This window comes from Pongo abelii, chromosome 20, assembly GCF_028885655.2.
Source record: "Pongo abelii isolate AG06213 chromosome 20, NHGRI_mPonAbe1-v2.0_pri, whole genome shotgun sequence".
NCBI lineage: Eukaryota > Metazoa > Chordata > Mammalia > Primates > Hominidae > Pongo > Pongo abelii.
Genome location: NC_072005.2, coordinates 4,067,145 through 4,548,782, shown reverse-complemented (window position 1 = coordinate 4,548,782; position 481,638 = coordinate 4,067,145). Strand labels below are relative to the sequence as shown.

General features: G+C 54.3%; 18 protein-coding genes and 1 long non-coding RNA gene across 69 annotated transcripts; 10 read left to right on the top strand and 9 right to left on the bottom strand.

Moving 5' to 3' along the window:
- Positions 1–4,170: 4,170 nt before the first annotated feature.
- Positions 4,171–26,901, top strand: LOC129051849 (uncharacterized). Its single transcript, XR_008516344.2, has 3 exons — positions 4,171–4,674; positions 5,500–5,677; positions 26,705–26,901. It is a non-coding gene; the product is annotated as an uncharacterized LOC129051849 (long non-coding RNA).
- Positions 26,902–55,808: 28,907 nt separating this feature from the next.
- Positions 55,809–92,979, top strand: SEMA6B (semaphorin 6B). Of its 2 annotated transcripts, XM_024237112.3 has the most exons (18): positions 57,545–58,293; positions 58,938–58,997; positions 77,226–77,375; positions 77,563–77,686; positions 78,486–78,546; positions 78,696–78,758; positions 79,619–79,720; positions 80,144–80,234; positions 80,614–80,733; positions 81,235–81,323; positions 83,045–83,262; positions 84,739–84,870; positions 85,400–85,549; positions 87,066–87,248; positions 87,338–87,484; positions 89,061–89,138; positions 89,256–89,314; positions 91,009–92,979. In XM_024237112.3, the coding sequence occupies exons 3-18, from the start codon at positions 77,255–77,257 to the stop codon at positions 91,935–91,937; spliced, it is 2,667 nt and encodes an 888-aa protein (XP_024092880.2). In that variant the 5' UTR covers positions 57,545–58,293; positions 58,938–58,997; positions 77,226–77,254; the 3' UTR covers positions 91,938–92,979. The 2 variants fall into 2 exon arrangements, with proteins under 2 accessions (XP_024092881.2, XP_024092880.2); XM_024237113.3 differs by lacking the exons at positions 57,545–58,293; positions 58,938–58,997 and adding an exon at positions 55,809–55,942.
- A 1,692-nt stretch (positions 92,980–94,671) lies between these two features.
- On the top strand, positions 94,672–99,178 carry LRG1 (leucine rich alpha-2-glycoprotein 1). 2 transcript variants are annotated; one of them, XM_054539396.2, is made up of 2 exons: positions 94,672–95,571; positions 96,663–98,027. In XM_054539396.2, the coding sequence occupies exons 1-2, from the start codon at positions 95,432–95,434 to the stop codon at positions 97,642–97,644; spliced, it is 1,122 nt and encodes a 373-aa protein (XP_054395371.2). In that variant the 5' UTR covers positions 94,672–95,431; the 3' UTR covers positions 97,645–98,027. The 2 variants fall into 2 exon arrangements, with proteins under 2 accessions (XP_054395371.2, XP_002828525.3); XM_002828479.6 differs by having other exon boundaries at positions 94,679–95,571; positions 96,633–99,178.
- A 1,187-nt stretch (positions 99,179–100,365) lies between these two features.
- PLIN5 (perilipin 5) lies at positions 100,366–113,516 on the top strand. Of its 4 annotated transcripts, none has more exons than XM_024237111.3 (8): positions 100,366–100,423; positions 101,495–101,575; positions 103,766–103,961; positions 105,702–105,784; positions 106,326–106,506; positions 109,635–109,834; positions 110,395–110,508; positions 111,377–113,516. In XM_024237111.3, exons 2-8 carry the CDS (start codon positions 101,516–101,518, stop codon positions 111,926–111,928), a joined length of 1,386 nt encoding a protein of 461 aa, XP_024092879.3. In that variant the 5' UTR covers positions 100,366–100,423; positions 101,495–101,515; the 3' UTR covers positions 111,929–113,516. The 4 variants fall into 4 exon arrangements, with proteins under 4 accessions (XP_024092879.3, XP_054395368.2, XP_054395367.2 ...); XM_054539393.2 differs by having other exon boundaries at positions 101,447–101,575; XM_054539392.2 differs by having other exon boundaries at positions 100,367–100,423; positions 101,465–101,575.
- A 3,576-nt stretch (positions 113,517–117,092) lies between these two features.
- PLIN4 (perilipin 4) lies at positions 117,093–132,188 on the top strand. Of its 2 annotated transcripts, XM_054539397.2 has the most exons (7): positions 117,093–117,328; positions 117,850–117,994; positions 118,872–118,933; positions 121,791–125,346; positions 126,805–126,992; positions 130,815–130,901; positions 130,977–132,188. In XM_054539397.2, exons 1-7 carry the CDS (start codon positions 117,278–117,280, stop codon positions 131,307–131,309), a joined length of 4,422 nt encoding a protein of 1,473 aa, XP_054395372.2. In that variant the 5' UTR covers positions 117,093–117,277; the 3' UTR covers positions 131,310–132,188. The 2 variants fall into 2 exon arrangements, with proteins under 2 accessions (XP_054395372.2, XP_054395373.2); XM_054539398.2 differs by lacking the exon at positions 117,093–117,328 and having other exon boundaries at positions 117,498–117,994.
- A 1,367-nt stretch (positions 132,189–133,555) lies between these two features.
- HDGFL2 (HDGF like 2) lies at positions 133,556–164,593 on the bottom strand. 5 transcript variants are annotated; one of them, XM_024237108.2, is made up of 16 exons: positions 164,303–164,593; positions 161,337–161,413; positions 161,105–161,243; positions 150,402–150,602; positions 147,429–147,545; positions 147,276–147,347; positions 141,895–142,054; positions 141,701–141,776; positions 141,283–141,592; positions 139,354–139,457; positions 137,723–137,796; positions 137,378–137,448; positions 136,838–136,939; positions 136,051–136,264; positions 134,450–134,576; positions 133,556–133,858 (listed from the first exon to the last, which is right to left on the bottom strand). In XM_024237108.2, the coding sequence occupies exons 1-16, from the start codon at positions 164,372–164,374 to the stop codon at positions 133,759–133,761; spliced, it is 2,016 nt and encodes a 671-aa protein (XP_024092876.1). In that variant the 5' UTR covers positions 164,375–164,593; the 3' UTR covers positions 133,556–133,758. The 5 variants fall into 5 exon arrangements, with proteins under 5 accessions (XP_024092876.1, XP_024092878.1, XP_024092874.1 ...); XM_024237110.2 differs by having other exon boundaries at positions 133,556–133,855; XM_024237106.2 differs by lacking the exon at positions 164,303–164,593 and adding an exon at positions 162,237–162,784.
- A 13,249-nt stretch (positions 164,594–177,842) lies between these two features.
- Positions 177,843–191,540, top strand: UBXN6 (UBX domain protein 6). Of its 4 annotated transcripts, none has more exons than XM_024236847.3 (12): positions 177,843–177,934; positions 178,252–178,837; positions 182,406–182,569; positions 182,979–183,043; positions 184,005–184,133; positions 188,105–188,202; positions 188,906–188,981; positions 189,608–189,692; positions 189,809–190,028; positions 190,115–190,245; positions 190,331–190,479; positions 190,927–191,540. In XM_024236847.3, the coding sequence occupies exons 2-12, from the start codon at positions 178,755–178,757 to the stop codon at positions 191,050–191,052; spliced, it is 1,326 nt and encodes a 441-aa protein (XP_024092615.1). In that variant the 5' UTR covers positions 177,843–177,934; positions 178,252–178,754; the 3' UTR covers positions 191,053–191,540. The 4 variants fall into 4 exon arrangements, with proteins under 4 accessions (XP_024092615.1, XP_054395370.1, XP_024092617.1 ...); XM_024236848.2 differs by lacking the exons at positions 177,843–177,934; positions 178,252–178,837 and adding exons at positions 180,103–180,140; positions 180,499–180,575; XM_054539395.1 differs by lacking the exons at positions 177,843–177,934; positions 178,252–178,837 and adding an exon at positions 178,877–178,895.
- A 1,615-nt stretch (positions 191,541–193,155) lies between these two features.
- On the bottom strand, positions 193,156–233,563 carry CHAF1A (chromatin assembly factor 1 subunit A). Of its 2 annotated transcripts, XM_024236845.3 has the most exons (15): positions 233,367–233,563; positions 230,172–230,222; positions 226,370–227,223; positions 218,017–218,073; positions 213,293–213,522; positions 212,696–212,756; positions 212,219–212,287; positions 207,622–207,848; positions 206,905–207,073; positions 206,723–206,803; positions 205,864–205,956; positions 204,304–204,559; positions 202,976–203,445; positions 194,212–194,308; positions 193,156–193,628 (listed from the first exon to the last, which is right to left on the bottom strand). In XM_024236845.3, exons 1-15 carry the CDS (start codon positions 233,416–233,418, stop codon positions 193,528–193,530), a joined length of 2,868 nt encoding a protein of 955 aa, XP_024092613.3. In that variant the 5' UTR covers positions 233,419–233,563; the 3' UTR covers positions 193,156–193,527. The 2 variants fall into 2 exon arrangements, with proteins under 2 accessions (XP_024092613.3, XP_063575352.1); XM_063719282.1 differs by lacking the exon at positions 230,172–230,222 and having other exon boundaries at positions 233,367–233,543.
- Positions 233,564–235,545: 1,982 nt separating this feature from the next.
- SH3GL1 (SH3 domain containing GRB2 like 1, endophilin A2) lies at positions 235,546–274,785 on the top strand. The gene is made up of 10 exons (XM_024237167.3): positions 235,546–235,770; positions 268,176–268,244; positions 268,597–268,669; positions 269,545–269,688; positions 270,956–271,089; positions 271,304–271,462; positions 271,710–271,813; positions 272,454–272,578; positions 272,805–272,861; positions 273,381–274,785. Exons 1-10 carry the CDS (start codon positions 235,726–235,728, stop codon positions 273,575–273,577), a joined length of 1,107 nt encoding a protein of 368 aa, XP_024092935.1. The 5' UTR covers positions 235,546–235,725; the 3' UTR covers positions 273,578–274,785.
- A 97-nt stretch (positions 274,786–274,882) lies between these two features.
- MPND (MPN domain containing) lies at positions 274,883–300,793 on the bottom strand. 7 transcript variants are annotated; one of them, XM_054539382.2, is made up of 13 exons: positions 300,697–300,788; positions 291,657–291,958; positions 289,791–290,027; positions 282,196–282,328; positions 281,081–281,165; positions 280,791–280,887; positions 280,165–280,237; positions 280,013–280,089; positions 277,746–277,914; positions 277,580–277,650; positions 276,995–277,084; positions 275,903–275,995; positions 274,883–275,239 (listed from the first exon to the last, which is right to left on the bottom strand). In XM_054539382.2, exons 1-13 carry the CDS (start codon positions 300,746–300,748, stop codon positions 275,153–275,155), a joined length of 1,566 nt encoding a protein of 521 aa, XP_054395357.2. In that variant the 5' UTR covers positions 300,749–300,788; the 3' UTR covers positions 274,883–275,152. The 7 variants fall into 7 exon arrangements, with proteins under 7 accessions (XP_054395357.2, XP_024092934.3, XP_054395358.2 ...); XM_024237166.3 differs by lacking the exon at positions 300,697–300,788 and adding an exon at positions 292,050–292,155; XM_054539383.2 differs by lacking the exon at positions 276,995–277,084 and having other exon boundaries at positions 300,697–300,792.
- On the top strand, positions 296,498–311,521 carry STAP2 (signal transducing adaptor family member 2). 4 transcript variants are annotated; one of them, XM_024237062.3, is made up of 13 exons: positions 296,500–296,755; positions 300,987–301,058; positions 301,215–301,337; positions 302,912–302,968; positions 304,920–305,020; positions 306,201–306,335; positions 307,756–307,825; positions 307,915–308,017; positions 308,134–308,199; positions 309,617–309,787; positions 309,875–309,967; positions 310,519–310,731; positions 310,989–311,521. In XM_024237062.3, exons 1-13 carry the CDS (start codon positions 296,654–296,656, stop codon positions 311,051–311,053), a joined length of 1,371 nt encoding a protein of 456 aa, XP_024092830.2. In that variant the 5' UTR covers positions 296,500–296,653; the 3' UTR covers positions 311,054–311,521. The 4 variants fall into 4 exon arrangements, with proteins under 4 accessions (XP_054395354.2, XP_024092830.2, XP_024092831.2 ...); XM_024237063.3 differs by having other exon boundaries at positions 296,501–296,755; positions 310,657–310,731; XM_054539379.2 differs by having other exon boundaries at positions 296,498–296,755; positions 310,657–311,095.
- Positions 311,343–330,063, bottom strand: FSD1 (fibronectin type III and SPRY domain containing 1). 4 transcript variants are annotated; one of them, XM_009252611.3, is made up of 13 exons: positions 329,900–330,063; positions 328,617–328,712; positions 328,329–328,460; positions 326,667–326,768; positions 325,401–325,423; positions 325,100–325,221; positions 323,504–323,713; positions 318,217–318,315; positions 316,998–317,157; positions 316,552–316,631; positions 311,950–312,201; positions 311,749–311,837; positions 311,343–311,653 (listed from the first exon to the last, which is right to left on the bottom strand). In XM_009252611.3, exons 1-13 carry the CDS (start codon positions 329,912–329,914, stop codon positions 311,543–311,545), a joined length of 1,491 nt encoding a protein of 496 aa, XP_009250886.2. In that variant the 5' UTR covers positions 329,915–330,063; the 3' UTR covers positions 311,343–311,542. The 4 variants fall into 4 exon arrangements, with proteins under 4 accessions (XP_009250886.2, XP_054395365.1, XP_054395363.1 ...); XM_054539390.1 differs by having other exon boundaries at positions 312,041–312,201; XM_054539388.2 differs by having other exon boundaries at positions 311,950–312,261; positions 329,900–330,057.
- Positions 330,064–332,254: 2,191 nt separating this feature from the next.
- TMIGD2 (transmembrane and immunoglobulin domain containing 2) lies at positions 332,255–342,446 on the top strand. 2 transcript variants are annotated; one of them, XM_009252608.4, is made up of 5 exons: positions 332,255–332,308; positions 336,292–336,651; positions 339,864–339,905; positions 340,000–340,101; positions 341,803–342,446. In XM_009252608.4, exons 1-5 carry the CDS (start codon positions 332,263–332,265, stop codon positions 342,069–342,071), a joined length of 819 nt encoding a protein of 272 aa, XP_009250883.1. In that variant the 5' UTR covers positions 332,255–332,262; the 3' UTR covers positions 342,072–342,446. The 2 variants fall into 2 exon arrangements, with proteins under 2 accessions (XP_009250883.1, XP_002828509.2); XM_002828463.6 differs by having other exon boundaries at positions 340,000–340,113.
- Positions 342,447–343,958: 1,512 nt separating this feature from the next.
- Positions 343,959–354,907, bottom strand: SHD (Src homology 2 domain containing transforming protein D). Of its 2 annotated transcripts, none has more exons than XM_024237204.3 (6): positions 353,894–354,907; positions 351,396–351,501; positions 351,129–351,317; positions 349,454–349,577; positions 346,270–346,389; positions 343,959–344,241 (listed from the first exon to the last, which is right to left on the bottom strand). In XM_024237204.3, exons 1-6 carry the CDS (start codon positions 354,188–354,190, stop codon positions 344,055–344,057), a joined length of 1,023 nt encoding a protein of 340 aa, XP_024092972.2. In that variant the 5' UTR covers positions 354,191–354,907; the 3' UTR covers positions 343,959–344,054. The 2 variants fall into 2 exon arrangements, with proteins under 2 accessions (XP_024092972.2, XP_054395349.1); XM_054539374.2 differs by having other exon boundaries at positions 353,951–354,907.
- Positions 354,908–363,774: 8,867 nt separating this feature from the next.
- YJU2 (YJU2 splicing factor homolog) lies at positions 363,775–386,883 on the bottom strand. Of its 2 annotated transcripts, XM_024238254.3 has the most exons (9): positions 386,538–386,883; positions 385,874–386,104; positions 383,827–383,927; positions 381,985–382,129; positions 378,653–378,787; positions 374,734–374,915; positions 371,037–371,157; positions 365,087–365,237; positions 363,775–364,286 (listed from the first exon to the last, which is right to left on the bottom strand). In XM_024238254.3, exons 2-9 carry the CDS (start codon positions 385,895–385,897, stop codon positions 364,174–364,176), a joined length of 972 nt encoding a protein of 323 aa, XP_024094022.1. In that variant the 5' UTR covers positions 385,898–386,104; positions 386,538–386,883; the 3' UTR covers positions 363,775–364,173. The 2 variants fall into 2 exon arrangements, with proteins under 2 accessions (XP_024094022.1, XP_054395350.1); XM_054539375.2 differs by lacking the exons at positions 363,775–364,286; positions 365,087–365,237; positions 386,538–386,883 and adding an exon at positions 365,282–365,750 and having other exon boundaries at positions 385,874–386,022.
- Positions 386,884–397,189: 10,306 nt separating this feature from the next.
- EBI3 (Epstein-Barr virus induced 3) lies at positions 397,190–405,191 on the bottom strand. Its single transcript, XM_024237047.3, has 5 exons — positions 404,846–405,191; positions 403,141–403,273; positions 401,223–401,401; positions 399,713–399,870; positions 397,190–397,775 (listed from the first exon to the last, which is right to left on the bottom strand). Exons 1-5 carry the CDS (start codon positions 404,910–404,912, stop codon positions 397,623–397,625), a joined length of 690 nt encoding a protein of 229 aa, XP_024092815.3. The 5' UTR covers positions 404,913–405,191; the 3' UTR covers positions 397,190–397,622.
- Positions 405,192–409,583: 4,392 nt separating this feature from the next.
- Positions 409,584–452,220, bottom strand: ANKRD24 (ankyrin repeat domain 24). 10 transcript variants are annotated; one of them, XM_063719278.1, is made up of 23 exons: positions 452,140–452,220; positions 448,407–448,478; positions 435,004–435,090; positions 434,767–434,897; positions 434,601–434,689; positions 432,631–432,695; positions 431,792–431,849; positions 427,439–427,509; positions 427,144–427,250; positions 426,781–426,968; positions 426,231–426,284; positions 425,948–425,985; positions 424,611–424,691; positions 424,377–424,484; positions 422,279–422,317; positions 422,094–422,192; positions 418,401–418,473; positions 418,043–418,161; positions 416,312–417,895; positions 414,665–414,832; positions 411,597–411,722; positions 410,208–410,273; positions 409,584–409,971 (listed from the first exon to the last, which is right to left on the bottom strand). In XM_063719278.1, exons 2-23 carry the CDS (start codon positions 448,440–448,442, stop codon positions 409,894–409,896), a joined length of 3,465 nt encoding a protein of 1,154 aa, XP_063575348.1. In that variant the 5' UTR covers positions 448,443–448,478; positions 452,140–452,220; the 3' UTR covers positions 409,584–409,893. The 10 variants fall into 10 exon arrangements, with proteins under 10 accessions (XP_063575348.1, XP_054395339.2, XP_054395341.2 ...); XM_054539364.2 differs by having other exon boundaries at positions 448,407–448,479; positions 451,966–452,203; XM_054539366.2 differs by lacking the exon at positions 452,140–452,220 and adding an exon at positions 450,093–451,771.
- SIRT6 (sirtuin 6) lies at positions 452,174–460,837 on the top strand. Of its 10 annotated transcripts, none has more exons than XM_024238123.3 (8): positions 452,180–452,366; positions 453,925–454,052; positions 455,541–455,723; positions 457,699–457,758; positions 458,970–459,065; positions 459,147–459,227; positions 459,795–459,918; positions 460,000–460,837. In XM_024238123.3, the coding sequence occupies exons 1-8, from the start codon at positions 452,301–452,303 to the stop codon at positions 460,327–460,329; spliced, it is 1,068 nt and encodes a 355-aa protein (XP_024093891.3). In that variant the 5' UTR covers positions 452,180–452,300; the 3' UTR covers positions 460,330–460,837. The 10 variants fall into 10 exon arrangements, with proteins under 10 accessions (XP_024093893.3, XP_024093891.3, XP_024093892.3 ...); XM_054539362.2 differs by having other exon boundaries at positions 452,192–452,366; positions 459,147–459,223; XM_063719279.1 differs by lacking the exon at positions 452,180–452,366 and adding an exon at positions 453,123–453,547.
- A 1,092-nt stretch (positions 460,838–461,929) lies between these two features.
- CREB3L3 (cAMP responsive element binding protein 3 like 3) lies at positions 461,930–480,987 on the bottom strand. 4 transcript variants are annotated; one of them, XM_024237545.3, is made up of 10 exons: positions 480,961–480,987; positions 479,717–479,845; positions 477,466–477,766; positions 474,802–474,920; positions 470,156–470,293; positions 466,204–466,310; positions 464,448–464,516; positions 463,504–463,588; positions 463,200–463,296; positions 461,930–463,023 (listed from the first exon to the last, which is right to left on the bottom strand). In XM_024237545.3, exons 1-10 carry the CDS (start codon positions 480,985–480,987, stop codon positions 462,710–462,712), a joined length of 1,386 nt encoding a protein of 461 aa, XP_024093313.3. In that variant the 3' UTR covers positions 461,930–462,709. The 4 variants fall into 4 exon arrangements, with proteins under 4 accessions (XP_024093313.3, XP_024093315.3, XP_024093314.3 ...); XM_024237547.3 differs by having other exon boundaries at positions 470,156–470,287; XM_024237546.3 differs by having other exon boundaries at positions 477,466–477,763.
- Positions 480,988–481,638: the final 651 nt, after the last annotated feature.

Below are 481,638 nucleotides of genomic sequence, written 5' to 3'. Positions count from 1 at the left end.
ACACGGGATTCAGGAAGACCGAGGCACAGGCCTCAGGAGGCAAAAGTAAGTTAAATATCTCATTGGCTGGGCCCGGTGGCTCACCCCTGTAATCCCAGCACTTTGGGAGGCCGAGGTGGGCGGATCACCTGAGGTCAGGAGTTTGAGACCAGCCTGGACAACATGGTGAAACCCCCTCTCTACTAAAAATACAAAAATTAGCCGGGTGTGGTGGCACATGCCTGTAATCCCAGCTACTCAGGAGGCTGAGGCAGGGGAATCGCTTGAACTCTGGAGGCGGAGGTTGCAGTGAGCCAAGATCGGGCCACTGCACTCCAGCCTGGGCGACAGAGCAAAATTCCATCTCAAAAAATAAAATACACACACAAAAAATTAGCTGAGTGTGGTGGTGCATGCCTGTAGTCCCAGCTACTCAGGAGGCTGAGGTGCAAGAATTGCTTGAACCCCGGAGGCAGAGATTGCAGTGAGCTGAGATCGTGGCACTGCACTCCAGCCTGGGCTACAAAGCAAGAGTCCATCTCAAAAAATAAAAAACAAAAATATGAAAAAATTAGCCAGGAGTGGTGGTGCACGCCTGTAGTCCCAGCTACTTGGGAGACTAAGGCACGAGAATCACTTGAACCCAGGAGGCAGAGGTTGCAGTGAGCCGAGATCGCGCCACTGCACTCCAGCCTGGGCGACAGAGCGAGACTCTGTTTCAAGAAACAAAACAAAACACCTTCTTATTTCATTTTGGAGGAGGAGACTGAGGCCCAGAGAGAGGAAGTAAGTTGCCTGAGGTCACACAGGCACAAGGTGGTAGTCAGGAGTGACTGTCCCATTTCACAGATGATGAAATGGAACTCCAGAGGGAGGAAGGGATGGGTTCCAGGCCACACAGCCAGGTGAGGCAGAGATGGGGTTAGGACCTGATTAGGTCTGACTTTGGTGTGGTGTGTACAGCTCCTCTCTCAACCCCAGCATCAAGGGGGTCTCCCCATCAGGGCAGGAGGACTGGAGGCATCTGAGCCTAGTGTGATTTCGCCTTTTTTCTTTATTTCTTTCTTTTAGACAGGGTCTCGATTTGTCACCCAGGCTGGAGTGCAGTGATGCAATCACAGCTCACTGCAGCCTCAACTTCCTGGACTCAAGCAATCCTTCTGCCTCAGCCTCCCAAGTAGCTGAAATCACAGGTGTGCACCACCAAGTTCGGCTAATTTTTATATTTTTTAATAGAGATGGGGGTGTCTCACTATGTTGCCCAGGCTGGTCTCGAACTCCTAGCCTCAAGCAGTCCTCCTGCCTCTGCCTCCCAAAGCGCTGGGATTACAGGCAAGAGCCACCACACCTGGTCTCTTTTCTATATCAGATAAGAAGGTTGGGACTCGGGAGGGCTGGGGTTCAGTGGGGTGTGTAGGGGTGGGGGAGGGATGATCTTGGCCAAGAATGCAGGCTCACTGGGTGATGGGGCTCAGTGAGAATAGGGCCTCTGCTGGGATTGGGCTCTGTCTACAGTAAGGGTGCAGCCCAGGGTCAGGGTTCTGCCTAGAGTCGGAGGCTCTGTCGCGGGTCCAGGCTCAGCCCAGAGTCGGGATTTAGACGGGGTCGCAGACTCTATTCCGGGTCAGACCTCAGCCTAGAGGGGGGCTCAGCCCTGAGTTGGGAGCTCAGGCGGATGGAGACTGTATTGAGTTTGAGGCTTGGCCCAGGGCCAGGGCTCAAAGACAGATCAGAGGCTCTATCCAAAGTTGGGGTCTCAGCCCAGGTCCCAGTTCTACTGGGATTGAGGTTTAGCCCAAGGCGGGAGCTCAGGCCAGTGTCGCGGTTCCGTAGGAGGTCGGAGATCGATCCAGAGCTGGGGGCTCTATAACCCGGTAAAGCTCAGCCGGGTGGGAGTCGGGTCCGGAGTCCCGAGGGTCCCGGGGGTCGCCGCCGCGCCGTTTCCGATCATGCCCGGCAGAGGGCGCACTCTGTCCACAGCCCGGGCTGGCGGCGCCTTTGCTTCCCCGGAACCGGCGGCCGGGGCGGGCGGGATCTGCGTGCGGGGCGGGGTCTCCAGGCCCAAGTCTCCCCGGAGCCTAGACTCACCAGAGTCACCCGCACCCCGAGGCCAGGCCTCGCACCCTGCCGGGCTGTGCAACCTGCAGCTAGTGACCCCCTTCTCCGGGCCTCTGCCCCGGCCCAGTGCCATGGGATCTCGGTTGGGGGAGCTATGGAACCTTGAATGTGGGGGCGATGGGACTCCGTTTGCGGGGATGATGAGACCCTGGTTGGGCTGGGGGATTGGACTCCGCTTGTGGGGTGATGGGACCCTGGTTGCGGGGGGCCGATGAGATCCCAGTTGAGGGGCTTGGAGGAGGCGGCTTATTCTGTTCTGCAGGAGCCTGGGGGACTCGTCCTGGGGGCCAGAACGCACTCCCCTCCCCCTTCCCCCTCTCCCAATGGTAACTCCTACACGTCCGCCATCTGTCCCCAGCCCATCTGTCTGTCTCTGCAAGACCCTTTCCAAGGCCACTTGAGAAAGGGGGTGGGTGGGCGAGCCCAGAGCAGGGACGGAAGGAGGGAGCGAATCTTGCTGGAGGGCTCACCTCTCAAAGTCCAGGCCCGGGGGCCTCCTGGAACTTTCCCAAGGTCACTGGAAGAGAGGGAGGGGCTGTCACCCTCCCTGGGGTCAGGGGCTGGGCGTGGGGTCAGGGGCGCACTCCTTTTCCCCCACCCACTAAACCAACTCCCTATATCTTCCCGCTGCCAGAGAAGGAGCCAGCCTGCCCCCGAGGGAGGGTGGATTTACAAGTGTCAGCCGTGCAGACGCCAGCCTGTGTCAGCCGGGTGTCTGGGGAGGTAGAAGGCGCGTGTGTGCCCCTGTGGGTGGGTGGGTGTATTTGGGGAGAGGGCAGCCCGATCTTCTGCTGCCCCTGGGGATAGAGAGTCCTTAGTCATCCCGGGCAGGAAAGGAAACTTCACTTTTTGGAACCTCAGTGACTGCATCTGGAAGATGGGTGCAGTGATCGTAGCAGATTCAGAGATACAGGGTGCTGGGACTCAGCATTCTTGCATTGGCTGACGGCCTCAATAAGACACCGGCAGTCGGGCGCGGTGGCTCACGCCTGTAATCCCAGGACTCTGGGAGGCCAAGGCGGGCAAAACACTTGAGGTCAGTTCGAGACCAGCCTGGCCAACATGGTGAAACCCCGCCTCTACAAAAAATTCAAAAATTAGCTAGGCGTGGTGGTGAGCGCCTGTGGTTTCAGCTACTTAGGAGGCTAAGGCAGGAGAATCATTTGAACCTGGGAGGCAAAGGTTGCAGTGAGCCGAGATTGTGCCACAGGACTCCAGTCTGGGTGACAAAGCAAGACTGTCTGAAAAAAAAAAAAAGGAAAGGAAAAAGAAAACAGCTGAGAATTGCCGCACCCAGAGATCAGAAAAGCTGGGGTATTTATCCCCCCATGTTCAACCAGCATTGACAAAGGACTACTCCCAGGAACCTTAGCTCTGGGCAGAGAGAATGCCCCAAAACAGGGAGATATGTCTGTGGTTCTGAGCAGCTGCTACAGGACATGACTCAGTGTGGGCTGATGAGAGCCAGCCCCGGGGCTTAGTCCAGAACTACAGAGGAGGCAGCACCAGCCTGGGGAAATACCAGCTGGGATCTGCTAAGGACTGGTATGAGATCTGCCTTGTGGCAGAAGCTAGGGGAGGAGAACAGAGCTAAGTCCGGGAAGGAGACTAAATACTGGGGCCTCTTGATCAAACTGTGCCTGAAGCCCCTCTAGACTAGGAAAGGACCTTTCTTTCTTTCTTTCTCTCTTTCTTTCTTTCTTTCTCTCTTTCTTTCTTTCTCTCTCTCTCTCTCTCTCTCTCTTTCTCCCCCTCCTTCCCTCCTCTCTCTCTCTCCCCACCACCCGTCTTGGTGGAGTCTGACTATGTTGTCCAGGCTGGTCTTGAACTCCTGGCCTCAAGTGATCTGCCTGCCTCAGCCTCCCAAGGTGCTTGGATTACAGACATGAGCCTCTGCGCCCAGCCCTAACACCTTGTATTTTAACAGCTGGGTGATATGTTCAGGTCCTCTACTGGACTGAGAGTCCTGGAAGAGCAGGTCTGGGCCGATTTTTCTCCTGCCATGTTCCTGGTGCCCAAAACAGGGCCTGGCACACAGTAGGTGCTCACTTAAATGAGTGTTAAGCAATCAAATGAGATTTCTTTTCTCAATTTGTGGTTGCGAAAACAAAGCCCAGGAAGGGGAGCAGACTTGTCCACAAAGCAAGTGGGAATCTGGGTCAGGATTCAAATCAGACTTATGTGTTTCATTGCCCAGCACGTCCCTTCACCCGTGGAGCCCTTCTGTCTTCCGCCCGGTCTTTCCCCACCATGGCTCGGTCTGGCCAGCCTCTCTGCTCCTTATCTCCCTGAAATGCCCCCCACCTCCGCCACAGCTTCCAGGGAGACCCCACAGGGCCCAGGCAATCCGGGAGGGCTTCCTGCAGGAAGGGCTCCTAGACAGCGCGGTGTGCTGAGAGCTGTGTCTGACTGTGAAATGCCGGCTGATTTGCTCATCTACATCTTTGCAGGAGGCACAGGGCGCAGGTGGGAAATATTCCCACAGCTGTCCTCACACTTACCCATCTGTCCCAGTGACTTCATCAGAGCCTGAGCTGGGGGTGTGGCCGACCTCATCTTCCCACCTCCTGGAGTGTGGTGAGCAGAATCCTGACCTGTTAAAAGTATTAACTCAGCAGCCCCACGCCTGGCCTGAATCTCAGGCAGCGAGCTCCTTCTGCTCATTGTCTGAGTCTCTGCCTGCTGTTAAAGTTCCCCTTTTAGCTGATAAGGAAAATGAGCCCAGAGTGTGACTTCTCTTGCCCCGGAGACACACAGCATGTGCTGAGAGCTGGACTGCTCTCTCCTTGGCCACTGCCCTGCCTCTTCAGTGCATTCTCTGCAAAGCCACTAGAGGGTGCCTGTGAGCACCTGACTCAGGTCCTGTTCCTCCTCTGTCCACAGCCCTCTATGGCTCCCACCTCCCTCGAGGTCAAGACCCAAGTCCTTCATGCAGCCCATGAGGGCCTGCGCGACCTGCCCCGTCCCCTCCTTGCCCTCCCCTCCTGCCTCTCTACCCCTCTCTCACTCTACTTCAGCCACACCTGCCCCCTTGCTATTCCTCCAACATGCCAGGTGTGTTCCTGCCCCAGGGCCTTTGCACGCATGGTGCCCATAGCCTGGGATGCTGTTCCCTGGAGATCTTCATAGAGCACTTGCTCTAATCAGCTCGGGATGAGCAACGGAGAGGGAGAAAACCACTCACAGAGGGATAGGGGAATGCTAATGAAACGCTTTTTTTTTTTTTTTTTTTGGAACGGAGTTTTGCTCTGTTGCCCAGGCTGGAGTGCAATGGCGTGATCTCGGCTCACTGCAACCTCTGCCTCCTGGGTTCAAGCGATTCTCCTTCCTCTTCCTCAGTCTCCCGAGTAGCTGGGATTACAGGTTCATGCCACCACATCAAGCTAACTTTTGTATTTTTAGTAGAGACGGGTTTCACCATGTTGGCCAGGCTGGTCTCGAACTCCTGACGTCAAGTGATCCGCCTGCCTCAGCCTCCCAAGGTGCTGGGATTACAGGCGTGAGCCCCCGCAGCCAACCGATGAAACCTTTTCTAGCTGCCTTCATCTCTCCTCCTGAAGAAAGACCTTCAGCGCAGCTGGTGAGTCACAGTCACGGCGGGGCCTCTGTTTCCCCATTTGTAAGAGACAAGTAACGCTTCCCAAATCTGTGCCAATGGCTTCTCATCTTTTCTTCAATTTTCCCGTATCCACAGTTATCTATTTTCCTTTAAACCTCACATCTGAAATATCAGTCAATGTATTTTAAAAATCTCTTTTAGCCGGGCACGGTGGCTCTCGCCTGTAATCCCAGCTCTTTGGGAGGCTGAGGCGGGAGGATCGCTTGAGGACAGGAGTTCCAGACAAAGCTGGGTAACATAACAAGACTCCATCTCTACAAAAAAAAAAATGCAAAGATTAGCCAGACCACAGGTGTGGTGGTGCACACCTGTGGTCCCAGCTACTCAGGAGGCTGAGGTGGGAGGATCACTTGACCCTGGAAGGCCGAGTGATCTGGTTTGCTTCTGTGTCCTCACCCAAATCTCATCTTGAATTGTAATCCCCACATGTCGAGGGAGGGAGGTGATTGGATCATGGGGGCAGTTTCCCCAAGCTGTTCTCGTGATAGTGAGTGAGTTGTCACGAGATCTGATGGTTTGATAAGTGTTTGAAGTTTCTCCTTTGTCCAGCCGTCTTGTGAAGAAGGTGGCTGCTTCCTCTCCCACCATGATTGTAAATTTCCTGAGGCTTCCCCAGCCATGAGGAACCAAGTCAATTAAATCTCTTTCCTTTATAAATTACCCAGTCACGGTGGCTCACGCCTGTAATCCCAGCACTTTGGGAGGCCGAGGTGGGCAGACCAGAAGGTCAAGAGATCCCGGCCATCCTGGCCAACATGGTGAAACTCCATCTCTACTAAAAATTACAAAAAATGTAGCCGGGCGTGGTTGCAAGCGCCTGTAGTCCCAGCTATTTGGGAGGCTGAAGCAGGAGAATCACTTGAACCCGGGAGGCGGAGGTTGCAGTGAGCCGAGATCTCGCCACTGCGCTCCAGCCTGGGCGACAGAGTGTGACCCCGTCTCAAAATAAATAAATAAATAAACAAATAAAAATAAATAAATAAATTACCCAATCTCTGGGACGTTCTTTATAGCAGTGTGAGAACAGACCAATACATTCAGACTGTAGTGAGCTGTGATGGCACCACTGCATTCTAACCTGGGTGACAGAATGAGACCCTGTCTCTAAAAAAATAAAAATAAAAAATAAATCCTTTTTTTTAAATCACAAAGGTGAAAGGAAAATCAGCTTCTCTCACCATAGATTGAAGGTAACTGAAAATATAATTTATTCTGATTGACTTAAATGGATCCCGTAGTGACGGAAGGAATCACAGGTGGGAGAGACTTACAACCACTCCCTGGACCCCTCGCCCCTGGCAGGACCCAACTGAGACTTGAGAAAGACAGAACAGATATTCAAAGGGGTCACTGTGCAACTAGGCTTCCATGTTATTTCATACCACACCAAACACTCTCTGAAGTCATATTTTGTTTTGTTTTTTGTTGGTTGTTGGTTTTGAGACGGAGTTTCGCTCTTGTTGCCCAAGCTGGAGTGCAGTGGTGTGATCTCTGATCACTGCAACCTCTGCCTCCCAGGTTCAAGTGATTCTCCTGCCTCAGCCTTCTGAACAGCTGGGATTACAGGTGCGCACCACTGCGCCCGGCTAATTTTTGTATTTGTATTTAGTATTTATTTATATATTTTTTTGAGATGGAGTCTTGCTCTTATTGTCCAGGCTGGAGTGCAATGGCACAATCTGTGCTCACTGCAACCTCCGCCTCCCGGGTTCAAGCAATTCTCCTGCCTCAGCCTCCCAAGCAGCTGGGATTACAGGCGCCCACCACCACACCCTGCTAATTTTTGTATTTTTAGTAGAGACAGTGTTTCACCATGTTGGCCAGACTGGTCTCAAACTCCTGACCTCAGATGATCCGCCCGCCTTGGCTCCCAAAGTGCTGGGATTGCAGGTGTGAGCCACCACGCCCGGCCAATTTTTGTATTTTTAGTAGAGATGGGTTTCTGCCATGTTGGCCAGGTTGGTCTCAAACTCCTGACTTCAGGTGATCCTCTTCCCTTGGCCTCCCAAAGTGCTAGGATTCCAGGTGTGAGTCACCACGCATGGCCTTTTTTTTTTTTGACACAGAGCCTCGCTCTGTTGCCCAGGCTGGAGTGCAGTGGCATGATCTCACTGCAACTTCTGCCACCTGGGTTCAAGAGATCCTCCTGCCTCAGCCTCCCAAGTAGCTGGCATTACAGGCGCCTGCTACCACACCCGGCTAATTTTTATATTTTTAGTAGAGACGGGGCTTCACCATGTTGGCCAGGCTGGTCTTCAACTCCTGACCTCTAGTGATCTGCCCACCTCTGCCTCCCAAAGTGTTGGGATTATAGGCGTGAGCCACTGTATCCGGCCTGTCTTGTTTTCTGCTGTGTTCTCAGGACCTAGAACAGGTGAGTACACAGTAGGTGCTCAATAAATGTTTGTGAAATAAACAAATGCACCCATGTCTGTTCCTCCTTATGGCCCCTTGTGCTTGGCAGAACATTGACACCTCCCCGTCCAAAGATGTCCACATCCTAATTCCCAAATCCTATGCATATGGTACCTCAATTGGCAAAAAGGACTTTGCAAATGGGATTACATTAAGGATCTTGAGATGAGGAGATGATCCTGGATTATCCGGATAAGCCCAGTGCAGTCACAGGGTGCTTATAAGAAGGAAGCAGGAGGCTGGGCGCAGTGGCTCACGCCTATAATCCCAGCACTTTGGGAGGCCGAGGCGGGTGGATCACCTGAGGTCAGGAGTTTGAGCCAAGCCTGGCCAACATAGTGAAACCCTGTCTCTACTAAAAATACAAACATTAGCCGGGTGTGGTGGTGGGCACCTGTAATCCCAGCTGCTCTGGAGGCTGAGGCAGGAGACTCACTTGTGTTCAGGAGGTGGAGGTTGCAGTGAGCCGAGATTGCCCCACTGTACTCCAGCCTGGGTGACAGAGTGAGACTCCATCTCAAAAAAACAAACCAAACCAAAAAAAAAAGATGGGGCCCGGCACAGTGGCTCATGCCTGTAATCCCAGCACTTTGAGAGGCCAAGGCGGGTGGATCACAAGGTCAGGAGTTCCAGACCAGCCTGGGCAATATGGTGAAACCCCATCTCTACTAAAAATACAAAAAAAATAAAAAATTAGCCAGGTGTGGTGGCTCGCACCTGTAGTCCCAGCTACTCAGGAGACTGAGGCAGAAGAATCGCTTGAACCCAGAAGGCGGAGGCTGCAGTGAGCTGAGGTCGTGCCACTGTACTCCAGCCTGGACAAGAGAGCGAGACTCTGGAGACTCTGTCAAAAAAAAAAGGAAGGAAGCAGGTATGCCAGGTTCAGAGAAGTAGACCGATCAATAACAGGAACAACCAGGGCGAGGTGGCTTAAGAAAGACTCCAACAGCCCTTGCTGGCTTGGAGATGGAGGAAGGGGCCACGAGCCAAGGAATGCAAGAAGCCTCTGAAGACTGGACATGGTGGCTCACGCCTGTAATCCCTGCACTTTGGGAGGCCAAGGCAGGAGGATCCTTTGAGGTCAGGAGTTCGAGACCAGCCTGGCCAACATAGAGAGACCCCAGTCTCTACAACATAAAATTAAATTAAATTAAAAACGAAGCCTCTAGAAGCTGGAAAAGCAAGGAAAGTAGTTCTCTTCTAGAGCCTCCAGAAGGAATGCAATCCTGCAGTCGCCTTGATTTTAGCGTCGGAGAACTCAGAACCCCAAGGAGGCCGGGCGCGGTGGCTCACGCCTGTTATTCCAGCAATTTGGGAGGCCGAGGTGGGCGGATCATCTGAGGTCAGGAGTTCAAGACCAGCCTGGCCAACATGGTGAAACCCTTTCCTCTACTAAAAAAAAAAAAAAAAAAAAAAAAAAAAAAAATTAGCCAGGCATGGTGGTGCGAGCCTGTAATCCTAACTACTCGGGAGGCTCAGGTAGAAGAATCACTTGAACCCGGGAGGCGGAGGTGGCAGTGAGCAGAGACCACGCCACTGCACTCCAGCCTGGGTGACAGAGTGAGACTCCGTCTCAAAAAAAAAAAAAAAAAGAATTTGAGAATCCTTTGCCTTGAGTTTCCTAGTGGCAATCACAGTTGGTTTTGCCGACTCTCTTCCTTAGCAACCAGCAACCCCAATTTTCCTTGGGGAGCAGCCCTTTCCCCACTTCTGGTCTCAGTAGTTAGCTGACTCCACCCTCCCCCAGCTGTCCTGGCCAATCAGAGCACTACCTCTTCTGGGGGTTGCTATGATTGGTTCAGGACTAAGCCAGTGAGAATGAGAAGAGGAGGCTCTGTGTCCCTACCCGCAGGATATAGAGCTGGGAGGATGGAGTTTGGAGCCACTGAGTGGCATCCTTGCCACTAAGAAAGGGGAGCCCATCTCGGGGGTGAGGCTGGGAGAAGCCAGCGCAGAAGAAAGCAGAGTTGAGAGATGGCAAGAGAAAATTTGCTAATGTCATGAGTCGAGTTCCTGGATGCAACCATACCTCGAGCTGTAACATTCATTGCACTTGACAATGAGCCTGGGTAGTAATTTTCCTTTTTTGTTTTTTGTTTTTTTAAGACGGAGTCTCGCTCTATCGCCCAGGCTGGAGTGCAGTGGCGCGATCTCGGCTCACTGCAAGCTCCGCCTCCCGGGTTCACGCCATTCTCCTGCCTCAGCCTCTCCAGTAGCTGGAACTGCAGGTGCCCGCCACCACGCCCGGCTAATTTTTTGTAGTTTTAGTAGAGACGGGGTTTCACCCTGTTAGCCAGAACGGTCTCGATCTCCTGACCTCGTGATCCACTCACTTTGGCCTCCCAAAGTGCTGGGATTACAGGCGTGAGCCACCACGCCCCGCCTTTTTTTTTTTTTTTTTTTTTTTTTTGAGACAATATCTCATTCTGTTACCAAGGCTGGAGTGCAGTGGCACAATCTCTGCTCACTGCAACCTCTGCCTCTCCGGTTCAAGCGATTCTCCTACCTCAGCCTCCTGAGTAGCTGGGATTACAAGCATGTGCCACCATGTCCAGCTAATTTTTGTATCTTTAGTAGACACAGGGTTTCACCATTTGGCCAGGCTGGTCTTGAACTCCTGGCCTCAAGTGATCCGCCCACCTCGGCCTCCCAAGGTGCTGGGATTACAGGCCTGAGCCACCGCACCCGGCCACTTTTTCTTTTTTGTTGTTATTATGGGAGTGGTTGTTTTAATGACTGGCAAAAGAATGTTGATGAGCACCTTTTCTGCATAATGTGTACGATCTTGGAATTTCTGGAATAGCTATGGGGGGAAAGCGCTAGGACCCGAGAGTCACTCCCAATTTATTATTTTATTATATATTTGTTGTAGAGACGGGAGTCTTGCTATGTTGCCCAGGATGGTCTCAAACTCCTGGCCTCAAAAGATCCTCCTGCCTCAGCCTCCCAAAGTACTGGCATTACAGTCATGAGCCGCAGTGCCTGGCAGGTTCCACTTCCAATTGTTAAGAGTCTGAAGCTAGAGACAGTTGGTTCTTTCATGCTCAAACTGGGTGGTGATGGTGCACTGTGGGCGAGGGTGCCTAGCACCATGAGTGCAGTGAGGTGGCCCTGCGGCAAAACCCAGGAGCCTGGAGGGTCCAAAAAGGCCGCAATAGACTGGGGGAGATTTGAAGAGAAAGCCTGAAAAACTCGAGGTTTCAAGTATCAGCAAAACCGTGGGAGACGACCAGGTGAAATGGCTGACATCAGTAATCCCCGCACTTTGGGAGGCCGAGGCAGGTGGATCACCTGAGGTCAGGAGTTCAAGACCAGCCCGGTCAACATGATGAAGCCCCGTCTCTACTAAAAATACAAAAATTATCCAGGCATGGTGGCAGGCACCTGTAATCCCAGCTATTCGGGAGGCTGAAATAGGAGAATCACCTGAACCTGAGAGGCGGAGGTTGCAGGCAGCCAAGACTGCACCATTGCACTCCAGCCTGGGTGACAGAGCAAGACTCCATCTCAAAAAAAAAAAAAAAAAAAAAAGGCTGGTGGCTCACGCCTGTAATCCCAGCACTTTGGGAGGCTGAAGCGGGCGGATCATGAGGTCAGGAGATCGAGACCATCCTGGCTAACAGGATGAAACCCCGTCTCTACTAAAAATACAAAAAAAAATTAGCAGGGCATGGTGGTGGGCGCCTTGTAGTCCCAGCTACTCGGGAGGCTGAGGCAGGAGAATGGCGTGAACCCGGGAGGCGGAGCTTGCAGTGAGCCGAGATGGCGCCACTGCACTCCAGCCTGGGCAACAGAGCGAGACTCAGTCTCAAAAAAAAAAAAAAAAAAATGAAAGAAGGGGAGCTTCCACAGTTACCGGTTGTAGCTTAATCCTAGAAAGCACTTGGGCATTAAATAGTCAGGTAAACCACGCACACATCCAATGTTCCAGCGATTCCGTTTCTAGTCATAGTTCTTAGAGAAATACTTTGCCAAGTGCATAAAGAGAGAGGAAAGGACTTTTCATAGTAGCAGCATTTGTAATATTAAAAACCAGGAATAGAATGGGGTGCGGTGTTAGTCCCAGCTACTTGGGAGGCCGAGGCAGGAGGATCACTTGAGGCCAGGAGTTCGAGGCTGTGGTGTGCTATGATTGTGTCTGTGAATAGCCACTGCACTCCAGCCTGGGCAGCATAGGAAGACTGCATCTCTAAAACAAAATCCAAAACCAGGAATTAACCTAAAAGTTCATTGACAGAGTGGGGCACAGTGCCTCACACCTGTAATCCCAGCACTTTGGGAGGCCGAGGCAGGTGGATCACTTGAGGTCAGGAGTTGGAGACCAGCCTGGCCAACGTGGAGGAACCCCATCTCTACTGAAAATACAAAAATTAGCCAGGAGTGGTGGCGTGTGCCTGTAATCCCAGCTACTCAGGAGGCTGAGGCGGGAGAATCACTTGAACTCGGGAGTGGGAGGTTGCGGTGAGCCAAGATCACACCACTGCACTCCAGCCTGGGCAACACGAATGAAACTCCATCTCCAAATAAATCCATAAATAAATAAAATAAATATTTTAAAAATTAATAAAATAAAATATTGAGTGAAAAGAGCAAATTGCAGGATGATATGTACCTTATGAGAATATTAAGATTTATTTTTAGTGTGCAAAATTACGCTAGTCACGTTCGTGGATAGATGGGTGAGAGTTTATACACATAAGAAAGTAGAAAAATGCGTGACTGGAGGAGGTCAAAGGCCACTGTACCTTGACTTCTAGTATTTCCATTCTTACTTACAAAACAAAAACAGGCCTGAAGCAAATATGAGAAGGGTTAAGCACTGCTGGTCCTGCGTGGAGGAAACACAGGTGCTTGCTATATTTGTCTTTGCACTTGTCTTTCCTTTTTACTTTCCTCAAAATTAGAAAAAAAAAATGTTTATAACAAAGAAAGTTATGGAGGATTTAAATAGGTAGAGAGGAAGTAGGAGTGTGTTCCAGCAGAGGGACCAGCTTCAGCAAAGGCTTGGGGGCAGCAGTGAGCACGGCCTTTGGGAGATAAGAAAACCTATTGCAGAGGCAGGGCACGTTGGCTCACGCCTGTCATCCTAGCACTTTGGGAGGCCGAGGTGGGAGGAATGCTTGAGGTCAGGAGTTTGAGACCGGCCTGGCCAACATGGTGACACCCCGCCTCTACTTAAAATACAAAACTTAGCCAGGCGTGGTGGCATGCACCTGTAATCCCAGCTACTCAGGAGGCTGCGGCAGGAGAATCACTTGAGCCTGGGAGGCGGAGGTTGCAGTGAGCCGAGATCGCACCACTGCACTGAAGCCTGGGCAACAGAACGAGACTCTGTCTCGGAAAAAAAAAGAGAGAGAAAAGGAAACTACAGCAATCGTTCTATGTCCTGAGGGCACACTTGAATCCTATTCCCAACACCCCAGCTCTAGACCGATTCATTCAGAATCTCCAGTGGAGGGGAGGGATGGAAGGTGTTGGTTGGAATTTGAAACTCCCTGGGTGATTGTAATCACCAGGGCAGGACTAGGAGCCATCAGATACGCGGTCTAGTGCAGTAGTCACTTAAAACATGTTTGCTGGGTGGTGACTGAATAATGCAGGGAGAGTGAAAATGAAGGCTACAGGGACAGGCTGGCAGGGGCCAGCCTGTAGTTGGGACTTGGAAAGGGTTAGGCAGTCCAGATCCACTTTCCTTAACTGTGCTTAACAAATTACAAATATTAGCCTAAGAGAATTCCGGGTGATAAAAAATGTTCTAAAGAAAATACAGGTGCCGGGCACGGTGGCTCAAGCCTGTAATCCCAGCACTTTGGGAGGCTGAGGTGGGTGGATCACCTGAGGTTGGGAGTTCGAGACCACCCTGACCAACATGGAGAAACCCCATCTCTGCTAAAAATACAAAATTAGCCGGGTGTGGTGGCACATGCCCATAATCCCAGCTACTCGAGAGGCTGAGGCAGGAGAATGGCTTGAACCCGGGAGGCGGAGCTTGCGGTGAGCTGGAGATTGTGCCATTGCACTCCAGCCTGGGCAACAAAAGCGAAACTCCGTCTCAAAAAAAAAAAAAGAAGGAAAGAAAATACAAGCACCAGGTATGGTGGTGTGCTAGCTACGTTCCAGCTACGGGGGAAGCTGAGGCAAGAGGATTGCTTGAGTCCAGGAGTTCGAGGCTGTAGTGAGCTGTGATCATGCCACTGCACTCCAGCCTGGGCAACAGGGGACCCTGTCTCATTAAAAAAAAAAAAAAAAGAAGAAGAAGATGTTGATGATGTGATAGAAAACAGCTTCGTAGCTTCTTTAGTCAGGGCAGTCAGGGAGGGCTTCCTGGAGGAGGTAACATTGGCATTGGAGCTGAGCCCTAAAGGTTGAGAAGCTAGCCCTAAAGATGGCAAAGGATGGGTGTGGTGGTGCGCGCCTGTAATCCCAGCTACTAGGTAGGCTGAGGCAGGAAAATTGCTTGAATCTGGGAGGCAGGGTTGCAGTGAGCCAAGATCGCGCCAATGCACTGCAGCCTGGGCAACAGAGCGAGACTCTGTCTCAAAAAAAAAAAAGGGATGGGAAAGGAGGACCAGGCAGAGAGAACAAGCAAACAGGCAGTTCCAGCACAGGGTGACCAGGGCTGTTTTGGGGGATGCCCAGGGCATCAGAAGATCTGAGGGGTGGGCCTGGTTCAGGCACAGGTCAGGCAAGGCTTCCGGAAGGAGGCAGCTGGAATCCAGGTCTGACTTATCTCTGTCCAGCCCTGTCACTTGTGAGCAGAAAGGCCACCACCCCGCCCCCAGCGTCCCCGAGGGAAATGGCACCTGAATCAAGGCGTTTATTTTTTTCCAAGGGAGTGAAAGTGAACATGATCATCTCTCCATCCATCCGCTTTTTAAATTTAGCCCAGTGCACATGGAACTTGGTTCAGGAAAAACAAGAAGTTATAAAAATATAATTCCATTCTTCATCACGGGCAGCAGAGGGAGCGAGGCGGGGAGAGACAGGGGAATTCAGAGGATGGGGAAGGCAGAAAACTCAAAAACAGCTCCAGAGGCAGGGCTGCCTAGAGGGGAAGGTCCAAAGCCCCAGCCTCAGGCAGGCATCAAACTCACCTCCTGCCCTGCCCTCTACATAGGTCCCATCTCCTGCCTCATCTCCATCCCTCGCTCCCCTCTGCCCAAGGGCCCTTCCCCAGCCTCTCCCACCTTCTCCAGTCCCGCCCCCAACAGCTGGGACCAGACTGACCAATCTAAAATCTAGAATCCGACCAGGCACGGTGGCTCACACCTGTAAACCCAGCACTTTGGGAAGCCAAGGTGGGTGGATCACCTGCGGTCAGGAGTTTGAGACCAGCCTGGGCAACATGGTGAAACCCCGTCTCTACTAAAAATACAAAAATTAGCTGGGTGTGGTGGCACATGCCTGTAATCCCAGTTACTCAGGAGGCTGAGGCAGGAGAATGGCATGAACCCAGGAGGTGAAGGTTGCAGTGAGCAGAGATTGCACCACTGCACTCCAGCCTAGGTGACAGAGTGAGACTCTGTCTCAAAACAAACACATTTTATATGTTTCCAGCCATGAGGATGGAACTGCCGGGAAGACAGGGCCAAGTCTGATTTTTGTTGGTTTGTTTGTTTTTCTGGCTGTAAGTTTATTCAATCCTCTCCCATTTTACCGAGGTGGCTGAACATGTCCACCACCAAATGCACCTCTAAACTGGAATTCGGTTGCTGGCCCAGCCCCAGCCTTGGCTTCCTGGCCAGCACCAGGGGGCACAGGGCCCCACCTGTGGGTCTCTGTCAGCTTCCCATCTTGGGAGTCTTGGAGGGCACTCACCCTCCAGAAGTTTAGGCCAAGGTCTGCCAGTCTCTGGATGGCTGCGGCATAGAGTGGCAGGCACACTCTCTGAGGGCAGCTGGAGGTCATTATGGAGACACTAGATACCCTCATTGGTAAGGTACCAGTAGAAATGTCTCCAGTCGGCCAGGCATGGTGGCTCACGCCTGTAATTCTAGCACTTTGGGAGGCTGAGGCAGACGGATCACAAGGTCAGGAGTTCGAGACCAGCCTGACCAACATGGTGAAACCACGCCTCTACTAAAAATACAAAAATTAGCCAGGCATGGTGGTGGGTGCCTGTAGTCCCAGCTACTCAGGAGGCTGAGGCAGAAGAATCACTTGGACCCAGAAGGCGGAGGTTGCAGTGAGCCGAGATGCGCCACTGTACTCCAGCCTGGGCGACAGAGCGAGACTCCATCTCAAAAAAAAAAAAAAAAAAAAAAAAAAAAAATGTCTCCAGGCAAATTGTTCCTTCACATAACCTCGCGATCTGAGAGACTGTTTGGCCTTTATGACGTGTAGGTTGGGCACATTCCTGTCTGCCAGCTCTGGGTGCTTAGGCAGGTGGGCATCCTTCTTGGCCACCATGACTCCCTCCTTAAAAAGGAGTTCATAGACCGGGCACGGGGGCTCACACCTGTAATCCCAGCACTTTGGGAGGCTGAGGCGGGCGGATCACTTGAGGTCAGGAGTTCGAGACCAGCCTGGCCAACATGGTGAAACCCCATCTCTACTAAAAATACAAAAATTAGCCAGGCATGGTGGTGGGCGCCTGTAATCCTAGCTACTCAGGAGGCTGAGGCTGGAGAATCACTTGAACCCAAGAGGCGGAGATTGCAGTGAGCCGAGACCGTGCTATTGCACTCCAGCCTGGGCGACAAGAGCAAAACTCAAGTCACAGAAAAAAAAAAAAAAAAAAAGAGAAGTTCATAAATGGCAGTCCGGTTCTCCTCAGCCATCAATATCTCTGTCAGGGCCGGGACTGGAAAGCGAACCAAGGCTGCTTTTGTCTCCACTGCTTCTTTTCCCAGTACATGAATCTCCGGCTACCACTGAATCTCTGTTCTAGGCTCCGGGGTCCCTAAGACCCCTGAGTCTGGGGTCAACTCTGCTGAAGTTTGTAGGGCCATGGTGGGGATACCTTCTCAGCAAGAAAAACACAAGATCCCAAATATCAGCGCCCCCCACTTTCTTGAAACCCCCCAGACCCTGGACAGCAGGTCTGCATCCTGTCTGTCAGCTTCATCTCTGTTGCTAGGCAACCCCAGTGCTCTTCTCCACCCCCATCTCCCCGCATTCACACTTATTTCTTGGTGAAACAGACAAGCTCTTCCCAGCCGCCTCACCCCAAGTCCGTGCACCCCTGGGCACTCTCTCAGAACAAAATTGCCCTCTGGATGAGGGTCTCACACAAAGCTGGCCCCTCCCCACCTCCCATCCTCCCATTCCGCCTCCTGGGAATATATATATATAATTTTTTTTTGAGACAGAGTCTTACTCTGTTGCCCAGGCTGCAGTGCAGTGGCACGGTCTCAGCTCACTGCAACCTTCGCCTCCCAGGTTCAAGTGAGTCTCCTGCCTCAGCTCCCCGAGTAGCTGGGATTACAGGCATGCGCCACCATACCCAGCTAATTTTGTATTTTTAGTAGAGATGGGGTTTCACCACCCGCCTCAGCTTCCCAAAGTGCTGGGAGTGAGCCACAGCGCCCGGCCACCTCCTGGGAATGGGAATAGATGTCTCCAGTAGTTCCCATGATTCTGATTTCCCGTGTTCTAAAGTCAGAAGCACCTTCCCTATGTTGGCTGGCTTCACTGTCACCCATGGAGGTGGCACAGCCATTGTTGCTACACAGAGGAGTACACTGAGGCTCCGAGATGCAGCGTTGACTGCCCCCAATCACACAGCAAGGGTTGGGCTGCTGAACTTAAATCCGGAGGCCTGTGGGGACTCCCACTCAAAGCTGCAGGGGGTCCCAGGCCAGGTGCTGTATGACCTCGGGGAGGCCCCTTTCCCTCTCTGTTCCTCCCCAGCCAGCCAGGGAGAAGGTGAAGCTTTAAAATCCATTTGAATTCCATCTCCCTGGGCCAGGTGTTCTGGCACATGCCTGAATCCCAACGCTTTGGGAGGCTGAGGCGGGAAGACCCCTTGAGGCCAGGAGTTCAAAACCAGCCTGGGCTATGTAACGAGATCCCATCTCTACAGAAAATTTAAAAATTAGCTGGCATGGTAGCAGGCACCTGTAGTCTCATTTACTCAGGAGGCTGAGGCAGGAGGATTGCTTGAGCCCAAGAGTTCGAGGCTGCAGTGAGCTATAATCGCACCACTATGAGGCACTCCAGCCTGGACGACAGAGCGAGACCCCATCTCAGAAAAACTCATAAACTCCATCTCCCATCTCTGCCTCAGTACCTGGGAGGCAGGAGCAGGTGGGGGATCTGGAAGTAGCGGAGAGGGGGGTGCCACAGGAGAGAGGAGAGTGTGGAGCCCAGAGGTTGGCAGCCCTGGGGGAGATGTGCAGCCAGAGCCTGAGAGACGGAAATAGAACGTCAGAGGAGAGGCAGAGATAGAAGAGAGGCAGAGTCAGAGGAGAGGGAGAGTGAGAGGAGAGGCAGAGACAGGAGGGGCGGGGGAGGAAGGCCAGACCATCCCCCTGTGCCCAGCCAGTGCTGGATCCACAGTGGCATGGGGAAGGGAGAAAGCGGAGGAGAGGGAGGGGTGGGGAGGAAGGTGGTGGGTGAAGCAGGTGCCCCATGGGAGCAGCAGAGACAAAAAGATACAGAAGCAGAGAGACCCAGGTTGGGGGTCGGGGGAAGACAGAGAAAGAGAGGGCTGGGGAGAGAGAGAGAATGAGAAAGGGAGTGGGGGAGAGAGAATGAGATGGGGGAGGGTGAGGAGAGAGAAGGAGAAAGATGGGGGAGAGAGAAAGAGGGGGAAGGAAAGAGGAGGGAGAGAGAAAGAGAACAGGAGAAAGAGAGAGAAACAGAGGGAGAAAGGCGGGAGAGGGAGAGAGAGAGGGAGAGAGGGAGATGTAAACACAGAGAGATGTGCAGAGACCCAGAGATACACACAGAGATAAGGAGAGATGGAGAGGTCATCGTGGAGAACTGGGAGAGAGGGAGAGAGATGTGGCCAGCCCTAGACACTCAGAGTGCTGTTCGGATCGTAGTTGCCTGAGTAGCTTTTGAGGGTTCTTTTAGCAGTCATCATGGGGTATTCGGGCCAGTCTTGGCCAGTGCTGGAGCCTCGGGGTCTCCCAGAGTCCACCCCACAGCCCCTCATGGTCAGGCTGGGGTGGAAGGAACCCAGAACTGGGTGGGCAGTAGCCAGAGAGGCTCAGAAAGAGGAGCTGGAAGCAAAGCTATTGAAGGCAATTGATTGCCAGGAACAAAGGCTTTGGGGAAAAGCGTTTCTGGTAGAGGGACCAGCATGTGCAAAGGCCGGGTGGGGGTGAAATAAAGTCAGTGCACTTGGACATGGCAAGATCGTCCTGTGGCTCATGTTGGAATGGGTGCTGGGGAGGGGATAGGATGGAGATGAGGCAGGAAAGGCCTCCAGGGTCATGTACCCCAAAATACAGGCATTGGGGCCCAGAGAGTCCTCCGTCTTGGTTTGGCTCATGAGGAGCCACCAGGCTGTGGAGAAGTAAAACTGGACACAGCTGGACACTGACCAAGGGGTCAGGGCTGGGACAGAGGGACAATCCTGGGGAGCTCAGAGTTGGGAAGAGAGTGGGGGCACCAGACACTGATCCCTGGGATAAAACAGGCTGAGAATCCCTTATCCAAAATGCTTGGGATGGCTGGATGCAGTGGCTCATGCCTGTAATCCTAGCACTTTGGGAGGCTGAGGTAGGCAGATCACCTGAAGTTGGGAGTTCGAGACTAGCCTGGCCAACATGGTGAAATCCCATCTCCACTAAAAATACAAAATTATGGTGGCGCACACCTGTAATCCCAGCACTTTGGGAGGCCGAGGCAGGTGGATCACCTGAGGTCAGGAATTCAAGACCAGCCTGGCCAACATGGCAAAACCCCGTCTCTACTAAAAATACAAAAAATTAGCTGGGCATGGTGGTAGGCACCTGTAATCCCAACTACCTGGGAGACTGAGGCAAGAGAATCGCTTGAACCCAGGAGGCAGAGGTTGCAGTGAGCCGAAATCACACCATCGCACTCCAGCCTGGGTGACAGAGCGAGACTCCATCTCAAAAAAAAAAAAAAAAAAACCTTTGGAACAGAAGCATTTTTCCATGGTGAAGAAGTGTTTTGGATTGGGGTTTTTTTTGGATTTCAGAATATTTTCATTATACTTGCCAGCTGAGCGTCCCTAATCTGAAAATCCGAAATCTGAAACGCTCCAACGAGCCATGGGCGCTCAAAGCATTTTCAATTGGAGCATTTTGGATTTTGGATTTTGGATTTTTGGATTGCGGTGCTGAACCTAGATAATAATTTAACAAGATGACGTCACAGCAAATGGTGGGGATGAGGTTATTTTAGCCAGGGATGGCTTCTCTGAGGAGGTGACATTTAAGCTGAGACCTAGAACAGGAAAATGAGACAACTCTGAGGGGATCTGGGGGCACAGCTGTTCTGGGAAGAGGGTGCATCCCACGCAAAGGCCCTGGGGCAGGACCGCACCTGGTGTATTGGTGTTGGAGGGACAGTGAGGAGGCCCGTCTGGCTGGAGCAGAGTGAACGAGGAGAAGAGCAGGAGGAGGGGAGGGCAGTAAGGGAGTAGGAAAGGTTCTGAAGGGCCTGGTGGGCCTCTGGGAGGACTTGAACTTTGACCCGGAGGGAGGTGGGAGCCAGAGGGCTGTAGGCAGAAGAAGGACAGATCTGACTTAGATTTTTCTTCTTCTTCTTGAAATGAAGTCTCACTCTGTTGCCCAGGCTGGAATGCAGTGGCATGATCTTGGCTCACTGCCACCGCTGCCTCCCAGGTTCAAGCAATTCTCCTGCCTCAGCCTCCAGAGTAGCTGGGGTTATAAGCACCTGCCACCTCGCCTGGCTAAGTTTTGTATTTTTTAGTAGAGATGGGGTTTCACCATGTTGGCCAGGCTGGTCTCAAATTCCTGACCTCAGGTGATCCACCCCCCTCGGTCTCCCAAAGTGTCAGGATTACAGATGTGAGCCACTGAGCCTGGCCCTGACTTAGATTTTAAGGGGTCATCTTGAATTCTTTCATGTAAGAAGAAAAATAAACATCTCAAGCAAAAGTGACCAAACCTAACTGTGTTCACTATGGTTGTTCCTCCCTTGATATCATTCTCCTGGCCGGGCTCGGTGGCAGGTGCCTGTAATCCCAGTGACCCAGGAGGCTGAGGCAGGAGAATCGCTTGAATCTGGAAGGCAGATTTTGCAGTGAGCCGAGATCGCGCCACTGCACTCCAACTTGGGCAAAAGAGCAAGACTCCATCTCAAAAAATAATAATAATAATAATTCTGCTAATATCAACCAACTCGTAAGTAAGCAATGTCAAGTTGACTATGACTGGTGGGTCTCCAGCTCCAGCCTAGGCTGGATCCGCTGACTTTGGCCAATTCAGGCCTTCCTCTGGCCTGCACTCCTGACCCTTTCCTGCGGCTGGGGACCCCCATTGTTGTCCCCTCACCTTGAGCCTCTCCGGCAGGGAGGTTGGTGTCTTCCCTGAACTCGCCAACTAACGCCTCAGCTCTGAAGGCCTAATTGTGCATGAAATCCAATCAAATTATCAGGCCCTGATGAGCAATTCCCTAGATTATTTAGCTCAGTGAAGTAAATAATGACATTAGCTGTCACGTTCTCCTGCAAGCTCATTTTGTGGTGGGCCTAGCGACAGAGGCCCCTCATTATCTGCAGTGTAACCGGAGGCCCCTGCACTCTGGTCATCCTGAGTGGTGGGAAGAAGGGAGAGGGTGGGAGCTCACAGTCTTCAGATATCAGCCCTAGAGGGACTTAGTGCTGTCCTACAAATGGGGAAACTGAGGCCCAATGCAGAACCTGCCTGAACTCACACAGACAGTTAGGGTCTCTGGAATCCATCTCCACATCTGCCATTCGTCCGGGAGAGTGGTGACCCACATGGGCACACACCACCGCCTGTCCTCATCTCCATCTTTGGGGGGGCCAAGGCAGAACTCAAATATGGGATAAAAGTGACATGCAGAGTGGAGGAATGCTCCAGTATGTACACATCTGAAGTCCTTGCCTCATTCAGAGGAACCAAGAGATGTTGATTAACTTCCAGTTATGGTAAGCTAAGTATACATGGTAAGAGTGTAAGGGTGACTGCTCAAAGGCAGAAATGGAATGCATAATTTCCAAATCATGAGAGGCAATAAGAAAGGAACAAAGAAGGCCAGGTTCAGTGGCTCATGCCTGCAATCTCAACACTTTGGGAGGCCGAGGTGGACGGATCACCTGGGGTCAGGAGTCCAAGACTAGCCTGGCCAACATGGTAAAACCCTATCTCTACTTTAAATATAAAATTGGCTGGGCTTGGGCCGGGCACGGTGGCTCATGCCTGTAATCCCAGCACTTTAGGAAGCCAAGGCAGGCGGATCACATGAAGTCAGGAGTTTGAGACCTAATTTTTTTTACAGTTTGAAGCCTGGCCAATGTAGTGAAACCCCATCTCTACTAAAAATATAAAATTAACTAGGCTTGGTGGCAGGCGCCTGTAATCCCAGCTACTTGGGAGGCTGAGGCAGGAGAATCGCTTGAACCTGGGAGGCGGAGGTTTCAGTGAGCCAAGATCATGCCATTGCACTCTAGCCTGGGCAAAAAGAGCGAAACTCTGTCTCAAAAAAAAAAAAAAAGAGAGAAGGAACAAAGAAAATCTGACAAATTCAGCAGGAGGTTGAAGAGAAGGTGAAAAGGAAGCAGCAGAAAAAAATTCATGTTAATTATAAAACACAGTCAAAGAAAGTCATGAAAATAAAGCCAAATATATTGGCAAACACAATAAATATAAATGAATTAAACTGATTGCTTAAAAGACATAGACTGTCGTATTGGATACATAGAAACAACAAAGAATAAACAAAATCCATGTGTATGTTCTTTTGAATACGCCTAAAATAAAATAATGCATCATCAGCAAATAAATTACAAGAAAAAAAAAAAGAAGAGAAAGAGACGGACAGGAACCTATAGGCTAAAAGAGACTTTAAGACGTATCAACCAGCCGGGCACGGTGGCTCACACCTGTAATCCCTGCACTTCGGGATGACGAGGCGGGTGGATCACGAGGTCAGGAGATTAAGACCATCCTGGCTAACACGGTGAAACCCTGTCTCTACTGAAAATACGAAAAATTCGCCGGGCGTGGTGACGGGCACTTGTAGTCCCAGCTACTCAGGAGGCTGAAGCAGGAGAATGGCGTAAACCAGGGAATTGGAACTTGCAGTGAGCTGAGATCGGGCCACTGCACTCCAGCCTGGGCGACAGAGCAAGACTTGGTCAAAAAAAAAAAAAAAAAAAAAGACATATCAACCAAATACATATGTGAACTATATTCGGATCATGCTCCAAACTGTAAAAAAAATTATGACACTTTTGATATAATTAGAAATTTGAGGCTGATGAGATATTTGCTGATAGTATAAAATTATTGTTGGCCGCGCACAGTGGCTCACGCCTGTAATCCCAGCACTTTGGGAGGCCGAGGCGGGTAGATCACGAGGTCAGGAGATCGAGACCATCCTGACTAACACAGTGAAACCTGGTCTCTGCTAAAAATACAGAAAATTAGCCGGGTATGGTGGCACATGCCTGTAGTCCCAGCTACTCAGGAGGCTGAGGTAGGAGAATGGCGTGAACCCGGGAGGCAGAGTTTGCAGTGAGCCGAGATCGTGCCTCTACACTCCAGCCTGGGCGACAGAGCAAGACTCCATCTAAAAAAAAAAAAATTTTTTTTAATTATTATTATTTTTTTTTGAGACAGGGTCTCATTCTGTTGCCCAGGCTGGAGTGCAATGGCACGATCTCGGCTCACTGGAATCTCTGCCTCCCTGGTTCAAGTGATTGTCCTGCCTCAGCCTCCCATGTAGCTGGGATTACAGGCCCCTGCCACCAGGCCGGGCTAATTTTTGTATTTTTATTAGAAATGGCGTTTCACCATGTTGGCCAGGTTGGTTTCAAACTCTTGGCCTCCAGTGATCCACCTGCCTCAGCCTCCCAAAGTGCTGGGATTACAGGCGTGAGCCACCGCGGCTGGCCATTGTTAACATTTTCTGCATAGTCCTCCTTATCTTTTAAAGATACCAATTGGTCATGCCTATAATACCAGCTCTTTGGGAGGCCTAGGCAGGTGAATCACTTGAGGTCAGGAGTTCAAGACCAGCCTGATCAACATGGTAAAACCTGTCTTTACTAAAAATACAAAATTAGCCGGGCGTGGTAGCACACTCCTGTAATCCCAGCTAGAGGCAGGAGAACTGCTTGAACCCAGGAAGTGGAGGTTTCAGTGAGCCGAGATCGCGCCATTGCACGCCAGCCTGTGCAACAAGAGAGAAACTCTGTCTCAAAAAAAAAGATACAAATTGAAAAATTGAAATATTTTTGAGTCACTTATATTATACCCAGAATTCTTTCTTTCTTTCCTGCACTCATTTTTTTCTCTTTCTTTTTTTTGAGACGGAGTCTCGCTCTGTCACCCACGCTGGAGGGCAGTGGCATGATCTCAGCTCACTGCAACCTCCGCCTCCTGGGTTCACGCCATTTACCTGCTTCAGCCTCCCAAGTAGCTGGAACTATAGGCGCCTGCAACCACGCCCGGCTAATTTTTGTAATTTTAGTAGAAATGGGGTTTCACTAATTGGTCAGGCTGGTTTTCAAACTCCTGACCTCAGGTGATCCACCCACGTTGGCCTCCCAAAGTGCTGGGATTACAGGTGTGAGCCACCACACCCAGCTTCTCTTTCTTTCTCTCTCTCTCCCTTTCGTTCCTTCCTTCCTTCCTCTTTCTTTCTTTCCTTTCTTTCTCTCTCTCTCTTTTTCTTTCTTTCCCTCCTCTTTCCTTCTTTCACTCTTCTTTTCCTTTCTTTTTTTTTGACGGAGTCTCACTCTGTCACCCAGGCTGGAGTGCAGTGGCATGATCTCCGCTCACTGCAACCTCTGCCTCCCAGGTTCAAGCGATTCTCCTGCCTCAGCCTCCTGAGTGGCTGGGATTACAGGCGCCCACCACCACGCCCGGCTAATTTTTGTATTTTTAAGTAGAGACGGGTTTCATCACGTTGATCAGGCTGGTCTCTAACTCCTGACCTCAGGTGATCTGCCTGTCTCGGGCTCCCAAAGTGTTGGGATTACAGGCATGAGCCACTGCGCCCATCTCAGTGCATGTTTTCTGGATGAACAAATGTGTACCTCTCCACAATCCCATCTTTCTCCAAGCCTCAGTTTCCTCCCATGTGAAATGGGGTGAACCTCTCCTGTGGGAAGCATGAAGTGGGGGCTTCATATAGGCAGCCTCCCCGCTCTCAGCTCAGGCCTGGGTGGAGGGGGTGCCCTCTTTCCAGGATTAATGGTGTCCCTGCCTCTGGGATCAGACTCTGGCTCCACTGGGCATTCGGATCTTGAACCCAGGTCTCAGGGCTGAGCCCCGGAGCTCTGAGCTGAGAAGAACCTGAGTTAGGGACCGGGGGCACTCAGCCAGTTTGTGGAGGGGGTCTGAAGTACCAGCCAGGGGGAGGGGTGGGGACCAGGACAGGGTTAGAGCTCCAGACCCCAGGGGTGCCCCAGAGAGGAAAATTGGGGAGGGGGACGGGCTAGGGGCCTCTCGCCTGCCTCTATCTATCTGCCTCTTCCCCATTCTCTTTCTAGATCTCTGTCTCTGTGTTTCTCTGTCTCTAGGTCTCTCCGAGTCTGTTTTTATCTCTGACTACCTCTTTTGATCTCTGCTGGTCTCCTTTCTCTTGTTTTCTCTGTCTCTTTGAATCTACCTTTATCCCTGTCTTTCTTTCCCTCTCTGTCTCTCTGTCTCTCTCTCGCTCTCTCTTTTTTTTTTTTTTTTTTTTTTTTGAGACAGTCTCCCTTTGTCTCCCAGGCTGGAAGGCAGTGGTGCAGTCTCGGTTCACTGCAACCTCCGCCTCCCGGGTTCAAGTGATCCTCCTGCCTCAGCCTCCCAAGTAGCTGGGATCACAGGCACCCACCACCAGGCCCGGCTAATTCTCTCTCTGATTCTCCATCTCTCTGAGTCTCCTTTTATCTCTATCTCTTTCTATCTCTCTTTTCTCTTGTTCTCTCTCTCTCTAGGTCTCTGTCTCTATCTCTCTGAGTCTGTATCTCTGTCTGTATCTCTGTGGGTCTCCTCTGTCTCTCTGAGTCTCCCTTTATCTCTGACTGTCTCTGTCCATCTCTCTGTGTTTCTATCTTTGTCACCTTCTGTGTGAGTCTCTCTGTGTCTTTTATCTGTCTGACCCCAGCTCAGCTTCTCTGTGTGGGTCTCTTTCTATCTGTCTTTGGTTCTCTCTTTCTCTCCTCACCTCCTTTGTCTCCCCTTCCCAGGCTCCATTTCTTTCCCCCACCTCTTCCTGGGTCCAGGTGCAGGCCCCCTCCCCACCTCCACCCTGCCCTCCTCTGGCAGTATCAGCCCTTCCCGTCCAACCCAGAAAAAGCAGCCAGGCCAGGGCAGGGCAGCCAGCCAGCCTCTCTGCTGGGGACCCCAGGGACTCCAGCAGGACTCCCCCCTCCCTGGCCTGATCCCCAGGGGTTCTGCCCCCCTGCAGAAACCCTGCCTCCCTCAGCACCTCTTCTCTTCCTCTGCCTAGAGGTCCTGTGTTATTGCTGCTGGCACCCGAGGCTGCAGAAAAAAAAAACGGAAATCGCAGTCACCGTGGCTCCTACTTGTCCTTCTGTCTCCTTGCCCCAACTCCTCGGAGCATGAAAAGTTCCATCTCCGTGTGAGAACAACACAGTGGGTGCTTCGTAGTTGTTTGCGGAATAAACAAACATGTATTGAGTGCCTACTGTGTGCCAAACAGTATTTGAGGTACAGGGAACACTGTGGCGTTCAAGACAGACAGAAGTCTGCCCTCCTGGAGTTGACATTCCAGAGCAGGAGGCAGATTGGAACAAGCACACATTGTACCATGTTGAGTAGTGCCTGCCTGCGAAAATAAATTCAAAAATTACATACACCTCAGTTGGGACCCGTGGCTCAGGCCTGTACTCCCAGCACTTTGGGAGGCTGAGGCGGGTGGATCACGAGGTCAGGAGATGGAGACCGTCCTGGCTAACACAGTGAAACCCCGTCTCTACTAAAAATACAAAAAATTAGCCGGGTGTGGCAGTATGCGTCTGTAGTCCCAGCTACTCGGGAGGCTGAGGCAGGAGAATCGCTTGAATCCGGAAGGCAGAGGTTGCCGTGAGCCAAGATCATCCCAGTGTACTCCAGCCTGGGCGACAGAGCGAGACTCTGTCTCAAAAAAAAAAAAAAAAAAAAAACATACACCTCGGTTGGGCACGGTGGTTCAAGCCTGTAATCTCAGCATTTTGGGAGGATGAGGTGGGCGAATCACTTGAGGTCAGGAGTTTGAGACCAGCCTGGCCAACATGGTGAAACCCTGTCTCTACTAAAAATACAAAAATTAGCCAGAGCCAGACTCCATCTCGAAAAAAAATTAATTAAAAAAAAAAAATAGGCTGGGTGCAGTGGCTCATGCCTGTAATCCCAGCATGTTGGGAGGCCGAGGCAGGTGGATCACCTGAGATCAGGAGATAGAAACCAGCCTGGCCAACATGGTGAAACCCCGTCTCTACTAAAAATACAAAAATTAGCCAGGCATGGTGGTGAGTGCCTGTAATCTCAGCTACTCAGGAGGTTGAGGCAGGGGAATCACTTGAACCTGGGAGGCAGAGGTTGCAGTGAGCTGAGATTGTGCCACTGCACTCCAGTCTAGGCAACAAGAGTGAAACTCCATCTCAAAATAAATAAATAAATAAAAATAAAAATAAAAGGCCGGGCGCGATGGCTCATGCCTGTAATCCCAGCACTTTGGGAGGCCAAGGTAGGCGGATCATGAGGTCAGGAGATTGAGACCATCCTGGCCAACATAGAGAAATCCTGTCTCTACTAAAATACAAAAAAAAATATTAGCCAGGCATGGTGACACACGCCTGTAGTCCAAACAACTTGGAAGGCTGAGGCAGGGGAATCGCTTGAACCCTGGAGGCAGAGGTTTCAGTGAGCCAAGATCACGCCACTGCACCCCAGCCTCGTGACAAGCAAGACTGCGTCTCAAAAATAAATAAATAAATAGGTCGGGCGCGGTGGCTCACACCTGTAATAATCTCAGCATTTTGGGAGGCTGAGGCGGACGGATCACTTGAGGTCAGGAGTTCGAGACCAGCCTGGCCAACATGATGAAACCCTGTCTCTACTAAAAATACAAAAATTAGCTGGGGATGGTAGCACACGCCTGTAGTCCCAGCTATTCGGGAGGCTGAGACAGGAGAACCGCTTGAACCCAGAAGGCAGAGGTTGCAGTAAGCCAAGATCACACAACTGCACTCCAGCCTGGGCGACAGAGTGAGATTTGGTCTCAGGAAAAAAATAATAAGTAATAAAAATACAAATACAAAAATTAGCCGGGCAGGGTGGCAGCTGCCTGTAATCCTAGCTACTCGGGAGGCTGAAGCAGGAGAATCACGTCAACCTGGGAGGTGAAGGCTGCAGTGAGCCGAGATCACACCACTGCACTCCAGCCTGGGCAACAGAGTGAGACCCTGTCTGAAAAAAAAAAGTATACACACCCAGAACCTCAGAATATGAGCTTTTTTGGAAATAGGGTCTTTGCAGATGTAATTGATTCAGGACCTCGAAATGAAATTCCATCTGCAGGCTTCATGGTCCTTTGCTGTGTTATCTTGCTTTGGACAACCCGTACATGGGAACTAATTCAATTTTTTGTTTTGAGATGGGGTCTCACTCTGTCACCCAGGCTGGAGTGCAGAGGCACAATCATAGCTCACTACAGCCTCGACCTCCTGGGCTGAAGCAATCCTCCCATCTCAGCCTCCCAAGTAGCTGGACTATAGATGTGCGCCACCACACCTGGCTAATTTTTTTTTTTTTTTTGTGATGGGGGTCTGACTATGTTGCCCAGGTTGGTCTTTAACTCCTGGCCTCAAGTGATCCTCCCACTTCAGCCTCCCAAAGCACTGGGATTACAGGTAGGAGCCCCGCCACAACCCAGGCTGGACTCATTCTTTTTTTTTTTTTTTTTTTTGAGATGGAGTTTTGCTCTGTTGCCCACACTGCAGTGCAATGGTGCAATCTCGGCTCACCACAACCTCTGCCCACCACAACCTCCGCCTTCCGAATTCAAGCGATTCTCCTGCCTCAGCCTCTCGAGTAGTTGGGATCACAGGCACCCGCCACCACGCCCAGCTAATTTTTGTATTTTTAGTAGATTTGGGGTTCACCATGTTGGCCAGGCTGGTCTGGAACTCCTGACCTCAGGTGATCCACCCGCCTCGGCTTCCCAAAGTGCTGGGATTACAGGCGTGAGCCACCGCACCTGGCCTCATTCTTAACCAGGCCTCGACAATCCTCTTCCCTTCCCTTCTTCAGGACCGAATTTTGAGTCATCATTCCAATCTCAGTGTATGTGTTGCCCCCTCCAGGAAGCCCACCCTGATGCCTCCCCTGGCCCCCACTGGAGGGCATCTTGCCCCTACTGTTTCCTCGAACCCAGCACAAGACCTAGCACACAGTTGGTGCTCAATAAATGTCTGCGGCTTGCATGACAGGGGCTGCTCTCCCCGATCTGTAAATAGCCCTGGCCTAATGATAAACATAATGAGCTCACACACGGGGACTCATAATTGTGACAGGCAGGTGGGCCCTGGTGGCCACGTGACCCCGCAGCTCCAGCCCGCGCCAGGCTCAGCCCAGGGCCTGCGCCCACAGCAGCGCCACGGCCTCCTCATTAAAGCAGGCCTTTTACTTAGGCAGGCGCTGCCAATTCTAATTGATTGTCTGCGTCCCTGGGGGCACTCGAGTTCCCGAGGTCAGCAGCTGGGCCGGGTCCAGGCCGAGGCAGGCGGGGGGAAGCCGGCTCCCGGAGAGGGAACAAGGCGTGGAGATTGGGCCCGCTGCCTCTACCTACGCGCTGCCTCCCGTGGCCCCCGGGACTGGGGCACGCGCTGCCCTGCAGGCTCAGGTTCCGGAGGCTGATGTGGCCCCACCCCAGACCCGTGCAAGCTCCTGGTATGTGTGATGTTCCTGCACCTGGTCATGCCAAGAACACGTGTTGACAAACCCACAGGTCCAGAGCCAGAGGTGGTAGCACATAGGGGCTGGACTTGGGGTGGTGGGGGGGTGGAGAGGGGAGTGGGGGGCAGAGAGGGGAGTGGGGGGGCTCAAATCTAACAGCTCTATGCCTCAATTTTCCCATCTATAAAATGGAATCCTAATACTACTAACTTTTTGTTGTTGTTTTTGAGACAGAGTCTCGCTGTCTCCCAGGCTGGAGTGCAGTGGCGTGATCTCAGCTTACTGCAACCTCCACTTCCTGGGTTCAAGTGATTCTCCTGCCTCAGCCTCTTGAGTAGCTGGGATTACAGGCACCCACCACCACACCTGGCTAATTTCTGTATTTTTAGTAGAGATGGGGTTTCGCCATGTTGGCCAGGCTGGTCTCGAACTCCTGACCTCAGGTGATCCACCCGCCTCAGCTTCCCAAATAGCTGGGATTATAGGCGTGAGCCACCGCGCCCAGCCTCTAATACTACCTTTCTCATGGGACTTCTTGGGGTAATTAAATAAATATATGCCTAGGAAATGCTGAAGCCCGGCTCTAGCCTGTACTTGGTGTTCTGTGGAGGTTATTACTTACGCATTCTACAAGTATTGAGCACCTACTGTATGCCAGGCTGAGCAGTTTCAGCAGTGAATAGAACACGCAGATTGCTGTCCTTGTAGAGCTGACATTCAAATGGTGAGAGAGAGTAAACCTAATTTTAAAAAAAGTGAACGTTGGGGCTGGGCACAGTGGCTCACACCTGTAATTCCAGCACTTTTGGGAGGCCGAGGGGGGAGGATTGCTTGTGGCCAGGAGTTCATGACAAGCCCGGGCAATAACAAGGCTCCATCTCCTTTTTTTTATTATTATTTTATTTTATTTTATTTTTTAAGACAGAGTGTTGCGGGCCGGGCGCAGTGGCTCACGCCTGTAATCCCAGCACTTTGGGAGGCCGAGGTGGGTGGATCACGAGGTCAGGAGATCGAGACCAGCCTCGCCAAAATGGTGAAACCCCGCCTCTACTGAAAATACAAAAATTAGCCGGGCGTGGTGGCGGGTGCCTGTAGTCCCAGCTACCCAGGAGGCTGAGCCAGGAGAATCACTTGAAGCCAGGAGAATCGCTTGAACCCAGGAGGCGGAGGTTGCAGTGAGCCGAGATCGTGCCATTGCACTCCAGCCTGGGTGACAAGAGCAAAATTCCATCTTTAAAAAAAAAAAAAAAAGACAGTGTTGCTCTGCTGCCCAGGCTGGAGTGATTGCAGTGGCAGGATCTCAGCTCATTGCAACCTCAGCCTCCTGGGTTCAAGTGATTCTCCTGCCTCAGCCTCCTGAGTAGCTGGGATTACAGGTTTCACCATGTTGTCCAGAGTGGTCTCGAACTCTTGACCTCAAGTGATCTGCCCGCCTCAGCTTCCCAAAGTGCTGGGATTACAGGCATGAGCCACCGCGCCTGACCACAAGACCCCACCTCTAAAAAAAAATTAAAAATTAGCTAGGCATGGTGGCACATGCCTGTGGTCCTAGCTACCCAGGAGGCTGAGGCAGGAGGATTGCTTGAGCCCAAGAGTTCAATGCTGCAGTGAGCTGTGATTGTGCCACTGTGCTCCAACCCGGGTGACAGAGAGACCCTGACTCCCAGGAAAAAAAATAAGTGAATGTTAAAGTGTTTTGGGGAGGACACAGGTAACACACACACACACACACACACATACACACACACACACACACAGTCTGAACGTGGTGAAAACATATGCACACAACTTAGAGAGGTAGGTTCTCTTATGTCCATTTCACAGATGGGGTAAATGAGGCTCTGAGACGAAAAGAAAATGGGCTAATTCAGGAACCTGTAACCATTTCTGTAACAGTTCCTGCTCCATGTGGCCCCAGAGCCTTTGCACCTGCTGTGCTCTCCATAAAAGTCCATTAGCTGAAAGGATTCAGCCCGGCTCCTGGGTGCTGCCCCTGTCACACATAATCTATAAAGTGGCAGGTGGGATAGGCCAGACAGGGGTCTCCCACCTCCCAGCCTTCATCAGGCCTGTCCCAGCCTCAGTAACCCGATTTCTTGAAGCGGTTTCCAGCTTCTCATTCTCCCTGGAGAAGTCTCATTACTCCTCTAGGGCTGAGATGCAAGAAACTGCAGCCTCCAGGGCTTTGAAACTGACACATTAAAATCAAAATCAACGTCTACATGGAGACCCTTGGGACTAGACCTTGGGTTGTGAGGCCCTGGCTGCCTGCTGTCACTTTTTTTGTTTTGTTTTGTTTTTCATTTTTTTGAGATGGAGTCTCGCTCTGTCACCCAGGCTGCAGTGCAGTGGCACGATCTCGGCTCACTGCAAGCTCCGCCTCCCGGGTTCACACCATTCTCCTGCCTCAGCCTCCCGAGTAGCTGGGACTACAGGCGCCCGCCACCACGCCCGGCTAATTTTTTGTATTTTTAGTAGAGACGGGGTTTCACCATGTTAGCCAGGATGGTCTCAATCTCCTGACCTCATGATCTGCCCACCTCGGCCTCCCAAAGTGCTAGGATTACAGGCCTGCTGTCACTTTTAACTTTGTGGACAAGGGCATGACAGACTCTGGAGCCACTGGAGAATTGCCTGAAGCATCAGGAACTGGTAATAACCCACATTAGGGTAATGATTTTTTGTTTGTTTGTTTTGAGACAGAGTCTCACTCTATTGCCCCAGCTGGAGTGCAGTGGTGTGATCTCAGCTCACTGCAACCTTCACCTCCCAAGTTCAAGCGATTCTCCTGCCTCAGCCTCCTGAGTAGCTGAGATTACAGGCATACGCCACCACGCCCAGCTAATTTTTGTATTTTTAGTAGAGACGGGGTTTCGCCATGTTGGCCAGGCTGGTCTCGAACTCCTGACCTAGAGTGATCCACCCGCCTCAGCCTCCCAAAGTGCTAGGATTACAGACGTGAGCCACTGCACCCGGCCTGGTTCTTTTTATAGTAAAATTCCGAGAGCCATCAACACTTGCTGTCTCCACTTCCCCGTTTTCTGTTCCCTCCTAAATCTCCTCCAATGGGACTCTCACACCCCCCACGCCCTCCTGAAGTTGTCAGCCCCACAGGAGAGGGATTTTGTCTGCTCCGTTCCCTGCCGGACAGACGCCCAGTGCCTAGAAGAGCACCTGGCATGCAGCAGGTGCTCAATACGTGTTTGCTGAAGGAGTGAATGGCTGGATGCTCTCTTAGATGCTGCCCTGGAATTGATTCCAGAATCCTTCTCTACCTACTTGGAACTGACTCCAGTAGTGTCTATCCCACCCACCACCCTCTCACCCCATCTGCTGTGTGAACCAAGCTTAGAGCTCCCTACAGAGGAAGGGTGAAAAACAATCCATCCATCCATCCACCAGTAATCCATATACCCACTCACTAACTCATCCATCCATCCACCCACCAATAATCCATATATCCATCCACACACCCATCAATCTACCCATCCATCCATCCATCCATCTACTCATCCATCTATCCAACCATCCATCTATAATCCATATATCCATCCACTCAGCCATCCATCCATCCACTCATCAATCCATCCATCCATCTACCCACTCATCAATCTACCCGTCCATCCATCCACTCATCTATCTATCCAACCATCCATCCATAATCCATATATCCATCCACTCACCCATCCATCCACCCTCCCATCAATCCATCCATCCATCCATCCACCCACCCATCAATCCTCCCATCCATCCATCCACCCACCCATCCACTCATCCATCTATCCAAATCCATCCATCCATAATCCATATATCCATCCACTCACCCATCCATGCACCCTCCCATCAATCCATCCATCCATCCATCCATCCATCCACCCACCCACCCATCCATCCACCCACCCATCCACTCATCCATCTATCCAAATCCATCCATCCATAATCCATATATCCATCCACTCACCCATCCATCCACCCACCCACACATCTATCCACCCATCCATACATCCATTTACTCATCCATCCATCCATCCATAATCCATATATTTATCCACTAACCCACCCATTCATCCACCCATAATCCATATATCCATTCACCCTCCCATCCATTCACTCATCCATCTATCCACCTACCCATTCATCCATGCACCCACTCCCATCCATCCATCCATAATCCATTCATCCATCCACTCATCCATCCATCCATTCATCCATCTATAATCCATACCGGCACCCATTTATCAATCCACCCACCTATAATCCATACATTCACCTGTTCATCCATCCATCCATAATCCATACATCCATCCTCTCACAAATTCATACATTCACTTACCCACCTACCTACCCACCTACCTCTCTATTCATCCATCCATCCATCCATCTATCCATCCATAATCCATACCTGCACCCATTTATCAATTCACTCACCCATAATGCATACATTCACCTGTTCATCCATCTATCCATCATCCATACAACTATCATCTCACAAATCCATACATCCATTTACTGACCTACCTGCCCATCCACCTCTCTATTCATCCATCCATCCATCCATCTATCCACCCACTCATCCATTCATCCATAATCCATCCATAATCCATCCATTCATTTATTCACTCATCCATACATCCATCTATCTAATCACCCATCCATTCACCACCTTTTTTTTTTTTTTGAAATGGAGTCTCACTCTGTCGCCCAGGCTGGAGTGCAATGGCACGGTCTCGGCTCACTGCAAGCTCTGCCTCCTGGGTTTAAGTGATTCTCCTGCCTCAGCCTCCCAGGTAGCTGGGATTACAGGTGCCCACCACAACGCCTGGCTAATTTTTGTATTTTTAGCAGAGACGAGGTTTCACCATGTTGGTCAGGCTGGTTTTGAACTCCTGACCTCAGGTGATCTGCCCACCTCAGCTTCCCAAAGTGCTGGGATTACAGGCGTGAGCCACCACGCCCAGCCCCTATTCACCACCTTTCTACCCATCCATCCACCGATCCATCCACCCTCACTCCCTCTCTACCTCTGCACTCATTCACTCAGAGGCAGGCTAACCCTTATGCTCATCTTTATTCCTCCCCCTGCCTGCTTTGTGCCCTTGAGCCAGGCCCTCCCTGTCTCTGGCCCTCGCTTTCCTCCTCTGCACAGTGAGGCTGATGATAGCACAGACCTCCAAGCCTTGCACAGTGGCCTCAGGCCACACACAGTTGTTATTTGTTGTGACAGACAGCCAACGGTGGTGGTTAAGAGTGCAGCCTGGGCTGGGTGCGGTGGCTCACACCTGTAATCCCAACACTTTGGGAGGCCGAGGTGGGAGGATTGCTTGAGCCCAGGAGTTCAAGACCAGCCTGGGCAACGTGGAGAAACCCTGTCTCTACAAAAAAACGTAAAAATTAGCCAGGTGCGGTGGTGCACACCTGTAGTCCCAGCTGCTCAGGAGGCTGAGGTGGGAAGATCACCGGAGCCTGGGACACAGAGGTTGCAGTAAGCTGAGATCGAGCCACTGCACTCCAGCCTGGGCAACAGAGTAAGACCCTGTCTCAGAAAAAATAAAAAATAAAAAAATAAAGAATGCAGCCTGGAGTTTGAATCCCTGATCTGTGACTCCCCTGCTGTGTGACCTTGGCCAAGTGGCAGAACCTCTCTGAGCCTGTTTCCCATCTATAAAATGAGGCTGATAATAGCACCTGCCTCCTTGAGGACTGTTGGGGGGGATTGCATGCAATTACACATGTTGCATATAGGGTTCAATAAGTGCTGGTTGGGGCTGTTAATGTATGTTTATGGTAACCCCAGGAGGTAGGGCATGGCTGTGGGTGCCTGACAGGCTGATGCCCAGTGAACTCTGAGAAGGGAGCAGCTGGCGGGAAACTTGGTGACTGCTGCGGCAGGCAGAGGGGGTAGCTATACCCCTTCTCCCCTCTGCTTGTAGCGGGAGAGCTAGGGGGCTGCTGGCCCAGCAGCCTCAGGTGAGGACCCACCAGGTGCACCTGTTTATGTGCAGAAAACAGGGTCTGCACTCCCTCTGCACCCAGGGAGTCACAGTCCAGGGTGGGGGTTATGGAGGCTTTGCTCTGTGCACCCTCTGGCAATTATCCTGACAGGGGCAGACTCAGAGTCCTCACCATCAGGAGCCCTGGGTGGTCCACACAGTCCAGGCAGGGGAGACAGGGTACGGCAGGGGAATCTGCTATATCACTCAACAGGCATGGGGTTCCCAGATAGAGTTACCCCGGGGAACCATCTCACACCCTCAATCCCTGACTCCAAGCCTCAGGGCCTGAAAGGGCCTGGGACGATGACCTCCCCACACACAAGCCTCTCTGAACCTCAAAGAAAGCACAAACTCAAGCCAGGTGTGGAGGCTCATGCCTGGAATCCCAGCATTTTCAGAGGCTGAGGCGGGAGGATCACTTAAGCCTGAGTTCGAGACCAGTCTGGGCAACATTGTGAGACCCTGTCTCTACAAAAAAATAAAACAGCCAGGTGTGGTGGCACACGCCTGTAGTCCCACCTACTCGGGAGGCTGAGACAGGAGGATAACTTGAGCCTGAGAGTTGGAGGCTGCAGTGAGCTGAAAGCACTCCATTGCACTCCAGCCTGAGTGACAGAGGGAGACCCTATCACCAAAAAAGAAAAAAGGCACAAACTCAGAAGGAAAAAATATAGTAACAATAACATTTATAAAGGGTTTCCTACAAGCCAGTATGCACTAGAATTAATTAATTTTTTTTTTTTTTTTTTTTTTTTTTTGACAGAGTTTCGCTCTGTGGTCCAGGCTGAAGTGCAGTGGTGCGATCTCGGTTCACTGTAACCTCCGCCTTTCAGGTTCGAGCCATTCTCTTGCCTCAGCCTCCTGAGTAGCTGGGATTACAGGTACCCGCCACCATGCCCGGCTAATTTTTGTATTTTTAATAGAGACGGGGTTTCACCATGTTGGCCAGGCTGGTCTTGAACTCCTAACCTCAAGTGAACTGCCCACTTTGGCCTCCCAAAGTGCTGGGATTACAGGCGTGAGCCACCGCGCCCGGCCTAGAATTAACTTTCACTGTCACAGCCACTTTATGAAGTAGATGCTATTATAGACCTCATTTTATTGATGGGGAAACTGAGGCACAGAGCGGCAACATGGCCTGACCAGTTGTACAGCTGGTAACTGGCACCCAAGTTTGAACCCTAGACTGTTTAAGCATCTTATTCCCCACACAGTAAAAACAGCCCAGGAAATGGGTACCACCATCTGCCCACGGTACAGATGAGTAAACTGAGGCTCAGAGAAGCTGTTAGGTCATGTGGAGAGAAAACAGGAGAGCCGGGGCTCGCGTCCTGGGCCACAGCCCCAAAAATGTGGTTTCCTCACCGCTTCAATCACCAAATGCTCTCTGGGCCTTGGTTTTCTCATCTGTAGAGTGGGTTTAATTGTAAAATCCAATTGGGAAGGCTGTGATGATGAACATATCAGAGCAGGCATGGAAGACCCCACTGTGGGATGGGGCAGAGCAGGAGGGCCTGCAGAGGAAGGAAGGATGTCAAGTGAGTTGGGGGTCGCCGTGGGGACAGCAGGGGGACAACGTTTCCCATGGCCACGCTCTCGAAACTTTCTCCCACCTGGAGCAGTTGGAGCTGCCTCTGGCACCCCCTGCCTGAAAACTCACATCCACAGCCGTCACCCTCAGCATCTCCCCAGTCACCTTGTGCCCCCTGTCCCCTCCCAGAGAACAGCGCAGCCTCTGTGTCTAGGCGTGAGGTTTGCCAGCGTTGCCCAGAGACGACTGGGTAGCAGGCGACTCCCGCCCCCTGCATGCAGACCCCGGCCCGCCCAGCCTCCAGGACCCCCTCACCAGGACAATGGACAGGCCAGGGGAGGAGGGGGACAGGCAGGGCTCGGGGCCTTGGGGAGCCTGGGAACGAGGCGGCTCTGAGTTGGCGTGCAGAGAGGGGGCTCCGAGAGGGCGGGGGGCAGGGCCGGGGGAACTTAGAGAAGGGGGCTCTGGGACGGGAGGGGGACATGGGGACTTAGAGAAGGGGCTCAGAGGGGAGGGGGTGCACAAAGGGAGAAGGTTCTCGGGGAGGGGAGGCAGCTGAGCCTCCTCCCCGACAGTGGCTCCAGAAGCGAGACCACCCCCTCCCCATGGCACAGGCTCGCGCCGCAACAGGTGTGGGGGGTTCTCAAGGCAGCACTAAGAGATGCAAAATCCCTTTCGGAAGTAAAGCGACACAGACCTGCAGCGCTCTAAATACAGACACAGCTGACTGGCGGTGGGGAGGTCAGAGGGAGCCAGGAGGGCCCGAGGAGAGGGAGGGAGATAGAGCATGGGAGAGGGGCGACCCCGAGCCCCGGGACGCACGCGGTCAGGTTTCTGGATGGTCAGAAACCCTGTGACTTGATACACTCCTGACCCTGTGTCCTGGGGCCCCAGGGGAGGACAGAACTTAGGCGGCCCCCTCTGCCCCACTCAGCCTCCTTGAGCCCTGTTCCCGCCCCTCGAAGAGCCCCCTCCCCTCTCCACACCCCTCCCCAACCTCAGCTTCCTCTCTTCTCTCAACCCCGCCCCACTCAGCCCTGCCCCACAACTCCTCCCGCCTCCGAGCCCCGCCCCTCTCCTCTCAGCCCCACCCATTTTCTCTCAGCCCTGCCCCTTCCCGCCTCGCCCCCTCTTCTCAGCCCCGCCCCTCTCCTCCCAGCTTTACCACTTTCAGTCCCTCCCCTCTCTCAACCCCGTCCTCTCTCGGCCCCCTCCCTTCTCTCAGCCCCTCTCGTCTCTCAGCCCCCTCTCCTCCCTCACCCCTCCCCTCTAAGCCCCTCCCCTCTCTCAGCCTCCTCTCCTCCCTCACCCCTCCCCTCTCTCAGCCCCCTCTCCTCCTTCACCCCTCCCCTCGGAACGTCTCCCTTCTCTCAGCCTCCTCTCCTCCCTCACCCCTCCCCTCTAAGCCCCTCCCCTCTCTCAGCCCCCTCTCTTCCCTCACCCGTCCCCTCTAAGCCCCTCCCCTCTCTCAGCCCCCTCTCCTTCCTCATCCCCCTCCTCTCTCAGCCCCGCCCCTCAGCTCCTCCCCTTGCGGGGCGCACCCCGACTGTCAGCTTCTTCTGGGGCTGTCCATTCTGGGCCAGGAAGAATAGAAACGTGACCCTTTGGTCCATGGTGGCCTCCCTGGCCCTTCCTCATCTGAGCAACAAAGCTCTCCAGGTTCGACCTTTCAGGGCCGCCCCGCGCATTTCCAGCCCCTTCTGCAGGGACTCCCCCTACAGAGACCCCCACCCTGCCCGGCACACCAGTCCCGGGCTGGGCTCCCCTGAGTAGAGACCCTGCCAGAAGGACCGTCCTCCATGAAGACCCCTTCAGATCCCAGCGTGGACCTCAGCACCCGACTCCTCATCCTTGAGCTGGGGTTCCCCCAGCATGGAAGTGCGCGATGGGCAGAGATTCTGACTTCATCCCTTCGTGCTTTCATTGGTGTATAGAGCAAGCGTCTAGTACCTACAGTCATGAACTCTGCAAACCTGTGCTAGGGGCCAGGGATACAGGGATATGTGACCCCGACAGAGCCAGCCTCGCCCCCAATGCGGTTCGCAGTTCAGTGGGGGAGGTGGTCATTGCGGTGATGAGGGTCAGAGGGCCTAGCTGGGGGGCGCACGGGAGTTTATGGTGGCTCCCTGAAGGCTTTCCGCAGGACATGTGATCTAACCTGAGGGCTAAAGAAATGCATTAGCTGCTGGGCACGGTGACTCAGGCCGGTAATCCCAGCACTTTAGGAGGCCGAGGCCGGCGGATCACAAGGTCAGGAGTTCGAGACCAGCCTGGCCAACATGGTGAAATCTTGTCTTTACTAAAAATACAAAAATTACCCGGGCTTGGTGGCGGGCGCCTGTAATCCCAGCTACTCGGGAGGCTGAGGCAGGACAATTGCTTGAACCCGGGAGGTGGAGGTTGCAGTGAGCCGAGATCGCACCACCGCACTCCAGCCTGAGACAGAGCGAGACTCTGTCTCCAAAAAAAAAAACCCATTCACAGGGCAGGCTCACGCCTGTGCTCTGGGCAGAGGAAAGAGCCAGTACAAAGGCCCTGAGGCAGGACCAAGAGCCCTGGCTGGCAATCCCAGCTTAGCCGTTTTCTTGCTGTTTGTCCAGGTCAAGTGGCCAGTGCTTTCTGAGCCTGACCTCCACATCTGTAAAGGGGACTCCTGACATATTACTCAACTAAAGGGTTCAGGAGGGCACCTGGCATACAGTAGGTGCTGAATAATATTTGTCAAAAGTGGATGAAGGAATTGAGAGGCGTTAGAGAATGCGAAAGAGAAGGCGCTTGGCTCCCATCTGGAGGTGGGTGGGTTGGAACAGCTCCTGACCTCTTCTCCCGGCCAAGGCCCCCTCTCCCCCCAGGCCCCTCCTCCCTGGCCCACCAGTCCCCTGCCAGCTGTCTCTCCATGTGTGCGCCAGCCCAACAGGAGCAGGCGCCTGTTCCGGAACGCCTGATGCTTTGCTTCCCAGGGATTTTAGAGGGACAGGTCCGCGGAAGTTCAGCTGCCACACGGGCTTAACCCTGGAGCCTGGGCGCCGGGTCCTCAGAGGCCCGACGCCATCCCTCTTGACCCCATAGAGAGCCCGGGCACTGCTCCCAGCCTTCACTGGAAAGACCTTGCTTCAACTCCGAGCTCTGGCCTTGCCTGGCTGTGTGGCCTTGGGAAATTTAGCCAACATCTCTGGTCGTCTCCACCAACAATAATACTAAGAAGATGGCGTGGTGGCTCAGGCCTGTAATTCTTTGTAAATTTTTTTTACAAATTACAAAGAATTGGTGAATTCTTTGTAATTCTGTAAAACTTTGGGAGGCAAAAGGCAGGAGGATCACATGAGGCCAGGAGTTCCAGATCAGCCTGGACAACATGACGAAACCCTGTCTCTACAAAAATAAAATAAAATAAACATTTTAGCCAGACATGATGACACGTGCTTGTAGTCCCAGCTACTCGAGAGGCTGACACTGGAGGTTGGTTTAAGCCCAGGAGTTTGAGGCTGCAGAAAGCCATGATTGTGCCACTGCACTCCAGCCTGGGTGATAGGAGACCCTGTCTCAAAAAAAAAATTAGACCAGGCATGGTGGTTCACGCCTGTAATCCCAGCACTTTGGGAGGCTGAGGACGGTGGATCACCTGAGGTCAGGAGTTCGAGACGAGCCTGGCCAACATGGCGAAACCCTGTCTCTACTAAAAATACAAAAATTAGCCAGGCATGGTTGTGCGTGACTGTAATCCCAGCTATTCGGGAGGCTGAGGCAGGAGAATTGCTTGAACCTGGGAGACAGAGTTTGCAGTGAGCCGAGATCATGCAACTGCACTCCAGCCTGGGTGACAAGAGCAAAACTCCATCTCAAAAAGAAAAAAAAAAGTCTTTTCATGAATAAACTCTATTATTGTAACAGCTCTCCGTGTTCCCAAGTATTACTGACCCCATCTCACAGATGTGAAAACTAAGGTATGAAGAGAGAGGTTACCCGATTTACAGCGCAAAATAATCCAATCAATAATAACCACAATCTCTGGGCGAGGTGGCTCATGCCTGTAATCCCAACACTTTGGGAGGCGGAGGCAGGTGGATTACTTAAAGTCAAGAGTTTGAGACCCGCCTGGCCAACATGGCAAAACCCTGTCTCTACTAAAAATACAAAAATTAGCTGAGTGTGGTGGTGTGCACCTGTAGTTTCAGCTACTTGGGAGGCTGAGGCATGAGAATCACTTCAACCCGGGAAGCAGAGTTTGCAGTGAGCCGAGATTGCACCACTGCACTCCAGCCTGGCAACAGAGTGAGACTCCGTTTCAAAAAAAAAAAAAAAAATTAGCCAAGCGTGGTGGCCGGCACCTGTAATCCCAGCTACTTGGGAGGTTGAGGCAGGAGAAACGCTTGAACCCGGGAAATGGAGGCTGCAGTGAGCCGAGATTGCGCCGCTGTGCTCCAGCCTGTCTCAAAAATAAATTAAATTGTCAATTAAAATGAAATAAAATTAAAAATTCAATTCCTCACTGCTCAAGTCACCGTTTTTTGTCTGTGTGTTTGAGACATGGTCTCGCTCTGTCACCCAGCCTGGAGTGCAGTGGTGCAATCATAGCTCACTGCAGCCTCGACCTCCTGGGCTCAAGCGATCCTCCCACCTTAGCCTCCAAGTAGCTAGGACTATAGACACACACCACCACGCCCAGCTAATTTTTATTTTTTTTTGGTAGAGACAGGGTCTTGCTATGTTGCCCAGGCTGGTCTCAAACTCCTGGGCTCAAGCCATCCCCCAACCCACCTTGGCCTCTGAAAGTGCTGGAATTACAGCCATGAGCCATTGCACTCAGCCTCAAGTCACCGTGTAAGTGCTGAATAGCCACATGGCTGCTGACTACCGTGTTAGCACAGATTTCAAACACCTCTGTCACTGCAGGAAGTTCTGTTGGAACCTTGCTGTGGGAGCATGTGCTTATCTGTGACTTGGCCATGTGATGAGAGCTCAGGCCCCGCGAAGTTACAGTTAACTTGATCATTTCTGTCTGTCTGGTAGAAAAGAGAACCCCAACTAGGGCTTTACTGAAATATAGACCATTAATTGGTTTGTATCTAGCCTGATCTTAATCTAACATTCTCCCTTAAAAAAAAAAAAATCTTGGGCTGGGCACGGTGGCTCACGCCTGTAATCCCAGCCACTTGGGAGGCTGAGGCAGGAGAATCACTTGAACCCAAGAGGCAGATGTTGTAGTGAGCCGGGATCGTACCATTGCACTCCAGCCTGGGTGACAGTGAGACTCCTTTTCAAAAAAAAAAAAAAAAAAACCAGCCTGGCCAACGTGGTGAAACCCCATCTCTACTAAAGATACAAAAAATTAGCTGGGCGTGGTGGCACCCACCTATAATCCCAGCTACTCAGGAGGCTGAGGCAGGAGAATTGCTTGAACCTGGGAGGCAGAGGTTGCAGTGAACCAAGATCACGCCACTGCACTCCAGCCTGGGCGACAGGACAAGACTCCATCTCAAAAAAAAAAAAAAAAATCTTGGGCTGGGCACGGTGGCTCAAGCCTGTAATCCCAGCACTTTAGGAGGCTGAGGTGGGCGGATCACCTGAGGTCAGGAGTTCCAGACCAGCCTGGCCAACATGGTGAAACCCCGTCTCTAATAAAAATACAAAAAATTAGCCAGGCATGGTGGTGGGTGCCCGTAATCCCAGCTACTTGGGAGGCTGAGGCAGGAGAATTGCTTGAACCAGGGAGGCGGAGGTTGCAGTGAGCTGAGACCGCGCCATTGCACTCCAGCCTGGCAACAAAAGTAAAACTCCATCTCAAAAAAAAAAAAAATATCCATAGATACCTAGTTCCTCAAATACTCTTAGAACCAGCCTCAACATTTTATTGGTTCCCTGAGTAATGAGCTAATGAATCATGGACATGTGCTTACTTGACGTTTGGGTGACTCAAGTTTTCAGCATTTATTTTCTTTCTTTCTTTCTTTATTTTTAGAGACGGGGCCTTGCTCTGTTGCCCAGGCTAGAATGCAGTGGTGCAATCATAGCTCACTGCAACCTCCAATTCCTGGGCTCAAGCAAGCCTCCTGCCTCAGCCTCCCAAGTAGCTGGGACTACAAGCAAGCACCACCATGCCCTGTTAATTTTTTTCAAATTTTTTTTGTAGAGATGGGGGTCTTGCTATGTTGCCCAGTCTCAACTTTTTGAGAACCATATATGTCTTTTTTTTTTTTTTAAGTTTCTCTTCTCTTTAACTGAACTGAACCTGGAAGAGACATGTAAATCCCCATTTTGCAAACAGGGAAACTGAGGCCAGCTCCTTGCCTCCCCCCATCCCAGACCCCCTCCAAGCTCAGGGGTCCAGTTGTTGCATACCTAGCTCTCCTCATTTGAGGACCCACCCTCCCACTGCCTGCCCAACTTCTAGAAACAACTCTGAGAACCTGTCTTTCTCCTACTGCAGCCAAGAACCAGGTCAGCCCAACGCTGGGACATCAAAGGGAATCTATAAATACAGCTGCAGGAGGAAAAATAGACACTTTCCTGGCCCCTCTCAGTCTTCCTTCTCTCCCACTCCAGATCTTTCTTGGCTGGGTTCCCACCCCAGGAGCCGGGCTGAAGCCCTCGACCCCAGGGACCCCCTACAGGGAGGCAGTGGAGGGGAACAGCTGATGGCACCCCAGTTTCCCCCAAGAAACTCAACCTCCTCTGCCCTCTCCTCCCCTACTAAGCAGCGAGAAAAGAGGGATATGAATGGGTCTTTCCTCTGCAGACGTGGTTCTGACCAGAGGTGCGCATTACCAGCTTGTCAAAATCTTCAGTCCCCAGAACCAGGGAATCTTCTCTCTGTCTCCTGGGGAACATGTAGGGCTTCTGCCCTGTGCTGGGCTCTGGGAAGCTGGCAGGAACAAGGCTGACTTAGTTGGGGCAGTCAAGGAGAGCTTCCTGGAGGAGATGATATGAGCTGAGCCCAAAGGATGATGGGAATGATTGGAGAGGGTGAAGAACAGGTGGGGAGGGGGATGGAAGGGAAAGAGTTTGGAGTCCTCCTTCATTCTTCGCTCTTCATATATATGTATTTCCTCCCCATCTGGCCCCTACTCCTCTTTCAGGTCTCAGCTCCATGTCACCTCCTCAGAGAGGCCCTCCCTGATGCCCCCAGAGAATCGCTGCCCTTCATTTTCTCTCTTTTTTTTAATTTTCCCTTTTCTTTTTTTTTTTTTTTTGAGACAGGGTCTCACACTGTCATCCAGGCTGGAGTGCAGTGGTGCCACTACAGCTCACTGCAGCCTCAACCTCCCTGGCTCAAGCGATCCTCCTGCCTCAGCTTCCTGAGCAGCTGGTACCACACGCACATGCCACCATGCCTGGCAATTTTGTTTTATTTTTTATTTTATTTTATTTTTGAGATGGAGTCTCACTGTTGCCCAGGCTGGAGTGCAGTGGCATGACCTTGGCTCACTGCAACCTCCATATCCCGGGTTCAAATGATTCTCCTGCCTCAGTCTCCCAAGTAGCTGGGATTACAGGTGCATGCCACCATACCTGGCTAATTTTTTGTATTTTTAGTAGAGTCGGAGTTTTGCCATGTTGGCCAGGCTGGTCTCGAAGTCCTGACCTCAGGTGATCCACCCGCCTTGGCCTCCCTAAGTGCTGGGATAACAGGCGTAAGCCACCACATCCGGCCTCCTTCATTTCTTTTCTTCCTGGTCCTTATAATAATCTGAAATCATTTTAGCCAATTACTTGTTTCCTCATTATCTGTCTGCAAATGCCTGGAGAGGGCAGAGACCCTGCCGGCCTAGATTATCTCCCTCTCTCTCTCTGGAACTCACCTCCATGGGCCTCAGTTTCTCCATCTGTAAAGCAGAGTGGAAGTGTGACAAGTCGCTTCCATGGAGAAACTGCCGGCCTCATTTGTCATTAAAGTTACTATTTTCCTTGCAAACGGCTTGCCTGGTTCTGTAGACTCTTGTAATCGATATGCTAATTGATGCAGATTTTATGTAAATGACACGGATGTTTATTTCTCCCTAGAAATTCCCCACTGGCCTTGGGGATCCCCGAAGAAGCTGGGGAGGGGGTAGAGCTGTCTTAGCCCAGGTTCCTTGGGGACCCACCCACACTTAGGCTGGTGAGGGTTGAGGAGCATCTGGAACTTCCCCTACCCCCTCCTCCTTCCTGGGCTCCAGGCTTTGCCCAAAGATGAGCAAATCTCTAGACCCTGGGGTGGGGACGGGGATGGGGGGATAGAAAACTGGAGACCCAGGGGAAAGACTGAGACAGTGACAGTGAGAGAGCAAGATTGAGAGATAAGGAAGCAGACGGTGAGATGGACCTAGAGACAGAGACGAAAGGAGAGAGGCCTGGAGGGGTGAGGTGAGAGGGCAAGGCAGGTTCCCCCTGCAGGCGCAGAGCAGGCTGGGGACGGACTGCAGAGGGACCTGTCCCCCACCATGCTTTTGGAGCAGAGGAGCGACCTTCCCATCTCCATCCTGGACGCAGCCTATTGAAATCTTCTGGAAGGGAAAACTGAGTCCAGATAAGGAGGGCCACCAGCCTCACCATCATTGCAGGGCAGGGGCAGGGAGGCTTCCTTGACAGTCTCCTGAACCTTACCAGACACTTATTGAGTGCCTACTGTATGCCAACTCTATGTTGGTCAGTGCTGGACATCACCTTGGCCTGGACAGTTCTGGGCCCGGTCCTTGGGCTCCCAGTCGGGTGTGTGGGATTCAAACTGAGACATTTACCTTGGGAATGAAGGAGGACGGGTTGACCAGGTCAACCTGGGGGGAGAGGGAGGCAGAAGGCCAAAAGGAGAGAACTGCCCATGTAAAGGCCCTGAGGCAGGGTAGAGCTTGGCGCCCTAGAGGAGCTGAATTAATTCCAAAAGCCCCCTTACCTGCCTGCCCTCCCCTCCTCCCATTCCTCACTCTGTTCCAGCCACACGGGCCTCCTCACTGTTCCTCCAACATGCCAGGCACGGTCCTGCCCCAGGACCTTTGCATGGGCTGTGCCCACCCACCTACTACATTCTTTCCCTAGGTACCTGCATGATTTTTTATTTATTTATTTATCGAGACAGCTCTGTCGCCCAGGCTGGCAATACGATTTTAGACATACGATCTCTGCTCACTGCAACCTCCACCTCCCGGGTTCAAGCGATTCTCCTGCCTCAGCCTCCTGAGTAACTGGGATTACAGGTGTGTGCCACGACGCCTGGCTAATTTTTGTATTTTTAGTAGAGACAGGGTTTTACCATGTTGGCCAGGCTGGCCTTGAACTCCTGACCTCAAGTGATCTGCCCGCCTCAGGTTCCCAAAGTGTTGGGATTATAGGCGTGAGCCACTTTGCCCGGCCACTGCATGATTTTCTACCCCCTCTTCTTCAGGTCTCTGCTCAGATATCACCTCCTTGGTGAAGCCTTCCCTGACTACCTGTTTAAAATCTTTCCGCTAGGCCAGGCGTGGTGGCTCATGCCTGTAATCCCAGCACTTTGGGGAGGCTGAGGTGGGAGGATCCCTTGAGCCTGGGAGTTGGAGGCTGCAGTGAGCTATGATCAGGCCACCACACTCCAGCCCAGGGCCACAGAATGAGACTGTATCTCTAAAAACTAAAATAAAATGAGTGAATCCTCTCCTCTGATCTCCGAACTCTGCCAAGATGAGGGCCCATTTGTGTATTGCTCAACCACTGTGTCCCCAGCACTGCCTAGTAGAGCCTGGTACACAGTAGGTGCTCAATAGAGTTAGCTGAATAATAGGCCAGCAAGGGGCAAGCCCCACCAAGGCTCAGTTCTGCTTCCTGAAGGTGTCGGAGGTTTTGTAGCCGAGGCTGAGCAGGCCCCTGGTGGGGAGGGAAGGGTGCGATCTGAGCTCGACACCTTTGATGGCCTCTCTGCACGCTGTCAGTGTCACCTGTGTGGCTGGCCCTAGTGGCAATGACGAACTGCCACTAGCTGAGGTCATTCACACACACACCCTCCACTGTCACTGCCTGTTTCTGCTGTTGCTATTATTTTTATTTATTTATTTATTTATTTTTGAGGCAGAGTCTCATTCGGCTGCCCAGGCCGGAATGCAATGGCATGATCTTGACTCACTGCAATCTCTGCCTCCTGGATTGAAGTGATATTCCTACTTCAGCCTCCCAAGTAGCTGGGATTACAGGCACCTGCCACCATGCCTGGCTAATTTTTTTTTTTTTTTTTTTTTTTTGAGACGGAGTCTCTCGGCTCACTGCAACCTCCACCTCCCGGGTTCAAGTGATTCTCTTGCCTCAGCCTCCCAAGTAGCTGGGATTACAGGCACCTGCCACCATGCCTGGCTAATTTTTTTTTTTTTTTTTTTTTTGAGACGGAGTCTCTCAGCTCACTGCAACCTCCATCTCCCGGGTTCAAGTGATTCTCCTGCCTCAGCCTCCCGAGTAGCTGGGATTACAGGCTCCTGCCACCACACCCGGCTAATTTTTGTATTTTTAGTATAAATGGAGTTTCGCCATGTTGGCCAGGCTGGTCTCGAACTCCTGACCTCAGGTGATCTGCCTGCCTTGGCATCCCAAACTGCTGGGATTACAGGCGTGAGCCACCACGCCTGGCCATATTGTATTTTTTAATACTTTTTTTTCTGTGCTTGGATCTTGCCACCCTTTCTGCATACCAGTTTTGGTTTTCTTTCTATCTTTAAAGAAATAATGTGGGCCGGGCGCGGTGGCTCACGCCTGTAATCCCAGCACTTTGGGAGGCTGAGGAGGGCGGATCACGAGGTCAAGAGATGGAGACTATCCTGGCTAACACAGTCAAACCCTGTCTCCACTAAAAATACAAAAAATTAGCCGGGCGCGGTGGCGGGCACCTGTAGTCCCAGCTACTCAGGAGGCTGAGGCAGGAGAATGGCGTGAACCCGGGAGCCGGAGCTTGCAGTGAGCCGAGATCGTGCACTGCACTCCAGCCTGGGCAACACAGTGAGACTCCGTCTCAAAAAAGAAAAAAGAAAAAATGTGGTAAAACACACATCACAGAAAAATCACCATTTTAACAATTTCTAAGTGCACAGTTCAGCGGCATTAAGCACATTCACGTGGTTGTGCAACCATCACCTCCATCCTCTCCAGAACTTTCTCCTTTTCCCAATCTGAAACTGTCCCCATGAAACACTCACTCCCCACCCCACCCCCAGCCCCTGGCACTCTCCATTCTACTTTCTGTCTTTATGAATCTGATGACTCCAGGGACCTTCTTCTAGGAGTGGAACCACACTGGATTTGGCCTTTTGCGTCTGGCTTATTTCACTGAGTGTGACGTCCTCAAGATGTGTCCACATCTGAAGCCTGTGATGCCTGAATCGTATTTCACTGTGTCCATGGACCCCCTTATGTTGATCCATGTATCTGTTCATTGGCAGTTGGTTTGCTTCTGCCCTTTCGCTGCTGTGAACATGGGTGCCAGGATCTGTTCTGGTCATCTGTTTTCATTTCTCTTTTGACAATGCCCTACACAACTGTAACGGCATCAAAGCTCCTTCCCACAGCTTCCAAGAGAGGATGAAGATTAGGAAAAATCACCAAGAGGAAGAAGCAAGAATCTCAGGACCTCCCATGGAGAAGATTACTTACCTTTATTAAGCACCAACTATGTGACAGGCTCCAGCATTTTTTTTTTTTTTTAATGGGGGACAGAGTCTCGCTCTATCGCCCAGGCTGGAGTACAGCGGCATGATCTTGGCTCAGTGCAACATCTGCCTCCCAGGTTCAAGCCATTCTCGTGCCTCAACCTCCCAAGTAGATGGGATTACAGGCACGCACCACCACGCCCGGCTAATTTTTATATATTTTTTAGTAGAGACAGGGTTTCACCATGTTGGCCAGGCTGGTCTCAAACTCCTGACCTCAGGCAATCCACCCACCTCAGCCTCCCAAAGTGCTGGGATTACAGGCATGAGCCATGGCGTCCGTCCTAGGCCCCGGCGTCTTTTGGAATGTTCTCATGTTAAACAACTTGTTCACAGCTGGTGAGTGGTAAAGCTGGGGGATAGATGCCAGTGTGTGAGCTGCAGAGATCACATCCAGTCCACTGTCTGCTTGCTTGCCTCTGATGACAGGCAGCTCACTACCCCATCACTGATTTTAGAGAAAAGAAAACAGGGGGTGGAAAAGAGCCGTCCCCTCCAACTTGGGATGATCAGGGAAGGCCTCTCAGAGAAGGGAACGCTGGTGGGGAACAGCTTCCAGGCAGTGGGAACAGCAAGTGCCAAGGCCCCGAGGCAGGAGTGAGCTGGGTGTGCTCACTAGGCTGGAATGGGAAGCCTAGGGGAAGGGAGATCTAGTGGAAGGGAGAAATTTTTTTTTTTTTTTTTGAGATAGAGTCTTGCTTTGTTGCCCAGGTTGGAGTGCAGTGGCACGATCATCTCGGCTCACTGAAACCTCTGTCTCCCAAGTTCAAGGGATTCTCTTGCCTCAGCCTCCCAAGTAGTTGCAATTACAGGCATGCACCACCACACCCGGCTGATTTTTTGTGTTTTTAGTAGGGATGAGGTTTTGCCATGTTACCCTGGCTGGTCTCGAATTCCTGAGTTCGGGCAATCAGCCCTCCTCGGCCTCCCAAAGTGCTAGGATTACAGGCGTGAGCCACCGCACCCGGCCAGAGGAGAGATTTTGAAAGCGGAGAATGTGACACCTGCCCCTGCCCAAATGACACTCACCTCCCATGCCTCAGTTTCCTATCTATACCCAAGGGCAGACCCCAGGGAGGTTGAAGGTCCCTGGACGCCCTCGCTCCACCCACAAATTCCCTGTTACGGAGACCAGGATGCCACTGCCTCATTTGTCACTGCATCATATGCAGATGATGCCTTGGGGGAGGGGGTTCTGGGCCAATCCAGGACACACTCGGGCCTTTCTGGGGGATTTCTCAGTTTCTGAGAAGGAGGAAGCCTTGTAATTGCTCTAATTTCGATTTATAAATCGGGCGGCAGGTCCCGCTGCTTCCGTCTCTAATTTAGTGTTTCCCGCGTGCAAGCGTGGTGCTGTTAGCTCCAGCCAGACACACAGCCTGAACCTCGGGCCCAGGGTCTGAGGGGCTGCAGAAGGGGTCTCAGGCACAGTGGGGACCACTGCCTCCCTGGCTGAAGGTCTCCTGTGCACCCGGAGCTTGCATATATAACCCCTCTCTCAATGAGAGGGAGGCAGCGAGGTGTAGGGACCAGGCGTCCTGGGTTCTGGGTTGGAGTCCTTGTCTCCATTCAAAATGTGTAAAGCACCTGGAGCTGTGCAGTGCACACAGTAGGTGCTTAATAAGTGCTTCTGAGGTTATTATTTCCCTGGATACCTCTGCTGCATACTGGGGAGGTGGCCACCATTATGTCCTGTTTTGCTAAAGAGAAAAATAAGTGACTCTGGTCTCACTCTCTGATCAATGGGCCGCAGTTTCCCCTTTGATACAATGAAGGCAAGCCCCGTTGAAATCTCAGACTCCCACTCATTCATTCCTTCATTCATTCTTTCATTCATTCGCCACATGTGTTGAGTGCTTACTGTGTGCTTGGCGCTGTTTTAAGCCTCGTGACACAGTGGAGTCCTGGACAGACCTGGGAACTTGACTGTCTTGGGGAGGGATTGGAAGAGAAACGAGTAAATGCATAAGAGAAAGTCCTATTGGTGAAAAGTTGAGCAAAGCCATCAAAACAGGGTAAAGAGGGATGAGGAGGGGAATTATTTTTATTTATGTATTTAGTTTAGAGACAGGGTCTTGTTCTCTTATCCAAGCTGGAGTGCAGTGGTGCAATCCTAGCTCACTGCAGAGTGATTACTGAAATGAGGGGAGGCTGGGGAAACATTGGAATTGAGATTTGGGGTAGGTGAGGAAAGGAGCTATTTGGACATCTAGGGAAAGAGTGCACAAGGCAGAAGGGACAGGCAGTGTACAGGCCCTGGGGCAGTACAAGCTCTGTGCAAAACCTACATATTCAGAGACACTGGCTGTCCCAATAAAGCTGTACCCTTGGCATTTCAGAATGGAGCTGCCTCCTCCTCCAGGAAGCCCTCCTGGATCTTCAGTGACAATCATGATTAGGCTGAAGAAGCAAGGTGGGGAGGCAGTCCGTGTCAGGCTCAGGGGCACCAGGCAGGGGGCAGGGAAGAGGTCTAAGATACCCCACTCACTCACCCCAGGTCACACTCAGTTGCCTTAAGACCCCTCCAATTAGGGGGATCCCTGAGACACTAATGCTGTCCTGAGAGTTCTTCCAGGACAGCGGCACCTTCTTCTTAAAAGCTGGGGTTCAAATCCTGGCTCCACCATTTCCTGGCTGTGGGATCAGTCAAGTCACGGCTCTCTGGGTCTCAGTTTCCACTTTTGAAAATGGAGTAATAGCATAATAGTCCTAGAATCGTGGGGGTGCATATAGCAGAGGCCTAATATGTTACGTCATCATCATAATTATTAATATATGCGCAATACAAGGCATATTTTGGGCAGCAGGCCCAGGGACGCTGTGTGGTTTTTGGAAAGGGCTCCACCCTCTCTGGGCGCCAGACTCCCCCAAATCCTCTCAGCAGCTCCAGGAGAGAATTGGAGGTTGAGAAAGGGTCCTCAACAGAATCCCTGCCCCATTCCGCGAAGAGTCAGGGGTCAAAGAACAGGGAGCGAGGAAGGGTCAGGCCCATGCGGCCACCAATCCCCCAGCCCCGGGGCTCCAGGCGGTTAGCTCCGCGGAGGACCAGCTGGGCGGATTTAGCCGGCGCATCTGCCGCCTGAGCAGCTGCCGTTCTGGGGGGGCCGGAGAGGGATTTGGGACGAGGGAAAAATCTGTCCGAGGAGAATCGCGTCTGCGCGGCCCAGCTGCCGACTTGAGCTGGGGGTACACCCCGAATCCGCTCGGACCCCGGGACCCTCCCCCGCCGCGACCGCCCCCACTTGCCTCTAGGGGAGGGGGCGTCGGGGAGGCTCTGACGTCACACGTGGCCCCAGCCAATCGGAGCTGCCCTTTCGGAGCCCCCAGGGGATTCCCTGGCCTGAGCGGAGACCCGGGGTGCAACCTAGCAGCGAGGACCCCCCAACCTGGGGTTAAAGAGGGCCTGCACCTGGCCGGGGAAACTGAGGCGGGGGGCCGTTTGGGGAAGGGATGGGACCCAGGCGACCTCTCTGAGCGGCTGCCCGTGAGCCTGACTCCAGCTCGGCCCAGAGAGGGCCAGGGACCCCCGGGAGTCACACAGCGGGGCGACGAGGCTAGTGGTCCTGATGGGGGCGCGCAGGCATTGGGGCGGGGCTTCCCTTCCTCGCAGGCGCCGGCAGTAAGTGGCTAGGCTCAGCCTCATCCCATCCCGGGGGCCCTGAAGGCCTTCTGACCTCCTCCGGGTCTCCCCGGGCCTCCTCGGACCCGGGGCCGCAGCCCGGGCCGCACTGGGAAGAAGGTGTCGGTGGCCGCGGGCGCCCGCAAAACCCGCACTGGAATCCACCCGGTCGGAGCAGGACGGGAGCGCTGCTCTGCCAACGCGCCCGCCCAGGCCGGGGAAACTGAGGCCCAGCAGGGCGGGGCTTTGCTCAGAATCCCACGGCTGGGAGGGCGCTGCTGGCTCTGGTGACCTCGGGCGAGGCCCCGCCCCTCCCTGGGCCTCCCTGGCCCATCCTGCCACTGTCCTCCAGGTCAGGGCTCAGACAGCCAGGAGCCCTGGGCGGGAGGAGGGAGAGGCCCGGCCTGACCTTGCCCCGGTCCAGGACATGAAAGACCCATTCATGGTGGCAGAAGCCTGGGTGGCAGCTGAGCCACCGGTGGGGGTGGGGCCTCCCTCAAGGCCTTTGTCCCCGAGGTCTCTCTGCCTAGAACGCCCTCCCTGCACACCCCTACCCCCACCCCCCTGCTTGGATCTATGGTCCCTCTAAGGCCTCCATGCCACCTCCTCGAGGTCCTCCTGGACCTCCAGCCAGTCTGTCTCAGCCTGTAGTTCTGTGCCCACTGGTTTCTGTATCCCCAGGCTAGACAAAAGGCACAGGGCAGATTTGTCTTGTTGACAGCTCAGTCCAGTATCTGGTACACAGTAGGTGCTCAATAAATGTTTGCTGAATGACTAGGGTGCAGAACTGCCCAGCTGGGCACAGCCAAGAAGGCAGGAGAGGGAGGGGATGCCAGGGGCTGGGCACAGCGCAGGGAAGGGAGTGTAGGTGGGAGGACGCAGATTCTAGACCCCAAGCCTCGGAGCCGGGGCTCGGCCCCCTCCCTTGTGGAGCAGGCCTCAGTGGCCCCCAGTGGGCAGGACACAGGGTGGGGTGGGGGCTGGACACCAGCAGGTGCCTTGGCTGATTTGCCTGGGATGCTGGGGCGGCCGGAAGGCGGGAAGGGCAAAACCACGGGCAGGAAGGCCTGGCTGCTCCCGGAGGTTTGTGGTCACCAGGATGGCCCTGGGAACATGCCCAGGAATTGGAAGACCTGGGCTGTCTCCATGGGGGCCAGGGAGCCTGCAGATTGCCATGGGTGGCCTGGGGAGCAGGTTTCAAGTCCTGATACCCAGTCCCCACTGAGTGGCTGCTGGAAGCCAGTGCACAAGCTGTCTGGACCCCCTGGATGGCGTGGAGCCAGGGATGGGGCATAGTGGCCCCAGCACTCAGTAAGTGTGCAAGAAAAGTCACAAGCTACATAACAACAAAGTGTTGGCTGGGCTCAGTGGCTCATGCCTATAATCCCAGCACTTTGAGAGGCCAAGGTGGGAGGATCGCTTGAGGCCAGTAGTTCAAGACCAGCCTGGGCAATGTAGCAAGACCCCGGTCTCTACAAATAATAATAACAAAATTTTAAAAAAAATTATCTATCCCCTCTCCCCCATTTCTCTATTATCTATCTAAATTATAGAAAAACAGAAAAGAGGCTGGGCGCGGTGACTCATGCCTGTAATCCCAGCACTTTGGGAGGCTGAGGCGGGCGGATCACCTGAGGTCAGGAGTTCGAGACCAGCCTGGCCAACTTGATGAAACCCCATATCTACTAAAAATACAAAAATTAGCCAGGCATGGTGGCAGTCGCCTGTAATCCCAGCTACTTAGGAGGCTGAGGCAGGAGAACTGCTTGAACCCGGGAGGCGGAGGCTGCAGTGAGTCAAGATCATGCCACTGCACTGTAGCCTGGGTGACAGAGCAAGACTCCATCTCAAAGAAAGAAAGAAAAAGATAAGAAAAACAGAAAAGACAAGAAAAAATAAGTGTTTACAGAGCACCTACTGTATGGAGAGAGGCCAGGGCGACCAGGGCAGCATTCAGTCCAGTGGGGGAGACGTAGAGGATCACATCCACATGGGGAGGTACTTTGGACAGGGAGGGGCACTGAGGCACGGAGAGCAGCCCCTGCTGTCCTGAATTCATTCGAAGGGTCGGGAAGGTTACAGGAAGATTTCTGAAACCTCCAGGATCTGTCCTGGGGTCTCAGATTCATGGGGGAACCTGCAGTCCTCGAAAAACTCCTTTCTGGGCCAGGTCCCACAGGGCGCTGGCGACAGAGGGGCAGGTCCGGGAGTCGTGAATCATGGAGATCTCTGCAGCCAGTTTGCTCAGGTCCAAAACCCCCTGAGGCTCTCTAACTGGGTGACCTTGGACAAGACCTCCCTGTGCCTCAGTTTCCTGAAGTGTCGAGTGAGTGTTGCTAAATGGAATACTTGTGGATTGAAGAAATGATCTCTTCTATGAAGGGGGCCACCCAGACCGCAGGGTTCCTGACAGCCTCATTGACCCCATGGGCTGGGTGTGATTGGGGCTGGATCCTGGGGATGCGAGTTTGAACAGAGGGGACCAGGAGAGGAAGTTGGGGCGGCTCAATTAATAAGTCCACCGCCTGGACCAAAGCAGGGTGACCCCCTTAGGCCTCCCCCCACAACTCACCCAAACGCCACCCACCGGCTCCGCCCTCCGCTCCGCGCCGCGGTTGCTCCGGGCCGGGTTTTGCGCGGCTCCAGCCCGGCTTTGGGGAGGTGGGGGGTTGCTGGAAAGGGGGGGCGGAGGTGGCAGAGCCGCGAGTCGCAGCGGCGGCCGCGGCGGGCGGAGGAGATGCGGCCGCGGCGCGCCCCCGGTCCGGCCGCCGCGCAGCGCCCCCCCCGGAGCCGACGCCATCGCGCGGGGGGCCGGGGCTGAGCCCCCTCCCCCAGCGCAGCGCCGCGGGCCCGGGGGCGGGGAGAGCGCGCGCCCCCAGCCCCCCTCCCCAGCCGGGGATGCCGGGCTGAGCGGCCCGGCCGGGACAGGTGCGCGCACGGACCCCCCCAGCCCGCGCCCTCCCGCCCTCGCGCCTCCCGCCCGCGCACTCGCGGCGGCCGCGGCTCAGAGGTAAGCGCCCCGGGGCGTCTGCGGAGGGGGTTGGGGGAGGCGCGGGGATGGGGGCGTCTGTCGGCACGCAGCTGGGGGGGCCGAAAGGCTGGCTGGGGTGGCCGGGTCAGGCGCTAGGACTGGGGGGCCTGCGGGCCCTGCCACTGGGAGGGGACGGATTTGGGGCCAGGGAGGGGGTTTGGGGAGCGCTAGAACGAGGGGGGGAATCTCTCAGCCACACAACTGGGGAGGGGACCGGATTGGAGAGGGGGTCATTGGCCGTATGGAGGGGTCCAGTGGGGGTCCTGTGGCATCGCTTTGGAGGGGCTGGATTTTGGCCTGGGGCGCTCCCTGAGGCTCCATTATGGGGGTGTCTAATGGCACCGCAACGTGGGGGGGGCGCTTGGATTGTTGACTGGGGGCCTGTATGTACAGCTAGGTTGGGGGTTCTGTCGGCACCGCAGCGGGTGGAGATTTTGTCCTGGGGGGGGCCCGGAGGAGACACAATAATGAGGCTCGCGGCTGCGCCGCTGGGGAGCTGGATTGGGGCCCAGGTGGGGGGTTCGGGGCAGGCAGGGGGCCTGTTGGTCGGGGGTTGGGGGTGGCGTTGGGGGGCGGGGTCCTGAGAGCCAAGTCGAGGCGACCCGGGGCTGGTGTGGGGGTCCTGGCACCGGGAGGCCCCTCCGCCCCACTTCGCGTCCGGCCGCCGCACCTTGGGCGCCCGAGTCCTCTCCGGCCTCCTGTCCAGCCCAGAACAGGACGAGTCCCGGGTCCAGGCCGCGGGGCAGGGGTCGCAATGGTGTTGGAGGGGAGGGCCGGCCGGTCCGGATCCCCCCCGCTGCAGTGGGGGCCTGGGGGTTCGGGGCCCCCCAAGAGCTGACAAAAGGACAAAGAAAACGTCTATCTCCAAGCGCGCCGGGATGGGTGGGGGGCGCCGAGTGTGGCCCCCTCCCGCGGGCGCTGATTGGTCCCCGGGGTGGGGGTCACGTGCCCTCCTCTCCTGCTCTCCGCCTCTGGGCGCTCTCCGAGTTTGGGGCATCTCCCAGAGGGGGCGCTACTGTCATGAACCCCCACCTCTGCCCCGGCCGGGTTAATGCTGGAGCTAGGAGCGTTTGCAGGAGTCCTGGGGTTGGGGGAGGGATTCGCAGACCCTCGCCCCCGCCCCCATGTGGCCCTCTCTCTCTCGCTGAGGTCTTTGACATCCTCTACCTGAGGCTGTCATCTTTGTCCCCTAGACTGGAGCGGAACGGGGACTTGGAGTTACTGGGGTACTCTGAGGCTTTGGGGTTCTGGGTTTGGGTTTAAGGAGGGAGAGAGGGACTCATGGCTGTGGTGACTGAAGGGGGCCCCTGCCCCACTTGCAAAATTGCATTTCTGTTTTTCTGTGTTCCTTCAGCTTGTGAGAAGGTCCAAATTCCCTCTCCAAAATAAAAATTCAGGACCCCTGGGGCATCCCCCTTGCCCCTAAACCCTTTCCCACATCCCAGGAGACCAGTTTCTTTCAGGGGCGGGACTTCAGGATGTACCTGAACAATTGCTTTAAACTCTACATAGGGAGAGCACAGGTTGTGGGGTGGGTGGTGGGGGACGGTTGGGGCCAAGGCTGAGTTGGAACCCACCTGGGAGGGGCCTTAAACTCTCCGGGAAGTTGTCTGGGAGTCACTGCCACCCACACAGAGACGCCTCGGATACTGGGTAGGTGACAGCCTGGCGTCAGTCTCTTGTCTGTTCTGAACCGGCCCATTCCCAACAGCAGGCGGGGAAACTGAGGCCTGAGGAAGCCGTTGAAACCCAAGAGCCCTCCTGCATCCCAGCTCCTCCCAAGGGTTGCCTTGAAGCTCTGCTCCTCCCTTCTTCCCCTTGACTGTGGGCTATGCAGGATTCAGACCTGGAGCTTTGAGAGGAGGCGCTTGGCTGTGTGGCCTCAGGCTGGTCCCTAGTCCTTTCTGGGCTTCAGTCTTCCCAGGAGATGCGCTTTGGTTTTGGACTGGAGTGGGGGGAGGTGAGGTAGAGAGGGGTCGCTTGAGACTGTCTTGATCTGTGCCTGTCCCACTTTGCCTCTGGTTCCCCCACCAGACTCCGCTGGGGCTGAGCCCCCACAGGATCTTAGGGTCCGTGTCGCCTCCTCTGCTTTGAAGTGAGTTGTCTCCAAGCCTAGGTATCCAGTCCCCCCAGGAGGGGCCTTTCCCCCTGAGACCTCAGTCCTCGCCTCTGACCAATGGGCATAGAAGGGGCTGGAGATGTGGCATGTCCTCTGCAGTGGCCACACCAGGCTGGCGTCCGGAGTTTGCTGGGGTTACCAGGACTGGGCCTGGAAGATAGAAATCAAACTGCCCTTGGAAAGGTGACCATGACGTCAGCCTGCAGGACAGGTGAGCTGGATCCCTGGGGACTGAAGGATGTTGCTGGTCACCGCCCGTCTCCTGGGAAGGAAGGTGTCCCGAGCTGACCCTGGGCGTGGCCCTGTCCTGTGGGCCCAGAAAGGGAGATGCTGGAGGGAAAAACTTCCAGGGCAGTGGTCAAGAGAGGTGGGAGCAGGGAAGGCCGCCTGGAGGAGGGAGTACTGGGACTGGGCTTGAAGGAGAAGGATTCTGCCAGGAGGAGAGGGGGACAGGCATTGCAGGCAGAGGGAACAGCAAGGATCATCACAGTGGGGTATGTTGGAGGAGCCCTGAGTGGCTAGACTATTTAAGAGGACCATGAGGTAGGCAGTGGCCTTGAATGCCAAGCCGAGGAGCAAACTTTATCCCAAGGGCAATAGGGAGCCATGGAAGGTTATAGAGCAGGGAGAGGGGGCATGAGTCACATTTCAGATCTTGAGGAAGGGTAGCTATGAGGAGACAGGCTCCTTGGAAACCAAATGCGTTGCTGGAAGGAGTGGTGAGCCGCCCCTCGTGGGAGGCAGGCCAGAGGGGTTGGACGGCTGTCTTTCCAGAATCCTGGATAAATAATCCTGATATTGGTCAGGCCCAAGTGATCTCCTGGATTTTTTTTTTTTTTTTTTTTCAATTTCCAGGTACTGTGGGTTTTCTGAACTGCTGCCGTGTTTAAGATACCAGGGTTCTGAGATTCTCAGGTATTTAAGGGGTTGTGGGCTCTCGGGCTGTGACTCCTCCAAAACCCAGCGGTGACTTGGTTTGGGCTGTGGCTTTCTCTTGGCCATGGTGGTGCGTTTCTTCCCTCCCTGTCTTCATGTAGCAGCAGTAGGGAAACTGAGGCTCAAAGCAGCCCAGGACTCAGGCCCCAGCCACCAGCCCCATGTCCTCTGGCTGAATTATCCCAAAACAGACCCTTAACCCTAGACACCTTCACCATCATGAACGGTGGTGCTGGCCACGGATGTGTGGCCATAGGAACCCAGGCACGCAATCCTCTTTCATTATCACAGTCCTTCATCACCTCTCCCCCAGGGACATCCAGGTGAAGTGGCAGACATTAGGACAAGTAAGAAAGTGGCGGTGGCTCACACCTGTAATCCCAGCACTTTGGGAGGCCGAGGAGGGAGGATCACCTGAAGTCAGGAGTTCAAGAACAGCCTGGCCAACATGGTGAAACCCCGTCTCTACTAAAAAAAAAATTAGCTGAGCATGGTGGCAGGTGCCTGTAATCCCAGCTACTCGGGAGGCTGAGACAGGAGAATCGCTTGAATCCCAGAGGCGGAGGTTTCAGTGAGCTGAGATTGCGCCATTGCACTCCAGCCTGGGCAACAAGAGCAAAACTCCGTCTCAAAAAAAAAAACAAGAAAGTTTCATGAGGCCGGGTGCAGTGGCTCATGCCTGTAATCCCAACACTTTGGGAGGCCGAGGCAGGAGGATCACTTAAGGCCAGGAGTTCAAGACTAGCCTGGCCAACATGGCAAAACCCCGTCTCTAGTAAAAATACAAAAATTAGCCAGGCATGGTGGCACACGCCTGTAATCCCAGCTACTCAGGAGGCTGAGGCAGGAGAATCGCTTGAACCCAGCAGGCAGAGGTTGCAAGGAGCCCAGATCGTGCCACTACACTCCAGCCTGGGGGACGGAGCAAGACCCCGTCTCAAAAAAAAAAAAGGAAAAAGAAAAAGTAAGAGACTTGGGAGGCCGGGGACCACCCTTAGGACTCTTTGGCAGGGACATGGGGCCCCACTACTTGCCACCCTCAATGCCCCTTCTCCATCTGGCCCCAGGGTCCAAAGGTGGCCACCCCACGGCCCCACCGGGAGGTAAGGCCCACTCTAGACTACATTTCCCAGGATGCACCATGGCCCAGCTAAGCCAGCCTTCCAAGGGCTGACCTAGGAGGGAGCTTCCCAAATACAAGAACCCAGAGGAGGATTGTGGGTTCCCAGGTGGGCCTGGTTCCAGGCAATTAGGTCAATCAGTCAGTCAACAAATGCTGCCAGATGGCCCCCATGTGCTGTGCTGGGTGATGCTAGGATCCCAGAGAGGTAACTTTAACTCCTCTGTCTAGTTGGAGGGCTTCCAGGCTAGAGGAAGAGAAACAGGGGCAGGCACTGGCCCCCTGTGCTACTCGGGTTCAGGGCTAGGGCAGAGGGAGCAACTGGGGCTAGGGAAAGCTGTACCCTGCCTCATGGATCAGGGAAGATGTACCAGGAAGGGGCATTGTAGCTAGGGCCATGATGGATGTTCAGGAGTTCACTAGGGGGCGGCCATATGTTTTCTGATGATTGCAGAAGAACCTCCCTCCCCTGAAGGCCATGGACTCAGAGCCCCTGGGGAAGCTGAAGTAGCCATTCTGAATTATCGCCCGTATAGGCAGCCATAGCATTTGGATCAGACTGACTTGAGATTGAATCAATTTCTTCTCTCACTCACTCATGCCCCCTCTCTGAGCCTCAGTTTCCCCATCTGTAAAACAGGGGTTGCTATTCTGCCTCCCTTAGGGTTGACCATTTAAACAAGAGGATGCAGGCAAAATGCCAAATATAGTTCTGTTGGGTTTCTGACTCCAGAAAAAGGAACAACCTTGCAAAGCAGAAACGTGGAGCTTCTGGCCATGATCTCATTTGGAGCTGTGGGAGCACTGGTTGCATTTAACAAGTGGACTGATGTTTAGTGAGCACCTATTAAGTGCCAGGTGCCACAGACCCAGCAATGACCAAGGCAGACTACTGCATCCGGCCCTTGTCGAATTCCCAGCTGGGTGGGGCGGGGCGGGGGGGGGAGCAGGGGAGCACAGACACTAACTAGAGAAAGGGCGAGGTAAATCAGGTATAGTCAGTGCCCTGAAGACAATTATCTTGCAAGTGGCTGAGAAGGGCGGGGCTGTGTTCACTGAGGCTGTCGGGGAGGGTGTCTCTGAGGAGGTGACATTTGAGCTGAGACCTAGAAGACGAGAAGGAGCTGGTCATGCAGAGATCTTGGGAAGCAGCACTCCAGGCAGAGGGCACGGCCCGTGCAAAGGCCCTGGGGCAGTACCTCACCTGGCGTGTTGGAGGAACACCAAGTAGGCCCGTGTGGCTGCAGCAGAGTGCGGAGGGGAGAGTGGGAGGAGGGAAGCGCAAGGAGAGTACGGGGCCAGTCATGCAGGGCCTGGTGGGCTGCAGTGAGGATTTGAGCTTTGACCCCCAGGGAGGTGGGAGCCATGGAGGGCTGCGGGAAGAGGAGGGACGGGACCTGACTCTTGGTGCCCTCTGGTGGCAGCTTTGGGGAAGACAGACGGGAGCGAGGCTGGAATTGAGGACCAGGTCCTGGTAATAATAATTGATGGGGGCCAGCCAGGCAAGGGTAATAGAGGGGGAAAAAGTGGATGGATAGGGGACAGGTTTTTGGAGTCACCCACAAAACTTGCTGAGATGGACGTGAAGAGGCTGAAAGCCCCTTTCTCTGGGGGCAGGGCAGTGCTGTGGTTAAGAGCGCGGCGTCTGGACTCCTGGGCCTGGGTTCAAATCCCAGCTTGGCCATTTCCGGGCTGTGCGACCTTGGCCCCATCCCTTGCCCACCCTGGCCCTGAGTTTTCCCACCTATGGAATGGTCAGAAGAACCCCTGTCACCTACCCTGCTGGGCTAAGTGAGGGACAGGGCTGGGAACACGGGGTAGGCACCCTGTAAGTGTTCGCTGTTGTCCCTCTTTGAAGGTCAGAGCCTCAGGCTCTGGGGAGCAATGAGGCACAGATGGGGGTGACAGGTTCCCTGAGATGACCCAGCAAACTGGGGGCCCCTTCCCCTTGAACACTGTTCTCCACAGTCTGACGGTTCTCAAGCCCCATCCCCCAGCGCCCACGTCACTCTGCCAGCCCCTCCATCATTCCTGAGCCCTGACTCACCAGGACTTGTGGTCCGCTCTGACCCCGGGGCCTTTCCCCTGGGACCTATTTCCCGCCTTTGTCTTCTTCAAGTTCATTCGCCAGGTCTTCCGTTCCCAGCAGCACTTGGCACTCCCTGAGACCCCCACCCCCATTCCCCACCACCTCTCTCAGCGGGGCCCCCTCCAGGCCTCTCACACTGGTCCTGGCCACTTGGGGATCCCCAGCCTCTGGGGAGGGGCAGAGACTGGAGGAATTCTGGGGGAGGAGTTCAGCAGTTCAGGGAAGGGCACCCAGAACCCCAAGTTGGAGGGGAAGGGCTCCTCATTTTCTGCCCCTAGATCAAGCCCCCAAAGGCCGGGCCATCTTTCTTCCTCCCTAAGTGGAGTCCCTATAACAGAGCCTTATTCCCCTCTGAACCCCACAACCGGGTCCCAAGCTCAGGACCCACCCCCCTGTACTTCAAATTGGGTCTGAAGGGAGGACCTATCCGTCCCCAAACCTGCTTGGGAATCTGTGGGTGCTCGACACCCCAGCCTGGATTCCCTTGGAGCCCCAGCCCCCTCGAGCCACCCCCTCCTGGGTCCCTTAATTACCTGCTGGGTATAAATGACACTTTAATTTCCTCTGAAGGGTCATTGCAAACCCCCCCACCCATTCCTAATGACAAGTTGCTATTTCCGACTTGCCTCCTGGTGGCCCAATTTCAAAACAGTGATTAAAATTAATTACCTGGGAGCCCCCTCCCCGGAGATGCATCCATGTCCCCACTAGAGGTTCTGCCTGGGCTCCCACACCCTAGCTTCCCGAGTGGCCTGGGGACAGGGACAGCCTCTCTCTGGGTCTCTGCTTGCTTATCTGTGAAATATTTCAGCTGGCCAGATGCGGTGGCTCACGCCTGTAATCCAACACTTTGAGAGGCCGAGGCGGGTGGATCACTAGAGATCAGGAGTTCGAGACCAGCCTGACCAACATGGTGAAACCTCGTCTCTACTAAAAATACAAAAATTAGCCGGGCTTGGTGGCGCGTGCCTGTAATCCCAGCTACTTGGGAGGCTGTGGCAGGAGAATCACTTGAACCTGAGAGGAGGAGGTTGCAGTGAACCTAGATCGTGCCACTGCACTCCAGCCTGGGTGACAGAGCAAGACTTTGTCTCAAAAAAAAAAAAAAAAAATTTAGGGTGTGCCACCATTATGGGCAGGTAGTACATTGTGAGCACTTGGAAAATGTCAGCAAGAGGCGGCCTCACACAGTGGCTCACGCCTTTAATCCCAACACTTTGGGAGGCTGACTCAGGAGAATTGTTTGAGCCCAAAATTCAAGACCAGCCTGGGTATCACACCCCCTCTCTACAAAAAATACAAAAAATTAGCTGGGTGTGGTGGTGCACATCTGTAGTCCCAGCTACTCAGAAGGTTGAGGCAGGAGGATCGGGTGAGCCTGGGAGGTTGAGGTTGCAGTGAGCTGAGATCACACCACTGCACTCCAGCCTGGGTGACAGAGACCCTGTCTCAAAAAAAAAAAATGTCAGCAAGAAGCAAGATCACGTTTGCATCCATGGCACCCTTAATGTGCTATGTGACCTCAGCAAAATGGCTTAACCTCTCTGAGCTTCAGTTTTTCCATCTGCAAACAGGGATGAGGGTGCTGGTCTCTGAGGGTTGATGCCGGCAAGAAATAAGTTCATATGTGGGAAAAGCATGGCGCATAGTAGGTGCAGCCTTCCTGAATCTGATCTTGAATTCCTTCTCTCCTGGCCTGCTGTGAGTTGAATGTGGAAGGCAGCTCAGGGTAGAGTCCCATCCTCTGCTCTGTGCCAAGCCCTGGACACGCACAACCCTGAGCATGGCTGAGTCTCCAGCCATATTGGTGTACAGTAGGTGTTTAAGAAGTCTGGAACGAACATATCCTTGCAACTATTTTAATTAATTAATTTATTTATTTATTTATTTGAGATGGAGTCTTACCGTCGCCCAGGCTGGAGTGCAGTGGCATGATCTCAGCTCACTGTATCCTCCGCCTCCCAGGTTCAAGCGATTCTCCTGCCTCAGCCTCCCAAATAGTTGGGATTACAGGCGCCCGCCATTATGCCCGGCTAATTTTTGTATTTTTAGTAGAGACGGGGGTTTCACCACGTTGGCCAGGCTGGTCTCGAACTCCTGACCTCAGGTGATCTGCCTGCCTCAGCCTCCCAGAGTGTTGGGATTACAGGCGTGAGTTACTGTGCCTGGTGACTGTTTTATTTTTAAATTATTATCATCATCATTATTATTATTTTTTGAGTCAGGGCTCTCAGGCTGTCATCCAGGCTGGAGTGCAGTGAGGCCATCACAGCTCACTCTAGCCTTGACCTCTTGGGCTGTAGTGATCCTCCCACCTCAGCCTCCCAAGTAGCATGTCGCACCACACTCAGCTAATTATTATTATCTTTTTAGAGATGGGGTCTGGCTGTATTGCCCCGTCTGGTCTTGAACTGGCCTCAAGAGATCCTCCTGCTTCAGTCTCCCAAAGTACTGGGATCACAGGTGTAAGCCACCTCGCCCAGCCTCCTTGGAACTATTTTATAAGTGGGGGCTCTTCCTGGGACATTCATTCAGCTGATTTGTTGAGCACCTACTGTATGCCAGGCCCCATGCTGGGCACTGGGGTCACAGCAGTAACTGAGACAGACCCCTGCCCTTGTGGAGCCAATATTTTTATCCTCATCTTTCAGAGGAGGAAACAAGCTCAGAGATGGGAGGGTTCTAACCCAAGGCAGCACAGCAGTCACAACAGTTAATTAAGCACTTATCATGGGGTGCTCATTTACCCCTCATGAGAAGCCGATGTGGATGGTTATCAGCTTGGTTCGCTGATGGAGAAACAGGCTCTGAGAACTGAGGACTCGGGAGGGAAGGTCAAGAGTGTAGGGGAGGCCGGGCGCGGTGGCTCACGCCTGTAATCCCAGCACTTTGGGAGGCCGAGGCGGGCGGATCACGAGGTCAGGAGATCAAGACCATCCTGGCTAACATGGTGAAACCTCGTCTCTACTAAAAATACAAAAAGTTGGCCGGACGTGTGTGGCGGGCGCCTGCAGTCCCAGCTACTCGGGAAGCTGAGGCAGGAGAATGGCGTGAACCCGGGAGGCAGAGCTTGCAGTGAGCTGAGATCACACCACTGCACTCCAGCCTGGGTGACAGAGCTAGACTCTGTCTCAAAAAAAAAAAAGAGTGGAGGGGAGGCCAGGCGCAGTGGCTTAGGACGGGTGTAGTCGCTCACACCTGTAATCCCAGCACTTTAGGAGGCCGAGTTGGGCGGATCACCTGAGGTCAGGAGTTCAAGACCAGCCTGGCCAACATGGTGAAACCCCGTCTGTACTAAAAACACAAAAATTAGCCAGGTGTGGTGGCATGCACCTGTAATTCCAGCTACTCAGGAGACTGAGGCAGGAGAATCGCTTGAACCCGGAAGGCAGAGGTTGCAGTGAGCCTAGATTGTGCCACTGCACTCCAGCCTGGGCAACACCAGCGAGACTGCTTCAGAAAAAAAAAAAAAAAAAAGTGAAGGGGAGGCTCATAAGCCGCCTCCCAGGCTGGGCAGGGATGAGTTAACCGACATCCAGTAAGATGGGGGACATGGGGGCCTCTCTCTTCTGCCCCACCCCTCATGCCCGGGCCCCAGGGACTCCCTCCAGCCTTCCTGCCAAGTTCCTAGACAGCCCCAGAGCCTGGCTGGGCTGTGATGGGGGCGACCGAGGCAGCTGGAGGGGCAGCTGTAAGCAGAGCCCGTAACCAGACCTGGACGGCCCTGGGGCCCGGCTGCCGGGACCAGGTTACTCGATCCCCCGGGGGACGCTGGCCCCGGAGCCAGAATCCTGGGGTGGCCGGGACGATAGGGAGCTCCTTGTATGGAACTGGAGACAGACATCCCACCCCCATCCCTTGTGCTGTGGCAGATGGAGAAACGGAGGCTCCAAGCCTGCCTGGGATCACTGTCTTTTATCTTGGAACAGAGAGGCCCAGAGAGGGCGTGTAGCTGGCCTAAGGTCACACAGCAAGGTCATTTAACCTAAAGTGAACGCCTGTGTGCCAGGCCCTGAGCTAGTGTGTTTTATGGACAACAACAAAAAAAAGAGTCTGGCCGGGCACAGTGGCTCATGCCTGTAGTCCCAGCAGTTTGGGAGGCCGAGGTGGCAGGATCACTTGAGGCCAAGAGTTCAAGACCAGCCTGGGCAACATAGCGAAACCCCGTCTCTACAAAAAGTACAAAAATGAGCTGGGCGTGGTGACGCACACCTATGATCCCAGCTTACTGGGGAGGCTGAGACAGGAGGATTGCTTGAACCTGAGAGGTTGAGACTGCAGTGAGCTATGACGGCACCACTGTACTCAGCCTGGGTGACAGAGCAAGACCCTGTCCTTAGAAACAAACAAGAAATGAGGCTGAGTGTCGTGTCTGAGTGAAGGGGAGAGCCCCAGGAGTCCTTTCTGTGACATGCCAGCCTCCCCATCCAACTTGACCTTCTGTCTCTTCCTCTAGTGGTCCCAGTCTCCACGCTTTTTCCTCTGCAGTTCCTTCCCCTTGGAGCACCTTCCTCACCTTGTCACGGGGTCTCCCCTTCGACCTTCAGGCCTCAGCTCAGATGTCCCCTCCTGTAATCATTCCTCATGTTTTTATGGTCATGCTTATTATTGTCAGAAGCTACCGAGTTCCGATATTGGTTGACATGTGTAGCGTACCCCCGTCTCCCCATGGGACTGGGAGCCCCATAAGGGTACGGCTTTGTAGCTGTCTCAGTCACGGCTGTGTCCCCATGCCCGGAACACATGTGTCTGGCATACAGCTGGTGCCCAATAATTACTAACCCAATGAGTAAGTGAATGACTTCCAATTTGGGGTACAGGGAGCCAGAGCTGGACGCAGTTGCTTCCAGGTTGGCGGTTGAGTGAAGATGAGGGCAGGGTGGTTGTGGCTGGGGGAACCCAGGGAAACTGAGGCCCAGCCAAGGCAGTCAGAGAAGGCTTCCTGGAGGGGGGGACACATGCATCACCTTGACTGGTGAGCAGGAGTCAGCTGTAGGGCTTGGAGGACAGAGAGTGAGGTTACTATATCTGGCTCGTTGGGAGGGCAGCGGGGCCTTGAGAAGGCTAAAAAGGTTCCCCAGCAGAGGGGACAGCCTGAGCCGAGATCCGCAGGGAGAGGCTGGAAATGCCTGATAGTAGGTGAGGGCAAGAAGAAGCTTCAAGTCATTCTCAGGGCAGGAGATGTCCTTGAACACTAAGGTATAAAAAAAATTGGTTCTAGGCCGGGTGCGGTGGCTCACGCCTGTAATCCTAGCACTTTGGGAAGCCGAGGCAGGCGGATCACAAGGTCAGGAGATCGAGACCATGGTGAAACCCCGTCTCTACTAAAAATACAAACAATTAGCTGGGCGCAGTGGCGGGCGCCTGTAGTCCTAGCTACTCGGGAGGCTGAGGCAGGAGAATGGCGTGAACCCAGAAGGCGGAGCTTGCAGTGAGCCAGGATCGTGCCACTGCACTCCAGCCTGGGCGACAGAGTGAGACTCCATCTCAAAACAAACAAACAAAATTGGTTCTTCTTTTGTGGGGCACTGGGGAGCCATGATAGGCCTTTGAGCAGGGGAGTAGCAGGGTCAGAGCTGAGCTTGGGATACGCAGTAAAGGGATGGCTGGGGTGGTGCTGGGGCCAGAGAGGACAATGGGCATTGCCCTTGAAGGACAGCTCAATACCCAGGCTAGGAATGCCCCCTGGGACAGAGCCAGGGACCAAGCCAGCTTCTGGAAGCAAGAAGGATTCAAGGTAGATTGAAAGTAAAACTTCCCTGCTCAGGCAAGAAAGCAAAAAAAAAAAAAAAAAAAAAAAAGGGGCCGGGCACAGTGGCTCACGCCTGTCATCCCAGCACTTTGGGAGGCTGAGGCAGGCGGATCACCTGAGGTCGGGAGTTCAAGACCAAACTGGCCAAACATGGTGAAACTTTCTCTCTATTAAAAAGACAAAAAAAATTAGCCAGTCGTGGTGGCGGGTGCCTGTAGTCCCAGCTACTCAGGAGGCTGAGGCAGGAGAATCGCTTGAACCCGGGAGGTGGAGGTTGCAGTGAGCCGAGGTCTCACCAGTGCACTCCAGCCTGGGCAAAAAGAGTGAGACTCCGTCTCAAAAAAAAAAAAAAAAAAAAAAAAAAAAATTTTAGCTACAGACCAGCTATCAGGAAACAAAAAAATGTAGAAAAAAACATATTTCACCTGCCGCATATTGGTTCAGATTACACTCTTTCTTCCTCATGGAGGTGCTTTAGGGTTGAATTTTAAATCACCCACAGTGTACAGAGATGGGGAGACTGAAGCCTGGAGAAGGGAAGTGACTGTCTGCGGTCAACCAGCTGAGGCAGAGCCGGGGTTTGAACCTGGGCTCTGTGGTTCTGGAGCCAAAGCTCTTCTTCTGGGACTTCTTCAGCTGCCGATGTTGTCTGTCTGGGCCTCAGTTTCCCCAACCAGCCGGTGAGATTGGGCTGAGCAGGGTGGGGCAGGATGGCTTGTCGATGGTGCCCCTGGTTCACTGGGGTCTTGTTTTTTTTTTTGTTTTTTTTTTTGAGACAGAGTCTCACTCTGTTGCCCAGGCAATGGCGCAATCTCTGCTCACTGCAACCTCCGCCTCCCGGGTTGCCGTGATTGTGCAATGGCGTGATCTCGGCTCACTGCAACCTCCGCCTCCTGGGTTCAAGCGATTCTCCTGCCTCAGCCTCCCGAGTAGCTTGGGATTACAGGTGTGCACCACCACTCCTAGCTAATTTTTGTATTTTTAGTAGACACAGGGTTTCACCTTGTTGGCCAGGCTGGTCTCGAACTCCCAACCCCAGGTGATCCACCCACCTCAGCCTTCCAAAGTGCTGGGATTGCAGGTGTGAGTTACCATGCCCGGCCCCAACAAGCAATTATTTTTATTTTATTTTATTTGAGACAGGGCCTTGCTGTGTCACTCAGAGTGCAGTGGTGCAATCGCAGCTCACTGCGGCCTCAACCTCCTGGACTCAAGTGATCCTCCCACCTCAGCCTCCCAAGTAGCTGGGACCACAGGCACACATCACCATGCCCAGCTAATTTTTGCATTTTTTGTAGAGATGGGGTCTTTATGTTGTCCAGGCTGGTCTCAAACACCTGAGCTCAAGTGATCCTCCCGCCTTGGCCTCCCAAAGCACTGGGATTACAGGCATGAGACACCACACCCGGCCCAGCAATTACTGAATCCCAGTGGTGTTGGGGCACTTGTCATTTGCCTAGACACACCCGCCCTGCCTCAAGGGGTTTCCAGTGCGGCGAGGTAGATGGGCTCTGAACAGTCCCATAGGTGGGTGATTGTTTTATTTATTTATTTATTAATTATTATTATTGTTTTATTATTTTTTTTTTTTTGAGGTGTAGTTTTGCTGTGCCGCCCAGGCTGGAGTGCAATGGCACGATCTCGGTTCACTGCAACCTCTGCCTCCTGGGTTCAAGCAATTCTCCTGCCTCAGCCTCCCAAGTAGCTGGGATTACAGGGGCGCACCACCACGCCTGGCTCATTTTTCGTATTTTTAGTAAAGATGGGGTTTCACCATCTTGGCCAGGCTGGTCTTGAACTCCTGACTTCAGGTGATCTACCGGTGGGGGGGCCTTGGCCTCCCAAAGTGTTGGGCTTACAGGCGTGGCTCACCATGCCCGGCCTCATTATTTTTTTCTTTTTCTTTTTCTTTTTTATTTTTTGAGATGGAGTGTCGCTCTGTCGCCCAGGCTGGAGTGCAGTGGTGCAATCTCAGCTCACTGCGACCTCCACCTCCCAAGTTCAAGCGATTCTCCTGTCTCAGCCTCCTGAGTAGCTGGGACTATAGGTGCATGCCACTGTGCCCAGCTAATTTTTCTATTTTTAGTAGAGACAGGGTTTCACAATATTGACCAGGCTGGTCTCAAACTCCTGACCTTGTGATCTGCCTGCCTCGGCCTCCCAAAGTGCTGGGATTACAGGCGTGAGCCACCGTGCCCGGCCCCAGGCGATTATTTTATGTGGGGAATCCACACATGAAGCTGCACCTCTCAGAGTTTGTGATGCACGTGGATCCCTGCAGGATCTTGCTGAGGTGCAGCCCTGGGTGAGCGGGCCTGGGCCTGGGTTTCTGCATTTCTGACAGTGGTGCCCCTGCTGCTGTTCTGAGACCCACACTCCCAGCAGCACACGGGCCTGAGTGTGATGGGGGAGGGGAGGAGGGCATAACGTGGGGAGGGCAGAGGCATGTGGGTTCCAGGAAGGTCGAAGGGGAGCCTCTCTTAGATGACCTGAAGTGAGGAAGTGAGTTGTGTGTGTATCTGGGGGAACTCACAAAGCAGAGGGCACAGCCTGGGATAGGGCCCTAGGGCAGGACCATGCCTGGCCTGTTGGAGGAACAGCAAGGAGGCCCGTGTGGCTGCAGCCCAGTGATGGGTGGGAGAGAGGGAGAAGGGGAGGGTAGACAGGGCACGGGGCAGGTCGTACAGGGCCTGGTGGGCTGCACGGAAGACTCCGGCTTTGACCCGGAGGCAGGTGGGATCCATGGAGGGGTAAGGGCAGAGGAGAGGCGGGACCTGACTCGTGCTCAGAGGCGTCCTCTCTGGTGGCTGCTTCGGGAAGGACAGCCTGGGGATCCGGGCGGAGGGGACTGGACTGGGCTGAGCTGGGCCAGGCAGGCGGGGATGCGAGTGGCCACGATACCGACGGGAAGCGGTGAGAGATCTGCCTAAACTCGAAGGCAGAGGCCGCAGGGGTGGCTAATGCTGGCTGTGAGGCTGGTGGAATGGGGTGTGGCGGGGAAGTCAGGATGAGCTCCAGGTGTGTCCTAAGCCATCAGCTGAGACGGAGGACGCAGGAGAAGTGGGGCCGGGTCGGGGGACATCGACCATCCGTTGACCCCGATTGGATCGGTAGCCTCGGTGCCACTCCAGCGAGAACCCCATTAGGGTTTTTGTTTTATTTGTTGTTTGTCTTGGAACTCACAACTGGATCCTAACACTTACACCGAAGCCTCAGGGGCCAAGAACAGTCCCGACACGCCAGCCTGGAGGAGAGAAGGTTGGGGGAGAGTTCCCCCAGGAAATTCAGGCCCATGACGGGGTGACAGTAGCTAGGGCGGCGCGGTTCTGGGGTCGTGCCCAGCATGGCTGAGGGTGAGACTTCATGAACCCCGTGCCTGGAGCGGCTGAGGGGAAGCTGTACCCCGAATCCGGAGCTGGGGGAGGCCTGGCTACAGTCAGGACTGTGGGTGTCATCGGATATAGACGGGATTTTGAGCCCCAAGACTGGACAAGGCCGCCCAAGAGGGGCGTGAGTCGAGGGAAAAGAGAGGTGGAGAACTGGCGGTTGAGGGGGGTGCAGGGCGGGACAGAAAGGCGGGAGTGAAGCTGGCGAGTGTGCGGCATGGGGGGCTGCCAGAGGACAGAGCTCCCAGGAAGAGAAGCTGAACTACGGGGTCCCCGAGGACGTTTCCATTCCTGAGCCTCAGTTTCCACATCTGCACAGTGGGCTCGTGTTTGCAGAGCTGGAGTGACAGCCGGGGGCCTCCTGGAGGGAGCTGTTGCTCTTTGCGGCCCCTCTCCCCCAACAAGGCACCCCCACAGAGTACATGCAAGTCCCCAGGGTTGCAGGGAGGAGCCCCCCAACCCCTGGGGCACGCAGACATGTGGGTGCACGGGTGCTCCGGAGAACCCCGCACGCCACAGGGTGCATCCGCCAGCCCCGTGGCTCCCTATGACCAGGTGTCCGGCAGCCGCAGCGTGGCAGGTGGTGGGGCCGCTTCCGGGCAGGCAGGCGCCGAGCGGCTGCTGGCAGAGGCTCCTCGAGTTTCACGGAGAGAAGCAGATGGTCTTGGGGGTAGGGGGAGGCGCACAGGCCTCGGGTAACCCCAGATCGAGGGGGTAAACCGAAGCTAAGTAGATGGGGTTCGTTGTGAAGTGGTCTGGACTCCCCACAATAAACATTTGGGGTTCAGTTGTGTGTTATTATCGAAATAAGTAAAATTGAGCAGGATCTGTGGGTTCCGCTGGTCCAGACTTCGGGCAAATGACTTTACCTTTCTGTGCCTCAGTTTCTCTGTCTGTATAAGGGGCCTATTAAGAGAACTCACCAGGCTGGGTGCGGTGGCTGACGCCTGTAATCCCAGCACTTGGGGAGGCTGAGGAGGGTGGGTCACTTGAGGCCAGGAGTAGAAAACCAGCCTAGGCAACATGGTGAAACCCCATCTCTACTAAAAATACAAAAATTAGCTGGGTGTGGTGGTACATGCCTGTAATTGCAGCTACTGGGGAGGCTGAGGCAGGAGAATTGCTTGAACCTGGGAAGCCGAAGTTGCAATGAGCTGAGATCATGCCACTGTACTCCAGCCTGGGCCACAGAGCAAGACTCTGTCTCCAAAAAAAAGCACTCACCCCTTGGGGGTGTTGTGAAGATTAAATGAGTTAATTTAAGTACTTATGACAATGCCTGGCACCTAGCAAGTGCTTTGTGTTTGCTAGGTGTTTTTTTTGTTTGTTTGTTTGTTTTTTTTTTTTTTTGAGACAGAGTCTCGCTCTGTCACCCAGGCTGGAGTGCAGTGGCGCGATCTCGGCTGACTGCGAGCTCCGCCTCCCGGGTTCATGCCATTCTCCTGCCTCAGCCTCCCAAGTAGCTGGGACTACAGGCGCCCGCCACCATGCCCGGCTAATTTTTTGTGTGTTTTTCGTAGAGACGGGGTTTCACCGTGTTAGCCAAGATGGTCTCGATCTCCTGACCTCGTGATCCGCCCGCCTCGGCCTCCCAAAGTGCTGTGATTACAGGCGTGAGCCACCGTGCCCGACCTGTTGTTATTTTATTTTATTTTTTTGAGACAGAGTCTCACTTGGTCGCCCAGACTGGAGTACAGTGGACCAGTCATAACTCACTGCATTCTTGAACTCTTGGGCTCAAGCGATCCTCTTGCTTCAGCATCACAAGTAAACTGGGACTACAGGCATGTGCCACCACGCCTGGTTAATTTTTTATTTCCTGTAGGAATTGTGAGGGGGTGTCTCACTATGTTGCCCAGGCTGGTCTCAAACTCCTGAGCTCAAGCAATCCTCTTGCTTTGGCCTCCCAAAGTGCTTTACAAAATTAATACAAAAATTAACTGGCCGTGGCAGTGCACACCTGTAATCCCAGCTTCTCAGGAGGCTGAGACACGAGAATCACTCGAACCTGGGAGGTGGAGGTTGTAGTGAGCCGATAGTGAGCCACTGCACTCCAGCCTGGGCCACAGAGTGAGACTCTTCCCCCCACTGCTCCCTCCCCCCTGCCCCCGAAAAAAAAGCCAGGCATGGTGGTGTGCACCTATGGTCCCAGCTACTCGAGAGGCTGAGGCAGGAGGATCGCTTGAGTCTGGAAGTTCAAGGCTGCAGTGAGTGGTGATTGTGCCACTGTACTCCAGTCTGGGCAACAAGCCAGACCCTGTTAAAACAATGTTTAAAGAAATAGTTTCTAGAGTTAAATATTGTTCTGATAAAACTCAAGATGAGGCCGGGTGCTGTGGCTCACACCTGTAATCCAAGCACTTTGGGAGGCCGAGGTGGGCGGATCACGAGGTCAGGAGATTGAGACCATCCTGGCTAACATGGTGAAACCCTGTCTCTACTAAAAAATACAAAAAATTAGCCGGGTGTGGTGGTGGCGGGAGCCATAGTCCCAGCTGCTGGGGAGGCTGAGGGAGGAGAATGGTGTGAACCCGGGAGGCAGAGCTCGCAGTGAGTGGAGATCGTGCCACTGCACTCCAGCCTGGGCGACAGAGCAAGACTCCGTCTCAAAAAAAAAAAAAAAAAAAAAACCACAAGATGAAAGACAGACCATATCACACCAATTAGGATGGCTACTGTCAAAAAACCAGAAGGTAGCCGGGCGTGATGGCTCACACCTGTAATCTTCGCACTTTGGGAGGCCAAGGCGGGTGGATCACCTGAGGTCAGGAGTTCGAGACCAGCCTGGCCAATATGGTGAATCCCCGTCTGTACTAAAATTACAAAATTTAGTCATGCATGGTGGAACCCGCCTGTGGTCCCAGGTACTCGGGAGGCTGAGGTGGGAGGATCGCTTGAACCCAGGAGGCGGAGATTGCGGTGGACCAAGATCATGCCACTGCACTCCAGCCTGGGTGACAGAGCGAGACTCCATCTCAAAAAAATAATAAGAATGAAGGAGGCTGGGCACGGTAGCTAACATCTGTAATCCCAGCACTTTGGGAGGTCGAGGTATGTGGATTGCATGAGGTCAGGAGTTCAAGACCAGCCTGACCAACATGGTGAAACCCCGTGTGTACTAAAAATAAAAAAAAAAATTAGCCGGGCGTGGTGGCATGCACCTGGAGTCCCAGCTACCTGGGAGGCTGAGAAAGAAGAATCGCTTGAACCTGGGAGGTGGAGGTTGCAGTGAGCTGAGATCGTGCCACTGCACTCCAGCCTGGGAGACAGAGCGAGACTCTGTCTCAAAAAAAGAAAAAAAAAAAAAGGGAAGGAAACCCTGACACAGGTCACAGTGTGGATGCATCTTGAGGCAATCACGCTCAGTGAGAGAAGCCAGACACGAAAGGACAAACACTGTGTGACCCCACTCCTAGGAAGTCCTAGACTCATCAGGTTCAGAGAAACAGTAGGATGGGAGGTGCCAGGGGCTGGGGAGGGGGGTGAGGAGTGAGTGTTTCATGGGGACAGAATTTCAGTTTGGGAAGTTGAGAAAGTTCTGGAGATGGTGGTGGTGGTGGTTGCACAATTATGTGGATGTTCTTAATGCCTGTGAACTGTGTGTCCTTAAAAACAGTTAAGGGCCCACCAGGCACCGTGGCTCACAACTGTAATCCCAGCACTTTGGGAGGCGGAAGCAGGCGGATCACCTGAGGTTAGGAGTTCGAGACCAGCCTGGCCAACATGGTGAAACCCCGTCTGTACTAAAAGTACAAAAATTAGCTGGGCGTGATGGCACGTGCCTGTGGTCTCAGGTACTTGGGAGGCTGAGGCGGGAGGATCGCTTGAACCCGGGAGGCAGCGATTACGGTGAGCCAAGATCATGCCGCTGCACTCCAGCCTGGGTGACAGAGCGAGACTCCATCTCAAAAAAATAATAAGAATGAAGGAGGCTGGGCACGGTGGCTCACACCTGTAATTCCAGCACTTTGGGAGGCCGAGGTGTGTGGATTGCATGAGGTCAGGAGTTCAAGACCAGCTTGACCAACATGGTGAAACCCCATGTGTACTAAAAATACAAAAAACTGTAGCCGGGCGTGGTGTCGTGCACCTGGAGTCCCAGTTACCTGGGAGGCTGAGAAAGGGGAATTGCTTGAACCCGGGAGGCGGAGGTTGCCGTGAGCCGAGATGGCACCACTGCACTCTAGCCTGGGCGACAGAGCAAGACTCTGTCTCAAATAATAATACTAATAGTTAAATGAAAATGGTTAAGATGACAGCTTTTATGTTATATATATTTTAGCCATTTTTTTTTTAAGGCACAGGGCAGACAGGGCTCTTAGCAAGGTTCTGGGGTAGGGGCTAGAAAGGCCCGTGGCATGAGGGGCAGGTAGGCGGAAGAGGGGTCTGCGGTCAGGGGCCTTGAATCCCAGGGAGAGGCTGGGGCTGGACTCGGGTCCCTGGGAGCTACAGGGTTGTAGAGCAGGGGAGGCGGCAGGGAAGGAAACTCTGAAGGAAACAGGGCCGTACCCTGAACACACGTGGAATCCGGGTGTTCGCTGAGTCACAAATCCTGGAAGCTCAGGGTCGTGGAGAGGAAGTCCAGCCGCGCTATGCAAGGTCTTCCTGTTTTTGGAGGAGGCAGGCACCCCAGGGCCGATCGTCGCGAATCACCTTCACCTCCGGGGGCTCAGAATCCCTGAGCCACAAGGCCAGGGCAGGGCTGGGGGATACCCCTGCTGCTCAGACAGGGAAATGGGCACAGAGCTTGCCCAATACTTCCCAGAAGGACGAGGCTGCTGAGCTTCTCATTCAGGGCTCCGGGACCTGGACTGTACCCCTTTCTGGTAGGGGGTGCCCTGAACTGGGACCTTCAGCATGGAGGGCGGGGGTTCAGAGGGTGAATTCCGCCGCCATGTCATTACCTGGATGGGAGAGGGTCTCCACTCCACACACCTAGAAGTATCTGCAAAGTTACCTTGAATGGGAGTGGGAAGCAGGCCCCCTTGAGAAGTAGTGAGGTGCCTGTCATGGAGGTGTGCAAGCGGAGGATGAAAAGGCTGGATTTGGGAAGGAGGTCAGACCTACCAGGGTTGCAGAGGCCCTTGGCATGGGGAATATTCTGTGATTCTTTAGTTATGTAGTACTGTCATTCCCAGCTTGTGGCTTTTTTTTTTCGGATGGAGTCTTGCTGTGTTGCCCAGGCTGGAGTGCAGCGGTGCGATCTTGGCTTACTGCAACCTCCACCTCCTGGGTTCAAGGGATTCTCCTGCCTCAGCTCTCCAGTAGCAGGGATTACAGGCACAGGCCACCATGCCTGGCTAATTTTTGTATTTTTTTGTAGAGACAGGGTTTCGCTATGTTAGGCAGGCTGGTCTTGAACTCCTGACCTCAGATGATCCTCCCACCTCGGCCTCCCAAGGTGTTGGGATTATAGGCGTGAGCCACCGCATACAGCCAGCTTGTGGCTTATAAAATTCCAAGAGCCTTTGACTCTTTTTTTTTTTTAGCTTTTGAGTTTAATATTTTGTGTTTTAATTCTAAGTATTTTTATGCATGTATTTTGAGATTGCATTTTTAAATATATGTTTTAGGATATTTGTATCCATTATTATAATAATTACTATTAGTTTTAAATTACCGAATGCAGTTTTGTTTGAAGTCGTTTTCTGGGCTTTCACGCACACGTGGCCATGAAGTTGTTCTGATAATTAAATCGGTGCTGTGTATTATTATTATTGCCATTATTGTTGTTGTTATTAATTATTATCCCCGTGGGGAATTTTTCTGGGATTTGAAGGAGCGTCTGCGGCTCTCGCGCGCCGTCTTGTGGCCGCGAGCGGAACTGCAGGCCTCTCACCTCGCCGCCCCTTGCCCGCAGGCGTCACCTCCTGTCGCCTGGCCCTCGCCATGCAGACCCCGCGAGCGTCCCCTCCCCGCTCGGCCCTGCTGCTTCTGCTGCTGCTACTGGGGGGTGCCCACGGCCTCTTTCCTGAGGAGCCGCCGCCGCTCAGCGTGGCCCCCAGGGACTGTGAGTCTGGGGGTGTCTTGGGGCGGGGGTGGAGTCCCGTGGGAGTATCTGCGTTCCCAGTTGGGTCTGCTGCGCCCACTGGGGGACTCAACCGGTCCAGGAGCCACCCCTAGAAGGGGCATGACCTTAGGCCACCCTCTCTTCACCCTCAGCCCTTGCTCACACCCCTCTCCACCCCCTCACTCAGACCTGAACCACTATCCCGTGTTTGTGGGCAGCGGGCCCGGACGCCTGACCCCCGCAGAAGGTGCTGACGACCTCAACATCCAGCGAGTCCTGCGGGTCAACAGGACGCTGTTCGTTGGGGACAGGTATTGCTGGGGACAGCGAGGAGGCCTGTGTGACGAGCAGAATGAGCGAGGGGGAGAGAGAGAGGAGGTGAGGGCAGGGAGGGGATGGAGCAGGTCGTGCAGGGCCTGTTGGGCCATTGGGAGGACTTAGGCTTTGACCCGGAGGAAGGTGGGAGACACGGAGGGTTGTAGGTAGAGGAAGGACTGGACCTGACTCAGGTGCTCGCACGCGCCCTCTGGTGGCTGCTTCTGGGAGGGGGCGAGATTGGAATCCAGGGGACCAGGGTGGAGGGGACTGGGCTGTCGAGGCTGGCTATGATTGAGGCTGGACCAGGTGGAAGCTGTCGTGGGGAGAAGCGAGTGTGAGATTACGGGGCTTCTAGGGATGGGCTTCCCAGGAAGGAGAGAGATCGGACAGATCAGATGCTTTGGAGAGGATGAGGAGGATGCAGAAGTGACCACTGGGCTTAACTACACGAGGTCACCAATGACGTTGAGCAGGGCGGCTTCCTCGGCAAGGGTGTGAGGGGAGAGAGCCTGGTGGGCGCCTGGGAGGCGCCGAGTGGGGCACCTGACCTAAGGCCATGGGACATGGCGTTGGGGGCAATCCGTAGGGCATGTCGGGCAGGAGGTGGAATGCAGGATATGAAGGCCTGCTGGGGCCCTTAGGGGGGGTGTGGTCGGCGCTGGAGTTGCTCGTGTCAGAGGCATTGGCATGTCCCTGCGTGCCCCCGAGTGCACACCACATTGGCAGTGGGAAGGATGGAACGGGAGAGGGTGGTGGAGCCCCCATGTCTCACTAACTATACCCCTCCCCCAGGGACAACCTCTACCGGGTAGAGCTGGAGCCCCCCACGTCCACGGAGCTGCGGTACCAGAGGGTGAGGAAGGGGTGCAGGTGGAAATGGAGGGGTAGGGCCAGGGGAACGCGGCACTGCGCCGTGGAGCTGGGTGGATTCGGCTCTGCACGGCGGGGTCACTTAGAGCTGCTGGGACCCGGTACTCCCTCACCAGCTCTCTCTGTCTGCAGAAGCTGACCTGGAGATCTAACCCCAGCGACATAAACGTGTGTCGGATGAAGGGCAAACAGGAGGTGAGTTGGCCCTTGCTCGGTCCCCGCCACTGCGAATCAGCCCTGGCATTACCCATGCCCCGCCCCAATCAGGTTAGGCCACGCCCACTCCGTCAGCCCTGGCCACGCCCCAACCGCCAGCCCTGTCCACACCCCCAAACAGCCAAGGCCTCGTCTACGTCCCCACCCAATTGGTCCTAGCCCGGCCCCCAACCTAGCCACAATTAGCCATAACCACGCCCCAAATAGTTCTGGCTATGCCCACACCTGTGCCCCAGTCAGTCCTACCACCACCCCCAGCTTCGTTCCAACAAGCCCAGGCCATGTTCACACGCCACCCAATCGCTCACACCCCACCCAATCGATCAGGTCCCCATCCCGACCCCTCCCCTGCCAGCCCTGCCCACCCCCCACGCCCCCGGCCTGCCCCAATAAGCTCAGGCCATGGCCACCCCACCAGCTCTGGCCACGCTCCCAACCTGGCCCCAATCAGCCATAACCATGCCCACCAAGCCCCAGTTAGTTCTGGTCACGACCATGCCCCACCCCAATCAGCCCTGACCACACCCAGGGCGGATCCTTCTCCTCCATCCCAGGTTAGGACTCTGCTGTTGCCATGGTTTTGCCCACAGTCTGACCATGCACACCATCCTGGCCTTGCCTGCATTGCTGATACAAACTGTTTCCCTGTCTGGGCCGCACCGTGTCCCCAGCCAGTCCTAGGTTCAGCCCCTGTCTTGGCCACGCCCCAAGGAGGGCCCAAGCCTCGGCCACGCCCACAAGAGACCGGCCCTCCATCCACACAATTCAGGTTCTGGCCACGCCCATGACCATGACCACGCCCACATCGCGCTCCCAACTTCCTCCTGTCCCCATCTCAGGGCGAGTGTCGAAACTTCGTAAAGGTGCTGCTCCTTCGGGACGAGTCCACGCTCTTTGTATGCGGTTCCAACGCCTTCAACCCGGTGTGCGCCAACTACAGCGTGAGTCTTCAGACTCCCTGCGCCCCAGGTCCAACCTCCAGGCCTTTGCTCGCCCGACCTCCGCTGGCCATGGCTTTTCCCCAGGCCGTGTCACCTCCTCCAGGAAGCCTTCCTGGATATACTTTCCCTGCCTTCTCCCCCTGAGCTCAAGAGGAGTCAGCGCTGTCCAAACGAGGCCTGTACGGGGCGCCAGGGAAGCCGTAGCTACTTAGGCAGTGAGCCAGTTACAGGTCTAACTAGGGATTGACTCTTAAACCCATTTACAGATCAGTAAACTGAGGCCCTGAGAGGTTAAGTGAGTGGCCAAGGTCACACAGTAATCCATGGTGGATCAGGATTCCCCCTGGAGTGGGGGGCTGAGGGAGCCAGGGGCTGCTAGGTGGGGTCAGGAGATCTGTCACTCAGGCCCCATGGTCCCTGCAGATAGACACCCTGCAGCCCGTCGGAGACAATATCAGCGGTATGGCCCGCTGCCCGTACGACCCCAAGCACGCCAATGTTGCCCTCTTCTCTGGTAAGTACCCCCCCCAACCTCCATGTGATCAGCCCCAGCCACAGGCAAGACCTGGCGTTTTCTACTCCAGCGTCTGGGTCGTTTCGAAGGCAGCTGGATGACCACTTGTCCCAGCTGTGACATGGGCAGACTCTCAGCCCAGGTTTGGGGCTCAGCTGGGATTGAGGCTCACTGGGGTTTGGGGTTTAGCCGGGGTCAGGGGCTCAGTTAAGGTCAGGGCTTGGATGGAGGTGGGGCTTGGATGGGATCAGGGCTCAGCCTGGAGACAGGGGCTCCCCTAGGCTCAGGACTCAGTCTCAGAAAATCAAGTTTCGACCCACCCAGCCCCTGACCTCTGCGGTCTCATCTCTTGCCTGCCTTCCCCACCCACCCCATCCAGACGGGATGCTCTTCACAGCTACTGTTACCGACTTCCTAGCCATTGATGCTGTCATCTACCGCAGCCTCGGGGACAGGCCCACCCTGCGCACCGTGAAACACGACTCCAAGTGGTTCAAAGGTGAGACCAGGAAGGGCAGTGGGCCCAGACCTGGCAGGGCCCAGAACCTGACATTCATCAAATCTCCCCACCAGAATAAGAGTCCCAGAGGAGCTTGGTGGGGAGATTTCCACCACATTCTTTGGAATCTGTTGGCCTTTTTGAAGACTAGAAAGCTAGAGGAACAAGTTTAGTTGGATCTAAAGTAGAACCCGCTGGAAGTGGGTGGCTTAGAAGCCCAAAATGGAACCACAGAAAAGATATAGCAGGACTCAGCTCTTCAACACATGAGGGAGGAAGATAACAAAAAATAGTTGATGTTGCCATTTGCAGCAAGAGACACAGCGATTTTAGGCTTCTGACCTCCCTTCCCCCTGCAAAATACCAAACTTCGAGTCTGTTTTATATTGTCTGGGTAACCAGCCTAGGTCCCCCCTTCACCATAAAAGCCAGTGAGTTCTTAGCCCCAGAAACCCCCTTTGTCATGTCAGGGGCTGAGTTCTGACTCCTCCTGTCCTGCAGAGCCTTACTTTGTCCATGCGGTGGAGTGGGGCAGCCATGTCTACTTCTTCTTCCGGGAGATTGCGATGGAGTTTAACTACCTGGAGAAGGTGAGGCCGGTACAGTGGGACATGAAGTTGAGAGGCTCTGCTCATGCGAAGTGAGGGGGCAGAGGTGGATCCATGAATCCCTGCATGGGGTGAGAGGGTCCTGCCCTCCATTTCTGGTCCCCAGGGCCTCCTTTCCAGCCATGATCAGGCCCTGAGGCTGAAGACATCTACGGAGCAGCCGTGGAGCACTCAGCCCTGACGAGGGACTTGAGTTGGAAGTCAGATACACCTGGTGCTGTTGCTGTTCACCTGTCCACCCACCCAGCCACAATCACTTATCCATCCTTCGTCCCCTGTCCATCTGTCTACCTGCTCACCCTCCCGCTTACCCATCTGCCTGTTCTTCAGCCCACCCACACTTTCATGAGCCCATTCATCCATCTACTCATCTGCCCACCCACTCACTCATCCACCCACTACCATCCATCCGTGCACTCATCCATCTCTCCATGCATCCATCCACCCATCAATTCATCCAGCCACCCTTCCATCCTATCCATCTATCAGTCCATCCATCTAGCCATCCATCTATCCATCATCTATCCATCCATTCATCCATCCATCCATCCCATCCACCCATCCATCCATTTATCTACCCATCCACCCACACACCCACCCACCCACCTATCCATCCATCCATCCATCCATCCATCCATCCACACATCCATCCATCCATCCATCCATCCATCCCATCCATCCAGCTGCCAATCCATCCACCCATCCATTCATCCATCTACCTATCCACCCACCCATCCATCCATCCATCATTCATCTATCCATCCATCTGCCAATCCATCCATTCTTCCATCTCATCCATCCATCCATCTCATTCACCCACTCATCATCTATGCACCCACCCATCTATCCATGCATTTATCTGCCCATCCACCCACACACCCATCCGTCCATCCATCCATCCATCCATCCATCCATCCATCCATCCATCCATCCATCCATCCACTCACCCATCCAACCATCCACCCACCCAACTCACCCATCCATCCATCTGTCCATCCATCCATCCATCCATCCATCCACCCACCCACTTACCCATCCATTCATTCATCCACTTATTCACCTATCCATGCATCCATCCAATCCATTCACCTGGCTTTCTCTCCATCCATCTGTTCATCCATCCACCCACCCATCCATCTACTTATCTACCAATTGCTTGATTACCTCGTCCTCCTTCACCATCTCTTCCATTATCTATCATCCTTTTTCAGATGTATTTATTTATCCATCCACCCACTCATCCCTCCATTGTAATCGTCCATCCATCTACTCATCCACTCATCCATCCATCCAGGCAACCAGGCAGTGCTGAAGTGCACAGACTGCCACTAACTACTATTGTGACCTTGGACCAGTCACTTCCTTTTATCCGTGCCTCTTACCAGTGTCCCCATATGTACAATGGGGGGATATCAGTAGGCCCCGCTCGGGAAGAGTGTAAGAGATGTGAGAGTAAAATGTGGGTCTTCGTGGAAACAGTGATGATTATGGTTGTCACTGTTGCTATTATCATCATTGACATTCCCACCGGGGATTTCTGCCAGGGAAGCCAGTGCCCAGAGAGGAATGGTGACTGGCCAGGGTCCCACCAGAGCCAGGGTCAGACTCCTCCATCCCGGTTTGGGTGGTGGGTGGCACAGCCTGTGAGCAGGCCTTCCTGGGACACAGAGTTCAGGCCCCCATCTGTCCACTGTCACGCCCAGGTGGTGGTGTCCCGCGTGGCCCGAGTGTGCAAGAACGATGTGGGAGGCTCCCCCCGCGTGCTGGAGAAGCAGTGGACATCCTTCCTGAAGGCGCGGCTCAACTGCTCTGTGCCCGGAGACTCCCATTTCTACTTCAACGTGCTGCAGGCTGTCACGGGCGTGGTCAGCCTCGGGGGCCGGCCCGTGGTCCTGGCCGTTTTTTCCACGCCCAGCAACAGGTCAGCGCCCACCAATGGGAGCGAACTGGGAGCATTTGCTGGGCATGGGTAGAGAGGGCCTGCATTCACTCCTCAGATATGCCCTGGGTCCTAGGTTGGGCACCACTGGATTAGACCTCTGAGAGGCCTCGGCCCCAGGCTGGGGTGGGACAAGCTGACACTGACCCTCTAAGTCCCTTTGGTCAGAACTGGGCCAAAGGTATCCTCGTCCTCTGCCTTTGGGGAGAGGAGCAGGGAGGGCTTCCTGGAGGAGGGGACACTGGAGCTAGGCTTTGGGTGTGAGATGGAGGAAGAGGGAAGAGTGTTCAAAGTTGAAGAAACAGCACATGCAAAGGTCCTGAGGCTGCAGTGAGTTCAGTATATTTAAGTAATCGCAAGAGAGTCTGTGTGGGAACTAGGGGAGAATGCACAACAGGAGGGCAGGGAAGTGATGGGATGGATCAGGCAACGCTTTGTGGGGCGTAGGCAGAAACCTGGACTTTTTCCCTGAGAGCACTGGGGAGCCGTGGAACAGTGAAGAGCAAGAGGGATGAGATCAGATTTGCATTTTTTTTTTTTTGGTTTGGTTTGGTTTTTTTTGAGACAGAGTTTCACTCTTGTTGCCCAGGCTGGAGTGCAATGGCGCGATCTTGGCTCACTGCAACCTCTGCTTCCTGGGTTCAAGCAATTCTCCTGCCTCAGTCTCCCTAGTAGCTGGGATTACAGGCGTGCGCCACCACACCCAGCTTATTTTGTATTTTTAGTAGAGACGGGGTTTCTCCATTTTGGTCAGGCTGGTCTCAAACTCCTGACCTTGTGATCCACCCACCTCGGCCTCCCAAAGTGTTGGGATTACAGGCGTCAGCCACCGCACCCGGCCAAGGTTTGCATTTTTAAAAAGCCTGCTTGTGGACTGGGCACGGTGGCTCCGCCTGTAATCCCAGCACTTTGGGGGGCTGAGGAGGGCGGATCACTTGAGGTCAGGAGTTTGAAACCAGCCTGGCCAACATGGTGAAACCCCATCTCTACTAAAAATACAAAAATTAGCTGGGTGTGGTGGTGGGCACCTGTAATTCCAGTTACTCGGGAGACTGAGGCAGGAGAATTGCTTGAACCCGGGAGGTGTAGGTTACAGTGACCTGAGATCACGTCACTGCACTCCAGCCTCGGTGACAGAGCAAGACTCGGTCTCCAAAAAAAAAAAAAAGCCTGCTGGGGAGTGGGTTCTAACAGTGGCACTGGGGAGGCAGGACATCCAGTTAAACAGGGATGGGGGCCTGCACAGGGGTGGCCTCGTAGACCCTGAAATGTGGTCCAATCTGAGATGTTACTCAGGAGGAGTGGCTGCATTGGACAGATGTGGGAGGGACAGGGGACATCTCTGGCCTAGGAAGACTGAAGATTCGCTGGCTCCTGCAGACAGAGGCTCCTGCACGCGCTTGTCCGAGATGGGGCCTCCCACTGGGCTCACCAAACTTTTTCATCCCAACCCCTCAGCATCCCTGGGTCGGCTGTCTGCGCCTTTGACATGACACAGGTGGCGGCTGTGTTTGAAGGCCGCTTCCGAGAGCAGAAGTCCCCCGAGTCCATCTGGACACCGGTGCCAGAGGATCAGGTGCCTCGACCCCGGTGAGAACCCCCTCCATCCTGAGTCACGTGTCTGGATGAGGTCCTGATCCCCAGGGCCAAGGGCTGGGGCTTCCTGGTGGTTATTTAGCTGATGCTGAGTTCAGCTGTACCCATTATACAGTTGGGAAAAACTGAGGCCGGGTGTGGTGGCTCACGCCTGTAATCCTAGCGCTTTGGGAGGCTGAGGTGGGCAGATCACCTGAGGTCGAGGGTTTGAGACCAGCCTGACCAACATGGCGAAACCTGTCTCTACTAAAAATACAAAAATTAGCCAGGCATGATGGCACATGCCTGTAATCCCAGCCACTCGGGTGGCTGAGGCAGGAGAATCGCTTGAACCCAGGAGGTGGAGGTTGCAGTGAGCCAAAGCACTCCAGCCTAGGCAACAGATTGAGACTCCGTCTCAAAAACAAAACAAACAAACAAAAAAACTGAGGGCCGTTCGGCAAAGCAATGGGTACCTCTGGTGAATCAAGCCCCTTTATGAGGACCTTTACGTTCGTCCTGACCACACCCTTGTCACCCCCAGGCCAGGGTGCTGCGCAGCCCCCGGGATGCAGTACAATGCCTCCAGCGCCTTGCCGGATGACATCCTCAACTTTGTCAAGACCCACCCTCTGATGGACGAGGCGGTGCCCTCGCTGGGCCACGCGCCCTGGATCGTGCGGACCCTGATGAGGTCGGTCCTGGAGGGGCAGGGCGTGGCGAGAGGAGACAGGATGGGGTAGATTGAGGGTGAGAGGATCCAGATGCTCAACACAGCTGAGCCCATGGCTTCCCGCGCTGCCCAGAGAGCTGGAGACACAGAGAGACAGAGAGGGAAAGATGGAGAGACACTAGGAAAGAGAGAACAAAGAGAGAGACAGAGAGGGATCAAGAGGTGACAGATGGGGCTGGGCACGGTGGCTCATGCTTGTAATCCCAGCACTTTGGGAGGCCAGATCACCTAAGGCCAGGAGTTCGAGACCACCCTGGCCAACATGGAGAAACCTCGTCTCTACTTAAAATAAAAAAATTGGCCGGGCGCGGTGGCTCACGCCTGTAATCCCAGCACTTTGGGAGGCCGAGGCGGGCGGATCACGAGGTCAGGAGATGGAGACCATCTTGGTTAACATGGTGAAACCCCGTCTCTACTAAAAATGCAAAAAATTAGCCGGGCGTGGTGGTGGGCGCCTGTACTCCCAGCTACTCAGGAGGCTGAGGCAGGAGAATCACTTGAACCCGGGAGGCGGAGGTTGCAGTGAGCCGAGATCCCGCCACTGCACTCCAGCCTGGGGCCAGAGGGAGACTACATCTCAAAAAAAAAAAAAAAAAAAGAGGTAGACAGACAGACACATACCAGGAGAACAAACGGGGAGAGAGACAGAGAAACAGGGAGAGAGGCAATCAGAGACAGACACCCAAAGAGGCAGAGATAGGGAAGAGAGACAAAGAGAGAAAGACACTGAAAGGTATACAGACACACATACATATCAGGAGAAAGCGGGGCTGGGCACAGTGGCTCATGCCTGTAATCCCAGCACTTTGAGAGGCTGAGACGGGAGGATCACTTGAGGTCAGGAGTTTGAAACCAGCCTGGCCAAATGGTGAAACCCTGTCTCTACTAAAAATACAGAAAAAAAAAAACCATCAGCTGGGTATGGTGGTGTGCGCCTGTAGTCCCAGCTACTTGGGAGGCTGAGGCAGGAGAATCGCTTGAACCCAGGAGGCGGAGGTTGCAGTGAGCTGAGATCACGCCACTGCACTACAGCCTGGGCAGCAGAGCGATACTCTGTCTCAACAAAACAAAACAAAACAAAACATAAATTTGGCAGGCGTGATGGCGCGCACCTGTAGTCCCTGCTACTCAGGAGGCTAAGGCAAGAGAATCGCTTGAACCCAGGAGGCGGAGGTTGCAGTGAGCTGAGATTGCGCCACTGCACTCCAGCCTGGGTGACAGAGTGAGACTCCATCTCAACCAAAGAGACAGGGCTGAGGAGAGCCTGGTTTGGGGTTATGTTTCAAAAAACGGCGAGTGTGCCCACGTGCCTGTGTGATCACCCGTGTCCCCAGCATCCATGCACACACGCATTTATTGCTGTCACATGTTTTGGTGTGTCAGCGTCTGTATGCACCCGTGTAACTATGCCCATGTCCGTGTTGGTGGCATGTGGTGATATGGGGCCAGCCTGACCCTCCCCTGCCCTGTCCCCCAGGCACCAGCTGACTCGAGTGGCTGTGGACGTGGGAGCCGGCCCCTGGGGCAACCAGACCGTTGTCTTCCTGGGTTCCGAGGCGGGGACGGTCCTCAAGTTCCTCGTCCGGCCCAATGCCAGCACCTCAGGGACGTCTGGGCTCAGTGTCTTCCTGGAGGAGTTTGAGACCTACCGGCCAGACAGGTAAGTCCGGGCAAAGGTGGGGAAGGGGTGCCAGCAGGAGGAGAGATGGGCTGAGATGCCCTCAGCCTCACCACTCTGCTTGTCCCCAGGTGTGGACGGCCCGGCAGTGGCGAGACAGGGCAGCGGCTGCTGAGCTTGGAGCTGGATGCGGCTTCGGGGGGCCTGCTGGCTGCCTTCCCCCGCTGCGTGGTCCGAGTGCCCGTGGCTCGCTGCCAGCAGTACTCGGGGTGTATGAAGTGAGTGTCCACCCCAGGCCGGCCGTGGGCGGGAAGCAACGGAGGATGGGCATAGGGAGGGAGAGCTGGGTTCCGGTCAAAAGCCCAATGATGTCCTAGTCATTGAGCTGGGCAGAGGGCACGGCCTGTGCAAAGGCCCGGGGGCAGGACCACTCCTGGTGTGTTGGAAGAACAGCAAGGTAGCCGGTGTGGCTAGAGCAGAGTGAGCAAGTGGGAGAGAGGGAGGAGAGGAGGACGGGGAGGGGATGGGAGGGGACGGGGCAGTTTGTGCAGAGCTTTGTGAGCCTCGGGGAGGACTTGGGCTTTGACCTTGAAGGAGGTGGGAGCCATGTAGGGTTGCAGGCAGAGGAGGGACTGGCCCTGACTCAGGTGCTTACAGGTGCCCTCTGGTGGCTGCTGCCAGGAGGAGACTGCAGGGGAAGGAGAACCAGGGACCAGGGTGGAGACTCTTCCCCTGTGTCTAAAATGGGAGGAAAGCTAGGATGCATGCCAGTGCTGGCACACACCTGTACTCCATGTGAGCCTTCAATGCAGAGGACCCTGCTTCCTGCCCGCTGTTATTGCAACAATGACCCAGTAGCTCCGAGTCCAAGGGCACAGCCTCTGGCACGATGCCTGGGCTCCCATCTCAGCTCTGCCACTTGGGCAAACATTTACTTTCTCGAGCCTTAGTTTGCGTATCTGTAAAATGGGGAGGGAAAAGTGCCCTGCACACAGATTTGTTCTAAGGACTCCAGAAGTTGCTATTAAGAGGAGGGACTGGGCTTGGTAGCTCACGCCTGTCATCCCAGCACTTTGGGAGGCCAAGGCAGGAGGACTCCTTGAGCCCAGGAGTTCGAGACCAGCCTGGGCAACACAGCATAGTGAGAGCCTGTCTCTAAAAAAAAAAAAATGCAAAAATCAGCTGGGTGTGGTGGCACACACCTGTGGTCCCAGCTACTCAGAAGGCTGAGGCAGGAGGATCACTTGAGCCTGGGAGGTTGAGGCTGCAGTGAACTATGATCATGCCACTGTACTCCAGCCTGGGTGACAGAGCATGACCCTGTCTCTTAAAGAAAAAAAAAATTAAACTTTAATAAAAAAAATTTTTTAAATTTAAAAATAAACGCCAGGCGTGGTGCCTCACACGTATAATTCCACTACTTTGGGAGTCCAAGGCGGGTAGATCACTTGAGGTCAGGAGTTCAAGACCAACCTGGTGAAACCCAGTCTCTGATAAAAATGCAAAAATTAGCTAGGTATGGTGGTGCGTGCCTGTAATCCCAGCTACTTGGGGAGTTGAGGCAGAAGAATGGCTTGAACCCGGGAGGCAGAGGTTGCAGTGAACCAAAATCCCGCCACTGCACTCCAGCCTGGGCGACAAGAGTGAAATTCCATCTCAAAAATAAATAAATAAATAAATAACAAGAGCGAAATTCCGTCTCAAAAATAAATAAATAAATAAATTAATTAATTAATTAATTAAAATAAAAATAAAGAGGCAGGTGCTTGGAACAGGGCCCACAGGTCACCATCACCATTGGGGCTGTGTAAGTGACTTGGACACTTGTCCCATTCGGTCCCTGGTCTGCTCTAGGAACTGTATCGGCAGTCAGGACCCCTACTGCGGGTGGGCCCCCGACGGCTCCTGCATCTTCCTCAGCCCGGGCACCAGGTACTGCGGGAAAGGAAGGTGGGTGGAGGGTGTGTCAGACCCGCCCATGATCCAGGATCCCCCTGATCTCTGACTGTGAGAGGGGCCTCTGCTGACGGTGCCTCCTCTCCCCATTAGAGCCGCCTTTGAGCAGGACGTGTCCGGGGCCAGCACCTCAGGCTTAGGGGACTGCACAGGTGAGTCGGGGGGATGGCAGGCTAAGACCCCCATCCCCCACTACCATGGGGGAGGGGAGGGAGGAGGCTGGAGGACCCTCGAATCCTCTGGGAGGTGGGTGGGGAAACTGGACTCCATCAGAGAACTTTAGAAAGGCATGGGGTGGGCCGGGCGCGGTGGCTCACGCCTGTAATCCCAGCACTTTGGGAGGCCGAGGTGGGCGGATCACGAGGTCAGGAGATCTAGACCATCCTGCCTAACACGGTGAAACCCTGTCTCTACTAAAAATACAAAAAATTAGCCAGGCGTGGTGGTGGGCGCCTGTAGTCCCAGCTACTTGGGAGGCTGAGGCAGGAGAATGGCGTGAACCCGGGAGGTGGAGCTTGCAGTGAGCCAAGATCACTCCACTTCACTCTAGCCTGGGAGACAGAGCAAGACTCCCTCTCAAAAAAAGAAAAGAAAGTCATGGGGTGGTCTCATCTCATTTATTGGGGAGGGAGACAGGGGAAGAACAGAGACACCAAGAAACAGACAGGCTTTGACAAGGACGAAGAGACAACAGAAGGCAGACAGACCAACTTCAATAGGACAGAAGGGGCCAGGCACGGCGGCTCCTGCCTTTAATCCCAGCATTTTGAGAGGCCAAGACAGGACGATCACTTGAGGTCAGGAGTTGGAGACCAGCCTGGGCAACATAGTGAAACCCTGTCTCTAAAACAAAAACCCAAAAATAATCCAGATGTGGCAGTGCATGCCTGTAGTTCCAGCTACTTGGGAGCCTGAGGCGGGAGGATCGCTTGAGCCCAGGGAGGTGGAGGCTGCAGTGAGCTGTGATCAAGCCACTGTACTCCAGCTTGGGCAACAGAGGGAGAACCTGTCTTTTTTTTTTTTTTTTTTTTTTGAGTCAGAGTCTTGCTCTGTCACCCAGGCTGGAGTGCAGTGGTGTGATCTCAGCTCACTGCAACCTCCACATCCCGGGTTCAGTTAATTCTCCTGCCTCAGCCTCCCGAGTAGCTGAGATTAGAGGCACACGCCACCATGTCCAGCTAAAATTTGTATTTTTAGTAGAGATGGGGTTTCACTTGTTGGCCAGGCTGGTCTCAAACTTCTGACCTCAGGTGATCTGCCCGCCTCAGCCTCACAAAATGCTAGGATTACGGGTGTAAGCCATCATGCCTGGCCCAGATCCTGTTTTTAATAAAACAAACAGGTAGCTGGAGGCAGGGTTGCAGTGAGCTGCACCACTGCACTCTAGCCGGGGGGACTGTCTCAAAACAGCAACAACAAAAAAATTAAAAAATAATAAAAATAAGGCCAGGCGTGGTGGCTCATGCCTGTATTCCCAGCACTTTGGGAGGCAGAGGTGGGTGGATCACAAGGTCAGGAGTTCGAGACCAGCCTGGCCAACATGGTGAAACCCCATCTGTACTAAAAATACAAAAATTAGCCGGGCGTGGTGGCGGCACCTGTGGTCCCAGCTACTCGGGAGGCTGAGGCAGGAGAATCACTTGAACATGGGAGTCGGAGGTTGCAGTGAGTCGAGATCGCCCCACTGCACTCCAGCCTGGCACACAAAGCAAGACTCCTTCTCAAAAATAAATAAATAAATAAATAAATAAATAAATAAAAAAGAGGACAGAGGGCCCGAGGAGGTAGGAGGGATGCCCAGGGCCACCCCGCCGGCCGCGCTAACCCCACTGTGCTCCCCGGCCAGGACTCCTGCGGGCCAGCCTCTCGGAGGACCGCGCGGGGCTGGTGTCGGTGAACCTGCTGGTAACGTCGTCGGTGGCGGCCTTCGTGGTGGGAGCCGTGGTGTCCGGCTTCAGTGTGGGCTGGTTCGTGGGCCTCCGTGAGCGGCGGGAGCTGGCCCGGCGCAAGGACAAGGAGGCCATCCTGGCGCACGGGGCGGGCGAGGCGGTGCTGAGCGTCAGCCGCCTGGGCGAGCGCAGGGCGCAGGGTCCCGGGGGCCGGGGCGGAGGCGGTGGCGGTGGCGCCGGGGTTCCCCCCGAGGCCCTGCTGGCGCCCCTGATGCAGAACGGCTGGGCCAAGGCCACGCTGCTGCAGGGCGGGCCCCACGACCTGGACTCGGGGCTGCTGCCCACGCCCGAGCAGACGCCGCTGCCGCAGAAGCGCCTGCCCACCCCACACCCGCACCCCCACGCCCTGGGCCCCCGCGCCTGGGACCACGGCCACCCCCTGCTCCCGGCCTCCGCTTCGTCCTCCCTCCTGCTGCTGGCGCCCGCCCGGGCCCCCGAGCAGCCCCCCGCGCCTGGGGAGCCGACCACCGACGGCCGCCTCTATGCTGCCCGGCCCGGCCGCGCCTCCCACGGCGACTTCCCGCTCACCCCCCACGCCAGCCCGGACCGCCGGCGGGTGGTGTCGGCGCCCACGGGCCCCTTGGACCCAGCCTCAGCCGCCGATGGCCTCCCGCGGCCCTGGAGCCCGCCCCCGACGGGCAGCCTGAGGAGGCCACCTGGCCCCCACGCCCCTCCGGCCGCCACCCTGCGCCGCACCCACACATTCAACAGCGGCGAGGCCCGGCCTGGGGACCGCCACCGCGGCTGCCACGCCCGGCCCGGCACAGACTTGGCCCACCTCCTCCCCTATGGGGGGGCGGACAGGACTGCGCCCCCCGTGCCCTAGGCCGGGGGCCCCCCGATGCCTTGGCAGTGCCAGCCGCGGGAACCAGGAGTGAGAGACGGTGCCAGAACGCCGGGGCCCGGGGCAACTCCGAGTGGGTGCTCAAGCCCCCCCCGCGACCCACCCGCGGAGTGGGGGGCCCCCTCCGCCACAAGGAAGCACAACCAGCTCGCCCTCCCCCGACCCGGGGCCGCAGGACGCTGAGACGGTTTGGGGGTGGGTGGGCGGGAGGACTTTGCTATGGATTTGAGGTTGACCTTATGCGCGTAGGTTTTGGGGTTTTTTTTTGCAGTTTTGGTTTCTTTTGCGGTTTTCTAACCAATTGCACAACTCCGTTCTCGGGGTGGCGGCAGGCAGGGGAGGCTTGGACGCCGGTGGGGAATGGGGGGCCACAGCTGCAGACCCAAGCCCTCCCCCACCCCTGGAAAGGTCCCTCCCCGACCCAGGCCCCTGGCGTGTGTGGGTGTGCGTGCGTGTGCGTGCCGTGTTCGTGTGCAAGGGGCCGGGGAGGTGGGCGTGCGTGTGCGTGCCAGCGAGGGCTGCTGTGGGCGTGTGTGTCAAGTGGGCCACGCGTGCAGGGTGTGTGTCCACAAGTGACGATCATGGTGGCCCCAGCGGCCTGGGCGTTGGCTGAGCCGACGCTGGGGCTTCCAGAAGGCCGGGGGCCTCCGAGGTGCCGGTTAGGAGTTTGAACCCCCCTTCTGCAGAGGGAAGAGGGGACAATGCCGGGGTTTCAGGCAGGGGACACGGGGAGGGCCTGCCCAGAATTCACATCGGCAGCAGCTGTCTAAAGGGCTTGGGGGCCTGGGGGGCGGTGAAGGTGGGTGGGGCCCCTCTGTAAATACGGCCCCAGGGTGGTGAGAGAATCCCATGCCACCCGTCCCCTTGTGACCTCCCCCCTCTGACCTCCAGCTGGCCATGCATGCCACGTGGCTGGCTGGGTCCTCTGCCCTCTCTGGAGTTTGCCTCCCCCAGCCCCCTCCCCATGAATAAAACTCTGTTTACAACCACCGGCCCCGATGACTCTGGCTCTGCTCTGCCTCCTGGGGGTGGCATGGGTGGGGGGCACCCTCAAAAGTCAAGGCCAGGCCGGGCGCGGTGGCTCATGCCTGTAATCCCGGCACTTTGGGAGGCCGAGGTGGGTGGATCACTTGAAGTCAAGAGTTCGAGACCAGCCTGACCATCATGGCAAAACTCCATCTCTACTAAAAATACAAAAAATTAGCCAGGCTTGGTGGCGGGTGCCTGTAATCCCAGCTACTCGGCCGACTGAGGCAGGAGAATCACTTGAATCTGAGAGTCAGAGGTTGCAGTGAGCTGAGATCACACCACTGCACTACAGCCTGGGTGACAGAGCGAGCCTCTGTCTCAAAAAAAAAAAAAAAAAAAAAGGCTGGGTCAAAACAAATCTGGGGAGCTGAGTGTGGAAACATGGAGATGTCGGGGTCCCCATCTTCATCTGCATAGGAGCCAGTTTCTTTTTCTTTTTCTTTTTTTTTTTTTTTTTTTTTGAGACAGAGTCTCACTTTATTACCCAGGCTGGAGTACAGTGGCGCGATCTCGGCTCACTGCAACCTCTGCCTCCCGGGTGCAGGCAATTCTCCTGTCTCAGCCTCTCGAGTAGCTGGGACTACAGGCACCCGCCACCACGCCCGGCTAATTTTTGTATTTTTAGTACAGACGGGGTTTCATCATATTGGTCAGGCTGGTCTCGAACTCCTGAACTCAGGTGATCTGCTTGCCTCGGCCTCCCAAAGTGCTGGGATTATAGGCGTGAGCCACTGCGCCCAGCCAGCCCTATGAATTTTGTTTTAAGTGAGACAAGAAGCCATCAGAGAGTTTTAAGCAGGGATGTGATCTGATTTCATTTTAAGGGATCGTTTTGTTACTGTGTCACTACATTTCACAAGCTTGCTTCCTCTCAGTCCATGTTGATTAAGACCAACTAACGGCTGGGCTCTGGAGACAGGGCAGGGCACAAGACAGACCAAGTGCAGTGGCTCACGTCTATAACCCCAGCACTTTGAGAGACTGAGAAGATTCCTTGAGCCCAGGAGTTTGAGACCAGCCTAGGTAACATATAAAACAATTTTAAAAATTAGCCGGGCATGGTAGCATGTGCCTGTATTCCCAGCTACTTGGGAGACTGAGGCAGGAGAATTGCTTGAACCCAGGAGGTGGAGGTTGCAGTGAGCCGAAATCGCATCACTGCACTCCAGCGTGGGTGACAGAGGGAGACTCCATCTCAAAAAAAATTAGCCAGGCATGGTGGCACATGCCCGTAGTCCCAGCTACTTGGGAGGCCTTGAGCCCATGGTCAAAGCTACAGTTAGCTATGATTGCACCACACTCCTCCAGTCTGGGTAACAGAGCGAAATGCTGTCTCAGAAAAAAAAAACAAAAAAACAATGACAGGGCATGGTGGCTCACGCCTGTAATTTCAGCACTTTAGGAGGCTGAGGCCAGTGGATCACATGAGCTCAGGAGTTCAAGACCAGCCTGGGCCACATGGCAAAATCCTGTCTCTATTAAAAATATAAAAATTAGCCAGGCATGGTGGTGCATGCCTGTAGTCCCAGCTACTCGGGAGGCTGAGGCAGGAAAATGGCATGAACCCGGGAGGCGGAGCTTGCAGTGAGCAGAGATCGCGCCACTGCACTCCAGCCTGGGCGACAGTGCAAGACTGTCTCAAAAAAAAAAAAAAAAAAAAAAAGAGTCATAGGTGCAGATAAAGGTGACACCATCATACCTAAATATTTAGAACTCAACAAGAATGCAAGCACTCTATAGCCAAGTCCATGAGATGCAGCCAAAGCTATTCTCAAAGGGAAATTTGTAGCCTCCAAATGCATTTAATAGGAAATGAGGAAGAATGGAAACGATAGCATGGATGTCAGATTCAGATGAAGAGAAAAAAGGGCAGAAGGAGACCTTGGAGATTTGAGTTCAGCTTCACAGATGGGGAAACTGAGGCCAAGAAAATTTAAGTCACTTGCCAAAGGTCACAAAGCAAAGGTGTTCATGACAGAGCTAGAATTCAGAATCAGGTTTGGTTCCTCCCAAGCCACTGTCTAAGGACCGGAGAGACTTTTGGCATTACTCACTATTGGATTGTATTTTTAAAATGACTTCATTTAAAAAAAGCAATATCAACATACCATGAAGTCAAGACAAGAGTTTTTTTGTTCTTTTCAGTGAGCTTCCTGGTTGCTCAAGTTTATGGTAAATACCTCTTCTTGCTCAGAGAGCTGTCCCTGTCTCCAGGAATGGTGCCTTGCAAACCTTGATCCTTGAACTATGGGTTGGGGGAAGTGAGGATGCAACTAGAGAGACTCTTGGATGCCCCCAAAAATTAGGAAACAGGGAAAGAAAACCTGGGTTTTAGAAGCCGGGTCAAAAAGGGGTTGAACAGGAAACAATTTCCAGGAAGCAATTTTGTAATCTTGACCCCTCCCTTTCCCCTGCCTGGCTTAGGCTCAGCCCCTATCAGGAACTGGATGGGGGTGGGGACTTCCCCAGGGTTGGTTCCCCTGCCCCCAGTCCAGGCAGGTATAAGGCCACCTCCGCAGACCAGGACAAGCCAGAAGCAAAAGAGAAGAGCTACCATGTCCCCTTGGAGCAGACAGCGACCCAAAAGGTAGGTCCCCACACTACCTGTCCTAGGCAGGTTTGAACGCCAGGCCATGCGGAGATACAGCACATTCCAGCTAACCCAGAGAAGTCACAGGGAGCAGATACAGGCCTGGTGGCTGGCACAGATCAACCTTAACTGTGACAGAAAGACTGGTGCGCGCGCGCGTGCACACACACACACACACACACACACACACACATATCCATCCCTGCAGAAGCCCAGGTGCGCATGGGCAGCAGGGAGCCGGGGGAGGCTTCTTGTTAGAGGCCTGGGGCCACAGTGAGCAAGGCTGTCCAGACCATGTCTGATGGCTGCCGGGCCAGGGAAGCCCTGGAAGAGGAGGGGAAGCCCCAAGCTTCCAAGGGTTATGGTGCTAAGTGTAAACCACCGCTTCCCAAGGCCAAATGCCCACCCTCAGACCTGGCCAAAGCAGGACACACTTTTTGTGTTCAGAGGCTGCAGTGAGCTATGTTCATGCCAATTTCCTCCAGCCTGGGCAACTGAGCAAGACTCTGTCTCAAAAACGTGAACCTGAACATCTATCTTCCTCCAAGCACCCAATTGGTCAAGGCTGGACAGAAAGACCAGGATCCCAGAGCAGAGAAGTCTTCATGGAAAAGAGGGCATTGGAGCTGGGGCTTTGAAGGATGAATAGGAGTTCACATCAAAACACAGAGCCAGGTAGACAAGGACTGACCCAGAAAATAAGCCAGATCAGAAGAAACTAGCAAGTTGGACTGTGAATAATTAACAGCTCATGGGGGCTAGGCTGGTGATGGGGAAGTGTATTCATGTTATGCAGGAGTTACACTCAGAAACTCAACTTTCCTAGAATTATAATTCTCCCTGGAACAGGGGCCACTTCTGGCAGCTGTGGGGGTGAGGCTAGAAGCTGGAAGAGGAGGAGGAAGCAATTGCCCTAGTCCAGGTAAGAGATAAGGCAGCATAGTCCAGGCTGCTAGTCGCAGAGATGGGAAGAAGTGGGCAGATTTGCGGGTGTATTTTCACCTAGCTGAGTGTATTTTCACTGTGGTTTAGTAAGCATCTTCTGTTACTGCCTGCAGCCCAGGGGGCATTCAACCCCATCTTTCTAGAACTCTGTTCCTGCTGCTGCTGTTAGCAGCCTCAGCCTGGGGGGTCACCCTGAGCCCCAAAGACTGCCAGGTGTTCCGCTCAGACCATGGCAGCTCCATCTCCTGTCAACCACCTGCCGAAATCCCCAGCTACCTGCCAGCCGACACCGTGCACCTGGCCGTGGAATTCTTCAACCTGACCCACCTGCCAGGCAACCTCCTTCAGGGCGCCTCTAAGCTCCAAGAATTGCACCTCTCCAGCAACGGGCTGGAAAGCCTCTCGCCCAAATTCCTGCGGCCAGTGCCGTGGCTGAGGGTGCTGGATCTAACCCGAAACGCCCTGACTGGGCTGCCCCCGGGCCTCTTCCAGGCCTCAGCCACCCTGGACACCCTGGTGTTGAAAGAAAACCAGCTGGAGGTCCTAGAGGCCTCGTGGCTGCACGGCCTGAAAGCTCTGGGGCATCTGGACCTGTCTGGGAACCGCCTCCGGAAACTGCCCCCAGGGCTGCTGGCCAACTTCACCCTCCTGCGCACCCTTGACCTTGGGGAGAACCAGTTGGAGACCTTGCCACCTGACCTCCTGAGGGGTCCGCTGCAATTAGAACGGCTACATCTAGAAGGCAACAAATTGCAAGTACTGGGAAAGGATCTCCTCTTGCCCCAGCCGGACCTGCGCTACCTTTTCCTGAACGGCAACAAGCTGGCCAGGGTGGCAGCCGGTGCCTTCCAGGGCCTGCGGCAGCTGGACATGCTGGACCTCTCCAATAACTCGCTGGCCAGCGTGCCCGAGGGGCTCTGGGCATCCCTAGGGCAGCCAAACCGGGACATGAGGGATGGCTTCGACATCTCCGGCAACCCCTGGATCTGTGACCAGAACCTGAGCGACCTCTATCGTTGGCTTCAGGCCCAAAAAGACAAGATGTTTTCCCAGAATGACACGCGCTGTGCTGGGCCTGAAGCCGTGAAGGGCCAGACGCTCCTGGCAGTGGCCGAGTCCGAGTGAGAACCGGGGGCTGGGGGTTGAGGGTGGGGGGTCTGGTAGAACACTGCAACCCACTTAGCAAATAATCCTGCCTTTGGCCGGGCGCGGTGGCTCATGCCTGTAATCCCAGCACTTTGGGAGGCTGAGGCGGGAAGATCACAAGGTCAGAAGATCGAGACCATCCTGGCTGACACAGTGAAACCCCGTCTCTACTAAAAATACAAAAAATTAGCCGGGCATGGTGGCGGGCGCCTGTAGTCCCAGCGACTCGGGAGGCTGAGGCAGGAGAATGGCATGAACCTGGGAGGTGGAGCTTGCAGTGAGCCAGGATGGCGCCACTGCACTCTAGCCTGGGTGACAGAGCAAGACTCTGTCTCAAAAAAATAAAAATAAAAAACAAAGAATCCTGCCTTTTACAGGTGAGACTCAGGGCTGTCCATAGTGGCTGGGACCCCGTTTCACCCACCCATGCGTCCTAGAACACACGATGGGCTTTCCTTACCCATGTCCAAGGTGTGCCCTCCATCTGGAATGCCGTTCCCTGTTTCCCAGATCTCTTGAACTCTGGGTTCTCCCAGCCCCTTGTCCTTCCTTCCAGCTGAGCCCTGGCCACACTGGGGCTGCCCTTCTCTGACTCTGTCTTCCCCAAGTCAGGGGGCTCTCTGAGTGCAGGGTCTGGTGCTGAGTCCCTTTAGCTTGGGGTCAGAACCAAGGGGTTTAATAAATAACCCTTGAAAACTGGATCGGATGAATTGGCTTTCATTGTGTTCCTAGCATCTTGTCAAATCAACTTCCTAGGACTCCAGGGTGAAGGAGGAAAAGAGGCATGGCCCAGGCCCAGGGGTGTGGGATATGGTCTCCCTAGGGGATGACAGTTGGGATCAATGGCCTGTGACTTCTCCTCTCCCTTCCCCCATCCTGGGACCTAACTGCAAATAAAGCCTTGACCGTTGCCCGGGTGTCATTTTACCAGTGGATTTCTGCCAGGGCTTGTGTCCTAGGAGAAGGTTTAAGTTAAACCAGATTGCCCAGGTCTCCAAACAATTTGTCACGCTGGCCTGAGATCATCTAAGGGGGCACCTGCCCCGGGCAAGGTTGCAGGGGCGGGATGGGGCTGAAGGGATGGGCAGGGTCCTGGGCCCACCTGTTGATACAGCATTGGCCATGTCGGGGCTGCAATCAGATTTGGGAGACCCTGGGGCTTGGGAGCACGTCCAGTTTTCCCAGCTCCCTAAAAAATGACCATGCAGCCTGGCGCCGTGGCTCACGCCTGTAATCCCAACACTTTGGGAGGCTGAGGCAGGCAGATCACTTGAGGTCAGGAGTTCGAGGCCAGACTGGCCAACATGGCAAAACCCTGTCTCTACTAAAAATACAAAAATTAGCCAGGCATAGTGGCACATGCCTGTAATACCAGCTACTCGGGAGGGTCAGGCAGGAGAATCACTCGAACCTGGGAGGCGGAGGTTGCAGTGAGCCAAGATCACGCCACTGCACTCCAGGCTGGGCGACAGAGTGAAACTTTGTCTCAAAAATAAAAATAAAAATAAAAAGACCATGCCTACATCTGTGGTCATTCCAGGCACAGCAATGAAAAGGCAGGGATCTGGGGTCCAGCAGGGCTGGGTTTGAACAGGATCCCTGGCCGGGCACGGTGGCTCATGCCTGTAATCCTACTACTTTGGGAGGCCAAGGCGGGCAAATCACGAGGTCAGGAGTTCAAGACTAGCCTGACCAATATGGTGAAACCCCGTCTCTACTAAAATAAAAAATTAGCTACGTGTGGTGGCGGGTGCCTGTAATCCCAGCTACTCGGGAGTCTGAGGCAGGAGAATCACTTGAACCCAGGGGACAGAGGTTGCAGTGTGCCAAGATCGCGCCACTGCACTCCAGCCTGGGCGACAGAGTCAGACTCTTTCTCAAAAAAAAAAAAAAGAAAAAAAAAAAGGAATAGGATCCCTCACTTGCTGTGGTATGCAGGGCAAGTGATTTATGATCTCTGAGCCTCAGCTTGCTCATCTGTGAAATGGGGATCCTAGGGAAAGGGCAGGCCTGGCTTCTGGCTTAGTTAAGGGGCAGATTAAGAAATAAAAAGAGGCTGGGTGCAATGGCTCACACCTGTAATCCTAGCAATTTGGAAGGCTGAGGTGGAAGGATCACTTGGGGCTCAGGGGTTGAAGACAAGCCTGGTCAACACAGGGACATCTCGTCTCTACAAAAAGTTTAAAAAGTTAGCTGGGCGTGGTGGTGTGTGCCTGTGGTCCCAGCTACTTAGGAGACTGAGGCGGGAGGATCACCTCAGCCTGGGAGGGCAAGGCTGCAGTGAGCTGTGATCACACCACTGCACTCTAGCCCTGGACAACCGAGCAAGACCCAGTCTCAAAAATCAATAAATAATAATAATTAATAAGAAAAGTCATCAGCGAGTTGGCCAAGGTCACTCAGGGCTATGGGGGCTGTGATCGCATGGACTGTCTCTATGGCAACAGCAGTGAGGGTGACAGGTGGCCAGACTTGGTCTGGGAAAGTATAATAGCTCAATCTTTTGAATCTAGCGCTCCCGAATTGCTATGGCAACCGTAGGGCACTGGGCTAGCTCAAGGAGAGGGCGAGGGAAGCCTGGAGCCACGCCCCCTGGGCACGCCCCCGCACGGCCTCTCCCCATTGGTCAGTTCCGGAGGCCCCCCCCCCACTCCGAGAGCAGCTATAAGAGGGGCGGGCGGGACTGGTGGGGGGGGGGGCGGAGACTTGAGCCTGGGGTCAGCGGAGACACCTGGGGTCTGAAGCCGCTCGCGCCCAGGTGAGTGCCCTGAGGGCGGCGTCCAGGAGCGCCCCCCGGGCTCAGGAGAGGAGCTCCAGATAGGGTGGTTGGGCGAAGGTCCGGCGGCGTGGGACGGGTACGACCGGCCAGAGCAGGTGGCTGGGACCCTTGGCCCAGTTGGCCCCAGCTCAGGACCCAGTTGGGCGAGGACCAGGCCTCAGAGGACGCGGGGTGGCAACCGGAGGGATCGCAGGCCGCAAGTCTGAGGCCCGAGGTCGAGCTCCCCCTTCTAACTCTAGCTGACTGCGTGACCTTGGGACCAGCATGGACCTGCTGCGTGTCTCAGTTGCCCTGTCTGTCAAATGAGCTTTGAGTGGACTAGGACCCAGCAGCTACCACCTCCAGCTGTCTGGGGTGCTGGGGCAGTTCTGGGCCCAGGCAGGGGCCGCAGGGGGAGCAGGGACCTCCCCCATCTTACAAAACAGGAAACAGCCCAGAGGGGTGAAGGTGCTTGCCAAAAATCACACAGCTGGCTAGGTGCAGTGTCTCATGCCTGTAATCCCAGCATTTTGGGAGGCCGAGGCGGGCGGATCACTTGAGCCCAGGAGTTTGAGACCAGCCTGGGCAACATGGCGAAACCCCGTTTCTACTAAAAATACAAAAATTAGCCGAGCATGGTGGCACGTGGGTAATCCCAGCTAACTGGGAGGCTGAGGCAGGAGAATCACTTGAACCTGGGAGGCGGAAATTGCAGTGAGCTGAGATGGCGCCACTGCTCTCCAGCCTGGGCGACAGAGATTCTGTCTTTAAAAAAATAATAAATAAAAATAACACCGCAATTAATGGTAGCATTTGAACCCAGGTCTTTCTCACCTCAGAGACCATGCTTCGAGTCACTCCGGCAACCCTGCCTTGCCAGAGGCTCATTATTGGACACCTTCTGTGTACAGAGCTCTGAGCATGCATTGTCTGAGCCCCACAGAGTGCCCCATTATGCAGATGAAGAAATTGAGGCCCCAAGAGGTTTGAGAGTTGCTTGAGTCACAGAGCCCAATTTGACAGGATCTCACGCCTGGGCAGGTGCTCCCCGTACTCAATCCTGCCCCGCAGGGTGACCCTGTTTGCAGCACGATGTCTGAAGACGAGGCGGCTCAGATCCCCAGACCCAATGTGTGGGAGCAGGACCAGCAGGTGAGGGCTGCCCCTCCCATGAAGCGGGGACACAAGGAATTGTGTGGGACAGTCCCTTCTAGGAGTGTTTCAGGCCAGATATCCCGCCCCACTCCTCTCCTTGCTGGGAAAACCTGAGTCATAATATATTTTGGTCCATGGAGGGGATGGTCTATTTCCTAGTGGGGGCTTAATGAGGCCCTGGGAGGGGAGTGGCTCTCAAAGACACGCAGCTGGCTTCTGTGGCCCCTACCCAACCCTTTCCCTCTCCTTTGATCCCTGGGTCTCCACCTGTATCCTTCTGTCTCCACATCCACCATCATGGCGCCCTCAGTAACAACAACAGTAAGAGCAGCAATCACTGTATCGGTCACAGTTCCAACCGTTTCATGTATATTGGCTCCTTGAACACCCATCACAACCCTAGTAACCCATTTCATAGATGGGGAAACCAAGGCACCGAACAGTTCAGTGGCTTGCCCAAGTTCACACAACTTGCAGGCAGCTGAACCAGAAGTGAACAGAGGCCTTTGTGCTCCAGGGGCAGTGCTCTGAACCCCCAGACTCTAACGTCTCCTCCCTCGAGCAGACAGATCGCAGTGGACCCTTTAACAACATGGGTTTGAACTGCACAGGTCAGGCTGGGTGCGGTGGCTCATGCCTGTAATCCCAGCACTTTGGGAGGCCAAGCGGGCGGATCAACTGAGGTCAGGAGTTCGAGACCAGCCTGGCCAACTTGGTGAAACCCTGTCTCTACTAAAAATACAAGAATTAGCCGGGTGTGGTGGCGGGTGCCTGTATTCCCAGCTACTCGGGAGCCTGAGGCAGGAGAACCGCTTGAACCCTGAAGGTGGGGGTTGCAGTGAGCCGAGATCATGCCACTGCACTCCAGCCTAGGTAACAAGAACGAGACTCCATCTCAAAAAAAAAAAAAAAAAAAAAGCCAGGTGGGGTGGTGGCTGCCTGGAATCCCAGCTAACTGGGAGGCTGAGGCAGGAGAATCTCTTGAACCCAGGAGACAAAAGTATGCAGACCTTTTTCAACCAAATGCAGATCAAAAAATATAGTATTTGGCCAGGTGCAGTGGCTCATGCCTATAATCCCAGCATATTAGGAGACTGAAGTGGGAGGATCGCTTGAGCCAGGAGTTCAAGACCAGCATGGGCAACACAGCAAGACCCAATCTCTAAAAAATAAAATTAGCTGGGCACAGTGGTGTGCACCTGTAATCCCAGGTACTTGGAGACTGAGGTGGGAGGATTGCTTGAGCCTAGGAGGCTGAGGCTGCAGTGAGACGTGCTTGAATCACTGCCCTCCAGCCTGGGCAACAGAGCAAGACCTTGTCTCTACTGAAAACAAAAAAATTGCGACCAGGTGCAATGGCTCAGGCCTGTAATCCCAGCACTTTGGGAGGCTGAGGTGGGTGGATCACCTGAGGTCAGGAGTTCGAGACCAGCCTGGCCAACATAGTAAAACCCTGTTTCTACTAAAAATAAAAAAAAAAATTGGCTGGGCGCAGTGGCTCACGCATGTAATCCCTGCACTTTGGGAGGCCAAGGCAGGTGGATCACCTGAGGTCGGTAGTTTGAGACCAGCCTGACCAACGTGGAGAAACCCCATCTCTACTAAAAATACAAAAAAAACCAAAAAAAAACAAAAAACAAAAAAAACCGGGTATGGTGGTACATCCCTGTAATCCCAGCTCCTCGGGAGGCTGAGGCAGGAGAATCACTTGAACCCGGGAGGCGGAGGTTGCACTGAGCCGAGATTGCGCCACTGCACTCCAGCCTGGGCGATAGAGCGAGACTCCCTCTTAAATAATGATTATAATTGCCAGGTGTGGTGGCGGGTGCCTGTAATCCCAGCTACTTGGGAGGCTGAGGCAGGAGAATCGTTTGAATCCAGGAGGAGGAGGTTGCAGTGAGCCGAGATGGTGCCACTGCACTCCAGCCTGGGTGACAAGAGTGAAACCCCATTACAAACAAAATTGTAATGCTCTGTGTACGCCATGGGAAGAGGAGCCTGTGAGTGCAGGAACCGTGACATTCTCACATCCACATTTATCTTCACCGCATCTACGTGGCAGGGTGCTCAGTACTCCATCCTTCCACTCTACCATCCCTCGTCCTGGCCCAGAGAGGGGAAGTAGGTTGAGGTGTGTCTGGGGCCCCACTTTCCCCAGGGTCCCCCTGATGCCGACCCTTCCCACAGAACGTGGTGCAGCGTGTGGTGGCTCTGCCCCTGGTCAGGGCCACGTGCACCGCAGTCTGCGATGCTTACAGCGCGGCCAAGGACAGGCACCCGCTGCTGGGCTCCGCCTGCCGCCTGGCTGAGAACTGCGTGTGCGGCCTGACCACCCGTGCCCTGGACCACGCCCAGCCGCTGCTCGAGCACCTGCAGCCCCAGCGTGAGTGCCCCGGCCCATGTCCCTGGGAGCTGTGGCTTGCCCCCACCGCCAACCGTCCCATCCCCCTTGGTCTATCTGCATTACACTCCTGGGGGTCATCTTCAGCCTAGCCACCTGCCCCACTGCCATGCCACCTCTCCTCAATCTCTTCACTTAAGTCCCTCTTTAATCTGATCACCAGCCGGGCGTGGTGGCTCATGCCTATGATCCCAGCACTTTGGGAGGCCGAGGCAGGAGGATCACTTGAGGCCAGGAGTTCAAGACCAGCCAGAGCAACATAGCGAGACCCTGTATCTCAAAAAAAAAAATTTTTTTTTTTAATCTGGCTGGGTGTGGTGGCTCATGCCTGTAATCCCAGCACTTTGTGAGGCCGAGGAGGTTGGATCACAAGGTCAGAAGTTCAAGACCAGCCTGGACAACATAGTGAAACCCTGTCTCTACTAAAAATACAAAACTTGGCCAGGTGTGGTGGCGCACACCTGTAATCCTAGCTACTCAGGAGGCTGAGGCAGGAGAATTGCTTGAACCTGGGAGGTGGAGGTTGCAGTGAGCCAAGACCGCACCACTGCACTCCAGCCTGGGCAACAGAGTGAGACTCCATTTCAAAAAAAACAAAACAAAAACAAAACTGATCCCCTGACAGGTGCGGTGGCTCATGCCTGTAATCCCAGCATTTTAGGAGTCCGAGGCAGGTGGATCACTTGAGGTCAGGAGTTCGAGACCAGCCTGGCCAACATGGTGAAACTCCATCTCTACTAAAAATACAAAAAATTAGCCGGGCATGGTGGTGGGTGCCTGTAATCCCAGCTCCATGGGAGGCTGAGGCAGGAGAATCGCTTGAACCTGGGAGGCAGGGGTTGTAGCAAGCCGAGATCACACGACTGCACTCCAGCCTGGGTGACAGAGCTAGACTGTCTCAAAATAAATAAATAAATCTGATCCCCTGGCCCTCTGCCCTTACCTGTTTACTGGTGGGGCCCCTCCTCTCTGTCCCTATTCCATCTGTCTCCTTGTCCCCCCTCGTTTGTTGGCCTGATGTGCCTTGGGTCCATCTGTCTCTCCAGGCCCCCTCCCCTCTGCGCCTGCCTCTGCCTGTCCTAAGCCCCGCAGCCTCTGCTCTGTAGTTCTCACATCTCTGTGGACCCCTGAGCCGATGACAGGCGGGGGACTATAGGATCCTTGGCCTCTAGTCTGACCCAGGAAGAGGGTCACCTGAGGGTCCTAGCCCAGCACCTCCTCACCTCCCTCTCAGCCAGCTTCTGTGACCTTGAGTCTGTCCTTTGGGCCATCTGAGCTGGGCATGGCTGAAAAGTCGCCTTGGTGCTGGGAGAACAGGGTGGTAGGGCCCAGGCAGGAGGGCAGAGGAGGCAGTGCCCAACCCAGCAGCCTACCCACACCCTCAGGGCCCCCAGTCTCACCTAGGGAGGCAGCCAGGTCCCCCTGTGGTCTAGGCCTTCTCCCTATCTCCCTCTCCTAGACTCTCTATCCAGGAGCCACAGGCGTCTGCCCCAGCGTCTTTGGTGTAAGCGGCTTCTTGGTGTAAGGTCTCAGGAAGCCTGTCCATCTCCTGGTGTGGGTCTTGTCTCCATCATTCTGTTTCGTTTCTCCCTGTCTCTCCTGGTCTCCTTCCTTCTCTGTCTCTGCTTCTCTCTCTAGCATTCCCTCCGTCTACAACTCTCACTGCGTCCCTATCTCCCTCTGTGTCTCCCTGAGTCTCACTCCACGCCTCTCTCCCTTCAGTGGCCACCATGAACAGTCTCGCCTGCAGAGGCCTGGACAAGCTGGAGGAGAAGCTTCCCTTTCTCCAGCAACCTTCGGAGACGGTACCCCGGACGACTAGATGTGGGGACCTCCAGTGGGGGCATGCCAGACTCGAGGCGGGAGGGAGGGAGGGATGGTGCCAGCCAGGCTTTTAGTTGACTCGAGAAAAAACAGCCAGGTTAAAATAACTGCAACATATATATATGTGTGTGTGTGTGTATGTATGTATATATACATATATGTATGTATGTATATATACATATATGTATATATGTATATCTGTATAGTGTATATATGTATATCTGTATAGTGTATATATGTATATATACGTATATGTGTATATATGTATATATACGTATATGTGTATATATGCGTATATATGTATATATATGTGTGTATATATATGTATTGCTAGTAAGGGCGGGTAACTCCCTCAACACCATCTGTGAGGGAAAGGTTTTATCACCCATTTTATAGGGGAAACTGAGACACGGAGCCAGGAAGAAGTCCAGGGATCTTTGAGTCCCAGCCCCAGGGAACTAGGGTGGCAGAAATGGAGCTGGAGTCCCGCGGTGCCTGGAGTGGGGGGGCCCTTCCTTCCAGGTGGTGACCTCGGCCAAGGACGCGGTGGCCAGCAGTGTCACGGGTGTGGTGGACCTGGCCCGGCGGGGCCGGCGCTGGAGCGTGGAGCTGAAGCGCTCCATGAGCCATGCCATGGATGTTGTGCTAGAAAAATCAGAGGAGCTCGTGGATCACTTCCTGCCCATGACAGAGGAAGAGCTCGGTGAGGACGACACCCTCAACCCTAACCCCTGAGTCCTGCCCCGTCCCCATCCCCCCATGGTACAGATCAGAGAGGTCTGAGACTCACCCAAGGTCACACAGCAGATCAGCAGGAAACATACAACTCAAAACCAGGCCTGTCCTCCCTCCTGTTCACTTCCACGGCCCCTCAACCTGCATCCTGCCAGGAGTCAGAACACCGAGACCCTAAGGGCATATAGGGCTTTTAGACTTGAGGTCCCAAACTGGTGGCCCCCCAAATGCCTGTGCAACGTGTTTTAAATATTTTCATTTTTTGCATGCATTTAACCAGATTTTACATTACATGTCCCGATTCTTGGCCTGTTTTGAAAAACTAGACACACTGCCAGGCACAGTGGCTCACGCCTGTAATCTCAGCACTTTGGGAGGCCAAGGTGGGCAGATCATGAGGTCAGGAGTTCGAGACCAGCCTGGCCAACATAGTGAAACCCCGTCTCTACTAAAAATACAAAAAATTAGCCAGGCGTGGTGGCGGGTGCCTGTATTCCCAGCTACTTGGGAGGCTGAGGCAGGAGAATCACTTGAACCCAGGAGGTGGAGGTTGCAATGAGCCAAGATCGCGCCATTGCACTCCAGCCTGGGCGACAGTGCGAGACTCCGTCTCAAAAAAAAAAAAAGAAAAACTAGACACAGCCAGAATATTGTCTGCCCCTTCAGATGGTTTGCTCAGCTCCACTAGTCCCCAGTGGTTTACGTCATATCTACTTTGATGGTTTTTGGTACCTGCCTGGCCCTGGAGACCATGTGAATGTCCAACTCTGGCCTTACAGCACTGGAAGAATGTATGGGCTTACCCCCACCTTAGCAGAAAAGCAGGGAGGCGGCCAGGCGCGGTGGCTCACACCTGTAATCCCAGCACTTTGGGAGGCCGAGGCAGGCCGATCACGAGGTCAGGAGATCGAGACCATCCTGGCTCACATGGTGCAAACCCCATCTCTACTAAAAATACAAAAAATTAGCCGGGCGTGGTGGCGGGCGCCTGTAGTCCCAGCTACTTGGGAGGCTGAGGCAGGAGAATGGCGTGAACCCAGGAGGCAGAGCTTGCAGTGAGCAGAGATCGCACCACTGCACTCGAGCCTGGGTGACAGAGCGAGACTCTGTTTCAAAGAAAAAAAAAAAAAAGGCAGTGAGGCATTGATCAGGCACTTCTTGTGTGCCAGGCACTCCTGAAATTTTTTTTTTTTTTTTTTTTTGGAGACGGAATCTCACTCTGTTGCCCAGGCTGGAGTGCAGTGTTGTGATCTCAGCTCACTACAACCTCTGCCTCCCAGGTTCAAGCGATTCTCCGGCCTCAGCCTCCCAAGTAGCTGGGATTACAGGCACCCACCACTACACCCGGCTAATTTTTGTGTATTTAGTAGAGATGGGGTTTCGCATGTTGGCCAAACTCCTGACCTCAGGTGAGCCGCCTGCCTTGACCTCCCAAAGTGCTGGAATTACAAGCATGAGTCCACCACGCCCAACCACTGTTTTTTTTTTTTTTTTTTTTGAAATGGAGTCTCGCTCTGTCGCCCAGGCTGGAGTGCAGTGGTGTGATCTTGGCTCACTGCAGCCTCCGCCTCCTGGGTTCAAGTGATTCTCCTGCCTCATCCTCCTAGACAACTGGGACTAGAGGTGCACACCACCACACCCAGCTGATTTAAAAATTTTTTTTAGGCCGGGAGTGGCGGCTCATGCCTGTAATCCCAGCACTTTGGGAGGCCAAGATGGGCAGGTCACAAGGTCAGGAGATCAAGACCATCCTGTGAATGGTGAAACCCCGTCTCTACTAAAAATACAAAAAATTAGCCGGGCGTGGTGGAGGGCGCCTGTAGTCCCAGCTACTCGGGAGGCTGAGGTGGGAGAATGGCGTGAACCCGGGAGGCGGAGCTTGCAGTGAGCCAAGATCACACCACTGCACTCCAGCCTGGGCGACAGAGCGAGACTCCATCTCAAAAAAAAAAAAAAAAAATTTTTTTTAGAGATGGGGTCTTGCTCTGTCACCCAGGCTGGTCTCCAACTCCTGGGCTCAAGTGATCCCCCTGCCTTGGCCTCCCAAAGTGCTAGGATTACAGGTGTGAGCCACTGTGCCTGGACTATGATATATTCTTTTTATTTTTTTCCACCATATCTTGTGTGTATTTTCTCTTTTTTTATTATTTTTCATTCATTTTTTTTAATTTTAATTTTTTTTTGAGACGGAGTCTTGCTCTGTTGCCCAGGCTAGAGGGCAGTGGTGTGATCATAGCTAACAGTAGCCTTCAATTCCTGGGCTCAATTGATCCTCCTGCCTCAGCTTCTCAAGCAGCTGGGACTATAGGCACGTGCCACTGTGCCCAGCCCTGGCTAATTTCCGTATTTCTTTTTTAGAGACAGGGTTTTGCTATATCGCCTAAGCTAGTCTCAAAGTAATCCTCCCTGGGCTCAAGCAATCCTCCCATCTCGGCCTCCCAAAGTGCTGGGATTACAGGTGCATGCCGCTGCACCCAACCTGTATTTTTAAAAGGCTGCTTAAAAGAATAGTTAAGTAGGCCAGGCACGGTGGCTCACACCTGTAAACCCAGCACTTCAGGAGGCCGAGGCAGGCGGATCAATTGAGCTCAGGAGTTCTAGACCAGCCTGGCCAACATGGTGAAACCCCATCTCTACTAAAAATACAAAACTTAATCGGGTGTGGTTGTGCATGCCTGTGGTCCCAGCTACTCAGGAGGCTGAGGCAGGAGAATCGCTTGATCCTGGGAGGCAGAGGTTGCAGTGAGCTGGGATAATGCCACTGCACTCCAGCCTGGGGGACAGAGCGAGACTTCGTCTCAAAGAAAAAAAAAATAGTTAAGCAGTTTGGGGCCAACGTGCCTGGGTTCCAGTCTGGGTCTGCTTCTTGTATCCTGCAGGATCTCACCTCTCCTTTGCCTCAGTTTTCCTCCTGTGTAAAACAGGGCCCACCATAGTGCCTACATCTTAGGGTTTGGGGAAGACCAAATGGGTTGATGTCAGTCAAGGGGAACTGTGAATGTGGGAACCTGTGGCTTCTGTACCCAGAGGTGGGTGAGCAGATGTGGAGGGGGTGGCTGTGCTGACCCCGTGCTGTCCCCGAATCCTGTCCTCCAGCGGCACTGGCGGCTGAGGCTGAAGGCCCTGAAGTGGGTTCGGTGGAGGATCAGAGGAAACAGCAGGGCTACTTTGTGCGCCTCGGATCCCTGTCAGCGCGGATCCGCCACCTGGCCTACGAGCACTCTCTGGGGAAACTGAGGCAGAGCAAACACCGTGCCCAGGACACCCTGGCCCAGCTGCAGGAGACGCTGGAGCTGGTGAGAGCCCGCTGCCCGCCCCTGCTCCGGGATGCAGGCCAATCAGTATGGATTGAGTGCCAGCTGAATACTGGATCCCGTGCTAGCCTGAAGCGGGAGGCGGAGCTGAGTGCAGCTGTCTCCAGCTGCGTGTGTTCAGGGCTGGGGGACCCGGGCCTGGAGGAACCCAGGGATGTCATGGCTCTGCCTGGAGAGTCAGGGAGGGGTTTTGTGGAAGAGGGGAAGGAGAAGCTGGAATTTATAGCAAGTTAGGGTAGGTCAGAAGAGAGCCTTCCTCTTCTGGTGCCCTCCTCATCAGAATCCTCCCATCCTCAGCTCTTCCTTCCCCGCAACAGCCACCAGAGGGCACCTGTAAGCCCCTGAGTCAGGTCCGTCCCTTCTCTACCCACAGCCCTCTATGGCTCCCACCTCCCTTGGGGTCCAAGCCCAAGGCTTCCCCACGGTCCTGCACAACCTGCCTTGGTCTCCTAAATGCTTACTGAGGCCAGATCAGTGGTCCTGGACCCCACCCCCACCCCCAGATCCCCCAGCTCTGAAGACCACCATTTCTGTCCTTGCAGATAGACCACATGCAGTGTGGGGTGACCCCCACCATCCCGGCCCGCCCTGGGAAGGTGCACGAGCTGTGGGGGGAATGGGGCCAGCACCCTCTGGAGAGCCGCCGCCGGAGCCAGGTGAGACTGCAGGAGTGCCAGGTGAGGTGGTGTCTGCCACCAGGCTGCAGAGGAAGAGGCGGAGCGACGGACTGTGGGTCAGCCCAGTACTGCTGGGTACCCAGCTCAAGCTATCTCAAACCAAGTGCTGAGCTCAGCTAGTTGAGGTGTCCGTGGGGGGAAATTTAGGCAGGTTTAAGTCCCATTGTGTGTTTTACTTATGTATTTATTTTGAGATGGAGTTTTATTATTTTATTATTTATTTATTTTTGAGATGGAGGGAGGTGGGGGGAGAGGGGGGTGTTGGCCCAAGCAAGCAGTAGTCCCTGGCTTCCCGCTCCTTCTCTCTTTCCCTCCCTCCGCATTCTCTCCCTGAACCTATAGCCTAGAAACCATCTCTCCACTTTCCACTTTATTTTTATTTATTTATTTGAGATGGAGTCTTACTCTGTCGCCCAGGCTGGAGTGCAGTGGCGCAATCTCAGCTCACTGCAATCTCCGCCTCCCGGGTTCAAGCGATTCTCCTGTCTTAGCCTCCTAAGTAGCTGGGACTACAGGTGCCCACCACCACGCCCAGCTAATTTTTGTATTTTTGGTAGATACGGGGTTTCGCCATGTTGGCCAGGCTAGTCTTGAACTCCGCACCTCAGGTGATCCGCCCGACTCAGCCTCCCAAAGTGCTGGGATTACAGGCGTGAGCCACCGCGCCCGGCCCCGTTGTGTGTTTATAAAGGAGACTGAGTCAGGGCTGGGTCACGTTCTGTGTCTATGGGGGACAGGTCTATGAGACAGGTTGACAGCCCCACTGTGGGTCCATCAGAGAAACCGAGGCAGGACAGCAGTCCTCCTGGGCGTCCATAGGGGAAACTGAGGTCCCCGCCCCCTGCAGGCAGAACTGGAGACACTGGTGCTGTCCCGCAGCCTGACCCAGGAGCTGCAGGGCACGGTAGAGGCGCTGGAGTCCAGTGTGCGGGGCCTGCCCCCCGGCGCCCAGGAGAAGGTGGCTGAGGTGCGGCGCAGCGTGGACGCCCTGCAGACCGCCTTCGCTGATGCCCGCTGCTTCGGGGACGTGCCAGCGGCCGCGCTGGCCGAGGGCCGGGGTCGTGTGGCCCGCGCGCACGCCTGTGTGGACGAGCTGCTGGAGCTGGTGGTGCAGGCCGTGCCGCTGCCCTGGCTGGTGGGACCCTTCGCGCCCATCCTTGTGGAGCGACCCGAGCCCCTGCCCGACCTGGCAGACCTGGTGGACGAGGTCATCGGGGGCCCTGACCCTCGCTGGGCGCACCTGGACTGGCCGGCCCAGCAGAGAGCCTGGGAGGCCCAGCACAGGGATGGGAATAGGGACGGGGACGGGATGGGTGTTGCCGGGGACATCTGCGAGCAGGAACCCGAGACCCCCAGCTGCCCGGTCAAGCACACCCTGATGCCCGAGCTGGACTTCTGACCCAGGGCCAGTGGAGGCGGTGGGGAATGGCCACCTGTACCCCCCGATCCCTGCTGCCCCCTGGTGGCCACACGTAAGCACGAGGCCTTGGCCTTGACCCTTCTTTGGAATCAGGCCCAACTCAGGATCCCTGACCACCTTTTTGGTATTGGACTCTCGCATTTTTTCCTTGAACACACGGACAAAGAGGCCCGGGGGATCAGGGCCTCGAACCCAATTCAGGCCAACTTGAGCCACAAGCTGGGTTCTTCACCTACGTCCTGCTCCCCGGCTCCATGAAGCTAATCCAAATCTTTCCAAGAGGCTGGACACAGTGGCTCACGCCTGTAATCCCAGCACTTTGGGAGGCTGAGGCTGAGGCAGGTGGATCATCTGAGGTCAGGAGTTCGGGATCATCCTGGCCAACATGATGAAACCCTGTCTCTACTTTAAAAAAAAAAAAAAAAAAAAAAGCCAGGTGTGGTGGTGTGCACCTGTAGTCCCAGCTAGTTGTGAGGCTGACGCAGAAGAATTGCTTAAACCCAAGAGGCATGGAGGTTGCAGTGAGCAGAGATCGCACCACTGAACACCAGCCTGGGTGACAGAGCGAGACTCCATCTAACAAAAAATACTAACAGCCTCCCCAAGAAATATACATTTTGCCCAATGCCTTCTGTTTGGGGCTTTGAAAAGTGAGCCCTGACTGGGTGTGGTGGCTGACACCTGTAATCACAGCACTTTGGGAGGCCAAGGTGAGAGGACTGCTTGAGCCCAGGAGTTGGAGGCTGCAGTGAGCCATGATCTTGCCCCTGCACTCTCACCTAGGTGACAGAGCAAGACTCTATCTCAAAAATGTTTTTAAAAAATACTTTCCAGGGAAACACACATTTTGCCCTATTTGGAACTTTGAAAAGTGAGCCCTCCTCTGCCTATGGGCTGTGCTGCTCAGCCTGCCATACCCACTTGCTTTGCTGTTTGGGATTTGCCCCCAGAATAAAGGTCCTTTTTGTTGTTGAAAGGCCCATGTGTGTGTTCCAGCCAGGGTGGGTCTCAGTCCCAGGGGGCTGGGGGCCACGGAGGTGTGTCACTGCAGAGACATGGAGATGGGGGTGTGTAGAGCCAGAGTTCAAGATCTAGAAGAATGGTGCTTCTCTGACCTGCCTGTCATCCTGTCTTGGATCCACCGTTACTGCCCAGCCCACGTGGGGTAAGCATTACCACTTAAAATTAGCCGGGCACCATGGCTCATATCTGTAATCCCAGCACTTTGGGAGGCTGAGGTGGGAGGATTGCATGAGCCCAGGAGTTTTGACAGCAGCCTGTGCAACATAGGAGACCTTGTCTCTACAAAAAAATTTTAAAATTACACATGGTGCGAGCCTGTGCCCCAGCTACTCAGGAGACTGAGGCAGCAGGATCGCTTGAGCCTAGGAAGTTGAGGTCGCAGTGAGCTTTGATTGGTAACCACTCCACTCCAGCCTGGGCAACAGAGCGAGACCCTGTCTCTAAAAATAAACAAGAGCATTGCCCCTTCGGCCGCATGGAAGCTGTTCTCATCTTGGTGTACAGGTGAATTTCGTGGAAATTGCAGGGAGCAGAAAAGACGGGGAAGGAGTCAGATGGGGCAGCTCTCTCTCCACCTCCTGGTCCTGCAGGAGCTGGTCTTGCTGTGGTCTTTCCAGCTGCACTGGCCAGGATGGGAAGACAGAGGCAGGGCAAGGGCCACGGGCTGGTCTCAGGGGTCCCTCCTGTCCTCTGACCACATTCCTGGCTGCTCTTCCAACTCCCCTGGGGCTGGGCGGGGTGTTGGGAAACCACAGCTTGGTTGGTATGGTGAGGTCAGGGTGGCCCCTGACTTTCCTGGGACATGGTCCAGAGGGGAGCTCTGGGATCTCCAACCACTTCCACCAGCCAAATCTACCTCCCTGCTCCTGTTCTGGAACCTCCCACAGGTCCCACTGCCCACAGACCAAACTCTTCACCTTCCAGCTTCCTCCTCCAGCCTGACCTGGATACTTTGCTCTCTTCCCATTGAAGTGAGCACATTCCCACCTCCGGGCCTTTGCTGAGGCTGTGCGGCCACCTGGAATACCCTTCCCACCCCCCATCCGTCCCTCGGACACATCTCATACATCCTCAAGGCCCAGCCTCAATGCCGCCGCCTCCTCCAGGAAGGCTTCCTGGACTCCATCCCAGCCAGATACTTCCCTTCTCCGGTCCTCCACAGGCCACCTTCTCAAGGTTTCTTGCCCTTTCCATCTTGACTTATAGCCACAGGCAGCCTTGCCCTCTCTTCCCACATGAGGCTGGGGGCTCCTGGCAGGGCCAGGCCTGTTGAGGATGATCAGAACAGCACACAGGGATAGGCATTTTGGCAGAGGGAACAGCTTAGGGAAAGGCATAGCAGTAGGGAAATCAGTTTCACTGGAGCAGAGGTGAGGAAAAGAGAATGGGTTCAGCTAAGCCCTGGGATTTTTCTTTTCCTTTCCTTTCCTCTCCTCTCCTCTCCTTTCCTTTCTTCTCCTTTCCTCTCCTTTCCTTTCCCTTCCTTTTCTTTTTCTTTGGGGGGCGGGGAAGGAGTCTCACTCTGTCACCCAGGCTGGAGCGCAGTGGTGCGATCTTGGCTCACTGCAACCTCCACCTCCCAGGTTCAAGTGATTCTCTTACCTCAGCCTCCCGAGTAGTTGGGATTACAGGCGTGCGCCACCACATACAGCTGATTTTTGTATTTTTAGTAGAGATAGGGTTTTGCCATGTTGGCCAGGCTGGTCTCGAACTCCTGACCTCAGGTGATCCACCTGCCTCGGCCTCCCAAGATGCTGGGATTACAGGCATGAGTCACCGTGCCTGGCCCATTAATTCATTTAATTTTTATTTAAAAATATTTTTTGGGCAGCCGGGCACGGTGGCTCATGCCTGTAATCCCAACACTTTGGGAGGCCGAGGCGGGTGGATCACGAGGTCAGGAGATCGAGACCATCCTGCCTAGCATAGTGAAACCCCGTCTCTACTAAAAATACAAAAAATTAGCCGGGTGTGGTGGCGAGTGCCTGTAGTCCCAGCTACTCGGGAGGCTGAGGCAGAATGGTGTGAACCCGGGAGGCAGAGGTTGCAGTGAGCCAAGATCGCACCACTGTACTCCAGCCTGGGCGACAGAGCGCGACCCCGCCTCAAAAGAAAAAAAAATTATATATATATATATATATTTTTTTTTTCTTTTGAGGCAGGGTCACGGGACATATAATTTTTTTTTTCTTTTGAGGCGGGATCGCGCTCTGTCGCCCAGGCTGGTCTCAAACTCCTGTGCTCAAGCCAATCCTCCTGCCTGGGTCTCCCTAAATGCTGGGATTACAGGGTGAGCCATGGCACCTGGCCTGAGGTATATATTTTTTAAAGGGAGAGGAGACCCAGGAAGGCCTCTTTGAGGAAGTGATGTTTGAGGAAAAATCTGGAAGGAGGTGAGGGGTGTGGGAAAGGGTGCTGGAGGCAAAAGCAACAACCCGCACGAAGGCCCTGAGGCAGGGTGTGCGCGGGGTTAAGCAGGCACAGTTACGTGTGTCTTTGAGGGACTCCTCTGTCCTGGCGTGTTATGGGAACAGTGAAAAGGCCCATGTGACTGGAGCAGAGTGAGGAGCAGAAGGAGGGGAAGGTGGGGAGCGGACGAGGCAGGTTATGCAGGGCCTAGTGGGCTGTAGGAAGGGGACTTGGGCTTTGACCCCGGGTTCCCACCCCAGGGAAGGTGGGAGCCATGGAGGGTGCTGGGCAGAGAAGCGGTAGGTCCTGGCTGGGATGTTTATGATCACTTTTTAATTTTTTCTCCCCACACACTGGGCTGTGGCCGCCCTTTGGGAAGGGGAGGGGCACCCAGAGCTCTCCCAGCCACCCTTGGGAAGCACTGGCTGGTAGGAGAGGTTGGGGGACACCCCCCCTTCTGTTCCCCCACTGTTTGGCAAACACAGTGTCGGCTCCAAGGAGACAGACGGCCTGGGAATCATCAGATCCTGGGGCTGGACCCTCCCTCCTCCCAGCCCAGTGCCCAGAGCCACCCATGGGGTCTGCCCTCTCACCCCCAATAACACAGGGCTAGGAATCCTATCTCAGGGTCAGGTAGGAGGGGGACACAGCCCAGGGTGGGCATCACGGCCATTCCTCTGCCCACCCACCCACAGACAGCCCAGCACATAGGCTGGGCTCAGCACGAAGGTTCCGGGTCTCGGTTTGAATCCCGTCCTCACCACTTCCTGGAACAGGACACCTCCTCCAGGGAGCCTCCCTGGGTTGGCCCAAGCCCCCCAGGCTGGGTTTCCACTCCTAGGGTGCCCCCAGCTTGGCTGGTGCTCCATCTTGGTCTGCGTTTTGGCCCAAGTCCCTTCCGGAGAGTGACGGGCTCCCCTCCACACTGAGGACAGCCCCTGCTCCTTGCCGAGACCCCAAGACCCCGCTTCTGCCTGGGTAACGCGAAAGTAGCATTTGTTCAATGCACAACCTCATCTCACAGAGGCTCACGATCACACAGAGGCTCACAATCACTCTCTGTGTTGCTCCATTGAGCCAAACGTGTATTAAGCACCAAATGTATGCCAGGCACTGTTCTGTGGGCGGAAGAGGGTGCCCTGTGGGAACCTGCGGGGAAGGTGTTCCAGGCAGAGGGCACAGCCCGTGTAGAGGCCCTAAGGCAGGACCGTGCCAGGTGCGCTGGAGGCATAGCGAGGAGGCCTGTGTGGCTGGGATGAAGCAAGCGAAGGAGGAAGCTTGGGGAGATGAGAGCAGAGAAGAAGCTGGACGTTACGGGACGTGGTGCGGAGTACGAGAGAGAAAACTGAGGCACAAAGATGGTAACCGGCCAAGGCATCCTGGCGCAGCAGGGATTTGAACTACACCCACCTCGTGGATGGAACTGGAGGCAGGACGGCACACAGGCAGTCCCTCAGGGGCCCGGGAGGGGAGCCCAGCTGACCTGTGAGCCACTCAGCCTGATGCAAGCTGTGGGCAGGGAACAGGGGAAAGGTGCTGGGCCTGGGCCCACGCTGGGCTGGGCAGGTGGCCACGTGACCATCCAGGCCACCTCCCCTGGGCCCATTGGCCGCCTGCCCCTGCTGGCTGGGCCTGCGCCTGCCCCGGACCCTATAAGGCCAGGGAGCTGAGGGCAGAGCCAGCTGCCAGCCAGGCCGGTCCGTCCTCCAGGGGACCCCGCGCAGTGCAGGTGAGCGGGGCCGCGTCTGCTTCAGTGACACCAGGGTGAGGCCAGGCCTGCAGGTGGGTGTCGGGGGCTGCTCAGGCTTTTGGTGGGGAGTGGGTGTGGGATGGGAGGCTGGGGAACCCCCATTCACGCGCCTTCTCTGCCCCCTTCCAGCTTCTCACGTTCTCACTATGTCTGCTCCGGACGAAGGGAGACAGGATCCCCCCAAACCGAAGGGCAAGGTAAAGAGAGGAAATGGGGGGCAGATTCTTGCTGGGGCCTGGAGATGCCCCAGAGCCGGAGAAGGTGAACTCCACAGTCCTGGGGTCTCGAGTCTAGACAGGTGCTTCCTTGGTGGGCTGGCAGGGGCGGTCTGGGAACCATGATACCCCTTCCTTTCTGACCCAAGCTGGAAGCGGGGCACCCACGCAGACCTCGACACCTTCCCCAGCGGGTGACCTTGGGCTGGCCTCAGCTCCGCCCCTCTCTGAGCCTCAGTTTCCCCATCTGTGCAGTGGGGATCCTAGAAGGAAAAGGTCTTTGGAGATCGGGTAGACGATCTTTTCCTCTGTGCTTGGGAGGCAGGCTGAGTCTGCCCATTGTCCAGGTGTGGAAACTGAGGCTGAGTGGCTGAAACACTTTCCCGAGGTCACCCGGGAGCAAGGGGCCGGGTCGGCATTGGGCTGATCGATCGATGCTTCCTCCGACCCGTCCCTGCCGAGGCTTGGCCCGCTCATCCTGCACACCCCCCGCCCCCATGCAGACCCTGGGCAGCTTCTTTGGGTCCCTGCCTGGCTTCAGCTCTGCCCGGAACCTGATGGCCAATGCGCATAGCTCGGCGAGAGCCCGGCCGGCCGCTGATCCCACAGGAGTGCCTGCTGCCGAGGCTGCTCAACCACAGGCTCAGGGTGAGTGGCCGGCCCAGCTGGGGGCGTCGGGGGACTCTACACATGGACCTGGGAGAAGGAGCTCCCCGGGCAGGGACTTCCAGCCATTTGGGGAGCCCTCCATATTTGTCTGTGTGCTCTCATCAGACACTAGGACATCTTGTGGCAGATGGGGAAACTGAGGCATAAATATGGGGGGTGAGTGGCCAAAGGTGGCTTTCAACCCAGCCTGTCTCCCTGCAATGCCCCCCATTCAGTCCCTCGGCCGTTCCCCCACCCTGCACCCCGTTTATGATGCACCATGGCCCAGGCTGGGTGCTCTGCCCATCTGAGCTCATCAGAGTGAGATCCAGACTCCCAGGGAGGAGCAACAGCTCCCCTGGGGTCACACAGCCCAGGGGCTCCCCAGCCTCCTGTGGCTCAGCTTGGGCGATCAGGGACGGTGACAGGGAACCCACGGTTGGGGCGGCTGCCTGAGCTGGGCCTCCCTCTGGGCCCAGAGCCCCAGGCAGCTGACTTCTGCTCCACATACCTTGGCCTGGCGATAGGCAGCAGGCAGCTGCAGCGGGGGCGGGGCGGGCAGGGCAAGGGGCTGCTCCCCCATCCCAGGCTATGTGAACCCCCGGACTCAGGGTGGGTGTCCAGCACCCAGCAGAGGAAGTTCCATGGAGCCCTGCCTCAGCGAACAGTGGCCCTAGGCTTGGGGGGAGCCCCCAGCGGGGTTGGGGGGTGACCAGGTCTGGCTGGTAGCCGTGGATGTCACCTCTTGCTGTCCCTGGCGGGGTAGCTGAAGTATTCCTGACCTTTCAGGCTGTGCCTGGCTATTGCACAATGGGCAGCTGGGTAGATGGTTCTAACTGCATCCCTCGCCCTCCCTGACCGGCCCCCGTCCCCACAGTGGCTGCCCACCCAGAGCAGACGGCCCCATGGACGGAGAAGGAGCTGCAACCTTCGGAAAAGGTGAGAGGATGTGCAGGGCGCAGGGTCTGATGTGGCAGGAGCCCTGGGGGTGCCCCCTCCTGGGACATTTCAGTTCCTGCTATCTGGGGGGCTGCTGTGGGCCTGAAGGAAGGCAGACAGCCTGGGGATCCCAGGCGGAGCTTCCCCTCTGAGCCTCTATTTCCACATCTGTGAAATGGGTGCAGTGCTACCCCACTCTAATCACGTAAGTTTCCAGTCTACACAGGGCTGTGCCTGGCAAGATGAGACCAAAGCGACAGCAGCGTAAGCACTTTATTTCTTATACTTTTATTTTTTGAGATGCAGTTTCGCTGTTTCACCCAGGCTGGAATGCAGTGGCACGATCTCAGCTCACTGCAACCTCTGCCTCCCAGGTTCAAGCGATTCTCCTGCCTCAACCTCCTGAGTAGCTGGGACTACAAGTGCTCACCACCATGCCCAGCTAATTTTTGTGTTTTTAGTAGAGACGGGGTTTCACCATGTTGGTCAGGCTGGTCTCAAACTCCTGACCTCAGGTGATCCACCCACCTCAGCCTCCCAAAGTGCTGGGATTACAGGCATTAGCCACGGTGCCTGGCAAGAGGATCTGTTTTAATCAGCATTTTCCAGACGAGGATATTAGCTCAGAAGAGGGCATGTGGCTTGCCTAAGGCCACACAGCAAGTGTCGGGGGCAGGAGAGGGTAAAAAGCTGGGACTTGAACCTGGGTCTCTCCAACTACAGAGCCCAAGGTGCCCACCTGAGCCAAAGCTGTGGGGAGATGGGTTCTGATAATACAATTTCAGGGCTTCTCAACCTCAGTACTGTGGATATTTGGGGTTGGATCATTCTCTGGGGTGGGGCCATCCTGGGCACTGCAGGGTGCCGAGCACCATCCCTGGTCTCCACCCACTCCATGCCAGGAGCCTCCCCAAGTTGTGACAACTACAGATGTCTCCAGACATCACCCAGTGCCCCCTGGGGGCAGAATCACCCAGTTGAAAACTACTGAATTAAAATAGCACCTTGGCTGGGCACGGTGGTTCACGCCTATAATCCCAACACTTTGGGAGGCTGAGGCAGGCGGATCAATTGAGCTCAGGAGTTTGAGACCAGCCTGGCCAACATGGTGAAACCTCATCTCTACTAAAAATACAAAAATTAGCTGGGCATGGTGGTGCACGCCTGTAATCTCAGCTACTCAGGAGGCTGAGGCAGAAAAATTGCTTGAACCCAGGAGGCGGAGACTGCAGTGAGCCGAGATCTCGCCACTGCACTCCAGCCTGGGTGACAGAGTGAGACTCTGTCTCAAAAAACAAACAAAAACAGCACCTCACAGGTACACCTGAGTGTTAGAACTCCTAGGTCATCATCACCTTCATTCTTGTGTTTATTTATTTATTTATTTATTTTTGAGACAGAGTCTCGCTCTGTCACCCAGGCTGGAGTGCAATGGCACGATCTCGGCTCACTGCAACCTCCGCCTCCTGGGTTCAAGCGATTCTCCTGCCTCAGCCTGCAGAGTAGCTGGGATTACAGGTGCCTGCCACCATGCCTGGCTAATTTTTGTATTTTTAGTAGAGACAGAGTTTCACCATATTGGTCAGGCTGGTCTTGAACTCTTGACCCCAGGTGATCCACCTGCCTCGGCCTCCCAAAGTGCTGGGATTACAGGCATGAGTCACCGCGCCCGGCCTGTTTTTATTTTTTTAAAGATGGGGTCTCACCGTTGCCCAGGTTGCTCTTAAACTTGTGGGCTCAAGCAATCCTCCCGCCTTAGCCACCCATAGTGCTGGGATTACAGGCGTGAGCCACTGTGCCCAGCCTGAATATATTATTATTATTATTACTATTATTTGAGATGGAGTCTCGCTCTTTCACCCAAGCTGGAGTGCAGTGGCGCGATCTTGGATCACTGCAAGCTCCGCCTTCCCGGGTTCACGCCATTCTCCTGCCTCAGCCCCCCGAGTAGCTGGGATTACAGGCCCCCGCCACCACGCCCGGCTAATTTTTTGTATTTTTTAGTAGAGACAGGGTTTCACTGTGTTAGCCAGGATGGTATCGATCTCCTGACCTCATGATCCGCCTGCCTCGGCCTCCCCAAGTGCTGGGATTACAGGCATATATTATTATTTTTGAGACAGAATCTCATTCTGTTGCCCAGGCTGGAGTACAGTGGTATGATCATATCTCACGACTGCCTCAACCTCCTGGGCTCAAGCAATCCTCCCACCTCAGTCTCCCAAGTAGCTGGGACTACAGGTGTGCCCCCCGCCCAGCCAACTGTTAAAATTTTGTAGAGACTGGGTCTTGTTTGGTTGCCCAGGTTGATCTTAAACTCCTGGGCTCAAGTGATCCTCCCACTTTGGCCTCCCAGCATGCTAGGATTGCAGGCATCGGCCATCACACCCAGCCTGGATATAATGATTTTAATAAGCAATTTGGTCTCCCTGGTGTCACTAGACACCAGGCTCAACATTTGCCATGAATGGAGAATAAGCAAGAGGAACAGAAACGTAACTGTAGGACCTGCGCTGAGTCCAGGCCTGGGGACCTTGGCTGAGTCCGAGTCTGGGACGTGCTGTCATGGACGAAGCCTGCCTGCAGCCGGGAAAGGGGTGCGTGAGAATGGAAGAGGCTGGCGCTGCGAGCTCATGAGGACTTCATCCCGGAGAGCCAGGGTGCCACGCCATAGCCCGATGAGTGTCTGGCTGACTGGGGTCGGGGTGAGGAGGAAGCAGCTCGCTTTTTGAGGAGGTGGGGCCTCTGGGTGCCTGCAGTTCCTTGCCCCAAAGCACACTAAGGGGCTGGGCTGGCGGATATTGGGGTGGAGTACGCCTCTCAGTCCTTCTCTCGATCCACCTGTGTCCTTTCTCAGGAGATGGCGTCTGGGGCCAAAGACCTGGTGTGTTCCAAGATGTCCAGGGCCAAGGATGCCGCGTCCTCCGGGGTGGCCAGCATGGTGGACACGGCTAAGGGAGTGGTCCAGGGAGGCCTGGACACCACTCGGTCTGCACTCACGGGCACCAAGGAGGCGGTGTCCAGTGGGGTCACAGGAGCCATGGACATGGCTAAGGGGGCCGTCCAAGGGGGTCTGGAAACCTCAAAGGCTGTCCTCACCGGCACCAAGGACACAGTGTCCACTGGGCTCACGGGGGCAGTGAATGTGGCCAAAGGGACCGTACAGGCCGGTGTGGACACCGCCAAGACTGTGCTGACCGGCACCAAAGACACAGTGACTACTGGGGTCATGGGGGCAGTGAACTTGGCCAAAGGGACTGTCCAGACTGGCGTGGAAACCTCCAAGGCTGTGCTGACCGGCACCAAAGATGCTGTGTCCACTGGGCTTACAGGGGCTGTGAATGTGGCCAGAGGAACCATTCAGACCGGTGTGGACACCAGTAAGACTGTCCTAACAGGTACCAAGGACACTGTCTGTAGTGGGGTGACCGGTGCCATGAACGTGGCCAAAGGAACCATCCAGACCGGCATGGATACCACCAAGACTGTCCTAACCGGTACCAAGGATACTGTCTGCAGTGGGGTGACCGGTGCCATGAACTTGGCCAAAGGGGCTGTCCAGGGGGGCCTGGATACCACAAAGTCTGTGGTCATGGGTACGAAAGACACGGTGTCCACTGGGCTCACAGGGGCAGCGAATGTGGCCAAGGGGGCCGTGCAAACTGGGCTGAACACAACCCAAAATATCGCAACAGGTACAAAGGATACCGTCTGTAGTGGGATAACTGGTGCCATGAACTTGGCCAGAGGAACCATCCAGACAGGCATGGACACCACCAAGACTGTTCTAACAGGTACCAAGGACACTGTCTGCAGTGGGGTGACCGGTGCCATGAATGTGGCCAAAGGGGCCGTCCAGGGGGGCCTGGACACTACAAAGTCTGTCCTGACTGGCACTAAAGACGCTGTGTCCACGGGAGTCACCGGGGCAGTGAACGTGGCCAAAGGGACCATCCAGACCGGCGTGGACACCAGTAAGACTGTCCTAACCGGCACCAAGGACACCGTCTGCAGTGGGGTGACCAGTGCTGTGAACGTGGCCAAAGGGGCCGTCCAGGGGGGCCTGGACACTACCAAGTCTGTGGTCATAGGTACAAAAGACACAGTGTCGACTGGGCTCACAGGGGCAGCGAATGTGGCCAAGGGGGCCGTCCAGACGGGTGTAGACACAGCCAAGACCGTGCTGACCGGCACTAAGGACACAGTGACTACTGGGCTCATGGGGGCAGTGAATGTTGCCAAAGGGACCGTCCAGACAGGCATGGACACCACCAAGACTGTGCTGACCGGTACCAAGGACACCGTCTGCAGTGGAGTCACCGGTGCCATGAACGTGGCCAAGGGGGCTGTGCAAACTGGGCTGAAAACGACCCAAAATATCGCGACAGGTACAAAGAACACCCTTGGCAGTGGGGTGACCAGTGCTGTGAACGTGGCCAAAGGGGCTGCCCAGACAGGTGTAGACACGGCCAAGACCGTGCTGACCGGCACCAAGGACACAGTCACTACTGGGCTCATGGGGGCAGTGAATGTTGCCAAAGGGACCGTCCAGACAGGCGTGGACACCACCAAGATTGTGCTGACCGGTACCAAGGACACCGTCTGCAGTGGGGTGACCGGTGCCATGAACGTGGCCAAAGGGGCCGTCCAGGGGGGCCTGGACACTACGAAGTCTGTCCTGACTGGCACTAAAGACACCGTGTCCACTGGGCTCACAGGGGCTGTGAACTTGGCCAAAGGGACTGTCCAGACCGGCGTGGATACTACCAAGACTGTGCTGACCGGTACCAAGGACACCGTCTGCAGTGGGGTGACCGGTGCTGCAAATGTGGCCAAAGGGGCCGTCCAGGGGGGCCTGGACACTACAAAGTCTGTCTTAACTGGCACTAAAGACACCGTGTCCACTGGGCTCACAGGGGCTGTGAAGTTGGCCAAAGGGACTGTCCAGACCGGCATGGACACTACCAAGACTGTCCTAACTGGCACCAAGGACACCGTCTGCAGTGGAGTGACTGGTGCCGTGAACGTGGCCAAAGGGGCCGTCAAGGGGGGCCTGGACACTACCAAGTCTGTGGTCATGGGTACGAAAGACACAGTGTCCACCGGGCTCACGGGGGCAGCGAATGTGGCCAAGGGGGCCGTCCAGACGGGTGTAGACACAGCCAAGACTGTGCTGACTGGCACTAAGGACACAGTGACTACTGGGCTCCTGGGGGCAGTGAATGTTGCCAAAGGGACCATCCAGACCGGCGTGGACACCACCAAGACTGTGCTGACCGGCACCAAGGACACCGTCTGCAGTGGGGTAACCGGTGCCACAAACGTGGCCAAGGGGGCCGTCCAGGGGAGCCTGGACACTACGAAGTCTGTCCTGACTGGCACTAAAGACACCGTGTCCACTGGGCTCACAGGGGCTGTGAAGATGGCCAAAGGGACTGTCCAGACTGGCGTGGACACCACCAAGACTGTCCTAACCGGTACCAAGGACACCGTCTGCAGTGGGGTGACCGGTGCTGCAAATGTGGCCAAAGGGGCCGTCCAGGGGGGCCTGGACACTACAAAGTCTGTCTTAACTGGCACTAAAGACACCGTGTCCACTGGGCTCACAGGGGCTGTGAAGATGGCCAAAGGGACTGTCCAGACCGGCATGGACACCACCAAGACTGTCCTAACCGGTACCAAGGACACCGTCTGCAGTGGAGTCACTGGTGCCGTGAACGTGGCCAAAGGGACCGTCCAGACAGGTGTGGACACAGCCAAGACGGTGCTGAGTGGCACTAAGGATGCAGTGACTACTGGAGTCATGAGGTCAGTGAATGTGGCCAAAGGAACCGTGCAGACTGGAGTGGACACCTCCAAGGCTGTGCTTATGGGTACCAAGGACACTGTCTGCAGTGGGGTTACCGGTGCCATGAGCATGGCCAAAGGCGCTGTCCAGGGGGGCCTGGACACCACCAAGACAGTGCTGACCGGAACCCAAGACGCAGTGTCCGCTGGGCTCATGGGGTCGGGGAACGTGGCGACAGGGGCCATCCACACTGGCCTCAGCACCTTCCAGAATTGGTTACCTAGTACCCAGGCCACCTCCTGGGGTGGACTCACCAGTTCCAGGACCACAGACAATGGTGGGGAGCAGACTGCCCTGAGCCCCCGAGAGGCCCCGTTCTCTGGCGTCTCCAGGCCCCCAGATGTGTTCAGTGTAGGCCCAGAGCCTGCCTGGGAAGCCGCAGCCACTACCAAGGGCCTTGCAACTGACGTGGCGACGTTCACCCAAGGGGCCGCCCCACGCAGGGAGGACACGGGGCCCTTGGCCACCACACATGGCCCCGAAGAAGCCCCACGTTTGGCATTGCTGCGGAATGAGTTGGAGGGGCTGGGGGACATCTTCCACCCCATGAATGCAGAGGAGCAAGGTGAGGGGATGCCTGGGTTCATGGGTCCCTGAGGCAGGCACAGCTGCTAGCGGGCCCTTGACTTTTTTTTGAGACAGTCTCGCTCTGTAACCCAGGCTGGAGTGCAGTGGCATGATCTCGGCTCACTGCAAGCTCCGCCTCCTGAGTTCACGCCATCCTCCTGCCTCAGCCTCCCGAACAGCTGGGACTACAGGCGCCCGCCACCACGCCTGGCTAATTTTTTGTATTTTTAGTAGAGACAGGGTTTCACCGTGTTAGCCAGGATGGTCTCGATCCCTTGACCTCGTGATCCGCCCTCCTCAGCTTCCCAAGTACTGAGATTGCAGGCGTGAGCCACCGTGCCCAGCTGGGCCCTTGACTTTTTTTTTTTTTTAAAAGTATGTATTTGGTTTGTTTCAGATGGGGGTCTCTCTATGTTGCCCAGGCTGGTCTCAAGCTCCTGGGCTCAAACGATCCTCCTGCCTCAGCCTCCCAAAGTGTTGGGATTACACGTGAGAGCACCCGGCCCTTTTTCATTTTTTTAGACAAGGTCTTGCTCTGTCACCCACATTGTAGTGCAGTGGTGCGTTCACAGCTCACTACAGCCTCAATCTCTTGGGCTCAAGTGATCCTCCTGTTCCAGCCTCTCAAATAGCTAGGACCACCATGCCCAGCTATGTATTTTTTTGTATTTTTTTTGTGTCTCTCTATGTTGCCCAGGCTGGTCTCAAACTCCTGGGTTCAAGTGATCTTCCAGCCTCAGCCTCCCAAAGTGCTGGGATTACAGGCATAAGCCACCACATCCAGCTTCATTTGACTTTTATTTTTACTTATTTATTTTTGAGGCAGAGTCTCGCTCGTCACCCAGGCTGGAGTGCAGTGGCAGTGTCAGCACACTGCAACCTCCGCACTTCCTGGGTTCAAGCGATTCTCCTGCTCAGCCTCCCGAGTAGCTGCGATTATAGGCACCTGCCACCACACTCGGCTAATTATTATTATTTTGTATTTTTAGTAGAGATAAGGTTTCACCATGTTGGCCAGGCTGGTCTCAAACTCCTGATCCCAGGTGATCCACCCGCCTTGGCCTCCCAATGTGCTGTGATTATGGGCGTGAGCCACTGCGCCTGGCCTTACTTAACTTACCCAGGCTGGAGTGCAGTGGCGCCATCTCGGCTCACTGCAAGCTCCACTTCCCGGGTTCACACCATTCTCCTGCCTCAGCCTCCCGAGTAGCTGGGACTAAAGGCGCCCGCCACCACGCGCAGCTAATTTTTTGTATTTTTAGTAGAGACGGGGTTTCAGTGTGTTAGCCAGGATGGTCTCGATCTCCTGACCTCGTGATCCGCCCACCTCGGCCTCCCAAAGTGCTGGGATTACAGGCGTAAGCCACCGCGCCCAGCCCTCACTTAACTTTTATAAAGCCCAAGCCCTGACGCCCTGAGGGGCTTCCGGGACTGAGCAGTGCACCTTCCTTTCCAGCTCAGCTGGCTGCCTCCCAGCCCGGGCCAAAGGTGCTGTCGGCGGAACAGGGGAGCTATTTTGTTCGTTTAGGTGACCTGGGTCCCAGCTTCCGCCAGCGGGCATTTGAACACGCGGTGAGCCACCTGCAGCATGGCCAGTTCCAAGCCAGGGACACTCTGGCCCAGCTCCACGACTGCTTCAGGCTGGTAAGAGCTTCCCCCTGCTGCTGCCCCATCCCCAGGGCACTTCTTAGAACCCCTGCCCAGGACTCACCCAGCTGTAGATACTGACTGAGCGCCTAGGAGATGATGCCGTCAGTGTCACCGATGGTCATGGGTCTGTACTCATGGGGCTTGCCTCCCAGCAAGGGGGATGGAACTCGATCAGATCCTTAAAGACAGGGGGTAGGCCGGGCGCAGTGGCTCACACCTGTAACCCCAGCGATTTGGGAGGCCAAGGCGGGTGGATCACTTGAGGTCAGGAGTTCGAGACCAGCCTGACCAACACAGAGAAACCCCATCTCTACTAAAAATACAAAAATTGGCCGGGAGTGGTGGCAGGCACCTGTAATCCCACCTACTTGGGAGGCTGAGGCAGGAGAATCACTTGAACCCGGGAGGCAGAGGTTGCAGTGAGCCAAGATTGTGCCACTGCACTCCAGCCTGGGCGACAGAGCAAGACTCTGTCTCAAAAAAATAGACGGTGGGGACACAAAGACAGCAAAACCATCTGTGTGCAGAGGAGGATGTGGGCTGGGTAGGAAGGCCATCCCTCTGGGACCTGTGCTGACCGATGGGGAGACAGCTGTGCAAAGCCCCCGAAAGCACGGACAGGACAGCAAGCTACCGGGGAGCAAGCTGGGTATGTTCGGGGAGCGGAAAGGCGGTGCTGTGGCTGGGGAAAGTGAAGCTGGGGATGGGATCCAGGGAGCCCACAGGGCCTGGGGTTGCAACGCACGCAGGAAAGGACCCAATGTAACATGACTCGGATGCATCCAGGGGTCACGCACCCTGGCCAGAGTTGTCCACCCCTCCCACTGGCCCCGCTCTTTTCCTCTGGCCTAGGTTCTCCCCTTTGGACGTTGGGGCCGGATCATTCTCTGGGGTGGGGTCATCCTGGTCCCTGCAGGGAGCTGAGCAGCGTCCCTGGCCTCCAGTCTCCCCCTCCCCAGTCCTGAAGGCCAACATTTTCTTTAGAAGCTGTTGTGCGTCCCGGGAGGCAGAATCTCACAGGACTGCTCTATGGTTTTGTGTTTTTGAGACAGTGAGACAGGGTCTTGCTCTGCCACCCAGGCTGGACTACAGTGGCTTGATCATGACCCACTGCAGCTTCAACCTACTGGGGTCAAGAGATCCTCCCACCTCAGCCTCCCAAGCAGCTGGACAACTGGCATGCACCACCACGCCCAGCTAATATTTGTTGTTGTTGTTATATTTTTAGTAGAGATTAGATTTTGCTATGTTGCCCAGGCTGGTCTTAAACTCCTGGGTTCAAGTGATCCTCCTGCCTCAGCCTCTGGGTGCGCACTACCAAACCTGGTTAAATTTTTTGTCGAGATGGGGCCTCCCTATGTAACCCAGGCTGGTCTTGCGCTTCTGGGCTCCAGCGATTCTCTTGCCTTGGCTTCCCAAAGTGCTGGGATGACAGGCGTGAGCCACCGTGCCCAGCAGTCACAGGTTTTACATGTTGGTGGACAGCAGTCCTACCCCGGCGGGCTGTGAGAACCTCGAGATGCCGCCCTCGGTCAGGATTCCTGGCATGCAGCCCAGGCCACTGTGTTTTCAATCAACATCCGGGGTCTGTGACAAGCCTCAGTTTGAGGGTCTAACCCAGGGTTCTCAGTGCAGATGACCTGCCCCCAGGGGACACTAGTCCATGTCTGGGGACATTTGTGGTTGTCACAACCGGGGGAAGCCCCCGGTGGGGAGAGAGTGGAGGCCAGGGACGCTGCTCAGCACCCTGCAGTGCCCAGGGTGGCCCCACCCCAGAGAACCATCCGGCTCCAGCGTCCACAGTGCCGAGGGCAAGTCTGTCCTAGGGACCCTCGGGACCCCTCACGTCACTGTGGCCACCCCCAGGTGCACAGTCGCTGCTATGCCTCTGGCACGCGGTACAATGGCGCAGTTGGAAGGCGTTCCTGTAAACGCCACGGAGAAATGAAGGAACGGGCCCACCCTCGCGGCGCGCTGCAAGCAGCTGATCACAAAGCATTTTCCCACCTTTGAATCCTCACAGCAAAGCAGCCTGGGCGAGAACTCGGCCCAGACGCTTTTCAGAAGGGGAGGAGGCCACAGGCAGAGAAGAGCTTTGCTCAGGGCCACACGCGAAGGATGCTGGGCTGGGAAATGGGATGTGGTGTGTGACTCATCATGCCTCACTTGTTCCTTTCAGTGCTACTGAAGGCCTTGAATATCCAGGCCTGCCCTCGAGTTGGGGAGGGGGGGCGCCATCGTTGGGGAAGACAATTCACAGATGAATATATAGGGCGTTGCATTGGATGATGCTTGGAAAATGGAACATGTACCAGGATAAGGAAGTAGCTGTGCTGGGGCTGGTCACCCTGAAGAGGGGACACTTGAAGTCAGGTCTAAAGGACAGAGAGGGAGTGCGTCAGAATGGGCAGGAGTGTGATCTGAGTAGAGGGCACGGCCCGTGCAAAGGCCCTGGGGCAGGACTGTCCCGGCGTGTTGGAGGAACAGGAAGGAGGCCTGGGAGGCTGGAGCCAAGTCAGGAGGGGACGGGGCAGGTTGGGCCGGACCTGGGCTTCGACCCCAAGGGAGTTGGGAGCCCTGGAGGGCTCTGGGCAGAGCGGCCTGATCCAAAGTGGGTTTCATTTAAAAGGATCGCTCTGATGGGGAGTTCAGGCCACTGGGCGGGGGCGGGGGCAAGGGCCAGAGGCGGAGACAGTGGGACGTAAACCCAGGCAAGTGCTGCTGGGCCTCAGGAGTCACGCTGTGGTGGTGAGAAGTAGCTGGGCTCTGGGTGTTTCGAAGTCAGAGCTGCCCGGGTCTGATGTGGGAGGTGAGAGAAGACCCCAAGAGACCCCTGAGGCTTGTAACCTGAGCAGACAAGGAGAGCAGGGGGGAGCTGAGGGGAGGCTGCACGGGTTGCAGAGCGGATATTAGGAGTCTGGGCTTGGACAGGGTGAGGGGAGATGCCTGGTGGGCACTGAGGGGACGCGTTTGCATACGCAGCTGGCTTCAGGTCTGCAGCACTGGCATGGCGAGGGCTGGGAGGGCGACAGCAGTCTGGAATCAATATTTTGACAGCGTGCCGCATCCCCACCAGCCATTGAGATGATGAGGAAGACAGGGCCCTGTGGACTGGGTGGCAGGGCATGGGTGCCACGTGCTGGGGACACAGCAACAACGAGGACAGAGTCCTGAGCGTTCCCCCACCAGGGGCGGATAAACACCAAGTCAATGAACACCAAAGCCGCGCGCTGTGCCCCCGAGGAGAGGGGCAGATGTGACAGGAGGGACTGGGGCTGCCACACCACGGGCCGGGAAGGTCTCACCAAGGGTCACCTGGAGCTGAGGCTGAACGCGGGCCTTGTGAAGGGCCCAGGAAGCAGGCTGTGGGCTGTGGGCAGTGTGTGCAAAGGCCCTGGGGTAGGAGCCTGCTGGAGTGGCCGGAGGGCAGAACGGAGCCAGTGTGGCCTCAGTGGAGACAGCAGTGGGGTGCCATGGGAGATGAGGCCAGAGGTGTCCCAGGGGCCAGCCCACCAAGGCCATGGTGAGGAGCTGGGTTTTATCTTAAGGGCACTGGGCAGCCACAGGTTTAGGGGTGAGGAGTGACATGACCCCACAGACACTGTTATGTGCACCCCCTGATGACCTCATGGGGAAGTTGGAACTATTGCCTCTTTCTGCAAGACAACACGCCCACTGTGATACAACTGACTTGGAACTCGTGGCCTTTCTCCCAGGACTGTGAATGTGCCCAGGTCCCTGGGGGAAGGGGAGGTGGGGGTTGTGAAAGGTCATTTGCCAAGAAGCCATCATTTCCCCACTGTACTCTCTCTCCAGATTGAAAAGGCACAGCAGGCTACTGAAGGGCAGCCGTGTCTGGACCAGGGCTCAGGTGCCAGTGTGGAGGACGCTGCTGTCCAGGAGGTGGGTCTGGCACAGGGCTAGGATCCCCCAACCCTGCCCATGGGTCTCCACTCACCTTGCGCATTCCTCCCACAGGAGCGGGATGCCGGGGTTCTGTCCAGGGTCTGCGGCCTTCTCCGGCAGCTGCACACGGCCTACAGTGGCCTGGCCTCCAGCCTCCAGGGCCTGCCCGCCGAGCTCCAGCAGCCGGTGGGGCGGGCGCGGCACAGCCTCTGTGCGCTCTATGGCATCGTGGCCTCGGCCGGCTCTGTGGAGGAGCTGCCTGCAGATCGGCTGGTGCAGAGCCGCGAGGGTGTGCACCAGGCGTGGCAGGGGTTAGAGCAGCTGCTGGAGGGCCTACAGCACAACCCCCCGCTCAGCTGGCTGGTAGGGCCCTTCACCTTGCCCCCTGGCGGGCAGCAGCTGTAGGAGCCTGCAGGCCCAGCGTGGAGTCGCCCTGCTCTGCCCAGGGAGGAGCTGCCTCAGAACCTTCTCCCCGCCCCCAAACCTGGATCAGTTCCCTAAAGCCCTAGACCTTTGGGGCTGCAGCTGGCTGAGCACCGAGGGGCTGTGGAGGCAGTGACCTTCTGAACTGAGCCACCCCACGCCCTGCTCCGGGCCTGCCTGCACCTCCCACCTCCTCCCCAGCGCTGCCTGCCCCTCTCAGAGCCTGGGGTCACTCAGACCGCCAGCCAAGAGCCTTCCCTTGAAGTCCCCAAGCGAGCACTGCAATTAGGAAAGAGAAAAAGCAGCGTACCCAGCCTGGAAGGGCATCCGTTTGCCCGGCTAGCAACCCTTTTATATCTAGCAGGGCTCTTCCAGTCCTGCAGCATGGGCCCCCAGCTATCAGCAGTACAGGCAGTGCTGTGGCATCCCAGGCTCCGGGCAGCTCCGTCCTCATGCTGAAAGTGGGTCTCTGGCCTTAGCACACCTTGAGGGTCTTAAGAACCACATTCCCTCATAGTAGAAGGTACTAGAAAATGTGACACTGCCATCATCATCCCAAGGCAGGCTGCTACTGCCTTTGCTGACCCCCGGGGTGGCTTCACGGTGGGGACAAAGCTGCCAGGAGCCACAGCAGCCACAGCTGGGGCTTTGCACCAGCCTGGCTTGAGACTGCGTAGTTTGCAGGGGGTGGGGGGGTGCAAAAACAAGCAAACAGGCTGCTTCTGCCTCCAGCCGCCCACCACAGGCCTGTCCCGGGCACCTGGGGCTCTGAGGCCCCTGGGGAGGCTGGGCCCAGCGGCTGCCCCTGGAGAACACAGACAAAGGACCTCCCCGCAGGGGAACTGTGCCCTATGGAGGGATCAGACAGGGCTGGGAACAGCCACAGAGGCTGCGTGCCTGTGAAACAGCCCCTCCTCCGCCGCACACTCCCCCTGGGTCCTCAGGCCCACCCAAGTGCCGGGCTGCAGAGGAACCGGGGCTGGGGAGGCTGCAGGCATCAGAGACACTGGCGGCAGCGGACCCACCCGCCAGGCAAGGCCGCCTGGACCCCGTGCTCTCAGGCTGGCCCAGGTCGTGGAGGCTGGCAGGCTCAGGTCGGGTGTGAGAAGTGCCGTGGCTGCACTCAGTCCAGCGGGGAGGAGCCGTTCAGCCCGGCCTCCCCAGGAAGCCATATCCCCACTCGCCCGGTAAGAGAACCTTGCTGTCCCCTTTCCATGCTCTCCTAGGACACGAGCCCAGCAACCCCAGACCCAGGGGGAGGAAGGGTGGAGGGGCTGCTGGCCCCCGGGGGTCACCGTGCGCACCAGGGGCCGTGAGGGGCCGGGGCATTCAGCTCAGCTCTGAAACAGGGAAGCTGGCCCGGCAGGGACAGCCTCAGGTGACGGGCCGTGAGAGGGGACGGGTCCGGAGCCTTCCCGAGCCTTCTCCTCTGCCCGACACCCATGGCCATCGGAGGCTAGGATGCCAGACACAGCCATTTGCAGAAATCAGGCACAGTGACTGCAGCTCACGTCCAGCCAACCAAGCATGCGGCTGCAGCTCAGGAAGTCCCTTCCCGCCACACCACAGCCTAATTCTTACTGGGACGGAGGCAACTCGGCTACGCTGGGCAGGAAGACAAACACGAGACGCCACTGTGGAATGAGCAACTTCGGAGCACGGGGTGACTTGCTAGGGACCGTGCCCACGTGACAGTCCCTTATGCAGAGGAGGAAAGAGAAGCCCCGAGTGGGAGGGCAACCTGTCCAAAGTCACACGGTGCATGGGTGACAGAGCTGGGGTGAGTCGAGGCTGGCCCCTGAGGCCCATGTTCCTTGAACGCTGGAGACTACTGTCAGCTAGCAGTGGCCCTCAGGGAAGGCCTGGTCTCCACCCTCCCAGCCTAGCCTCGGGGGCCCTCGCCCTCCCCACATCTGACCTGCTCACCTGCCTGGACCCTGGGCTGCCAGATGCGGAAAGCATCAAACCCCCCAGCCTCGTGGGTGAGGGGCGGGGCGCAGGCAGCACCGCTTAGATGCCCTGGTTTGTCCCTCTTGTCTCTTCCTGCCCAGCTCTCCCGCCACCGGCCTTTCAGGGTTGGGCTGGGCCCAGAGTGCCTTTTAGTCGCTTCTTACGGTGGCCCGATGGCTCAACCCAGTCCCAAACAGGCCCAGTGATGCTGCCGACTGCTCCCCAGCTCAGGCCCCCACTGCATGAGCACTGCTAGAAAACCAAGCCAATAAAAGTGATTTCTTTTTTCATTAAAAAACCCTTTATAGTCATTTCATGTTGGTTGGAAATCACAGAAATTAGGCAGAAAAAAAAAAACCCAAGGGAACAAATACAAACAGCACAGCGTTCCCCACAGTTCTCCGCTCTGCTCTCCCGTGAGCTGGGGAAGGAGAGGGGCAGCCTGAGCTCGGGCCGGGGGCTGGGCCTGGCTGCCCGCGGCTCAGCTCTCCTCGTCCAGGGCCTCCGAGTCCCCCCGTGCCCTCTCGCGCTCCTGCCGGTCGCTCCCGGGCCTGTCCAGGTCGGGACCCTCCCGTAGGCTGCTGGTGGGAACAGCAAAGGCGGTGTGAGGATGCCCTCCCGCCCCTGCCCTGCCTGTAGGGCGGTTGGGTGGGACGGGCACCGAGGAGTGTACCCCCGTTGTGGCACCTGAGGCTCGAGTGCCGCCCTCCTATCTGCCTGTCTTCTGCCACTAGAGACCACAACCATCTCCAGGGTCCCCAGGCTGGCACCAGCCAGGCCTAGCACAAGGCAGCTGCTGGGTAAGCAAGTGGCTCCACTGAGCCTTGTACCAGACAGCAGCCCACAGTGATGGGCGCTGGCACTGTCAGATGGCCGGGTGCCTGTGCTCAGGGCCTACCTGGGCCACCCTGGAGGCTCAGCAAGAAGCCACCTTCCCAGGAGGCCGGGGGCAGGCAGCTCAAAGCCCTGGAGCTGCCTCTGTGGGGGCCGCCGGAAGGAAGTGCCAGCCAGCGGGGTCCTGGGGTCAGCTGTGTGGGTGGGAGGCCCGAGTGGGGACAACATCCCTGGGACCCTTCCCAGAGGGACTGGCACAGGACGAGCGGCTCGGACACAGGGTGCACATCACACCGCTGCCGCTCAGGAGGCCAAACCCCACAGCCCGGGACACTCACTCGTGCAGGTCTTCAGAGGAGCCACACCTTGGCCCCTCCTCCGAGTCCCGACCCTCCTCGTGCTCCTTGTCCTCTGCGCTCTCCCCTTTCTGCGACGTGGCCTCGCCATTCACCGGGGCTGAGAGATCTGGGTGGGACGGAGGGGTCACAGGACACTGCTGGGCTCCAGCGGGGAACCCCAGAACCCTTCCCTGTCAAGGACTGGACCAGGGGCCAAGCTGAGCCATGGGTGACGCATGCCCATCCACATGGACCCCGGCACCTGCCGTCCAGTCTGGAAGGTCCTGACACAGGATCCTGCAGCCAGCCCCAGCCCCAGCCACAGTGGCCTGGAGAACTGGGGGCCCAGGAAATGAGGGAACATGGGCAGCCCTGAGAAAAGCCCACAGCAGCCTGGGAAAGACAAATGAAGATGAGGTCGGGCACGGGGGCTCACAATCCCAGCACATGGGAGGCCGAGACGTGAGGCTCACTTGAGCCCAGGAGTTCAAGACCAGCCTGAGCAACATGCCAGCAACCCTGTCTCTACAAAACATACAAAAATTAGCAGGTCCTGGCCGGGCGCGGTGGCTCACGCCTGTAATCCCAGCACTTTGGGAGGCCGAGAAGGGCAGATCATGAGGTCCAGAGATTGAGACCATCCTGGATAACACAGTGAAACCCCGTCTCTACTAAAAAATACAAAATATTAGCCGGGCGTGGTGGTGGGTGCCTGTAGTCCCAGCTCCTCGGGAGGCTGAGGCAGGAGAATGGCGTGAACCCGGGAGGCAGAGCTTGCAGTGAGCCGAGATCGCGCTACTGCACTCCAGCCTGGGGGACAGAACAAGACTCCGTCTCAAAAAAAAAAAAAAAAAATTAGCAGGGCATAGTGGTGTAGGCCTACAATCCCAGCTCCTCAGGAGGCTGAGGTGGAGGATGGCTTGTGCCCAGGAAGTCAAAGTTGCAGTGAGCTGTGATTGTACCACTGCACTCCAGCCTGGGGGACAGAGCGAGACCCCATCTCAGAAAAAAAAAGAAAAAAGAAAAAAAGACACTAGCCTTCGGCTGCCCCCTGGGCCGCAGAGTCCCATCCCAAGCTCACCCATCCCATCTCCAAAGGGCTGCTCTGAGCACCCGTGATGGGGCCATGTCAGCCCAGTAGCCCCACAGCCAGCAGCCCCGAGGGTCACACCCTGTCTCCTGTCGGCCCACCAGGCAAGCAAGGGCACCTGAGGCCTTCGCCCCCGAGCCTCCACCGACTGCTTCTCTGAACAATGCCCCACTCTTTGCCCCCGCTGCACAGAGCCACCCCCTCTCTGGGCGTCCCAGGGTTGGAGATGGTGGAGGCATGTGCTGTCATGCACTGTCCCCGTCACCCCTCTGGCGTGAGCCCCAAGTTGCCCGCACGCTGGCTGCCTGGCACACGGTAGGACCTGAATGCCCCTCACTGGCTGCCCCGGGGATTAAAGCTGGGTCTGCACAGAGACCCCAACAGGACATGACACTCTGGCGGGTTTGGGGCAGAGACCAGAGCTGTGCTCCCCTTCTGGAATGTTCTGCAAAGCATCTGTTTCTTCAGCTGAGGAGACCGAGGTTCAGGGCCCACCCCGCCCGCCCCTCACCGGTGCTGGGCTTGTCCTCCGCCTTCTCCTGGGGGGCCTCCTCCCCGGCCAGCTCCTCCCCGGCCAGCTTCTCCTCGGCCTTCTCCTTCTCCATCCCAGACTTGTTCGCTTTCTGCACCGCCTCGATCTTTGGGCCGAGGACCCGCGACTTGAGCCGGGTATAGACTTCTGCTGCCTTCTCCATTACATCCTTGTTCGCTTTGTAACGGCGAATCTGGCCACCAAGAGAAGAGGCCTGGCTCACCCAAGTGCAGCGGCCCTAGCCCCGGCTCTGAGCCCCCCGCCCCAGCAATGCGCCCCTCCCGTGAGCACAGCTCTGTGCAGCAGGCATTTCTTTTTTTTCTTTTTCTTTTTTTTTTTTTTTTGAGACGGAGTCTCGCTCTGTCACCCAGGCTGGAGTGCAGTGGCGCGATCTCAGCTCACTGCAACCTCCGCCTCCTGGGTTCAAGTGATTCTCCTGCCTCAGCCTCCTGAGTAGCTGGGATTATAGGTGCCCATCACCATGCCTGGCTAATTTTTGTATCTTTAGTACAGATGGGGTTTCACCATGTTGGTCAGGATGGTCTCAATCTCCTGACCTCAGATGATCTTCCTGCCTCGGCCTCCCAAAGTGCTGGGATTACAGCCACCACGCCTGGCAAGCACCGGGCATTTCTACCCGGCAGCCCATAGCCTCCTCACTGACCCAGGGCTGCCCCAACAGGAACCCGCTGGGGCCTGGGCTCCTGGGCAGGCACCTGCTCCCAGCTTCCCCGCCTGCACCCTGCGCCTCTGATTCCCGCCATACCTTCTTCAAGGTGGCCACCACGTCTGTGTTCTTCTGGAGGATCTGAGAGGTCACCTGCAGGGTTCCCAGCTCCTCTAGGGCATTCAGGCACCTCTTCACGTCCTGCAGGGTGGGGTGGCAGTGAGGGAGACGGCCTGGCCGAGGGATCCCCAGTGGTCCCAGGGCCCCGATGGGCGGAGGAAGACATCCTGGGCTCTCCTTGAGGGAAGCTGAATCTGCAGAACAGCTCCCCCCAGCCCCCAACCAGTTGACGAGGAACTCCAGGGACAGGCAGATACTTGGGGTCCCAGGTACGTGGGGGTTGGTCCTGGGGGCCTCCACGCACCGCCTGCCGGGAAAGCTGGGTGCTGCATGTCAGGACCAGCTCCCCCAGGGCCCTTGGCCAGGAGACCCCATGTGCTCACTAGCAATTGGAACAGACTCCCGGCCCACCCACCCGCAAGACCCCGGCTTTGTCTCAGTTTCCCGAGACGTCTAAGGGAGCCTGGCAGGGATGTGGCAGCGGGGACTGCCTGGCTCACAGGCCCTTGAGGGTCTTACCGGGCTGTCGACCTTTAGGGCAAACTTGATCTCACTGTGCAGCTTCTGCAGCTTCTCCTCCACAGAGGGCTCTGGGCCAGGAGAAAGAGCACTGTGTAGGCCCAGGCAGGGCCACAGGGGGCCAGCTGCTCGAGGGCAGGAGCCTGAGAGCCTCTGGAGGAGTTGTCATGGGGGCCCCAGGTCTGCAGGCTCAGCCCCCACCCTTGAAGGCACCACCGGCCAGGTCGGCCGAGGATGTGCTGAGCATCCTCTCTAGGGACAGGCGGGACAGCCCGGCCATGCCACGGCTGTCCCTGTTCCCCTCAGCGAACTCAGTGTGGGCAGTGCTGGGCAGCCAGGCCTCACCTTTCTTCTTCTCTACCTTCCTGTCCATTGAGAAGCCCTCGGACCGCTTCCGGGTCCGCTCCACCTTCATGGGCCTGTGGAGAAGTGCTCCCCTCAGTCAGGCCCCGTCACCAGCACTCTGCCACTGAGGGGCTGGCGCCCGAGGGGGTGAACCCAAACCCACTGCAAAGGAAACCTTTGGGAGGCCCTGGGAGCTAAGCCGGGAAACGGGAGGCAGGGAGGCCCTGCCACAGCCTAGGCCTAGGGCAGACCAGGGCAGCCACAGGCTCGAGCTGCCCAAAGATACAAGCCTTTTCCCGGGTTCTTATGAAATCCCGGGATTCTTTTCCTCGTTCACGTGGCCAAGGGCTGGCTTTGTTTACCAGAGTCAGCGAGCTAGGAAAAGGCCCTCAAGGGTGACACGCATGCAGGAGGGAGGCCCATTGCTGAGGCTTGGTGCCATGTGCTATTCTGTACCCCACCACTGCCATACCCGCCTGCCAAATTCTCATGGGCAGGTTTGTCCACCCAAGGCCAGATGCCATTTAGAAAGTGGGCTGGGGGACCAGGCACGACGGCTCCCAGCACTTTGGGAGGCCGAGGCGAGTGGATCACGAGATCAGGAGATCGAGACCATCCTGGCCAACATGGTGAAACCCCGTCTCTACTAAAAATACAAAAAATTAGCCAGGCGTGGTGGCACGCACCTGTAGTTCCAGCTACTTCGGAGGCTGAGCCGGGAGAATCGCTTGAACCCAGGAGGCAGAGGTTGCAGTGAGCTGAGATGGCGCCACTGCACTCCAGCCTGGGCGATAGAGCAAGACTCCGTCTCAAAAGAAAAAAAAAAAAAAAAAAAAAGTGGGCTGGGGCCAGGCGCGGTGGCTCACACTTGTAATCCCAGCACTTTGGAAGGCCGAGGCAGGCGGATCACGAGGTCAGGAGATCGAGCGAGACCAGCCTGACCAACATGGTGAAACCCTGTGTCTACTAAAACAACAAAAATTAGCTGGGCGTGGTGGCGGGTGCCTATAATCCCAGCTACTCGGGAGGCTGAGGCAGAAGAATCGCTGGAACACGGAAGGCAGAGGTTGCAGTGAGCCGAGATCGCACCACTGTACTCCAGCCTGTGCGAAAGAGCGAGAGCAAGAGTCCATCTCAAAAAAAAAAAAAAAAAAAAAAAGAAAGTGAGCTGGGAGATGGGCTCTGTCTCCCCACCACAGGGGGACCAAGATGCAAACCCCTAGGCCGGGGTGCAGTTTCTCCCTCCTCCTCTGCTCTGTGGACATTGGGGATGGACTGTTCTCTGGGATGGGCCGTCCTGGGCACTACAGAGCGCTCGGCAGCGTCCCCAGCCTCCACCCACTCCATGCCAGGAGCACCCCCGAGTCATGACAACCACAGATGTCCCCGGACGTGGCCCAGTGTCTCTGGAGGCGGGATCACCCCAGAGGAGACCCCTGGGCTGGCCAAAGATCCCGCTCCCACAGCAGCAATTCCTACGCAGCCCACACAACCCGAGGACCAGGAACTTCAACCGGGTCCGGCTCCAAGGCTGAACTCAGAGGTGAGGCTGCCCCTGTGAGGGGTGAGGGTTGTGGGGTGATGCGGGGTGTGGGGCCTCCAGGGTGTGCAGGGGGTGGAGCAGGGCTCACTTGGCTTGCTGCTTCTCCTCGGGCCGTGCTCTCTTCTCCTTCTGGCCAGGTTTCCTGGCGGGCTCTGTGCTTGAGGACTGCAGCTTCTTCGCTGATTTCTTGGCCTACAGCAGTCAGGAAGGGCGCATTGGAGCAGTGGGAAGAGGGGATTACCCAGACCCCTAGCCCATCCCACTACCAGGAGATGCAGCTCGACCCTTTCTGCCACCCTCCACACTGTTTGAAGGTGCTGGGGCAGGATGGGAGGGGAGGGAGGACCCAGTGTCCAGTCCTGAGTGGATCGTGGGGTTCTTGGAGCCCAGGCCCCATCCAGTGGAGGAACAGCCCCCTTCACTCCTCCTGCCCAGCAGTACTGGGCTGTGGCTGAAACGCCTCCTGCACCAGGAGTTCGGTCCCCTTTCCGTGACGAAGGGAGTGACAGAGAGAACATGGCGCTGTTCTTGCTTTCCCCAAAGAAGGCAGGCCTGGCTGAGGGGCACCAGCATGTGGGCCCCAGGCACTCAGTCTAGGTCAGACACTGGATTCAGGCCACACTGCCTGAATCTCCACAAGGGTAGAGGGTGTGACAGGGCCGGCAGCACAACACATGGTATAGGAGAGGCCCGACAATCACCACCCTAGGAGGCCTCCTACCTGCTCCCACGCTCACCTGTAAGCTGCACCCCATGGCAGCCAGAGGGCACCTGAGAGCACCCGAGGGAGGGCCCATCCCTCCCCTGTCCAGTGCCCTCCATGGCTGCCACCTCCCTCAGGGTCAAAGCCCAAATCCTCCCTGCAGCCCCCATGGCCCGACCCGGCCTGCCACGTCCGTTCCCCACCACCCCCTTTTCCCTCTCTCCCCTCCCCCCTCCGCTCCAGCCGCAGAGGCCACCTCGCTGTTCCTCCAGCATGCCAGGCACAGTCCTCTGGGCCTCCGTGTGAGCTGCTTCTCCTGCCTAGAATGTGTCCCCTCCCAGGAGTCTTCACAGATCCCCTCCCTTCATTCGGAGCCTTTTGTTTTTTTCGTTTTTTTTTTTTTGAGACGGAGTCTTGCTCTGGCCCAGGCTGGAGTGCAGTGGCACCATCTTGGCTCACTGCAACCTCTGCCTCCCGGGTTCACGCCATTCTCCTGCCTTAGCCTCCTGAGTAGCTGGGACTACAGGCGCCTGCCACAACGCCTGGCTAATTTTTTTGTATTTTTAGTAGAGACGGGGTTTCACCGTGTTAGCCAGGCTGGTCTCGATCTCCTGACCTCGTGATCCGCCCGCCTTGGCCTCCCAGAGTGCTGGGATTACAGGTGTGAGCCACCGTGCCCGGCCCATTCGGAACCTTTTACTTAAACCCAAACGCAAGCCTTTGGAGTCTACTCACACCTTCAGGGTCTACCCTATTTAAAAGAGAAACCCCCTACCCCACTTTACCCTTCTCCTTAGCACCGAAAACTCCGGACAGCACGCACTACCCGCATGTCATCTGTACAGCTCCTCCCTCCCTTGTTTTGTTTTGAGACAGGGTCTTGCTCTGTGGCCCAGGCTGGAGTGCAGTGGATTGATGACAGCTCACTGCAGCCTCCAACTCCTGGGCTCAAGCAATTCTCCTGCCTCAGCCTCCTGAGCAGCTGGGACTATACAGGCACACACCACCACGCCCAGCTAATTTTTTAAGGTTTTTATAGAGACGGAGTCTCTCTATCTTGCCCAGGCTGGTCTCGAGCTGGGCTCAAGTAATCGTCCCACCTCAGCTGCCCAAAGTGCTGGGATAGTAGGCGTGAGCCACCAAGCCCGGCCCCCTCCCTCCCGGGAATGTCCCCTCCTCCAGGGCAGGAGTTTCTGGACCCACGCACTGCTTTCCTGACGGTGTCCCGGAACCTGGGATACTGCCTCGTACCTAGTAGATGCTCGATAAACGTGTGGAGAGAAGGCAGGGACTCCCGGCGCCCTCCCGGCTCACCTCTCTCTCCAGCTCGGCCTCGGGCTCGGAGTCAGAGGAGGACGGGGGACCCCGGCCCCGGCTCTTGCGTCCCCGCTTCTTGACGGGCTCATCGTCCTCCCTGAGCTCGTCCCCGCTGCTGCCGCCGCTGCCCCGCTCAGCCTCCCCGCGGTCAGCCCGCTCGCGCCTCCGCTCCTTCTCCTCCTTCTCCTGCTCCCGCAGGCGCCGCAGCTCCTCCTCCTGCTCTCGCCGCCGCCGGGCCTCCAGCTCGCGCCTCCGCGCCTCGTCCCGCCGCTTCCACTCACTGATGCGGTCCACCTCGTCGCTGTCACTGGAGGTGGAGGGGGCGGCTGGGGACCTCCGTTCCTCCCTCGGGAGCCCGCCCTGGCCCTCGGCCGATGGAGGAGCCGCCAGAGGGGACCCCAGCTCCAGCACCCACCTGTCACTGCTGGAGCTGGACGGAGGCCGTTCAGGCTTCGGTTTCCGCCCTCGCGGCTTCGGGGGAGGCTTCTCGGCTACAGGAAGAGGAGGAGGGGGTGACCTTCCTTCCAGGGCTCCAAGGTGACCAGGGGACTGCCTGGGAGCGCCCCGGCAGGGGCCAGGCCAAGAGATGTGCGAGCACGAGGGCCCTACCTGGCTTCCTGCCCCTCGGAGGCTTCTTCACAGACACGTCGGAGTCGGAGGAGGAGGAGGAAGAGGAGGAGGAGGACGCCGACCGCGCCATGGCCACCGGCTCAGGCTTGGCCCCGTCGGAATCTGCCTTGGAGTCGGAGTCGGAGGCTGACGGCGCTTTCTGGGGAGAAGCAGGGACAGGCGTGAGCATCAGGAGCCCCACCGTGAGAAGCGGGGCGCACCAGGCCAGAGGAGGCTCCTGCACCCCCGCAGCCGCCAGGCTCTGCCGGCCTCGGCTCAGGGCCCAGCTCCGAATCCCCTCCGACCCACAAAGCCCACCTGTACCCCAAGTGAAAACCGGGATCCCAGGCGGCCCCGGGCGCGCCGGGCAGCTGCTGGCCCTTCACCTCATCTTCCTCCGTGAAGCGAGTACATCAGAACCCCGGGTTTCCCAGTGGGAACATCTTTTCTTTGTGCAAAATCTTGTGCGGAGGCCACATCAGACAAGTTGCTGTGCTCTACCGCCTCCACCCGAGTACCCTGCCAAACACACACGCCACACACAGACACCACACACACCACACACACCACACCACACATCACACAGATACCACACACACCACCCACAGATAACACACACCATACACACTCATAACACACACACCACACACACACCACACCCAGATAACACACACCACACCACACACACCACACACAGATAACACACACCACACCACACACACCACCCACAGATACACACCATACACACTCATAACACACACACCACACACACACCACACCCAGATAACACACACCACACCACACACACCACACACAGATAACACACACCACACCACACACACCACCCACAGATAACACACACCATACACACTCATAACACACACACCACACACACACCACACCCAGATAACACACACCACACCACACACACCACACCCAGATAACACACACCACACCACACACACCACACACAGATAACACACACCACACCACACACACCACCCACAGATAACACACACCATACACACTCATAACACACACACCACACACACACCACACCCAGATAACACACACCACACCACACACACCACACCCAGATAACACACACCACACCACACACACCACACACAGATAACACACACCACACCACACACACCACCCACAGATACACACCATACACACTCATAACACACACACCACACACACACCACACCCAGATAACACACACCACACCACACACACCACACACAGATAACACACACCACACCACACACACCACCCACAGATAACACACACCATACACACTCATAACACACACACCACACACACACCACACCCAGATAACACACACCACACCACACACACCACACACAGATAACACACACCACACCACACACACCACCCACAGATAACACACACACCACACACACCACACACAGATAACACACACCACACCACACACACCACACACAGATAACACACACCACACCACACACACCACACACAGATAACACACACCACACAGATACACACCACACAGACCACAGATAACACACACACCACACAGATACCACACACCACACACACAGATACACACCATACATACACTCAGATAACACACACCACACAAACCACATATACACAACACACACCACACCACATACCACACACACAGATACCACACACCACACCACACATACCACGCACACACACACCACACAGACACCACACACACACCACAGACAACACACACAACGTACACAGACACCACACACAGACAACACACACAACACAGATATCACACACCACACACACACAGATAACACACACACCACACACACCGCACACAGACAACACACACACCACACAGACACCACACACAAACACACACCACACACACAGACACCACACAGACACCACACACACACACAAACACACCACACATAACACACACCACACATAACACATACCACACACAGATAACACACACCACACCACACACAGATAACACACACACCACACACACAGACAACACACACACCACACAGACACCACACACAAACACACACCACACACACAGACACCACACAGACACCACACACACACAAACACACCACACATAACACACACCACACATAACACACACCACACACAGATAACACACACACCACACACACAGACAACACACACCACACACAGATACACACCACACCACACAGACAACACACACCACACAGATAACACACACACTACACACAGACAACACACACACCACACACAGACAACACACACCACACACAGATACACACCACAAACACAGACACCACACACACCACACACACAGACAACACACCACACACAGATAACACACACCACACACACACACAGATAACACACACACCACACACACTGCAAAGACACAGACAACACACACATCACGGACACCACACACACACACAGATAACACCACACCACACACACCACACAGACAACACACACACCACACACACACCACACAGACAACACACACCACACAGACTACACACACATACTAGACACCACACACAGATACACCACAGATACACACACCACACACACACAGATAATACACACCACACACACAGACAACACACACACCACACACCGCAGACAACACACACCACACTGCAGACAACATACAGTTGACACCACACACACAGACACCACACACACACATAACACACACCACACACAGACAACACACACCACACATACAAACACATACACACCACACCACACACCTCAGACAATACACACACACCACAGACAACACACACCACACACACACCACACAGACAACACACACACCACACATAGACAACACACACGTACCACACACAGCACACACCACACACACCACATATAAAAACACCACACACACAATACAAAGATAACACACACTACACACACAACAGACACCACACACACACACACTACACACACCCCCACACACACTACACACATCACACACAGACAACACACACACCACACACACACGCCCCCCCCACAGAACACGCACACCACACACACAGACAACACACACACCACACACAAACACACACACAGACAACACACCACACACAGATAATACACATACCATACACACCACACAGACACCACACACACAGGTAACACACACACCAGACACCACACACACATAACACACCACACACACCAGACAACACATACACCACACAAACACATACACACCACACACACATAACACACCATACACACAACACATACACACATCCAACACACACAGACACCACAGACAGACAACACACACACCAGACACAGACAACACATACCACACACACACCACACACAGATAACACACACACCACACACAGACAACACACCACACAAACACACATACCACACACAACAGATAAACAGATAACACACACAGATAACACACACACCACACAGATAACACACATACCATACATACAACACATACACACCACACACAGACAACACACACACACAGACAACACACGCACCACACACAGATAACACACCACACACACCACACAACAGATAGATACACACCATACACAGCACACACAGATAACACACTACACACACTACACACACAGATACATAGAAAACACACAGAGATAACACACACACCACACACAGATAACACACACCGTACGTACAACACACACAGATAAAACACACACCACACACAGACCACACACACTAGACACCACACACACAAACACACCAGACACCACACAGACACCACACACACAGACATCACACACACCACACACAGATAACACACATACAATACGCACACACACAGACCACACATATACCAGACACACAGCACACACACGCCACACACAGACAACACACATACACCATACACAGACAACACACAACATGCACACCCCACACCACACACATTACACAAACAACACACAGACAACATACATACCAGACACACACCACAGACAACACACACCACACACACAGATAACACACATACCATACACACACACCACACACACAGATAACACATACCATACACACACCACACAAACAGACACACCACACAGACACCACACACAACACACATACCATACAACAGACACCATATACACAACACAAACCACACACACACACCACAGACACACACAACAAAGACAACACACAGACAACACATACCACACACACCACACACACAGATAACACACACAACACACACACCACAAAGACACACATATCACACACACCACACAGCTAACACACACAGACCACATATAACACACACACCAGACACACAGAACAGACAACACACACACCAGACACACCATACACAGACACACCAGACACACAAACACCAGACAACACAGACAACACACATACCACACCACACACATACCACACACCACACACAGACAACACACATACCATATACACACAACACACACACACCAGACACACACCAGACAACACACACACACAAAACACACACCATACACAGATAACACACAGACAAAACACATACCACACAAACCATACACACGGACACACCAGACACACAAACACACACAACACAGACACCACACACACAGATACAAACACTATACACATACAGCAAAACATAATGCAACACACACAGACACACACACGGACACACAGACACATGAACACAGTATGCACACAGGGACACACATGCACACACACAGGCACCACATATACTCACATGGGAACACAAAGGCACAACACACAGACACAGAGGAGAGGCACAGCGCGTGCGTGCGCGCACACACACACACACACACACACACAGGCACAGGGACACAGGCACCAGAAACACACACACAGGCACGACACACGCACACACGACACACACATCACACATGCACAATCTCCACACACACTGCACACATACACACGTACATGGTCACAAACATGCATACACACAAGTACACACACACACGCACGTGGACACATGTACACAGAGACAGAACACACACACACAATCCGCTCATATACACACCGGCACACACCTCTCTCTCCTCTCTTCTGTCTCCCTCTCGTTCTCTCGCTCTCTCGCTCTCTCACTCATGCACGCTCAGGACTGCTTCCCTCCCTTCTGATGCCAACATCCCAGAATGCCCCTTTCCAAACCGGATGGTGGGCTCCTGGAGGCAGTGTGGCCATAACGAGGTGCCACGCTCAGGGCAGACGCGGTCCCCTGGGGTCCCCTGCAGTCCGTGTCCCACCCCCTCCAGAAATGGCCCACCCCTGCCCTGGGGACAGCGCTGGAGACCGCAGAGGTGCCCCACGAGTGGGCATGGGAAACAAAGTCAAGTGCACGCTACCTTTTTTTTCCGTCCCCCCAGGGGGCCCCTCCGTGGCGCCCGGACCACTGCTTTCTTCTCAGGTGTGAAGTCCTGGGGGAGAGAAGTGAGCTGAACTGGGGCCCACTGGCAGCCACTGCACTTCCCTGCCCTCCCAAGGAGCCACCGGCCCACCTGGTCGCTGGTCTTCTCCGACTCAGATGAGCTTTCCGAGTTCTCCTCTTCGGATGGGGACATGCTGGCCTGATCCAGGTCGCTGGAGGCCTTTCGGGCTCGTTTCGAGACCGACATCTGGAAGAGGAACGGCCTGAATGCTCAGTGACGGGAAGGCCGTGCTCCTGGCAGGAAGCCCCCAGCTGACTGCCCACCGCCCACGAGAGCTGAGCTCTGGAACCTCTCTGGAGGGCCAGGAACCCTGTGAGAACCTGATCAAACCAGGGATCTTGAACCTTGAGGACATGCTTGGTGAAAGAAGCCAATCACAAAAAGACAAACTCTTGCCGGGCGCGGTGGCTCACGCCTGTAATCCCAGCACTTTGGGAGGCCGAGGCGGGTGGATCACGAGGTCAGGAGATCGAGACCATCCTGGCTAACACGGTGAAACCCCGTCTCTACTAAAAATATAAAAAATTAGCCGGGCATGGTGGCATAGTCCCATGTAGGACATGGGTGCCTGCAGTCCCAGCTACTTGGGAGGCTGAGGCAGGAGAATGGCGTGAAGCCAGGAGGCAGAGGTTGCAGTGAGCCGAGATTGCGCCACTGCACTCCAGCCTGGGCGACAGAACGAGACTCCGTCTCAAAAAAAAAAAAAAAAAAAAGACAAACTCTTATAGGAGGTCCCCAGGGTCATCAGACTCACAGAGACAGAAAGTAGGATGGGGGGCACCAGGGCTGCAGACGGGGGTGGGAGTGAGTGTTTCATGGGACAGCATTTCAGCTTGGGAAGACGAGAAAGTTCTGCAGATGATGGTGGTGATGGTTGCACAACCACATGAATATGCTTAATGCTGCTGAACGGTACACTTAAAAATGGCTAATTTTGGCCGGGGGCGGTGGCTCACGCCTGTAATCCCAACACTCTGGGAGGCCGAGGTGGGCAGATCACCTGAGGTCGGGAGTTTCAGACCAGCCTGACCAACATGGAGAAACCCCGCCTCTACTGAAAAACAAAATTAGCTGGCTGTGGTGGCATATGCCTGTAATCCCAGCTACTCAGGAGGCCGAGGCAGGAGAATCGCTTGAACCTGGGAGGCGGAGGTTGCAGTGAGCCGAGATCACGCCATCGCACTCCAGCCTGGGTGACAAGAGTGAAACTCCATCCCCCCACCCAAAAAAAAAAAAAAGAGAAAAAAAAGAAATAATCCTTGCTTGGCTCAGAAACCCCTCATATACTACAGCTATTTTTTTCTAAATTCTCTATGTTCTTTGCATTTTCCAAGTTATCTACTATAAATATGGTTTATCATTTTAGAATCAAAAAATAATACAAAGTACACGTGACTCTATCAAAAGAATTTGCTGCTAGAATCTGGTCCTTTGTTTCTACACCCAAATAGTGAGAAATGGTCAAAAGGCAGGACAGAGAATATACCCAGGAGAATGGAACACACACATCTGCACAAAACCCTGCACAGAAACGTTCATGGCAGCCTGATCTGGAAAGGCCCAAAAGTGGAAACAACCCAAATGGCCAGCGACGTGTGGATCAACACACTGTGTTCCCTCCACACACCGGAATCTGACCCGGCCAGGAAAAGGAAGGGAGGCGGCCAGGCACGGTGGCTCACGCCTGTCATCCCAGCACTCTGGGAGGCTGAGGCAGGCTGATCAGGAGGTCAGGAGTTCGAGAGCAGCCTGGCCAACATGGAGAAATGCCATCTCTACTAAAAATACAAAATTAGCCGGACGTGGTAGCAGGCCCCTGTAATCCCAGCTACTCAGGAGGCTGAGGCAAAAGAATTGCTTGAACCCGGGAGGTGGAGGATGCAGTGAGCAGAGATGATGCCACTGCACTCCAGCCTGGGCGACAGAACTAGACTCCGTCTCAAAATAAATAAATAAATAAAACAAATGGAGCTGACCCGAGCTGCAGCGTGGATGCACCCCGAGGACGTCATGCTTGGTGAAGGAAGGCAGACACAAAGGCCATGCAGTGTGTGATCCCATTTCTATGAAATGTCCAGGACAGGCCCCTCCACAGAGGCAGAAAGGGGATGTGTGGGTGCCAGGGGCCAGAGGAGGGGCTGTGGAGGATCAGCTGATGGGGACCAGGTTTCTTTTTGGGGTGACAGAAATCTCCTGGAATAATGGTAATGGTTGCACAATTCCGTGAACACACTAAAAACCACTGAGGTGTATATTCAGGAAGGATGAATCTCATGGTGTATGGACTATAACTCAATTTTTAAAAAATGCATACTGAAAAACAATTATATTAAAGAAAGGGACCAGGCCAGGCACCATGGCTAACGCCTGTAATCCCAGTACTTTGGGAGGCCGAAGCGGGCGGATCATGAGGTCAGGAGATCAAGACCAGCCTGGCCAACATGGTGAAACCCTGTCTCTACTAAAATACGAAAAATTAGCCAGGCGTGGTGGTGGATGCCTGTAATCTCAGCTACTTCGGAGGCTGAGGCAGGGGAATCGCTTGAACCCAGGAGGTGGAGATTGCAGTGAGCTGAGATCGTGCCACTGCACTCCAGCCTGGCAACAGAATGAGACTCCGTCTCAAAAAAAAAAAAAAAAAAAAAGAAAGGAGGTCAGGCGCAGTGGCTCAAGACTGTAATCCCAGCACTTTGAGAGACCGAGGCAGGCAGATCACCTGAGGTCAGGAGTTCAAGACCAACTTGGGCCACCTGGTGAATCCCCGTCTCTATTAAAAATACAAAACTTAGCCAAGCGCAGTGGTGGGTGCCTGTAATCCCAGCTACTGGGGAGACTGAGGCAGAAGAATTGCTTGAACCTGGGAGGCGGAGGTTGCAGCGAGCCAAGATCCCGCCACTGCACTCCAGCCTGGGCGACAGAGTAAGACCTTGTCTCAAAAAAAAAAAAAAAAAAAAAAAAAAAGGCAGGGGAGGAAGAGCAAGCTGCCAGGCCAGACATCAGGGCGAGGGGATGAAGGGCCAGTCCTCCTTGGTCCTCCCCTACCTTTAGCGCAGGCGTCTTCCTCTTCAGGCCACTGTTGTCGCTACTCTTGTCTGAGTCCGAGTCACTCTCCATCCTGTCGCTGGCAGCTGTGGCGGTTACCGCTGTGACGGCCATGACCCCCCGGTCCTCGTCGTCCTCGTCAGCGTCACTGCCGCCGGCGGGGTTGGCCTCGGGGGCCTCGCTGTCGGAGGAGCTCACCGGCTGTGGGAGTCGGGGCAGAGAACGCGCGTCACTACCAGTCATGGGTGGATTTCCCCATCAGGACTGTGACCCAGAGGATGGCAACCACACGTGGGATCCTGAATGTCAGGCGTGTTGTCTCCTGGCTTTACAAATGGGGAAACCAAGGCCCGGAAGGGCCGGAGAACGAAGGCAGGAGAGTGAGATGGATTCGTGTATGGTGGGCACTAGGGTTGGGCCCCGGGCTTCCCGGGTTAAACCTGGGGCAAGTGACTTCAACCTCTCTGTGCCTCAGTGACCACTTCTGGACAATGGGGATGGCTCAGTTTTGACCTCAGAGGCCTGTAACCAGAAAAGCATGGATGTGGGAGGAGGAGCACCTAAGGCAGTGCCAAGACCATGCCAAGAGGTCCAGAAATGGTTGCCTTGGCCGGGCGCAGAGGCTCACGCCTGTAATCCCAGCACTTTGGTAGGCTGCGGCAGGCAGATCACCTGAGGTCAGATGTTCGAGACCAGCCTGGCCAACATGGCAAAACCCCATCTCTACTAAAAATACAAAAATTAGATGGGTGTGGTGGCATGTGCCTGTAATCCCAGCTACTCAGGAGGCTGAGGCAGGAGAATCACTTGAACCCGCGCAGTGGAGGTTGCAGTAAGCCGAGATCACGCCACTGCCCTCCAGCCTGGGCAACAGAGTGAGACTCTGTCTCAAAAAAATAAAAAAAGAAAGAAAATGGTTCTTTTTTTTTTTTTAAGTCATTCAATTATGAGGAGGAGGAAGCCAAGCTAGGACAAGACCTCTGGGCTTCTAACGTCCAGGCACTGCTATTTCTCCTACACTCAAAATGCCTGCTCAGGCAGTGACAGCCACAGAAATCACAAACACCTATCTGATTCTTCTTATGTGCCAGGCACGTGACCAGGTCACACACTCAGCCAACGTTTGCTGAGCAGTCATGAGTGTCGGGCACTGGGCCGGGGGCATCAAGAACACAGAAGTGACCGTGGCATCTCCCTTGCCCCTGGGAGCTGGTTTTCTAGCAGGAGACCCTGAACATTGCCATTTAAACATAGACAATTCCAAATGGTGGTGACACGCAGGAAGAAAACACGGGCGTATGGTTGTGAGGATTCAGAGAGGAGTAGGGCTGGTGGCTCACGCTTGTAATCCCAGCACTTTGCAAGGCCAAGGCAGAAGGATCACTTGAGCCCAGGAGTTCAAGCCCAGCCTGGGCAACATGGCGAAACTCCCTCTCTACAAAAGATGCACATATTAGCGAGGTGTGGCGGTGTGGGCCTGCGGTCCCAGCTGCTTAAGGGGCTGAGGCAGGAGGATCGCTTGAGCCTAGGAGGCAGAGGTTGCAGTGAGCTGTGATCACACCACTGCACTCCAGACTGAGTGACAGAGCAAGACCCTGTTTGTAAAAGAGAGAGAACCCGGGCGCGGTGGCTCACGCCTGTAATCCCAGCACTTTGGGAGGCCGAGGTGGGTGGAACACAAGGTCAGGAGTTTAACACCTGCCTGGCCAACATGGTGAAACCCTGTCTCTACTAAAAATACAAAAAAAATTAGCCAGGCGTGGTGGCAGGCGCCTGTAATCCCAGCTACCCCGGAGGCTGAGGCAGAGAATTGCTTGAACCCAGGAAGCGGAGGTTGCAGTGAGCCGAGATCACACCACTGCACTCCTGCCTGGGCGACAGAGTGAGACTCCGTCTCAAAAAAAAAGAGAGAGAGGAGAGTGTTTAGCACTGAGTGATCGAGGAGGCCCCTCGGAGGATGTGACATTTTCACAGAGGAGTTGTCAGACGCATGGGAAGGGGCAGGAGCTAGCGGCGTTCCAGAGAGCAGGAATGGCACCAATGAAGGTCCCCTTGGGAACCGGAAGAAGCTGACATATACCCATATGGGGCACAGAGAAGCGGGTGGAGGTGGTGAAGAGGAGGATGAAGGGTTAGGCCGTGGGTGGCTCATGCTTGTGGGAGGAAAATCTATGAGCGCCAGGTGTATTGTTTGTATTTTTAGTAGAGACAGGGTTTCACCATGTTGACCAGGATGATCTCAATCTCTTGACCTCATCATCCGCCCGCCTCAGCCTCCCAAAGTGCTGGGATTACAGGAATGAGCCACCGTGCTCAGCAGAGATTGCGATTTTTTCTTTTTTTTTTTTTTTTTGAGACGGAATTTCGCTCTTGTTGCCCAGGCTGGAGTGCAATGGCACGATCTCAGCCCACTGCAACCTCTGCCTCCCAGGTTCAAGCAATTCTCCTGCTTCAGCCTCATTATTCATTCAGTGATCATCATGGGATACCTGCTAGGTCCTCCAACAAACATCATGGGACACCTGCTAGATCCTCCAACAAACATCATGGGACACCTGCTAGATCCTCCAACAAACATCATGGGACACCTGCTAGGTCCTCCAACAAACATCATGGGACACCTGCTAGGTCCTCCAACAAACATCATGGGACACCTGCTAGGTCCTCCAACAAACATCATGGGACACCTGCTAGGTCCTCCAACAAACATCATGGGACACCTGCTAGGTCCTCCAACAAACATCATGGGACACCTGCTAGGTCCTCCAACAAACATCATGGGACACCTGCTAGGTCCTCCAACAAACATCATGGGACACCTGCTAGGTCCTCCAACAAACATCATGGGACACCTGCTAGGTCCTCCAACAAACATCATGGGACACCTGCTAGGTCCTCCAACAAACATCATGGGACACCTGCTAGATCCTCCAACAAACATCATGGGACACCTGCTATGTGCCCAGCTCTGTGCTGGGCGCTGGGGATAGAAACAGCTGAAATGCAGTCCCTGCTGTCGGGGAGCTCATGGTCTACCCAGGAGACAGACAAGTCCACGCGGTTACAACAAGCTCAAGCTGTGCTGCCACAGCTCCCAGCAGAGGCACCAAGCAGCACACAGGCCAGCCTTGCCAGTGTGGAACACCTGACTGAGTGATTTCAGGTCACTTCTTTTCTAAATAACTGCTTTTTTTTTAAGAAGACAGAGAGAGATTGAGTTTTCGTGGCTTTTTTTTTTTTTTTTTTTTTTTTGAGACACGGTCTTACTCTGTTACCCAGGCTGGAGTGCAGTGGTGCAATCACGGCTCATTGCAGCCTCAACTTCCTGGGCTCAGGTGATCTTCCCACCTCAGCCTGCTGAGTAGCTGAAACTACAGGTTTGCGCCAACACACCTGGCTAATGTTTTTGTTTTTTTTTTTCTTTTTTTGTAGACACGGGGTTTCACCATGTTGCCCAGGCTGGTCTCAAACTCCTGGGCTTAAGCAACCCTCCCACCTTGGTCTCCCAAGCTGCTGGGATTACAGGTGTGAGCTACCGCACCCCACGAGATTTTTTTTTTTTTTTTTTTGAGACGGAGTCTCGCTCTGTCGCCCAGGCTGGAGTGCAGTGGCGCCATCTCGGCTCACTGCAAGCTCCACCTGCAGTGAATGGCATGGCTTCATGCCATTCTCCTGCCTCAGTCTCCCAAGTAGCTGGGACTACAGGCGCCAGCCACCACGCCCAGCTAATTTTTTTTGTATTTTTTTAGTTGAGACGGGGTTCCACCGTGTTAGCCAGGATGGTCTCGATCTCCTGACCTCGTGATCCACCCACCTCGGCCTCCCAAAGTGCTGAGATTACAGGTGTGAGCCACAGCACCCGGCCAAAATTGAGATTTTTAAAAGCCGCATTCTCTGAAAACAACCCAAATGTCCGTTAACTGATAAACAAATGTGGTATAACAATAGGACAGAATATGACTTGGCCATGAAAAGAAACGAGGCTCTGACCCAGGCCACAGCATGGATGAACCTTGAGGACGCCACACTCAGCTGACAGAAGTGAGACACAAAAGGCCACACAGTGTGTGATTCCATTTCTATGAAATGTCCAGGATAGGCCCATCCAGAGAGACAGAAGGTGGATCCATGGTTGCCTGAGGCTTGGGGGGAGAAGAGAACTGGGGGGATACCTAGCAGGTAGAGGATTCCTTTGCGGAGCGTTGAAAATATCCTGGGCCGGGCGCAGTGGCTCACACCTGTAATCCCAGCACTTTGGGAGGCCGAGGCTGGCAGATCATAAGGTCAGGAGATGGAGACTATCCTGGCTAACACGGTGAAACCCCGTCTCTACCAAAAAATAGAAAAAAATAGCCAGGCGTGGTGGCGGGTGCCTGTAGTCCCAGCTACTCGGGAGGCTGAGGCAGGAGAATGGTGTGACCCCCAGAGGCGGAGTTTGCAGTGAGCCAAGATCGCACCACTGCACTCTAGCCTGGGCAACAGAGCGAAGACTCTGTCTCAAAAAAAAGAAAATATCCTGGAATTAGCAGGAATGGTACACTGAGAATGTACTAGAAGCTACTGCACAGTATACTCTTAAATGATTAAAATGGTGAAGTTATCTCAATGGGAAAAAATATAATAATAAAACAGGCCGGGCGTGGTGGCTCACGCCTGTAACCCCAGCACTTTGGGAGGCCGAGGCAGGTGGATCACCTGAAGTCAGGAGTTCGAGACCAGCCTGGCCAAGATGGCCAAACCCTGTCTCTACTAAAAATACAAAAATTAGCCGGGCCTGGTGGCAGGCGCCTGTAGTCCCAGCTACTCAGGAGGCTGAGGCATGAGAATCACTTGAACCTGGGAGGCAGAGATTGCAGTGAGCTGAAATCACACCACTGCACTCCAGCCTGGGTGACAGAGACTCTGCCTCAAAAAAAAAAAAAAAAAAAAAAAAGCCGGGCGCAGTGGCTCACGCCTGTAATCCCAACACTTTGGGAGTCCAAGGCAGGCAGATCACGAGGTCAGGAGATCGAGACCATCCTGGCTGACACGGAGAAACCCTGTCTCTACTAAAAATACAAAAAATTAGCCAGGCGTGGTGGGCGGGGGGGGGGGGCGCCTGTAGTCCCAGCTACTCGGGAGGCTGAGGCAGGAGAATAGCGTGAACCCAGGAGGCGGAGCTTGTAGTGAGCAGAGACCGCACCACTGCACTCCAGCCTGGGTGACAGAGTGAGACTCCGTCTCAAAAAAAAAAAAAAAAAAAAGACAAAAATTAGCCGGGTTTGCTGGTGGATGCCTGTAATCCCAGCTACTAGGGAGGCCAAGGCAGGAGAATAGCTTGAACCCGGGAGGTGGAGGTTGCAATGAGCCGAGATCATGCCACTGCATTCCAGCCTGGGCAACAGAGGGAGACTCAGTCTAAAAAAATAAATAAATAAATAAAAAATAAGGAAACTGAGGCTCACAGAGGGGATGTCAGTGGTCAAGATTCCAGTGAGCACAGGGCAGAGCCAGGCCTGGCTCCCAGGCCCACCCGCTGATACAACAGGCTGTTGAACTTGGGAGGTGGAGCTTGCAGTGAGCAGCTCCCACTTCTTTTTTTTTTTTTTTTTTGAGATGGAGTCTCACTCTATCCCCCAGGCTGGAGTACAATGGCACAATCTCAGCTCACTGCAACCTCCACCTCCCAGGTTCAAGTGATGGTCCTGCCTCAGCCTCCCGAGTAGCTGGGATCACAGGCACCCGCCACCATGCCCAGCTAATTTTTGCATTTTTAGTAGAGATGGGGTTTCACCACGTTGGCTAGGCTGATCTCAAACTCCTGACCTCAGGTGATCCACCTGCCTCGGCCTCCCAAAGTGCTGGGATTACAGGTGTGAGCCACTACGCCTCGCAACTCCCACTTCTAAGAGGTTATTCCCCAGGGCCCCCATCCTCCAGGGCCTGCCCCTGGCTTATACCAGCCAGAAGGAAAAGAATGCCAGCCTGGGAGCTGGGGGACCAGGGAGTCGGGGGATCTGGGAGTCGAGGGGCCTGCGAACTGCGGGCCCTGGTTTCTGACCCCAGCTCAGCTCTGTTGCTCACAAGCTTGAGAACCCTGGGCAGGTCTCTCTACCTCTTCATCTACCAAGCAACAAGGATGTATTAGGTGGGATCCTTCTAGGTCAAATGTCTAGAGGCATTTTGGTCATCAAGATTACCAGTGGGCGCTCCTGGCATGGAGTGAGCAGGGGCCAGGGATGCTGCTCAACACCCTGCAATGCCCAGGACAGACCCTATGCCAGAGAATGACCTGGCCCCAACTGTCACTGCTATACTCTGTTATGAGGTACTGATGCTGAGAAACCGTGGCCTAGGTCTACAAGGCCTCAGACACCAGCTGGGTCCCTCTGGGCATCTAAGCAAACTTTTTTTTTTTTTTTAGACAGAGTCTCATTCTGTCGCCCAGGCTGGAGTACAGTGGCACAATCTCAGCTCACTGCAACTTCCGCCTCCCGGGTTCAAGAGATTCCCCGGCCTCAGCATCTAGAGTAGCTGGGATTACAGGTGCCCACCACCACATCTGGGTAATTTTTATATTTTCGTAGAGGCGGGGTTTCACTGTGTTGGCACGCTGGTCTGACCTCCTGACCTCAGGTGACCCACCCTCCTTGGTCTCCCAAAGTGCTGGGATTACAATTACAGGCGTAGCCTGGCTAATTTTTGTAGTTTGGGTAGAGGCGGGGTTTCTTTCTTTTTTTTTTAGATGGAATCTCACTGTGTCACCCAGGCTGGAGCGCAGTGGCCGGAGCTCAGCTCACTGCATACTCCACCTTCCGGATTCATGCTATTCTCCTGCTTCAGCCTCCAGAGTAGCTGGGACTACAGGTGCCACGCCCGGCTAACATTTTGTATTTTTTTTTTTTTTAGCAGAGACAGGGTTTCACCATGTTAGCCAAGATGGTCTCGATCACCTGACCTTGTGATCCGCCCGCCTCGGCCTCCCAAAGTGCTGGGATTACAGGCATGAGCCACCGCACCCGGCCTAATTTTTGTATTTTTGTAGAGACGGGGTTTCATTTTGTTGGCCAGTCTGGTCTTGACATCCTGACCTCAGGTGACCCCTCCTCAGTCTCCCAAAGTGCTGGAATTTCAGGCGTGAGCTTGGCTAATTTTTGCAGTTTTAGTAGAATAGGGTTTTGCCAGGTTGAACAGGCTGGTCTGGATCTCCTGACCTGAAGTGATCTGCCCCTCTTGGCCTCCCACAGTGCTGAGGTTACAGGCGTGAGCCACCATGCCTGGCCCATCTGAGCAACCCCTTGAGTCTCATTCTGCTCATCTACTCAATGGAAAAAATACTTCCCGCTGTTGGGCACGGTGGCTCACGCCTGTAATCCCAGCACTTTGGGAGGCTGAGGCGGGCAGATCATGAGGTCAGGAGTTCGAGACCAGCCTGGTCAATATGGTGAAACCTATCTCTACTAAAAATACAAAAAATTAGCCAGGCGTGGTGGCGCACGCCTGTAGTCCCAGCTACTCGGGAGGCTGAGGCAGAAGAATCGCTTAAACCCAGGAGGCAGAGGTTGCAGTGAGCCAAGGTTGCACCACTGCACTCCAGCCTGGGCGACAGAGTGAGACACTGTCTGAAAAAAAAAACCAAACAAACTACCCACCTGAGCCACTCTGAGGATTACTGTGAGGACCAAAAGGCGATACAAGTGGAACCAGGCCAAGCTGCCACGTTTCACCTACTGGCTTGGCGAGGGGATGGGACCCAGGCCTTCCTGTCTGCTCTTGGTGGCATTACTAGTTGCACTAAGGCTGTTAAAAGAATGAGCCTGGACTGGGTGTGGTGGCTCACACCTGTAATCCCAGCACTTTGGAGGCCAAGGCGGGCGGATTACCTGAGGTCAGGGAGTTCAAGACCAGCCTGATCAACATGGTGAAACTTCGTCTCTACTGAAAATACAAAATTAGCCAGGCATGGTAGTGGGCGCCCATAATCTCAGCTACTCGGGAGGCTGAGGCAGGAGAATCGCTTGAACCCGGGAGGTGGAGGTTGCAGTGAGCCAAGACCACACCACTGCACTCCAGCCTGGGCGACAGAGCGAGACTCCGTCTGAAAAGAAAAAAAAGCAGCATCCAGGACAAAACTCGGCAAGAAAAACTTCAGGGCTCCCATCTTACACAATTAAATCTACACCTCTAGGAAAATGGCCCAGGAATCTGCATCTTTTTTTTTTTTTTTTTTTGAGACGGAGTCTCGCTCTGTTGCCCAGGCTGGAGTGCAGTGGCACAATCTTGGCTCACTGCAACTTCTCCCTCCCGCATTGAAGCAATTCTCCTGCCTCAGCCTCCCGAGTAGCTGGGATTATAGGCGCCTGCCACCACGCCCGGCTAATTTTTGTATTTTTAGTAGAAACTGGGTTTCACCATCTTGGTCAAGCTGGTCTTGAACTCCTGACTTCGTGATCCACCAGCCACAGCCTCCCAAGTGCTGGGATTACAGGCGTGAGCCACAGTGCCCAGCCAGGAATCTGCATCTTAAACACACGTTCCATCTAGAAGCATAGATGGGCCAGAGAAGCTAAGAGCAGCAGTAGCCTCAACTAAAGCTACTTCTCATCTTGGGGGATCTGTACAGGGCTTGTTTAATTTCCTTTCCTTGAAGACAGGCCTCCACACAGTGCTTAGCAAGCTGTAGGTGTCCAATAAATATTAAATGGTGTGATGATTCACCAGGAGGTAATGAGCTCAGGACGGAACCAAAGAGAACTTGACCTGGGGCCAGAAAAAGATCTCCTGAAACAGCTACCTTGAAAGATTTCCGACCTATCCTTCCAGGCTGGGGACAGGCACAGCCTGGGGAAAAGATGGCAAGTATGAAACCAGGGAAACCTGTCTCCTAGACACACCGTGGGTGTTAAAGTAAAATACCCTCAGCATGCAACATTGGTGGGCCCCGGCCCCCTGAGAAGGGGCTGCCAGATCCTCGGCGCTCAAGGGACATCTGTTGAGTGAATCCTCAATTCTGGACCATGAGCTCCCAGAAGGCAAGGACTATGCCTGACTCATCCCTGTTCCTGGTCCCCAGCGTGGCACGTGTGCGTGGCAGGTGTCACCACCGAAACGTCTGCGGATCCTGGAGCAAATGCTCGCGAGCACCACCCAGCCCAGGCCAAGACGAAGGAGAGGCACAGACAGGCCGCCTCAAGACCCCAGGTTCTCAAGCAGGACCAGGAACCACGAAGAGACTCCATCCTCCACTCACAAAAGCCAAAGGCTGGGCCCCTCCTGCCTTGCTCCGCTCAGACCACCTCGGATGTCCTTTTCTTCCCTAATGGCCAAGCTTTCCCTAGCTTGTGGTCAGTTCCCTGGGCCCCACGCCAACTTTGTGACCGCCCCTGCTAAGCCTGGGCTACTAGCCCCCCGGCCCCCAGCCTCTCACAGAAACCTCAAAAGCAGTGTGGCTAAAGCAGAGGAAAGAACCCCAGCCCAGTTCCCCAACTCCCCACCTCACCCCAAAATACTCAGAGTAAGGCACCTTTCTCCCATCCTCCCACGGGCCTTTTAGCCATTTGCCTTCCACTTTTCTAAATTCCTTCCTTTCCCTGACTATTTCCAGACACTCATTTGCCAATGAGATGTCATCTGATTCTTGGTGTTTTTTTCCACCTGACTGAGAACGCTCACGTCTACACACTACGGCCTTTTCACTCCTCTAAAATCTGGCAGTAACAATGAAAGAGGGGGCTGTTCTCAAAAGAAAAAAATCTTTTCCTAAGAAAATAAAAGGTTTTATGAGAGCTATGAGAACACTCTGTTAGAAATTCGGGCTGGACAGGCGCAGTGGCTCACCCCTGCAATCCCAACACTTTGGGAGGCCGAGGCGGGTGGATCATCTGAGTTCAGGAGTTCGAGACCAGCCTGGACAATATGGTGAAACCCTGTCTCTACCAAAAATACAAAAATTAGCTGGGTATGGTGGTGGGCACCTGTAATCCCAGCTACTCGGGAGTCTGAGGCAGGAGAATCAGTTGGACACAGAGGCAGAGGTTGCAGTGAGCCGAGATCACACCACTGCACTCCAGCCTGGGCAACAGAGCAAGACTCAAAAAAAAAAAAAAAAAAAAAAAAAAAAAATGCTGGGCACAGTGGCTCACGCCTGTAATCCCAGCACTTTGGGAGGCCGAGGAGGGCAGATCACGAGGTCAGGAGATCGAGACCATCCTGGCTGACACAGTGAAACCCTATCTCTACTAAAAATACAAAAAACTTAGCTGCATGTGGTGGCGGGCACCTGTAGTCCCAGCTACTCGGGAGGCTGAGGCAGGAGAATGGCGAGAATCCAGGAGGCGGAGCTTGCAGTGAGCCAAGATCGCGCCACTGCACTCCAGCCTGGACAACAGAGCGAGACTCTGTCTCAAAAAAAAAAAAGAAACTTGGACTGATTCTACAGCAGGGGTTCTCGCCAGGGCTGATTCTGTCCCATTCCCCTCCACCCAGGGGACACTGGGCAATGTCTGGGGACATCTGTCATCACCATGAATGGGGTGGGGGTGGCCTTGGCATGGAGTAGGTGGAGGCCAGGGACACTGCTCAGCACCTGCAGGGCCCAGAATGCCCCACCACAGGGAACGATCGAGCCCCATGTGTCCACAGTGCCCAGGTGAGAGACCCTAACTGGAGGCCCCTTCTTGCCTCAGAAGCACCCTTCACGCTGGCTCTCCACCCCGGGTACTCACCGGAGGGGCACTGTAGCTGGCGTGGGGGTTGTTCTGGATCTCCCACAGCCCTTCATTGAAACCTTTCCTCTTGTTGGGCTTCCCGTACTTGTCTTTACATTTGTCGTAGGGGAACAGGTCCTTGGGTCCCAGGAAGGCTCTGGAGAAGGGAAACGGGGGCCAGTCCCAGGTGAGTGAGGCCACCCCGGGAGGCACCAGAGGAGAAAACCAAGCCCCAGCAGGGGACACTTACGTTTCGTGTGTGCCAAAGAAAAAGATGGGGTACTTGTTGGGTGGGGGCTTCACGGCGCCATCCGCGATGTCATCAATCTGCAGTGAGAGGCCAGTGAGGGGGTGGCTTTACCCACCGACCCAGGAAATCACCAAGAAATCAGCCAAGTTACTTGGGGCAAATCACACTGGGAAGAGGGGAGCCTTCAACCCAGGAAGCAGCAGCCCCTTCCCGATAGGAAGCTGCATTCTTCTGTGTACCCTCCACTGCAAAGCTGTGCCCCACCCAGAGAGATCTCCCCCTACCCCAGGGACAGAGCTGGCCCCAGGGACAGAGCTGGCCCCAGGGACAGAGCTGGCTCCAGGGCAGGTGCTCTACCTGAGCAAAGCCAGATCCGGCCCTCTGAAGCAACCAGGGGGTGGGGCCAAGCTCAGCGTCTATGGACTCCCAGGACCTTCCCTGGGGACCCCTCCCGCAAAGAGGGGCTCACAGGGCGGTCCCCCAGAGGCTGCAGCTGGCAGCTCCAAGGATGCAGAGGGTGGGGGGTGGGCTACAAGAAACGGCCCTGAGCATCCAGGAAGTCCCACCCTCTCCCTGCAGGCCCATGGGCTCCGGCAGCTGTCAGTCACCTCCCCACAGGAGGCTAACAGCCCCTTCACTTCCAATCAGGTGCTTGGAAACGTTTGGGGCTAGGAGAGCAGGCTGGAGAAGCGGGGACGGGGGAGAGAAAAGCGAGTGCTCTGGGAAGAAGAGAGCTGGGAAAGGGAGGGAAGTGCCTGTAAAGTTGCATTGCTCTGGTCTCCCCCAAGAAAGTCAGCGCGAGCACAGCAGGCTGGAGTGGCTTCTCCGCTCCCAGTGCATTCCTTCCCCATCCACGTCTCCAGCTTCTAGGGGGCTCCTGATCTTCCCTGCCCCACTCACCCAGCTTCCTTCTCGCTTGGGTCTCCTCGGAGCTACTTTATCAGAGTCCCTGGCCCCTGGGCTCGGCCATGGGCCGCCGGGCCCAGCATCCCTCTCCCGCCAGAAGCATCCCAAACTCAGTCCACCCGAGGACCAGCCCGGCATGCCTCACAGCCCCGCTTCTCTCCGGCCTCACCCAAGACCCGCCCACGGTCCTCCGAGGCCCACCCATCCCAGCGGCATTGCCAGCTTCGGACCTGGGCTGGTTCTGGTCCAGAGCACCGTTTGGTCTCCCCCTCCACAGCCCCTCCCTGCTGCCCCAGGCTTCCACCCCCAATGCCAAATTCCTCAGTCCTGCCCGGCCAATTCCACCAACCTCAGCCCTGGGAGACTCAGCCCTAAGACCTGGGGATGACAATAGCCTGGGGTCCCTGCTTCCCGCTGGCCTGTCCCTCTCACGGCCTGGAACTCACCCCCCTCCACACCTGGGACTCCAAGGTGTGGAACATCCTTCAGGCCAGGACACCTGGGACTATCCAGGTCCTCGGGACCCCAGCTTCCACCAAAGGGGCATCCAAGGTCCCCTCGGCCAGCCCCCTTCCCTCAGATGCGCTCCCACTCCCTGGGCCCGGGCCTGTCTCCGTTTCAAGCATTGGGGTTGGACCACCCCACCCTCAAGTCCCTCCAAAACCAGCTTCTACATCCTCCTTCCCACAGGGGACCAATCCCCAGGGTCCCCCAACAGTCCCGATGCCGACTTCATTCTAAGGTCCAGTTCCCCGAGTCCCAGTGACCCCGTGAACAGAGCCCCCAGCCCCATTCCCCCACCCCCAGCCCCCCACTCAGAGGCCCCAGCTTCCCTTAGCCTTGACCCTCAACCTTCCCCCGTGACTGCCTCCTCCAACCCTGGACCCTGGCACATGGCCCTCGGCCCCCCAGCCCCTCAAAACTGGACTTCTCCAGGACCCACAAGGGAATAATTCAGTCCCCATCATATCTGACCCCAAATCTCAAGTTCTGCAGCTCTGCTCAAACTTGAACCTTGAGCCCTCAGGCCTGGGATCCCCAGGCCCTCAGGCGAGGGTCCTTCAGGTCCCAGACCCTCCCAGACATCCTGCGCACGGCTCCCTGAGGCACCCTGGACACCCCCAGACACACAAGGCTTGGCTCCCTCTGGGCCAGGGCACCCCCAGATCCCCAGGGTGCAGCTCCCTCAGGCACAGAAGCCCCAGACCCCCAGGACGAGTTTCTCAGGCCCTAGACAACCGTAGACCCCCAGGGCGCAGCTTCCTCAGGCCCAGGACCCCCAGACCATTGGCGCCGCAGCTCCTTCAGGCCCTGGACACCCCCAAACCTCCGAGACGCGGCTCCCTCGGGCCCAGGACACCCCCCAGGCCCCCACGGCGCAGCTCCCTCAGGTCCAGGACCCCCATTCCCCCAGGGTGAGAATTTATCAGGCCCCAGACCCCCAGGGCACCGCTTCCTCGGACCCGGGACCCCCATACCGTCGGCGCGCGGCTCCTTCAGGCCCCAAACACCCCCAAACCCCCAAGGTGCGACTCCCTCGGGCCCAGGACACCCCCAGACTCCCAGGGAGCGACTCTCTGAGCCCCAAGACCCCCATACCCCAAGGGAGAGAGTCTCTCAGGCCCCAGACACCCTCAGAACCCCTAGGTGCGGCCCCCTGAGGCCCAGGGCCCCCAGACCCCGGGGCGCAGCTCCTGCAGGGCTTGGACACCTCCAGAACCCCAGGACGCAGCTCCCTGAGGCCCAGGAACCCCAGACCCCGGGAGGGGCTCCTGCAGGCCCAGGCCGCGGGTCCTGCAGGATCCGAACACCCCTAGACCACAAGAACGCGGCTCCCTGCAGCCCAGGACCCCCAGGCCCCGAGGGCGGGGCTCCCTGAGGCCCAGGATCCCTAGACCCCGGGGCGCGGCTCCTGCAGGCCTCGGACACCCCCAGACCCCCGGGGCGCAGCTCCTTCAGGCCCAGGACACCCCCTGCCCTCCAGTGCGCGCCTGCCTCCGGCCCGGGGCCCCCCGCTGCCCCACCCCCCCCCACCGGCCCCATCTCCCGCGCGGCCTCACCCGGGCCGGCCAGTGAGGGTAGCCCTTCATCTTAGCGAACACCAAGTCCCCGGGCTTGAAGGCGTGTGGCATGCTGACGGCGGGAGGCCCAGACCGCGGAAAGCGGCTGCAGCGGCGGTAGCGGCTGCGGCGGCGGCGGCGGCGGCAGCAGCGGCGGCAGCGGGAGGCGAAGCCGGGGGCGGGAGCGGGACGCCGAGTGGGCGGGGGCGGCTGTCTGGGCACCCTGCCGACGCGCGCTTATTGGGCGTTGCGCCAACGGAAGTTCAGCCCTCCGGCCATCACGGGCCGGCAAAGCCGTCGTTCAGGACCACGTGCAGGGGACAGAGAAGCCAGGCAACCAATAAGAACAGAGGTTGGAGCACAGCGGTTAACGGGATTGGATAACGGACAGACCCAAGGGGCGTAACCCAGAGACTCTAATGGGAGGTTATGGGAGGTGAAAGGGAAAGGTGGGAGGAGACGAACAGAGGCGCTAAGAGAGTGAAGGGGTGGAGCTTAAGGGAAAGAGGCGGGACATAGACCTCCACATGAGAAGGGGATATAAGGAGGGCAGAACATAGGATACCGCAGAAAAGAAGGCCAATCAGTCAACGCAAGGGGCGGGTCATTGACAGCCTCTCCCGCTCAGGAGGAGGGGCTTAAAGTAGAGATGCAAGCCATTGGATACCACAAGAGAAGCGCCTCAAGGTAGAGAGCAGGCATTGGCCATCACAAGAGGCGGGGCTTCAGCGGGAATGTCGGCCATTGGCTATCGAAAGAAGAGCGATACAACATAAAACAGGGACGGGCGATTGCCAGCTCGAGGAGGCGGGGCTTAGAGGAAGGGGCAGGCTCTGGGAGAGCTCTTAGTATAAACAGCCACAAAATGCACAAAATAGTTATTTCTTCACTTAGTTAAAAACTTAACTGAGTACCTACTATATGCCAGGGCCCCAAAACGCCACCCAGACATATTCATTCATTCAAGAAAAATGTACTGAATACCATGGGGCCGAGTCACTTGATAGTCCTGGGCTTCACTCTCTGCACTTGGAAAATGGGGCCCATAATGGTACCGATCTTACAAGATCTTATAGGATTGTGAGGACCCTGCTCTAGACTGAGCCCGGCAACAGGAAATACAGGAAGTATTAGAAGCTATAACTCGGCCGGACGCGGTGGCTCACGCGTGTAACCCCAGCACTTTGAGAGGACGAAGCGGGCGGATCACGAGGTCAGGAGTTTGAGACCAGCCTGGCCAACATGGTGAAACCCCATCTCTACTAAAAATACAAAAATTAGCCGGGCGTGGTGGCGCGCACCTATACCAGCTACTCAGGAGGCCGAGGCAGGAGAATCACTTGAACCCAGGAGGTGGGGGTTCCAGTAAGCCGAGATCGCGCCACTGCACTCCAGCCTGGGCGACAGAGCGGAAAAAAAAAAGAAGCTATAACTTTACCTTCCAGGAATCAAGTATAACAGGGCCAAGAAATGTTAACTTTTAAAATTTGTTGATGTTGTGGTGCTTTGTTTTGTTTTGTTTTTTGTAATTAGGATCCATGGTAAGAACTAAAAAGAACCAGGGTGCTTGAGGAAAAAAAGCTGAATAATGGAGACGACTTCTTCTCTCCTGGGGAGATCACAGAGGGTTACTGGATGAAGTGAGTTTAACCAGACACTGGGAGAATGAATAGAAGTTGGACACGATAGTGAGGCGAGCCCTGGGAGGGCATGAAGAGCAGAGGGAAGAGCAAAAACAAGCGTCTGATCCTCACTTAAGGTCAGGAGTACGAGACCAGCCTGGCCAACATGGTGAAATCCCATCTCTAGAAAAAATACAAAAATTAGCTGGGCGTGGTGGTGGGCACCTATACTCCTAGCTACTTGGGAGGCTGAGGCAGGATAATCACTTGAACCTGGGAGGCGGAGGTTGCAGTGAGCCGAGATCACACCATTACACTACAACCTGGGTGACAGAGCCAGACTCTGTTGCAAAAAACAAACGAGACCGGGCGCGGTGGCCCACGCCTGTAATCCCAACACTTTGAGAGGCTGAGGCGGGTGGATCACTTGAGGTGAGGAGTTCGAGACCACCCTGGCCAACATGGTGAAACCCCATCTCTACTAAAAATGCAAAAAATTAGCCAGGCGTGGTGGCAGGCGCCTGTAATTCCAGCTACTCGGGAGGCTGAGGCACGAGAATTGCTTGAACCAGGGAAGCGGAGGTTGCAGTGAGCCAAGATCATGCCACTGCACTCCAGCCTGGGTGACAGAGTGAGACTTTGATTCAAAAAAAAAAAAAAGAAAAGAAATGAAAAGAAAAAGCAAACAAGCAAAAACAAGAACAACAATAGCAACAACAAAAAACCTGTCTGATCCTGGGATGACTGTGTGTGAGTAGAGGGAAACAGATAAAGTTGGAGGGCTGAAGGGGTCCATAGAGGACCTATCACAATACATTACAAACATAAATGAGAAGTTTGGGTTTTATTTTAACTTCTTGGGAAACTATTGGGGGGATCTGATCAGAGGATACAAAGAGAGTACTTTAGTCTCAAAAAACATCCCTATGCATGTGAAATATGGATCAACAAAGACCATTTCTTTAAAACTTAAACGTAAGGCCTGGTGTGGCATCTCACACCAGTAATCCCAGCACGACTGAGGTGGAAAATTCGCTTGAGCCCAGGAGTTCGAGACCAGCCTGAGCAACATGGTTAAACCCCATCTCTACAAAAAATATAAAAATTAGCTGGGCATGATCCGCACACTTCTACTCTGAGCTACTTGGGAGGCTGAGGCATGAGGATAGATTGAGCCCAGGGGGGCAATGGTTGCAGTGAGCTGAGATGGCACCACTGCACTCCATCCTGGGCAACAGAGCTAGACCCTGTTTCAAAAAAATACAACAGGCTGGGCGCGCTGGCTCACGCCTGTAATCCCAGCACTTTGGGAGGCTGAGGTGGGCAGATCACGAAGTCAGGAGTTTGAGACCAGAGCGGCCAACATAGTGAAACCCCATCTCTACTAAAAAACAAAAATTAGCTGGGCATGATGGCGTGTGCCTGTAGTCCCAGCTACTCAGGAGACTGAGGCAGGGAGAATCGCTTGAACCCGGAGGGGGTGGTTGCAGTGAGCCGAGATTGCGCCACTGCCCTGCAGCTTGGGCAACAGAGTTAGACTTCGTCTCAAAAGAATAAATAAATAAAATAAAAATTAAACATAGGCCAGGTGCCGCGGCTTATACGTGTAATCCCAGCACTTTGGGTGGCTGAGGCAGGCAGATCCCTTGAGGTCAAGAGTTTGAGACGGACCGGGCGCGGTGGCTCACGCCTGTAATCCCAGTACTTTGGGAGGCCGAGGCAGGCGGATCACGAGGTCACGAGATCAAGACCATCCTGGCGAACACAGTGAAACCCCGTCTCTAGTAAAAATACAAAAAAAATTAGCCGGGCGTGGTGGCGGGCTGTAGTCCCATCTACTCGGAAGGCTGAGGAAGGAGAATGGCCTGAACCTGGGAGGCGGAGCTTGCAGTGAGCCAAGATCGCGCCACTGCACTCTAGCCTGGGAACAGAGCAAGACTCTGTCTCAAAAAAAAAAAAAAAAAAAAAGAGTGGCAGGGTGCGGTGGCTCGCGCCTGTAATCCCAGAACTTTGGGAGGCCGAGGCGGGTGGATCACGATGTCAGGAGATCGAGACCATCCTGGCTAACACAGTGAAGCCCCATGTCTACTAAAAATACAAAAAATTAGCTGGGCTTGGTGGCGGGCACCTGTAGTCCCAGCTACTCAGGAGGCTGAGGCAGGAGAATGGTGTGAACCCGGGAGGCGGAGCTTGCAGTGAGCCGAGATTGCGCCATTGCACTCCAGCCTGGGCGACAGAGCAAGACTCTGTCTCAAAAAAAAAAAAAAAAAAAAAAAAAAGAGTTTGAGACCAGCCTAGCCAACATGGTGAAACTTTGTCTCTACTAAAATTACCAAAAAATTTGCCAGGTTTGATGGCGCATGCCTGCAATCCCAACTACTGGGGAAGCTGAGGCAGGAGGATTGCTTGAACCCGAGAGGGAGAGGTTGCAGTAAGCCGAGATTGTGCTAATGCACTCCAGTCTGGGCAATAGAGCAAGACTCTGTCTCAAAACAAGAACAAAAAGAAAATACATAGACTTACCATATGACCCAGCAATTCCATTCCTAGCTGCTAGGGACTGAATTTTGTACCATCCTCCCAAATGCGTATGTGGAAGCACAGACCTCCCATGGAACCATACTGGAGATATGGCCTTTAAGAAGGCTGACCAGGCGCAGTCACTGATGCCTGTAATCCCAGCATTTTTGGAGGCCAAGGCAGGCAGATCACCTGAGGTTAGGAGCTTGAGGCTAGCCTGGCCAACATGGTAAAATCCTGTCTCTACTAAAAATACAAAAAATTAGTCTGGAGTGATGGTGCATGCCACCATTTTGGGCAGGCTGGTCTCGAACTCCTGACCTCAGGTGATCCGCCTGCCTCGGCCTCCCAAAGTGAGCCACAAGCGTGATCCACCAGTGTGAGCCACCAAGCCTGGCCTGAGGTGTCTTTTTAGGATGATGCAAGCTTTCTAAATGTAGATTGTGATGATGGTTGTACAATTCTGTAAATATGTGATAAATTTCACCGAATTATATACTGAAAGAGGTGAAATTGATGGTATGTAAGTTATATATCAATAAAGCTGGGTGACCATGGTAGCTGACACCTGTAATCCTAGCACTTGAGGCGGGAGGATTGCTTGAGGCCAGGAGTTTGAGACCACCTTGGCCAACATAGCAAGACTGTCCGTATTAAAAATAAATCACGCCTGTAATCTCAGCACTTTGGAAGGCTGAGGCAGGTGGATCACGAGGTCAGAAGTTCAAAACCAGCCTGGCCAAGATGGTGAAACCCCGTCTCTACTAAAAATACCAAAATTAGCCAGGCGTGGTGGCAGGTGCCTATAATCCCAGCTACTCAGGAGGCTGAGGCAGGAAAATTGCTTGAACCCAGGAGGTGGAGGTTGCAGTGAGCCGAGATGGTGCCACTGCACTCCAGTCTGGGCAACAGAGAGACTCTGTCTCAAAAAAAAAATATATATATATATATATATTTTATATATATGTATATATATAAACAGACGGGACATGGTGGCTCACACCTGTAATCCCAATACTTTGGGAGGCCAAGGCCAGCAGATCACGAGGTCAGGAGTTCAAGACCAGCCTGACCAACATGGTGAAACCCCATCTCTACTAAAAATACAAAAAAATTAGCTGGGCATGGTGGCGCATGCCTGTAATCCCAGCTACTCGGGAGGCTGAGGCAGGAGAATCACTTGAACCTGGGAGGCGGAAGTTGCAGTGAGCTGAGATCATGCCACTGCACTCCAGCCTGGGCAACAGAGACTCCATCTCAAAAAATAAATAAAGCCTTTTTTTTTTTTTTGAGACGGAGTCTCGCTCTGTCGCCCAGGCTGGAGTGCAGTGGCGCCATCTCTGCTCACTGCAAGCTCCGCCTCCCACGTTCACGCTATTCTCCTGCCTCAGCCTCCCCAGCAGCTGGGACTACAGGTGTCCGCCACCACGCCTGGCTAATTTTTTTGTATTTTTTAGTAGAGATGGGGTTTCACCGTGTTAGCCAGAATGGTCTCAATCTCCTGACCTTCTGATCCGCCCGCCTCAGCCTCCCAAAGTGCTGGGATTACAGTCGTGAGCCACCGCGCCCGGCCAAAGCCATTTTTTTTTTAAAAAGATCCTTTAGCCTGCTACATTGACAAGGGCTATAGTTAGAATTTCCAGTTAAAATTCAGGGTGTCAAGTTACATCTGAAGAGCATATACACATCACATGATTTTGTTTGTTTTAGAGACAGCATCTCACTATGTTGCCCAAGGTGATCTAGAACATCTGAGTTCAAGAGATCCTCACATTTCAGTCTCCCAAAGTACTGGGATTATAGGCATGAGCCACAACATCTGGCTGAATGATTTCTTAGTATAAATATCTCCCATGCATTTTTATTTATTTATTATTTTATTTATTTATTTATTTATTTATTTATGTTATTTATTTTTTTTGAGACAGAGTCTCGTACTGTCGCCCAGGCTGGAGTGCAGTGGTGCAATCTCGGCTCAGTGCAAGCTCTGCCTCCCAGGTTCACACCATTCTCCTGCCTCAGCCTCCCAAGTAGCTGGGACTACAGGCACCCGCCACCACGCCTGGCTAATTTTTTTTTTTTTTTTTGTATTTTTAGTAGAGCTGGGGTTTCACCGTGTTCGCCAGGATGGTCTCGAACTCCTGACCTCGTGATCTGCCCACCTTGGCCTTCCAAAGTGCTGGGATTACAGGCGTGAGCCACCACACCCGGTTTATTTATTTTTTTGAGACAGAGTCTTGCTCTGTTACCAGGCTGGAGTGCAGTGGCGTGATTTTGGCTCATTGCAACCTCCACTCCTGGGTTCAAGCGATTCCCCTGCTTCAGCCTCCCGAGTAGCTGGGACTACAGTGTGTGCCACCAAGCACACCTAATTTTTTGTGTTTTAGTAGAGATGGGGTTTCACCATGTTGGCCTCTCAGGATGGTCTCGATCTCCTGTCCTCGTGATCCACCTGCCTCGGCCTCCCAAAGTGCTGGATTACAGGCATGAGCCACCACACCCGGCCAGCAATTTTTTTTTTTTTTTTTTGAGGTAGGATCTTGCTCTCTTGACCAGGCTGGAGTGCAGTGACATGATCTCGGCTCACTACAGCCTTTACCCTTCAGGCTCAAGTGATCCTCCTGCCTCAGCCTCCTGAGTAGCTCGGACTACAGATATGTGCCAGCATACCTGGTTAATTTTTAATTTCTTATAAAGCTGGGATCCCACTTTGTTACCCAGACTGGTTTCAAACTCCTGAGCTCAAGCAGCCCTCCTGCCTCGACCTCCCAAAGTACTGGGATTACAGGTATGAACCACCTTGCCCGGCCCCATGCAATTTTTTTTTTTTTTTTTTTTTTTTTGAGAAACATAGTCTCACTATGTCACCCAGACTGGAGTGCAGTGGTGTAATCTTGGGTCACTACAGACTTGACCTCCTGAGCTCAAGGAATCTTCCTGCCTCAGTCCCCCAAGTAGCTGGGACTAAACGTGTGTGCCACCATGGCAGGCTAATTTTTTTTTTTTTTTTTTTTTAGAGAGATGGGATTTCACCATGTTGCCAAGGCTGGTGCAATATCTTTTTTTTTTTGAGACGGAGTCTCTGTCACCCAGGCTGGAGTGCTGTGGCACAATCTCGGCTCACTGCAATCTCAACCTTCTGGGTTCAAGGGATTCTCCTGCCTCAGCCTCCCGAGTGGCTGGGATTACAGGTGTGTGCCACCACACCTGGCTAAGTTTTGTATTTTTAGTAGAGACGGGGTTTCATCATCTTGGCCAGCGTGGTCTCAAATTGCTGACCTCAAGTGATCCACCAGCCTCGGCTTCCCAAATTGCTGGGATTACAGGCATGAACCACTGCGCCCGGCCTACAGTATTGTTTAAAAACTATTTGTTACACAGGCTGCAACGTAGACAAACCTTAAGACGATATCCTCAATGAAATCAGCCAGACGTAAAAAGACAAGTACTGTCTTCTACGTGTCCACTCATAAGAGGTCCCTAGGGTTGTCAAATTCATAGAGACGAAAAGTAGACTAGAGGTTACCAGGGGTTGTGGGTAGTTATTACTTAAGTAGGGAGAATTTACGTTTCACTAAATGAAATGTAATGATTGCTGTAATGGTTGCACAACAATGCGAATGTATTTGAGGCCACCGAACTGTACACTTAAAAGTGGTTAATGGCCGGGCATGGTGGCTCATGCCTGTAATCCCAGCGCTTTGGGAGGCCGAGGCAGGCAGATCACGAGGTCGGGAGATCGAGACCATCCTGGCTAACACAGTGAAACCCCATCTCTACTAAAAATACAAAAAAAATTAGCTGGACGGGGTGGCGGGCGCCTGTAGTCCCAGCTACCCGGGAGGCTGAGGCAGGAGAATGGCGTGAACCCGGGAGTTGGAGTGTGCAGTGAGCCAAGATTGCACCACTGCACTCCAGCCTGGGCGACAGAGCAAGACTCTTTCTAAAAAAAAAAAAAAAAATTGCAGGGCCCGGTGGCTCACACCTGCAATCCCAGCACTTTGGGAGGCTGAGGCAGGTGGATCAGGAGGTCAGGAGTTCTAGACCAGCCTGGCCAAGATGGTAAAACCCTGTCTCTGCTAAAAATACAAATATTAGCTGGGCATGGTGGCACATGCCTGTAATCCTAGCTACTCGGGAGGCTGAGGGAAGAGAATCACTTGAACCCAGGAGGCGGAGGTTGCAATGGTTAAGCTAGGTGCAGTGACTCATGCCTGTAGTCCCGGCTACTTGGGAGGCTGAGGTGGGAGGATCACTTGAGCCTGGGAGTTCTGGGCTGCAGTGATCCATGATTGTACCTGTGAATGGCCACTGTAGTTGTGCTCCAGCATGGGCAACATAGGAAGACCACATCTGTATAAAAAATTTTTTGGCCAGGCACGGTGGCTCACACCTGTAATCCCAGCACTTTGGGAGACCAAGGTGGGTGGATCACAAGGTCAGGAGTTCAAGACCAGCCTGGCCAACATGGTGAGACCCTGTCTCTAGTAAAAATACAAAAATTAGCCGGGCGTGGTGGCGTGTGCCTGTGATCCCAGCTACTCAGGAGGCTGAGGCAGGGGAATCGCTTGAACCCAGGAAGCAGAGGTTGCAATGAGCTGAGATCACACCATTGCACTCCAGCCTGGGCGACAAGAGCAAAAACTCCGTCTCAAAAATAATAATAAGAAGAAGAATTTAACGTTCCAACAGCTTTACAATCAAAGGCTGGGCGAGGTGGCTGACACCACTAATCCTGGTGATTTGGGAGGTTGAGGGGGATCACTTGAGACCAGGAGATCTATACCAGCCTGGGCAACCTAGCGAGACCCCATCAGTATAATACAAATTTCATTTTTAAAATTAAAACAGTTATTTGTTATTTGTTTACTTTGAGTTTATCTTTTTTTTTTTTTTTTTTTTTTTTTTGAGACAGAGTCTCACTCAGTCGCCCAGGCTGGAGTGCAGTGGCAGGATCTCGGCTCACTGCAAGCTCTGCCTCCCACGTTCACGCCATTCTCCTGCCTCAGCCTCCTGAGTAGCTGGGACTACAGGCGCCCACCACCACACCCGGCTAATTTTTTGTATTTTTAGTAGAGATGGGGTTTCACCGTGTTAGCCAGGATGGTCTCAATCTCCTGACCTCGTGATCCGCCCACCTTGGCCTCCCAAAGTGCTGGGATTACAGGCGTGAGCCACCGTGCCCGGCCGAGTTTATCTTTTAATGGTTTTTTTGGTGTGTGTTTGTTTTTTGTTTTTCGTTTTGAGACGGAGTCTCGCTCTGTCGCCCAAGCTGGAGTGGAGTGGTGCGATCTACACTCACTGCAAGCACCACCTCCCGGGTTCACGCCATTCTCCTGCCTCAGCCTCCGGAGTAGCTGGGACTACAGGCGCCCACCACCACGCCTGGCTAATTTTTTGTATTTTTAGTAGAGACGGGGTTTCACCATGTTAGCTATGATGGTCTGGATCTCCTCCTGCCTCAGCCTCCCAAGTAGGTGAAGCTTGCAGGTGCGTGCCATCATGCCTCACTAATTTTTGGTTTGTTTGTTTGTTCCTTGAGACAGTCTCACAAACCAGAGTGCAGTGGCGTGATCTTGGCTCACTGCAACCTCTGCCTCCCAGGATCAAGCAATTCTCATGCCTCAGCCTCCTAAGTAGTTTGGATTAAAGGGACGCACAACCAGCACTGATTTTTTTTTTTTTTTTTTTTTTGGAAGAGACAAGGCTTAGCCATGTTGCCCAGGGTGTTATTTTTATTTTATTTATTATTATTCTATTTTTTGAGATAGAGTCTTGCTCTGTTGCCCAGGCCGGAGTGCAGTGGTGCGATCTTGGCTCACTGCGAGCTCTGCCTCCCGGGTTCAAGCGATTCTCTGCCTCAGCCTCCTGAGTAGCTGGGATTACAGGTGCTGCCACCACCCCCAGCTAATTTTTGTATTTTATTTTTAGTAGAGACAAGGTTTCATCATGTTGGCCAGGCTGGTCTTGAACTCCTGACCTTGTGATCCACCCGCCTCAGACTCCCAAAGTACTGGGATTACAGGTGTGAGCCATTGTGCCTGGCCCGTTATTTTTATTTTTTAGTAGAAACAAAGTCTCACTATGTTACCCATCCTGGTCTTGAACATCAGGGCTCAAGCAATCCTCCTCCCTTGGCCCAACCTATGTTCTGGGATTACAGACGTGAGCCGCTGCGCAAAACTGAACAAGTTTTAAAAAATTACCTGGAGGCCAGGTGTAGTGGCTCACACCCGTAATCCCGGCACTTTGGGAGGCTGAAACAGGCGGATCACCTGAGGTCAGGAGTTCAAGACCAGCCTGACCAACATGGAGAAACCCCGTGTCTACTAAAAATACAAAAAAGTAGCCAGGCATGGTGGCGGGTGCCTGTAATCTCAGCTACTCGGGAGGCTGAGGCAGGAGAATCCGGGAGATGGAGGTTGTGGTGAGCCGAGATCGCACCATCGCACTCCAGCCTGAGCAACAAGAGCGAAATTCCGTCTCAAAAAAAAAAAAAAATTAGCTGGGTGTGGTGGCACATGCCTGCAGTCCCAGCTTCTTGGGAAGCTGAGTGGGGAGGACTGCTTGAGCCCAGAAGTTCTAGGCTGCAGTGAGCCATGATTGTGCCACTGCACTCCAGCATGGGGAGGAGAGTAAGACCCTGTCAAAAAAAAAAAAAAAAAGAAAGCTGGGCACGGTGGCTCATGCCTGTAATCCCAGCACTTTGGGAGGCCGAGGCGGGCGGATCACAGGGTCAGGAGATCAAGACCATCTTGGCTAACACGGTGAAACCCTGTCTCTACTAAAAATACAAAAAATTAGCCGGGTGTGGTGGCGGGCGCCTGTAGTCCCAGCTAGTCGGGAGGCTGAGGCAGGAGAATGGCATGAACCCAGGAGGTGGAGCTTGCGGTGAGCCAAGATTGCACCACTGCACTGCAGCCTGGGCGACAGAGCGAGACTCCGTCTCAAAAAAAAAAAAAAAAGAAAAGAAAAGAAAAATAAATGTTGTCCTCCCAAAGTGCTGGAATTACTGGTGTGAGCCACTGACCACTCCTGGCAGAAATGTTAAATTATTTAATCTCATAACCTCATCTGACATGAGGAAGATAGTCCAGGAGAGCGTCATGGTGGAAGAGGATTGAGTTAGGCAAAGGAAGAGAAGTCCCTTCTAGTAAAGGAGAATGCCTAGGCAAAGGCCCAGCGGTGAGCTGGAAATACTTCCAGGTAACTGAGGCAGAGGTGGAAAGGTGGGCGATAACAAGAAACGGGGTTTCTGAAACCCTCAGAATACTTAGAACCTGAAATAGAAATTTATTAGGGCCTATTAATGTTAGGACCTCCTTAGACCAGGCTGAGGAACCCCATAGGATTTTATTCCTGGAGAAGTGGGATGGGTCTCTGCCACTTTCTAGTTGTGTGACTTTGGCCCAGTGTTGTACCTTTATTTGATTTATAGGGTATACAATTCCTTATTCACAACAATGAGCTGTAATTTTCTTTTCTTTTCTTTTTGAGACGGAATCTTGCTCTGTTGCCAAGCTGGATTGCAGTGGCGCAGTCTGGGCTCACTGCAACCTCTGCTTCCCAAGTTCAAGTGATTCTCCTGCCTTAGCCTCCTGACTAGCTGGGATTACAGGCATGAGCCACCGTGCCCGGCATACTGAGAACTTTCTAATCACATGATCACCCCTACAATCTATAGGGAGTGTTATTCTTATCCCCATTTCATAGATAGGGGACTGGAGATCAGAAAGATTGAAGTTTGGGTTACACCGTATTCTTCTTTTATTTATTTATTTTTTTACTTTATTTATTTATTTTTGAGACAGAGTCTTGCTCTGTCACCCAGGCTGGAGTGCAGTGGTGCAGTCTCAGCTCACTGCAACCTCTGTTTCCTGCGTTCAAGTGATTCTGCTGCCTCAGCCTCTCAAGTAGCTGGGATTATTGTCACACACCACCACACCCGGCTGATTTTTGTATTTTTAATAGAGATGGGGTTTTGCTATGTTGGCCGAGTCGGTCTTGAACTTCTGACCTCAAGTGATCCACCCGCCTTGGCCTCCCATAGTGCTGGGATTACAGGTGTGAGCCACCGCACTCAGCCCAATTTTTTTCCTTTTTTTTTTTTTTTTTTTTTGAGACGGAGTCTCGCTCTGTTGCCCTGACTGGAGCACAGTGGCACGATCTCGGTTCACTGCAAGCTCTGCCTCCTGGGTTCACGCCATTCTCCTGCCTCAGCCTCCCAAGTAGCTGGGACTACAGGCGCCCACCACCAAGCCCGGCTAATTTTGTGTGTGTGTGTGTGTGTGTGTGTGTGTGTGTGTGTGTGTGTGTGTGTGTGTGTGTGTGTGTGTGTGTGTGTGTGTGTGTGTGTGTGTTTTCAGTAGAGACAGGGTTTCACCGTATTAGCCAGGATGGTCTCAATCTCCTGACCTCGTGATCCACCCTCCTTGGCCTTCCAAAGGGCTGGGATTACAGGCGAGAGTCACCACGCCCGGCCTTTTTTTCTTTTTTAAATAAGACAGAGTCTGGCTCTGTTGCCCAGGCTGGAGTGCAGTGGCGTGATCCTAGCTCACTGCAGCCTCAAACTCCTGGGCTAAAGCAATCCTCCCACATTGGCCTCCCAAAATGTTGGGACTGCAGGCTTGAGCCACCCGTCCAACCCATGATATTTCAATTTCAGTCTTGGGGTGGGCTGTTTCCTCACCTGGAGGCTTCTCCTCCATCAGTCTCTGTGTATCTCATTCCAACTCCTTTTTTTTTTTTTTTTTTTTGAGGCAGAGTCTCCCTCTGTTGCCCAGGCTGAAGTGCAATGGCGAGATCTTGGCTCACTGCAACCTCCACCTCCCGGGTTCATGCCATTCTCCTGCCTCAGCCTCCCAAGTAGCTGGGATTACCGGTGCCCATAGAGACAGGCTTTCACCATGTTGGCCAGGCTGGTCTCAATCTCCTGATCGCAAGTGATCCGCCGGCCTCGGCCTCCCAAAGTGCTGGGATTATAGGCGTGAGCCACCACGTCTGACCCCCAACTCTCATTTTTTGTGGCTTGTTTTAACTGTCACTTTGTGTATCTATCTTCTTTGCGGATTGCACAGACCAAAGTACGCCACTATTAACTGGTGTCCACCAAAGTGGATCCCCAATCTCCAGGTCCCAATTGGGTGCATCCTCTTTTTTTTTTTTTTTTTTTTTTTTGAGACGGAGTCTCGCTCCATCGCCCAGGCTGGAGTGCAGTGGTCAGATCTCGGCTCACTGCAAGCTCTGCCTCCCGAGTTCACGCCATTCTCCTGCCTCAGCCTCCCGAGTAGCTGGGACTACAGGCGCCCGCCACCACGCCCGGCTAATTTTTTGTATTTTTAGTAGAGACGGGGTATCACGTGTTAGCCAGGATGGTCTCGATCTCCTGACCTCGTGATCCGCCCGCTTCGGCCTCCCGAAGTGCTGGGATTACAGGCATGAGCCACCGCGCCCGGCCCAGGTGCATCCTCTTAAACAGCTCCTACCTAGGGTACGTGGTGGTGGTGGTGGGGGGGGCTTCAGGGATCAAAACAGGCTAGATCGTGTGGGCCTCCAATACCCCACATTGAATTGGGATTTTATCACGTAAGCTCTGGGGAGACAGAGAAGGTTGGATTTTTGTTTGTTTTGCTTGAGACAGGGTCTCTCTCTGTCGCCCAGGCTGGAATGCAGTGTCTTGATCACAGCTCACTGCAGCCTCGACCTCCTGGGTTCACACGATCCTCCCGCCTCCGCCTCCCAAGTGGCTGAGAGGCGCGCGCCACCACCCTCGGCTAATTTATTTTATTTTATTTTATTTTTTTATAGAGACGAGGTTTTGCCATGTTGCCAGGCTGGTCTCCAGCTTCTGGGATCAAGCAATCCTTCCGCGTGAGCCTCCGAAAGTGATGTGATTGCAGGCGTGAGCCACCGCGCCTAGTTTAGGTTGAGCAGCGAAAGGGATAGGGCCCAGTGCTTTCTCTGCGAGGTTCAGTTGGCCTGTCCCTGTCCTATCACCGTTTGTCACCGTTTGGGGAGCGCCACGGAATGCACTGTCTCCAATCCAGAGGCGCACTGGTCGCCTTGGCAACGGAGTCCGGAAGAACCACAGAGACGCGGCTCCAGCGTACAGAGCGGCCGCCCTTGGCCAGCGAGACACCGAGTGCTAGAGAGGCACTGCCAGCCGATTGTCACGTGGCCGGCCTGGGGAAGGCGGGACTTCCGGCGGCGCGGTATTTTTTTTCCGGTGGCTGGTCTCGGGCGGCCCCCTCCCTGACTGGGCCCCGTGCCCCCCGCCCCCGCGGCCCCCCGCCGCCGGGCCAGCCGCCACCATGAAGAAATTCTTTCAGGAGTTCAAGGCCGACATCAAGTTCAAGAGCGCGGGACCCGGTCAGAAGCTCAAAGAGTCCGTGGGGTGCGTGAGGAACGCAGGGGCTTGAGGCCCTGCGGGGCGGGGACGGCCGGGGAGACAGGTCTGGGCCTTGGGCGGCTCGGGAGATCGGAGAGGATGAGGGGCTGGGAGCGGCAGCCGAGGGTCAGGGGAGGGGGCGAGGCCCCGGGGGCGGGGAAAGTCGGGCCGAGGGTGGGCGTCAGGGGGATGGGAGAGCGATCTGGGGGCGGGGCAGGAGGGGGCGGGCATGACCCGGGGGCGGGGCGGGAGAGGCGAGGGGAGGGGAACTAGCGCAGGGGGCGGGGTGGGAGGGGAGGTCTCGGGGGCGGGGCGGGAGGTCTCGGGGGCGGGGCCGCAGGAGGGTCCGAGGCAGTGGCGGGGGATTAGGGCGAGGGGGGCTGCAGGCAGTTGGGGGTCAGTGGAGCGACCTTGGGGGGAAAACGGGATGATGAGTCCTGAGCCGGGTGGTGAGGGAGAGGTCTGGGGACCCGGCTGGTCCCGAAGAGGCCGGGATGATTTGGGGGAATCTAGGTGACCATGGATGGGAGCTGGGCTTGGAGGAGGACGCACAGCTGTGGCTTGGGGTGGGGGAGAGTTGTTTTCAGGCATCCATGGGAGGAGGGGTTCTGAATTTGGTATCTGAAGCACGTGGGAGGCTGATGGGAGACTAGAAAGAGTCTGGAAGGCCAGGGAGGCCGGGGTGGGCAGCGTCGTCAGTGACCTGGGATGTCCTGGCGAATTGAGAGGAGGGGCTGAGGAAGGTGTGTGAGGAGAGTGGAGGTGAGGGATTCTGACACATGGACTCTGACCCGGGAGGGGCCTGAGAGGAGAAGACGGGCGAGACCGACGCGTCTTAGCAGGTTGGGAGAAAGGGCTTCTCTGCGAGGCTTCTCTGCCACGTCACTGTGCCAAGTGGATTATGGAAGTGGGAGAGGAGGGGAAAGGAGATAGGTGCCGGGCAGGCTTCCGGATTGTCTAGGGAGGACTTGGAGAGAAGGGCCTGAGCAGGGCTGAGCCAGCTGGCAGGGCAGGTGGAGGGCCGGGGAAGAAGTGGAGCTAGGGAAGGTGCAAGGCTGAGGGCTGTTGGGTTGAGAAAATGGAAACTGGAGAGCTGGGGCCGCTGCAGGGAGCTGGCTGGCCAGGGGGTGGTGGGGACTGATGGAGAGGGACCGAGGAAGGAAGTCAGCCAGGCAGCCGGGGCACGGATGTGTAAGCAATAATGGAAGGGATTGTGAAGGAGTGGGGCCTGGGAGGTGGTGGGAGGAGAGGCAGGGAGGTGGCAGGAATTGGGGGTCAGGAATCACGGGGCAGTGGGGTGGTGATGGAGGTAGGGGCATAGTGAGGACGTCAGGGTTCCTGGGGGAGAGCAGGAGAGCAAAGGCTGAGGGAGGGAGAGGGGTCAGGGTGAGAAGTGGGCACATCGGGGGAGCCCTTCATTGATTCAACCAATAGTGGGTAGGGGGTGCTGGGGCCACTGGGACTGGGCACGATAGGAAGGATGCAGGGTATCGGGGTGATGGCTGGGTCAGCCCAGAGCCTGGGCGGAGAGGGGAAGGTTGGGAAAGGAAGGGGTGCGGAGGTCCCTTCTGGAGCGAAACTGGATATCCAGGGTGTGTGGGGTGGGTGGGCGCCAAGTCCTGTTTTAGGCTGCAGTGGTGGACAGGAGAAGGCCTCTGCTGTCCCAGGGCTCACCTTCTAGGGGGAGCTGATGGACAGATAAACCAACAGACCTCGGCTGAGCGCTGAGGCGATGAGTGCTGGGGTGAGTGCCCAGGGCCTCGAAGGAGGGCGGGCAGGGGCCATCAGGGGGTTTGGGAAGGCCTCTCCCAGGACACAGTGAGACTCAGCTGCGGGGAAATCTGCCCCTCCTTCTCTCCCTGCCACAGCTCTAGCCCTTTCCAGACCCCCTGTCCTCCTGCCACCCCCCTGGAGAACATTCTGGGCAGAAGGTGCAGACAGTGCAGGGGCCTGCAGTGGGGAGCAGCTGGGGTGTGGGAAGAACTGCGGGGAGCCCAGGGGAGACAGGCCATGGGAGGGCAGCGGGCCTGGCCGGGAAGGGCTCTCTGGCCAAGGGAAGCTTTAGGATTTTGCAGTGGGAGGGCGTTGTGCAGTGGAGTGATGCTGACGCTCCCTGGCTGAGGTTCCGGAAGGGTCCCTGTGGCTGCCCAGGGGGGCAGGGTCCATGAGTGGTTGGGGTGAGGTGCCCTGGGAAATGCCATTTTGTTGGAAAGACCTAGATATTGGATGAGGCCAGGGTGGGTCTTCATGAGTCATCTCCTCTTCCACCCAAGATGCTCAGCTGTGGGAGGACTAGATAGGCAGGGGTGGGACGAGGAGGGAGGGCTGCCCGGGTATCTAAGCAGAGCCAGAGGAGTATAGGGCTTGAACTGAGAGCCTAGCCTCCCGGAAGGTTTTAATAGACCTACGGCACAGAAAGTGACGCAGCCCGTAAGTTCACGGGAGGGGCCTGAGAGGAGACGGGTGAGACAGACGCGTCTGAGCAGGTTGGGAGAAAGGGCTTCTCCGCAAGGCTTCTCTGCCAGGTCACTGTGCCAAGTGGGTTATGGAACTCTCCTTGGTGTAGGGCTCAACAGGGTGGAGCCACGAGTCCATGAGCTCTTCGTACTTGCACAGCCCTAGGCCTGGCATGGAGTGGCCAGGGCGAGTCTGGTTCTGCTGTCCGCTGACCCCAGGGTCCCGCCACAAGGGTGGCATGGCATGGGGCACATTGCCCGGACTTCCTGTCCCTCTTGGGTTTGGGAACAGGGGATGGTGAGGCCTCCTTGGCAGCTTTTTAGGAGGAGTAAACCAACCAAGCTGACCAGCTCCCAGCAGGGTCCCCGGCACACAGTAGGTGCTCAGCAAACGAAGCTGTGACCTGAAGGTGGAGACTCTTACAGCAGGGAGGGAGGGAGGATGTGACACCCCTTGAGTCTCCTCAGTTCCTGAGGATGCAGGCTGGGTGCTGTGGCTCATGCCTGTAATCCCAGCAGTTTGGAAGGCCACGGTGGGAGGATCATTTGAGGCCAAGAGTTCAAGACCAGCCTGAGCTACATAGCGAGACCCTGTCTCAATAGAAAAATTAGCCAGGCATGATGATGCTTGCCTCTAAGTCCCAGCTACTTGGGAGGCTGAGGCGGGAGGATTCCTTGAGCCTGGGAGCTCAGGATTGCAGTAAGCCATGATCGTGCCACTGTACTCCAGCCTCGGTGAAAGAGCAAGACCCTATCTCAAAAAGAAAAAAAGCACTGAGGATGTCAAGGTGCCTTCACCTCAGGAGGGGTGCTGTCATCCCATTTTACAGATGAGGACGCTGAGGGCCAGTGGGGGCAGGACTTGCCCGATGGTGCAGAGCTGAGTGGAACCAGCATCTCCTTCCTCCAGGGGCTCTTCCGCCTGCAGTAGAACCATCTGGTGGCTGCAGGTGGCCCCTGGGAACCAGGTGTCCTGGCCCACATAGGGAGGGACACGTCTGGCTGATGGTGCTGGTGGCAGGAGCTGGGGAGGGGCAGAAGCTCCTCTGTGTGACTGCACATCAGCTTTGCCGGCCACCTCGGGAGGACACACACTCTCTCCCTCGGTCTGTTCCCAGGGAAAAGGCCCACAAAGAGAAGCCCAACCAGCCAGCCCCCAGGCCGCCCCGCCAGGGACCCACCAATGAGGCACAGATGGCGGCCGCTGCCGCCCTAGCCCGGCTGGAGCAGAAGCAGTCCCGGGCCTGGGGCCCCACGTCGCAGGACACCATCCGAAACCAGGGTGAGATATGGCCCTCCTCGGGCCCAGGTTGGGGCTGTTTGAGGTTCCTGGCCCTGTTGCCTGGCCCTGGATGCAGAAGTCACATGAGCAACCGTGCGGGTGTGAGGGTCACCCTGGGGAGCGGCTCATCAAGGGCAGGTGCTGGGGGAAGGGCAGCTTCCTGGGGAGGGGGTGGGAGCAGAGACTTGGAGCAGAAACAGGGGCTGCCCAGGCAGTGGGGTGCTTGCTCAGGCTGAGGGGTGGCTGCACAGCAAGTCCTGCAGGGGACCTCCAGCCTGACCTCCAGCAGGAGCAGGCTGGGGCGGTGTGCGTGGCCCACAGGCCCACCCCAGGAATGAGGGGGCTCAGGCCAGGACAGAGGCGTGCTCACCATCCCGTCTCTGCCTCTCCTTCTTGGGCCGCCTTCCAGTGAGAAAGGAACTTCAAGCCGAAGCCACCGTCAGCGGGAGTCCCGAGGCCCCAGGGACCAACGTGGTAAGAACAGCCACTGGTGGCACTGTCCCATGCCAAGGGGTGGGGACAGCTTGACTGTGTCACGGGGGAGATGTAGCCTCTGCCCTTGGGGCTCAAGGGCTGTTGGGAAACCTTGCCTTGCAAGGTGGAGGCAGGTTGTGGTGGAACACGGTGTTGTCCGGGACCTTCAGGGCTCGGCAGCTGAGGATGCCGGCTCAGGCCTGGAGAAGTGGGCCTCAGGTACATGAGCCCATCGCTCCCTCCCCTTAACCCCTTAAGGGTAGATGCAGTTACAGTTTCCACTTCAAAAAGAGAACCGGGGTGGAGAGGTGAAACCAGCTGTCCTCTCTCCTACACCCCAGGACCAGCAAAGGCAGGACCAGAGCCAGTTTGTGGTTTCAGAGCCTGTCCCCTAGCACTGCCTAGTCCTGCCTGCCTTGGAGGTCAAGAGGCTCTGTGGAGACAGGTGGAATCAGGGAGGCCTTCCTCTAGGAGGTGGGCCTTGAGAGCTCCGCTGAAAGGAGTTCTAAGCAGCTTGACCCTCGAGGATTCAGTGAATTTTAGCACGCAGGGACCTTAGAGATGGCCTAGAAATGGAGGCCCAGAAGTCATGCCTTGTCCAGGGCGCTGTGCCCGCAGACGCCCACACAGAGCTCCTTCCTCACCAGCTTGGGGACAGGACCAGCAGGAGCCCAGCTGCCATCTGCTGGGTGCTTCCTGCGTGTCAGAAGCTGCTCCGTGCTTTCCGTTCCTTACCTCGTTTAGTTCTGAGCAGACCCCACAGAGACATTTGACATACTAGGGAACAGACTCAGGGATCCAGTCACTTGGCCAGGGTGTCTCCCATGGCCACCAAGTGGAAGGGACAGCATGGGGGCTGGAGATGTCTGGTTCTACGGGCCACACTCAGGACTGTGGTGCTTGGCGAGGGTCAGGGTGGCCTCTGTCCACAGTCCAGACTTGGACGCTTTTACCGCCCCAGGTATCTGAGCCGAGAGAGGAAGGTTCCGCCCACCTGGCCGTGCCTGGCGTGTACTTCACCTGTCCGCTCACTGGGGCCACCCTGAGGAAGGACCAGCGGGACGCCCGCATCAAGGAGGCCATTCTCTCGGTGAGTGGCACCCTGTGTGCTCCTGCCCCAACCTGTAGCTTCCTGTGCCTGAGCCACCCTCCATCGGAAGCCCAGGTGGTACAGATCCCTCCCAGAGTCCCCAGAGGCCACTGCTAGTAGTGAAGCCCCTCCTCTGATACCCCAAATCCAGGCACACCATTGTGTATGCGTCCATATCTCCTCTCTCCCAACTAGGTTTTTTTTTTTTTTTTTGAGATGGAGTCTCACTCTGACACCCAGGCTGGAGTGCAATGGCGCATTCTCAGCTCACTACAATCTCCGCCTCCTGGATTCAAACAATTGTCGTGCCTCAGCCTCCCAAGTAGCTGGGATTACAGGCGCCTGCCACCATGTCTGGTTAATTTTTGTATTTTTAGTAGAGATGGGGTTTCATCATGTTGGCCAGGCTGGTCTCGAACTTTTGCCTCAAGTGATCCACCCGCCTCAGCCTCCCAAAGTGCTGGGATTACAGGCGTGAGCCACCGCGCGTGGCCTGGTTTTGTTTTTCATAAAAGGTTATGTATTGTTTGCTTCAGTACAGAAAGAACTTCCTACAAAATTAGCCGGGCGTGGTGGCACATGCCTGTAATCCCAGCTACTTGGGAGGCTGAGGCAAAAGAATTGCTTGAATCCGGGAGGCGGAGGTTGTGGTGAGCCGAGATAGCGCCATTGCACTCCAACCTGGGCAACGAGAGCAAAACTCCATCTCAAAAAAAAAAAAAAAAAAAAGAAAGAACGAACTTCTCCAGCATTTTTTTTTTTTTTCCAATACAGCAAGTCCTCACTTAACACCATCAATAGGTTCTCAGAAACTTCGGCTTTAGTCTGGGCAACATGGCAAAACCCTGTCTCTACCAAAAACAAACAAAAAAATTAGCTGGGCATGGTGATGTGCACCTGTAGTCCCGTAGTGCTACTCAGAAGGCTGCGGTGGGAGGATTGCTTCAGCCTGGGAGGTAGAGGCTGCAGTGAGCCATGATCATGCCACTGCACACCAGCCTGGGTGACAAGTGAGACCCTTTCTCAGAAAATAGTAACAGTGACTGGGCGCGGTGGCTCTTGCCTGTAATCCCAGCACTTTGGGAGGCCGAGGCAGGTGGATCACCTGAGGTCAGAAGTTCAAGACCAGCCTGGTCAACATAGTGAAACCCTGTATCTACTAAATATACAAAAATCAGCCAGGTGTGGTGACAGGTGCCTGTAATCCCAGCTACTCAGGAGGCTGAGGCAGGAGAATCGCTTGAACCCGGGAGGCGGAGGTTGCAGTGAGCCGAGATCATGCCATTGAGCTCCAGCCTGGGCACTGGGTGACAAGATCGAAACTTCATCTAAAAAAAAAAAAAATATATATATATATATATATATATATATAGTAACAGTTCCATAGACTCTCCAGATTCACACCCACTCCAACAGTGTGTGCAAAAGCACCCGTGTCCCCATTCTCTCACCATACTGTAAATCACCAAACATTGGTCTTTACGCCTGTTGACAAGTGAAAATAACATCTCAGGATAGAGTTAATTTGCACTTTCCTTATTTTGGGTTGGCCATCTTTCATATGAGAATGCGTCCTTTCTACATTATTTAGTAGATAGTTTGTCTTTTTCTTAGTGATTTGTAGGCACTCTTTTTTTTTTTTTTTTTTTGAGACAGTCTCGCTGTCGCCCAGGCTGGAGTGCAGTGGCGCGCAGTCTCTGCTCACTGCAAGCTCCGCTTCCTGGGTTCATGCCATTCTCCTGCCTCAGCCTCCCGAGTAGCTGGGACTACAGGCTTCCACCACCACGCCTGGCTAATTCTTTGTATTTTTAGCGGAGACGGGGTTTCACCGTGTTAGCCAGGATGGTCTCGATCTCCTGACCTCGTGATCCACCCGCCTCGGCCTCCCAAAGTGCTGGGATTACAGGCGGGAGCCACCGCGCCCAGTGGCACTCTTTACATATTAGGCAATTTAGGCTTTTGCCTATGATACGAGTTGCACATATTTCCCTCTAGTTGCTTATATGTTCGCTCTGCTTATGGTCACTTTGCTGTGTAGGATTTTTTGATCTCTGTATAATTAAATGTGTTAGTCGTATTTCATGGCTTTTGGGTTTGGGGCCATTCTTAGAAACGCCTTCCTCATTTCCACGCTGAGAGAATTCTTTTGTGGCCTCTCTAGTCCTTTTTTTTTTTTTGAGACAGGGTCTTGCTTTGTCACCAGGCTGGAGTGCAGTGGCGCAATCTCGGCTCACTGCAACCTCTGCTTCCCGGGTTCAAGCGATTCACCTGCCTCAGCCTCCTGAGTAGCTGGGACTACAGGCGCCCGCCACCACGCCCGGCTAACTTTTATATTTTAGAGATGAGGTTTCACCATGTTGGCCAGGATGGTCTCGATCTCCTAACCTCGTGATCCGACTGCCTCGGCCTCCCAAAGTGCTGGGATTCCAGGCATGAGCCACCGCGCCCGGCCTCCAGTGCTTTTCTTCTGGCTTCTCCTTGACTGCTTGCTTGTTTCCATGGTTGAAGCTTTGATCCAGCTGGAGCATGTTATTATGTAACATGGTGGGGTGGAGCTGATGTAATTTTTTTTTTTAGATCTTGGCTCAGTTTTCTTCTCAGCCCCACCTGTCGAGAGCACCTGTCTTTTGCTTACAGCTGTGAAATCCCACCTTTCTTACAAAGTACATTCCTGTGTGGATTTGGACTCCTTCCTGGTCGCCGTTCCTTCGTCCCTTGTCTGTGCATGTACCCAGCTCCTGACCTAAGCCTGGCGGCCAGTCGCCCAAAACGCCTGAGGCCCGCTTTTGGAGCTGACACCCTTCCCTTGGCTGGTGTGCTGTCCTGGGCGCTCTGATCCCAAGGAAGCTGTTGTCCTGGGGACATGCCCATCTGGCAGCTCTGCCTCTCTGCATCCGCGTGCTCTGCCCCGCTCCCCACATCACCTCAGCAACTAAACCGGCAGACTGGGCCGGGTCCCAATTTTCAGTTGGCATGAGCCCCGGCTCAGTGTGTGGGTCATTGGTCTGTGTGATGCAGGGGGCTGCTGAGGGACCCTGCTGTGCAGTTGAGGGTGGGGAGTGGTGGGTGGAGCTCTGGGCTGCCTGGGCAGGTGGCCCGAATCCTGACACGTGGCCCTGGGCTGCCCTCTTGTTCACCCGCCCTCATCTGGGCAGCCCAGGGAGGTGCGGGTGGCAGCCCTGCTTCCCAGGCCATGGATGGCTCTCTGGGTGTGGCCGTGTGTGGTGGGTGTGCCGAGTGTAGATTTGTGCCCCAATCTTTTCCAGGTCTTAGGGTACCTGTTCTCAGCCTCTCCATGCTGGGACGCTGTTCGCAGTCAGCAGGGCTGGCTCTGGGAAACCCCCAGAATTCCAGCTGTGACTTCTCCCCTCCCCCGGTAACAGGCGGGACCTCAGGGAGGGGCAGGGGCTGGGGGTATCCGTCTTCCAGCCATTGAGTTTCAGACATTGAGGGCTGCAGACTCATTTGTGTCCTCTCTGCCACCTGGCATCTCTGTGACCCTGGACGAGGGGCCTCTCGGTCTCTTTGTAAACATGAGGCCCGGGAGTGGTTCCAGAACGTCCATCATGGGGCTGCGAGATCAGGAGGGATGGGGCGTCCATGGTGGTGGGAGGCTCTGTAAGTGGCGGTGGCCTTGGTGGATCTCAGCATTGAGGTTGAGTTCTAAAGCCAGAGCGTGAGGCAAAGTTCTGTCGCGTCACACTGGCCTCCAAGTCCCATGGATCTAGCCTTGAGAAGGCCGAAGGGGAGACTTGAGTTCTGCTCGGTCTTGGCTGCGTCGCCTCTGCCCTGGGGTGTGGGCAGGGCTAGGGTCTTCGAGGGTCTCTCTTTTCCTTTTGTGATGAGTGCACAGCTGGGGCTGCTCCAAGCTGCTGCTCTGCCTTCCTTTTCCTGTCCCTGTTACCTGGGCAGCGGAGGGCCGTGTGGCCCCGGCTCTCAGTGAGCGGCTTTCTCTGCTTCCCTCCTCCCAGTACTTCTCCACCGACCCAGTGGCCGCCTCCATCATGAAGATCTACACGTTCAACAAAGACCAGGACCGGGTGAAGCTGGGTGTGGACACCATTGCCAAGTGAGTGTGTGGCCCCTTTGCCCTGCCTGGCCCCTCCAGCTCATCCCAGCACCCCTCCCACTGGGGCTGTCACCCCCTCTGGCCCCCTCATTACCTGCTGAGGTGGGTCAGGAAGGAACACAGGCCAAGAGTGAGGCAGCTCCACCCAGAGGCCTCAGCCAAAGGGCTGGGCCTCTTTGGGCCTCAGTTTACCCATGTGCAAACTGAAGGTGTTTAAGGAATCAGGGGTTCCCCACCCTGGTTTCCTTGGGGATCACTCGGGGAGCATGTGGAGGAGGCAGGGTCCCACCCCACTCCCCGAGTCTCAGGATTGGGGACAGGCCTGGAAGTCCACGCTGCCCGCCAGCCCCGAGGGAGCACCCCGCAGGAGGCCCCTGCTGGCGCTGCGGCCCTTCGGTTCTGGCTCTCCACTCTTTCGGCACTGTGGCTCCCCCACCACTGTGATTAACTGTGCCCTTCCAGGGCTGCTGGGACGGTGAGGGGTTCCGTGGGGCTCCTCCTGGCACCAGGGGTGGGCTCCGTGGGGTGTCCAAGGTGTGCCTTCCACCCGGAGATGGTCTGCTGCCCTCGGATCACTGGGCCGCTTCTTTCCTCTGACTAGAGGCCAAGTGTGGCTGAGCTGCTGTTACCTGGGGCAGGAGGCACAGAGAGGCCGGGCGGGCAGCCTGGGCTGTGCCCCACTCACCTTCTCCACCTACCCCAGGTACCTGGACAACATCCACCTGCACCCCGAGGAGGAGAAGTACCGGAAGATCAAGCTGCAGAACAAGGTGTTTCAGGTGGGCGTGCCTTCTGGCCCCTGGGGCCCAGGCTGGGGGTGGGGGCAGCCGGCCTGCAGGAGCTGGTGGTGGCCTACACCAGGCAGTGGGCTCCCTGGAGGAGCTAGCGAGAGTTGAGCCACAAGCAGTGAAGGGTTCAGCCAGTAGAAGGTAGCAGGACAAGATAGAGAGCAAGACTTCTATGCACCAGTCACCCCAAACCAACAAATTCTGCCTCTCCTCACCTGCATCCTTTTCCTCTTCAGCTGGGCTTGTTTGGGAACATGTCGACTCTGGGCAGGCTTTTCATGCAAACCAGATGTCTGGTTCTTCTGGGGGAAATGGCAGGGACTGGGGCCCTGGCCGGCGTTAGCCTCGCATCAGGCCCCAGCAGTATCTGGCTCCTCAGCCTCACTCTTCGTGCCTGGTTGTGACTTTTTCCTCTGTGTAGAGCTGTTGGAGACTCCACAGCTCCCACCGTAGAAAAGCAGGTTTGCATCCAGCACTGAGGCACCCCCAGGGCTGGGCCCCATCCAGGGGTCGACAGCTGCTCCCAGTATTGAGAGCCAGGCCCCTGGACTGGGTGGGGCGTGGCCAGGCCATGGAGGAAGCCAGGGGCCCCCAGTGACCACCATCTCCACCTCCAGGAGCGCATTAACTGCCTGGAAGGGACCCACGAGTTTTTTGAGGCCATTGGGTTCCAGAAGGTGTTGCTTCCCATCCAGGATCAGGGTAAGCGGACAGGGCCTGGCTGAGTAGGGAATGGGGACGAGGGGCCTTGGGACAGGAGGGCCCGGCTTGGGGGTCTCTCCATTGCACAATGACACCCATGTCCTGCCGCGCTGTAGAGGACCCTGAGGAGTTCTACGTGCTGAGCGAGACCACCTTGGCCCAGCCCCAGAGCCTGGAGAGGCACAAGGAACAGCTGCTGGCTGCGGAGCCCGTGCGCGCCAAGCTGGACCGGCAGCGCCGTGTCTTCCAGCCCTCGCCCCTGGCCTCGCAGTTCGAACTGCCCGGGGACTTCTTCAACCTCACAGCAGAGGAGATCAAGCGGGAGCAGAGGCTCAGGTGGGCCTGACGTCCGCGGAGCAGAGTCGGGTGGGGCGGGGTGGGAGAACCCCGGCCAGCCCTCGTGACCCGGCCCGCGTGTGCAGGTCCGACGCGGTGGAGCGGCTGAGTGTGCTTCGGACCAAGGCCATGCGGGAGAAGGAGGAGCAGCGGGGGCTGCGCAAGTACACCTACACACTGCTGCGCGTGCGCCTCCCCGATGGCTGCCTCCTGCAGGGTGGGCACCGGTGATGCCCGGGGAGGGCGGCTCGGGTTGGTAGGGGGCCCTGGGCCCCACCCGCTCTGACTCCCCCACTCCCCAGGGACCTTCTACGCCCGGGAGCGGCTGGGGGCGGTGTACGGGTTCGTCCGGGAGGCCCTGCAGAGCGACTGGCTGCCTTTTGAGCTGCTGGCCTCGGGAGGGCAGAAGCTGTCCGAGGACGAGAACCTGGCCTTGAACGAGTGCGGGCTGGTGAGTATTGGCCTGCAGGAGCACTGCTGACCCAATGCCTCTGCAGGTTCTCCTGGGACCAGCACAGACCCCCCCCCCCACCCCCTCCAAGAGCAGGGAGCCTGGGCAGGTCCCTGGGTTTGAATCCCGCTTTCCCACTTATTGGCAGCAGGGCCTTGAGCGAGTTCATAACTACTCCACGCCTCAGTTTCCCCGTCAAATGGGAGCGGTGACGCGCGTTAGCTAGCGCAGTAGGTTTAGGCTTAGGTCCTGGAGTCCCGGAGGGAGAGGGCAGGAGGCCTGGGTGCAAGCCACAGCCTCCACCAGCTGAGATGGCTTCCAGGCCGGGGCATCCCCGAGCCCAGGTTGCCTGCTAAGTTCCCTGCCGCAGCAAGGGCCGACTGCTCGGCTCTGTCCTTCCACTGCGCTGCCACATGGAGACAGAGTGACGGCCTCCCCCTACCGCAGGTGCCCTCTGCCCTCCTGACCTTCTCGTGGGACATGGCTGTGCTGGAGGACATCAAGGCCGCGGGGGCCGAGCCGGACTCCATCCTGAAACCCGAGCTCCTGTCAGCCATCGAGAAGCTCTCGTGAAATAAAAGCAGGGTTGGCCTCAGCCCTGTGGGTCGGTCTCATGCTCTCCCTGTTCCTCTCCCCGCCACCCCAGGGCCTCCAAGCCACCTCTGGAAATACTTGGCTCTGCCCCATGGGCACGGGAGGGGCGCCAGCCATGGAGCTGTGGAACTGGGCCCCGTGGCAGAGCCCCCATCCCTTGGGGGCTGTGGAGATGCACCCAAGCCCCCGAGGGAGAGGCCTGGGGCCACCAAGTCTAAGCCCCCCTAGCTGCTTGGTAACTGCGTCACGAAGCTGCCGGGCAGACACACGTGGTATCTCCCTGGGCAGGAGAGCAGGCCTGCAGCATGGGTCCCGTTCCCGTGTGCCGTGGGTGGCAGTGGCTGCACCTGGCGCTAGGGCTGCTCTGTGGATGTGGGTGATGATGGCAGGAGGGGACGCTGGCCTTCCCACACATAGACTTGCAGTTAGTAAATCATAAGCCCAAATAAACAAGGTGTTTGAATATAGTTTCTTGGTGCTCCGTTGAAACCGTGGGACACAGGGCAGGCTCACCTGCTGCAGAGCGGACGGTGTGGGGGCTGGGCGTGGCTCCCTGTCAAGGCGGGACCACGTGGATACCTGTTCTGAGGCCAGCGCCTGGCCACAAGTGCCCGATGAGCCACCCGCCTGGGGAGGAAGTCCCGTGCACTAGGGGAGGCTGTGCTGTGCCCACAAAGGCCCAGTCCCTGCAGGGGAGGTGAGTGCTGTCACAGGCCTGGCTTCCCTGTGGCCAGAGGGACAGGGTGTCCTGAGACGGCCACATCCTATTCTTGGAATCTGCAGATGCGCAGCTTCACCTGGCAAGAGGGGCTTGGCGGGTATGATGAAAGATCTCGAGCTGGGAGATGATCCTGGGTGGTCCGGGACCCAGTGTCCTCACAAGAGGTGGCAGGAGGGTGAATCAGAGAGAGACTGGAAGAGGCTGTGCATGGCTGTGAAGGTGGAGGAAGGGACCCCGAGCTGAGGGATGCAGCGCCTCTGAGCACTGGGAAAGTCTCCAGGAGGGCCTGGTCCTGCCCACAGCTTGATGTTAGCCTGGCGAGGCATGTGTGCACTCTGACCCCCAAGCTGTGAGATGGTGACTGTTGCTTTAAGCCACCAGGTTTGTGGTACAGCAGCCCCAGGAGACACAGGGACTCTGCCCTGCATGTGGAAGGCATGTGTGCCCCGGCCCCACCGCTGATTTGGGGATGCAGGTCTGCACCTGGGGGAGGTGCCCGGGGCCTGTGCTCGTGCCCCTGACCTTGCATTGGTCCCTCCCTCACCCCCGGCACTGCCCCAGCTGGTGTGGACACCCGGCCTGTTGAGAACGGAGGCTGTCACTCCAGTCCTGCGTCCTGCAGGCCCTAGGACCTGACTCCGGGTTGTCGGGAGCCCCTGTAAAGCTCATCAAAGGTGCGGCACAGGGGCAGCCTCTGCTTCAGGCACAGCCAAATCCTGCTTCCCAGCAGGAAGGCCTGGCCCGGGCCCCCTGCTGTCCCTGACTGGGTGGGTGGAGTTAGCTGACACTTTTCCCACATGGGGTTCCCTGAAGGGAAGCTTAGAACTTCAGGTGGGGTGTGGCTGGGAAGAGCAGGGCTGGTGAGCGTGACCCTCCCCGTGGCTGTGTGTGCTCTGAGCTGCTCAGTACCACTGCGGCTGTCAGCCTTTCCTCCCTCAGGGACAGTGTGGATAAAGCCCACTCAACCTGGGGCGGGGAGGAGGTCACCTCCTAGCTCCAGCACTTGCAAAAGATGCACCTGACCTGGGGTGGGCTCTCACAAAGCCTCAGACTCGAAGCCAAACTCGGCTCCCAGCAGCTCTGGGTTCAGGAAGGTGACCCCAGCAGGTCTCCGGGAAAACCCCCTCCTAACCCCCCAACCCAGGGCAGGAGGGATCGCTGGACAGAAGCACATGCAGAAAAACCCGCACCTCGACCCACATCAGCCTGGTATAAGGATGACTTAGTGACAAACAGATGGGACGGTGCTGTTGCAGGGCACAAGGCTGGCCCCAGACACCAGGCACCACATGGGGCCGGGCCACGGGCAAGGTGCACTCTCAGAGAAACACGATGTTCTCAGAAAAGACAGACAGAGCAGCTCAGGGCTAGAGAATAAGTTTATACACTGCCTCATTAGGTCCAGGGGCCCGCGCACGTGGCCAGGTGGGTGGTCCTGGCGCTTCAATTCATTTACAAGTATTGGATTCCACGCCTGCTCCTGTGCCCGCAGGCTTCCCCAATAGGCCAGCAATCTCAATAATGCTTTATTAAAGGGCAGATTCATATGCACCTCTTGGGGGAATTTTTACAAATATCAAAGGAACTAATCCAGCATCCTATATAGAACTCTGCACACCTTGGGGAGGTCCGTGAAGCAGGACAAAGTGCTCTTTACACAGGAATCGAGTCGGTTCAAGTATCTGCTCCGTGGGGAGGACACCCTAAGCGTTCTACATACGTCACCCCTGCTCTCAGGATGCGCCCAGTGGGCTCGAGGTCAGGGTGGCCTTGCCGGTGTCCACCCCCACACCACCCCCAGCTCCAGAAGCGGCTCCACACGGGGCTTGGACCTCTGCAGGGCAAGAGAAGGAGGGTCTTGAGCTGGCTGGGCCCTCTGGGCTCCCTGGGGGAAGACCCCACCCTGCTGCCTCATGGGGCCTGCAACAACCCCAGGGCGGGACTCTCCACCTGACAGTGGGGACAGGCAGAGGCTGGGGTGTTGTGCCTCTTCTAGAGGTGACCTGCTTACCTGCTCTCAGGTTGACCCTGCCTGCCCCCCACCACCCGAGCACACTCCTCCCACGCAGCCTGCTGCAGGGCCTCTGCACTTCCTCTTTGGTGAGTGCTCCTGAAATCCACCTCGCCCTCCCTTGCCGCCTAAGTGCAGCTTTCCCTGACCCCCATCTAACGTCACAACCACCTGAGACTCCCAGCACAGGCCCTTGTGGCTCTGCGGCCAGAACAGTGCCTGGCATGGTCAGCACCCATGTCCCCGCCCACCCGAGGATGTGGCAGGGCAGGAGCCACTTCCAGCTGCAAGCCCTCCTGGCCACTCACAATGGAGCTAGTCTTAGGCAGCCCCATCCCTTCTCTGTTGAGGTTTACCTCCAGCGCCCACCTCACCAGTGTGTTCTACTATCTACAGCCCTTCTCACCCGCAGCATCCGGGACATCCATGATCATACAGTCGCCCTCCTCCTCTTCCTCCTCCTCCGTGTCTGCCTGGAAGCCATCCATGTCCTCAGCACCAATCTGGACAGACAGGGTACATGGCCATCAGCACTGCAGGCAGCAGCTACCCTGGTGCCGGCGCGGTAAGGGGGGCCTCTGCAGGCGTGACACCTTCCTGCCACCCCCAACACTGAAGGAAACCAACATCCAGAACCCAATTTGGTAACAAACTGTCCAAATGTGAGAGGTTTATTCAAGAGGCCACAACCAGAGAACCTTGGGCGTTCCCTCAAATGAACTGGATTCAGATCTCCAAAAACAGCCATCATTGCCAACTGCAGAATAATTTACAGTCAGTGACAGGCCGCATACCTGATAGTGGCCCCATCAGATTACAACTGTATTTATTTTTTTTTGAGATGGAGTCTCGCTCTGTTGCCCAGGCTGGAGTGCAGTGGCACGATCTGGGCTCACTGCAAACTCCGCCTCCTGGATTCACGCCATTCTCCTGCCTCAGCCTCCCAAGTAGGTGGGACTCCGGGCGCCTGACACCATACTCAGTTTGTATTTTTAGTAGAGACGGGGTTTCACCGTGTTAGCCAGGATGGTCTCAATCTCCTGACCTCGCGATCCGCCGTGCCCGGCCTTTATTTTTTATTTTTGAGATGGAGTCTCACTCTGTCACCGAGGCTGGAGTGCAGTGGCACAATCTCAGCTCACTTCAACCTCCGCCTCCCGGGTTCAAGCGATTCTCGTTCTTCAGCCTCCTGAGTAGCTGGGATTACAGGTGCATGCCATCACGCCCAGCTAATTTTTGTATTTTTAGTAGAGACGGGGTTTCACCATGTTGGTCAAGCTGGTCTCAAACTCCTGACCTTACGATCTACCCATCTCAGCCTCCCAAAGTGCTGAGATTACAGAAAACTGTATTTTTATTTATTTAATATATATATATTTTGAGACAGAGTCTTGCCGTATGTCCAGGCTGGAGTGCAGTGGTGCGATCTTGGCTGACTGCAACCTCTGACTCCCAGGTTCAAGCGATTCTCCTGCCTCAGCCTCCTGAGTAGCTGGGATTACAGGCACCTGCCACCATACCCAGCTAATTTTTGTATTTTTAGTAGAGATGGGGTTTCACCATGTTGCCAGGCTGGTCTCGAACTCTTGACCTCAAGTGATCCGCCCAGCCTCCGCCTCCCAAAGTGCTGGGATTACAGGCATGAGCTACTGCCTCAGCCACAACTATATTTTTGCTGTGCCTCTTTTTTTTTTTTTTTTTAACAGGTGCCCGCCACTACACCCAGCTAATCTTTTCTATTTTTAGTAGAGATGGGGTTTCACCATGTTGGCCAGGCTGGTCTTGAACTCCTGACCTCAGGATTCGCCCATGTCAGCCTCCCAAAGTGCTGGGATTACAGGCGTGAGCCACCGCACCTGGCCTTTGCCGTGCCTTTTCTATGTTAAAGACACAAATACCACTGGGTTACAAGTGCCTGCAGGATTGAGCAGTCAGTCACCTGCTGCACAGGTCCACAGCTCAGGAGCCCTGGGCTATGTGCCACACGGCCCAGGCATGTGGCAGGCTGTCCATCTAGGATGTGTAAGAGCAACCTAGCCCATCAGCACAACCATGAAATTGCCTGAGGACACCTCTCAGAACACGTCCCTGACGTGAAGCGATGACTGTGACTTGTGAATTACTTTTTTGTTTTTTTTTAGACAGACCTCCGCTCACTGCAAATTCCGCCTCCTGGGTTCACATCATTCTCCTGAGAAGCTGGGACTACAGGCACCCGCCATCACGCCCAGCTAATTTTTTTTTTTTTTTTAGTAGAGACAAGGGGGTGTCACTATGTTGCCCAGGCTGGTCTCGACCTAGGCTCAAGTCATCCGTCCACCTCAGCCTCCTAAAGTGCTGGGATGACAAGGCGTGAGCCACCGCACCTGGCTCTAGTAAGATTCTTGAGCTGTTTCCATTTGCTTTCACCGAAGGAGAAAGACAGGATGCGTAGAGGCCACCATGAGCCTCCGCATCAGTGCTTACCCTCTCCGTGCATGAACACAAGCCTATCCCAGGACAGACAGCCACACTTATTTCAGTAGGGAGGATAGTCCTCAAAAAATTCCAGGAATTCTTCCTCTACAAAAACCTAGAAAAGTGACCGCACAGCAACACAACGGTCAGGCCATAGACTGGTTTCGTGGGCTGTCATGTAAGAGCACAGCGCCTGGCCAGGCAGACTGGGTTCCTATCGTAGCCTCATCAATTCCTGGGTAGGGGCTCCCGTCCTGGATCCTCTCTTCAGTGGCTGGGAGCCCAGGCTGTCCCTCTCCCCAGGCAGCATGGGTTGACCCTGTGAGGACACAGGAGAAACAGTCTTGCTTTGTCACCCAGGCTGGGGTGCAGTGGTGCAATCATAGGTAACTGCACCCTTGAACTCCTGGTCTCAAGTGATCCTCCTGCCTCAGCCTCCCAAAGTGCTGGGATTATAGGCATGAGCCACCGAGCCTGGCCTACTGCCATTTTCAACTACCTTTTTGAAAGAATAGTTAAGCAAAGAAGAGTCTAAGAGTCCCCTGTAGACTGCTGAGGAGGGACATTCTGATCTGGAGGTGTCTGGGGACGTTAAACAAAAGGAACATGCCAATTCCTTCAGAGCCACCTCAAGTCACTGGGCCCTCCCTCCACACAAGAGACGTGTTGACACACTAGGCTTTTCTTGGATCCAAAATTTTTCAGAGCAATCACCACTCTTCACCCTCTAGGTTGAAAACAGGATTTAACACATAACACCGAGTCCCGCTGTGCTGAAAGCTGCCAGCAGCTTGCTTCACGGGGACAGCTGTCATCTCGCCAGCAGCACTGCAACTGCTAAACACAGACACGGAGGAGTGCAGACTACAGAAAACAGGAGTCAGGAAAACGTTTAGCGACTACATGGGATGAAGATGGTGTCAATAACATCTGTGCCTTTTTTTTCTTTTTTTTTTTTCCTGAGACGGAGACTTGCTCTGTTGCCCAGGCTGGAGTGCAGTGGCACAATCTTGGCTCAACTGCAACCTCCACCTCCTGAGTTCAAGTGATTCTCCTGCCTCAGCCTCCTAAGTAGCTGGGATTACAGGCGTGCACCACCATGCTCAGCTAATTTTTTCTATTTTTAGAGACGGGGTTTCACTATGTCGGCCAGGCTGGTCTCGAACTCCTGGCCTCTCAAGTGATCCACCTGCCTAGGTCTCCTAAGGTTTTGCGATTACAAGCATGAGCCACCGCACCCAGCCATCTATGCTTCTTTTTTTTCTTTGAGACAGAATCCCGCTCTGTCGCCCAGGCTGGAGTGCAGTGGCACGATCTTGGCTCACTGCAAGCTCTGCCTCCTGGGTTCACGCCATTCTCCTGCCTCAGCATCCCGGGTAGCTGGGACTACAGGTGCCCACCACCACGCCTGGCTAATTTTTTGTATTTTTAGTAGAGACAGGTTTCACCGTGTTAGCCAGGATGGTCTTGATCTCCTGATCTTGTGAGCCACCCACCTCGGCCTCCCAAAGTGCTGGGATTACAGGCATGAGCCACCACACCCGGCCATCTATGCTGCTTTAGTTTTATTTTGATCACATAATGTTTTGTTGGCAAGGGCAAACACATCCTTCCTTGTATTTTAAAAATTTTAAATAAAACGGAGGCCCAAAGAGTTGAGGTGTCCTAGGGCTTCACAGATACATGGCACTTCACCCCACTAGGTCAGAATGCCTTATGAATATCTCTTTTGAGCTCTAAATGAAAAGATTTAAAGACTCCCTGGCTCAGGTCTGTAATCCCAGTACTTTGGGAGGCCGAGGCAGGTGGACTGCTTGAGCCCACGAGTTCAAAGACCAGCCTGGGCAACACAGCAGAACCCAGTATCTACCAAAAAAAAAAAAAAAAAAAAAAAAAAAAAAAAACACCTCTTCTTGCATGAACATGGATGAAGGTGGGAACCATTATCCTCAGCAAATTAACACAGGCACAGAAAACCGAATATCACATGTTCTCACTTATAAGAACATGTGGACACAAAGAGGGGAACAACAGACACTGGGGCCTATGTGACAGTGGGAGGGAGAAATTCAGAAAAAATACCTTAGTACCCAATAAATCATCTATACACCAAAGCCCCGTGACGTGAGTTTGCCAACCTGCACATGTACCCCGAACCTAAAATAATAAAGGGCAACAGGGCAAGACCCTGTTTCTAATTTAACAACCAAAAAAGATGCTGGGCGCGGTGGCTCACGCCTCTAATCCTAGCACTTTGGGAGGCCGAGGTGGGCAGATCACAAGGTCAGGAGATCGGGACCATCCTGGCTAACACCGTGAAACCCTGTCTCTAACTAAAAAAAATACAAAAAATTAGCTGGGCGTGGTAGTGGACGCCTGTAGTCCCAGCTACTTGGGAGGCTCAGGCAGGAGAATGGTGTGAACCCAGGAGGCGGAGCTTGCAGTGAGCTGAGATTGCACCACTGCACTCCAGCCTGGGCAACAGACCGAGACTCCGTCAAAAAAAAAAAAAAAAAAAAAAAAAAAAAAGACGAAAACTTTCAAATTGGGAAAAAAGTGTAACCCAGTAAAAAATATGGATGTATACCACTTGCAGATGAATGGCTTATCCCTCCCCTTGGGTGCAGAAGCATCAGTCAGCAGCTTTATTAAATGCCAGGAGGCTGGAGAGAGGATTGCTAGAGCCCAGGAGTTGGAGACCAGCCTGGGCAACACAGACCCTGTCTCTACAGAATATTTGAAAATTAGTTGGGCATGGTGGCACGTGCCTCTATACTCCCAGCTCCTTAGGAAGCTGAGGCAGGAGGATCACCTGCGCCCAGGAGTGGAGGCTGTGGTGAGCTGTGACTGCACCATTGCACTCTGGCCTAGGTAACAGAGTGAGACCCTGTCAAAAAAAACCAGAGGATGCCAGGGCACATGTCCCATCCGGGCTCATGTGCTTCCACAGCCCCACCTTTGGGTCCCACCTGTGTGCTCCTCCCCACACAGGCTCTGAAATAAAACACAGGACCAGGCCCTGCTCCCCAGGGACGTTTATGTCCCAAACTGCAGGAGGTTCAGGGGTGGGGGTTAAGCATCAAGCTGGGCCCGGGTCTCCATTCCTTCACGTGTGACCTTCGTGCGTTCGCTGCACTGCTGAGCCCCAGGAGGCCCTCACCTGTGCCACACAGCAGAGGCCACCGATCACACACATGCGGCCACCACTGCCATCCATTAGCAGGTGAGATGCTGTGTTTTGCTGACTCCAAGGCCCACCCAACCTCTCTGACCCACTCTAGTTAAACTGGGTGCACCCCTCTTTCCTCGTGGTTAGGGATGATAACCAGGCACTCACTGCCCCCGAAGCACAGTAACTCTGATGTGGTGCTGGGCACATGGGGCTCAGGGCGCCATTTTCTGGGTGGGGAAACGTGGGTTCCACATGTTGACAGGGAGCAAGAGCAGTGTTTGGGAGGACCGGGGACAGGGCACTGCATCCCAACTGGGAGAGGCAGCTGCTGCATCAAATCAGTGGAGAGGGGTGGGGAAGGAGGCCGTCCAGGGCCTGGACTACTGTGTGGAGCATGAGGAGACCCCGAAGGAACATCTGAGGGACACAGGAGTTCCCAGGGGAGGGCTGATCCGCAAAGGCCCTGGAAAACTGCTTGCATAGTGACACAACCAGATAGTACCTTCCCACCCCGATCATTTTCAGGCTGGGGAGCTCCGGTTCCCTCTAAAGCTGTTCAGGTGACCAGGGAAAGGCACTGCTTACACAGGGCTTGAACAAAGAATGCGTCCAGCAAAGCTCTGTGTGGGGGACTCCTGCGGCCCCAGCTCACAACGCACTGAGCTCCCCACGGCGCCAAGCCGCCTCCACAGAGCCAGGGGAGCTATGCACATGACACACTGTACAGGGACAGAGGCTCTAGGGAGTGCCAGGAACAGTTTCAGTCGTAGCCCTGGACCCTTTGGGATGTTATGATGGCCCCTCCTGCTGTGACAGCTAAGGGAGGTTCACAGCATATCAAGGCCTATGGCTGTGTGCTGGCAGCAGGGAGATGGCTGAGCATCATCTCAGGAGCCATTTCTCTTGCCTCCCTGCCCCTAACGACCACCTTTTCTTTTCTTTCGGGGGACTAGAGTCTTGCTGTGTTGCCCAGGCTAGAGTACAATGGTGTGGTCTCGGCTCACTGCAACCTCCACCTCCTGGGTTCAAGCGATTCTCCTGCCTCAGCCTCTCGAGTAGCTGAGATTACAGGCGCCTGCCACTATGTCCAGCTAATTTTTGTATTTTTAGTAGAGACAGGGTTTCACCATGTTGGCCAGGATGGTCTCGAACTCCTGACTTCAGGTGATCTGCCCGCCTTGGCCTCCCAAAGTGCTGGGATTATAGGCGTGAGCCACTGTGCCTGGCCAACGACCACCTTTAACATCAGAGAAGAGGATGCAAGCTGGGGCCGGGGGTTATCCATTGTCTTGCTCCTTGTCCCAAGTCTCTGAAAACTTGTAACTCCATCAGATCGTGGCCTCGAAGGAAAGCCCAAGGTTCACAGGGACAGATAGATCTGCGTTAAGTGTAGATATTAGAAATCAAACTCAGGGAGCCAGGCACGGTGGCTCATACCTATAATCTCAGTACTTTGGGAGGCAAAGGCAGGGGGATTGCTTAAGCCCAGGAGTTGGGGACCAGCCTGGGCAACATGGTGAAACCCTATTTCTACAGAAAATTAGCTGGGTGTGGTGGCATGCACCTGTAGTCCCTCCTCTCAGCTACTCAGGAGGCTAAGGTGGAAGGATCGCCTGAGCCTGGGGAGGTCAAGGCTGCAGTGAGTGGTGATCACGCCACTGCACTACAGACTAGGCAACAGAGTAAGACCCCTGACTCAAAAAAAGGCCGAGACAGGCATGGTGGCTCACGCCTGTAATCACAGCACTTTGGAAGGCTAAGGCGGGCGGATCATGAGGTCAGGAGATTGAGATCACGGTAAAACCTCGTCTCTACTAAAAATACAAAAAATTAGCTGGGCGTGGTGGCGGGCACGTGTAGTCCCAGCTACTCGGGAGGCTGAGCCAGGAGAATGGCGTGAACTCGGGAGGCAGAGCTTGCAGTGAGCCGAGATCACACCACTGCACTCCAGCCCGGGCGACAGAGCGAGACTGTCACAAAAACAAAAACAAAAACAAAAAACCAACAACAACAACAACAAAAACTCACTTCCGAACACTGTGTGGTAAAGACAAAAAGTATGCAATGAACGTTAATAAAGCCGATCTATGGCCGGGGGGGGTGCCAGGGGCCACTAGCTCTCTGGGCATGAGTTTCTTAAGACCAAGCAGTGCCCCCATCACGCACCCCACAGCTCCAGGCATTTGTGCCTCCGAGGCACCCATAAGGCTGGAATCACACAGCCATTCACCCTTACAGGCTCCTGTCTGTGCCTTACACTGGGCGGTGTTCTGCATATACCTGTGTCTGAGAGACCAATCAGAGTGCCTGGAGCACAGTAAGTGCTTAATAACTGTGCTTGAATGCAAAATTCAAGAACCGTTGAACAAAAATAAAAATGCTACCACATGGGATATTATTCAGTGTGAAAAAAAAATGAGCTATCAAGCCATGAACAGACATGGAGGAACAGTCAATGCATATTGCCAAGTCAAAGGAGCCACACGCGATGTGATTTCAGCTACAGGGCAATGTGGAAAAGGCCGATCCACGGAGATAGAGAGGTTGGTGATTTCCAGGGGATTGGACAGGCAGAGCACAGGGGCCTTTCAGCGGGGAGAGGCCTCTTTGTTTAGAACAATAAAGGTAGACGCACAGCACCCAACATTCATTCAAATCACAGAACCCTCAACACCAGCAACAAACCCTAGTGGTGGTGATAAATCAACGAAGGTGCATTTTATGTATTTTTAGAGACAGGGTCTTGCTCTGTCGCCCAGGTTGCAGTACAGTGGCATGATCATAGCTCACTGCAACCTCAATCTCCTAGGCTCCAGCAATCCTCCCACCTTAGCCTCCTGAGTAGCTGAGACTACAGGTGCACGCCACCGCTTGGCTAATTTAAAAATTTTTTCTTATAGAGATGGGGTTTTGCCATGTTGCCCAGGCTGGTCTCCAACTCCCAGGCTCAAGTGATTCTCCCGCCTCGGCCTCCCAAAGTGCTGGGACTACAGGCGTGAGCCACAGTGCCTGGCCTGAGGTGCACTGATTGTAACCAATGCACCATTCTGGAAGGTGATGTTGGGTGGCTTGGCTTGGCTTTGGGGAAGGAGGTGTATAGGAACATTCTGTACCTTCCAATCGATTTTGCTGTGACCCTAAAACTGCTCTAAGAGTAAAGTTATTTAAAAAACACAAAAACACCAGGTGAGGTGGCTCACGCCTGTAATCCCACCACTTTGGGAGGACAAGCAGATGGATCATGAGGTCAGGAGTTCGAGACCAGCCTGACCAAAATGGTGAAACCCTGTCTCTACCAAAAATACAAAAATTAGCCAGGCGTGGTGGCCACACCTGTAATCCCAGCTACTCAGGAGGCTAAGGCAGGAGAATCACTTGAACCCAGGAGGGAGGAGGTTGCAGTGAGCTGAGATCGCGCCACTGCACTCCAGCATGGGCGACAGAGCAGGACTCCGCCTCAAAAAAAACAGAACAAAACCACAAAAAACAAACAAAAAAAGAAAAGCCCTGCAGAGGCCCCCACCTGCCCACCCCGCCTCACCTGGCCGTCGTGCCTGCGCTTCTTCATGAATTGGGTGATGCACATGCTGCCCGCTGACTTCCTCTTCAGCGAGACGGGAGTGCTCTGGCTGGGCCCCATGGAGGGGACGCTGCCACTGTCCTCTTTGGGGGCCGAGGGCACCGAGGTCACGTAGCTCCACTGGCAAGGTACAGGCAGGTGCTCCTGCTGGAAGCTCTGCAGCACCTGCGGGTGCACGTACCAGCACATCCTGAAGTCGGGCCGCTTCTCGTACACTGAGTTCTCGGAAATGAGCCGCTTGAGCCGGGACTTGGAGGGGATGACGGCATCCTCGCTGGGAGTAGGGGTGTGCAGGTAGGTGGTGGAGGGGCTCCGCGGGCTGCCGGTGTGGTTGCTGAGCAGTCCCCGGCGGCAGTGCTCCTGGAACTCCCGGATGATGACCTTGCTCCCGTTCACGTTGCCGTGCAGGAGCGGCAGCAGCTGGGCCAGGACTGGCAGGAGGGAACATGCGTGGGCATGAGGCTTGGGGAGCCACCCATCACCACAAGCCAAAAAACAAAACACACACACAGCTCATTGCCATTGAGGCTCAGGGCATGGCCAGCTTCGGGGATAGGTGGCCTCATCAGGGTGGTTTTAAGACAGGGCAGCACCCACGCACCTGCCCAGAAGTGAGCCTTGGCCGGGCATGTGTGTTGCCAGGGCTGACTTCAAATGCCTGCTGTTCCTACCTAAATGACTGCCCTGCTCTCCTTGTGTGCCATGGTTCCTCCCCAGTTTTTTGAGTGTTTTTTTTTCAGACAGGGTCTTGCTCTGTCACCCAGGCTGGAGTGCAGTGGCAGGATCATGGCTCACTATAGTCTGAAACTCCTAGGCTCAAGCAATCCTCCCACCTCAGCCTCTTGAGTAGCTAAGATCACAGGTGCGTGATATCACACCCAGGTAATTTTGTATTTTCTGCAGAGATGGGGTTTTGCCATGTTGCCCAGGCTGGTGTCGAAGCACTAGGCTCAAGCGATCCTCCCACCTTGGCCTCCCAAAGTGCTGGAATCACAGGCGTGAGCCACTGTGCCCGGCCCCTCCCTGGCTTTTGAGAAAGCACAGCCCCCACTCCAGCACTCTCTGTGCCTGTGTCCTGGTTGATAAAACAAGCCAATTAAGGGACCTGCCTCGTTCTGCTGCTAGGGACATCATCGAACGTACGGATGTGTACAGGAAAAGGGCTGGCCTCTGTTATTTGTGGAAAGAACATTTGCAAGATGGACCCACTAGCCTGTGACTCTTGCCCTCAGCCCTGGAATTAGCTGGGCCCAGTAACAGGTGGGTGGCCTGGCCCCGCCCACACTCACTCTGCTCATCTCTCCTCTCCCGCTTGGAGGCCTTGGGCATCTGCTCCTCCTGGGCGGGCAGGGTCTCCAGGAAGCAGGCTGCGAACTGTTGCAGTACCTTCAGGTCATCGCCTGCGCAGTCTCTGTCAGCCGCCCACACGCAGCCGATCTTCACAGGTTGCAGGACGCGAAAGCGCTTCCCCTTAGCCAGGAACTCGTCCCACTCCTTGGCCTTCAGTTTCTGGCGGACCTTATGGTTCTCAGGGTCGGCACACTCCTTGTGGGTTAGAAAGCAGAAGTTTATTTAGGGTTTTTGCTCCCCTATGCCCGGGCACTCTTTTGAGGATCCAGTCTCCAGCCGGCTGGGGGGCAAGAGGAAAGGATAGGGGCGCAAAACTTCCCACAGTGTCAGGGCCAGGGCAGAGCACACCATGCGCTGGCTGCCCCTCTTCCAGATGGAGTAATTCACACCTGGTCTCCTTTGGGAGCGTCACATGTTTCTGAACTCACCCATAAGGCCTCTTTTAACACTCCTCTGAATTTTCTGGTGAATGTGTGATCGTGGAGCCGTTTAACAGGGTTGGGTGTCTACCCACATGGCCCAGGCATCTGGCAGACACATGCAGGGCCTGAGACCATTCTCTGACTGACAGTTCAGGCCTCGGTGGTCAGATATGCACAAGGAATGCCTAGGCCTCCAGTCCAACCATGAGACAATCCCACCAAATCCCCACTTCCCAAACGACAGGCCTTCAAAACAAAACAGGCCCAAAAACAACTTGCTTGAAAGTAAGTTCCTGCCGGGCTCAGTGGCTCACGCCTGTAATCCCAGCACTTTGGGAGGCCGAGGCGGGTGGATCACCGGAGGTCAGGAGTTCAAGACCAACCTGGCCAACATAATGAAATCCCGTCTCTACTAAAAATACAAAAATTAGCCAGGTGTGGTGGCATGCGCCTGTAATCCCAGCTACTCGGGAGGCCGAGGCAGGAGAATTGCTTGAACCCAGGAGGCAGAGGTTGCAATGAGCCAACACCGGGCCATCGTACTCCAGCCTGGGTAACAGAATGAGACTCTGTCTCAAGAAAAAAAAAAAGAAAGATCCACAACCTTACGGAATCTGGAAAGGGGTGGCAGGCAGGTTCGCCTGCAGAGATGTGGGCAATCTTCTGGAGAGATAGGGAAGTCCTGTTTCATTTCGGGCGGTGGTTGCCCACATTCACTTGATTGTTATGTCATCAAACTCAACACTTACAATGCACACGTCTTGCTGCATGCTGACTGTATGTCAGCTCGGGTGGTTTCCAGCCTTCTAACCCACAGACCATGGCCATGCTCCCTCACCAGGGTGTCTGCTCCTACGGCTCCCCTCACTTGCAAGCTCCTCCTACGTCTGCCACCCTCCCAGGTAATACCAAGTTCAGGCCCAGCTGTTCCCACGAGTGAGCATGCACGCTTGAAATGCAGTCCAAATCTCGTATGGCTGGGCTGGGACCCCCGTCACCCTCCCAGGTCAGGCCACTGAGCACCAGTCCGGAAATGAACTTATGCTGAGCCAGTGACCTCCCCCTTCACTCCCTCACCTCTGTCACACCTTCGTCCTCAGACAGGTACCCGTGGGGCACAAAGAAACCATCATCCTCATCTTCATCCTCTCCCATGTCGTCATCATCATCCTCAAAAGGAGAAAAAAAAAAAAAAAAGAGTTCATCAGATAGAAAAGCAGAGTGTGTGCCTTATTAAAAACAAAGTAGGCCAGGCACAGTGGCTCACACCTCTAATCCCAGCACTTTGGGAGGCTGAGGTGGGCAGATCATCTGAAGTCAGGAGTTTGAGACCAGCCTGGCCAACATGGTAAAATCCTGTCTCTACTAAAAATACAAATCTTGGCTGGGCGTGGTGGCACGCACCTGTGATCCCAGCTACTCTGGAGGCTGGGGCAGGACTATCACTTCAGCCTGGGAGGCAGAGGTTGCAGTGAGCCGAAATCGTGCCACTGCACCCCAGCCTGAGTGATAGAGTGAGACTCCCTCTTAAAGAAACAAAAAAATGTAAAGCTGTGAACATCTGCTTTGCATGGCCTCCCGACAGACACGGTGAGCATCGGCAGAAAGCCCACTAGGTCACAGCAGCTGGGCAGTCAGGAGGAAATGGTGTGCAGCAGGCCGGCAGGAGGCAAGAAGGGGCTGTGGGGCCACAGTGCAGATGCGGATGGGCTCCCATCCCCAGCAGCCACCTGGGCGAGTGTTGCCAGATGAGATTTTTTGAGAGAAGCTGGAAGTCTCGATGTTGAGGTGTGTTCAGGTTTCAGACCACACAGCAGGTCAAACACCAGCTGTCAGTGAGTAAACACAGCTGGGCTGCGTCCTTAGCCCCTCACTGTGGGACAGGGACTCAAACACAAGCCGTCTGTGAGTGAAGACAGCTGGGGCACATCCTTACCCCCTCACTGTGGGACAGGGACTCCCCAGGCTCCTCTTCTTCCCACTCCTCATCACTGTCCACCTCATAGTCCAGGAGCTTCTGAGAAAAGAAACACATGGGACTCACAACTGCCTTTGGGGCTGGAAGAAAGGGGCAGAGTGAGGAGGTGCGGGGACGGAGGCACTCTGGGGCTGGCTCACCGTGTCCTGGGCCCAGGGGTCTCGCGCGCGGATGAGTGCCGTCTTCTTATTCCAGGTACCCCAGTAGGCCGGCCGGTGGTTCTCACAGAACTGCAGGAGCTTCATCCTGCCAAACTTCCTCCTCTCGGGAACGCCGTCGCCCTTCCCACGCTCCACGATGACGACATCACTGAGAAGGAAAACCCCAGGCTCAGGATCACGCCACCTTACAGACCTGCTCACAAACCTCCTGGGAACCTCCCTGTGAAGCTGGCTAACAATTCTAGAAAGATGGGCATTTGTTAAAAAGCAGCACTGCCTGTCCCCAAAGAAAGGTCAGGAACATGGACTGAAGGGACAGATGGAGGAGGGTGCAGCCTGCAGGGAGAGAGGGAGGATGGCTGCCCAGGTGCAGCCCCAGAGCATTTTTAGCAAGGGAGGTTCTTTGGAACGAGGAGGTTTGCAAGAGCGGGGTGTTGGGGGGTATCCTTCACTGGAGACCAGCAGGGAAATAAGATTCCTCCACAAGGAGCTGGGAAGACAAGGAGAGGAAGACTTCAGGAGCTTACAGGAAGGCCAGATGGAGAGAGGCCTGAGCCAGCACTGAAGCCCAGGGCCTGAGGGCACTAGGAGGCAAGCAACAGAAGGACCCAGAGCTCCCACCCCAGGGACCCCAGGGTCAGCATGCTGGCCTACAGTATCACTAGTGGGTGAAGGCCGACCTCCTCAGGCTCTGACCTGTTAAAAATATCTGCATTCCGGGTGGAAACGTGGGTGGGTCCGGACCTCAGGGGCTGCCGGCCTTTGAGGTCTTTCAAGAAGGAGAACTCGCCGCTCTGCTGCTGGAGGAGCTGGTCTAGCTGACTGCAGAGGTCTGGATGGAAAGCGGTCCGACGCCGAGGGGCCAGGACCATATGCTCTTTAATTTCAAAGGGGGCAAACTTCCCACAGGAGCCGGCCAGGGTCTGAAATCAAGAAGAGACCTGATGGGGTCTTCAAGCAATGGGAGAAAGGAGGCACCATGGACGCACACAGCAGGGTGCTGGTGGGATTCATCCAGGCTAAGGCCAAGGCAGACTCAAAAGCCCAGGCACTGTGTGGGTCCACAGAGCCGAGTTTCCAGAGCTACACGGCAGAGGGCAGATTGGCAGTCTCAAGGGCCGGCGGTGGGGGGACAGACTACAAGGGAGCTGTTTTGAGTGATGGAAATAGGGTTTATCTTCATTATGGTTAGCTGGCCCTGTAATCTGTCAACACAAATGTCCTGAAAAGAGTGTATTTTATTGGATGTAAATTATATCTCAACAAACCTCACTTAAAAAAAAAAAAAAAAAAAAAAGGCCGGGGGCAGTGGCTCATGCCTGTAATCCCACCACTTTGGGAGGCCAAGGAGGGCGGAACACCTGAGGTCAGGAGTTCCAGACCAGCCTGCCCAACATGGTGAAACCCCATCTCTACTAAAAACAAAAATTAGGCCGGGCGTGGTGGCTCATGCCTGTAATCCCAGCACTTTGGGAGGCCGAGGCGGGTGGATCATGAGGTCAGAAGTTAGAGACCAGGCTGGCCAAGATGGTGAAACTCCATCTCTACTAAAAATACAAAAATTAGGCCAGGCGCGGTGGCTCACGCCTGTAATTGTAGCGCTTTGGGAGGCCGAGGTGGGTGGATTGTCTGAGCTCAGGACTTCGAGACCAGCCTGGGCAACACAGTGAAACCTGGTCTCTACTAAAATACAAAAAATTAGCCGGGCATGGTGGCATGCATCTGTAGTCCCAGTTACTTCAGAGCCTGAGGCAGGAGAATTGCTTGAACCTGGGAGGCAGAGGTTGCAGCGAGCCGAGATCGTGCCACTGCACTACAGCCTGGGGGATAGAGCGAGACTCCATCTCAAAAACAAAACAAAACAAAAATTAGCTTGGCATGGTGGTGGGCACCTGTAGTCCCAGCTACTCAGGAGGCTGAGGCAGGAGAATCGTTTGGAACCGGGAGGCAGAGGTTGCACTGAGCCCAGATCACGCCACTGTACTCTAGCCTAGACAACGGTGCAAGACTCCTTTTCAAAAAAAAAAAAAAAAAAAGACAGGGTCTTTTTTTTTTGAAAGATCACAACTCCTCTCTTTTTTTTCTAAGATGGAGTCTCGCTTCATTGCGCAGCCTGGAGTACAGTGGTGCCATCTCGGCTCACTGCAACCTCTGCCTCCTGGGTTCAAGCGATTCTCCTGCCTCAGCCTCATGAGCAGCTGGGATTACAGACGCCTACCACCAAGCCCGGCTAATTTTTGTATTTTTAGTAGAGACACCTTGTTGGCCAGGCTGGTCTCAAACTCCTGACTTCAGGTGATCCACCCGCCTTGGCCTCCCCAAGTGCTGAGATTACAGGCATAAGCCACCGCACCTGGCCAAAAGGAGAAATTTCAGTATAATGAAAGACACTGTAGCTGGGTGCGGTGGCTCACACCTGTAATCCCAGCACTTTGGGAGGCCGAGGTAGGCGGATCACCTGAGGTCAGGAGTTCAAGACGAGCCTGACCCACATGGAGAAACCCCGTCTCTACTAAAAATACAAAATTAGCTGGGCGTGGTGGCACATGCCTGTAATCTCAGCTACTTGGGAGGCTGAGGCAAGAGAATCATTTGAACCCAGGAGGCAGAGGTTGTGGTGAGCTGAGATCATGCCACTGCACTCCAGCCTGGGCAACAAGAGCAAAACTTTGTCTCAAAACAAACAAACAAACAAAAAACAACAATACCGGGCACGGTGGCTCACACCTGTAATCCCAGCCCTTTGGGAGGCCGAGGCAGGCAGATCACGAGGTCAGGAGATCGAGACCATCCTGGCTAACATGGTGCAAACCCCGTCTCTACTAAAAATACAAAAAACTAGCCGGGTGTGGTGGCAGACGCCTGTAGTCCCAGCTACTTGGGAGACTGAGGCAGGAGAATGGTGTGAACCCGGGAGGCGGAGCTTGCAGTGAGCCGAGATGGCACCACTGCACTCCAGCCTCAGCAACAGAGCGAGACTCCGTCTCAAAAAAAAAAAAAAAAAAAAAGACTGTAAACAAAGACATAACAGGCTGAGACGAAATATCACAGAGGATGAAATACTAGACTATGTTAAAAAAAAACTTACAGATCAGGCAAAGAAAAAAAAAGAAAATCCTGTAGAAAAATAGGTAAAAAAATAGGAATTGGCAAGTCATAGAAGAACTAAAATGGCAAACGAACAGAAAAAGATGCTCAACTGCACCAAGAGTCAAGTAAAAATGGAAAGTAAAACAATATCAATTTTTTTAAATCCATCAGACTGGCAAAGTTAAAAGAAAACTAATCCCATAAAAATTGCAGTGATAGCAGAGAATGGGGTGGAAATTTCCACACATTGCCGGGAATGTACATCTGAGTTTCCCATCTGGCACGCACTCTGGCCATGGCTCATGACGCTTCAGCAATATGCTATTTCGTCCTAGAGGTGAACTCATGCTTACTTGGCTGTCCCAGAGGAATGCATGTGTGCAGAGAAACATGCGCAGGGACCCCCCCCCACACCACCGAGGGGCAAACAGGTTGAGATAGTGGCAGGCTCTGTGGCTCATGCCTCTGATCCTAGCACGGTGGGTGGCCAAAGCGAGAGAAATGCTTGAGACCAGGAGGTCGAGACCAGCCCTGGCAACACAGTGAGACCCAGTCTCTACTAAAAATAAAATTAGGGAGGCTGAGATGGGCAGATCATCTGAGGTCAGGAGTTCAAGACCAGCCTGGCCAATATGGTGAAACCCTGTCTGTACTAAAAACACAAAAAATTAGCTGGGCGTGGTGGCAGGCACCTGCAATCCCAGCTACTCGGGAGGCTGAGGTAGAAGAATTGCTTGAACCCGGGAGACAAAGGTTAGAGTGAGCCGAGAGATGGCGCCACTGCTCTCCAGCATGGGTGACAGAGCAATACTCCGTTTCTAAATAAATAAATAATTTTTGTAAAAAAAGAGAAACCATATCATTGCATTATGAAGTATTATGCGGCAGTGAAAATACATGATGTGGATCTCTGGCTGTCGCGATAGGATGTGTAGGTACAACAATGTCACATTGTGCACCTTCAGGATATACAATTGCTATCAAATGTCTCAACATACAAATAAAAGGACAGGCCAGGTGCAGGGACTCACACCTGTAATCCAAGTGCTTTGAGAGGCCAAGGTTTGGAGGATCATTTGAAGCCAGGTCGTCGAGACCAGCCTGGGCAACATAGCAAAACCCAGTCTCTACAAAAAAAATTAAAAAATTAGGCCAGGCACGGTGGCTCACGCCTGTAATCCCGGCACTTCGGGAGGCTGAGGCGGGCGGATCACCTGAGGTCAGGAGTTCAAGACCAGCCTAGCCAACATGGTAAAACCCAGTCTGTACTAAAAATACAAAAATTAGCCAGGTGTGGTAGCGTGTGCCTGTAATCCCAGCTACCTGGGAGGCTGAGGCAGAAGAATCACTGGAACCCGGGAGGTGGACATTGCAGTGAGCTGAGATCGCACCACTGTACTCCAGCCTCGGTAACAGAGTGAGACTCCATCTCAAAAAAAATAAAAATAAAAAATTAGCCAGGCGTGGTGGCACATGCCTGTAGTCCCAGCTACTCGGGAAGGCTGAGGTAACAGGATCACTGGAGCCTGAGAGGTCAAGGCTGTGGTGAGCTGTGATTGTGCAACTGCACTCCAGCCTGGGTGACAGTGAGACCGTGCCTCAAAATATAAAGGCCAGATACATTAAAAAGAATGAAATACATCTAAATGTGGCGACATGGCACAAATCTGAGATAGCTAAGTACACATGTGTATAAACACAGTGAGTGGAGCAGGGAAAGGCACTGAAGGACCCCTAACATTGGAGATGGGCTCCCTCTGGGTGAAGGGGAAGGAGGGCTGCGGTTTCCATGCACAGATGGTGGCTCAGAAGGTCTGAGATGCCAGGTGACCAACGCCAGGCAGGGAAAGTAAACCTTTGTGAATTCTACTGTTGTTTTACAGCTAAACGTGCTCCCTTAAGCGTAAGTTTCCCAAGGGTAAAAACATGGTGAATTTCTCTTACGCCTAACACAAAATTATTCATGAAGTAACCTCTGAAAACAGCACTGTTTAACCAGACATGCCACTTTTTACCTCTTTGGGACAAAGCGAACGACAAAATATTGAGCCTCAAGACTTTACCAGAAATGGAAGTGCCCTAGGTCACCGCAGGCTCCCTCCCTCCTAATGAGAGAAGCTGGCTGGGGAGAGACCCTTTCATTTTCAGAAAGGAAAAGTCTAGCAGAGCTGAAACCCAAAAGCAAAGGCAGCTGGCTGCTCACCTTGGGGGCCTGTGGAGTCTTTGGTTTCTGGAAGAACCTCGTGATTTCGGCCTTCTCTGCTTTAATGCGCTGTGATGTTAAGAGATGGTGATGAGAACGAGGAGAGGAAGAGGAACAGCACGTGTTGCGAAACATGCAAAGGCCCCCAGAACTGAACGTTAAGCATTTTAGCTTGAAGGCACTACTGTGATTTTCAGCTCTCAAAACCCACGGACCCGCAACCGAGCCAGCTAATCTCAAAATGTCCAAGTCGCCCTTGTGGGTAGAAGTGCCAGGATTGCGGGGCTAGTAGGCATGACAGCCAGCACTGAGAAGAAGCAACAAGAACGCATCTAGACAGACTCGCCCTCCCTGTGGGCGCCATTTGGTTTCCCCAAACCAAGAGAATATTAGGTGACAGCTGTGGCAAGAATTCCACTTTGGGCATCTGCTTCTCCAACGGGCTGGGATGGGGAAGCTCTGTGGGAAACGCTCTACCTTCTCTTCTTCTCTTAACCGTTTCTCTTCTTCCTTTTTCCTTTTTTCCTCAAGTTTAGCCCTGTGAGACAGCAAATGACATTTCAGCCGACTCTGCTTTGGCTCTGGAAGGGACCGCAGCACTCAACTGTTAGTATATGGCAAGTATTTCATTTTACATTAAATGAATATAAGTTATTTTCATGTCTAGTATAAGGCTTTTACATAGCCTTCACAATAAAAATGGAAAAGAGTCAATAAAATTCTTCCTGTGACTAGAATATATATAAAAAACTTTAGCCAGTCAGAGCACAATTAGCACAGACAAAACCCACAATCCTGCAATGCAAATGCCTAAGTTGGTTGGGAACTGGAAGGATGGTCACAGCACAGACAAGGGGCCCAGGGTGAGTTGGACGTGGGGGAGCACTAAAGAGCAGGGAGCTGCTTTCCACCACTCCCACATCAGGGCCCCACAGGCACCTCACGCAGGAGAAATGGGAAGGAACTGAAGGGAGCCGCCATGTGCCTGTGAAGTGGAAAGGCCCCATCAGAGTGGCCAGGAGCGGAATCCAGCAGCAGGGAGGCAGGCCCAGCACGGCCTCCGAGGACACTCACTCCAGGGCTTCCTGTCTCTCCTTGCGCCGCTCCTCCTTGAGCCGCTGCTTCTCCGCCTTCTCCTTCTCATCCTTCTCCCGCTTCTCCCGCCTCTCCTTTTCCTTCAGCTCCTTCTCTTCCTCCTTCTTCTTCTTGGCCTCCTCCTTGGCCCGCTTGGCCTCCTCTTTCAGCTTCTCCTTTTCTTCCCTTTCTGCACGTAACTTGAGCTTCTTGCCCAGACGCTCCTGATCCTACAAGACAGTGTGGCAAGTGACAGGTGGCCCTCCCTCCAACTCCCAGGAGGAAACTCGGTTAACAGCATGGAGGACAGCAGGGCCTGGACGGGATGAACAGAATTGAGGGACCAAGGCTAGGCATGGTGGCTCACGCCTGTAATTCCAGCACTTTGGGAGGCTGAGGTGGGTAGATCACCTGAGGTCAGGAGTTTGAGACCAGCCTGGTCAACAGGGTGAGACCCTGTCTCTACTAAAAATACAAAAATTGGCTGGGCGTGGTGGTTCACGCCTGTAATCCCAGCACTCTGGGAGGCCGAGGCAAGTGGATCACCTGAGGTCAGGAGTGCGAGACCAGCCTAGCCAAGATGGTGAAACCCCATCTCTACTAAAAATATAAAAAAAAAATTAGCCAGGCGCGGTGGGCGCCTGTAATCCCAGCTACTCGGGAGGCTGAGGCAGAAGAATTGCTTGAACCCAGGAGACGGAGGTTGCAGTGAGCCAACACGGTGCCACTGCACTCTAGCCTCGGCGACAGAGTGAGACTCCATCTTAAAAAAAAAAAAAAATTAGCCAGGCGTGGTGGCGGGTACCCGTAGTCCCAGCTACTCAGGAGGCTGGGGCAGGAGAATCACTTGAACCAGGAGACGTAGGGTGCAGTGAGCTGAGGTCACACCACTGCACTCCAGCCTGGGCAACTAAGTGAGACTCAGTTAAAAATATAAATGAATAAATAAGAATTCAGAGACCAGCTCCAGGAGGAGCCTCCAGTCAACAACTTTACACAAAAGTGATTTTATTTTTTTTGAGACGAAGTCTACTCTGTCACCCATGGTGGAGTGCAGTGGTGCAGTCATAGCTGGCTGCAGCCTCGACCTCCCAGGCTCAAGTGATCCTCCCACCTCAGGCTCCTGAGTAGCAGGGGCTATAAGCGTGTGCCACTATACCCAGCTATTTTTGTAATTTTCCTAGAGATGGGGTTTTGCTGTGTTGCCTGGGCTGGTCTTGAACACCTGGCCTCAAACAGTCCCTCTGCCTTAGCCTCCCAAAGTGTTGGAATTCCAGGCGTGAACCCCAGCACCCAGCCACAGAAGTGATTTTCATAATCCATTATGATTCCTTCCATCATGAGAAAAATGTTAAGAATTAGCCCTGTGTCCCGGTACTTGTGGGCAATTCAATATAAGATTCATTTAAAACACAATCCTGCTGGGCTCAGGGGGCTCACACCTATAATCCCAGCACTTTGGGAGGCCGAGGCAGACAAACTGCTTGAGGCCAGGAGTTTGAAACCAGCCTGGCCAACAAGGTGAAACCCCAAGTCTTCCAAAAATACAAAAAATTTGGATGAATGTGGTGGCGCACACCTATAGTCCCAGCTACTCAGGAGTCTGAGGCACAAGGATCGCTTAAACCCACAAGGCAGTTCAAGATCACGCCACGGCACTGCAGCCTGGGTGACAGAGCAAGACTCTGTCTGAAAAACAAAACAAAAAAAATTATTTATTTATTTGGAGATACAGTCTCATTCTAGTGCCCAGTCTGGAGGGAGTGCAGCAATGCTATCTTGGCTCACTGCAACCTCTGTCCTGGGCTCAAAGCAATCCTCCTGCCTCAGCCTCCTGAGTAGCTGGGACCACAGGCACCCGTCACCACACCTGGCTAATTTTTGTAGAGATGGAGTCTCACTATGTTCCCCAGACTGATCTTAAACTCCTGCGCTCAAGCAATCTGTCCACCTCAGCCTCCCAAAGTGCTAGGATTACAGGCATGACCCATTGCAACCAGCCCAGGAATTCTTTTTCTTTTTAGTAGAGACACTACGTTGCCCAGGCTTGTCTCAAACTCCTGGGCTCAAGAAATCCTCCCACCTTGGCCTCCCAAAGTGTGGGATTACGGGGGCGAGCCACTATGCCCAGCCTTGTTTCAAATTCTTTAAGGAAGTAACACTTCATCACTACGTTCCTCATTCCAAAGACTTGGCAGTGGCCTGGGACACTCAGTCATTACGTAATCTGAAGTTCAACGTTAAACATGCTCAGCCAGGCGCACTGGCTCCCACCTGTAATCCCAGCACTTTGGGAGGCTGAGGCAGGTGGATTACTTGAGGTCAGGAGTTCAAGACCAGCCTGGCCAACATGGTGAAACCCCGTCTCTACTAAAAATACAAAAATTAGCTGGGCATGGTGGCACGCGCCTGTAATCTCAGCTTCTTGGGAGACCGAGGCAAGAGAATCGCTTGAACCTGGGAGGCGGAGGTTGCAGGGAGCCAAGATCACGCCGCTGCACTCCAGCATGGGAAACAGAGTGAGGCTCTGTCTCAAAATAAAAAAAAAAACGCTCACCTGCCCGGCTCCACAGGTGCCCGCTCCTAACACTGCATGAGGACCACCTCTCATCCAATATGGGCTTCCCACATGTCTGGAGCCTGACAGGTCAGCTTTCAGTTTGGGTTAGGAGTATCTGCCCTTGTCTCTAAGGAAATATTCTAAATGTGTTCCAATACATCTCTGGTAGCTTCAACAAAAGCCACAGAGACACGGCCTGGAAGATGTCTGATGTGCATTTCCTTCCAGTGTCCTGTGTGACTGCATCTGATATACGAGACACATGAGGAAGGTGACCGTCTGGACTGAACAAGGAGACTATAAACATAACTGGGTGGAGAAGAGTCTCCCACCCTGTTGCTAAGCAGGAAATAGAAGGCTTCTAGAAACTGCAGGTGAATCAGATTTCTTCAGCGGCTGTTGGATATTTTCTCTGCTCCCCAACCTGGTGTGTGGGACTCGGAGGTTCCAATCAGCTTAAAAAGTGCTCTTGTTCCAAAGAATGAGATAAACTGTAAAAATAAAAATCAGGCCGGGCGTGGTGGCTCACACCTGTAGTCCCAGCACTTTGGGAAGCCAAGGTGGGTGGATCACCTAAGTCAGGAGTTTGAGACCAGCCTGACAAACATGGCGAAACCCTGTCTCTACTAAAAATACAAAAAATTAGCCAGGCATGGTGGCTTGTGCCTATAATCCCAGCTACTCGAGAGGCTGAGGCAGGAGAATCGCTTGAACCCGGGAGGTAGAGGCTGCAGTGAGCCGAGATTGCACCACTACACTCCAGCATGGGCAACACAGACTCCGTCTCAATTTAAAAAAAAAAGTAATAAAATAAAAATCAACCCCAAATCTGACCCACAAAAACTCAGTGTGGCCGTCAGGAAGCTCAGGAAACGCCCAGTGAACATCAGGGAGCTCAGGAAACACTCAGTAAATGCAGAGCCCATGGTCACCAGGCCCCTCCTGTGAGCTGGCACTGCATAGGCAAAGCCCAGAGGTCTTCCCTGGAGTTTTGGTTTGTTTCGGTATGACAGGATGTTCAATTTCTCTAACCTTTAAGCAATAAGTAAAAAGCCCCCTGCGGCCAGGCATAGTGGCTCAGGCCTGTAATCCTAGCACTTTGGGAGGCTGAGACGGGCGGACTGCCTGAGCTCAGGAGTTTGAGACCAGCCTGGGCAACATGGTGAACCCAATCTCTACTAAAATACAAAAAATAAAAATAAAAATAAAAATAAATTAGCTGGGCATGGCGGCATGTGCCTGTAGTCCCAGCTACTCGGGAGGCTGAGGCAGAAGAACTGCTTGAACCCGGGAGACAGAGGTTGCAGTGAGCCGAGATCGTGCCACTGCACTCCAGTCTGGTGACAGAGCAAGACTCCACCTCAAAGACAAAACAGAACAAAAGCCCCCTGCATTGCTGTGTGGAAAATGTGGTGATGTCCCCCACAGAATAGGAGACTAAGCAGAGAGTCACTAAAGGATAGTCACCCATCGAGTGTAGAGTCTATTCAGATGTTACAGCACTTAGGAATAAGTGAAAGAGACAGGACTGGCCAGGTGCGGCGGCTCACACCTGTAATCCCAGCACTTTGGGAGACCGAGGCGGGCGGATCATGAGGTCAGGAGATCGAGACCATCCTGGCTAACATGGTGAAACCCCGTCTCTACTAAAAATACAAAAAATTAGCCAGGCGTTGTGGTGGGTGCCTGTAGTCCCAACTACTGGGGAGGCTGAGCCAGGAGAATGGCGTGAACCCGGGAGGCAGAGCTTGCAGTGAGCCGAGATCACACCACTGCACCCCAGCCTGGGTGACAGAGCGAGACTCCATCTCAAAAAAAAAAAAAAAAAAAAAGAGACAGGACTACAAGGAAATGGACTGGGTTTTTGGAAGGTAATTTGAAGCTACGATGGGATGCTGAACCATTAAGACAGTGCTAGTACTATTAACAAAAGCTTAGAAAAGGCCACACACAAAACCTTAGGACTCACTCAGCAAAGCAAAAAATGATACAATCTACAAACCATGAAGCCAAGTACTTAAAATGAAGCAGGAATCAAAATGATGGTCAGAGAAGGCTGGGGAAAATGTAAAAACTAGACCAAAGGAACTCCAAAGGGCTTTGCTTACTATTTAATGCAAAAAGCACAGCAGGTTAATTTTCTATTTCAGGGAAAATGTCTTACTCTTTGCAGTCTGAGCTTGTTCTTCTCTGTAGAGCCTTTGACGAATTTCTTAGTTATCTGAAACAGAAGACGTTTATCTTTAAACATGGGTTATTTCAATTGCTTCGAGAAAAAGAGAAACCTTTCCAGGTGATCAGTTTTTCCACCAACAGAACCAAAATGTCATAGTAGGGTCACAAACTCCAGTAAGTGTGCACACATGTGTGTATCTGGGATTAGATAACAAGGGAGACGATGGAGGCAGATAAAGAAATGGGTGAAGCACGCCATGCACAAGAAAAACAAGGCAAGCTCAGAAATAAAGGCAACGGACAAGGCTGGGCGCGGTGGCTCACACCTGTAATCCCAGCACTTTGGGAGGCTGAGGCAGGCGGATCACCTGAGGTCAGGAGTTCGAGACCAGCCTGGCCAACGTGGCAAAACCCCATCTCTACTAAAAATACAAAAATTAGCCAGGTGTGGTGGCGGGTGCCTGTAATCCCACCTACTCAGGAAGCTGAGGCAGAAGAATCGCTTGAACCCAGGAGAAGGAGGTTGCAGTGAGCCGAGATCGCGCCACCATACTCCTGCCTGGGCAACAGGGTGAGACTCTGTCTTAAAAAAAAAAAAAAAAAAAAAAAGTGACAGCTGGCCTGGGTGACAGGGAGAGGATGGATTTGTAGCAAATGAGAGAGGACCTGCCTGTCCAAAGGGGATGGAGCTCTTACAGGAATATAGATCCCTGTTTGCTGATCCTTCCAATTTCTCCAAGAGTAGCTATTAGGAATTTCATGTGAATTTTTTTAGGTGTTTAAAAATGGACACAGATGGGCACAGTGGCTCATGCCTGTAATCCCAGCACTTTGGGAGGTCAAGGCGGGAGGATCACTTGAGCCCAGGAGTTCAAGAGCAGCCTGGGCAATAAAGCAAGACCCTGTCTCTAAAAAAAGCTTTAAATTAGTCGGGTGTTGTGGTGCACATCTGTAGTCCTAGCTACTCAGGAGTCTGGGGTGGGAGGATCATTTGAGCCCGGGAGGTTGAGGTTGCACTGAGCTGTCCAACCTGGGTGACAGAGTGAGACTGTCTTAAAAAAAAAAAAATAAAAAGATACTAAATTAATCAAATAAAACATGTCTCCAGGCTGGTTTCCTGTGCACCACTAATTTACATTCTGTCTAGCTCAACTCTGCTTTTTATTTTAATTTTATTTTTGAGATGGAGTCTCACTCCTGTCACAGAGGCTGGAGTGCAGTGAGTGCCACGATCTCGGCTAACTGCAACCTCCACCTCCCAAGTTCAAGCAATTCTCCTGCCTCAGCTTCTTGAGTAGCTGGGATTATAGGCGTGTGCCACCACACCTGGCTAATTCTTGTATTTTTAGTAGAGACGGGGGTTTCACCATGTTGGCCAGGCTGGTCTCGAACTCCTGACCTCAGGTGATCCACCGCCTTGGCCTCCCAAAGTGCTAGGATTACAGGCGTGAGCCACCGCGCCCAGCCAACTCTGCTTTTTAGAATGTGGAGTGAAAGCTTAAGACAAAAGGGAAACTTGCTGGGGTTGTCTAGGACTTCTACATTCTAGGGCACAATATTTTCTATCACCTACCTTCAAACTGAGCACGAGCTACTAGGAATTACCAATAGGATCCATGGTGTGACTCACCATCCACCTAAATGGTCCCAGGGAGGAAGACGAACAGGGAGTCTGGACTTTGGCCTAAGCTATCTCCCACCAGGGCAGGGAATCCTGAAAACCAAACTAGTAGAAGTGAAGAGCAATGGGAAGAGAGGCTTAAGAGTGGGAAGAAATAATTCTCCGCGTTCATTGCAGACTTGCAGTGTAAGACTGAAGTTGAACTGAAAAACCAAAGGCCCATTTTCCTGGCAATGGTCTGATGGGTCAACAAAATTATGTAAGTGATTTCTTTTTTTCTTTTGAGACGGAGTCTCGCTCTGTCGCCCAGGCTGGAGTGCAGTGGCGCCATCTTGGCTCACTGTAAGCTCCGCCTCCCGGGTTCAAGCGATTCTCCTGCCTCAGTCTGCCCAGTAGCTGGGACTATAGGTGCCCACCACCATGCCTGGCTAATTTTTTTGTATTTTTAGTAGAGATAGGATTTCACCGTGTTAGCCAGGATGGTCTCGATCTCCTGACCTTGTGATCCGCCTGCCTCGGCCTCCCAAAGTGCTGGGATTAAAGGCGTGAGCCACTGCGCCCGGCCAACAGTGATTTATCTGGGAAAGCTGAACCCCTGACTAGGACCTCTCACAGAATAAAAACTTCAGATGAATGAGCTCAAGACAGCCTTTCCACCTGGGTCCCACTGAGTCCTTTCTGGACTAAACCTTTCTTTAGGGAAAGGCCGAGCCATTGTGAGAAGGCTGCCTGTGTTGGCGGGAGCTCTTTCACCACCGAGATCAGGCTAGGGTGTTCAGTCTTTGCTGAGAACGTGGCAACAGAAATGCCAGCCCGAGGCAGCCTCACCAAATGCTGCAGAAAAAGCATCTGTCTCTCCAGCATCCACTCTGCCTGCCAAGGCTGTGTGCCTCACCCCCACTGAGGGATTTAACTGCAGAATATGGGAGCCGCAGCTCTCCAGGGCTGCCCTTTGTGTTCAGAGATTATAATATGGAATGTGGTCTTGGGGTGGTGGGGAACTCAGTTCCTTAGTCTTGCCCATACCTGAAGCTCAGCTGCAGAATCTCCTACCTCTTACAATGCTCCCCTCCTCTGCTGTGAGTCCAGGGATAATAGACTTGATGTGACTGGCAAGAGCCCGCTCAGTAATATCCAACAACCAAAAAAGAGCAATTACTGCTTAATTTAAAACTGCTATCTTTTTTGCTTTGCCAAACACTCAGATGGACCTTGAAGTCTGACAGAACTTTATCTTCTTGAAATTTGACCCAAGTGTTTCTAGATCTCACTCTCAAAATTCTATGCAGCGCTCCCACATTCTACCCAGCTGGAGCCCGGTCAGACAGCACCCTCAACTGCCAAAAACGTGATCCAGGATTCCAGAAGGAAGCCAAAACACAAAAACCGACAATCCCAAGGAGTCGCGACAGAGCTCACTATGTGTGGGCATGAAAATTCCTGCACCGTTTCTCAGATTATCCTCTCAGAGCCTACGGACTCTGATTTTATACTAAAGGGTATCTAATTTCTAAGCCCAGACCAGATAAGCGGCTAAAACCTAACAGCAGGGGAGCGGAGGCAGGGGGGAAGAGAAACCTCCAATTGGCCCAAGCATGAGACAGTGCAAGCTGGGAAAATAAGAACACACATTGCCTTCAGCTACCAAGAGCTCGTTCTCCTTAACAGCCCAAGGCCACTTGTAGAAGGAAGCTCAAGGAAACAATCATTTTGTGAAAACCAAGCACAGAAACAGCAGAACTGAGAAGACGGCTCCGTAACATACAGCATGTCCACACCATGGGCTATCACGCACCAGTTAAAAAGAGCTCCATCTTTCCATCCCAGTATAAAAAACATCTAAGACACCCTTGAGTAACAAAGACAGATATTTACAGTATATGTCCTACACAAGGAAACAAAATGATACTGGGTGTTTCCTAGAGATCTCTCTGGATATGCAGGACACAGAAAAACACAAGGTGATGATGATGATGATAATGGCAACCTCCTGGGAGAACAGAGGGCTTCAAGGTTTCCATTCTTTTTCCTTTTTTTTTTTTTTTTTTTTTGAGACAGGGTCTGGCTGTTGCCCAGGCTGGAGCGCAGTGGGGCAATCATGACTCACCGCAAACTCTGCCTCCTTGGCTCAAGTGATCCTTCCACCTCAGCCTCCCAAGGAGCTGGGACTGCAGGTGTGCACCCCCATGCCCCACTAATTTTTGTATTTTTTGTACAGACGGAGTTTCACCATGTTGGTCAAGCTGGTTTCGAACTCCTAGGCTCAAGCAATCCTCTCACCTCGGCTTCCCAAAGTGCTGGGATTACAGGCATGATGAGCCACCGCACCCAGACCAGTATTTCTTTTAAACATGGAGAATTTATTACAAATGTAATTTCAAGTATATGGAAAGAAGTTCCAGCATCTGGGCACAGAAGCAAGCCAAAGATTCCAGTAACACAACTGCACCAACATGATCATTTGTGGAATAATCATCTCGATCACTAACAGAAGAGGCTAAATTACAAGTCTGATTGCAAACTTCAGAAATGGTTCTTTCCCACATGGTAGAAAACTCTAATACTAAAAAGGAACACTTCAGCTATTCAAAGGACCCTGGGAGTATCTAAAGGGGGATCTTTCTAAATCATTGTTTTTCCAAAGTGAGATTCTCCAGATCCTGCAGTACTAAAACAACAACAAAAACCAAAACAAACAAAAACACGCCATGAAGCTCCCCGCAAAGGGACAGCAGGATCTGTATCGGAACAAACTCCCATTTTCTTTTATTTTAAAGAAGAAAAAATAAAGAAGGCAAGCCAGCCCACAAAGTACAGTGGCAATGACTGCCCTGGGACTCTCAATGCAGATTTCACTGTACCAACTCAAGAAGAACAGACCCCAGTGACAAGCACACAGATTACACGGCAGTGCAAAACAATCTGCAAGCTTCCCACCAGCTCGCCCCTGCAATCTGGAAAGAGCTGCTGGTAGGGAGGTAAAGTGCAAAAAACAGTGTATTCCCTAGAGGAACAGGGGTTGTGGGCAGGGGGTGGCTCAGACCTCACGGCAAGGAAAGGTGTTAAGAGTTAGGTACCAATTGGTCAGGCGCGGTGGCTCACACCTGTAATCCCAGCACTTTGAGAGGCCGAGGCGGGTGGATCACGAGGTCAGGAGTTCGAGACCAGCCTGTCCAACATGGTGAAACCCCATCTCCACTAAAAATACAAAAATTAGCTGGGCTTGGTGGCGCGTGCCTGTAATCCCAGCTACTCGGGAGGTTGAGACAGGAGAATTGCTTGAACCCAGGAGGCAGAGGTTGCAAGAGCCAAGATCACGCCATTGCACTCCAACCTGGGCAACAGAGTGAGATTCCGCTTCAAAAAAAATAAAAAATAAAAAAGAGTTAGGTACCAACTATGAAGCAAGCAAACCAACCAAACCAGAAATGAAGGACTCCTTAAAGGTTTGGAGATAAAGTAGGGGTTGGGGATGGAGTCTCTCCCAGCTGGGATCTCAGGGAGCCCTGCCATCAGGGCATGCGGAGGCCTCCCGGATAATCGCTTCCCTCATAGCTTCGGTGACTGACAGGCCCTCTGGGGGTGGTTGTGGCCGCTTTCTGCCATAGGCTCTGGGCCAGCCTGAAGCCTTTACCACTTGTAAATTATCTGAAAAGTTGGGATAATATTGCCTTCGAGTGCATCCCAAAACCTCGAGCCTGTGTTCAGAACAAGATCTAGCATCCTAAATGCAGGGTTTCCTAAATGTTGCACACTGGGTTCATGTGCTCAGTTGTTTTAGAAAGCGGGCAGGATTGTGTCACCCTGATGCCCAACGAGGGGACTTCCCAGTTTGCAGACTAAGCTGTGGACATGGAAACAAACTTAATGGAAACATGTACTTGTGTCCTGTTCTTTTTTTTTTTTTGAGACGGAGTTTTGTTCTTGTTACACAGGCTGGAGTGCAATGGCACGATCTCAGGTCACCGCAACCTCTGCCTCCAGGGTTCAAGCGATTCTCCCGCCTCAGCCTCTGGAGTAGCTGGGATTACAGGCGTGCACCACCACACCCAGCTAATTTTTTGTATTTTTAGTAGAGACGGGGTTTCTCCATGATGGTCAGCCTGGTCTTGAACTCTCGACCTTAGGTGATCCACCCGCCTCAGCGTCCCAAAGTGCTGGGATTACAGGTGTGAGCCACCGCGCCCAGCCATGTGTCTAGCCACCGCGCCCAGCCATGTGTCCTGTTCTTGCTAAATGGCTCACATCACAGGACAAAATTTTGCAAAGCGGCAGCAGCCTGGAAGAAATTCAAGTGATCGAATGTACACTACAGGATGGCCAAAGGGGAGAGACTTCAACTCTGATTTTGGGAGACTGAGTGGTGGCTTAGGTAGAAGCTGAAAAACATGCCAGTCTGGCACATTTAGTAACTTAGAAGAGGGTACTAGGCTTAGTACCTGAGTGATAAAATAATCTGTACAACAAACCCCCACGACAAGAGTTTACCTATATAACAAACCAGCACATATGAAAAAAAAAAAAAGTAGAAGACTGGGGTGGTGGCTCATGCCTGTAATCCCAGCACTTTGGGAGGCCGAGGTGAGAGGATCACCTGAGGTCAGAAGTTTGAGACCAGCCTGGCCAACATGGTGAAACCCGTCTCTACTGAAAAAATACAAAAATTAGCCAGGAGTGGTGGTGGACACCTGTAATCCCAGCTACTCAGAGGCTGAGGCAGGAAAATCACTTGAACCCAAAAGGTGGAGGTTGCAGTAGGCTGAGACTATGCCACTGCACTCCAGCCTGGGCGACAGGGTGAGACCATGTCTCAAAAAAAAAAAAAAAAAAAGATTTGCTCCATTTTTACAACATTTCATAAACCTAAAGAGGAAGCCATTTTTTTCTTTTGCATCTTCTCAGGTGAAAGACAAGAAATGAAGTCATTCGAAAAATAAATGGTCTTGGCCAAGCACGATGGCTCACACCTGTAATCCCAGCAACTTGGGAGGCCAAGGCAGGTGGATCACCTGAGGTCAGGAGTTTGAGACCAGCCTGACCATCATGGCAAAACCCCGTCTCTACTAAAAATACAAAAATTAGCTGGGCATGGTGGCGGGTGCCTCTAATCCTAGCTACTTGAGAGGGTGAGGCAGGAGAATTGCTTGAACCGAGGAGGCGGAGGTTGCAGTGAGCTGAGATGGCGCCACTGCACTCCAGCCTGGGTGACAGAGCAAGACTCTGTCTCAAAAATAAATAAATAAATAAATGATTCCTTAGAGCTCAAAATCCCGAAAGCGAACAAGGTTGGTGGTTTATGGTCCAGGTGGTCTACTGTACCTGCTTACAGGTACAGATTAAATGACCTATCTCAGGATCTACTCTCATATAAAGACCCAGCATGAACAAACAAAAGTGCTACAAAACCAAAAACATAAAAAGGGACTGTTTCTTCTGGTTCTACATACTTAAGATAAAAAGTAAAAAATTATAAAATCAAAAAAGACACCACTAAACACACCGTGGGACTCGTGATTTTATCAGTTTGGTCCCTAAGACCTTAAGGACACCATTGTGCTAATAAAAAAACCAGTAACAGAGACAGACCATGCAGAAGTCCCCCTCATGGGGTCCTTAAAAATGGTTCCAGATGGGGTCTTGCTCTGTCACCCAGGCTGGAGCGCGGCGGTGTGATCACAGCTCGCTGCAGCCTCCCAGCTCCTCAGCTCAAGTGATCCTCCTGCCTCAGCTTCCCAGGTGACTGGGACTATAGGCATGTGCCACCATGCCCGGATAACTTCAAAAAATTTTTTTGCAGGGCTGGGTGCAGTGGCTCACGCCTGTAATTCCAGCACTTTGGGAGGCCAAGACGGGCAGATCACTTGAGGTCAGGAATTCAAGACCAGCCTGGCCAAGATAGTGAAACCCTGTCTCTACTAAAAATATAAAAATTAGCCAAGTGTGGTGGTGTGCACCTGTAATCCCAGCTATTAGGGATGCTGAGGCAGGAGAATCGCTTGAACCTGGGAGGTGGAGGATGCAGTGAGCCGAGATCATGCCACTGAACTCCAGCCTGGGTGACAGTGACTCTGTCAAAAAAAAATAAAAATAAAAATAATTTTTTTTTTCATAGAGATGGTGTCTATGTTGCCCAGGTTGGTTTTGAAGTGATCTTCAAGCAATCCTCCCACCTCGGCCTCTCAAGTGCTGAGATGACAGGCATGAGCCACTGTGCCTGGCCCCAGGTAAGGTTTTTAAGATGGGTGGCTGTGCTGACCCTACAGAATTCCCCAAGTCATGCTTCCTGCCGTCTCACTGCCACTTCGGTGCTCAGTGCCTCTGCAGCCCTGCCCCTACAGTTCTATGCTTGGACAGGAAGGGCACAGAGAAAGCTGGACGTGGAATCTGAAATGAGGGGTTACAGCGCCAGCTCAGATCCTAATTCCTTTAAACGGCTAAGCTATCACTGATTAGATGTGAACAACGAAGGCAAAACAGCAGGGTATTATCCACACAGTACACCAGGTACACTGTTGATGAATTAAGTCCCAGGCGCATCACAACGAATGCAGAACTGAACACTGTGAGTTTTGATACCAGGAAGAACTCCGTGTCGAGTCCCAGGACCCAGCCTGTGGCCCTGCTCACTCTGCCACAAACCACCTGGGTGACCCGGTGGAGACTGATAGCACTCTGAGATCCGTGAGCACTGATGTGCAGGGACTCCATGGGAGGTACTCACTCTGCGGAAGCGCGTGGAAGTGGGGAAGGGACTGGTACTGCTGTGCTGCTTTGGGGGAGCAGGTGGCCCCTCGGGCGAGCTGGTGGAAGAGGGAGAGCTCAGCGACGAATGGCTGAGTACAGAGTCTTCTTCGGGGCAAGATTCCAGCACCTCGCTCTCAGGGGTCATGTTCTTGCCTTGGGGTGTGGCTGGAGGGGACTTGATTTGGGGTGGTCTCACAGCCAAGATGTCCTGCAAGACCACCATGGGCACCTTCCCTCTGAACAGGATGCCCCCAGCTTCACTCCAACTGTCCTGCTCCTTTCTGGGGCACATTCTCGGGCCACTCGTCAGCTCCGGGCAGCTCCGTGGCGAACATTCCTGGGAGTCACCTCTCCTCCCTGCACCATGGCCAACACCCTCCTCCTCTGTTTTGCAAGGAATGTCTGAAAGGGTCTCTCCAGGAAATGCCAACTTGTCGTTCTGAATGGCCTTCAACAACCCCTGCTGATCCCCAGTGTCTTCTTGCTCGCCATTTACTGCCTCCCTGGAGGGAGAAGCTTCAGAATTTAGTTTATTGTGGTCCACAAGACTGTCTGGCTGCTCATTCGAGTCCTCTGTCAAATCAATGATGACTGTGCTCTGGCCAATACTGGTTTCGATTCTATTTCTTAAAAAGTTATCTAAGGGACCCTTCCCATTGACAAGTTTCGGTCTAAAGTCTATGTCAGAACCCATATGACAGTTGTTTTCCAAGGTGTCCAAAGAGGCCTCTAAATCGGGGCTTTTACTTTGCACAGAAGTACCCTGATCGTCTGACATGTCATCGGCTTTCCCCTTTGGGACAAGATTCAGGCGCTTAAATGGCAGACGGGCTGAAACAAAGACAGAAAGCCATCTTTAGTGAACGTTTAAAGTTACAACCACTCATGAGCTTGAAAATTACTGACTTGTTGGGACACGGGGGTGGGGGATAATTTTAAAGTTTAAAAACAGACTATCTGGGCCAGGTGCGGTGGCTCACGCCTGTAATCCCAGCACTTTGGGGAGGCCAAGGCAGGCAGATCACAAGGTCAGGAGTTTGAGACCAGCCAGACCAAAACGGTGAAACCCCATCTCTTCTAAAACTACAAAAATTAGCCAGGCCATGGTGGCATGCGCCTGTAATCCCAGCTACTCAGGAGGCTGAGGCAGGAGAAGCGCTTGAACCCGGGAGGCAGAGGTTGCAGTGAGCTGAGATCCCGACACTGCACTGTAGCCTGGGTGACAGAGACAGACTCCCTCTCAAAAAAAAAAAAAAAAAAAGCCAGGTGCGGGAGGCCAAGGCGGGCGGATCACAAGGTCAGGAGATCCAGACCATCCTGGCTAACAGGGTGAAACACCGTCTCACTAAAAGTACAAAAAATTAGCTGGGCGAGGTGGCGGGCGCCTGTATTCCCAGCTACTCGGGAGACTGAGGCAGGAGAATGGTGTGAACCCAGGGGGCGGAGCCTGCAGTAAGCCGAGATCGCGTCACTGCACTCCAGCCTGGGCGACCTGAGCGAAACTCTCAAAAGAAAAAAAAAAAAAAAAAAAAAGACGGGGCGGGGGCTATCTGAAGCCAGGTACACTGACTCACGTCTATAATCCCAGCACTTTGGGAGGCTCAGGCAGGAGGATCGCTTGAGCCCAGGAGGTAGAGGCTGCAGTGAGCTATGATGGTGCAACTACACCACAGCCTGGGTAAAACAGACCTTGACTAAAAAACAGAAGGGGTGGGGGGGGGGGGTGCTATCTGTTCATTCTATCCTTTTCTAACATCCTAATTTTACTTTTTTTTTTTCTTTTGGAGACAGTTTTGCTCGTCACCCACGTTGGAGTGCAATGGCGCCATCTCAGCTCACTGCAACCTCCACCTCCTGGGTTCAAGCTATTCTCCTGCCTCAGCTTCTCAAGTAGCTGGGATTACAGGCACGCACCACTACACCCAGCTAATTTTTGTATTTTTAGTAGAGACGGGGTTTCGCCATGTTGGCCAGGCTGGTATCAAACTCCTGACCTCAGATGATCTGCCCGCCTCCACCTCCCAAGGTGCTAGGATTACAGGTGTGAGTCACCATGCCCCGCTTCAACATCCTAATTAAAAAAAAAAAAAAAAAAATTCTGACAAGCCTTTTAGCAGAGCCATCGCCAGAATTTCAAGAGATATTTATTTCAGATGCAGTTCATATTCCAAATTTATTTATAATGGGTGAAAATCTCATTTGATAATAACTGCATCTGGTTCTCAAGTAGAAAATACACAGACACATTTGTGGACAGGGTTTTGTTTTTTGTTTTTTGTTTTTCCTCCTGGCCTCCGCACCCCGGGCTCTGTCAGACTTTTCTCATCAATCAAACTGTTCTCGCAGAGTCTGCCAGACTTCGGGCTGGTTAGGGACACAGAAACACTTTGGGGAGTGAACTTCCCAAGGAACCTATGTTCACTTACTTCAATGCCAATGCATCTTTTATTAACTATTTCATCATGTAATAGACCAAATAAAAACCTGTTTGGTTTTTTTTTGGGTGGGGGGAGTTGTTTGTCTTGAGACAGTCTTGCTCCGTCACCAGGCTGCAGTGCAGTGGCGCACCCTTGGCTCACTGCAACCTCTTCCTCCCGGGTTCAAACAATTCTCTTGCCTCGGCCTCCTGAGTAGCTGGGACTACAGGTGCCCCCCACCATGCCCAGCTATTTTGTATTTTAGTAGAGACGGGGTTTCACCATGTCGGCCAGGCTGGTCTCAAACTCCTGAGCTCAGACAATCTGCACACCTTAGCTTCCCAAGGTGCTAGGATTACAGGTGTGAGCCCAGCAGTCTGGCTTCCCCATTTTTTTCTTTTAAGAGACAGAGTCTTCCTCTGTCATCCAGGCTGAAGAGCAGTGGTGTGATTATAACTCACTGCAGACTTGAACTCCTGGACTCAAGCAATCCTCCCATCTCAGCCCCTCAAATAGCTGGTTTTACAGGTATGCAACACTGCACCCAGCCCAAGTTTGAAAAACCCAAAACTGTAGTTTCTAAAAATACAATCTGGGCCAGGTGCGGTGGCTCAGACCTGTAATCCCAGCACTTTGAAAGGCCGAGGCGGGGGGATCACAAGGTCAGGAGATCGAGACCATCCTGGCCAACATGGTGAAACCTCGTCTCTACTAAAAATACAAAAATTAGCTGGGTGTGGTGGCACGCGCCTGTAATCCCAGCTACTTGGGAGGCTGTGGCAGGAGAATTGCTTGAACCCGGGAGGCGGAGGTTGCAGTGAGCAGAGATTGCACCACTGCACTCCAGTCTGGGCAACAGAGCGAGACTCTGTCTCAAAAAGAAAAAAAAAAAAAAATTACAATCCAATCACTCATCTGGCCCAAGGGTGAACGCACTCCCCGTTTTACGCAGAAGGATTTGGGAGCATTTATCTTCCAGGACAACAGTGGTTCTCTGCGGGGGCAGTTCTACCTCCCAGGGACATCAGCCATGTATACAGATATTTTTGGTTGTTACGACTTGGAGGATGCACTTACTGGCATCCAGTGGGAAGAGGCCAGGGTTGCTGCTAAGCTCCCTACAACATACAGGAGAGCTCCCCAGCTGCAAGTTACAAAACGCCAATTGTGCATTAAGTGGAGGTCTCAGGGTTTACCTGTGGGAACCCCACGAGACATTATTGCGTGAAAAGCACTTTCCCAGCTTCCTGGTCTGAAGGACTGTTTCTCTCCCCTCTAGCTCCAGGCTTCCACTGAGGTCTCCAACAAGAGACAAGGAAGACTATAAACTACCAACTCTTTAACCCATTTCCAAATAATTACCTTGTATTAACTTCTTAACTGGAAAAGCTGGTCTATCTTTGCAATCCATGGCTGCAAATAAAAGTGTCAAAGGGTAAATTGTTAAATGTTGCAAATAATCAAGTTAGCAAATACATATGTAGAGCCAATTATGTACAAGGTAGAGGCAATTCTGACCCCTCTGTCCTCGGGGGCCATTTGGCACAGTCTGGAGATGTTTTTGGTTGTCATGATGCAGGGAGGGCTCGAAGGGATGCTATTCACATCCAGTGGGCAGAGGCCAGGGATTCTGCTAAATGTCCCACAATGCAATACACAGCACAGCACACCACAATGAAGAATTACATGGGCCAAAAAAAAAAAAATTTTTTTTTTTTTTTGAGACAGAGTCTCACTCTGTTGCCCAGGCTGGAGTGCAATGGCACAGTCTCAGCTCACTGCAACCTCCGCCTCCTGGATTCAAGCGATTCTCCTGCCTCACCCTCTCAAGTAGCTGGGACTACAGGCACATGCCACCACGCTCTGCTAATTTTTGTATTTTTAGCAGAGACGGGGTTTCACCATGTTACCCAGAATGGTCTCGAACTCCTGACCTCGTGATCTGCCCCCCTCGGCCTCCCAAAGTGCTGGCCACGGCGCCTGGCCTCAAAATGTTAATAGGTTGAGAAATCCTACCCTAGACACTGTCAGGTCTTGTTTTATTTTCTTTGTGGCATTTAATCTGAAACTTTCGTGTTTATTACGTCTCTCCGGAAATAAAATGCCAGCTCTATGACAGCAGAAGGACTTGTTCCATGCTGCACCTATGGTACCTGGTTAGGGTCTGGAATAAATTAGAAAGCCAACTAAGAGAGTAACAGGAACTGTTTCATGAAATGAAAGTGGAATGAGTAAAAGTAGGGACGAGAGAAAACACTGGATTACCTACTTCATTCACATGATCCCCAAACATCTTCCTCCAACCCAAGCCCCCACACCACCACCAAATCTGTAAAATTAGAAAAGGGATCCTTTTCTTTTTAAAGAGAATTCATGAAGGTACCACAATTTAAAGCACTTTGAGCTTGCCAGGTAGGAGCTGAAGTGCTGTCAAGAGATGATAAGACAGAATATTTTCCTGCAAAAAAAATTTCAAGAAAATCATCTAATATATCAAAGCAGATGCAGCAGTGACCATAAATAGAACCGAGTCTTTAGATAAATACCTTAAACGGAGTAAGTTCAGGAAGCTCACACTTACCAGGAGATCTGGCTTGGAAAAACCTAGTTTAGTTATTTTGGTTAATCTATGTATGTTTTGTAAGCATTTCATAAAGGTGAGTATTTTTTAAAAGCAGACTGGGGCTTCCTAAAAAACTCCATCGTCCATACATGAAACCACCCCTCACCCACCGCGCCAGCTTAGTGAATAAGAAAAGGTACCGAGAAAATTCATGTTTCCTTTCTAGCCACTTCAAAGAAATAAAGACAGTATAATTCTCAAGTTTCCAGTTACCAAAAGACATGGATTTCTACCCCCTAACTGAAGGATATGATTTTTAGTCACTTAACTTTATTTTCAAGACAATCACAAAGATCTATTTGTGTGGCTTTGAGTCACTAGCTTTGGTGCAAGTGGAGCAGAAACAACCTCATTAAAAACAGGACGCCCCTCATTAAAAAATCCTGTATATAAAACGGGACACTCCCAATCCAGAGATCCAAAGATACACAACACGATTAACACATATGTGTGTATAAAGTTACTAACTGCTCTTTATTCTGCGATTACATCCTTTCTAATTTTATTTGGCACTAAAATATACTTTCCTTTCATGATAGTATGGCCCTAGCGAGTAGCAATTTTTTTTTTTAAAGTTAAATATCCTGGCCAGGCATGGTGGCTCATGCCTGTAATCCCAGCACTTTGGGAGGCCAAGGTAGGTGGATTACCTGAGGTCAGGAGTTCGAGACCAGCCTGCCCAACATAGTGAAACCCCGTCTCTTCTAAAAAATACAAAAATTAGCCAGGCATGGTGGTGCAGGCCTGTAATCCCAGCCACTCGGGAGGCTGAGGCAGAAGAATCGCTTGAACCAGAGAGGCAGAGGTTGCAGTGAGCCGGCATCATGCCACTGCACTCCAGCCTGGGCAACAGAGCAAGACTCAGTCTCAAAATAAATAAATAAATAAAGTTAAACATCCTGACTTAAAACATCACAGCTCCACGACAGTACCAACTTTATATTAATTTTATGTCTCCGTGAAATCCCAAAGGCTAGAAGGAACTACAGCCATGATTTTCAGCCAAGGGGGAACCTGCCGCATAGGGGACACAGGGCAATGGTATTTCTGGTTGTTACCAAGGTATGGGTAGAGGGGCTGCTACTGGCCTGCAAAAGGCGGAGGCCAGGGATGATGGGAGGCTTAACACCATGCAGTGCCGTGCCCAGGACGGCAACAGATATCAACACTGCTGAGGCTGAGAAACTGGACTGGCGTCCATTCTAGCCCTTCATTCGTTCACGTTATTTACTGAGCATCTACTATGTGCCAAAGCGTAATGCCAAGTGCTGCCAAAGCGTTTTGTAATGCAGAGTCCAGCAAGGAAGAGGGACAGTCTGATCTTCCTTGGTTCACCCTCCCACGTTTCAGGAGGCCTGTGGTGGGCTCCAAAGACCCCATTCCAAGGCACACGGAGGAGGAAGTCATGGTGCATATCAGGAAGGAGCAAGAACTCGGGAGTCGCACCCTCCTGGCCATCTCTACTATCTGGGCCTCTTCTTACCCGGGCTTAACCCGACCCGCAGAGGCTTCAGTACCGGTCCCCGAGCCCGTGAGACCCTGGGTCTCAGCTTCCCCACCCGCTGCAAGGTCCAACAGGGTCAAGGGACACAAACGCATCCAGTAACCTGCAGGGCAAGCCCTTTCGCTTCCCTGGGCCTCAGTTTCCCCTCTCGGCCCCTCCGACCCACCGCCCCAGAGAGCTCTGGAGGGACGAACTGACGCAAAAGCGCCGGAAACAAACAATATGGTCGCGGCTACAACAATTAACGTCAAGAAGGGTGCCCTTGGGGACGCCAGGCCCTCGCTGGGGATGAGAAGGCCCCAGGGGGTGAACGCCCGGCCCGCAGGGCCAGGCTCGGCGCCGGGAGGCCCGTCCGCCTCCCATCGCCTCCTGGGCCCGTCCAGGCCGCGCGCCGCGCCCCCCCTTCCCCTCGGCGCGGGCCCGAACCGACCTGCAGCGGCTCCCCTGGCGCCGGGCGCCCCGCACTCAGGCTCCTCCAGCATCGCCCCGGCGGCAGCTCGACCTCCTCTCAGGCGGCGGAGGCGCGGGCTCCCCTCAGGCGGCCGCTGCTCTTCGCCCTCCCGCCCGCGCCGCCGCTGCCGCTGCCGCCGCGGCCGCCGCGCTCGTATTTGGCGGGAACCGCGGCGACCCCCGCAGTCCGCGCGCCAATTGGGCGAGCCCGGTCACGTGACGGCCCGCCTCGGGAATTGAGGGGCGCCGGGGGCATCCTCGCGAGAGCCGTGACTTCCATTCCTCCCAGGGCTCGCCCATTGATATACCCACGAGGGACGGGGCTTCCCCTCGGCGGCCTGTCATTGGCTGGGAGGAGCTGCCCTGCGATTGGAGGAAGGAGGTGTCAAGCTCATTGCTCTGTGCTGCGACTGGCTGATCGCGTGGGATAGTCCCTAAGAGGAGGGAGGCCCAGGCTCTTAACGTCACCAGGAGAAGATTTTACGCAGGGCGCAGATGACAACTTGAAAGTGGGATTTAGATGAGGAACCTGGAGTTTTGAGTTTATCCTAATGGGACATCGGCTAGATATAGCAACAGCAATTAAAATTATAAATTGCTTTCTACAAGAACAATAAAACGAAGTCTGGGGAGCGCTTCGGAAGTATTTGATATTCAGTAAATAACATGTAGAATGAGTGAACGAAATGGACAAAATGGATCGTTTATGGTTTAATCCTCAGGAAATTGGCACATACTGTTTTCTCTGCCTAGAACAATCTTTTCGCAGCTCTTTCCTGGCTAATATATACTTTTCAGATCTTAGATCGGCACCCCAGGAAGCCTTTTCTTCCCCAACCCTGACAAGATCAAGTGCCTACAACAACACTGTTCTTTTTCTTAAAGCAATTACAGCTGTGTCTATTTATTAGTTTGTTATTTGACTAATGAATTAATTTCTGCGTTTGTCATTAGTTCTGGCGAGGGTAGGACTCATTTCTCACTGGAACCCCAGGACCTGTTAGTAACTGATCATATTTACCAGGTCAATAAATGTTTGAGTGAATGTATAAATATTTAATTGAACTGTGTAGATCAAGCAGATTAAAAGCCTCACACAGAGAACTTCAGTGTCAGCCTGTGAGTGTAGAAACAGGTTTTCTTTCATTCTTTCTTTCCTTTTTTTTTCTCGAGACGGAGTCTCGAGTAGCTGGGACCACAGGCGCCCGCCACCACGTCCGGCTAATTTTTTCTATTTTTTAGTAGAGACGGGGTTTCACCGTGTTAGCCAGGATGGTCTGAATCTCCCCACCTAGGCCTCCCAAAGTACTGGGATTACAGGCGTGAGCCACCGCGCCTGGCCCTGAATTGCATTCTAGAAGCATCTTTCTGGCTGCCATGCCAAGGAAGAATTGGAGGGGAGGACTGGTGGAAAGTATGGTCAAGGCATGAAGACAGACCTAGATGTCTAGATGTGTCACGTGGGCAACTGAATGGATGAACACAGGACACAGAGAGAGGAAGAGAGGTGGCCGGGCACGGTGGCTCATACCTGTGATCCCAGTACTTTGGAAGGCTGAATTGGTTGGGGGGGGTGGTTGGATCATCTGAGGTCAGGAGTTCGAGACCAGCCTGGCCAACATGGCGAAACCCTGTCTCTACTAAAAATACAAAAATTAGCCTAGCATGGTGGTGCGCGCCTGTAATCTCAGCTACTCGGGAGGCTGAGGCAGGAGAATCGCTTGAACCCGGGAGGCAGAGGTTGCAGTGAGCCGAGATCATGCCACTGCACTCCAGCCTGGGAGACAAAGCAAGACTCTGTCTCAAAAAAAAAAAAAAAATGGGAGGGAGCTGAATACTTAGACGAACTGGATTTGGCTAAGATGAGTAAACAGGAATCTGAAGAATCGTAAGCAGGGGCCCCTTCTACTTCCCAACCTCCCTGGCCAGGTTTAAACTAAGCGCCTTTCCCAAGACGTTAGGGTCACCTCCAGGACTCCAGGGGGCGCTGCACCTGCTACGGCCCCTCTAGGCTCGCCCCGCTCAACTCACTGACAGAGGCGGCCTCTCCCGCGGTAGACAATGTGCACGTGCGCTCTCCAGCCGGCAGAGGGCGCGCTTGCGCAGACGGGGCCGGGGGCGCGCGCGGGGGCCGGCACCGGAAGCGTGCGGTTGCCATGTAATATCCTGGCCGCGGGGGCGCGCGAGCGGCTGAGGCGGCGCCGGGGCGGGCGCGGAGCTGGCAAGCGGGTGGCGGAGGCGGCGCCGACGGGGACTGCTGAGGCGCGCAGAGGGTCGGCGGCGCCCGGGAGCCTGTCGCTGGCGCGGTCCGGGCGGGAGGCTCGGCGGCGGGCGGCAGCATGTCGGTGGCGGGGCTGAAGAAGCAGTTCTACAAGGCGAGCCAGGTGAGCGCAGGCCCAGGCGGGGGCCGAGTTCCGGGCCCCGGGCTGCCCGAATGAGGGAGCCAGGCCCGACTTGGCCCGGGAGGGGGCCGGGGGGACCGAGGTGGGGACGTTGGCGCGTGTCCCCCGCCAGGTGGGAAGAGCAAGGGACGGACGGGGGCGACGAGGTGGCCCAGGCCCTGCCCGCCATGCGGGCTCCAGAAGCGGGGACAGAGCTCCTGGGAGGAGGGGAGAGGCACCCTGGGCTGCCCAGGGACGCGGACCTCTCCCCTCCTTCCCTCCGCTGCAAAGGCGGGGTGCGGGGAGAGAAGGGGAAGAGAGGAGTCCCGAGGCTGTCGACACAGGACTCTAGCCAGATAACCCAGAGCCAGGGAAAAGTTGCGTCTAAAGCAGTTATGTTCAAAATCCTGTGGATGGGCAAGGTACAAAGTTGAAAAGGTAGAAGAAGTCAGTTTCCCTTCTCTGCTCCTCGGGCAGCCAGTCCCTCTCCCCAGAGACAAGCGACTGTCATCGACTCCGTATGTCCCTTTCCTAAGATACGTGTGTACCTTTCCTTTAAAAACACGTACACTGTGATAGCATATGCCACAGAATCCTGTGTGCTGTGTTTTTCATTACTTGGAGATCACACTGGAGCGGGATTTCTCCCTCTCCGTCGGCACTGTTGACATCTGGGGCTGGATTGTTCTCCGTGGTGGGGCCGTCCTGGGCACTGCGGGGTGCTGAGCAGCGCCCCTGGCCTCCGCCCACTCCGGGCCAGGAGCACCCCCAAGTCGTGACAACCAAAAATATCTTGAGACATCACCCTGTGTCCCCTGAGGAATAGAATCAGTCATCCTTCCCTCCCTTCGTTCCTTCCTTCTTTCCTTCCTTCCTCCCTCCCTCCTTGCCTCTCTCGCTCCCTTCCTTCTCTTCTTTCCTTCCTCCCTTCCTTCCCTGTCCCCCAGGACTACTGTACTAGACCATACTCCACACTTCTTGGATTTTTTTTTTTGTGACGGAGTCACGCTCTGTCGCCCCAGCTGGAGGGCAGTGGTGCAATCTCGGCTCACTGCAAGCTCCGCCTCCTGTGTGCATGCAATTCTCCTGCCTCAGCCTCCCCAGTAGCTGGGACTACAGGCATGCGCCACCACACCCGGCTACTTATTGTAATTTTAACAGAGACAGGGTTTCTCCATGTGCCCCAGGGTGGTCTCGAACTCCTGGCCTCAGGTGATCCGCCTGCCTCGGCTTCCCAACATACTGGGATTCCCTTGAGTTCAGGAGTTCAAGACCAGCCTGGGCGATATAGGGAGATCTCATCTCTGCAAAATATGAAAAAGTTAGCCAGGTGTGGTGATGTGCACCTGCAGTCCCAGCTACTTGGGAGGCTGAGGCAGGAGGACCACTTGAACCCAGCAGTTCAAGGCTGCAGTGAACTATGATCGGGCCACTGCACTCCAGCCTGGGCAACAAAGTGAGACCCTGTCTCAAAAAATAAATGAAAAAAGTAACAACCCTAGTAGTTGTCTAGGGATATAGATAATTAGGGTCTAGACCCCAGATGATGGTTAAACCCTGGAGAAAGATTTAATCCAGACGAATTTTAGGGTTGTCGCTGAGAACAGCCCCACCCCCTTGCCCCAGCAGTTTGAAATCAGATGGCCTGGCCCTGGGTTAGACCTCGCCCAGCAGGCGTCAGACCTTCACCTGCTTGGTTAGAGCACCATAGAGTACCGCTCCCTAGCAAGAAAGATGTCCTCAGAGGTCTTGGAGGAATTCCTGGGCCACTTTGTTCCCTGCTATAGACAGGTCTCTGGAAGCCACCACCCCCACTCCCAGCGATCAGGGCCTGTGCCCATATTGTCCTGAGCTGACACCCTCTTTGGAGGAATGAGCCAGGCCTCTTGTGCTGGCCACCAGGACTTTGTCTCTCTCGAGGGAAGGAGGATGACCTGCGTTCAGATCTGTGAATGGCGCCTTGAAGCCTGGAAAGGACAGTGTGGTGTTAGCTGGGCTTAGGATTGCCTGTTTCCACATCCTGAGGCCTAGTCCCAAAGCACGATGGCCACAGCCCACCATCGGGGCTGTCGTCTTGGCCTCCTGGTCAATTCTGTCTTGAGTCGTGCTCGTAAGTCACCCTGGCTGCGTTCCATGCTCTTCTGCGATCATTGCCATGGTTCCCTCTGACATCTCAGCTGTTATCTGGACGTATCCAACTATTTGTGTCTCTTTTTTTGTTTTTAGTATAATAACAACTCTTTCACCCTCTGCTGTGCCTGTTGGAAAGTGACATCTCTCGGGATCTCTTGTTACGTAGTGATACGAACATTTATTGAGTTCTCACCATGTGAACAGGCAGTATGCTTTATACCAGTAGGTCTCAGCTGGTCTTGCTTATCCGGTCTAAGGGTAAAAACATTCCCCCTTTTACACAAAAGGATTAGGGGACATTTATCTTCCTGTAAAACAGGGCCAGTTCTGTCCTCCAGGGGACATTGACAATGTCTGGGACCTTCTTGGTTGTCACAGCTTGGTGGGGTGCTGCTGGCTACTAGTAGGTAGAGGTCAGGGATGTTGCTCAACATCCTCCGGTGCCCAGGGCAGCATCTCCCCACTGCCCCCAAGAATTACCTGGCCCCAAATGTCAATAGTACCAAAATTTCCAAACCCTGCTTGAAGATTTGGGAAAAAAAATGAGGATAATTATACCAAAACAAAGGAACAAAAAAATCCCTGCTGAGCCATTCTTAAGATTTTCCTAGTTTGGCCGGGTGTGGTGGCTCACGCCTTTAATCTCAGCAGTTTGGGAGGCACTCCAGCCTGGGGGACGAGAGCGAGACTTCGTCTCAAAAAAAAAAAAAAAATAGTAAAATATAAAATAAAAGATTTTCCTAGTTTGCTAAACACAGATAGCCATATGTGTAGTTTGTTTTTGTTTGTTTGCTTGTTTTTGAGACAGAGCTTCTCTCTTGTTGCCCAGGCTGGAGTACAATGGCACGATTTCGGCTCACTGCAACCTCCGCCTCCCCTGTTCAAGCAATTCTCCTGCCTCAGCCTCCCGAGTAGCTGGGACTACAGGCACCCACCACCATGCCCTGCTAATTTTTTTGTATTTTTAGTAGAGACGGGGTTTCACCATGTTGGCCAGGCTGGTCTCGAACTCCTGACCTCAGGTGATCTACCTGCCTCAGTCTCCCAAAGTGCTGAGATTACAGGAGTGAGCCATGGCACCCCGCCCCACAGGTAGATATTTACATAAAACTCAGCATCCAGACCCCAAGGTCGAGCCCACCCTCAAGTCTTTAGGAAAACTCGAGTGTCTTTCAGTATCTGGGCTTCTTTTTTAGGGGGGAGCTAGATCCACCATAAACATTTTATGTGTAAATGTACACCATTTATCATATACATATTGTAACAACTGTATATATATATTTTTTTGAGGCGGAGTCTCGCTCTGTCGCCCAGGCTGGAGTGCAGTGGCTCAATCTTGGCTCACTGTGATCAACCTCCGCCTCCCGGGTCCAAGCGATCCTCCTGCCTCAGCCTCCCGAGTAGCTGGGACTACAAGTGCGCCACCACGCCTGGCTAATTTGTTTTGGTATTTTTAGTAGAGATGGGGTTTCACCATGTTGGTCAGGCTGGTGTTGAACTCCTGACCTCGTGATCTGCCCGCCTTAGCCTCCCAAAGTGTTGGGATTACAGGTGTGAGCCACCGCGCCCGGCCTAAACAACTTGTATGTATACGTATACTGTTTATCATATATACGTATTGTGGCAACCATATATGTATTAATAAGCCTTCAAAAGGTGAGCACCTGTCTTTTCTGGTAATTAACAATGTCAGTTTTGTGTGATGTAGTCTCTATGGAACTTCCCTTACATATGATGACAGAAACAAAGACTGAAACATGGTTCACAGAGAAACACAGAACATATATGAATCTCAAAATAGCCATGTCTGCCGCTGTGTAGGGAACTATTTTAGAGGAAACACTTTCACTGCTGGCCCCAAATGCCACCATCCACTTAGGTTCTTCAGTGTGAACCTTTAATTCAAAAATACCTTCCAGCTGATCACGAGGAACCTTTATTGCTTGTGCCTGGGGAGATCAAGTCTGCAGGGAGCCCTGATTGTACCACTGCACTCCAGCCTGGGAGACAGAGCCAGACCCTGTCTCAAAAAAACACCATTTACAGTGACTTAGAAAAGGGACAGTTTCCAGTGCTACACACAATGTTTTCATACACAGCTTAAAGGTTTCCAATTCTTTGCTGGAACTTGATTTAATAGTTGAGAGCCACAGGCATCGGGGCTCCTGAAGGAGAGGCACGCTCCCATCAGCTCTGTCGGCAGGGGACGGGACAGACCCCTTCCTCGCTCCTCCGCTTGGCAATGTCAGAGACAGTTGTTATCGCAACTTTGGGAGAGAATGCTCATGGCATCGAGGGGCTAGGGGCCAGGGATGGTTGCCAAGCATCCTACAATGCATAGGACAGCTTCCCCCCGCTGCAAAGGAAGAATTCTCCAGCCCTACGTCAGTAGAGTCGAGCTTAAGAAACCCTGCTTTAAAGCAGGCTCTAGACTTCAAAGGGTTCTCACAGTGGCCTTTCTAAATTGAGAAACAGGCCGGGAGGATGCGGGAGAGAGTGCTGGAAGAAATAAACTTACTTTCTAGCAGGCGAGGCTGTGTTGTTGGTTCTGAGTTTCTGGTCTCTCATTGGTGATAATGGTAAGAATCTTAGTGGGTTCCAGGCTAGTTCATCTCCCTGCGAAACCTTTCGGGAACTTGTTCAAAATTGGTTTGGGCTTGAGTGGGCAGTTTGTGAGTTTTTACTTCTTGTCATGAACTGGCCATAGACTAGTTGAGGGTCTGAGCTGGGGAAAGTTGAATCATTTGGAAGAAAGCAGTAAAAGAAATAGCCGTCTGTCATGGTCCCATCTCCCTGGTTCCCTCATTTCTGCCTGTGTGACGCCGACTCCCTCAAGAGCCTCCCGGCATCTGTGCGCAGCCAGAACTGGGGGACTAAGGAGGGTGAAAGAACGCCGCCAGCGAGAGCTGCTCTCAGAAGTTCCCTTGGTGTGCCGGGGGTTTGGGTGACATTATTTCCAGGCTTAAGCTGCTAACCGGCTTCCTGATAAATCTTGTGGCCAGGCTGTGTGAGATTGAGAGTGTAACTAGGGATAGAGCTGGCAGCTGCCTGGAATGCTGGCTTTTTTTTTTTTTTTTTTTGCCTGAAAGGAGGGAGAGGGTTTGAACATTTGAACGGAAAGATTGCTTCAGACTGAGCTAGGAGGAACATTCACAAGCGTCACCTCCCATAGCTTTGAAATCTGCCTGATGCTCCTTAGGCCCTGGGTTTGTGCCTAGGAGAAAAGGAGAGGCCGGGGGGTTGGGGGAGGACTGTCTGCTGGGGGATCCTAGGCCCCACCTACTGGGGGGCTGTAGGTCAGAGTAAGCAGTGTCTGGGACATGGCTGATGTTTCAGAATGTCAACGATACTGCTTGTTCTGACCTATTTTTATTTTTATTTATTTTTTTAATTTTAATATAAATTTTTTGTTTGTTTATTTGTTTGAGACGGAGTCTAGCTCTGTCGCCCAGGCTGGAGTGCAGTGGCGCGATCTCCGCTCACTGCAACCTCCGCCTCCTGGGTTCAAGCAATTCTTCTGCCTCAGCCTCCTGAGTAGCTGGAATTACAGGCAGACACCACCATGCCCAGTTCATTTTTGTATTTTTAGTAGAGACGGGATTTCACATGTTGGTCAGGCTGGTTTTGAACTCCTGACCTCGTGATCCACCTGCCTTGGCCTCCCAAAGTGCTGGGATTACAGGTGTGAGCCACTGTGCCCGGCCTATTTTTATTTATTTTTAAATTTTTTGTAGAGACAGAGTCTCACTATGTTGCCTAGGCTGGAGGCTCCTTAAACCCCACCACTCCAGGTCTTGAACTCCTGGACTCAAGTGAACCTGTCTCCTCATTCTCTCGAAGTGCTGGGATTACAGGCGTGAGCCACTCTGCTTGGCCCTGACCTCTTTTTAGTTTATTTATTATGTTTTGTTTTTTGGTTTTTTTTTTTTTTTTTTTTGAGACGGAGTCTCACACTGTTGCCCAGGCTGGAATGCAGTGGCGCAATCTCAGCTCACTGCAACCTCCGCCTCCTAGGTTCAAGCAATTCTCCTGCCTCAGCCTCCCAAGTAGCTGGGATTACAGGCATGTGCCACCACGCCCAGCTGATTTTTGTATCTTTAGTAGAGATGAGGTTTTGCTGTGTTGACCAGGCTGGTATTGAACTCCTGACCTCAGGTGGTGATCCTCCTGCCTCAGCCTCTCAAAGGGCTGGGATTACAGGTGTGAGCTACCATGCCCAGGTTATTATGATTTTTAAAAATTTTTTGTATTTGAGATGCAGTCTTGTTCTGTCTCCACTCCCAAGGTGGTGTGCAGTGGCACGATCTTGTCTCACTGCAACCTCTGCTGCCCAGTTCAAGCGATTCTCCTGACCCAGCCTCCTGAGTAGCTGGAATTACAGGTGCCTGCCACCGTGCCTGGCTAATTGTTGTATTTTTAGTAGAGACACGGTTTTGCCTTGTTGGCCAGGCTGGTCTTAAACTCCTCAGGTGATCCGCCCGCCTTGGCCTCCCATTGTGCTGGGATTACAGGCATAAGCCACGTGCCCGGCCCTGACCTCTTTCTTAGAACCTCACTTTGTGGGGCCACTCTTGGTTTTCCTACCAAAGTGCTTGACTTGTTAAGCCATAAACATGGAATGATCTTTGTGTGTGTGTGTGTGTGTGTGTGTGTGTGTGACGGAGTCTTGCTCTGTCCCAGGCTGGAGTACAGTGGGCCGATCTCAGGTCACTGCAACCTCCGCTTCCTGGGTCCAAGTAATTCTCCTGCCTCAGCCTCCCAAGTAGCTGGGATTACAGGCGTGTGCCACCACAGCTGGCCAATTTTTGTATTTTTAGTGGAGACAGGGTTTCATCATGTTGGCCAGGCTGGTATTGAACTCCTGACCTAGTGATCTCCCTGTCTTGGCCTCCCAAAGTGCTGGGATTACAGGTGTGAGCCAGTGGGAACAATCTTAAGATACAAAAATATGGGGTTCATAACCCCTTCACCTTGGCACAGATAAAAATGTATACCCTTGTGCTGGGAGCGACAGGTGATTCAGAGGCCCTTTTGTGTGGGCTGGTAAGGGCTGGCGTTGGTGATTCAGAGGCTGTGCCCGGGACAAGCCCGGTGAGTCCAGCAGCTGCAGGCTGACCTCCGGAAGCCCCCTCTCCCTCGGGGTGGTGCTGGCAACAGATGTAGGAAGGGACTTTGCTTTGTGATGTCCACGTATGATGGGAACGGGGTTAAGTCCGTTCTTGCAGGAAGCTCTGGTGACTGAATCCAGGAACGTGTGGCATGTACTAGTGTGTGCCTTGAGGCATTGGAGCCGGCGGCGTGGACCCTGGGCCACCCTGGGACAGGCGGGGCTCACTCTCCCCACTCCGCTCTGTTTCTGGCTTGCAGTCGGGTGGAACCAGCAGCTGTGTGGAGGCCTGAGCTGTGTGCCGGCTGGGCTGTGCAGACACAGGTTTGAGACTGCCTTTCCCCAAAGGAAGCTAGAGGCTCCTTACACCCCGCTGCTCCACGGGCCTGTCTGTGAAACCTGGCTCACCTGGCCGCCTTCACAGGGTTGGCTGTTGGTGGTCACGGGGCACTTTGTAACCAAGCAGCATCCTGCGTTTTCCCGTTCTTAACAAACCAGGACCAAGGGGTCATCAGACTCCGATTTCTGCCACCCATGACTGCTGTACATTAGGCCCCGGAACAAGTCAAGGGCTGAAAGTTCGGCCAAAAGTTTGTCTCTGACGCAGAATCCCGTGTTCACCAAAGACCAGCTGGGGCTCCGTGGGTGCTGATCGCCCTGCTTATCTGGGTGTGTGTTAAAGCCCAGCTCTGCAGTACTTAATTATATTCTGGGTGCCCCTAATAACAGCCTGCGAGTGCGAGATGAGGTGTCTCACCTTATGCCGCTCAGTTGAAGACATTGGGGGCTGTCACATTTTGAGACCCCAGACCTATCAATCACACAGAGAACATGACACTGCTCACCCCACCGCTGGCCACCCAGGGGTGGCCACTGTCGTGTGTGGAGTGCACCTGAGGTCTGAGCTGGCTGCTGGGCCTCTCAGGTGTCTGTGTGTGTGTCTGTTGCATTTTTTCCTCAGAGGAGAAACCTGCAGGTTGAGGCCCATCCCGCTCAGACCTGCCCATGTCTCTGTGTCCAGTGGACTTTGATCCAGGAGCCTAGGGTACAGCCAAGCCTTCACTGCTGCCTTAGCCCTTTTCCTCCTCTGCGATTGTCTCCAGTGTTTTGCAACTGATCTGATCTGGGGAAACGTCGTGTTTAATTTGGAGCATGCTGCCAACGTCCCCAATAGGATTTCGGAGGCAGCTGCAGGTTTCAGCGCTGCTGGGGGCAGAGCTTAGAGGAGAAGCTCAGAGTGGCCTCCATGTTTCACCTTTCCAAGCCCCTGAGGTCTCTAAGTGCTGGGAGGGTTGGAAGGGGAAGCATTGCCCTGGGGTGGGGGTAGGGTGGGTGTCAGGAGCTCAACAGGCTCTGGAGGCATCTCAGCCAGACTTGAGCTCTCCAACTCTAATGGCTTTTTAATGTGTGAGCTGAAGTGTCAGGGGGCGGTCTCTTCTGGTTCTTTTTCAAAGCTGTCCCTGGAAAGTGGATGGAAGAATGTGGTGGCCAGGGCTGCAGCGGGTTTCCCTCTCTCCCTTCTCTCCCCTCCTCTCCTTCCTCTCTCTCTCTCTCTCTCCCCCCTCTTCTTCCTCTCTTTCTGTTCTCACTCTTCCCTTGTCTTTCTCTCTGTCTCTCCCTTCTTTTGCCCTCTCACCTCCTCTTCCTCTCTCTCTCTGTCTCTCCTCTCCACGCCTTCTTCCTGTCTGTCTGCCTGCCTGTCTCTTTCTTTCTCTATCTCTCGCCTTTTGCAGGGCTGGATTTGGCAAGCACTTTTCCTGAGCACTGCAGCTTGGTGCGTTTCTGCTCATTTCCTGTTAAGCAGTACCCAGGGCTCCCTGAACTCAGGCTCTGGGAGGACGGCCCTGTCTTCCTTTTCCTCTCCACTCCTAGAAAAACCTGCTGACCAGGCCCTGAGAGCAGGGTCACGGGGAGACCTCCTCACCACAGCAGGAAAATAGATGGACTGTTTCCTCCATTGGACCTGACTCAGCAGCGGCCCACTGACCGCCTGGGAGAGGGCTCCCGCGTGGCGGGCCGCAGTTCCACACCTGGGTGAGGGGACGAAGCACCCAGCAGGAGTCATGCTGCGTGTGACACCATCTGTAGGGGCGGTGGTCATGGCAGATACTCAGAATCCAGATGGCATCTGGCCAGCAAGGGCATGGGGTGAGTGGGCCCACTCCCCTCCCTGGGACGGGAACGTGCGTCTCCTCTGCCCTGGCCCCCGAGTGGACAGATCCCCACATGGTTTCATGCCGACGGGAGTGATTATTCCATTGCCGTTGCCGCTGGATTATGAGCCCATTGCCGCCGGAGCCAGGCATTTCTGCTCATTGCTGCATCCCCAGTGTTCGGTTTAGTGGCTGGCCTGCCCCAGGGAGCCGGTAAATATCACATGGAAGGACGGATGGGCCACCGTGGCCCCCACCCTACAGCGGATGGCCGCGTGTCAGGTTTGTGTGAGCACACCCTAGAGGAAGAGGAGAAGCGCGGCTCCACCTGGCCCAGGGTACAGTTCAAGCTCTCAGCCGACTTTCGGGAGCTTCTGGAGCCCCTGCCTTGGTCCCAGGTTTAAATGCTGCTCTTCCCCTGCATGGGAACTCACACAGTCAGCCCCTCCTGCCCACCCTGTGTGGGGCCCTGTACTCTCCTGCCTCCTGTCCATGTCACCGGCCTCTCCTACCTCCCAACATCATTCTCTCTCTACTTCCTGTCTGCCCTGTAACGAACGCGTTTCTATCTCCCCTTATCCTTGGCATCTTCCGGGGCTGCATGTGGGAACTGAGTTCTCAGCCCTTGGAGCTTCTGGCCTTGGGGTCCCCCACCCACATGCCACACCCTGGTGTTTGTGTGAGGTGCTCTCCTCCCATCGGACGGCAGCTCCTGAGGCTGGGCTATGCTCGGGCATGTGTGATGGGCCATGTTCTTCTGGGCACTGGCCTGCTGATGAGGTCACCAGAGATGCCCCCTGCAGAGGCTGAGCTAGAGGGCTCCTTCTCAGAGTGAGGGGCTGTCCTCCACAGGGCCCTTGTGGTGTCCCTGGTGGTGGCTCAACAGCAGCCCCTGGTCCGCTGGCCAGGCATCTGACCAGGCCGTGTCAGAGCACCAGGGAGGCAGGTGGCTGGCAAGGCCTCGGAGAACTCGGTTGGGAACAGGTCTGACTGCTCTGAAAAATCAGCAGCTCTGATAGTGTCTCCTGTGGTTTAGGGTGTGTGTCCAGCTCCAGGGCTGCAGCTGATAGTCACCTGAACTTGGCCGGGTCAGAGGGCCTTACTGTGTCACCGGCAGTCTCTGACCTGGAGCCTGCCTGAGCAGGGTCCCAAGGAAGCCGAGCCCAGACACCTGCTTCCCCCCTTGATCGAGGCCAGGCTGAAATGTACCTGCTGCTGCCCAGCTGGGCCGGTCTGCTCAGAGTTGGTGGTTCCCTGGCTTGAATGCATCCCCAAACTAAACCACTCCCAGCCTCCAGAAACCGGCTCCCCAGCCGTGTTTGCCAAGATTCTTAGGGCTTTTGCCATGGCTGGGCCTGGCCACCCGTCCTGCAGCTCTCTCCCTGGCCTCTGTGCCTAGTCGCTGCAGTGACTTCTCTCTGATTGCCACAGTAGGCCCTGCGGCTCCTCCCACTTCTCCCTGTGGACGGCCCCTTCTGTCTCTGAGCCTGCTGTCTCCTGTGCTTCCGCTGCCCCTCTCTGTACCTGCCTTCTAAGCCTGCATCCCCTGTCCCAGCATTCAAACATGACACTCCCACGACTCTCAGACCACAGCACACAGCTGGCCAGTGGTGATGCCCTGAACCAACAGCCCGGGTTCATCGCCTGTCCTTCAGCTTGAACCCATTAGTTGATTCGGCTTCTTTCCTCTTAAATTACTTTTATTTTATCACTTTTAAAATGTGTTTTAAAGGGGATCGCGGTATTTTTCCTTGCTCAGTAACACTAACTGGAATAGGCCGGACACGATGGCTCACACCTGTAATCCCAGCACTTTGGGAGGCCGAGGCAGGTGGATCACAAGGTCAGGAGTTTGAGACTAAACTGGCCAACATGGTGAAACCCCATCTCTACTAAAAATACAAAAATTAGCTGGGCATGGTGGCGCATGGCTGTTATCCCAGCTACTCAGGAGGCTGAGGCGGGAGAATTGCTTGAACCCAGGAGGCAGAGGTTGCAGTGAGCCAGTACACTCCAGCCTGGCGACAGAGTGAGACTCTGTCTCAAAAAAACAAAAACAAAAAAACAAAGAATTCGTCGGGTGTGGTAGTGCATATCTGTAATCCCCCCTACTGGGGAGGCTGAGGCAGGCGAATCGCTGGAACCTGCGAGGTGAAGGTTGCAGTGAGCCAAGATAGCACCACTGCACTCCGTCTCAAAAACAAAACAAACAAAAAACCCCACACAGTAAGTGGAATAACAAATACAACAGCAACAAAACAATGGAGTAAAATCTTGCTGGATACCCCACCCCTGAGCCTGAGGTGTGCTCTCTTGTGAAAGAGCTGTTCAGGCTGGACGTGGTGATTCTTGCCTGTAATCCCAACACTTTGGGAGGCTGAGGCAGGAGGATTGCTTTAGCCCAGTTGTTCAAGCCCATTTGGGCAACATGATGAAACCCCGTCTGTACAAAAAATTAAATTAGCCAGTCATAGTGGTGCACACCTGTAGCCCCAGCTACTTGGGAGGCTGAGGTGGGAGGATCACTTAAGTCCAGGAGTTCGAGGCTGCAGTGAGCTATAATCGTGCCACTGCCCTCCAGCCTGGGCAACAGAGCAAGACCCTGCCTAAAAAAGAAAAAAAAAAACAACAAAGCCTATACTATAGTAGTGCCCACCTGGAAGTTCCTCCTTGCCAGAATAAGAAATACAGAAGAGGGGCTGGGCGCGGTGGCTCATGCCTGTAATCCCAGCACTTTGGGAGGCTGAGGCGGGCAGATCATGAGGTCAGGAGATCGAGACCATCCTGGCTAACACGGTGAAACCCTGTCTCTACTAAAAATACAAAAAATTAGCTGGGCGTGGTGGCGGGCGCCTGTAGTCCCAGCTACTCGGGAGGCTGAGGCAGGAGTATGGCGTGAACCCGGGAGGCGGAGCTTGCAGTGAGCGAAGATTGCGCCACTGCACTCCAGCCTGGGCGACAGAGCGAGACTCCATCTCAAAAAAAGAAAAAGAAAAAGAAATACAGAAGAGGAATTGCAGCAGAGTCGTGTTCTGACCACGTGATTCATGTGCCTTATGCTTGTGTTAGCTGCCACGCTGTGGGAAACGCCTCACGGAAGGCACGTTGCCTTTTCCCTTGGGGCTCACCACCATGCCCTCTGCAGTCTCGCCTCTTAGGATCGGGGGATCCTGCACACTGGGATTCAGGCTCAGGAAAGAGGGCTGATGGGTTGGTAACAGCCAGGTCCTGAGTGCCTGGGGAAAGGCATGGAAGCTGGAGACCCAGCAGTCAGCATTCTTAGGGAGTTCCCAAACATTGTTGGGCACGGTGGCTCACGCCTGTAATCCCAGCTCTGAGGGAGGCAGAGGCAGGAGGAGCGCTTGAGCCCGGGAGTTTGAGATCTGCCTGGGCAGTATAGCAAGACCCTGTTCTCCAAAAAAAAAAAAAAGTAAAAAAAGAAATTAAAAAAAAGTTCCCAAACATCACCCAAGCAGTAATGCAAATATCTTCCTCCAGGACACCCCCATCCAGCCCTGCATGCTGGAAGCAGAACTGCTGACTGATTGTTTTTCTGCTGTCATTTCGGGACTCTGCCCCAGCACTAAGCAGAGACCCTTATTCTCAGGAAGCCCCCTGCGGAAGGAAGCTCTGGGAACTTTCTGCCCGCCCTCGCTGCAATCCCCTGCCACCCGCCTCTGTGGGATGAGGCCCCACAGCTGACTCAGGCAGGCATCCATCAGCCTAACAGCCTCACTCATCAGAGTCCTGATTGTTTGAAACAGATGGGCAGCCCTGGCCCTTCAAGGCCAGCCTTTGTGGCTCAGAAGAGGGCAGCCCAGGGACCTGGCTGGAATTTCCCCATCTCCCAACCTTCACCCACCCTGGCATAAGATCATCTTCATCCTCTCCTGAGGCCTCTGATGGTTTTCTCTGAGGTTGGGAATCCCTGCTATTATTTTAGGAAGAACAACGCCCAGAACTGCAGAGTATCTTGCTTCTTGCTGACTCTGGTCAAGTCAGCGTTCCACCCACGAGGAGCCTTGGAGCTGTCGGACCCCTGGCTGAGCGTAGTGTGGGTGTCTGGGAGGTATGTGCTGCCCACTGCAGAGGCTGGCTCGGAGGCCGCTGGAATGCTGCGCTGTACCCTAGCTTTTACATTTGTATTTCATACTTGCAGAATCCTGTGTATTTTTCCAGTGTTCTCCCACTCCCAGCCTTCCCACAGCAGCCTCCCCGGCTAGCCCCAGAGCACTCTGTGCCTGTCAGAAGAAGGCAAGAGCAGGCCCTTCTGTAGAGTGGGGTCCCTTTGCCACCTCTAGACTGGCTGAGGCTTCCATAGTGGGCAGCTGCACAGCCAGGGAGGGTCTCTGGGGCCCGGAAGGAAAGAGTTCTGCTGGGAGGGAGGGCAGGAGAAAGACCTTTGGTCTGCCTGCTGCAATCATGTTTCTGGAGCCCACAAGTCCACTCGGCTGTCGGAGGAGCCGGTGGGGGGTCGCCCTCCTTCCAGGAGGGGTTGCCTCTTACTGCATTCAGAACACGTTCCCTGGGCCGCACGCTGGTCGGCACCAATATGTGGCACAGGGCACCTCCCTTGTTCAGGCACCTCATGAAGGTTGTATCATAAAGGGTTTCAGATCCAGAAAGACACCTAAGAATGACCAGCTGATGACCAGGTGCCCACCACCCCACCCAAATGAAGCCAGAGCAGGGCAGGCGCGCCTTCACTGCGTGTGTGTTCACCGCTCCAAAACATGCGGGGTTGTGCGGCAGTCTACACTGCCTGTCAACAGGATCACGTGCTTTCTTACTTGGTTTCTTGTACCCTAGTTTTTTTTTTTTTTTTGAAATGGAGTTTCTCATCACCCAGGCTGGAGTGCAGTGGCACGATCTCAGCTCGCTGCAGCCTCCGTCTCCCAGGCTCAAGCAACTCTCCTGCCTCAGCCTCCCGAGTAGCTGGGGTTACAGGCACCAACCACCACACCCAGATAATTTTCATATTTTTAGTAGAGACAGGGTTTCACTATGTTGGCCAGGCTAGTCTCGAACTCCTGAGCTCCAGCAATCTGCCTGCCTTGGCCTCCCAAAGTGCTGGGATTACAGGCGTGAGCCACCGCACCTGGTCACCCTACTTTTAGGCTGAGCACTGCTTGTGAGTACCGTTCACACTGACACATGAGGCTTCGCTTGCATCCGCAGCTGTGTGGCTTTCCCTTGTGATTATTCCACAGTGTGTCTATCCGTTCTCCAGCCAGTGGACATTTAAGAGTCTCCAAGTTTCTGCATTTTCACACAGCCTGGCAGTGAGCGGTCCCCTGTGGCATGCATTTGAGAGCTTCTCCAGTGCGGTACCTTGCTTAATATGATCATCTGCTGTAGTGCTTGATGACTATGCCCATGAATAGCCACTGCACTCCAGCCTGGGCAATATAGCGAGACCCTGCCTTCAAAAAAAGAAAAATAGCCACATAGGTTTTCAGCAGTCCTCACCTGGAAAAAAACAACCTGTTCAATTTGCATGACCGAAAGTCTTGGACCTGTGGCTAGCAATATCATGTGTTGCGCACTCGTAAAGTGTTATTTCAACCCTGCTCCACCATGCTGTATGTGCCTGGGGCCTTGGCCAGGAAGCCAAGTGGGCGGGGAGGAGGCTCCCAGCTCAGGGTTAGCTCTGTGTGGTCCGGAGCGGGATGAACTGGGGGGCTCCTGCGCCATCAGCTCTGAGGACTCTGCTTCTGCTGGGCGTCCTCCTCACGGATGTAACATCCCCTCCAGCCTGTAAATTCCTCTGGAGCCCGCGTTTTCAGTTTTGTTGTGTACAGTGAGGCCGCGCTCACAGAAAGCGCCTAGCACCCAGCCTTGTCGCAGAGGGCAGCTCGGGCCAGGACTCACGTGCTCCCTGTGCAAATTCACCTACTTGATAAGATTTATTTGTAGCCCCAAATCATTCCTCTTGCGGTCCTTTGCAGACAAGTGCAGAGCAGCAAAATATTTGTCACCCAGTGCATATGTTCCTAGCCGAGGTCAAACAAAGCCACACTGCCTTCTCCTGGCTGTCACGCTGTGTTCCGGCATGGATTTGCAGGCTGTTAGCGCCGTGTTTCTCACATTTTTGTGGATTTTGTTGGGGATTTCGCTGTTGAGAATGGCCCCAGCATCATGCAGCAGCGCCATCTCGTGTTCCTCAGTGCCAGGAGGCTGGGATGAGCCTCACAGAGAAACCATGTGTGAGAGCAGTTCTCTCAGGCAGGAGTGATAGCACCGTGTCCATGAGTTCAGTGTGGGTGAATTACAGTAAATATGAACTAAGGAAATACGCATAAAGGCCAGGTGCAGTGGCTCATGCCTGTCACCCAGCACTTTGGAAGGCTGAGGCGGGAGGATCGCTTGAGCCTGGGAGTTTGAGACCAGCATGGGCAACAAAGTGAAACCCCGTCTCTACAAAAATACCAAAAAAAAAAAAAAAAAGTAGTTGGGTGTGGTGATGCACGCCTGTAGTCCCAGCTACTCGGGAGACTGAGGCCAGAGGGATTGCTTGAGCTTGGGAAGTCAAGGCTGCAGTGAGCCATGATCACGCCACTGCACTCTAGCCTGGGTGACAGAGCAAGACCCGGTCTCAAAAAAAAAAAAAAAAAAAAATCTAGGCGTGGTGGCTCATGCTTGTAATCCCAGCATTTTGGGAGGCTGAGGCAGGTGAATCACTGGAGGTCAGGAGTTCGAAACCAGCCTGGCCAACGTGGTGAAACCCTGCCTCTACTAAAAACACAAAATTAGCCAGGCGTGGTAGTGTGTACTTGTAATCGCAATTGCTCAGAAGCCTGAGGCTGGAAACTCACTTGAACCTGGGAGGCGGAGGTTGCAGTGAGCCAAGATTGTGCCACTGTACTCTAGCCTGGGCGACAGAGTGAGACTCTGTCTCAAAAAGAAAAAATGAAATACACAAAACTGGGTTATATAGTGAGCATTTGATGAACATGTTGTGACCACAGGCTCACAGAAACCTGGCTGTGTGTTTCCCCTCTGAACAGTGGCTCAGTACTGGCCAACTGTGTGCTTGACGTAACTTTCTAGAACAGAGCTGCCACGAATAACAAGAAGTGATGAGCTCCTGTGGCAAGCAGGACAGCACCCCCCATGGCTGCCCCTCACCTCCACCCCTGGAACTGTGACTGTTCCCTTACATGGAAAAGGGGACTTTGCAGATGGGACGAAGGGTACAGACCTGGGGGTGGGAGATTATCCTGGCTTATCCACAAGGGCCCAGTCCCATCAGAAGGCCCTCAGAAAGCAGAGTGCCTTCCCCTGCTGTGGTCAGAGGGAGCTGAGACAACGGAAGAGAGAACAGAGATAGCTGTTGAGGGGCCAGCGCCTGCTAGCTGTGACAATGGAGGGAGGAGGGGGCCGTGAGCCGAGGGATGTGGGTGGCCTCTGGATTCTGGAAAAGGCAGGAAAGCCCCAGAACCCCCAGAATAGGGTGCAGCTCATAGCATCTCAATCTTAGCCCGGGGTGATCCCTGTCAGGGTCTGACCTAGTGAAGACTTTGTGTTGCTTTAATGTGTCGTTGAAGACGTCGTGTGTGGCTATAAGTCACTAGGTTTGTGGCGATTTGTTATGGTGATCGAGACCATCCTGGCTAATACGGTGAAACCCCGTCTCTACTAAAAAATACAAAAAATTAGCTGGGCGTGGTGGTGGGTGCCTGTAGTCCCAGCCTCTCAGGAGGATGAGGCAGGAGAATGTTGTGAACCCGGGAGGCGGAGCTTGCAGTGAGCCAAGATCGCGCCACTGCACTCCAGCTAGGCGACAGAGCGAGACTCCGTCTCAAAAAAAAAAAAAAAAAGCGTGTTGGGGGAGACAGCGACACAGGGGAAATGGAGAGAGGCAGAGGGGACGGAGAGGGACAGGGGAGACAGAGGCAGGGGGAACAGAGAGGCAGGGGGACAGAGAGAGACAAGGGGAGACAGAGAAGCAGGGGGACAGAGAGAGGCGGGGGAGACAGAAGCAGGGGAGAGAGGCAGGAGGACAGAGAGGCAGAGGGGACAGAGACAGGGGAGACAGAGATAGGGTGACAGAGAGGCAGAGGGGACAGAGAGGGGAGACAGGTAGGGGGACAGAGGCAGAGGGGACAGAGAGAGGCAGAGGGGACAGAGAGAGATGGGAGACAGAGAGAGGCAGAGGGACAGAGAGAGGCAGAGGGGACAGAGAGACCGAGGAGACAGAGGTAGGGGGACAGAGAGAGGCAGAGGGGACAGAGAGAGATGGGAGACAGAGGCAGAGGGGACAGAGAGAGATGGGAGACAGAGAGAGGCGGGGGACAGAGAGGAGACAAAGGGGGACAGAGAGAGGCAGAGGGGACAGAGAGATGGGAGACAGAGGCAGGGGGACAGAGAGAGGCAGGGGAGACAGAGGCAGGGGAAGAGAGAGAGGCGGGGGATAGAGAGACTGGGGGGATGGAGAGAGGCGGGGACAGAGAGGCAAAGGGGACAGAGAGGCGGGGGGACAGAGAGGCGGGACAGAGAGAGGGAGAGGAGGTCGGTGGGGAGACAGAGTTGTTTTTTCCTGTTAGCTCTCATCCCTGAAATCAACAAGAAAATAGGACCGGTTCGCTTTGCCATGCCGGCTTGAGGTGCCCTGCTAAGAGCTGGGGTTCCATCCAGCCTTCCTTGGCTGTGACACTCTGTGGAACTAATCTTCAACTTCACAGAAGTTGTTCCCTGGTCTCTGGAATCCCACCTTGGTGACTTAAAAGCTAGTGGACTGATAGAAAATTCAGTCCCTGTTACTTAACTTGGATTTTGAAAACCGTCCCCTCGTTCAGGTTTACACAGAACATGCTATTGCCCGTCTAAGCCTGAGGGGACCACACAGCCCAGAAACACCAGAGCAGATCATGTTCAAAACCACCGACTGTCCTGAAGACAGTTGACAATTCCTGAGTTTGACGGCACGTTTTTTCCAATCCAGGAGCTGGAGCCAGATACCCACCCGTGACGCCCTCCTACATCTTCAAAACGGGCACTTCCAAACCTTGTTCTGGGCATGTTTCCAAGCCAGCCTCACTGCTGCAGGCCCATGTCATGCCCCTCTCTCCTGCATACTCCCAGATCCCACCCATCCTTAAAAGCCCACGGCCACGGCCACCTCCTTCCTGCCTCACCCTGGCTCCCTCCCCACGAGGAGGAAGCGGCCCCTCCCCGCTGGCGCCCTGTCTGTCGTAGGGCCTTAGGTTCTTGTGTGTGTGCGAGCCTGGGTTCTGTGTCTTTCCTTTTCTACTGTACCTGGCACAGGTAAATACTCGTTCAGCCTGACTTGGACCTCAGTGATGGCTCCAGACCGTGGCTTTGAAGAATGGGTAGAATTTGGATGTAGGAAGAAGCCAGGAAAGGAGGGAGAGTTTCCGGTGCAGGGAGAGAGCCCTGCCTTGGGCATCCTTTAGGCAGGTGTTGGAGGGAGGCCCCCAGCACTGGGGCCCAAGCAGCGTGGGTGTGCCCTGCTGTGTCCTTCTCCTCCATCCTGAGCCCAGGCAGCATCCGTGGGGCCAGTCCTTCCAGGGGAGCGGAAGCCACCCTGGGAGGAGCCTGGCTACCAGAGCATGATGGCAGGGTGGGAGAGATTTGAATATTCTTACTGCTCGTAGCTCAGGAAGTGGCAGCACCAGTCCCTTGTCCTCTGGGGCGATGACAATAGAGAAGCAAGCCCTGTGGGGCAGGGCTGCTTTCCCCCCGAAATACAAGTAAGCACAAGGCAGGGCTGCGGCATGCTTTGTGTTGACATCGCAGCAGCAGCCATCCTGGCAGTGAGGGATCACAGTCATGGCCACAGGCTCGCTCATGCACAGAGGCACGTTCTCAAAGGCAGGAAGAGCTTGGGTGTGCAGAGGTGCAGGGAGGGCGGGACATCCCCAGGGAAGGAGTTGCATTCAGGATGGGCAGCCGTGCCGAGTTCCCACCTGGTAGGAAGACAGGAACGCAGGTTGATTGCGAAACAGGAGGGGGGCACAGAGGCTGTGGCAGCTGTCTGGGGTGTGACACAGCAGCAGGTGTGTGTCAGGGGTGTGGGGAATTTTCTACCAACCTTCTTTTTAAGTCGAGTCATTTCTCTCTTGGTCCTTTGCTTCTTTATTTATTTTTTCTTTTTTTTTTGAGACAGCATCTTGCTCTGTCACCCAGGCAGGAGTGCAGTGGTGTGATCTTGGCTCACAGCAACCTCCACCTGCTGGGTTCAAGAAATTCTCCTGCCTCAGCCTCCCAAGTAACTGGGATTACAGGCATGAGCCACCATATCTGGGGTTTCACCATGTTGGCCAGGCTGGTCTTAAACTCCCAATCTCAGGTGATCTGCTTCCTTGACCTCCTAAAGTGCTGGGATTACAGGCATGAACCACCAAGCCCAGCGGTCCTTTGCTTCTTTCCTCCTGCCCTCGTCCGCCAGTAGAACCTCAGAATTTGTGTCGTGGCCATTGACAATTATGTCCCGTGCTGTGAGCGTTTCGGAACTGGGACTTAACTGTGGCTGATCTGGAGGCGCTCTGGGCGCAACATGAGAGTTCGTGCACAATCAGCCAGCTGTAGACAGTTTTTCCTGGTGTGTGTGGTCCTGTGAGTGCCTCACCAGGGTCCCTTGGAGATGGGTGTGACTCAGGTAAGGCGTGTTCCTTTTCTCCTCCTTCTTAAGGGCCTGCATGAAGCCTCTTGCTCCAGAAAAACTGGGCTCAGAGGCAGTGTCACGGGGCAGAGGTGAAACCCCTGGCCGGCCCCGCACCCATCATTCCTCGGGACTCAGTTGCTCAGTGCACAGTAGCCTAGGATCGTAGGGTGGTGTGTGGTTTCTTTTTTTTTTTTTGAGGGAGTTTCGCTCTTGTTGCCCAGGCTGGAGTACAATGGCGCGATCTTGGCTCACTGCAACCTCCGCCTCCCGGGTTCAAGCGATTCTGCTGCCTCAGCCTCCCGAGTAGCTGGGATTACAGGCATGCACCACCATGCCCAGCTAATTTGTGTATTTTTAGTAGAAATGGGGTTTCTCCATATTGGTCAGGCTGGTCTCAAACTCCTGACCTCAGGTGATCTGCCCGTCTCAGCTTCCCAAAGTGCTGGGATTACAGGTGTGAGCCACCGCACCTGGCCTGGTGGTGTGTAGTTTCTAAAGCACATCCACGCCTGAGATGGTTGAGAAAACCAAGGCTCAAAGGGGTTTGCGTTCCTGCTCGGAGTCACAGCCCCGAACGGCAGAGCTGGAACCACATCCAGTCCCGGTGTCGCCCATCCAGGCACCCTCATCCGTCAGCCTGCCTGCCTCGTGGCCTCACGGCACACCTTTGTTCTGACGTGTTACTGGCACACCTGAGCTCCCGAGGGCAGGGCCGCTTCTTATTTATTTGTTATCTCAACAAATAGTATTTATTATCTCAACATATACTCAGTGACTGACGCCACCTGGGTGCCAGGCCCTGTGCTGCCTCTGCCAGCCCTGTCCCCGTGCCCGGCCCCGCTGACAGGAAGCTTGTGTTTGAGGACGGAGAACTTGGGGTGGGTTGGCGACGAGAGCCTGTCCCCAGTGGTGTCCCTCCAAGGACGATGAGCCACAGCGGGGCAGAAGGGGCCCTGGGAAGCAGGCTGCACCCGCCAGAATCTCCCAGGCCCGGGACCCAAACGCAAGTCTTCAGAGAGGAGAGGCTGCACTCTTCTCGCTGCAGGGGAGATGGTGGGGGGACTCGGGCCATTTGCCTGCTTCGTCTGTGCTGAGGCCGTGGTCAGCAATTATGAGATTCCCAGCCCGGGTTTCCACCACCGACATCACTGTGTAAGGAGCATAAGGAGCAGGCGGTGCCTCTGAGCGGCCAGGGGCACCCATGCGCCAGAGCCAGTGCACGTGACCTGGCGAGGGGGCAGGAGTGGCCATTGCAAGGTGACAGCTGCTGGCACCTAATGCTCGCAGAGGGCCCCAGTGCACAGGCGCGGCTGGCTGTGCAGAGCTGCTGACCGCCTCTCACCACCCCCTGCCCTGCCCCGTGCCACCCGGGATGACTTCTGGCCTGGGTGCTTTTGGTAGCCACACCTCAGAAAACCAGTCTTCGTGACTGTGGGCCACCATGGGCATGAGTCATCTGTCACCAGAGCCTGGTGTCCCTGTGCAGGTGTGCCACGTGGGCAGAGGAGACAGGTGAAGGCACATTCCTCAGCGCCCGCTCACAGCTCTGCCCACCGCGCATTCTGTAGAGAACCTCAGCGCCCTCCTCCCTGCCGGCAGCCAGGCAGGGATTTAGGTGGTTTCTGTTTGGTCTCCAGTGCTTGCCTCTCCCGTGTCCTATCCGCCCAGACCTCAGACCTGTCACTGTTCCCGGGCATCCTCCTGGATAAGAAACTGCCCAAATGTGGGAGCTGGGTCCCCAGGATGTGAGTCAGGCTCAGCCTGCCTAGCTCACGTTTTGTTCTTTGCAAGTTTTCTCAACCTTGCAGCTCTCTGGGGAGGGAGCCAGCTCCAGGCTGGGAATGGGCCTGGTGGCCTCCATCAGTATCAGCCCAGGTGAACTGTCCACGAGCCGCAAAAAGGAAGGTGGTGGGAGGAGTATCATCTGGCTGCCTTCCGGGTCACTGCGGGGGGTTGCTGCCCCCAGAGCTTAGCTGCTGTCAAGGGGTGGGATGCGGCGAGGACCCCCAAGAGGTTGCCCGGGGTCCTTCATTCTAGGGCGCTAAGCATTGGAGAGTGCTTCCTGTGTCTGAGACGGGACAGCAGGGGACCCGCAAACAAGCAAGCAAGAGGAATGCAGGGCCTCGTGAGGATAGCAGGAGGGTGGGGCGGGGTGGGGCAGCCTTACAGCCATGGGGACATTTGGATGGACAGAGCCCTGGTGGCTAAGACCCAGCATGGGAAGATCCAGGGAGGCTCAGTGAGGGAGAAGGAACAGTGAGAGCAAAAGCTCTGAGGGGGGATAGGGGGGCCGCCCAGGCAGATGGGGGTGTAAGATGAAGTGTGAAGGGGCAGGCACACGAGAGAGGAGGCATCAATGGTGTGTTGGGAGAAGGTGAGGAGACCAGTGATGGGGATCAATCAGGAGGGCTTCCTGTGGGAGGAGGCTTCTCTGAGGTCTGAGGTCTGGGCAGATAGGACACGGGAAAGGCAAGCACTGGAGGCCAAACGGAAACCACCTAAATCCCTGCCTGGCTGCCAGCAGGGAGGAGGGCGCTGAGGTTCTCTACAGAATGCGCGGTGGGCAGAGCTGTGAGCGGGTGCTGAGGAATGTGCCTTCACCTGTCTCCTCTGCCCACCTGGCACACCTGCACAGGGACACCAGGCTCTGGTGACAGATGACTCATGCCCATGGTGGCCCACAGTCACGAAGAAATGGAAGTCCTTCAGAAATGGAAGGCATCTTAGAGATGGTGAAGATGGTTTCTATGTCTCAGGAAGAGCTCTGGGCTTTCAGGCAAGTCGCCTCAGCTCTCAGGGAGTGAGGGAACTCACGGCCCCTCATTGAGATCTGTGCACCTACAGCCTCTCACTGCTGTCACCATGCCCTGCAGTTCTCTCTCCAAGCACCATTTCCAGTCTCTCCCTGCAGGGCTATGCATTGCCTCAGCTCCGCTGTTGAGAAAAGATCCTTTTTTAAGAAAGCCTTATCGTTCCTGTGCACGTGGGTGATGTCATCACACTCTGCCCCCTGGACGCAGATCCTCCACGCTGCCCCCAATGGGAACACCAGCCTGTGCTCAGTGCTGCAGAGCTGGTGTTTCCCTGCCAGGCGGAGCCTCAGGGGATTTATCGCCTCATTTGTTTGTGGGTTGGCTTTTTCCTTTTATAAGTTTTCATCGGAAACCGATTTTACCAGTTGTATGTCAAACAGCCCTCCTGCCTGGTCCCCAAGCTGAGAAATTACAATGCATGATGCACGAGGCTGATTTTCATATAGATGTGTTCGCTCGGGCTGGAGCTCCGGGTGTGGTTTGTTCCTGGGAGAGGAGCCCCGGGCACTCACTGGCGTCTCCATGTTTGGATGAAACCCTGTGCAGGGGCAAGGATGAGAGCGTGTGTCCCACATAGCTGAGCCCCCTGGTTGGCAGGCCTGTCCTCCCATCTCCTGGGAAGGTAGCATGAGCTCCCCACCTACTCCCAGATTCCTCTCCCAGCCCTGGGGCTTTGCCCCTCCCCTTCCACCTGCCCCAACTGCACTCCAGGCAGAGCCAGGGTTGGTGGGGCCTGCAGTGGGGATCCCTTGACCTTCTTAGCCACCCCTGCTGTCTGGCCTTGGGCCAGGCGTGTCCCTCCTAGGCCCTTAGCCGTCCTGTTTATCAAGTGGAGACATCTGCCCAGAGGCGGCAGCTGGGCCAGGTGGGGGCTGGAGGGCCCGGCTGGCTCTGTCCACTCCTCTCGGGGTTGTCCTGGAGCTCTGTGGGGTCGGCCTCACACCACAGACAGTAGGTCCCAGCTTTCCACAGCAGAGGGCACCCCTCCTCCCGCACGCATGGAGGGGCAGGTGGGTCTCGTAGGTGCCCGAGGGGAGCAGGTCGGGCTCAGTGCTCTGCTGCCTCCTGGGCAGACTGGTAGTGGTGATGGGAGCCCCAGGGCTGCCAGTCATTAGAGCCGAGCCCAGGTCACCGCCCTACCACCATGTGCTGGGACAGCGTGTGGCCCATGGCTTCTGCCAGACGGGCTGTGAGGGAGCCCCCATCATTGGGCAGTGCTGGCCAGCCTGGGCCCCATACGGCCACCAGGCACAGCCCGCAGCCTCCCCCACACCCATGTGGAGCTGGGCCAGGCAGGGTGCGTCCTCGGCATGCGTTTCCAAGGACTGCTGAGTCACCTCAGGGAGGAGGCCCTTCCCTCAGCCAGGGCCAAGGCGCCTTCCCAGCCTTGTCACAACTGGGGCTGGATCTGCAGGCAAAGGCCCTGAGCGACCACCCAAGTCCACCTGATCCCTCACTCCCCTCTTACAGCCTTGCACTCAGATTCCCTAGCCCTCATCTCAGAGGCCTGTACCACAGCTCCAGGTCGTCTGGGACGTGAGGGAGAGGCTGGGGTGCGGGACCCTGACCAAGAGCATAATGTTCATGGGTGTCTCCTGAGTGCCAGGCACTGCCCAGGGTGTGGGGGCAATGACAGGGCCAGTGAGGGTTGTCCCCAGGGCGACTTGGTATGGGGCAGGGGGTGGCCGTGGCAGAGAGCAAGACGTAGCCCCATGCTCTGGGGACTGGCCTGCAACTTGGACTAAGGGCACAGACCCGGAGCCCCCACGCTCCAAAGACCCTCACAGAAGAAATGCAGAAGTCAAGGCTCAGGGGCCAGGCCAGAGCCAAGGGGGACAGCAGGGGAGAGGCCGGGCTGCAAGGCCACAGCACGGGAAGGGCAGCATGCAGACCAGAGGCCGAGCCTCTCAATGCAGACGAGGGCCAGGAGGCCAGGGAGGAGGCTGTCCGGGGAGAAACGCTGATTGCCCCATCTAGGGCGGACAGGCCGGGTTCGGGCTGGTGGAGGCCTTCCGGGATGCAGGCCCTGCACAGGGTTCCTTAGAGTTTAAAGTCAGCAGCCAGAGCTGGAGGCCTCATCAGAAAGGCACTGTGGGCTGGACTCCCGCTGGTGACTTTGCTGTCAGCACAGGAGAGGTCCTTCCGGCCCTGGGGCTGCCCTCACAGAGCCTCCAGCCACCAGACCATCATAGACCAGGCCTGACTGTCCCCTTTCTCTCTCGGGGATGATGACAGAGCTGCCCCCTGGCTCCCGGCTGCCACTGTGTTGTGGCCGCCACTGAGCAATTCCCTACCGTGGCCGTCACCACTTCGTCTGCGTGACTTCTTTCCAGTGGCTGATTCCCTCTCTGCTTCCAGTTCCCCTGATATGTCAGCCTCAGACTCTTGGATGGGGCCCCCAGGGCCCATCTGGAGGATTTCTCTTGCCTAAGTTTTTTTCTCCCCCTCATTTTCATGTACCAGGCAAGAGAGCAGTGGCTGTGACTTCAAATGACATCGGCTCACTGCCGCACACACAGCAAAGCATTTATCGCTCTCTGCCAACCTGAGAGTCCTTTCTCCAGCTCCAAGAGCCAGGAGCCAGGCAGGGCAGGGCCCAAGACAGCCTGAGAGATGGCATGAATGGCCAGCACCACAGTTGGCAGAAACGCACCCCCAAGGCGATTTAGACTGCGGTGGCCGGGCCTCACCATGGCCCCCAATGTCTGGCTCTCTTTCCCTACCATGGCACCCAGCCCCACCTCTGGCCAGGAAGTCTGCGGCAGGCCTGTCCCCACAGCCTGGGGGCCGTGGGGAGGCCGGGCTCCCGGGGGGCCTTCTGTGGCCTGGTCTGAGGCAGAGCCCATTCTGGTTCCAGTCCAGAGCCGGTATCTCGGTTGCCAGCCCAGGCCCAAGGGACTGCCCCTTTGGCTGAGAGGACGCCTGGGGCTTCCAGAGCCACTGTCCTTTTCCTGCCAGAGCTTGGTTCCCAGAGGGGCCCCTGACCCGCCACAGAGGTGGGTCTGTGGCTGTCCCTGGGTGCCCAATCTGGCCATGGTGGCAGCGTCTGTTTTGGGGTTTCCGTGGGAAAATGATTTCAGAAACTTTGTCCTGATTCATTGTTTTCAGCGCCTCTGTTCCCAAAGGCTGCTTTTTAAAAACCATTCAGCCTTGATGGACAGGAGGGGAGATCTCTACTGAGAGGCTGGAAGCTCGAAGGACAGTGGCAAATCCAGGGCTCTCAGAACTCCCAGATGCTGAGGGGAGTCCCGGCTGTCGGGACCCTTCCCTCCGTGCATCACACACAGTGGGTGATGACCCAGTCAGCCCCAAGGCAGAGCCTCCCTCCATCTTCCCTTGGGCTGGAGAGTGGGTTTCTGCCATCTGATTCCTTGCCGCCGGGCCATGAGGATCACCTGGCACCCGTGAGGGTCACTTGGCACCTGTGGTGTTCCTGTGGCCCCCTCCCACTGCTCGTCTCCCTCCCCCTCCCGGCCTCGTCCCTGCGCATGTGCAGGAATGACTACTCCTGCTTTTCACCTGGGGATGCCCTGCAGGCTCCCAGACCAGGAGCCCATGGGCCACAACCCCGCCCATGCCAGGCGCTTACTGTCACGGGAAAGCTCAGAGCTGCCTGCAGCCAGCGCCGCCCCTGTAGATAGGCGAGCTTTCATAGTCAGCACGCAAGGGCCTCAGGTCCAGAGAGTCCCCGTGCCACTGGGGCCACTGAAGTTTTCCAGCAGGGACAGACAGACACATCAGCAAGCCAGGAGCCTGGGAGCACGCATGGAAAAGGGGACACGAAGGCCAGTGGCTTCCTGTGTCGCCGGGCAGCAGGCCGCCTCCAGGCTGTGCGCGTCTTCGACTTTTTGACTCATGGGAAAGAAGCTGTGATGGACTCGAGGTGGCCATGTGTGTTGGGCAGTGGCTCCCAGGTGTTGGGCCAGCAGGGAAGGGCGTTGCAGTTGGAAAGGGGTTCAGAGACATACAGATATGATACATCCCTACATCCTTTGTCCCTGCCCTCTTCCCGTGTCAGGGCTTTTTCTACGCCACAGGGATCCTTGCGTCCATCCCTGGGGCCTCCACCCCAACCCTGCATTTCAGCTGTTCTGCACAGAGGTCCGATCAGGACTCTGCTGCTTCTGCAGGCCTTACCCTGGCTTCACCCCTTTCCGTGGCCGACCAGGCCTTGAACACAGCTGCAGTGTTAGAACTGCGCCCACTGTGAGGAGGGGCTGAGCACTCACCTCCTCCACGTCCCCTTCAGCTTCCTCCTCTGTGACATTGGGGGCCGGGCACAGAGTGCCTAGCATGGGGACTGGCACATGGGACTGTGAATAGTGGCTCTTGTTCCGTGTGTCCTGCCTGCCCTGTCCCTGGTCCTGCAAGTGGCTGGGCCTGGACCCCCTCCTATGGTCCTCAGCTCCCCAACCCATGCTTTGTCCTGGGGCTGTTGTCCCCTAGTCCTGTAAATATATGGCCTTGGCCAGGCACACCGTGTCATGCCTGTAGTTTTAGCACTTGGGAGGCCGAGGCAGGATTGCTTGAGGCTGAGTTCGAGACCAGCCTGGGCCCTCGAGGCTAGCCTGGGCAACATAGTGAGACCCCTGCCTCTTTAAAAAGAAAAACAAAAAGATGAGGCCTTGTCACAGGTATTCCCTGTGGTTGACCAGCCGTGCCCACCTGCCATTTCTCCGCTCTGTGCCTGGCACTGGGCAAGGCCCCTGTGGTCTGTGCGCTCACAGATTCCGCTGAGGAGGACTGCAGGGAGGAACACGGAGATGGCTCTGTAGCACAGCATGCAGCACCACAGCACCACCGATGCTGACGGGCAGGCAGACACCAGCCAGAGACCCGCTGCCCAGCTGAGGGAGGACCGGTGACCTCTGCTGTGAACCTGGAAATTACCGAGCGCCACAGCATGACTGCCAGTGAGACCTGAGGACCCTGGGGCCGACCCCTCTGCGGGCAAATGTGGTGCATCCCTGCAGGCTGGGCCACAGCAGCCCTCCCTTGCCCTCCCCCATGCTGGCTTTCTTCCTTAAAAGAGAAAAAAAACCAAAGCCCTGTTAATTCATCAGAGCAGATTGTCTGCTGGGGCACCAAGCCTGAGACGAACGTTTGTGTTCCGTGCTATGTGGATCAGGTTTCCCCGCTGAGATGTTTAAATCCCAAGGCCGCCCATCGGCTGTGCCTGCCGGGCACAGGGCAGCTGCCCACACCCCTCTGGGTAAAACCTGGAATTCTCCTGCCTACGGCAGCCCTGCCCTGACTCTCAGTCCACAGCGTCTTCACAGTTCATTTCTGTATTTTTCCACCATGTATTCTCTGTTCTTCTGTGTGTCACATCCCTTGCTCCCCTCCAAAGAGACCCAAAGGTCTAAACTCTAATGAATGCCAGGCTTCAAAGGAATAGCCCCCTTCTCCCAGGGGGACAAGAGTCCCATGCTCTGGGACAAAACCCCGTCTTCATGTCCAGCTTGCTCACTTCCCAGGCTCCTGGCTCACAGGTGACAGAGTACAGGGTCAGGCAGAAAATGCATGAGGCATGCAGGTGGCGGGTGCAGGTGGATGCATGAGCATGGAGTGGGCAGGTCTCCGCTGGGTATCTCTGGGCAAAGATCTGAAAGCCCACAAGCCAGTCTTGCCAAGCCCTGGGGAAATGTCCGGCAGGCAACAGTGGGATCCTTCCCAGAGGCCACTGCCAGGCCTGACTGAGCCGGGGCCTCTCCCATAGTGACTTCTCAGCCCTGGTCCTCACCTGGCAGGGTTGGCCAAACCTCACTTCCCCCTGCTCCAGGCGGGGACATGTCACAGCCTCTGTGGGAGGCCAGCTGGCATCTGAAGCAGGGGCAGAGTCTTGGAGAGTGTTCCCTCTTGGGCTCGGCCTGTGTTTGTTCCAGGAATAGGGAGAGAAGGCGCTGGTGTTGCTCTCAGGATGGCAGCCCTTGTGGGGCCTGCGGCTGGTCACTCGGGGTTTGCAGCTGGTCCTCTGACCCCGTCCAGGTGGGGCCCTGTGGGAGAGTGGGGAGGGGGCCCCCACCTACCCTGCCACCCTGATGCAGGTTCAGTCAGTGGAGGGTGGTCTCAAACCTGAGCCCTGTTGGGTCCCTGGCTACTGAGTGGCCCCGTATTTTCCTCCGTTTCCTGCCATGCGGGGTGGGAACACGAGGTGAGCCTTGTGGGTATGGGATAGACTCGAGTGCGGAGCTGTCATTACCACTGCTGAGTCCGCCGCGCTAGTCGGGGCTAGAACCAGCCTGCAGAGTCTCCCTCGGCAGGAATGGACTGCTGGGACCATGGCCTCAGTCCTCCCTCCCCACCGGCAGGGTCTCTGATGTGGGGGCATTGGGGCTGGCTGCCCCACAACAGGCAGCTCGTGCCTGGCAGATGGCACCAGGGTTAGGAACACTCGCTCCTGACAGTGAGCCCAGAGGCGCTCTCTGGTGAGCCTCCCCGTGGCGCCCGGCTCTGCCGCAGACTCTCGGTCCCCTCCATGCTCAGCAGTGCTGATGTGGAGGCCGCAGTGAGTAGGGCCCCGGCGGACAGGAGCCCACGCTTGGTTTCCGCGCTTGCAGCCGGTGCTGCATGTGGCCTGGCTGCCTTGCTTTTCCCATGTTTCCCTTGTGGCTGCTCATCCCTGTGTTCATCTGTGTTGGTTTCTAGCCCGTAAGCCTTGGAGAGAAGGGGCCTTACAGGGTCATGTCCCCTGCCCAGTGCCTGGCCCATGGGGGACCATCAGTCACCACAAGGGACTTGGCTGGAGCTGAGCAGAGGGACCCAGGTAGTTAGGGCACAGCCTCCCGGGTGTCAGGGGTGCGAGGAGTCAGGCAGTTGTGGGGGTTCAGGAAGTCATCCTGGGGCTCAGGAAGGCAGGGTCCTGGATTCCCAGGTGAGATGGGCAGGTGGGGCCGGGGCCAGAGCCAGAGGCCACCAGGTGGGTCTTTGGTGCCATGGCGAGTCCCCAGCCCCTCCCCTCAGAGGCAGGATGTGGTCCTCGCCGGTAGGGCCTCTCCTCCTGCCCTACGTGAGGCAGGGGGCTGGGAAAAGGCCCTGACGGAGCCACTCCTGCCAGCCTGCACACTGGGTCCTGCCTGGGCAGGTCGTGGGGCTGGGGTGGCCTTGGCCCAGAAGGTGTGGTTTCGCAGCCCGCTGGCTTCAGTTCTCCTCCCAGCTTCCCAGAAGAGTCCAGTCTCACATCAGCCACTCATTTCCCTCTCCGGCAGCCGCTGGCTCTGAGCACGCCCTCTCTCGCCACAATCAAAAGAAGTGAAACTGTCCCAGGAAATAGAGTGGAACGCCCCAAAAACACCTAGGGAGGGCGGGCTCCTTCCTCCTAACACCTTCAGCAGAAATGGAGGGCAGCCCCACTCTCCTGCCCCGCAAGGGACATTTCCTGCCTCTCACCTGTGCCAGAGCCCAGCCCTCCCGCGGTGGGTGTGATGAGGGGATTTTTTTTTTTCTTCTTTCTTTTGAGATGGAGTCTTGCTCTGTCGCCTAGGCTGGAGTGCGGTGGCCAGATCTCTGCTCACTGCAAGCTCCACCTCCCGGGTTCACGCCATTCTCCTGCCTCAGCCTCCTGAGTAGCTGGGACTACAGGCGTCCGCCACCACGCCCAGCTAATTTTTTTGTATTTTTAGTAGAGACGGGGTTTCACCGTGTTAGCCAGGATGGTCTCGATCTCCTGACCTCGTGATCCACCCACCTCGCCTCCCAAAGTGCTGGGATTACAGGCGTGAGCCACTGCGCCCGGCCGACGAGGGGATTTTTAAGAAGCTTCCAAGGTGCTGTGTGGCTGAGTTGAGAGCCACCAACCCGCAGGCAGGAAAGGGATGGGTCAGAGGCATGGGGCCTGTGAGTCCTGTGCTCACTGAATGCCCAGCGCACCCCGTGCACCCTGCACATGAAGGCAGGTGGACAGAAAGGGTCCCGATGCGTGGGTGAGGTCAGTCCTGTGGTGTGGGGGCTTCCAGAGCCAAGCCTTGGAGGAGGGCTGGGAATTCCTTGGGAAAGGGGCTGGTGTCTTTTTGGGCAGTTTGCCAGGACACGAGACCAGCAGTGTACTCCGGGCAGGCTACCTTTTGCAGAACTTGGGGTTGGGGGCATTTGCACTCATGGTGCCTTTGGGCTGTGACCTCCAGGCATGGGCTAGAGGGTACACCAGGTGCCTGGCGTGGGCAGAGCCCCAGGCTCAAGCTTCTCCCACCCCCGCACTTCCTGCTCTTGGGTCACTTCCTCCCAGGCTGGGTCCTGAACTCCTGACTGCCCTGCTGGACATCCCCCAGCGCCACACAGCCAACGCAATGTGGCACCACACGGACACTCGTGGCATCCCTTGGCCACGTCTTGTGACAGCTCAGGGCAGGCAAGCACCAATCAGACCTGGGGAGCACCAGGGGCGCAGGCCATGGCCCATGTCAACAGTCACAAGCCCACGGCACACAACACCTCGCTCTCCTGCCCGGGCCGTATGTGCACGTCTTCACACAAGTGATCAGACCCGGGACGTTAAATTTGCCGATGACTTCAGAGATGGCACACCCTGTGACACTTGGCCCCCAGAGGGCAGGGCCAAGCGTGTGACCTCAGGCGCCCTCCCTCTGGGAGCCTCCATTTGTGACAGGGCCTGGCAGCCACTCAGCTCTTCATGAAGCACTGTGTGCTGGGAAGGGCCTCACACTGTCCGTCCTCACTCTGTGCGGCATCCCTTGGCGCCAGGCACACATGGGATGCGTGGGGTGAAGAAAGCAACGCCTGTGCTCAGACAGCTCAGACAGCGGTGCTGGGGTTCAGGGGCTCCTGCCACGTTCCATGGGACATTTCAGGGCTGTTTTTCGCATCCCAGGCACTGTCAGAGAGCGTGGTTTGGGAATTCAGTGCTTGCTTCTGCCTTCCCACCACACGAGGAAAGAGACGCTGTTAAGTGCCTGTCATTGTCATCGCTTTCACCGCAGCTGAGAGCCGTGAGGACTGAGGTGTGCCAGGCCTGTGTTGACTGCTTTGTGAAACTCAGTGTCCACGTGGGGCAAGGGCCGGGCTGTCCCATCCTGCAGACACGGGCACCAGAGCACAGGAGAGTGGTGGCCTCCCTGCCCGGCCGCCTGTACCTCTTCTTGTAACTGTCAGCTCTTGCTGCCTCTCCCAGCCAAGCTGGCAGGATTTTTTTTTTTTTAAGTAGACCCCACATACTCAAGGATGGGGGCAGATCCCCACATTGCTATCTGTGGGGATGTTTGTGTAGGCACTTCTGGAAGCAGTGTCTTCTGAGACGTGTTCTCAGGCTGAGGCTCTGGACTCCACCGTGGCCAAGATGGGGCCTGCTGTGGCAGGATCCCCAGTGGGCATGTGAGTGGCAGTCGGGACACACACAGGTGGGCAGGCCACCCTCCCCCTCCCCCTGCAGGCCCACCCTGCTCCGCAGGCAGTCTGTGGCCCTGGGGTGCCCACGGCAATGCCTGAGGTGTATGTCCTGATCACTTGGCCTCCTGCCTTCAGCTGTGGATGTGATGTGGCTGGAAGGCGACTCAGGGCCTCCTGTCCTCTTCTTCCTCCTCTCCCTGGGCTCACAGCGTTTCCCCTTTTCTGTCCTCTAGCTGGTCAGTGAGAAGGTCGGAGGGGCCGAGGGGACCAAGCTGGATGATGACTTCAAAGAGATGGAGAAGGTGAGGAAGAAACTGCGTGCTCTGTGTGGTGGTGGCACTGCCGGGGCCTGACCTCTGCCGGGAATAGTGGAGGCGGCCAACCTTGATGGGCCTGGGTCTGGAGTGATGGGGCCCGGCAGGCGTGGAGAGATGGGGTGGTGTGGGGGCCTCGTCAGCAGGACTTGACGGGCACCAGCTCTCTCCCCTGCCCTGGGCAGGCAGCTGTGGGGACATGGCTGAGCTGAAGACATGGAGAGGGGGTTGGGGGGTCCTGGTATGGGCTCTTAGGGCAGGAGGCGGTGCAGCAGCGGGGGCTTTGTGTGCCTTGGGCCCCCAGTGGCTGTGGAGTCTTATATGCTGCTGCTCTCCACAGAAGGTGGATGTCACCAGCAAGGCGGTGGCAGAAGTGCTGGCCAGGACCATCGAGTACCTGCAGCCCAACCCAGGTGGGTGCTCCAGCCACTGCCAGGGCCTGCCCCAGGCCGTCTGGCCTCTGTGTCAGAGGGAACGTAGGGGATGACAGAACCACCAGGCTCATGGGTGGTGGGCTTCAGGCACAGCTGGATCCCGGGGTGCAGAGGCCATCCTTGGTGCTGCATGCTGCCTTTCCACCTCAACCAGCAGCTCAGCCCCTCTGTTGGCTTCACTCTCATGCCGACTGGTTCCTTAGGGCTGTCCCAGCCTTAAACCCCTCTTCCAGCCAGCAGTCCTGGCAGGGAGCCTCTCCCCCAGCTTACTTGTGGGACCCATTTGTATTGGCCGCCCCTCCCCAGTGCCCCTGGCCTGGACTTCACCTTTTGGGCTTGGGACTGGGTCTCCCTGGCTGAGAGACAGGCCTTTCCCCAAGGAAAACCCAGATGCTGGCTCCATAGGAGGCCGTGGACAGGGGGCAGACGCACACCCAGCAGTGTCCACTCAGGCCCTGGCAGGAGCAGACCTGAGCGGCCAGCGGAAGGGACACGGCTTATCACCCACCCCGGGAGCCTTGGCCTCAGCCACCCCCCGCTGCACATCACTGCTGCGCCTCCTCCCTGGCACTCCCCAGATGAGGGGTCATAGCCATGTTCCAAGAGAAGCAGCCCTTGGAAGGAGGTGTTGTTGCCCCCTGAGGAGCTTGGTCACCTCTCCACCCGCTGCCGGCTCCTTCGAGGCTAGCAGGAGCAGGGAAGGGACCCTCTGGGGATTCCACTGTGCTTTGTGCGGGCTAGACTGTCCACAGGCACAGGTAGCAAGGGTGGGGAGGGGATGTGGGGGCTGCAGCCTGCCGGGGCAGAGGAGTGCAGGCCTCACAGCCCACACCCACCTGGCCATCCTATCCCAGCCTCGCGGGCTAAGCTGACCATGCTCAACACGGTGTCCAAGATCCGGGGCCAGGTGAAGAACCCCGGCTACCCGCAGTCGGAGGGGCTCCTGGGCGAGTGCATGATCCGCCACGGGAAGGAGCTGGGCGGCGAGTCCAACTTTGGTGAGTGGTGCTCTCTGGAAGCCACGCCCACTGTCCCTGGAGGCCACGCCTCAACACAGGCAGGGCAGGTCCAGGTCCAGGCCCAGGCCTAGGCCCAGGCCCTGCGTGTGCTGAGTGCCGGGGACGCACAGTGGCCCCCACAGCTTTCCAGCTGCAGAGGCGCAGGAGACTGCACAGACTAACCCATCCAGCGCTGGCCAGCAGCTGATGGGGCCCCTTCCTGTAGCTCCAGACGTTCCCCAACTCAAGCCAGCTGCTTCCCCGGGGCCTGGACCCCCCAGCATCTGTCCTTCCACCTGTTAAGGGCAAACCTGGGCCCTTTTAGGAGCACGGGAGGGGCTGGTTTAACGTCCAGCATCGATTCGGATTTTAGGATCCTTTGTTTTGCTCTGAGTTCCAATTTCCAGGCCCTAGGCCTAGAGTGTGGGGGGCTGTTAGAAGTTGGGTTGGGGCCGAGTGTGGTGGCTCACGCCTGTAATCCCAACACTTTGGGAGGCCGAGGCAGGTGGATCACCTGAGGTCGGGAATTCGAGACCAGCAAGACCAATATGGAGAAACCCCACCCCGCTTCTACTAAAAAAAAAATATATATATATATATACATACACACACACACACACACACACACACAATTAGCCGGGTGTGGTAGCGCATGCCTGTAACCCCAGCTACTCGGGAGGCTGAGGCAGGAGAATCACTTGAACCCAGGAGGTGGAGGTTGCAGTGAGCCAAGATTGTGGGGGAGAAAAAAAAAAAAAAGCCGGGTGCGGTGGCTCACGCCTGTAATCCCAACACTTTGGGAGGCCGAGGCGGGCGGATCACGAGGTCAGGAGTTCGAGACCAGTCTGTCTGGTCTATATGGTGAAACCCCCGTCTCTACTAAAAATACAAAAATTAGCTGGATGTGGTGGCGGGCGCCTGTAATCCCACCTACTCAGGAGGCTGAGACAGAATTGCTTGAACCTGGGAGGCAGGGGTTGCAGTGAGCTGAGATCATGCCACTGCACTCCAGTCTGGGCAACAGCGAGACTTCATCTCAAAGAAGTTGGAAAGGATCCAGGTGTGGGAGTGAACGCCTGTGGTCCCAGCTACTTGGGTGGCTGAGGTGCCAGCATGGCTTGAGCCCAGTTTGAGGCCTGCAGTGAGCTGGGACAGCGCCACTGCGTTCCAGCCTGTGAAACGCTGTTTCAAAAACAAAGGCTGAGGAGTGTCTCGGTCTAGTGGTTCCAGGCCCGGTATGATGGCTTCCCCCACCACTTCTCCACAGGCGACGCATTGCTGGATGCCGGCGAGTCCATGAAGCGCCTGGCAGAGGTGAAGGACTCCCTGGACATAGAGGTCAAGCAGAACTTCATTGACCCCCTCCAGAACCTATGCGAGAAAGACCTGAAGGAGATCCAGGTGCTGCTCCTGCGCCAGCCCGGGGCCTGTCCCTTTCCCCTGCTGGATGGGGCAGCCCCATTCCTGCCACCCTCACCTCCAGCCTCGGCACTGCCCTCTGGGTCTCACTTAGGCAGGCAGGATCCCCGGTGGTGCAGGGACAGTGGGTCAAAGCCATGCGTGGGGCGGACCTCTGGCCACTACTGGTGTGACCCATGTCCCCCACTGTCTCCAGCACCACCTGAAGAAACTGGAGGGCCGCCGCCTGGACTTTGACTACAAGAAGAAGCGGCAGGGCAAGATCCCCGATGAGGAGCTACGCCAGGCGCTGGAGAAGTTCGAGGAGTCCAAGGAGGTGGCAGAAACCAGCATGCACAACCTCCTGGAGACCGACGTGAGTAGCTGGGGGTGTCACATCCTGACAAGCCCCATGCCCTTGGGAGGCCGGGGTGGTGCCTCAAGGGAGCTGGAGGACAGAGACGCCACCAACCTGGCCGCTGCAGCAGGGGAGGTTGAGGGTACGGGCCCCAGTCCCCTGTCCCCTCTCAGCCCCCTTGCCTCCTGTGGCTTCACCTCGGGAGTCAGGGAAGGCACAGGACAGTGGCGCTGGCAGGAGCCCCTGAGCCCTACTGTCCCCACAGATCGAGCAGGTGAGTCAGCTCTCGGCCCTGGTAGACGCACAGCTGGACTACCACCGGCAGGCCGTGCAGATCCTGGACGAGCTGGCCGAGAAGCTCAAGCGCAGGTGAGCCCAGGGCCTTGGTCTCGCCACAGAGCCTGGGCTGCCATGCGCCCTCTGCCGGCGCAAGTGGGCAGCACACCTCGCTCTGGGGTGAGCATATGGCAGAGCAGCATCCTGGATTCTTCCTGGGGACTGAGTGGAATGGCTTGGGGGCCCGCGAGGTCAGAGGAGCCGGGGCTCTGAGAACTCTTGAGTCTACACCAAGCCCTGCCCCAGATGCAGGCCCTGGAGACTCCCTCCCTGGCTGCACTTTTCTGCTGCCACAGGAACACCCAGCCTCCCCTCCCTAAACGCAGAGGCCAGACCTGCTTCAGGGGCCTAGGCGTATGTGGGGCACCGGCTGTGGTGGGGAATGGGGGGAGGAGGCAGGGAAATGTGACTGGGGGTGTTGTAGGTAGAGGCTGTGGCAGGCCCCAGCTGCTTGGCAATCTCTGAGATGCCTGCAAGGTGGGGCTGGTCCAGGCTGGAGGCCCTCTGGGTAGACATCCCAGTCTAGCTGTGTCCCAGGTCCATGTGTCACGACCCCACTGCCGGCCTCTTCCTGCAGTCCCAGGCCAGGTGATTAGGCAGCAGTATAAATACAAGAGTGGGGCTGCCTCGGCCGTGACACAGGCTCGGGCCACTCACGCCTCTCCCTTCACAGGATGCGGGAAGCTTCCTCACGCCCTAAGCGGGAGTATAAGCCCAAGCCCCGGGAGCCCTTTGACCTTGGAGAGCCTGAGCAGTCCAACGGGGGCTTCCCCTGCACCACAGCCCCCAAGATTGCAGGTAATGGGGCATGGAGCCCTCTCGCGGAGGCACATGCCAGCGGGTGGGAGTGGCCAAGGGCTGGCCCTGCCCTGGGTCTCTGAGCACGAGACTCCTGGGTGCAGCTCTCAGCCCTGCTCCATCTGGACCACCAAGGCAGACGGGAAGGGCTGGCCCCAGCCTTCTGCAGAAGGGGCCCTGCCCGACCGTTTTGAGCCCGCAGCCTCCTCGTTTTGCTTGTGTTTAGCTTCATCATCTTTCCGATCTTCCGACAAGCCCATCCGGACCCCTAGCCGGAGCATGCGTGAGTGTTCCCAGGCCCGCCTCAACCTCAGTGCTGCCTTGTCGGCCATTCGGGGAGGGTGTTTCTCCTCCTGCCCTGTTCTCTGCCCATCTCAAGCAGGGAGGAGCCAGGCTCGGGCAGCAGTGGGGGGCACAGGCCCCACAGCCTGCAAGACGCCACCCCTCTGGGTCTCAGCCTCACAGTGTGAATGAGGGATTGCCAAGGGCACTAGCCCAGCTCTAGGCTATGTGGTGGCTACAAGGGCTGAGGGCATCTGGTCATTCCTTGTCACTGCAGCAGCACTGGGTATCCCCAGCACCTCCCAGGAGTAGCTTTGGTGACCACTTACCAAGCTTCTCCCCTCCTCCCTCCTGGGTGGCAGTAGAGGCCAGACCCCAGAAGGGGCAGGGGATGGCCCAGGCAGGGCAGAGGGGAGGCCCATGCCCACCCACACGCTCCAGGTCACAGCAGGTCTGAGACCCCAGACTGGGCGGGGTGAGGTGTAACAGCCCCAGCCCCACAGCCCGCTCCCACCCCCAGCACCCCTGGACCAGCCGAGCTGCAAGGCGCTGTATGACTTCGAGCCCGAGAACGACGGGGAGCTGGGCTTCCGTGAGGGCGACGTCATCACGCTGACGAACCAGATCGACGAGAACTGGTACGAGGGCATGCTGGACGGCCAGTCAGGCTTCTTCCCGCTCAGCTACGTGGAGGTGCTTGTGCCCCTGCCGCAGTGACTCGCCAGTGCCCCCGCCCCGCCCCTCCGTCCACACTGGCCGGCACCCCTGCTGGGTCTCCTGCATTCCACGGAACCCCTGCTGCCAGGGCGGTGTCTGAGCCTGCTGGCGCCACCTGGGCCCCGGCCCTTGAGGTACTCCCTGAGCAGGGCCCCACACCTGGGTCAGGGGGATGCCTGTTTACACTAGCGCTGACCCCCAACGGTGACGGCTCCCTTCCCCACTCCATGGCGCCAGCCTCCTCCCCTGCTCCCCAACTCCTCGCCCAGCTGGCCGAGGCGGGGCAACACTAAGGTGCTCTTAGAAACACTAATGTTCCTCTGGGGCAGCCTCCACCTCCGTCCTGACCCGACGGGGGCCCGGCTCACTGCCTACCCTCGAGTCCCGCAGCCTTAACAGGATGGGATCGAGCGTCCCCGCGGGGTGGCTCAGAGATAGGACCCTGGTTTTAAATCCCCTCCCAGCCTGGTGCTGGCGATGGGCCCTGGCCTTACTCCAGGGCCGATGCACCCCTGCCTCACACATGCAGTCCTTCTCCCCAAGGCCAGGGCAGAGGGCCTCACCGCCTCCCCGGCCTGCTGTCAGCTTGCAGTCTGGGGACAGAGGCCAGCTGGTATCTGCCCGAGGACAGAGAACATGGTCTCCCGCAGGGCCCTGCCTCCCAAGCCCCACCCTCAGAAAGCCAAGTACCTTTTCAGCTTTTTAACTGCCCCCATCCAAGCCCAGGGAGGCCTGTGTCACTCTGGCACAAGCTGCCAGCACCAGCCACCCACACACCCCCCAGCACACCTCACACGGGACCACAGCCGTGCTGCCGAGGGCCAAGCACAAAGGCTCCAGTGAGCGAATGTTCCAGCCCCTGGTGGCCAGGCCTCCCTTTGCTGAGCCGCTGCCACCCCACCCTGTGGGAAGTGGCCCCAGCCATCTCCTCTAGACCAAGGCAGGCAGCCCCGACATCTGCTTCCTCTATCGCCCAATCCAAAATCGATGAAATAGGGGGGTCCTCTGGGCCAGGCCACATTCACATTCCCCTCCCCCTGTGGTCCAGTGAAGCCTCTGGACCCCAGGCTCTGCTCTGCCCTGCACCCACCTCATCAGAAGTACATGAGGGGTGCAGAGATGAGCACACAGCTTTGGGCACGGTCCAGGGCAAACTGAAATGTATGCCTGAATTTTGTAAACAGAAGTATTAAATGTCTCTTTCTACAGCCCCTTGCCTTGTCTTGGTACAGAGGTGGGCCTGCCACCCACCGCCTTCCTGAGGGGCCGGCTCCAAAGCCACACACACCCCAGGAGGTCCCTCCAGCACCCCAGGTGCTCCAGAGCCCAAGGTGGGTGGGACTGGCCCTGGGGCTTTTGTGCCAGTTCCCAGGTACAGGGGCTGAGGGGTGCCCTGGAGGTTGATGCCCTGCCCTGGAAGTGAGGAAGCAGAGGTGATGGTACCAGCCTGGGCACCCAACCACCCTCACCCCAGCCTTGGGGAGACCAGCGTGGCTGGCTGCTGCTTCCATTTCTTTATTACCTGAGCCCATCCAGACCCTCAAGACAACTGGAGCCCACCCTGCCCTGGAAGGCTCAGCTCCCCTGCTTGAGGATGCCGCACACCTGTTCCAGGACGTGACACAGGCTCTGGTCCTTGGGCGTCCTGCTGGCCAAGGAGATCTGAAACGAGGGGGCTGGGCCTCAGGCTGTGCCCGGGGGTCCTAGCCAGCCCTGCGCCTCACAGTCCTCCATGCAAGTCCAGCATCCTGACTGAGCCCCCCTGAGACCGAGGCACAGGGCTGGGGTCCCGCAGCACAGCCTGCTGCTTACCCAATGGGGCAGTATGTAACCGAGGGCCTGGCTCCCGGGGGCAGCGATGCTGTGTGGAGGGGTGGGGCTTACCTGCACACTCCCGATCCTGCCCCCACCTCAGCCCCTCCCTGCCTGGGTTCCAGACACCCATGGGGACACCACAGCTTCCACAGCTAGCCGAGACTGAGCAGAATGAGCCCCTTCCTATGCCAGGTGGAGGGAAACCAGGAACTACTACCTTAAGACGCTCAGGGGCGGCCAGGACCCTGGGCCCTCTGCAGGGGAGCCACTCCCAAAACCCGCTGCCAGGACCTCATCCGGCACTACTGGAGCTTAAAGCTCCACAGTCCAATCAAATCTGGCCTGCACCCTGCTGGGGTGGCCACGGGGTGACCAGGGTCAGGCACAGTCTGCCAGCTGGGCTGTCCCGGGCCCCTGAGGCCCATGGGGCTCATTGCTGCCACCTTTTAGGCTGCCCAGGGGGCCTCTCCTGGGGCCCCGTTAGGAGGTCTGCGGGGAATTGGGGCTCACCTTAAGCTTGTCGAGGTAGGTGTGCTCCTGGCTCCAGGGTTCCTGGAGCCTCACGAGGTCGGGGGAACCCTTGTAGAACTCCACCAGCAGCATCTACAAGACAGAGGAGCATGGACTCCCAGGCTCCCTCCAAGCTGGAGGTCCACCAGCCCCTCTCCTGGGGTTCCAGTCTCAGGCAGCCCTGAGACATGACATGACCCCAGTCACTAACAAACCAACCACAAAGAGATCATGAGTGACCTTAGCCAGAGGGCTCACCTAGCCTAGGTGCAGGAGGGCGCTCTCAAGGGGGAGGCAGCAGCGTTGCCCAAGTGGCTGCCACGAGAGGTCCACCTGGACCTGCACTCACTGAGCCCAGTTCTCCAGAACCACACGGGCCTGACGTTGCCCCCTGGTTCGGCCTCATCCCCAGCAGTGACACCTGTGAGGTCACAGGTTTGACGAACTAGTTTAGGTTTTGTTGGGTTTTTTCCTTGAGATGGGGTCTCACTCTGTGGCCCAGACTGGAGGGCAGTGGCGTGATCTCGGCTCACTGCAACCTCCACCTCCCGGGTTCAAGAGACTGTCCTGCCTCAGCCTCCCAAGCAGCTGGGACTATAGGCACCCGCCACCACTCCTGGCTAGCTTTTCTATCTTGGTAGAGACAGGGTTTCGCCATGTTGGCCAGACTAGTCTCGAACTCCTGACCTCAGGTGATCCACCCGCCTCAGCCTCCCAAAGTGCTGGGATTACAGGCGTGAGCCACTATGTCTGCCTCAGTTTCGTGTTTTAAATGCATGCTGAACACACAATTGTTAAGTGTTCATCCAGTTACCACCCAGAGTCCCTGGGGTTTCTCTACTGGACAGCCTGGCAGAAGAGGCCAGTGCCTTGGATAACAGCAGGTGGGGAGGTGAGGGAGGGCAGAAGTTGGAGGGGCCCTGGCAAGGGCCTGGGACTCTGTCCTGAGTGATGGAAGAAGCCGTAACCCAGGCCCCAAAGGCGCCACCAGCCATAGCTTCCCAAGCCCACCAGTGGGAAGCAGACCAACGCATCTTGTGTGCCCACCTGCGCACTGCCAGCCCCTGCCTGCCCGCCCCGCAGCGAGCTCACCATCTCGTGAAGGATGTCATTGGTCAGGAAGCTGTCCTGGACGTAGGCCATCTCCACATCCATGGGGATGCCATAGTCACTGGGCCTTTGCTGGCAGGGACACAGACCAGTCAGAGAAGCCTCACCAGCCCCCAGCCCATGGCAGCTGGGGACAACTGGCAGTGCCCGGGCTGGGAACGGGAGAGTGCACACCCCGGCTCAGCTCTGCACCAGGATTGGCACCTGGTGGTGGCACCAGGGAGGCAAGGTAGCATCCTTACTCCGGGAGAGGCCCAGAAGAGAGCCAGGGCCCTGAAATGACTTCCAGGGCTGACCTCTGACTTCAGGGCAGGATTGGGGAATGGAGCCAGGCAGGGTCACGAAGGGAGCCCACTTTGTACTAAGCAGCCAACGACACACCGAGGCCCCACACCCAGGACCTCATCAAAATATGGGCAGGGCAGCAGTCACGTCCCCGTTTCATAGACGGAGAAACTGGGGCCCCAACTCTCCAGTGGAGCCTGGAACCAGGGGCCCCTGCCTAGTCGTGACCCAAATGCCCCGGTGCTCCCGGGCCCCCCAGGCTCTCCCAGCAGCCCCACCTACCTCGGGAGGAGGCATCACCCAGAAAGGCGAGATCTTGGACTCGGGACCTGGGTTGCCAGAATAGTAAGGGGCTGGCGGAAGAGAGGGAGAGAGGGGTTGGGCCTGGGAGGCTTGGCTGGCCCAGCATCCCCCCTCCTTGCTCCCCCTATAGCCCCATCCCACGTACAGCAGAGCAGGGCGAGGCAGGGCTGGAAGCCATTGCTGGAGCCCTGCAGCCGCAGCTGGTAGTCCATCTGTGCGTCGATGTCCTGCAGAGATGGCAGCGCTGGGCTGTGCGGGTGGCTGTGGTACCAGCCCACCAGGGACAGGCCCCGTAGGAACAGGCTCTGGTAGATCTGGGGACAGAGGTACAGCTCAGGGGGCACAGGGGCTTGAATGGCTCTAGTGAGCTCATGTGGCCGGCCAGCCCTGAACGAATTCCTGCTGTGTATCAGGCCTGGGGACACAGTGATGACCAAGACAGGCCCTGCCCCCACCGCCACTGAGGCCAGTGGGAGCTGGAGAGACAGCCAACAAGTACATCTTTTAATATAAAAGATGCACCCTGTCACAAAGCCAGGACACGAAAGTCGTTTTGTTCAGTGCTGTAGCCCAGCTTACAGAATAATGGTCGCCACACAGTAAGCACTCAACAAATAGTTAAAACTAGGCTGGGAGCAGTGGTTCACGCCTATAATCCCAGTGCTTTGGGAGGCTGAGGCAGGCAAATCACTTGAGGTCACAAGTTGGAGACCAGCCTGGCCAACATGGAGAAACCCCCTTCTCTACTAAAAATACAAAAATTAGCCAGGTGTGGTGGTGCGTGTCTGTACTCCCATCTACTATGGAGGCTGAGGCAGGAGGATCTTGAACCTGGGCAGTTGATGCTGCAGTGGGCCATGATTATGCCACTGCAGTCCAGCCTGGGCAACAGAGCAAGATCGTGTCTCAAAAAAAAGGAAAAAAAAAAAAGAATAGCAGCTGGCACTTACGAGTAGTGTTTAAAAGATGAGGCCTGGCACTGAGCATTCAATATTGGCAGCCCTTCACTTTTTATTTTTTTAGATATAGGGTCTTGCTCTGTCACCCAGGCTGGAACGCAGTGGCGCCATCTCGGCTCACTGCAGCCTCAACCTCCTGGACTCAATCCATCCTCCTGCCTCAGCCTCTCAAATAGATGGGACTACAAGTGCATACCACCATGTCTGGCTAATTTTTTTTATCTTTTGTAGAGACGGGGTCTTGCTGTGGCCCCAGGCTGGTATTGAACTCCTGGGCTCCAGCAAACCTCCTGCCTCGGCCTCCCTAAGTGCTGGGATTCCAGGTGTGAACCCCCGGCGCCTGGATCTGATGGCCTTTCATTGAAGCCGCTCATTTTACAGACAAGGAAACCAAGGCTCTGAGAGGGGAGGGGGCTGGCGAGGTTTCAGCACCAGGGCTAGGAGATCCAAAAGCAGTGCTCTTAGGCTGGGCGCGGTGGCTCACACCTGTAATCCCAGCACTTTGGGAGGCTGACGCAGGTGGATCACGAGGTCAGGAGTTCGAGACCAGCCTGGCCAACATGGTGAAACCCTGTCTAAACTAAAAATACAAAAATTAGCTGGATATGGTGGCGCACACCTGTAATCCTAGGTAGTCAGGAGGCTGAAGCAGGAGAATCACTTGAATCCAGAAGGTGGAGGTTGCAGTGAGCCAAGATCACGCCCTGCACTCCATCCTGGGCGACAGAGCGAGACTGTCTCAAGAAAAAAAAAAAGGCCGGGCACAGTGGCTCACACCTGTAATCCCACCTCTTTGGGAGACCGAGGTGGGCAGATCACGAGGTCAAGAGATTGAGACCATCCTGACCAGGTGCGGTGGCCCACCCCTGTAATCCCAACACTTTGGGAGGCTGAGGTGGGCGGATCACGAGGTAAAGAGATCAAGACCATCCTGACCAACATGATGAAACCCCGTCTCTACTAAAAATACAAAAAATTAGCCGGGCACGGTAGCTCACGCCTGTAATCTCAGCACTTTGGGAGGCCAAGGTGGGCGGATCACGAGGTCAGGAGATCGAGGCCATCCTGGCTAACGCGGTGAAACCCCGTCTCTACTAAAAATACAAAAAATTAGCTGGGCATGGTGGTGGGCGCCTGTAGTCCCAGCTACTCGGGAGGCTGAGGCAGGAGAATGGCATGAACCCAGGAGGCAGAGCTTGCAGTGAGCTGAGATCGCACCACTGCACTCCAGCCTGGGTGACAGGAGAGACTCCGTCTCAAAAAAAAAAAAAAAAAACACCAACAAAAAAAGCAGTGTTCTTCATCCTTCACCATGGGGTCCTGGGCACAGAGACAGGCATGCTCACCTGCACACTTGCTGGGTGATGACACTGCCAGCCACTGGGCAGTCGCCAGGACAGCTATGTCCCTTCCCAACCCTCCCCAGAATGCCACCTCCCAGGTAGCCCCTCACCTCCTCTTCGATGGCAGCTGCAGTCTCTGCATCCCCAAGCCGGCTCCGACAAGGGAAGGCTCTGAGCACCGTCAGCACTGTGGGGAGGGGCGGCTGTGACCTCGTGACCCCGGTCCCCCAACGCCCTCGCCCACCCGGCCCTGGATACCCACTCTGGCTGTTGATGTCCCAGCGGCCCCCCAGGTAACCCACGACCTCACTCCGCGTCAGGTGGCTGTGGAAGTCCTGGGGAAGGGAGGGACGGCAAAAGACTGGCTCAGGCTGTGGCCCTGCCCCAACACTGGAGCCAGCCTGTGTCCTTATTCTCTTTTTTTGAGACTCAGTCTTGTTCTGTCGCCCAGGCTGGAGGGCAGTGGCACGATCTCAGCTCACCACAACCTCTGCCTCCCCAGTTCAAGCGATTCTCCTGTCTCAGCCTCTCAGGTAGCTGGGATTAGAGGTGTGCACCACCACGCCCAGCTAATTTTTGTATGTTTAATAGAGACAGGGTTTCAATGTTACCCAGGCTTGTCTCGAACTCCTGAGTTCAGGTGACCCGCTGCCTCAGCTTCCCAAAGTGCTGGGATTACAGGTGTGAGCCACTGCGCCTGGCCATGCACCCTCCTTCATACATTTATTGAGCACTCACAGTGTACCAGTAGCAAACAAAGCAGACAAGGTCCCAGCTGTCATGGAGCTGATACGCAGGGGAGCCCTGCCCGCTGCCCACCGACTGGGATCCCCAGGCCCCTGCCCAGGCTTGGGAGCCCCTTGCCCCTGGACAAGGTGGGCCACACACCAGCAGGAACAGCACGTTGCTGGAAACAGCCACGTTGAACGGCTGGAACTTGTTGATGGCTGCAAAGGATGTTACTTCCACCAGGGTGTGGGGGTTCCTGTAGGGGCCAGGAGGGTCGCACAGTCTCAGAAACCCCCAGGCTCTTCCCTCGCCCCACACTGACTCCCCCCACCCCACAGCTCTGAGGATCTGAGGCTCTGTCCCACCCCCCACCCCTGCCCTTGCTACCCCAAGACCAGCAAGAGATCCAGGTGAGCTGGGGCAGGGGCAGAACTTGGGGTGAGTCTGACCTGGCCAAGTCACGGCTGCCCAGCAAGCAGTAGCGGACCGGGACCCGGATCTTGCTGTCCACCCGCTTCCCTGGGGTTGTGGCCTCTGGGAGAGAAAAAGGCAGGGTCAGTCCCTCCCCAGCCCAAGTTAGAACAAACTAGGTGGCCACTGGGTGTGCTGGTGCATGCCTATAATCCCAGTGCTGAAGCAGGAGGATCGCTTGAGCATGGGAGGTCGAGGCTGCAGTAAGCTGTGATCACACCACTGCACTCCAGCCTGGGTTACAGAGTGAAACTCTTATCTACAAAGAAGAAATTTTTTTTTTTACTGGGAAGCTGAGGTGGGAGGATTGCTCAAGTCCAGGAGTTCAAGACCAGCCTGGGCAACATGATGAGATCTCGTCTCTGAAAACAAATACAAAAATTAGCCGGGCGTGGTGACGTACACCTGTGGTCCCGGTTACTCAAGAGGCTGAGGTGAGAGGATCACTTGAACCCAGGAGGTTGAGGCTGCAGTTAGCCATGATTGCACCACTGTACTCTGCCTGGGGGACAGAGCAAAACCCTGTCTCATAAAAACAAAACAAAAAAACAGGTACAGTGGCTCACGCCTGTAATCTCAATACTTTGGGAGGCCGAGGCAGGTGGATCACCTGAGGTCAGGAGTTCAAGACCAGCCTGGACAACATTGTGAAACTCCATCTCTACTAAAAATACAAAAGTTAGCCAGGCGTGGTGGCTGGCACCTATAGTCCCAGCTATTTGGGAGGCTGAGGCAGGAGAATCGCTTGAACCCGGGAGGCAGAGGTTGCAGTGAGCCGAGATTGAGCCACTGCACTCCAGCCTGGGCGACAGAGGGAGACTCCATCACAAAAAAATAAATAAATATATAAAATAAAATAAAATAAAATAAAATCCAGCATTTGAGCTTGAGAAGTCAGGCAGCGAGTAAAATTGGGCAGTGGGACTGTCTCCAGCCCAGGCCTCGCCCGGCTCCAGACTTAGGGCCCAGCTGACTCTCCATGTCTCCATCTTGGGGGCCCTAGGAGAAGATCAAGGCCCAACCTCTCCCCAGTCTCCTCCCCAACCTGAGCTGTACTTGCCCCTGTCCTGCCTCCCCTCCCCATGCCTCTCACCCGGGTGGGCAGGCTCTGAAGGGCTCTTCCCCAGTGGTCTCCGACTCTTGTCCTCTGCTGAGACCCCCGCCAGAATGTCCTCCTCCTCCTCTTCCATCAGCAACTCCTCCTCCTCCCCTTCACTGGCCGGGCTCTGGAGGAGTTAGGGGTCAGGGACAGCGGTGGGACCCTTAGCTGGGTGCCCCCCACTCTCCCTACTAAGTCCCACCCCAGCCCTTTGGCCTAAGCCGTAGGTGCCATTGCCCCAGATGACCACTAGAGGGAGGGAGCAGAGAAGGCCTTAAGCTAAGATCTCACATTTTATTTATTTATTTATTTGTAATTTATTTTTTATTTATTTTTTTTGAGACGAAGTCTCCCTCTGTCGCCCAGTCTGGAGTGCAGTGGTGCGATTTTGGCTCACTGCAACTTCCACCTCCCAGGTTCAAGTGACTCTCCTGCCTCAGCCTCCTGAGTAGCTGGGATTACAGGTGTGCACCACCACATCCAGCTAATTTTGTATTCTTAGTAGAGACAGGATTTCTCCATGTTGGTCAGGCTGGTCTCGAACTCCTGACCTCAGGTGATCCACCCACCTCGGCATCCCAAAGTGCTGGGATTACAGGCGTAAGCCACCGTACCCGGCTGACCTCGCATTTTATAATACAAGCCCTGCAACCTTTGTTGAGCACCATAGCCATTTATGCCTAGTATTCCATTATTGGAATGCTAAGCATATGGGAGCTATTTATATCCTACTGCTCAAAGTCATCGCCAAGGTTTGATTGCAAAAATTCAAAGAATTGCAACCTCAGCCGTAAATGGGTTTAAACTCTCTGAACTTTTTTTTTTTTTTTTTTTTGAGACAGGGTCTCACTGTGTCACCCAGGCTGGAGTGCAGTGGCGCGATCTTGGCTCACTGCAACCTCTGCCTTCCGGGCTCAAGCCATTCTCCTGCCTCAGCCTCCTGAGTAGCTGGGAGTACAGTTGCCCACCACCATGCCTGGCTAATTTTTGTCTTTTTAGTACAGATGAGGTTTTGCCATGTTGGCCAGGCTGGTCTCAAACTCCTGACCTCAAGTGACCCACCCGCCTCAGCCTCCCAAAGTGCTGGCATTAAAGGTGTGAGCCACCGCGCCTGGCCAACTCTATTCTTTTTTTTTTGAGATGGAGTCTCACTCTGTCGCCCAGGCTGGACTGCAGTGGCGTGATCTCGGCTCATTACAACCTCCACCTCCTGGGTTCAAGTGATTCTCCTGCCCCAGCCTCCCGAGTAGCTGGGATTATAGGCACGTGCCACCATGCCCAGCTAATTTTTTGTATTTTTAGTAGAGATGGGGTTTCACCGTGTTAGCCAGGATGGTCTTGATGGTCTGACCTTGTGATTTGCCCATCTTGGCCTCCCAAAATGCTGGGATTAAAGGCGTGAGCCACTGTGCCCGGCCGCCAACTCTATTCTTATCTGTAAAAGGGCACAATGACCTCCACCTCCATGGGGATGGCATCAGGGTGAAATGAAATCATGCACACAAAGCATTTAGCATACACCTAGATGCTCCGTTCATTGAGCGAGCTAGCACCATACATAGATGACTTTAATGTTTTTCAGTAACCTTTCCTCCCAGCCGGGCGCAGTAGCTCACGCCTGTAACCCCGGCACTTTGAGAGGCTGAGGCGGGTGGATCACTTGAGGTCAGGAGTTCGAGACCAGCCTGGCCAATATGGTGAAACCCCATCTCTACTAAAAATACAAAAATTAGCCAGGCGTGGTGGCACACACCTGCAATCCCAGCTACTCAGGAGGCTGAGGCAGGAGGATCACTTGAACCCGGGAGGCGGAGATTGCAGTGAACTGAGATGACACCATTGTACTCCAGCCTGGGTGATGGAGCGAGACTCTGTCTAAAAAAATACAAATTAAAAATAACCTCTCCTCCAGTTCTGTCCTAAACTGCCCTTGTGGAGGTGACCTCTCTGGGTCACATCTCAGTTCCTGTCCTCGTCACCTTCTTGGCAGCATCTGACCCAGCACATCCTCCTACCTACTGGGACACGGTCCTCACACGACCCCCAGATCCCACGCTCGCCTGGCTCCCTCTCACCTCCCCTGTCTCCGTTGCTGGCCCCAGGCTGGGTTTTCAGGCCTCCTCCCTCCACACCCCTCCCAGGTGGCCTCGTCCCCTCTCAGGGCTCCAAATCCCGTCTACGCCTGACATTGCCCACGGTCCTGTCTCCAGCCCAGGCCTTGCCCGGCTCCAGACTCAGGGCCCAGCTGCCTCTCTGTGTCTCCATGTGGGGGACTCACAGGGTCACACTCAACACAGCCATGCTGGGCCCCACTGAACCCCCAGATCTGCCCTTCCCACATCCCCCAATTTTGGCAGCTCCATCCACCCACTTGCTCAGGACTCCAGCATCTGATCTATCAGCAAACCTGGCGGATACACTTCCAAAAATACCTGGAACCTGCCCACTTCTTCCCTGCTCCACGGCCGGCCTGGGCCACTGCATCATCCCTCACCTGGACCAGCTCACTCACCTCTGCCCTGGTCCCTGGATCCCACCCTAACCCCCGACAGTCTAGTCCCCACAGCAGCCACCAGAGAACGCCTGTGAGCACCTCAGTCAGACCTTGTCCTTCCTCTGCCTGCAACACTCCGTGGCTCCCACCTTCCTCTAGGTCAAAGCCCAAGTTCTCCCCATAACCCACAGGGCCCCGCATGACCTGCCCTGTCCCCTTCCCATCCTCCCCACCTCCTTCTCTCCCCCTTACTCACTCAGCTGCAGCCATACAGGCTCCTCGCTGTTCCTCCAACACACCAGGCACAGGCGTGCCCCAGGGCCTTTGCAGGGGCTGTTTCTCAGAAGTCCTCATAGCTCCCTCCCTCCCTCCCCACCTTCAGTTCTCTGTTCAAATGTCACCTTCTCAATGAAGCCCTCCCCCCACCAACTACCTTCCTCCCCCACAACTCCCACCCAAAGGCAAGGATTTTTGACTTTTTTGCCCTCTGCTTTATATTCAGTGCCTAAAACAGGCCTTGCACGCAGTTGGCCACTAACTGAATACATACTGAAAGAATGGTTTCCTGTGTCATCTTAGCTAGGCAAGAGTGCCTGGGAATTTAATGGAACACTGATCTAGGCATTACTGCGACGGCATTTGTTACGTGTGATTCACATCTACAGTAACGTGACTTTCAGAAAGGACATTGCTCTTGACCAGCCTCCACGGCTCATGCCTGCAATCCCAGCACTTTGGGAGGCAGAGGCGGGCAGACCACCTGAGGTCAGGAGTTCAAGACTAGCCTGGCCAACATGGTGAAACCCCATCTCTACTAAAAATACAAAAATTAGCTGGGCATGGTAGTGGGCATCTGTAATCCCAGCTACTCAGGAGGCTGACAGGAGAATCGCTTGAACCCAGGAGGTGGAGGTTGCAGTGAGCCGAGATCTCACCACTGCACTCCAGCCTGGGCAACAGAGTGAGACTGTCTCAAAAAAAAAAAAAAAAAAAAAATTTACAAAAACAGACCCAGCCGGTCTTGGTAGCTCACGCCTGTAATCCCAAAACTTTGGGAGGCCGAGGCAGGCGGATCATCTGAGGTCAGGAGTTCAAGACCAGCCTGACCAACATGGAGAAACTCCGTCTCCACTAAAAATACAAAATTAGCCAGGCATGGTGTTGGGTGCCTGTAATCCCAGCTACTCGGGAGGCTGAGGCAGGAGAATCGCCTGAACCCAAGAGGCGGAGGTTGCAGTGAGCCAAGATCACGCCATTGCGCTCCAGCCTGGGCAACAAGAACGAAACTCCATCTCAAAAAAAAAAAAAAATAGACCCAGTCACTGAGCCACTGAGGACTCGGCAGCCTCCCCTTGAGCACCCTCACTTCCTGATTCTCCATCCCTCCCACTCGCCTTCTCCCGCCACCACTGCCTTCCACAGGCCGTCCCCACCAAAGCAAAGGAATCGTGGCTGGCTGCGGTGGCTCATGCCTGTAATCCCTGCACTTTGGAATACCAAAGCGGGTGGATCACTTGAGGTCGTCAGGAGTTCAAGACCAGCCTGACCAACATGGTGAAACCCCATCTCTAATAAACGTGCAAAAATACAAAAATTAGCTGGGCGTGGTGGCGCGCCCTTGTAGTCCCAGCTACTCGGTAGGCTGACGCAGAAGAATTGCGTGAACCCGGGAACGGGAGGTTGCAGTGAGCCAAGATCACAGCACTGCACTCCAGCCTGGACAACAGAGCGAGACTCCATCTCAAAAACAGAATTGTATCTTTTGTCCACTATCCAGAACCTCCACTCTTTCGACCCCTCTGCTGATGCAAGTAACAGTGATGACCTGCTTCCTGCTGGCACTGAGGACTGTATCCATATAAGAATTCAACAGAGGCTGGGCACGGTGGCTCACACCTGTAATCCCAGCACTTTGGGAGGCTGAGGCAGGTGGATCACGAGGTCAGGAGTTCAAGACCAGCCTGGCCAAAATGGTGAAACCCCGTCTCCACTAAAAATACAAAAATTAGCTAGGCCTGGTGGCAGGTGCCTATAATTCCAGCTACTTGGGAGGCTGAGGTAGGAGAATTGCCTGAACCCGGGAGGCAGATGTTGCAGTGAGCCAAGACTGCACCACTGCATTCCAGCCTGGGTGACACAGTGAGACTCCATCTCAAAAAAAAAAAAAAAAAAAAAAAAAAATCAACAGAAAAATGGCGGGAAAACGCTTACCACTGTCCTGCAAGAGATCAGTGATGAGTACGATAAAAAGAAACTAGTGAAGGTGTTTAAGAAGAAATTTAGGTGGGGTGCAATGGCTCACGCCTATAATCTCAGCACTTTGGGAGGCCGAAAAGGGGGGCGGATCACGAGGTCAGGAGTTTGAGAACAGCCGGACCAACATGGTGAAACCCCATTTCTACTAAAAATATAAAATTTAGCCGGGCGTGGTGGTGCGCGCCTGTAGTCCCAGCTACTCAAGAGGCTCAGGCAGGAGAATCACTTGAACCTGGGAGGAGGAGGTTGCAGTGAGCCAAGATTGCGCCATTGGGCTCCAGCCTGGACAACAGAGCGAGACTCCGTCTCAAAAAAAAAAAGAAATTTGCAATTTGCCTGCCTGCAATGATACTGTAATTGAGCATCCAGAATATGGATAAGTCAGCTGGGCTTGGTGGCTCACGCCTGTAATCCCAGCATTTTGGGAGGCGGAGGCGGGCAGATCACCTGATGTCAGGAGTTCGAGACCAGCCTGGCCAACGTGGTGAAACCCTGTCTCTACTAAAAATATAAAAATTAGCCAGGTGTGGTGGTGGGTGCCTGTAATCCCAGCTACTCGGGAGACTGAGGCAGGAGAATCATTTGAACCCGGGAGGCGGAGGTTGCAACGAGCAGAGATCGTGGCACTGCATTCCAGCCTGGGAGACACAGCAAGAGTCCGTCTCAAAAAAAAAAAAAAAAAAGACCACAATATGAAGAAGTAATTCAGCTACAGAGTGACCAGTGCAAGAACATTTGCCAGTTCCTCGTAGAGACTGGACTGGCTAAGGAGGATCATGTGAAGGGTCAAGGGATTTTTGCCACTATGCCGGGCAGGTTCATGGGTATTTTTTGTCCACTGCGCCGGGCAGGTTCATGGGTTTTAAGTGCTTGTGGCTCACTGAAGCTTAAGTGAGGATTTCCTTGCAATGAGTAGAATTTCCTTTCTGTCCTTTGTCACAAGTTTAAAAACCTCACAGCTTGTATAACGTAACCATTTGTGGTCTGCTTTTAACATGGACTAGTGTTAACTCCTTCATGCAATAAACTTCATACATAAAAAAAGTTTATAAAAACATATCTACAGGCAGCCGGGCGCGGTGGCTCACGCCTGTAATCACAGCACTTTGGGAGGCCAAGGAGGGCAGATCACGAGGTCAGGAGATTGAAAGCATCCTGGCTAACATGGTGAAACCCCGTCTCTACTAAAAATACAAAAATTAGCCGGGCATGGTGGTGGGCGCCTGTAGTCCCAGCTACTCGGGAGGCTGAGGCAAGAGAATGGTGTGAACCTGGGAGGCGGAGCTTGCAGTGAGCTGAGATCGCACCACTGCACTCCAGCCTGGGCGACAGAGCGAGACTCCATCTCGGAAAAAAAAAAAAAAAAAACATACCTACAAAAAGAAGAAAGGACATTACTCATTTTTTTTCCTGCTTTCTTTTTTTTTTATTTTTTATTTTATTATTATTATACTTTAAGTTTTAGGGTACATGTGCACAATGTGCAGGTTTGTTACATATGTATACCTGTGCCATGTTGGTGTGCTGCACCCATTAACTCGTCATTTAGCATTAGGTATATCTCCTAATGCTATCCCTCCTCCCTCCCCCCAGGACATTACTCTTGATACTATGGGTGGGCCCCATCCAATCAGATGAAGGCCGTAAGAGCAAAAACAGAAAAAAAAACAAGATTCTGCCACAAGACTACAGCACCTGCTCCTGCCTCATTGTCCTGCCTGCCCTACAGATTCCACACATGGGCACTGGTACCATCTCCATTTTGGGGTTTTTTTGTTGTTGTTGTTGTCTTGAAATGGAGTCTCACTCTGTCCCCAGGCTGGAATGCAGTGGTGTGATCTCGGCTCACTGCAACCTCTGCCTTGCAGGTTCAAGTGATTCTCCTGCCTCAGCCTCCCAAGTAGCTGGGACTAAAGGTGTGCACCACCACGCCTGGCTAATTTTTGTCTTTTTAGTAGAGACGGGGTTTCACCATGTTGGCCAGGATGGTCTCGGTCTCTTGACCTCGTGATCTGCCTGCCTCGGCCTCCCAAAGTGCTGGGATTACAGGCATGAGCCACTGCGCCTGGCCTAACATCTCCATTTCACATAAGAAAAAAAAAAAAAACTGGCCAGTGCAGTAGCTCACGCCCGCCATCCCAACACTTTGGGAAGTCCAGGTGGGAGGATTGCTGGAGGCCAGGAGACCAGCCTAGGCAACATGGTGAAGCCTCATCTCTACTAAAAATCCAAAAATTAGCCAGGTATGGTGGCATGTGTCTGTAGTCCAGCTACTAGGGAGGCTGAGGTGGGAGGATCACTTGAACCCAGGAGGTGAAGGCTGCAGTGAGCCGAGATGGGGGCACTGCACTCCAGCCTGGGCCACAGAGTGAGACCCTGTCTCAAAAAAAAAGAAAAAAACTAAGGCACACAAAGGGTCCTTGGCCAAGTTCACTCGGCTGGTGAACGCTCAGGGAACATCGATTATTATAGCATTTGAAGTTCCCCCAGTGCCCCTCTGGTCCCTGCCATCATTTCCAGCCCCCTCAGCCACCCACGACACCAGCAGGTCTTTCTTCTTGCCTACATGACATTGCACATGCCATTCCATCCTTCTAGAAAGCTCTTCCCTTCGACTTGCTCTGACAAACTCCTGCTCATCCCTCAAAGCCCAAGCTCCCATGTCCCCTCTCTCCACCCTAGCCCTGGAGGGATGGAGGAGGCATGTCACGTGGTAAGGGCTCCATCCGTGTTTGTATATATTACTATAATACCTCCTCCGGAGAGAGCTATGTCAGGCTGGGCACCCCTCATTCCACAGTGACCTGGGTGGCTTCCTGGAGGAGGCTGCAGCACGTACCTCATCAGCAGCAGTGGCAGGCGTGTGCAGCTGGTGCAGCCGGAGCCAGGTGGCCTTGTACTTGTCCAGTTTCTGGCCTTTGTACTTGACAGAGGCCCAGCCACAGCCCGACTTCTTGGCAGGGTTCACCAGCTTCTTGCAATGGGTGGCCCAGGCGCTGGGTGAGTTGAAGATCTGCCCGGTCTCCTGCCACATGATCCTTCCGTCTGGCTGCAGGTCGCCCAGGAACTTCTTCCCCTGCAGTAACAGTCACCTGGCTGGGCCCAGGACCAACACCCACCATGCCCTCTCTCCCGGGGGTCCTCCCCAGCCCCATGCTCCCTGAGACATGCCTTTACAGGGCTTCCAGGAATGCCTCTCAGGCCGGCTGCAGGGCCTCCTCAGTGCCTGGGAGTCCACTCCCACACACCTGATCAGCCTGCACGAAGCTGCCTGGCAGGTATCTGCACCCCGCCCACCATAACCAAGAAACCCCTAAGATCGGGGATAGGGTCTGTCTGTCTTGATCACTGCTGTGTCTCTAGGATGCAACACTCAGCAGTTGCTCCATCCAGAAACTCCCGTTCACCAGGTGAATAATATGCTACCATTCACAAATCAAACAATAATGACAACAGTAATAGTAATAATACAGGGCCAGGTGCAATGGCTCACGCTTGTAATCCCAGCACTTTGGGAGGCTGAGGCGGTCGGATCACCTGAGGTCAGGAGTTTGAGACCAGCCTGGCCAACATGGTGAAACCCCATCTCTACTAAAAATATAAAAATTAGCCAGGCATGGTGGCGGGTGCCTGTAATCCCAGCTACTCAAGAGGCTAAGGCAGGAGAATTGCTTGAACCGGGAGGCAGAGGTTGCAGTGAGCCGAGATCATGCTACTGCCCTCTAGCCTGGGCAACAGCGTGAGACTCTGTCTCAAAAAAAAAAAAAAAAAAAAAAAAATGCCGGGCATGGTGGCTAATGCCTGTAATCCCAGCACTTTGGGAGCTGAGGTGGGCGGACCACGAGGTCAGGAGTTCGAGACCAGCCTGGCCAGTATAGTGAAACCCCGTCTCTACTAAAACTGCAAAAAAAAATTAGCCAGGCGTGGTGGCGCATACATGTAGTCCCAGCTACTCGGGAGGCTGAGGCAGAAAATCGTTTGAACCGGGAGGCAGAGGTTGCAGTGAGCCGAGATCGCGCAACTGCATTCCAGCCTGGGCAACAGAGCGAGACTCTGTCTCAAAAAAAAAAAAAAAAAAAGTAATAATACCTACCACAGATAAAGTGCTTACCATGTGGCAGGCGCCTGCTGAGGGCTTTATTCATTTAACCCTCCCCTAATTTTCCCACGGTGGGGAAATATTCCATTTCACGGCTGGGAAACCACAGGAAGGCCGGGGTGTTGCCCATCTGACCCTGCGCGGGTGGCGGCTCTTCTCTGAGCCTGAGTTCAGAGAGGTCTGCTTTGTGGGATGGGGTGTTTGGTAATCTACATCCTCCCCAAGGGAAGGACCCATCTGTGCCTCAGATTCCTCCACATGGGGCTTGTCCCGTAACAAGAGCCTCAGTGTTCCCTCCTCCGGAGCTCCTCCTGCAGGAAAGGAGCTCTGGGCCTCAGTTTCCCTTCCCCACACTGGGGCTTGTCCTAAAGCAAGGGAGCTCTCCAGGCCTCAGTCTCCCCTCCTCACACTGGGGCTCTTCCTGCAGCCAAGGGAGCTCCGGGCCTCAGTTTCCCCTCGCCACACCGGGGCTCGTCCCTCAGCAAGGGAGCTCCGGGCCTCAGTTTCCCCTCCCTACACTGAAGCTTGTCCTGCAGCAAGGGAGCTCCGGGCCTGTTTCCCCTTCCTGCCCGAGCCGCGATGGGACGAGGGAGGCGGGGTGCTCACCAGGTAGTAGATGGACAGCACCCCGGCGCCGGGCTCCAGCAGCGCGTCTTTGAGGAGCACCCTCAGCGTGACCGCGCGCCTGGTGAGCGCGCCCCCCGGCAGGCCGCAGCCCCCCGCCCCGCTCCCGCCGCCGCCGCCGCCGCCGCCGCCGCCTCCTCCGCTGACGCTACTGCCGCCGCCGCCACTGCGTCCGCCGCCGGCTCCCGCATTCGGCCGCTCGGGGTCCTCGGCCTCCGCTTCGTCCTCGTCCTCCTCCGGCGCCTCCTCGCCCGCGCCGCCCGCCGGGGACAGTGGCTCCGGAGCTGCGGACAGCGAGAGGCTGCAGGGAGGCCGCGCGCCCCCCGGCTCTGCAGCCCCGCGCCCCGCGCCTCCGCCCCGCCGGGCCCGCTGTACCTGCCATGGCCGCGCCTCCCCGCGCCCGGAGCCCCAGACTCCGGCTTCCCGGCACGTGACGCGGCCCCGCCCCGAGGAGGGGAAGGGCGCCCCAACCATTGGCCGTCGACGGGGTCGGGGGAAGGGCTCGGCGCGCTGGGGTAGGCGGGGAAACTGAGGCCTCGGGGATGCCCACGCGAGGGAGAGATCGGGAACTCAGCCCTCTGGGAACATTCGGGAAACTGAGGCCTGAAGCACCGCTCCATGGGGACGGGGTGGTGACCGGGAGCTCATTGGTGCGAATGGGAAACTGAGGCCTCGCTGTCCAGGGATATAGGTTGCAAGGTGGAAGCCTGGGGCGGGTGCGCGAGTGGCTCAGCCTGCTGCAAGGAGAGGAGAAGCTGAGACCTGCGGTCACCGCACTTGAGGAACTCAGAGGCCTCGGCCTTTGGGACCAGGGGAGAAACTGAGGTCCGGGGGAACAATGCGGACTCCAATTGGGAACAGCCTCGCGCAGACACAGGTGCAGCCAAAGCGCCCAAGCCGGCCTCAGTCTCTAAAGAATTAACTCCCACCCTCCCGGGGCGGCCCTCGACTGATTCCATGATTGGACCGTAGCGGAACCCGCCAGCCAATGATAAGAGTCCCATTTATTTCACCCTCAACCAATCGATAGCAAGCTACTGGATTCTCGCACCAACCAATCCGTATTAACTATCTGATTACACCCACTCGGATTTGACCAATGGGCAGACGTCCATGTAAACCAATCAGTAGAAACCCTTAGTTCTGAGCGCAAACCATCAGAGGCAGGGACTGGACTCACCAGCCAATCAGCTCCGGGTATAAGGTCAGCCGAGTCCGGCCCTCCATACCCTTGGGCGGAACAGGAGGCAGGGCCGGGCTGGTTGCGCCCCAGATCAGTGCAGCCCCGGCCTTTGTTCCCTACCCTGTTTCGGGAACTTCATCCCCGACCCTGCCCTGGGACCTTCGTCCCCGAGCCCAGGCGCTGGGATTTCCCTCAGTCCCTGGCAGGGCTGAAAGTCCGGGATGGGGACTTCCTAAAGCTCCGGGACGCCGTGGGATGGGCTCAGATGCGGGTGGCTTTGCCCAGACCGCAGTCGGGAAGTGGGAACTGGACAGTAGGGGTGTGGGGGAGGCCCTCCAGGGTGCTCGGGAATGTTCTCAGGAAGAAGACTTGACATAGAGCAAGAGCTGGGTACATGTGAACTATTGTTGTTGTTGTTATTATTGTCCAGCCTAGGCACCCTTTAGGGGCCCCACCCTGACCGTCCAGCCAACAACGGGCATCCCCAAGGCCTCCAGACAGTATAGCCCAAACCGGCCGCAGTTTATTTCCCCAAGTCCTTATGCACTTTCTGTTTGGTTTTTTCCGTCCCCTGCCTTCCAAAACCCTGAGCCACACCTCCAGCCTCTTGCACCCGAATCGTGGCCATCGCAGTGGGTCTCAGGCCTCCAAACTCGTGCCCCACCCTGTCGGTCTTCCACCGTTGCCCCAGAGGGCTCTTTCTAAAATGCACCTATTACCACCTCCCTCTCATATTATTATTTTTTTCTTTTTTTTCTTTTTCTTTTTTTGAGATGGAGTCTCTCTGTCACCCAGGCTGGAGTGCAGTGGCAAGATCTTGGCTCACTGCAACCTCCGCCTCCCGGGTTCCAGCGATTCTCCTGCCTCAGCCTCCCGATTAGCTGGGACTACAGATGCACGTCACCACACCCAGCTAATTTTTGTATTTTTAGTAGAGAAGTGGTTTCACCATGTTTGCCAGGCTGGTCTCGAACTCCCAACCTCAGGTGATCCACCTGCCTCAGCCTCCCAAAGTGCTGGGATTACAGGTGTGAGCCACTGTGCCCAGCCTATTTTCTTTTCTTTTCGAGACAGGGCCTTGCTCTGTCTCCCAGGCTGGAGTGCATTGGTGCAATCATGGCTCACTGCAGCCTTGGCCTCCTGGGCTCAAATGAGCCTCTTGTCTCAGCCTCCAGAGTAGCTGGGACAACAGGCATGGCTAACATGCCTGGCTAATTTTTAATTTTTTTGTAAAAGAAGGGGATCTCAGTATGTTGCCCATGCTGGTCTCCAAGTCCTGGCCTTAAGCAATCTTCCCACTTGGGCTCCCAAAGTGTTTGGATTACAGGTGTGAGCCACCGCACCCTGCCCTCCGCTCATGCTGTAAATCCTTCTGTCGCTCCACATTGCCTTAGACAACTGCAATAAAAACTAACCACCCTGGCTGGGCACGGTGTCTCACGCCTGTTATCCCAGCACTTTGGGATCACTTGAGGTCAGGAGCTTGAGACCAGCCTGACCAACATGGTGAAACCCCATCTCTACTAAAAACAAAAAAATTAGCCGGGGGTGGTGGCGGGCGCCTGTAATCCCAGCTACTCCTAAGGCTGACGCAGGAGAATCACTTGAATCCGGGAGGCGGAGGTTGCAGTGAGCCGAGATCATGCCACTGCACTCCAGCCTGGGCAAAAGGAGCGAAACCCTGTCTGAAAAAAAAAATAAAAACAAAATAAAACAAAACAAAAACGAACTCTCTGACCTTACTTAGTATAGCTGATACTATCAACTTTATCAGACAGTTCAGTGGATGAACACATTGCCCACAGTCCCACGGCCTTTCTGTGGTTTCTAGAACACCGGTTCTGCTATGTATACAAAGTCTAGCCCTGGTAACTATTAAGGAAATTGAATTTGTAATTTAAAAACTCCCAAAAAAGCAATCTCCAGACCCAGATGTTTTCACTAAGGAATTCTGCCAAAGGTTCAAAGAAGAATTAACACCAATTTCACATAATCTCTTCCAGAAAATTGAAGGGGACACTTCCCTGTTCATTTTATGGAACTATGACCCTGATACCAAAACCAGATAAAGACGGTACAAAGAAAGCAAGCTACACCCCATATCCCTCAGGAAGACACGCAAAAATCCTTAACAAAATATTACAAAGTAGAATTCAACAATATATAAAGTGAATTATACACCATGACAAGTGGGGTTTACTCCAGGGACCCAAGACTGGTTCAGTATTCAAAATTAATCAATTGTCCACCATATTAAACAAGCTGTGGTAGGCAGAATAATGGTCTCTTAAAGATATCCACGCCCTAATTCCCAGAATCTGTGAATATGTTAGGATACATGGCAAAGGGATTTGAAGATTAAAGATAGACGCCAGGCACAGTGGCACACACCTGTAACCCCAGCACTTTGGGAGGCCTAGACTGGAGGATCACTTGCGCCCAGGAGTTCAAGACCAGCCTGAGGGCTGGGCACGGTGGCTTACGCCTATAATCCCAGCACTTTGGGAGGTCGAGGCAGGCAGATCACAAGGTCAGGAGATCAAGACCATCCTGGTTAACACAGTGAAACTCCATCTCTACTAAAATACAAATACAAAAAAATTAGCTGGGCATGGTGGCACGCGCCTATAATCCCAGCTACTCGGGAGGCTGAGGCAGGAGAATTGCTTGAACCTGGGAGGCAGAGGTTGCAGTAAGCCAAGGTCGCTCCACTGCACTCCAGCCTGGGCTACAGAGCAAGATTCTGTCTCAAAAAAAAGAAAAAAAAAAAAATTAGCCAGGTGTGGTGGCGTGCAACTGTAGTATCACCTACTCTGGAGGCTGAGGCTGGAGGATCACTTGAGCCTGTAAGGTCGAGGCTATAGTGACTCATGATCGCCCCACTGTACTCCAGCCTAGGCAACATAGTGAGAACTCATCCTTAAAAAAGGAAAATAAATTAGCTGGGTGTGGTGGTGCCCACCTATAGTCCCAGCTCTTCGGGTGGCTAAGGCAGGAGGACCACTTGAGATTGGGAGGTCAGGGCTGCAGTGAACTATGATCGTGCCACTGCACTCCAGCATCGACAACAGAACGAGACACAATCTAAAAAAGAAAACTTGCAAATGAAATCAAAGTTGCTAGTCAGCTGACTTTTAAAATAGGGAGATTATCGTGGATTATCCAGGTGGCCCAATGTAATCATTCGGGTCCATCAAAGTGAGAGAAAGGGCCAGGTGCAGTGGCTCATGCCTGTAATCTCAGCAGTTTGGGAGGCTGAGGCGGGCAGAAAACTTGGGGTCAGGAGTTCGAGACCAGCCTGGGCCAACATGGTGAAACCTCATCTCTACCACAAATACAAAAATTAGCCAGGCGTGGTGGCAGTCACCTGCAATCCAAGCTAGTCAGGAGACTGAGCTTGGACTCAGTCTCTGAACCCGGGAGGCAGAGGTCGCAGTGAGCCAAGATCATACCACTGCAGTCCAGCCTGGGCAAGAGTGAAACTCTGTCTCAAAATAGGAAAAATAAATAAATAAATGAAGAGACAGACCATGTCTCTGTCTTTGCAGATATAGCGAAGATTATTCTCCCATTCAAGTAGACTTATACATTCTCTCCGTTCTCAGTTCCACACCGGAGAGGCGGGGATTTCCTTAGGATCACTAGACCTGCTGGGCTCAGCCTCTGCCCAGCCCTAGCAGGGGAGGGAGTTGACAGGCTGACAGAGGAAACTCCCCTGAAACCTGTTTCTCAGCTTCCCGGCCCAGCTGGGACACCCACTGGAAGGAGAGGCCAGGCGGAAGACCCTGGCCCCATCATGGCCTCTGCCCTGAGGCCACCCCGTGTCCCCAAGCCTAAGGGTGTCCTGCCTTCACACTACTATGAGAGCTTTCTAGAGAAGAAGGGGCCCTGTGACCGGGTAAGGTGGGGAGGCGGGGGCTGGCCCTGCTGGGCCACCATGGGGAGCTCTGGCACCTCTCTGAGTCCCAGTCTCCCCACTCGCCAAGGGGAGCAGGGTGGGTGCTGGATGGGGCAGGACACGTGCTGGGGGGCTGGTGTGGGTTCCGGCCATCTGCCTCTCTGTGCGTCTGTCTCCTCCGTATGTCTTTGAATTTGGTTTCTTTTTCTCTTTCTCTCCCCCTGGCCCCGTCTGTCTCTCCCGATGTCTGTCTCAGTCTCTCTCTCTCTTTGTCTCAATCTTTGCTTTTGTCTCTCATTCACTCTCTTGAATACAAACAAGATCAGGGACTTCCTCCTGGAAACAGGGAGTCCTCTGACTCCCGAGCTTCCTCCCTCTGCCAGCCCAGGACAAACTCCGTGAACCTCAGCTGCTGGCCAGGACAGGTGACATGTGAGGACAGTAAGAGCTAGTGGGGGCCACATTCCACAGGACAGATAGTTGCCATGGACAGTGCGTGCATGTGTGTGTGTGTGCTTATGTCTTCCTCAGAATAAAGTCCCAGCCCCTCCGTTCCCCGTGAGGCCCTACCTCTCCTTCCCCATGCCACATATTCATTTTCTTTCTTTCTTTTTGTTAGAGACAGAGTTGCTCTGTCACCCAGGCTGGAGCGCAGGGGCACGATCATGGCTCACTGTAGCCTCAAACTCCTGGGCTCAAGTGAACCTCCCGCCCCAGCCTCCTGAGTAGGTGGGACCACAGGCATGCACCGCCTCTTCTGGCTAATTTTTATTTATTTATTTATTTTTGAGACTGAGTCTCACTCTGTCGCCCAGGCTGCAGTGCAGTGGCACCGTCTTGGCTCACTGCAACCTCCACCTCCCAGGTTCAAACGATTAAGTGATTCTTGTGCCTCAGCCTCCCGAGTTGCTGGGATTACAGGCACGCACCACCACACCTAATTTTTGTATTTTTAGTAAAGACAGGGTTTCATTATGTTGGCTCGGCTGGTCTTGTACTCTTGACCTCAGGTGATCCACCCATCTCGGCCTCCCTAAGTGCTGGGATTACAGGCATGAGCCACCGCACCCACCCTTTTTTTTTTTTTAAGATGGGGTCTTGCTGGCCAGGCGCAGTGGCTCACACCTGTAATCCCAGCATTTAGGGAGGCCGAGGCGGGTGGATCACCTGAAGTCAGGAGTTCGAGACCGGCCTGGCCAACATGGTGAAACCCCATCTCTACTAAAAATACAAAGATTAGCCGGGCGTGGTGGTGCATGCCTGTGATCCCAGCTACTCTGGAGGCTGAGGCAGGAGAATCACTTGAACCTGGGAGGCAGAGGTTGCAGTGAGCCAAGATCGTGCCACTGCACTCCAGCCTGGCAACAGAGCGAGACTCCGTCTCAAAAAAAAAAAAAAAAAGATAGGGTCTTGCTATGTTGCCCAGGCTGGTCTTAAACTCCTGGCCTTAAGTGATCCTCCTGCCTCAGCCTCCCAAAATGCTGGGATTAGAGGTGTGAGCCACCACGCCTGCCTCATTTTCTGATACAGATCAAAACAAACACCCCCAGCTCCTCCCTGCCTATGTCCCCGCCTCTGCCCCTGAGGTTCCCTTACCTGTAGTGGAGTGGACTTTCCTTCTACCTCCATACATCCAAATACTCCCAACAAACCCTTCAGAGGCAGTAGATCACTGCGGTTAAGAAAGATCATGGGGAGGCCGGGCTCGTGGCTCACGCCTGTAATCCCAGCACTTTGGGAGGCCGAGGCAGGCGGATCACCTGAGGTCAGGAGTTGAAGACCAACCTGGCCAACATGGTGAAACCTCATCTCTACTAAAAAGTACAAAAATTAGCCGAGCATGGTGCCAGGCACCTTAATCCCAGCTACTTGGGAGGCAGAGGCAGGAGAATCATTTGAACCCAAGAGGCGAAGGTTGCAGTGAGTCGAGATCAAGCCATTGCGCTCAAACCTGGGGGACAAGACTGCTCTCAAAAAAAAAAAAAAGAAAGAAAGATAATGGGGGCCGGCGTGGTGGCTCACGCCTGTAATCCAACACTTTGGGAGGCCAAGGTGGGAGGATCACTTGAGGTCAGGAATTCAAGACAAGCCTGGCCACATGGTGAAACCCCATCTCTACTAAAAATACAAAAATTAGCTGGGCGTGGTGGTATGCGCCTGTAATCCCAGCTACTTGGGAGGCTGAGGCAGGAGAATTGCTTGAACCGGGGCAGGGGGGTTGCAGTGAGCTGAGATGGTGCGACTGCACTTCAGCCTGGGTGACAGAGTGAGACTCTGTCTCAAAAAAAAAAAAAAAAAGGCTGTGTGCAGTGGCTCACGCCTGTAATCCCAACACTTTGGGAGGCCGAGGCCAGCGGATCACTTGAGGTCAGGAGTTCAAGACTAGCCTGGCCAACATATAGTGAAACCCCATCTCTACTAAAAAATACAAAAATTAGCTGGATGTGGTGGTGTGCACTTGTAGTCCCAGCTACTTGAGAAGCTGAGGCAGGAGAATTGCTTGAACCGGGAGGTGGAGGTTTGCAGTGAGCCGAGATCGCACCACTGCACTCTAGCCTGGGTGACAGAGCAAGACTCTGTCTCTTAAAAACAAAACAAAACAAAAAAGATTATGGGCCCAAATTCAGAAGACCCAGCCAGGTTCTAATCCCGGCTCCACACTTTCCTTACTCCCAGGCCTTATGCAAGTGACTTAATCTTTGAACCTTAGTTTTCTGTCTTCTGAAATAGGGAGTTAGGGCTGTAGTCACAGTTCACATGTTGAGGACTTGACTCAACGCAGGCCCCGGTGCTTCCCATGTGGAAAGTCACCTAATTCTCATGAGATCCTCCAGAGTTGGCACCATTATTATCACCATTTTACAGCTGGGGAAACAGACAACGACAACTCAAATAACTTGCCCAACAGCACATCGTGGGTACATAATGAAGCAATACGCTGTTTAATCCTGTATTGCTCTAGTCCCAGTGCCTGGAGCAGGGCTGGCACATAAAAAGCCTTCAGTAAATGTTAGGTAAATGCATGTGTGTATCTGTGCATGTGTCTATGGAGGGACAGGTGGATGGGTAGATGGGGGGATGAGTGGAGGCTTGGTGAATAGATGTGGGCTTGATGGTGGCTGAGAGGATGTGTGGGTGGATGGATAAGTGCATATACAAGTGGGTGGATGGATGGATGGGTGAGTGGATGGATGGATGAGTGGGCAGATGGGTGGGTGGGTGGATGATGGATGGATGATAGATGGATGAATAGGTGGATGCATGATGGAGGGATGTATGGATGGATGAGTGGATGGATGTATGGATGGATGAACGGGCAGATGCGTGGGTGGGTAGATGGTGAATGGATGAATGCATGGATGGATGATGGATGGATGAGTAGGTGGATGGATGATGGAGGGATGCATTGATAGATGAGTGGATGTATGTATGTATGGATGGATGAGTGGGTGGATGGATGAGTGAGTGGATGGATGGATGATGGAGGGATGGATGGATGGATGGATGGATGAGTGGGTGGATGGATGATGGACGGGGGGTGAATGGATGGATGATGGAGGGATGGATGGATGGGTGGATGGATGGGTGGACAGATGGATGTGTGGGTGGATGGATGACTGGATGGATGCTGGGTGAGGTATGTATTGATGAATGAGTGGATGGATGGATGATGGATGGTGGGTGGATGGATAGATGAATGGATGGGGGTGATGGATGGATGGGTGAGTGGGTGGATGGTGGGTGGATGGATAGATAGACGAATGGATGAGTGGATGGGTGAATGGTAGGTGGATAGATGGGTGGGTGGATGGATGAATAATTGGATGGATGGATATGTGGATGGGTGGGTGGGCGGATGGACAGATGGATGATAGATGGCTAGTGCGTAGCTGGATGATGGAAGATGGATGGGACACCATTAAACCAGTTAGTTAACTTACCCCTAGAGCCCCCATCTCTATAGATGGGCGGGGGTTGCTCTGAATCCCTCATCACATCAAGGTTCCTTCTGGTCCTTTCTCAGAGGAAAACAGATACCCAGAAGCTGGGTCATGGGATCTCCCTAAGAAGGCAACATTTGATCAGAAACTCAAGGCGGGAGGTGATAAAGATGTGGGGGCAGCGTGGGGCGGAGAGCACAACCAGTGCAAAGGCCCCGAGGCAGGACTGAGTATATAAGAGGCACTCAGCTTGGCCGCTCACCTCTTCTTTCTGCACCTCTGGTCCCTAGGACTACAAGAAGTTCTGGGCAGGCCTCCAGGGTCTCACCATTTATTTCTACAATAGCAATCGGGACTTCCAGGTAAGGATGGGAATGGAGGCTCCAGAGCAGGCCTTCCCTTGACCCCAGAGACCAAGCAGACAATGTGGATGGTGTGGTCAAGGTGGCTGCTACATCATCCAGGGGGCCTGGAGGCCAAGGAACTGGTGCCCAGACCCCCTGCTTCTGTGCCCCCAGCACGTGGAGAAGCTCAACCTGGGAGCATTTGAGAAACTCAAAGATGAGATTCCCCGGGGAAGCTCACATGACCCTGGCACCCACTTCAGCCTGATCCTCCGGAATCAGGAGATCAAGTTCAAGGTAGGCCCCTTGGTGGAGGGGTGCGGAGGGGCGGTGCTGGCAGACGATGCTCAAATGCTCCTACCCTCCATTGTGCCAACCACGAAGGGGCAGGTAGTACAGGGCCCTGTGGGTCCTGGGTAAGACTTAGATCTTGACCCCAAAGGAGCTGGGTGCTATGGGAGGGTTTATTTTATTATCTTTTTTTTTGAGACCAAGTCTCGCCCTGTCACCCAGGCTGGAGTGCAATGGCAAGATCTTGGCTCACTGCAACCTCTGCCTCCCAGGTTCAAGTGATTCTCCTGCCTCAGCCTCCCGAGTAGCTGGGATTACAGGCACGCACAACCACTCCTGGCTAATTTTTTGAATCTTTAGTAGAGACGGGGTTTCACCATGTTGGCCATGCTGGTCTCGAACTCCTGACCTCAGTTGATCCACCCACCTTGGCTTCCCAAACTGCTGGAATTATAGGCGTGAGCCACCGCGCCCAGCCGAGGGTTTATTTTTTATTTTTTTGAGACAGTTTCGCTCTTATCGCCCAGGCTGGAGTGCAGTGGCACAATCTTGGCTCACTACAACCTCTGCCTCCCGGGTTTAAGTGATTCTCCTGCCTCAGCCTCCTGACTAGCTGGGATTATAGGCGTGTGCCACCACGTGACGCTAATTTTTGTATTTTTGGTAGAGACGGGGTTTCACCATGTTGGCCAGGCTGGTCTCGAACTCCTGACCTCAAGTGATCCGCCCACCTAGGCCTCCCAAAGTGCTGGGATTACAGGCGTGAGTCACGGTGGCTGGCCTATGGGAGGGTTTAGAGCATGAGAGGTCTGGCAACTGATCTATGTTTTTCTATTATTTTATTTTGAGACAGGGTCTTGCTTGTTGCCCAGGCTAGAGTACAGTAGTGAGATCATAGCTCACTGCAGCCTCGACCTCCCAGGCTCAAGCAATCCTCCTACCTCAGCCAAGCACATGCCACTATGCCTGGCTAATATTTTATTTTTTGTAGAGACGGGGGCTCGCTATGTTACCCAGTCTGGTCTTGAACCCCTAGGCTCAAGTGATCCTCCCGCCTCGACCTCCCAAAGTGCTGGGATTACAGGCGTGAGTGAGCCACTGCATCCAGCCTGATCTATGTTTTTCAAATGTTGATATAATAACATCAAAAATCATAGTATCAGCCAGGCATGGTGGCTCACGCCTGTAATCTGAGCACTTTGGGTTGCCAAGGCAGAAGGATAGCTTGAGCCCAGGAGTTCAAGACCAGCCTGGGCAACAAAGTGAGACCCTCATGTCTAAGAGAAAAAAAAAAAAAAAAACCTTGGAGAGGTGGTGCATGCCTGTAGTCCCAGCTACTCAGGAGGCTGAGGCAGGAGAATCACTTGAACCTGGGAGGTGGAGGTTGCAGTGAGCTGAGATCGCGCCACTGCACTCCAGCCTGGGCGACAGAAGAATGAGACTCCGTCTCAAAAAAAAAAGAAGAAGAAAAAGAAAAAAGAAAACAGTCCTTTGAAGCAGGGACTCTTCCCTAGTCCAGTTTCATTGATGAGTAGACTGAGGCTCACTGACATGGATTCTTTCCTTTCTTTTGTTCCTAGGTAGAGACCTTGGAGTGTCGGGAAATGTGGAAAGGCTTCATCTTAACGGTGGTGGAGGTAAGAGTAGTGGCTCTCTGCGCCCTCTCTCCCATTCTCCAGATCTCCTCAAAAAGCCTCCTTTTTCTTTCTTTTTTTTTTTTTTTTGAGACGGAGTCTCGCTCTGTCGCCCAGGCTGAAGTGCAGTGGCGCGATCTCCGCTCACTGCAAGCTCCGCCTCCCAGGTTCACACCATTCTCCTGCCTCAGCCTCCCGAGTAGCTGGGACTACAGGCACCCGCCACCATGCCCGGCTAATTTTTTTGTATTTTCAATAGAGACGGGGTTTCACCGTGTTAGCCAGGATGGTCTCTGTCTCCTGACCTCGTGATCCGCCCGCCTCAACCTCCCAAAGTGCTGGGATTACAGGCGTGAGCCACCGTGCCTGGCCAAAATTTTATTTTATTTTTTTGAGACTAAGTCTCACTCTGTTGCCTAGGCTGGAGTGCAATGGCGCGTTCTCAGCTCACTGCAACCTCTGCCTCCCCGGTTCAAGCAATTCTTGTGCCTCAGCCTCCCAAGTAGCTGGGATTACAGGCGTCCGCCACCACACCTGGCTAATTTTTGTATTTTTAGTATACATGGGGTTTCACCCTGTTGGCCAGGCTGGTCTCGAACTCCTGACCTTGAGTCATCCGCCCGCCTTGGCCACCCAAAGTGCTGGGATTACAGGCGTGAGCCACAGCGACCAGCCGTATTTCTTATTTTATTTTTTTGAGACAGGGTCTCTGTTGCCCAGGCTGGAGTGCAGTGGTGTGATCATAGCTCACTGCAGCCTCCAACTCCCAGGCTCAAGTAGTCCTCCTGCCTCAGCCTCCCAAGTAGCTGGGATACAGACACACACTACCACATCTGACTAATTTAAAAATTTTTTGTAGAGCAGGGTCTCACTATGTTGCCCGGGCTGGTCTCCAACTTCTGTGCTCAAGCGATCCACCCTCCTTCGCCTCCCAAAGTGATGGGATTATAGATGTGAGCCACCATGTCCAACCACAGAGTGCCAAATTTTTAAAAATTAGCTGACATCCGCCAGGAGCGGTGGCTCACGCCTGTAATCCCAGCACTTTGGGAGGCCAAGGCTGGCGGATCACGAGGTCAGGAAATCAAGACCATCCTGGCCAACACAGTGAAACCCTGTCTCTACTAAAAATACAAAAATTAGCTGGGTGTGGTGGCGGGAGCCTGTAATTCCAGCTACCCGGGAGGCTGAGGGAGGAGAATTGCTTGAACCCGGGAGTCGGAGCTTGCAGTGAGCCAAGATCGCCACTGCACTCCAGCTTGGTGACAGAACTAAACTCCGTCTCAAAAAAAAAAAAAAAAAAATTAGCTGACATCATTTATCAACCGGAAATTTTAGTCTACCTTCCTGATTTCCCTCTGATTTACCTGTTTCCTGCCTCACCCTGGCAGGCCATTGAGTTTGAGACCTGCCTGGCCCCTGCAGACTTTACTTTGAGACCCTAGATTCCAGCATCTACTCTTTTTTTTTTTTTTGGTGGGGTGGGGGAGTGGGGAACGGAGTCTCACTCTGTCACCCAGGCTGAAGTGCAATGGCGTGATCTCGGCTCACTGCAGCCTCCGCCTTTCCAGGTTCAAGTGATTCTCCTGCCCCAGCCTCCCGAGTAGCTGAGATTACAGGTGTCTGCCACCACGCCCGGCTAATTTTTTGTATTTTTAGTACAAATGGGGTTTTGCCATGTTGCCCAGGTTGGTCTCGAACTCCTAACCTCAGGTGATCTGCCCGCCTCGGCCTCCCAAAGTGCTGGAATTACAGGCGTGAGCCACCACACCTGGCCCCAGCATCTACTCTCATTCAACACTCCTCTGCAACCCCCTCGAAGCCCTCTTTGCCCCCTAAGGTGTCAGAGTTCATTGTTCTGAGCTCTGGCCTCAATTTGCCACTCTGTGACTTGGGCACAGCCGTCCATTCCCGGCCGGCCAGGTGCAGTCACTGTCCCTCGATCGCCCCTCAGCTCCGTGTCCCGACCGACTTGACTCTGCTTCCTGGGCACCTATACATGATGTCTGAAGTCTTGGCCAAAGAGGAGGCGCGCCGTGCACTGGAGACACCCTCGTGAGTGTCCCGCCTGTCCCGAGGGGCTGCAGGATGGGGACGGGAGGTGGGTGTGTGGCTGAGGGTGGGCGGTGAGTTGGGTCCCCTGGAGTTGGGTCTTGGATTTTGCATGAGGACTGCATTGGGGCTGGGGGTTGGGGGAGGGGGAGGGGAAGTTATGGCCCATGCTGGGAGGCAGGGCAGGATCTCCAGGAGCGGGTCTAGGGGCCTAGGGGACTGGAAGGGTCTTCAGAGGCGGGGCCTAGGCCTGAGGAGTGGGGACAGGGTCTGGGGGTGGTCAGTCTAGGTGTCTAGAAGGTGATGCTTCGTCTCCGGGGAGGAGTTATTTGTCGGAGAGGGTAGCCCGGACCCTAGAGGCGGGGCCTGGATGGGGGGCGGAGCATCGTCTTTGTGCGCGGTTCTTGGTGATTAGGGAGGCGGGCAGGGCCTCCAGGAAGGTCTAGGTGTTTGGAGGGCGGGACAGGATCTCCAGGGGAGGCTCTAGGTGCCTACAAGGCAGGGCTGGGTCTCCCTAGGGGTTGGAGCTGCATCTCTGGGGCCAGAATTAAGAGCCTGGCTGGCCGCGGTGGCTCGCGCCTGTCATCTCAGCGTTTTGGGAGGTCGAGGCGGGAGGATTGCTTTTATCCAGTTCGAGACCCAGCCTGGGCAACATAGCGAGACCCCATCTCTAAAGAAAAAAAAAACCCAAAAAACCCGGCCAGATGCAGTGGCTCACGCCTGTAATCCCAGCACCTTGGGAGGCCGAGGCGGCCGGATCACCTGAGGTAGGGAGTTCGAGACCAGCCTGACCAACATGGAGAAATCCCGTCTCTACTAAAAATACAAAAATTAGCCGGGCCTGGTGGCGCATGCCTGTAATCCCAGCTACTCAGGAGGCTGAGGAAGGAGAATCGCTTGAACCCGGGAGGCAGAGGTTGCGGTGAGCCGAGATCGCGCCATTGCACTCCAGCCTGGGCAACAAGAGCGAAATCCTGTCTCAAAAAAAAAACACCCACAAAAACTAGGAGCCTGGAAGGCCGGACTAGGTCTCCGTGGGAGGGGCCTGGGTCTGGAGAGCAGGGCAGGGTCTCCTGGGCCTAGGGGATGGGGATGGGGCTGGGTCTCAGAGGAGGCGGGGTTTACGTGCGGAAGAGCGGACTTGGTCTCCCGGGTCCCGAGTGGGTGACGCGGCCCGCCACAGATGCTTCCTGAAGGTGAGCCGGCTGGAGGCACAACTGCTCCTGGAGCGCTACCCCGAGTGCGGGAACCTGCTGCTGCGGCCCAGCGGGGACGGCGCTGACGGCGTGTCGGTCACCACGCGGCAGATGCACAATGGGTGCGCATGCGCGTCTCGGGAGCCGTGGGTGGGAGGAGGGTGGAAGGAGGGTGGGCGCCGGGGCGTGGTCAGAAGCAGGGGCGGAGCCCGACCCGCTAGTGGGTAGGCCAGAGGACGGAGCCAGAGCTGAGCTGGGCGGATTGGGGGAGGAGTCAGAGCTGGGCTGGGCGGGCTGGGGGAGGAGTCAGAGCTGGGCTGGGCGGGCTGGGGGACGGAGCCAGAGCTGAGCTGGGCGGATTGGGGGAGGAGTCAGAGCTGGGATGGGCGGGCTGGGGGAGGAGTCAGAGCTGGGCTGGGCGGGCTGGGGGAGGAGTCAGAGCTGGGCTGGGCGGGCTGGGGGAGGAGTCAGAGCTGGGCTGGGCGGGCTGGGGGAGGAGTCAGAGCTGGGCTGGGCGGGCTGGCGGGGGTGGAGTCAGAGCTGAGCAGCGTACACTGGTGGCGGAGTCAGAGCTACACTGGGCGTGTTGGGGCGGAGTCAGAGCTGGGCTGGGCGGGCTGGGGGCGGGTGGAGTCAATGCTAGGCAGGGGAGCATGGGGGCGGAGTCAGAGCTGGGCAGGGAGGGCTGGGGGCGGGATCAGAGCTCCGGGGGCCTGGGATCCTGAGGCTGGCGTTGGCCCAGGTATGGGGTTAATGCCTAGGGAAGAAGGTAGAGCCCAGGCCGACTCCTTTGCAGGAAGAGCCAGGTCTTGGGTTAGGAGCTGGGACTCCCTGTAGGTGGAGTCAGACTCCTGGGTTAGGGTCGGCTTCTCCGGAACGTCAGGTACGCAGGGCCCAGGTCTGGGCCACTGGAGGGGATGAAGTCAAATCCAGGGGTGGGAATGGGCTCTTTGGGCAGAGTCAGGATCTATGGGGAAAGTCATGGCCGTGATCCTTTTTGGAAGTTGAGTAGGGCTATGGAGGCGGAGCCACCCTGGGGGCGAAGTCAGAGCCTTATGCCAAATTCTCAAGCCCAGTCCAGGGTTGGGCAAGGCGGTGTAGAAGGTAGAGTCGGTGCCTGGGGGTGGAGCCATTACAGGGGGTGGGGCCTACCTGGGGCGGGGTCTTTAGGGCCTGGTTCTCCCTAAGCGCGGTGCCAGAATTAGGGGCTGACCTTTCCTAGGGTGTTGTCAGTCTGGCCTGGTCCCTCCCTGGAGGTGGTGCCAAGACTAGAGGTGGGGTCTTCTGTGGGGGTGGGTCGGTCGGGCCTGCTCCCCGCTGGGAGCAGTGCTGGGATCGGGCAGTCAGTTCTCCGGGAGGTCAGGGGGGCTTAGGTCCTTTATGGGGTGGAACCAGTCAGTGGCGGGGCCTTCTGTGGGAGCGGAGCCAGTATGGACCTGTTTCTATTGGGGGCGGAGCCTGGAGTTGGGGCGGGGCCTTCCCTGGGGGGCGGTGTGGGAGCCTGGGCTGAGCCAGCCACTCACTCGGTTTATCCTGGTGCAGGACGCACGTGGTCCGGCATTACAAGGTGAAGCGGGAGGGCCCCAAGTACGTCATCGATGTGGAAGAGCCGGTGAGCGTTGGGCCAGAGTCCCTAGAAGTGCCTTTGTGGGGTCCGCGTCCCTTCTCCAGCAGCCTGACCGCTCCCCGATCTGCCCCCAGTTCTCTTGCACCTCCCTGGACGCCGTGGTCAACTATTTCGTGTCGCACACCAAAAAGGCGCTGGTGCCATTCCTGTTAGACGAGGACTACGAGAAGGTGCTAGGTGGGTGCGCCTTCGGGGAGTTCGGGGGCCCAGTCCTCACCTCTCCCGCCCCCGCTCGGACGGACCGGGCCGCCCCTGGCCGCCGCGCTTCCTCCAGGCCGCCCTCTCTGTTCCAGGCTACGTGGAAGCCGATAAGGAGAATGGCGAGAATGTGTGGGTGGCGCCCTCCGCCCCGGGCCCAGGTGACGCCCCCTTCCCGCGGGCCGAGGTGGGAGGGATCGAGGACCCCGCATTCAGCCACGCCCCCTCAGTCACTTTGGTGGCTGCACCTCTTGTATCTGATGTTGTTCCCAAAGTTGCAGGGATAGAAATGACTCAGACCCTGCCGTCAGGGTGTGTGTGGGGGGGAAGGGGCAGGGGTCCCAGCTTGGGACAGAGCTAAACACAGACACTCTCATCCTGTAGAGTTGAATTTGGGGTGGAGGAAACACCTGGGCTCGGGGGAGGTGCCTAGAGTTCCGGAGAAGATGGGGGCAGAGCAGGGAAAGCTTCCCAGAAGAGTGGGTCTTTGCAGATGGTCCCAAAGGATCTTCTTAGGTAGAAATGGGCATTGAGGGGTCAGAGGGTACACCCGGAGAAGCAGTAGCCCCCCAGGGACCGGGAATCCGGGTGGGTGTTGGGAAAGAGGTGGAAATCGTCCTGTTTATGGAGTGGGAAGAGGAGGCAGAGAACACAGTAGAAAGGAATGTAGCGTGGGTTGTCTGGTCTTCCCTGGGCTGGGTGTATGCAAGGACCCCCAAGTGCCACATCCACACACACATCACACATGCATGATCCATGAACTGTGGCCACCTGCCTAGCCAGAAGGTGACACACACTTGTGTGGGCACAACAGATCCACACATGCATAAATACATGTGTCCCCTAATTCCAGTCACATATATATGCTATGTAGCACAGATACACCTGTCTCATGCCACAATCACATGTGTACACATAAATGCAGACGCGTCCATGCACAGGCACAAAATCGGACACATGTAGATACATGGGCAAAACGCACTCACGTAGACAAGGACTAAAGCAGCTACCTCAGCAGGCGTGCAGTCACACACGTATACACACAACAGGCGTGTGTGTACAAACCTTGCACTTTGATTTAACTTATCCAGATTCAGTTAGTGTACATGTGTATGCCACACAAAGACAGACCTTTTTTTTTTTTTTTTTTTTTGAGACGGAGTCTCGCTCTGTCACCCAGGCTGGAGTGCAGTGGTGCAATCTCGGCTCACTGCAACCTCTCCCTCCCAGGTTCAAGCGATTCTCCTGCTTCAGCCCCGAGTAGCTGCGATTACAGGAGCCTACCACCACGCCAAGCTAATTTTTGTATTTTTAGTAGAGACAGGGTTTCACCATATTGGCCAGGCTGGTCTTGAACCCCTGACCTCAGGTGATCCGCCCACCCCAGCCTCACAAAGTGCTGGGATTACAAGCGTGAGCCACCGCACCCGGCCCAGACACAGACTTATACATGGGCACACACACAGACACACAGGGACACATGCCTGTCTCCAGGCATGCACACAGACCCCCCCCCCCCCACCTGCCAGGTGTCCCTGTATGACGTGGGTCTTGACAGTGACCACCTTTCCCCATCAGGTCCTGCACCCTGCACAGGTGGCCCCAAGCCGCTGTCACCTGCGTCTGTGCCTGTGTCCAGCCAGGACAAGCTGCCCATGTTACCCCCACTGCCCCCACTACCGAACCAGGAAGAGAACTACGTGACCCCCATTGGAGATGCCCCAGCTGTTGACTATGAGAACCAAGACGGTGAGTGGGGAACAGAGCTGCTGAGAGCTGGGGGCTGGGGAAGCAGGTTAACAGCTGATGTGACATGTTACACTTTTGTTCACGCAGTGGCTTCCTCTAGTCGGCCAGTCATCCTGAAGCCAAAGAAGTTGCCAAAGCCTCCTGCCAAGCTTCCAAAGCCACCCGTTGGACCCAAGCCAGGTTGGGGTCCCCCCCAAATCCCACCCTCACCTGATGGCAGGCCAGCCTCAGCCCTCATCTGTCTTTTTTTTTTTTTTTGAGACGGAGTCTCACTCTGTCGCCCAGGCTGGAGTGCAGTGGCGCAATCTTGGCTCACTGCAAGCTCCGCCTCCTGGGTTCACGCCATTCTCCTGCCTCAGCCTCCCCGGTAGCTGGGACTGCAGGCGCCCGCCACCACGCCCGGCTAATTTTTTTTTTGTATTTTTAATAGAGACGGGGTTTCACCATGTTAGCCAGGATGGTCTCGATCTCCTGACCTCGTGAACCACCCACCTCGGCCTCCCAAAGTGCTGGGATTACAGGCGTGAGCCACCGCGCCTGGTTCATCTGTCTTTATTGTTGTTGTTTTTTGTTTTGAGATGGAGTCTCACTCTGTTGCCCAGGCAGTGGCGCGAACTCGGCTCACTGTAACCTCTGTCTGCCGGGTTCAAGTGATTCTCCTGCCTCAGCCTCCCAAGTAGCTGGGATTACAGGCACCTGCCACCACGTCCATCTAATTTTTGTATTTTTAGTAGAGAAGGGGTTTCACCATGTTGCCCAGGCTGGTCTCGAACTCCTGACCTCAAGTGATCCACCCACCTCAGCCTCCCAAAATGCTGGGATTACCGGCGTAAGCCACCACACCTGGCCTCATCTGTCTTCTCTTCCAGAGCCCAAAGTCTTTAATGGTGGCTTGGCCAGGAAGCTGCCAGTCAGTTCAGCCCAGCCTCTCTTCCCCACAGCCGGTAAGGGGTCTGCGGGGTCAGTGCGGGGTGGGCTTCCCAGGTGTGTGACCGTGCAGTCACACAAGGCCCCACACTCCGAAGCACCCTGCCTTTCAAGGTTCTGCTGTCTCTGTCTTCAAATTCTTAATGCCTTCGAGCACACTATCATGTCACATGGGGCCCTGCAAATCTGTAGCTGGTCCTGGGTGGCTGTCAGGGTGCTGGGCATGGACTGGGGATCCCTGAGCCAGCCGCAGCTCCCGGTCCTGAACCCCCAGGGCTGGCAGACATGACGGCAGAGCTACAGAAGAAGCTGGAGAAGAGGCGGGCACTGGAGCACTGATTCGGACACACCAGGGACCAGTGGGCCAGTCCCAGGGCATGGCCCAGCGGTCAGATTCTTTTTCCCAGGATTAAAACTCTGACCCCAGGACCCATGTGTCTGGCTTGGCTTGGGGGATTAGGGGACGAGGGGTCCGTCAGATGTCTGCCTACGGATGGCCCCATTTACTCCCAGTGACCCTCAGCTCAGTGAAATCTACCACCATATCCTGGGAGAAAAGCCCATTTTACAGCTGGGAAGGCTGACGTCCCAGTGCCACACCCAGGCCCAAAGAACCAGCACCGCGGCCTGGCCTGGCCAGTGTCTGACCTTTATTAAGAGGTGAGGTGGGGAGAGGGCCCGCCAGGGTGCCCACTCCCTCTTGGTGACCCCCCCATCTGGAGTTCAGGCTCCAAGCAGCAAGTGACAGAGGAAGGTGCCTGGCTCCAGCAGCCTGGGCCTGGCGGCAGCTCCCCCAAAAACACCCCAGCTGGGTGGGTGCCTGGGGGCCTAGGTGAGGCTGGTGTTGGAGCTGCTGGTAGCACTGCCTCGCTTTTGCAGGCAGCGCACAGCACTGGGGACCTGCAGGCCTGTCGTCACCTGGAAGCTGCCACACCATACCTGAGGGACAGCGGGGGGAGGCGGGAGGGGCTCAGCTTCGAACCCCAGCGCCCAGCACCACCCTTTCCTCCCCCGGGCCGCGGAGGGCAGCTCACCGTGAAAGCAGGCAGCAGCGGCTGTGTGAACCTGGTCTTGAAAGTGTGCAGCACTTGTTTGGTGCGGGCATTGTAGAAGGACAGGAGGCCTGGGGTGGGGGGGTGGAGAGTGACAGTGGGACCGGTCAGAAGTGGGATGGGGGCAGACGGAGGGGACTCAGGCAGGGGCAGCCAGAGACGGCAGCTGGGGCTTGGGGTCACCTTGGTGGAAGTCACAGTGCACACCCAGGCAGTCGGGCACGGGGGCGTCCAGCACCTTGACCTTGTTGGCGTGCTTGGCCGTGAAGCTGACCTGCAGCCAATTGTTGACGTGCAGGCACCAGGAGGCGGCCGTCTTGCCCAGTTGCTCGAAGCGGCCCAGGCTGCGGTAGGCCACGCCCACGCCGAACGCCTTGCTGTCCGGCTCGTAGCGCACCTCCCAGTAATGCTCCCCGCCGTCGATCAGCGTGTCCCCTGTGGCCCACGGCAGGTGGGGTAGGCAAGGCAACTGGATAGAACTGGGCCACAGACGCCCTTCCACAAAGGGCCAGCCCCCAAGGTGCTCCTTACACCACAGCTGCTCCCTCCAGATACTCCCCAGGTTCCTAGCTGTACCCCCCAGATACTCCTCGGGTTCCCAGCTATTCCCCCCAGATACCCCTTGAACCCCAGCTATTCCCTTCAGATAGGCCTCAAGTTCCCAGCTATTCCCTCCAGATACTCCTTGGGCCCCAGCTATTCCCTCCAGATACTCCTTGGGCCGCAGCTATTCCCTCCAGACACTCCTTGGGCCCCAGCTATTCCCTCCAGATACTCCTCGGGCCCCAGCTATTCCCTTCAGATACTCCACTGTCCCTGCTATTCCCTCCAGATATCCTCAGGCCCCAGTTATTCCCCCCAGATACTCCTTGGGATCCCAGGTATTACCCCCAGATATTCCTGAGAGTCCCAGCTAGTTCCCCCAAATACTCCTTGAGCCCAGCTATTCCCTTCAGATACTCCTCGGTTCCTGCTATTCCTTCCAGATACTCCTCAGTTCCTACTATTCCTCCAGATACTCCTTGGGCTCCAGCTATTCCTCCCAGATACTCCTCGAGATCCCAGCTATTCCCCCCAGATAATCCTTGAGGACCCAGCTGTTCCTCTCAGATACTCCTTGGGCCCCAGCTAATTCTCCCAGATACTCCTTGGGGTCCAAGCTATTCCTCCCAGATACTCCTCAGGATCCCAGCTATCCCCCCCAGATACTTCTTGGGGACCCAACTATTCCTCCCAGATATTCCTCAGGATCGCAGCTATTCCCCCCAGATAATCCTTGAGGACCCAGCTATTCCCACCAGATACTCCTTGGGGACCCAGCTATTCCCCCCAGATACTCCTTGGGATCCAAGCTATTCCTCCCAGATACTCCTCAGGGTCCCAGCTATTCCCCCCAGATACTCCTTGGGCCCCAGCTATTCCCCCCAGATACTCCTTGGGATCCAAGCTATTCCCCCCAGATACTCCTTGGACTCCAGTTATTCCCTCCAAATACTTGGGTCCCAGCTATTCCCTCCAGATACTCCTTGGGCCCCAGCGATTCCCTTCAGATATGCCTCAGTCTCTGCTATTCCCTCCAAATACTTCTCTGGCTTGAGCTATTCCTCCCAGATACTCCTCAGGGATCCAGCTATTCTCCCCAGATACTTCTCAGTCCCAGCTATTTCCACCAGATATTCCTCAGTCCCAGCTATTCCCCCCAGATACTTCTCAGTCCCAGCTGTTTTCCCCAGATACTCCTCAGTCCCAGCTATTCCCCCCAGATACTTCTCAGTCCCAGCTATTCCCCCAGATACTCCTCAGTCCCAGCTATTTTCCCCAGATACTCCTCAGTCCCAGCTATTTTCCCCAGATACTCCTCAGTCCCAGCTATTTCCGATACTCCTCAGTCCCAGCTATTCCCCCCAAATACTCTCAGTCCCAGCTATTCCCCCAGATACTCCTCAGTCCCAGCTATTGCCCCCAGATACTCCTCAGTCCCAGCTATTCCCCTCCAGATACTCCTCAGTCCCAGCTATTCCCCTCCAGATACTCCTCAGTCCCAGCTATTCCCCTCCAGATACTCCTCAGTCCCAGCTATTTCCCCTCCGGATACTCCTCAGTCCCAGCTATTCTCCACCCCCCGGATACTCCTCAGTCCCAGCTATTCCCCCCAGATACTCCTCAGTCCCAGCTATTCCGCTCCAGATACTCCTCAGTCTCAGCTATTTCCCCTAGATACTCCTTAGTCCCAGCTATTTCCCCGGATACTCCTCAGTCCCAGCTATTCCCCTCCAGATACTCCTCAGTCCCAGCTGTTTCCCCAGATAATCCTCAGTCCCAGTTGTTTCCCTCCAGATACTCCTCAGTCCCAGCTGTTTCCCCCAGATACTCCTCAGTCCCAGCTGTTTCCCCCAGATACTCCTCAGTCCCAGCTGTTTCCCCCAGATACTCCTCAGTCCCAGCTATTTCCCTCCAGATACTCCTCAGTCCCAGCTGTTTCCCCAGATAATCCTCAGTCCCAGATGTTTCCCTCCAGATACTCCTCAGTCCCAGCTGTTTCCCCCAGATACTCCTCAGTCCCAGCTGTTTCCCCTCCAGATACTCCTCGGTCCCAGCTATTTCCCCGGATACTCCTCAGTCCCAGCTATTCCCCTCCAGATACTCCTCAGTCCCAGCTATTTCCCTCCAGATACTCCTCAGTCCCAGCTGTTTCCCCCAGATACTCCTCAGTCCCAGCTATTCTCCCCAGATACTCCTCAGTCCCAGCTGTTTCCCCAGATATTCCTCAGTGCCAGCTGTTTCCCCCAGATACTCCTCAGTCCCAGCTATTCCCCCCAGATACTCCTCAGGCTGCAGCTATTCCCTCCAAATGCTCCTCAAGTCCCAGCTATTCCCTCCAGATATTCCTTGATTCCCGGGTATTCCCCCCAGATACTTCTAAGCTTTATCAACTTCCTCCAGAAATTTATTAAGCCCAGATACTCCCCAAGCCTCAGTTACTCCTTTCAGATTCTCTACAAGCCCAAGCTACTCCTTCCAGACTCCTCCAAGCCATAGAAACTTCCTCCAGTTCCCCCCCATGTCCAAATACCCCTCAGTGCTTCCCAGAAACTAGATCATCCTCAAACCCTTGTTCCTGGAAGACTCATAGTGTTCCCACAGGCCTCAAGTCCTCCTCGAGTCCAGATGCTCCCCCTAGTTCCCAGCTCTGGCAGGGTCCAGATGCTCCCCCTAGTTCTCGGCTCTGGCAGAATCTAGAAGCTCCCTCTAGCTCCTGGCTGTGAGAGAATCCAGATACTCCCCAGGACTCAAGACTCCCTCCTCTTGCTCTCTGAATCCAGATTCTATCCAGACCCCAACTCTGCGTGGAAGGCAGGTTCTCCCAGGCCTCAGCTACTGCTGAGGCCAGAAGGTCCCCCAAGGCATTCCCTAAGCCAGATATGCTCCAGGCCTCAGCTCCTCCGGGAATCCAGGTGTTCCTCAAGCCTCCATCACACTCTCCGGGAACCCTCTGAATTGGGATACCCCTTGGATTCAGCTCTGTACACAATCCAGATTCTCTCCAGAGTTGAGATCCTCCCCAGGCCCCAGATCCAAGTTCTTGCCATCTCAGCTACTTCTTCGCCCAATGCAGCTATTCCATGAGCTTCAGCTTCTCCTCATACTCTTGCCCCTCCCAGATCACAACTGATCTTTGTTATCACATCTCAGCTCCTCTCCAGATACAAGATGAACCTCTATACACATGTCTTCTCCAGGTCTGCTCCTTCCTGATCTCAGCTACTCCCCAAACCACAAATTGTCCAGGCCCTTTCCCAAGGATGATCTCTCTCTCTCTCTCTCTCTCTCTCAAATCTCAGCAACTCCAATGACAACTCTCTATATCTTCTGCTTCTCCCTAAAACTCTCACCAATCCCAGGTGCTCCCAAGAAAATTTAGATCCCCATAGAACCATAACTTCCCCTTAGGCCCTAGCTTATCCTCATGACCCCAGCTACTCCCTAACTTCCTTCTCCCTAGATATTCCTGACCACAATGACTTCCTCATACTTTAGCCTCCTTCTCCAGCTCTATTCTGAACAGTAGCAATTCCCCTAAACTCCAGTTCCTCCCTTGCCCGTTGTCCACTAACTCCAGCTTCAGGCCCTAGCTTATCCTCATGACCCCAGCTACTCCCTAACTTCCTTCTCCCTAGATATTCCTGACCACAATGACTTCCTCATACTTTAGCCTCCTTCTCCAGCTCTATTCTGAACAGTAGCAATTCCCCTAAACTCCAGTTCCTCCCTTGCCCGTTGTCCACTAACTCCAGCTTCTTCTTCACGGGATCCAATCATTCCTATGCTACTGAATTCTCTTCAGACTGTTTTCTCTGGCTCCTCCACATACCCTCAGGTGATCCCCCAAAACTTCTGCCTGGCTTCAGCTCCCCCACAAACCCAGCTGCTCTATAGGCAACCATTCTTTCCAGCTACTCCTCAAATCCCAGCTACTCCCTAAATCCCAGCTACTCCCCAAGTGCCAGATACTCCATGGAGTCCAGAAAACTGCCCCCGAGCTCCTGCCCAGGCACTGTCTGGTCCAGAGTCTCTTTCCTTCACTCCATAAATTCTGGCTTTCCCCAGCAATCCCTTATCCTGAAGTATTTCCATTTGGGCAGTGCCAGAACAACCTGTTATTCCGGGAGCAGCTTTGCTGATGGCTGCCTGTTTTTGCAGCCAAAGGCAAAGGTTCTCCCTCAACCCCCACCATTATGCCCCTGCCCAAAACTCCCCTCTCCCCTTCCTTCTCCCCTTCCTTACCCAGAACTGTGTAGGACTCAGCGGTGAAGCGGTCCCGTCCCCCACGACCTGAGGGCATCCTCTTGGGAGATGGAGTACCTCTGTGGTGGGCAGGGAGTGGGCAGGCTCAGGAGGCTCAGTTCAACACTTATCTCTCCCATGGTAAGGCTACCCTAGTCCACCCCAGCCACTGTGGATGTTGGGTCAATCTCTGGCAGTATTTGGCTCTATCTATATATCGAGCACCTCATGTTTATGTCAGAACATGCCTGTGCCCTCCGTCATCTGGGAAACTCCTATTTAACCATCAAAACCCCACTCAAAACCTCCTCTCCCCTCATTCCCTCTCTGGGTTCCACCAGCCCCAGGTCCCCTCTCCACCCCAACTCTGACCACACTGGGCTCTGTGTCCATGTCCAGATTGATCTCCTCCACCAGAGACTTAGGGAGGGGAGGGGGCAGGCTACCTGGCCGGGGAGTTGATGGGAGATGCCGTCCGCCCCTTGCCATCTTTCTCGCGAGCCTTGATATCCTGCACCTTCCCGCCCATAGCGTCCCACTCCACGGAGAGATCATCCACCCGCAGGTTCTGGTGGGATGTGGACGCATCCAGGCGGAACATGAACGCTGGGGCCGGGCAGACGTGGGAGTCACAGAGATGGGGAAACCCGGAGAGACACAGAGAGAGACAGAGAGACAGAGTGACCAAGACAGACCAAGATAGGGACAGAGAATCAAAGAGCCAAGGAGACAAGAGTCCAAGACAGAGATAAGAGACTGACAAAGGCTCAGAGAGAGACAGATACAGAGACGGACAAGCAGAAAGACAACAGGATAGACAAGATGACAAAGGGTAGAGGGGACAGAACATGGAGCCAGAGGCACAAAGGCCGAGGGTTGTTGCCTAAAAGTCTCCCTCTCAGGTCTGGAGGCATTTTCTTTTTTTTTTGTTTTGAGATGGAGTCTCACTCTGTCACCCTGGCTGGAGTGCTGTGGCACAATCTCGGCTCACTGCAACCTCCGCCTCCTGGGTTCAAGTGATTCTCCTGCCTCAGCCTCCCAAGTAGCTGGGACTACAGGCGCACGCTACCACTCCCAGCTAATTTTTGTATTTTCAGTAGAGACGGGGTTTCACCATATTGGCCAGGCTGGTTTCGAACTCCTGACCTCGTGATCCGCCCGCCTCAGCCTCCCAGAGTGCTGGGATCACAGGCGTGAGCCACCGCGCCCAGCCTCTGGAGGCATTTTCAAGCCAATTGCACTACCCTGTGCTTCCATGGAGGACTAATCCCAAAAAAGGGGCTGGGCTACAGCACAAGGGAGTTAGGCTAGATTTCAGAGGGACTTCCTAGCAGGGCATGCGAAGGTGTCACTGTGAAAGGCTCTGGAATCCGTCTTCACTACTCAAATCTCATCCCCAGCTCTATAGAAGACTTATCTATTTTTTGGCAAAGAGTGTGTGTGGCTGTATATAAAAACCATTGAGATATACTGGGTAAACCTCAGAAGCAAAGGACAAAAACAGGGTTATAGCACACACTCAGGCTAAGGAAGCCAACTGTGGACGGAGCTTTGAGCTTCCTGGCAGCCAGGGCAACCCTGCTTCGAGGATTCTCATGGTCTCTGGCGGCCGTGGGAGGAAGGGACCATGGATTTAGGGGTAGGACAAGGGTGGAATCCAGTCACCTGGTGTCTCCAGAGTCACCGGCTCAGAGAACTCTCCTGCAACTGCCTTGTTACAGGCCTTCACACGGAAGTTCATGTATTTCATGTCAAACTTGAGACCTGGGAGGCAAGAGAGGCATTTCAACACTGTGTATTATTCCCTGAGACTCTGAGTCATGGGTTAAAGCTATCATGTCCCACAGTGATTCCCAACGCCATTCTAAGAACCACCTTATAAACATCTTATCCGGCCGGGCGCACTGGCTCACACCTGTAATCCCAGCACTTTGGGAGGCCAAGGCTCACAGATCAACTGAGGTCGGGAGTTCGAGACCAGCCTGACCAACATGGAGAAACCCCGTCTCTACTAAAAATGCAAAAAATTAGCCAGGCGTGGTGGCGCGTGTCTGTAATCCCTGCTACTCAGGAGGCTGAGGCAGGAGAATCGCTTGAACCCGGGAGGTGGAGGTTGCAGTGAGCCATGATCACGCCATTGCACTCCAGCCCGGGCAACAGGAACGAAACTCCATCTCAAAAAAAATAAAAAATAAAAAATAAACAAACATCTTATCCCTGAGACCATTCCTTGCCTTCCTCTCCCTGAGAGGCTATGGATTACTTGACTCCGCCTCCAACCCACATAGACCAATCAGGATGCTTTAAGACCCTGTCACAGTGATTGTTTCAGAGATTTGTACTGCACGACTGCACTCCAGTCTGGGCGACACATTTATTTGAGATTCTGTCTCAAATAAATAAATAATAAAAAATAAAAAATTAGTCTGGGTGCGGTGGCTCACGCCTGTAATGTCAGCACTTTGGGAGGCCGAAGTGAGGTCAGGCATTCAAGACCAGCCTAGCCAACATGATGAAACCCCATCTCTACTAAAAATATAAAAATTGGCGGGGTGGGGGGTGGCGCCTGTAATCCCAGCTACTCAGGAGGCTGCGGAAGGAGAATCGCTTGAACCCGGGAGGCGGAGGTTGCAGTGAGCCAAGATCGCGCCACTGCACTCTAGCCTGGGTGACAGAGTGAAACTCCGCCCCCCCTCCAAAAAAATTAGCTGGGTGTGGTGGTGCACACCTGTAGTCCCAGTTACTCAGGAGGCTAAGGGAGGAGGAGCATGTGAGCCCAAGAGGTTGAAGCTGCAGTGAGCTATGATTGCATCACTGCACTCCAGCCTGTGCTACATAGCAAGAAACTGTCTTTCAAAAAAAAAAAGGCCGAGAGCAGTGGCTCACGCCTGTAATCCCAGCACATCTGGGAGGTGGAGGCAGGAGGAACCCATAAGGTCAGGAGTTTGAGACCAGCCTGGCCAGCATGGTGAAACTCCGTCTCTACTAAAAAATACAAAAAACTGGCTAGGCGCGGTGGCTCACGCCTATAATCCCAGCACTTTGGGAGGCCAAGGCGGGCAGATCACCTGAGGTCAGGAGTTTGACACCAGCCTGGCCAAGAGACCAGCCTGGCCAATAAGGTGAAACCCTGTCTCTACTAAAAACACAAAAATTAGGCAGGTGTGGTGGCAGGGGCCTGTAATCCCAGCTACTCGGAAGGCTGGGGCAAGAGAATTGCTTGAACCCAGGAGGCAGAGGTTGCAGTGAGCCAAAGATCGCACCATTGCACTCCAGCCTGGGTGACAGAGCGAGACTGCAACTCAAAAAAAAAAAGGCCGGGCATGGTGGCTCACGCCTGTAATCCCAGCACTTTGGGAGGCCAAGGGAGGCGGACGACAAGGTCAGGAGATCGAGACCATCCTGGCTAACACAGTGAAAATCCGTCTCTACTAAAAATACAAAAAATTAGCCAGGCGTGGTGGTGGGCGCCTGTAGTCCCAGCTACTCGGGAGGCTGAGGCAGGAGAATGGCGTGAACCCGGGAGGCAGAGCTTGCAGTGAGCCCAGATAGCACCACTGCACTCCAACCTGGGCAACAAAGTGAGACTCCGTCTCAAAAAAAAAAAAAAAAATTTACCAGGCATTGGGGCACATGACTATAGTGCCTGTAGTCCAAGCTACTTGGGAGGCTGAGGCAGGAGAATCGCTTGAACCTGGGAGGCAGAGGTTGCAGTGAGCCGAGATCAAGCCACTGTACTCCAGCCTGGGTGACAGAGTGAGATTGTCTCAAAAAAGAAAGAAAAAGAAAAAACAGAAAGGGAAAGAAAGAAGAAAATAAAATAACCCAAACCCTCCTGTCTTTCCAAGCAATCAACAAAACAGGAGATGGATTGCAAACGACCACATAGGCAGCTGCTTTCATCAGTATCCTCACTCCTGCACAGCTTTCCATGAATCCAACTTTCCGCCCTGGGGAATTCACTCACTCGGAAGTTTGTCAAAGGCAGGAAGCCATGGGTATACAGTGTAGCACCTGGAAGCCTTGTAGTGACAGAACAGATCTATACTTTGACTGTGGTGTTGGTGGTGACATGAATTTACACATGGGAGAAAACTGTGTGGAGTTATATATGCACACCCGAATAAGCATGTGTAAAACTGATAAAATGTGGCCAGGCACAGTGGCTCACGCCTGTCATCCCAGCACTTTGGGAGGCCGAGGCCGGTGGATCACCAGAGGTTAGGAGTTAGAGACCAGCCTGGTCAACATGGAGAAACCCCATCTCTACTAAAAATACAAAAATTAGCCAGGCATGATGGTGGGCGCCTGTAATCCCAGTTACTAGGGAGGCTGAGACAGGAGAATTGCTTGAACCCGGGAGGCGGAGGTTGCAGTGAGCCGAGATCAGGCCACTGCACTCCAGCCTGGGTGACAATGCGAGACTCCTTCTCGAAAAAAAAAAAAAAAGGTAGAATGTGAGTCCACTGCACCCGTGTCCATTTCCCGGGTATTATGCTGACTACATGGGTCCTCACTGTACTTTTTGTTTTAGTTGTTTTGGCAACTTCCTGTGGATCTATAATTATTTCAAAATACAAAGTTACAAGAAAACAAAACCAAAAGGCGGGGGGGCTTGGAGGAGGGATTTGAGGAATCCTATTTACAACAAATAAAAGGGGTGTATTTATTTTGATTCTCAAGCAAAGGATAAGCCAATAGCTGTTTGCAGCTCCTGCGGCTGATGACTTTTCCCTCTGCAATTAGCGTGCTCATGATTAACCATGTATGCTAATTACAGATAACTAGCCGGCTGATTACAGCCCAAAAGCAGCTAGTGAATGGTGATAGTTAAACCCGTCAGCCAGCCTCTCCCCGCCCCTCAGGGTTTCCCCTGGATCAGGATGGCTTTTTTTTTTTGCTTTTTTTTTTTTTTGAGACGGAGTCTCCCTCTGTTGCCAAAGCTGGAGTGCAGTGGCGCGATCTCTGCTCACTGCAGCCTCCACCTCCCAGGTTCAAGTGATTCTCACTCCTGAACCTCCCAAGTAGCTGGGACTACAGGCATCTGCCACCATGCCCCGCTAATTTTTTTGCATTTTTAGTAGAGACGGGGTTTTACCATGCTGGCCAGGCTGGTCTCGAACTCCTGACCTCAAGTGATCCACCCACCTCAGCCTCCCAAAGTGCTGGTATTACAGCATGAGCCACCATGCCTGGCCAGGATGGCTTTTTTTTTTTTTTTTTTTTTTTTTTTTTGAGACGGAGTCTCGCTCTGTAAGCAGGCTGGAGTGCAGTGGCGCAATCTCGGCTCACTGCAACCTCTGCTTCCTGGGTTCAAGCAATTATCCTGCCTCAGCCTCCCGAGTAGCTGGGATTACAGGCACCCGCCACCATGCCCAGCTAATTTTTGTATTTTTAGTAGAGACAGGTTTTCATCATGTTCGTCAGGCTGGTCTCAATCTCGTGACCTCATGATCCACCTGCCTAAGCCTCCCAAAGTGCTGGGAGAACAGGCATGAGCCACCGCTCCTGGCCCAGGATGGCTTTTTAATCTCATGAGGCTTTCCCCCTTCAGACCCTACCTCCACCAGCTGGGTGGATTCCTCGGGTTTTTTTTTTTTTTTTTTTTCTTTATTTCTCTCTTTTTGTTTTGTAGAGACAGGGTCTCGCCCTGTTGCTCAGGCTGGAGTGCGGTGGTGCAGTCATGGCTCACTGCAGCCTCCAATTCTTGGGCTCAAACAATCCTCCCACCTTAACCTCCCTTGGTAGCTGGGACCACCATGCTCAGGTAACTTTAAATTTTTTTTTTTTTATAGATGGGCTCTTGCTTTGTTACCCAAGCTGGTCTCCAGCTCCTGGCCTCAAGCAATCCTCTTGCCTCAGCCTCCCAAAGTGCTGTATCACAGGCTTGAGCCACCATGCCTGGACAGCTTTCAATTTCTTGTAACTGCCAAGGAGGACCCCAAATACTTGGAGGGTGAATCCAGAACGCCAGCTCTAGGAGGGAAAAGATTATTGTCTGCTTTGTTCCCTGCTCCGAGGACAGTACCCAGCTATTTGGGAGGCTGAGGCGGGATTGCTTGATACCCAGCTATTTGGGAGGCTGAGGCAGGATTGCTTGAGGCCAGGGGTTGGAGACCAGCCTAGGGAAATGGCAGGATCCCATGTCTAGAAAAATATATTCATTATTATTATTATTATTATTTATTTATTTATTTTTTGAGACGGAGTCTTGCTCTGTCGCCCAGGCTGGAGTGCAGTGGCGCCATCTAGGCTCACTGCAAGCTCCACCTCCCAAGTTCACGCCATTCTCCTGCCTCAGCCTCCTGAGTAGGTGGGACTATAGGTGCACGCCGCCACGCCCGGCTAATTTTTTGTATTTTTTTAGTAGATACAGTATTTCACCGTGTTAGCCAGGATGGTCTCAATCTCCTGACCTCGTGATCGGCCTGCCTTGGCCTCCCAAAGTGCTGGGATTACAGGCGTGAGCCACTGCGCCCGGCCTATATTCATTATTATTATTAATTTTTTTTTGAGATGAGTTTCGCTTTTGTTGCCCAGGCTGGAGTGCAATAGCGCGATCTCAGCTCAGTGCCACCTCCACCTTCCGGGTTCAAGCGATTCTCCCGCCTCAGCCTCCCGAGTAGCTGGGATTACAGGTGCCCAATACCATGCTCGGCTAATTTTTTTGTATTTTTACTAGAGACAGGGTTTCACCATGTTGGCCAGGCTGGTCTCGAACTCCTGACCTCAGGCGATCCACCCGCTTCAGCCTCTCAAAGTGCTAAGATTACAGGCATGAGCCACCGCGCCTGGCCACTGTCTCATATTTCTGATCCGCCTCCCCAGGCTGCTTCCAGACCCCATGAGCTTTGGGGATGGTCTCCAAGGCCCCCAATGACTGATGGCGAGACGGGAGGCTGGAAGAGGTGGCTGTTCACAGCTGGGCGGAGCTGGCACACACTGCCCTTACCTGTCAGGGTGTACTCTGTCTGCCGGATGCCCTCGATGACCATCCAGGGCTGGTCCTCCTTGAGGCGGGGTGGGCCCTCGAAGTTGGTCCGCCGGTACTCCAGCACGTAGTGGTCAATCTTGCTGTCCTCGTCCGGCATGCGCCACACCAGGGTCACACAGTTATCTGCCACCAGGGACTCAGCCAGGTCGATCACGGGTGCGCTGGGCACTGACCAAGACGGAAGGGAGAGGGGGTCAGGATTCTGTGCCTGGTTCAGGGGGCAAGGGGCTTGCTGCAGGGCCGCCCAACCACATGTTGGACAATTTTGGGGGCGTGGCCACAAAGGGGTTCCATGTTTGGCAGGGTGTAGACTTTTTTTTTTTTTAGAGACAGAGTCTTGCTCTTGTCACCCAGGCTGGAGTGCAGTGGCATGATCTTGGCTCACTGCAACCTCCGACTCCCTGGTTCAAGCGATTCTCCTGCTGCAGCCTCCTGAATAGCTGGGATTACAGTCGTGAGCCACCATGGCCGGCTAATTTTTTGTATTTTTAGTAGAAACAGGGTTTCTCCATGTTGGCCAGGCTGGTCTTGAACTCCTGACCTCAAGTGATCCACCCGCCTGGGCCTCCCGAAGTGCTGGGATTCCAGGTGTGAGCCACCGCGCCCGGCCATGGAGACTCTAAGGTTCCATCAGCGGGCTGGGGGAGGGCTGAGCTTTCTTGGGATTCCATCATTTACAGGCAGAATTATTCCAAAATCTCTGCCAATGAGGATGTGGCTTTCTTTGGGGCTGCATCATAGACAGGCTGGGTTCTCACTCCATTTCTCCTGGGGGGCGTGGCCTTCTCAGGGCTCCATCCCTGGAAACAGGGTTTTCCCAAGAGCTACAGTGTGGTGGGCGGGCCCTTCTCATGGCTCTATCCAGGGAGGAGGTCTCAGGAGGACTCTACTCCCTCAAGGGCATGGTATTCTCAGGGCTCCACCCCTGGGGGCAGAGTTTTCCCAGGACCTCATCCCCTGATGGGTGGGGCTTTCTGATGGCTCCACCCAGGGCGGGGCTTCATGAGGACCCCACCGGCCCCCCTCCAACCCCCAACAAGGTGTGGTATTCTTAGGGCTCCACTCCTGGGGACAGAGTTTTCCCAGGACCTCACCCCCTGGTGGGTGGAGCTTTCTGATGGCTCCACCCATGGGCGGGACTTGATGAATACCCCACCCCCACAGGACGTGCTATTCTCAGGGCTCCACCCCTGGGGACAGGATTTTCCCACCTGGTGAGTTTGGCCTTCTCATAGCTCCACCCCAGGGCGGGGCTTCATGAGGACTCAACCACCCCCACAGGACATGGTATTCTCACAGCTCCATCCCTGGGGACAGTTTTCCCAGGATGTCACTACACAGTAGGTGGGGGGGTCTTCCCATGGCTCCACCCAGGGGCGGGGCTCCATGAGGACTCCACCCCCCACAGGGCGTGGAATTCTCAGAGCTCCACCTCCCCCCCGGCGGAATTCAGACACCGGGCCGTCCACCTTACTCCAGGTCCTGTTTCAGGGCCTCCTAGCCTCCCAGGTCATTCCCTGGAAGTCCTGGCCCTCCAGCGCGTGCCCCTCTCACCAGGCAGGAACTTGAGTGCCTGCAGCATCTGCCGCTCTTGTGCGAAGTCCACCATGAGGTGACTCATGTTGTCACTGACCTTCGCTTTCAATGACAGCCGGAAGGCAGGGGCCATGGTCACTCTGCGGGAAGGAGGTGGCAGGCGTTGCGCGGGGGACCAGGCCTAGTCATCCGTGGTGCGAGGGGGCCCCTCCCCAGGGCTCCCGTCCAGGGCTCTGAGCTGAGACACCCTCACCAGGCGGCCCCTGTGTTCACAACAGGGGCAGGGAACTGGGGTGGGGGCCAGACCCCAGCGTCTTACCCATCTTTGATTTGCTTGGCAGCCTAGAGAGAGGAACAGAACAACATTCAAAGATTTCTTTTTTTGTTTTTGAGACGGAGTCTCGCTCTGTTGCCCAGGCTGGATTGCAATGGAGTGATCTCGGCTCACTGCAACCTCCACCTCCCGGGTTCAAGCAATTCTCCTGCCTCAGCCTCCTGAGTAGCTGGGATTACAGGCACCCACCACCACACCCGGCCAATTTTTTGTATTTTTAGAGAGATGGGGTTTCGCCATGTTGGCCAGGCTGGTCTCAAACTCTTGACCTCAGGTGATCCGCCCACCTCGGCCTCCCAAAGTGCTGAGATTACAGGCATGAGCCACCGTGCCCGGCCCAAAGATTTGTTTCTTTTTTTTGTGGTTTTTTTTTTTTTTGAGATGGAGTCTTGCTTTGTCACTCAGGCTGGAGGGCAGTGGCACGATCTCAGCTCACTGCAAGCTCCGCCTCCCGGGTTCACGCCATTCTCCTGCCTCAGCCTCCCAAGTAGCTAGGACTACAGGCGCCCGCCACCACACCCAGCCAATTTTTTGTATTTTTAGTAGAGATAGGGTTCACTGTGTTAGCCAGGCTTGTCTCGATCTGACCTCATGATCGGCCCGCCTCAGCCTCCCAAACTGCTGGGATTACAGGCATGAGCCCCTGCGCCTGGCCAATTATTTTATTTTTTGCAGAGATGGGGTTTCACTATGTTGCCCATGTTGGTCTGAAACTCCTGGCCTCAAGCAATCCTCCTGCCTTGGCCTCCCAAACTGCTGGTATTATAGGCATGAGCCACTGCACCCAGCCTGAATGCTTTCTTTTCTTTTCTTTTTTCTTTGTTTTCGAGATGAAGTCTCACTCTGTTGCCCAGTCTGGAGTGCAGTGACACAATCTCAGCTCACGGCAACCTCTGCCTCCCAGGTTCAAGCGATTCTCCCGCCTCAGCCTCCCAAGTAGCTGGGATTACAGGCACCCACCACCACATCCAGCTAATTTTTGTATTTTTAGTAGAGATGGGGTTTCACCGTGTTGGCCAGGCTAGTCTTGAACTCCTGACCTCAGGTGATCCACTGCCTCAGCCTCCCAAAGTGCTGGGATTACAGGCGTAGCCACTGCGCCCGGCCTGGACACTTTCTTGGTATCAGTATGTGCTTTTGCTAACTATCGCATGGGTGGGCTATATTTACACTAAAAATGTGCTTGTTCACCTGAAATGCAAACGTGACTGGGCACACTGTTCTTTACCTGGCAGCATCAGAGGCACCCACCTGAGGAAAGTCCTCGCTGTCCATGGCCTGCAGAGTCTGGTTGGCTGTCTCCAGAAGCTCCTCGGAGCTCTCTAGGGCCCGCGTGCAGGCAGCCAGCTGGTTCTGTGGATACCAGGCACCAAAGGAGGGGACAACTCACCCTACTGCCTCAGGCCCCCCGAGGGCTCCCCACCCCATTCAGAATCCAGGGTACCATGCCCTTCTCGAACTCCCGGTGAGAGATGGAGATTGGAGCCTCGAGCGCCCCACCAAATGGGGCTGGGCTCCGGGAGCAGAACAGAATCCCTGGGGAATCCCTTCCCTAAAAACACATAAGGCTGGGTGTGGTGGCTCAGGCCTGTAATCCCAGCACTTTGGGAGGCTGAGGCGGGACGACCTGAGGTCAGGAGTTCAAGACTAGCCTGGCCAACACAGTGAAACCCTGTCTCCACTAAACATAGAAAAAAGTAGCTGGGTGTGGTGGTGGGCACCTGTAATCCCAGCTACTCGGGAGGCTGAGGCAGGAGAATCACTTGAACCTGGGAGGCGGAGGTTGCAGTGAGCTGAGATTGTGCCACTGATCCAGCCTGGGTGACAGAGCGAAACTCCATCTCAGAAACAAAACAAAACAAAAAAAACTCACATGAGCCAGGTGCAGTGGCTCATGCCTGTAATCCCAGCAATTTGGGAGGACAAGGCAGGAGGATTGCTTGAGCCCATGAGTTCAAGACTAGTCTAGGCAACATGATGAAAACCAGTCTCCACCAAAAAATACAAAAATTAGCTGGGCATGGTGGCACCTTCCTGTGGTCCCAGCTACTTGGGAGGCTGAGATGGGAGAACTGCTTAAGCCTGGGAGGTGGAGGCTGCAGTGAGGCATGATTGTGCCACTGTACTCCAGCCTGGATGACAGAATAAGACTCTGTCTCAAAACAAAACAAACCAAAAACTCACATGCCCAGGCCACACCCGAGCTCCAGGGCTCCAGATTCCCCCCGGGGACAGGAATCTGGGATGTCAGGAAGTTGCCCAGGAGGTCTGGATGCAGCCTGTGTGACTCCAGCTTGGAGTCTGAGTGATAGCCCATGGGAGCCATGGGTGGTGTTTGAGTGGAGGTGATACCTTCAGATCTGAGGGGCCAGTGGGAAGGGCTGAGAAACCGGAGGCACTAAGTGAAGACAGGAGGGGAAGATCTGAGCCAGACTTGGGGATGCCGTGATGGAGAGGGGATTCAAAGAGAGCACCGATGGGCCAGGCGCGGGGGCTCATGCCTGTCATCCCAGCGCTTTGGGAAGCTGAGGCAGGAGGATCACCTGAGGTCAGCTTGGCCCACACGGTGAAACCCCATCTCTACTAAAAATACGAAAATTAGCCCAGCATGATGGCGGGTACCTGTAATCCCAGCTACTTGGGAGGCTGAGGCAGGAGAATCGCTTGAACCCAGGAGAATCGCTTGAACCCAGGAGGCAGAGTTTGCAGTGAGCCGAGATCCTGCCACTGCACTCCAGCCTGGGCGACAGAGCGAGACTCCGTCTCAAAAAAAGAGAGAGTACAGGTGTATGGAGGGGTTAGGGAGAGATCAGAAACTCGAGAGCACCCAGTTTTTGGAGGAAGATGCCGAGGCCAGCTACGTTCTGTTGAGTAGGAGGGGTGGGGGGAGAGGAAGATGCCCCCAGCCCTCACCTGCAGCTCGTAGGTGCGGCTGGCACGGTCCTGTTTTATCTTCATAAGCATGCCTTCTTTCAGCTCCTCCAGGAGGGAGAAGAGGGACTGGAACTCTGCTTCGAGGTCCTCCTGCACCTTCGCCGAGTTCGCCTGGGTTGGAACAGCCAGAATTGGCCAAAGCCCGTGTTCAGAGGGGGAACCTGAGACCTCCCACAGGCATCAACAGCAATGGGCCAGTTCCTAAGGCTGCACCCTCCAGCTTCCTCCCCTACCCCTACCTCCCCAGGACTCCCCCACCGCCTTCACCTCCACGTTCAGCAGCATCTGTTTCAGGGAGTAGATAAAGCTCTGAATTTCTTCATTCTTCACAGCCAGTGTTTTGATGATTTTCCTCAGGGCCTCCTGCACCACCAGAAGTGTGGACACACACAGGTGCACACACGTACACACACATGTGCGCACACAGGCACACACACGTGTATGCACATGTAACACACGCGCACACAAACATACGTACACAAATGCACGCACATGCACACGCACATGCACACACATGTGCACACACACACGGCAGGCAGGTGAGCCCCTCAGCCTGGCCAGGCTCCCTGACCCACGCTCCCCTCCAAGGATCCAGAGAGGAGATGTGGGGGCTGCCACACTATTGAGCTTGGGCACCAGCCAGGAGGTAAAGCTCGGGGCTGATACAACTCACCCATAGCAGCTGGGCGCCCTAAGCTACCCCATATTACAGGATAGGAAACTGAGGCTCACAGAGAACCTCTCAGGAAGGGACAGACCCTGGCCCCGAACCAGGCATGCTTGAGCACAAAGGCTACAACCCGATACCTACATCCTGAAGGTGAGGCGTGAGGGGCTAGCCTGAGGACAGAAAACCCCAGAGGAGAAGGATGTCTGCTGGAAAATGGGCTAACCTGGGGAAACGGTTCTCGGTGGAAGGAAAAACCCCAGGGAGGTGGGATAGCCTGGGATAGGGGCTAGCCTCGGAACAGGGGTGGGGCCTACCTGGGGGAGAAGGATAAGCAAGGAGAAAGAAATTACCTGGGCAAAGGTGGAACCTGGGAGCCGGGGATGCGGGGGCTCCAGGTAAGCGGGGAGGGGGCAGGGAGGTCTTGGGGAAGGGCAGGGGATTCTGGGAGGGAGGATCCCGCTCGGGAGCCTCTTGCTCTGACCCAGGCTCCAACCTGCTCCTTTTTCCTGGGGCAGGGTCGGTGGGGTCCGCACTGCGGAGCTGGCGGGGCGTCTTCCAGGGGTGGGGCGGGGGCCGGGACGCCTGGTCCGCGGCCAGGAGGGAGGGCGTGGGGGATGGGGGTCAGGGACGGGACTGGGATACTGGGCAGGGTGGGGGGGCGTAGAAGGCACGTGCCTGGCCCCAAGCCAAGATGTGGGAGGGCTGCGTCCCAAACTGGGGTAGGGGGGCTAGATCCGGGCGGGGTCGCGATGGGGTGGGGCCTCGGCCGCAGAGCAGCTGGGGCGGAGGCGGGGAGGGAGTGGGGGCGCTGCGGCAACACCTGGTCCCCTTCCCCGCCCCCGACGCCCCTGCGGGCCCGCCCTGCCCCACCCCGTCCTACCCTCTGTTCTTCCATGGCTGCAGCCCAGGTCACCCCGGCCCGGCCCGCGGGCCCCGCGCACGCTGGGTCCCCAAGCTGCCTTTGCCGCGGCCGATAGCCAATGGCCCGCCGAGCCCTCGCCGCCGCCGCGCCCCCGGTTAGCGCTCCATCACCGCGCGCATTGCGCAGGCGCGCCCGCCGCGGCCGCCTGGGAAATGTAGTTCCGCCCTGTCCTCGCCCAGAGACCTCACATCCAGCGCCTGGGGCTCACTGGGCGGTGTTGGTGGTGATATGTGAGCTGGAGAGAGCCTTGGATCAGAAGACAAGGGGCTCGACCCCTGGCCCTGCCGTGGGACCTCAGAATCATCTCTAGTGCTCCCGTGACTCAGTTCCCCACTCGTTCACTCACACAGGTGATCCGTTGCTACTCAAATTGTCTAGCCCGCCTGGCATTTACTGAAAATCTAAGGCTTTTGCCCAAAAGGGTGTTTAGCCTCCAATGCCTTCTTTCCATTTGTCCCTATGTCACAACTGAACTCCTATACACCCCACAAAGTCCCAGGTTCCAACAGCTCCTCCAGAAGTCTCCGTGCCAGCCCAGGTGCGGAAGCTAAGAATGTCTGTGTCCAGCTTTGGAAGGACCTGGGGCCGAATCTATCCAGGGTCCCTCAGCAGACGGTGGGGGGAAGGGTGGAGCTTCAGAATGTTCTGGGGAGGGGAAGGAGTGGGTAGGGGAGGCTGGGCGGGTGTATGTGTCTGCAGGGGAGGTGCAGGCATAGCCACCGCAGAACCTCCCTGTGGTGGAGGGGAACGCTGTGTATGATGCAGGCCTTCTAGGTCCGAGTGAGAAAGGAGGTCACTCTGCAGTTGGGTCTGAGACATTGAGGTCTGTGGGTTCACCACCTCCTCCCAGAAGGCACTACGGAATCAGGGGTGAGGGGTGCAGGGCTGGGAGGAACTCGAGAGCCTGTGAACCTCCTCCACGGGACCCCCAAGCAGGCCATGTAATAGGACCCAAAGTTATCAACAGAAATCTATTTCTCTGAACCTCAAAGGAAGACTTTTTAAAATTATTATTAATTTTTTTTTAGAGACAGGGACTCACTCTGTTGCCCAGGCTGGAGTAACGGGGCACAATCATGGCTTACTGCAGCCTCCAACTCCTGGGCTCAAGCGGTCCTCCTGCCTCAGCCTCTCGAGTGGCTGGGACTATAGGCATGCACCATCACCCTGGGCTGGTTTTGCATTTTTTTTTTTTTTTTTTTGAGACAGGGTCTCACTCTGTCGCCCAGGCTGGAGTGCAGTGGCAGGATCTCGGCTCCCTGTAATCTCTGTCTCCCCAGTTCAGGCAATTCTCCTGCCTCAACCCCACTGAATAGCTGGGACTACAGGCGCCCACCACTAGGCCCAGCTAATTTTTGTATTTTTAGTAGAGCCCGGGTTTTGCCATGTTGGCTAGGCTGGTCTTGAACTCCTGACCTCAGGTGATCCACCCGCTTTGGCCTCCCAAAGTGCTGGGATTACAGGCCTGGGCCACCATGCCCAGCCTGTATCTTTTTTTTTTTTTTAATAGAGATTGGATCTCCCTATGTTACCCAGGATGATCTCAAACTCGGCTCAAGCGATCCTCCCACCTCAGCCTCACAAAGTGCTGGGATTACAGGTGTGAGCTACAGCGCCCAGCAAAAGAAAGACATTTTGGGAGCAAAATAATTGAGGCAGGGGCCCTGTCATTTAACTCACCGGTCAGGCCTATGCCGCCTACCCCTCCCCCACAGAGCCACCTGCTCTCGCACTGTGTCTTCCTGTACCTAGATGTGTTTATGTAGAGCCTTCCAGAAAGCTCATGGGGGTGGATTCCCCCCATTCACTTGCGTACACTGCCTTTCTTTTCTTTTTTTCTGAGACGGAGTTTCACTGTTGTCGCCCAGGCTGGAGTGCAGTGGCGTGATCTTGGCTCACTGCAACCTCTGCCTCCCAGGTTTAAGCCATTCTCCTGCCTCAGCCTCCCAAGTAGCTGGGATTATAGGCGCCCATCACCATGTCCAGCTAATTTCTGTATTTTTAGTAGAGATGGGGTTTCATCATGTTGGCCAAGCTGGTCTCGAACTCCTGACCTCAGGTGATCCACCTGCCTCGGCCTCCCAAAGTGCTGGGATTACAGACATGAGCCATGTTGCCTGGTCTGTACACTGCCTTTCAGATAGAAAATGCATTGGGGAAACTGAGGCACGAGGTGGCAGGAAGTGGAGCCCCCAGCAGCCTGGAACACCGGACGTCTGTTGTCTGGCCCTGGGTGTCGCATCTGCTTCTGCAGCGGGAGGCGGAGATTGTGGCAGGAAGTCTGTCAACTGGGAGGGGGAGAGGGGGGTGATGGGCCAGAAATGGGGTCCCCGGGCATGGTGCTGGGCCTCCTGGTGCAGATCTGGGGTGAGTATCTGGGCCTTCCTCCCCTCTGAACCCTACTCTTGCTGTCATCCCCAGCTGCCTGCCCCCCAGCTCAGGGCCCCTCTAAACTTCAGTCTCTCTACTCTGTCAGATAAGGCCCATCTCCCTCCGAGACTCAGAACATGATGGGGGTTGGAGGATTAAGGAAGGATCCTCTGAGGGCCCCTAGGATACAATCTAAACCTTGCCCTACATACCGGCCTGGCCTGGCCTCTCTCATCTCCACCCTCCGCAATGCCTTTGCTCCCTCCCCCTTGCTCTAGCCTGGGGACTTTTCTTTCTCTGTTTCCCCAATGGGAAGGCTGGATCTGGCCTTCGAGACTTTGCACCTGCTGTTCCAGCTGCCTAATACCCTTCTCCAGATCTCATGTCTCTACCCTCCTCTGCAATTGCATCTCAAATGCCAGGAACTTCACATAACCTCACCTTCTCCGGGGGTCTAACAGACACGTCAGACTTCTCACGGCTAAAAGCAAACTTTCTACTCCGGCAGCAGCTCCCTCTGTGTTTCCAATTAAGGACAAAGGCTGCTGCCCTTCATACATTTCCTGGGGCGAAAACCTCCATTCCTCTTTCCCTCTCCTCCAATTCCAGCTGCTTGCACTTTTTTGTTGTTCATTTTTTGTTTGTTTATTTGTTTTGTTTTGTTTTGAGAAGGAGTCTTGCTCTGTCACCCAGGCTAGAGTGCAGTGACGCCATCTCGGTTCACTGCAACCTCCGCCTCCCAGGTTCAAGAGATTCTCCTGCCTCAGCCTCCCGAGTAGCTGGGATTACAGGTGCACGCCACCGCGCCTGGCTAATTTTTTTTGTATTTTTAGTAGAGACGGGGTTTCGCCATCTTGGCCAGGCGGGTCTCGAACTCCTGACCTCATGATCCACCCACCTTGGCCTCCCAAAGTGCTGGGATTACAGGCGTGAGCCACTGTGCCCAGCCGTTTTTGTTTTTTAGAGATGGGTCTCACTACGTTGCCCAGGCTGGTCTTGAACTCCGGGCCTCAAGCGATCACCCAGTCTTGGCCACCCAAAGTGCTGAGATAACAGGCATGAGCTGCCACGCCCAACCAAGGTCTTTTTATTAAAACTTAAATTGGAGACTGAGGCGGGCGGATCATTTGAGGTCAGGAGTTCCAGACCAGCCTGGCCATGTTGGTGAAACCCCATCTCTACCAAAAATATAAAAATTAGCCGGGTGTGGTAGCGAGTGCCTGTAGTCCCAGCTACTCAAGAGGCTGAGCCACAAGAATCACTTGAACCCGGGAGGCGGAGGTTGCAGTGAGCAGAGATCACACCACTGCACTCCCACCTGAGCAACAGAGTGAGACCCCATCTCAAAAAAAAAAAAACAAAAAAACTTAAATTGGACTATTTATTCCCTGCTTTCTGATTTTCCATCACACTTAGATTAAAACATAAACTGCTTAACTTCCTTCACCTCCCCATGCCACCCCAAGGCTCACAGGCCCTGCCTAACCCTTCCTCTCTCTCTCCCCATCCTCACTCTGCTCCAGCCACACGGGCCTCCTTGCTGTTCCTCCAAAATGCCAGTCACAGTCCTGCCCCAGGGCCTTTGCATGGGCTGTGCACTGCCTGGAATGCTCTTACCCCTCAATGCCTTCCTTCTCACACTGGTTACGCCTTTCCATTAAGATCTCTGGTCAGGCTGGGCACAGTGGCATGTACTTGTAATACCAGTAATTTGGGAGGCTGAGGTGGGAGGATCACATGAACCCAGGAATGTTTTGTGTTGTTTTTTGAGACACAGTCTCGCTCTGTCGCCAGGCTGGAGTGCAGTGGCACGATCTCAGCTCACTGCAACCTCCACCTCCCGGGTTCAAGCGATTCTCCCGACTCAGCCTCCCAAGTAGCTGGGACTACGGGTGCGTGCCACCACATCCAGCTAATTTTTGTATTTTTGGTAGAGACGGGGTTTCACCATGTTGGGCAGGATAGTCTTGATCTCCTGACCTCGTGATCTGCCCACCTCGGCCTCCCAAAGTGCTGGGATTACGGGCGTGAGCCACTGCACCCGGCCTCGTTTTGTTTTGTTTGAAACAGAGTCTTGCTCTGTCACCCAGGCTGGAGTGCAGTGGCACGATCTCAGGTCACTTCAACCTCCACCTCCTGGGTTCAAGCGATTCTCCTGCCTCAGCCTCCCAAGTAGCTGGGATTACAGGCACCCGCCACCATGCCCAGCTAATTTTTGTAGTTTAAGTAGAGACAGGGTTTCACCATGTTGGCCAGGCTGGTCTTGAACTCCTGACCTCAGATGATCCACCCGCCTTGGCCTCCCAAAGTGCTGGGATTACAGGCATGAGCCACTGCACCCAGCCCACGAACCCAGGAGGTTGATCCTGCAGTGAGCTATGATGGTGCCACTGCACTTCCAGACTGGGCAACAGAATGAGATGGAGTCTTTTTTTCTTTGCTATGGAGTCTCACTCTGTTGCCCAAGCTAGAGTGCAGTGGCACAGTCTCAGCTCACTGCAACCTCTGCCTCTCGGATTCAAGTGATTCTGCTGCCTCAGCCTCCCATGTAGCTGGGATTCCAGGAGCCCACCACCACACTGGCTAATTTTTGTACTTTTAGTAGAGATGGGGTTTCACCACGTTGGCCAGGCTGGTCTCGAACTCCTGACCTCAGGTGATCCACCGGCCTTGACTTCCCAAAGTACAGGGATCACAGGCATGAGTCACAGGACCCAGCCCATGAGCCCAAGAGGCTGAGGCTGCAGTGAGCTTTGATGGTGCCACTGCACTCCAGACTGGGCAACAGAATGAGATGGAGTCTTTTTTTCTTACATATGGAGTCTCGCTCTGTTGCCCAGGCTAGAGTGCAGTGGCGTGGTCTTAAGAAAAAAAAAGGCTGGTCACAGTGGCTCACATCTACAATCCCAGCACTTTGGGAGGTGTTAGGGGGGAGGATCACTTGAGCCCAGGAGTTCAACACCAGCCTGGGCAACATAGTGAGACCCCAACCTCTACAAAACCAAAAAAATTAGCCAGGCATAGTGATACATGCCTGTAGTCCCAGATACTTGGGAGGCTGAGGTAGGAGGATCACTTTAGCCCAGGAGTTCAGGGCTGCCGTGAGCTGTGATGGTGCCACTGCACTCCAGCCTGGACTATAGAGCCAGACCACAACTCTAAAAAAAAAAAAAAAAAAAAAAAAGTCACCACTTCAAGGAGGCCTTCCCTGATTACTCTCAAGGAATAGATGTTCCCTGACCTCACTGGTGTCTGCTGAGGCCACTGCCATTCCTTTCCCCCATTGCAGTTCTCATTCATGACTTCGTGTGTCTCTCTTGCCCTAGATTGTCAGCTTCTGAAGGGCAGGGATTTTCATCTGTTTTGGTCATGCCTGTGTCTGTGTCCCCCACACCCAGCATAGGGCCTGGCAAATACTAGGAGGTATTTGTGTAGCTGAGTACTGGAGACTATCTCAGAATTCCACAAGCTCTGAGCAACTTATACCCATTTTACAGATGGGGTTGTTGAGCCTCAGCAAGACATGACCTTCCAAAGTTCATACAGACAGTGAGGTTCTTTGTTTTTTTTTTTTATGTTTAATTTTTAGAGACAGGGTGTTGCTTTGTCACCCAGGCTGGAGTGCAGTGGTGCGATCATAGCTCACTGCAGCCTTGAACGCCTGGGCTCAAGCGATCCCTTCACTTCAGTCTTTTAAGTAGCTGGGACCACAGGTGCACGCCACCACACCCAGCTACTTTTAAAATATTTATTGTAGAGATGTGGTCTTGCTATGTTCCCAGGCTGGTCTGGAACTCCTGGGCTCAAGCAATCCTCCCACCTCGGGCTTCCAAAGTGCTGGGACTACAGGCGTGAGCCACTGCGCCCGGCTTAGACAAGTGAGGTTTCAAACCCAGACTGTGGGCTCACTAGGGGAGTGAGTCACACAGCCTCACATGCACACAGTCAGAAAGGTCACCTCTACCTCTTCTGTCCTCCAGCCCTGCAAGGAGCCTCAAGCCTGAGCGTGCAGCAGGGGCCCAACTTGCTGCAGGTGAGGCAGGGCAGTCAGGCGACCCTGGTCTGCCAGGTGGACCAGGCCCCGGCCTGGGAACGGCTCCGTGTTAAGTGGACAAAGGATGGGGCCATCCTGTGCCAACCGTACATCACCAACGGCAGCCTCAGCCTGGGGGTCTGCGGGCCCCAGGGACGGCTCTCCTGGCAGGCACCCAGCCATCTCACCCTGCAGCTGGACCCCGTGAGCCTCAACCACAGCGGGGCGTACGTGTGCTGGGCGGCCATAGAGATTCCTGAGTTGGAGGAGGCTGAGGGCAACGTAACAAGGCTCTTTGTGGACCCAGGTACGGGAGCCAGCGGGGAGAGGAAGGGGCGGTGGGGAGGATGCTAGAATCTTAAGACTTTTGAGTCTCAAACTCCTAGAAACAAAAAACTCTAAATTCTTCATATCAAATTTTTTTTTTTTTTTTTTTTTTTTTTTTTTTTTTTTTAAGAGACAGAGTCTTGCTCTGTCATCCAAGCCTTGGAGTGCAGTGGCGCAATCTCGGCTCACTGCGACCTCTGCCTCCTAGGTTCAAGCGATTCTCCTGCCTCAGCCTCCCAAGTAGCTGGGATTACAGGCATGTGCCAGCATGCCCAGCTAATTTTTGTATTTTTAGTAGAGACGAAGTTTCACCATGTTGGCCAGGATAGTCTCGATCTCTTGACCTCGTGATCCGCCTGCCTTAGTCTCCCAAAGTGCTGGGATTACAGGCCTGAGCCACCATGCCCGGCCCACAATCCAATAATTCTAGAATGCAGAATTGAAAGTCATCAGCCAGGCATCGTGGCTGATGCTTGTAATCCCAGCATTTGGGGAGACTAAGGCAAGAGGACCACTTGAGCCCAGGAGCTGGAAGCTGCAGTGAGCTATGAGTGCACCACTGCACTCCAGCCTGGACGACAGAGCGGGACCCTGTCTCTAAATAAAATAAAGCCATCAGCTGGGCACGGTAGCTCATCCTTGTAATCCTAGCACTTTGGAAGGCCAAGGTGGGTGGATCACCTGAGGTCAGGGGTTCGAGACCAGCCTGGCCAACATGATGAAAACCCCCTCTCTACTAAAAATACAAAAAGTAGCTGGGCATGGTGGCGTGAGCCTGTAATTCCAGCTACTCAGGAAGCTGAGGCAGGAGAATCCGGGAGGGGGAGGTTGCAGTGAGCTCAGATTGCACCGCTGCACTCCAGCCTGGGCTATAGAGCAAGACTCCGTCTCAAAAAAAAAAAAAAAAAAAAAAAAAAGCCACAGACTCTCAAAGTTGAAAGAAACCCTCCAGATAGCTTTCCAGATGAGCAACGCCAGCCGCCTCATTTTACAGATGAGCCAGGTGAAGCCAGAGAGGGCCAAGACATGTCTAGCGTTATGCACTGGGCAGGGGTGCACCCTATGCACTGTCCCCTTTGCCATGTCCCCCACTTATGGACCCATCCTGGGCAGAATCGGGAAACCCAAGGGGATGCGCCCTTTGCCTCCTGCTCTGTGAGAGGTGCCTGTGGGCCCTGGGCCTCTGCCCAGCCCCCTCTGGCAGAATGAAGCACCCAGCTCTCAGCCCCTAGAGATGCCTGTTCCTCTCCAGCTGGTAGGACCAGCCTGCTGGCGGGGACACGTGCCTGCCTCAAGGGAGGGGTGTGTTATGGCTGTGTTACCCACCTCTCCCCACCCCTCCAATGTCAAAGGGGCCAATTAGCAATTAGAGGAGGCGGGGTGGTGGAGGCGCCAGGCTGTGCGTTGGCAGCTGCGAGAGAGCAGGGAGCGTGGGCGCGGGTCCAGCCCCACACAGCTGGCTTCCCCACACCCCACCAATCCTGAACAGCAGCTTGGCAGCCCCCAGGGATCGCCTGCCAACCTCAGAGGCTGCAAAAGAAGGGGGTTGGGGTGCTGGACTTTATCTTAATTGCGGCATTCACAGCCTTTAGCTGGGGTTCCTGTAAATTATACAAACCTGGATTCAATCCTCTGTTTCATTTACTTGCTGTGTGACCTTGAGCAAGTGACTTGACCTCTCTGTGCCAGTTCCCTCTGCTGTCAAAATACAGTGAATAGTTTTTCCTCATCTGGTGGGGTGACTTTAGAGCAGTTATAGCTAAAGTGCTTGCTATAATCCAAGTGCAGTGGCTCAAGCCTGATATCCCAGCACTTTGGGAGGCCAAGGTGGAAGGATTGCTTGAGGCCAGGAGGTCGAGACCAGCTTGGCCAACACAGCAAGACCCCATCTCTACAAGAAATTCTAAAATTAGCCAGGCATGGTGGCACATACCCATAGTCCCAGCTACTTGAGAGGTTGAGTCGGGAGGATCACTTGAGCCCAGGAGTTGGAGACTGCAGTAAGCTATGATCACGCCACTGCACTCCAGCCTGGGTGACACAGAGCGACCCTGTCTCCAGAAAAACAAACAACAACAACAAAACAATGCTTAGCACAGGGCCCGAGACATAGTAAGTGCTCAAGGAACTTCAGTGTTAGGATCTCTAAGCTGAGGTGAGACAGGGCTTTGTCCAAAGCTGGTCCCTGCTGCCGCCTGGGTAGGGGACCCTAGGCAAGTGACTTAGGCTCTCTGAGCCTCGGTTTCCCCGTCTATAAAATGGGCGTGGCATGGAGTAGAGGCTCAAACAAAAACAAAAACAACCAAACAGGATCTGGAGAGTGATAGATCCCAGGATAAAGATGGCGGAGCTCATGATGACAAATCCCAGTTGGCAGTTTTTCCACAATGACCCAACAAGACAGGGACGATGAGCCTCATTTTTCTTTCTTTTTTTTTTCGAGACAGAGTCTTGCTCTGTCGCCCAGGCTGGAGTGCAGTGGCGCGATCTTGGCTCACTGCAAGCTCCGCCTCCGGGTTCACGCCATTCTCCTGCCTCAGCCTCCCAAGTAGCTGAGACTACAGGTGCCCGCCACCATGCCCGGCTAATTTTTTGTATTTTTAGTAGAGATGGGGTTTCACTGTGTTAGCCAGGATGGTCTCGATCTCCTGACCTTGTGATCCGCCCGCCTCGGTCTCCCAAAGTGCTGGGATTACAGGCGTAAGCCACTGCACCTGGCCTTTTTTTTTTTTTCCTTTTTCTTTTTTTGAGATGGAGTCTTGCTCTGTCGCCCAGGCTTGAGTGCAGTGACACGATCTCGGCTCACTGCAACCTCTCCTTCCTGGATTCAAGCAATTCTCCTGCCTCGGCCTCCTGAGTAGCTGGGATTACAGGCACCCACCACCATGCCTGGCTAATTTTTATATTTTTTGTAGAGATGGGGTTTCACCATGTTGGCCACACTGGTCTCGAACTCCTGACCTCAAGTGATCCTCCTGCCTCAGCCTCCCAGAGTGCTTGGATTACAGGCCTGAGCCACCGTGTCCTGCTGAGCCTCATTTTTCAGAAGAGGAAACAGAGGTTCAGAGTGAACACCTGCCCAAAACCACAAAGCCTGGCAGGAGGAGGAACACTTAGGTCCCCCCAAGTGAGCTCTGTCCTTGGAGGGTGGAGAAGCCTGGCACCCCCGTGACATAGATTTCTTCTCTGCAGATGACCCCACACAGAACAGAAACGGGATCGCAAGCTTCCCAGGTGAGCCCTGCCCTGTGTTCCTCCCCCAGCGTCTTCCACCCCCATCACCACCCCTTCCCCTCCTGATTAGACCATCTCTTCTCCCCCCACCCAGGATTCCTCTTCGTGCTGCTGGGGGTGGGAAGCATGGGTGTGGCCGCGATCGCGTTGGGCGCCTGGTTCTGGGGCCGCCGCAGCTGCCAGCAAAGGGACTCAGGTAACAGCCCAGGTAAGGGAGGGTGGGGCGGAGGAGGTGGGAACTGCAGCTGCTTGACAAAGACCCTCTGCATCTGTGCTCCCGCCTGGGGGAAGGATGGAGGAGGGATGAAGGGAGGAGAAGCCTGGCTCCTATATCCTGTGCTCATGTTTTTCAGAAATAGAGATAAAGCCCCTAGCCTGTGCAACCTAGCAAGATCCCATCTCTACAAAAAAATTAAAAATTGCTGGGCGCGGTGGCTTATGCCTGTCATCCCAGCACTTTGGGAGGCCGAGGTGGGCGAATCACCTGAGGTCAGCCTGGACAATATGGTGAAACCTTGTCTCTACTAAAAATACAAAAAATTAGCTAGGTGTGGTGGCAGACGCCTGTAATACCAGGTACTTGGGAGGCTGAGGCAGGAGAATCACTTGAACCCGGGAGGTGGAGGTTGCAGTGAGCCAAGATCGCGCCACTGAACTCTAGCCTGGGTGACAGAGCAAGACTAGGTCTCAAAAAAAAAAAAAAAAAAATTAAAAATTAGGCTGTGCATGGTGTCTCATGCCTGTCATCTCAGCACTTTGGGAGGTCGAGGCGGGTGGATCACTCGAGGTCAGGAGTTTGAGACCAGCCTGGGCAACATGGTAAACCCCAGTCTCTACTAAAAATACAAAAATTACCCAGGCGTGGTGGCCTGTGTGTGTAATCCCAGCTGCTTGGGAGGTTGAGGCAGGAGAATCACTGGAACCCAGGAGGCAGAGATTGCAGTGAGCCGAGACTGCCTCACTACACTCCAGCCTGGGCGACACAGCCAGACTCCATCTCAACAACAACAACAAAATTAGCCAGGCTTGGTGGCACACGCCTGTGGTCCCAGCTACTCGGGAGGCTGAGGTGTGAGGATTGCTTGAACCTGGGAGGCGGAGGCTGCAGTGAGCTATAGTTTCCCCACTGTACTCCAGCCTGGGTGACAGAGAGAGACCCTGTCTCAAAAAACAAACAAACAAACAAAAAAACAGTTTGAAATTAAAAAAAAAAAAATCGGCCGGGTGCAGTGGCTCACGCCTGTAATCCCAGCATTTTGGGAGGCCACGGCGGGCGAATCACAAGGTCAGGAGTTTGAGACCAGCCTGGCCAACATAGTGAAACCCCATCTCTGCTACAAATACAAAAAATTAGCCGGACGTAGTGGCAGGGGCTTGTAATCCCAGCTACAGGGAGACTGAGGAGACTGAGGCAGGAGAATCACTTGAACCTGGGAGGTGGAGACTGCAGTGAGCTGAGATGGCGCTGCTACTACACTCCAGCCCAGGTGACAGAGTAAGACTCTGTCTCAAAAAAAAAAAGGCCAGGCGCTGTGGCTCACGCCTGTAATCCCAGCACTTTGGGAGGCCGAGGCGGGTGGATCACGAGGTTAGGAGATCGAGACCATCCTGGCTAACATAGTGAAACCCCATCTCTACTAAAAATACAAAAAATTAGCTGGGGGTGGTGGCGGGAGCCTGCAGTCCCAGCTACTCGGGAGGCTGAGGCAGGAGAATGGTGTGAACCCGGGAAGCGGAGCTTGCAGTGAGCCGAGATTGCGCCACTGCACTCCAGCCTGGGCGACAGAGTGAGACTCCATCTTACAAAAAAAAAAAAAAGAGACAAATCCCCCAGAGGTCAGCTGGAGAGGGCTGGGCTCTCTTAAGTGACCCTCTTGGTCTGTGTCATCCATCCTAGGAGATGCATTCTACAGCAACGTCCTATACCGGCCCCGGGGGGCCCCAAAGAAGAGTGAGGACTGCTCTGGAGAGGGGAAGGACCAGAGAAGCCAGAGCATTTATTCAACCTCGTTCCCGCAACCGGCCGCCCGCCAGCAGCACCTGGCACCGAGACCCTGCCCCAGCCCCAGGCCTGGCCACCCCGTCTCTACAGTCAGGGTCTCTCCTAGACCAAGCCCCACCCAGCAGCTGAGGCCAAAAGGGTTCCCCAAAGTGGGAGAGGAGTAAGAGATCCCAGGAGACCTCAACAGGACCCCACCCATAGGTACACACACAAAAGAGGGAATCGAGGCCAGGCATGGTGGCTCACGCCTGTATTCCCAGCAGTTTGGGAAGCCGAGGCGGGTGGAACACTTGAGGTCAGGGGTTTGAGACCAGCCTGGCTTGAACCTGGGAGGCGGAGGTTGCAGTGAGCCGAGATTGCGCCACTGCACTCCAGCCTGGGCGACAGAGTGAGACTCCATGTCAAAAAAAAAAAAAAAAAAAAAAAGCAGGAGGATTGGGAGCCTGTCAGCCCCATCCTGAGACCCCATCCTCATTTCTGTAATGCTGGATCTTGCTCCCACTTTTCCCCCAAGAACGCTTAATAAAGGCTTGTGAAGAGAAAGCAAAGCTGGTGTTTGTGGCGATTTGGGAGTGCTAAAAAGATCTGAAGAAATCGGGTGCGGTGGCTGACGCCTCTAATCCCAGCACTTTGGGAAGCTGCGGTGGGAGGATCACTTGAAGCCAGGAGTTCAGGACCAGCCTGGGCAATAGAGCAAGAAGACTCCATTTCTACAGAAAATTTAAAAATAAGGCCAGACGCGGTGGCTCACGCCTGTAATCCCAACACTTTGGGAGGCCGAGGTGGGCGGATCACCTGAGGTCAGGAGTTCGAGACCAGCCTGGCCAACATGGAGAAATCCCGTCTCTACAAAAAATACAAAATTTAGCCGGGCGTGTTGGTGCAGCTGATGTCTGTGGTGTCTGTGATGTCTCAGCTATTTGGGAGGCTGTGGGGGGAGGACCACTTGAGCCCCGGAGGTTGAGGTTGCAGTGAGCTGTAATTATGTCACTGCCCTCCAGCCTGGGTGGTAGAGTGAGACCCTGTCACATACACACACCAAAAAGACTTAACGGGTCATCTGGGGTCCCAGAGCTCCCAGGGGTGGCTGGAGAGGCCCACTGTGGCCAAGGGACTTTGTGGCAACTCAAAGTCCCCCTCCCACCTTATAGGGACAAATCCAAGAAGCAGGAAGTGGTACTCTGGCTTCCAAACAGTCCCCTGCCCTGGAAGACCCCCTCCGCAGCTGGCATCACCCCCAGGCAGGCCTGGAGGTGGGGAGAGGAAGGGGGAGGTCAGGGGCTTCATGGTGTTTACCAGCCCCCCGGGTCTCCTGCCTGCCTGTCACCTTGAAGTGACACCAGCTAGGCCCAGCTCCCCTCCCCTACTTCTGCTGTTTCCATGGGGACAGATGTCCTTTCTGCAGATCAAGCCACTGCTGCCGGGAGGAGGGAGCGGGGCTGGCCCGAGAGCCTGGCCCCCCTCAGTTTCTCCATCTTTGTATCTGTCGGTTTCTATGGAGTATGGTTTTTATCTGCTCCACGCCGCTCTGTCTCTTGCTCTCTGCGTTCTGGTCCCTCCCTATGGGAGATTCAGGTTCCAATCCCAACTCTGTCCCCAAAAAAAAAGAGCTGGGGATGTGCTTGGCCCTCGAGGCCTCAAGGGTTTTTTTGTTTGTTTTGAGAAGGAGGAGTTTCGCTCTTGTTCCCCAGGCTGGAGTGTAATGGTGCGATCTCAGCCCACTGCAATCTCCGCCTCCTGGGTTCAAACCATTCTCCTGCCTCAGCCTCCCGAGTATCTGGGATTAGAGGCATGCACCACCACGCCCGGTAAATTTTGTATTTTCAGTAGAGACGGGGTTTCTCCGTGTTGGTCAGGGTGGTCTTGAACTCCCAACCCCAGGTGATCTGCCTGCCTCAACCTCCCAATGTGCTGGGATTACAGGCGTGAGCCACCGTGCCTGGCCTCCTCCAGGGTTTCAATTAGCCCATCATCCCCCTCTCCAGGGCTGCTTAGGGCTTTCCCACTGGGAGTCAACGATCCCACTTCCCTCTGCAGCCCAGAAAGGACACTAAGACAAACAATAACTTATTTATTTTCTAGGCCATGGGAGGGCTTTGGGATACAATTCTGGGCCCGAGGACTCAAAAGGGGGCCGAGGGTTGCTGTCAGGGGGTCTGCGTGACCACGGGGTACAGCAGAGCCAGATGCTCGGCACCCTGCACCGGCAGTGGGCGTGAACTGTAGTGGAGGACGAGCTCGGGCACGCTGGGGAAGGGCCCGCTGTGTTGACCCAGCACCACCTGGTTCTCTCGGGTCCGCGCGAACTTCAGATGCAGGAAGCCCTGGCTGCTCCTGGGCGATGAGGGAGAAAGGGACTCCTGAGCACCCCGGACCCACCCAGAAAGCCACCATCCCCAAAGCCACCTCCCACAGTGCCCAGGGCCAGGTGCTCGTGTGTCTCCAGTCTCTGGCAAACAGCAGTATGGTGGCTGGTATAGTCGCTCACACCTGTAATCCCAGTGATATGGGAAGCTGAGGCTGTAGGCTCGCTCCAGGCCAGGCGTTAGAGACCAGCCTGGGCAACAGAGTGAGACCCCGTCTCCACCAAAAACCATTTAAAAATTAGGCGGGCGCAGTGGCTCACGCCTGTAATCCCAGCACTTTGGGAGGCCGAGTCAGGCAGATCACTTGAGGTCAGGAGTTTGAGACCAGCCTGGCCAACATGGTGAAACCCTGTCTCCACTAAAAATACAAAAATTAGCCGGGCGTGGTGGCAGGCACCTGTGGTCCCAGGCAGAGGCTGCAGTGAGCTGATATTGTACCACTGCACCCCAGCCTGGGTGACAGAGTGAGACTCTGTCTCAAAAAAATAATAATAAAAAAATAGGCCGGGCACGGTGGCTCACACCTGTAATCACAGCACTTTGGGAGGCCAAGGCGGGCGGATCACGAGATCAGGAGATCGAGACCATCCTGGCTAACATGGTGAAACCCCATCTCTACTAAAAAATACAAAAAATTAGCTGGGCATCGTGGCGGGCATCTGTAGTCCCAGCTACTTGGGAGGCTGAGGCAGGAGAATGGCATGAACCCAGGAGGAGGAGCTTGCAGTGAGCCGAGATCGCACCACTGCACTCCAGCCTGGGCGACAGAGCGAGACTCCGTCTCAAAAAAAATAAATAAATAAAAAGTAATAATAATAGTAAGAGGCCAGGTGCAGTGACCCACATCTGTAATCCCGGCACTTTGGGAGGCCGAGTCAGGCAGATTGCTTGAGGCCAGGAGTTTGAGACCAGCCTGGCCAACATGGCGAAACCCTGTCTGTACTAAGAATACAAAAATTAGTCGGGCATGGTGGCTCACACCTGTAATCCCAGCACTTTGGGAGGCTGAGGCGGGCGGATCACAAGGTCAGGAGATCGAGACCATCCTGGCTAACACAGTGAAACCCCGTCTCTACTAAAAATACAAAAAAATTAGCCAGGCGTGGTGGCGGGCACCTGTAGTCCCAGCTACTCGGGAGGCTGAGGCAGGAGAATGATGTGAACCCGGGAGACGGAGCTTGCAGTGAGCCGAGATTGCGCCACTGCACTCCAGCCTGGGCGACAGAGCAAGACTCCGTCTTAAAAAAAAAAAAAATTAGCTGGGCATGGTGGTGTGCGCCTATAATCTTCCGTCTCCCAGGTTCAAGCAATTCTACTGCCTCAGCCTCGGAGGTAGCTGGAATTACAGATATGCACCACTATGCCCAACTAATATTTGTATTTTTAGGAGAGAAGGGGTTTCACCATGTTGGCCAGGCTGGTCTCAAACTCCTGACCTCAAATGATCCGCCCTCCTCGGCCTTCCAAAGTGCTGGGATTACAGGCGTGAGCCACCGCGCTCAGCCCCAAACTTGTGCTTTTAGATCTTGCACTCAGACACCTAGCAGAATCTTAGGAGTGGTTTATAATTAGACAGACTTAGAATTTTAGGGACGGAAGTGCATACAAACAGGGTCTCAACCTAAAACGCTTACAGGCACACCCTGAAATTTTGGCTTCAGACGGACACAAATTGATATACCTCCATTTTTGGACAAGGGGAGTCCAAAGGAATCTTGGGCACCTAGTTCCTTGTCTTACCCAAGGCCTGGACCTCCTTGATGCCTTCCACTCCATCTTCTTGTATACCTCCAGCGATGGGGAGCTCATTCTCAGTTGCAACCAGCTAATGGCCTCCCCAGAACTCCCACCCCTTCTCCTAGAAGTCCCACCCACTGGCCTGCAAGCCCCTCCCAATGGCTGCGGGAGCCACACCCTCCCGTTCCCTCTGAATTAACCCAAAAGGGTGACTCATGCAATCCTGTGACCCTTTGTCCCTGTGAGGCTGAGGTCTCACCTGAGAGACAAGGAGCAGTCCTGGGGGCTGGTCTCGCTGAGCCGCACTAGGTAGCTGCCTTCCTTGCAGAGGGACAGGAGGCTCTCCGCATCCGCCCTGTTCAGGGGGCCATGAAACCACCTAACAAGTATGGACAGATGTCTCATCAAGGGCCGTTCCCTTCAAACACACTCTGGGGCCCTGTAATCCCAGCACTTCGGGAGGCTGAGGTGGGCGGATTGCCTGAGGTCAGGAGTTCGAAACCAGTCTCCCCAACATGGTGAAACCCCGTCTCTACTAAAAATACAAAAAAATTACCCGGGCGTGGTGGCGGGTGCCTGTAATCCCAGCTACTCGGGAGGCTCAGGTAGGGGAACTGCTTGAACCAGGGAGGTGGAGGTTGCAGTGAGCTGAGATCGCACCACTGCACTCCAGCCTGGGCGACAGAGTGAGACTCTGTCTCAAAACAAACTAACAAACAAACAAACAAAAAAACACACTCTGGGATCTGCTGGGTCACAGCTGGTGCATGGGCTTGTGGCGTCCGGGCAAATGAAGAAGGACAATTCCCTTGGATTTTTCTTTTCTTTCTTTCTCTTTTTTTTTTTGAGACAGAGTCTTGCTCTGTTGCCAGGTTGGAGTGCAATGGTGCAATCTTGGCTCACCGCAACCTCCACCTCCTGGGTTCAAGGGATTCTCCTGCCTCAGCTCTCCCAAGTAGCTGGAACTACAGGTGCGCGGCACCACACCCGGTTAATTTTTGTATTTTTAGTAGAGACGGGGTTTCACCATGTTGGCCAGGCTGGTCTGGAACTCCTGACCTCAGGCTATCCGCCCTCCTCAGTCTCCCAAAGTACTGGGATTACAGGCTTGAGCCACCGCGCCTGGCCAATACCCTTGGATTTTTGAAGAGGAGCCCTGGTTATCGTACACCTGACATTGATCTTCACAGCCTCCCTCGTGTCCTTGTCAACTTCAATCACTTTCACAAAAGCGGTGCTTCATCTTGTACCTCACCCACCTGTCCTGTCCCTTTCTGTTTTCTTTTTTTTTTTTGAGACAGAGTCTCACTCTGTCTCTCAGGCTGGAGTGCAGTGGCATGATCTGGGTTCACTGCAACCTCCACCACCCGGGTTCAAGTTATTCTCATGCCTCAGCCTCCCGAGTAGCTGGGACTACAGGCACCTGCCACCACACCCAGCTAATTTTTTTGTATTTTTAGTAGAGATGGGGTTTCACCATGTTGGCCAGGCTGGTCTCGAACTCTTGACTTCAGGTTATCTGCCTGCTTCAGCCTCCCAAAGCGCTGGGATAACACGCATGAGCCACCGCACCCAGCCCCTTCCTTAATGTTTTTTTTTTTTTTTTTTTTTGAGATGGAGTCTCGCTCTGTCACCCAGGCTGGAGTGCAGTGGTGCAATCTCGGCTCACTGCAAGCTCCGCCTCCCGGGTTCATGCCATTCTCCTGCCTCAGCCTCCCAAGTAGCTGGGATTACAGACATGCACCACCATGCCTGGCTAATTTTTGTATTTTCAGTAGAGATGCGGTTTCACCATGTTGGCCAGGATGGTCTCGATCTCTTGACCTCATGATCTTCCTGCCTCGGCCTCCCAAAGTGCTGGGATTACAGGTGTGAGCCACCGTGCCCGGCCTAGTGTTTTGCTTTAATGTGCTCACAAAGGGGTGTGCAGTTGCAAGCAAGGTATCAAAGACAGAGAAGCAACAGAGCCTTTGCCGTTGTTCATAATGAAAGAAATCTGAAAAGAGAATAAGCACATATGGCACGCCTGTGGTCCCAAGGAGAGAGGCTGAGGCAGGAGGATCGCTTGATCCCAGGAGTTCAGGGGTACAGTGAGCTGATTGTGCCACTGCACTTCAGCCTGGGCAACAGAGTGAGACCCTGTCTCAAAAAAAAAAGAAAAGAAAAAGAAAAGAAAGAAATAAAGGGCCAGGTATAGTGGCTCACACCTGTCTTCCCAACACTTTGGAAGGCCAAGGCAGACACATCGCCTGAGGTCAGGAGTTTGAGACCAGCCTGGCTAACATGGTGAAACTCCGTCTCTACTAAAAATACAAAAATTAGCCGGGTGTGGTGCCAGGAGCCTGTATTCCCAGCTACTTGGGAGGCTGAGGCAAGAGAATTGCTTGAACCAGGGAGGCGGAGGTTGCAGTGACCTGAGATTGTGTCATTGCACTCCAGCCTGGGTGACAAGGGCGAGGCTCTGTCAAAAAAAAAAAAAAAAAAAGGAAAGGAAAAGAAAAGAAAGAGAAGAGAAGAAGGAAGGGCCGGGTGCGGTGGCTCACACCTGTAATCCTAGTACTTTGGGAGGCCGAGGTGGACGGATCATGAGATCAGGAGTTCTAGACCAGCCTGGCCAACATACTGAAACTCCGTCTCTACTGAAAATACAAAAATTAGCTGGGCGTGGTGGTGCACGCCTGTAGTCCCACCTACTCTGGAGGCTGAGGCAGGAGAATCGCTTGAACCTGTGAGATGGAGGTTGCAGTGAGCTGAGATCGCGTCACTGCACTCCAGCCTGGGTGACACAGCAAGACTCGGGGAGGGAGGGAGGGAGCAAGGGAGGAAGAGAAAGAGAACAATCTTCACACCCTAGGCCTCAGAGTTAAATAGCCAGTTCTGTATTGCCCACCGAAGAGATTTAGGGGTGACTGTGATAACATGGCCTGGATTCTGGGGACTGGAAGGACACAGAGTCAGCGTCTCCCGGCTCATGTGCCACCCCAGCACGGAGCTGTGAGCCCACCAAAATCCTGCGTCTCCTGGTTCCATCCCAAGAACCAAGAACTGGCTGAGAATGATTTCTGTCTCTTGGCTCTGAGGCTGTAAGCCCCACCCAAGTTAAGGAAGGAAATTTCCTTTTCTGTTTGAACCTGAGGCTCAGAGAGGTTAAGTGACTTGCCCCAGACTACACAGCCAGGAGGGGAGAGCAGGAATTTGAACCCAGAACTTGATACCAAAGGAAAAGGGACCCCATAAGATTCTGTTTTGTGCCTAGCTGGGTGCCTGGCACACAGCAGGCTCTGGCGCCTGTAAAGATTAGCTGAAGAAATGAAGTAAGTGGATGAATGAATCGAAGTTCCCCCAGTTCCTCTAATCTGGGAAACGAAAAAACTTCTGCCTGATACATTGGAGTCTACAGATACGTTCAACGGGGCTCTTCCACCTTCAGCTTCCCCACTCACGGCTGTTTCTCCAGGGGCAGGCCTGGGTCCACACGCTCTGCAGGCTGGGGGCTTCTGGGTGGAGGTCTCCGGAGCTCCTTGGCTGAGCCTGGAGTCCTCTCCCACTCTGGACTGTCAAACTGCACTGGAAAGGAGATTTAGAGAGGAAAGGGTTAAGTCCAGCCTACCTTGGGGGGCGGGGCAGGGGCAAGCCAATGGAATCTCGGTAGAAAGGCAGGGCCAGCTTGGGACAACCTATCAGAGCCCAGGAGCTGGGCTTAAGGCAGGGGCAGGATTGGCCACAGGTGCAACCTATTGGCCTTCATAAGAAATAGGTGCGGTTATTTATAAATCTGGTGGCAGGGAACACAAGGGGCGTGGCTAGACGGCTCGGTTAGAAGTTTCCAAAGAGGAGCCCTAGTCCCTAAACCCCTTCTGGGATTCAGCCCAGACTGTGGCCAAGTCCTAAAACTAGAAAATCACCCCCAATCTACAGACAGGTGAACCAATGCACTGAGCTCTAAATACCCTCCCAGTCATAAAACTCTGGGGGCAAAGTCGTGTTTGCACAATTCATCCTGGTCCAAATTTTATTTATTTTATTTTATGTATTTGTTTATTTAGAGACAAAGTTTTGCTCTCGCTGCTCAGGCTGGAGTGCAATGGCACGATCTTGGCTCACCGCAACCTCCGCCTCCCGGGTTCAAGCAATTCTCTTGTCTTAGCCTCCTCCTGAGTAGCCGGGATTACCGGCATGCACCACCACGCCCGACTAATTTTGCATTTTTAGTAGAGACGGGGTTTCTCCATGTTGGTCAGGCTGGTCTCGAACTCCTGACCTCAAATGATCCACCCACCTCGGCCTCTCAAAGTGCTGGGATTACAGGCATTAGCCACCGTGCCCGGCAATTATTTTATTTTTTAAAGCTGATTTTATCATTATCTCTTTTACAGAAGAGAAAACTAAGGTTCAGAGGCTTGTCCAAGCTCATCCAATTCAGCTGGAAATTCACCTGTAGTTTACTAGCAGCTATTAAGAAATGCTGCCCCGGGCGGGGCGCGATGGCTCACGCCTGTCATCCCAGCACTTTGGGAGGCCGAGGCGGGTGGATCACGAGGTCAGGAGATCGAGACCATCCTGGCTAACACGATGAAATCCCGTCACACGATGAAATCCTGTCTCTACTAAAAATACAAAAAATTAGCCAGGTGTGGTGGTGGGCGCCTGTAGTCCCAGCTACTCGGGAGGCTGAGGCAGGAGAATGGTGTGAACCCAGGAGACGAAGCTTGCAGTGAGCCAAGATCACGCCACTGCACTCCAGCCTGGGCGACAGAGTGAGACTCCACCTGGAAGAGAAACGAAAGAAAAAGAAAAAAAAAGAAAAAAAAATGCTGCCCCTGCCAGCCCCACATCCTATTCTAAAAGCAAGCCATATTCCTCTCCCCACACCACACTGAGCAGGATAAGCAGGTTCCATTCCACTCTAAAAAGTGTTTGCGTTTCCAAGGAAGATGCGGGTTGTCTTGGAAGAAAGAATTTAGGACTATCAGTCATTCACACTCTAGTGAGAATTAACAAACTACAAAAGTGGCGAGTAATTGGACTCTACTTTGTAAACTGAAACAGGAGACATGACCAGATGAGGAAATGCAGGGATAGGGCATTCAGATGTCAGAGTGTGGGTCTGAGAAGCACCTGCAAATGCCCTGGAGATGTGGTCTTTCTTCCACTCCCAGGGCTGATCATACTCATCTGCTGGCCGTTCATCCTCCTGGGGCATCCGGCTCTGCCGAGGCTTCTGCCCAGAAGGGGGTCCATCTGCTGTCTCTTGGTCCTGTTCCTCATAAGGGGTGTCATAGAGCTGCACCCCTCTGCCGGGAAGTTCTAGGAGGCCAGGGACACTGTTCAGCTCCTGCTCCCATCTGGGACCCTGTCACCTTCCCCTAAGCCCTGCCTACTCACCACTCATGACCCGTTGGGCATCATAGGGCTCCATGTACCCATCATCCGGGGGTGCAGGATGAGGCTGAGCATCAAAAGGGTCTGAGTACTCAGTGTCGGCTTCCAGCTGCGGAGAGAAGGAAGGGGAAAAGACAAGGACTCAGAGGGGCATCCCTGCTAAGTGACGCTGCACCTCTTGCCTGCCCACAGGGCCATCTGACACCTCTCCAAGAGTTTTTATTTATTTATTATTTATTTATTTATTATTTATTTTCATTTTTATTTTTTGAGATAGAGTCTCGCTCTGTCACCCAGCCTGGAGTGCAGTGGCGGGATCTCGGCTCACTGCAAGCTCTGCCTTCCGGGTTCACACCATTCTCCTGCCTCAGCCTCCCGAGTAGCTGGGACTACAGGCGCCCACCACCACGCCCGGCTACTTTTTTGTATTTTTAGTAGAGATGGGGTTTCACCGTGTTAGCAGGATGGTCTCAATCTCCTGACCTTGTGATCTGCCCGCCTCGGCCTCCCAAAGTGCTGGGATTACAGGCGTGAGCCACTGTGCCCAGCTGAGTTTTTATTTTTATTTTACTTATTTATTTATTTATTTTGAGATGGAGTCTTGCTCCTGTTGCCCAGGCTGGAGTGCAGTGGTGTGATCTCAGCTCGCTGCAACCTCCAACTCCCGGGATCAAGCAATTCTCCTGCCTCAGTCTCCCGAGTAGCTGGGATTACCGGCGCCTGCTACCACACCTGTCTAATTTTTGCATTTTTAGTAGAGACGGGGTTTCACCATGTTGGCCAGGCTGGTCTTGAACTCCTGACCTCAGATAATCCGCCCGCTTCAGCCTCCCAAAGTGCAGGATTACAGGTATGAGCCACCACCCCCAGCCTCTCCAAGAGTTCTTTTTGGGGGTTGGAGAGGGAGTCTGTTACCCAAAAGTGCTCGCAGACAGAGGCTGGCTTCCCACGTTTCCCTCCGTCCTAATCCCATTTCCCTAGCACAGACACCTGCCTCCCTCCTTTGCCCACTTCAGTGCTTCTAAGTGCACTATTGTCAAGGATTTAATACCAACACGTAATAAGTACACCATCCCCCTTTCCCAGACAAGGAAGCCAAGGCACAGAGACAGTTAGTGTTTTGCTCAGGGACACACAGCTGGTAAGTAAGAGGCACAGTCTGATCCCGGCTGACTGGTTTCCTCAAGTCCCTGGCTCTTCTTACCAACGTCTTACTTCTTATTTATTTATTTATTTATTGAGACAGAATCTTACTCTTGTCACCCAGGCTGGAGTGCAGTGGCACAATGTCAGCTCACTGCAACCTCTGCCTCCTGGGTTCAAGCAATTCTCCTGCCTCAGCCTCAGGAGTAGCTGGGGTTATAGGTGCACGCCACATCGCCTGGCTAATTTTTGTATTTTTGGTAGAGGCGGGGTTTCACTGTGTTAGCCAGGCTGGTCTGGAACTCCTGACCTCAGGTGATCCACCTGCCTTGGCCTCCCAAAGTGCTGGGATTACAGGTATGAGCCACCACACCCAGCCTTTTTTTTTTTTTTTTTGAGACAGGGTGTTGCTCTGTCACCCAGGCAGATTGTGCAGTGGCGCAATCGTGACTCACTGCAGCTTTGACCTTCTAGGCTCAAGTGATCCTCCCACCTCGACCTCCCAAAGTGCTGGAATTACAGGCATGAGCTACTGCACCCGGTGGCCTGGATTCAAATCCTAGTAAGCTAGAACCCCGTGAGACCTTAGCCAAGTCACTGCCGTTCTGCGAGCCTCAGTTTCACTTGCGCAGAATGGGAACATAGTGGTAGGAAGGGCAGCGTCACCAGGAGGATGTTTAGGTGCCCAGCAGGGGAGCAACTCACTCAGATCTATTTTAGGAAGATCCCACCAGGTTCGAAGAGGAAGGGGTGCTGAGAGGAGGGGGCTGGGGGGCTGCGGGGGATGACCGTGGAGGAGGAGGAGGACCCGGAGACCAAGCACGGCAGTCAGAGAGGCAGGAGGACAACCAGCATTATGCATTGAAAAGGGACAGATATCCACCGGGCGCAGTGACTCACGCCTGTAATCCCAGCACTTTGGGAGGCGGAGGCGGGAGGATCACCTGAGGTCAGGAGTTTGAGTCCAGCCTGGCTAACATGGTGAAACCAGTCTCTACTGAAAATACAAAAATTAGCCGGGTGTGGTGGCACACACCTGTAATCTCAGCTACTGGAGAGGCTGAGGCAGGAGAATCGCTTGAACCCCAGGAGGTGGAGGTTGCAATGAGCCGAGATCCCACCACTGCACTCCAGCCTGGGTAACAGGGGGAGACTGTCTCAAAATAAATAAATAAATAAATAAATAAATAAAAATAACAGACTTCCCCAAGCAGGTGGAGGTCTGGAGGACTGGGAAGGGTCTGTCTGGTGCCCCAGTCCCCCCCTGTGATCACACATAAAACAAGCTCTCCACGATCCAGAGAGCCCATCCTGAGCCTCCCCTCCACCCAGTCTCCTGGGGCCACCCAGCCACGCACCTCCTCCCCGGGGCCGCCCAGAAGGGCCTTGGCTCTGGCCATATCCGCAGCCTCCACCTTGATGAGCCGGTGCTTGGGAGAGCCATATTTGGCATCTCCGGGGTTCTTGGAGTCCCCAGGGCCCGCGGGGTCCGGCTCCAAGCGGCTCTCCGCGTCCTCATAGGGGTCCTCGAAGTCCAGGTTCTTCTGCGCGCGGTAGGCCCTCAGGATGTCGCTCTCGGTGTAGTCCGGGGTGGGCGGCTGCGGAGGGGGCCTCCGACCCCCAAAGCTCAGGTAGTCCCGTAGCCACTTGGCCATTTGGGCGCCTGTCACCCCAATCGGGCCACTGTCAGAGGGGGCCCCACATGCCCTTCTCCGGGCCCCTTTCCCCAAGGAGGAGGAGGAGGTGGAGAGGAAGGGAAGAGCAGGGAAGGAGAAGAAAGATCAGGTGCGCCCTTTGGCGGGGCTCTGGATGGATAGAGGGAAGGAAAAGGTGAACGAAGGGGAGGAAAAGGAGGCGACAGAGGAGGGAGGAAGACAAGCCCGCCTTAGCCCAGCTTGGGAAGCACCGCGGGGGAAGGGGGGGCCTCGCAGGGCCCTGAACGCCGCGCTCTAGGGGCTAGGGCGAGGGGCATCCGCGGAGGCGCGCGGAGTTTCCGCGGGCAGCGCGGTTCCCGGGAGTGACTCGGCCGCCCGCCGCCTCCAGGAAGCTCCGGGATCCCCTCCTGGGGTCAGGAGATCCGGGCCAGCGCCACCTGCGGACGCTCCCGGCCCCTCTCCCAGCCCGGACGCCTGGGTTCTCAGCGCAGCGGGCGGGCTCCCCAGGGGCGCGGGCGCCGCGCGCAAAGTTGGGCCGCGGAGACGGTGACCCCGGCGTGACGCATCCTTTGTCGCGCTCCTCTCGGCTCAGCGGGGAGCCCCCAATCCCGCGGCCCCCGCCGCCTCGATCCGGCCCCAGCCACCCGCACAAAGGGAAATAAAAACCTCCTCCAATCCCCCTTCACGCTTTCGGAGAGACTTTCCCCGCCGCCGCCGGGAGGTGGGACGCTGGGGAGGGGGGCGCGCGGGAGGACGCCCCGGTTCCCACCAGACCCGGGCCGCGTCCCGGGCAGCAGCGTCAAGGCTCTCCCGCCTCCCCTCGGCCGCGTCCCCCGCCCCTCCCCTCCCCCTGCGCTCCCCTCGGAGGTGACTGAGACCTTCAGCTGTTCTGGGGAGGGAGGGAGCCGCTGCCCGCGGAGGGAAGGGGGGCTGGGGGCGGGAATCGCCGGGGCCGAGGCCGCGGCAGCTGGACACTGACCCGGACGCCCAAGACTGGCCGCAGCGAGCGCGGAGCGCGGGAGGTGGGGACCGGCTGGGAGTGACACCGCTGGGGAGGGGAGGGGAGGGGGAGAAGGAGGGGAGGGGGAAATTGCCCGGGAAATGGGGGACTGGACTTGACCGCCAGAAGGGGTGAAATTGACCAGCAGAGGGGGTGGGAATGACCGCCAGTGAGGGTTGAAATGGAACCGATGTCTGGCGGTGAAACGGACCGGGAGAGTGGGGGTGTGGAAATTGGTGAAGAGGTCACTGGCTGAAATTGATATTGAGGCAGCAGGAGGAAGAGGGGGGCAAAGGAAGGGAGGGTGCGGATCGGGCTTCCCCTCCCCCAGGAGGGCTCTGCTCTGTGCCCCGCTCCCGCCCCAGGGGACTAATTGCGGGCAGGGGGAGGGTTGGGGGCAGCTGGCCTGGGGAAGGGAGATGGTATCTGTGCCTGGCGCCTGTCCTCTGCATCTGTCCTTTTGTGGCTTCTGGGGGTGGGGTGGGGGAGGCGGTGGCGGGAAGAGGGGTAGAAGTGAGAGGGGTCTGGCCTGAACTGGCTGCCTGTTGTCAGCTGTCGTTGTCTGAGGGTGAGGGCACTGAGAGGTTTGGAGGGTGGGAGAGGAAAAGGGAGCCACCGGCCAATTTTCCAGTGTGGAACCCTTTTTTTTTCTTTCCCCATAAGGGGGCTTGCCCAGTTCCCCCTAAAGACTGGAGTGAGAGAGGGCCGGTCAGGAAGGATGGGACCCCAGATTCTCTCCTCTTGTGGCCAGCCCCCTGGTTGGGCACAGGTCATAGCTTGGAGAGGACAGTTGGAGGACAAGACAGAAGTCAGAACCAACACTGCTATGACTGGGGCCTCCTGTCAGCCCGGCAGGGCTGAGGGCAGGGTCTGTCACTCCCTGAGTCTTGGTTTTCCTTATTTGAAAGATGTGGTTTCTAACGGGAAAACCCAGACAGCTCTAGGAAGGATTCCAGGAGGGACCGAGTTATCACCTGGCCTCCTCATTTTAGGGATGGGGAAACCAAGGCACACAGATGGGAGGAACTTGTTCAGAGCCACTCCACAGCTGATTCCGCCTGGACGTCGCCATGGGGCCTGGCCTAGGGTGGCACTGGAGTCTTTTTATTTTTTTGAGATGGAATCTTGCTCTGTCGCCCAGGCTGGAGTGCAGTGTTGCGATCTCAGCTCACTGAAACCTCCACCTCCCGGGTTCAACCAATTCTCCTGCCTCAGCCTCCTGAGTAGCTGGGATTACTGCCACCACGCCCAGCTAATTTTTATATAATTTCATATTTTTAGTAGAGATGGGGTTTCACCACATTGGCCAGGCTGGTCTGGAACTCCTGACCTCAGGTGATCCGCCGGCCTCGGCCTCCCAAAGTGCTCTTCATGGAATCAGTTCTGCAACTCCTCTCCACGATGAGCTCCATTATCCAGATGGGAAAACTGAGGCCTGGAGCCAACAAGGCAAAGCCCCTGAAGGATGCAGGCGTCTAGACCCTTCTGTTCCTCTCCTTCCCTGCACTGGCTGTGTCACCCAACACAGACCTGTTGAACTCCTTCCTCCCTCCTGAAGTGCATGGCCGCCCTCGCTTTCCCCCACCCTTTCAGATCAGCGACAAGGCTGCGTCCCTGGGGGCGGCCAGGGAGCACAGCGGGTAATTGTCCTGCTTTCTGTCAGCCGCAAGGCAATTCCCGGGCACAGGGATGAGCTGTTGACAGATCTCATCAAATCCAAGTCATCTCCCTGCGGGATAAAACTAGACGTCTGAGGTATAAATATTTGAAAGGGGCCTTCTAATTACAGTCTGTGTCAGGAATAGCAATTAGAGGCCCCCAGGCCAGAATCAAATGGCATTTGACTTTCCTGTGCTTTGGAGCTGGCTTCTCCTGGGGCTGCACCCCCACCCTACCCCAAGGAGGGGAGTGGGGAGAGGCTGGCAGGGAGAGGAAGGAGGATTAGGTAGAAGAGAAAGAGATCCAGGCTGGGGGTCCAGTCATCTTCCCCTGTGACCTTGAATCAGCCAAGTAACCGTGTGAGCTTTGGATTTTTCTTTTCTTTCTTTTTTTTTTTTTTGAGACAGGGTCTCGCTCTGTTGCCCAGGCTGGAGTGTAGCATTGCAATCACAGCTCACTGCAGCCTCAACATCCTGGGCTCAAACGATCCTCCCATCTCAGCCTCCTGGTAGCTAGGACCACAGGTGCACACCACCACACCCGGCTTTTTTTTTTTTTCTTTTTCTTACGCAGAGTCTCGCTTCATTGCCCGGGCCTGGAATGCAGTGGTGTGATCTCGGCTCACTGCAAGCTCGGCCTCCCGGGTTCACACCATTCTCCTGCCTCAGCCTCCCGAGTAGCTGGGACTACAGGCGCCCGCCACCATGCCTGGCTAATTTTTTGTATTTTTAGTAGAGATGGGGTTTCACTGTGTTAGCCAGGATGGTCTCGATCTCCGGACCTTGTGATCCGCCCGCCTCAGCCTCCCAAAGTGCTGGGGTTACAGGCATGAGCCACCGCACCTGGCCGCTTTTTTTTTTTTTTTTTTTTTGAGGCCGAGTCTCGCTCTGTCGCCCAGGCTAAAGTGCAGTGGTGCGATCTCGGCTCACTGCAAGCTCCGCCTCCTGGGTTCAAGCGATTCTCCTGCCACAGCCTCCCAAGTAGCTGGGATAACAGACACCCACCACCACGCCCAGCTAATTTTTATATTTTTAGTAGAGACGGGGTTTCACCATGTTGGCCAGGGTGCTCTCAAACTCCTGACCTCGTGATCCGTCTGCCTTGGCCCCCCAAAGTGCTGAGATTACAGGAGTGAGCCACCATGCACGGCCTTGTTGCTTTTTTTTTTTTTTTTAAAGATATAATTCACATTGGCTGGGTGCAGTGACTCACACCTGTAATCCCAGCACTTTGGGAGGCTGAGGTGGGCGGATGACCTGAGGTCAGGAGCTCGAGACCAGCCTGGCCAACATGGTAAAACCCCGTCTCTACTAAAAATACAAAAATTAGCCAGGTGTGGTGGCGGGCACCTGTAATCCCAGCTACTCGGGAGGCTGAGGCAGGAGAATCACCTGAACTTGGGAGGCGGAGGTTGCAGTGAGCCAAGATTGAGCCACTGCACTCCAGCCTGGGCAACAGAGCGAGACTCTATCTCAAAAAAAACCAAACAACATAACTCACATATCCTACAGTTCACCCATTTAGAGTGTACAATTCAGTGCTTTCTCCTGTGTCCACAAGGTTGTGCGACCATCACCCCTAATTCCTGAACATTTTCGTCACCTCCAAAAGAAACCTCATACCCACTTAGCTGTCACTCCTCATCTCTCCAAATCCCCAGCTCCTGGTAAACACAAATCCACTTCCTGCCTCTGTGGATGGGCCTGTCCTGGACATTTCATAGAAATGGGATCACACACTTTGTGGCCTTCTGTGTCTGGTGTCTCTCACTGAGCGTGATGTCCTCAAGCTGCATCCATTCTGGGGCCTGTGTTTTTTGTTCTTTTTTCTTTGAGACGGAGTCTTGCTCTGTTGCCCAGGCTGGAGTGCAATGGCACGATCTCAGCTCACTGCAACCCCCGCCTCCCGAGTTCAAGCGATTCTCCTGCCTCAGCCTCCCGAGTAACTGGGACTACAGGCGTGCGCCACCACGCCCAGCTAATTTTTGTATTTTTAGTGGAGATGGGGTTTCACCACGTTGGCCAGGATGGTCTCGATCTCTTGACTTCATGATCCGCCCGCCTTGGCCTTCCAAAGTGCTGGGATTACAGGCGTGAGCCACCATGCCCAGACAGCTCTGCCTTTTTTTTTTTTTTTTTTTTTTTGAGATGGAGTCTCGCTCTGTCGTCCAGGCTGGAGTGCAGTGGCGCAATCTCGGCTTCATCGTGTTAGCCAGGATGGTCTCGTTCTCCTGACCTTGTGATCTGCCTGCCTCGGCCTCCCAAAGTGCTGGGATTACAAGCGTGAGCCACCGCGCCTGGCCAGCTTTGCCTTTCTTAAGTTACGGTCTGATGGCAGAGACATGGCCTTGCCCACAGAAGCCCCCAGTCTGATGGAAGAGTTGTGGCTCTGACTTCAGGAGCTTCCATTTGATGGGACAGATATGGCCCTACCTTGAGGGGTTCCCACTCTGATGAAGGAGACATGAACCTATCTTCAGTCTGATGGGGGAGGCAGGTTCAGCCTTCAAAGGTCCCCTGTCTAATGCAGGAGACATAGCCGTGACTTCAAGGGTCCCAGAGTAATGGAAGAGACATAGGCCTGCCTTCAAGAGTCCCCAGTCTGATGAGGGAGGCATAGTCCAAACTTCAAGTGTCCTCAGTCTAATGGGGGAGGTATGGTGTAAACTTCAAGGGCCCCAGTCCAACACAGGAGGCATGGCCCTAGCTAACTTACAAGGTCCCAGTTTGCTGGAGGAGATGCGAGCCTTCCTTCTAGGGTCCCCTATCTGATGGGGGAGGCACAATCCAGCCCTTCCAGGGCTCCAGTCTGACACGCTGGCACAGCCTAGCTCTTGAAGTTGCAGTGGGGCAGGTGACCAAAGGCGTAGCCTCAGAGCCTGAAGATTCATACCCAGGCCCTGTCCCTCCCTCACCCTGGAGGTCGAGGAGTCTCCCTTACTTGTAAATGGAGCAGCAACAGAGCGTGTGCCCGGGGGGTGTTTGTGGACCGAGTGGGTGATGTCACCCCATTCCCAGATAACGAAACAGGCTCAGGGAGCCCCAAGTTCACACTGGAACTGGCAAAAGCTGGGGAAATGGCGTGGCCCCTCTTCTCCTGTAAGCCCAGGCTGGGGCGGCAGTGGGCTCCAGTAGAAGGGGCCCCCATTGCCCCTCCTCCCCATCCCTCTGATGTGCTCCGGCAGCCAGGCAGCCCCGGAGGAGTTGATGGAGGAGATCTCAGATGAAGGCTGACAGCTCCCGAAGACAGGATGACAGACGCGGGCTGGTGGGGAATGGGTACTGTCGGCAGGGATGGGGGAAGGGCAGGCTTCAGAGGGTGAGGGTAGGGGGCCCTGGGAGGTGGGGCAGGGCAGGCAGGGGTTCCCCACTAGTCAGGAGGGCCAGAGCCCGATGCATGGCTGTGCCTGCCCCTCTACTCCCTCAGCCCTGGGAACCCCCAGGAAAGAACTGGGGGCCAAGAGCAGAATTGCCCCCGGGACACAGGGTGACAGAACAAAGCTTTCCAGGGAAAAAAAGAAGACATAAAAACAAAATTCCAGTGGTGTATGAAAGAGTGGCGTGTGGGAGGGGAGGAGGTGAAACCTGGGGCTCCCTGAGCCTGTTTCCTCATTGGGGAATGGGGTGATGCCCCCTCAACGCATTTGCGAGCACCCATGATGTGCCGGCTGGTTTTGGGGTGCTGGGACGCACCAATTTTTTTGAGATGGAGTCTCAATCTGTTGCCCAAGCTGGATGGAGTGCAATGGCACGATCTTGGCTCACTGCAACCTCCGCCTCCCAGGTTCAAGTTATTCTCCTGCCTTGGCCTCTGGAGTAGCTGGGATTACAGGCACCTGCCCCATGCCCGGCTAATTTTTGTATTTTTAGTAGAGACAGAGTTTCACCATGTTGGGCAGGCTGGTCTCGAACTCCTGACCTCAGGTGATACACCCACCTCAGCCTCTGAAAGTGCTGGGATTACAGGCGTGAGCCACTGTGCCTGGCCTGAATAAACTTCTACTGTTTATAATTTACTCAGTCTGTGGTGTTCTGTGAAAGCAGCAGCAAATGGACAAAGACGCAAGCTGCAGACAAGGTCTGTGTAGGTAAGAAACTGAGAGTGTCTTCTGGCCAACAGCCATGAGGGACTGAATTCTGTCAACAACCACAAAGGTTTGGAAGCAGGTCCTTCCCCAGTTGAGCCTTCAGATGACACCCCAGCCTGGGCCTGTGTCTTTTTTTTTTTTTTCTTTGAGACAGAGTCTCGCTCTGTCCCCCTGGCTGGAATGCAGTGGTGCAGTCTTGGCTCACTGCAACCTCTGCCTCCTGGGTTCAAGTGATTCTCCTGTCCCAGCCTCCCAAGTAGCTGGGATTACAGGCATGCACCACCACGCCCAGCTAATTTTTGTACTTTTTTGTAGTGACAGGGTTTTGCCATGTTGGCCAGGCTGGTCTTGAACTCATGACCTCAAGTGATCTGCCCGCCTCGGCCTCTGAAAGTGCTGGGATTACAGCCGTGAGCCACTGTGCCCAGCCTGGCCTCTGTCTTGATTGCATTCTTGCTAAACCTTAAAGCAGGAGACCCAATGAAACCACGCCCAGCTCTCTGTTGTTTTTAAGTTGCTCAGTTTCGGTATAATTTGTTATGCAGCAACAAAAACAGAGGGAGAGATGGGCAATAAATACACCCCCCAAGGCATCCCCTCTGCATCCCCTTAGAATTCACTCACCTGCTTTATTTTCACCACCTTCGGTATACACTATTTATTTGTATGTTACTGTAAAACTTAATATACAACACATAAAAGTTTTTTGGGGGCCGGGTGCGGTAGCTCACGCCTGTAATCCCAGCAGTTTGGGAGCTGAGGCGGGCCAATCACTTGAGGTCAGGAGTTCGAGACCAGCCTGGCAACATGGCGAAACCCCATCTCTACTAAAAATACAAAAATTAAGCCAGGCAGGGTGGTGGGTGCCTGTAATCCCAGCTACTCTGGAGGCTGAGGCAGGAGAATCGCTTGAACCTGGGAGGCGGAGGTTGCAGTGAGCCAAGATCCTGCCACTGCACTCCAGCGGGGGTGACAGAGTGAGATGCTGTCTCAAAAAAAAAAAAAAAAAAACATTAAACTAAGAACGGGTGTTGGAAGTGGGAGCTCAACTTTGTTTCTGCCAAATGCTCAGGGAACATTTGATAAACACAGGTTCCTTCCTTCCCTCTGCTGACTCCCTGTGCTGCCCCCGCCGAGGAGGGGAACTTCCCAGCCAGAGCTTTCTACTCATAAAGCCAGTGAGTCCCATCCTTGTTGAATATGTAGAGTGCAGCCCCTTTGAAGGCAAATTGTAGCATCTTTTTTTAATTAATTATTTTTTGAGATGGAATCTCACACTGTTGCCCAGGCTGGAATGCAGTGGCATGATCTCGGCTCACTGCAACCTCCACCTTCCAGGTTCAAGCGATCCTCCTGCCTCAGCCTACCAATTAGCTGGGATTACAGGTGCCCACCACCACATCTGACTAATTTTTGTATTTTTAGTAGAGGGGAGGTCTCACCATGTTGGCCAGGCTGGTCTTGAACTCCTGACCTCAGGTGATCTGCCTGCCTCAGCCTCCCAAAGTGCTAAGATTACAGGCCTGAGCCATTGTGCCCGGCCCATACAATCTTTTTTGTTGTTGTTGTTTGAGACAGAGTCTCCCTCTGTTGCCCAGGCTAGAGTGCAGTGGTGTGATCTTGGCTCACTGCAACCTCCACCTCCCGGGTTCAAGCAATTCTCTGCCTCAGCCTCCCCAGCAGCTGGGATTACAGGTGCCTGCCACCACGTCCAGCTAATTTTTGTGTTTTTAGTAGAGACGGGTCTCACCATCTTGGCCAGGCTGGTCTTGAACTCCCGACCTCAGGTGATCTGCCTGCCTCAGCCTCCCAAAGTTCAGGGATTACAGGCGTGAGACACTGCACCAGCCTGGAATCTTTTAAAGTGAACAATATGAACCTTCTTCAAGTAGGCAGTTCCATTTCTGCCTGTCTGTTCTGAAGAGGTATTTGCCCACATTCATAAGGAAACACCCACGAGGAGGTCTGTCGTGACACTGTGTTTAGCAGCAACATTATGGGGAACGAACCCAATGTCCCCAGTAGGCGAAGGCTGAACTCTGGCACAAATAATGGAATTCCAGCCAGGAGCGGTGGCTCAGGCCTGGAATCCCAGCACTTTGGGAGGCCAAGGCGGGCAGATCACCTGAGGTCAGGAGTTCGAGACCAGACTGGCCAACATGGTGAAACCCCGTCTCTACTAAAAATACAAAAATTAGCCGGGTGTGGTGGCGGGCGCCTGTAATCCCAGCTACTCTGGAGGCTGAGGCAGGAGAATCGCTTGAACCCAGGAGGCGGAGGCTGCAGTGAGCCAAGATCGCGCCATCGCACTTCAACCTGGGGGACAAGAGCGAGACTTTGTCTCCAAAAAAAAAAGGTAAAGAAAGAAAGAAAAAAAAAAAGAAGAGAAAACAAAAAAGCCCAGATGGTAAGCCTGGGCACACTCAGGCGACAACTAAGTATAAATATCTGGGCTCATGCCTGTTACAGTGGCTCATGCCTGTGACCCCAGCACTTTGTGAGGCTGAGGCAGGAGGATCACTTGAGCCCATGAGTTCAAAATCAGCCTGGGCAACATGGTGAAACCCAGTCTCTACTAAATATACAAAAAGTTAGCCAGGAATGGTGGCACACACCTGAGGTCTCAGCGACTTGCGAGGCTGAGGTGGGAGGATCACCCGAGCTCGGAAGTTCAAGGCTGCAGTGAGTCAAGAATATACTACCACACTCCAGCCTGGGCAACAGAGTGAGATCCTGTCTCAAAAAACAAACCTCTGTGGAATGACCCTCAAATTGTGCTAACAGAGCCTCGTCCTGGGGCCTCCTCATCAGACTCTGGGAGAGAGAAGGGGCCCGGGCGGTTGGCAGGTTTCCTTTTATTGGTTCTAGACAGTTTGTGGAAGGAAGAGATGAGCCCATCTAGACGCCGGCGGGCTCGCCCAATGCCCCAAATACCGCCACCCTGAAGTAGTGTTGGAAGCTGAGATGCTCCAGGGATGTTGCAGCCCTAAGCACAGTGACAGGTGGGGGCAGGAGCAGCAGGGGTCCCCGAGGTGTTGAGAGGCTGGAGAGGGCACAGAGAAGCGACCTCCTGGGGCTGAGGCCCCTGTTGGCCCTATGAGCTTGGAGCACGCTGGCGCTTGTCTGTCTGGTCTCTGGTCATGCCAAGGCCTCCTGCCCTGACCACCAGCAATGCTGGCCTCAATGTGGCTGAGGCTGGGCGTGTGACCTTGACCTGGTGAGGGGTCCTGGGAGGGCTCAGTTGCTGCCGTTGCTGTCGTCACTGTCCAGGTACGCACCCAGCTGGCTCAGGGAGGACGCGCCAGGCGTCAGGGGTGCAGGGTCAGCCTCCTTCCTGTTCTGCGGGGCTCCTGGGGGGAGAGGGAGAGTTAGCTCATCTCAGCTCCAGAGCAGACGGGCCAGGGACAAGGCACGGGGCCGGCCACCTCTGCAGGTTTGCAAGGCCCAGAGGCGACAGCATATGAATGGCCTGGCCTTTCTGGATGGCACCTGATGGGACCCATTGCAGATTTACATCTGTGCACCCGGGACTCAACAGCTCCGCTTCTGAACAATGGCCAATGCAAACCCTGCCCAGGCAAGCAACGTGCGCTGCCAAGACTGGAAATGGCACAAAGTTCAAAGTCCAGTCACTGTGGACTTAATTGCCTTAGGAAAAATCATACTAAGGCAATTAAAAGACAAAAACAGGCCGGGCGCGGTGGCTCACGCCTGTAATCCCAGCACTTTGGGAGGCCAAGGTGAGTGGATCACCTGAGGTCGGGAGTTCCAGACCAGCCTGACCAACGTGGAGAAATCCCACCTCTACTAATAATACAAAAATTTAGCCGGGCGTGGTGCTGCAGTCTCAGCTACTTGGGAGGCTAAGGCAGAGAACTGCTCAAACCAGGGAGGCGGAGGTTGCAGTGAGCCGAGATGGCACCACTGCACTCCAGCCTGGGCAACAGCAAGACTCTGTCTCAAAAAAAAAAAGAAAAAAGAAAAAAAGAAGCCAGCTGCCTTCTCTGCTCACTCCACTAATTGGTCCTGTGGGGGTCGCAGGCCGCCCCCACCGACCCCATGAAGGCTCCGTAATTGCACAGGGAGTGCTGCTGCCACCTAGAGGCCACTATAGAAACTGCTCCCGGCTATGGGAACTCTGTGAGCTTACCTGGGGCGGGGGCCGCCTGAGGCTGCCCGTTGCTGCAGTCCGGCTCGGCCTTTGCCTTCTTCACCACGACCAGCCTCGACAGAGGGGGCCGGCTGCCCAGGCTGCCAACGCTCTGCTCCCAGACCTCCACCTTCCTCTTGGGCTTTGGGGCCTGCAGGTGATGGGGACAGGTGTGGGGGTCTAGCCCGGATCCAGGGCCCAGTCTGACCCCTCTGCCCCAACCCCTGCTCACTGCCCCATGCCCACTCTTCCACTGCTGCGCTGACCGAGTTCCTCCTCTGCTCTAAACTCCTCTATGGCTCCCCACTGCCCTAGGCTTGGCACTCAAGGCCTCTGCCCATTCCCCATCCCACATAGCCGGGTCTGGCACTTCCTGAATCACACTGTGCCTTTACCCATGCTATTCCCATCACCAGGGATGCCCCCTTTTCCATGCACTCACTTGGTGAACTCCTACTCAACCTTCAATACCCAACACAAGACACCCCTCCTCTGAGAAGCCCATCATGGTTCAAGCTCACACGCAGGCTGCATGTCCACGCTCACAGTGCCCTCTTCTGGCTGTTATAACTCTCTCCCCAACTCTGCCATGAGCTCCTGTCTTCCCCACTGCTGGCTCTGCGGTGCCACAAACAGTTCCCGGCACAAGGAGGTGCTCAATGTACTTGAGAGAACGAGTGAAAATGGAAGAAGCCGCCTTGAGAAAGAGTTAGAGGCAGGTAGAAAAGGCCTCCAGCTCCTTAATTGCAACTAAAGGGACCCTTTAATCTATTTTATTTATTAAAAAAAAATTTTGGGGGAGGAAGGTCTCACTCTATTGCCCAGGCTGGAGTGCAGTGGTGCAATAATAGCTCACTGCAGCCTTGAACTCCTGGGCTCAAGCGATTCTCCTGCCGCAGCCTCCTGCAGGTGCACGCCACCATGCCGGGCTAACATTTTTAATGTTTGTAGAGACGGGGTCTCGCTATGTTGCCCAGGCTGGTCTCGAACTCCTGGCTCAAGCGATTCTCCCGTCTCAGCATCCCAAAGAGCTGGGATGACAGGCGTGAGCCACTGCATCTGGCCTCTTTAATCTGTTTTATGTTTAAATAGAGGAAGTGGTAACCACTGGGTTAAGGAAGTCCCAATGGGTGCTCTGCCCTCACGGAGCTCACCGTGTGGGGACAGAGAGGGACAAGGAGACCAATACCCAGGACAACATCCATCTGGGTGAGACAGAAGCCAGGGTGCGTGAGCTTCAATTGTGAGGATGAGCTTCTCAGAGGAAGGGCGTCTTGCATTGGGTATTGAAGGGCGAGTAGGAGTTCACCAGGCGAGTGCTTGGCAAAGGGGGCATCCCAGGTAAGGGGAATGGCATGGGTAAGGGCGTGATGAGAAGCCACAGTGTGATTCAGGAAGTGCCAGGGCAGGCTATGTGGGATGGAGAATGGGCAGAGACCTTGAGTGCCAAGCCGACGGTGTGAGGGGCGGCCACTGCTAAGGTGGTGGGGAGGCCTCCTTAAAGTTGTGGCTCTGGGCCGGGTGCGGTGGCTCACGCCTCTAATCCCCGCACTTTGGGAGGCCAAGGCAGGTGGATCACGAGGTCAGATCGAGACCATCCTGGCTAACACGGTGAAAGCCCATCTCTACTATAAATACAAGAAATTAGCCAGGCTTGGTGGCACACGCCTGTAATCCCAGCTACTCGGGAGACTGAGGCAGGAGAATCGCTTGAACCTGGGAGGCAGAGGTTGCAGTGAGCCGAGATCATGCCACTGCACTCCAGCCTGGGCGACAGGGTGAGACTCCGTCTCAAAAAAAAAAAAAAAAAAAAAAAAGTCATGGCTCTGGGCTGATGTCAAAATGAGGAAAAGAAGTCAAAAGGCACAGATGGCCAGGTGCAGTGGCACACACCTGTAATCCCAACACTTTGGGAGGCCGAGGCAGGTGGACCACTTAAGGTCACGAGTTCGAGACCAGCCTGGTCAACACGGTGAAACCCTGTCTCTTTATTAATAAAAAGAAAATACAAAACTTAGCCAGGTGTGGTAGCACACGCCTGTAATCCCAGCTACTCAGGAGGCTAAGGCAGGACAATTGCTTCAGCCTGGGAGCCGGAGGTTGCAGTGAGCCGAGACCATGCCTGGGCGAAAGAACGAGACCATCTCAAAAAAAAAAAAGTTACCTAGGTTAGTTCTCAAACCTGTTTCTACAGGTGGTACTCATCATCGTTAAACTAAGCTAAGGATTGGGAGGCCAAGGCGGGAGGACAGCTTGAGGATAGGAGTTTGAGACCAGCCTGGACAACATACAGACTCGTCTCTGAAAAAAAAAAAAAAAAAAAAAAAAGATAATTAAAAATTAGCTGGCTGTGGTGGCATGCACCTGTGCTCCCAGCTACTTGAGAGGCTGAGGTGGGAGGATCATTTGAGCCCAGGAGTTGGAGGCTGCAGTGAGCTGTGATCGCGTCACTGCACTCCAGCCTGGGTGACAGAGCAAGACCTCATCTCTAAAATAAAAATAAAATAAACCAAGAAAATGCAAGTGTGGAGATATTCCTTCCTATAGAAGTTAGGGTGAAGGTTTGAACAGTCTTGATGAAGGTGAATCATGTAAAACCAAATAAAACATCTGCTATCAAATCAGGTACAGGCACAAGACTGCGGGAGTAAATCAAAAAAGGTTGGACTGCTTTCAAAGTAGCTTTACTCTGTTGATTCATTAAAAAAAAAAAAAAAAAAAGAGAGAGGAAGTTGTAGACAATGAATTCTGGGAGTGGTTTATGCGAGAACCACAGTGTGAGAACTCTAATCAGAGGATATAGCTTCAAAGAAAATGTCTTTTAGAAAAATGTCTTGGGGCCAGACATGGTGGCTGATGTCTGTAATCCCCGTGCCTTTAGAGGCCAAGGAAGGAGAACTGCTTGAGGCCAGGAGCGTGAGACCAGCCTGGGCAACACAGCAAGACCACATCTCTGCAAAAAGAATTTGAAAAATTAGGGGCCAGGCGCAGTAGCTCACGCCTGTAATCCCAGCACTTTGGGCGGCCGAGGCAGGTGAATCACCTGAAGTGAGGAGTTCTAGATCAGCCTGGCCAACATGGTGAAACCCTGTCTCTAGTAAAAATACAAAGATTAGCCAGGCCTGGTGGCAGGCGCCTGTAATCCCGGCTACTTGGGAGGCTGAGGCAGGAGAATCGCTTGAACCCGGGGGGCAAAGGTTGCAGTGAGCCGAGATCACACCACTGCACTCCAGCCTGGGCAACAAGAGTGAAACTGTCTAAAAAAAAAAAAAAAGAAAGAAAAGAAAAATTAGCCAGGCGTGGTGGTGCGTGCCTGCGGTCCCAGCTGCTCAGGAGACTGAGGTTGGGAGGATTGCTTGAGCCTAGGAAGTTGAGGCTGCAGTGAGCTGGGACTGCATCACTGCACTCCAGCCTGGGCAACAGAGCAAGACCCTGTGTCAAACAAACAAACAAACAAAAAAATAAAACAAAAAAGGAAGAAAGAACAATCGTTTCTTTTTTTTTTTTTTTTTTTGAGACGGAGTCTCGCTCTTGCCGCCCAGGCTGGAGTGCAGTGGTGCAATCTCAGCTCACTGCAAGCTCTGCCTCCTGGGTTCAAGCCATTCTCCTGCCTCAGCCTCCTGAGTAGCTGGGACTACAGGCGCCCGCCACCACACCTGGCTAATTTTTTGTATTTTTTAGTAGAGACGGGGTTTCACCATGTTAGCCAGGATGGTCTCGATCTCCTGACCTCGTGATCCACCTGCCTTGGCCTCCCTAAGTGCTGGGATTACAGGCGTGAGCCACCGAGCCCGGCCAAAAACAATCGTTTCTGTGTGTCTGTGTTATTGGTTTATGAGCCCCTACTTTTACCATCTTCTTCAATGAACAAACCAGAGTGGCTGAGGCCACCTTGGATGAGTCAGCTGTGGTGGAAAATGCTGGTCATCCGCCAAAACTCCTTCCTCCCTTCTTTTTTTTTTTGAGATAGAGTCTCACTCTGTTGGAGGGCAATGGCACAATCTCGGCTCACTGCAACCTCTGCCTCCAGGTTCAAGTGATTCTCCTGCCTCAGCCTCCCGAATAACTGGGATTACAGGCGTGTACCACCATGTCTGGCTAATTTTTGTATTTTTAGTAGAGACAGGGTTTCTCCATGTTGGCCAGGCTGGTCTCGAACTCCTGACCTCAGATGATCCGCCTGCCTGGGCCTCCCAAAGTGCTGGGATTACAGCACTTTGAGCCACGGCGCCCAGCCTCCCTTCATTCTAGTTAGCAGCACAGCCAGGCACGGACCAGCTGGAGGATACGTCTCACAGTTTCCTTCGCCGCCAGATGGGGACTTGTGACTAGGCTGTGGCCTCTGGCATGAGAGAAGAACTGAGGTGGGCCGCATCTGAGGCTGGGTGGTCCTCCACACACCTTTTGCCTTCCCACAGCCAGACCCTGAAGGTGCTCTGAGCCAGCTGTGACCACAGCGCGGGAAGCTGTGCTCCAGGAGAAGGAAGGAGCCTGAATCCCTGAATGGTCCATGGAGCAGAGCTGTCCGAAATCCTAGACTGTCAGCCCAGGGCTGTTATGTGATTGAGAAATAAACTTCTATGTTCTTTTTTTTTTTTTGAGACGGAGTCTCGCTCTGTCACCCACCCTGGAGTGGCATGATCTCGGCTCACTGCAAGCTCCGCCTCCCGGGTTCACACCATTCTCCTCCTGCCTCAGCCTCCTGAGTAGCTGGGACTACAGGCGCCCACCACCACGCCCGGCTAATTTTTTTGTATTTTTAGTAGAGACAGGGTTTCACCATGTTAGCCAGGATGGTCTCGATCTCCTGACCTCATGATCCGCCCGCCTCGGCCTCCCAAAGTGCTGGGATTACAGGTGTGAGCCACTGCGCCCGGCCTATGTTCTTTCTTTACATTCCCTTCTTTCGGCAGCTTAAACAGGGGTTGGCAAATTACAGACCTATAGGCCTGCCACTGGTTTTAGTAAATTAATTTTTTTTTTTTTTGAGACAGTCTCATTCTGTCACCCAGGCTGGGGTGCAGTGGCATGATCTTGGCTCTCTGCAACCTCCGCCTCCCAGGTTCAAGTGATTCTCCTGCCTCAGCCTTCTGAATAACTGGGATTACAAGCGTGAGCCACTGCACTCAGCCTTAATTTTTATGTATTTATTTTAGACAGGGTCTCACTCTTGCTCAGGCTAGAGTTCAGTGATAACGATACAGCTCACTGCAGCCTTGACCTTCTGGGCTCAAGCGGTCCTCCTGCCTCAGTCTCTCAAGTAGCTGGGACCACAGACATGCACCACCACCCATGACTAATTTTTGTAATTTTGTAAAGAAGGGGTCTCACTTTGTTGCCCAGGCTGGTCTCAAACTCCTGGCCTCAAGCGATCCTCCTGCCTTGGCCTCCCAAAATGCTGGGATTACAGGCATGAGCCACTGCACCCAGCCTACAAATAAAGCTTTATTGGCACCAGGCAACGCCCGCTTATTTCCACCTGATCATTGTTGTTTTGGGCTATAGCCATAGAGTGCAGCAGTTAGGATGCAGACTGGCCTTTTAAGAAAAAGTCAAGCTCTGGCCGGGCGCGGCGGCTCACGCCTGTAATCCCAGCACTTTGGGAGGCCGAGGCGGGCAGATCATGAGGTCAAGAGATTGAGACCATCCTGCCCAACACGGTGAAACCCTGTCTCTACTAAAAATACAAAAAATTAGCCAGGCTTGGTGGCGCGTGCCTGTAGTCCCAGCTACTCGGGAGGCTGAGGCAGGAGAATCGCTTGAACCTGGGAGGCAGAGGTTGCAGTGAGCCAAGATTGTGCCACTGCACTCCAGCCTGGCGACAGAGCGAGACTCTGTCTCAAAAAACAAAAACAAAAACAAAAAACAAAAGAAAAAGTCAAGCTGACCCCTGGCTTCAGTTGTCCCTAGTTCACCTGGGAGCCCTGGGGACTCAGGCAGCCCCCCTCACCTCGTCCAGGATGGCGGTGGGGTTGGGCCGAAGGGCTGGCTGCAGGGGTGCGGGAGCAGCCTCATCCTCTGAGTCGGAGTCCTCCAGCAGTCTTCGCTTTCTGGCTTCCTCCAACAGGGCCCTGTGGGATGGAAGACGGGAACTTGGACGTGCTCTGTATGGGGAACAGTGCCTGGGATATACCTGCTGGGTGGCGAGGGGCCTGGGTGCCTGGAGACCTCTTCCTGTCCTCGGTGAGCAGGGGTGGGAGGAGCAGGGGTGGGAGGGAGTAGGGGGAGCGCAGATTACTTTTTTTTTCTTAAGAGACACTGTCACCCAGGGAGGGTAAAGTGGCACAATCATAGTTCACTGCAACCTCAACCTCCTGGGCTCAAGCGATCCTCCCCACTCAGCTTCCTGAGTAGCTGGGTCCACAGGCGTGTGTCCCTATGCCTTATTAAATTTTATTTCATTTTATTTTTAAGACGGAGTCTCGCTCTGTTGCCCAGGCTGGAGTGCAGTGGCACAATCTTGGCTCACTGCAACCCCCACCTCCCAGGTTGAAGCAATTCTCCTGCCTCAGCTTCCCAAGTACCTGGGATTACAGGTGCCTGCCACCACACCTGGCTAATTTTTGTATTTTTTTTTCTTTTTTGAGATGGAGTCTTTGTTGCACAGGCTGGAGTGCAGTGGCGTGATCTTGGCTCACTGCAACCTCCACCTCCTGGGTTCAAGCGATTCTCCAGCCTCAGCCCACCCAGTAGCTAGGACTATAGGCACGCACCACCGTGTCCAGCTAATTTTTGTACTTTTAGTACAGGCGGGGTTTCGCCATCTTGGCCAGGCCGGTCTCTAATTCTGGGAGTGGTTTATGCGAGAACCACAGTGTGAGAACTCTAATCAGGGGATATAGCTTCAAAGAAAATGTCTTTTAGAAAAATGTCTTGGGGCCAGACATGGTGGCTGATGTCTGTAATCCCTGTGCCTTCAGAGGCCAAGGCAGGAGAACTGCTTGAGGCCAGGAGCATGAGACCAGCCTGGGCAACACAGCAAGACCGCATCTCTGCAAAAAGAATTTTAAAAATTAGGGGCCTAAATCCCCTTACCTGGGATGTCCCCTTTTCCAAGCACTCGCCTGGTGAACTCCTACTCGCCTTTCAATACCCAATGCAAGACGTCCTTCCTCTGAGAAGCTCATCCTCACAATTGAAGCTCACGCACCCTGGCTTCTGTCTCACCCAGATGGATGTTGTCCTGGGTATTGGTCTCCTTGTCCCTCTCCCTTCCCCACACGGTGAGCTCCGTGACGGCAGAGCACCCACTGGGACTTCCTTAACCCAGTGGTTACCACTTCCTCTATTTAAACATAAAACAGATTAAAGAAGCCAGATGCAGTGGCTGACGCCTGTCATCCCAGCTCTTTGGGACGCTGAGACGGGAGGATCGCTTGAGCCGGGGGTTCAAGACCAGCCTGGGTAACATAGCGAGACCCCGTCATTACAAAAATTAAAAATGTTAGCTAGGACTACAGGCACGCACCACCATGTCCAGCTAATTTTTGCATTTTTAGTAGAGGCGGGGTTTCACCATCTTGGCCAGGCTGGTCTTGAACTCCTGACCTCAGGTGATCCGCCCGCTTCAGCCTTCCAAAATGCTGGGATTACAGGCGTGAGCCACCGACCACACCCAGTCTACTTTTTAATTTTAATTTTTTTTTTTTTAGAAGGAATCTTGCTCTGTTGCCCAGGCTGGAGTTCAGCGGTACCATCTGGGGTCACTGTAACCTCCGCCTCCCGGGTTCAGGCAATTCTCCTGTCTCAGCCTCTGGAGCAGCTGGAATTACAGGCATCTGCCACCACACCCAGCTAATTTGTTTTTGTATTTTTAGTAGAGATGGGATTTCGCCATGTTGGCCAGGCTGGTCTCGAACTCCTGACCTCAGGTGATCCGCCCGCCTCGGCCTCCCACAGTGCAGGATGGCAGGCGGGAGGCCCCGCACCCGGCCCCTTCTACTTTTTTACATTAACTTTTCCGTGTCCACTGAGGGCAGTGGTGTGGTTAAGTGCCTGGATGCCGGAACCAGCCTGTCTGGATGGAGCCTTGGTGGGGCTCATGCCTGGACCTCTCTGGACCTCAGTCCCCTCCACGATGAAGATCACACTGACCCCCAGGGCTGTGTGGGTAGTGAGGTTAGAGCCACGCCTGGCGCCCGGAAGGTGCAGGATGAGCGCAGGCTCCCAACACTGTTCTGCAAGGTATCGCTGATCTGCACACCCATCAGGCACTGACGAGGAATCTAACATAAACCCAAACCTGCTGGAAGCCCTGGGGACACAGGAGACGCCACCACGCCCCTGTCCTTACAGCTCAGATTCTAAAGGAGGGAGGGGAGATGAGGCACCAGGAAAGGAGGGGGTCAGCACGCGGGCTCAGAGGTGGTCGGCGTCAAAGGCATTCACCAGCCAACCACAGGGGCTCACACCTATCATCCAGCACTTCGGGAGACTGAGGCGGGAGGATTGCTTGAGGCCAGGAGTTCAAAACCAGCCTGGCCAACATAGCGAGGTCCTGTCTCTACAGAAATAAAAACAATTAGCTGGGCATGGTGATGTGTCCCTGTGGTCCCAGCTACCCAGAAGGCTGAGGCAGGAGGAACGCTTGAGCCCGGGAGATGGAGGCTACAGTGAGCTATGACTGCACTACTGCACTCCAGCCTGGGCGACAGAGCAAAACTCTGTCTCAAAGAAAAAGAAGAGCGTCGGCTGGGCGCGGTGGCTCATGCCTGTAATCCCAGCACTTTAGGAGGCCGAGGCGGGCGGATTGCGAGGTCAGGAGATCGAGACCATCCTGGCTAACATGGTGAAACCCCATCTCTACTAAAAATACAAAAAATTAGCAGGGCGTGGTGGCGGGCGCCTGTAGTTCCAGCTACTCTGGAGGCTGAGGCAAGAGAATGGCTGAACCCGGGAGGCGGAGCCTGCAGTGAGCCGAGATCCCACCACTGCACTCCAGCCTGGGCAACAGAGTGAGACTCCATCTCAAAAAAAAAAAAAAAAAAGAAAAAGAAAAAGAAAAGCATTCACCCAGGAGGCCTGAGGCTGTGTCCTCAGAAGGCGGTTGGTGAGGGCGGCCCTTGGTGGGTGTCTGGGAGCCTGTGCTGGGGGCCTCCCACCCTCATGGATGGGACGGGCTCTGGGGCCTCAGCTGTTCCTGCAAACACCATGGTTTATGCGTGATCCCTGCTTTCCTCTGGAGTCTGGAATCCCGGCATAGGCCAGGCAGCGGGGGCTGTGGGACCAGGCCCCATAGGAACCCCACGCTGGGTCTCTAGGAGCTTCCCTGGTGATGGCGCCTCTCTCGAGTCCTCCCGGCTGGTGCTAGGGGATGAGACGCGTCCTGCGAAGCTCCACCAGGAGAGGATCTGAAAGGCCTGGCCCCCTACACACCACACATGCCTTTTCCCTTTGCTGAATCTGCTGTGTCCTCTCGCTGTGACAAACCACAGCCATGCGGGCGACCATGTGCTGAGTCACCGTGCCCGGCAGTGGCCTGGGACCCCCGAGACATACGCCGCAAGGGAGAAAGTGAGATGGGCGGTGGGAAAGGGCTCCCTGCAAAGGCGACCCTCCAGAGAGCAGGGGAAGGGTCTGGGGCAGAGGCAGCGCCTGCGGGTGCAGAGGCAGCAAGGTGGGGCTAGGCTGGGCCGGCCCTGACTCACGCGGTCTCCTGCTCGTCCTCCTCCTGCTCCTGCCTCCGCCGCTCCTCCTCTGACAGGCGGTGCTGCCGCAGCATGGCCTCGAAGTCCACGTGCGCCTGCCGCTGGTTCAGGTCTTTCAGCTCCTGGAGATTCTCCAGCACCTCCATCTCCAGCTTGGAATCCTTGGTCCGGTTCTCCAGCACCTGGCGGGCGCGGGGCGGCGGGGCTGAGTGCATGGGGATCGCACCCTGGGGCAAACCCTGTCTGGCCTAGGGGGCTACCGCGGGCCACGGCAGGAACCCCTACCCCCATGTTTCCATCCTGCTCAGGGAACCCCCTGCCCATGCCCAGCGCTGTGTCCATCTCACAGGTGAGAACACTCAGGTCTGGGGAGGGAAAGTGACCACATGGGGCTGAGCAGTGGTGGAGCTGGGATCTGAGCCCCTGGACAGGATGGGGTGGAAAGAGGCCGGCGCTGGACCCACGTGGCCTGGATTTCCGGCCTGGTGCCATCTTTCAGTAAGAATAATAAGGAAAAATTTGACCAGGCGCAGTGGCTCACGTCTGTAATCCCAGCATTTTGAGAGGCCAGGGTGAGCGGATCACCTGAGGTCAGGAGTTCGAGACGAGCCTGGCCAACATGGTGAAACCCTGTCTCTACTAAAAATACAGACTGCGTGTTATGGGTCACGCCTGTAATCCCAGCACTTTGGGAGGCCGAGGCAGACGGATCACTTGAGGTTAGGAGTTCGAGACCAGCCTGGCCAACATGAAACCCCATCTCTACTAAAAATACAAAAATTAGCCAGGCATAGTGGCATGTGCCTGTAATCCCAGCTACTTGTGAGGCTGAGGCAGGAGAACTGCTTGAACCTGGGAGGCAGAGGTTGCAGTGAGCCAAGACTGCACCACTGCACTCCAACCTGGGTGGCAGAGTGAGACGCCATCTCAAAAAAATAAATAAATAAAAATAAAAATAAAAACACAAAAATTAACCAGGCGTGGTAGCACACACCTGTAATCCCAGCTACTTGCGAGGCTGAGGCAGAAAAATCACTTGAACCTGGGAGGCAGAGGTTGCAGTGAGCTGAGATCGTGCCAATGCATTCCAGCCTGGGTGACAGAGTGAGACTGTATCTCAAAAATAATAATAATAAGGAAAAATTGTAAAAGACAACCTGAGCACCTACCGTACACCAGGCCCTGGGCTAAGATGTTTCCATATGCCATCTCATTTAATCCTCACAACCCCCATTTTACAGAAAAGGAAACTGAGGCTGAGGGAGGCAAGTCCAGTGGCCACAGGCACCTGAGAAGTGGCTTTGGAGTCAGGCAGGCTGGGACTGAATCCTGCCTGCCTGCTTCCTGGTGCTGTGACCTTGTTGTATTTACCCTTTGGAAAAATGGCAATTCTGACAGTTTAAAAGTATGTCCACAAACTCTCTGATGCTCCTCCATTTAAGGGGTGGAGGTGACTCCCCTCCCCTTGAGCAGGGGCTGGACAAGCTACTTGCTCTAATGGAATATGACAGAAATAACGGCACGTAACTTCTGAGACTAGGACGTGAAAGCACAGGGCTTCCTCCTTGCTCTCACTCTTGGGTCATGTGCTCTGGGCTAGGCAGCCGCCATGTTGTAAGGATGCTCAAGCAGCTCCCCACACAGTGAGGAACTGAGGCCGACAGCCAACAGCCAGTAGAGGGAGCCAGTTTGCCAGTGGCTCCTCCAGCCCCAGTCCAGCCTTCAGATGATACTGCCCTGGCCAACACCTTGACTGCAACCTCATGGGAGCCCCCACGCCACAACCATCCAGCTCAGCTGCTTCCGGATGCCTGACTCTCAAAAACTGTGGGATAATAAATGTTTGTTGTTTTAAGTCACTAAGTTTTGGGATAACCTGTGATGTAGCAATAGCTGACTAATACCAGGGTAAGAGCGCCTTGCTGTCGGTGTGGAGGTAACTAAATTCACACACGGACAGCAGTGCGACAGGCCCAGGCACACACCAAACCCTTGCCAAGGCTCATTTCCCTCCCTGTTGCTCTGCATGGCCATGGAAAATGTTGTATCTGCTCTGATGTGGCTTGCTCAGAAAACTCACATTTGGCAGGGGTGGGTGGGTCCAGGAATAGATAAGAATGGATGGGAAATATGGAAGCAGGAGGGGACAGCAGGGAACACGGTCATTTAAAAATTTATTTTATATATACGTGTATATACACACGTGTGTGTGTGTGTGTGTGTGTGTGTGTGTGTATATATATTTTTTTTTTTAAGCAACAGTCTTGCTCTGTCTCCCAGGCTGGAGTGCAGTGGTGTGATCATAGCTCACTGCAGCCTCAACTTCCTGGGCTCAAGTGATCCTCCTGCCTCAGCCTCCGTAGTAGGTGGGACCACAGGTGCACACCAGTACACCTGCCTAATTTTTGTTGTTGTTGTTGAGACAGAGTTTTACTCTTGTTGCCCAGGCTGGAGTGCAATGGTGCAATCTCGGCTCACTGTAACCTCTGCCTCCTAGGTTCAAGCAATTCTCCTGCCTCAGCCTCCTGAGTAGCTTGGATTACAGGTGCGTGCCACTATGCCTGGCTAATTTTTGTATTTTTAGTAGAGACAGGGTTTTGCCATGTTGGCCAAGCTGGTCTTGAACTCCTGACCTCAGGTGATCCGCCTGCCTCAGCCTCCCAAAGCACTTGGCTAATTTTTTTTTTTTTTGACACAGAGTCTTGCTCTGTCGCCCAGGTTGGAGTGCAGTGACATGATCTCAGCTCACTACAACCTCTGCCTCCTGAGTTCAAGCAATTCTCTGCCTCAGCCTGCCAAGTAGCTAGGATTATAGGCGCCTGCCACCATGCCTGGCTAATTTTTTGTATTTTTAGTAGAGACAGGGTTTCACCCTCTTGGCCAGGCTGGTCTTGAACTCCTGACCTCGTGATCCACCTCCCTTGGCCTCCCAAAGTGCTGGGATTACAGGCATGAGCCACCACACCTGGCTAATTTTTTAATGTTTTGTAGAGACAGAGTCTCACTATGTTGCCCAGGCTGGTCTTGGACTCCTAGACTCAAGTGATCCTCCCATCTCAACCCCTAAAGTAGCTGGGACTACAGGTTCAAGCCACCATGTCTGGCTCCTTTTAACATTTCTGAGAAAATACAAAATTGTCCTATTGTAAGTGAACATAATTTCTTTTATTTATTTATTTTTTGAGACAGAGTCTTGCTTTGCTGCCCAGGCTGGAGTGCAGTGGTTTGATCTTGGCTCACTGCAACCTTTTCCTCCCAGGTTCATGCAATTCTCCTCCCTCAGCCCCCCGAGTAGCTGGGATTACAGGCATGTGCCACCATGCTTGACTAATTTTTTTTTTTTTTTTTTTTTTGGATACGGAATCTCACTCTGTTGCCCAGGCTGGAGTGCAGTGGTGCCATCTCGGCTCCCTGCAACATCTGCCTCCTGGGTTCATGAGATTCTCCTGCCTCAGCCTCCTGAGTAGCTGTAATTACAGAAGCATGCCACCATGCCTGGCTAATTTTTGTATTTTTAGTAGAGACAGGTTTCACCATGTTGGTCAGGCTGGTCTCAAACTCCTGACCTTGTGACCCACCCACTTCGGCCTCCAAAAGTGCTGGGATTACAGGTGTGAGCCACCGCGCCCAGTGTTAAGTTTTTAAATTTTTAGTAGGAACAGGGTTTCACCATGTTGGCCAGGCTGGTCTAGGACTCCTGACCTCAAGTGATCCTCCCACCTCAGCCTCCCAAAGTGCTGAGATTACAGGCGTGAGCCACTTTGCCTGGCCTCCTGGGAACATCTTGAAGTTTTACCAAGCATGCCCCCCACCCCATCTTCCTTCCTTGGGGACCTGAGGCAGGAAGGGCACACCCATTGGCACACACACGCACCCACACACACAGTGCCCATGAACACCTGCACGGCCCCCGACTCACCTTCATGGGGTTGTTCAGCTCCTCGTCCTCCCGCTCCTTCTGTACCCTCTTCTCCTCCTCCTCCAGGAGCTTCTCAGCCTGGAAATTCCGCGTGGCTCCGTGCTCCATGGTGTAGTCTGTGTTTTCAGGGTCTGTCTGCGGGGAGGATAGACATCAGCTCCTACATCCCCAGGCACCGGAATCTTCTAAAGTACCACCAGCAGATCAGGGCCCCTTCTCTCTGATTTTTACTGGTTCTACTACCTTCTCTTTTTCTTGTCTTACTGCTTTGGCTGGTGAGATTTCTTCCTAGTGCTCCTCCCATCTCCATGGGCAAAAATGCCCAACTCCCTGGCATGGACTTTAAGACTCTTCTCATCTGCCCATTGCCTCCCTGCAGCCTCCACTCCTTACCCTCAACATGATTGCAAACAAACTCTCCAGTGAGGCGGGTGGATCACTGGAAGTCAGGAGTTCAAGACCAGCCTGGCCAACATGGCAAAACCCCGTCTCTACTAAAAATACAAAAATTAGGCAGGGCAAGGTGGTGCATGCCTGTAACCCCAGCTACTCTGGAGGCTGAGGCATGAGAATCACATGAACCTGGGAGGCTGAGGTTACAGTGAGCTGAGATCGCGCCACTGTACTCCAGCCTTGGCTACAAAGTGAGACCCTGTCTCAAAAAAAAAAAAAAAAAAAAAACTCCAAGGCTCTGCACATGTTGTGATTTATTAACACCTTTTCTTTGATTATAAATCACATGTACAAGTATGTACAAATACGTATAGAGCATGCCCCTGTTTTTGTTTATTGAATAGAGAGGCTAAATATACCCTGGTATCTTAAATTACACACTGGAACAGAAAAGTGACATTAGCCGAAAAACTGAAATCTACCTTCAGTCTAAATGCTAATAATAACACTATGTTTTTTGCTTTTTTGGGGACAGGGTCTCGCGCTGTTGCCCAGGCTGGAGTGCAGTGGCAGGATCATCACTCACTGCAACCTCAGCCTCCTGGGTTCAAGCAATCCTCTCACCTTAGCCTCCCGAGTAGCTGGGACTACAGGTATGCACCACCACACCTGGCTAATTTTTAAATTTCTTTTCAGTAGAGACAGGGTTTCGCCATGTTGCCCAGGCTGGTCTCTAACTCTTGGGCTCAACCGATCCTCCTGCTTTGGCCTCCAAAGTGCTGGGATTACAGGCGTGAGCCACTGCGCCCAGCCACAGCCTACAATGTTAATGGTAACATTCCACCTTTAGTTTCTTTTTTTAATTAAAATTTGTGTGTGTGTGTGTAGACACGCACAGGGTCTCACTATGTTGCCCAGGCGAGGCTTGAACTTCTGGTCTCCAGCAATCCTCCTGCCTTGCCTTCTCAAAGTGCTGGGAGTGAGCCACCATGCCTGGCCCCACCCTTAGTTTGTTACTGTGACAGATGTACCCTGGTTATATAAGATGCTAATATGCAGGGAAGCTGGTGAGGGGTAGGTGAGAACTATCTGTACTATCTTTGGAACTTTTCTGTAAATCTTCAAGTATTTCAAAAAAAGGTTTTGTTTGTTTGTTTGTTTGTTTTTTTGCAGACAGCGTCTCACTCTTGTCACTCAGGCTGGAGTACAGCGGTGAAATCATGGCTCACTGCAGCCTTGGCCTCCCAGACTCAATTGATTCTCCTGCCTCAGCCTCCCAAGTAGCTAGGACTATAGGTGCATGCCATTATGCCCAGCTAATTTTTATATTTTTTGTACAGACGGGATCTCACTATGTTGCCCAAGCTGGTCTTGAATTCCTGTCTTTAAGCAATCCTCCTCCCTTGGCCTCCCAGAGTGTTGGGATTATAGGCGTGAGCCACGGCACCCCGCCAAAATATTATTATTATTATTTACTTATTTATTTTATTTTACTTATTTATTTTTTTTGAGACGGAGTCTCGCTCTGTTGCCCAGGCTGGAGTGCAGTGGCGTGATCTTGGCTCACTGCAAGCTCCACCTCCTGGGTTCACGCCATTCTCCTGCCTCAGCCTCCCGAGTAGCTGGGACTACAGGTGCCCGCCACCGCGCCCGGCTAATTTTTTTTGCATTTTTTTTAGTAGAGACAGGGTTTCACTGTGTTAGCCAGGATGGTCTCGATCTCTTGACCTCATGATCTGCCTGCCTCAGCCTCCCAAAGTGCTGGGATTACAGGCATGAGCCAAAATAGGCGCCTGGCCTATTTTTGTATTTTTTTTTTAGTAGAGTTGGGGTTTCATCATGTTGTCCAGGCTGGTCTCAAACTCCTGACCTCAACTGATCCGCTTGCCTTGGCCTCCCAAAGTGCTGCGATTATAGCTGTGAGCCACTGTGCCCAGCCCAAAATGTTTTTTTTAATCAAAGAAAAAAGCTTATGGCAAAAAAGTATTCAAAGAGTACTTAAGCATAGGAAGAGAAAATTTTAAGTTATCTTCAGTCTTTCCTTAAATCCTCAAGGTAACAAATAAAAGTCAAATTGTGATTTTTATTGGCTGTGTAATATTCCATTGCATGCTACTTTTTTTTTTTTGAGACGGAGTTTCACTTTGTTGCCCAGGCTGGAGTGCAATGGCGCAATCTCAGCTCACTGCAACCTCTACCTCTCGGGTTCAAGCGATTCTCCTGCTTCGGTCTCCCAAGTACCTGAGATTACGGGCGTGAGCCACCACGCCTGGCTCACTTTTCTATTTTTAGTAGAGATGGGGTTTCACCATGTTGGCCAGGCTGGTCTCAAACTCCTGACCTCAGGGGCTCTCTTTCCTGCCTTGGCCTCCCAACCTGCTGGGATTACAGGCATGAGCCACTGTGCCCGGCTTTTTTTTTTTTTTTAGATGGAGTCTTGCTCTGTCACCCAGACTGGAGTATAGCGGTGCTATCTTCACTCACTGCAACCTCTTCCTCCCAGCTTCAAGCGATTCTCCTGCCTTAGCCTCTCGAGTAACTGGGATTATAGTCCGCCACCATGCCCAGTAATTGTTGTATTTTTAGTAGAGATGGCATTTCGCCATGTTGGCTAGGGTGGTCTTGAACTTCTGACCTCAGGTGATCCACCCGCCTTGGCCGCCCAAAGTGCTGGGATTACAGGTGTGAGCCACGCCCAGCCTGCATGCTAATTTGTTCTTCTCATTCTCTTATTATTCTCTATCTAGGTTGCTTCTGTCTTTTTCCCTTTATATAGAATGCTGCCATGAACATCTCCCCCAAACTGTTGTCTGTTTCTTCGGGATAAACTGCAATGAGATTCCCTGGATGGAGAGGATTGGAGTAAGGAAGCCCAGGGCCCGCCCTGATCTGAGGTGTGCTGGGGGAGAGGGACCAGCCTTTCTGGCCATCTCATCTACCTTGAATGTGATCTCTGCCAGGCAGCGCGTGCACTTGATGTAAAAGCGGAAGATGGGCAGACCCAGGTAGACCTCGTTCTGCACCGTCTCCTTCCGAGCGTTGAATTTCTTCCCCTTGTAGATGTATTCTCCGCAGGTCTTACACCTGCGGGGCAGGATGTAGGGACGTGAGCTGTCTTGGGACTCTGGCTCCCACTGGTAGGCTGTCCCTGCGGCATCCTGCAAGATCACTGCTTGCTTGCCTGCAGCGATGGGGAGCTCCCTCCTTCACGAGGCAGGCTGCCCCACCCTGTGTCCAAATTTCCTCTACCTGAGAACTTCGTGTTCTCATTCATATCTTCCTGGGGCTCAGTCCAAGGGTCGCCTGCTTGGGAAGCCCCCTGAGTAGGTGAGGCCTGCCTGTCATGCACTCCCAGAAGCAATCTTGGTGCTTACGGGGCACCCCACCCTCCAGGAGGAAAGATGCCACACAGAAAAATGCTGCCCCACTCCCCTCTTCCCCTCCTACTCCGGGCTCTGCTCCCCAGCCCAGCACGCCCTCCTCCTGTGTGATCCTGCAAACACCCCCAGCTCAGTCCCAGCTCAAGGCTTTGCTCCTACGGTCTCATGGCCGGTGACACCCTTTATCCTCAGACCTCAGCGCCACCAGCATTTTGCCTGATGTCGCCCTGACTACCCCAGCTACCTATAGCCCTCCCTCCTGCACCACCGCCCCAGGGGCTCTCTCTCCTGCCTGACTTCCGGGGCCCGTACACCTGCCTGACTATCAATGTTCTCCACTTCCCATTAGGCTGTGGGCTCCATGAGGCCAGGGACTTTGTTTCTGGTGCTCGGCACAGACCCTGGCACACAGCAGGTGCCCAATAAATGAGTGTTGAATGAATAAATGAATGAATGAGGGGCAGTAGACAGGCCAAGAACACATGGGCATGAACCGAATTTCACTGACCCAGATGTCTCTTTCCTCATTAGGTGCGTGATTTCAGATATGCTAGAGCATGAAAAGGTGTGGGGTTTAGAGTAGTGAAATACAATAATTCTGAAGTGCTACAAAGGGCAAGATCTGGGTACTGTGAGTGGGGATGATGGAGGCCTCCCGGAGGGGTGAGATTGGAGCCATGACCTATGGCAGACAAGAGGAGCCTGCCATGTGTAAGCAGGAGAAGGCCAGGTGTGGTAGCTCACGCCTGCAATCCCAGCACTTTGGGAGGCCAAGGAGGGCAGATCACCTGAGGTCAGGAGTTCGAGACCAGCTTGGCCAACATGGTGAAACACCAACTCTACTGAAAATACAAAAATTAGCCAGGCGTGGTGGTGCACGCCTGTAATCCCAGCTACTCTGGAGACTGAGGCAGGAGAATCGCTTGAAGCCGGGAGGTGGAGGTTGTAGTGAGCTGAGATCGCGCCACTGCACTCCAGCCTGGGCAACGCAACACAGCAAGACTCTGTCTCAACAAAAAAAAAAAAAAAAAAAAAAAGAAAGAAAGCAGACGGAGAGAGTTCCAAGCAGGGGCAGCAGTGTGTGCAAAGGCCCTGGGGTAGGAACGAGCTTGGCTGTTGGAGGAGCTGAAATATATCTATGGGGCTGCATCTCTGTGGGGTCTTATCCTCTCTGCTCACACGTTTACTAACCACCATGATCTCAAGGCAGGCACTGGCTGGGGGGCTCTAAAAGATCCAGAGCTTAATCCCAAATGGTGAGGTGAAGGAGGGTTGGAATGGTCAATGTCTGAGCCAGGACCAGTGATCTGGTCTCAACACTGGACGAGTCACCGCTGTGGATGCCAGGCACTGCGTCCTTCAGCCATGACTGGCGTGTGCGGTCACGCGGTGGGTGCTCACCTCATGTTGAAGGGGGCCATCAGCCGCACCACATACTGCCGGTCTTTGGGGAGCTTGAGTTTGGGGATCTTTGATGGGTCAAAGTCCGGCGGGTAGTATTTCTGTGGGGGAGGAAGGAAACATTGGGGGAGTTATTTTCAGAAGCAGGGGCAGGACATGGCAGAGGGAAGGGGCTCTGGGGAGCTGTGTCGGGGGTCCCCAAGCCCACCTCAGGTTCTGCGACAGGCAGGGAGGACTCACAGGACTCAGTACAGTCGGAGGGAGGCCAGGCACAAGCTTCCTGACTCTCTCCCAGTGGAGTCATACAGGACGCATTTAATTCTCCTAAATACCAGTCATGACAATACACATGAAATGCTGTCTACACACGAAGCTCTAAAAAGCCAGGGTTTGTTTTTGTTTTTGTTCTGAGATAGAGTTTTGCTCTTATCGCCCAGGCTGGAGTCCAATGGCGCCATCTTGGCTCACTGCAACCTCCGCCTCCTGGGTTCAAGCGATTCTCCTGCCTCAGCCTCCACAGTAGCTGGGATTACAGGCGCCCACAACCACACCCCGCTAATTTTTGTATTTTTAGTAGAGATGGGGTTTCACCATGTTGGCCAGGCTGGTCTCGAACTCCTGACCTCAGGTGATCCACCTGCCTTGGCCTCCCAAAGTGCTGGTATTACACGCGTGAGCCACGATGCCCTGCCGTTTGTAGAGGTTAAGCTTTGGAAAGCGCTTCTGTTGTTCGGGCAGGAGACCGAGTTCCCCAAGGTGTCCCAACTCCCCAGCAATTCTGTAGAGGGTAAACCAGGACTCTGTTAGCTCAGCCTCCCAATCACGATACTACATCCGTTTCCTACAGACTCATCTCCCCGGATCTGAATCCTGAGTAGCTGAAACCTGCAGGGCTCAGTTTACTCCTCTGTGAAATGCGCACATCGTCCTCTGTCTCCAAGAGTCTTTGCACGCATTCCTTGAGGCAAGGGGGATAAAGTGCTCTTTGCAGTGTCTGGCACCCAGTAGGTGCTCCAAACACAAAGTGCTTTATTTTCCAGTGGTGCAGTGGAGTTATCTGTCATAATCCATACTCACACTCCCTTTGTATCCCAGGGCTCCTGTTTCCCAGGAGTTCCTACAGCAAGCCTGGGACTGCTCTCCTAGAAAGACCTGCGTGGGGCCGGGCGCGGTGGCTCACGCCTGTAATTCCAGCACTTTGGGAGTCTGAGGTGGGTGGATTGCCTGAGCTCAGGAGTTCAAAACCACCCTGGGCAACATTGTGAAACCTCATCTCTACTAAAACACACAAAAAATTAACCAGGCATGGTGGCCGGCGCCTGTAGTCCCAGCTACTCAGGAAGCTGAGGCAGGAGAATCGTTTGAACCCAGGAGGCAGAAGCTGCAGTGAGCCAAGAACGTGCCACTGCACTCCAGCCTGGGAAGCAAGAGCAAAACTCCATCTCAAAAAACAAAAAAACAGAAGTGTGCCAACAGTATAGTTTCTACTGAACCTCTGCTTTTCTTCTGGGAGTCTGGAATCTTGGCCACTGTCAGGCAGAGGGTATCTGCATGACCAGACCCCAGTAAAAACAAACACACACACACACACCTCTCCAAAGAACACGATTGGCTACAGTCCCCAAGTGGGGCGGGGCTTTTCAGAGCCACGCCCCTAAAGAGGAGGGCACAACACGACCGCCAGTATTTAAGGAAGCCCCGCCCCCAGATAACATGATTGGATCATTCCCTCCGGGAAAAACCCTATCTGGTGAAGGGATTGGGTAAAAGCCCAAGCCACGTCCCACAGGTGAGTAGCTACACCCCAGCCCAGAAGGGAAGACTTAGCGAAGGCCCACCCCCCACGGAAGGCGATGGGGAGGAGTCTGGGGAGGAGTCTGGGGAGGAGTCTGGGGAGGAGTCTGGGGAGGAGTCTGGGAAGCCCCATCTCGCGGAAGGCCGTTGGAAAAGAAGGGTTCCAAAGAGGAGATCTCAGGAAGCTCCTCCCTCTCCCGGAGTTCCGGGATGTCCTGCTCCGATTGGAAAGCCCCAGTCGCCCAACACTTACGTTTAACACTTTTCGCTCCGACATCCTTGCCTGCTAATCACCTCGCAAGCACCTGAGAAATGGTTGGGCTGGGTAATTATCAAGCTTTTCCGACGGAAGCCTTACTTCCGTAAACGTCACTTCCTTCAGCCTCTATTATTGGCTGCAGCATACACAGCAGACCTCTTTCATTGGTTCCAATCCCCGCCTATCAAGCTGGAAGTCCCGTCGTCTTCCCTCCGGAGTTGCAACCTGAGTAGCGCGAAATAAGGGTTCCGGGAGCCATGTGGAATTGGAGAATTTTGTATAGTGTGCTGCGCCCCCTAGAAGCGGGCAGCGGCTTTTTAAAATTTTGTAACGTGACCTGGCTGCGTGACGCGACAGCCCTTGTTCTTCATTCTTTTATTGAGCAAATATGTATTATGCACCTGCCTTGTATTCTGGGCTCTGGGAATCCACACATCGTTCCTGTGCCCGCAACTCTCACATGGGGCTGGGGCCACACATAGGGTGACTTAAGAGGACCCTGGAGGACCCTTGAGTCACAGACATTGACTTAAAGATCAGGCTGCAAACCCACTTCCTAAACATACGCAGTGTCTCCCAAATGTCCCTCCATTGCCCACCTGTGCCTTCCCCTTAAAGAGGACTTCCCATCCCATTCCTTCCCCAGCCTCCTCCCCACCTTTCATGGACGTTTCCTCTGTGTCAGATTGTTCCAGGAAAGGGGTCCAGATCCAGACCTGTGGGCGGCAAGCCACCCAGGTGCCAAGGCAAGAGACAGAGGACACGAGCTGTTCCAGTATAATAAAATATAAAACAAGAATAGTTATACCAGATATAGATCTTAGATATGATTATATATGAATATCATTAATCATTAGTTTGTAGCAATTACTTCTTATTCCAATATTATAAAAATCCTCGCTATATAATCATAGCCTAGGAAAAACCAGGCCATACAGAGATAGGACCTGAGGGGACATAGCGAGGTGTGACCAGAAGACAAGTGCGAGCCTTCTGTTATGCCCGGACAGGGCCACCAGAGGGCTCCTTGGTCTAGCGGTGACGCCAGCGTCTATGAAGACGCCCGTTGCCAGGTGGACTGTGGTCCAGCGGTAGCATCAGTGTCAAGGGAAAACACCTGCTACTTAGCAGACTGGGAAAGGTGGGGGGGGGGGGGGCGGGTCTCCCTTTCCCCAGGGGAGTTTAGAGAAGACTCTGCTCCTCCACCTCTTGTAGAGGGCCTGACATCAGTCAGGCTCGCCCGCAGTTATCCGGAGGCCTAACCGTCTCTCTGTGATGCTGTGCTTCAGTGGTCACACTCCTAGTCCGCCTTCATGTTCCATCCTGTACACCTGGCTCTGCCTTCTAGATAGCAGTAGTAAATTAGTGAAAGTACCAGAAGTCCCTGATATGCAGAAATAATGGCGTAAGCTGTCTTTCTCTCTGTCTCCTCTCCCTCTCTGCCTCGGCTGCCAGGCAGGGAAGGGCCCCCTGTCCAGTGGACAAGTGACCCACGTGACCTTACCTATCATTGGAGGTGACTCACATTCTTTACCCTGCCCCTTCTGCCTTGTACCCAATAAATAACAGCGCAGCCAGACATTCGGGGCCACTACCGGTCTCTGCGCATTGGTGGTAGTGGTCCCCCAGGCCCAGCTGCCTTTTCTCTTATCTCTTTGTCTTGTGTCTTTATTTCTACACTCTCTCGTCGCCGCACACAGGGAGAGACCCACCGACCCTGTGGGGCTGGTCCCTACACAGACCCCAAGAGAGGGTTCTTGGATCTCATGTAAGAAGGAATTCAGGCGAGTCCACAGTGCAAAGCAAAAACAAGTTTATTTAGAAAGTAGATGAATAAAAGAATGGCTACTCCACAGACAAAGCAGCCCCAAGGGCTGCTGGTTGCCCATGTTTATGGTGATTTATTGATGATATGCTAAACTAGGGGTGGATTATTCATACCTCCCTTTTGTAGACCATATAGAGTAACTTCTTGATGTTGCTGTGGCAATTGTTTATTTATTTATTTATCTTTTGAGGAGTCTTGCTCTGTTGCCCAGGCTGACGGGCAGTTGTGCGATCTTGGCTCACTGCAACCTCCTCCTCCAGTGGTGCGATCTTGGCTCACTGCAGCCTCCACCTCAGGGTTCAAGTGATTCTCCTGCCTCAGCCTCCCAAGTAGCTGTGATTGCAGGCACGTTCCACCATGCCTGGCTAATTTTTGTGTTTTTAGTAGACACAGGATTTCATCATGTTGGCCAGGCTGGTCTCGAACTCCTGACCTCAAGTGATCCGCCCATCTGAGCCTCCCAAAGTGCTGGGATTACAGGTGTGAGCCACCACGCCCAGCCTGCCACAGTATTTGTAAACTGTCATGGCGCTGGTGGGAGTGTAGCAGTGAGGACGACCACAGGTCATTCTTGTCCCCATCTTGGTTTTGGCCGGCTTCTTCACTGCAAACTGCTTCATCAGCGAGGTCTTTATGACCTGTATCTTGTGCCAACCTCCTATGTCATCCTGTGACTCAATATGCCTTAATCGTCTGGGAATGCAGCCCAGTAGGTCTCAGCCTTGTTTTACCCAGCCCCTACTCAAAATGGAGTCGCTCTGCTTCAAATGCCTCTAACAAGATGACCTGCTCACTAAATGCGGACCCATGAGAGAACAAGACCTCAGACTCCAGCCAGGCAAGGTGGCTCACCTCTGGTAACCCAGCACTTTGGGAAGCTGAAGTGGGAGGAGTGATTGAGCCCCGGAGGTCAAGACCAGCCTGGGTAACATAGCAAGACCCCATCGCTACTTTAAAAAAGAAAAAAGAGAAGACACAAGATTCCCGTCCTCACAGGGATCACTGTCTGATGGGACAGACAGACAATAGACAAAAAAAGACCATTTCGGGGCATGGGGAATGATCAGAATGTTAGGGAAACAGGCGCATAGGAGAGCCAGGGTGACACCATTTTAAAATCAACTCCATTTTTTTTTTTTTTTTTTTGAGACAGAGTCTCTTTGTGTCACCCAGGCTGGAGTGAAGTGGCTCGATCCCCGCTCATGGCAACCTTCGCCTCCCGGGTTCAAGTGAATCTCCTGCCTCAGCCTCCCAAGTATCTGGGATTACAGGCACGCACCACCACACCTGGCTAATTTTTGTATTTTTAGTAGAGACGGGGTTTCGCCATTTTGGCCAGGCAGGTCTTGAACTCCTGACTTCAGGTGATCTGCCCACCTCGGCCTCCCAAAGTGCTGGGATTACAGGCATGAGCCACTGCACCTGGCCAAAAATCAACTCCATCTTAAAATTAACAAGGCACATTCGCTGCCAGTCACGACCCAGGGTCATAAGATGTTTACAATTGAGAAAACATCTTAAAAATGCCTAGGAAGACACACTCCTACAACGATGGAAGGTCCAGATGTCCTGATATCGCATAGCAATGTATGCTTTTAAGATCGTTATAGTCACCAGGCGCGGTGGCTCATGCCTGTAATCCCAGCACTTTGGGAGGCCGAGGAGGGTGGATCACCTGAGGTCAGGAGTTCGAGACCAGCCTGGTCACCATGGCCACCATGGTGAAACCCCATCTCTACTAAAAATACAAAAATTAGCCAGGCATGGTGGTGGGAACCTGTAATCCCAGCTACTTGGGAGGCTGAGGCAGGAGAATTGCATGAACCCAGGAGGCTGAGGTTGCAGTGAGCTGAGATCGAGATTGTGCCACTGCACTCCAGCCTGGGCGACAGAGCGAGAATCCATCTCAGAAAAAAAAAAAGAAAAGTAAAAAAGAAAAAGATATCGGCCATGGTGGCTCACGCCTGTAATCCCAGCACTTTCGGAGGCCGACGTGGGCGAATCACCTGAGGTTGGCAGTTTGAGACCAACCAGACCAACATGGAGAAACCCCGTCTCTACTAAAAATACAAAATTAGCCAGGCGCGGTGGTGCAGGTCAGGAGTTCAAGACCAACCAGACCAACATGGAGAAACCCCGTCTCTATTAAAAATACAAAATTAGCTGGGTGTGGTGGTGCATGCCTGTAATCCCAGCTGCTTGAGAGGCTGAGGCAGGAGAATCACTTGAACCCGGGAGACGGAGGTTGCGGTGAGTTGAGATCGCACCATTGCACTCCGGCCTGGGTGACAAGAGTGAAACTCCATCTCAAAAAAAAAAAAAGAAAGAAAGAAAGAAAATATCATTATAGTCATGGTGTAATGTACTCAGGCACTAAAATGGCAAGGATATGTATGTACATTTTTTGAGACAGGGTCTCGCTCTGTCACCTAGGCTGGAGTACAGTGACGCAATCATAGCTCACTGCGGCCTCCACTTGCCGGCTCAGGTGATCCTCCACCTCAGCCTTCCGAGTAGCTGGAGCTATAGATACCACCACACCTGGCTAATATTTTGCAGTTTTTGTAGAGACAGGGTTTCGCCATGTTGCCCAAGCTGGTCTGGAAATCCTGAGCTGAAGTGATCCGCTGGCCTCAGCCTACCAAAATGTTAGAATTACAGGTGTGAGCCACCACACCCAGCCAGGATAACTTTCTTTAAGTCGACAAAGTACTACATTTTCTCACGCTGTCAGCCCAACCGCACGTGGACATAGCTTTCACACAGATAAGACCACTATATAAGAAAAACTTAAAACCGGTTGGACACGGTGGCTCACATCTGTAATCCCAACACTTTGGGAGGCCGAGCTGGGAGGATCACTTGAGCTCAGGAGTTCAAGGCCAGCCTGGCCAACATGGTGAACCTCGTCTCCACTAAAAATATAAAAATTAGCTGGGCGCGGTGGTACATGCCTGAATCCCAACTACTCAGGAGACTGAAACAGGAGAATCACTTGAACCTGGGAGGTGGAGGTTGCAGTGAGCCAAGATCGTGCCACTGCACTCCAGCCTGGGTGACAGAGCAAGACTCTGTCTCAAAAAAAAAAAAAAAAAACCCTTAAAACAAAGACAAGGTGTTCCTCCTCTTGTTTTCTGAGGATGCCCTACTTTGTAACTGAGTAGCTTTCTTTTTTTTTTTTTTTTTTTTTTGAGAAGGAGTTTTGCTCATGTTGCCCGAGCTGGAGTACAATGGTACAATCTCGGCTCACCGCAACCTCCGCCTCCCAGGTTCAAGCGATTCTCCTACCTCAGTCTCCCAAGTAGCTGGGATTACAAGCATGTGCCACCACGTCCGGCTAATTTTGTATTTTTAGTAGAGACAGGGTTTCTCCATGTTGGTCAGGCTGGTCTCGAACTCCTGACCTCAGGTGATCCACCTGCCTCAGCCTTCCAAAGTGCTGGGATTACAGGTGTGAGCCACCGTACCTGGCCAACTGAGTAGCTTTCAATAAACTCTCCTTTTTCCTTGCACTCTGAAACTCCTCTGGAATTCCTTCCTGCACGAGATCCAGGAACCCTCTCTTGGGGTCTGGATAGCACCGCTTTTTCTTTCTTCTTTTTTTTTTTTTTGAGATGGAGTCTCACTCTGTCGCCCAGGCGGAGTGCAGTGGCTCGAGCTCAGCTCACTGCAACCTCTGCCTCTCAAGTTCAAGCAATTCTCCTGCCTCAGCCTCCCGAGTAGCTGGGACTACAGGCGCCCACCACCACGCCCGGCTAATATATATATTTTTGTATTTTAGTAGAGACGGGGTTTCACCATGTTGCCCAGGCTGGTCTCGAATTCCTGAGCTCAGGCAATCCTCCCGCCTCAGCCTCCCAGAGTGCTAGGATTACAGGCATGAGCCACCGTGCCCGACCCTTTCTTCTTTTTTTCAGATGGAATCTCGCTCTTGTCGCCCAGGCTGGAGTGCAGTGGCATGATCTTGGCTCACTGCAACCTCCGCCTCCCGGGTTCAAGCGATTCTCCTGCCTCAGCCTCCAGAGTAGCTGGGATTACAGGTGCCCACCCCCACGCCCGGCTAATTTTTGTACTTTTAGTAGAGTTGGGGTTTTGCCATGTTGGCCAGGCAACTCAAACAGGAGTTTGAGACTCCTGACCTCAGGTGATCCACCCGCCTTGGCCTCCCAAAGTGCTGGGATGACAGGTGTAAGCCCCCGCGCCCGGCCAGGGACCCCTTTTTCTGGTACCGGGAAGGCAATAATATGGGACAAGGAACGGTGTTAAATAAAGTTTACAGGAAGCCATTGGTTTGGACTGAGTTCCTGCACTAGGGCCCAAAAGACTAAACCAAAATAAAGTCCCTTAGGCAGAAGTTTTACACCACCAAGCTGAAACTAAGTTGTTTTTCTGGTTTTCCAAGAAATCGAGAACTGGAAGGAAGTGGGAAGAGAGAGAGAGAGAGAGAGGGAGAGAGAGAAAGGGAGGGAATAGTCAAATCCATGAACAGAGGCGGGCGGATCACCTGAGCTCAGCAGTTCAAGACCAGCCTGGCCAACATGGTGAAACCCCATCTCCACTAAAATACAAAAAATTAGCGGGGTGTGGCGGCGGGTGCCTGTAATCCCAGCTACTTGGGAGGCGGCTGACTCACGAGAATTGCTTGAACCTGTGAGGTGGAGATTGCAGTGAGCCCAGATCGTGCCACTGCACTCCAGCCTAGGCAACAGAACCAGACTCTGTCTCAAAAAAAAAAAAAGAACGCCAGGCACTGTGGCTCATGACTGTAATCCCTGAACTTTGGGAGGCGGGTGGATAACGAGGTCAGGAGATTGAGACCATCCTGGCCAACATGGTGAAACCCTGTCTCTACTAAAAATACAAAGATTAGCTGAGCAAGGTGGCACACGCCTGTAGTCCCAGCTACTTGGGAGGCTGAGGCAGGAGAATCGCTTGAACCCAGGAGGTAGAGGCTGCAGTGAGCCAAGATTGTGCCACTACACTCCAGCCTGGGTGACAGAGTGAGACTGTCTCAAAAAAAAAAAAAAAAAGTCCCTGAACAGGTCTGTTTCAGCCAGCACGATAAAGTCTCCTTTGCTCTAAACTTGACAAGAAAAGTAACTTTGAAAAGACCAATCCACTTTTTGTTTTCTATTTCTGCTTTACTCAGCCTTTTTGTGTCTATAAAACCAACCTCTTTTTCAGTGAGCTGAGATCACCACTGCACTCCAGCCTGGGCGACAAGAGTGAAACTCCGTCTCAAAATAAATAAATAAAACCTGCTTTGAAAAAGTGGAAGGTTTGGCTGGGCATGGTGGCTCATGCCTGTAATCCCAGCACTTTGGGAGGCTGAGGTGGGCGGATCATGAGGTCAGGAGTTCAAGACCAGCCTGGCCAACATGGTGAAACCCCATCTCTACTAAAAATACAAAAATTAGCCGGGTTTGATGGTGGGCGCCTGTAGTCCCAGCTACTTGGGAGGCAGAGGCAAGAGAATCGTTTGAACCCGGGAGGCGGAGGTTGCAGTGAGCCAAGACCACGCCACTGCACTCCAGCCTGGGCGACAGAGCATGACTCTGTCTCAGAAAAAAAAAAAAAAAGTAGAAGGTTTAACAGACTTTAAAAAGAAAGAAAAAGAACCCCTAATGTTGTCTGCTCAGCTCATGGAAACATTCTGAAACTGGTCCAATTGTTCCATAAAACGAATACTTATGATTATTTGAATAAACATAGAAATGGATCCTCCCTAGTCTTAAAACTTGAAACTTACATTTGTCTCATCTCGGTTCCTTCCTCAGGAAATTGACCATCAGGCAAGGAACTGAAACTCATCAGATCATCACATCCAGACAATGAGAGGCCAGACCCCATCAGACATCAAGATTACTTCCTTAACACCCTCCCTGAATTTGTTTTCTCCCATTCCCCAGCTATATAAACTCCCCAATTTTAGTTGGTCAGGGAGACGTGGGACTTTACCACCCCTTCTCCTTGACTGCAGTGGCAGGATAAAGCCTTCCTCCCTGGCAATCCTTGTTGCCTCGGTGATTGGTTTCCTGTGCGGAGGGCAGCAAGACCTAGACCAAACACCTGGCATTTTAGTAGCTAATTCGATTTGATGAAATGAGGTGTTGCCTGATTCCAGAATTTCAAAGAAAACCCATTTCAGATCTCTGAACTATATAGGTTGCAGCGTTTGTTTTGTTTTGTTTTGAGATGCAGTCTTACTGTGTTGCCCAGGCTAGAGTGCAGTGACGCGATCTCAGCTCGCCGCAACCTCCACCTCCTGAGTTCAAGCGATTCTCCTGCCTCAGCCTCCCAAGTCGCTGGGGCCACAGGCGTGTGCCACCACGCCTGGCTAATTTTTGTATTTTTAGTAGAGATGGGGTTTCACCACGTTGGCCAGGCTGGTCTCGAACTCCTGACCTCAAGTGATTCACCTGCCTCAGCTTCTCAAAGTGCTAGGATTACAGGCGTGAGCCACTGCTCCTGGCCAAGGTTGCAGCTTTATCTTTTGACCATGGATAGTGATGGAAAGGGGCAATTGTAGGTGATGCTTGAGGAGCCTACAGCTGTTGTAACAAATGACCATCAACTTGGTGTCTGAAAACAACACACATTTGTTTTATTTATTTATATTTTTTTCTGAGAGAGGTCTTGCTTTTTCACCTAGGGTGGAGTGTGGTGCTGTGATCGTAGTCACTGCAGCCTCGAGCTCCCGGGCTCAGAGATCCTCCCACCTCAGCCTCCCAAGTGGCTGGGACTAAAAGTGCATGCCACCATGCCCAGCTAAATTTTAATTTTTTTTTTTTGAGAGACAGGGTCTTGATATGTTGCCATGGCTGGTCTAGTACTCCTGGGGTCAAGTGATCCTCCCACCTTAGCCTCCCAAAATGTTGGGATTATAGACATGAGCCACTGCATCTGCCCAACACACATTTATTATAGTTTTACAGGTCAGAAATAAAAAATGGACTGAGCATGGTGGCTCATCAGCCCTGTAATTCTAGTACTTTGGGAGGCCAAGGTGAGAGGATTGCTTGAGACCAGGAGTTGGAATCTAGTCTGAAGAACATGGTGAGACCCCATCCCTATTAATCTTTTTTTTTTTTTTTTTTTTTGAGACGGGGTCTCACTGTCTCACCCAGGCTGGAGTGCAGTGGCACAATCATAGCTTACTGAAGCCTCAACCTCCTGGGCTCAGGCAATCCTCCTGCCTCAGCCTCCAGAGTAGCTGGGACCACAGGCATGTACCACCATGCCTGCCTAACTTTTGTATTTTTTGTAGAGATGGGGTCTCACTATGTTGCCCAGACTGGTCTCAAACTCCTGAGCTCAAGCAATACAGTCGCCTCAGCCTCTCAAAGTGCTGGGATTACAAGCGTAAGCCACTGTGCCTGGCATCTACTAAATTTTTTAGAAATACTCTTTTTTTTTTTTTTTGAGACGGAGTCTTGCTGTCTCCCAGGCTGGAGTGCAGTGGCACGATCTAAGGCTCACTGCAAGCTCCGCCCCGCCGGGTGCACGCCCTTCTCCTGCCTCAGCTTCCCGAGTAGCGGGGACTACAGGCACCCGCCACCATGCTTGGCTAATTTTTTTAATTGTATTTTTAGTAGAGACAGGCTTTCACCGGGTTCACCAGGATGGTCTTGATCTCCTGACCTCGTGATCTGCCCGCCTCAGCCTCCCAAAGTGCTGGATTACAGGTGTGAGCCACCGCTCATGGCTTTTTTTTTTTTTTTTTTGAGACGGAGTCTTTCTCTGTTACCCAGGCTGGAGTGCAGTGGTGCGATCACAGCTCACTGCAGCCTCCTCCTCCTGGACTCAAGCGATTTTGCCAGTTTGGCCTCCCAAGTAGCTAGAACTATAGTTGTGAGCCACCAAGCCCAGCTAATTTTTAATTTTTTTTTTTTTTTTTTTTTTTTTTTTTTGAGACAGAGTCTCGCTCTGTTGCCAGGCTGGGGTGCAGTGGTACGATCTCAGCTCAATGCAACCTCCCCCTCCCAGGTTCAAGCGATTCCCCTGCCTCAGCCTCCCGATTAGCTAGGACTACAGGCATGTGCCACCATGTCTGGCTAATTTTTTTTGTATTTTAGTAGAGATGGGGTTTCACCATATTGGCCAGGCTGGTCTCAAACTCCTGACTTCGTGATCTGCCCACCTGGGCCTCCCAAAGTGCTGGGATTACAGGCGTGAGTCACTGAGCCCGGCCAATTTTTTTTTTTTTTTTTTTGAGACAGGGTCTTGCTCTTTTGCCCAGGCTGGAGTGCAGTGGCACGATCTTGGCTCACTGCAACCTCCACCTCCTGGGTTCCAGCGATTCTCCTGCCTCAGCCTCCCGAGTAGCTGGGACTACAGGCGGATACCACCACGCCTGGCTAATTTTTTGCATTATTATTATTATTTTTAGTAGAGATGGGGTTTTACCATCTTAGCCAGGCTGGTCTTGAACTCCTGACCTTGTGATCCACCCACCTTGGCCTCTCAAAGTGCTGGGATTACAGACGTGAGCCACCGCACCTGCCCCTGAATGGATTCTACTGTCCCACTCCAGGTGGAATCCCTGCCACCCCACCCTGGCATCCCCAGGCCCATGATGTCCCCTGGTCCAGCCCTGACACTATGGGAGTGGGGATTTGTGGTGTCTGTGTCCTTTGGTTTAGGGCTTATTCTTCACTGGATCTCATCTAATTGAAGGGAGGAATCTTCATTTCTTTATATTTTTTTCGGACAGAGTCTTAGTCACTCTGTTGCCCAGGCTGGAGTGCAGTGGCGTGATCTCAGTTCACTGCAACCTCTGCCTCCCGGGTTCAAGCAATTCTTCTGCCTCAGTCTCCCAAGTAGCTGGAATTATAGGCACCCGCCACCACGCCTGGCTAATTTTTGTATTTTCAGTCGAGACAGGGTTTCACCATGTTGGCCAGGCTAGTCTTGAACTCCTGACCTCAAGTGATCCACCTGCCTCGGCCTCCCAAAGTGCTGAGATTACAGGCGTGAGCCACCATACTCAGCTGGAGTCTTCATTTCAACTATTATTTTTTTGTTTTTGTTTTGAGACGGAGTCTCACTCTGTTGCCCAGGCTGGAGTGCAGTGGTGCAATCTCAGCTCACTGCAACCTCTGCCTCCCAGGTTCAAGCGATTCTCCTGCCTCAGCCTCCTGAGTAGCTGGGATTACGGGCGCGGGCCACCATGCCCAGCTAATTTCTGTATTTTTAGTAGAGACCGGGTTTCACCATGTTGGTCAGGCTGGTCTCGAACTCCTGACCTCGTGATCTGCCCACCTCGGCCTCGGGATTACAGGCGTGAGCCACTGCACCCGGCCTCAACTATGATTTAAACAAACAAACAAACAAACAAACAAACAAACAAACCAGGGTCTTGCTCTGTTGCCCAGACATGAAGGCAGTGGTGTGATCACAGCTTACTGCAGCCTTAACCTCCTGGACTCAAGTGATCCTCCCACCTCAGCCTCCCAAGTAGTTGCGACTGTGGGCACACAACATCACGCCTGGCTAATTTATTTTATATTAATTTTTTAGAGATGCGGTCTTGCTATGTGGCCTGGGCTGGTCTCGAGCTCCTGGCCTCAAGCCACCCTCCCACCTCGGTTTCCCAGTAACTGGGATTACAGGTGCGATCCACTGCACCCAGCCTAACAATTCTTTTCTAATTAAACAATAAAAAATATCTCACAGTGACAGTTCAGTCAGTCCCGCACTGTGGTAAAGGAGAGAGTAGTACATCTCAATTTCTCAGCTAGAGAAACTGAGGCTCAAAGGGAAAAATCAGTCATCTGAGGTTGCCCAGTAGCTCAGCAGCAGCAAAGCAAGGACTCCAGCCCAGGCTGGGCAGATCCCATCCGCCCTCCAACAGGTGTCCCGGGGCTTAGGGTGGCAAGGACCCAGGTCCTGTCTGGAGGCAGCGGGAAGCCCTTGCTACTTGCCCAGGCTCATCGCAGCAGTGGCGGGGAGACTCCAGTCACTCAGTTCTCCGTAGTCTGTGAGGTCTTGCGCCGCCACTTGGACATAGTACCTGGCTCGGGGCCGCACAGCCCTGAGGATGAAGGATGTGGCTTCAATGGGCCCCACCTGAGAGAAGAGAGAGCGTCAGGTCACTAGAACGAGAACATGGAGAGGGGCCACTGTGCACAGAACCACACAATGGAGCCTGCAGTCCTCCCTGCCCCCTGCAGCCTCCAGTCCAGGACTCTGGCCCCACTTGCGCAGCCCCACCCCAAATAGCATCATGGGCTCCTCCCAATCCTGGCCTCTGTCTGTTTGACCCCCAGAGCCACCTCTCTCACAAATCCTTCCTGGACCACACTAGCCCCTGTGGATGTCTCACCCATGAGGGTCTTGGTTCATCAGGACAGCCCTGATCCCTATAATCCTCTTTCCCCTCCTCGGGACTAAACCAGGACCTCTGGGATAGGACCCCATACCTCCCTTTACCCCTGGTCCCACTATATTAACCATGCTTTTTTTTTTTTTTTTTTTTTTTTTTTGAGACAGTCTTACTCTGTTGCCCAGGCTGGAGTGCAGTGGGGCAATCTTGGCTCACTGCAACCTCTGCCTCCAGGCTCAAGCAATCCTCTCACGTCAGCCTCCCAAATAGCTGGCATTATAGGCACCCGCCACCATGCCTGGCTAATTTTTGTTTGTTTGTTTGTTTTTGAGACGGAGTCTCACTCTGTCACCCAGGCTGGAGAACAGTGGCATGATCTCAGCTTACTGCAACCTCCGCCTCCCGGGTTCAAGCGATTCTCCTGCCTCAGCCTCCTGAGTAGCTGGGATTACAGGCACATGCCACCACACCCGGCTAATTTTTGTATTTTTAGTAGAGCTGTGATTTCACCATGTTGGTCAGGCTGTTCTCGAATTCCTTACCTCGTGATCTGCCCGCCTCAGCCTCCCAAAGTGCTGGGATTACAGGCATGAGCCACCACGCCCGGCCAATTTCTGTATTTTTAATAGAGATGGGGTTTCACCTGACCTCAAGTGATCTGCCTGCCTTGGCCTCCTAAAGTGCTGGGATTTCAGGCAGGAGCCACTGCACCTCGCCTAACCATGCTTTTTATTTTATTTAATTTATTTAAGTTGGGAGACAGAGTCTCTCTCTGTTACCCAGGCCGGAAGGCAGTGGTGCCTACACGGCTCACTGCAGCCTCAATCTTCCAGGCCCAAGTGATCCTCCCACCTCAGCCTCTTCAGTAACTGGGGGTACAGGTGTGTGTCACCACACCCAACTAATGTTTAAATTTTTTGTAGAGATGGGAGTCTCACTATGTTCCCCAAGCTGGTCTCCAACTCCTGGACTCAAGCAGTCCTCCCAACTTGGCCTCTCAAAGTGCTGGGATGACAGGTGTGAGCCACCCTGCCCAGCCAGAATTGTTCACTTTAAAATGGCTAATTCTGGCCAGATGAAGCCCTCACACTTGTACTCCCAACACTTTGGGAGGCCCAGGCAGGCGGATCACCTGAGCTCCGTAGTTTGAGACCAGCCTGGGCAACATGGCAAAATCCCATCTCTACTGAAAATACAAAAATTAGCTGGGCGTGGTGGGCGCCTGTAGTCCCAGCTATTCAGGAGGCTGAGGCAGGAGAATCACTTGAACCTGGGAGGCGGAGGTTGCAGCGAGCTGAGCTCGCGCCACTGCACTCCAGCCTGGGTGACAGAGCGAGACCTTGTTTCAATCAATCAATCAATCAAGTGAACAATTCGGTGGCTCACGCCTGTAATCCCAGCACGTTGGGAGTCCGAGGCGGGCAGATCACCTGAGATCAGAAGCGAGACTCTGTCTCGAAACAATAATAACAACAAAAACGGGTGTGCAACGGCTTGTGCAAGTCCCTGCTTTCCATCCTTTTCGGTAGAGGCCTAGGAATCACATTGCTGGACTGCTCTTATTCAATGCACCCAGAATCACAAGCTATGTGCGAGAGTCCAGCACACCTGCTGGTCTTGGTAAAAACCATTCCCTCTGCCAGGCACCACCCTTTCCAGCCTCCCCCCTCATCCTCCTCACCCGGTGGAAGCGCGCAGCTCCCTGACGCTTGTAACGGATCCAGTACTTCAGTGAGAAGATCTCTGGGAAGGGCCAGGACCCGGGAGGCTCCCACTGCACCTGTAGCTGGCGCTCAGCGAGGGGGCTTAGGCACACACCTTCTGGAGGGTCGGGCTTGACTGATGGAGAAGCAGGAAGCAGGGTCAGGGGACAGTAAGTCCAGTTATTCATTCATTCACTCATTCATTCAACCAACATATTATATATATATATATTTTGTTTGTTTGTTTTGAAACGGAGTCTCACTTTGTCACCCAGGCTGGAGTACAGTGGCGTGATCTCAGCTCACTGCAACCTCTGCCTCCCAGGTTCAGGCGATTCTCCTGTCTCAGCCTCCCGTGTAGCTGTGAGCCACCATGCCTGGCTCAACCAACAAATATTTATTGAGAAACCGTGTGCCTGGGGCTGCCACAGAGGGGACAAAGCAGTGACCTTAACTGACCGACCCCTGTCCTCATGGAACTCACAATCCGTCAGGGGGAAGGCAGGAAATAAACAAATCCATAGGTCACACAGAATAGGGAAGAAAGCTGGGGAGTGCAGGAATGGCAGTGGCTGCAATTTTTGTTTTGTTTTTTGAGATAAAGTCTCGCTCTCTCGCCCAGGCTCGAGTGCAGTGGCACCATCTCAGCTCACTGCAACCTCTGCTTCCTGGGTTCAAGTGATTCTCGTGACTCAGCCCCCTGAGTAGCTGGGATTACAGGCACCTGCCACCATGCCCAGCTAATTCTTGTATTTTTGGTAGAGGCAGGGTTTCACCATGTTGGCCAGGACGGGTCTCAAACTCCTGACCTCAGGTGATCGGCCTGCCTCAGCCTCCCAAAGTGCTGGGATTACAAGTGTGAGCCACTGAGCCTAGCCAGGGCTTGCAATTTTTAATAATCTACTCAGGAGAGGCCTTACTGAGGAGGTGATGTATGCACAGAGACCCGAAGGAGGTGAGGGAATAAGTCATGGGGACATTTTCGGGAAGGTGTTCCAGCTAGAGGGCACCGCCTATGCAAAGGCCCTGGGGCAGAACCATTCCTGGCATGTTGGAACATCAAGGAAGCCCATGTGGCTACAGCAGCGTGAGCAAGGCGGAGACAGGGAGGAGGGGAGGGCGTGGAGGGGACAGGGCAGGTTGTCCAGGGTTTGGTGGGCAGTAGGAAGGACTTGGGCTTTGACCCCAAGGCAGGTGGGAGCCATGGAGGGCTGTAGGCAGAAGGACGGGCCCTGGCTCAGGTGCTCTCAGGCGCCCCCTGGTGGCTGCTGTGGGAAGGACAGACTGTGGGGTCCAGGGCTCAGGATGACTGGGCTGTCAATGATGGGGGTGCTCCACGTACTGGTAGAGGAGGGAGAAGAAGGGGTCAGATTTTTGCTGAAGTGTGAAGGTGCAGCCACAGGACTGGAGGACAGGTGGGAGGTGGGGTGGGGGGAGCTGGAAGGAGACGGCAGCCCCACCCCCACCCCCACTGCCGCCCCCACTCACTGATGTGCTCCGCTATGAAAGGCACGAAGCTGCTGCTGGAGCCCCAGGGGTGGACGGCGGTGACATTGAGCACGTAGGGAGCCATGGAGAACAGCCGGACATCCGTGATGGTGCAGCTGGTGGACGTTGGCGTCTGCTGCAGGCAGGGCCAGCTGTGGCCCCAGGCAGCCATGCCCAGCCTGCACAGGGTGGGGCTTGCTGAGCGCCTCGGGGAGCGCCTGTGGCCTCAGCACCTCCTACTGCCGGGCCTGACCCGGGACCCCAAGGAGAGGCAGGAACAGGATGGGGCAGCCGATGGGGATCGCGGGGTGGGGTCCTGGTGGTGGCCGTGCCACCCCCCGGGGGCGGGGCATGGGCCCCAACATCACGGTGCCCCTTGATGGTTCAGGTCGGGGATTACAACCCAAGCTAGATGCTAGGGTCCCGGATTCTAAAGGTTTCTGGGATGTCAGCATTCATTCATTCATCCGTTCTTTCATTCATTCATCCCTTCATTCATTCATTAATTCATCCCTTCATTCATTCATTCATTCATTCATTCATTCATTCATTCGTTCATTCGTTCATGACAGGGTCTCCCTCTGGCGCCCAGGCTGGAGGGCAGTGGCATGATCCTAGCTCATTATAGCCTTAAACTCCTGGCTCAAGGGATCTTCCCTGTCTCAGCCTCCAGAGCGGTTGGGACTACAGGCACGCATCACCACTCCTGGCTAATTTTAATTTTTTTTTCTACAGACGGGGGTCTCAGTGTGTTGCCCTGGCTGGTCTCAAACTTCTGGGCTTAAGTGATCCTCCCACCTCGGCCTCCCAAGTAGCTGGGACTACAGATGTGTGCCACCACATCCAGCTAATTTTTTTTATTTTAAATACAGACAGGATATTGCTATGTTGCCTAGGCTGGTCTCAAACTCCTGGGCTCAGGTGATCCTCCCACCTCAGCCTCCAGAGTAGCTGGGACTACAGGCAAGTACCAACATGCCCAGCTAATTTTCTTTTTCTTTTTCTTTTTTCTTTTGAGACGGGGTCTCACTGTCACCAGGCTGGAGTGCAGTGGTGCGATCTTGGCTCACTGCAACGTCCACCTCCTGGGTCAAGCGATTCTCCTGCCTCAGCCTCCCGAGTAGCTGGGACTACAGGCACGTGCCACCACACCTGGCAAATTTTTGCATTTTTAGTAGAGATCGGGGTTTCACCGTGTTAGCCAGGATGGTCTCAATCTCCTGACCTGATGATCCGCCCACCTCGGCCTCCCAAAGTGCTGGGATTAGAGGCGTGAGCCACCGCGCCTGGCCACGCCCAGCTAATTTAAAAAATTGTTTGTAGAGACAGGGTCTCACTATTTTGCCCAAGCTGGCCTCAAACTCCTGACCTCAAGTGATCCTCCCACATCAGCCTCCCAAAGTACTGGGATTACAGGCATGTGCCACTGTGCCCAACCCAGGAAGTAGGTTTTTTTTGTTGTTGTTGTTTTGAGATGGAGTCTTGCTCTGTTGCCCAGGTTGGAGCGCAATGGCGCCATCTCGGCTCACTGCAACCTCCGCCTCCTGGGTTCAAGCGATTCTCCTGCCTCAGCCTCCGGAGTAGCTGGGATTACAGGCATGAGCCACTGCACCTGACCAATTTTTAAAATTTTTCGTAGAGACAGTGTCTCACTACGTTGCCCAAGCTGGTCTCAAACTCCTGACCTCAAGCAATCTGCCCACCTCGGCCTCCCAAAGCGCTGGGATTACAGGCATGCACCACTGTGCCTGGCCCAGAAAGTATATTTCTATTGGATGGGGCTGCCCTAGAATTCCACAGGCCTAGGGTTCAGGATGTCTGGCTCTCCAGTTTTCCTGACCCCAGGACTCTCAGGGTCAGAGTTCTGGGTTCCCCAGGAAGTCCATTGTCCCAGAGGCCCCCTTCCAGGCTCTCCGACCTGTACGTGGCAATGAAGGACACGGGGCTGGTGGAGTTTGGAGCAGGCGGCAGGGTCCAGGAGCAATCCACGGCGATCGGGTACCGAGGGGCTCGGCATTGCACCCGGGGCAGTGTCAGAGCTGCTGGGGGCCCTGGAGGAAGACAGAAAGAGTGAGCTTCTGGTTTACCCCCAGATTGTCACAGCCCTCCCATGCGCTGGGCTCCTGCCACAATGCCAGCTAGCACCAGGTACATGGTAGGTGCCTAATAAAGGCTTGCGGAATAAATAGGTACATGGACAAAAGGCATCTGTCATCTTTTATCCCCACTGCAATGCATCTAGGTGAGAACTATTAGCCTATTTTCCAGATAGGGAAGCTGAGGTTTAAGCATCTAGAGAGAGGAACCCGGGTAAGAGGGAGAGATTTTACTGTGTTCTCTCTTTTGTAATTTTTTTTTTTTTTTAGAGAGGGAGTCTCCCTCTGTCACCTAGGCTGGAGTGCAGTGGCGTGACCTCAGCTCACTGCAATTCCCGCCTCCCGGGTTCAAGCGATTCTTAGCCTCCCGAGTAGCTGGGATTACAGGCATGTACTGCCACGCTTGGCTAATTTTTGTATTTTTAGTAGAGAGGGAGTTTCACCACGTTGGCCAGGCTGGTCTCAAACTCCTGACCTCAGATGATCCACCTGCCTTGGCCTCCCAAAGTGCTGGAATTACAGGCGTGAGCCACCAAACCCAGCCTATAAATTATTATGATTATTATTATTTTGAGACAAGGTATCCCACTCTGTCACCTAGGCTGGAATGCAGTGGCACACTCATAGCTCACTGCAGCCTGCAATTCCTGGGCTCAAGCGATCCTCCCACCTCAGCCTCCCAAGTAGCTGGGACTACAGGCACGTGCCACCACATCTAGCTAATTTTTTAATTTTTTGTACAGATTGGTGGGGGCTGGTTTCACTATGTTGCCCAGGCTGGTCTCGAATTCCTGGCCTCACGTGATCCTCATGCCTTGGCCTCCCAAAGTGCTGGAATTACAGGCATGAGCCACCATGCCCTGCTGTAACTATTTTGTCTTCAAGGACATGGAAATGTTCTCTAGTGCAAAATGAATGAATGTCAGCCGGGCGTGGTGGCTCACATCTGTAATCCCAGCACTTTGGGAGGCGGGTGGATCACCTGAGGTCAGGAGTTCAAGACCAGCCTGGCCAACATGGTAAAACCCTGTCTCTACTAAAAATACAAAAAGTAGCCGGGCGTGGTGGCGGGCACCTGTAAACCCAGCTACTCGGGAGGCTGAGGGAGGAGAATCTCGCTTGAACCCAGGAGATGGAGGTTTCAGTGAGCTGAGATGGTGCCACTGTACTCCAGCCTGGGTGACAGAGTGAGACTCTGTCTCAAAAAACAAAACCAAAAAGAAACAAAATGAATGTCTGTGACTCAAATTCGCATGTCTGTGTAGCTATGTCTGTGTAGCTCTATGGATACCTCTAAGCTGTGACTGCCAGTCCCTGTCACCCACAAGGTGACATCCTTCCACCCCAAACGTAGCACTCTGCCTCTCTGTGCCTCAGTTCCTCCATCTGTACAATGGGAGGGTAACCCCATCCCACCAGTGGGCACACAGGAGGCGTGTGAGTTCCCACCCCAGACATGATCCAAGGCCAGTCGTCGTGTCATGTCCGTCTGCCTGGGCCCCCCAGCCCCCCAGGGGCCCCACATACCTTTCCTTCCACTGCAGGGTGGGCAGCTGGCCCAGAGGACAAGGGCCAGGAGAAGCTGCGGGGTCATGGCTGCGGCCAGCTCTGCTCTCAGGAGCGGGGGTGGGAACGTCGTGGGAGACTTGAGAGGGGAGGTGAGGACTTGGGACCTGCCCAGGGGAAAGCCCAGCCCAGGGTCAAGGCCCGCCCCCTCCCCGACTTCCTTCAGGTCTGACTCACTGGCAGGGCTCGTGGGGCCGCTAGGGAGATGAATTAGGGTGTGGAGGAGCCCCAGCCCCCTGGGGAGCACAGGCCACCCCTGCTCGGAAGGCCCCGAGGGCGGGGGTGGTGGGAGGAGGGTGTGAAAGGGAGAAGTGGAGACCTGCTGGCTTTTCCCAGCACAGCATGTCCTGCTGGCCTTCCTTCCGCTGCCCTGAAGCCGGGGAAACCCCAGGCAGGCAGGCAGGCAGGGGCTCGGGGACACACAGAGGCAGAAATGGGGGAGAGAGGCAGACAGACAAAGAAGACAGAAGGAGGACACAGAGAGACAGGGAGATGACAGAGACAGACACAGAGAGAGACACAGACGAGAGAGGCAGAGAGACAGAGACGAGAAGAGGAGGACACACAGATAGAGGGATACAGAGACAGGCAGATGACAGGGACAGAGACAAAGAGAGACACAGATGAGAGAGGCAGAGAGAAAGAGACGAGAGGAAGAGGACAGAGAGATGGACAGGGAGATGACAGAGACAGAGACACAGAGAAAGACAGATGAGAGAGGCAGAGAGACAGATGAGAGGAGGAGGACACAGAGATAGAGAGAGACAGAGACAGGGAGATGACAGAGACAGAGACACAGAGAGACACAGATGAGAGAAGCAGAGAGAAAGAGACGAGAGGAAGAGGACAGAGAGATAGACGGGGAGATGACAGAGACAGAGAGACACAGAGACACAGATGAGAGAGGCAGAGAGACAGAGACGAGAGGAGGAGGACACAGAGATAGAGAGACAGGAGATGACAGAGACAGAGTCAGAGAGAGACACAGATGAGAAAGGCAGAGAGACAGAGACGAGAGGAGGAGGACACTGAGATAGAGAGAGAGACAGGGAGATGACAGAGAAAGGGGGATGACAGAGACAGAAACAGAGAGAGAGACACAGAGATGAGAGAGGCAGAGAGACAGACGAGAGGAGGAGGACACAGAGATAGAGGGATAGAGAGACAGGGAGATGACAGAGACAGAGACAGGGATGACAGAGACAGAGACACAGAGAGAGACACAGATGAGAGAGTCAGAGAGACAGAGATGAGAGGAGGAGGACACAGAGACAGACAGGGAGATGACAGAGACAGAGAGAGACAAAGATGAGAGAGTAAGAGAGACAGAGACAAGAGGAGGAGGACACAGAGATAGAGGGACAGAGAGACAGGGAGATGACAGAGACAGAGACAGAGAGAGACACAGATGAGAGAGGCAGAGAGAAAGAGATGAGAGGAAGAGGACACAGAGATAGAGAGACAGGGAGATGACAGAGACAGAGACAGAGAGACACAGATGAGAAAGGCAGAGAGACAGACGAGAGGAGGAGGACACGGAGCTAGATAGGGAGATGACAGAGACAGAGAGAGACAGCGGAATGATGGAAACAGAAAGAGAAACACAGAGAGCAGACAGAGGAAGAGAGACAGAGGGACAGAGATAAGAGAGGAAGACAGAGATAGGGAAATGAGAGAGACACAGAGACAGAGATAACAGAGTAAGACAGAGAAAGAGAGACACAGATGGGAAGATGAGAGACAGAGACAGAGAGACACAGAGAGACAGAGATGAGAGAGTAGGATAGACAAGAGATAGAGAGATGGTGGGGCGCGGTGGCTCACGGCTGTAATCCCAGCACCTTGGGAGGCCGAGGCGGATGGATCACCTGAGGTTGGGAGTTCGAGACCAGCCTGACCAACATGGTGAAACCCTGTCTCTACTAAAAATACAAAAATTAGCTAGGCGTGGTGGCAGGCGCCTGTAATCCCAGCTACTCCGGAGGCTGAGGAAGGAGAATCACTTAAACCTGGGAGGCACAGGTTGCAGTGAACCAAGATTACACCACTGCACTCCAGCCTGGGTGACAGAGTGAGACTCCATCTCAAAAAAGAACAACAACAACAACAAAAAGACCGATGGGGAGATGACAGAGACAGAGAAAGAGACAAAAGACAGACAGAAACAAGAGAGGAAGACAGAAATAGAGATACGGGGAGATGAGAGACACAGAAAGAGAGACAGAGAGACAAGAGAAGAAGACAGAGGGCTGGGTGCAGTGGCTCATGCCTCTAATCCCGGCACTTTGGGAGGCCAAGGGGGGGGGGGGGGGGCGGGTCACAAGGTCAGAAGTTCGAGACCAGCCTGGCCAATATGGTAAAACCCCGTCTCTACTAAAAATACAAGAATTAGCCGGGCGTTTTGGTGTGCACCTGTAATCCCAGCTACTTGGGATGCTGAGGCGGGAGAATCACTTAAACCCGGGAGGCAGAGGTTGCAGTGAGCGGAGGTTGCAGTGAACGGAGGTTGCAGTGAGCGGAGGTTGCAGTGAGCCGAGGTCGCGCCACTGCACTCCAGCCTGGGAGACAGAGTGAGACTCTGTGTCCAAAAAAAAAAAAAAAAAAGGCCAGGTGTGGTGGCTCACACCTGTAATCCCAGCACTTTGGGAGGCCGAGGAGGGCGGATCACAAGGTCAGGAGATCAAGACCATCCTGGCTGACATGGTGAAACCCCATCTCTACTAAAAATGCAAAAAAATTAGCCGGGTGTGGTGGCGGGCACCTGTAGTCCCAGCTACTCGGGAGGCTGAGGCAGGAGAATGGCATGAACCTGGGAGGCGGAGCTTGCAGTGAGCCGAGATCTTGCCACTGCACTCCAGCCTGGGCGACAGAGCGAGACTCTGTCTCAAAAAAAAAAAAAAAAAAAAAAAAAAAGACAGAGATAGAAAGAGACAGAGAGATGGGAGATGGGGAGATGAGAGAGACAGAGACAGAGCAAAAGAAACACAGAGAGACAGAGATGAGAGACGAGGAAGACACAGACAAAGATACTGGGACACAGAGAGACAAAACAGCAAGAGAGACAGAGATGGAGACCAAGAGATAGAGACAGAGACAGAGACATGGAGGCTGGGTGCATTGGTTCATGCCTGTAATCCCAGCACTTTGGAAGGCCAAGATGGATGGATCACCTGAGGTCAGGAGTAGAGACCAGCCTGACCAACATGGTGAAACCCCGTCTCTACTAAAAATACAAAAATTAGCTGGGCGTGGTGGCACGTGCCTGTAATCCCAGCTATTCCGGAGGCTGAGGCAGGAGAATTGCTTGAACCTGGGAGGTGGAGGTTGCAGTGAGCCGAGATCACATCATTGTACTCTAGTCTGGGCAATAAGAGCGAAACTCCATCTCAAAAAAAAAAAAAAAAAAGAGACAGAGACATGGAGAAGAGAGACAGAGAGAGACACAGGAGCACAGGCCTGGGGAGGCAGCTGCCACCGCAGATATCCCAGCGATCAGTATGCCCAGGAACAAGGAAACCCCCAGGGGCAGGCTGGACAGGCTCGGGGATCCCCACTCCCACTCCCACCTCCCCTCTGCTGAAAAACGCCAAGAAACCCGTGGGGATTTCGGGGAAGTTGCCGAGGGGCAGGGAGAGGCTGGGGGCAGGGGGCTTCCACCATGGCCAGCCTTAGGATTTAGGAAAGTATCTTTCTTTCCTTTTTTTTTTTTTTTAATCTTTTTTTAGAGGCAGGGTCTTGCCCTGTCACCCAGGCTGAAGTGCAACAGCCTCTAACTGCTGCACTCAAGCGGTCCTCCCTCCTCAGCCTCCTGAGTAGCTGGGACCACAAGTGCACGCCACCATGCCCAGCTAATTTTTGTATTTTTGATAGAGATGGGGTTTCCCCATGTTGCCCAGGCTGGTCTTCAACTCCTGGGCTCAAGCAGTTCTCCCACCTTGGTCTCCCAAACTGCTGGGATTACAGGCATGAGCCACCGCATCCGGTCAATCCGGCCTTTCTTTAACATTTCCATACTTAGTTCAGCATGCACTTTTTTTGCACCCATTTTGCCTTTTTGAAATATTGCATTAAGATGGACTTTATCCAAAGGCTGGGCACAGTGGCTCATGCCTGTATTCCCAGCACTTTGGGAGGCCGAGGTGGGTGGATCACCTGAAGTCAGGAGTTCGAGACCAGTCTGGCCAGCATGGTGAAACCCCGTCTCTACTAAAAATACAAAAATGAGCCGGGCCTGGTGGTGCGTGCCTTGTAATCCTAGCTACTCGGGAGGCTGAGGCAGGAGAATCACCTGAACCCAGGAGGCGGAGGGTGCGGTGAGCCAAGATCACACCACTGCATTCCACCCTAGGGACAAGAGCGAAACTCCATCTCAAAAAAAAGAAAAAAATACAAAAATTAGCCGGGCGTGGTGGTGGGCGCCTGTCGTCCCAGCTACTTGGGAGGCTGAGGCAGGAGAATCACGAGAACCCAGGAGGCAGAGGTTGTAGTGAGTCGAGATCGTTCCACTGCACTCCAGACTGGGTGACAGAGTGAGATTCCATCTCAAAAAAAAAAAAAAAGGAAAGAAAAAAGATGGGGTTTATCCTGATGGCTGATCTGTGGCATGGGATAGGTGGGGAGGGGTGTGAGTGCTTCCTTTTCTGGGCCACCCCCTCCCCTCCCCGCAATGGAAGCCCAGCAACCAGACAGCACGCGTTGATCCTGCGCACAGAATGCCTTTATTCCTGGGCTGGCGTCTGGATGTGGAGGACACAGGGACTCACAGATTCTCCGGTGGTGGGGGAGGGGCAGTCACGCCCCGTGTCCAGACTGACCAGTGTGTGCGTGCAGAGACCAGATGGGGTGATGGAGCCAGCTGGGGATGGTCGGGCAGGGACCCAGGCTGGTCTCCAAGTGCATGGGCCTGGATAGGGCCAAGTGAAGCCAAGTGAAGCTGGTCTGCAAGGGGCCTGCAGGGGGTAAGGTCCCCGCGTGGGTGTGGTCAGTGTAGCCACTAGGCCTGGCCTTTCTCAGCGGCCCTGAGCCTGGAGTCTCTGCATCTGCAGAATCTGGCTGAGAATCCGCTGCACATCTTCATCCATCTGGCCCTAGGGTTGGGGGAGTAGAGGGAGACCCTGAGTGTACCCCCAACGGCTGCCCCAAGTCCCTCCGCCACTCCCATAGACCAAGCCAGCCAGGAGGGAAATGCACACAGGGGGGCTCCCACATGCCACAAACCTCTCCCCAGGACCAGCCTCCCACTGTATAGAAGGGGAAACTGAGGCCCAGAGAGCAACAGTGGTATGCCCAAAGCCGCCGGGCACCCGGGAGCTGGGCCACTCACCTGAATGGCATATAGGAGGTGGCTTCTGTACAAAGCCACCACGCTGGAGTGGTCCCTGGCAGCTTCCTGTGGGCATGAGGGAGGGGCGCTCAGAAGAGCAGGAGCACCTCCCCACCGAGCAAAACACACCAAAAAGCACCCTTTGCACCCCAAGCCTGTATGTTGATGGCCGACTGCTAAAATATGACAATATGGCAGGGCACAGTGGCATACATTTGTAATCCCGGCTCTTTGGGAGGCTGAGGCGGGTGGCTCACTTGAGGTCAGGAGTTCAAGACCAGCTTGGACCAACATGGTGAAATCCCATCTCTACTAAAAATACAAAAATTGGCTGGGCGCGGTGGCTCACGCCTGTAATCCCAGCACTTTGGGAGGCCGAGGCGGGCGGATCACAGGGTCAAGAGATCAAGACCATGCCGGCTAACACGGTGAAACCCCGTCTTTACTAAAAGTACAAAAAATTAGCCGGGCGTGGTGGCACGTGCCTGTAGTCCCAGCTACTCAGGAGGCTGAGGCAGAAGAATCGCTTGAACCCGGGAGGCGGAGGTTGCAGTGAGCCGAGATCGTGCACTGCACTCCAGCCTGAGCGACAAAGTGAGACTCTGTCTCAAAAAAAACCAAAAAATTTCCCAGGCAAGGTGGCTCACACCTGTAGTCCCAGCTAGTCAGGAGGCTGAGGCAGGAGAATCACTTGAACCCGGGAGCCAGGAGGCAGAGGTTGCAGTGAGCCAAGATCGTGTCACTGCACTCCAGCCTGGGTGACAGAGTGAGACTGGCTCAAAAAAAAAAAAAAATGTATATATATATGTATGGCCAGGCACTTTGGGAGGCTGAGGTGGAGAACTGCTTGAGGCCAGGAGTTTGAGGCTGCTCAGTGAGCTATGATTGCACCACTGCACTCCAGCCTAATAGAGCAAGATTCTATGTCCAAAAAAAAGGTCGGGGAGGGGGGTGGCCAGGAGCAGTGGCTCATGCCTGTAATCCCAGCATTCTGGGAGGCTCATGTGAGCCCAGGAGTTCAAGACCAGCCTTGCCAACATGGCGAAATTCCATCTCTACTAAAAATACAAAAATTAGCTGGGTGTGGTGGTGTGTGCCTGTAATTCCAGCTATGCAGGATGCTAAGGCATGAAAATTGCTTAAACCTGGAAGGCGGAGGCTGCAGTGAGCCGAGATTGTGCCACTGCACTCCAGCCTGGGCGATGGAGTGAGACCCTGTCTCAAAAAAAATAAAGGAAATATTTCCTGTCCATGCCGTGCATGTGATGTGGACCCCACCTGCCTACCCCAGCCCCTCTCCTGGGATTCCCACCTGCGCTGTGCTGATTGGTAAATATTTGGACTCCTCCACCCTGATGGTCCCCGGCCCCTGCCCGACCCAGCCCTTACCTGCAGCTGCTGCTGTAAATCCTTCACCTGGTCACGGAGGGCCTCCACCTCAGGGGTGGCCAGGGAGGCCGGCTGCTCCTTCAAGGCCTCCTTAAGATTGAAGACTTCTTTGGAGAGTTCTGTGATCTGGGGGTACGGGTGCTGTCAGCGATCACCCTAAGCCCAGAGCTGGGGGCTGAGGACCTCTCTGCAGCCGCAGGAAGAGGCCAGGGATAAAGGCTTTTGAGGGAAGGTCCCGTCCCTGGGGTTAGCAAACTCTGGCCTGAGGGCCACGTCTGGCCCACAGCCTGTTTTAATTGTATTTATTTATTTATATTTTAGATGCTTATGGTTACCAACATGGCCTGTTTTTATACAACCCACAAGCTAAGGTTGGTTTTCACGTTTTTTTGTTTTTGTCTGTTTTTTTTTGAGACAGAGTCTCGCTCTGTTGCCCAGGCTGGAGTGCAGTGGTGTGATCTCAGCTCACTACAACTTCCGCCTCCCAGGTTCAAGCAATTCTCCTGCCTCAGCCTCCTGAGTAGCTGGGACTACAGGTGCCCATCACCACATCTGGCTAATGTTTATATTTTTAGTAGAGACGGGGTTTTGCCGTGTTGGCCAGGCTGGTCTCGAACTCCTGACCTCAGGTGATCCACTTGCCTCGGCCTCCCAAAGTGCTGGGATTACAGGCGTGAGCCACTGTGCCCAGCCAACAGATCTTAACTTAGTGGTTGCTGTGATCCTGCACAGAGATTAAGTTTAAACTGTGCCTGGTCAACAGTGGGCACTCAATAAATGCTGGGCCTTATTATTACTATAGATCTGGGGTTCTCAACTTGAGGCAATTCTGCCCCCCAAGGGGACATTGGGTGTTGTGTGAGGACATCTGTGGTTGTCACGACTTGGAGGAGCTCTTGGCATGGAGTGGGTGGAGGTCAGGGATGCTGCTCAGTCCCCTACAATGCCCAGGACGGCCCCAGCTCAGGAAATGTCCTGCCCCGATGTCCACAGTGCGCAAGGGAAGAAACCAGGCTACAGATAAACCATCATCCTAACTGCAATTTTGCCCTCCCTTTACAGAGGGGAAACTGAAGCTCTGAGAGGTGAAGTGTCTGGTCTAAGGTCACACAGTGAGTCGAGGCTGGGTCATTCTTTATGCTGAAGCGCCTGGGACTCTGGATGTCTCGTCTCCTGTCCAGTGACATGTTGCATGACTTTGAGCCACTCACTTCATCTCTTAAAGCTTTGGTTTGCTTATCTGGAAAATGGGGACAAAAATACTTTCTGAAACCAGGTGCAGTGGCGCACGCCTGTCATCCTACCACTTTGGGAGGCCGAGGCAGACAGATCGCTTGAGCTCAAGAGTTTGAGACCAACCTGGGCAATATGGCGAAACCCCGTCTCTTACCAAAAACAAACAAACAAACAAACAAACAAACAAAAACAAACAAAACAGGCCAGGCATGGTGGCTCATGCATGTAATCCCGGCACTTTGGGAGGCTGAATCACCTGAGGTCGGGAGTTCGAGACCAGCCTGGCCAACATGGTGAAACCCCGTCTCTACTAAAAATACAAAAATCAGCTGGGTGTGGTGGCACTCGCCTGCAGTCCCAGCTACTCGGGAGGCTGAGGCAGGAGAATCTCTTGAACCCGGGAGGTGAGGTTGCAGTGAGCCAAAATCATGCCACTGTACTGATTCAGCCTGAGTGACAGAGTGAAACTTTCTCTCAAAAAAAAAAAGAAACAAACAAAAAAATTAGCCAGGCGTGGTGGCACACATCTGCAACCTGTAGTCCTGGCTACTCAGGAGGCTGAGGCAGGAAGATCGCTTGAACCCAGAAGGTCGAAGCTGCAATGATCTGAGATTGCGCCACTGCACTCTAGGTGACAAAGTGAGACCCTGTCAAAAAAAAAAGCTTTCTGGCTTTTAGGGTTGCAGGAAGATTAAAAATGGTAATGCGTGAGGCCGGCCACAGTGACTCACGCCTGTAATCCCAGCACTCTGGGAGGCCGAGGCAGGCGGATCACAAGGTCAGGAAATCGAGATCATCCCGGCTAACATGGTGAAACCCCGTCTCTGCTAAAAATACAAAAAAATTAGCCGGGTGTGGTGGCGGGCGCCTGTAGTACCAGCTACTCGGGAGGCTGAGGCAGGAGAATGGCATGAACCCGGGAGGCAGAGTTTGCAGTGAGCCGAGATCACGCCACTGCACTCCAGTCTGGGCGACAGAGCAAGACTCTGCCTCAAAAAAAACAAAACAACAATAAAAAAAGGTAATGTGTGAAAAATTCCCAGTCTAACACCTGGAGGCTGTTGTTGTTATCATCATTAGTATTGTTTAGGAACGAAACGTGGGAACGTGGGTACAAACCCAGCTGAAAGACTGCATGGCTGTGTGACCTTGGGCAAGTGACTTCACCTCTCTGTGCTTATGTTTCCTCAAATGGGGATAATAAAAGCCCCTATCCTGTGAGAACTGGATGTGATTAAATGCATCAAGTCCACAGAGCCTGGCATGCAGTAAGCACTCAATAAATGTAACTGTGGAGACAGACGCAGTGGCTCACGCCTGTAACCTCAGCCCTTTTGGGGGCTGAGGCAGGCGGATCACTTGAGCTCAGGAGTTCGAGACCAGCCTGGCCAACATGATGAAACCCCATCTCTACTAAAAATATAAAAAATTAGCTGGGTGTGGTGGCGCGTGCCTGTAATCCCAGCTGCTCGAGAGGCTGAGGCAGGAGAATTGCTTGAACCCAGAGGTTGCAGTGAGCCAAGATCATGCCACTCCAGCCTGGGCGATGAGATCACTGCACTCCAGCCTGGGCGACAGAGCAAGACTCTGTCTCAAATAAAAAAATAAAATAAATGTAACTGTGGTTATAATTAGTACCTGGAACAGCAGCATGTGTGTGTCTGACTTGTTAGAGGCTGTAACCAGGTCCCCTTCCGTTTCTGAGCCTCAGTTTCCCTTCTGAAAAATGGGTTGATTTTCCAAGGCCCTTGCAGTGAGGACCTTCGTAGATTGCCCCCAACCTCTGCTGAGTGGATGCCTCCCTGACTGAGTGTGGGAGAGGGGGCACCCACCTTCTTGTCCTTCTCCTTGGCCTTGTCCAGAGCCTCCTGGGCCCGGCTCTGGGCCTGGCGAGCCCTTTCCGCCTCAGTCCGTAGCCCCCGTAGCTGCTGCTCTGCTGTGGCCAGCTGTGCCTCGGCTGCGTGTCGCTCACTCTTCATGAACAGGGCCTCACGCTGCACCTGCGGCCCAAGCCCACGCGTGACTCTCAGGACACTAAGACTCCAATGAGGCTAGACCCCAGAATTCATACGACCCTTCTACTTTGTTCTTTTGATTTTGGATTTAAGGCAGGGTCTTGCTCTGTTGCTCCGGAGCTGCACTCCTGGCTGGAGTGTGGTGGTGAGATCATGGCTCACTGTAGCCTCAATTTTTCAGGCTTAAGTGATCCTCCCACCTCGGCCTTCCAAGTAGCTGGGACCACAGGTGCCACCATGCCCGGCTACTGTTTTCTTGTTTTTTGTTTTTTTGAGACAGAGTCTTGCTCTGTCGCCTAGGCTGGAGTGCAGTGGTGTAATCTCAGCTCACTGCAACCTCCGCTTCCCGGGTTCAAGCGATTCTCCTGCCTCAGCCTCCCCAGTAGCTGGGATTACTGGCACGTGCCACAATGCCAACCTAATTTTTGTATTTTTAGTGCAGACGGGGTTTCACAATGTTGTCCAGGCTGGTCTCGAACTCCTGACCTCAGGTGATTCACTCACCTTGGCCTCCCAAAGTGCTGGGATTACAGGCATGAGCCACGGTGCCTGGCCATGAGCTCAGGTATTTGAGGCCAGCGTGGACAACATGGCAAAACCCTGTCTTTACAAAAAGTTAAAAAGTTAGACGAGCATGGTGGTGCACACCTGTGGTACCAGCTACTTGGGAGGCTGAGGTGGGGAAATTACTTGAGCCCAGGAGGTGGAGGTTGCAGTGAGCTATGATTGTGCCACTGCACTCCAGCCTGGGTGACTGGGTGACTTTTCAGACAGACCCAGACCCTGTCTGAAAAAAAAAAGAAAGGAAAGGAAGGGAAGGGGAAGGGGAAGGGGGAAGGGAAGGGGGATGAAGAAAGAAAGAAAGAAAGGAAAGAGAGAGGAAGGAAGGAGAAAGAAAGAAAGAAAGGAAAGAGAGAGGAAGGAAGGAGAAAGAAAGAAAGAAAGAAAGAGAGAAAACACAAGTGGAAAATTCCAAGAGGTCAGGATGGCTGCAGGGTCAAATGTCTGTTCAAGGCCAGGCGCGGAGGCTGATGCCCATAATCCCAGCACTTTGAGAGGCTGAGGTGGGTGGATCACCTGAGGTCAGGAGTTCAAGACCAGCCTGGCCAACATGGTGAAACCCCATCTCTACTAAAAATACAAGTTAGCTGGGCGTGGGGGCAGGTGCCTGTAATTCCAGCTACTCTGGAGGCTGAGGCAGGAGAATCACTTGAACCCGGGAAGAGGAGATTGCAGTGAGCTGAGATGATACCACTACACTCCAGCCTGGGCAACGCGAGTGAAACTCCATCTCAAAAATAAATAAATAAATAAATAAATAAATAAATAAATAAATAAATAAATAAAGCAGGTCTGTTCAAGTAAAACTGATGGGGTCAAAACACCTCAAGGCTGCGGGGCTAATAAACAGGCCGCCACGTGGCCGATGCGGGTGGGGCCCGGGTGGTGACCAGCCCTGCTCACCTGGAAGACCTCTGCGCTGGTCTTCTCATGCCGCCGTCCCAGCTCCTCCAGCTGCCCCTCCAGCTGGGCCACGTTGGCCTGCAGGGTGCCCACGATGCGTTCGTGCTCTGAGAGCGCCACGCTGCACACACGCTCCCGCTCCAGCTCCGCGCGCAGCCGGGCGGCCTCCTTGCCCGTGGCCACCACCTCCTGCTCCAGACTGGCCGCCCGGCCCCGCAGCTCCAGGGCCTCCTCCTGCAGCCGGCGGTGCTCAGAGGCCGGCACCACGGACTGGCGGAGGGCCTCGGAGGCCTCCCGCAGCTCGGCCAGGCCCTGTCGCGCCTCCTCGCAGGCCGCAGCCAGCTCAGCCACTCGGGCCTCGGCGGCGTCCCGTGCCCGGCCCAGTTCCGCGGCCGCCGTGCGCTGCTGCTCTCCCGTGGCCCTGGCCGTGGCCAGCTGCTCCCGCAGAACCTCCAGCTCCCGGCTCTGCTCTAGCCGCGCCTCCTCCCGCTGGGCCAGCTCGGCCCGCAGGCCCCGGGCCTCCTCCTCGGCCAGCAGCCGGCTGGCCCGAGCCTCATCCAGGCAGGCCGAGGCCGCCTCCAGCTCCCGCAGGCGGGAGTCCCGGTCTTGGAGGTCCTCCCGGGCCTGCTCCAGGGCCGCCCGCAGCTGTGTGGTGTCACCGCCACCGCCCCCGCTGGCCCCGCTGCCCTCGGCCTCGCGGACACGCTCTCGCAGCCGGCCCGCCTCGGCCTCCGCGGCCTCGCACTTCCCCAGGGCCGCCTCCAGCTCCGCAGCTGCCTCCCGCTCTCGCTGCCGGAGCGCCTCCTCCAAGCCACGGATCCTGGTCTCCAGCTCTACTTGAAGCTTTTCCGAGGCCTCTGCGGCACCAGGATGTAGGATGGGGCCAGCAGAGATCCCCGGGACCGTGGCCTCTACCCCTGGGTTCTCCACACCTGTGGCACTGACTCCTGTGGCTTCCACCCCTGTGGCCCTAGAACCCGTGGCCTCCATGTTTGTGGTCCCTGTGACTGGGGGCTCTGCTTGCCCAGCACCCACTCCATAGGCCTGCATTTCTGCTTCCTCTGCTTTTGTTTTCGTGGCCTCCACTCCCGTGGCCTCTGTGTCTGTGGCCTGAGCTCCTGTGGGCTTAGTCTCCATGTTTGCTTCCTCTTCTATGGTCTCCATTTCTCTGACCTCAGCCCCTGTGGGTTTTGTTTGTGTGCCCTTGGCTCCTGTGGCCTCAGCTCCCATGGACATGGCTTCCATAGTCCTGGCTTCCATGGTTTCATCTCCTGCAGCCTCCTCATCTATGGTCTCGGCTCCGTTAACTTTGGTTTCTGGAGCCACTGAGCCATTTAGCTCCATGTGGGTTGGCCCATTTTTGGTGGCCATGGCTCCAGCACCCTCACTCTCCCCACAGGCTGCCCCCTCTTCTCTGGGGACCTCTCGTGTCTCCTGCTGCCTCAGGGCCTGCAGGGCCTCAGCGTGCTGCCTGCGCAGCTGGTCAAACTCAGCCCGGAGAGAGTCATAGAGAGCAAGAGGGATGACCTCTGCCGAAGCTTCCACTTCCATCTGTGTCTCGTCCTTCTCAAAGTTCTCCAGGATCTGGGGAGTGGAGTGGGGGGCAGGAGTCTGGCAGGAGTTGATGTGACCGTGGGGACACATGGCAGCCTTGCCACCTTCCCTGCCCACCCTGACCTCAGGGAACCAGCCCTAGGTCCTCAGATCTGTCCCCAACCTCACTTTCCCTACCTGGACCTTCTCCATCAGTTCCTGATTCTGTCTGGTGAGCACAGCCACCTGTTCCTGCAGCGAGGCCAGGCGTTCCTGGGCCGACGGGCTGAGTTGTCTGGACAGCAGCACCTCGGCCCCTGGAGGGGGACACAGAGTCAGGCCCCGGGGGCCTGGGCCACAGGGGGACAGGAGGTGGGGGGCTGGAGTGGTGGATCAGGGTCCCCAGGGCAGGCTCAGGCAAGCAGAATTTAAAAAACGGATGAGTGCAAACCTCCCTCCCAGCTTCAAACTCCCCCACACCCAGAGGCCCAGGCTCCGTCTCCCAGGGCCCCAGGGGACAAGGTGGCTGGGAGTGCGTGGGGAGGTGGGGGCTCACCTGGAAAGTCAGGCAGCTCACCCTCCTCATCCTGCAGGGTGGTCACATCATAGCTAGTATTCTCCCGCTCGTTCTGGGGGTAGGGAGCAGAGTCCAGCTCGGGGTTCTGCTCTCAGCCCCTGTGTGTCCCCACCAAGACTCCAGTGGGGACTGGGCTGTTCACATATCTGTATGTCTCCCACGAGCACCAGATGGCTGCATTTGGCCCACAAGGATTTAGTGAGCACCTTCCATGTCCTTTGCCACCCACTCCCCGTGCCACTTTTTTTTAAATTTTATTTTGGAGCCAGGGTCTTACTCTGTCACCCAGGCTGGAGGGCAGTGGTGCGAACATAGCTCACTGCAGCCTCCAACTTCTGGGCTCAAACAATCCTCCCACCTCAGCCTTCCAAGCAGCTGGGACTACAGGTGTGCAACACCATACTTGGCTAATTTTTATTTATTTATTTTTTATTTTTTTGCAGAGATGCGGTCTCATCATGTCGCCCAGGCTGGTCTCGAACTCCTGGGTTCAAGCGATCCTCCTGCCTCAGCCTCCCAAAGTGTTGGGATGACAGGCATGAGCCACTGTGCCTGCCCCCATTTTTTTTTTCTTTGCCCCCAGGCTGGAGTGCCGTGGCACGATCTCGGCTCACTGTAATTCCCAGTGAGTCTCCCAGATTCAAGTGATTCTCCCGCCTCAACCTCCAGAGTAGCTGGGATTACAGGCATGTACCACCACGCCTGGCTAATTTTTGTATTTGTAATAGACACGGGGTTTGACCATGTTGGCCAGGCTGGTCTCGAACTCCTGACGTCAGGTGATCCACCCGCCTTGGTCTCCCAAAGTGCTGGGATTACAAGCGTGAGCCACTGAGCCTGCCCCCATTTTTTAAACTAGGTTGTTTTTTGGGTATTGAGTTGCATTAACTCCTTACATATTTTGGTTATTAACTCCTCATCAGATGCCTGGTGTATGCCAGCATCCCCCAGCTTCCTGGTCTGTGTGCCATGGGCGTCTCCCTCCTGGGTGAGGGGACCTCGGGGCAGGCTGTGGTTACCTGTGGGTGTGTTTGTCGGCATGAGGGTGGATGCGACAGTATCCATTTGGCATGCAAAGAGCTGGCTGGAGGTTTGTCTTTGTGACCATAGGTGTGGGTATAGTGTTGTGCGTGTGCCTTGGGGCCCCTCCCTTCCTGTGACTATGTGAGATTACATGCATGACTTTTTGTTGATTTGTTTTGAGAGAGAGTCTCGCTCTGTCGCCCAGGCTGGAGTGCAGTGGAGTGATCTCGGCTCACTGCAACCTCCGCCTCCTGAGTTCAAGCGATCCTCCTGCCTTAGCCTCCCGAGTAGCTGGGATTACAGGTGCCCGCCACCACACCCGGCTAATTTTTGTATTTTTAGTAGAGATGGGGTTTCCCCATGTTGGCCAGGCTAGTCTCAAACTCCTGACCTCAGGTGATCTACTCGCCTCGGGCTCCCAAAGTGCTGAGATTACAGGCGTGAGCCACCGTGTCCGGCTTCATGCTTTAGTCTGGTGTGTGTGTGGTTGTGTTTTGAATGTGCCTGTGGATCTCTGTGTTTGTGTGTATGATTGTCTATATGTATACATGTTTGCATAATTGTGTGTTTTCAGAAATACTGGCAGGGCTTGGTGGCTTATGCCTGTAAGATGGGAGGATTACTTGAGGCCAGGAGTTGGAGACCAGACTGGGCAACATAGTGAGTCCCCATCTCTCCAAAAAGAAAAAAATTAGCCAGGTGTGGTGGCACACGCCTGTGGTCCCAGCTACTCGGGAGGCTGAGGTGGGAGGATCACTTGAGGCCAGGAAAGTCAAGGCTGCAGTGAGCCATGATCGTGCCACCGCACTCCAGCCTGGACAAGAGAACAACACCCTGTCTCAAAAAAAAAAAAAAAAGAAATATTTGTTGCATGTGTATGTATTTGTGGGCATGTTGTCTGTGTGTGACTGCATGAGACGGGTGCATGTGCAACGCATGCGTGTGTGGTGATGTATTCTTGGACGTTGTTTCTTGCGTGTGTGTAAACTGTGTGTTTGTGGGTGTGCCTGCTGTTAACCATGCTCTGCCACGTGCATAGAGAGTGGTTATCCATCCCTGCGTGGATGCATATGCTTAGAGAAAACTCCTTTCTGGGTCTGAGTGTGGTGGCTCATACCTGTAATCCCAGCACTTGGGGAGGCCAAGGCAGGCGGTTCACCTGAGGTCAGGAGTTCAAGACCAGCCTGGCCAACATGGTGAAACCCCATTTCTACTAAAAATACAAAAATTAGCCGGGCGTGGTGGTGTGCGCCTGTAATCCCAGCTACTCAGGAGGCTGCGGTAGGCAGAAGAATCACTTGAACCCGGGAGGCAGAGGTTGCAGTGAGCTGAGATTGCACCACTGCACTCCAGCCTGGGCAACAGAGTGAAACTCCATCCTCCCCACCCCTCAAAAAATACAAAAATTAGCTGGACATGGTGACGCGCACCTGTAGTCCCAGCTACTTGGAAGGCTGAGGCAGGAGAATTGCTTGAACCCGGGAAGCAGAGGTTGCCATGAACCGAGAACACACCATTGCACCCCAGCCTGGGTGACAGAGCGAGACTCTGTCCAAAAAAAAAAAAAAAAAAAAAAGGGAAGGATAGAAGGAAAGAGAGAAGGAAGGAAGAAAGGAAGGAAAAGGAAAGGAAAGGAAAAGAAAGGAAAGGAAGAAAGAAGGAAGGGAAGGAAGGAAGGAGAAAAGGAAGAAAGAAGGAAGGGAAGGAAAATGAAGGAAGGAAGGAAGGGAAAGAGGGAGGGAGGGAAGGAAGAAGGAAGGAAGGAAAGGAGGGAAGGAAGGAAGGAGGGAAGGAAGGAAGGAGGGAAGGAAGGAAGGAGGGAAGGAGGGAAGGAAGGGAAGGAAGGAAGGAGGGAAGGAAGGAAGGAGGGAAGGAAGGAAGGAGGGAAGGAAGGAAGGAGGGAAGGAAGGAAGGAGGGAAGGAAGGGAAGGAGGGAAGGAAGAAGGAAGGAAGGAAAGGAAGGAAGGAGGGAAGGAAGGAAGGAGGGAAGGAAGGAGGGAAGGAAGGAAGGAAGGACAGAAGGAAGGAAGGAGGGAAGGAAGGAAGGAGGGAAGGAAGGAAGGACAGAAGGAAGGAAGGAGGGAAGGAAGGAGGGAAGGAAGGAAGGAAGGACAGAAGGAAGGAAGGAGGGAGAAGGGGAAGAAAGGAAGGGCCTTTCTCTGTCTGTGCACATTTGTAAATGTGCATGGGTACACGTGGCTGTGGGATTGTTTGTTTGAGACGGAGTCTGGCTCTGTCACCCAGGCTGGAGTGCAGTGGTGCAACCTCAGCTCACTGCAAACTCCGCCTCTCGGGTTCAAGTGATTCTCCTGCCTCAGCCTCGAGAGTAGCTGGGACTACAGGCGCGCGCCACCACACTCAGCTAATTTTTGTATTTGTAGTAGAGACGGGGTTTCACCATGTTGGCCAGGACAGTCTCGATCTCTTGACCTCGTGATCCGCCCGCCTCGGCCACCCAAAGTGCTGTGATTACAGGCGTGAGCCCCCGCACCCGGCCGAGACTGTGGGTTTGTGAGTGCATGTGTCTGGTGCGTGTGTTTGCACGTGTGTGAGGCTGTGCATGCACTGGTGTGACTGTCTTGTCGCTGCTGCAGGAGAGAAGTTCCCCCACCCAGCCCCAGCCCAGCCCTGACTCATCACTGCTCCTACCTCCAGCAGGGACAGCCGGCTCTGCAAACTCTCCACCTCCCGTCCCAAGCTCTCCTTCTCCTCTTGTCTCTCCACCAGCAGCTGCTGTAGCTCTTGCACCTGGGAGCAGCAGTGGAGGCTCAGCTGCCTCTGGGAGGAAAGGCTGGGCAGCAGGAGGGCCGGCTCCTCCCCACCTTCCCACCTACCTGTCTCTCCAGGCTGTGCAGGGAGCTGGCCTCCGGGGACTGACGGGAGAAACAGGGACAGGGGGTTGGATCTGGGCAAGAGGCCTCCTTGCCCCACCTGCTGCTTCGTAGCCTCCATTCCATGCACATTCACGCATTCCACGTGCAACTATTGAGCACCTACTGCATTCTGCCCGCTCACTCATTACTATTGAGTGCCTGCTGTGTACCAGGCACCATTCTGCCTGCTCACTCATTACTAAATATTTATTGAGCACCTGCTGTATGTTGGGCCCCATTCATTCCTATTTATTTTATTTGTTTTTTTTTTGAGACGGAGTCTCACTCTGTCCCCCAGGCTGGAGTGCAGTGGTGTGATCTCGGCTCACTGCAAGCTGCGCCTCCCGGGTTCACGCCATCCTCCTGCCTCAGCCTCCTGAGTAGCTGGGACTACAGGCGCCCGCCAACAGGCCCAGCTAATTTTTTGTATTTTTGGTAGAGATGGGGTTTCACCGTGTTAGCCAGGATGGTCTCGATCTGCTGACCTCGTGATCCGCCCGTCTCGGCCTCCCAAAGTGCTGGGATTACAGGCGTGAACCACTGTGCCCGGCCTCATTCCTATTTATTAAGTGCCTACTTTGTGCCAGCTATTGTTCTGACTTTTCACTCAGTATTTATTGAGCACCTACTGTGTGCCAGCATGCACCATTCTGACCAGTCATTCATTTCTAAGTATTTATTAAGTGCCTGCTGTGTGCCAGTATGCACCATTCTGGCCAATTACTAAGTACTTATTAAGCACCTGCTGTACGCCAGGCACCGTTCCATCCACTCATTCACTCAACAAGTTTGTTTTTGTTTTGTTGTTGTTGTTGTTGTTGTTGAGATGGAGTCTTGCTCTGTCACCCAGGCTGGAATGCAGTGGTGTGATCTTGGCTCACTGCAACCTCTGCCTCCCAGGTTCAAGCAATTCTCCTGCCTCAGCCTCCCAAGTAGCTGGGATTACAGGCCCCTGCCACCATGCCCAGCTAATTTTTTTTTGTATTTTTAGTAGAGATGGGGTTTCACCATGTTGGCCAGGCTGGTTTCGAACTCCTGACCTCAAGTGATCTGCCCACCTCAACCTCCCAAAGTGCTGGGATTACCAGTGTGAGCCACCGTGCCCAGCCAGAAAGTTTTTACTGGGTGCCTCTTATGGGGCAGACCCTGGTTTTGGCCATTCATTCACACACTCACTTGAATATTCATTCACCCAATCAATATTGATGACGCCCATACTGTGACCCAGGCATGCCTGCCCTCGCAGGCTCACAGTCAAATGGGTGGACACACATAAAACAGATGCATGCCCAATAGCAGTAAGTGCTGCAGATGGAAATAAAGAGGCCGGGCGCGGTGGCTCACACCTGCAATCCCAGCACTTTAGGAGGCTGCAGTGGGTGGATCACCTGAGGTCAGGAGTTAGAGATTAGCCTGGCCAATGTGCTGAAACCCCATCTCTACTAAAAATACAAAATTAGCCGGGTGTGGTGGTGGGTGCCTGTAATCCCAGCTGCTTGGGAGGCTGAGGCAGGAGAATTGCTTGAACCCGGGAGGCGGAGGTTGCAATAAGCCGAGAGTGTACCATTGCATTCTAGCCTGGGCAACAAGAGTGAGACTCCGTCTCAAAAACAAAACAAAACAAAACAAAAATCAATAAAAAATAAAGTGAACTAGCGAGTTGGTTGGGGGGGCGGTGGGGGGTGATGTTACAATCTTAAAGAAAGTGGGCGTGGGAAGTGTCTTTGGCGAGGAGCTTATTGCATAAAGTAGGTGAGGTAAAGAGCTGTGGGGCCATCTGGGACTAGAGCATTCCAGGCAGAGGACACAGGTGGTGCAAAGGCCCTGAGGCAGGACTGCGCTAGAGCATTCCAGGCAGAGGACACAGGTGGTGCAAAGGCCCTGAGGCAGGACTGCGCCTGGCGAGTTGGAGGAACAGCGAGGAGACCCAGGTGGCTGCAGCAGGGTGGGGAGGGAGAGAGATGGAGGAGGGAAGGTGGGAGAAAAGTAGGGGGATCTTCATGTCTGCATTGACCCCACCCAGGCTTGGCCCACACCCAAATCTCCGAGGCCTCCTAACCTCCTGCTGCCTCTGTTCCTTGTGCTGTTCCAGGCCCCGGATCTTCTGCAGGAGGCGGCCCCTCTCCTGCCGCAGCCTCACGATCTCCTCATAGGCATCTCGATCATCCTGTTCCCCTCCCCACCACGGCCTTTAGATGGGGCCTAAGGTTTCCCCATCCCAGGTCTCAGCCAGAGCCCCTCCCTGCGCCTGGGGGCTCCCCACGCCTCCTCCCGTGCCCAGAGCGTCTCTCACCGGCATGGGGATGCTGGTGGGAGGTGGAGGCGCCTTCCGCTTCTTGGGGACCCCCTGCTTTCCATGGCTGGATATAGAGTTCTGGGAAGGGAGGGGAGAGAGAGTGAAGGGGGCCGATCTGGTGCCCATGCCAGCCACCCCCACAGTAAACCAACCCAGCCAGCCCCAGCCATGGCCTGACTTCCCGAGAACATGGAACCAGCCCCTGCCTCCTCCCCCTTACTTATCCCAGCAAAACGCAGACAAGACCAACTCCCTGTAAGTTCCAGATCTTACTCTTTACTCTCTGCTCCTCTCTGTCCCTCAGTTCTTTCCCCGGCTAGACCACATTGCCCACACGTTTTCACTCCTCTGTGGAACAGAGATGCTTTAAAACTGGGAGAGGGACCAGCGCGGTGGCTCAGACCTGTAATCCCAGCACTTTGGGAGGCCAAGGTGGGTGATCACTTGAGGTCAGGAGTTCGAGAGCAGCCTGGACAACACAGAGTGAAACCCCGACTCTACTAAAAATACAAAAAATTAGCTGGGCGTGGTGGCGCACGCCTGTAGTCCCAGCTACTAGGGAAACTGAGGCAGGAGAATCACTTGAACCTGGGTGGCAGAGGTTGCAGTGAGCCGAGATCACGCCATTGCACTCCAGCCTGCGTGACAGGGCGAGACTCCATCTCTCAAAAAATAAACAAAACAAACAAACAACAACAACAACAACAAAAAACTAGGAGAGGGGTCAGGCTCAGTGGCTCATGCCTGTAATCCCAGCACTTTGGGAAGCCGAGGCGGGTGGGTCACTTGAGGCCAGGAGTTTGAGACCAGCCTGGCCAACAGGGTGAAACCCTGTCTCTACTAAAAATACAAAAATTAGCCAGTTGTGGTGGGTGCCTGTAATCCCAGCTACTAGGGAGGCTGAGGCAGGAGAATCGCTTGAACTCAGGGCGTGGAGGTTGCAGTGAGCCAAGATCGAGCCACTGTACTCCAGCCTGGGCGACAGAGCGAGACTCCGTCTGGGGGGAAAAAAAAAAACAAAAAAACTGAAAGAGGGGAAGAGGCCAGATCTGCTTCCTTCCATGAAGACATCAACCCTCAACAACCTCAGTCTCCACTGCCCTCCCACCCCAGCCCCATAATTTGGCCCCATCCCCCCAGTATTCTCACCCAGTTCTGGGAGTTAGGCTGAGCACACTGCCACCACTTGGTGGCAGCATACCCTGAAGGTAGCATTCTTTCCAAACAGGTTTTCCCAGGTCTAACTTCCTTCTCTTCTCACAGAGCTTGGGGCAGGGGAGAAGTTAGTGTGGATGCAGGGAGGAGGGGCTCCTTCACTGCTTAGGGGTCCATACCTGAGATGACGCCTCGCCTGAGTCATCCTCTGTGAGGGCTGGGGAGAGAGGGAAGCAGGGTCAGGCATTCTGTTCCCAGGCCCGGGAAGGGCATTGGTGGGCCCCAGGGACTTGTAGGGGGCTCCCGATTTCCCCAAGAATCAGGGCGTTTAAGGTAGAAATCTGGCGCTTGGGTAGAGTGCTGAGAGAGGGACTTGGGGCTGTTAAAAAGAGAGGATACGCTGGGTGGGGTAGCTCATGCCTGTAATCCTAGCATTCTGGGAGGCTGAGGCGGGTGGATCACCTGAGTTCAGGAGTTCAAGACCAGCTTGGCCAACGTGGAGAAACCCCAACTCCACTAAAAATACAAAAATTAGCCAGGTGTGAGGGACTTAGGCGGCAGGCACCTGGAGTCCCAGCTACTCAGGAAGGTGAGGCAGGAGAATTGCTTGAACCACGTCTAGCTAATTTTTGTATTTTTAGTGGAGACAGGGCTTCACCATGTCGGTCAAGCTGGTCTTGAACCCCTGACCTCAAGTGATTCGCCCACCTCAGCCTCCCAAAGTGCTGGGATTACAGGCATGAGCCACCTTGCCCAGCAGGGGGTGCCCTTCTTAGGACACGCAAAGTTCTTACTGTACAGATGACCCAGGAAAGCAGAAGCAGACCCCCTCCCAGACTACTCTAAATGCCCTGGGGCTCCTTGAAACTGTTCTGAGTAGAATTGGGTAAGCTCTGGGACCTCCTAGAATGCAGCCAATCGGGGGTACCTTGAAACTATTCACGATAAAGAAAAGGGGAGTGACAAGAAGCTGCCAAGAAGCAAATTCATTGGGGAGGTGGGGCTTGCATACCACTGGGTGGGGACGGGCGCTGGGCCGCCTCTTGCAGAAGGTGCAGGATGAGTTTGTCCCCCGCCAGGGCGCCATAGTGAGCCGCGTCCTGCCCCAGCGCATCGGTGATGCCCGGCTGGGCTCCGCCCTGCAGCAGGACCTCCACTGTTTCGGGGCTGGCCCCCTCACAGGCCAGCATCAGGGCCGTCCTACGAGGGGAGGCGGCTACTGAGGAGATGAGAACATCCCCCAAGCCCCCACGCCCACCTCAGCACCCAGGCTGGGCTGGGAAGAGGAGGCCGGCTAGATCGTCTTACTTAGGTTAAGAGTCTTGCCGAAGGTCACACAGCATAGGGTGGACTGGCTGGGAGGGGAGATGCTCACCTGCCTTGCAGGTCCTGATCGTTCGCGGCAGCCCCTTGCTGCAGTAGGAGACGGCACAGGTCTGTGTGACACATCTGAGCTGCTATAATGAGGGGTGTTGCGCCTGACTGGTAAGGAGGAGGAGGGATGCGATGGCATGAGAAACTGACCCCCGGGAGGTGCAGAAGCCTATATAACTGCCCTTGAGTTTCACCTCAGACTTTCTCAGACTTTCAAAGGGTGCCTGAGATACTGCCACTTGGTGGCAGCATGCCTCAAGCATAACATCTTCCCCGAAGAGATCCCAGAAGCTTACCCGATCTTGGGGGTTTAGATGTGCCTTAAAGGAGCAGAGCACCTCTGAGCAGGAGAGACAGCCACCAGCCGCTGCAAAAGAGAAAAGGTTGTCCGGTGCGGTAGCTCAACCCTGTAATCCCAGCATCTTGGGAGGCCAAGGCAGGAGGATCACTTGGGTCCAGGAGTTTGAGACCAACCTGGGCCAACACAGCGAGACCCTGTCTCTACAAAAAAAAAAAAAATGCAAACATTATCTGGGTGTGGTGGCGTGTGTCTGTGGCCCCAGCTACTCGGGAGGCTGAAGCGGGAGGACCGCTTGAGCTCAGGAGTTCAAGGCTGCAGTGAATCATGAGGGCACCACTGCACACCAGCCTGGGTGACGGAGTGAGATCTTGTCTCAAAAACCAAGAAAAGAAAGGAAGGAAAACAAAAGGGGGAAGAGTAGGCATAGGGTGAGACTTCGACATTTTCTGGGGACTTTCTGCCTGGGTGTGACCCTGCTCCTTTATTTCATGAGAAATTCCCACGTGCCCTGAGGAATTTGTAACAAAGGCAAGTTTTGCATTTTACAGATGCAGCAACTGAGGCCCATCCAGGCCTGTGGTCACCCACTGGGGTGAGAGGCAGAGTCAGATCTAGGATCTAGGTCTGCCGACCGCCAGTCCCAAGCACTGTGGTTCCCTCTACTTTTTGTAGAGACGGGGTCTCGCTGTGTTGCCCAGACTGGTCTCGAACTCCTGGGCTCAAGTGATCCTCCTGCCTCGGCCTCCCAAGGGGCTGGGATTACAGGACTGAGACCCACACTACAAGGCATGTGCAACCATGCCTGGCTAATTTTTATTTTATTTTATATTATTTTATTTTATTTTATTTTTTCAGAGACAGGGTCTTGCTATGTTGCCCAGGCTTTTCTTGAACTCCTGGGCTCAAGCAATCTGCCGCCGGGACTGTAGGCGTGCACCACCACTCCTGGCTAATTTTTTTTTTTTTTTATGGAAACGGAATGTCACTATATTGCCCAGGCTGGTCTCAAACTCCTGGGTTCAAGCAATCCTCCTGCCTCTGGCTCCCAAAGTGCTGGGATTATAGGCTGCAGCCACCACGCCCGGCCCCGTTTATATGTTTATGTATTTATTTAATTAATTAATTTATTTATTTATTTATTTTTGAGATGGAGTCTTGCTCTGTCATCCAGGCTGGAGTGCAGTGGCCTGATCTCAGCTCACCGCAACCTCCACCTCCCGGGTTCACGCCATTCTCCTGCCTCAGCCTCCCGAGTAGCTGGGACTACAGGCGCTCGCCACCACACCCGGCTAATTTTTTTGTATGTTTGGTAGAGACGGGGTTTCACCGTGTTAGCCAGGATGGTCTCGATCGCCTGAGCTCGTGATCCACCCGCCTCGGCCTCCCAAAGTGCTGGGATTAAAGGCGTGAGCCACCGCACATGGCCTATTTTTATTTTTTGAGACGGAGTCTCCCTCTGCACCCACGCTGGAATGCAGGGGTGTGATCTTGGCTCACTGCAACCTCCGCCTCCTGGGTTCCAGCGATTCTCCTGCCTCAGCCTCCCGAGTAGCTGGGATTATAGGCATGAGCCATCACGCCTGGCTAATTTTTATATTTTTAGTAGAGATGGGATTTCGCCATGTTGCCCAGGCTGGTCTCAAACTCCTGGGCTCAAGCAATCCTCCCACCTCTGACTCCCATAGTGCTAGGATTACAGGCGTGCACCACTGTGCCTGGTCTATTTATATTTTAAGAGATCCCTCCTACTGCCATTACACAGGACCAGAGCGGAGACAGGGAGGCTCCCCAGGAGGCTGTGCAGTTGAGACAAGCGCATGGTCTCTGGAACCCCTGGGTATGAATTCCAGCAGGTTGACATACAGTCTGATTAAGCACAAAAATCCGTTTTTCAGTCAACAAACTCTATTTGAATACCTGCTGTGTGTCTGAGGGAGTATGAGGTTTTGATTGCTGCAAACCTTATCTACAACACGTAGAACGGTGCCTGACACACAATAGGTACTCAATAACTGTTTGTTGTTGTTGTTGTTGGTTGGTTGGTTTTTTTGAGAGGGGGTCTCGCTCTGTTGCCCAGGCTGTGCAGGGGCGCGATCTCGGCTCACTGCAACCTCCACTTCCCGGGTTCAAGCGATTCTCCTGCCTCAGCCTCCCAAGTAGCTGGGATTACAGGCGCATGCCTCCATGCCTGGCTAATTTTTTGTATTGTTTAGTAGAGACGAGGTTTCACCGTGTTAGCCAGGATGGTCTTGATCTCCTGACCTCGTGATCCGCCTGCCTCAGGCTCCCAAAGTGCTGGGATTACAGGCGTGAGCCACCGCACCCGGCCTTAATTTTTTATTAGTAGTAGAGACAGGGTTTCACCATGTTGGCCAAGCTATTCCCGAACTCCTGACCTCTGCTAATCTGCCCGCCTGGGCCTCCCAAAGTGCTCAGTAACTGTTGAATGACAAAAACCAACGGGCTCCTATATTGTGACCAGAGGCACTGCCGCCACTAGGTGGCAGCATACTCCAACTGCAGGGAATTCTCACCCAGTGACTAAAACCCCAAAAGCCCAAATTTATTCTGAGTTTCTGAAAGAACAGATGTTTCTTGAGTCGTCTGCGAAAGCCATGCGTGAATTTCACGGGGACAGCGGACAGATCGGGGGCTGGGTTCTGGTTCAAGTCGGTGCGTCCCTTTCCCTCCCTCCGGGAAGGAGTTTGGATTTGGTGATTATGAGGGTACCAGCTGCCTGGAGCTATGGTTTTTCTGCTATCTCCTAGGAGCTCCTCAAAGGAAATTAAACCCTGGGACCTCTCCTCATCCTCACAAAGACCAGGAGTACAATCGGCTGCTCCTTGAGGTCAGACGACCTGGATTCCCTACGACATCTGCTGCGGACAAGTGACAGCCTCATTAAGCCTCATCTGTGCAATGGGCTAATAGCCTGTGGTTCAAAGGGTAACCGGGATTTATGATGGGCTCCAGTGCCTGGCATACAGTAGGTAATAAAAAAGGAGGAGAAGGGCCGGCACGGTGGCTCACGCCTGTAATCCCAGCACTTTGGGAGGCCGAGGCAGGCAGATCATGAGGTCAGGAGATCGAGACCATTCTGGCTAACACGGTGAAACCCCGTCTCTACTAAAAAATACAAAAAAATTAGCCAGGCGTGGTGGCGGGTGCCTGTAGTCCCCGCTACCCGGGAGGCTGAGGCAGGAGAATGGCGTGGACCCGGGAGGCGGAGCTTGCAGTGAGCCGAGATTGCGCCACTGCACTCCAGCCTGGGCAAAAGAGCGAGACTCCACCTCAAAAAAAAAAAAAAAAAAAAAAAAAGGAAAAGGGCCAGCACGGTGGCTCACGCCTGTAATCCCAGCACTTTGGGAGGCTGAGGCGGGCAGATCACCTGAAGTCAGCAGGAGTTCAAGACCAACCTGGCCAACATGGTGAAACCCCGTCTCTACTAAAAATACAAAAAAATTTTAGGTGGGTGTTGTGGCATAGGTCTGTAATCCCAGCTACTCAGGAGGCTAAGGCAGGAGAATTGCTTGAACCTCGGAGGTGGAGGTTGCAGTGAGCCAAGATTGCGCCATTGCACTCCACCCTGGGCGACAGAGGGAGATTCTATGTCAAAAAAAAAACAGGAGGAGGCTAGGTGAGGTGACTCACACCTGTAATTCCAGCACTTTGAGTGGCCGAGGTGGGAGGATCACTTGAACCCAAGAGTTTGAGATCAGCCTGGGCAACATAGCAAGATCCTGTATCTACAAATAAATTTAAAATATTAGCCAGGCATGGTGGTGCATGCCTGTGGTCCCAGCTACTTGGGAGGCTGAGGCAGGAGGATCGTTTGAACCTTGGAGGTCAAGAATGCAGTGAGCCATGATTGCACCACTGTACTTCAGCCTGGGCAATAGAGCAAGACCCTATCTCATAAAAAGAAAAGGAAGGCCAGGAGCGGTGGCTCACGCCTGTAATCCCAGCACTTTGGGAGGCCAAGGCGGGTGGATCACCTGAGGTCAGGCGTTCAAGACCATCCTGGCCAACACGGTGAAACCCCGTCTTTACTAAAAATACAAAAAAATTAGCCAGGTGTGGTGGCAGGTGCCTGTAGTCCCAGCTACTTGGAAGGCTGAAGCAGGAAAATTGCTTGAACCTGGGAGGTGCAGGTTACAGTGAGCTGAGATCTCGCCACTGCACTCCAGCCTGGGCAACAGGGTGAGACTCCATCTCAAAAAAAAAAAAAAAGAAAGGAGGAGACAGGAAGCTTCACAGCAGGTCAGGTCCCTAGGGCCCTGGGTAGAATAACCCCCAAGTCTAGCACCCTCTGGGCTACGGGGTCAGGGCAGGGCTGGGCTGCACCCACCTGCATGGTGTAGGGCAGTCCACCCGCTGCTGTCCACGACGTCCACAACGCAGGAAGCCTGGGGATGGGGCGAGTCCTTTGAGGCGGAGCCATCCTTCTTGCTGCCTGATTTCTCTAGGACTGCCTTCCCCACCCTGGGCTCTGCTATACTTCAGCCTCACCCTTCCCTGGCCCCCAAGTGACTCCACTTTCATGAAAATTGGCGAGAAAAGAAAATAGCTGGGAGCTGAGAAACAGCTGGGAATTTGGGGAGTAGCTGGGAACTCCGCGAGTGTCTGGGGCTAAGAAAGGACCTAGGGCTTGGGGAGAAACAGAGCTCAGGAAATACCTGGCATTGGGAGTATATATATACATATATTTTAGATGGCGTTTCGCTCTTGTTGCCCAGGCTGGAGTGCAATGGCGTGATCTTGGCTCACTGCAACCTCCGCCTCCCGAGTTCAAGGGATTCTCCTGCCTCAGCCTCCCTAGTAGCTGGGATTACAGGCACACGCCACTACTCCCAGCTAATTTTTTGTATTTTTAGTAGAGACGGGGTTTCACTATGTTGGCCAGGCTGGTCTCGAACTCCTGACCTCAGGCAATTCACCAGCCTCAGCCTCCCAAAGTGCTGGGATTACAGGTGTGAGCCACCGCGCCCGGCTTGGGAGTACATCTTAAATAGGAGAAGCATGTGGATGGTCTGAGAGTATCTGGTTATCCAGGGAGTAGCTAGGGTTCTGGAGTAAAAGGGCCCAAGGAATATCTAGGATTCATAGAGCATCTGGGGGTTCAAGGAATTGCTGGAACTCAGGAGCAGTAGGGGCCAAGGGAGTAGCTGAGATAAGAAAGTAAATGACCTGCAGTAGTTGCTTCAAGCACTGTGGGTGCCCGTATTTGGCCGCCAGGTGGAGGGCATTGTAACCTGGGGAAGGAAAGAAGATTTACTGGAGCTCCAGGTATTCAAGTAGCTCCCAGCTGCTCCCCAAGCCATGTCAACTACTTGTGATGAGTTTCTGTGTCTAGCAAAGTCCGTAAACCCTAGTATTTCTGTCTTTTTTTCCCTGCAGAAAGGATCTTGCTCTGTCGCCCAGGCTAGGGTGCAGTGTGACCATAGCTCACTGTAGGCTTGAACACCTAGGCTCAGGCGATCCTCCTGTCTCAGCCTCCCGAGTAGCTGGGACTACAAGCAAGTGCCACCATGTCTGGCTAATTTATTTGTATTTTCTGTAGAGACAGGGGTCTTGCTGTGTTGCCCAAGCTGGTCTTGAATTCCTTGGCTCATGCGATCCTCCCACCTCAGCCTCCCAAAGTGCTGGAATTAACAGGCATGAGCCATTGTGCCTGGCCATCAGGTACTTCTCAAAACCATGCTATTCCCTGTACCCAGAGACTCTCTAAGCCATGGCTAGTCTGTATTCCAGACAATCCCATCTCAGCGACTGTCCATACCCACCTATTCCTCAAGCCCTAGTGCCTCAGCTACTCCCCATGTCCCCAGATACTCTACAGGGTCAACTACACCAAAGTTTCAGCTCTGCCCTTCACAACTCACAGTTGCTGTATATGTTCTTGCCAATCCGTATACCCTTCCTCTTCCAAATGTCAACTCTGTCCCTGTCTGATGCTCCACGAATCCCCAGCTATTCCATATACCCTGCCCACTATGCCTGTGGCCCTAAAGCTTCAGGTTTGACGGTGTCCCCATGCCTAGTTGCCTCCTGAGCCCCAGCTACTCCTTTTGGCGGCACATTTTTATCTCAGTTATTCCCCAGTCCCCAGTTAAGTCATACATACTCCTTTTGGCGGCACATTTTTATCTCAGTTATTCCCCAGTCCCCAGTTAAGTCATACATACATACAAGTTCTCCTTGTAACCCAGCTACTTCAAGAGCTCAAGCTACTCCCACAGCTCCAGCTACTCCTAGATCCCAGCTATCCCACATACCTCAGATATTCCCCAAACTCTACTTGTTATTCTCCTGCCCCAGATACTTTGCAAGCTCAGCTACTCCCAGGAATCCAGTTCCTCCTCCAAACTCCAAGTAGTTCCCTTCAGTCACTTCCTTGATCTCAGATACTCCTACATCCCAGATGCACCTCAAAGCTTAGTTCGTCCAATGGTCCCAGTTATCTCCCAAGCCCCAGTTCTTCCTCTGCCTCGGTCACTTTCTAGAAACTTCCCCAGGCTGGGCATGGTGGCTCACACCTATAATCTCAGCACTTTGGGAGGCTGAGGTGGAAGGATCACTTAGAGCCCAGGAGTTCAAGACCGGCCTGGGCAACACAGGGAGACTCCATCTCTACTAAGAATAGAAAAATTAACTGGGCATGGTGGTGTGCGCCTGTAGTCCTAGCTACTTGGGAGGCTGAGGTCGGAGGATCCCTTGAGCCCAGGAAGTGGAGATTGCAGTGAGCTGAGATCATGCCCACTGCACTCAAGCCTGGGTGACAGAGGGAGACCCTGTCCCTCCTCCCAAAAAAGAAAAAACAACAAAACCCCAGAAACTTTGCAGCTATCCCCCAAGCCCCAGCTACTTCCCCATGCCAGCTACTTCCCCACCCAACTGAACCAATACCTGAATCCTAGTCACTCCCCATCCACAAGCTGTCCACTGGCTTTGCTCGGTGCCAGCCACAGTCTCTATCTTTGGCCGCCCCATCCTAACATGCCCGTGTGTCTCCCTGGGGGCAGGGGAGGAGCACCAGAGGGAGCCTCCCCTTTTTTCAGCAGAGAACATTGAGACCTGGGAGCAGGGTCTGGCTGGACCCTCAGGCTGGGCACCTGGGCTCAGTTCCTCCTCCCTCCCCGGGGCCCAGCTGGTAGTACCTGCCCCATCCGTGCTCATGACATTGGTGCCATGAGCTATCATCACCTCCAGACAGCTGGCCGCACCCCGCATGGCCGCCAGGTGGAACCTGGAGGTGAGAGACAAGGGTTCAGCCGCAAGGTTGCCACCCCTCAGCCATCTCACTCCCGGGTCGCAGGCACTCACGCGGACTTGCCCTCGGGGTCTAGCTTCGTGGGCACCAGCCCCTTGCGGGCGATGAGGGCGGCCACCCGAGGTGCATCGTTGTTTTCCACGGCTTGTAGCAGCCTCTCGTCACTCTTGCCCCAGTCTTGACTCTGCAGGGCACACCCAGAGGTGCGTGGGGCAGGGTTGGCTGCTGTCCCCTCCCCACGCCCCCTGACAGGGGCTCTGGGCTCTCACCACCTGCCCCTGGGCACTTGCCTGGCGCCTGCCTCTGGCTGCCGGCTTCGGGATGGGGCAGGGGCCGCAGGGCGGGCAGGAGCCAAGGTCAGTGGGGCTGAACCGCAGCTGCAGGGGGAGGTGGTCCTGGGCGAGGGGTCCTCAGACGGTGTCCCCCAAGCCTGCGGCCCCCAGCTTCTGTCCCCAGGCCCATCACCCCAGTTGTCCAACAAAAGCCCACCACCAGCATCATCCCCTGAGCAGCCCCCTGGCATCTGTTTCCAAAACGTTGTTCCCTGGGCTGAGCACGGAGGCTCACGCCTGTAATCCCAGCATTTGGGGAGGCCAAGGTAGGAGGATCGCTTGAGTCCAGGAGTTTGAGACCAACCTGGGCAACATAGTAGGACCCCGTCTCTACAAAAAATAAAAACAATCAGCAGGGCATGGTGGCTCATGCCTGTAGCTGCTTGGGAGGCTGAGGTGGGAGGATCATTTGAGCCCAGCAATTTTGAGACCAGCCTGGGCAACACAGCAAGACCCACTCTGTACAACAAAAAAAGTTGTCCCCCAATTCATCCCTTAGTGAAAGCCACCCCTGCAACATCGCCGCCAGAAAACGGATCCATGAGTCTTTTCCAAACTACCCTCCAAAATCCCATCTGAACCCCTAAAAGTCCCCTTTAAATGTCTCTCAGGACCATCCTCTGCCCTGTTTATCCACAACTGCCCTGAAATGCCACCACTGTCCCCTAAACATCCCAAGGCTTCTCCCCTCAACACTGTAGCCTGAAATGCATTACAAAATGTCTCCCCCAAATTCCTGAAGTGTTCTGTAAAACCATCCTTCCCAATGATACCGTCATGTCCCAAAAATATCCTCCAAAAACATCCCTCAAATGTTCTCCCAAACTGTTCTCCAAATCATTACCTCTTCGCAAAATCGGCTCTCCCAAAATAGCTTCCAAGTTGTCCCCTCAATGACCCCATCTGTCTCCAAAATGTTTTCCCAAAACTGCACCCCCCAATGCCCTCTAAATGTTCCTAAATGTCCCCATTTGTTTCAAAGTGTCTTCCAAAACGTGTCCACATGTCTCCCCAAATGTCTCTTCCATTCCCCCAAAAGCTGCCCCAACCTCTGTTCCCCCTGCCCCACGCCGCCCATCTTTCCCGGGTCTGGAATGCGGGGGGGGTCCAGGTCAGCCGGGGACGGGGAAGGGAGGGGAGAGGAGGTACCCGCGCCCCGCCCGCTCCTGCGCCCCCTCCCCGGGCCCTACCGCGAAGGAGGCGGCTGCGCACAGACACAGCTGCTTCATGGCGTCCGGGACGCGGGGCGCGGGGGGCGCACGGGTTTCCAAGAAGAGGCGGCAGCCGGAGGGGCTGGAGGGACCGCGGGGAGCGGCCGGAGGGCGGGGCTGGGCGCTGCCGGAGCTCCCCGCCCCGCCCGCCCGGTCCCGCCCTCCCTGGTGCCGCCCCCTCCCCCTTGCCCTCCTCGCCAGCCCCCTCCCCCACGGGATGGACTGGGAAGACCCAGGTAGGGGGCTGGGGGCTGAGGGAGGGGGCGCCGCCCCGGCCCCTCCTGACCTTGTCGCCTAGAGGATGAGGAGGACGCGGCGCCGGGGGCCCGGCTCCCTCACCAGCGCAGGCCGCCAGCTGCATCTCCAGGGGACCCGCGGGCGTCCATCTCCGCCTCCTCCGAGTCGGCCAAGGGCGCGCAGGTGCCTCCGGGCCCGCGACGTCCGCAGCCTCTCACCGCCACGCGGCCGGCAGGGCTCTCGCCACTCACACTTTCATTCATTCACTCATTCATTCGTTCGCCCATTCTTTCATTCATTCACCGGCCCGCCCATTCATTCGTTCACTCACCCATTCGTTCATTCACTTATTCATTAGTTCATTCACTTATTCATTAGTTCATTCACTCGTTCATTCACCCACTCGTTCATTCGTTCACCCACTCGTTCATTCGTTCACCCACTCGTTCATTCCTTCACCCACTTGTTCATTCCTTCACTCATTTATTTGCTCACCCTTTCATGCATTAATTCACTCACCCATTCATTCATTCACTTATTCATTCGTTCATTCACTCGTTCATTCCTCCACCCATTTGTTTATTTGCTCACTCTTTCATTCATTCACTCATTCATTCATTCACCCACTCGTTCATTCATTCACGGGCTCACCCATTCGTTCATTCACTTATTCATTCGTTCATTCACTCGTTCATTCGTTCACCCATTTGTTTATTTGCTCACCTTTTCATTCATTCATTGGCCTCACCCATTTGTTCATTCGTTCATTCTTATATGACTCATTCATTTATTCATTCTCACACCATTCCTTCCTGCATTCACTCATTCCTGCATTCATTCACTCACTCATTTGTTCATCCATTTGTTGGCTCATCCATTCATTAGTTCACTCACCCATTCATTTGTTCACCACCCATTCATTCATTTGTTCATTCCCGCACCATTCATTCATTCATTCCCACACTCATTTGCTTATTCATTGGCACGCCCATTCGTTCATTCATTCACTCATTGGCTCACCCATTCATTCATTCAGTCATTCGTTCATTCATTCATTCATTCGCCAATGGGGAGCTGCAATCCTACACACCTGAATTTGAATCCAGCACCCCGCCCCTGCCCCAGCCTTTCCTACCTATATGACTGGGCCAACAGACTTACCTATTTTGGACTTCACCTTCCTCCTCTGTAAAATGGGTTTCATAATAAATAGTTCCTACTACAGAGGGTTACCGGGAGGATGCCAAGGTACTACCTGCGCAGCACTCAGTCGACCAGTGCCTAGCATACAGTAAGCGCACAATAAAACTGTGACTCGTTCCTCACAGAAAGAGCTAGCTGGTCCCGGCGCAGCTCTGACATTCTCTAGCCATTTCCGGTCAATTTCTGCCACTCCTGGGACCCGCGGCTCCTCCGGTAGAGGAGGGGCCTTGGGTTCCTTTCTGTCACTGCAGCGTCCCCACTGCCTGGCCCATGGCAGGTGCTCCACAAACATGCATCAGATGAACACTTGGGGGAGATGCTTCTTCACGCAGTAAGCATTTATTGAGCGCCTACTGGATGCCATGCAGCATTCGCAGGCCTGGAGACTCTGGGAGCACAGGTAGTTGGCATTTTAGGAGCCCTGGAGGCCAGGCGCGGTGGCTCACGACTGTAATCCCAACATTTTGGGAGGCCGAGGCGGGCAGATCACCTGAGGTCAGGAGTTCGAGAACAGCTTGGCCAACATAGTGAAACTTCGTCTCTACTAAAAATGCAAAAATTAGCCAGGTGTGGTAGCGGGTGCCTGTAATCTCAGCTACTCAGGAAGTGAGGCAGGAGAATCGCTTGAACCCGGGAGGCACAGGTTGCAGTATGCTGAGATCGCATCACTGCACTCCAGCCTGGGTGACAGAGCGAGACTCCATTGCAAAACAAACAAACAACAACAAAAACAAACAAACTAAAACAAAAACAACAACAACAAAAAAAACAAAAACGAGGTCTTCCAGAGCAACGACCCAGCAGACAGGCGACAGGGACTTGAATTCAGTTTGGTTATATCATCCTTGCTGTTTGACCTCGAGCTAATCGCTTTCCCTCTCTGAAATTCTCCCTCTCAATTTCTCAACTGTTAAATGAGACAGATAATAGGACAGGCACCAAGGAAGCACTGTGGGCATTTGAGGCTGGATCTTTCTCTAGAGTGGGGCCGTCCTGGGCACTGCAGGGTGCTGAGCAGCATCCCTGGCCTCCACCCACTCCACGCCCGGAGCGCCTCCAAGTTGTGACAACCACAGATATCCCAACATTGGCAAGTGTCCCTCCATTGACACATTGACCACTGGCTTAGGGCTAGGTGAGCATTGAGCATTTACATGTCGGTGTGGTCCGTGATTATTCTTAGACTTTTTTTTTTTTTTTTTTTTTTTTTGAGATGGAGTCTTGCTCTGTCACCCAGGCTGGAGTGCAGTGGTGCGATCTCGGCTCACTGCAAGCTCTGCCTCCCGGGTTCAAGCAATTCTTCTTCAAGCAATTCTCCTGCCTCAGCCTCCCGAGTAGCTGGGATTACAGGCACGCGACACCACGCCTAGCGAATTTTTGTATTTTAGTAGAGACGGGATTTTGTCATGTTGGCCAGGCTGGTCTTGAACTCTGACCTCGTGATCCACCTGCCTTGGCCTCTCAAAGTGTTGGGATTACAGGCGTGAGCCACTGCGCCCGGCCCTCTTAGACACCTTTGGACAAGAGGAGGGAGGAGTGGGAACCAAGGCAGGAAAATGGAAAGTGACAGACATTTGGGAAGGAGGGTGTCCTTGGAACTCTTCTCTCCTTTCACCCTTGGGGGTGGGGAGGTCCTCTAAGCTTCTCCAGAGAAGAGACCGAAATGGATCTCCCAGCTCAGGGCTTCGGTTTCCAACTGTCTCCTACACTTGTCCTCCCGGATGCCATACAAGATCAGAGCAAATGGCCAGGCACGGTGGCTCACGCCTGTCATCCCAGCACTTTGGGAGGCCGAGGCAGGCAGATCACCTGAGACGGGGAGTTCGAGACCAGCCTGACCAACATGGCAAAACCCCGTCTCTACTAAAAATACAAAAAATTAGCTGGGCATGGTGCTGGGCGCCTGTAGTCCCAGCTAGTCGGGAGACTGAGGCAGGAGAATGGCGTGCACCCAGGAGGCGGAGCTTTCAGTGAGCCGAAGTCGTGCCATTGCACTCCAACCTGGGTGACAGAGTGAGACTCTCTCTCTTAAAAAAAAAAAAAAAAAAAAAAAAAAGTCTGGGCGCGGTGGCTCACGCCGAGATCGCACCACTGCACTCCAGCCTGGGAGACAGAGTGAGACTCCATCTGAAAAAAATCAATCAATCAATCAATCAATCAATCAGATCAAATGCCCCTCGAAGCCCACTGAGGTGCACCATGGATACCATCAGCCCTCCAGGCTTCATCCAAGCCCTGGCATCACCCTGACACCTCTCTCTTGCCCCATACCCGGTCCACCAGCCAAGCCCACTGGCTGCATGCTGTGTCCTGTTCTGCCCCTTCTCACCCCTTCCACAGCCACCACCATAGTCTAGCCCCATCACTGCAGGTTCTGCCTCTGGGGCGCATCCTTCCTGGTCTCCAGCCTCTGACCTTGTCGCCTTGTCCCTTCTCCCCCAGCAGCCAGAGGCAGCTTCCAAAACCCTGCATCAGATCTCTTCTCTCCTGCACAAAAGCCTCCAGAGACCTCACTCAGCTTAAAATGCAAACTGCTCACAGCAGCCCAGATCCTGCCCACTGCTTGTTTCCGTAGAGAATGGTATCTACACGTGTGAGTCGTTGGGGGGGGAGGGAAAAGCAAAATAAGAATCATCCTTCCTGACACGTGAAAAATGATATGAAATTCACATTTCTGGCTGGGCGCGGTGGTTCACGCCTACAATCCCAGCACTTTGGGAGGCCAAGTTGGGCTGATCGCCTGAAGTCAGGAGTTCAAGACCAGCCTGGCCAACATGGTGAAACCCCGTCTCTACTAACAATACAAAAATTAGCCGGGCGTGGTGGTGCACACCTGTAATCCCAGCTACTCGGGAGGCTGAGGCAGGAGAATCGCTTGAACATGGGAGGCTGAGGTTGCAGTAACCTGAGAGCACTCCAGCCTGGGTGACAGAGCCAGACTCCATCTCGAAACAAAACAAAACAATTCACATTTCAGTGTCCATAAATAAAGTTTTATTGGGGCCAAGCCCTGCCCATTCATTTACAGATGGGTGGATGCCACATGGAGGGTATGAAAAATAAAGTGTAGATAGTCAAAGGCTATTCTCAGGCTGCAATGGCAGAGCGGAGGCTGGTCTGCACCACGAACCAAAAATATTTACCCTCTGGCCTTTTAAGAAAACATTTGCCAACCCTTCTCTGAGCAGCCCCTCTCTGCCAGTCCCTGATCCCTGACCTCATGGAGTTTTACCTTCTTTTCTTTTCCTTTTCCCTTTTCTTTTCTCTTCTCTTCTCTTTTCTTTCTCTCTCTCTCCCCCTCCCTCCCTCTCTCTCTCTCTTTAGATGGAGTCTCACTCTGTCGCCCAGGCTGGAATACAGTGGCATGATCTCTGCTTACTGCAAACTCCACCTCCCGGCTTCAAGTGATTCTCATGCCTCAGTCTCCCGAGTATCTGGGATTACAGGCGCCCGCCACCATGCCTGGCTAATTTTTGTATTTTTAGTAGAGACGGGGTTTCACCATGTTGGCCAGGCTGGTCTTGAACTCCTGACCTCAGGTGATCCACTCGCCTCAGCCTCCCAAAGTGCTGGGATTACAGGCGTGAGCCACCGCATCTGCCATCATCTCCATTTACATTTCCCTTGGTGCAATCCATGCTGCCATAGCCGCCTCCTTCTTGTCCTTCAAACAGCTGGGTCCCACCTCTGAGCCTTGGCCTCTGCAGCTCCTTCTGCCTGGAGCACCTGCCCCACCGCGCACATGGCTGCTTTCTTTACTGCTGTCCACTGTTGGAGATGCCTCTTCCAAGAGCCCTTCTCTGACAGCCCTTTCTTAAGCTATATTTTTCCTCCGTTGCTTTTTTTCTTTTCTTTTTTTTTTTTTTTGATGGAGTCTCGCTCTTAACGCCCAGGCTGGAGTGCAGTGGAGGATCTCGGCTCACTGCAACCCCTGCCTCCCGAATTCAAGCGATTCTCCTGCCTCAGACTCCCAAGTAGCTGGGATTACAGGTGCCCGCCACCACGCCTGGCTAATTTTTGTATTTTTTAGTAGATACGGGGTTTTGCTATGTTGGCCAGGCTGGTCTCGAATTCCTGACTTCAAGTGATCCACCCACCTCGGCCTCCCAAAGTGCTGGGATTACAGGCGTGAGTCACCACACCGGGCCTCTTATCACCACCTAAGATACTACATACCTTTTAAAAAATATTCTGTTTACTCTCATTTTTTATTTCTATTTATTTATTTATTTTGGGACAGGGTCTTGCTCTGTCACCCAGGCTGGAGTGCAGTGGTGCAATCACCGTTCACTGTAGCCTCGACCTCCTGGGCTCAAGTGGTCCTCCCACCTCAGCCTCCTGAGTAACTGGAGACCACAGGCACACACCACCATACCCAACTAATTTCTGAATTTTTTTGAAGAGATGGGGTCTTGCTATGTTGCCCAGGCTGGTATCGAACTCCTGGGCTCAAGTGATCCTCCCATCTTGATCTCCTAAAGTGCTGGGATTACAGGCGTGAGCCACCGCGCCCAGCTTGTTTCCTCTTGATCTCCCCTTAGAATGTCACCTCCTTAGGGGCAGTGATGTTTGTCTATCTTAGTCACTGTTGTATTCCATGCAGGACCACCTATAGGTTTTGCAGGGCTTGGTGAAAAATGAAAATACAAGGCCTGGCCAGGCGTGGTGGCTAATATCTGTAATCCCAGCACTTTGGGAGGCTAAGGCAGGAGGATCGCTTGAGGCCAGGAGTTCAAGACCAGCCTGGGCAACATGGTAAGACCTCATCTTTGAAAAAAAAAAAAAATGCATACTTAAGTAAAAAATAAAAATATAAAAAGAAAAAAAGACAGAAAGAGAAAGAGGACTTTCCAGGAAGCATTGATGTATGCAGTCTATGAATCTCTAGAAACCCCAATCTTCCCACTTGGGAGATTTTCCTGAAACCTAAAATAAAGGCAGGAGGTCAGTGAGGCCCCAGGTGAACAGCTCCAGGTAACTCCCATTTTATGGATGGAAACACTGAGGCCCACGGACAGCCCGAGGGGGATCAGAGTAAGCAATGCCAACTGTTGGGACCCTGAAGAAAGAAACAGTGTTGGCCGGGCACAGTGGCTCTCGCCTGTAATCCCAGCACTTTGGGAGGCTGAGGCGGATGGATCACTGGAGGTCAGTAGTTTGAGACCAGCCTGGCCAACATGGAGAAACCCCAACTCTATTAAAAATACAAAAAAAAAAAAAATTAGCCAGACGTGGTGGCAGGCACCTGTAATCTCAGCTACTCGGGAGGCTGAGGCAGGAGAATCCCTTGAACCCGGGAGGCAGAGGTTGCAGTAAGCCAAGATCACACCACTGCACTCCAGCCTGGGCAACAGAGCAAGACTCTGTCTCAAAATAAATAAATAAATAGGCTGGGGACAGTGGTTCACGTCTGTAATCCCAGCACTTTGGGAGGCCGAGGCAGGCGGATCATCTGAGGTCAGGAGTTCGAGACCAACCTGGCCAACATGATGAAACCCCGTCTCTACTAAAAATACAAAAATTAGCCAGGTGTGGTGGTGGGTGCCTGTAGTCCCAGCTACTTGGGAGGCTGAGAGAGGATAATCTCTTGAACCCGGGAGGCAGAGCTTGCAGTGAGCCGAGATCATGCCATTGCACTCCAGCCTGGCAACACAACGAGACTCCGTCCGCCAAAAAATAAGTAAATAAATAAAAATAAAAGAAATAAAATAAAAGTAAATACATAAATAAGAAAAAGCCGGTGTTAGAGACCAGGAAAGGCACGGAGAGTGCCCTAAGGAGAGGAGGAGAGGGGTAGCAGTGGCTAGAAGACACGAAACACAAGGTCCCAGGGACAGGAGGAGGCCGGGCCCCTGCAGTCATGGGTGTTTGCTTTCTTCCCTCGGGGCTGCTGAACAAAAGCTGAACTTGACTCCGGCCACCTGCTGCGAAACTGGAGAAGGGCAGGTGGAGGGATGGATGGCGAGGTGCTCTGGGAGGGGAGGATGGAGGCCCTGCAGCTTCCCACCAACAGCCAGGCCTCCCATCTGCTGCAACAGCTCCAGCCCAGGCTGTGGGCCAACCTCAGGCCTCTCCAGCTCCAGACACCCTCAGAGGCCCTCACACCCGTCTGAGGTTTTAACACCTATCCTGTCCCCATCCAATTTTGACTTTGTCCCGACCCCTCCCATTGCAAACATATCAAAACACACCCACATCCCGAATGAAGCATCTCTTTTTTAGCCACCCACACTTCTTGAAAGATTGATTTAAATATTAAATATAACTATGCTTTGGAAATTAAGCAATCATATGGCTTGGTTTACCAGTGGCTACTACTTCTGAGGAATGCTTGGGGAAAAAAAGCATTTAGGAGTTGACCCCTGAAAAATATGGGTTTGAATGCCCAGGTCCACTTACACATGGATTTTTTGTTTGTTTTTTGAGACGGAGTCTCGCTCTGTCGCCCAGGCTGGGCAATCGTGCAATGGCATGACCTCGGCTCACTGCAACTTCTGCCTCCTGGGTTCAAGAGATTCTCCTTCCTCAGCCTCCTGAGTAGCTGGGATTACAGGTGCCCACCACCATGCCTGGCTGCCTGGCTAATTTTTGCATTTTTAGTAGAGAGGGGGTTTCACCATGTTGGCCAGGCTGGTCTCGAACTCCTGACCTCAGGTGATCTGCCCGCCTCTGCCTCTCAAAGTGCCGGGATTACAGACGTGAGCCACCATGCCGAGCCAGATTTTTTTTTTTTTTTTTTTTTAGACGGAGTCTCGCTCTGTTGCCCAGGCTGGAGTGCAGTGGTGTCATCTCAGCTCACTGCAAGCTCCACCTCCCAGGTTCATGCCTCAGCCTCCCGAGTAGCTGGGATTACAGGCGTCTGCCACCACGCCCGGCTGATTTTTTGTATTTTTAGTAGAGATGGGGTTTCACCGTGTTAACCAGGATGGCCTGGATCTCCTGACCTTGTGATCCACCCACCTCGGCCTCCCAAAGTGCTGGGATTACAGGCATGAGCCACCGCACCCGGCCTATACATGGATTTTTGACTGTGCAGGGGGGTGGGCTGTAATTGTTCAAGGGTCAACTATAATCGAGGAATTGATTCCACATGGGAAGAAAAATTTTAGGATCACTCCACAGTGAATGAAGCTCACCCGTTGCCACATTTTGTAGGCAGTCAATGGGCCGTTTTTCACCTCTTTCTCTCCCACTGTCTGTCTCCACCCGTTCTCTTTTCAATCAATGCACTCCCCTCCCACCTCCAGGCCAATCATGTCGATAGTAGCGCAGCCCTGGAGGAAGACTTGTGTCTCACTTCCTAGCTGTGTGACCTTGAGCAGGTGTCTTAACCTCTCTGGGCTTCCCTCCCTTATCTATAAAATGAAGATAATAAAAGCTCCTGCCTCATAACATGGTGGTGAGGATTAAATGAGCTGACACCTGCAAAGCACATCTTATGTTCTTTATAGTGCTCAAAAATCAACAAAAATGAAAATAAATAAGCCGGCCACAGTATTGCACATCTGTAGTCCCAGCTACGGGGAGGCTGAGGCGGGAGGATCTCTTGAGCCCAGGAGTTTGAGAACAGCTGGGACAACATAGTGAGACTCCATTTCTTAAAAAAAAAAACTTAGGGCCAGGCATGGTGGCTCACGCCTGTAATGGCAACCCTTTGGGAGGCCGAGGTGGGCAGATCACTTGAGGTCAGGAGTTTGAGACCAGCCTGGCCAACACGGTGAAACCGCGTCTCTACTAAAAATACAAAAAATTTGCTGGGCGTGGTAGTGCACACCTGTAGTCCCAGCTACTCGGGAGGCTACGGCATAAGAAAAGAATCGCTTGAACCCAGGAGGCGGAGGTTGCAGTGAGCCAAGATCACAACACTGCATTCCAGCCTGAGCAACAGAGTGAGACTCCTTCAAGAAAAAAGGAAGAAAGAAAAACTTAAAAAAAAAAAAAAAAAGTGAATTCAATGTTATTAAATTAAAATGTTTTAAATAAAATTAAAATGAATAATGAAATGAATGGGAACATGATAATTAATAATTAGTTTTAAAATAAAATAAAATGGGCTGGGTGCAGTGGCTCACACCTGTAATTCCAGCACTTTGGGAGGCCGAGACGGGTGAATCACCTGAGGTCAGGAGCTTGAGACCAGCCTGAACAACATAGTGAAACCCCGTCTCTACTAAAACTACAAAAAATTTAGCCAGCCATAGTGGCAGGCGCCTGTAGTCCCAGCTATTTGGGAGGCTGAGGCAGGAGAATTGTTTGAACCCAGGAGGCAGAGGTTGCAGTGAGCAGAGATCGTGCCACTGCACTCCAGCCTCAGCAACAGAGTGAGACTCTGTCTCAAAAATAAATGAAATCACATCAAATCAAATAAGCCGAAACAACTGAAGGAAGCCACAGAGGGGGAATGACATCCCCAGAGTCACCCAGGACACCAGGGACAGAGAAAGGATTTGAACTCAGAGCCACCTGATTCTATCCCAGGCTTGGCTGGGCGCAGTGGCTCACGCCTGTAATCCCATCACTTTGGGTGGGAGGTAGGAGGATCGCTTGAGGCCAGGAGTTTAAGACCAGCCTGGGCAACACAGCTAGACCCCATCTCTACAAAAAATAAAAATTAGCCCAGCTTGGTGGTACATGCCTGTAGTCTCTGCACTTTGGGAGGCTGAGGCAGGAGGATCGTTTGAGCCCAGGAGTTGGAGGCTGCAGTCGGTTGAGATAGCACCATTGCACTCCAGCCTGGGTGACAGAAAAAGACTCTGTCTCAAAAAAAACAAAAACAACAACAACAAAAAAAACTGGACCAAGTGCGGTGGCTCATGCCTGTAATCCCAGCACTTTGGGAGGCCAAGGCGGGTGGATGACCTGATGTCAGGAGTTCAAGACCAGCCTGGCCAACATGGTGAACTCCTGCCTCTACTAAAAATACAAAATTAGCTGGGCATGGTGGTGCATGCCTGTAATCGCAGCTACTCGGGAGGCTGGAGCAAGAGAATTACTTGAACCCGGGAGGTAGAGGTTGCAGTGAGCCGAGATAGAGCCACTGCACTCCAGCCTGGGCGACAAGAGGGAAACTCCGTCTCAAAAATAAAATAAAATAAAAAATGAAATCCAGGCTTGTTCCACAGGCCTCTCTTTTTGGCTTTTCAAAAATGGCTTTCAAAGATCCTGAGCTCCCACTCACTCGCACTCTCTGCTCCTGCCAAGAGAATCTTCCTGTTATGCCTGTGAATCAAGCAGACCTGGTCTAGCCTCCAAATCTTTACCCACACAGGTCCGTGCCCCGCTCCTCACGTGCCTGCCTTCACTTCTCTAAATCCTCCCTATTCTTCCAGGCTCTGCTCTGGCGCCACCTCCTCCAGGCAGACTCCCTGATTTCTCCAGGACACACTGAATGGGGAGGTTGTATCCCATGGTAGGAAAACTAAAGGCTCCAAGTCAAGCTTGCCCACCCAGGCCAGGCACAAAGAGGTGCTCAGGAAGGCTGATTGCCTGTCCCTGAAGTGAAAGCCCTCACTTTCATCCTCCCCATCTGTGCCCTGAATTGGCCGCCACAGGGACTTGAGGGGGCTGAGAGGAAGTGGGGATGATGGAGGAAGAAGCATGTCTTTCTAGGAGTTCATAGCCGAAGACACGGATGCAAGAGAAGACAGGTGGATCTACCTCAGGGCCTTTGCACTGGCTGTTCCAGCCATTTGGAATGCAATTCCTGCAAACTCTCTCCCCCACTCCCCTTCCCTTTCTTTTTCTTTTTTTTTCTTTTTTGAGATGGAGTCTCACTCTGTTGCCCAGGCTGCAGTGCAATGGCACAATCTCAGCTCACTGCAGCCTCCACCTCCTAGGTTCAAGCAATTCTCCTGCCTCAGCCTCCCAAGTAGCTGGGATTACAGGTGCCCGCCACAGTGCCCAGCTAATTTTTGTATTTTTAGTAGAGACAACGTTTCACCATGTTGGCCAGGCTCGTCTTGAACTCCTGACCTCAAGTGATCTGCCTGCCTCGGCCTCCTAAAGTGCTGGGATTACAGGCGTGAGTCACCATGCCCAGCCCTCCCCTTCCCTTTCTAATCTTTTCTCTAATATCACCTTCTCTGGGAAGGCTTCCCTGGCCACCCTCTTTAAAACTGCAGCCACCTCCCCTGCCCTGGATGCTTCAGTTCCCTTTTCCTGCTTTGTCTGTCTTCGCGACACAAAATACACATTGTCACTTATTTATCTTGTTTCGTGTTCATCTCCCGTACTCAGCGGTCGGCTCCACGAGGGCAAGGATTTTTGCCTGCCCTATTCCCTGGCTGATTCCCCTGTGCCTGGAACAGCGCCTGCTATATAAATACGTGCTGAGTACATACACACCAAAGCAAAAGATCAGGGTCCTCGGGAAAGTGGGTGCTTGGAAAAGCAAGGGGTCACTGTGGCCGGGGAGAGCGGAGTTTGGATGGGGAGGTGGTACTGGGGCCAAATTGTGAGGAATGAGGAGGGTCTGATAGGTGGCAACGCGGCGAGAAGGTATTCCATGGGGAGCGGACTAGGGCCTGGGCAAAGGCCTAGGCTGGAAAGCTTGTACGGAGAGCAGTGGAGAGGTCAGGACGCTAGGGGGCAGCAGAGAGGAAAGGAGAAGAGGTGGGTACTGGAATGAAAGGGTGGATCTTCAGCCAGGCCCCAGGAGACAGAAGGCTGAAGTTGCAGGGGTGTATCGGGCATCTAGGGCCTCACACTCACCTCTGTCTTCTTAAATCGCGCCCTGAGAGTCTTCATGGTTGGTGCCCTGCGTTTCTCCTCTCCCCAGGCCACCTGAGGAAGGGCAAGGGTGGGGGTAAGGTGAGGGACACCAGTCCTTGGTGGGCGGCAGGGTCCGTTGCCTCTCCCTCCACAAAAGGACCACTTCCTCCTTCCTGACCAATCCTGGCTCCTAGAGCAAGACACAGACCTGCTCTATCTCCTACCTGCTGTGTGTCTTTTGGCAGGTTACTTGCCCTCTCTGTTTTACTTCCCTCATCTATACAATGACAGAAATGATCCTTTCTTGACCAACTCATGGTCAGTTTTCAGTACGGTCCCTACATAGAGCCTGGCCAAACATGAGGGGCTCAATAAATGCATCTCACTGGTATTTCCTGTTGTCCAAACAGATCAAGCCTTTTCTGGTCTTCTAACTTTTATCTGTGCAGTTATTTCTGCCTAGAATGGTTTCTTTTTTCTTCCTGAACTCCTACTCATCCTTCAAAGCCCAGTTCCAAAATCCCTTGCTCTGATCAGCTTTGCCTCTCGTTCCCAAGCAGAGATCTAACTCCCCAAATTGGGTTCCCGCCTACCCTGGCTGGGTCTCTTCCTCTGCCTCAGCCCTGGCTCCATGGGCTTGGAAGGGTCTGGGCTGACTCTGTCCTTTTCAACAGTCAGGGGCTCCCTGGGGACTGAAGCCAGGGCTGAGGGCTCTCAGCACAGAGGCATGTTTGCTACATAGTCAGAGGGAACCTCCATGGGACAGCAATTCACCCATAGTGGGTGGAGGTCTGGGGCGATGGCTGCATGCACGTGTGTGACGTGAGTGTGGGGTGTGTGCACGCATGCATTTCTGTCCACCTGGGCCTATTCTACGTTCCGCATGTGCAGGCACGGAGGTCAGGCAGGCCTATCTCGAGGGGGTGTGTTTTTTGAGGGGTGTGACTGTGAGGCCCTATGTGTGAAAGGGATTTCTGTGATGGAGAATCTGTATCTGCTTCTTACCAGGGAGTAGGGGTTGGGATGGCCTCTACCTGTCCACCTACCTACTCGTGAATTCTCCAAGCCACCCCTCCACGCATTTACCACCTATGCACTCACCCGGCCATCCATCCTCCCACCTAAGCACTGTATACCCACCCACTGGCCACCACCCACAGCTCACCCACCCAATTCATGTTCTCATGCTTCTTCATCACCCTTTAATCAGGCTTCACCCACACATCCATCCACCCACACATCCATCTACCCACTCAAACACCTACCAACTCCCACCATTCATCCATCCACTCATCCACCCATCCATCCACTTATCCATCCCTTCATCCATCTACCCAAGCATCCATCCATCCATCCATCCATCCATCCATCCATCCATGCATCCGCCCACCCAATCACCCACCCATCCACCCACCCACCCATCCACTCATCCACTCATCCATCCACTTATCCATCCCTCCATCCATCCACCCAACCACAAATCCATCCATCCATCCATCCATCCATTTATCCATCCCTCCATCCGTTCGCCCAATCACCCACCCATTCATCCATCCACCCAATCATCAATCCACCCATCCATCCATACATCTACCCAACCGCCCATCCATCTATTCGCCCCCCATCCATCCACCCACCCATCCATTCATTTACCCCTCCACCAGTACCCATTCACTCACTACCTACCCTTTTTTCTTCTACCTCTGACTGGAGGATTCAATCACACCCAAAGCAGGGGGTAATAAGACACCCAACAGAGGAGTTCACAGGCTGCTTAGGAGAAGACAATCCGTGGGTTCGGGGGAGGGAGAAATGCCTGCTAAATTTAGGGAGCTGCTTGCTGGAAGACGTGATGGTAAATAAGAAGGGCCTGATGGCCGGGTGGGATGTTGAGCACCCGCCTTGGAGGAAGCTAGGCAGGGCACAGGCCGGCAAGTGGGAAGTGCGTGGGTGAACGAGTGCATGTGTGTGTCAGGGTACCTAGGTAGCTCCGCAGCCTGGCTGGGACCCAGCACGGCTTCTTTCTCCCACATACAAGCGCTCAGGGGCCTGGGGCCATAAGGGGATCCTCCATCCTGGGCCTCTCCCACCTCCTTCCTCCCCTACCTCCTGCAGCTCCAGTGCCCCGAGCTCCCGGCCACAGTGCCCACTGCCGGCTCCGGTTACCCACTCCCAGCTGGGCCACGAGCAGCTCCAGCCGTTCCACTCTGACACCTGATCGGCTCTGAGCAGGCGGCCGCCCCAGGGGGCCGGGGATGAGCCGAGGGAGGAGACAGGCTGGCAGCGGACTGCCTGCTGGCCAACTGGCTCTGGCGGGAAGACACCCACGATCTTCCCTATCATCACTGGACTGATTTTAGTTTCTGGAAGGAGCCATGCTCTTCCTCTCTTCTCAGCCTTTGCACTTGCTGTTCCCCCCACCAGGAACATTCTTTCTGTACTTCGTGTCACCCCTAACCGGCTCTACCTGACTCATGCACTCTTTATTTATTTATTTTATTTTATTTTTTTGAGACGGAGTTTCGTGCTTGTTGCCCAGGCTGGAGTGCAATGGCGCAATCTCCGGCTCACTGCAATCTCCGCCTCCTGGGTTCAAGCAATTCTCCTGCCTCAGCTTCCCGAGCAGCTGGGATTACAGGCCACCACACCCAGCTAATTTTGTATTTTTAGTAGAGACAGGGTTTCTCCATGTTGGTCAGGGTGGTCTCGAACTCCCAATCTCAGGTGATCCGCCTGCCTCAGCCTCCCAAAGTGCTGGGATTACAGGCGTGAGCCACTGCGTCCAGCTCATGCACTCTTTAGATCTTTGCTGCAACATCCCCTCCTCCAGGAAGCCCTCCCAGATGCCCCCAGCCTGGGTCAGGTGCCTCCTGTGAGCCCCCTCACTGCCCTGTGCCCTCTGCATCACCCATTGCATCCCAACCACACCACGTCACCATTACCTGGTCACATGTTTGTGTCCACACCCAGCCACTAGGGCATAGATGGTACTACCTTTGCTCTCCAGTGTGCCCAGTACAAAGTAGGTACTCAACACATGATTCTTAAATGAGTCCTCCAGGCCACCAGCCCCACTGACCTTGAGCAGGACCTGTCCTACAGAATGCAGAACCTCCAGTTGGATGATACTCAGATAACTTGGCCAGACAGAGTGGCTCACGCCTGTAAACCCAGCACTTTGGGAGGCTGAGGCGGGCGGAAGTCAGGAGTTCGGGACCAGCCTGATCAACATGGAGAAACCCCGTCTCTACTAAAAAATACAAAAATTTGCTGGGTGTGGTGGCGGGCGCCTGTAATCCCAGCTACTAGGGAGGCTGAGGCAGGAGAATCGCTTGAACCCAAGAGGCGGAGGTTGCAGTGAACCTAGATTGCGCCACTGCACTCCAGCCTGGGCAACAGAGCGAGGCTCCGTCTCACACACACACACACACACACACACACACACACACACACACAGACACACACACAAATGAGATATTCAGATAACTCTGAGTGGCATTCAAAACCCTTAGACTGGGGACCCTGCTTTCCGGCTCTGTCCTTATGGAATTTACTAGTCCGTAAAAGAAGTTGTGGGGGCATGGATAGCCTGTGTCCCTCATTTTAGAGGTGACTGGAGAACTCTCACGTAGGCGGCCGCCCCAATTTCCCGCCCGGGTCAACGTGCAGCCCCTTCCCAAGCCCCACAAACACCGGCACGCAATGAGGCAGGCTTCCTTCTGACAGCAGTTACCACGTCGCCTGCGGCGTCAGCACGAGGCGCATGCGCCTTGCCGTAGGAGGCCGGGTGCGCAGGACGCGAACGCGGTTCCTCCTTCTTCCCCGCCCCGCCCCGCTTCCGGCGGAAGCGGCCTCAACAAGGGAAACTTTATTGTTCCCGTGGGGCAGTCGAGGATGTCGGTGAATTATGCGGCGGGGCTGTCGCCGTACGCGGACAAGGGCAAGTGCGGCCTTCCCGAGGTGAGCGCGTCCTAGGGTCCCGAGCATCGCACCCCAGGGCCGCGGGCTGGGAGCGGCCGGACGGCAGGGGGACATTGTGGGAATATCAGGAGGCACTGAGGCTAGACAATGGGAGGGACTTCCCAGTGAGGAAGGGGCGGGAAGTGACGCCCCTGCGCGCCGGGGGACGCGAACACGCCCAACTCTGTGGCCACCCTGTCGGGGCTGATCGGGGAGAGAGGGGATGTAGTTCCAGGAGGAGGGGACGACAGGCGCAAAGGCAGGGAGGTGGGAATAAACACACCTGGAGAACGATTAGGCCTGGGAGGTTTCCAGAGCCGGGCCAGGACGGGGCTCAAATGCCAGGCTAGGGAGTTAGCACTTTATCCTGAGGGTGATGGGGAAGGGTTTTGCCCTGGCGAGGGGCCTGGACAGAATGTGCCAGAAAGATCCCTCCAGCCACTCAGAGGGGAAGTGGAAGGATCGGCTGCCCCCTCCGCGCACTGTGGGAATTTGGGGAAGTCACTTCCCTTCTGGGTCTCCATCTCCAAACTTTCTGCAAACGAGGTGAAGATGGCCCCATTCCATAAGGCTGGCCCATGCATTCTGACTCATGCATTTAATAAGGGCCGATGGTGTGCGCCCATCCAGAAGCCCCACTCTTCACTGTTGCTGTTAGTCACTTTCTTTTATTATTATTATTATTATTATTTTTGAGACGGAGTTTGTCGCCCAGGCTGGAGTGCAGTGGAGCATTCTGGGTTCACTGCAACCTCCGCCTCCTAGGTTCAAGCGATTCTCCTGCCTCAGCCTCCTGAGTAGAGTAGATGAGATTACAGGCGCCTGCCACCACGCCCGGCTAATTTTTGTATTTTTAGTAGAGGTGGGGTTTCACCATGTTGGCCAGTCTGGGCCCGAACTCTTGACCTCAAGTGATCCACCCACCTTGGCTTCCCAAAGTGCTAGGATTATAGGCATGAGCCACCACACCCGGCCTGTTAGTCACTTTATTCCACCAACATTTATGGAGCACTTACTGTGGGTCAGGCACTTTCTAGGTACTAAGGCCACAGCCAGGAGCAACACAGATTAAAAACCCCTCTTTCTAGTAAGGGAGACTGACTAGGGGTTGCATGGAAACCAGGTGGCCAAGGGAGGCGTCACTGTCACTGAAGTGACATCTGAGCCACAAGTTACAGGAGGTGAGGGAGGGAGCCAGTGGGTATCTGGGGGAAGAGCATTAAAGGGTGTGGCCCTGAGGCGGGACTGTGCCTGGTGTGATGGAGGAACAGGGAGGAGACCTGTGTGGCTGGAGCAGAGTGAGGCGGGGAGAGGGAGGAGAAGAGGGCAGAGGAGGTAGTGCAGGGCCTGGTGGGCCGTGGGGAGGGCTAGGGCTTTGACAAGGCAGATGGGAGGCATGGAAGGTCGTAGGCAGAGGAGGGGTATGAGGACAAGCTGCCTTTTCCAGTCCATTTTCCTCCCTCAGGCAAGACAGGGACAGCTCAGTCTGTGGCTCGTGCGTGACCTTGCCACTTGGGGGAACTGTTTTGACCCTTCCATCTGCTCTCTCCCCCCATAGATCTTCGACCCCCCAGAGGAGCTGGAGCGGAAGGTGTGGGAACTGGCGAGGCTGGTCTGGCAGTCCTCCAATGTGGTGTTCCACACGGGTGCCGGCATCAGCACTGCCTCTGGCATCCCCGACTTCAGGTCTGTGAGTGTGCAGGGGAAGTCGAGGCAAGGCCCACCAGGCTGCCAGGGGATTCCCTGCAAGCCACACACATCTGGGAATTAGAACCCATTCATCTGCTTTCCTCCTGGATGTGTCCTGGGTACTCCCTTTAAGATGTGTCCCTTGGCTGGGCGTGGTGGATCACAAGGTCAGGAATTCCAGACCAGCCTGGCCAGTATGGTGAATCCCCATCTCTACTAAAAATACAAAAATTAGACAGTTGTGGTGGCACACATCTGTAGTCCCGGCTACTCGGGAGGCTGAGGCAGGAGAATCGCTTGAACCTGGGAGGTGGAGGCAGTGAGCCGAGATCGTACCACTGCACTCCAGCCTGGGCGACAGAGTGAGGCTCCGTCTAAAAACAAAACAAAAAGATGCGTCCCTTGTCACAACCAGCATTCCACTCACCCCATTGGCCAGAACACTGTCACCTGATCACACCTGGCTGCAAGGGATGCTGGGAAATATAGTCTTTCATATTTGCAAGCGTAGCCAGGTGTGGTGGCAGGCACCTGTAATCCCAGCTACTTGGAAGGCCGAGGTGGGAGAATCGCTTGAACCCGGGAGGCAGAGGTTGCAGTCAGCCAAGATCGTGCCATTGTACTCCAGCCTGGGCAACAGAGCCAGACTCCATCTCAAAAAAAAAAAAAAAAAAAAAAAGCCAAGGCGTGAATTTCTCCTCCTTCTCCTCTTCCGTAACCTGCTGTGGCTCCCCATTGCCAGGCAGTGTAGAGTTCTGAATACCTTGTGCTGGAAGCTGAAGCCCTTCCTGCCCCAGCCCTGAATCACCTCTCCAACTTCAGCCCCTCCTGCTCCTGCTGCAGCCCCCAAAACACTTGCATTTTCTCCTAAACTCATGGGCTCTTCCCAGCACCCAGGCCTTTGTTTACCCCTTCTGTCTGATCTTCCCTCTCACCCTTCAAGAAACTGCTTGGCCTTCTCCAGGAAGCCCTTCCACGTGCCCCAGGGCCCCCACCTCCACTGGGCTTCCCCAGACCCAGGTACCTCCTCTGGTCCAGGCTTGACTCTTGGGGCCAGAGGATCTGTGTCCACTTGTCTCCCCTAAGATCAAGGACTTCTGGAGGGCAGGGCTTGGGTCCACGTGAGCATCGTCAGGGCTCATTGAAGCAGCAGTGTTGGTTGAATAGAATAAGTCATTTTTGCCTTCTTGTGAATTCATCTCTCTCTCTCTGCCTCTCCCTCTCTCTGTCTCTGTCCAATTCTGTCTCTGACTTGCTTTCTTTGTCTTTAACTCTTTATTTCTCTGTGTCTTGTTCTGTCCCCCTCTCCCTGTTCTTCCAACTCACCCTCTATTTCTGTTTCTGATTCCCTCTCTGTCTCCCTGTCTCTCTCTGTCTCCTGATTTTCTGTCTCTCCAACTTTCTCTCTATACCTCTCTGATTCTCCCTCTGTCTCTTTTTCTGTTCCCCTCTCCCCGTCCATCTCTCCCGGCCTGCCACCTTCAGGGGTCCCCACGGAGTCTGGACCATGGAGGAGCGAGGTCTGGCCCCCAAGTTCGACACCACCTTTGAGAGCGCGCGGCCCACGCAGACCCACATGGCGCTGGTGCAGCTGGAGCGCGTGGGCCTCCTCCACTTCCTGGTCAGCCAGAACGTGGACGGGCTCCATGTGCGCTCAGGCTTCCCCAGGTAACACCCTGGCCCTGCCCCCAGGAAAGCGCTTGGGGCCCCACAAACCGTGTTTGCGTTTTTAGGGGGGAGAGTCTCCTTTCCTGGTTTTATAAGATTCTAGCCCTGAGTTCTCTGGATCTTTCTTGGCCCAGTGTATGGAGATTTCTGAGTCCCGTGGCTCAGACCTGTCCCCGACGGGGCCAGTAGCAGAATTTCCCTCGGGATGGGGCTAAGGGGAGGAGAGCTGTCAGGGTCTAGAAGTTGCAGTTTGTTTTTGTTGTTGTTGTTGTTGTCGTTGTTATTGTTGTTGTTTTTGAGACTGAGTTTCGCTCTTGTTGCCCAGGCTGGAGTGCAATGGTGTGATCTTGGCTCAGCCTCCCGGGTTCAAGCGATTCTCCTACCTCAGCCTCCCTAGCAGCTGGGATTACAGGCACGCGCCATCACGCCCAGCTAATTTTGTATTTTTAGTAGAGATGGGGTTTCTCCATGTTGGCCAGGCTGGTCTTGAACTCCTGACCTCAGGTGATCTGCTCGCCTCAGCCTCCCAAAGTGCTGGGGTTACAGGTGTGAGCCACCATGCCTGGCCTGTTGTGTTTTTAATATCCATCTTTGTTAATCTGACACTAAACGTGTCTGACACTGGAGTGAACCTGTGCTCTGGGGCAGGCTGATTTCCTAATAGAAGTGTGGCCCTCTTTGCCGGGTCTCACCCCTGGGGCAACCAGTGACAGCCAGGTCAGTTGTTGAGACGAGGAGCTCGGCAGCCAGGGGTGAGGGGTGAGGAAGAGATTTTTCTCTGCTTATAAAAGCAAAGGAGGGGCCGGGCATGGTGGCTCACATCCGTAATCCCAGCACTTTGGGAGGCCGAGGCGGGCGGATCACGATGTCAAGAGTTCGAGACCAGCCTGGCCAACATGGTGAAACCCCATCTCTACTAAGAATACAAAAATTAGCTGGGCGTGGTGGTGCGTGCCTGTAATCCCAGCTACTCAGGAGGCTGAGTCAGGAGAATCGCTTGAACCCGGGAGGCCGAGGTTGCAGTAAGCCGAGATGGCACCACTGCACTCCAGCTTGGGTGACAGAGCAAGACTCTGTCTCGAGAAAAAAAAAGCAAAGGAGGGCCAGGTGTGGTGACTTATGCCTGGAATCTCACCACTTTGGGAAGCCAAGGCGGGCGGATCACGAGTTCAGGAGATTGAGACCATCCTGACCACGTGGTGAAACCCCGTCTCTACTAAAAATGGAAAAATTAGGCTGGGTACGGTGGCTCACGCCTGTAATCCCAGCACTTTGGGAGGCCGAGGCAGGTGGATCACAAGGTCAGGAGATCGAGACCATCCTGGCTAATACGGTGAAACCCTGTCTCTACTAAAAATACAAAAAATTAGCCGGGCGTGGTGAAAATTAGCCGGGCGTGGTGGCATGCATCTGTAGTCCCAGCTACTCAGGAGGCTGAGGCAGGAGAATCACTTGAACCCCAGAGGCGGAGGTTGCGGTGAGCTGAGATTGTGCCATTGCACTCCAACCTGGGCAACAAGAGCAAAACTCTGTCTCAAAATAAATAAATAGATAAAACAAAGCTGGCATTGGATCTCATGCTTCGGGGCCACTCATTTTCTCGGTTTCTTCCATGATAAACTGGGAATTCGAATTCCTGTGCTTCTGACCTGGTGACATCAGGAGGTTCCCATATGCTCTCGGAGGGGGACGGGCATTTTGTGAGTGGAAAGGGCTTCCCATTATCTAAGGTGGGTTCAGCCTCAGGGGTTAATGATTCCTTGGGCTCAGAGAGGTTGGGCCACTTGCCCAGAGATGCACAGCAGATGAATGGTGGAGCCAGGAGCTAGAAGAGCCAGAAAGAAGGAGTTGATCAATGTTGTGGGAGAGGAGTCTGGGAAGCCTTCCTGGAGGAGAGGGGCTTAGCACCAGCCCCAAAGCCTGGACATCCAGGGAGCCCTTCCCAGCATCGAGCCTCTTCCTTCTCTTCCCACAGGGACAAACTGGCAGAGCTTCACGGGAACATGTTTGTGGAAGAATGTGCCAAGTGTAAGACGTGAGTGCCACCTGGGTGCAGGGGCGGGGGCTCTGCCAGGCTGCCCCCAGGCAGGTGCACGTTGTGAGCCATGCAGCCGCCATCCCTCCCTCAGGGCGGGCTCTGCCAGAGGGGGTGGGGTCGAAGCTGATGTCCCAGAGACCCAGAGGGTGTGGGGGGACTGGGGTGTGGCCCTCCTGGGGGGATCTGAGGGGCATGTCTCCCTCTTGGGGGGATATGAGGAGTATGTCTCCCTCCTGGAGGGATTTGGGGGGCATGCCTTCCTCCTGGAGGGATTTGGGGGGGCCATGCCTCCCTCCTGGGGGGGGTACATCCGTGTCCTGGCACTGCTGTAGCAACCTGCCACAGATGAGCAGCTTAGAACAATAGAAATTTTTGATCTCACAGTTAGTTCTGAGGACCAGAAGTCCAAAATCCAGGTGTCTGCAGGGCCATGCGCCTCTGCAACCTGTAGAGGAGGATTTGTCCTGCCTTTTCCTGGCTGCTGGTGGTAGCCAGCTACCCTTGGTGGTCCGGGGCCTACAGCCACAGGGGCCTTCTTATCTCTGTGTTTCTCTTTTTTTTTGAGACAGAGTCTCGCTCTGTCACCCAGGCTGGAGTGCAGTGGGGCAATCTTGGCTCACTGCAACCTCCACCTCCTGGGTTCAGGCAATTCTTCTGCCTCAGCCTCCCGAGTAGCTGCGACTACAGGCGCCCGCTACCACGCCCGGCTAATTTTTATATTTTTAGTAGAGACAGGGTTTCACCATATTGGCCAGGCTGGTGTTGAACTCCTGACCTCATGATCCGCCCGCCTCAGCCTCCCAAAGTGCTGGGGTGACACGCGTGAGCCACCGCGCCCGGCCCTGTATAACTATTAAAGTCAGGAAAAGTAAAGTGGACGTCGCCTTCTCTAATCCTGAATCCAGACTCGGCCTGTCGCCCCCATGCTCCAATTGTTCCTGTTTCTCCTGGTCCGGGATCCATGCAGGGTCTTGTCTCTCGAGCCCCTTTGTCTGGGACAGTTTCCCGCTTTGTTTTCTGTGCTCTGGGCACCAAGCAGCATCCCGGCCCGTTATTCGTGGAAGGCTTCTCGTTCCGTGTCGCTGGGTGCTAGTTCTGGTCACCTGTCCACCCCCCACCTCCCTGGGAGAACGTTGCCCTAGAAACAGTTCGAGAGTCACCCACGGGGGCTGACCTGGCCCCATCCTCCCGCTTCCTCCCTTACACAGGCAGTATGTCCGGGACACAGTCGTGGGCACGATGGGCCTGAAGGCCACGGGCCGGCTCTGCACCGTAGCTAAGGCAAGGGGGCTGCGGGCCTGCAGGTGAGCCACCCCCACCCTTGCCCTGGGCTCCAGGGGAGGCTGCGAGGCCCCTGCGGACTCTCCTCAGCTTCCTCATTGCAGGGGAGAGCTGAGGGACACCATCCTAGACTGGGAGGACTCCCTGCCCGACCGGGACCTGGCACTCGCCGATGAGGCCAGCAGGTCTGACCCCCCCACCCCCAGGGAGCCCATGGTGGGGCAGGGTGGGACGACGGCAGAAACACAGCCAGCTCCAGCACGGGACAGTGGCTGAGGCTCAGAGGCAGTCAGGGGAGGCTTCCTGGAGCAGGTGGGCCAGGCCAGGGGCTGCACGCACACACACACACACGCACACGCACACGCACACACCCCCCCCCCCCCACACACACACACCACCTCATGGCTCTGGGTGGGTGCTGTCCAAGGAAACCAAGGCTTCCGCCAGGTGTCTCCTCTATCCAGTGCTGCCCAGCCAGGAGGTGACTGAGCCGGGGTCCCACCCTAGGCGTCCAAGCTCTTACCACACTGTGATACTCCCCAGAAGTGTCTAAGGGCCCGCCCAGATCAATGACCCTGCCAACAGACAGCAGAGGAGGGCGGAGTGGGATCCCAAAGGCTGACACGGGAGTGGGGCTGGCCTTGAGCACCCCAGTGAGCACAGATGGCCTAGGTGTGAACGGGCCCCCAGGGCTGGCTCGGGATGTTGGCAGGAGCAGGGCATCAGGCTCAGCCCATGCTCCCCGGCCCCAGGAACGCCGACCTGTCCATCACGCTGGGCACATCGCTGCAGATCCGACCCAGCGGGAACCTGCCGCTGGCTACCAAGCGCCGGGGAGGCCGCCTGGTCATCGTCAACCTGCAGCCCACCAAGCACGTAGGTGTCTGAGCCCACCCCTGCCCGGGACCACCATGCACCCTCTGCCCCCCACGCCTGACCCATCCCGCCTCCCGGCAGGACCGCCATGCTGACCTCCGCATCCATGGCTACGTTGACGAGGTCATGACCCGGCTCATGAAGCACCTGGGGCTGGAGATCCCCGCCTGGGACGGCCCCCGTGTGCTGGAGAGGGCGCTGCCACCCCTGCCCCGTCCGCCCACCCCCAAGCTGGAGCCCAAGGAGGAATCACCCACCCGGATCAACGGCTCTATCCCCGCCGGCCCCAAGCAGGAGCCCTGCGCCCAGCACAACGGCTCAGAGCCCGCCAGCCCCAAACGGGAGCGGCCCACCAGCCCTGCCCCCCACAGACCCCCCAAAAGGGTGAAGGCCGAGGTGGTCCCAAGCTGACCAGGGTGCTTGGGGAGGGCGGGGCTTTTTGTAGAAACTGTGGATTCTTTTTCTCTCGTGGTCTCACTTTGTTACTTGTTTCTGTCCCCGGGAGCCTCAGGGCTCTGAGAGCTGTGCTCCAGGCCAGGGGTTGCACCTGCCCTCCTTGGTCCCTCCCTGGGCTCCAGGGGCCTCTGGTGCAGTTCCGGGAAGAAGCCACACCCTGGAGCTGAGAGCTGATCCCCTGCCACACCCCAGCCTCTGACTTGCTGTGTTGTCCAGAGGTGAGGCTGGGCCCTCCCTGGTCTCCAGCTTAAACAGGAGTGAACTCTCTCTGTCCGTAGGGCCTCCCTTCCGGGCCCCCCACACCCCACCCTACCCCTCCTCCATGGGCCCTGCAGGAGAGGAGACCCACCTTGAAGTGGGGGATCAGTAGAGACTTGCACTGCCTTTGGGGCTGGAGGGAGACGTGGGTCCACCAGGCTTCTGGAAAAGTCCTCAATGCAATAAAAACAATTTCCTTCTTGCATCTCAGTGTGTTTATTTTATTTTACTGAGCCAGAGTCTCACTCTGTCACCAAGGCTGGAATGCAGTGGCGTGATAGCTCACTGCAGCCTCTGCCTCCTAGATTCAAGCGATTCTCCTGCCTCAGCCTCCCAAGTAGCTGGGATTATAAGTGTGTGCCACCACATCCAGCTAATTGTTTGCATTTTTTGTAGAGACGGGGGTCTCACTAGGTGACCCAGGCCGGTCTCAAACTGCTGGGCTCAAGCAGTCAGGCCACCTCGACCTCCCAAAGTGCTGGATTTAACGGGCATGAGCCACTGTGCCCAGTGAGTGTTTAAATTCCCAATTTGTGGCAGGTCCTCTTCCCCCTGGGTCAGGAGTTCGTGGTCCCCTCCTCCCTGGACCACCTGCCTGGGCTCCGTTGCAATCCCTGCCCCTCAAGCCTGGGGGCCGAGGAACAAGGGCTCACCTCTCCCCCCACACCACGGATCAGGCCAGTTTTCTGATGATGAAGCCAATAAGGCAGCTGGCATTTTCTGAGCACTCAGTTTGTAGTTATACACTTATGCACATGCTTTTTGTTGTTGTTTAACATTTGCCCCCAGGCTGTGAGCCCCCACCTGTGCTTTGGGCACGATTTTGCGATCGCTCCCAGGCAGGCGCGCACAGCCCGCAGTGGTGGCGACCCCACAGAAGAGCGCAGGAGCAGCCGGGTTCCACCCTCCCCAGCTGTGACCTTGGGCAGTCCCTCCACTTCCGACGCCTCGGTGTCCTCACCCGCAAAACGAGCAGGATGGGCCGCCCAGATCCCCGGGAAGGCAGCTGCCTTCCCCGCAACCCCGGAGGGGACACCTTGGAAGCGCCACGCCTGCCTCCCCGCACTCCGCCCGCCGCCGCTCTCCAAGGTGCTGAAGTCGTGCCCGGCGCCTCTCCTTCCGCTGCTCCAGCGTGGACATCTGGCGGGGGTGTGGAGCCCACACCTCACTCCCCCATCCCAGGCTGGCCCAGCCCCTCCTGGGGAGTGGAGGAGCCCCAGACTCCGCCTCCACACCAAAGCAAGGGTTCTGTCAAAATACTTTATTTCGGATCAGGCAGTCTTAGAAAAGGGGGGTGATTGTGGGCCGTGACTGCTCCAAAGACCAGGGCGCACCCGGGGCTCCGGGGCCAGGCTCCCTGCAGTCTCGGCGGCTTCCTCCTCCCAGTGTGCGAGGGAGGCCGGGAGGGGTCCCTGGGCGGGGAGTTGCTGGGCATCTGTTGTGTGTGTGCGTCTGTCTATCTGTCCGGGTCTGTTTCAGGCTATGTCTGTCTGTCTGTCCGGGTCTGTTTCAGGCTATGTCTGCCTGTCTGTCCGGGTCTGTTTCAGGCTGTCTGCCTGTCTCTCTGTCTGGGTCTGTTTCAGGCTGCGTCAGTCTGTCTGTCTGGGTCTGTTTCAGGGCGTGTCTGTCTGTCTGTCTGGGTCTGTTTCAGGCTGTATCTGTCTGTCTGGGTCTGTTTCAGGCTGTGTCTGTCTGTCTGTCTGGGTCGGCCTCAGGCTGTGTCGGTCTGTCTGTCTAGGTCTGTTTCAGGCTGTGTCTGTCTGGGTCTGTTTCAGGCTGTGTCTGTCTGTCTGGGTCTGTTTCAGGCTGTATGTGTGTCTGCTCTTTGCTTCTGCTTCTGGCTCTGTGTGTATTTCCCGGGTCCTGTGGCCCTCTCTCTGCCATGTGTCCAAGTGTCGGTTCCTGCGTGGGCTTCAGTCAGGCCCTGGGTGTGTGGCTATGAGCTGTGCCTCCCCCATTCTGGCGTCTCTGCTGGGGTCTTGGCCTCACGTCCCATCCCCAGGTGGGTCGCTGTCCAGTGCAGCATCCCCAAGGCACCCCTAGGCAGAGGGGCCTGGGAGCATAGTCCTGGCGGAGCTCACAGCTCGTCTCCTGCCGCCTCCAGCCCTGCACGTCCTGAGCCAGTGCTCGGCCCAGGCGCCACCCAATCCAGCAGGGCGACCTGGCCCAGCCCCTCTGTTGCATTCCTCAGGACCAGGGTGGCGTTGTCCAGCTCCTCCGTCGAATTGGTCAGGTTCGCGGTGTTCTGGAAGCCCCAGTCTGCCCCGGGGCTTCCTGGAGACTCTTCTCGGGTTGTGTCAGCCTCGGGTCGGGGGCCTGGGGCCTCGGAGCCCAGCACAGCATCAGCAGCCACGCGGGAGGCAGCATCGTTGTGCAAAGTTCTGGAGAACACTGATTGGGGAAGGGGGGCATCACAGGCGACAAGGTGGAGGTGGGGTCCTATGCTCCCTTCCCTGGCCCCCAGCCTCAGGGAACAGGGGCACAGGGGTCTTCTCCCCCTCCACCAGAGGCCCAGGACGGGGACTTGGGGAGACCAGACAAGGGTTTCAAAGGCGGGGATCCCCTACCTCGCACAGGCGCAAAGTCCCCAGGGCTCTCGGCTTTGTTGGGGCCAAAAGGGCTGATGGAGGGGAGGATGATGAGGGCAAAGGACAGCAACAGGACCTGGTGGAGACAGCAGCAGAGTCACCCCCTCCCTCCCCTCCCCTGCAAGCACCTCCATCCCACAGGCAGGGAAACTGAGGCCCCAAAGACCAGACTGGATCATACTTGAACTGCGGCACGAGGAGAGCTTGGACTCATTGTGACCTCCCTATGGGCCCCTCTGCGGAAGCCTAGGTCCCCGGCTTTCCTGGGGGCACCAGGACTCACCGCGACACAGGTGCCCGTCTGGGCTGACTTGCTGGTGGACTGCACCACAATGGCCTGGAGTTTCTTCAGCTGCTCCAAGAGGGACCTTAGAGAGACAGGCAGGCCTCCGCTGAGCCCTAAAGAGCCTCGGTCCTCCTTCTCGTCCATTTCCAGGGTCCCCCAGCCCCATTAAAGTCCAAATTTCATCCATTCTTCAAGGGCCTCTGCCTCTTTATTATTTTATTTATTTATTTATTTATTTAGAGACAGAGTCTTGCTCCATCGCCCAGCCTGGAGTGCAGTGGCGCGATCATGGCTCACTGCAAGCTCCGCCTCCCAGGTTCAAGCCATTCTCCTACCTCAGCCTCCCGAGTAGCTGGGACTACAGGCGCCCGCCACCACAACCCGGCTAATTTTTTTGTATTTTTAGTAAAGACAGGGTTTCACCGTATTAGCCAGGATGGTCTTGATCTCCTGACCTTGTGATCCGCCCGCCTCGGCCTCCCAAAGTACTGGGATTACAGGCGTGAGCCACCACACCAGGCCTTATTTATTTATTTTTGAGACAGAGCCTTGCTCTGTCACCCAGGCTGCAGTGCAGTGGTGCGATCTCGGCTCACGGCAACCTCCACCTCCCGAGTTCAAGCAATTCTCCTGCCTCAGCCTCTCGAGTAGCTGGGAATACAGGTGCCCGCCACCACGCCCGGCTAATTTTTTTGTATTTTTAGTAGAGACGGGGTTTCACCATGTTGGCTAGGCTGGTTTTGAATTCCTGACCTCAGGTGATCCACCCGCCTCGGCCTCCCAAAGTGCTGGGATTACAGGCGTGAGCCACTGTGCGCGGCCCATAGGTGAAACTCTTATTCCCTATGTCATTCTGCCATCACACGGGCTCTCTGCTCTTCCTGCAAAGGGACTCTGGGGCTGCCTCCCCTGTCCTCTGCCCCAGCTGGACCCAGACTCACAGGTTTTGCTTCTCGAGATGCAAGACTTTTCTTTGTAACTCCTGATTCTGAGCAGTGCAAGCTGACATCCTGAAAGGAGGAAGACACATCGACATTCAGCATATGCCAGTCACCAGCTGGCCCCACTGACATCTCCCCCAGAGGCCTCACATTACAAGCCAAGAGAACCCAAGCCCAGAGAGGGGAAGTCATTCATCCAAGGTTACTTGGCAGGTCAGACGGGGCTGGGATTTGAACCCACATCTGCCTGGTTCCTAGGTCCCATTTCTGCATTAATATGGAGGGGGCTTCATTCAAAGCTGAGCCCCCTGGCCGGGCACGGTGGTTCACACCTGTAATCCCAGCACTTTGGGAGGCCGTGGTGTGCAGATCACCTGAGGTCAGGAGTTCAAGACCAGCCTGGCCAACATGGTGAAACCCCATCTCTACCAAAAATGCAAAATTAGCCAGGTGTGGTGGGTGCCTGTAATCCCAGCTACTTGGGAGACTGAGGCAGGAGAATCGATTGAACCCGGGAAGTGGAGGTTGCAGTGAGTCAAGATCCCACCATTGCACTCCAGCCTGGGCAACAAGAATGAAACTCTGTGTCAAAAAAAAAAAAAAAAAAAAAAAAAAAAAAAGTTGAGCCTCCTAGATTCAGGCAGTGATGTTTCCAGAAGATGAAATATCAGGACAACCAGGCACCCTAGGAGATTCAAGTTTCTTTTTTTTTTTTTTTTTTTTTTTTTTTTGAGATGGAGTGTTGCTCTGTCGCCCAGGCTGGAGTGCAGTGGCACGATCTTGGCTCACTGCAAGCTCTGCCTCCCGGGTTCACGCCATTCTCCTGCCTCAGCCTCCCGAGTAGCTGGGACTACAGGCGCCCGCCACCACGCCCAGCTAATTTTTTTGGATTTTTAATAGAGACGGAGTTTCACCGTGGTCTCGATCTCCTGAACTTGTGATCCGCCTGCCTCATCCTCCCAAAGTGCTGGGATTACAAGCGTGAGCCACCGCGCCCGGCCGAGATTCAAGTTTCAACTCTCCCCCTCCCCATGATCTTGGGCCACTCCACTCTCTGATCTCAGCTTTTGTGGCTGTAAAATGGGATACAGTTTCCCAGGACATAGGGTGATGGGGAGAATGACCCTGGATAAAGATGATCAGGAGCTTAGCAGATTGCATTTAAGAAAGGGGACAGACCAGGCACAGTGGCTCGCGCCTGTAATCCCAGCACTTTGGGACGCTGAGGCGGCCAGATCACCTGAGGTCAGGAGTTTGAGACTAGCCTAGGCAACACAGTGAAACCCCATCTCTACCAAAAATACAAAAAAATTATCTGGGCGTGGTGGCATGCACCTGTAATCCCAGCTACTGGAGAGGCTGAGGCAGGAGAATTGCTTGAACCCTGGAGGTGGAGGTTGCAGTGAGCCGAGATTGCACCACTGCACTCCAACCTGGGCAACAGAGTGAGACCCTGCCACACACAAAAAAAGGAAGGAAGTGTCTATCTTCAGGCAGAGGGTCAGAATAGGATGGGTCACACTTTGTCCTTTCTCCGCACACCTTCTAGGGGGCAAAGGGTCCCCCAAACCCTTGTCCTACACCATCTCTAGGTACCTTTGCATCCCTGCAATCAGTAAGAAGCATGATCTCTCCCAGAGAGAAGAATCACGTCCAATTTTGTCAGACCCTAAGCTGTGTGGCCTTAGCCACATCTCCTTCTTTCTGGGCCTCAGTTTCCTCCCCGAGTATAGAGTCTGGGTCCAGCACTACCCACCGAGTCTCCAGGCTGTCGATATATTCCTTCTTCTTCTTCCTGCTTTCTTGGGCCGACTGCTTGTTCCGGATTTTCCGGCGGACTTTTTTCAGCACTCGCTCCTCGTACTGCCAAGTGAAATGGGGAGGAGGGTTTCAGGCCAGAAAGTACCCACTTGGAGTCCGGGGGCAGTAGCTCTCGCCTGTAATCCCAGCACTTTGGGAGGCCAAGGCAGGCGTATCACCTGAGGTCAGGAGTTCGAGACCATCCTGGCCAACATGGTGAAACACCGTCTCTACTAAATACAAAATTTACAAAAATTACAATAGTTACAATATACAAAAATTAGCCAGGCGTGGTGGTGCACGCCTGTAATCCCAGCTACTCAGGAGCCTGAGGCAGGAGAATCGCTTGAACCTGGGAGGTGGAGGCTGCAGTGAGCCAAAATCATGCCACTGCACTCCAGCCTGGACGACACAGTGAGACTCCCATCTCAAAAAATAAAAAAATAGGCCAGGCGCGGTGGCTCATACCTGTAATCCCAGCACTTTGGGAGGCCAAGGTGGGTAGATCACCTGAGGTCAGGAGTTTGAGACCAGCCTGGTCAACACGGTGAAACCCCGTATCTACTAAAAATACAAAAATTAGCCAGGCATGGTGGCGGGTGCCTGTAATCCCAGCTACTCGGGAGGCTGGGGCAGGAGAATGGCATGAACCCGGGAAGCGGAGTTTGCAGTGAGCCAAGATCGCACCATTGCAATCCAGCCTGGGCAACAAGAGCGAAACTCCATCTCAATAAATAAATAAATAAATAAAATAATTAAAATAAAAAAATTAAAGTCTTCACTTTGGGGACGGTGGAACAGTCCCCACTGTCCTGACCCCACTTCACCTAACCTCGACCCCACAACTTCACCCCATCCTCTTTCCATATGAGACATCCCAGAGCCAAGGACCCAGAGAAAGATTCCTAATGACTTGAAGCTATCCTTTGCCCAAACCCTCGCAGAGTCTCTGGGAGGTGTCTGGGTTCTGAGGGTCTTTTCCCAGCTCCCAATACTGTAAAATGGGGAACTGCCCACCAGACTTTGGGCATGGGTACCACTCCGCCACCTTGTGGCCATCCCTGGAAACAGCACCTTTCCCTGGAGACAGCCAGTGTTTTAAGACTAATTAATTTTTTTCTTCTTTTTTTCGTTTCTTTCTTTTCTTTCCTTTATTTTCCTTTCCCTCCCTCCCTCCCTCCCTTTCTTCCTTCCTTCCTTCCTTCCTTCCTTTCTCTTTCTCCCTTTCTTTCTTTCTTTCTTGTTTCACTCTTGTCACCCAGGCTGGAGTGCAGTGGCGAGATCTCAGCTCACTGCAACCTCCACCCCTGGGGTTCAAGTGATTCTCCCACCCCAGCTTCCTGAGTAGCTGGGATTACAGGTGCACACCACCATGCCCGGCTAATTTTTGTACTTTTAGTAGAGACGGGGTTTCACCATGTTGGCCAGGCTGGTCTCAAACTCCTGACCTCAGGTGATCCACCCATCTTTGCCTCCCAAAGAGCTAGGATTACAGGCGTGAGTCACCACACCCGGCCAATAAGTGTCTTCAAATGGGAATGTCAGGCTGGGCATGGTGGCTCACAGTGCTGTAATCCCAGCACTTTGGGAGGCCAAGGCGAGAGGATCGCTTAAGTACAGGAGTTCAAGACTAGCCTGGGCAACATTTAGTAAAGACCCTGTCTCTACTAAAACTAAACAACAACCACAAAATCAGCTGGGTGTGGTGGTGCATGCCTGTAGTCCCAGCTACTTGGGAGGCTGAGGCAGGAGGATCCCTTGAGACCAGGAGTTCAAGGTTGCAGTTAGCTGCTAACTGCAGATTGTACCACTGCACTCCAGCCTGGGCAACAAAGTGAGATCCTATCTCAAAACAAACAACAACAACAATAGAAACAGATGGGGCCAGGCACGGTGGCTCACACCTGTAATCTTAACACTTAGGGAGGCCAAGGTCAGAGGATTGCTTGAGGCCAGAAGTTTGAGACCAGCCTGGGCAACATAGCAGGACCCTGTCTCTACAGAAAAAAAAAAAAAAATGCTGGGTGCAGTGGCACACACCTGGGAGCACTTTGGGAGGCTAAGACAGGCAGATCACAAGGTCAAGAGATGGAGACCATCCTGGCCAACATGGTGAAACTCCATCTCTACTAAAAAAAAAAAATTAGCCGGGCGTGGTGGCACATGCCTGTAATCCCAGCTACTTGGGAGGCTGAGGCAGGAGAATCACTTGAACCTGGGAAGCGGAGGTTGCAGTGAGCCGAGATCGTGCCACTGCACTCCAGCCTGGGCAACAAGAGTGGAACTCTGTCTCAGAAAAAAAAAAAATTAGCTAGGCATAATGGCGTACACCTGTAGTCCCAGCTACTAGGGGGGCTGAGGTGGGAGAATCACTTGTACTCCAGAAGGCGAGGTTGGAGTGAGCCAAGATCACCTCACTCCACTCCAGCCTGGGCAACAGAGTAAGAACCTGTCTCAAAAGAAAAAAATATATATAACAGATGAGAATGTCAAACTCAGGCATTGATACTGAGTGCAGCAGGCTGGGTGGGGACTGTGGTTAGCTAGAAAACCCAAACAGCTACCCAGCCTGGTGCATATGGAGGTTTGAGAATATGGAACAGAGGCCATTCAAGTCATTGAGTTGGTTTTTTGGATTTTGTTTTGTTTATGTTTTTGGGTTTTTTGTTTTTGTTTCGACAGAGTTTTGCTCTTGTCACCCAGGCTGGAGTGCAGTGGTACCATCTCGGCTCACTGCAACCTCCGCCTCCTGGGTTCAAGGGAGATCCTCCTGCCTCAGCCTCCTGAGAAGCTGGGAGGCTGAGAAGCACCTTACAGTTGCCCGCCACCAGGCACAGCTAATTTTTGTAATTTTAGTAGAGACGGGGTTTCACCATGTTGGCCAGGCTAGTCTCGAACACCTGACCTCAGGTGATCCTCTGCCTCGGCCTCCCAAAGTGCTGGGATTACAGGTGTGAGCCACTGTGCCCAGCCTCAAGTCACTGAGTTCTCATGTCAAATCTACCGGTCAGAAAAACATTATCAAGCAATTCAAAAATGTATAAACTGCAGTACAGTCCAATCAAAACATGTCTGCATGGCCAGGCATGATGGCTCATGCCTGTAATGCCAACACTTCGGGAGGCCAAGGTGGGAGAATCACTTGAGCCCAGGAGTTCCAACCCAGCCTGGGCAACATAACAAGACTCCATTTCTACAAAAAAAAAAAAAAATTAAATTAGCCAAGTGTAGTGGCGTGCACCTGTCATCCCAGCTACTTGAGAGGCTGAGGCGGGAGGATCTCTTGAGCCCAGGAGGTCAAGGCTGAAGTGAGCTATGATGGCACCACTGCACTCCAGCCGGACACAGCAAGACACTATCTCCAAAAAAAAAAAGTTTGCTGCACCCAAATTGCTGCCACCTGGTGTCCGCCATTCATTCCTGGATGTTGATAATTACCCTCTGAGTTGAATTTACAATGGGGCTTCTGACTGATTGTTTTGGCTCTGGTGACACACACACCATAGCATTCTCGTACGGGTATTCTAAAGGTGAGACACATAGCCAGTGCGGTGGCTGACGCCTGGAATCCCAGCACTTTGGGAGACTGAGGCAGGAGGATCACATGAGGTCAGGAGTTCGAGACCAGCCTGGCCAACATGGTGAAACCCTGTCTCTACTAAAAATACAAAAATTAGCTGGGCGTGGTGGCGGGCGACTCTAGTCCCAGCAACTCAGGAGGCTGAGGCAGGAGAATCGCTGGAATCTGAGAGGCGGAGGTTGCAGTGAGCTGAGATCGTGCCACTGCATCCCAGCCTCGGTGACAGAGAAAGACTCTACTCCAAACAAATAAATAAAGGTGGGACACACATGCAGGTAAGTGCACGAAGGGGAGACGGATCCAGGGCTGGAAGTCCCCCCAGACTCACCTTACTGAGGGGCAGCTGAGTGGGCAGGGTGATGCCTTCTTTAGCCAGCAGCTTCTTCTCATCCTCGGTGAGCACCAGCTCCTGACAGTGCCCAGCGCCAGGTCGCAGGAGGTAGGAGGCCCCCAGGTGATGCTGTTGCTACGGAAAAAAACAGAGGAATGACAGCGGGTGCAGGGACATCAACTGCCTTCAGGACATGAAAGAGTCATCAGATCAAAAACACTATCGCCCCAGGCTGGGTGTGATGGCTCACCCCTTTCATCCCAGCACTTAGAGAGGCTGAGGCATGTGAATCACTTGAGCCCAGGAGATCCAGCCTGGGTAACATGATGAAATCTTGTCTCTACTAAAAATACAAAAATTGCCTGGGTGTGGTGGCTCACGCCTGTAATCCTAGCACTTTGGGAGGCTGAGGTGGGCAAATCATTAGGTCAGGAGTTTGAGACCAGCCTGGTCAACATGGTGAAACATGGTGAAACCCCATCTCTGCTAAAAATACAAAAAGTTAGCCGGGCGTAGTGGCAGGCGCCTGTAATCCCAGCTACTCAGGAGGCTGAGGCAGGAGAATTGCTTGAACCCAGAAGGCAGAGGTTGCAGTGAGCCGAGATTGTGCCACTGCACTCCAGCCCTAGTGACAGTGTGAGACTCCGTCTCAAAATAAATAAATAAATAAATAAATAAATAAATAAATTAGCCGAGCATGGTGGCGGCGCCTGTAATCCCAGCTACTCAGGAGGCTGAGGCAGGAGAATTGCTTGAACCTGGGAAGCGGAGGTTCCAGTGAGCCGAGATCACGCCACTGCCCTCCAGCCTGAGAGACAGAGTAAGACTCCGTCTCAAAAAAAAGGTGGGCACGTCTGTAGTCTCAGCACTTTGGGAGGCCGAGGCAGGTGTATCACTTGAGGTCAGGAGTTCGAGACTAGCCTGGCCAATATGGTGAAACCCTGTCTCTACTAAAAATACAAAAATCAGCCTGGTGTGGTGGCGCGCACCTGTAATCCCAGCTACTCGGGAGGCTGAGGCAGGAGAACCGCTTGAACCCGGGAGGCAGATGTTGCAGTGAGCCGAGATCCAGCCTGGACGATAGAAACTCTGTCTCAAAACAACAACAACAAAAACTATCACTCCTGCCACTGCAGAATCTCCCTTGGCAGCAGGGCTCGAAATAACCAACACACGGTCCTTGGACCTGGCCATTCTACCTTCAGAAATCAGTCCTACGGATATCCTCACACACGCACAAAATGGCATACGGACAGGGTTTTTCATTTCTTTCTTTCTTTTTTTTTTTTTGAGACGAGTCTCTCTCTCTCGCCCAGGCTGGAGTGCAGTGGCGCGATCTCAGCTCACTGCAAGCTCCGCCTCCCGGGTTCACGCCATTCTCCTGCCTCAGCCTCCTGAGTAGCTGGGACTACAGGCGCCTGCCACCACGCCTGGCTGATTTTTTGTATTTTTAGTAGAGACGGGGTTTCACCGTGTTAGCCAGGATGTCTCGATCTCCCGACCTCGTGATCCGCCCGCCTCGGCCTCCCAAAGTGCTGGGATTACAGGCGTGAGCCACTGAGCCCGGCCCTTTTGACAGCTTTCTTCTTTTCATTGTATTATTACTATTATTATTTTTGAAATAGGGTCTTGCTACTTCGCCCGGGTTGGAGTGCAGTGGTGCTATCTTGGCTCACTGCAACCTCCGCCTCCTGGGCTCAAGCGATTCTCCAGCCTCAGCTTCCCGAGTAGCTGGAACCACAAGGCGTGCCACCATGCTTGGCTAATTTTTGAATTTTTTGTAGAGATGGGGTTTCACTACGTTGCCCAGGCTGATCTCAAACTCCTGGGCTCAAGCAATCTCTCCACTTCAGCCTCCCAGAGTCCTGGGATTACAGGCATGAGCCACCACACCCAACTTTTCTTCTTTTAAGATGCAGGGTCTCCTGTGTCACCCAGGCTGGAGTGCAGTCGTGTGATCATAGCTCACTGCAGCCCTGACCTCCTGAGCTCAAGTGATCCTCCTGCCTCTGCCTCCTGAGTAGCTGGGACTACAGGTGTGCACCACCACACCCAGCTAATTTTTTTTTTTTTTTTTCTGTAGAGACGAGGTCTTGCTATGTTGCCCAGGCTGGTCTTCAACTGCTGATAACTAGGATTTATAAATGCATCATTTTTTGTATCGTTCTGTATGTCAGCTATACAAAAAAATGGGAGGTTGAGGCAGGAGGATCACTTGAGCTCAGGAGTTTGAGGCAGTCATGGTGACAGAGGGAAACCTTGACTTTAAATAAAATAAAATAAGGCCAGGCACAGTGGCTCATGCCTGTAATCCCAGCACTTTGGGAGGCCGAGGCGGGTAGATCACCTGATGTCAGGAGCTCCAGACCAGTCTGACCAACATGGTGAAACCCCATTTGTACTAAAAATACAAAAATTAGCTAGGCGTGGTGGCGGACACCTGTAGTCCTAGCTACTTGGGGGCTGAGGCATGAGAATCACTTGAGCCCAGGAGGTGGAGGCTACAGTGAGCCGAGATTGTGGCACTGCACTTAGCCTGGACGACAGAGCGAGACTCTATCTCAAAAAAATAATAAATAAAATAAAACAAAATAAGCCAGTTATCATTGCCAAAGCTGTCATTCATTCTCCTTTCCCATCCTTCATGGCCTGCTGAAGTACTGCCTCCTCCGGGAAGCCTTCCTGGATCTGCAGTGACCCTGCAGGCTCTCTTTCTTTTCTGTACACCTTAATGAGCAGTACATCACCCCATCCTGACCATCAGATCCTAGAGGCTGAGCACACAGCTGGTGCTCACTGCATATCTCTCTAGTTACCAGGGGCACCCTGGCCTTCACTAGAGATTATCAGGATAACCTTTGGCATTGGAGAAACAGGATTTCAAAACCCTGAGTCTGCCACTTGCATGCTGTGTGACTTAGGGCTCATGGCTTAACCTCTCTGGGCCTTGACTTTCTCATCTGCAAAATGGGTTTGGGTTGTCAAATCTGGCTTATGGGAGCGTGAAGCCCTTGGCAGGGTAGATGGCCTTCAGTTGGTGTGCAATGGGCACCATAAGCTCAATAGACCATCCCAGGGATCAAGCCTGCAGCAGCTGTGTAGCACTGGGCAAATGACTGAACCTCTCTGTGCCCTTTTTCTGCTACGTAAAATTAAGATAATAAAAGCCCCAGGCAGGGCGCAGTAGCTCATGCCTATAATCCAGCACTGTGGGAGGCCAAAGCAGGAGGATCATTTGAGGCTACGAGTTCAAAACCAGCCTGGGAAACATAGCAAGACCCATATCTACAGAAAAAAATTAAAAGAAAAATCAGCTGGGTCTAAACAGGGCGTGGTGGCTCACGCCTGTAATCCCAGCACTTTGGGAGGCCGAGGCGGGCAGATCACGAGGTCAGGAGATTGAGACCATCCTGGCTAACACGATGAAACCCGGTCTCTACTAAAAATACAAAAAAAATCCTGGCTAATACGGTGAAACCCCATCTCTACTAAAAAGATACAAAAAATCAGCCAGGCATGGTGGCGGGCGCCTGTAGTCCCAGCTACTCGGGAGGCTGAGGCAGGAGAATGGCGTGAACCTGGGAGGCGGAGCTTGCAGTGAGCCGAGATCGTGCCACTGCACTCCAGCCTAGGTGACAGAGCAAGACGCCGTCTCAAAAAAAAAAAAAAGAAAAAAGAAAAACAAAATTAGCCAGGACTGGTGGCGCATGCCTGTAATCTCAGCTACTTGGGAGGCTGAGGCAGGAGAATCACTTGAACCTGGGAGGCAGAGGTTGCAGTGATCCGAGATTGCACCACTGCACTCCAGCCTGGGCGACAGAGCAAGATTCTGTCTCAGAAGAATAAAATAAAATAAAAAAGACAAGAAAAATTAGCTGGGTGTGGTGGTGCACACCTGTAGTCCCAGCTACTTGAGAGTCTGAGGTAGGAGGATCGCGTGAAGCCAGGAGTTTGAGGCTGCAGTGAGCTAGGATTGCGCCACTGCACTCCAGCCTGGGTGACAGAGTGAGATCCTGTCTCAAAAAAAATTTTTTTAAGATGATAAATAAAGCCTTTAGAAGAGTGCCTGGCATATAGCAGGTGCAGCCTCAGTTTTAGCTTTGTTCCTTTTGTTGTTGTTGTTGAGACAGTCTTGCTCTATTGGCCAGGCTGGAGTGCAGTGGTGCAATCACAGCTCACTGCAGCCTTGACCTCCTGGGCTCAAGGGATCCTCCCACCTTAGCGTCCCAAGTAGCTGGGACCACAGGCATGTGCCACCATGACCATGCCAGGCTAATTTTTGTATTTTCTGTATAGATGGGGTTTCACCATGTTGCCCAGGCTGGTCTCAAACTCCTGAGCTCAAGCGATCTACCTGCCTTGGTCTCCCAAAGTGCTGGGATTACAGGTGTGAACCACCACACTCAGCCAGTTTTAGCTTTTTGTTGTTGTTGTTGCTGTTGTTACTACTAAATACTACAGAGGAAGACGACCCAACCCAGGTGACAGTGAACCCAGGACTGGAATGGTCTCTAACTGTGGGCAAATTCCATGCCTTTCTGTGACTCAGTTTTCCAGCCTCTGAAATGGGGATATTTAGGCTCCTCGAACCCGAGCAGCCTTCCCAGCTCCAACGCCTCACAGGAGGGTGTGGGGGTGCTCACCAGGTCCCCGCTGCCGCCCGAAAGGAGGAGGTCTTTCACGGTGAGATTGCATCGTGGGGACAGGTCCACCGGATCAGCCCTCTTCTCAGCATAGATCCTTCCTCCTGGGCTCCACATTTCTGACCACGGCAGGTGGGGACGGAGACAGGGAGAGTGTCAGATGGGGGGAGTCCTGAGCTTCCAGACTCTAACCACCTCCTCCACCAAGTCTCCCATGATTAATCCCAACATTCGTAGGACTTCTGCCAGAGCTTGGAGTCCCCAAGGCCTGAGTTCAAGGGGGCAGCCCTCACTAGTGACTCAGTCTCCCTTCTGCTATAAGATGGGAACCCAGCCAGTCATGGTGGCTCTCACACTTGTATTCCCAGCACTTTGGGAGGCCGAGGCAGGAGGATCATCTGAGGTTAGGAGTTCAAGACTAGCCTGGCCAACATGGTGAAACCCCGTCTCTACTAAAAATGCATAAAATTAGCCGGGCGTGGTGGCGGGCGCCTGTAGTCCCAGCTACTCGGGAGGCTGAGGCAGGAGAATGGAGTGAACCTGGGAGGCAGAGCTTGTAGTGAGCCGAGATTGCACCACTGCATTCCAGCCTGGGCGACAGAGCAAGACTCTGTCTCAAAAAAAAAAAAAAAAAAAAAATTAGCTGGGCCTGGTGGCGTGCACCTGTAATCCCAGCTGCTGGGGAGGCTGAGGCAGGAGAATCACTTGAACCCGGGTGGTGGACGTTACAGTGAACTGAGATTGTGGCACTGCCCTCCAGCCTGGGTGACAGAGCAAGACTCCATCTCAAAAAAAAAAAAAAAAAAAAAAAAGATGGGGACCCAAATTCAACAGGGCTTGGTTCTGTCTGTCCCACAAGGCTGAGGAAGACACAGGACATTGTCAGGAGACACCGGCTGATTCAAAAGGGAGTGGCTGTTATCACACAGAATTACAGGCTAGATTTGCAGCCAGCCAGGCGTTATCTCACCCGAGGGGCAGGGACGAGGTCTGATTCACCTCTGGTTGTCCCCTCCTGGTAGCCGGCATGCAGTAGGCATGCTGTCTGAGCACACAAACTTTGGGTCAGGTAACCCTTGGTTCTAATCCTGGTAGGCCAGGGCTGTGTGACCTTGAGTAAGTGACTTCACCTCTCTGAGCCTCAGATTTTTTTTTTTTTTTTTGAGAGAGTCTCGCTCTGTCGCCAGGATGGAGTGCAGTGTGGCAATCTTGGCTCACCGCAACCTCTGCCTCCTGGGTTCCAGCAATTCTCCTGCCTCAGCCTCCTGAGTAGCTGGGACTACAGGCACGCACCACCACACCCAGCTAATTTTTGTATTTTTAGTAGACAGAGGTTTCACCATGTTGGCCATGATGGTCTCGATCGCTTGACCTCGTGATCTTCCCGCTTTGGCCTCCCAAAGTGCTGGGATTACAGGCGTGAACCACCGTGCCCAGCTGTTTTGTTTGTTTTGTTTTGTTTTGTTTTTTGAGACAGAGTCTGGCTCTGTTGCCCAGGATGGAGTGCAGTGGCATGATCTCGGCTCACTGCAACCTCCGCCTCCCAGGTTCAGGTGATTCTCCTGCCTCAGGCTCCTGAGTAGCTGGGACTACAGGTGCCCCCCACCATGCCTGGCTAATTTTTGTATTTTTAGTAGAGACAGGGTTTCACCATGTTGGCCAGGCTGGTCTTGAAGTCCTAACCTCAAGTGATCCACCCGCCTCAGCCTCCCAAAGTGCTGGGATTACAGGCGTGAGTCACCGCTCTGGGTCTGAGCCTCAGTTTTGTCAACTCTCCAATGGGACCAAGAAGAGCTCATAGCAAGTGTCAAGGGACAAAGGCCACCCAGAGGCCAGGTATCTCCAGCCAAGGCTCTGCCTGGCCTGCCGGGACTGCTTAATCAATAGAGTAAATCATTACTGATCTGCTGTTCCCCACGTCTAGGAGGAGCACCCGGGAACCTAGGACCCGGTAACCTCATGCACTTTTATTGAGCATCTACAGGCTGGGTGCGGTGGCTCACACCTGTAACCTCAGCACTTTGGGAGGCTGAGGCGGGCAGATCACCTGAGCTCAGGAGTTCGAGACCAACCTGGCCAACACGGTGAAACCTCGTCTCTACTAAAAAATAAATATTAGCCGGGCATAGTGGCACATGCTTGTAATCCCAGCTACTCAGGAGGCTGAGGCAGGTGAATTGCTTGAACCTGGAAGGTGGCGGTTGCAGTGAGCAGAGATGGTGCCACTTTACTCCAGCCTGGGTGACAGAGTGAGACTCTTGTCTCAAAAAAAAAAAAAAAAAAAAAATCTACTAGGAACCAGGCACGGGGTACAGACACATAGAAGGCAAGACCCTGACTTCGGGCTGTGCTTGTCAGCACCATGCCTGGTGCCTGAGCCACCTGTTGGGGTTGCATCCTAGCTCTGTGGTTTTAGCTCATTGCTCAAGCTGACGGGACTCAGTTTCACGATCTGGAAAATGGGCTCCCAATAGCATCCACCTGAAAGCATGGAAACACCTAGCCAAGGGAGACATGTGTCCTGAGTTTGAGTTTGGGCCCAACTCCAAATTGCTGTGTGACCTTGGACAAGACGCCAGCCCTCTCTGGGCCTCCATTTCGTCACTTACAGGAAGGGCCCTGGAACAAGGTGAGGGCGGTGGGCAGAGACACAGCAGGACTCACCCAGGTCTATGGTCACAGAGGCTTCAGGCACTTGGATCACTGGCCCTGGGGGTGTGGTGGGGCAAGAGTTGCCAGGATGATAGGAGAGGCAGGGCCCCTCACTGGGCTGGGCAGGATGGCAGCCGGTGGGGGAGGTGGCCGGTCCGCTGTGTGGAGGGGTGTCCTGGGGGTCGGAGGGGAGGTCTTCGGAGATGCCACTATCACTGCCTTCGGGGGACCAGAGTGGGGAGCTGGGCTGTGAGTCTCCAGAGCCCAGGATGGAGCTGAGGAAGTCGTCAGAGTCGGGGTTTGGCAGGACCTGCTGGGGTGGACAGGGAGGGGTAGGAATTAGGAGGTGCACACTCTTTCTAGATTGGTGTGTGGCCCCAAGGAAACCAGTGACCCTCTTTGGGCCTTAGGTGTCCTTCTTTTCTCCAAGATGGATTTACTGCTTCTTCCTCCCGGGGCTGTTGAGGCTCACACACAGTAACATAGCATAAAAATCCCAGCCAGTGCCAGGTGCAGTGGCTCCTGCCTGTAATCCCAGCACTTTGGGAGGCCGAGGAGGGCAAATCACTTGAGGTCAGGAGTTCGAAATCAGCCTGGCCAACATTATGAAACGCCATTTCTACTAAAAATACAAAAAGTAGCTGGGCGTGGTGGTGGGCATCTGTAGTCCCAGCTACTCGGGAGTCTGAGGATGGAGAATCTGAACCTGTAAGACGGAGGCTGCAGTGAGCCGAGATCATGCCACCGCACTCCATCCTAGGCAACAGAGCAAGACTCCATCTCAAAAAAAAAAAAAAAAAGAAAAGAAAAAAAGAAAAACAAAAGGGCCAGGCACAGTGGCTCACGCCTGTAATCCCAGCACTTTGGGAGGCCAAGGCGGGCAGATCACCTGAGGTCGAGAGTTTGAGACCAGCCTGACCAACATGGAGAAACCCCGTCTCTACTAAAAATACAAAATTAGCCAGGCGTGTTGGCACATGCCTGTAATCTCAGCTACTCGAGAAGTTGAGGCAGGAGAATCACTTGAACCTGGGAGGTGGGGGTTGCGGTGAGCCAAGATCACACCATTGCACTCCAGCCTGGGCAAAACAACAGCGAAACTCTGTCTAAGAAAGAGAGAGAGAGAGAGGAAGGAAGGGAGGAAGGGAGGGAGGGAGACAGAGAGAGAGAGACAGAGAGAGAGGGAGAGAGAGAGAGAGAGAGAGAGAAAACGAGAAAGAGAGAAAGAAAGAGAGAAAAGGGCCAGGTGCGGTGGCTCACGCCTGTAATCCCAGCACTTTGGGAGGCCGAGGCAGGTGGATCACCTGAGGTCAGAAGTTCCAGACCAACCTGGCCAACATGGTGAAACCCCGTCTCTACTAAAAACACAAAAAATTAGCCGAGCGTGGTGGCAGGTGCCTGTAATCCCAGCTACTCGGGAGGTTGAGGTAGGAGAATCGCTTGAACCTGGGATGCAGAGGTTGCAGTGAGCCAAGATTGCGCCATTGCGCTCCAGCCTGGGTGACAAGAGTGAAATTCTATCTCAAAAAAAAAAAAAGAAAGAGAGTAAAAGAAAGAGGGAGAAAGGAAGGGAAAAAAGGAAGGAAGGAAGGAAGGAAGGAAAGAGAGAGAGAAAAGAAAGAAAAAAAAGAAAGTGGGCCGGGCGCAGTGGCACACGCCTGTAATCTCAGCACTTTGGGAGGCCGAGGCAGATGGATCACAAGGTCAGGAGTTCGAGACCAGCCTGGCCAAGATAGTGAAACCTGTCTCTACTAAAAATACAAAAATTAGCCAGGCGCAGTGGCGGGCGCCTGTAATCCCAGCTACTTGGGAGGCTGAGGCAAGAGAATCACTTGAACCCGGGAGGCAGAGGTTACAGTGAGCCGAGATGGCACCACTGCACTCCAGCCTGGGCAACAGGGCAAGACTCTACCTAAAAAAAAAAAAAAAAAGAAAGAGAGAAAGGAAGGAGAGGAAGGAGAAGAGAACCGAACCTAGCCAGGGAGGTGCCCCAAGTTTGAGTTTGAACCTAACTCCAAATTGCTGTGTGACTTTGGATGAGTTTCCACACTGCTCTGGGCCCCCATTTCCCTACCCGTAAGAAGGAGCTGATGCTACCCGCTAAATGACGTGCTTGACTAAAATCAAGCACCGTGACCCATTAGTGCATCGTAGAGCTGAGCAGAGCTCTAGCTGGGCTCTGGCGGGTCTAGCACCTTCGTGGGGCCTCAGTTGGCCCGCCTGGAGCTCTGTGGTCCCAGGGCAACTGCAGTGGACTCCTCACCTGGTCCTTCACGTGGCCCCAGCCCTCGCCCAGCTCCACGTGTCTCAGGATGCCGTCCTGCCGGTCAAACAGGAGATCCAGGAGCTCAAAGCTGTCGATGGGGTCCATGGGGCAGGCAGTAGAAGCCATCTGGGGCGCGAGGAACAGGTGTGAGGGTCACACACAGCCCCTCACCTCCCCACCTCCCATGTGCACACAACCCTGCCTCCTTCCAGCTGGAGTTCAGTCGCCGCTCTGCCTCCAGGTTGGGCCAGCTGCTGCCCCTCGCTGAGACTCCCCTTCCAAATCTGGACTTTGAGGCTGATAGAGAGAATTCCACAGTGTGAGAGCCAATTTCTCTTAAAGTGCTGGAGAGGCTGGATGTGGTGGCTCACGCCTGTAATCTCAGCACTTTGGGAGGCTGGGGCAGGAGGATCACTTGAGCCCAGGAGTTCAAGACCAGCCTGCGCAACATAGAGACCCCTATCCCTACTGAAAATAATTTTAAAAAATTAGCTGGCTGTGGTGGCACACACTTGTCATCCCAGCTACTGGGGAGGCTGAGGTAGGAGGATCCCTTGAACCCGGGAGGTTGAGGCTATAGTGAGCTATGGCCTCCCCACTGCACTCCAGCCTGGGTCACAGAGCAAGACCTTGTTTCAAAAAACAAAAAAGTATGCCAGGCATGGTGGCTCACGTCTGTAATCCCAGCACTCTGGGAAGCCGAGGTGGGCAGCTCACCTGAAGTCAGGAGTTTGAGACCAGCCTAGCCAACATGGTGAAACCCTGTCTCTAGGAAAAGTACAAAAAGTAGCCGGGCATGGTGGTGCACACCTGTAATCCCAACTACTTGGGAGGCTGAGGCAGGAAGATCTCTCGAACCCGGGAGGTGGAAGTTGCAGTGAGCTGAGATGGTGCCATTGCACTCTAGCCTGGGTGACAGAGGGAGACTCCATCTCAAAAAATAAAAATAAAAATAAAATAAAAAGTGCTGGAGAGAGGCCCTAGCTAGAGATGCCCGCTTGCCTCTCAGGTCTTCACAGCCTCCCCAAGTACCCGCTCCTGGGAGGCAGGGGGACCTGGAAGAAAGACAAGGGCAGCCCTGGGGCAAAGGCACACAGTTTTGCTCATTGCATCCTTTCTCTGGGCCTCAGTCTTCCCATCTGTACAATGGGGGTGGAGATGGGGTCCTTCCAGCTCTGGCAGCTTGGGGAGGCTTTCCCAGCCTAGACTCCCGCTCTCCCTGGGGACCTAGTAGGGCTCACCTTTCCAGCAGCTAAATCCGTATTCATGGGTCCATCCAGCTCTGTCTGCAGATGCCTAGGGGGTCTCTGCTCCAAGCTGGAGGCCCACCCACCGCCAGCGTTACCTGGGGCTGGGCAAGCTCACAGCCCTCTGTGGCTCTGTCACCACTCCCAAAAGATGCTGAAGCGGACACAGGCAGCTCCCAGCCCACCTCCAGGTGCTGATTGGTGGACAGGTTGGAGAGACAGGGCTGAGGGCCAGTGACACTGGGGCAGGCAGGAGCAGGGGAGGGAAGACCGTTATCTGGGTGTTTTGTGGTTTTCCAGCCCTCAGTGAGCAAAGGTCGAAGTCTGGGGTACCTCCACTCTGCCGTGACCTCTGCCCTACTTACGAAGACTTTTTCTTTTTTTCTTTCTTTTTTGAGACAGAGTCTTGCTCTGTGGCCCAAGCTGGAGTGCAGTGGCGCCATCTCATTTCGGCTCACTGCGACCTCTGCCTCTCCGGTTCAAGTGATTCTCCTGCCTCAGCCTCCTGAGTAGCTGGGACTACAGGTCCCCGTCACCATGCCCGGCTAACTTTTGTATTTTTAGTAGAGACGAGGTTTCACCATGTTGTCCAGGCTGGTCTCGAACTCCTGACCCGTGATTGGCCCACCTCTGTCTCCCAAAGTGCAGGGATTAGAGGCGTGAGCCACCGCA

Bases quoted from the DNA above. Each gene is read 5' to 3' on its own strand.
- HDGFL2 (XM_024237106.2), bottom strand. From the start codon at position 162,380: ATGCCGGGCTGGTCCTCGGGTGGACTGAGTTTGGGATGCTTCTGGCGG. The intron at 161,244-161,336 runs GTAAGTGTCCCC...TCCCTTCTCCAG, and splicing joins TTCTTTGGCACACACGAAAC to AGCCTTCCTGGGACCCAAGG. The intron at 137,797-139,353 runs GTGAGCCCTGCT...ACTTCTCCACAG, and splicing joins GAGGAGAAGCAGCAAGCCAA to GCCCATGAAGGTGGAGCGGA.
- CHAF1A (XM_024236845.3), bottom strand. From the start codon at position 233,418: ATGCTGGAGGAGCCTGAGTGCGGGGCGCCCGGCGCCAGGGGAGCCGCT. The intron at 212,757-213,292 runs GTGAGTGTCCTC...GCTGTCTCACAG, and splicing joins GAGAGACAGGAAGCCCTGGA to GGCTAAACTTGAGGAAAAAA. The intron at 207,849-212,218 runs GTGAGCAGCCAG...TCTTGATTTCAG, and splicing joins AGACTCCACAGGCCCCCAAG to ACCCTGGCCGGCTCCTGTGG.
- UBXN6 (XM_024236847.3), top strand. From the start codon at position 178,755: ATGAAGAAATTCTTTCAGGAGTTCAAGGCCGACATCAAGTTCAAGAGC. The intron at 184,134-188,104 runs GTGAGTGGCACC...CCCTCCTCCCAG, and splicing joins TCAAGGAGGCCATTCTCTCG to TACTTCTCCACCGACCCAGT. The intron at 190,029-190,114 runs GTGGGCCTGACG...CCGCGTGTGCAG, and splicing joins AAGCGGGAGCAGAGGCTCAG to GTCCGACGCGGTGGAGCGGC.
- EBI3 (XM_024237047.3), bottom strand. From the start codon at position 404,912: ATGACCCCGCAGCTTCTCCTGGCCCTTGTCCTCTGGGCCAGCTGCCCA. The intron at 399,871-401,222 runs GTGAGTGGGGGC...CTTCTCCATCAG, and splicing joins TTTCATAGCGGAGCACATCA to TCAAGCCCGACCCTCCAGAA. The intron at 397,776-399,712 runs GTGAGGAGGATG...CTCTTCTCTCAG, and splicing joins GAGCTGCGCGCTTCCACCGG to GTGGGGCCCATTGAAGCCAC.
- SEMA6B (XM_024237113.3), top strand. From the start codon at position 77,255: ATGCAGACCCCGCGAGCGTCCCCTCCCCGCTCGGCCCTGCTGCTTCTG. The intron at 77,687-78,485 runs GTATTGCTGGGG...CCCCTCCCCCAG, and splicing joins ACGCTGTTCGTTGGGGACAG to GGACAACCTCTACCGGGTAG. The intron at 80,235-80,613 runs GTAAGTACCCCC...CACCCCATCCAG, and splicing joins CAATGTTGCCCTCTTCTCTG to ACGGGATGCTCTTCACAGCT.
- FSD1 (XM_054539388.2), bottom strand. The intron at 325,222-325,400 runs GTAAGACGCTGG...TCCTTCCCGCAG, and splicing joins GCCAAGCAAATCAAAGATGG to AGTGACCATGGCCCCTGCCT. The intron at 311,654-311,748 runs GTGAGCTGCCCT...GCTGTCCCTCAG, and splicing joins CGCTGCTGCCTGCTTTCACG to GTATGGTGTGGCAGCTTCCA.
- CREB3L3 (XM_024237545.3), bottom strand. From the start codon at position 480,987: ATGAATACGGATTTAGCTGCTGGAAAG. The intron at 479,846-480,960 runs GTGAGCCCTACT...CTCGCGCCCCAG, and splicing joins CGGATTTAGCTGCTGGAAAG to ATGGCTTCTACTGCCTGCCC. The intron at 466,311-470,155 runs GTGAGTCTGGGG...TTCACTTGGCAG, and splicing joins CTCAGCTGCCCCTCAGTAAG to TACGAGGAGCGAGTGCTGAA.
- PLIN4 (XM_054539398.2), top strand. From the start codon at position 117,781: ATGCTTCCTCCGACCCGTCCCTGCCGAGGCTTGGCCCGCTCATCCTGC. The intron at 125,347-126,804 runs GTGAGGGGATGC...CTTCCTTTCCAG, and splicing joins CATGAATGCAGAGGAGCAAG to CTCAGCTGGCTGCCTCCCAG. The intron at 126,993-130,814 runs GTAAGAGCTTCC...CTCTCTCTCCAG, and splicing joins TCCACGACTGCTTCAGGCTG to ATTGAAAAGGCACAGCAGGC.
- MPND (XM_054539382.2), bottom strand. From the start codon at position 300,748: ATGAGGGATTCAGAGCAACCCCCGCCCATCTATAGAGATGGGGGCTCT. The intron at 290,028-291,656 runs GTGAGCACCCCG...CTGTTACTGCAG, and splicing joins TGCTGTCCATCTACTACCTG to GGGAAGAAGTTCCTGGGCGA. The intron at 280,090-280,164 runs GTGGGTATCCAG...CCCTCCCCACAG, and splicing joins CTGGGACATCAACAGCCAGA to TGCTGACGGTGCTCAGAGCC.
- LRG1 (XM_002828479.6), top strand. From the start codon at position 95,432: ATGGGGGTGGGGACTTCCCCAGGGTTGGTTCCCCTGCCCCCAGTCCAG. The intron at 95,572-96,632 runs GTAGGTCCCCAC...TACTGCCTGCAG, and splicing joins AGCAGACAGCGACCCAAAAG to CCCAGGGGGCATTCAACCCC.
- PLIN5 (XM_024237111.3), top strand. From the start codon at position 101,516: ATGTCTGAAGACGAGGCGGCTCAGATCCCCAGACCCAATGTGTGGGAG. The intron at 101,576-103,765 runs GTGAGGGCTGCC...CCCTTCCCACAG, and splicing joins TGTGGGAGCAGGACCAGCAG to AACGTGGTGCAGCGTGTGGT. The intron at 106,507-109,634 runs GTGAGGACGACA...CCTGTCCTCCAG, and splicing joins CATGACAGAGGAAGAGCTCG to CGGCACTGGCGGCTGAGGCT.
- ANKRD24 (XM_054539364.2), bottom strand. From the start codon at position 451,988: ATGCCCCCACAACTTCTTTTACG. The intron at 427,510-431,791 runs GTGGGTGCAGCC...TCTCTTTTGCAG, and splicing joins GACTGCCCTACACCATGCAG to CGGCTGGTGGCTGTCTCTCC. The intron at 427,251-427,438 runs GTAAGCTTCTGG...CCTCCTTACCAG, and splicing joins ATCTAAACCCCCAAGATCGG to TCAGGCGCAACACCCCTCAT.
- STAP2 (XM_054539379.2), top strand. From the start codon at position 296,654: ATGGCCTCTGCCCTGAGGCCACCCCGTGTCCCCAAGCCTAAGGGTGTC. The intron at 301,059-301,214 runs GTAAGGATGGGA...CTGTGCCCCCAG, and splicing joins ATAGCAATCGGGACTTCCAG to CACGTGGAGAAGCTCAACCT. The intron at 309,788-309,874 runs GTGAGTGGGGAA...TTGTTCACGCAG, and splicing joins TGACTATGAGAACCAAGACG to TGGCTTCCTCTAGTCGGCCA.
- YJU2 (XM_024238254.3), bottom strand. From the start codon at position 385,897: ATGTCGGAGCGAAAAGTGTTAAAC. The intron at 383,928-385,873 runs GTAAGTGTTGGG...CCTCCCCCACAG, and splicing joins CGGAGCGAAAAGTGTTAAAC to AAATACTACCCGCCGGACTT. The intron at 374,916-378,652 runs GTGAGTCGGGGG...CGCGCCCGCCAG, and splicing joins AGCTGAACAACCCCATGAAG to GTGCTGGAGAACCGGACCAA.
- SHD (XM_024237204.3), bottom strand. From the start codon at position 354,190: ATGGCCAAGTGGCTACGGGACTACCTGAGCTTTGGGGGTCGGAGGCCC. The intron at 351,502-353,893 runs GTGCGTGGCTGG...TTCTCTCCGCAG, and splicing joins TGGGCGGCCCCGGGGAGGAG to CTGGAAGCCGACACTGAGTA. The intron at 349,578-351,128 runs GTGCTTCTCAGA...TCTCCTTTCCAG, and splicing joins CATCTCCAGGGCATTTGCAG to TGCAGTTTGACAGTCCAGAG.
- SIRT6 (XM_024238123.3), top strand. From the start codon at position 452,301: ATGTCGGTGAATTATGCGGCGGGGCTGTCGCCGTACGCGGACAAGGGC. The intron at 454,053-455,540 runs GTCTGTGAGTGT...TGCCACCTTCAG, and splicing joins TCTGGCATCCCCGACTTCAG to GGGTCCCCACGGAGTCTGGA. The intron at 459,228-459,794 runs GTCTGACCCCCC...CCCCGGCCCCAG, and splicing joins CTCGCCGATGAGGCCAGCAG to GAACGCCGACCTGTCCATCA.
- SH3GL1 (XM_024237167.3), top strand. From the start codon at position 235,726: ATGTCGGTGGCGGGGCTGAAGAAGCAGTTCTACAAGGCGAGCCAG. The intron at 268,245-268,596 runs GTGAGGAAGAAA...TGCTCTCCACAG, and splicing joins ACTTCAAAGAGATGGAGAAG to AAGGTGGATGTCACCAGCAA. The intron at 269,689-270,955 runs GTGAGTGGTGCT...ACTTCTCCACAG, and splicing joins GGGCGGCGAGTCCAACTTTG to GCGACGCATTGCTGGATGCC.
- TMIGD2 (XM_002828463.6), top strand. From the start codon at position 332,263: ATGGGGTCCCCGGGCATGGTGCTGGGCCTCCTGGTGCAGATCTGGG. The intron at 332,309-336,291 runs GTGAGTATCTGG...TCTGTCCTCCAG, and splicing joins CCTCCTGGTGCAGATCTGGG to CCCTGCAAGGAGCCTCAAGC. The intron at 340,114-341,802 runs GTAAGGGAGGGT...CATCCATCCTAG, and splicing joins GGACTCAGGTAACAGCCCAG to GAGATGCATTCTACAGCAAC.